General features: G+C 38.4%; 3 protein-coding genes and 1 long non-coding RNA gene across 7 annotated transcripts; 2 read left to right on the top strand and 2 right to left on the bottom strand.

The window, feature by feature from the left end:
- Positions 1 to 9,597: 9,597 nt before the first annotated feature.
- nrf1 (nuclear respiratory factor 1) lies at positions 9,598 to 44,307 on the bottom strand. 3 transcript variants are annotated; one of them, XM_028451286.1, is made up of 12 exons: positions 44,177 to 44,307; positions 40,851 to 40,984; positions 40,579 to 40,723; positions 37,004 to 37,118; positions 36,780 to 36,906; positions 36,006 to 36,146; positions 30,009 to 30,167; positions 28,931 to 29,146; positions 27,349 to 27,447; positions 27,079 to 27,236; positions 18,701 to 18,822; positions 9,598 to 10,418 (listed from the first exon to the last, which is right to left on the bottom strand). In XM_028451286.1, exons 2-12 carry the CDS (start codon positions 40,932 to 40,934, stop codon positions 10,258 to 10,260), a joined length of 1,527 nt encoding a protein of 508 aa, XP_028307087.1. In that variant the 5' UTR covers positions 40,935 to 40,984; positions 44,177 to 44,307; the 3' UTR covers positions 9,598 to 10,257. The 3 variants fall into 3 exon arrangements, with proteins under 3 accessions (XP_028307087.1, XP_028307089.1, XP_028307088.1); XM_028451288.1 differs by having other exon boundaries at positions 40,866 to 40,984; XM_028451287.1 differs by having other exon boundaries at positions 9,599 to 10,418; positions 27,364 to 27,447.
- A 5,308-nt stretch (positions 44,308 to 49,615) lies between these two features.
- Positions 49,616 to 53,640, top strand: LOC114465481 (coatomer subunit gamma-2-like). Its single transcript, XM_028450517.1, has 7 exons — positions 49,616 to 49,697; positions 50,711 to 50,898; positions 50,971 to 51,100; positions 51,165 to 51,262; positions 52,470 to 52,608; positions 53,262 to 53,360; positions 53,510 to 53,640. The coding sequence occupies exons 1-7, from the start codon at positions 49,616 to 49,618 to the stop codon at positions 53,638 to 53,640; spliced, it is 867 nt and encodes a 288-aa protein (XP_028306318.1).
- Positions 53,641 to 181,112: 127,472 nt separating this feature from the next.
- LOC114464649 (uncharacterized) lies at positions 181,113 to 193,248 on the top strand. Its single transcript, XR_003674245.1, has 3 exons — positions 181,113 to 181,124; positions 187,150 to 187,292; positions 193,237 to 193,248. It is a non-coding gene; the product is annotated as an uncharacterized LOC114464649 (long non-coding RNA).
- On the bottom strand, positions 183,074 to 519,882 carry plxna4 (plexin A4). Of its 2 annotated transcripts, XM_028449042.1 has the most exons (32): positions 519,445 to 519,882; positions 482,361 to 483,709; positions 462,207 to 462,389; positions 332,812 to 332,940; positions 312,939 to 313,039; positions 284,818 to 284,941; positions 277,291 to 277,444; positions 272,970 to 273,069; positions 272,383 to 272,497; positions 259,278 to 259,478; positions 257,570 to 257,666; positions 253,574 to 253,764; positions 249,036 to 249,187; positions 246,511 to 246,634; positions 244,891 to 245,027; positions 243,746 to 243,913; positions 243,506 to 243,599; positions 238,954 to 239,193; positions 238,715 to 238,861; positions 237,748 to 237,982; positions 237,508 to 237,650; positions 232,239 to 232,507; positions 222,884 to 222,950; positions 221,380 to 221,526; positions 219,018 to 219,177; positions 212,422 to 212,525; positions 207,706 to 207,805; positions 201,282 to 201,472; positions 193,807 to 193,976; positions 186,562 to 186,774; positions 183,551 to 183,701; positions 183,074 to 183,312 (listed from the first exon to the last, which is right to left on the bottom strand). In XM_028449042.1, the coding sequence occupies exons 2-32, from the start codon at positions 483,684 to 483,686 to the stop codon at positions 183,217 to 183,219; spliced, it is 5,829 nt and encodes a 1,942-aa protein (XP_028304843.1). In that variant the 5' UTR covers positions 483,687 to 483,709; positions 519,445 to 519,882; the 3' UTR covers positions 183,074 to 183,216. The 2 variants fall into 2 exon arrangements, with proteins under 2 accessions (XP_028304843.1, XP_028304844.1); XM_028449043.1 differs by lacking the exons at positions 183,074 to 183,312; positions 183,551 to 183,701; positions 186,562 to 186,774; ... (22 more) ...; positions 277,291 to 277,444; positions 284,818 to 284,941 and adding an exon at positions 288,394 to 288,518.
- Between the last annotated feature and the right edge of the window lie 50,885 nt (positions 519,883 to 570,767).

Raw genomic sequence — 570,767 nt, 5'->3', positions numbered from 1 at the left:
ATTCAGAAAGTTTCGCTAAATAACAAGCGTACACCGTTTCAATCACATTTTTGTAGGGATACATCTTTAAAAAATCTAAATATATATATTTTTAAACCCAAACAAGCTGCTTTACGAAACCATTTCACTGCTTTTTTTTATAAACTACGGCATTGAACATTTTAGGATCCCGAATAAATAACCTAATATATTATTGTGTTTTTTTGATTTTCGCCTTAATGAACTGATGTATACATTCATTCGCACAATGTTTGTTGTTTTTGAGTTATTAATGAGATAGTAAATGGATGAGTTATAAATCAGTATTGTAAATAACTACGGTACATCATCAGGTTTGACCATAAGTGCAGCTCTGCAGCATGAGGTCGACCTTATGTACAGAGCTTTGACTGTTCCGCCTTCACACAGACAGTGGTGGGGGTTCTCTCTCAGCTCCATGGCATAATTGCCAAACTGTGTGGTGTCATCTTACTCCTCTCTTTCACTACACCCCCCTCCCCTCCCCCTCTCCCTCCCTTTCCCAAAAGGGTGGAGAACAGTCGAGTTTTTTCACCGATGCTGCCGCAACTTTGCAGTGACAGAACGGCTCCAAAGTGGTTCTATGCTGAGCTTCATATATCTGGGTCAGAGTCTGCTGCTAATGTAGGTGACGGGGGGATTAAAGCCTCTCTATCTGCCTTTGGATAAATCCTGCTTTATAGCCTAGAGTTTAGCTTTGGCTAATATGGTTTGTATTGTCACCAGTTTGATCTCGATGTCCTCCTGGTACCTTTACAGATAAATAAACATAAAACTAAAGCTAAAGGTGTCACGATTGGTTCATTTCTCACTGTAGTCTCTATTCTGCGATGCAAATAAATATTTTCCAATGACTCCTCATTTGTGTTCAACTCCCTCTTAATGATTTTTCTCCGCAGCAAGTGCATTGTGGGATAAACTCTGTGCGAGGCCCTTCTCCAGATGGACCGAGCGACTCAAGTTACACCACATTTTTCAGGCCCCTTCAATCCCAAAGCCCCCGCCGGCCCCTTTCTCCATCTATCTACCTCTCTCACACACACACACACACACACACACACATTTTGATCGGTGGGCAGAGTGTAGCTGAGACAGAGCTTCTCCTGTGTTCTAATGCAACCTACAGAGCATTAGTGAAATCAGATTATCATGGTGGTTACGCAGTGTCTGGGTAAAGGTAGGCCGAGGTGTCAAATGGGAAGGTGAGAAGACGCGTATTAGTCGATAATGGATGTGATGATATACTTTAGGTGGGTTCTTCTATCAACGCATATATTAAAAAACTATCACCAGAGGTAAAAGTAATGAATTACAAGTACTCACGCCACTGTAATTGAGCTGCTTTTATGAGTACTTGTACTTTTTTTTGTATATTTCTAAATCAGTCATTTTAATTGTACTTAAGTACATTTTAAAATACGTAAAGTAATTCATTACATTTCTACACCCAACCATTACTGAGTAAATTTATTTATTTTTTTTTTAAATGATCAAGGGACAAAAAATGAAATGACCAGACACAATAAAATTCATCACATCATAGTCGACCAACCAGAATAAACGCAATGCGCCAAAACAGCATTGAGTGTCGACTACTTTCTCAGTTTTAGAGTTCATAAATGTATCTATATTTAGAGCCTGATCAATTTTTTTTAAATTCAAATTGAATTATTCGGTGTTATTTCATTTAAATAAGAAATAATTCTACATTTTGACAAGCCTTTTATTTTATACAGATGCCTTTGTGGAAAATAAATTAACTTCCAACTATAAAATATTTGGTCTCTTCTTTTTTAAATTTTTTAATGAGATGTTTCCTGTATGTAAGGGAACCGTGGCAAGATTTATTACCAAAAATAAACGTGGGGTGTGAGTAATTTAATCATTACTGTGCTCTAGTTTGCACTTCTACATATAAATAAATTATAAAATGTGTACGTTAATGGCACTGATAATATCAAAGCAATAAGTGACAGATTTCAGTCCCTGAAGGATCTTCACTTTCCATTCATTAAATATTTCTGACCTATTTTTATGCAGTTTGGGCAAATTTTGAAGAATTTTTTGAAGAAAATTGCAAGATTTGGGAAAAATTGAGTGTTTTGAGATTTAAAAAAAAATAAAATAAAAAAATGACTGCCATCATGTGATATAAACACGTGGAAAATGTGAGCCCTGCAGATATTGTGAAGTTTCATTGAATTTGTGTATTATTTATATGGAGATATCTAGCTGAGATGTGTACAACTGACATATTGGTAGTTTTAATAAAACCTCTTAAGGGCCGGATTTGGGCCCCGGGCCTTGAGTTGGACACTTGTGAGCTAACTGCATCTTTTCCGTCACTAAAAACCTGCCTTTTCCTGGTTACCGTCTTCATTTCCTGCTCCTCATGCTTTGGTCTTAAGACGATCGACAGGCCTAAAACTTAGAGATTATGTCTTGGTGTTGGACCACGAGCAGTTGGTCCATATGTGTGCGTGTCCAGAGTGTGTGCACATGCGTGTAGGGGTGTAAGGCCTGGGATGCACGAATTAAGAAACGATTAGTGGAGATTAAAGCTAAAGTCTGCCTGCACGACTCCAGGCAACAAGAATGACCAATCCCTCCCTCCATTTTCACCCACCCTGTGGTGCCCCCCCACCCCTCCCCTCTTAAGCCCCCTGCTCCAGTTCAAGGGGTGTGATCAATACCACTGCATCAGAAATATTGCTTCCAGCATGATGATGATGATGATGATGATGATGATGATGATGTGCGGGCACTCATATAGTGCAGCCCGGTCACTCAGATTGGATGAATTTAATGAAGATAAATGACCTTTAAAGTGGAGCTGATGGATGTGATGATTGGACAATGATGTAACCGTATCAGCACTTTCCTCCTTTCATATGGTCAAAATCTTTGGGAAGCAACTGTATAGGATCACTTTACTGTTTGTGAACAATTATTCATTCATTGTTTCTTTTTGAAATACTATAATTATATATCCGTATACTAAATATCCCTTTATCCAATAGCCTTTATATGAATTATCAATACATACCAAAAATATCCTTACACAAAATATTTAAAACCAATCAGGATAAATGACTGAATACTTGTACTTTTAACCAGTGGTTCTCAACTGGTGGGTCGGGACCCAAAAGTGGGTCGTGGATATCTGGTCAATAATGTTGGACTTGTCTTTTACTTTAAAAGAATCTTTTCTTTTGACAAGTAAGCTGTAAAATGCATGTTGCAAGGAAAATAATATATGGATTTATGATTTAAAAATTATTATATACTGTATATGTGTATGTATGTTTTCAAGAGCTACTTTTGAAAAACTAAATTTAATCGGTTGAATTCTAAAAAAATAATAGATAAATAAATAAATGGGTCGTGATTTAATGACCGTGGAAAAATGTGAGTCCCAGGCTGAGACCAGATGAGAACCTCTGCTTTAAACAAACAACAAAATAGTTAAATTAACGTACCATGTTAAATTTATTACGTTTATTTTTTACATAATTCCTATTTTAAGCAACATAAAGAACAGGAATCTCTCATTCTTAGCATGTAATTATTACTTAAGTCTATTAAGTTGTGTTTTTAAGTTATGCTTACTGTACTTAGAAACAAATATGTGCAACATTTATGAGATAAAATGACTGAAAAAAGGAAGAACACGTCACACCAACCTGACATAATTAAGTTAGTAGAACTTTTTCTAGAACTTTGAGTATAATCTACTTCATCTATTTCATTACTTTGAATGTTCAGGTTTACAGTGAAGGTCAAAGAGTTTCAAAAACATCTGACTTTGACTCTAACGACCAGATATGAGAACCTCAGGGACAATTAGTTTATCACTAAAGACAGTTTAAAACCAAGAACCAAATTTTAAGGAATATAAACAAATAAAAAACTAAACTTAATACATATTAAACAACTCATATACAGATACCAAAACAAACAAATAAGCACACACCTTAGACCCCTCAGTGATAGGTGGACTGGCACTCTGGCACACCGTCATCGTCCTGGTGGGCCGTTGACCAAAGTGGGTCGGTCTGGAGGCAGACATGTTAACAGGTGGTCAAAAATGGTCCAAAAGTGGCAAAAAAAGTAAAGTGGCTAAAACCAGTCAAGAGTGGTTAAAAAATGGGCAAATAAAGAGGAACCAGGTGCTATCTTTTTTTTTTTTTGAACACTTTATTTAAAGATTTTTCAGTTTTATACAAACAAACATTTAAAGAATCAGGGCTTGTTCAAACTTATTTTACAGAGATTTACACCACAATGCCAACCAGCGGCACATGAGCCCTAAGCTTGCGAAAATATACCCATAAAAATAGATTACACACACACAAAAACAAAAAGAAAAAACAAAAACAAAAAAAAACAAAAAAACAAAAAAAAAAACTTATGTCTATACAATACGCTGCACAACCCAACTCCTCAATGATTGAATTTTGCTTTACACATCCCACTCAAGTAAAAGGCAAACCTTCAACATAAGCAATGAAGGGCGACCATGTCCTATGATATTTATTTATTGACCCACGTAAGCTGTACCTTAAATATTCCATTTGCAGACACATCATCAACTCTCGTACCCACTGAATAAAGGAAGGAGGTTGTACGTCCTTCCACTTTGTTAAAATGAGTCTGCGGGCCAAAAGTGATGAAAAGGCAATGGCACTGGTCTGGTACGTAGTCAATCCATGTCCACTTGGGACAACACCAAACAGTGCGGTAATCGGATTGGGATCAATCTTTCTGCCACACACATGTGAGAAAGCATCAAATATAGAACCCCAAAACCCACCCAATGCCACACAGGACCAAAACATATGGCTCATGGTGGCGGGCGACTGTTTGCATCTTGGGCACGCATCATCAGAGGTACCGTATATTCTAGCAAGCTTGGCCTTAGTGAAATAAGAACGGTGAAGAACCTTAAACTGTATCAAACAGTGTCGTATGCAGATGGACGTTGAATGTATGAGCCCGATACTTAAATCCCAGATATCATCAGATATTTTCATGTTTAGGTCCTGTTCCCAAGAAATCTTCACCTCAGCCAAAGAAGTAGGGTCTATGTGATGCAACGCATTGTATATTTTGGATATCTGTCCTCTGGAAATAGATTGGAACCAGGTGCTATCTAATGGCAATGGGCAGCTTTAATGAGCAAAATGTGGCAAACAATAGTGAAAAAGGGCAAAAACGTGAAACAAAAAAAGGCAAAATGTAGAGAAAAAAGGAAACAAGTGGTGTTTATTGGGCAAAAGTTAGTTCATTTGGATGAAAAGTGGATAAAAATTCAAGAAAGGACAAAAATTGGAAAAAGAGTCAAAGTTAGAATTAGGTATTTATTGGCAAAAGGAAGCTAAAGTCTGAAAAAAGGGGCAAAAATGGGACAAAGGAAGTTGCAAAATGTAAATATGTAAAAAGGGTTTAAAAAGTTTCCCCTTTTAAGGTTTTCTGGGGGAATAATAATGAAAATGAAGACATAAAAAGCCACATGTTGAGCATCACTGAATGAATAATGACTTCTAATGATGTCTGCTGATAATGTAGTGAGCTGGTCTGGACACAAAAGGCCAGGGTTGAATTTCATTTGTATTGATTTAAATCAGCAGTAAATATCACCTATAATCATCTGCAATAACTGATTGTTTGATTTCTAAAAGTAAAAACCTTATATTTAAAGACTAATGTTAGATATAAAAGTCTTTATGACAATCAGAAATGTGTTCATAACATATGTTCTAGACCAAAGGGAGGAGGGACCAAATAACAACTACTGGATAAAATGTAGAGAAGAACTATACGATACATTCTGGGCCTGTTGGTTTGGACAATATTTACTACAGACAATAGCTGTGCTAGATCAGTGTTTCTCAAATGGGGGTACGCAATGGCACTACAGGGGGTACTAGAGAGAGAGAGAGAGAGAGAGAGAGAGAGAGAGAGAGAGAGAGAGAGAGAGAGAGGCGATAATAACAAATTAAAGTGTCGCTCTATTCAGGAGCCACTAAATCAGTGTTTTCCAACCTTGGGGTCGGGACCCCATGTGCCAGGGTCACCTGAAAAATAAAAATAAATTTTTGAAAATGTAAAAATAAATAAAATAAATAACACAACACAATCTTAAACAACTGTATTTTTATACTTTCACTTTGTGTATTATAATTCTAAAATACATTAAAAAAATAAATAAAATAAACATATATATATATATTAATATATAGTTTAACTTATTTTACTAAATATTGTTTCTTTTTTGAATTTCAAAATGAACATTTTTTTTTAAATAGTCTTTTTAAAACTATTTAAAAAAAATTATATATATATATATATCTGAGCTCACATATATATATATATATATATATATATATATATATATATATATATATGCGCTCACACATGATCGAAAACTAAATTAGAAATAAAAAATGTCTTTGGGGTCATCAGAAATTCTTGATATCAAAATGGGGTCACGATCCAAAAAAGGTTGGGAACCAGTGCACTAAATACTGTTCCTTTTTTAAAATTTTACAATAGTTTTATTTTTTTTAAATAATTTTTAAATCGTTTTCTAAGCTAAACGTAGTTGTAAAAAGGGGGTACAGATAGACGAGTGCTGGTTTTCCTATTGGCTTGATATTGTTGCTGATTCATGATTAAAATCTGTTATTGATTGATTGATTGATTGATTGACTCAAACAAAGCCAAACTTCTGACTCTATCTCTCTGATATTCTATTCTAACAGAAGACAAATAATAAAGAAAATGACCTGCACAGTGATGTAAAATTATCTACTAAATAATGGCAAACTTAGTGCTGACGTTGCAACATTGCAGCGTCTTAAGTGAAATACTGAACAGATAAAAGGCAGCTCCTTAAAAACAACAGGATGGAACGTATCGATGATCCATTTGGGGATTCTTCACGTCCTGTTTTGAACTTGCTGTCTTTTATATATAATGGTGGTGTTCAAGCTTCATTTAGTGCAGCTGAAAGGTTTGGTGCACTTTGTTTAAGTGAAGCTGAGTGGATGGACGAGGGCGGGAATCAGGATGCACGAGGTGGAGGTCGTTTTCCAACAAAGCAGGTTAATACAGCCCCTAATCTGAGCCACACCGTGCACCGTCCTCCTCTGACTCAGGACGACTGTGATGCTTTTGTCCCTTTTTATTGCACGTGTGAAGCACTCGAGTCCTAAGAAGTCTTCACACTTTTCATGGATGTTCACCTAGATTGTCTTTAATCTGGAGGAAACATAAACGCTGGGATAGATTAAGGTTCTCTCTGTGTGTGTGTGTGTGTGTGTGTGTGTGTAACATAAGGCTGTCACTGCTGGTAAATCCCAGGCTTTGAAGCAGTGGAGGTTCAGGCAGATTATGATGTAATCAAGGCTCTGTCTGTCTGTCTGTCAGGTGAAGGTTATCTATATGACAAGTGGTCTTCTTCTTTGGTTGATATATACAGTATATACAGTACAAATATAAAATCCAAATCATCTCAGCCAAAGTATTACACAATATACCTGATGATGAAAAAAAGGGTAAAGATCAATAGAAACCTTCCACAGTAACGGAGAAACTTATCGAGAAGAGTTTTTCTGACAACAAATGAACTTCAATCTAAAAATGTAGGATTTCAACCATTGATAGAAAAGTCAATCAATAATATTTACCCACTAACATGATCATATTTTTGCCAGAAAGGTGAGAAATGGCTAATGGCCAAGAAGACAGTAACATTTCAGCCAAATATAGACCTTACGCCATGAAAGATTCCATTACATTTTGAAGGGGATCTAGATCAATATATTGATTCTGGATCAAATTTAAATAAATAAATAAATCTAAAAAAATTCACGTGGGTTTGTAATTGACCAATCTTTCTGAAATTTGACTCAGTTATTTTGGTTTGTTCCTCAATTACCCTACAGAGTTTTATCTGGATCGGATCCAAATCCCACATTTCATCACAATTTTTCTAAAAAAAATGGGGGTTGCCATACCGCATATATTTCAACCTACTGTATCATTATTAATGGAGCTAAACATTTATTCCAAGCCTTTAGTGTGAAGTGAGAATCACTGATGCAGATAACTGACCATATCTGGCAAAGAAGAGCTTTGGTAACCTGGTACATTGATGTGTAGCCCCTCCCTCTAACTCAAGTTCTTCACATCGATCTGTGTCTGTGTCTGGTGAATCCTTTCAGAACCACATAAAAACACGCTATGGGAACAGAGGCGGAGCAGCATTGTGCTTTTGGGAGGGGGTGTGGCCTCCTCCTGCCTTACAGCAGAGTGAGACTGTGCAGCGTCTCTGCCGTACCAGGAAATGCTGACACTGTCAAACTTATAGGTACTGTAGGCTATCGGAAATGTAAAAATAAATAATTTATAATTATTTTATAATTAAAACAAATAATCAAAATATCAATTCACCCTTGGGTAGGCACTGCCTACCTTGCCTACCCTGACTGCACGTCGGTAGACCAGCTAGTTCCTCTCCCCGCAACTACACATGCTCCAGTTTTGCTTCTGCCTTCGTCACACCCGGATGTCCCGCCCTAAAACACAACACTGCCTCATGATTGGTTCTAATCGGTTCGGTTTCAAAAGGCAAAGGCGGGAACATTACAAGATGGATTCTGGTGTTTGTGAACACCAAGAGAATCAATCTCACAGGCAAGGTTAGAGATTTGATGCTTGCCGGAGGTTTGCACTCTCTGACTGCTCGTTTCAAACTAAACACATTTAAATGTAAATATGGCATTTAATGACTGTATAGTTATTTTCAATATTCAGCTATTGTTTTTTTTTTAAAGTCAGCTTTTCAAAAAAGTAGCAAAACGTTGCTCCAGTAAGAGGAAATTCTAATACATTTTGGACAAAACTATGCTCCCAACTTTGTGGAAGGCCCCTTTTGTATAAAAAATATATATTTCAACATGACTTTGCGTGAACGCACTCTCTAATCTCAACCTGAAATCCTGCAGAAACACTTTAAAATAATGAAGTAGCATCCAAGAAACGTGAAAAGTATATGAATTTTAAACAGTAGTCTGTTGGTGAAAGTATCATTTAACTCAAAATATTTCTGTCTGTACTGTAAACACATCATATACATGCACTTATTATAATAAATGCATAAAAACAGTAGGAGAAAAAGCTAAATTCAAGCTAATGATGTAATACACAAGTTATTCATATTTGAGATAAAATGTCTTTTTTTTTTTTAAAAATCTCAAACCATTTTAAATAACCTTAACATATTTAATTTACAAAATACACACACTTGGGGTATTTGGAACCCGTTGACTAATTTTCAGGTTGAACTCGCAGCGCATCGGGGAGATATTTGCTCCACACACACACACACACACACACACACGCGCACACAGACGTTCCTTGCTTTTTAGAACTATTAACTTGGTGGAATTATTAACAAATTAGGCATTCATTGTTTTGGCTCGATAAGTAGGTTCATGTTAAGGACGGAAGTGATTAAAAATATTTTCCAATAAAATCAGTTGTGAACAGCAGCCATTATTTTTTATTGTTCTCTCCATAATATCAGTGTGAGTTAAAACAGTTTTTATCGTGTCAAACATCTTGTTTTTTTTGTTGAAAATAATTTTCAGTGCAGCAGCTCCTCTTTGACGTGTGATCAGCTTTTTGTATTACAGAGTGATGAGGGAACACAGTGACAAACTGAATAAAGTAAATCATTAAAGAAAAAAAAAACACACAAACGGACAAAAATGAGAGAAAGACCCTCAAATTCATGCAGTGTCAATACATTTTGGCTTGTGTGGAAAACATCAGTGGGACAGTGTTAGGGCGTGTCCACGGGTGAGCTGCACAAAGGGAATCGTACAAGTCCAGGTGAAATGATCAAATTGTTAAAAAAAAAAAAAAAAGTGATTTCGTGGTAGATGGAGGAGTGATGTTAAAATATCCTAAAAACAGAACGTTCTCACTCACACGGGACGATGATGACGGACACATTCAGAGTGACGCAGTGGTGGTTTTCCTCCAGGGCTTTTTTTTTGGTTCATCTTCAGATTAAAGGTCAACCATAAAGGAAATAAATACTAAATAACATCACAGCTAATAAAACAACCCCAAACAATAGGAAAATGTACAGCGACACAGCTCACTTTTAGTGCGTCTGTACAATAAAGTCCATTTATGAGCAGGATTTGGTTCCTGATGCTCTGAGTGTCACTGCTCAAGGGTCACGACCTCCACGGCCTGGCCGTCCAGCGTCACCGTGTTGTCTATGCGTGTGGTGACGGGCGCCATGGCGACCTGGACGGGCCGGTTTCCCTGGGCCAGGCTGGTCACCACTGTTTGGTACATGCTGACTGGGATCTGGACCAGACCTAGAGGGACACAACATGGGACATAGTGAGATATAAGGGTGTGAGAAAATTAATTGATTCAGCGATATCTCACCACATGATTACTGCATCGATCCAAAAAATGTCCAAATGGATTTTTTAAAATTGTTTATTATGTAGAGAAAAAAAAAATTGAATTGCGCTTAAGCACATGTGTCAAACTCTAGGCTCGGGGGCCAAATCCAACCTTTTAGAACAAGGGTCACCAACCTTTTTGAAACTGTGAGATACTTTATAGGTACTGTATAGTCCAAAGGGTTAACGATTAGAAAATCACTTCTTAAATACAACATTTTCACGGTTTCACTTTAATTGGAGGCTAAGCTAATAAGGAAAGCTAGCAGTAACTTAAAAAAGGCAGGAAACATAAAACACTATTTCTCCTACTTAACTTTTCTACTACTGTAATGTGTGTGTACCTGATCCCTATTTTTAACAATCTTTTACTTAATTATTCACTTATATAATGTTTATTCTTTGTTAATGTTTTTATTCTTTTATTTGGGATTTTGTTTCTGTGGCTGTAATAAAAGCAATTTCCCCCTGGAATGAATAAAGGAATTCTGATTCTTATTAGTGTATGCAATTGTTTCATTTTCATTACATTTCATAGAAAATCATTACGTTGCTATTTTACTAACAAACAACTTTTAACAAATTGTGAAACATGTTATGTCATATTTTACGAAAATCCATCTTGTGTTTTTAAAAAATGTATCTTATATATAACATACCACTGACCATACACCAAATATACAACACTTTAACACATTTGTCACAATGTTTCAGTGTAAATAGGGCCCATTTTGTGGTCCCTGCGGGCGACCTAATGCCCGCGGGCAGCATGTTGGTTACCCCTGCTTTAGAGCATCCAGTTCAAGACAGTAAAAATCACAAAGAAAACATGAATTATTGTGTAAATGACCAAATAATCCAGTTGTAGAGATCTCAAATTCACCAATTTAATGAAACTACGATATTTTTAGGGGCTTTTATTTTTCCTTTGTTTATATCACATGAATGCAGTCATTTTTAATAGCAAATTGTGGAAATAACTCAATTTCTCTGCAATTCTCACAAACAATTCCACAAAATGTCTCTAAATGACACCAAAAATTCGTAACAAAATCAATAACTTGTAATGAATTGGACTGATGGTGAAAACTTGGGGCCCACTTGAGATCAAACTGGTCCATATTTGGCCCCTGAACTAAAATAAGTTGGACACCCCTGCACTAACATAAACACGCGGTCACTAGGTGTCAGTGAACCACATCAGAAGGAGGTTCCCAAACTTTATCTTTAAATATAATAAATGTCCAGGGATCTCAGAGATATTTTCTTTCTTCAAGAATGAGTTTTTGATCATGTTTTACAAATACAGAATAGCCAGGATTAGTTCACAAAGTGACAAGATGCATCACCTCAGATATTTTCATTTGAAAGGTGTGTTTAAGTATAGAAAACAGTTGTTTGATATGTATTGTGTGTGTGGTGTTAATTTGAAAAAAAAAAATAATAATGTAAAAATACAGTTTCAAGCTCTGTTTTTATTTATTTATTTATTTTTAAAACAATTACTAGACATTATAGGCGCCCCCACATGAGGTCCCTACACCAGGGTTGAAAAACACTTGTTAAACTGCATTTAGGCTTGGAAGTGGATTGCACTCTATTTTCATAAAACATACTGGGCATTTTTATAGATGCATTTGGTTACTAAAAAAAAAAAAAGAATTTGAGAACTTAGAATCAAAATCTGTTATCAAAGCAAAAGCTAAACTTAAATAAATAATAATTTTACACTTCAATACATACCATTTGTTTTTTTAATATCTGTACTTGAATTACAGTTAGTTACCATTTACTTGCTCTTGTAAGTTAAAAAAAAAATGAAATAAATATGATTTCATACCATTTTGTTCTTGTAAAGATGAAATTTGTATGTGATATCGCAATATGTCGTATTGTTTAGTATTAGGATATATCGTTATCATGACATGCATATTGTGAAACGTATCGTATCGTTGGATTGGTGGCAAAGCACAGCCCTACTGAGATAATAGCTGAACCTGAGGAAGCTGCTTTCATACAAACGTTGGGGCTGGAGGCCGTAATATTACACAGAAGGCATTTCTCAACAAAGCTCTATGTCCTCAGCTTACTCTTCTAATTCCAAGATGTGTGTGTGTTTGTGTGTGTGTGTGTGTAGAGATTACTGTTACAGTCACGTGTGTCTCTGCCCCACCCTACAAGCTGTCACAGAGTCAGATGTAGGCGGGAAGGTCAGTGGAGGAGATTCGGAGGCTTGTACCATATGTACCACTTCCTGTGCAACAAGTACGACCATTACTGCATCATTTAGCTTTCATATTTAGTCGTTTTTATAAGCTCCCTGAATTAAATCCCACTCATTGCACAGGCTTGTATTTTCTCTCTCTGTCCTTGTCAGTGATTTGTGACGTTAAGTTGAGCAGATACAGGTGATTGTGAGGGCGGTGATTAAGGAGGAGGAGGAGGAGGGGGAGGCTTCATCCAGCAGGGGGACCAACGCACTCAGAGCAGTTACACACTCAAGAGCCACACTAGACATCCTAAACACTGTTTACTTAGATGTGAAGGGGTTACGTGTGTGTGTGTGTGTGTCAGTAAGGGGTCACGACACAAGCCAATCAGCAGAGTCTGGGCCAGTGCACTTCAAACAGCACTTGTCACTTGGGTGCAGCACTGCAGTGATTAGCTAAGGTCAATAGAGAAGAAGAGGAGGAAGAGGAGGAGGAGGAGGAGGAGGAGGAGGAAGAGGAAGAGGAGGCTTTTGCAGCTCCATCATTTAGTAGAGTGAGCTATTGTGGTCTATTGTTATGGTTTAGGTGGAACAGTGTGGAACCCATTAATAAACACCATAATTATATATAACCTCTAGTCCATATATACTTTATATTCCTCCACCAAGGAGGTCATTTTTCCATCAGTGTTTATTCATTTGTTTGTTTGTCTGTTAACAGGGTTACATCAAAACTACTTCACAGATTTTGACAAAAAAATTCACCGAAGACCAAAGACAGACCTACCACCATGGAAGATTCCATTCCATTTTTGGATGGAATCTGAATTAATTTACTGATACTGGATCGGTTTAAAGAATGGAAAAAATCCCCATCTCTCATCATCTGTGAAACTTAAAAAATTCAAATCTCGTTTTGTAATTGACAGATCTTTATTCCACAAAGTTTCATCCAGATCAATTCCAGATTGCACATTTCATCACCATTTTTTTGGTAAAATAGGGGTGTCCATGCATTTGGACCTATTGTTTTGTTATTAATGGTTATAGCTTTTAAAGTAGGCGTTACACAATCAGGATTTTTTGGAGTTTAAGATCACCAATCACTGAGTTTAAGATCACCAATCACTGAGTTTAAGATCACCAATCACTGAGTTTAAGATCACCAATCACTGAGTTTAAGATCACCAATCACTGAGTTTAAGATCACCAATCACTGAGTTTAAGATCACCAATCACTGAGTTTAAGATCACCAATCACTGAGTTTAAGATCACCAATCACTGAGTTTAAGATCACCAATCACTGAGTTTAAGATCACCAATCACTGAGTTTAAGATCACCAATCAGTGAGTTTAAGATCACCAATCAGTGAGTTTAAGATCACCAATCAGTGAGTTTAAGATCACCAATCAGTGAGTTTAAGATCACCAATCACTGAGTTTAAGATCACCAATCACTGAGTTTAAGATCACCAATCACTGAGTTTAAGATCACCAATCACTGAGTTTAAGATCACCAATCACTGAGTTTAAGAACACCAATCACTGAGTTTAAGATCACCAATCACTGAGTTTAAGATCACCAATCAGTGAGTTTAAGATCACCAATCAGTGAGTTTAAGATCACCAATCAGTGAGTTTAAGATCACCAATCACTGAGTTTAAGATCACCAATCAGTGAGTTTAAGATCACCAATCACTGAGTTTAAGATCACCAATCAGTGAGTTTAAGATCACCAATCACTGAGTTTAAGATCACCAATCACTGAGTTTAAGATCACCAATCACTGAGTTTAAGATCACCAATCAGTGAGTTTAAGATCACCAATCACTGAGTTTAAGATCACCAATCACTGAGTTTAAGATCACCAATCACTGAGTTTAAGATCACCAATCACTGAGTTTAAGATCACCAATCACTGAGTTTAAGATCACCAATCAGTGAGTTTAAGATCACCAATCACTGAGTTTAAGATCACCAATCACTGAGTTTAAGATCACCAATCAGTGAGTTTAAGATCACCAATCACTGAGTTTAAGATCACCAATCACTGAGTTTAAGATCACCAATCACTGAGTTTAAGATCACCAATCACTGAGTTTAAGATCACCAATCACTGAGTTTAAGATCACCAATCACTGAGTTTAAGATCACCAATCACTGAGTTTAAGATCACCAATCACTGAGTTTAAGATCACCAATCAGTGAGTTTAAGATCACCAATCACTGAGTTTAAAATCACCAAACACTGAGTTTAAGATCACCAATCAGTGAGTTTAAGATCACCAATCACTGAGTTTAAGATCACCAATCAGTGAGTTTAAGATCACCAATCACTGAGTTTAAGATCACCAATCACTGAGTTTAAGATCACCAATCACTGAGTTTAAGATCACCAATCACTGAGTTTAAGATCACCAATCAGTGAGTTTAAGATCACCAATCACTGAGTTTAAAATCACCAAACACTGAGTTTAAGATCACCAATCAGTGAGTTTAAGATCACCAATCAGTGAGTTTAAGATCACCAATCACTGAGTTTAAGATCACCAATCAGTGAGTTTAAGATCACCAATCACTGAGTTTAAGATCACCAATCACTGAGTTTAAGATCACCAATCCGATCATATGAGGAAAGAAGGCTATCGAATTTTTTTTTACTGCCTGGTACTGATTTACGTAAAATAAACAGTACCATGTTTTGATATCTATGGACGCAACCTCGTGACTGTGAGGGAGAGGAAGAGTAGGTGATTTCCCTCTTCACAGGTGGATAGCGGCGCTGGGGCACACCTGTGTCCACCAACTCACTGAAATGGACAGTAATGTCCAGTATTAAAGAGAAAGTATAAAGGTAACACCTCACTCTGCTGTCCACTCTATTAATCAGACACCTCTTCACTACACGCGTGCATTGGCTGAATGAACAAAACGAGCTCCGGTACACGCGCGTGCACACAGACGCTAACAGCAGACGCTGACTCAGCTTTCATGGTAGATCCAGGAAATAGACCGAGCCTCGCGCTTTGCTCCGACCGACAGATGCGAGTGAAATAATAAAGAGCCGTGTGATGTAGAGCAAACATGTCGGTGGGTGATGTGGAACGTCTTTGAAGTAAATGAGACTGATAAAAAATGGGGGCATCTACAAAAAGTTTCAAGACAATGGTGACAAAGTGGTGACATTATGGATGAAAAGGGAAAAACCTTCCAAACACCTTCGAAAGAGGAACTATTCTTGAACTGGAGGAATGCTAACAACGTCTGGCAGGGAACAAGGCCAACACGAACAAAGATAGAGAGAGGAGGACAACACTGACTACAGATGAGAATACACAAAAAAGGACGGTTCAGAAGAACTCAAGAATGTTTGACCAGAGAGACATGTAAACCCATGTAAATTTGCGATGGTAAAACAGGGGACGGGTGCCGGCTAAGCAAACTGCTTCTCTCGTCTCCTTTTTCGGCATGTACAAAAAAGAAAAAAAAAAAAAAAAATGTGAAAAAAAAAAAAAAAGTGAATGTAACCAATGTAGGAAATAAACTGAATAAATAAAATAAAAAATGATGTCATTGATCGATGAATTAAGGACATTACAGTCGATCACAATAAATGTGAAATATCGGCCTATCTGATACAGCTGATCAGATCAGTGTAAAGCCTACTTTACAGTGTAAATGATCATGGTACCATGATCAGATAGCTGTTAATATCTAGGTTTGTGCTCTTGTTACTCATGTAAGTCTTTTTTTCCATATTGTGGTGGGTTGACCTTGATTTTCCAAACTGTGCTGAATTAAATTTTTTAACTTAAAATACAAACATAAAAAGCTGGAAGATTCTGGACTATAGACATATTGTATTGTAAGTGACTGTGACTATGTGTGTGTGTGTGTGTTGGGGTTGCGTGCTGACAGCTGGCCCAGTGATTAGACCAAGGACTGATAATGTGGTGTTTTAAAGCTCTTTAGACGGCCCTGAAGGGACCCGTTCATGCCTGACAGGCACGAGCACTTCGTTCATGTGGTGCTGATTAGATCAGTGAGAAAGAAAAGACTGATGTCTTGGAGGATGTGTAGAGAACTGGATTATTAAAGCTAGGGTAGGTAATTTTCTCCAGATACACTTTTTAAGTTTTTGGTTGAAATTGTCTTTATGTCCTGACAGAAATTAAGATCTTATGCGCTCTGAAAAAGGAATGAAGAAAATCCATCATCTGTAGCAGCTGTAAAGCTGTAATAACTTTGACCAATGGAAAAAAACAAACCGTTTTTTTTTTACCAATCACGTCTCCCTGTCTCCCTGCTCGTTCTTGATCCCTCACATGCACAAGCTCACGCTGAAAGCGCATCACCGCTGACAGAGTTAAAACAGTTTTTGGTCATGTTTTTTAACATATACTGTATAATGGTAAAGTGTATTGTTTACTTACTGCTGAATGAGACATGAAACAACTTAGTTTCTGCACAATACAAGCGATGAGCTGAGCTCCTCTTCTGCAGCAGCTGTGAGCATGCATGTGAGTGAGATGAGCACAGAGGGGAGGAGCGAGGGGGATAAAGGGGGAGTCGTCGGGGAAGCTACATTCAAAATCATGCTAGCTTTTGACAATCGCCTACCCTACCTTTAATTTTACTTAATCGGTTACAAAAATAGATTAAAAGTGTGAAAAGCAGTTTCTTCATGATACAGATATTATCAGACCAAAAGCAGATTTCAGTAAGACGAGCTTTAATAATGCACCATTAGAAAAAGAAGAGTTGCACTCTGACAAGATGGGCAGTCAAAACGATGCCATCTGTCACATCAGCAATGGGCAGATTTAGATTAGCATGTAGCATGTAGCAGCTCAGAGCCTCAGTGCAGTGAGGCTAATTAGAAACGCTATTGGCTTGAGAACACACCCACACCCATTAGTGATAGTGTTTGTTGATACAGTTCAAGTTACACATTTGTTTATTCACAGACAAAAGACAATTATAAACATTTCTGATTAACATACAAGTTCAACATTTCTGTACGAGACTTTCCTATATATTCAGTTTAAAGTGAAAAAAGTTACATGGGGAAGTACCGTAAAAACTTTTTTCTCTACTGCTTATGACTTTTTAAAAATAATTCTATTGTTGATTTAAAGTTTTTAATCATTGATTTCAATTTCTGTTGAATGTTTTAATTTATTTTCAAAATCTTTCTGTTGCACTTTTTAACCACGTGAAGCACATTCAATTGCCCTGGGTATTAAATGCACTATACAAATAAATGTGTCCTTTTTTTTTTAAGTGTCTTTTTGGGCCGTCCTCTGATTGAGAGGTTGCGGGTTCGATCCCGGTCTATACCAGTCTATGTGTTGAAGTGTCCTTGGGCAAAACACTGAACCCCTAGTTGCTCCTTGCATTGCAGCTCAGTCCCACTGGTGTGTGAATGAGTTGATATGTAAAGCACCTTGTGTGTGAAAGGTGCTAAAAACATTACTTACTTACTTTTTTTAAACATAAAGAAATACATAAATAAAGAATGATATAATTTATTAAATCAAAGCTAATTAACAAAAAAGACCATTTCTTTTGTGGCACCAAAAATCCTTTGAGTGAGTAATACTCAGTTTTGTGTTACCATGGTGACGGTTCAATTCCGTAGCAGCTGCAAATTAAATATGTGGAATGGTCAATTTTATATCTATGAAGAAATTGTATTATTTCATTGCATTCACTGAACTGTAATTCAGAAAAAAACTGTAGTGTAAAATTCTACTTATTTGAACATGTTTGTATTGTATGTTGATGCCATTTTGATCAATTTCCTTGATAAAGAGTTTTTTTTTCTTATTATCAATGGTTGTGAGTGACTGGTAGCATAGTTTAGTTGACACCACAGCTGGTTAACCCTAGTGTAAAGTCATGTTTTGTTGGTTTTTTAATGTTGTGTAGTGGCCTGTGGTGTAGATGAAATGCTGTGTATGTATGAGCAGAAGTACCTGTGGCATCTTGGACTCCAGCCAGCGCTCCAACAGCAGCCGCTGTCTCTGCCAGGACGATCTGACCCCCGCCTTGTAGCGTCGCCTCTGCTAACGTCGCTACAGCATGGGCCGCTGCTTCACTGCAACACACACAGAAACACACGTCAAGACAATCTGTGTGGCAAAGTGAAGCAAACTAAGATTTCTACAATCAGGGTTGGAGTCAATTACTATTTTCAATAACAATTACGTTAAATCTTCAATTATCCATGTTCAATTACAACTCAATTATGATTACAGTGACTGGCATTTTTTCCAATTAAAATTAAAATGATAATTTTCCCCCTGAAATTAAATTACATATACGGTAAGTTCTCAATTTACTAAGGTTCAAATTGAATTAATTACAATTATTGAAACTGAAATAAATAACCCCATAAAACATTTGATAGCCTTATCTTAGAAAAAAAACTATTTTTTTTCCATTTTTTTTGCCTTGCCTTTGAAATGTGGGTGTTTTTCACATTTTTCATGCCTTACTGGATTTTCACCCCCAGTTTCAGTGTGTTCATCATATTTAACTAGTTTTTAATTTATTCTGAACGCCTCATTTCAGAAGAAAATCTCACATTTATTTTTACGCCAGCCTTATCTCAGGACTTTTTTCCCCCATTTTTATGCCTTATTTCAAAAATAATTTCCTACATTTTTTATTTTCATGCCTTACTATAGCCTTATCTCATAAAAAAAAAAAAAATCTAAAACGTTTACATTTTTATGCTATATTGATAGCCTTGTGTCAAAAAAAAATATTTTTTTTTTCATTTTTTTTGCCTTGCCTCTGAAATGTGGGTGTTTTTCACAATTTTCATGCCTTACAGGTTTTCACCCCCAGTTTAAGTGTGTTCATCATATTTAACTAGTTTCTTTAGTTCTTCTGAAAGCCTTACCTCAGAAAACAAAAATCTAAATATTTCTATTATTATGTCAACCTTATCTCGGAAGAAAAAATGCTATTGTTTTTCCATTTGTATGCCTTATGATAGCGTTATCATTTTTTTTTTCAAGAATTCTACCTTCCGCTGCCATGGGTTCGAATCCCAATTTTGTCATATATATTTTTTTAATTTTAACATATTATAATATACCTTTAAAAATACATGTACGAAAAAAAGAAACATTTTATGGTATTTCCTGAGTTAGGGTTAAAAATACATATATATACAAAAAAATAAACACATTTAGGGTATTTCCTGGGTTAGGGCTAAAATAACGTTAAGTCACGTGGTGCACCTATCACGTCACCTAACTAGCCAATGAGGGGCGCTGCCAGTCTATTCATACGTTTCCATATCAATAGCCACGGCCTTATTTGATCATTTATGTGATTACAATTATAATTGATCACAACCCTGTCTACAATATAATGAAAAAAGTACTCTCTTTCTCTACAGGTAAGCCCCCCATCCGCACGCACACACACACACACAGGGCTAAGGAGCTACGAGTGTGTGGGCTATAAGAGGCTTTTCTAGTCTGGACTTATGGGGAATCTGTCACATCTCCCCACAGACCAGGTGCTGCTGGTCTAACAGAGCAGTTTTATCAGCAGATCAAACCAGTGGACTTACCAGCAGCTTATTAAGTGCAGCAGCTTATATGAACTAATGAAAATGTTCACAAGGTGGGACAGTCGTATAGAAAGGAGGAAGAACTGCTGTAGCATGAAAAGTACTAAGTAAACTACTGTAGGTTTGTGGATGAGGTCGTTAATAGTGAGACATCATAAGATTGGCAAGAGAAAATGATAAAACAGACAAAAAAAGAAAGATTTCTTGAGCCTCCAATTTACGTGCCAAATTAACTACTGTAATCAAAACGTATTTTCTTTTTCATATATCATTATTATTACTATTTTGTAAATAAGTTTTATTATCATTAATCATTGACTTAATAAATGTATGTATACCATTAATAACCAACTGTTATTGTTTTTCTTTATTTTTTATTATTACTATTTCGTAAATATGTTTTCCCTTTTTCTTTTTTCCACAATTAATATCATGAATCACTTAATTAATAAATGTATTTATCTACTTCATCTTTTTACCAATAATAACCAACTATTATTATTTTTCTTTATTTTATCAATATTAAGTTGTAAATAAGTTTTTTCCTTTCCTTTTATATATTATTATTTTTCAATTACAATCATTAATCATTGAATTATTAAATCTATTTATCTACTTAATCTTTCTACCATTGATAGTCAACTATTATTTTTCTTTATTTTTTTAATATTACTGTTTCGTAAATCTTTTTTCTTTTTCCCTTTAATATTATTATTCAATTACCATTCAATTGACCTCATAAATCTATTTATCTACTTCATCCTTCTACCATTAATAGCCAACTATTATTTTTCTTTATTTAATTGTTTTATTATTGCTATTTGATAAATATGTTTTTCCTTTTCCTTTATTATTATTGTTTTTCAATAATTATCATTAATATTGAATTATAACATTTATTTATCTACTTTATCCTTCTACCATTAATAGCCAACTATTATTTTTATTTTTTTTCTTACTCAATCCACTCCCTCCTTCCTCACACCAGCACACACACAAACATATACGGTGTGTATTTGTATATTTTACTGCGTTATGGTTTCTTTCTTTCTCTTCAATGTTGATTTGCAAACATGTAACGCCGTCAAACACAGAGCTATTCTCCATTTATGCAAATTAAACTGCACAATGCCTGGCATTGGGTTTACAATGGAGCTGATAAGATTTAGTCACATGCTCACAGGTGGCATCTATGGTGATCCTGTCAACGCAGCAGAAATTAAAATAAAAGAGGGGGAGGGAGAGGCTTTTCACGTCCCCCACCCCCCTACACCCAGAGCTGGAAAACAGAGACAATAGACTGGAGTGTGTGGAGGTAAACAGGCTCAGGTGGGTAACAGGTAACAAGCCCCAGTGGGACACGCCCTAACACATCTGAAATGAAATGATTGCATCGACACTTTCACGGTGAAGCAAACATGCAGCAAAGCAGCGTATACAGTGAGTTTGATGGATTTATAGTCTTTACTTTGTCAAAAGGGTTTTAAAATAATAAAACAAACAGCTTTAACTATTTCTAACTACAGTAGCTTTAATTCTGTGTGTTTGTTTTAATCCTGCAATAAAATCTATTTTACAAACTGATCACTTTTGAATAATGGCTGTTTTTATTTATTTTATGGGTAAATGCAAACATGTATCACAGGCAATAACTTTATACACTTTATCTCCTGCTCTAGGTAAGATTAGACACATTTCTTTTTCTTTTCCATTCTGACATCAACTAATGATTTTCTAAAGAAAAAAAAGAAACAACAATGGAAAAATGCCGTCTTAATTTTCATTCCTTCCTCTCAGATTTGTATTAAGACTATTTGTGCTGATAGAAAACCTGTGGTTAGGAGTGAGGATAATTGCATTGCACCTACTGTAGCTCACTAATTAATGTGATGCGGATCCAGTGATCTAGTCTAGTGATCTCTTTGGGACCTCAGTGACCCGCCCTGACGACCGTCAGGCGTGCTCAGACAATAATTGCCACTTCTGCCATCTTGCGTTTTTTAATAAATCTGCTGACGAGCCATTTCCTATTGAATGTATGCAGAGAAAAGAAGCTTCGGTTGCGTTTCACCCATGTTACTCGAGCTGCTTTTATTTTGAAAACCTTCCAGCCGCACGGCAGTTTTGCGCCTCAAAGATAGGGGTCATTGCTATTTTAAGCTCTTTAAGTTACGTGTAGGGATAGACCGATATGGATTTTTTAGGACAGATGCAGTTACCGATAGTTTTTTCTATCAACCCTAGCAGATGACCGATACGGACTGCTGATACTACTTTCGCTCCCTCAATTTACATCATAAAAATTACACAATGATGATAACAAATGGTACATTTATTTAAATTAACAAAGGTGAGGTAGAATGACAAGTAAAAAATATTTAACAAATATTAAAACAGGTGATGCAGAGCAAGAAAACTATTTCTGTCCTCTGTAAATAATGCGGATCGGCGAATGCAGCAGCCCGCATCGGCCGATGCCGATACACGTAAAACACGCAAAAATCGGCCAATAACATCGGCCGGCCAATGTATTGGTCTATCACTAGATATGTGCCAACGAAAAAACATTAACCTACCAGCAGATGGTGAGCTACGCATCCCTCAACCACATCGTGGTAGGAATTTAACTCTTTTGGAAACTTTACTTTGAAACCAAAGGAAAAACAATCATGAACGGAACCCTTGGACTCCCATGAACTGAGGAAAAGAGCCTCCACTTATTTCATGAACTGAGTTTTTTCTCCTCCTCCCTGTTCCCCTTTTTTCCACCATCATTGTGCAATGTCTAATACAGTGTTCCTCAAATGGGGGTATGTGTACCCCTAGGGGTACGCGTTGGCACTGCGGGGGTACTTGAAAGCGAGAGAGTAGAAAATTACAAATAAAGAGTCAGTCTTGGTCCCACCACGGGCATGAGATGACTGGAAATAATAAAAACTATAGAAATAAATCCACTCAGGAGCCACTAATTCAGTGTTTTTCAACCTTGGGTTCAGGACCCCATGTGGGGTCGCCTAAAATTTGTGAAAAATTAACTAGATTTTAGAATTTTTTGAGTTATTAATCTTTTTTTAAAAAAATAAAACACACAATCATAAACAACTGTATTTCTATACTTTCAATTTGTGAAATATAAATCGAGTTCAATCAATCTCAATCAATCTTTTATTTGTATAGCGCCAAATCATAACCAATGGTATCTCAAGACACTTTACAGTAGAGCAGTCTTAAGAACGGACTCTTCATTTTATGGATACACACATATGCATATATACGTATATGCACATACATATGTATCCCACACCCAACATGAATTCATCATGGCGGCAAGGAAAACCTTCTGTTAAGCAGCAGGAACCTTGTGTGGATCCCATTCCTATGATGAACAGCCATCCACGTTATGCTGTGTTGGGTGTGTGCAGAGGAAAGGGTGGAGACAGAGTTGTTGAGACTCTGTAACTCCACACTGAGGATCCCACGGACCTGCAAGACAAAAGCCAGAAGGAGTACAGGAGCAAACACACAAGGGAAGAAGCAGACATAGAGAGAGTGTTTGAGAGAGGAATGGGACCCTCTCCGGTCCCTCTCTAACCTAAATGACCTCTCTCTTAATGCCCTCTCCCACCTCTCTCCAACCGAGCATGCCAGACCCCCCCGGCAGTCTATGCCTATTGCATCTTAACTATGAGCTATGAGCTGGTTCCTAACTAAAAGCTTTACCAAAGAGGAATGTTTTGAGCCTAACCTTAAAGGTAGAGAGGGTGTCTTCCCCCCGAACCGTGGTTGATAGATGGTTCCAGAGAAGTGGGGCCTGATAACTGAAAGCTCTTCCTCCTATACTACTTCTAGAGACGAATGGAACAACGAGTAGGCCAGCATTTTGAGAGCGTAGTGTTCTGGGGGGATTGTATGGCACTACAAGCTCCTTGAGACAGACTGGTGCCTGTCCATTTAGGGCTTTATAAGTGAGAAGAAGAATCTTGAATTCTATTCTATATTTTATGGGAAGCCAATGCAGAGAGGCTAATACAGGAGTAATGTGATCTCTTCTCCTAGTTTTAGTCAGTACACGTGCTGCAGCATTTTGAACCAGCTGAAGTGTCTTAAGCGACTTGCTCGGGCAGCCTGCTAAAAGAGAATTACAATAATCCAGTCTAGAGGTAACAAAAGCATCGACTAGCTTTTCGGCGTCGCTCTGAGACAGGATAGATCTGATTTTAGCAATGTTACGGAGATGAAAGAAGGCAGTTCTTGAAGTTTGTTTTATGTGAGAGTTAAAGGATAAATCCTGATCAAATAGAACCCCAAGGTTTCTAACAGTTGTGCTTTGTGCCAGAGTAATGCCATCTAGGGCAGTTAGGCTAGCATAGGTTTCTCTATGGTGTCGTGGGCCCAGTACAATGACCTCAGTCTTGTCTGAGTTAAGAAGAAGAAAATTTTGGTCCATCCAGGCCCTAATGTCCTTTAGACAGGCCTCAAGTTTAGATAGCTGATTTGTCTCACCTGGCTTCATTGATACATACAGTTGGGTATCATCAGCATAGCAGTGAAAGTTAACAGAGTATTTTCTCATAACATTACCAAGGGGGAGCATATAGATGCAGAAGAGGATTGGACCGAGCACAGAGCCCTGAGGAACCCCGTAGCTTACTTTAGTGTACACAGAAGACTTATTATTCACGTGTACAAACTGGTACCTATCAGATAGGTAGGACTTAAACCAGTTTAATGCAGTCCCTGTGATTCCAAGTAATTCCTCTAATCTCTCTAGTAGAATATAGTGATCTATAGTGTCAAAAGCTGCACTAAGATCTAATAAAACCAGCAGTGAGAGTCGTCCTTCATCTGAAGCCCAGAGTAGATCATTAGTTACTTTAACTAAAGCAGTCTCTGTGCTGTGTTGAGCTCTAAAACCTGACTGGAAGTCCTCGAACAGGCTGTTGTTTTGAAGAAATTCACAGAGCTGAGCCGCCACAACTTTCTCAAGAATCTTTGAAATAAAAGAAAGATTAGATATAGGCCTGTAGTTTGCTAAAGTGCTGGAATCAAGAGTAGATTTTTTGAGAAGGGGTTTGATTACAGCTACTTTTAAGGACTGTGGCACGTAGCCTACTGATAGGGATATATTTATTGTCTCCAACAAAGATGGGCAGACCAGGGGAACAACTTCTTTAATCAGCTTAGTTGGGATCGGATCTGAAAGGCAGGTCGATGGTTTGGAAGATGAAATAATAGAGTTAAGTTCCTGAAGTCCTATATGTGTGAAACAGTTTAGGTTGGGCCTATTTACATTTAATGGTACAGCAGGCCCAGGTGAAGGCAGGGAGTGGCTAATTTTATCTCTAATCTTATGAATTTTATCGTTAAAAAATGTCATAAAGTCCTCACAGCTGAGGGCTGGAGGAATCATGGGCTCAATAGTCTCGACAGTGCTGAAAAGGTACCTCGGATTATTTTTATTTTCTTCAATTAGTGAGGAGTAGTATGTAGATTGACTATGTCGTAAGGCTGTCATGTATTTACTATGGCTTTCTTGCCAGAGTATTCGTGACTCCTCTGTTTTATTGGAGCGCCACATTCTCTCTAATTTACGGGTTGTTTGTTTGAGTGTGTGAGTTTCAGAGCTAAACCACGGAGCTTTCCTCTGACGTTTAATAGTTTTTCCCCTCAATGGGGCAATTGAGTCCAAGGTGGATTTTAGTAGACTAGCAGAGCTATCGACAAGCAGATCCAGTTGAGAGGGGTTATAATTAATATCATAGCTATTTATTGGATGATGCACTAAGTTTAAGGCAGCAGGAAGGGCCTCTTTAAATTTAGCCACAGCACTATTGGACAGATTTCTATAATTCTGATAGAAATTCAGAATAAGGGCCTGGAGGACGGTAAATTATCGCAAATAAGACTGGCTGGCAGGTTTTTGATTCGGTATAAGATAAATTTAGAACCAGGCTTTCAAAGGAAGTGTAATTGGCCTTTGGTTTAGGATAGATTAGGAGAGAGGAATGATAAATAGCTGCTACACCACCTCCACGGCCTATGTCTCGTGGCATAAGAGTATTTAAATGACTGGGAGGAGTGGCATCATTTAAACTAACATATTCATCTTGATACAGCCATGTTTCAGTTAAACAGAATAAATCAAAGTTATTTTCTGAGATAAGGCCATTTACTAGTAGAGATTTGGATCTCAGTGATCTAATATTTAATAGAGCACATCTAATTAGTTCAAAAACTAATTCTAGAAAATGGTGTCTTTGGGGTCGCCAGAAACTCTTGATATCAAAATGGAGTCACGATCCAAAAAAAAGGACGAGAACCACTGCACTAAATATTGTTTCTTTCCACTTATTTACTAAAAGAGCTTCTTTAAAATGTGTCTCATCACTCGTTCATTCCATCATTATGAGCTATAGTTGTTTTTAAATAGTTTTCTAAGCAAAATACTGTAGTTGGACAAAGGGGGTACTTGGATTCAGAAATAAAAGAAAGGGGGTACTTAACCAAAAAAAGATTGAGAACCACTAGTCTAATATATATTTATTATTGAATATGTGCCTATAAATCTGTACATAATCTACAAAATTATAATACACAGTATACTGGTTTCCAAATAACTATTTACTTTGCCTGTTTTTATTCACACACCTCAGACTCTTAGTGTGATTAATCTAATCAGATCTGGTGTGCTAATAATTGTGTAGCTGTGACGCAGTCAGTCCTTCCAGCCTAATTAGCGTTACATGTGACTGTAGAAGGTTCTACCTGTTCAGAGCCATGGTGACTGTCGCTCCGGGATGCATCTCCTGACTGGCGGCGACGGCAGCCTCGGCTAAAGACGCCACTGCCTGCGTCGCCTCTGATGCTTGAGTGGTTTGAATCGTCATCTCTCCTCCTTGAAGCGTTGCCCAGTTCTGCTCCACCTTCAGAAAATCACACAGGCTTGTGGGAATAGTTCCACCGTGTTTTAAGTTTACTGTAATATTGTAGATATGATGGGTATTAATAAGGAAAGGTAATCATTGAGAGTATTACCTCCCCGTCAGTTACCGTGGAATAGTTCACTTGTGCCACCGTCACACCCGGTAACTCCGAGGCGTCTGCCAGAGTAGCGACTGTATGTCCTGTGCCGACCTGTGGGGAAACGTAAGAAACTTTAAGACACAATGGCCATGTTTACAGGAGAGTTTTAATTCAGAATAAAAACATAATCCCCTTTAAACTGAGTGTGTAAACACCTAATTCCGAATGAAAATGGCCATTGCGAAATAAACTTATTGGCTTATTCTGATTGCATATAACCCCAGGTATATTTCTGGTTGCTAACAAGGACATCAGTAGGAGTTGGCTTCCGGTTAAATATTTTATGCTTTTATTTTGATAACACTGCGTCCTGTTTGGCACTTGAGGTACTGCAGCTTGATGGTAGGGCTGCACAATTAATCAAATTTTTATCGTGATCACGATTTCGGCTGCCACGCTTAAATTAACCTGATCGTCGGCAATATCTACATTTAAAATATGGGCTCTGCACTCTGTAATAATGTATTAATTCAGTTAGCCTTTGGTACATTTAACATTCTCTGGGTAATTGTTTTTTAATTATAATTTAATTTTAAAGCTTAATTTTGCACTGAAAACTGCACACACATTGCTTGTTTAAATGTAGTGCAATGAAAATACAGATTTTTCCCTAATATGATAAATAATTGTGAATATAATCGTGATGTTAATATCGATCAAAATAATTATGATTATCATTTTGGCCATAATCATCCAGCCCTGCTAGGTGGTGATGTAAACACACAGAGACGTACGGGAAGTCGGCACGGAGCGACTTTAAAGCTGTTTCATATTTAGCTATTTAAAGATGCACAAGGTGTTTAAAAATGTTAGAGAATACTGCATGAATGCGTTGTGTGGCCAGAGTTGTACTTTTGTTGGGTTTTATTGACATTTGTCTGAATTTGTACATGTTTGAGAGTTTCTACAGTGATGTAAGAGCTTGACATTTAGCGTACACTTTGTTTTTGTATATTTCAGTGGTGAAATTAAAGGTTTACTGCTATTAAACCTAATGTTTCATCAGTAAAGTCTAAACCTTTATTTGGGAGTGGGTGTGCTACGCTGATTTTAATTCCGAATGGAATACTTCCTCAATCTTGTATACAATTAATTCCACTTTAAATTAATTCCGGTCCGTCTGCGCATCCTCATCCTGTCGCAATGACGCACCAGTGACAATATAATAATCCAAGATGGCCGCCTGAAGCAAGCGGGACTCCAGCCGAGACTATTTATTTAATAAGAGCCTTAGAAGACATGGATATAATGAAAAGAGTGGATGGACTGAAGCATAAACATTATTATGTGATCTTCTATGTTGTATTAAAGGGTTTGTTGTGTTTTTCCTGATAGTTCACCCCCTGTCCAATCAGAAACCTTCCCAACCGCCAGACCTAGATTGAATAAAGCCGAATTACAATTTCCATGCAAACTCAAAGCAGAACATTTTAATTTTAAATTATTTAATTTGGAATTATTACCTCTTAAATAAAAAACATAATGTGCAATGAAAGCACACAAACACACAATGCAAGTGGGGATGAAAGTGCACCTGAATGAGCGAGACGGTTCCATCGGGGTTGTTGATGGTCTGTACGACGGTTTGCGAGGGCACCAGGTGTGCTATGCCCTGGGCGGTGGTCAGGTGGTGTTGGGTGGAGCCTGCACTGTTTAACTGGTGGTCTTCAAAGGCGTAGAGGAGGTCCTCACGGCCGTGCTGCTTGTAGCAGTTCTTTACGATCGTTCGCAGAGCCTGTGTCCACGACACCTGTGGAGATGAGTGAGGGGCAGATACTATTAGCAGGATTCTTTGGTTCAGAATCACAAACAGAACAAATGAAGAGTGAAATTGATGCTCGAAAGTTTGTTTTCATCTCCACTGTAAACACACCGTTTAGTGAAATGTTCACACATTGCATTGTGGGATGTGGAGTCCTGTAGACAGGTAGATAGATGTGTTTTAAATTCTTTCTGATAACTCAGGTAATACCAGGAACAAATGAGCACAAAAATAGTGTCAAGCAAATCACTGTCATCCTTTTATGGCAAAAAACAAGAAATCATGGTAAGAATGAAGTAAAAACACGCCTATGCATCTGTCTACGAGGCTCCACATCCCACAATGCAATGCGCAAAACTTTTCCAAAATTGACAATAAGAGTGTTTACAGAGGATATCAAAAAACAACTTTTGAGTGTCAATTTGACCTTTTTTCTACTTTGAGGAGTAAATTATATTAGATTTATTGAGGCCTACACTATGATATTATCTAATAAAAATATTATCGTGGGTGGCAGCTTTAAATATGGATACAGAAAACTGTTTTGTAGCTGATTTTTGGTTAAATCTCTGAGAAAACAGCATCTTTAAGCCTAGTCTGCTTGGAGTGACCTAAGTCCAGGATGTTGCTGAAACTGTAGATGTTTGTTAAGCATTTATTTTCGAACAGAGAAAACCTATAAAGAGTTGAAATCATTCGTTTGTGCAGTTCTTTGTCTAGTTTGTGTGCACTAAATACTTGTTATCTTTAAGTCTCAGCAGCATCTGACAATGAAAGTAAAGCCTTTCAGAGATGAACACAAGTGTCAGGTCATTCTACGGCTGCTCTTTAGCCACAAAAAGTAGGTTACCCTTTGTTTCTGCTCCTCTGTGCGGACATCACTGCGCACGTTGGCCCAAGGGATGTCCTCAGGCCACCACACCGGCTTGCAGCTCTCCTTGCCCCAGCCAGGCTTCCCTCTGCCCGTTGAATACTTCAGCATCTCTGGGATGAAAGCCCGAAGCTGGGCCTGAAAGATAAAAATTAAATTCATTAAATTCACAGTTACGCGAAGATGACGAGATACAGTGTCTCATTCTCGCCCTTGAACAAGAAGCAGGAGACGTGTATCGATCACCCACTGCTGGGTGCTGAGGTGGTCAGAGAGGCCATGAATAGAAACAGGCTTTCTAAAAGGAGACGGGTGCACTCGTGTTTATTAACAGACCAATCTATGGCTGTGGCTCCAGCAGGACGTGTCAGACAGACACTGAGCTAACAGCAGCACAGCTCCACTGTCGTCCTGTCCCAGCAGAGGCTCCTATTCGCTCAGCGGGGTTAATAAGGACAAACGGGTCAATGAGTCCAAAAGCAAAATCAATGTCAAGCTTAAAACATTAGATTAACTTTGAGGAGTTGTTGTGTGTTCTACTGTATAAACTATTATGCCTCATTTCATTAGCGTAGAACAACTGTAACCAGATGAACTTATAGTTAAGACAAGCTTTGAGATGCCACTTTGTTTCTATAACTACAGCACATTTTCATGGTAACAAATTAGAATAGGGAGGCAATCTAGATGACAGCCATTCTTAGAATTTCATGTAGGTTTTCCTATATTTTGATGCTTAAGTTGTTTTTTAGACAGTGACTGTATGTGTGCATGTGCCAAAATGAAGTCACTAGATTAAAGAACTTTAATATTTAGACTTTAAAATATAATCTTTTCATTTCTGAGTTCTAAAGATTGTTAATAAAGTCAATTTTTTGCATGTTTTGCATTTTTGAGTCATGTTTCGACACCAATAATTGGTGCAGTGCAGATGTAGGTGCATGCTTGCAGTCTGTACGCCCACCGTTACAATAAATAACTGCTCACTTTTAACTCGGGCTGGGCAATATATCGAGATTCAAGATATATTGTGATTTCTATTTTATCGATATAGAAAATTACAACATTGCTTACAATAATATATTTTCATTTCATAGTTTATTTTGCATTAAAATACTCGTTTTAGGAGTCACAGCATGAAAAGCACAGTTAGATGGATTGTTGAGTGTTTGTAACACAAACCTTACCCTAAACAAGCCACACTACAAAACTCACTCACACGTGCTGTCCCTTAGAGGAGAAAAAGACGAAAGTGGCAAATATTGTGCAGCTGTTGGTTAATAAATGTGCCTGTGTGGCATTTTTTTATCAGCAAATGTAACCCATAATTGTCTTTCTGGTAAGACTTAATTAAGTTAAAAATATAAAGATTGATCGTATATCGCCATTTAGAGAGAAAACACTGAGATATGAGTTTTGGTCCATATCACCCAGCCTTACTTTTAACCCCTTTGTTTGGTCCAGTGCTGGTTTGAAATCAGCAAAAGTAAAAAAATAAATCAAAATAAAATAATAATAATATAATTATTGCATTTTAACCATAAAAAGATGCAGCAAAAAAATCTCAAATTATCAGAGTTTCGCCTCGTATTCACATTCAAAAAAAAACTTCCACTTCACCTCCACTGCTAAACTTACAACCAGATCAGTTTTTTCCTTCATTCTCATTCATTCAAGCTTTTTTTTTTTTTAAATTTAACAATAATCTATACGCGTGTGGAAAATCAGCCCAACAGTACAGATTAGATAAACCCTAAAAAGGAGCTTAACAGTCACTCAATCATTTTCTAGTTGCAGCTGAGGTGTCGGATGCCATTTCTCCTCCGTTCATGTCTTTTTCTGCCTCGGTGCATCAAGCTGCGTTCAAGAGCTGAAAGTGGAAACGGCCGAGGCTCTTTAATCTAATCTGCTTTACAGATGACAGACTGTGCACGTGCAATCACAGCTACGTTTCCAGAATGGGTGTCACATTCACAGACATGCTGCGGTGGAGCTCGTGCCCACGCCCTGAGGAGGGTTATATTGCACAGAGTAACACTGCAGTGTTAGCGTCATTGGTTACATATACACTCCATTTTCTCCCTGGTTATACTTGTTTCTCTGGATGACGCTCGTATTATTGATGGTAGAAGAGTGAAGTACATTGTGTGTAGGAAGTGATAAGACTCAGTAAGAAAAAAAACGATTTGGGGATGTATCGCAATATTTTACCGATCGATAGATATTTATTGTGTGATGTGTTCATTTGAAAGAGAATAATTAAAAATGTTTTTATTCTACCAAAAGTTTTTTTTTTCTCTCTCTTTCTAACCAATTACTAGATATTTCAGGCGACCCCCCATGGGTTCCTGACCCCAAGGTTGAAAAACACCGACATAAGACTTTGTTAAACTACCTCACTCCTCAATGCATTTTAGCTTGGAAAATGTTTGCACCTTATTTTCATAAAACTACTACTATTGGGCACTTTTCTAGATGTTTGTGGTTTTAAAGAATTTAAGAAACAGAATCAGAAAAATTTAATCTTATAGTTTGATAAACATACCCCTTGTTTTTGATATTTTTACTTGAATTACAGTTAGTTACCATTTACTTGTTCTCGCAAGTTAAAAAAAAATAAAAATAAATTGTATTTCTTACCGTTTTGTACTAGTAATGGTGAAATTTTTAATTATTAATTTGCAATATATCGTGATGTATATCGTATTGCTTAGTATACGGAATTGTATCGTAATATGTAAATCGTATTGTCAGATTCACGGCACTACCCATCCCTAGTACTCAGACTTGGTTAACTCGTACAGAACATTATGGAAACTGGCATTCTCACCTGTGAAGGATGCGGATGAATGTGTACAAAGCCAGATGGCCTAATTACAGTGACTAGTGAGTTAAGTGGCATGTTGCCCTCACACCCGCCACCCCACCCCCCACTCTTAATCCTCCGAGCGGCGTACCAATCAGAGTTTAGGAAGCTGGTCTATGCTGGTCCCTGAACCTAACAAGGCAAGGCAGTAATTATGGGCTCAGCCTCGACTCCAGATCACCTGCTACGGCTGCTCCATATATCTGATGGGCAGAAGGATCTGACTGTGTGCTACGCTTCACTCTGGATTACATCACTACTACAGATTAAAGCCTGGAAAATATAGCAAGAGGCAGCTGTTGGAGACACAGTATTTAATATTTTCAGGTCATTACAAAGCCCTCTCAAGACCATGGCTGTGTTTGAAATAGCACACTCCGTACTATGCACTACAAACTCAATGAGTAAATACTGTCTACTACAGAGGTTCCCAACTTTTTTCGGGTCGTGACCCCTTTTTTGATATCACAAATGTCGAGCGACCTCAGAGATGTTTTTTTTCTAGAATTAGCTTTCCATCACCTCGCGACCCTGAAAACAGGAACAAGTGGGTCAGAAAATGGATGTATAGCTTTTGATCATGTTTATTAAAGTGTTTTACAAATACAAGTAGCCAGGATTGATGCACCACCTCAGATTTGATAGTTTAGGTATAGAAAACAGTTATTGGACATTCATTGTTTGTGGTGTTGAATTAGAAAAATAATAATATCTAAAAAAAAATGTAAAAAATTAATTTCAAACAGGTTTTTGTTTTTTTTGACCAATTACTAGACAATTTAGGTGACCCCATTTGAATTCTAGGCGACCCCAAGGTTGAAAAACACTGGTCTACTATATACTGGTGTATGTATGGTTAGGATGATGAGCATTCCCACTGAAGTATACTTCCAAGTTTCCCAAGATGCATTTCAAACTACAAAAACCTGAAGCAAACTGAGGCTTAATATCTAAGTTAATTTTCCACCTTTGAAAACATTTCAGGGAGAAAGTGAGACAAGAAGAGATGCTTTTGTTTTGAAAAGGGGATGTTTGACATTTAGCTTGAAGCCGTTCCCAGGACCATTTTACGTTCCGCTCGCAATACACCATGGGTAGGTTGAGTATGACTAGTGTGCCCACCGTGCATACAAAAAAAATCTCCTGATATAGTATAAATCCAGGTAACTCTCACATACTATCTAATGTGAACACACTACATGCTAAGTTTGACGTTAAACCTAGTGAGTAGTACGTTAGTATGTGATTTCAACAACTCTTTGCTCCACTGATTTCCATCTGCCCTCTACCTCCACTCCTACCCCTGTGACAGAGCCAACAGGTTACTCCAGATAATCTCCTTCAAAGTCCTCCATAAAAACAAGCACCAACCAACACCTGCCCTCCTAGGATTCACCTGACCACGTGATTGGTTCATGCTGGCTACTTTGACGATGATCAAGAAAATGCATCAGCACCTCTGAGACCAGGGCGTAAACAAGCCCAGCTCCCCCGGGTGGACGACAGGCTTAGACAACGAGTGCAGCTAAAGCTACTACGAAAGGTCAACAGGGACCAGAATACTCTGCATTTCCTCTTATTGCCTACATGGCAATGACGGGGGTGGGACTGCAGCTCTGAGCCAGGTGTATAAGCCTCAATTACAGCTTGTTCAAGTGTTGGTGCAGCAGTTTATTATTTTTTTTTATCCGAGACAAATCCAAACAGTAGATGGATAATTGTAGATCACATGGATGACTGGTAGACATGAAAGAAAAATGCAGAGACAAAACTGCTACAAATTAATGTGTGACCTTGATACATATCTTTAGCTAAGCTCCTGCTTATCCTTAGTATTAGACACATGTTCATTATCCTTGTTTGTTGGAAACTGCTGCCCTCTGCTGGACGCAATTGTAGAGACTTCAATTTTCTGTTCCAAAATTTACCAAATTCAACTTTCAGGGTATACACATTTCAGCATCACTTTGGACTTTTCCATTTCATCATGTTTCCTTGTTTGGATAACTTACCTATGAATTTCCTGAAATTGTAGCAATCCTAGCTAAATAGGATTAATTTAGCAAAAACTCTCTAAACCTTTTTATCATTTTTAGCTTTTGTCAATCCCGTCAGCTAATTTCTGTGAAGCACTTTGATCTACAATCGAATTTGTAAGAAAGGTGCAATATAAATAATAGGGGTGAGTGTTGGCAAGGATGTTGCCATACGATACACATCACGATACTTGGGACACGATACAATATTATCACGATATATTATGATATTCTACCCAGGTAACATCAAAATTAAACGTAGAGATGAAAAATCAAGTTGATGTATATGTTTATCAGAAGATATTGATCATTTAGAGGACAAATTGAGTCAAAACAATTTGTTTCAAAACATCGTATTTATTATTATTATTTTTATTATATTTACAGAGCCATCTACCAGAGTGGAGGTGCATTAGTGGCACAATTTTCAAGGTTTTTATGTGGGAATAGTAGTTAGGCTGCTCCGCTGAGAAGTGACAATGTCTCCAGCAGTAGAAAATACAAGTCCACGAAAATGTGAAAAATACAATAAGAAAAATATTGATTAAATATCAGAAAAAAAAATATCGATTTAAAATTTGCAATTAATAAAATCGCTATATGATGATTGATTGATAATGAAGTCAACTACTGTTATTATTTTCATATTTTATGTATTTACTTTTTTTTGGAGCTGCAAACTTTCTGCCGTGACGTGTCACCAGATTAACTCATTTATCATCACAACACATTAAAAACACACTTCTCTAAAAATGTGTTTGCATTTTCACTCACAGGGTAACATAATTACTACCTAAACCATAACATGTTCTGCAAGATTTTAAACCGGATTATGGTCAGAATTTTTGAATATATTTGTCACTATTTCTAGACAGAATATCAGGTAAATGTGTGATATTGTTCTAAATAATATTTGTGAGACATTTTTATGTCATGTTGGGGCCTGATTTTAAATAAAATAGAAAGCGAGGAAAACAAAAAACCAAAACACTAGCCTGATATCTTTATCTATTTCAGTTTTTTCATCCATTTTTTGTAATCAAGTTAAATCGTAGGCTGGACCAATGTCCTTACCTGTGTCATTTTGTCCACAGACACGGGAATGCCATCGATGGTGAGTGGGGGCAGCTCAGAGGCCAAATCTCCCCCTGCAGGAGCGTGCTCAGCCAGGGCGTTCTCCAGGTCCTCCAAAATCATGCTCTTATACTTTCTCACCTAAAAAAACAGAAGTAACAAAAATAATATGAAAGTATTTCAGGTTAAACTTCAATAAAGTTTCTGTGTATATGACAAAAATGAATTATTGTTCCAGGAATATCAATAAACAGGAGACAGATAAAAAGATGATGTTGGAGCGTTTAGATGGCATAGGTAATAGGAGCTTTTATGAATAAAACCACATTAAAATAAGGAGTTAGGGCGGGGCAAAAAAAATCGATTTAATTGATTTATCGAATTTGTAGATAAAAACTATTTTTATTTTGCAAATTCAAGTTAAAAAAAAAAATGTATATATATATATATTTTACCCCACCAGTTTTATTTTTTGGCTTAAACCTGGGTTAAAGCTTGAAATAGTTGAATGACAGCCTCATTTATTTTTTATTTTGGGATTGTTCTATGCATTATTTTAACTATTGAGGACAATCACAGCAATAAACTTGAACTTTTGACAATAGATATGATGTCTGCAGTCATTTTTAAGTGTATTGAAAAAAAAAAAAAAATCAAAAATCGCATTGAAACTCTAATTTTTGTTTGAGTAAAAATCAGTATAAAGTTTTCATTGGATTCTTGTTCTGATCTGTTAGTGTAGTAGAGATGATGTTCCATCCAAAGATGACTGACCACGTTCTCCAGAGGTGCAGCGCCAAAGACTTTGAACACAGGGTTTGGTTTGGATGGAGAGATGCACAGCACGATGGCCTGCTGACCCACTCTGGTGGTGTACTCATCCAGTGTCGCTCGCAGTTTCCTGTCAACACAAATCAATCCTCAGCACTTCACTTCAGTCCCATGAGAAGAAGTTTTTAAAGGCATCATTAGAGTTATTGTTTTTTTGTTAATCTCACCTGAGCAGACGTGTCTGCTGCCTCTTACGGATGGAGGGGTTGGATTCAAAGATGTGGGGTCGTTTTCTTTTCTTCCCGGTTGCCACGGCAGCTGCAGCTGCCATGCCTACAGGCCCTGTGGGAGAAAGGAAAGAGCAGGTTTCACTGCTTGCTCAGACACATGAAAGCATGTGAAAGCACACTGATGTTGACTTTACTGTGGCACTATTTCCCTTATTATTAAACTCAGCCTTACTGATGCTCATGGAGGTTAAAATACTCAGAAAAACTATATAAACAGTTGCCAGAATTTAAGCCCAAAACGTTGTTTTTTATCAAGACTTCAGGCTTTGCAATTACTTCCCAGGTGTAAAAATGATCAACTAGTGCCACCTCCTGGTCAATTAGCAGCATTACAATAACTCAAATAGCAACAGACAGTGGATAAATATGCATTCTGAGACATGTTGGAGAATAACAACTAAAAAAAATGCAGCAAAGCAAATTTATTAGCTTGTATCAGGGTTGGGGTCAATTATAATTCTAATCGCGTAATTGTTAATTAATTATGGTGAATTAATCAAAATTCCCCATAATTATAATTGAAAAAAATATTTTGCTATTGTAATCATAATTGGCATGTAAACTCTATAAAAACTGTCAATTACACTTTAATTAAACGCAAAACTGGAGAACCTTGTTACAGTTCTATGTCTTACACATACATACCATAATTAACAATTATTAAAACATGTTTCATGTTAAGTTTTTCCACTACCTGCCACTTCTCTAAAGGATCATTTTACCATTAAAAAAACAAAAAAAATCTAGGGATACAAAAAAAGGCTCAGACGCCCACAGCAAAAATATCTTTGATAGCTTTGATTGTGTTATATATATATATATATATATATACAGTATATCTGTATTATATTTGTATAGTTGCATATTTTTATTAATATTATTTATCTTGTTTAATTTTTTTCTATTGTAATATGTGCACTTGTTTTTAATCCTTATTTAATTAACAGTATTTTGCCTCATTATGTATGTTTTTCTTTCTTTCTTTCTTTAGTGTTTCTTCTATTTATTTGTAATATTTATTGAGCCTCTGTAACACAAGTAATTTCCCCCTGGGATAAATAAAGTATTTCTGATTCTGATTCTAACACAGTAAACAAAAGATGAGAAACAAATTGGATAACCGATAATATTTTTTAGTTTATTATACAGATGATTTAAGACATGGGCCAGAACTGACCCGTTATCATAAGAGATGCTAACAGAAAGCTAACACAAGAGGAAGGTTACGTTTTATCATTTATTAAAGGCTCAGTAATTGTGATTAAATATAGTTGAAGTTCAGTAATTGAGAACGTAACTGTAATTGACTTTCAGGGGAAAAATAATAATTTCAGGCAAGGCAAATTTATTTGTATAGCACAATTCCTACACAAGGCAACTCAATGTGCTTAACATGATAAAAAAAACAGCTTAAAATCAATAAGAACATTCAAAATCATGAGTAAAATCCATTAAAATCATCAACAAACACATGACATCAACAACATGACCAAAAATCTCCCTCTCAATCATATGCAGTAGAGAAAAAAAGTGCCTTCAACTTTGATTTCAAAATGTTCACATTAGCATTTAGCTGTAATTGCAAAAAATGTCGGTCACCATAATCATAATTGAATTGTAATTGAACGTGTATAACTTAAGACATCATTTTAATTGAAAAATGTAATTGAGCCTCGGGATGCAACAATATTTGGTATTTTACAGAACAAGATTAATACGACCTGTTCGTTACAGCAAATAACGGTATTTTTGGAAGGTTTCCCCATCACAAAACTTTTTCAAAACTTTGTGCAGCCGCACATGCTGTGTGATCCCCTCAGGAGCAGAGACATGAGAGCAACACATTGTTCAGGCTCAGTGCCATGCGCTGCTCATGACGCCCTCAGAGCCAATCAGAACGTCCCAGAATTTCCTACTGGCTCCTGAGAAACTTCTTCCGCTGTCAGAACATTGTGTTTGTGGCGCGGAGGAACCTGTTAACCTACATTCTGCTGCACGTTCGTACGACTCCTCACCAACCGTCCACGTTTCACCGGCATTCCTCCGCCTTTTGACTGGAGAGGCGGGAACAACAGTCTGCAGCCAGCCCGGGAGCTGGTGTGGATCCTGCTGCATGTGTGTCAGACTGGAGCTGCAGGGGCCTGTCTAAAGAGCTGCATGTACAGGCTGGGGTGTGGACGCTGTGAGCACGCATTAGTGATGCGTGGGCCAGGATTTTTCCAACCCGCGGGGCCCCGCATGTACAGCCTCGATTTTCAGAACCCACCCCAACCCAACCAAACAGCGTCGTGTTTGTTTATACGTGTGTCTGTGCATATGCATGTATGACTTTGTGTTTTGTGTGTATATACCGTAATTTCCGGACTATAAGCCGCTACTTTTTTCTCACGCTGTGAACCCTGCGGCTTAAACAGTGACGCGGCTAAATTGCTTTTCCTCGTGTTATAAGCTTCATGCCGCCACAAAATTGAGCCCTGTCACATTAGACGAGGTGGAACAATGAAATTTCTAACATTAAATCCTTTTTGCTCCCACAGAATCATTCTGATCACTCATTTTGTCATGATGCACACTGCCTCATCATAGCGATGACACGGAGAAATGTTGTAAGAGAGAGAGAGACCGCAGCAGCAGCAACAGTGTGGATGCAGTAAAAGTCAGCCAGTTTGTAATAAAAGGATAAACAGCATAAAATTGTTAAACCACCACGTTAGGTTTGTTTAGGATTGATCGGTGCTCTGGACTCTGAGGCTGATGGAGAAGCTTCCGTAAGGAGGATGAACAGACGGAGCGGAGATCAGAACAGCCTGTATACAGGCTGTATCCAGGCTGTTCTGATCTCCGCTCCGTCTACAGTAAAAGTCAGCCAGTTTGTAATAGTAGCATAACAGCATGAAGTTGCCAAATCACCACGTTGGATTTGTTCCGATCGTGTCCGTATTCTGACTCAGACTCGCTGTGTCTGAGCGGACAAAGTGGTGTATCAGTCTGGTTCCAGTAAAAAGTGACCATAAAAAGCTGTAAATGGACTGATATGTAGACGTGGGTCAGTGAGGAGGAGACTTCATGTAGTAAAGGAAACATATCAGTTGAAACGCGGACATTTCCGTGAAACCTTACTTGAGTACAGCAGCCCGCCTACCTGCACGTTCTGATTGGCCGAGTTGTCTGAAGGGCACCCTCATCAGCCAATAGGGTGTGGCCTATGTTAGGCTGCGGCATTTGTGCGGATTTTTCTTAGAAAATTGCAAAATTTTTGTAATGTGGCCAATAAAACAGTGCGCTTCGTAGCCCAGAAATTATGGTATATATATATATATATATATATATATATATTAGTGCTGAACGATTTTGGAAAATAATCTAATTGTGATTTTTTTCCCTCAATATTGGGATTGCCGTAACCGCACCGTCACTGTGGCCCAAAAACGTTATGCAAACCAAGCTGTGGAAAAACTGTACCATTGCATCCCTAATTGAGCCGAACCCTGGCTCGATTGAGTTGGTCTTACCTGCAGCAGCCAGGTGGGCAGTGACCTCATCAGTACCAGCTGAGTTGAGGATGTCTGTGTCGTCATACGGATCGTCGTCCGGCGAAGACGTGGAGTCTTCGTCAGCGCTCATCATGGACGCTTCGGTGAAAGTGGTCACGTGTACCTGAACATGTGGAGTAAAAATAAAAATGAGTCAACCATCTTCATTTTCACACACATCAGGGCTGACTGGAATTGAATTTGACTTTCGGAGAAAAAAAATAAAAGAGGAATTGAGGTAATGGTGTTACGAGCATCTGCTGGACCTGTTGGCTGACGGCACTGGCTTCAATGGTGGTCATGTGTTCTGTTTGGTGGACAGTGTGCTCCTCCATTATCTGCTGCTGGGTTTATGCAGGTCAATGTTAAGCCCACAGAGCAGTTACTGAAGAGGGAAACAGAATAGGTTTATTGCAAAACTTTGAATTATTTTACAAGTCAAAAAAAAAAAAACAAAAAAAAACTTTGGACCACATTCATTCATCCAACATATCAATGCTGCAGGCAGCTATTTCATATTTTGGCAACTGTATATTTTACCAATTATTCCATCTAGGCCTGAAGCGGTTTGTTGATTAAACCAAATTAAACCGATTAGGAAAACGAGTCTATGCAAATTATCTAAGTCGATGCATCGTTTAATTAGTATTACCGGCTCCAATGGGTCTAATTTTTGCTCCATGGCACACTGTGCTCCATCCGGACTGTTTTCCTGAAAGCGCCACTGCTCTTAGTTCTGCTATTCAACCGTTGCCATGGTTACCCAGATGAGCATGAAGCAGTCAGCTGAGAATCACATGTACGCCACTGTATTTTCAAACATTTCAAAACATGTTTCATGTTGATATACATAAAAAACGTAACAGAAAAACAGAAACATATTTGAAGAAATATTGATAAAACACTTTGAAATAGTTAGTAATGAATACAATATATATATATATATATATATAGTTATTTTGCTTAATGTTTAAAGGAAGCTGTATTTGTAATTGAATTATTTTGTATTGCACATTATCATGGTAAAAAATAGTATATTATACTTAACTTGTTGGTTTGTACTTGTGAAGTTCAATGTCAGATTTAATTTTTTCAATTCTTGAATTTGGCGAATAACCTATTTTACCTCAGTTTAGCACCATGTTTGTGTTTATTAGGGCAATGTTGATTCAGAGGCCCTTATTTAGGAAATACCTAACTAAAAGGTCATGTGAAATTACTTTGTTAGATTCTTGTATAATAATAAATTTGTTTTGTGCAATGAAAAAAAAAAAAAAAAAAATCTTAAAAGGATTTTTGTGTAATGTAGAGCTGTTAGTTATGGAATAAGATCAAGTAGCATAAAGAATGCAACAATTTACTGCAGCGCTAAGCCACTAGTAGTGGAGACCTAAACAATAGAAAATAAAATTAATCAAAGCTTTGAGTTAAAAAGCAAAAAAAAATAAATAATAATAATAATATTCAACAGTAGTGTTTAATAAAGAAATTAAGTAAATGTATTGTGCTCATTTGTTATCTTTACACAGATGATGAAACTAATCAAATGTTTATACATTTCAGGGCTGGGCAAAAAAAAATAATTAATCAATTAATCAAATTTGTAGATTGAAACAATTTTTATTTCGCAAATTCGAGTTTAAAAAAATAAAATAGTTTAATTTTTTTTAATATTTTACCACCATTTCTTTTTTGTTCTGTCCTTGTGGGTTACCGTAGCGTGATGTGAGCCCGCCCCCTCTTTGTTTACCCTTTGAGTAGGCTATATGTGTGCCACAGTTATATTTCATTTTTTATTCACACTATGCTGAGATGCTAAGGGAAGAGTTTTTTTTTTTTTTTTTTTTTTTTAATTGTAATGCTATAAAATATGTAGTTATCTGATTTCTTAATCATAATATTTAAGCTACTGTGAAGTTGCTGTTGCACTTTTGCTTAAACCTGGTTAAAGCTTGACATTGTTGAATGACAGAGCCTCATTTACTTTTTATTTTGGGATTGTTCTGTGCTTTTTAACTCTTGAGGACCATCACAGCAATAAAGTTGCATTTTTTGACAATAAATCTGATATCTGCAGTCATTTTTAAGTATATTGAAAACAAACAAAAACAAAAAAAGAAACTCAAATTTTTCTTTAAAAAATACTTTTTTTTTTTATGGCAAAATCACCCCGCCTTAGAGCGTTTCAATCATTGCTAAATGTGGCAATTTCTCTCATAACTCACTCTGTGACTTTTTTTTTTTTAATGCTTGTGCTTTTAATTGCAGAATTGATAAATCCAGATTTAATTTCATTGGCATCTACAGAGAAATTAGATCTACACCTATTGGTCCAAAATATTTAAATCAGCAGGTCTACTCAAAATGTGTTGTCGTTTTAAATATATATATTTAAAAAATGTTAAATGTCTCATTAATTGAAAACTGCCAGAATTCTGAGTTCATTTTGACATTTATTTATTTTTTTGTTAAGAACTCCAAAAACTATCATACTTAGTACTTTGAGTACTGCACTAACATACAACACACATCTGTCACAGAGGTTTATTATCTTCTCTTCATAGAGCTGTTTTATTGGTGCAATGGCCGGTGTAACGAATTTACTGGTGCCCACATACACTGATGACGTACTTCCGTGTTTTGAACAGTGGCTTCTGGTCATGAGGGATTAAAATGTAAATAATCAGAATAGTGTAAAAAAAAAATATATATATATAAAATAAGTTGAAAACAATAAAGACAAGATGGTTAATGTATTGTTGGTAATGGCAAATTGTACACTCAAGTACACACGCACACACAAAAAATATTATCAATTTATAAGTGCAACTCTCTCGATAGTCAGTTCCCACAGTCTAATGTTATGGATTATTAGGAAACCATTTCATTTGGTGGACTTTAGACTGCTTGTCGTTACAGCAAGTAATAATAGCTTGTCAGCAGTGAAATTTGGGGATAATAATGTGTGCACTTGCAGAGAGAATGCTTATTTAACAATTCACTATAGTCAACGTCACATGTCATTGATATCTAAAATCCCATTATAAATAAAATACATGTCAAACCACATCACCATATGACACCAGTCATCAGGTAACACGGATACCTGAGGATAGCCAACATCACCGGTAGTCAAAGCTAAGCTAGCAGTGTCCTACATTCGGCTAATTAGCTGCGTAGCTAACCATTTGGCGGTATATAGTCGATAATGTAAGACACTGTGGGTCTGGTCAAACAGCAGTTGTGTGCTGTGATATGACGATAAAAGCTCATGTTTCCAGCGTGCAGGTGGAGGTATAGAGCTGAAACGCAGCAGTACATGAATGAAACCCGCGCAGTATAAAGCACACAGCCCGGGCCCAACGGCCTCTAACAACAACAGCTCCTCTACTATCTGCAGCCGTGTTGTTACCGCGCCTTCGTCACGATTCACTGACGAAAACACGAGAAATGCAGCGAAAAGCGGGCGCAAAAGTGCGACTGAACCAGCAGCATCTCTCAGCCCGGACGTTGCCGGGTTGATGGTGCGGCTGCGCCAGGGCTGGAATGGATGGAGATTGCGCGGTAGAGCACTAACCTCAGAGCGGCTGCGCTACTTCGGGCCTGCGCCGTGCGGTCGGGGATGGAGCGGAGAGCCTTAATGGAGGACGGAAGGGCGCCAGCAGCACTCACTGCAGCACATTACACTGTGATGCATTCAGGAGCCCCTCCTCACATTGTAAACCCCCAATCATTAGCATTACTACTACTACTACTACTACTACTATAATAATAATAATAATAATAATAATAATAATAATAATAATAATAATAATAATAATAATGGATTAATATAAATATGAACATACATAAAAGTGATTTATATATGTAAATATTATTATTATTATCATTATTACTATTACTATCATCAATAACAATGATAGATAGATAGATAGATAGATAGATAGATAGATAGATAGATAGATAGATAGATAGAACATAACTGTAAAAATGTTTCGACATAAATACAGTGAAACTGTACTTTAATTCTGTTTTATTGTTTTGCACAACACAAATGTTGCTTTTTTTTGTTTAATTTATTATTTTTGTCTGTACATTGTTCTATGTCACATGTTTCTCATGCCAATAAATCTTTTGAAGTTGAAATAGATAAATAGAGCGTTGCCATTTTGATTGAAGTGTATGATGTATCTTTTTTCGCCGATCGTTGGCAATTCATGACCACCCTCAAATAACCATGTATGATATAACTGTTAAAGACCAAGTGAAATACTTGGGTATTACCATCCCCAAAAACTCAGAAGTTTGATAATACAGTAAAAAAGAGTGAAACTATCTTAACTACATGGTTACAGAGAGAGATCTCTTTATTTGGTTGATTATTGCTCTCTAAAATAATCATTTACCCTGCATATTCTCTGGACATACCACAAACTGTTATTAAACAAATCATTCAAAAGCACTTCAATTTCATCTGGAAAACTAGACATCATTATATAAGGAAGAATCACATTGTCATGTCTTTAGAGGAAGGTGGTATTAATGCTATTGACTTTGAGCCGATGAATGGTGTTTTAAAACTAAGCAAGGACACAAAGCTTTATGACTCACATGAATACTTTATGGTTTAATCTCCCAGCTAAAATATTCTCCAATGTAGGCGGCATTCAATTGCTTTTACACTGTGATTTTGAACTGTCCAAACTACCCAGAAAAATGGAAAAATTCCATGAACAAATCCTACAGTACTGGAAATTAATATATAAACATAATTTCACACCCCATAATGCACCATATTGGAACAATCGGTGTATCCTTATTAAAAAAAAGTCATTTTGCTTTAAAGACTGAGATGATCAAGGAATAGGGTCAGTATGATAGAGGGAATTTACTTCATTTTGCTGATTTCAAGCGTAAATACAGTATTGTTTGTACAATCCAACAATTTTCTGATGTTATTAATGCAATACCACAAGCTATTATTTGCACTCTAAAAGGTTCTCTGCTATACACACACCTTGTCCCTCATGTGCCTTCCTTCCTGGTCCAGGATTTCTCTTTTGTCGACTAGAAATGGAACAAGAAGTTTCTCAGAACAGCGCTAACCAATATGCATACTTCCCCTTATCTCTTAGATTAATTTAGTACAAAAATTCACCAGTCAAAACGTTAAAAATATTAGAAGCAATTATCTTAAATTTCCTTTTCCACCTAAAGCTAAATAATGTATTATAAAACTATGAACAATATTTATCCCTGTAAAGACTTTTTACACTCCAAATTTCATATTGGTTAAAATGACTGTTTTTTGTACTAACAACATAGAAAGTGAAGAATGTCTGTTTTTTACTTGTGTTTATACAAAAATCTTTTGGGACAGCTTTTGTTTATGGGTTTCATATAATAATTTAGAAATATCATCTTTGACCTTTACTGATGTTAAATTTGGAACTATTTTGGAGAACAAGAAAATCAATTTACAGATAATAATCTTATCATTATGGCAAAATTCTTTGTACACAAATGTAAATTTGGTGACACTAAAACTGCTTGTGTTTCTAAAAGAACTAATATATCTGAAGGAATCTTAAAAACTACGTCATTCCAAGAAGGCAGTATTGCTTTATAATAATCTGATAACTGTGTCTTTTGTCCCCATTGCACCTTAATGTTGTTGGCTTATACAATTGCTACAAATTGTAATGTTCTCTTTTTTTTTCTTCTTCTTCTTCTCATTACCTTGTCAATGTGCAACTGTTATTTGAAAAGTGTAAGCCTGGAAGCTTCATTTGTTAAAATAAATAAATAAATAAATAAATAAATAAATAAATAAATATTTTTACCTATCGCTCCAATGTGAGCTGGGACAGGTATCAGACCACTGCTGTACGGGACAAAACTAAACCCGCGCATGCGTGGAAGCTCATCCGTCGGACAGTCATTGAACGTCTCATCTAATCTTGTAATCCACCCATCCAGTGAATTGAGGAGATAAATGTTTGCATAACCTGAATCGTATCTACTGTAAATGATGCTTGGTACACCATGTGCTGTGAAAAGAGGAGAGGAGAGGCAGGGGCGGTGGTGCAGACCCCCCGGAGCCGCGACGCCTTCAGGGACACAGGCAGATTCAGACTTTTCAGCTCTGATAATGCATCGATTTTATATATTTTTTATTTTATTTGGACACTTAAAGTCGCTTTACAGAATTAAGGGATTATTCTTTCACTCCACACTTAGTGGTGGTAAGCTACTGTTGTAGCCACAGCTGCCCTGGCGCAGACTGTCGGAAGTGAGGCTGCCATAGTGCGCCATCGGTCCCTCCGACCACCACCAACACTCACTCACACACTACATTCACACTAGGCAATGTGGGTGAAGTGCCTTGCCCAAGGACACAATGACAGATACCACTGAGGTGACTGCCACCCCACTGTGGCCCCTAGAATTCTCAGTGGTCTCCCATCCAACTACTAACCAGTCCCAGACCTGCTTAGCTTCCGAGATCTAACGAGAGAATAGTCAGATTTATTAATTGATTTATTTATTTTTAATGTCATTAAAGCTTAAAAATAATTAGCGGCGCAGTGCTTTAATAATAATTTATCATTTAAATAAAATCATCTAAAACTATCTGCTCCGTCAATGTGATGTGCAATAGTGTAATATATATAGTTTTAGATGATTATATAAATTATATATCGCAGATATTTGCCTATCAACACACTTGTTTGATATAGAGTGGCATCCATTTATTGTTCTCCTAAAACAGTATTCTGATTTATTTAATTCCAATTGGAAGCTTTTGTTATTGTGCTCTTGAGTTTTAAATCCAAACTACTGTTTTAGGCTGTGCCTGACACAAGGTAGTATAAATATAAAAGTTTTGCAGTCTTGTCATCCAGCCGTTACCTGAAAGTTCCTGCTTGTGTTCTTCTAAATTGTTTTTCACGTCTGGAAAGCTTGACTAATGTGTATTGTTTACAGCTGAAACAGAATGTTTACTGTTTTTAATGGCACTGTCAGCTACATATATGTGTAGACTTTATTTTGATTTAAGAATAGCCTATATTTCAATGGTTCACCAAAATATAGAAGCCACTGCTTAATTCACTGATAGAATTTGAAAACGAAACAGAATGGTTAGTTTGTAATATGTTTATTTCAATATAGGAATAGCCTATAGTTCACTAAAATGTTGAAGTCTTAACTCACTGATGTTAAAATGTTGTTTTTAAAATAAACAGAATTGTGAAATTTGGTTCAAGTTTTTTTTTAATTTTTTAATTTATTTCCCTTACTTTGAGTAAAAATGAGTTGTATATATTACCATTGATAAGTTTACTTTTTGCATAGACATTTTTGAGTAATTTAAAGTAGTAAGGATTAATTTTAAGTACACGCTACTTAATTTGGTTCTTAAATATGCATAAATATCATGTTCATTGTACTTTTTTTTTTTGCTCTACCTGATACATATATTAGGTACAACCAATTAAAAAATTCTGTAATGTTGCCAGTTTAGCAAGACCATTGGGGTCGTAGAATCCGGCAATCTGGTTTAGCAGTATCCGACGGGCCAAAGGGTTTGAAGTGTTTGTTTTTACTTCCTCTTCACACAAATCTAGTCCTGTATTCATCCTTTTTCGCTTCTCGGAGAACTTTATAGATGTCATTACATTAAGTTGGTCTGTCTCTGGTTCGTAACGGACTCCTAGAGCATAACTTTCCTTGTCTTGCATCTGGTTGGGTAATACCAGAGTCTTGAGAACAAACGCAATTTTCAGACTGGTTGTAGCTTCAGCTGTGGCTCCAGGCCTCCCACTTTGGTCTGATATGACCCACAGTTTAAAGGAGAAGCCTCTCGCATTCAAGAGGTTTTCCACTTCTCTGGTGATTTTCTGAGGTTTCTCGAGGTCATTGTGGGATGTTAAGATGTCGTCCACATAGCTGTCTTCTACCAGAACCCGGCGCTCTTCAACCAGATGGAGATGGACTTCTCGGTCTTTTAGCCTGACAGAGTTGTACATCTTTTTTATGTCCCAGAAGTTAGCGAACAAGCCAGATTTGAATCTTAGAAGCACTCCTCTTATCTGATTTAAGACGTCGGGACCCTTATGCAATAAGTCATTCAAACTTATTCCCCTGAATTCTTGGCTACTATTTCAAACGATCCTTACAGGGGTAGTGGTCAAGTGAGGGTTTAGAGTGTCTGGTGGCTGATGTGCCACTTCTGTCCCTTCCAACTGTTGATCTCCTATTCTGTTAAATGACTGTTTATTGTGGCCTCCGTGGATCTTCGATCAGTCGGCCAAGTGGGAGGTGTTCGGTTCAAGGTCACTTAATAAAATTAACAGGCCTAAACAATTAATAATCTTAATCCGAGTTAAAAATGAAAGAACTGATGTTGACAGGTAGTCATGGTAACTCAAAACATGATGTTACTAAGTTTTAAAAGTCCTACGGGTAGAGATCATTGCCTAACTGTGGGACTACGGGCACTGCTGTAGTTACTTTGAACCTTTGAGGAGCACAAAGCCAGTTTGTATGGAGAAACTGCTAAAGTAGCCTGGTAATAGGTGTTTGATGATTGTGTTGTGATGATGCATTTATTCTGTTTCAGGTTTATGACCTGTGGTCAGTGAAGTTTGAATAAAACTAACAAAGACAAACATGAGTTATGACATTGTGTGCTGCCTGGTTAGCCTTTACGGATGGCTGAAATCAAAGATCCGAACATTAGGGATAGGGTTCGGGATAAAATAAAAGGGTTAGCGGGGTAGCTAAAAATAAATATGAGCTAAAATTAAACTGACGGAACTTTAAGTCACGTAGTGCACCAATCAGTACATCACTTTGAAAAGCATGACTTTTGACATTTAAGTATTAAGTTAATGTTGGTGTTGCACTTTGGTTTCTATAAGTCCTTTGTGACCATGTCCATCATCTTGTTTATTTCCTAGTTCAGAAACTAAAAAATAGAGACAAATGAAGATTGATTGTTTTAAGTCTCACCATGTCGTTCATCTTTATTCTCTTCGGCCTGTTCGTGTCCATCCCTGGTGTGGCCCCGGCTCCTCTCAGCAAACAGAAGATGGGTACGACCGTTTACTCTGCTCCTTCATTTTTTTCCTAACTTTTTTCTCTCAATTTTATTCAATTTTATTATGATATCTATTTTGTAAAACACGTATAATATATATATAATTCCTTTCCCCCACATACGTAGTTGTCTATTATTAATTTGTTATTGTCTCCTCCCCTCACCCACTAATGGCACAATACCATTATTGTAATATCACACATGCACCCACACACACACTTACTGTATTATAATGGATAAGTAAAATACAGTCTATAGTAACCGATCGTTTTTTTTCTTTCCTTCTTCCTTCTTTTCTGTAATTGTCTCTGTGTTTGTGTCGTATGTGTCTATCTGACCATAAACAATGGTGATCAGACAGAATATTTTACTTACATTCTGCAGAAATGGCCCCAGTGCTACCAGTAAACACATTTATTAGGCATCTCTCTCATGCAATAAAAAAATAAAAAGTCGTGTATACAGATCAAACTGCGTTTTTTTTTTAAATTATTATTATTATCTATTAGAGAACACCATTTCAAAATAATGTGCATGAGAACAACACATGGTGTGGCTGACCTGGATGAATAAAATAAGATACATGTCAATGTGAGTGACGTCACGTGAATCAACAGAGCAGGCCATAGACATATACACACTGATCCTAACAACAGCTCTGTGGTACGTTCAATAGCACAAACGTAGCAGTGCGGGAGTTATTTTACTCTGTAATGGAATCTATTTCAAATGTGGGGAAATACTGTTACTTGAAACAAAATTTACTTAAGTAAAAGTAAAATTACAGCTTTTAAAAAGTACTCAAAAAAGTAGAAATACACAAAAAAGCTACTCAATTATAGTAACGAGAGTAAATGTAATTTGTTACTTTCCACCCCTGCCCTCACCCCACAATAATAACAGGAGTGTGTGTGTGTATGTGTGTGTGTGTGTGTGTGTGTGTGTGTGTGTGTGTGTGTGTGTGTGTGTGTGTGTGTGTGTGTGTGTGTGTGTGTGTGTGTGACAGAGTTCCAGAGTCCCAGAGTTCCATCCCAGAGTTCCAGAGTCTCGGTCCTCTTTTCAAGTCGTCTGACCCAGTGCATCTGACGAAGGCAGGGTCTGTGTACGTGGTGCGCTGCATCAAACATATGTTCTCCAAACACATGGTGTTCCAGTTCGACTGCACATACATGATGACCAACAAGCTGCTGCAGAAGGTTCTCCATCTTCTCCTCGTCTTCCTCCTCCTCCCTCCACGTATCAAACTAACGAGCAGTGTTTGTCTTCAGGTGGTGATCCAGATGGAGCCGTCAGACTCCTACGAGGTTCTTCACTATGTTCCTGCTGCTAACCTCCCCTACAGTCAGCCTGGATCCTGCTACACTGTAGTCCGTCTGCCTGATGACGACCCCACGGCTGGTAAATGGCTCTACAGCATCACACACACACACACACACACACACACAGCTGTGTGTGTTCACAGTGTCGTGCCTGTTTAGCTGTACCATGAAGCACTTGGTCAGAGACTGTGACCCCAACGCAGGAGAACCTGATGATGACGGCTACGACGATGAATATTGGGTAAGTAATCATCACGTTGACTGTCTACATCACATATGTCAAACTCAAGGCCTGCCGGCCAAGTTTGGTTCCAAAACATCTAATCCAGCCTGCAAGAAGATTTTGTTCAAAGTAGAAATTACAGCAAAAACAGGATTTTTTGTAATTTACTATACTAGTACATTGCCCGTATGTATGTATTCATATACAGTACAGTTGTCAATTATGACCAAATGAGTATGTGTTTGAAGGTTGGATGTACAAAGAGGTGTACATATTCTGTACTCTCATGTTATAAAAAGGTATATTTGTGGGTGCAAAGTAAAATAGTGTGTGCGATTTCCCTGGTTTAATTCTATGGGACATGCGCATTATAAATGTGTTCATTTTTACATTTTTTTTCATTTGGTGTATTTTTCTGTAACGTATGTTTTTTGGAGTCATTATGTGTATTTTTGTATCTTTCTGTTGTCTTTCTGTGCATTTTTTGTACAATTATTGTTTTTTTGTTGCCATTGTAGTGTGATTCTGGAATCATTTTGTGTATTTTTGTATCTTTTTTGGTGTAGTTTTGTGCATTTATGTTGTCATTTTGTGTATTTTTTGTATAAATATTTAGTTTTGTTTATTTTGAGTCATTTTCATATTTTTATTGTTTGGTGTATTTTTCTGTAATGTAAAATTTCACCAAAATTTGTTGCAAAGTCAAGCAATTGTCACCAGTTGCTCAACTCCTGGATTTTGTTTGAATTTGGGTGTTTTTCCCTTCACAAAAACATGGATTTTCCTAGTCCAGCCCACCTAAGGTCATACTGGGTCATATGTGGCCAGAGGCTTCAACTTGCTGCACTTGTGTCTATTTCACCACCAGGGAAAACATTGTTTCAGTGGGAGTAATGGTTTAACAACGTTTCTGTTGTGGAAATCTTTATTTTCGGGTTAAATAATGTAAAAAAGAAAATCCTCTGTTTGTTCTAATGCACATGTTTAAATAAACTGCTGCATAATATTGGAGAAATTTTCAGGGTGTTTTTCATCTTTTATGTTGTCAACAAATATCACTACTTCTTTACACTAAATAAAGACATAAATCTAGAGATGTATTTAATTTGTAGACCTTGTAAATGCTTTGTATGAGGCCTCTGAGGTAGAATGAGTTCCACTCCCCTGATCCAGACGTGTTGTTGTGATTTTTGCCTTCTTTAATTTCCTCTCTGCTGTTCTTCAGTTGGACGATCTTGAAGTGATGGTTGCTGATCACATCCGAAAGGTTTTAAAACCAAACTTTGGAGCAGCGTGGGAAGAAGTGGGAGAGGACAACGGGAAGGAGAATTGTTTTGCTATGCCCTCAGTACAAACTTTGGAAGGTTTGTAAAATCAAGACTAAATGGAATATTTGCATTTCCCGAAGAAAATGCAAGTGAGGATGCAGGTGCTGACCCTCGTCACAGTGCATTAGTTTAGTGTTAGCATTGGCCTAACATTAGCACAAACCAAGCCAATGAATACAATAGTGAGGATGGCTAATAAGCATCCTCACTAATAAAGTATAAGGATAACAATAGCGAGGATGCCTTAACGCATCCTCGCTAATGAACAAAATAGAAACAACACATAAAGAGCATTTCTTGTATTAGTTTTTTGGATAAAATGCAGAGAGTGTCTCCTATTAGATCCACAAGACAGAAGACAAAACAAGCAGCAAGGGCAGATAAGGGAGGGGAGTGGGAGCAGAGAAGAATCAGACCACCTTCACCGAGTAGCAAAAGAGACATCTGCTAATGCTAATGCTAGGCTAGTGCACCACCCTCACTTGTATTATATATATATATATATATATATATATATATATATATATATATACACACACACACATATATATATATATATATATACACACACACATATATATATATATATATATATATATATATATATATACACATATATATATATATATATATATATATATATCACTTATTCTAGGTTTTTATGTCTAACCTTTCTGACTCACCTACAGAGGCTGTGGGAAACATCATTAGCTTCCTGGGAATGCAGCCGTGTGAGCGTTCAGATAAAGTTCCTGAAAATAAGAATTCACACGTGCTTTTCCTTGCGGGTAAGTAGATTTATATAATCCCCGATATACTGACGAGATATTATATCTCAATCTTTTTTTTTTTATAAATACTGGTTAAATTGTGAGGAAAGATGATATATTTGTCATGTCCCAGTTGTCCCTGCAGACTAATGTAAATCTCTGTCCAGGTGTGTTCCATGGAGCCCATGATGTTCTGGTTCGGGCTCGTTTGGCTTTTGCAGACGGTGTCACGATGCAGGTGAGAGTTCGTAGCAGTGATGAGACAGTGGTCGACATCATTCTGGCCTCCATGGGTTAGAATGTTAGAATAAACATTCCTGCTTTTCTCCACAGTGTTTATTTTTCCTGGTATATAAACTTGTTCTGGTTCTTTTTCTTTATAAACCGTCTGTCTAAACTTTAATAAACTGTAAACAATACAGCATGACTCTTTGTCTTTTGTTTTAATAAAACTATTTCATTTGAACTAAAGTTGGTCATTATGAGAAATCTGAACATAGCAAAAGTCCTTTGAATGTGTTACAAGAATTTTAAGAGAGTCACACAGAAATCAGAATCAACTTTAATGGCCAAGTATGTTATTGGTGATCTGTGCTCTCTCTAACAATGTAAAAAAAATTAGTATACTATATATATATATATATATATATATATATATATATATAAACAGTAGTTAAAGACTAATATGTACAAAATTAAATAGGATAATAATAATAATAATATAATAATAATAATAATAATAATAATAATAATAATAATAACAATAATAATAATAATAATAATAATAATAATAATAATAATAATAATAATAATAATAATAATAATAATAATAATGCGGTGATGAGCAGTGCAGGTGAACATTTAAATTAAATAGTATACATATATGTACATGAACATTCGACCCAACATAGAGCCGGCCCCGTTGTTCATACTTTTTAATGCAATTTTTAAGCAAATATTGACACTTTGAACCCTTTTTTTTTCACTTTTTTGTCAGTTTTTGCCCACTGTAATTTGAAACTTTTAACCAATTTCTGCGGTTTTTAAAATCCCATTTCACCACCTTTTCCACCATTTTTGGTCACTTTCAACCCATTTTATTTCTAATTAAAACAAAATTTACATTGTTAATATGACTATATACTATGGAGCAAATAATAGTAAACTTTCTGGCAACCAGTGAATATTATTCAGATAAATGTGATTATCACAGATTCATAGAACAATGGGCCATCATGTTGCTGATTTTATGGATGGACCCCAAAAAGCTCTCCCCTTTATTCCCCCTTATAGATGCCCTGTCTCCACATGACTGTTCTTCTATGTTCATGTCTGTGTTCAACCACCTTCAGGTACAGTGGGGGTCCCCGGGCTCTGGCACCTTTATTTTGGGGGTCGTGGGCTGAAAAGGTTGAGAACCACTGGAATAAATGACCCTCTTAAACTGTTGCATACATAAGTTTCCTTTTCCTGCCTTTGAACACATTTTGATAGCCATGAAAGTCGGGTCCAGCTCACAAGTCCTATCTTTTGGAGAATAGATAGCTTTTGATGTGTTTCCAAAATGGTGTTGCGATAGAGCCAAAACCTGGAGAGTGTTAAAACAACGTGCTTTATTTGGGCTATCATTCAGCTCTATCCAGCCTTCTGTTCTGTGGGCTGCGGTTAGGTTCAGATAAGACTTGCAGCCTGTGGGTCTGGGATCAATAATAGATGTAATTGCTGAGCTGGAAGTGAGGATAATTGAAGGTAATTGTGTAGACTATCGGAGGGCATGGTGCAAAGAGACAAGGGTGAAGATAGGGGATGACTGTCAACCTGTCTGTGGTTTTCTTTAATAACTGAAAAGTGTAAGAAATATACAAAGAAGAAGGAGAATCAAACCTACAGACCTAAATCTTTGAATATTCACAGTCATCCAAGTTAAAAAAAATGATATAGCTGATGTGTTGTTGATAATCCCCGGTGTCATGAGATTAAAAGTATGAATGCAAAAATGATAACGAGGTAGTGTTTGAGTTCACCGTCTCTGTTATTGATGACTTTATGACCAAGTCTTGTGGTTCGCGAAAGGTTCATCACTTCACATCTTGGGATGAGCGAGTACAGCATTATCTTAACCATATGAATTATCTGTATCTGTACTCAGAGTGGGCGGGGCCTAACCCGGTGTCACGTACTGAGTTTACCTGCATGCTGAGATTATAAACCCCTAATTTCCACTGGATGCGGCTCCGCTGCGTTACGTCTCCGCCGCGCCACCGGAGCTTATTCACTTTAGCCTATGTGTTTATTTCCACCGGGTTCGCTCCGGTGCCCTCCGCCAGATATACGCAGGGCTTCTATTTCTGGTGTACACCGGAGCACGACGCATCAATCAGCACAGTGCAAATTAAGATAAACAGGAAGTTAAGCATGTACTCCACAATAAAATATCTGGTTACTTTTCAAAATAAAACACTTCAGAATTAATTTCCAGTAACTCCATCACTAAAATGTCATAATGTGTAAAAACAAAATCACATTCACTATATTGTTTCCTCTCATACTGTAACTGCACTGTGAACTGCAGCAACTTTGATTTAGTTCATGTTTTAATGGTGCAGTTTTATCTCTTCTCTGTTGGCTGTTGCTAAAAAAATGTGGCTAAACATCTTGTACTCCTTCATTAGGAACACTGACCTGTTTATCTGTGTATTGTTGTGTTTATAACACATACCTTTAACTGCGTTCGAGCGTGATTATATAAATATCGCTCTGTTTTGTGACGTCACAGTCGTCCAACCGGAGTGTACCGTGGTGCATTCCGGTTCAAAAACTTTGAATTTTTTTATGAGCAGTGCAATTTTTTACATTTTTTTGGGTTCTTTTTATTATTATTTTTTTCATTTCCACACCAGGTAGGTATGTGTGTTTAAAAAAAAAAAAAAAACTACCAGCAAGGAGAGGGAGAGGGAGAGCGAGAGAGAGAGAGAGAGAGAGAGAGAGAGAGTAGCTTTATTAATTTGTAATATGTATACCACTACTACCTTCATTTTTTATGAAATACAGTAAGAAAGTTTCAGACACTCAGTGAATTAAAAAAAAAATAAAAATAAATAAATAAAAAAAAGGCTAAAGCCAGCTGGCGATTAAAAAGATAAGAAAAGGAAAATAAAAAATAAAAAATCACCGACAGGCACAAGCACCACGTCTGAATGAACCCACGTTTACCAGAACTTTACTAAGTAAGTACAAACCCGAATCTGAAGAAACCCTAAATGTTAACGGACTGAGGGAGAGACAGAGCTGTCAGTGAGTGAGCACATAGATCCAATGAGGATTTTTATTCAATCCGAGCACAGATATAGACTCGTTTAATACTCGGACTCTGCAAAAGTGCTTTTTCCTGTCCTGGACACTTGTTTCAGCAGAGTATCCAGCTCAACCATACCTGTCAAGTTTTGGATTTGAAAATAAGGGGAATTTTCTGGCGCCATCTACGAGCAGTCCCACCCACCCAACCAAGCTCCAGTATCCAGAGGTGGACAAGAAATCTAAAATACCCACTTATCAACCACTTACTAAATACAATGATGTGATTAGAGTCTGGTAGGTTGACCTTTATTAACATTGAAATGCTGTGAACATTCCTACTAGGGCTGGGCAATGTGGACCAAAACTCACATCTCAATATATTTTCTCAAAATGGTGATATACAATATAAATCTAGATAATTTTATCAAATAAAGTCTGACCAGAAAGACAATTCTGGGTTAAATTTGCTGATGCAAAATGCCACCCAGGGACATTTATTAACAAACAGCTGCACAATATGTGCACTAAGAAATTCATATAACTGAGCTTTATATGTTGTTCTGAGAAGTAAAAGCAGCAACTCCTAAAACTAGTATTTTGATACATTAGAAGCTATAATATATACATATATATGAAATATTATAGTTTTCTATATCGCCAAAATAGAAAACTCAATACATCTTAAATCTCAATATATCGCCCAGCCCTAATTCCTAAATTATAAAACAGCCTAAATAAAAACATAAATGTGTGTATGACGCACATGTGCTTATTTAATATACTTACAGTTTATATACAAGTCAACACATTGCGCTACAATGTGACTACACTCTGTCTTGTGGTGAAAATAGGCAACAACACCTTAACTACTTGAAAAGTGCCTTCAGTCAGTCTGTCTAGCTTTGGAGTACAATTTACATTTAACATTAAAAGTAAATAAATAAAAATATGGAAAAACACAATTAACCCCAAAAATGACACCACATTGTTAAACAACTAAAATACAGGGGGTGCCCGTTTTTTTAAACACTTGTGACCTTCCTATCCCTAGAGTTGTGTTGGGGAGGAGCCTCGTAACTCCTGTGAAACCTCAATTTTAAAGTATAACGTTAAGAAATGTCTCAGTCTCCTATTTGGTCTACTTCCTCAGAGAGAAGCAGTCATGTGACCAGGTACGTCACACTCTGTGATGTGTATTTGCGGAAAAAATGTTTCCATAGCATTTTATACATTTCAATATCAAAACGTCTGAAATTCTTCCTCTTAAAAACGTACAAACTTTTTAGCAATATTTATTTAGCTAATGAGGTTTTGGAACAGCTCTTTCACAGTGAAAGTGACATGGAAGAGAATGTGTCTGAGACAGAGGACTTTATAGTGATTAACCCCAGATATGCAACAAAAAGGATATAAAAATAAGTAAATATGTTCATGAGAGGAAGGGGGGGGGGGGGGTTACTCAATCAATAGGGTTAATTCTGTGAGAGTCATGAACGTGCACGCTAAATTAGGAATTTGGACAAAAGATTTTCAAGATACACTAACTTTAAACTGAAAGTTTGACCTGATAGCGGCGCTGCAGGAAAGGTCATATCATTATCAAAACCAATAGGGTTGATTTTCTTATGGTCATTAATGTTGACAGTAAATTTGAGAAGATTTGGATGGAGGCAAATATCCCTAGCTTCAGATTGACCCCAAGGGTAAAATGTGCTAAGGAGGGTTAAAATCTTTATATTATTTTTTAATATTAGGGCTCCAATCATATCAAACAGCCCAAACTAAAACTATCGGACGCACTAGATGTCATAAGTTCATTGCATTTTGTCGTATCGTGTGAGGACTTTGCCTTTTTTTTTCTTGATGTTTCCCAAATTTAAAAAGCACAATTTTCACATGGATTATAGATAGAGCTGAAATTTTAAGTTTCTACTTCTTTGAGTTGGAACTCTTGGTCTCTGTTCATCTTTACTCCAACAATCACTTCTTTATTAGTTTTCTTATCACCACCAGTCAGTCACTTTTTATTTATTGAGCTTCTGCCGGAAAGAAATCCCCGTCCTCTTTGACAAGCCATTTTCCTTGCATGTGAGTAAGCATCCTATTGCCCTGCTGGCTGTTAAAGTGCACTAGCGGAGGTGTTGGATGGTTGTCTGATTTTTTGGCTGCTTCAGCAGGAACATGTGTACAAGGTTGTGTGATGATGAATATACAAAATATATCTCAATATTTCTTTGGCTTCCTGTGATGATAGAGAATCTAATTCTGGAGCTGCAGCAACGTCGGAGAGTTAGATTTAGTTATTTTTTTTAAGGGGAAAGTAAAAAGTAACTCACATGCTCAGCACTTCTTTGTGCATGGACATATATTTGGAGTAAATATTTAATTCTCCAGCAGCAGATTAAAAAGGTGCAGACTTGTTTATGTCCAGCAGGGGGCACTTATGTACCATGCATCAACCTAATAATCCACAGCAGTGGGAAAAACTTTGTTTCTTTGCAGAGTCACGGCCACGAAATGTACAAAACACATCCATTCATATTTCACTGTGAGAAAACTCAACAATGACTTTCAATAGTTTTAAAGTGGAATAATCCAAGATTCATGGTGTGATGTTTTTATGGCGATTAAATCAGATTTAGGGCTGGATTTAGGAGTTTTAAGTCACTCACCATTGCATTAGTTTTTGCATTAGTTTTTTCTGAAGATGAATGAGAGGATTTATCTGGCATCACCTTGAAAGAAGAACTTTCATTGTGTGAGCCTGTAAACACAGCAGAAACTTTACTATAATCTCTGAATGTGCTCAGCGTGGGTTCAGTGTTGAAATACCCTTTTTCTCTTCTTTTCTAAAATCTAGAAACAAAGCATCAAGTTAACCTTAATTAAAGTAGGAAATTGCTACTTTTAGCTATTATTTACAAAATTCGTTTACATCCTGATGTTGAATGGGTGGGGGGAAAAAAAGCTTGCTAATAATCATAGCTGAATGCGCTCTACACATGGGATTTACTCAGTGAAACATTTCATAAAACAGTGATCTTTACACACATTTAGAGGTGCAGCAACAAAGATGAGCTTTGCAAATAAAGAGGGGTTACAAAGTGAATTATTATATAACCTCAAGTACCTTTGATCGGCATATGATAAGGGTGTAATGAAATAGTCAACTCACGACATAATTTGAAATACAACATAGGGCTCACGATACGATATAAAAATGAAAACAAATTCTCAATGAAGAGTAACAAATGTGGATAACACTTCACTTGAAGTTTTATACATAAGGCTGACATTACACCATCATTATCTGTCATTAGCACGAATAAAGTATCAATAAATAGGCAGTACTATGAAAAATTTACTTTATAATGGTTTTGCTACAGTGATATACATTCTTTTAGCGTCATTCAGAGGCTCAAAGTTGAAAAAGTCCTGTTTTTTTACTCCCTCCCTTGTTATTCCACATTTTATAAAAAGTCAGCTCCAAAAGCGCAAGTTGGATTTTTCCCCCAATATTACATCATAAGGGGGAAACTCCTCCTTCTGACAAACCTGGCTCCTCCTACCCTAAGAATGTGAGCTTCTCCCTCTCAGACTATCTCACAGGTTAAACAAACACTGCGGTTTAATATGGATTATACATTATATTTTATTGTCGTATATGTAAAGCTACATGCTCACTGAGAAGCAGTGGGCAGCCACGGTGTAGCACCCAGAGAGCAGTTAGGGTTAATATAAGGGACTGATCAACATCCCACAGTGGTTGACCAGGAAGATTAGAACCAGTGAGTCTACGATTACGTGCCTGCTCCCTTAACAACTAGTCTCTTTATCCACAGGTAATATATTTATATATAGATAATCCAAAGCACAGTGTGAACTGTCACTATCGGTTCCATTTTTAGTAGCCGTTATACCGCCTCGTATCATCTTTGACATGGTCTGACGTGTTTGTGACCCAATGCGACGCCGCGGTTGGACAAAACAAATGATTATCACCTTAAATGGTCTATTCCTGTGGTTAGGAGGGGTGAGGAGGAGAATAAAGAGACATAGAGGCTCCGCTGAGTCTTTGAAACAGCTGAAACAGATGATAGTTTACTCCGCTGCTGTTTGTTGGAACAGCTTAAATAGTCATGTGTTTGACTGTAATGTGCAATTTTTCGGCTGAAAACAATAACAAGAGTGTGTGGATAGCAAAAAACAATCGCAATGATGATCAGCTGTAGTGTGGAGTCTGCGTCTACAGACACGCTCACTCATGCATATGCATGAAAGCCCCAAAACAGCCTGTTTTTAGAAGCGTCATGAAAGTGACTTTACAGAGGGCTAAAACTCCAAAAAACAGGTGAGTTTGAGAAAATAATCCTCAATTACTGAACAAATGGAGATGTGTAAAAAATAGCATAATATTGGAACTTTAAGTGGTGTTTGCTAAATGATGACAACTTTGGAGTTAAGTTGGAATATTTTGGGTTAGGTGGAGGCAGGGTATAAAATTAGATACACACCACTTTATTCTCGAAATATTACTTTAATCTCATAAAATTATGTTTTTTTTTTTTTTAGATACAACTTTATTGTCATAAAATTACAACTTTATTCTCGAAATAGTACAATTTTAATCTTGTAGTGCCCAGATTTTTTTATTTGAATGTGGCCCTAATATGCAGTCGTAACCTTTAAAACTTATATTGCAGTTTTTTTATTTCACAAAATGTTCCTAGCATATGAATGTAATTAGTTCTATTATTTATCAATGTCATATTTCAGCCATGATAGAGTTTCAGGATGTAGGGGTTCACTTTGCAAAAAAAAAAAAAAAAAAAAAAAACTTGCTTTACTATTGAAGTTTTTGGAAAGGTTAACAACATCCAAACTTCTTAAACTGCACAAGGACTTTATAGGTCAGTCATAGCAGTCGTGTGTGTATGTACACACAAAGTGGATGTGCGGCATCAATTTTCTACTTTGTTGTAGCAGTCAGAGGTTGCCAGGTTTTTCACACGACGCTGTCTCAGCTCTGCTGTCACTGGCAGGCTCAGAGGTAGCCTCGTGTAGATCCAGCTCCCTGGAGGATCCGCTGAGGGATGTTGTCAGTGATGAATACTCACTGTGATCTAATAGGAAATTAGATTGGAAGTCATCCCATTCATTCTAACCAAAGCTCACCTATCAGCTGCAGAAGAAGGAGGGAGAATAATCCCACAAACATACATACACTACATGCAAACCAGTGTGTCACTTCAGGTAGTAATTTTCATCATTTGATGCTACCTTTGTGTATCAAATTCTTACTCCAAGCACCAGAATCATATTTGCTCATTTATTTACTCTTTCTTTTATAATAATTGTGCTTCATACTGTCACAATCAGTCTGTGATTGGTCCATAGCACCAATCACAGGATGATTAAAGGGATTGGTCATGCAGAATGAAGGAAAGTGAGCGCTATTGTAGGCATACATGGAAAATACTGAAACCAAACATAATCAAGCCAAGATTTAAATGTTATTTATTCAAAAACAGGATGGAATATGTGTGAAGGGACCATAATCAAACAAGTGTGGGTAATGAACCTGTTTATAGGCTAAATACAATATTCACCATTTGTGAATAAAATGTAAATACTAATGAGATAAGTTTAAACAATGGATTAAAATTAAGACCATTGATGTGTTTTATTTTGAAACCTATGTTCTGACCAAGGTGACTTTTATATATATATATTTAAAGTATAGTTTACAGGTCCACTTGCAGGGTCAGCTTAGTCCATAGGTAAAGATAAATTTTTAGCAATGTGAGCTTTTCCCATTTTTTTTCCAATTAAATATTACAATTATCATCACTAAATGAGGCAAACATATCAGTTTGTCTTTTGTCTTTCATTATTATTTATATTTTGGTTGGAGTACAGCTGATCACTTTTTGGGGTTGAAATTAACCGATTTTCGCAACAAAAAAAAGGTTTATAATAATAACCCTTAAAAGCGCAGAAAAAACTCAAAATGTGTCATGCTATTGACGTTTTTCCTTTTTTTCTCCCTTTTTTCATGCAATCTGTTAAGTCTACTTGAAAAACACAAAGATTACAAGCTATTATGATTTATTTTGAAGCAACAACACCGTGTCCTTACGTAACATAACAATACCTGTTCAGAGGTTCGTATGCTTCCTTTTACCTCAATATATGGCAAAGTTACAGACATAATGGTCCTCATTTATCATCTTTGCGTGAAAACGGCGGCAAATCTAAGTGCACATTTGGTTGTACGACAGGACCAACGTATGATTCATGAAACATTCTTATCTGACCAATCCCAGAGTACAAATGATTGTTGATAAATGCGATGGCTGAATTTGATTGTCTTTAACATATTACGTCCTCCTGTTTCGGAGGCCCACCCACTGAGGTCAAACAAGAAAAGAAGCTTTTCCAAGATGAAAACCGGTTTCCTCACATATGAGGTGGAGAAAGATGTGCTTTATGACAGTGTGAAAACTAGAATTTAAGAAGAGCAATAAACGCTCTGTGGAAGAGAATCAGCACCTGAGCAGGTGACGTCTGCCCCCCTGTGTGCGCTGAGAACAACTTCACAACCGAGATCCTGGAGAGACGTATGGATATTAATGCAAAAAATATCACATTAAAAGAAATTGATGATCAAAAAGCCTTAAAAATGACTAATTTTTGTCTCTTGTCTGAGTTTATTATATGCCTATAGCCAGTTTCACCTATAATTCATCACATTACTGATTAAATAGCACATTTGTAAAAGTTTAAGGAACTATTTACATTAAAAAGCATGAATGAGGTTCTATTCTATAGGACGTTATTCTCCAAAACAGATTATAGCAGCGCGCCCAGTGTGTGCGGAGTGGGAGCTGTTCTCATACATTGTTGTGAGTGTTGACCCGACCCATTTCACACATCAGCCGACAATGCAATCACTTCAGCCAAGGTTGCCTGATGCAGATTCATTTGGCGCAGCAGAAAAAAGCTGACGAGGGATGAAAAAGTAAACTCTGCGATCACGGCCCCTGTGCCGTACTTTGCTCGTGTGCAGAATTATGTGCACCTGCATCATGCAAGCTCTAATTGACCAGCAAAGGTTGCATGCTCTGCCTCTTTAAAAGCTCCATTGATCCCATGCCTGAGTCACAGCAGGCCTTATTGCTTTGCTTGTGCGCTCTCCACTCTCGCTGCCTGACACCTCTGAGGAGAAGAAAAGGAAATGAGGAGGATTATATTTGTGAAGCTAGGGAAAAAGTCAAGGATTGCAGTGATAGATGGAGGTATAGAGGTCGGGGGGGGGGGGACTGAGAGGAAAACTGTGAGCTATCGAAGAAAAAGAATGAAAGCTCACCGGGGAATGATTAGAAAGATTAGTGTGTTCAGTCACCTTATGCATTTCAGATCCTTTTCATCAAGTCAATATAAGCAATTTATATTATATATTAAATGTGACATTATAAAGAGCAAAACCTGCTTTAGGAACCTACCTGATACAGTGCACCAGGATCGATAATTCAATGGCAGCACAAATGAATTACTAAAGATTTCCAATGATAAAAGGAGTACGCAGTGCACGGTCCCACAGTTTGCAGTTATTAAAATGTAAATCATCCCACGGGTCTTCCAGCAGCACATTCCGTGACAGTAATTTAGTCTTAGTGGTGTATGGTAATGTGTTTTCACTAATTGTGGAGTGTGTTAAGTATTCACAAATGCATGCTGGGTAACTTCAAGGTCTGGGCCGCAGACTGGTCAAAAACATTTGCCTTTCCTTTTTCGCTCTGCTGTAGAAAGCCTTGCAACAAATAAAAGTGTAATTGCAAACAGTGTGGCTAAGGTCACTGAATGTGGGACTTTGAAACTCAGCTGGATGTTGAAAGAAAGCCAAGCTGCACTTTCACAAAGTCTAACCGAGATTCAGTCATTTCAAAGATGGAGCTCTGCCAAACAGAACCACACCTTTGGACTCCCTCGTGCTCTATAATATCACAGGAATGTTGACCTTGTTCCCTCCTGGACTGGCTCTTTAAGGATGTGTACTCGGGTCACGGCAATTAAACCAGCTTTAATAAGCTCTGTCTGCCTAACCCCCACAAGTCCATGTCAGGTTCAGAGTCAGCAAAGTCAAAATTTGATTCTGCCAGCAAAGCTTCAGAGATGGATCCAACCCCGTGTCTCAGTGGTACTTTTACTTTCATCATTTGGATACCTGCTGATGCACCTTAAAGTATTGTCCCGTTAAGTAGCCTTTTGTGGCATGCTTGCACAAATCATTAGCTTTTCTGTAATCATGTACAAGTTTCAGATTAGGTTGGTTCTCTTCCCGGCATGCATGTCTGCAGCAGAGGTTGTGTGGTCACTGCTCTGGCACATGCGTCTGACACCCTGTTAGAGCCCAATATGTAACAATGACCTGAAATGTAACAAGATGGAACTTTGTTATAACAAAAGTTGAACAAGTTTTCTTAATTTTCACAGATGACGTTTATTTGTGGAATATACGTCCAGTGAAGCATCACGTTGTAAAAGTAGGTTTAACTTGTAATTTTCATTGAGTTATATAAGGTATCAGTATATCGGTATTGGTTATTATGGGAGATTTAGTTTTTTTTACATACCAGCATATCGAGTATCGGCAAAAAGCTTGTATCAAATATTCCAATTATTATTATTAGTTTTTTTTCCTGAAAAATATGTTAATTTCTTTATTCCTGTAAATTTCAGCATAATGTGTAGCGGCGATGCATGAGCAAATGAAAGTAACTGTTAAAGCTGCGTTATGCAAGTTTTTTTCGGCGTCATTTGGTCAAAAATTCATAATAATCTTTGAACATACACTCACCTTTCGCGGCCTCTGTGTTTTGCGGATTTTTTTACAGTGCAATTTTGGATGCATTTTTTTACAGCGCATGAACGTGCATTGTGGTCTGTGTTCTGATTGGCTAATGCTGCGTTCACCCACCAGCGACACATCCAACTCAGTGAGTTTCACTGCCTGCTGAAGCGAGGAGCTGTGCTCCCTTTTCTTCTCTCACAAACCACCAGTGAAAAAAGCCGGTGTGATTAGCGGCTAATGCTATCCTAGCTCAGTGCTACAGAGAGAATTTTTACCTGCTACTACCACCTCCTCGCTGATTCACCTCCACGCCAAATCCTGCTCCTTCTCCTGTGTGACGCTTGACTTCAGCCAATCAGAGATCTTTCTACCAACAGAGCGACCCATGAGCAGTTTTGGGCATTACTATTAGCTACTCAAGCTGCTCATCAAAAGTCTATGCATGTTCACGATCTGAGAATAGTGAAAGTGCAATGGCAGATGTTCCAGCAGAAGTCTCCATCGCGGTTTTTGGCACAGGGGTCACATGGCAAATCAAGCAGAAAAAGGAAGACCAAGGTACAGAAGCAACGTGTTCAGGAGTAACAGATTCCTCAGAAGGTTCCTCGGTTTTTACCAGAAATCAGCATTGCCTGCTGAATCTCAGTTTATCCTCCAAAAGTCATCTATTAATTCATACTGTATGTAGTAGATGATTGATATTGATTTTTTAGCTGATTTTAATGGTGTGCATTGTTAATATTAATGTCACCTGTGTTCTCAAAGTACTTGATCCAAATTAGCAATGCAGATGACAAAACTCACAGACATTGATCACCTTTCCTACATGTTTAGCTCTGCAGTTTGTTCTGCAGTATCTTACTCTTGTGAGTCAATGCATTTTTAATGTGGACTTATTTTCAACTGAATAATTTAGTGCTTGGTCAGCAGCAGAGGTGATCCCGAATCTATCTGATGGAAAAAAAAGAGCACGGGGGGGCGTACTCAGCTCAGGAAGTTTAAAAAGGAACAGAATGCATATTGTGCCTGTGTATGGATCATCTTTCTGGACAATTGTTTTTTAAATCTTAAAATGCAGAGAGATTTCAGAAAGTGTGTTATCGCCTGAATGTATACAATTGCATGACAGTGTTGTGATTAGAAATTGCATCTCTTTCTTTACCCAATCAATCAATCAATCAATCAATCAATCAATCAATCAATCAATCAATCTTTATTTATATAGCACAAATTACATCTCATAACGCAATCAAAATATAAAAATCATAATAATAATAAAAAAAACAAACAAAAAAAACAAAATCCACATGAACAATAATAATAATAATAATGCATGAGTTTTATATAGCGCTTTATCATAGACACTCAAAGACGCTTTACAGAATGAAGGCATTATTCTTTCACTCCACACTTAGTGGTGGCAAACTCCTGTTGTAGCCACAGCTGCCTTGGGGCAGACTGATGGAAGTGAGGCTGCCATAGTGCGCCATCGGACCCTCCGACCACCACCAACACTCACTCACACACTACGTTCATACGAGGCAATGTAGGTGAAGTGCCTTGCCCAAGGACACAATGACAGATACCACTGCAGCGACTGCCACCCCACTGTGACACCTGGAATTCTCAGTGGTCTTCCATCCAACTACTAACCAGTCCCAGACCTGCTTAGCTTCCAAGATCTAACGGGATCGGGCAATGACAGGCTGGTGTGGCATGGCGACAGTGGGAAGAAAAAACTTCCTTTTACAAGCAGAAATCTCCAGCAGAACCAGGTTCAGAGGTGGCAGCCATCTGCCTCGACTAGTTGGGTTAGTGGACAGAAGAAGGAACAGAACAGGATAGAGAGATAGAACATCAGAGTGTCCCAGGCTAGTTGAACCGTGAACCACAGATCAGGAACAGCTCCAGCTTCAAGACAAACCTTGCCTGCAAGATGGATTCTCCTGGTGTTCATAAACACCAGAATTCATCTTGTGCTGTTCCTGCCTTTCTTTTATGAAAGAGCAACAGCGAGAGGCGCTTTGTGCATTTTTGGATGGTAAAGACAGCAAAGCGGAGCCTTGTTGTTGTTGTAGCAGCGTCTTTCCGACGCATGCTGATGACGACATCATCATTTGTTACCGCGTGATTGGCTAAAACAAATTATGGTGGACAGGTGCTTCACCCAATCAGCTTCAAGCATTCTGTTCATGTCCCTTACTGGTTCTGAAAGGATTCACCAGACACAGACCCTGATCGACGTGGAGAACTCGAGTCAGAGGGAGGGCTACACTTCAAGACACCTGAAACAGAAAAGAAAGAGAAGGGCGAGGAGAAGGCACAGACTGCAGAAAAACATGATACAGTATTATCAAGTCAGCCTGCCTTGGCCTTGGGCCTCACTCCCAGTGGCCTAGTCAATCTATCCAGACAATTCGCAGCAGCAACAGCACTGCAGCCATAGAATTCTCCGATAACATTTTTGAACAAATCCAAACAGTCGTATATAATCTTCTCTGCATAGTTTCTCCAGCTTGCCTTTAAGGTGTATTCTCAACAAAACTCTTGTCCAATCATGTTTCTTGGTGAAGTTGTCAGGGTCAACAGAACTTGCACTATGCCTTCCAAATCAGCAATGCAGGCATTTCATCCTGAAATTAATCAAAAAGATTTAAAGATCCAAATTTTTTAAATATTTTGGTGAGTAAAATCCAGCTCAGCAAACTGTGGTTGAAAAGCCATTGTAAAAATATGTTTGCCACACAAAATTTGGTAGAAAAGTGAAAAGCCGTCGTTTTCTGGTCGTAGTACAATGCACTCAAGATAAGAATAATAATGCATTGGATTTTATATAGCACTTTCACGCCACACATGGGGGTGGTAAGCTACTATTGTAGCCACAGCTGCCCTGACGCAGACTGACAGAGGCGAGGCTGCCATGGTGCGCCATCAATCCCTCCAACCACCACCAACACTCACTCACGCACCACATTCATATGAAGCAATGGGGGTGAAGTGCCTTGCCCAAGGACACAACAACAATGACTTGGATAAAGCGGGAATCAAACCCCCAACCCTTCGGTTATTGGACGACCCACTCTACCACTGAGCCATGGTCGCCCCCAAAAGATGAATTTTGTTATAATTTTGAATTGATTAAAAATGTAACATCTTACCTTCCCAAAATGTAATACTTAATTGTGGGAAACTTGAAGGTCAACTTGCACCAGGATCAGATTTATATTTTTGGTTCATGCTTGTGGGCTCTTCTTTCTTATACTTACTAATATATATATGATTTGAAAAGCTTTTTAAACTGGTTTTAGCCAATAAAACGTATCTGGTGGTAGCAGATTTAAGTATGTGCACTGTGCAGGATGTCTTTCTTAATAAAAACATTGAAAAAAACAGTTGCAGACGTGCAGAGCGTTGTGATTCATTTTCTCCAACCAACCCTCGCTCTCAGCGCACGGACAGGACCGTGTTCATTTGTTTTATTGCAATTGAGCATTATGTAAATGTGTGTATTGCCAGTCTCTGGAGAGAAAGAGAGTGCATCAATGGTGCTGGATTGAGTATCCGAAGAGGGCAATTTAACAGTCGGTGATGAATGTCCTGAAACATATGTCTGCTTGTCGCACACACAAGTGGACATCCACATCATCATCATGCAGTAGAGTGGGTAGAGTAGACCCATCTGCAGCTGAGGTGGACCCGGGCATCTTTGGGGGTTTGGGGGGGGGTGGGGGTTGGGGGGGGCTTGTCTTATTCATTTACCCCGTCTGTGCACAGTGCGCTGTGTGTGATTGGGAGGTTTGTGAATGGCCCGTTGTTAATGAGGCCTCATTTAGTGCAAGAAGACACCCAGATCTGCTGCTTAGTGGCATGGCCTCAGCCGACATGAATAACAAAAGGCAGAGTAGGATCATTAGGCCACCGGACGCCTGAGGGGTGCGACACTTTAATCACGTTTATGTAATGAATGCATCTGCTGTGAGTCACTGCTTATTCATAATGTCCCCAAAAAGCAGTTGTAATGTGGTATTAATGCTACTGCTGCTGTTGTGTGTGTGTGTGTGTGTGTGTTTTAGAAGAAACTGAGGTTTTTAATGAAATGAGACAGAGTCATGTTGAAGGGTTACGTGTCAAATGCGGACACAGGGTTTATTTGGTTAATGGGTTTTTGGGGGAAACCGGTCTGGGATGCAAAGGTTTTAGTGTGTGTGTCCAATGAATCTGTAGTTGTTCTGTGCTCTCAGGGTTCTTGTTTGCTGCTGACAGCGTTAGCCATAACAATGATGAGCCTCAGAGTAGAGACCTTGGTAAATGTTATCAGTACCACAGTATCTGGCCTGCTTAGGGCAGTTTGACCAGAACTGACCAAGAGAGATTCTCTTATCCAACCCAGTCTTACGCCCAACTTGTCACATATCGACTTTCCGGAAAGACCCTTGGCGAAACCCTAACCCAAACCCTTCGACGAAGCTTACGGACCCTTCGTCACTATGTGACTCTAAGGGTCCATAAGCTTCTTTTCACCGCAACTTTTCAAAATAAGACTTCTAACCCTAAACCTAACCTAGCTTAACCAAACCCTAACCCTAACCCATAAGTTAGAGATTTCAAACTTGAAATGTCATAAAAACAATTGTTTTCACGGGCCAAACCTTAGTGTCACATAGTGACGGCAAAGGTACCCTCTCGAACGTTGATATGTGATTATGAGTGAGAATGTGTTTTGTAATTACAAATCACAAGTCATGACTATTATATTTTTTTTACTCATTCATTCATTCCTTCTTGAGGACAGGGCTTGAGCACCCCTTATCACAATAATGCCATCCTTTTTTTTCCCCCAGTCATCGTGACACCTTTCACTGGAAAATACTTATTATTGTTGTTTGAGTCTCAGCCAGGGTCTGTCCTCTGGCTTTTAGCATGTCCCTCATAAACCTACATGCTTTTGTTACTGAAGATCTTTTTTTCTAATGTTTTTTTTTAAAGTACTATGTGTCCAGGAGGGGCCAGGAATAACATGGTAAAAATATATAACCCAGGAATAATTGGAAAACAAATTACGGGAAAAAAAGAAAATCAGAGGTTTTAGAAGTAAATCAAGTGTTTATTAGTCAAAAACAAGTGTTCAACATGTTTAACTAAATACTATCCCTAGTAGAGATGAAGAACTATTCTAGAACCACAACCAAAGGCGCAGTTTTACAGTGTGGTAGCTGTGCATAAAAGCACAGAAAGGTGCCTGTGTTCACAAAATAAAAGCGATGTCTCTAAATGTCGACAAAGTATAAATGCACTTTGAATGTGTTTCCATTGAACGTTGGGGACGAGCCTTGTAACTTCTGTGAAATTTCATACCTGCTGCAGGAAGACGGACGTTCCAAACCACCTTATGATGACCCTGGATTTCAACTGGATGCATATCTGCTCAGAAACTGCCCTACAGCGTAACTGCAGCGCAATCTGCTGTCCAGCAATCCCCATCGCCTCTGGTTGCAGCAAGGACTCAGAAGATCCCGCTAATTCACGTGTAATCAGGCGATATATATATATGTGTTATTCAACCATGGATAAATGCGATATCATTTATATGTGACATACAATTTTAAAATCAGATCTGGCCAAACATGGTATCAACGGAAATGTCTGGTTACCCCGTGTCCGAATATGTGCTCAGTTTTTGGATAGAGTCTTAAATGAGCTCGCTGGAGGTCCCGTAACCTTGGTCAATGGATGGAATTAAGATCTGCCTTGAACACGGAGTATTTTATTTTGAAAATAATCCGGCTATTTTAATCCATTTATTTTTCTTCTTCCTCTTTTTTTTTTTTAAAACTAACTATCTTTTATATTTCCGTCCCGTCACAGCGCCCAGTTGTAGATGCTTGTTGTCTGTTTTTTGGGACATCTGACTGTTCTGTTACTTCACTCTATCATTTGTATTTGAGAACAACACATGCAGATCAGACCGTCGTCCCCAATGCTTTCAGTTCTGAGCCTTTGTAAGCAGCTGATTGCAATGTTTATTTTTTTGTTCTGTGATTATATACCCTTGTGCATGAGTGGGCAAAGCTTTTACTCTAGCACGCTGTATGGCTTACTGACACTATTTGGTTCTCTTTGATACATTTTTGTACTTGTCAGATTGTCTCTACATGCCTGCTAATAAAAAGATGATCTTGTTAGTAAGTACATCTGTCCTGGACCCCAACAACTCTGTGCAGCTGTGTCCTTCATTTATTTGACTTCTCTTTTTCTCAGTGGAGCAAATTGTTACCAATGAAATTTCAAATAATTCCCTGCAGTCCTTTAAGAACATGCCGTTGTTTTTATGGGGGGAATCATTTTAATCACTATATCCGTTGAAACCGTTTGTAACCCTGCTGTTTTCTGTCCCTGCAAAGCATCTGCCCTCTCACGATTAGAAGTAATTGAAAGAAGGAGGTTCAGTCCTGAATAAATCTGAGCTCTATTTCGTTTGAGAGCTTAAGTACATCTGGACTGTCTCGGACAGTGAATGAAAGCTGGGGTTTGAAATGCAACCCAAAAAAAAAAACAAAACCCTCTGAGCTTTTTGCCATGCAGATGCAGCACACAAGGGCTGGGTTGTATTATCTTGAATTTGTCCTTATTTGCATATGCATAGGGTGAATCATTGTTATCATTTCATGGAAGAGGCAAAACTCCTTCACAGGCAAATAACACAAAAAAACCTCACAAATTTAATGGCAGACATGTCTTCATGATCCACTTTAATAGTGTATTTTACCATAAAGCTGCATTGAAGTGGAGCACATTAAGAAACAGCCTAAAGTGGCTCATAAACTGCTTCAATCCACCAATGTTTCACCGTCATCATCATCGTTCCCAGACTAAAAGGCTTTTTATTTAGAGTGTTTTCTGCACCCACTGCCCCCTGCCATCCAGCCATGTAATCATCATATACCCAAATTCCTTTGTCTTACTTTTATTTGAATATTTCTGGATTAGTCATTACAAGACGGAATGTCATTGTCATATAAATCTTTATTTGTAATTTGAACGTTTTATTAAACTAACTGGCAGCAGAACCTCTCAATGTGTTCTGATAGAGGAATGAGTTTAGTGTCAGCTCTATTCACAGAGCTCATCGCTAAGAAGCCAAATCAGCTAATAACGGTAATTATATAATAACTGAAAAGAATGCAGTAAACTGGGATCCTGTGCAACATGCCAAAATAGGTGGCAGACTCATAAAAGCCAAAGGATTGGGAATTACCATGTCTGGATTGCCTTCAACAGTAGAAACGTCGACCTATTTGTAGTGGATTTAAGTGTTAGAAATCATAAAACAGTGACGATGTGATGGGAGAACTGCTGAAATAACTGTAAGATAATCTTCATCTATTTCAGATGGCATGACATCATAAGCACAGGAGCACAGGCCAACAAAACCACTAACACTAATGGACAACAGCGTGACAAAACATACTGTAGCACAACCTTTGTAATGGGAAAAATAAAAGTGAATCAATCTGGCTATAGGAAACAAGTAAAAGGTTTTTATCTTTTATTTATTTAGCTGAACATTGGTGGCTATAGTAGCGGTTTTACACAATACCCGTTCTGATATTACAGCCACTGGTGGAAACTAAAAAAGAGAATTTCCACTTTTACTCTGCACTTTACTTCATTCTTGTGGATACTGTATTGACAGTAGCTTTCGAATCATCTCCAAAATGGAACTCCATTCTTCCATTTGACATTGTCTATCAGCTCACCAAACTTCATTTGAATCATTTTTGAGACATTCTGCTAAAAAAACATCCACATTATCAGACGGATTAACAGACAAACGCTAGTAAAAAAATGTACCTCCTTAGCATAGGTAACAAATATCATACCTTTCCCTTTTTTCTTCACCTGGGGGCTGAGTTGGATGTTGTAAAGGGTCAGATTTGGCCCCCGGACCTTGAGTTTGACACATGTGCATTAGAGTAAAGGAAACAACGCACTGGCATCTCAAATACACAACTTTTTATTGGTATTTATGGTAACATTGGCTGCAAATGAGAACATTATTTCTATGCAGAACAACAGAGTGTATAATACAGTATGTGTTCGGATGTAACCCATTGTAATTTGTCACAACTGGTTTTACAGGATGTCAAAAGAGCAGTATGATAGCCAACAAAATGGAATAAAGGCTCTATATATTTTAATCTAGAACAATTGCATGATGAAATATAATTTGTGGATGGCTACAGCTTTTTGAAAGTTATTCATTAAGGTATTTGTTGATCTGTAGCACAAGAATTTATCATCGAGAGCTTTTGCTGCTGTGACAAAATTTTAATATCCGAGTCTGTAGTACCTGAAGCACACAGTAAATGTCAGAGTTGTAAACTCATGTAGAACTATCATTGACCTTTATGAAACCCACATCTAGCAGAGAAAAAGTTCCAGGTGCCTGTTGGAAATATCTTTCCAGGACATTGCTCTTCACAGGGTGATTGGAACTTGCTCGGAGTGTCTGACTGTTGGCGTAAAGCGGTTTGGTGGTCGCTTGACTCCGTAAGCTCAGGTCAGAGATAAGCACCTGGCAGGAGAGCTTTTCCCATTTCCTCCCAAAGCACCGAGTCAAGTAGTCACTGCAACTCAACACTAAAGAGACCTAAATACTCCTCTCTCTCTCTCTCTCCCTCCTATGTAAAAGTGTGACTCACTTTGTTGCTTTCTCATTTTTTCCACTTGCTCTTTCAAAGTCTCATTCCCAGTGGCTTTCGTCTCACTCCTCCAAAGACATTCAGTGCTCCTCAAAGGTGGAGAAAAAAGTTGAGTTATTTTCCTCAACACTCAACTTTTCAGCCTTGTTTACTGTCAGAAAATTGCTTAGTAATGACAAGGTGAGCAAAATGAAATTGATGTGGAAGAAAGGAGTAGTTGATAGTTTGTGAGACTACATCCAGCCCCCAGACCACCTCATACCTGCTTTTTCTAATGAATCTGGCAAAGCTAGAGTTTTTCTCTACCGCAAACACAGTTGAAAAGCAGTTTGAACCCTCACAGCCCAGTCTCTCTCTCTCTCTAGGGATCGAGACACTGTCACATCAAAGACTGAATCTATTGTTTCGTGCCTGCCAACCCTTTCCCTCATGTTTTTCGTGCTGCTAGGAACACATTTCATTGTGCTGCCTAGAATACATTTTAACTGATATATTTAAAATGTATTCCCCTAACCTTAAACTTTACCCTAAACCCTTACCATTACCATTACCCAGCCCTAATCCTATTAGCAAGGGGTGGACTGGCCATATGGCATACTGGGCATCGTCCTGGTGGGCTTGTCGGGTCCGCTACATTTTTAGTTTTTTTTTGACAAGTGAGTGGAGGCAGACATAGTAACAAGTGGCCACAAAATGGTGCAAAAGGGGGAAATACATGGCAAGAAAAGAGTGAAAAGTGACTAAAATGAGCCAAAAGCAGTCAAGAGTGGCATAAAATGGGCAAATAAAGAGGAACCAGAGGTATGTAATGGCAAAGCGTAGCTTAAAGGGGCAAAATGTGGCAAACAATTGTGCAATTCTTTTTAAAGAAAGGACAGAAATTAAATAATGTCAAAAAGAACTTACGAAAATTGACAAAAAATAGGAAAAAAGCGATATTTATTCTATATTTATATTTATTTGTCAGAACATATTGAAAAGGGGCAAAAATCGGACAAATAAAGTTCCAAAATGGCAAAGGAAATAGGTAAAAAGATGATAAAAAGTGAACCTCTTTTTTCTGGGGGAATAATAATTAAAATTAGACATAAAAAGCCACATGTTGAGCATCACTGACTTAATAATGCCCTTTATGTGGTGTCCACTGGTAATGTAGTGGGCTGGTCTAGACAAAAAATGCCACACAATTTTTGTCCCAGTCCACCCCTGTGATTAGCTGTACCACGTGGTTGTAAATAACTCCAGTTAGTGCAGTGTTCAAGGCCACGCTCTTTCACCAGGGCAGCAGGGGTTTGATTCCTAATGTTGGTTTTTTCCATCTGAACTACATTTTCATTCCAAACAGCAAAAAAGAGTTAGTAGTATTGGCATAGGATGAATGTTGCTGTTGTTTAGTAGTTTCAGGGTAATATATATCGATAAGTGATAAACAATGGCACCTGTAAATGACACGGCTATTTTACAACGATCACAAATATTTGAACCAACAATGACTCACATTACAATTCCTTTACTTCTATTGCTTCTAGACATTTCAAGATTCTTCAATCAAAAGATCTCAGATTGCAAGAAAGTCTAATTATATTAAAATGAAGAGTAATTAAGCGCCATGTCTGTAAGCGCCATGTCTGTAGGTGCCAGTATAGTAATCACAAAAGGATTGCAGATCGTGAGATAAAACCATCAACTAACCGGGCTAAACGGGTCAGCTCTGCATGTCGGGAGGAAGAGGAAGTTACAAAATACAGTAAAGCCTGTGAGCCAGATGGCAAAATAATAGGTGACATGTAGGGGGTAGCAGCGCACCTTTGGATGAGAGATCACTCGTGTCGGGCGGAGCTCAGAGGGAAAGGAATGGAGTTTACAAGACAGAAAATGGCACTACAAGGGTTGATGCTGTAGTTCCCACCAGCTCACAGCAGTGCGCACCCAACCAGAGCATGTGTGGTACTCAGTCGACTATTGAGAGTGTGAGGGTGAGAGAAAACTATCAAAAAACGGGGCAAGCGGTGACACCCGGCATGTCCGGGAGAAGGAGGAAGTTGCATGTGTGGAGACTGACGGGGGAGAGACTTGGAGGAATGCCAAAATACAGTAAGAAATCCATTAAACTCTGACATAGATAGCAAAATAATAAGAATGTTGCCATCAAAAGCCCGGTCTCAGTGTTGTTTTTGTAGTTTTATAGAAGGTAACCAAAGTTGAGGTGTCCCTAAAGCAAAAAAAAATTGCTTCAAAGTCACTGATAGATTTTTTCAGAAAAAGTGGTTTTTCTCAGCTTTTTGTCACAAACTGGCGATTTGTGTGAAACTCACCTCTATTCAACTGCTGATTACAGAAGAACGAAACAACCTAGAAACAAAATTATTTTTTCTGATGTAAGTAGAGGCTTCAATCTTTCAGAATCTGTAGTCATAGTACAAAATATTCTTTGGGTCTTTAAAAATACTCAAAAATGACTGGCACTTGGGGTAGAAATTCTGAAAATGGCCGGCACTGAATGGGTTAAGAAACTTGTTATAAGAAGATTTTTACAAGTTAAATAACTCGAAAGTATTTCAATGTGTTTCAAAAAGGTTTCAGAAGTATCTACTGCATAGGCAGAGCTCTCAGTTGCCAAAGAACTTCCTGAAGATGCAAACAAATTGGAGAATATTTTGAGCTTGATGATGGGATATCAGTCCGGTGTAAATTGGCTGTGAGATGCTATTTAATTGCTTTTGTAAAACGTTTGGTCGTAAAAGGTAATTGCTCCGAATGAGCTAATAAATGCTAATAGGCCCTTGAGGAGAAATGCACTCAAATTATTTTGTGTTTTTTTATGGTCAGGTATTCATTTACTGGCAAGACTAAGCTTCAAAATAAAAAAAGGGGGTCTTTCTTTTTTCATATGTTTGAATCTCAGATCTGGCTAGTAAGGAATACGTCTGATGCTAATGTGATGTTTATAGACACTATTAACTTTACCGCAAACCCAAAGAGAAGTAAACTAAACTTTGTTACCTACAGCCCCCATAGCAATGACATTAGTGTGACTTTGGCTTTTCTTTTGCTTTTGGTCAGCTCCTTTTCCCATCATCGGCAGGTGAAGCTTCTGAAAGTGCTGAATCAGTCCTGACCATGAGAGGCTGGCTGATACATTGTTTCGTTCCTGACCTTTGCAGCTCCTCTGATGTCCATAACAAATTGCCCCAGGGTATCAGCACCATCATGCAGTGGCACACAGTGCAGGAACAACACAGTTAACCAAGTGGTAATTTTCTGTGTGTATATTTGTGTAATCCCCACTGCAGAAGGGCACTTTTTTAATTACAGCATTGAGTATCTTTCTGTTCAGGAAAATAGGAGCTGCACAGCACATGTCATTACATGTCAGCGAAACCTTTCCAAATGGGTAGAACTAGTTGTATCAAATTAACATTAATTACCAGGCACTCTACTGTGGTTTGCTTCCTTCTGATTGCCAGAACAATCTTACAAGTGTGTGTGTTCACAATTCCCTACTTACCGTAACACTCTAGTTTTCCCTTGTAAAACAGTCAGTTAGTTTAGCTATTACCCTGTATTTTCACTGGATCTGCTGTGTAACTGCATGCATACATGCACACCAGTGACGTGCAGTCAGGTAGGCAAAGTAGGCAGTGTCTACCCAAGGGTGAATTGATATATTGATTATTGGTTTTAATTATAATATAATTATAAATTATTTATTTTTAAATTTTCCATAGCCTACAGTACCTATAAGTTTGAAAGTGTCAGCACTTTGTGCTTTTCATAGCCGACTCGCGGACAACTTTGTCTGACTCCGCCGATGGCAACCATCGGCTCAACCAGCCAGAGTTGCCATCGGCGGAGTCAGACAAAGTTGTCCGCGAGTGGCGCTATCAACAGCTGATGGGATTAGGCGCACCGATGACGTAGACGGCAGCGCGGATTGATGGAAACGGAAGAGAAAATAGTGCCGATTAAAACTGGAGGTATGAATTTTTTTTATGGGCGGTTTTGTGATGTAAATTAATCAAGCTTTCAAATGCATATCTCTTTTTTTATTAAAAACGCACAGTCATGTGGCCCCGGAAACTAACCGGGACTACTTTCTTGACCAACTTCAAACGGCCAGAACTCGGACCAGGGAGGTGACCACTGAGTGAAACAATGTGTATGCACTATAGTGATGGTGAGGATTGCATACAACGTCATGTCTAAAATAGGCGAACTATCCCTTTAACATATTGCCTTACCTTTGCTGAAGGTCTGGTAGCTCAGGTGTTGGTCTCCCATCTTTTAAAAGCTGTTGTTTTTCCGTAGCAGCAGCGGTCCCGTGATATCAGTTCACTAATGCACCGTGAACTTAAGTATAGCATTTACAAGCGCGGATACGTCCTAAGGCAGCGTAGAGAGCTGCCTTTGGACGTAAATGGTTTTCATCTTGGGGAACTGAATGTGCATGCGCAAACACATAAAAACACGCTATGGAAACAGAGGCAGAGCAACAATGTGCTTTTGGGAGGGGGTGTGGCCTCCCAATGTCTAAAATAGGCAAACTATCCCTTTAAGGCTCCATTAAAGAATTGTTTATGTTTCTTTAATGGTGTTTTATGAGGTTGATTTTGTTAGATGGCTAAATGCTTGATCATGTGGATCTTGTTGGGTTTTTTCTTTCTTAATATGAATTTTATATTTTGATAAGCGCATTGAGATGACTTTGTTGTAAATTGCGCTATACAAATAAAGTTGAATTTAATTGAATTGAATTAACACTTGCCAGCAGAAACATATGAAATTGTCATTGGTGTTGATTTGGAATGCCCTGCCTACCCAACCCTAGTACTCACGGCACGTCACTGATACATACATTCATGTGTGACTCAACCATGGATAAATGCAATATTTACAGGTATATGTGAAATACAATTTTGAAAGTGCTCTGATTGTGCCAAACGTGGTATCAATGGAAAGGTCTGGTCCCCCTGAGTCCAAATATGTGGTTGATTTTTGTGGAGAGTCCGAATTGAATTGCTAGAGCTGAAAAGCCAAATCTTTGGGGCAAAAAAGTGTTTATTTTGTTCAAAATGTGGTATCAGCGGACAGGTTTTATTCCCCTGAAGGCCCAGAAGGACGTGTTTTCCTCTAACTTCGGTCAAGGGAATTATGATCCAGTACTCCCTGTCCCGCATGGGCTTATCTTTGTTAAAAAAAGATTCGGATGCGGTGGAAATTGGCGCATTGGCCATTAGTTATTCACTAATTAGATTATTCGGAATTAAGGTGTTCTGCTTCGTGTTTACATGGAAATAGTGTTTCCGAAATGAGGTTTACATGGAAAACCGGTTTATTCGGGTTTATTCAATTCTGCTTTAGGTCTGGGGGTTGGGAAGGGCTCTGACTGGACAGGGGACGTATTCACATCTATTGGGAAAAACACAACAAACCTTTTCTTTTTGGCTACAACATAAAAGACCACATTAGGATTTATGTGTTTACAAGTTCAGTTTAAAGAGGAATTAACTTTTATTCTGAATTAAAGAGGAATTAAAGCCCCCATGTAAACGTGGCCATTGACCATATTGGAAACTTATTAGCTGAATTGCGGTTACACAGCAAATACGGAGCCGTGCGGTGGGAAATTAGGGGTTAATGTCTTTAGATTGCAATTCATGGTGTGCAAATAGCTTCTTGGTCACGCCCCGAGTGGTTGGGTCACCCACAAGTGCTGCATTAGTCGTAAAGTCGTCTTTGTGAAAGACTTGGGGTGGACGATATACAAAGTTCACGAGAGGAGACGATATACGATAATGAACTCACGATCACCATTTTTTTGGAGAGAGAAATGAATAAATACACAAATTACAGTTGGGAAAATAACCATGCTTTTAAATGACTCACTCTGGACATATTTACATATACTTTGGGTATGACATTTTCAATTCAAATCAATATAAAATAAATTATACCATGAAAAATACTTTTTTTCCTATATGAAATGCAAAAAATGCCTCTGCAAATAGAAAAATCTAATCATAATGTCAATATGTTTGACATCATGATTTGAATTTTTTTTTAATGTTTTATATCAATGTCAATATGTTTGACACAAAAATATTAATCTCTGTGCATGAACTTTGCAAAACAAGTAAAAAAAAAAAAAATCAATCTCGAACAATCCACACAGCCTGGATTTAAAATATGGACTTCTTGTTTTTCAACAGTATTAGCATTTCTACAATTGTGACCTTTGGACATTGACTATATCTCCTGTTGCCTGCTGTTGAAAGGACATTCTCACTTGGGTCCCCAACAAGCCCCCAATCGACCTCCCCGCAATACCACTTTTATTATCGACATTGTAATATATCCATCTCTTGTCTCACGATATATCATCTTATCCATAATAAGCACACTTGATTCTTGATGAACTGGCCAGATAGAGGCAGCACATTTTCATGACCTGTACATGCTGAATATCTGCTGAACTCTAAACAATGTTTAAAAATGCAGTCATTCAGGATTACAGTGTGTAAAGTACCTGTGTTTTCATCAGTTTCATTGCTTAGCGTCACTAACAGAATTCACACACACAGCACTCCTTCCATCCAGACTTGATAGGCTTTCCTAGTCAGGGTCTCTCCATAGGGACCTATGTGGCCTCATCACAGTCTGAGCTCAACATGATAAATGAGAGCTTTTACTTTTGGGCAACCTTAGCTGACACACTGCACCTCCATTCTCCCAAAAAAATTCCGAGCCACACATCCACATTGCTGCTGTCGCAGCACTACATTGGCATGCACTTCCATAAAGTTCCAAGGGTATTGATTTAACTGTGCTTCATTAATATGTATTGGAAATTATTTTCCACTTTGTTTAGGCAAGTCTTGCTCCACTGAAGGTCAAGCCCAGCAGTGTACTGTATGTACAAGTGAACTAGAGATCCGCTGAAAATTTGGTCACCGAAAATTCACTTTTGGACAATTTTCGGTGGCCGAAACACTTTTTCTCTCACTCTCAATTACTAAAGTTCAATTACAATTATCACAATTCCTGAGGCTGAAATGAATAACCTAATAAAAGTTCACCTTCCTCTTGTGTTAGCATCTGTTATGATAACAGGTCCTAAATCAGCTGTAAAATACACTTAAAACAAATATCTATCATCTAAATTCTTTCCTATCTATTCCTAATCTATGAAAGTGTAGGTTTAAATATGTTTGTGGTTGCCCTTTGTTTGTGTCAGTACACCCCTTGATTGAAATGTTTTTAAAAGGTAAAATGCGGTTGTTGATGCAAACTTCTTTTGTTTACTGAAAGAGAATAAAGACTGTTGTGACCCGAAAAAAATCTGTGACCACAGGGAGTGACAGTTTTGTAGTTGACAATGAAGCAGAGAAGAAGAGCTCTCCTAGGAGATCCTTACTCTCCCTTAAACAGTGCGCTGACACTCTCTGGTGGCTGAAGTTAGCGAGTAATGACGGACTGTTGAAGACAGTCCTTTTCGGTGTGAGTCCTTCAATAGTCTTAATATTAACTACATCTGTCATATGTATTTATCTTTGTAAGTTTGAATCCTGGAAAGTTAATCAGATTGTATATGGAGTTCATTGGTGACTAGAGATCCTGATGACACCTCACGCGGTCCATGCAAGCTACCTGGTGCCCGCGGTCACCGTGTTGGCGACCCTTGCGCTAATCTATGGTGGCCCATTCACTGTTGTCTCCTGACAGGGCATGATATTTGCAGAGCGGGCACAAAGCATGTCTCCTCTGGGAGCCTGTGACACCTGATGCAGATTTTAGTTAGTTAGTTAGTTTATTTCTTCGGTCATTGTGAACATCCAGATCTAAGGTCATTCAAAGATCCCACACATTACACGTCAAGAAAAAAAAAAATATGTATACATTAAGAATGTCAACCGCTAAATGATGCCTGACCGAAACTGGTTTAAGCTGAAGTCTAGACTTATTTTGCCTAACCCCTTTTACAAGTGAAACACTACTGTATGTCCAAAGATGACACAATTATACAGTTTCTCTCATACCAACGATGGTAACATGTAAGCACAAAACTTGAACTTCAACAATCAAAATTATATTAAGCATCCACGATCAACTTCTTTTCTAATGTTTCATTCAAGTGTTCTATACTTCTCTATAATATTTAACTTGTACATTTGATTAAAGTCAGCAGATCCCTTTCAAGGGCTGCTCTCAAAAGAGCCAATAAGGAACCCAATAACAATACCCACCCACCACCACCATATACAATATACAGGTAGTGGATGATTTGAAGATTCTTGAGAATTGGAGGAGACAAGGAAGCACCGGAAGAACAAAAAGTGAGAAATTTCTTCTAAAAAAACACGTTTCTTTCGTAGAACCAAGTTTTTGTGATTCAAAGACCCGTTCTTCATTCCGACATAATGTGCTGCCCTTTAGTTATTATGAACCTCTTGTTGATAAAATGTCAAGTGTAATTTCAATGTGGCCCATGTTTAAAATATGAGCCTTGGGTAGATGAATAGAGGCCTACCTCCAAATCACAGTTTCCACTCTCTGGAGCAAATGCTGCACCTACATTAGCATTATAAATATCCCACCAGATGCAATAAATTAATCCACAGCATACAGCACTTAATTCATCAAAAGAGCAGGAAATGTTGGTCTCTTTTTAAATTGGAAATATCACGATGAAAGATTTCTCCCGCAAAACGCATTTTTACACACCCCCAACATGAGAGCTCACATATATTTGGCGAAGACATTTCTTCCTCCACATCTTTTAGGAAATAGAAGATTTAAATGGAGGCTGTCAGCAGTTGGAAGATGGATAGGTCTCAGTTAATGTGTTTTTTCTCACTTGGAAGGAATTAGCTCTTCTTCTCAACTCAGGCATTCCAGGATCGGCCGAGTAATGATCCCTGGAAGGAAAGCACGGAGCATGTATCTTTCTTTTTTCTTTTTTCTCCTTTAGTGACTTTGATTCCATGAACCCAAATTGTTGCACTCGACCTATGACTCAAAGCCTAAAGCCAATTTCAAAAACACACTCTCCATTTCCTATTGTACCCATATGTGTGTGCACTGAAGAGTAAAAACAAAAGGGGGCTTCGGTGTGCATGGTTTAAGATTTGTGTGCTGCATATGTGATCATTTACCAGCACTCTGTGTGTGTCTGTGCACCTGAAGGTGCTGGATTTACCAATAAGAAATAAAGGACATTATCATAGCTGTTGTATTTTGTAAATCCGTGTACTGTTAGTTCTTTGGTTATTTTGTTTTAAAATCTGAACATCAAAAACTAGATAAGCCGTGTTTTTGTGACATTTGGATATTTTAAGGGAAACAAGAGCTTCATAACACATATGTCACTTACTGATCAGTTACTGATGAACTGGTGAATTGAAACTTTATCAATAAATAGATAAAAAGGATGTTACAAAAAGCATGCACGCATGTGAATAAATGAACCAGAGGTGGTGTAATGAATCTACTAGTGCTTGTCACTACCCCATCCTTTCACGGACCGGATCCTTTCAACGCGCAACGCCTCTACACCCGGACCTGATCGTTTTGAATCTTTCCAACGCATGCGCGAAACGCGTCTCCATCCGGCCGTCCTATTTACGACAGTTCGTGTACTGTTTAGAAGGTTGAAATCCTGCTATTTAAAAATAATTAGAAATGTATGTTTTGAGTCAGTTCTGATTTATTTTGTTTTTTATTTAATTTTCTGTTTGGTTTTTGATTGACAATGTTGTGTATTGTGTTTTTTTTTTATCTGCTTTTGTTTTTTTTAAATAACAATTAAAAACACCACAAAACAGTCACATATTTAAATGTGTACTATTAAAATATTTAACAAACGTTGTATGGTCGGTTTACATTCAAATATTACGTCCCAGCAGCTCTGTCCTAAGGTTTGCAAGTGAAAGAAGGGGGTTAGTCTATGCGCACGCGTTAAAAGGATCCGGCCCGTGAAAAGATTAGGTAGTGACAGTGCTGCTCGTTTCTTGTGATCAGTGGCTAGCAGTATTTTAAAGTACAAAAATGATTTTTACTGCCCTCAAAATATCTGTATAATTGTTTTTCCAAAAGTGTCAAATGGTAGAAGTTCTCGCATCTATTGTTCGTCACACCAGCCTCACAGTCGATTGTCAGTCACCAGTTTATTTGAATACTATTTGGACCGTAACACCACAAAACAAGGTGCAGCTCTGACAAAATGTGACGTGAATATCCAAATATCTCACAAATAGAAGAAAATTTCGCCATTTTAAAACCGAAAAATGCTGTTTATCTTGTTTTTGGTATTTCTGTTTTGGTTTTAAATCAGTAACATAAAATAACCACACTGTTTATTTGTTCTTTTGATTTGGTTTTAAAACAGAATAACCAAAGAACAAATGGTACACAGATTTTTGTAATACCGTACTTGTATCAAACCCTTGATTTTGATCAATTTGTTTTTCATGTGTATAGAAGCTTGATTGTTGCAGCATCTGTATCTAGTGGTCCTCAGCATGCAGCTCCTTCAGTGTGATTTATTTTGGTCAAATTGTGTAAAAAAAAAATCAGCAATCTCAATGCCAATGACAAGCTTCTTATTAGCGGTTGGAGATATAGGAGGTTCATGAGAAGAGATAATAAACAATACTGGGATCACAATAAAAATATGACGTAATAAAAAACCAAAAAAATTACTAACTAACCATGCTTTGTTTTAGACATACTTTCTCTGGGTATGACCTTATCAACTTAATAGGGATATCAAAATAATCATTAAAAAACAACATATATGCCAGTCTGAAATTAAAAACAAATCATGACATTCATCCAAAAAAATAGATAAAAAAAAAAACAAAGAAATCCTCTCTGTGCACGATCAACCTTTCTGAAACTATAAGCTACTTCAAAGCTAGTGAATAATCCAAAGGGCTACCAGTTTAAAAAGCATGACATTTTCACATTTTCACTTTAAGTTTTAATTTCATTTATTACGTTCCACTGGAAATCATCATGTTCCTATTTTAGTAACCACTAACAACTTTAAAAAATGAAATATTTGTAACGTGCTTGTAACTATTTGGACATTTTAACATTGATCTAATATTTTATGAAAATCTACTTCACGTTTTTTTTTTTAAAAAAAAAAAAAACACATATATTATCAACACATATCCCAAATCTGTGACACCTAAAAACATTTGTCACAATGTTTTGATGGAGAAAAAAAAAAGCACAACTTATGAAGTGCAGCAGTATGTAACTCTACTAAGGCACTGACTACATCTGTCATTTTTATTTATCTGTGTGGATTTCAAGCCTGGAAAGTAAATCAGATTTTAATTGGAACTCATTGGTGACAAGAGTTCCAGAATCGTCCTGAAGGCACCTCACATGGTCCATGTGGGTCCCGCGGGCACCATGTTGGTGGCCCCTGGTCTACACAGATTTAGGATATGGACATGAGACTTTTGGACTTTAACTATGTCTTGAAAAGACAAAATATTACTAAGACCCTGATGAAGACTTTAATTTTTTTTAAACAAACTAAACTAAACTAAACTAAACTAAACCTGCAATGTCATAAAAGGCTAACTATTATCTCAGTGGTCAGGCTTTTGTTTGTTTTGTGCAGCAGAATAAAATCTGTTTTCTGATCGATACTCGGTCAGCAGCAGCAGCCTAACAAGGAAATGTAAGTTCCAAATTTGTTATTAAAAGGTGTGAGTTGTGAAGCTACATGTAAAAAATGTTGGATGACAATATTTACAAAATGTGGAAAAAAAGGTGCCACTTCCTGTAAGTACCTTCATTTAAACTTAAACCGCAGAAATATTTTTAATACGTTATCACTTTGTAGGGAACTTTTATCAGTAGCATACCTTTGTTGTTCACTCAAGGTTTTCAGTAACAACATCCCACACAACCAACATACTAGGTGTCTCTCGTTCAGTCAGTGTGGCTATATTCAAATAATTCACATACATACTAACACTGAGGTAATAAACAATTATAACAATAGGCGAGATGAGGGGGGATTAAAGGTGTCAGTCTTCTTAGAGAAATTGTTCAATAACTCTCTGGTGTGGTTGTTTTTTTTTTTTATATTCACTTCATTGATTAGTTCTTCTTCAATGGATATCATTACAAAGCCAGAGTCATTCCATGTCCCTACACTTCTAAACACAGCTTGCCAAATAGTGTGTTGTGCTCAGCATTGTTACCCATTGAAAGCGCTTTTATCAATAGAGCACAACAACATTACTCCAAGCGTGTATTCGTGTTTAATAGGCATACTTTCAGTATTATTATTTTTCTTTTGTCCTCAAAAGAAATTGTTTTTTTTTTTTTTTTAAAAAAAAAAAGGTGTCCTCGGTAAACTTTTTCAAAAATCAAGATGAACAATAACTGCAGCAGACACATACTCTTTGATGGAGAACATCAGTTAAAGGGTTTCATGTTGTTGCCAAAAAATGCACTACTGTCAAGTTTTGGTTGGAAATTTTATTGGCGCCCGCTACGAGTCGTCCCATTACCCCAACCAAGTTTCTGTATCTCTTATATTTGAAGACATGTGTAAAATAAATCTAAAATACCCACTGGTCAACCACTTACTAAACAATTAGGTGATTACAATCTGGTAGGCCTACCTTTGTTGACATTGAAATGCTCGAAACATTGATACATTATAATGCAGCCTAAATGAAAACATAAAAGGGTATATGAAGTGTATTTTTTTATTTTTTTTTAATATACTTACAGTCAGGGCCGGCTAGGGATGTAACGATTAATCGTAAGGCAGTAAAAAATCGAGTAATAGGTATCAAGGTTCACATCGATGCTGTGAAAATTGAATCGCAGTACTTTTTTTAACCAGTAGAAGGCGTTATCCAGAAGTGTTGGTGGCGAGTGAAATCTGCTAATACTTTCTTTCTGGCCGCCTTCTACTCTTAAACATATTCATAAATGATTCCTTACCCCTTTAGCACCAAAAGAATATCTGTAATATTACGTGAATATCTGTAAAAGTCACGTTTTTTCTATTAGCTCTGTCTGCTAGCATAGCATCTCTTCTTCACTGCAAGATATCTGCATGCCAACCGACCATTGGGCTACCAGTGTCCAAACAAATATCTGACCTAAATACAGTAAAATGACTGTTTTTTTTTTTTAAGTCCAATTGTTAAGGCACAAAATACATTTTCAGTCGCACTTTTAAAAATAAAAAGAACTATTTTTGCAGTTTTGTATTGTTTACTGTAGAACCAGAATTTAAATAATAAGCTTCTTCTACATTTGTATTATTCCTTTATTTATTTCATTCAAGATTTATTTTTAGTTAAATTGCATTGTTTTGAATAGTTTATCAAGGGATTCTTTTGACAATGAACTACAGTATTTTCCCAAAAAAAACAAGGAATATTTTTCAATCATTTATATACAGTCCCATTTGGAAAATAAATCGTGAGAGAATCGCATCATGAACCCAGTATCGTGAATCGAATCGTATTGGGAGTTGAGTGAATCGTTACATACCTAGGGCCGGCACATTATATAGGCAATATAGGCAAATGCTAAGGGAGCCATACAGCCAAGGGGTGCCAAATTGGTTGAGTGAAAAAAAGAACAAGTAATTGACTTTTCTCAAAACCCCGCCCACAAACAGTCATTGTCCAATCACCCGTTACTATGTAAACAAGGTCCGACATGCTCAGAGCAGGCACAATGGTGAAGCGGTGTGCAAGTCAGATACCAGGTACCTAGGGTTGCCACCTTTCAGAAAAGAAAATAAGGGACACCCACGGGACCATGGACACAACCCTCAAAAATAGAAACATTTTCCCAGTAGGCTATTAAATCAATCCAACCATGATGTACCTTACTGTATCAGCCTCAGGAGATGATGGATGTATGAAGAACTTCTCAGATTGTTCATATCTACAGTGTTGTTCTCCTGAGGCTGTTTGATGTCTGACAAACTGAAAATCTCTACAGTTGGACATGTTTAGGGTTTGAGCAGCACCGGTGTGTCGTCTCTCTCTCTCCAACAGTCCGTGAAAGCACCACAGCACACCGCAAGGTACACAGGACACACCAAAACACACTACACAGTGCAGGGGTCCTACGTAGATCCTGACACGATAACAAATTGCTTTACTTCTTTCAAAACATGCTTAAGTATAAGTAAAATTACTGATTTAGAAATATACTCAAAAAGTACAAGTATCCATAAAAGCAACTCATTTACAGTAATGTGAGTGCTTGTAATTCATTACTTTCACTTCTGTTGGTGATATATTGTAAAATGAACGTTATAACATTAACCTCATTTGGGAAGAAAGCATAACCAATAGTTTCAAACTTAAAATAAAGGTTTGTTTTTTTGCATTATACATTAAAAAACAAAACAAAAACTACTTTTCTTGAGTATTTTTGTGATCACCAGGGTCACTGTTTCAAAGTTTCTTAATGTTCCTCGTGCAGAGGGAACCATTTCTCGAGAAAAGACTCCGATAAGACTCGCCCTCTGAAACCTCTTGGAAAATGGTGCCATTCCTGTGTCCTGAGTTCCACAAGGAAGAGCATGGACTTTTGTCCCTTTCGTCTGGCTCTAATGCAGTTGTCTGCTGGCCTGTTTTTATTTTTTTTTCTTCTGCTCTTACCTTGACATCTGTGACAATTACATTAGGCCTCAGGGAGCTGATGCATAGGACAAACACAAGGACAGAATGAAGTTCAGAATGCATCTATGTTGCTACTTATACTTAGCTGGCATACTGGAATTCAGGGTTTCATTTTTTCAAGTATATTCTACTCAAGTTGAAGTACTGTTACTTGATACTTAGTTTATTTATGGTAATAAATCTTGCCACGGATCCCTTGCATACAGTAAACATCTCATGTATAAATGTAAAAAGGAAGAGATGAAATCTTGCACAAATGCAATTTAATTTATTTTCTACAAAGGCATCTGTATAAAATAAAAAATAAAAAGTCTGTCAAATTGTACAATATTTTTTTTAAATAAAAACGCTGTTTTGGCGTGGTGCATTACGCTTAATCTGATTGGTGGGGGAAAATTTTTTGTCGTACAATGTCCGTTCATTTTAAAAGAAAAAATAATAATTTACTCAGTAACGGTTGGGTGTGGAAATGTAACAAATGACTTTACTTCTTTTGAAACGTACTTAAGTACAAGTAAAATTGAGAAATATGCTCAAAAATGGACAAGTACCCATAAAAGCAGCTCAATTACAGTCATGTGAGTACTGGTAATCCGTTACTTTCACCTCTGATTATATCAATTGAAAGACTACTTCGGCACAGCATTAAAAATATAAATCCAGCTTCATGCTTCCGTCAACTACAGAAATATGGAGAAGTATATTTTCATTCTGACTTTTAAATTCAGGCTCAAGGCATTTTAACTCCACCTACCATCTTCATTTTATTTTTTTGCAAAGTTATCTTTTCCTTCGAGTATCTTGAATCAACTCAAAATTACCCTTTTTATTAGTACTTTATTTCAGTGGTCCCTTTTCAACCCCACACATTCACCTTGTTCATGGACACAGAATATTGACGTTAATTAGTGATCTTCTTAACTTGCAAGTCAAATGATCAGCATTATTCAGCCATCCATTAAAATTGTGTAATGTGCCCATTGAATAAATTCTTCCTCTAACAAGATGACCATCCATCAACTGGTGTCAGTTATTGAAAGGTGGCTAATGAATGGCCTCGCCAGATAAGTGTAAATAATACGGCTCACCAGAATGTGTCTGTGCATAACTCTATAGATTGATCCACTGAGATTCCTTTACATCTGATCCATGATTGACTAAAGTAATAAAGCGTGAGTCTTGTGTTTATTATTATGGGTGTAGAAAATGTTTGTCTGAAACTGTAAAGCAAGGCTCACAGATAGAAAGCTCCAGGGGCGGATCTAGATTAAAGCCTTGCCACCCCAATTGGCAGCAATAAAATCTAAGAAAAATTATTCCGTATGATTTTGATGAATTTGTACACGTGGTAATGCCCCGCTGCCGCTTCATGAATGCAGCCAGAACTTTGATCGTGAGAGCGAATCAGATGCCAAATGCAAGGAAACACCAACGAAGAAGAGGAAGCTAAAGAAGAAGAAGAAACGCGAGAGTGGCACGGGACTGCGCTGTTAGATTGGCGCCGTAAACTCAGTAAAGCGAGGGAGTCAGAAGTCGCTTGAAAAGAAGTCACAGTAGGGAAGAGGTAAAAACTGATTACCGATATAATCCAGAAATGAAACCATAATAAAAGTCTGATGTATAAAGTTCTGCAATCACAAATACCTGAGTGTTAACTTTTATTATTCTCTATTTCTCAATAAACTCATTAAATTGAAGACTACACTTTACAGTAAAGCTTTTCGTTAACTGGATTTTAATTTTTATTTGTCCTTTAATGTTGCTGTTCTTATGATATTCATGCACTCTTGTTTTATTATTCTATTGTGTTGCACTTGTACTCTTACCACAACTCTGTACAGCACTTTGTGATTTTATCTGCAAAAAGCGCTTTATAAATAAACTACTTACTTACTTAAATTGCGTATACTGTATATGCGTCTGCCATATGTTGCCACCCCTAAAGAAACTCCTGCCACCCCATTGAAATGTTTCTAGATCTGCCCCTGGATACCTCCATTGTACCTAACAGTTACTTGTACACTACAGTAGCGAGAAACTGCACTTCCAATTGATTCAGAATCTGATCCACATCCCCAATGAAAGATCAACCTTGCTGTTTACATGTTGGTTTGATGAGGGTGTATCCTTTTTACCTTAATCAGACAAAAATATTTGTGTTTGATACAGGCGGTGTGTTGGAAAAGACCCATCGAAGCTACAACATCTTTATTTTTTTTGTCAACTCTGTCTTTTTTCAAAGCCAGTGAAAGTTCTCTCACTTTAATGGCTGCCGTCTGGTTCGGTCTGATAGCGTCTGGCGAGTGAGCTTCAGCAAGTAAACTCTCTATAAAGTTTACCTTTGGCTGAACCTGTGATAAAACAACTGTGCTTGTCATCTTTGACTCATATGTTTACAGGTAAATTAGGTTTAACAACTTGATTTAAACCTCACAACAGCTGCCACACAAGACGCTGCCAAGTGATTATAGGAATTTCACTCTTAAACAGAATTAAACAAAAAACTGTTGGATCAGCTTGTTCAGTGTGAACTCACCAGCAAACTCTGAGCATTGACTATTGATACAAATTACAAAGTGACATTTTATTTTAAAATGTTTTCAAAGTACAATAAAGAATACTTAACATTTTGAAAGGAATAATGGATTTGACATTGCTATCCTGTCTATTTAATTTAAATATACTGTACAACAGAGAGATTTGGGGTCACATTCAACATTTCATTACATTTAAATATGTCTTTTTGATATTGTTAACGGCTGCCACATGAATAAATAACGAACGCAAACTTACAATAAACTTCACAAAAGTTTATTTTACTGTGTTCGTTTTACAACATCGGCATAACATCCATAATATAGATATGGGTTTTAGATTACTTAAAGTTGTTCAAGGCATATTACATGATTGTGGGGCAGCATTATGTGGTCTCCTTTAGTAAAAGGTTATAAAGGAAGCAGAGAGCTTGCTATCCTTAGCTTTTAGAGGATCTGAATGGTCCTTATCATGGCCACCACTTAAACACTTCCGGGGGTTAAGGGAAAGTAGATAGGAAAGGAGAAAGGAGGGACTATTTAGACAGCTTTTTTCTTCTGGCAAAAATAAATCAACAGCCCAGTACAACAGGCGTGCCACGCTGGTGTCAAAGAGCTGCAGCAAACTTGTGTTCTGTAGTGTTTTTTTTTTTTTTTAGAAAAATAATGCAGTTCATTGCCAGCAAGCTTTTGCATCTCCAGAATATAAGCAGTTGTTAAAAAAAAAAAAAAATCAGCCAGCTATGTGTTCTTCCTAATTAAAATTATATAAATAATTATTGTATTTAATCTTATTCACTCTTATTTGACTATTAATTAGTGAATAACTGTGAGTAAAACCTAAAAAGATGTTGCAAAGTACATATTTTACACACCAAAAGTTGGCAAATGATCTGTTAGACAGAATATTAAAAACATATTTTTGGCTCATGTCCTGTTTTTTTTCTTCTGCAGAATAAAAAAAAACAAAAAAACCCCAAAACAACCACAGCACATTTATTTGCATAATGTGTATTCAAATAGTTGAAGGTTGCAGGAATTTGTGCAACTTTGTCCAAGTAACACTTCTCTCATCTTTGACCTGAAAACTCCAGCAGTCACAGAAAAGGAAAGGCTGGAATTACTGTGCTCCACTGCATTAAAAAACGATCTGCCCAGGGGCAAATTTGATTGGTTAAAACATGGCATCCATAGCTATTTTCCATTTGGAAAAACAGAGGCCGGAGCAACGATAATGGAACGAAATCATAATGCGTATTTATAGCATTCATACCTCTACACTTTTCATTTATGTCTAGCTTTTTATCTGCTCACCCCTGGCTGTGTTTCTCAATTATGTGGACAGCTTTGGCTTTTGTGGCCGTGTGTGTTTTCAAGATTATCACTATTGTTTTTGCAGCTCACCTTGTGAAGAAAGCCTTCTGGGAACCAATAATACACAACAGGTGGAGAAGTAAGACAAAGTAAGGGCTTTAGTGGTAAAAATTTGCAAGATTTTTTTTTACAGAGATAGCATTGTACTGGCTCTGCAATGCAGAAATGACAAGTTGTGCAAACATAAAATACCTTCTAATGGGTTTCTGTCCTGTTAGTACTGATGGTTTTACTGTCAAACTTCAGTGTTCAAGTTTTTTTTGACATGAGAAGCAGGCATGATGAACCTTTTTAAAATTCTCTAGTATTGGACTCTAGCCTGTCCTATATTTCATAGCTTGTCGATGAAAAGGAGTAGAAAAGAGAAAAAGTTCCTCCCTTTGACTTTGCTGTAATCACAGTAATAAGATAAGCAATTTCCTGTAGTTCACAACCTTTAATGATCTTCCTGGGTATACATTTATTTCTAATTGGCAAGTGTTGATGCAGGCACAATAATGAACTGTGCCTTTATTGATTGAATAAGAGTTACTGTAGAGTTAAAATGCATCTTTTCTGTTGCCAAGAAAACCTCGGAGGCAGAGAAGTGGTGATTTGAAGTGCTATTGCAATTTGAGTGACATTGGCTCCTACAAGAAGAAGAAGAAAAAACGCTATAATGGCAATGAAAATCTTTGCCGATACGATTGCTTGCTGCTATTATGCACCCAGGGCCTCTTTTGCTTTTGTGGAGACGTGAAATTGCTCCACTATTATCTAAGAACCCCCAACCCCCCTCCCCCTCCCTTTTTCTCATCATCTCGTCTTGAATAAAGTTGCTCAGACTCTTGCTAAGACTGAAATAAGCAGGGAGTAAAGCCTTTGCAAACTGATGAGGCTTGTATGTGAATGTGCTTGTGAGCAGTTTGCCGACCTGCCCTGTGTGTCAGTAGGAGAAAGGCTACAGAAATATTTTATAATGTATTTCTAGGCCAAAGATACAACTGAGATCAAGGGATACTTGTTCCTCGTCCCTCCTATTTCCTTTCCTATCCACTTGTCCTTAACCCCGGGAAGTGTTTAAGTGGTGGCCATGATAAGGAGCACTCCAATTCTCTTAAAGCTAAGGAAAGGAGGCTCGATGCGTCCCTTTTAAACCGCCTTTAGCCTCGGAAACACCGATGCACCTTTTACCAAAGGAGACCAGATAATGCTGCCCCACAATTCCTTGCTGCGACAACATTTAAAGGGACACACTCCACTCATCCGAGCGTTCACGGAAACTTGTGATGACTGAAAACAGAGCACTCTGTTGTTCAAGAAAAAGGGATTCGAGACATATTTAGTTTTATTCAACATGTTTTATTCACCTAGGAATGCGTTGTGCACCTACAACGTTATGTATAGGCCTATATCTTACATAAATGTAACAATGTCATAAAATCAGACTTATTTTGGATTAATGTTGATTTGTGAGTGGAAAATGAAAGTGAGCAGCCATTCTCAATGTGACATTCTGTTAGTTTTACTTTTGTTCCTCGTAGCCAGGTAGCGTCTTTTCCTTTGATTTCCATTCAAACCTTGTGATATTTGAGATAATATCAGTGGTTAGAGGGACAGGGGTTTTAGTCGTCTATTTTTGGAAATTTGTAGTTTTTTCACCACGGCAGACGTCACCAACCTTCACCTTCGTCGGATTATTACGTAACCTAGTGGAAGTGTGTCTGATTGTCAAAACAACGTGATGGCCTTTTCCTAAAGGCGGGCAGACAGTGCAATTTTTTTTAATCGTTATACTCAGCTTCAGCTCAAATTGTGCGACTCAATTGCAGAATCTGAATGTGTGCAGCTCATGATTCATGTTCTCATTATACGGACCAACACTCTGAGGCGACTGCTCACACTGTACGTCCATAAACGACACATCGGGGTCTTGTTTCCGGAAATGCAACAAGAAGAAGAAGAACCATGAAGTGGATAGACACTCGCAAATCTCAGCAAAAAAGAGCTTTAAAAAAGAAAAGGCGGCAATGTGATGTACCAGGAACTGGCTAGACAGTACGTGGGCAGTGGTCCTACGGTGTTTGTGCATGCACTGTGTGAGTTTGAGGTTAAGCCGGTTCGGGTTACTGCTTCAACAGTGCAATACCATCACGAGGGGTGACGAGGATTTGATTTTATTGCGACCATACAATTGCTGATTCGGAGCTGGTCGCTTCTCGTGACTCCATGTATACTACACGATGCACGATTTAGCCGAAACCCGGCCCGATCCCAAAAATAGACGCTCAAAATCTGCTTTTACTTCTTTAGCAAGTCTCCTAACTCCTTTCCTTTACACTGTGTCGTCATCCACGGGGTAAAGGGAAAGTGGATAGGAAAGGAGATAGGAGGGACTATCCGGACGCAGCCCAATTGTCCCTTAGCTACAGACTCTCGACTGACCATGCTGTCGTTTAGCTTTGCACTCCACCCTTAGCCTACCCAAATCTTCGCCCACTCTTGTGCTCACCATGGACCGTGAGTTTTTCCTCATCACTATCACTATTTCCTTCACTCAATACTCCATCATCATTTTGTCTGTCTGCTATTCCGACTTGTCACATCTCCTGCTGTTTTCAGTTTTTCCACTTCTTTCTTCCATGATTTCACCGTCTGGGTCCATGTTCTCCAATCACCCAGCCCCCTCTTCACTTCATCCTTTCCTTCCTTCCAGTCCTTCTACCTCTCTACCCAAGGGAGAAGTATTGGTCTGATGAACACAGAGAGCTCGGAACAAATCAGTCTATTGATCCGTGGATGTATCCCTCTCTCAGGCTCTCAGATCATCAGCAGAAAACAAAGTGTTTATTAAGCGAAACCATCCCAATCTCTATGTTCCTCCGACCGTCCCCTTCTCCACTCAAATTGGTAATGGAGAAGAATTTTTTCGTGACCTGTCCACCCAGCTGCGACTTGTTGTGTTTTCCAATTACATTTTCTTTAAGAGTCCTACACATCAGGACACTGATTTTCCTACTTTACACCCACATCCCCCAATTGTCTTCTTCTATACCCAGTTCAAAGTGTGCCTGTGCTAAACCTAAAGCAGGCACACCATGCACGTCTTTATTTATGATGATGCACTGCATCAAAATAGGGCAAAGCCATATAAGGAACAGAGGCACACAGACGAGTGGAGACTTAACAGTCATCAGCTCTCTGTCGGGCTCAAATTGGCCCTGAATTTTGTATGGGACTATTACATTATGTTTCTTTGAAAGGCCTGGGTTTTATTGAGGTGGAAAGCAGTGCCTTCTTCCTCCAAAAATTCATCATTGTTGATTAGATTATCAAAAACTGCAGGCGTGGAAGAGAGTGTGCTCCGAGTGGTTGTAGATATAACAGAGAAATATGAGCAAAGCATACCAAGGCAAACATGTGAGCGGGTAAAGACGAGGAAAGTGGGCTGATTGAGGAACCGGCAGACTGCTAAAAACACATAAATATCCAAGATCCTAAGATCCCCCTTTTCTCTGGTTAAAGTAACCTCACATCAATACAGTATTAGTAGGAGTCAGAGGTTCTGCAATGGAGCAGCCTGCCTTTACTTTGAAAGACAGACAGAATGGATCTATGCCATTCCCAGCTGCCGGGCTCCCAGGCTGTGCATAATCAATCAGCCATTAATGGAGTAAGTGGCTGTGGAAGGATATTAAATGTTAATTGCTGTAAGGTATTGATAACACCCATTGATCGCCAAGATAATTGCAATCAGTGAAAACAAAGATACACTATAAGAGACTAAGCCCACTTTAACAGAAGCCAAGGCCAAAGCATGATGAATGAATGTATGGATGAGACGTTTTTTGTTGTGCGTACAGTATGTCTTGGCTATGCTTCCACTTGGGAATATTAAATAAAAGCACCAACAACAAAACGTACGAAGACACATGAGCTGATGGGATTTTGTTGCAAATTTAGACAAACATTTTGAAATTATGTTCTTCAGGCTTTTTAAATCAACATTCATTTTTCCTGTTACAGCATGGATGAGAATAACATTTACATGATTGTCTTTGGCTTAACCGTAACAGTAAAGAACTGTGCTGTGACGCTAAATTATAACTAGTAGTGTGTGTGCGTGTCTTTAAACATATGTTTAAAGACACACACAACAGCCTATAGATAATTAATTGAAATGAAACCAAGAAAAACTGTATACTTTCAGACCACGTATGAATGTTATCGGAAAAAGAACATTTGAGAGTTAAGCGGAAAGCAAAAAAAAATTGTAAGCAGGATAAATGTAATAGTATTAGCAACTCTGTTCCAGCAAATGTACTGTGCAAAACAACAACGGTTCAGTATTTGTTTGAAATGCTTCCTTATTTAAAATGCATACTCCATTTTCATTTGTAGCCACTGCAATAGATCAGTGCTGAACTAGATATCCCTTGGTGTGAGCTAAACTAAATCATAACTGCATGATCAAGAATGGTCTTTCTGTTTGAAAAACAGCTGGGCATTGTCAAAAAATATGTAGCATGGGCCGTTGAACCTGGTTGGACCTGCCCAGTTCCTCAGATGTATTTATTTGGTTTTATTTATGTCTTGCCAATAAAGTATGCATATCTTTTGTAATCACGCCTCTTTGTCATATTTTTACACTCGTGAAAGCATCGCGAGAACTTCCCCAAAAGTAAAACAGACATGTTATGCCTCCATTTCCCATAATGCATCATCTTTTAAGGTTGACACCACACCTGCAACTGTATGAACTAAGCATTAATGAACCACGGATACTTTAAAAAAATCAGGAAGAAAATTGTGATGAACCAGAGTTATGAATATTATCTGTGTTAATGAGTTAATGTTAACGCAATAAAAACTTGTTCACTTTCACAGCTATAAAATATGTTCATACATATAATGCCTTTCTAATCAATTAGTTATGATATGGTCCTCCATGTCAATAGGTGGAGGTAAGCAGCAAATAAGAATCCCACTAGCACATTTTATTGGATGGTGTGAGATTTAATTCTAAAACTCAAACAAGCAGTAGTTAGAATCCACACTTTGTGGATGGGCGTGGTCGTCGTCCCTGGGAGCGCTGCTCTCGGTGCTGCTTCCGTTCCGGGTCCTTCTGGCCTGGGGTCCGGTCCCTGCTGGCTCTGGGCCCACCGGCGGGCGCCCGCCGGCTGCCCATTCGGTGCGGCTCTGGCCGTCTGCTGGGCGTGGGCCTTGGCTCCTCTGCTAGGTTCTCGGGCGGGGGGCTCTCTGGGCCCTTCCCTCGGGGGGTTGGGTGCTTGGGTGTGGGTGGGTGGAGGAGGCAGGATGCTGGCAGGGGGCCTTGGGGTTGGGGGTTGGGGTCGGTGGCGGGATGTGCTGGGTGCTCGGCTGCTTGGGGCTTGCTCGGATGTGTGTGTGTGTGTGTGGGGGGCGGTGGCTGCCTCTCGGCCTGGGTTCTTGGGGGCATCTGGGGGGCTGCTCGGCCGTGGGGGGGTGGCCTGGGGCTCCCTGACCCCCGCTCTATATGCTGGCCTGGCTGCATCTGCGGGCCCGGGGCAGTTCCTGGGTTTGCGGTAGCGGTTTTTGCACATATACTGGTATACGATGCACTGACACGTCTTGGGATGTGGGATAAAACTCATACTGGGCTTAACTTTAGACACGTTAATCCCAAATACCTTTAGGTATTCCCACTCACTCATTCCCTCTGTCCACAGCCACCACCATTATAGCTAAGCTTCACACTTGTCACTATACTGGCTTGATTACACAACATAATAAGCACAATATGTTCCACAACTTCACATCTCACCCTCACTGTAAAATAATCTGTCCTTCCCCACCCTTTTTATTTCCTACCTTGAGTCTCTCCTCCCTGCTCCCCCCCCAAGCAATAAAATAAATAAATTTATTTTGTTGCAATAACAAAACATGCATTGCTGTCTCATGATTGCACTTCTTGTAGTGTTGACCTTTGACAGCATGTGCAGACAAGAGAAAAAAAAAGAAGAAAAAAAAGAATACACACTTTGTATCTCCCTTTGTTTTCATTTAATCTATGCTTGCCACCATTTGGCCCCTGTGAGTCTCTCGTCTCCAAAGGTGTCTGCAGTGGAAAACTTGATGTCTATGAATGTCTTATTGGGAATAGAAGAAGACAGCAGTGGCAGCAGTCAGTTCATTATGGATTAACCTCTGAGAAAAACGTGAGATCAGCCATTGAGCAAAACAAAACTCCACTGTCAGAAGGGATGAGATGCTACTTTTTCTGGTAACACGTGCACACACGTGCGCTTTTTGTGTGCGTGTAATCGCTTAGGCTGGAGGAAGTTGTGTGTCGGGAGTTGCTGCTACTCAGGCTGCCACGGGAGGGATTGGCAAGCCACGGCAAGGCGTCGGTTCAGAATGCCTGTTGAATAATGCATGGTTTCAGAGCAGTTGGGCCTTCTAATACCACATCACTCTGAGACTCTCCTCTTAAGATCAATAACACTTAGCGTCTGCTTTATAATGAAAGAGACACTAAAGTTCCATCATCAGGTAATTAGTTGAACTCTGCCGTTCATTCCTTATCACACCAATAAGATTTTTCTTCGGTCACGGAACACAAAGAAGCAAATATTTAATCATGAGTGAATGATGTGTATTATTTTAGGGAAGACATTTATCCATGAAAGGCAAGGAAAGTGTCTTGGACTTGAAAGCATTTTTACTCGGTCTTGACTCGGTCTCGGAGTGCCCGAACTCTGGATTTTTTTGTCAAGACCGGTCAAGACCAGCACTGGTTTCTGCAATTCTTCAATTGTACTAATGTGGTAATGAGGAGAAGAACTTGGTAAAATCTTTGATTCATGTGTTACCTCTTTTATTTGTCTGTCAACTGTATTTTAAAGAAAATAAAACAAAAGAGAGAATATACTTTAACTGTTCAATCTTGTTATACATTTTGAAATAGATTTTTATGGCCTCGGTCTTGTCTCTCTCTTTGGTTGTCTCAGTCTTTGTCTTGGTCTTGTCTTGGTCTCGATGCATTCTGGTCTCGGGCTAGTCTTGGTCTTGGATAATGTGGTCTTGACCACAACACTAGTGTCTTGTGCCCTTTAAGGTATATTCTGAGACTGATTGAGAGCCAGTTTACAGACTTTAAAACTGGAGTAAGGAAGGACACAATGAAAGAGTCAGGCATGGGGAAAGTGTTTTCCCCGTTCCAAAACTCTTAAATTGTCTGTACTCCTTTTCCTACTTTCCCAAGGTTTAGGAATTATACATCACTACATCTCCAATAATAATGTCAGGCTGCACGCTCTTAACTGAAGAGAGTCCTCAAAACACTAAGTCAATGTTGAAAGTCAGTCTTGCAGTCAGAGCCCAATCTCAGGGCGCGTCATGGTCATTGAAACACACTCTATTATCTATAATATCCTCTGCACCAGTAGTGTGCTATGCAATCTGTAAATGCATATATAATGACTGATTGAGCTCCACCAAAAGCAACACTCTCTTCTCTACACCACTGGGAGGTCAAGGGTCACAAAGCTGTAATGCAGTGAAGATGTATTGGCATGGGATTTGAAGTTCATTAGAGGTCCATTATAGTCTATGAGTGACATCACTTTTTCTGGGAGCTTGAAATAAAGATGGAGATGTGTGATTTATTGTAATCTGCTCTGCCCTGATTTTTGATGTATGATTCTCTCTAATCCAGACCCAAACTTATGTTTTTAAAAAATTATCTCCCAAACATACTAGCAGGGAGGAGTTTGAAATATGTCCTGTGGACGAGCGATAACTCAAACTTCCTCTTGTGATTTCCATCAGTGCTTGCTCAAACCGAGAAGTAAACTTGAGGGCTTTAACCTTTATACTTTTACACAACACTTTGCACGATAAACGACTATCAATTTTCTCCTCGGCCTTAGAATTTCTTCTTGATTCCCAATCTTAATAAAGCTCAGCAAAATTCACTGCTGAAGTCTGCAAGTAACTGTAATTATTTGGAAAGAGCAAGCAGGGTGAAGTAATCCATGGATGGTGCTTGTGCTTAATTTGAACCAGGGCCAAAATCTCATTATTCATTCTCTTCCCTCTATATTTTGTGAAAGGTAAAGAATTAAGCAGAGAAAGAACAGTCAGGGAGTCATCAAGTCACTCAAAGTGACCCCCTGCTCAGTTCTGCAGGGGATCTCTTCTCCCTTCGAGTTCCTGAGGTCAAACTTTCTCTCCAGCTCTCTCTGTCAGTCTAGAATAATAGAATAATGGCATAATTAACTGGCAAGAAGACTTCCCCCCCTCGGGACATGCTCTGCCGCACCATTAGAAGAAGCTAAAGTCTTGGTTCTGACTGTAATTAGGTCTCCATGGGTCCTAATTGTCCCACATTTTTAGATTTTAAGTAGCGGCATGGCAGAAAGGAAATATGTTCTAGAGGGCTTGAAAATACCTAGAAAAAGGATGCACCCTAGAAGCTATTTAGTCAGTAGATTTGTTTTGTTAGGTATTTAGTGTTTAAACTTCAAATTAACTCAAAGAGAGAACAAGACTGTCTCTTTTGACTCTGTTTGTTACTACGTTTCAAATATTCAAAGATTGCTACATGACAGTAAGGAGCAGCAGGTAGTGCATTCAATTCTTCAATTGTGGTATTTTCTTCTATATAGACTTTTAAAGTTTGAAATCACGTGTGTCAAACTCGAGGCCCAGGGGCTAAAACTGGCCTTTTAGTGCATTTAAAAAGGTCTGCAGGAGAAAGTGAAAAGAACGGAAAAAAAAAAAAAAAACATTCATCTACATTTACATTGAGATGTTGATATCTCAGTCCCCACAGCATTAGCAGGGGCTCGCTATTTTCCCGTCCCTATATCACATGACTGCAGTAATTAAATCACATTTTATTCACATTTGTTAAAAGAACATCCCAGTCTTCCGAAATCCTGCAAATTCTAACAAACCTGAAGTAACATTGATCACAAAACAAAGGAATTTTTAAGAGAAGCTCCAGTACTGATATTTCATTTATCAGTGGGATATTGTTGGTGCCTTATATGCTATTGTATATATTAGTCGTACATGAAGTTTTCCCGCCTAAAATCTGCATCCCACTTGAGCTCAAACTGTTCCATATTTGGCCCTTGAGCTGAAATTAGTTTGACACAGCTGATTGAAACCTTCTAGATGCTGAGAGACTTATCTATTACCCCTTCTTACCCCATTCTGTATCAACACCTCTCACTTTCACAGCACGACTGAAGAAAGTAAAGCAGGGTAATGACGCAGCATTTCTTTAGCAATGCACCAGCTCCCCAGCTTCTCAACCCCAGACTAACAGATCCCAGATTGAAAGAGATAAAAGTACAAAACAAATCGGGGTTTTTCAAACTGTGCTACATTGGAGACACGAGATAGCTCTGCTCCATTCCCATGTTGGATTTATTTGGATTTAAATCACCCCAATTGATCGAGACACTTTACTCCGGGGACAGAGATACAGACTAAATGACTATTGACTAGCAAGTGTTTGAAAAATGCATTTGTCAGACCACCAGTGCTATTGATGAGGTTGTATTAAAAAATGTATCTGTAAGATCAATGGAGAGGAAGGAGGAAGTCCATTGCGGTAGACTACAGCAATCTTTTGCTCTTTACATCATTCTCTCTCTCTCCCTCTCTCTCTTGCCTTTTGTCTCTCTGTGCCTATGTGCTAAGTGCTGCTGACGCAATGCAGTAAACTAGGGAGGCAGCGTTGCAGGGCGAGTTGTGTATGTGTGAGTGTGTGCATGATGTGTGTGAGGTGTTGCCGCAAAGCCATTGACAAGCATCTGTGAGTTCACTGTCGTCATAAACACCAGTTAGCCCGCGGACACTCATTGCATCCACAAACACTGACCTTTCCTTCATGTTCTCACTACACAACAGTAAAAGTTACACACTTTGCCATTGAACCATAGGCAGAGTTTGAGATTATTGCCGGGTGGGGGGAAAGAAAAAATAGAATTAAATATATAGACTGTCTCGAGATTTGTGCCAAACACAATGTGAGTAATGCATTCAAAAATGCAAAAATTTGCATCAGCGTGTCGTAACGTCCACTGTCCCGAATACAGTTTGTGTCAAAATGCATGTTCTCACTCATTCACGCTCTTAAGGGATTAAATGCTTCTCAAATACAGCAGTATATCACAACTATCATATAGCCTACTGTTTCCATTTTTACCAATATAACCCATTCTAAGACACAACCATCACAGAAAACACAGTCAACATGTAAAAGTTTACATTGTGAAGAATTGCGCAACAGAAGAACCAAGTCATGACTTGAGCGCCAAAAAATAACTTGTTTCTCTAAAAGAACAACAAATGAATGCATATATGCAGTATTTTGTACAGTCGCTGTGTTTTATGGCACCAAAAACATTTGTATACTATGTACATTACAGTATATTAAAGCTGCTATCCGGAGTTTCTGAGAAACTTCTCGATGTCCCGCCCTTAACAGCATCACTTCCTCCCACTTCCTCTGCCAAACTACCTGAAGCCACGCCTCTACTTTTCTGCATGCGCATCGCAAAATACAACTAGGTCGCATCTGGTTGCATTGATATAGGTCTATGGGTCAGGTAAGAGCCAAAATCATATTTACTTGTTTGCTGTTGTGACGCACGGCCTTGTTTCTGTGCACAGTTCCGCATTCACTTTGATTGACAGACTCAAAAACATAAAGTCGAAGCCTATTGGCTGGGAGCAGTGGGCGATCGTTTCCATTTGTATAGGGGTCTATAGGACGAAGGAGGGACTTATATACGTGAATGTATATGAATGACCACCGGCAGTAAACCATAGTAAAAACTGCATTTTAAAAAAATGAGACATAAACATAGATTTGTCAGAAACTCTGGCTATCAGCTTTAAGAATGGTATTTTTTCAAATGAAGTTGGGAAAACTATAATGAAAACTTTTGTCCAACCCAAAACTTTGCTTAAACCCTCGCATTTCATCACTGTTGTGTAACGGAATGGTAAACGGTGGGGTTTCTCATTTGTATAAGGCGATATGACTCCGTTCTTGTGCTTTACCAACACTCCTTGTTTATGTCTTGGAATAAACAAACTCCACAGAGACTAGCTCTCCAAGTTCAACATCAAGTAGGGGAAATATTCTTGCAAGAGAACGCGTTTAAGCTTTGTTCAAAGCACAAAGAGTAAATGTTATCTCTCAGCCTGGGATTGTTGTTGTTTGTTAAATACTGTATCTTCATAAATGCAATTCTTAGTTATACGTGAAGCAGCCCTGACATACACAGAAATGCAGCTATAGCTGTAGAGTTTGATGGTTGTTTGCTGTAGGATCTTAACATCCTCATTTCATGACTGGCTGGACATTATGGAGGAGATGATGAAAGGTGCAACAGTCAACACCATATCATATATCATATACTCTTTACACACAAAAACACACACACACATAAAGGCTTAGTGTCTGTTCCTCCATGTCTCTGTTTTATCTTACACTATAAGCTGGCGAAGCTTTCGCTAATGCTCCATCACCATTATTAGTGAGTGATGGACAGCTTCTTATTTTTTCCCATCATTTACTGGTGTGAGCGTCTTAGGGTTGAGGGATGACGCTCCAGTCAAAATGGAGATCCTCTGTAATGGTGAAAGCTCATATTGGAGATAGTAGACGCCAGGATGGTGGTGTTGATGATGATGGATCAAACTTAGAGGAAACAGCAACAACAACAAGATGAGGCCTTCGAATTGAAAAGACATGATGTTAGACATATGTTTGAAGGGGTTTGAAGTATTATGGGTCACATTTTTAAACCAATTAGGCTAGTGGATTAAAATACCTATTATGCTAGGCTAGATGTGACTGGAGATCTGAATTTGGCATTAGTAGTGTAAAAGGAGGGACGGGGCTTGGGGGGTGAAAAGGACAAGGCATCAAGGCACCGGATTTTGCGCCTTGCAACTCGACTAAGACTTGAAAACAAATGACTCGTGACTTCACTCCGACTTGAGCCTTTTGTCTTGGAATGACTTCCTGTCCTTCCATGACAAAGGACCTAAAATGCAATAATTATTAATGAGCAATAAGTTCGCTGAAACCCCTGCGGGACGGCACTGCTGCATCCAATGGCAAACAGAACTTTGATTGACAGGTTCACCTTTAAACAAACTGGCAGCCAATCAGGAACCAGCTGAAAACATCAAGCTGGGCTCAGACGTGGGCACACTAGAAGTGAAAATGATTCAAAGAGTGATATCCTTTGAATTTCAAAATTATACCATGATTAATAACGGATTTGGAAAAATTATATCTCGTTCTACTTCCTAGTATGATTATTGTTTGTTTGGTTAAAGGTAGGGTAGGTAATTTCCTCCAGATACACTTTTTAAGTTTTTGGTTGGAATTGTCTTTATGTCGTGACAGAAATTAAGATCGTATGTGCTCTGAAAAAGGCACGAGGAGAATCCGTCGTCTGTAGCAGCTGTAAGCCTGTAAAAACTTCGACCAATGAAAAAAGACAGTTTGTTTTTTATTAACCAATCACGTCTCTTTGTCTCCCTGCTCGTTCTACCCATTGCATGCATTAGCCCACACTCAAAGCGCGTCACTGGTGACAGAGTTAAAACTGAGTTTTTTCTTCCGTTTTTTACATATATAATGATAAAGTTTAGTGTTTACTTACTGATGAATGAGACATGAGATAACATGAGGTCCACTGCTGGAGCACCGGTGCTCATGCATGCATGTGAATGAGGGGCGTGGCTTTAGAGGTAGCACAGAGGGGAGGGGGTGGGTAAAAGCGGAGCACTCGGAGGATGCTAAAATTACCTACCCTGCCTTTAACAAAGAAACTGTGAAAAGTTTTAAAATTTAAAATTATGCTGGATTGATTTGTTTATAAAAAAAAAAGCATTATGTCATGTCAAATTATATCATTATTATTTGACAAATATTTACTCTGTTCAAGTAATTCATCAGTTGAATAAACTTACTCTGTAAAATGGCACTAGCTGTTGTACATTTTCTACTCATGTCTTGTTGAGACTTGTAAATTAAAATTGAGGATTTTTTACTTGACTTGGACTTGACTGTCTTGACTCGAGATTTACTTGAGAAGCAGTAACATTTTTAATTTACTTTAGAAAAAAAACATGCAAACTTGTTTCCTCAAAGAAACACATTTACAGTATGTTGACTTAGATCAATTCGATTTGATTAACTTCTATGTTGATCAAATCTAATTAATCTAAGTAAACATACATTAGTTTATTTAAAAAAAAAACAAAAAAAAAAACTACAGTCAACCTATTCTATATTCTCAGGATGGAGGGACCATTTTACCCAGTATAACAAACAGGATTGTGGACTACACCATTCTTCCATTCCTCCATTTTTTTTCTATTTTATCTTAACTGCTCTGCTTTTTATGATATGCTGTTTAAGTGTTAGTTGGAATTGTCCATAGACCACTTTTCCTTATGAGCGAATCAAAAGGTTGAAAGCTTCGTGTGTAAAATCCAGGTCAAGAAATCTTTTGAGACCTAATTAAAAACAAAAAAGAGGATGTGAACCCAAGCATGCATTTTGTCAAGCGTGCGTAGATGTGTAAAGGTTCAAATGTCAAGATGCATTATTTTCTCATTGGCCAGTGTGAGGTTGTGCTGGCTGGGGTTTGTGTGTTTGTTGTTCATGCTCCAAGACACCTGCTTATGTGTGTGTAATGGTTTGTGACACCAACCTGAGCCAAAAAAAAAAAAAAAAAAAAAAAAAACTGTCTTTGTGATGAATAGCATTGTAAACATTGAGCCAGGCCAAAATAGCTCCCTGAAGGCCATTCCAGTGTGGATGAGATCAGCAGAAAAAGAAATCCCATATCAGGCCTATTATAGGACTTCCCCTCAAGCATGATGATGGTATATGCTTTGCATGTTAATGTCATAATCCATTCCACAATAAGGTTTAACACAGCAGTTAACACACCCCCCGATAGCATCACACCGTGCCCTCGCAGCAGCAGAAACGAGACCTGCATAGTGCTGATAAAGCTTTAAATTCAGCCGAAGATGGATCAAATATGAGACAATGCCATCACCTCAAGCTGTCGGCACTAGAAACATCCACAGTGTCTATTGGATTAATATCTCATCAAGGACAGTGAAGTGTTAATTTTAAGGGAGTGCACTTGATATTTTTAACGTCTCCATAACTCTGAGAGAAGCTGACGTTTGGAGGGCCCCGTCATCAGGTGCCATGTGTTCCCTGGAGGATGGGGCCATCTGGCCTGGTTGAGAGCTCGGCTAAAGCAGCTGATGTTTAACTTGCACAATATTGAACCTCAAAACCAAACCTGGTGTGTGTGGGTAGCTGCACACCTACGCTAACGGTCTGTTGAAATGTGACTGTGTTAAAACGTCTTTTCCCCCACCTGGTTATTCTGAGGTTTGTTCACACAATGTTGTTCCTTGACTCAAAAACAATAATATCAAATCTTTTGCCAAAAACCCTTTAACCAACTGCATTATGGGGTGCCAATTGTAAAGTGGCGCATGCTAAAATAAGCAGCAACTTTTTACATTTAGCAAAAAAAAAAAAAAACACATTTCAAAAAGCATATGTGAATTTTACTTTTGACCAGATTTACAGCAATATTTGTGGTGTTAGGTGGTGATAGGATTTACATTTAACATTTAGATTTAATATTTAGTATTTAGTTTTAACATTTATATTGAAATGCAACATTTAGATTTACATTTAAGTGTCTAAATGTTAAATCTAAATGTTCAATCAATGAGCTTTTATTTATGAAGAATTTGGGAGAATTTGCATATCAGCCCAATATTTAGTTTTACCCGTGACATTTAGAGTTAACATTAAAATTTAACATTTTGATTTAAGATTTAAATTTAGATTTAAGATTTAAATTTAGATTTAAGATTTAAATTTAGATTTAAGATTTAAATTTAGATTTAAGATTTAAATTTAGATTTAACATTTTAAATTTACATTTAAAACTTAGATTTAGCATTTAGATTTAACAGGTATATTAAAATGTAAGATTTAGATTAAACATTTTACATTTAGATTTAACATTTAGATTTAGATGTGCCATTTCAATTTAACATTGACATCTGGTCAAGAGTAACAACAAATTCACATAGCTTTTTTAAATGTGGTTTGTTGCTAAATGTTGCTGTTTATTTTAGCATGCGCTACTTTACAATTGGTGACCCATACTGCACAGTCACAAAACAACAACATTTCCCATTAATGTTTTTGTAAAACCATGTTTAGGGCTTGAAATAAGCAGTTGTTTGCTCTTCGCTTTTTCACCCTAATGTTTACAGTTAAAAATAAACCAATTTAAACTATTTTGAACCAGTGGTGTCTCTATTGTGTTATTTAGCAAGATAGACCCATTGTCCCCACTTGAGGACATTGATTTTTGAGAGAAGCACTCATCATAGAAAGTTAAAACTTCAATTTTAGAGTAAAAGAGACCTTCTGGTCTGAAATAGCAAATAAAAATGGTAACACTTTAGTTGTATACATGGCTGACATTACACTGTCATTATTATGACATGACACCTATTGTTAGCACGAATAAGGTGTAATTTGTTACCCTAACCATAACTCCTAACCCTACCTAACCCCACGAGATCCCTCCACCTAACCAACATAAATGCCAACATAGCTCCAAAGGCGTCATCATTTAGCAAACAACACTTAATGACAGCGTCACAATGCTAATGCCCCAAAGTAGACAATTAAATGTGGACACGCATACACTTCTGTTGCTAAACCATGAAATACACAATAAAAGATTGATTTGTGAGCAATAGTCAGCAAGAGTACGTATGAGAAAAACTGACCCATTTAGTATTATTAACCAACGGGCTACATATATTTTAACATTAAACACAAGAATATTCTACAAGTTAATGCAACAAATGGAAAATAAATTACAAGACCCTGGAAAATTACATGAATAATTCCAGTTACAAAAAATAATCATGTTTTAAAGTGCAAAATAACCGCTAGATGAACTTAAACACGAGACCCTGGAATCATCAATAAATCCAGCTAGTAACAAATACATTTCATTTTTAATTTGCAAAATAACCAGTAGTTTAATTTCAAAATAAGAATATTCGATAACACTTTACAATAAGGTGTCATGAAGGTTGTCATTAAGTGTTATTCGCTAAATTATGACACCTTTGGAGCTATGTTGGCATTTTTGGGGTTAGGTGGAGGGATCTAGTGGGGTTAGGTAGTGTTTAGGGTTAGGGTAATGAACAACACTTAATGACAGCCTTCATGACACCTTATTTATAATAATGACAGTGTAATGTCAGCCTTATGAATACAACTTTAAGTAAAGTGTTAAAGAAAAAAATATATACATGAACCCATTGTACCAGTAAAGACATGTTTTTTTTTTTGCCAGATACTACTTCCTGTACAAAGTCAAAGTTAGTTATACATATTTGGTGCTACTAATAACAAATAGCTAAAGAAATGCATAATGCACACACACACACAAAGCTTAGGTCTCAGGAGGTTAATCGGTAAAACCTTGATTGTAAAAAAAATGTCATTTAAGATGTTTTTTTTTTTTTTTTTGTTTCGTTACAGTTAATCTCATCCCCCCTGTAGTGCCTTCAGGTATGGTGTCTTTATCTTCTAAAACAGTACCCACATTGTGTCATTGGGAAATGTCAAGTCTGAAGCAGAAAAATATTCTACTTAGCATAACATCAACTTTAAAACGTTCACCAATCCGTCACCTAAAAGTAGGCTTTAGAACGAAAAAAAAAAAATGAAGCATTTCACAGTGTAATTCCCAGAAAAGAAATGAATAATGTATGACGGAGCGAGGAAGAGATAATGGCGGAAACATTGTGAGAAAAGACATACTGATGGTTGACGAGAATCATCATTGAGAGGGTGATCAACATTCATTGGCACACGTCTGCATAAAGACAACAAGCTCATTATCCCAAAACCCATCAACACTCCAAATATTCATGTCCCACAGTTTTTCTCTGTTATTATTGATGGATTTTATACTACGTTTTGTTATGTTGTATAATGTTGAGTTATGCTATGCTGTTATCTTATACTTTGTTATGCTATGCTACTGATACTGATATTAATAATCATTTATTATCCATTTTTATTATTGTAAAATCTCTTTTTTAGAATATTTCTCAGTTCGCTCATATGAATCTTCAAAGCGATGACTCATTGTTTGATTGACGTCACCTCAAACAAAATAGGCACAACCAGCACTCGGATTGCTCTCAAATATACTCATTTTTCTCAATTTGGGCACATGAATATGATTGCTGTCTCAACCTTGTTAAATAGCATGAATGCATCAAGTAAATGAAACCCTCACAGACACTGAGCCTGTGAGAGTATCTGAGTTTAGAGATAAAACTGGTTAAAAAATAAATAAATAATATTATGAAAGAGCTGGAAATGTATGCATGGAAATGTTGTTTGAAATGGGTAGTTTGCTGAGGCACTGTGGTCAGAAGAGCTGGGGTTAAGGGTTTATTTTGACCTACAGCAAGAATCAAAACAATAATTTGCATCAATTTGCCTCCAAAAAGGGAAGAACTTTCCATTTATATACTTCAGCTAACGTCCAAAGAAAACAGTGTATTTTCTGATGTTATTTTTAACAGTTCTTTTTTTAACTTGTTTTTTTGTCAAACAAAATAAAGAGGATTAGGGCCACTGAAAAACAAAAAAAACAGAGCCAGTAGTGGAAGAAAAATAACAAAAACAAAAAAAACAAAAACAGAGCAAGTAGTGGAAGTAATCTTTTTTTTTTTTCCTCATCTTAATTTTTTTTGTTTTTTTTGTCCTAAAATTTTTAATTTTTTTTCATCCATGATTTTTCTTTTTTTAGTTTGTCTCACAGGTGGAGACAGGCAGTGTGTTTCTGAGTGGCTGGAGGAAGAAAACGAGTGAAAATGACTGAATTTTCGAATTTTTGCCGTGAGCGAGGGGTTTGTACATTCCTCTGGAACCCCTCGCTCACGGAGAAAATTCAAAAATTCACCTGTGTTTTGTGTGGGAGGAGCTTGCAGCCATCCCAAAAGAAAAAAAAGAAAAAAAAAAAAAAACAGGACTGGAAAAAAGACAAAAAAATAATAATAATTAGGCACAAAAAAAAAATTTATTATTATCTATTTTTTTTTCCACTACTGGCTATGTTTTTTTTTTTTAGTGGCCCTAATCCTCTTCCGCACTGTTTACACACTACTAGCCTGTGAAGTGTATCCCAACATGATCTCTATAGGATAGCCCACAGTTCATGTAAAAACATGTAAAAACAGAGGAATGGATCATGGTCAAAACTGTCTTTATGACCAGGTACAACATGGCTATTCTGTTTTTTAACATAGTCAACTCGGATATGAACTGAAATTTGAGAATTGTTGAATAAATTTGAGAAATTAAAAATTCTTCCTGGATTCACAGCTTGTTATTAAGGAGAAATAGTGGATTCCAAGGCTAGCTATGTTGGGAACCACTGGTTTTGGGCTTTGTAGTTGATCAAATTTGCCCAGAAATACCATCTGTGAGTTCTGGAAAGTATCAGATCAGTCAATCGAACAAGGGAAGAGAACTCATCTACCAGATGCACATCAGAAGTGTCCTCACCTTTCCAAAAATGTGAATCTGGCCACAGTTTGAATAAAAACAAACCAGTACAACATTTAATTATAGCTGCTGCGTGGCAATGGTCGGGGCCAGGCAATTTAGGCAAAACAAGGAGTGGGTGGCTGTCAAAATTTGCACAAAAAAGAAAAAAGAAAAATACACATATTTATTTATGTATTTATTTGACAGGGACAATGCAATTCAACAACAATACAAAAGTTTGCAGCTGATGTAATGCACATAGAGTATGTAGTTAATGCTAGTTCACATCTCCTGTCCCTGGTTGGGCCTTTATACACTACAGTGAAATACAGTCAAAACAATAAAACTTACCAACCCACAATACAAAGATTATAAAAACGTTCACATACACACACACATATTTACTAATAAGTACAATTTTGATTGCATTTAGACAGCATGGAGATGTTGGTAATTTATTGTTAATGATTTATAGGCTTCATATGTTTTGCATTGACTCCAATTGTTCCCATGAGAGCAAAATTCAAAGTGCTGTTTTTGAGATATAATTATGATATTTTCCAAACATCATCATCAACCACGATTCCAAAATGTGGTCATTTTTAAATGAACATTTAAATTGTATTTAGCATGAATTTCTAAAGTAAACAGGAATGTAGACATATACTTCAGTCACACATTTTGATTCCTTTAAGGCTGAAATCGTGTAGGACAGTCTGAAGATGTGCTGTAGCAGGGTTGATGTCAATCAAGTAAAGTGAATATTTTGTGGGAGGAGATCATTTGCAATAGGTTTAAAAATGTACAAACGTTTTTTCAGTATCTGGGCTACATTTTTTAAGCTTGCTGTAGCATCACCGTTAGGACGATTGGCCTATTTTTGCAGCTCATCTAATCTGGCGTTGGACTGGACCTTTGTGCAAAATTTGGTGATGGTTCATACATGGGAAGTGGGATTTTCTCAGATGAAGAAGAACATGCAGGTTCCTGGCAAAAGGCTAATGATTTCCTCCTCTGTAGTTAGAATAAAGGCCCTTGAGTTTTTCAATGTCTACTTATGGTAAAGCAGTTTAAATGCCCTGCTCGAGGGCACCTTGGTGTAGATTAAACAGATTGCTAAAAACTCCTATTCTGACTCTGTATTCAATACTTCTAATTTTATCAGCTGAGGCGTATGATTCATCACACTGTCATACTTTCTTTCCATTTGGCTCACCGTCATCATTTAACGCAATCAGAGATGTGGCATCGTGCCCGTAAATGAGTTGGAGATTGACACTTGTGTTTATTAGACTCCGTGCTGCAAAATGATGGAGTTTAATTAAAGCTCTTAACATGGCAGCCAATGACAAACAAGCATGTGGTAACTTAATTGTGCCAAGCATAGCAGCAGTGTTGATGGTTTTTTTTTCTTCTATTTTTGAATGCAATCATACGCAATGTACGTAGTAATGTAGATAAAAAATATTTAGAATATCTATCAAGCTATGACACACAAGTAGTTATAAATGAATCAAACTCCACATCTTTCTAAAGGTTAATTGGAATATAGTGCCAGGTGGGGATACTATTTTTTTGCAAAAGCATCGTACGCATTATTTCCGCTCTCTATTTGTAGCCATTCAGCAATTGCTAATCTGATCAGCTGTTCCTATAACCTTGCCAGCAAAATGGATTCTCCCGGTGTTCACAAACACCAAAATCCATCTTGCTGTTCCCGCCTTTGTCTTTCTAAACCAAACCGAAACGATTCGAACCAATCATGTGTAGGGTTGGGCATCGTTTGGATTTTAATGATTCCGATTCCGATTCCCAATTTTGATTCCTGTTCTAAACGATTCTCGATTCCGATTCTTTGAGTTGTGCAGGTCAACAGGTCACAGATTTCACAGGATAATTTTTCAATTCAATTTATTAATTCACTTAGTTGATACAGTTTAATTGGGTTGCTGTAATGTAACTAGGGTATTTAATTACAAAGGTCTCCAACTGTAACTGTAAAAGTGAAACTTGCTGAAATAAAACTACAAACAAGTTGTCAGCACTGGGCTTTTTACCAGTGAATAGTTCCTATCTCCCTTCCGCTCCGCCGGACCAAACTAAAATCGTAGCCACACACGCACACACACACACACACACGCATGCTAACACACACGTTCTGAAAGCATATTATACAAACCCCGCGTAAACAAACAGAGCAAGCCGCGGAAACAAACTAGTGCAAACTATTTGGAACCGGTTCTCGGTGCCCAACCCTAATCATGAGGCAGTGTTGTGGTTTAGGGCGGAATATCCGGGTGTGACAAATGCAGAAGCGCCGAAGCAAAATTGGCACATGCGCAGATGCGGGGAGAGTAACTAGCTGGGCTACCGCTATTAGCATAGATCCGAATCAAAATAGAAAGATGTTGACTCAACAAGGATGGTTAACGTGCCCTTAACTGACATACTCATGTTGCAAAAATGACAAAAGTCACTCAATGACATAATGACCGCAACATTACTATCTCAAAAGAACGTTTTCACCAGCGGAGCCTTGTTGTTGTTGTAGCAGTGTCTCTGCGGCGCATGCCGATGATGACATCATCATTTGTTACCGTGTGATTTGCTAAAACAAATTATGGTGGACAGGCGTTTCGCCCAATCAGCTTCAAGCATTCTGTTCATGTCCCTCCCTGGTTCTGAAAGGATTCACCAGACACAGATCTATGTAGAGAGCTGGAGTTAGAGGGAGGGGCTACACATCAATCTGGCTCTTGCCAGGTTACTGTTCCTAGGAACCAATCAGGAATTTTAATATGTTTTAAATATCTTTAATAGTAGTTTGAGTAGGCTGGAAAACTAGTAGTATCCAAATTGATTGTGCCCTTTTGCACTTCCATGTATACATGACGTACAGCATATAAAGTGTGTAAAGCAATGACGATATCAAAGCAGTACGAGTTCTTCACTTTCAGTTTTCTTGATTTTATAACCAATTTCTGGTTAATTTGGAGAAATGTCATGGAATAATGTGAGGAAAAACGGCAGGATTATGGAAAGATTTAGTTTTTTCAATGATTTTATATTTTTAAAAAAAGCTGGCATCATGTGATAAAATCATGGGAAAACTGTACCACCTGACAGAAATTGTGAAATTTCATTTAATTTGTGTATTTATTGCCTTTAGTTTGACACGAGTGGTTTAAGTCATCAAATTCCAACTTTCTTTGTCAATATAGTTTATTTGTATTCATTATTAGTTAGCTCTGACTGACCATAAGTAACCATAAATACAAGAAATGTAAGTGTTTGTTTGTGGTGATGGACACTATTTTATTTCAAAAATATCTTCTGACAGGCAGATTTCATGCTTTAATCACATGCTGTTTCCACATACGTCTCCTTTTATGAACATAGATGTCCTAATTTTTGTGTGAATGCTATTCTGTATGAACTACACCACTTTTCAAAATGGCCAATATGACGTGCTTCGGGTAAAGGTGAATTTCTTTTCATTTGGAGCAATGAGACTTGACTCTTGATTTATTTGGATGTTAATAAGTATTACAGCCTTGAGTATTTTTGCATTCTCCAGCCTCCATCAGACTTTTTATTTTCTTTTAAACCCTCTGCTGATGTGCAGTGATGACTGTGCTTTGTTGGACTGAAGTGGTTCCACAACACTAAAGTGTTCAGGTGGGCTCTCCTTACCTAAAGGGACCACTAATAATGGCTGGAGGCTCAGTGGGCTTCAGACTTGATTTCACAGTGACTTGGAAAATTGCATCACAGCACTCCAAGCTAAGGATATCTTCAAGCAATGAATCTGATGCACTTACGCCTTTGCTTGGGGAAGAAAAAAAAAAATGTATCTTCAAACTTTGAATTGTTTCAGTCTTTTATACTTTGGGAGGAATTCAGTCACTTTTTCCTCATTTTGTCTCCAAGGCGTGATAAGATTATAATGATCCCATTTGAAATACACTGCTTCCTGTTTTGATATCTTGGATTATGAATTTAGAAGGAGTGACACAATCTAATATTCAATACTTAATGGAGAATGATATTTCTCGTTCTACTCCCACAGGGGCCCACAGGTATGGAAGTAGGAGAATATTAAACATTCTCAAACTCAATTTGGGGCCGACCTGAAAGAAAATGGCGTTTCCAGTGGCGTAGTGAGGCCATTAGATTCCAGTTTGAGAGCAGCAGCATCTGAGCGCTTTTTCTCTCTGTTCCAATGCTGCTTGTGTCAATTTTAGGAGGCCATTTTGGACGGACAAAGGCTGCTGCCGACAGGTAATCTGGTACAGCCATTAGTGCCTGTTAAGTGTTCTAGGTCCTATCACACCTTGTCCATCAGTCTCAATTTGGTCCAACATAGACTTTGTTCTCCCCCCCGCCCCCCCATCTACCTCACAGTGGTGGTGACCACTAGTGGTATTCTAGCAAAGGTGCTGACACCTTCAGTGGACAGCAGGGGACTAATGTATGGATGAAGTGGATGAAATGACCTGCCACAGAAACCACTGCCATCAACTCAACACTTTTTTTTTTTTTTTTTTAAGCTCTCTAGTGTCTAAAATCCAATGTAGCCACTTTAACTTTCTTAGAAGGAATTGAAGTTTTCTGTAGCACCTAAATCAAGGAAGTAGCTACTGGATTTTCCATTGTATTGTATAGGCTGCTGTGTTTTTTAATTTAAAGTTGAGGATGTGGCCAATACGGCAGAGCGCTCCATGTGTCGATGTTTTCAACAAGTCAGCACATATTTGTCCAGTGACAGTGGCTTTAGAAACATACTCACGTCCCTGTAATTGAGTGGCTTTTATGGGTACTTGTACTTTTTTGAGTAGAATTTATAAATCAGTCATTTTACTTGTACTTAAGTATATTTTAAACAAAGTAAAGTAATTTGTTACATTTCTACACCCAACCGTTTACTGAGTAAATTATTATTTTTTGGTTTTAAAACTATCAACGGGCATTGTGAAAGTACAAAAAAATGAAAAGCATTGAATGCAAATTATTTTCTGAATTTTAGAGTTAATAAATGTATCTATACTTAGAGCCTTAGAATAATTTTTATTTTGAATTGAATTCATTGGTTTTATTTTATTAAAAAAAAATAAATAAATTGAAACGTTGTACATTTTGACATTTTGGAAAATAAATTGAGCTCGAAATGCGCAAGATTTTGTCTCTTCCTTTTTAAGTTTGTACATGAGATGTTTACTGTATGCAAGGGAACCATGGCAAGATTTATTACCAAAAATAAAACATGGGGGGATGAAAGTAACTACTAACTTTTACTTTGAGTGCTGTTTAATTTAGCTATTTTTTACTTTTACTTGAGTATTTTATGTATGACTTACTTGTACTTTACTTTAGTACAATTCCAATCCAGTAACAGTACTTCTACTTGAGTAGGATATATCAGTACTCTTTACACCTCTGGTTTTCATTCACTAAGCCTAAAATATGGCGTTAGCTTAAATAAAAAGTGAATACCGGAAAATTGAAGTTTCTGGACTAGGGAGGAGACTGAGGTTGAATGCATTCACGGTGGGAAGAGCGTAAATAAAAGATACTATAAGGTGTCAAGTGGAAGCTATTTCAGCCAGTTTGTAATAGTAGGAAACAATAAAGTTGCCATATCACCACATTAGGTTTGTTCCGGAGCAATGGCGCACTGGACTCGAGGCTGATAGAAGGCATGATAGGAAGACCAAACAGACAAATCAGAACAGCCGTCTACAGGATACAGTAAAAATCTGCCAAAGTTTGCAATAGTAGTAAACAATAAACAGTATAAGGAAGCCAAATAACTACGTTAGGTTTGTTCAGGAGTCCAGACTCTGAGGCTGATAGTTCTTCTTATCGTGACGTCCACTAACGGACGGAGAGGTGTATCAATCTGGTTACAGTAAAAACTGATCATTAAAAGCGGTAAATGGACTGATATGCAGACATGGAGCGGTGAGGAATAGTCTGCCCACGTCATTTGAAGTTCACCCTCATCAACCAATAGGGTGAGGCCCATGTCCCGGTGCAGCTATTATATGGACTTTTCCAGAATAAGCCAATACAACGGTGCACTCTATAACCTGAAAAATACAGTAAATATTACTAACATCTCGCTAATTTAAACACTTAAAAGTGAAGACTTAGTTTTCAATCCGATCTGCTTGAATTACGAAAACACTGTCATAATAAAAAAAAACCAAAAGTACTTATACATGTATACATGTCTATTCCCATTAAGAACACTACAGTAGGTCCAAATGTATGGTAGCACCCCTTTTTTTTAGAAAATTGCATTTTTAGAATCTTCCATGGTATAAGGTCTGTCTTTGGTTAAAATTTGTCAAATTCTGTCAAGTACTTTTGACAAAACCCTGCTAAAAGACAAACAATTAAATAAACTGTGGTAAAAATATGACCTCCTTGGTGGATGCAATAAGCCTTTTCCAGTGACGTGCAGTCAGGGTAGGCAAGGTAGGCAGTGCCTACCCAAGGATGAATTGACTGTAAGGCAGGAGGAGGTCAAAATAAGGTTTTTTTATTTTTTAAACTTGAATTTGCAAAATAAAAATCCTTTTTATCTACAAATTCGATTAACCCCCTCCCAAAAGCACAATGTGTTTTTATTTGTTTGCGCAGTCAGTTCCCCAAGATGACAACCATTGCTATGCTAAATGCTATACGTACATTAAGAGCGCATTAGTGAATTGATAGAGCGTGGCTCTCTAGCTAATGGGAGGGATAACGCTACAGTCAAGATGACAGCGCTAGAGACGGTAAAGAAACTTTCTTTTGAGGAAAAATGACAGCTTTTAAAATATGGGAGTCCAACACCTGAGCTACCAGACCTTCAGCAAAGGTAAGGTCAGAAAATAGTTTGTATTTTCTACAGTGAATGGTACAAAAGGAAGGATTGGCTTTGTGGATGCGCCTCGCTGAGGCTGTTCCGAGTTGTTGTTGTTGTCATTTTCTCCGTGTTTCTGTGTTTCCAACACAAACAACGGATCTGCTGCCGTGTCATGAGATATATCTTGTTGGGAGGCTATATTAAATAATTGTTTATGTTTCTTTAATGGTGTTTTACAATGTTAATTTTGTTAGATGGCTAAATGCTTGTTCATGTGGATCTTGATGGGTTTTTTCTTTCATATCATGAATTTTGTATTTTGATAAGCACATTGATATGATTTTGTTGTAGATTGCGCTATACAAATAAAGTTGAATTGAATTGAATTAACGCCAGCAGAAACATATGGAATTGTCATTGATGTTGACATTGGTGGTCTCGATTTGCAACGCCCTGCCTACCCTGCCCTAGTGCTCATGGCACATCACTGGCCTTTTCACACTCTTGCTGTGGTTCAGTTCTTCCGCATTAGATCAAAGGTCAAGAGGGGTAAACTCGCCGTGGCTGACGATGTAGAAAGCGAGTCAGATAGAGGTTTTAAGAATCGTTGATTCCTTAAAAGATTCTTTGCGCAAATGTGGCATCAGTCTCCAAGGCAGAAAGACCCAGTTAACTGCTAAAGCTAATGCTGCTAAAGCTAATGCTGCACACAAGCTGAAAATTCCGGTTTTACAGAGTATACTAATTAATAAATTTTAATTTTTTTCAAAATAAGTAAATTGTGGTTGTTTTGTCAAATGTATGGGTCCTGTCTACACTGCTTATGCTCCATAAAGTTTTCTAGGTATATTGCACTGGTATGATGTACAGTACTATACATGATAAAATAATGGTTAGATTCAAGGGATTAGAAATAGGCGATACAGTATATTCTGTTCTTCTCTGTGTATTTTCACCATCTCACAGTACCACTACCATTAATATATGTTTAGTTATAATCTAATATACAATTTGTATTCATCAATTTTATTCACACATTCAGCTAACCAGAGATTATGTCAGGCACATTTTTTTTCTTTTTTGTGACTCCTTGTCCATTACAAATAAAGTACTCGATATTGAAACGTGTTCATTGAAAGCCGGTGTAAGTGAGTGTTGCACTTGCAATATAAAATAAAATGTCAGATTAGGCCCACCTTTATCGCACAAAAATTCAGTGTCGTGTTGACATTTATATCCCTCTTGACCTATGACCCCGGCCGGTCGCGCATGCGCACTTCCAGAGTGTGAAAAGGCTCTAGCAATCAAAATGTTTTCCCTTTAAGTTATGGAAATAAATTATGCTACCATTGTCGCTCCCTCAAGCAGTTTGATTCAACATTTTAAAGCTTTCATGATTAGAAATGACATTTTATTTGACTGACGAATAAAAGCATATAATTGTAAGAAATCAGCAGGGGACAAATACGTTTAATGAAACTAACAGTAATGTTGTTTTTGTACATTTTAAATTCAAAATCGGGAAAAAGTATAGATGTAAAAAAAAAAAAAAAAAAGTGTTAACATCCACTGTAATTTTCTCCGAGCAGCGATTTTACTGACAAACCCTTTTTCATTTTTTGTTATTGATGAGTACGATAAGGTGTTCTCTAGACAGACAAGCTTAAATGAGAGACAGATGCTAAAAAGAGCACCTGCTTTGTTCATGAAGAATAAGGGAAATGATAGCAATCACAGTCTTGACAAAACAATTATCCTCCCCTCATTGCACTAAAACTGAGGCCGGGGATGGGATCCTGCGCCCCACCATTCAACTCTCCACCGATCACCTCCATCTTTTACCATCCTTCCTCATTTCATTCTTCCCCCCCCCCTCATCACTATAATTAGTGGTGCTGTCATTTTTTCTGACATGTGTCTGTGCACAGTATTGTCCACGAGTGTGTGCGTGTGAGTGTGTGTGTGTTAGAAAGCGGGAAGCTCAGACAAAAGTGCGTGCTTGTGTCTGAATAGCCTGTGACGGGCAGATAAAGGGGAATGGCAATAGGTCGACTCCCTGAGCGATCGATTCTCAATCGCTGCAAAAGCACTTTCCCCCTTCTTTTCCCTTTCTTTTTTTTTTTTTTTTTTGCCAATTCAACACATGATTAAAGCTGGCGGAGCAATTACCATTCATCTGAAAGGAGACAGGAAGAACAGACCCTCAAAGAAATGTGAGAATCAATCCATTATTAGCAGCACTTTTCCTTGCTCCACTCTCTGCTGCCCATTTTCCCCTCACAGAGTCACTGCCTCTTCTTTCATAGCAGTTTAATTTATATCTCTCCGTCACCGCCTTCATCATGATCCCCGTCTTTAAAGCTCTGTCTGCTTTTTTATGCTTGGTCATGATTTTTATTCCTCTTGGATCCTTTTTTCTTTAAGGCTATTGCATGCATAACCATTTTATTAATATATTAACATTATTCACATGCTTTTAACTAATATAACTGATGGTTAAGATTTTAGCGCACACATCGTGGACGATTGTTGGGGAGGGAAAAATTTCACATAACGGAATAGGAAACTTTTTCAACATTTTCAGTTTGCACCATTTTACATACAGTGTTAATGATGGACTGTGCTTTCCATAAATGTTGGTGCAATGTTTGCTTTGGGAGAAGAAGTCGTAAAATTATTTCTTTAAACTTAAAGAATAAGGTAAAGTAAGGTTTTTGGTTGATGTGTGTCTCGGCTTTAAATTCATAGAATGCCTTGATTATGGGCGTGGCTCCTGGAGTAGTTAAGACACACCCAGTCAATACATAGTTCCCACATGACGTCACAACATACGGGCATTTCCCAACCCGGCGCCTTTGCTGTGGACAGCTGAAACAAGTTTAGCCTCTGTTCACAGCCAAAAGAGCACAATAGGGTAGTTTCGTATTGGGTTAATAGTGCACTAATCGCTGCGATAGTTGAGTTAAATGTGGATTCTTTAGTAAGGGAAGTCAGATCTGTAACTTCGGGACAAGGATTGGCTCTCAGGGCTGGGTCGGTTGGGCTCGGGTGCGAAGCGGGGCTGGGTTCGCGCCGCGGCTGGAGGGGCAGTCGCCGGCACCCTCCTCTCCCCGCCGGAGACCCGGTGCTCGGCCTGCCTTGCCGCGTCAGTGGCGCTCCCCCACTACTCTCTGGCCTCGCCACCTTGGTCTGCTCCCTTCACCTGGGGTCAAATCTCCAATGAACAATCTTTGCTATGCTAGCTAGCTTCTCAATACTCACTATATCTCTTTGTTCACTATTCTCTAAATCCAACCTCTCACCATATATTGTAGTCAACATGTGCAACTTTTTATAGAAGTGGCAGCTCCAACAATGTAAAGAGTTACATCATAGTTTGTATTTTATACAATTAGGCAAGGGTGTATTATTAGTACTAAAGCACCATTTCTTTTTCCTGTGGTTGTTTGTATTTGTCTTTGCCACATGAACTGTGGCACAATCTTGCTCAGTTTGATTGTTTATTTCCTGTAAAGCTTGTCCTGCCAGAGGTGTCCGTCCGATGCTCCCCCACTGTTCCTCCTGTAGTTTTATTAAAGCTCTTTGGCCAAACAGTGGAAAAAAGAGGGAAATGGGAAATGAGGTTGAGTCCACGCTTTGTGATTGCTTCAGTAAGTGGGACTGTCCCATGTTTGGCTCATTTATTTAAAGCACCTCAGTCACAGGCCATTAAAGGTGGCCAATAATGTGGGTGAATTCATCATTAAAGGCCTGATTGTTGACTGCATGTGTGGGTGGAGAATGGACGCAGATAAGGAAAAGGTCTATTCAAGTGGAGCTGCTCTTAAATGCTGCTGACTGAGGTAAATTACTCCCCGCGTGTTAAAATACATATCCACTGAAGAATGATTCTAGTAATATTCAGTTAGCTTTAATTGTTGCGAGTGTAGCAAAATGTTAAATCAGCTCAGTTAGGATCGTGAAGAAAAAAAAAATTCCAATTTGCTTATTTCATTACTCATAAGTAGCGATAAGCCGTGCGTGTGCTTGCGTTTGCTTTTCTGCCTTTGAAAGAAAGGTGACAGCTGGGCACACTCCAAGACCAGAGAACTTGGTTCTTTACTCCAGAATCACACAGCCGATTAGTTGTTCATCAAAACTGAGAGGTGTAGCCTCTTTTTTTTCCCCATCACAGCAGGAAAGCGTGAATGATTGAAGTTGATTTCCCCTCGCAGTGCTTTGCATTGCAGCAGAATGGGGAAACATGCAAAAAACGGTGGAGTAGGCAGACGTGGACAGGCTGATAAGTAGCCACTCTGCCTCCTCTCTGCACCACTGGGTGTGATCATGTCCTCATCCACTGCAGAGCTGTGATTATACAGCGTAGTTGTGTGAAAACAAGCCCATTTTCAACTGTGTTGTGTGTGTGTCTGGGCTGTAGAAAGACACATATGACATGACATCAGATATTGGCTTCACTGAAAAACTGTCCTTATTTTAACTTGTGGGTCTGTGTGTGGGGGACGGGGGTTTGTATGGGGTGGGTGTATTTATAACTATGTAAAAGCACTTTGAGCTGCATTGTCTTTGTATGAAAAGCACTTTTTTTATAAATAAAGATTGATTGATTGAGAATAATGACAATGGCCCATGGCTGGGTACAGAGGATCTAGGTAAGGAGACATCACATGGAGCCGTCTACACCAGGAGCAGGACACAGACCGTGGGCACAGGGCATTGAGAGAGAGCAAAACAGCAAAAGCTATTCGTCAACACTGTAGGACAAGAGACAGCACCACTATAGCCACGGCCCATCACAGCCCCTCGACCAGAGGGTCCCCTCCAAGGAAACAATGGGACAGCAATTGTAAAAGATAAACCTAAAAATTATTAAAAAAAAAAAATCACATAAAAGAACAATCCTAAATTATGAAAACAACATAAAAGAACAATCCTAAAACTATGAAAACAACAAAAGATAACAATAAAAACATGAAAGATAATCCTAAAATGAATAAATAATTAGTTAAAAGATAATTTGATATGGTGGAACGTAAAACTGCAACAACACCTCACTATGAGTGCGTGTCCTGACTGTAGGGATTACTAAAAGGTCAATGCCGGAGGACCTCAGGGCCCGGGAAAGTTCATTGGGTAAAAGTAGTTCTGAAAGGTAAGAAGGCCCCAGAACATTAAGACACTTAAAAACCAGTAAGAGAACCTTAAAATCAATCCTAAAACACACGAGGAGCCAATGCAGCAATTTTAAAATGGGTGTAATGTGTTCCCGCCTCCAGGATCTCGTGGGGTAAAGTTAGGGTTAGGGTAACAAACGACACTTAATGACACCTTATTCATGCTAATGACAGGTGTTATGTCATAATAATGTCAGCCTTTATGTGTAAAACTTCAAGTAAAGTGTAAAATAATCTCAAAACCAAAGTGCAAGTTTGGTTCAGTTTTTTTTTTTTTTTTAGTGCCTTTATTTAGTTCTTTCAGCTGCTGGATGGAAATGCTGGAACGAAGTCTGGAATGGACTGCTTGTCTTAGAGATTTTAGATGCGGGCTGATGTAACCTGATCTGATTTCTCTTGCTGATATTGGATCGATTTCTGAAAGCAATATTACTATTGGGACACTCCTAATGGAATACCAGCTAAAACCTGTGCAAAGCATGCAAGCAGTAAGTAACTTTCTGGTTATGAGGGTGCACCACCTACCATGACTACTGGAGATCATTGTGGTTGATTGCATGAGTGTTTGACTGCATCACAATGGGCCACCTAAACATTTTATTTTGTAATCAGCCATAGAGTTGGATTTTGCCCTTGGTCTGTGAAGAGTCAAACTTTTTCATTTCTTATTCACGTCTCTCTAATTTAATTTAAAATGCTTTTCGATCATTGCTTTGCACGCCTTATGGTAACCCCACATGATTCCTTTTGTCCATCAACAAAATTGCAAACAAACACATATTACCATAAAACAGTACGTTGGCTCCATGTCCTCAAGGCAAGAGAGCAATAAAATTGATTGATGATCAGAGAATGGGATCAGAGCGAAGATGGTCCCTGGAAATTAATGAGGCTATTGTATCAACGCATTTTCTTTTCATTAGAGCCCGGAGAAACATTCGCTGTAATGAAGTGCCAAAAGTAAAGAGTGCTTTTGAGGTGGCAGGCCTTGGTTGGTTGTTAATCATATAAATGGCACTGTACCAATTAAACCCCCCAGTGCTGAGAACTAATGCTTTTAACTGGCCCCAGATTACCCTGAACCACTTCACTAAGAACCTTTAATTACCATCCTTATCAGGCCAAGGCCCAAGTCAATGAATACATCGATATGTGGATGAATTCATAGAGCCGACGACTTGAGTATAGCAGTTCTATTGCTTTTCAAATGCTTTAAAATTGTACTCAAGAGACCTGAGGTTGGAGGTGTCTGTAAATGAGAGAATGATATGATCAGGAGAGTGAAGGTCAGGAGAATATTCTCCACATTTCTCCGTCCTGCTTTGTCTGAAATGACATCAGAGGTTTTGGTTCAACCGAATGTGAGCAATTAGAAAACACTTCTTTTTTTTTTTTCAGTGTGAACAAAAGCTTGGTGGGGTTGTACAGCAAGCGAGTCTAATCACTTTTGTATGTCTCATTAGACCAGACAGAACCGAAGCAAAGCACCATCCAGAAACAATTAAATGATATGCATGCAAACTGAAATCAATTGTCTTGTGTTATCATTTGGTTTGCACGCAATGAGAGATGGATTGCTTCTTTGTGCTACTCCTGAGTTAGTAGTGAGCTGATCAGAGAGCAAGTGTCCTCAGCAGGGAAGGGCCAAGATATGTCATTAATTAAAAAAAAAAAAAGATCCACAGAACTGTATTAATTACATGTTTGGGATCTTGAAAAGTAATAGAAAAGAATGTGGTAAATTTCTCTTGAGACTGAACTCGAGATAGTGCCGACTATCAATGCTGAGAAGTTTAATTCAACAGGAAGCAATAAAAAAAGAAATTACAACCTTTCAATAACTGCTGCTCTGACAATTTTGACTCGTCTTTGGAAATATTCCAAAGGAAATCTTCGCTGGGTAAATCCGTTTACCCTTCGATCTTTGGTTATTTTAAATTTTTAAAACCAAATCAAAAATAACTAATAAACGGTGTGTTTTTTTTTTATTTTACTGACTTAAAACCAAAACAGAAAACCAAGAAACATCAAAAACCAGATAAGCAGCATTTTTCTGTTTTTCTGTTTATTTTTTAAACAAAAATCTTGTTCCGTTTGTGAGATATTTGAATATTTACAGGGAAATTAGAACGAGAACTGAAGCCTGCTGTACCTGCTTTCCACACACAATAAGACTGTTTAGGATTTATTTCAACAGTTTTCTGGTTCTGCTCATGTTTTCATGCAATCTGTGGATGCTTTAGCTCGTAAAATGCTGCTCACGTTTTTGTTTTATGATGTTACGGTCCAAATAGTATCCAAATTAACAGGTGACTATCAACTGTGAGGCTGGTGTGAGAAACAATAAATGTTACAACTTCTACCATTTGACACTTTTTTGAGGCCAATAATAAATATATATATATAAATATAGTACATAATAATACCACTAGCCAGCCACGAAGCTGTCAACACACATGGAAGATTATCACAAGAAACAAGGAGCACCAGTAGATTCAGTACACCACTTCTGGTTCCTTTAATCACGTATCATTTGCTTGCTTTTCGCGACATCCATTTTGGGGGGGATTTATTTATGCATTAATAACGTTTCAATTCACCAGTTCATCATTAATTTGATTTATGCAAACACAGATTTGGCTAAAACATGTATGTATCTCTTTTTAGGATTTCAAACTTAATATAAACTGCATGCATTGTGGAATACCCACATATTTTTCCTGGAGGAGCTAACTGCTAATCTTAATATTGGAATAAGATTCTGTTCGATAGAAGTTTCAGCGCTAACAAATGGACTTCTTTGTAATAGAATTTAGTTTGTGATTATGGTTCATTTTTTATTCAAATCTAAGCTACTTTAATAGCTATAGACATGAGTTGAATACACATTTATAGCCAGGGCTATACTGTGAAAAGAAAAGAACGGCTTTGGTTTTCTTTTGAAAGGTTGAGCCATCTGTTTAATCTAATCGATCATATCTCTATTACCTCTGCCAAAGTGGTTATATTTCCACCGGCATTTATTTATTGGTTTGTTTCTCTGCTAGCAGAATACTTTAAAAGTACTTGATACCCAAAGATAAACCTTATGCCATGGTAGATTCCATTATATTTAGGAGGCGATCCGGATCAATACACTGATTCTGGATCAGTTTCAAAAATAAAGACATCTCTATCTTTCATCAAGTGTGAATGATCATGGTACCATGATCAGGATCATTGATCCAAGTAACTGTCAATATCTGGAAAAAAAGAAGAGGTTTGGGGCTTGATGTAGCTTTATAATCTCTGAGTGTTCTTGTTTGTTCATTTATTCATCCCACAGGAAGGTATTGTAATAAACCAGACAAAAATAGCTAATATATCAGCACTGTTGTTGAATATGGTTTCACGAATGACAACAAAGTAAGAAAAAAACACAACTATTTTAAATTTGATATCTACGTATTTAATATTTTGTAAAATGTAATATAATACTGATATTTAATTATTTTAATATTGTGTATGACTTGTTGGCTTTAGTTTTCTTCTTCTTTCTTGGTTAATAGGTGCATACCGCGAGCTTCTGTAGATGTTTTATTTAATTACTTTCATATTCTACACTCCATGTCCATTCCATTAAAGGATGTACACTTTAATTTCTTAATATTTAATTAACTTTATCTGTATTTTTTTTTTTTTTTGCCTTAATGCATATAAAAACAAGTTTGGTAAAATTTTACTTCAACACAGTAAATAGTTCACGTCTTTGTGTTCATATGTATTTTTTATTTTTTTTTAATCCAGCTATGGGTAATTGGTAAACATATTTACCAGAGTCTGTTTTACATGAGAAACACACATTACAAAGTCTTTTGCCAATGGGCATTCTGGCAGGTAGATAGGTATGTTTGGAATGCCACCAACACAAAAATAAGAGCCAGCTTAACCACTGAAGGCATAAAAATGATGTTGGGTATTGAAGGTCACCTCAACCAAAGAAAGTGAATAAGTTTGAGTCCCTGCTGTGAATACTTCTGATATCCCTCATTTGCATTTGTGAGTAAATTACCCCATAAACGTGCAGTGAAAGCTTAGTGCTGTGCCCTCGGCCGTACAGAACTCGCAAACAAAGCTTGTTTACAACGCTGCCTCTCGTGAGGTGTGTTCATTTTTCATAGGCTGTCAGAGTCGTCTATTTAGGCTGTTGCTGCAAAAGCATATAATGCTATTAGTCAGCTTTTGCATTTCAACGCCGTGCGAGTGCTTTAGAAATCTTCACAGGATGCTTTTCTTCTCCCCGAGCGCGTCTTCAGGCGTCTCTGGCAGGAGCTTAATTTTCACTATCAGCACAGCCATGGCCTCTCCGTGTTTGTTGTCAACCAAAACACTGCTCGGTCCCAATTACAGTATGTTTATTTTATTTTTTTGAGTGAGTGAGGTATCTGAGAGGTGGTGGCAATATTGCTTTTTTATCGTCCATTTCGTAATGCTATCTTTAACTCAATTCACTCTGTCCCACCTTGTGCTTTGGTCAAAGCTGCAGAATTTTTACTTTCCGCATTTTACATTCACTTAACCAGAATAAATATGACAATTTCAAAAAACATCAGGAAACCCTTGCAGCACTCCTTAACAACTATTTTTGACTGAATATGAGAATATATTAAACAGACATGCGGTCACACATAGTTTGCAGGGGGGGCAGGGTTGCATTGCCCCCATAGTGGTAAAAAAAATCTTGATATAATGTACGTAATATGCAAATATCTTAAGTGCCACACAGTGACTGTACAAAAAATATATGAATTCAGTTGTTATTCTAGAAACTTTTGAGTAGAGCTGTCACTTTAATGCGTTAATTGCAATCAATTAATTACAGTTAGAAAAAAATAACTGTTAATCGCTTTTTTTTTTTTTTTGCACTCCAAACAGCGCGGAACCTTCTAATTTCTCGAGTTCCCGGTATACCCACAATACTGTTGCATTGCCTAGTTGTGTGCAAATTCAGAGTTTGCCTTATCACCGGAGCTTTGCAACCTTCGCTACAACCTCAATGCTACATGTAGCAGCTAGCACGGACAGCTAGCGTGGATACTCGAACAGTGTTAACTGCAAAATGCTGCAAGCATGCAGTGACTGGCAAATGAATAAACTCACTGAAGAAATATTATTATCTGAAGGAGAGAAAAAGCTGAAAAGTGTACTGTTTATGATGTGCTAACTTATAGCACTATGTATGGCATTTTATTTTATTTGTATTTTCTTTTATTTGGAGAAAACACAAAGCAATATGACTCGTAGCCCTTGGGACTAGTCTCTCTTACAGAGAAATGTAAATGGCTACGCCTCTATCTGTTGAAGTCTGTTAAAAACAAACAATAAATGACTGTATAAAGACACTTAAATATCAATGTTTTGATCTGCCACAATAATGTCATTTAAATGAAAATACCTCAAGTTGAGGGCATTTCTCAGTAAATTTTTATGTGCGATTAAAAAAAATTAATTTGATTAATTAATTACACAGCATGATTAATTAATCACAATTTTTTTAATCTCTTGACAGCACAACTTTTGAAAGATTTTAGGTTGGTTCTTTTTTTGCTCGAGTCTCCTTCATAATGTAAATGGTGTAGCGACACTGCACCCAGCAGTTCACGTATGGTACTGCAGCAAAAATGAAGCAGAAAGCAGCCGCCGGCCTGACTTATCATGAATTTACAATTAAACAATGCATTGACTCAAATTTTTGTAGTCAACATTATCAATTATGTTACTAATCATTTTTGTAATATTGTATATGTTACACACATTATGGTTGGTGCGGATCTCGAGACCGGATATTTAATACCATTTTTTCTTTTGCCCCCCCCCATGGCAAGAATCTCAAACTCCACCTATGCACGTCGTATGTATTAATACGCAACCGCCAGCTACCATTTATATTACAACAGCTGGACTACAAAAAAAAAAGGAATACCACCGCCATTGCATTAAGTCTGTAACAAACACATGAAGGTTCAGCAGCTGTGAATAGGTTTCCTTGCTGAAACAGGTTTTCGGATGTTTACACATGTACTGTAGATTTATGTTAAAGCAATTCTGGCTCTCATGCATTGCAACATAAAACATCTGCTTTGATGTCCTTAGAATTAGCAGTACAGACACATGCTGTACTATACTTTTATATAAAAAAACTGATGAAAGAGAATTCATTCAAGCCAGTGATTGCAAACCAAGGATCTGTGCATGTTAGATCTAAAACTTGCTGATAACACTTTACTTAAGGTTTTATACATAAGGCTGACATCATTATGACATGACGCCTGTCATTAGCATGAATAAGGTGCCATGAAGGCTGTCAATAAGTGTCGTTCGTTACCATAACCCTAACCCTAACAAACCCTTTATCCCTACCTAATCCTACCCCTACATACCTACCTAACCCTAACCCATAACCCCAACCCAATCTAACCCTACTCCTACCTAACCCATAACCCTAACCCTACCTAACTATAACCTCTAACTCTAACCCTCATGGCTGTCCACTGCTCCTTAGGGATGGGAACACATTTTGTATATGCGTAAACATATGACAATTTATATCTTATATCTAAATAAACCGTTCAAATTCTATCTTGAAACAGAAAAACAACCCCTAAACAGATTATATTGAACATATCAGCTTCTTAAAGTTCTCTCATCGAGAAAACACATTCCCTAACTTAACCCCAACCACCTACCCAACCCATATCCCATAACCCTAACCCATAACCCATACCCTAACCTACCCCACTAGATCCCTCCACCTAACCCAAAAAGGCCAACATATCTTTAAAGGTGTCAAACAACACTTAATGACACCTTATTAATGCTATTGACAGATGACAGTATAATGTCAGCCTTGTGTATAAAACTTCAAATTAAGTGTTACACTTATGTTTTACTAATAACTTTTTTCCAGTTTTTTACTGAAAATTATTCCGTTTACTGTGTTATTGCACTCTAAAATGAAAGCATAGAACAAATAAGCTATTTGAGTTGAAAAATAAATAATAGAAAACATGAACAATACTGTTCACCTAATGCTCATGAGGGTCTGGTACCACAGTGTGTTCCAACTCTGCTTTTATGCAGACAGTGGGGGTTGGAAGTAACCTCTGGCTGTTCAGTACCTTTGTACCCTTTCAAGCTATTTATTGGACTTGCACGAATTGCAATAAATAACAGGAAAAATTAGTGCGTTCTAAAACTTACACATATATATATATATATATATATATTGTACACTAGCTTGCATGTCTTAAAAGGATAGGCCATAATTGCAAACAAAAGTCAGATTACTGCTTGCAGTAACTGTTTTTCGTACATGTCTACATGCACACAAAGCATGATGTAGAACATGATGTATGACATGAATTGATGACTGAATGAATGCTTTATAACAACACGGCTGCTGCCTTCTGTTTCTCATACTTTCTCTCCCTACCTTGTGCCATTTTTCCCCTAAGCTAGTGACCCGTCGGCGACTATGTAATGACCAGTGAAACGGTCATTCTGTCTCATTGACAAAGCTGTAACATTATGGCTTGTCAGTATTAGGGATCACGGTTCCAACAGTAATGACTACTGTTGTGGATCACGGGCCCAGTTAATGAACTATGCCATTGGCAGAGGAAGGCGTGTCAGCCACTCTGTCCATCCGTCTGTCAGAGAAAAGTCTGGAGGTCACAGGTTATTTTGGGATTCGTAGGGACCACATACACCTTGTCACCCTAATCGACGTGAAAAAAAAAAAAAAAAAAAAAAAACAGGCAAACACCACCATATAGTTTTGGGCCCCATGTCCATTAGTGCGACATGGATGTTGACCCAACCCTAACCACTTCATTTCATTTCCAGCAAACCTATATATAAGACGCCCGATCAGAGCCTCTGGGGTGGGCGTAGATTGAGGGAACACGTAGCGAATAATGGTCAGGCTTTTTTTCATTACATGTGCCAGCTCAGACAAAGGATGCAGAACACTTATGTCTTACTTCAAAGAAAACTAACATAATGTATCATACGTGGAATGATTTATTGAGCTTTAGAAACGCAGGACCATGACGCAACCATTCAGCTAATCAGAGATCTTTTTACAAATAGAGTGCCCCATGCCCTGTTTTGGGGTGTTTCTAATGGCTGCCTGACTAAAGTCGAAGCTCGTTCTCGTCCTCCATAGTAAAGTAAAATGGTGGACATTCCAGCAGGATAAGTTTTTTTAGCAGCGTGAGGCACAATGGTTACACGGTAAGTAGAAAAAGTTAGACCGACATGGAGAAGCAGAAGTTTTAAGGCACTCGGGAGGAATGGACACATTTTCGTCCCCCAGGGTCTGCCGCACGTATTGGCTTCAGAGGGAGAGTTAGAACAGATGGGATACGATGTGTGTAAACCTAAAAGAAGCATATCCAAGGTGGAGAGAACAGTCGCAATTAATTTTACAGTCTGGATACAGAGTACTGATTGTCACTCTGGGGCCCAGCTGACAGCCGCAGCGGCAGTTCAGGGCAGTAACTTCAGGTTACTGCGCGCATTCATGTCGCTTAAACACCAGAAAACTCTGCAATAACACAAGATAAAGGCCCTAGATTTGTCACGAGTCTCTATTGAGAAAAAAGTCACTCAGAGCTCCACAGTTGTGCGCGTTCACGAGGATAACAAAAAGGTTAAGTTTCGATAAGGGAGGAGAGGGCGGAGAGTCGGTGGTTGTCACAATTCTACATACTGCAGCTTTAAATGCGCAGCATTTCTATATGTTAAAAGTCGCTTTATATTTGTAAATTTGTCAATAAGCAGCAGTTATTTTCTTGTACTTTTACTTTTATTCTGCTATTGCATATTTTTGTATATATTGTAAGTTCTTGCACGGAAATAGTACAAGTTTGAATGTACTAGTTTTTTTTAAAGGCTTTTGATTATGATTTAAGATTTTCCATTTTAAGGCCAAATTATTTTTTTTCATTATAAAATTAAATGTTTTGTTTTGCTCGGCTGATATCTCTCTTTTTTTAATTATTAATGAAAATGAAAGTTGTGAATGATCATCTCTGTATATGAAGTTTGGGGGTTATGAGTTTAGGAAAGTCTCACTGCTGGCCTCAAACACCAGTACTGAAACGCGTTCCTCTGACCACAGTCCACCACTCAGTGTTGAGCACTGCCCCCTATCGGTGAGACAAGGTACCGTCTGCCACACAGTGTACATTTCCACTGCGCATTCACTGGTGAAGCAGCCGTCCAGAAAGACTAAATATGTCACACACATTAAATATACCATGCCATGCTAATGTCATTTTTCCTAGGTAAAGGCAAATGAATGACTACAGGAGTTATGCAAGTTGCAGTAGGATTATTCCAAACTACCTTAGGAGTCATGTTATTTAAAAGTGTGCTACATGTTGCCGTGAATTCAAAAACACATAGTACTATATTCAAATTTTGACTAAAATAAGGGCCATCCAGCCTGGGGGGTTTGAATAAGGAATGTTCTTTGGTGCACAGAATAAAGGTTACCACTTAATGGTAGCATCTCTGCGAAGCTTCCTTACCTCCAATGGGAAAGGAATTTTAATGAGGCTGGAGGGAGAGCATAATCTCTCATTTCTATTTTATTTCAACATAACACATGCATCTTAAGGCCCTGCTCAGAGATTGAATATGGCAAAAGTAATTCCGTCTGCTCTCCCCTGGGTGTTGCATAGGTGTTAGTGACTTGACTGGCTTTAGCTTGAATGCCTCAAGCCCTGATGGAATCGGTGCCACCCATGGGCCTCCCTAATCTCTCAGGAACAACAAAGTCCTTCAACCCAGTCTTCACCTGGCCCGAGGACAGATTGTGTTTCCGTGTCTTCGTCATTTCCATCTGCATGTACTCAAGCGTCTGGCCTTGTATAATTCTCTACGCCTGCTTGTGAGATTTACTTCTTTCTCGTTTGCTCTGATTTCTGTCTCTCTGTCCCCTCTATAAGACGATTGGATCGGTCAATGTTTACTTAAAGTCTATCGCTATGGCAACAAAAGCAGCTTGTAAGCATCTTCACACCCAATTATCTCCCTTCCTCAGGCCTCTCTGACTCCGTGTGTGTTTTTATTCAGTTTTAGACACGCATATTAGTTTCAACCCACACATACGCACGCACTGGTACAAGATTTCAAGGAACTCAGAGAATATAAATTCATGCCAAGGGAATGAAGTTTTTGTATCCGTCAGTCACTTAGTGAGATAGATTGAAGTAGTCAGTTAGATGTTATCGTCCATTGTTGGTTTAATGCAAACAGTGATACAGTGGAAATGGATGGAGAGAGTACTGGATAGCATTTGGATGGTAAAAGTAAAAGCAGCTGAGGAATGGAATCCAAATCACGTGAAAGAAGAGGACACACTTGGAAACAGAAACGCATTCAAAGTAAGCTGACATTTGAGTGTTGGATGAAGTGGGTGGATTTTGGGGTCACTGCTCAGAGGCAGGATGAGCCAGCTTGGTGATCCTTGTTTCAATCTGGAGTGGTTCTATATTGGCCTTGAGGATGGTCCCCGTGGCTCCTTGGATTCCAAAATCATTTTTATCTTCTGCACTGCAGTCATGCTGGATTAACAAAACGCTGAAAATGGTAGCCACAAACATAGTTTTTTTCTTTTAACACCAGCAGTTTACATAATCAAAGGCTTTGTCTATGATCAGTGGTTGCCAATTTATTTATTTGTTTTTTTTGTTAGGCCTTGGAAGTCACAAAGGTTGAGAAACCCAAACTGTAACCACATTTTTAATAACCACCGTCGTTGTGTGACATAATCCAGCCGTATTCAACGGGATCACCAATTGTGGAGTAAGATAAATGAGGAGACGAGAGACGGAGATGTGTCCAATCACTTTACTTTCCACTTCAACGTGTATTGCAGCCTCGGTAGTTAGAGAGGTAAGATATGTCACACACGTAAACACAACATCCCTCCCTTAAAGGTACAGTCCTTTGGTGAATGTCTCTACAGTCCTACTTGTGTGTCACCACAAGGCCATATTTCCTGTGATCCAGGCCTTTAGGAAAAGGGTCTTGAATTACGGGCAAGCCATTGATCTCCGCAGAGTTTAAATTAAAGTGTTTTTCCACAACACACATGAAAATGTCACATTTATATAATTGAGGATGATTGTTTTATATCTGACTCAGTTTTATCTTTATCTTTTGTTAGCGTTTCTGGCTATCAACAGACTATGCAATTCATAAGGCCCAAGGAGCCACTAGGGGGTCCCAATGGTTAGTCAGGCTGATTACCACCACCAAGGAAGTCATATTTTCATAGTTTATTTATGTTAAGCGCGGGCTCCAAACAGAATTAGGACCCAATAGCAGACCACAACAGGTATGATGATGTGACAGAGATTTATTGTCAATCCAAAAAGAAGGCACAGATGACAGGTGATCGAGATGCTCGGGTGGGATGGCGCTGTAGTGGGGTCGGAGCGAATGTGCCTGGCAATAGGATAGCTGACAAACTGGCATCTGATGCAGGTTCACACAGGCCCTTTGTACTGCAGGAAAAGGTGGTAGCTGAAGGGTTGATGACGAGCAGGTGTGTAGATGGCACAGGTGAGGTGATTGAGGGAGCTGCTGGCCCACACGGACAAGGGCACACTGCCAAACCTCACTTTATCTGTTGGTAGGATTACTCAAAAGTATTTACAGCAGTGGTGGAATAACGGTTAAGGAATCTGGTTTTTAATCCAAAGGTCACCAGTTTGAATCCAACCTGGGCCATCACTGTGATATGTTAAGCAAATCCCTAACCCTAACTGCTCGTGTTGTATGTTGCTTTGGATAAAAGCGTCTGCGAAACGTAAGTTACGTATGTAACTATGGTTCTATGAATCCCGAATGACCGCCAGAGGCGGTGCTTCAAGCACTGAATGATCATTCTTGCGCATGCGCAGGTCGAGAAATTAATAACAACAAAGTCACCTGTGACCTCCGGTGACCCACGTGAATCTATAAAGTCACATGACACCGGAAACACAGTCCCACAATCTTCTCGCGTAACCACAGAAGATTCCGAGGGACTGAACGCTCTGGCGGTCATTCGTGATTCATAGAACCATAGTTACATACGTAACTTACGTTCTATTTCATCCCTTCTGACCGCCAGAGGCGGTGCTTCAAGCACTGAATGACTAATATCAACAAGGTCCCGAGGAATCCCCGGAACCAAAAGTCACTCACCTCGCTCAAGAGCGGCGTTGACGGAGGACGCCCTCCAACGGATGTGGAGCGGCCACGTTCACCTTGTAGAATCTGGCGAAGGTGTTTGAAGACGTCCACGACGCTGCTTCACATATAGTCTCCAGTGGAACCCCCGCCTGTGCAGCCCAGGAAGTGGAGATGCTCCTGGTGGAATGGCACCTCACACCTGTGGGCAGCTGCCGACCACACCTGGCGTAAGCCTCAGCAATGACACCAACAACCCAGTGTGACAGACGCTGCTTCGACAGTGGAAGGCCCACACGGGGTCCCCCAAAGCACACAAATAGTTGACCCGACTTGCGTAGTGCCGCGGTCGCACGCAGGTAAGCGGCCAGCGAACGGACCGGGCAGAGATGCTCAGAGCCAGAGCCCGAGTCAAAACGAGCAAGACGTAAGGGGCCGACCGGGGTCGCAGAGGGAACCTTGGGGATAAAAGATGGATTAGGCCAGAGAGTAACCCCTGAACCATCTGGGTTCCACTGGCAGCAGAGGTCCTCAACAGAGAACGCCTGCAACTCCCCCACGCGCTTAGCCGAGACCATCGCCAAGAGGAACGCAGTCTTCATGGACAACCATTTAAGGCTCACCTCTGCCAATGGCTCAAAAGGCGGAGACCCCAGGGCCTCGAGCACCACAGCCAAGTCCCATGAAGGCACCACGTGGCGTCTGGGGGGATGCAGTCTCCGGGCACCCCTCAGAAACAGGGAGACCATCTTATTGACACCGACAGTAGCACCATCCACCCCAACATGCCAACACGAAATAGCCGCCACATATACCCCCAGAGTAGAAGGAGACCGCCCCTTGTCGAGAAGGTCCTGCAGAAACTGTAGAACCGAAGGGACAGGACAGCATACAGGGTCCAGCCCACGGTCACCGCACCACTTGGCAAACAGTTTCCACCTATTAGCATACAACATGCGTGTGGACGGCGCCCGTGCATTGCAAATCGTGTGGCCCACACCACCGCCAAACACAGAAAAATCTACGCCCGGCCGTGCAGCGGCCAGACCCAGAGCTGTAAGCGATCGGGATCGGGGTGTAATACCCGACCCCCCATCTGTGATAACAGGTCCCCCCTGCAAGGGAGACGCATCGGCAAGCTGCAACAGAGCCTGTGCAGCAGCGGAAACCATGTCCTCCCCGGCCAGAATGGGGCCACCAGGAGGAGCCGGTGTCCCCCCTGAAGGACCCGGAGAAGTGTCGGGAAAATGAGCGGCAACGGCGGGAAAGCGTACAGCAGGACCTGCGGCCAGTCGTGCGCCAGCGCATCGCGGCCCATCGGGCTGGTGACGTCCCCCAGAGAGAACCAGAGAGGGCAATGGGTGGCTTCCCTCGAAGCGAAGAGATCCACCTCTGCCCTGCCGAAGGCCCCCCAAATCCGTTCCACCACCTCCGAATGGAGCATCCACTCTCCCGGCGGCAACGCATGGTGAGACAAGAAATCGGCCACCTGATTCCGCGGACCCGGTAAATGCGCTGCACGTAAGCCCGCCAGCCGAGGCCACGCCCACGTGAGTAGCCGAGCCGTCACCTCCGTCAATCTGACCGACCTGGTTCCCCCCATGTGGTTGACGTGGTAGACCACAGAGGTGTTGTCTGATCGCACCAGAACATGTCGGCCTCTCAGATACGGCAGGAACTGGCGAAGCGCCAAATGCACCGCTAGGAGCTCTAAAACATTTATGTGCTCCCGCCTCGATTGAGGGGACCACATACCCTGGGTCACTCGGCCTTGCCATGTCGCACCCCAGCCCGTGGATGACGCATCCCTATAGACAACTTCTCTCCGTGCCGGACAAACCCCCAGCCGGACGCCGTGCTCCAGCCAGAATCTGTCCCGCCATGGAGTCAGGGCCACAAGACACCGATGCGATACCCGCACCAACACCCGTCGGTGTGCCCACCGTGACGGATCCAGACCCCGGTCGTTCAGCCAGATTTGCAGGGGGCGTAAGCGAAGCAGGCCCAAAGGAACTACGCAAGCAACCGAGACCAGCTTGCCCCGGAGCCGAAGGTACTTGGCAAAAGGGAGCTTCCCGGCCCCGCGAAAAGCGGAGAGGGTCTCCCCTATATCCTCGACCCGCCGTGGGGAAGGCCGAGCCATCATGGAGACCGTGTCGAGCGCAACCCCCAGAAAAACCGTGGCCTGGGTTGGACTCAACTTGCTCTTGGGGAGATTGACCCTGAGCCCCAACCGTCGTACGTGCTCGAGGACAGTCTCCGTGTCCTGAACAGCCCGAGCGCGCGACGGTGCACAAATGAGCCAATCGTCCAGGTAAGGCAGTATCTTCAGCCCCTGTGCCTGTAATGGGGCCAGCGCTGCTGCCACAACCCGCGTGAATACGCGGGGCGACAGTGAGAGACCGAACGGGAGAACCCTGAACTGAAAATGGCGGCCCTGAAAAACAAAACGTAGAAACTTCCAATGAGGGGGAGCGATCGGGACGTGGAAATACGCATCCTCCAGATCGATGCTGGTGAACCACTCGCCCCTCGATACAGTGCGAAGCACCTCCGTGGTACGTAACATGTGGAACGATAACACCTTTAAAAACATGTTGAGACCTCTCAGGTCCAGCACGGGACGCAGGTCCCCGGTCTTTTTCGGGACCAGAAAATATCTGGAATAAAAACCCCCTGGATCCTGCAGGGGATCCACAGGCATGATTGCACCCTTGTCCAGCAAGGTTTGAATCTCGAGTCGTAACACCTGGGCCTTGGCCGGGTGGACATGTGTGACCCGGACTGGGCCAGAAACGGGAGGTCGGCGGCGGAACTGTAGTCTGTAACCCCCGGACAATATGTTCAACACCCCCACGTCCCGGGTGTGGGCAGCCCAATAACGGAGCTGCTCCAGGGTGAAACAACCGACCCCCGGACCCCGGATCTCACCTGCGTCCCCCCCGACCCCTAGTGGATCGTGAGGATTGCCGACTCTGTCGCTCCATGCGGGGCAGACGAGCGGCCTGCGTCCGAGGTCGATCGCCACGAAAATGGTCAGACCTTGTAAGCGGTCGCCGAGGAACAGCAAAGGGATCCGCCGAGGGAGGGGAAACCCTTGGGGGTGGACCCGGCACAGACGCCCGTGGAGGTGCACGCCGGTGAAGGCCCGCCAACTGCTGACGCGTCTGGGTGGCCTGTGCCGTACGGTGCAGAGCCTCCATTGCCGCCGAACCAAAGAGTTCCCCCGGGTGGACCGGGAGACCCCGCAGAGTCCTCCTACAGGACTCGGTCAGAGGAGACTGGGACAGCCAGACTTGCCTCCGAGCCAACGTAAGAGTGGAGAGCAGGCGGCCCAGCTCCCTCGACATAAATGCAAAAGCCTGCAGAGAAGTGTCAACAAGACCCTGCGTAGGCAAATCTAGATCAACATCCTCCAGTGACGCAGCCAGTCCCAGTAGCAAATGGGACAGGGAATTCCCGATACGCCCCATACGAGCCCCGGCCTCATAAGCTCTACACAAAAACTCATCAGTGGCCCGACACTGAGGGCGCGGGCACCTCGCATCGGATCTGAGGGCCTCCTCCGGAGACACAATAAGGGAGGCCACTGCCGGTTCGACCGCCGGCATGCGATCCAAGCCCAGTTTGGGCGCCTCCTGCATGGAAGCAAGCGCCCTACCATCGGCAGTGGGCTTGGAATATGCCTTAGTGTCGGTCCAGCAGGCATGGAGCTGACCGACGTACTCCGCGGAGGGGGGAACCAAAAAAGAGGTGGACGAAACCTGCCGCCTAAAAAAGGCACTTGAGGCAGTAGACTGCGCAGGGGGGGCGTCCAGGTGCAAGCGCGCCAGCGCAGTACGAATGGCGGAGATGGCAGAGCCCTCACTATCCCCCCCAGAGACATCAGACACACAAGTGCCCAGTTCAGATGCATCTGTATACACGTCCGCCAATTCAGGCGAATGCAGGTCGGCATCCCGAAATTGCGAGTCCGACGCTGCCACAGACAGGACGTCCTGGTCGTGAACAGACGCCTCGTCCTCATGCCCCTGCACAACCACCCCGTGAGCAGGACCAGCTCCGTGAAGGGACTGGAGGAGAGCCTTCATCTGGGCCAGCTCCGAAGACAAGTGGTCGACCTTCACCGCTAGCCCCGATGGACGACCCACCTTGGATCGTTTTCTGGCAGAGACCGCGGCTCCTGTAGTGGAGCGCTTCCGTGCGGCGGAGGGGGCGGCTCCCGCCGCGGAGCACCCCACCACCGTGGCCTGCCCATCCGGAAGCAGAGAGGAAGACAACCTCTGCGGCCAGCACGTAGAACCCTCGCACGTGGCCAACCGGGTATTACGTAAGGACAACGGCATTACCCGACAGTCCACACACGCCGCATCGGTGAGGCCGTCCCGAAGGTGGTCCACACCGAGGCACGAGGCGCACCGGTCGTGCCCGTCGTCCAAATCCAGCGGCGCCGAACAATCCTTACAACAAGGAGAGGCCAGCATGACGTCGGATCAGGTCGAGTCACAGACCAATAGCGATCCAAAACGCTACAAAAAAACAGACCCACCCGAACGAACACGTCACTGGTGGAGTCCACAAAAAAATAAAGCGAGCAGGGAACAACCACTGCCGATAGCCGTTAACAATACCAAAAAAAGAAAACCGAGAGGCCGAACACGGCAACGTCGGGTAGAAGAAAAATAAAAAATAAGCCGAAAAACGGCTGCAGTCACATTATCTCAACCAGCAACGAGGAAGCCGAACACGGCAGCGTCGTGCGGAAGCAAGCATCTGATTGTACTCCGTGTAACAAACAAGTCACGCCGAACACGGCACCAGACACACAAGCCCACTCCTCACCGTAAACGGCAACAGGAAAGTACTCACCAGGGACCCACTCCGCAGCAGCAGCCCACGCAGCCCAGGAGGGCGAGACGCGCTCGCAGCTCCCACCACAGGTCACGGGCCGATAGCAGTGAGCCGCCAAAAAAAAAAAAAAACTACAGCAGTATGTGGAGTCCGTTTAGAAGAGCAACACTCGACCATACGCGAGAAGAACAAAAGGGACTGTGTTTCCGGTGTCATGTGACTTTATAGATTCACGTGGGTCACCGGAGGTCACAGGTGACTTTGTTGTTATTAATTTCTCGACCTGCGCATGCGCAAGAATGATCATTCAGTGCTTGAAGCACCGCCTCTGGCGGTCAGAAGGGATGAAATAGAATGAAATTGTAATTTTGACAAAATTTAGTTCTTACACTAGGGCTGGGTGGTATGACCCAAAATGTATATCATGGTATTCTAAGGGTTACACGGTATAAGACGGTATTTTTTGTTTCATGCATAATCAGGTCTTCACAGCATTTTCTACATGTTGAGAGGAATTACTGCAGTAGATTAACTTAGGATGATCTATTTTACTGTCATGATGAGTGAATATTGTAGAGTAATTCCACAATAGTAGTAATACAAGTTTTCAACAGCAAACAGCACCCAATGGCTCTTTGTCGCGCTAGCTTACCTTTAGCATTAGCTTGATTTCTAGCTTTAAATGCTGCATACTCAATGGTTTCTTATGGTGAATAAGGTAGAGTTTTGTTTGCAGCTCCACCAGGACTTATTTCTACATTATAGGAATTACAAATTGGGATTTTGCTCTCATTTTTGTGTATTAGTAAGTAAGTATGTATTTTTTATTTCTATAGCACCTTTCACAGCTTTACATATCATTTCATTCACACACTTTGGGTTCAGTGTCTTGCCCAAGGACACTACAACACATTGACCAGTATAGAACCCCCAACCTGTCAATCAGAGGACAACCCCCTCTGCCACTCGAGCCACGGTCGCCCCATCATTGCTGAACTGCCGACATGCTAAGCTAACCGTGCCTCCGTGTCCGTGAGTGTTCTCCTGTAGCAGAGGCATGCGCATGCAGGCACATGCTCACATGCAGCTTCAGAGCTTTCAATTGTGTCTTTCTTATCAATTTACACGTATGATTTACACCGCAACTAACACCAGACCGCTACTGTTTACCTTCCTGTTTAGAAGTGCAACGGTGAAAAGGGTCCGGTTTGAAACGCGGCGCAGCGTAGTGTTCTGAAAGTTGTGTAATCAAATACAAAAATACATACCGGCATTTGGTATGAACCGGTATATCGCCCAGCCCTATCTTACACCATGGAAGATTTCATTTTTTGAACAGCACCTCACTTATCATTGGCAAAATTTTAGAAAATCATCCCATAGGATGTTATAATTAGGAAGAAGAATCTAATATGCATTTAACATATCAATATTTTACGGTTATATTACTGTTCGCAATAGACCTTTTTCACGACAACCGGAAGAAGCGTCTCCTGGTGCCGAGTAACTTCCTGTTATTGCGGGTCTAAGGGAAAATAGCTCTTATTTTTTCAACTTGCCAGCTTTTTCGTTCACTGATACGGAGGCAATCGCAGCGGCGAATACCCGAACAAATGAACTTGATAAGGGGTATAAGTTTCTCCATGAAGAATATATCCACAGCTATCAAGATAAGAAAAGAAGTAGCTTTGTGAACTAACTGCTATCTACAACATATGAAGTATAAACATTGTAACGAAGAAACCTAATTTAGTCTGCTAAAATATTTGGAATGTTTAAAGAGAGGCATGTTATAGACCTTTAAATTATATTGTAACATTCTGATATGTGTTTGTCAGATTTATGGATATTTTTTGATAATCAATCAATTAAAATATGATTACAAGAGAAAATGATTGATTGACTGATAATGGATTTGTAATCTCTCCATGTAGTTATGCAAACTGGGGGCCCCAAACAGCATCCTGGATAAGGCCCCCATAAAGCTAGAAAGGACTCTGATCACTACTGTCAGAGGTCAATTGTGCTCAGCAACTGAATATACTGTATTTTAGGTTTGGTATTTGTGTTTACTTCATACGTGACAAAATGCTTCTATTGTGAAAGAAGTCAGTATAAGGTCAGGCACAAGATGAGAGAATGGTGTGAAGGGGAGCAGACAGGCTCACCAGGCAATTATAACAAGATTAGTGGGAGATTAGAGATGAGACATATTGTGCTTGGATGCTCATGAACATGGACAGACCAATCGCGGCCTCGCTCACTTATTCCTCTATGAACAAACACAGCCTTGGAATGAGAGTCAGTCAAAAAGACTGACAGTTTGGTCCTTGGAACAAGTAAAAAGAGGTCTTTAATTACTTGGAGTGAAACAATGTTCAAACTATGGTTTTGTGACTTGAATTTGATTATGTTTTATTTTGTCTTGTGTCTGGTTCACCCAAAGAAAATGTCAAAGTTATCTAATGTGAAAACTGACACAGAGGTCATACTAATAAACAGTAGAGAAATGAAAGTTAAATTACCTCCATTAATAAATGAATGATGAGAGGCTTTGAAATTACAATGAAAACAGGAATTACTGTCGTGTATTTGAAGTGGTAAAACCTGCATTTTAAGGTCTTTTATCCCCGTGGGGCAGTTAGAAAGGCAGAGAGCGGCATATGAAGAAAATTAAAGAAACAATAATAATAATAATAATAATAATAAAAATTGAAAACAACACTAATAATAATAATTAAATACACCTCGCAGAAAACAAGGAGGTTGTAAGCCTTGGTAAACTGAATAACAAGGTGCAAATGAATGATAAGGTGCCAAATGCTTATGTATAAGTAAAAAATTAAAATGATAATAATGAATAAAAATAAAGTAAAGTATGTATATATATGTGATATATACATTAAAACTATGTAAAATACTGTATATATTATGTTGACTTCATATTTTTTTACTGGTGTTGTCGAAAAAAATTAATCAGTGGAATGAGAGATTGCTTTTTATGTGAATGTGTGTAAATAAATTCAATGAATTAGGGGTGGGAACCTCTGGGTCCCTCACGATACGCGATACAAAGCTCACAATATCAATTATCTCACGGTATGACAATACTGCGATTATTGATATATTGGTCAGAAATCAATCTACGGTAAACTATGGCATAACAAGAAAAAAAAAACATTACATACATTTTTTATTTTATATCTCTGATACATTGAAAAAGTGTCCTATGAACAGTGACACAAATTTTAGTGCAACATTCCTGTAAATAAGTGTCAACATGCCAATGTAAACAAATGTATCTCCAATAGTGCTTTCTGTAAACAAACAATAGGGTCTTTCTTACCAGTGACACCAGTATAGTGTAATATTCCAGTAAACAATATATTGGTTCCTTCAACAAACAGTGACAACATTTCTGTGAAGACCTACCTGCACAATTTAGTGAAAAAGCAGAAATGGTTTTGAAAATAATAAAATAAATAAAACAATTTTTTATTTTTTTTTTAAATCGATAATCGATCGTGCGAAAATATCGCGATATATCGCCGTATCAAGATATCGTCACACTCTGACAATGAATAGAATAAAAGCTTTTTATAGTCATTTTACAACATAAACAACAAAATGAAGGCGCTCTCCAAGAATTAGGAATGACACACTTAAATAAAATATTGGAAAAATAAATATTAATATATAAGACTAAAATGCTACTCAACACACTAGTATATACATTACCATAACATACAATTTAAAAATATACTGTAAACTGACCTGTTGGTGAGATAATTAAATATGGCACAGATAGTGGATTGCACTTTGATTTTGAATGGAACAAAATAGACAAAGTGTTTTAAATTAAATAAAATAAGTAAACAATCCCACATCAGAAATCCCGGTGAAAGGCCATCACAGAACCAACACAACAGCATCTGCATGAAGAAACTGTTCTATTAAGTCATAACTGCAACCCCTCCACCCATTAGTCAATTAAAGGGTTAATGACATGTCACAGAAGAAGGTTCAATCTCAGTTGGCACACATGACTCTGGGAAGATCAACCTTTAATCTAACCCACTTAAATATGCATGAGTCCTCCCAGTGGGACATTAATGGCCCACGGTTCCCCCCGCCTACTAAATCTAGAGCAGTGCTTTTTTTGAGTTATGACACAAACAGATGCAGCCTCAATATCAGGACTGTCAAAACACATTTGAGTGTTTAATATTCACTGTATAAATAATTTTGTAAGAACAACATTTGTTACCATAAAAAAAAAAAAAATGAATTCAAAGATGTGTAATCATTGCAATACTTTGTGAAAAAAATAAAAACCTGTACATTTTCATCAACTAATTTTTGTACTTTAGGCTGAATTGTAGGGATGTAACGATTCACTCAACTACTGATACGATTCGATTCACGATACTGGGTTCACGATACGATTCTCTCACGATTTATTTTACAAAATGGGACTGTAGACAAATGATGACTGAAAAGTATTCTTTATTTTTTTGGGGGAAATACTGTACTATTTTCCATTTGTGTTTCATTGTCAAAAGAATAAACTATTCAAAACAATGCAATTCAACTAAAAATAAATCTTGAATGAAATAAATAAAGGAATAATACAAATGAAGAAGAAACCTATTCATTTAAATTCTGGTTCTATAGTAAACAATGCAAAACTACATAATAGTTCCTTTTCTTTCTAAAAGTGCAACTGAAAATGTATTTTGTGCCTTAACAATTGGACTTTAAAAAAAAAAAAAAAAAACAGTCTGCACTGTAATTACGTCAGAAATTTGTTTGGACCAGCAGAGGGCGCTGGTAACCCAGTGGTCGGTTGGCATGCAGATATTCTTGCAGTGAAGAAGAGATGCTATGCGCTTGCAGACAGAGCTAATAGAAAAACGCGACTTTTACAGATATTCATGTAATATTACAGATATTCTTTCGGTGCTAAAGGGGTAAGGAATCATTTATGAACATGTTTAAGAGTAGAAGGCGGCCAGAAAGAGAGTAGTGGCAGATTCCGCCCACCGCCTATGCTTTTGGACGAGAAGGATATATATATGTATATATATATATATATATATGTTTAAAAAAAGTACTGCGATTCAATTTTCAGAGCATCAATGTCAACCGTGATACCTATGAATCAATTTTTAACTGCCTTACGATTAATCTTTACATCCCTACTCAATTGTGCCGCTAACTCAGTGATGTTAAACTCTTTTTAATTCAGGGGCCAAACATGGAGAAGTTTGATCTCAAGCAGGCTGCAGATTTGTTTTTTTCTGAAAATGTGTAATTTTAAAATTAGTGTGCCCTAGTTTGTACTTCTACATATAAATTATACGTTAAGACACAGACGATAACCAAGCAATAAATGACAAATCAGTCCCTCCAGCATCTTCACCTTTACATTTCCTTGATTTTGCAAACATTTTTTTGTTTAACATCTGCAGGACTTTGGAAAAAAAAGAGAGTTCCTTCAGCAATTTTTGATTAAAAATAAAGATGAAGATAAAGATAACCTTCATAAGTCCCACAAAGGGGACATTTGCACAGTTTCAGCATCAGATAAATAAAATGAAAATAAAATAAAACAACATAATAAAAAATAGAAGATATATGCACACATAAGCCTGTATACAGTACAGAGAGAAAGAGGGAAGACAGGTGGTAAGAAAAACAGAATATATACATATACACACTAAACTAGCTGACTAAATATTCTGATTATAGACTTAAAAAAATGAGTGCCATCATGTGATATAAGCATGGGAAAACTGCAAACCCTAACAAAAATTGTAACGTTTCATTGAATTTGTGTATTTAGAGGAGTAGAGATATCTTTAACTCATGATTCATGTTTTGTCTGTCATTTTTACTTTCTCCTGTGGGCCAAATTGGATGTTCCAAAAGGCCAGATTTTTGTCTCTGGACCTTGAGTTTTACACATGTGCATTTACTGATTGAAACAGAAACATTTAGATTTTATCAAATGATAAGAAATGTTTTAATGAACACAAACTGCCACTGATTTTCCATCTTAGTTTTTTTCCCCCCATTGTATCTTTACTCATCTATTTAATTATGTACCGTAAACAACAAAAACAACAGCAAATAGAACTTTTGAAAACTGCATAAATTATATTATTTAATTGCAATTATCAGTAGACTGGTCTTAAATCAAAATGAAACAGTAAAATGCCATGTTGTATATAGAAATCTGCTGCTTACCTTTGAGAGTTAACAAATCATTGGATTGTTTACACACCAACAACTCTCTCATGGCCCAGTGCTGACCTGGGAATACAATGTTGACCAAAGGCATTTCTCTTATGTCTGGATCAATTAAGAACATATGGATATGTTGGGAATGACAGATGCATGGCCATTAGGTTATAGTAAACACGCCAATAATATCAATGATTGGAGGCTAAACAGCAGAGGTCGCCTTGGTTGACTCTAAACATGTCAATACTGTTTATTTAAGGTACTGGAGTGGCCTGAGGACCAACTGCTTTTACCGCGGCAGAACCATTCCATACATAGATCAAATAAGTAAGTAACTTGACTATGTTTTTAATTTTTAAACCTGACCTCGTAAGGATTTCCTATAGAACAGTTTGATAAAAGAGGGTAGCTATGTGCTTGCTACGCATTGCATTTTGAAATGGAAGGTCAGCCACTACTAACCTTCTGTCTCCAGCTGTAAAGCTAACACACACCATGTAACGTAAGGCGACCTTTACAGGCTTCCCAATGAGGGTATCAGGTCAAATCCCACTGGGAACTCGTGTAAACACACACACACATACACACATATACACTGGCAGATGAATTAGAGTTTTCCCCTCTGTGACAGACACACAACCTATACTCATCTTTCAGTGACCTCACCTCAATTAAAGGGAGACATCTTTGTTTGGGTTCCTGTGCTTAATTAGCATTGGTTCACCACAGAGCAAGTGCTGAAGGAAATTCATTTATCAAAAGGGGCCGAGACAGTACTCGGTGTCACACCATTAGGATTGCAATCACTCTCATCATCTCAGCAGCTCGTTTTATGAAGCAATTTGACAATTCTAAGTGTGTATGGGTGTGTGTGTGTGTGTGTGTGTGTGTGTGTGTGTGTGTGGGGGGGGGTCATAACGGCAGAGAGGCTTGGGTTATGAAGTGACGGTATATACTATATGGGGCTTGTGTGACTTACAACAGAGAGCAGACAGCTTTTTGATTTTGAGAGAAAAGGGTGTGACATGGTGTCATTGGGGGCCAGTCAGTCTAAGCTACAGGAACCTACTGTTATCCTCCATGTTCTTCTTCTGAGGAAATCATACTTTCAATGCGCGAACAATCACCAAATTATGCACAAAGGTCCAGTCCCATGCCAGATTGCAAAATCTTGACAATATTCTTAAAGGTGGCTCTACAACAAATCAACCATAGTCATAAACAGAGTTTGAGAGAACAAAGAGTTTAAATTGTACACAGGCCATCTTGAGATTCACGCCCACACATTGTGGTGCAAAAAGGATTCATAACATAATTGATAATGTTGACGACAAAAATTTGTGTCGATGCGTCATTTGATGTTTTATTAAATTCATGCTTTCGGCTTCATTTTTGCTGCAGTACCATACATGAACTGCTAGGCGCAGTGTTGCTTCACCATTTACATTGTGAAGAAGAATTGTGCAAAAGAAGAAGAACCAACCTAAAGTCTCAAAAGGAGCAGATCTAGAAAAAATTCAATGGGTGGCAAGAGGGGGGCACAGACGTAGATAAAGCATATTACATTATAGGGCTGGGCATCGCCAGGTACCTCGCGATGCAATGTATTGTGATATTTTTTTATTATCACGATAATCAGTATATCGCGGGAAAATTAATCCACGATACATCACGATATCTCTCACTGAGGAAATTCTGAATGTATCTACTGCACTGAATCCATTTCACAGGAATTACAAAACATTGTCAATCAATTTCACATGAATGACAGCCAAGTGTATTCTGCACAGTGGCTCTTCTTAACACCAAAATATTGTTCATGTTTAGTAAATTAACTTTAAATCATTAAAAACAAAATGAATGCAGAAAATACAAATTTCAGTGTTAGTATTATCAACTTCTCTGTAAACATGGACACATCAGTGCTGCTTAACAAGCACAATGATTGTATCCTCTTCATTTCTGTGAGATTCACAAAGTAGCTTCACCATGTTTTCTTTGACAGACATTGATTTATAGACGCACAGAAGTGATTGGACATGAACCTCCTCGCCAATAGCTCGACACTGTTAACATTTACTGGAGTGGAGACGAACATTCACACAGAAAAACAGCTTCTGTCCATGAAAAAAAACAGGACAATTGTCACATCCATCACATTGAAGAACCATTCTGTAACATTTAACAAAGTGTAAGACTTGGAATTGTGTGAGTGATTAAAAGTGTCTAATAGTTTTATTTAGAAAGTGTCTGGAGGTATGTTAAATGTAGCCATAGCCCCTGGACTATAGATACACCGCTAGCGTGGGTTTTGCTTACATGGGTTCGATTCCCACATTTGGCAAATATTTATTTTTCATTTTAACATATTTAAGATGGCAAATTTCACCTTTAGAAATACATATCTGACAAAAAATAAACATTTTAGGGTTAGGGATAGAGTTACAGTTAGGGTTTTTAGCAGGGGAGCTAAAAATAAATATGAGCTAAAATACAACTTTAAGTCACGTGGTGCACCTATCACGTGACCTAAACTGGCCAATGAGGGGCGCTGCATATCCATAGTGTGGCAGTCTACGGATATGTTTAACGTTCCCGTAGCCACGGCCTTTTATTTAAAATACTACGGTGCAATAAGTTTTTAATTTTACAAAAATATGGCTTTAAAACAGTTGTTTTCACTGTAACAAACTGTAACCAGATGGGGGAAAAAGTGTTATTATTATTATTGGGCATATAATGAATTTGTGTAAAACAGAAATAACCACACCATTTATTTGTTATTTTGATTTGGTTAAAAAACGGAATAAAGAACAAAGTGTACACGGATTATGATGCTACATATACATATGCTGCCCAAACGTGTGCACATTCAGCACACACTGGACACACACACGTCAGTGCACACGGCCTAACACACACTCAAACCTATGCAATCCGTGAACACACAAGCTGCAGCGAACAAAACACACTCAAACGAGCAAAACCTGTGCACAAACACTCACCGATGTCTGAAGGCAGTGGAACGTCAGTCACGGAGAGAGAGTCCGGGGTCGTTACTCCGTTTTGGAACAACTTTTTTTTTCTTTATGGAGTGATACAAATGTGTGCTCACGGCAAATGCGTAAGGGTTGGCAGCCATGCTTTTACCTCTTTCCTCTCGTGCGCCAATGTTAACAACGCGCTTCCGTGCCGTTCTCGCGATACTTCCGCGTCTTCTTCGTTGGTGTTTTAGAAAGTTGGCTTTTTTTTTTTTTTTAAAACTTTATTCAATCATATAAATAGTGCAATACAAAAGTGCAATTACAACCGCCAGGGGGAAACATTTAGAGGTATAGCTTCAGGGTAAAATATTAAACAAAAACATTGAAGAGAACACATAAGTCAAAAGTCCTGATGGCTTTAGAATGTTGGCTCCACAGTCAGGAAGCGACGAAGGGCATTACCGGTCAGCGACCGCGGCCACATAGTTCCGTGCCCGTGTGTACAAATTAGGGTGGCAACTGGCAAGGCTTTGTTGTCGGGTGGCATCCGCCCCTGACTACACACCTGAGGTGGAGCTAACGTCTGTGACGTGAAACTAACAGTAATATGTTAGAATCAAAGCAGTACATGTACATTTTTTCGAATGAATGTATAGAATACCCCACAAATGCCATGTATGACCATTTTTTGCAACAGATTTGCAACTTTCATTAAAAATCAGCATCAGAATGTTTGACTGTAAACAATGATGTAAACATATACTTGCAAACTCCTCCTGCCAATTACATTTTCATTTAAAAAAAAAAAAAAATTTGGAGTCATGGGAAATTATGTTTGGAAAACATCAGAATTTTGTCTCAAAAACTGACTTCTATACAGCATTTTGAATTTCGCTCTCGTGAGTAATTGGAGTTAATGCAAATATGTCATTTTTAGCATTGCTTTGTCACAATATCTCTCATAAAATCTGGTTTTTCAGGCTTTGGGCTTATTTTTAGTGTTCAGTGATGAAAACAGAAATTAAATTTATATTCATGGCAGTTTGTTCTATTTACATTTGGTCACCATTAAAGCAGAACTAAGTAACTTGCACTTAGCACTCCCCCTAAAGGTCACTTTTGGTCATGTCACTGTCTAAAAATCTGTATCTGTAAATATCACGACAATCATTTTATGACAGAAGCCTCTGTGTCCTCAGATAGAGTATTAGATACTCCTCAGTGTCAGTAGGTAGCAGTGTGCATTCAAGGGTGTCCAAATGTGCCACAGGGCTTTTCTTAACCCTCCTATTACCCTTGGGGTCAATTTGATCCTATTCAATGTTTATCATTGAAAAAAATAATAGTTTCATGAATGTTCCTAATTTGATGGGTACAACTCATTAAGCATACTGTACATATATGATGATGATATTTTTTCAATGTGCTGGACACATTGCACGCATTGGTGTTTATCTGGGGTCAAGTTGACCCAGAGCTGTCTTAGCTTTGTAAAATGTGTTTGTCTTTGTGTGACCCATGTTGGACTTTACATCCCCACACCCGCAGGTGCAGACTTATGAGTTGATATATGATCGAATTTAAAGGTTTGGCCTGATGGTGGCGCTACAGAACAGGTCATGGTTTCATTATTAAGGGGTAATTTATTTATTCAACAAATAAAGTGCTGGCATCTGTCCTTGTTCTGTCCCACCTGTCAGTATGCATATACCTTTATCTTTTAGACTTTTTTTTAAAATTATTTCTCTATTTCTATTTCTATTTCTATACAGTATAGCCTCTATTATTGTATGGTTTTATTTTATCTTATTGCACTATTTTTAGGGTGTCTTTTGGGTTTTTCTGTGTGTTGCTTTCTGTTTTATTGCACTTTATTGGAGCTGAGCATTCATGACAGTAAATTTCTCCACTGCGGGATCAATAAAAATACTCCACCTGACAAAAACATCATTTTCTCGAGGCAAATATAGTTGGGGTCAGATTGACCCCAATGGTAAAATGTGTAAGTAATATTTGAGGATATGAATACGAGGCAAAAGGTTGAATAATACAATAATTAATACATGGTAAATGTGCTTAAATTTGTCTTAATCACCAAATGTTCATAGTATTTCCAGAGTACGAAGGAGAATAAAAACAAAGAGAAGCAGATTGAATAAGATTTAGTGAGAAATCAACAAATAGGGTTGAAAAAAGGAATACATTCTAAAGTAAGTGCATGAATGTGGCTCTGAGACAGATGTTCAGCCAAAGTTTGCAGCTTTGTTCTCTTATTGCAGTCCTTCTAATGAGACTGCAGCTTAACAAGACTGAGTACATCATACACAGACACAGACACAAGGCCAACGCTGCCTTCATCAATGTACATACACACTCACACACTTTCCTTCAGCCTCAAGCCATAAATGTCAGTATATAGCGTTATATTAGCGTTTCTGCTCCTCTGCCTTAGAGCTGTCTGTCTCTCCAGCCTTTAAAAAAAACAATAGTGATGACTAAATTGCCTCAGGATATTGTTCATCAAAACCAAAACAATCATTTTTTACTTTCTACATTGTGTTTAAATTGATCCGAAGGTGAAGGGAGGGATAAGCACAGACACCCATCAGACCATCACTCGGGGCAAAGTAACCCACGATGACAGGAAGAAGAAGGTCTCTGGCACTTTTGACTGACTTGATTGATGTGTTTTTGAAATGTGGGAGGAGAAGGTGTCAAACTTCATTTTTAAAGCTTTGAGCGAACAGATCACGCATCACTCTGCGCCGCGCCAAGGCTGGAATCAACATTCTATGTTTAAATGCTCTATGTAGGCTTACCTCCAACTGTGACAGTGTTCAAGTCTTTGGTGTTTATTGATCCTTATTTCAACAAAATTAGTGCAATAATTGTTTAAAATGAGTGAAACATAATGTAACAAGACACAAGTGATGGACTGGCAACCTGTTAATGGTGTGCGTTGCCTTTTACAATTTTAACTTTGCATGTTTAACTCGGCTTCTTTCACACTGGGTATTGGTTTGGCAACATTAATGGAGTAGATGACCAGATGGTTTGTTGGCACATGTTGTTGCTTGTAGTGAACGTCGCTAATCTTCTTCATTCTGTTCATTTCCAGAATCAGAAAATAAATGATAAATTCATCACTTACAGTATGTCATTGATTCCCAACAAGGGGACAACTACCCCCAGCAAGTCAAGAGCACATTATATTAGAAATATGTCATAAATAATTAGGATAAAGGACACATTTCTGTAATTTTCTTAAAGCTGCTGGGGATTCTTTTTTGTGTGTTCCCTAAAAAACTGCTTAAGAGACTTTAGTGGCGTTATAATGTGTATGGAAGTTGTTCACAAAACTAGCAGATGTTTATATTGTGGCTTACAGGAAAAAAACAGTCAAGAAGTATACTGTATTATACTATAATACTATGATATATTATACTATACAAAAATGGCATTAGGAGTATCATCGTCTTCATTGTTGGGTGAAGAATAATGAATTCATGGTTAGAATGAATAAAAAGAAACCTTCCTTACATTCGTCTACGGGACCCCGCATCTCACAATGCAATGCGCAAAACTCACTTGACCAATTGTCAAAGAACGCAATGTTTATGGTGGAGACGAAAACAGCCTTTTGATCGACAATTTCTACTGTCGACATTGGTTTGAGTAAATTATCTTCATTTTTTTTTTAATTATCTTCCCCTGCGGCTCTAAGAAACTTGATAAGATTAATCTTCACGACAACTAAATAAATGATCTTCTCACTATAACTTAAAATGTTCTTGTTCTTTTTTTTTCCTACTCGTGGATGTTTTTTAGAATGCCAATTTCTCAGATTTCCCTCTGCTCTTTGTCAATCTGTTGCCCTTTCCTTAAAGACAGCCCTCTTCATCTGCGTGTTACCACGGCGCGCCGCGTGCACACACACACGCACTATTTGCACTTTCACACATGCACTAACACCTTTTCCCTGCCCATTGAAAGGATGTCCCTCGTTACCAGCAGCTTTCGTCCACTTGGAAATCAGGAATATGGCATCAGAGCGACTAAATGACACTGGTTTTGACTGCGGTGTGACCCGGAGGCCCATTAGGAATCAAACCCAACACCGGATCTGTCACCTATACTCCTGTGATGTGCTGTCGGACATTTAGCTGTCACCTCCCAATGACGGGTTGTCAGCACCTCTGTCAGAATGATTGATCAGCAGATCGAGTCCCAAAAACCTCATCTCCCTGCCAGCTTTTTCCCCCTCTTTAGAATGATTAAATTGGTTCTACAATCACTTTCATTCTCTCGCATGCAGACAGCAGGTCTGTTTATCTCCCTGGTGACAACATTTTGCTGCACGTTTGGAAGTTAATTGCTCGGCTCATTAGGCTGCGTGTGTGTGTTGCTGTTTCAGAACAGAGGGGGATTTGTCGTTATCTCGTAATGATGAGATGTTTTACAGAGTGAGTGGTGATCTTTCAACTTGGGCGTAGAAAGGCCTCGGCGCATTGGTAACTTCTGCATGTGATCTGGGTTTCTTTTCAGTTTTTTTGTAGGCTTTAAAGGAAAACACTTGTTTTCCATCACCATTATTCTGGCAGCAAGGTAAACAGATGGATAGTGACAGTGAGTGAGTGTCTCACAAGTGTCTCCCTCTGCCATATCTCTTCTGTGACACACGACAGAAAGCCCTCATCTGTTGTTTTCCTGATTTTCTGTAGGTAGCCAGAGAAATAAATGCCACATATTATAGCGATTTACTGGTATGGGGGTGACGTGATTTTTCACTGCAGTTGCAGATAATGAGGCAGAGCTTGAAGCTTGTTTCAAACAACTCAAATGTCTTGTCTAATAATCCAAATTTAGCTGTTTTTCCCCCTCATTAACATTTCATATTTTCATAAATAAAGTATACAACTGTTTGTCAGTACGTATGAACACCGCTTAGTCTATTTCCTCCTAACTGCACACCCATATGGGGCTCTGATTATAAAGTTGCTCATGCTAAAATAAACAGCAACTTTTCTCCACATTTAGCAACAAAACGATGTAAAAACAATGTCAATTTTCTTAAATGTTACTTTTGACCAGATTTATAGCAATGTTTATGAAATTTGTGATAATTACTTTTTTAATGTCAGTGTTAAATCTAAATGTTAAATCTAAATCTAAATGTTGAATCTGAATATAACTGTTAAATCTAAATGTTACATTTAAATCTGAATGGTAAATCTAAATGCTAAATGTTAAATCTGAATATAACTTATATCTAAATGTTACAATTAAGTCTGAATGTTAAATCTAAATCTAAATGCTAAATGTTAAATAAAAATGTAAATGTTAAATCTAAATCAAAATGCTAAATGTTAAATAAAAATGTAAATGTTAACTGCAAATGTCAGGGGTGGAACTACATATTTAGCTAAAATGCAAATTCACTGAAAGTACCGAAATAAAATCTAATTGAGTGATTGCGCTCCACATTTAAATTTAACATTTAGATTTAGATTCAACATTCAGATTTAAACTTAACATTTCGATTTAACATTTAGCATTCAGTTTTAGATTTAACAGTCAGATTTAAACGTAACATGTAGATTTAATATTTAGATTTAATTTTCAATAGTTAGATTTAGATTTTGCAATTAAATGTAACATTATTTTACGAGAAAATCAGGAGAAATCACAAATTTCCTCAAACAACTGTAAATCTGGTCAAAAGTAACATATGTTTTTTTTAAAGTAACCTTTTGTTTGTTTATTTTAGCATGTGGAACTTTACAATCGGCGCCCCCGTACTGACACCCAGGCCTAAATTCATGGCGTCTCTTGTGCCTCTTTGGTGACAAATGACGGTAAGGACAAGCAGATACAACACAGCTGCTTTTCATTCTGTGTTGGTTACTGCTGCAGCAAAGGCTATTACTCTAACTTTAAATGCACACATAAGCATTCAATTCATTATTCACTTTCTGCTGATGGCGTGTGATCAACACTGACAGTTTGTGTTCAAGGACTTGTTGAAGGTTGTTGTGCGCGGATGTGTGACTGCTGCGTAAATCGATTATAGCAACTCGGCCCTGCTGCAGGAACACTGCCAGCAGCTCTGAGCCACAGTTTAGAGTCAAAGTATGAGCTAGAAAGGTGAAAGGAAGATTATACACTGTGTGCATGAATATATGCTTTCATATGTCCTATACATATATATATATATATGATACAATCATTTTATGATAGTAGTCCTTTTGATACATTTCAAAGCACTATTTATAAGCTCCAGAAAACCGAGTGCATTTGTTTTTAACCTTTATGTTGTGTTTTGGTTAAATTTGGACAATTTTTTTTAATTTATCTTAAAATATAGTTAATTTTACACAAAAAATACATTTCTAAATAAATTGCATTCATTTGCTTAAACTTTTACGGTTTTATTCAACTTTTGTACATTATTCATGTTCCTGATCAAAAATGACCGTTCATAAAAAATAAATAAATAAATAAATAAAAAAAATGGGGGGTGACGTTTGTAAAAGTGTCAATTTTCTGTGATTGTATCTCAGTTCCTTGGTATTTTTGACCCAAAGTTGTCCATCATAAAACACCGTCATCTAATTATTTCTTATAGTTAAAACAATCCAGAAATTGTTTTGTCAAACTCAACTTCAAGTTGTATAGGCTCAGATCAATGAGGTATAGAGAGATAAATGTTCACAAGAATCTTAATTTAATAATATAATCCAACACTAAAAGTGGTAATAATAAACATGGGATGTACCACTGAAACATAACTGAAGTGGCGTATATCAAGAAATCGTACCAATGTCTAGACAGAGCTGGACTAAAGGACAGCACAGAGGCACTCATCATGGCTTCACAGGAGCAGGCCTTGAGCACCAGAGCAATAGAGGCCCAGATCTACCACACCAGACAAGACCCCAGGTGTAGACTGTGCAAAGAGGCCCCTGAGACAATCCAGCACATAACTGCAGGGTGTAAGATGCTGGCAGGGAAAGCTTCCATGGAGCGCCATAACCAAGTGGCTGGAATAGTGTACAGGAACATCTGTGCAGAGTATGGGCTGGAAACCCTAAGGTCAAAGTGGGAAACACCTCCAAAGGTGGTAGAGAATGACCAAGCCAAGATCCTGTGGGACTTCCAGATACAGACGGACAGGATGGTAATGGTGAACCAACCAGACATTGTGGTGGTGGACAAAGAGCAGAAGAAAGCCGTTGTGGTCGACATAGCAATACATCAGGAAAAAGGAACATGAAAAACTAGAAAAATACCAGGGGGTCAGAGAAGAGTTGGAGAAAACCTGGAGGGTGAAGGCATCAGTGGTGCCCGTGGTCATCGGGGCACTCGGGGCAGTGACTGCCAAACTGGAAGAGTGGCTCCAGCAGATCCCAGGAAATACATCAGACATCTCGGTCCAGAAAAGTGCAGTTTTAGGAACAGCAAAGATAATACGCAGAACCCTCAAGCTCCCAGGCCTCTGGTAGAGGACCCTAGCTTGGAGGAAAAAAGAGACCGCCCGCGGTGGGTGAGGAAGAGTTTTTATATATATATATATATATATATATATATATATATATATATATATATATATACAGTAAACTAAAATTGAAACAAATATACTGAATATAATATGGCTAATATGATTATCTTTTTGTGTTTACTGAATGATTACAGTACACAATTTATTGTTTCACTTAGCCAATTCTCCAAGAGCAGTATAAATACATTATTTTGTTGCTATACTCTACAAAAAACAAAAACAGGTTTTGTCCTTATTTTCTGTTCAACAATAACTTTATTTTAGAAAAAATCCACACATAATGTTTGGGGTTTGTTTTGTAACTGTTGTAACAGTATTTTGTATTCACCTACAAACGTTGCCCAGATTCTATCCTCGGTTCTAATATTAGAAAACTAGTCTCTGTGGCTTATAAAGTAAAGTGTACGGTAACTTTATTTGAAGTTTTATAAATAAGGCTGACATTACGCCATCATTATTATGACATGTGACCTGTCATTAGCATTAATAAGGTGTCATTAAGGCTGTAATTAAGTGTCATTCGTTACCCTAACCCTACCTAACCCCACTAGATCTCTCCACCTAACCCAAAAAATGCCAACATAGCTCCAAAGGTGTCATAATTTAGCGAACAACACTTATTGAGTGCCATTCATGTCTATAGACATGAATTGTGTTTTTCGGCTGGGGTTGCTAGGAGACAGTGTGACGAAGCTCTCCGGTGAATATCTAACTTGTACAATGACGTAGTGACAAACTGGTGACATGTAGGTGGCAGCAGAGCACCTTTGGATGAGAGATCACCCGTGATGAGCAGAGCTCAGAGGGAGAGGAATGAAGTTTACAAGACAGAAAATGGTGCTACAAGGGTTGATGCTGTAGTTCCCACCAGCTCACAGCAGCGCACACTCAACCAGGGCATGTGTAGTACTAAGTGGACTATTGAGATGTTGCAATGTCGTGATGGTGGGAGAAAAACGGGGCAAGCGCTGACACTCGGCATGTCCGGGAGGAGGAGGAAGTTTTGTGGAGACTGACGGGGGAGAGACTTGGAGGAATGCCAAAATACAGTAAGAAATCCATTCAACTCTGACATAGATAGCAAAATAATAATAATGTTGCCATCAAAAGCCTGGTCTCAGTGTTGTTTTTGTAGTTTTGTAGTAGGAAACCAATGTTGAGGTGTCCCTAAAGCAAAAAAAAAAAATTGCTTCAGAAAAAGATGTTTTTCTCAGCTTTTTGTCACAAACTGGTGATTTGTGTAAAACTCGCCTCTATTCAACTGCTGATTACAGAAGAACGAAACAAGCTAGAAACAAACTTCTTTTTTCTGATGAAATTAGAGAGTCTAATCTTTCAGATGTCAGATTTTCGTAGTCCAAAATTGTCTGTGGGTCTCTAAAACTAAAACGGCTGGCACTGAGTGAGTAGAAATTTTGAAAATGGCTGGCACTGAATGAGTTAATGACACCTTTTTTATGCTAATGACAGATAATGACAGCGTAATGTCGGCCTTATGTATAAAACTTCAAATAAAATGTTTTCAAGTGTACCTCTCAATCAACTTAAACCCAAAATACATGATTACAGATGATAAAATAGTACCTAAAGGAACGACCCATTCAGGGAGACAACGCAAACAGAAAAACCAGTGACATCAAGTCTGGAACATATGACCTTCTCACTGAGACACTGAGCATTTTCCAATAAAAAGACCTACTAACAAAGAAAGGAAGCAACAGTGAATAAAAATGACCAATTTATTGATTTTTCTAGTCTTTTGCCATGATGGAAGAAGAATGACATTTTGAGGAATCAGTGCATCGTCCTAGCTGCTGACAGCATGAGGTCTGCTTTCGTTGTGTGGACAGCAGTGGTGTCCTGTCAGCTGCAGGCAGCTTTTTGACAAACAGGCAGATATGAAGAGGACGGTGAAAAGGTTAGGCATGTGTGTTTGTGAAATGTAGAAAATGAGAAGCAGCTTGAGAAAGAGAGAGAGACGTTTCTTCAGACAAGAGCAGCCGCGGTGGGATGGGGATGAGGTTAAGTTATGTTCAGTCTTTGGAGGATGGATGCTTTGTCACTTCCTGCCAGTGGAGGGTTATCGGTCTTTCCCAGCTGTGCCACCCAGCTGTCACACACGCTCCAACCTGCCATCCTGGAACATGGTTCCCTCTGCCCACTGTTACCTGATCAGTGTGTGTGTGTGTGTGTGTGTGTGTGTGTGTGTGTGTGTGTGTGTGTGTGTGTGTGTGTGTGTGTGTGTGCTTAATTAGATCAGTGTTTTTCAGACCAAGGACATTTACCAACAAAAAAAAACACCCAAACCACCTAACCAGACAAATAATAAAAAAAACAATAGATCTGTTTACTTCTCCAACATTATATTACAAATTAATATAATATATTATTATTTATAATAATCTCCCTCTCTGCATATGACTGAGAGGGATATTTTTGGTCATGTTATTGTTGATGTGATGTGTTTGTTGATCATGTAAAACACACTGAGTTCACTTGTGTATGAAATGCGCTATACAAATACATTTGCCTTGCCTATATTATTTGAATTTAGTAATTTACATGTGGAAAAAACCTAGAATAATAACAAATAACATAGGCTGTTACCTGTTTTTATTATATCAAGATCTACGATCAAGTTTTTTTTAATGTCTCCATAATAATATATATATATATACAGTACATCAATCAACATCTATTCAAGTAACTGGCCCTTATAATGCATTAACTATAGTACGTTATTGGCTATTTAATGCACATACACACATTATATGATTTGTATATAATATTCGATCTCTATATTATCCCTTCTCACAAGAAAAAATGCATTCCAAAAAGACAGTTAATACATATTTTTCTAACCATGAGTTAAACTGCTGTTCTTTATTCATACATTTATTTAATATCTGTATTTTTTTTTATGTTCATTCAAACTTGCCTATGGTTTTACTTTTCTTTAACTCTTTAAGTGATTATTCATCGCTATCTCACAAGGTAACGTCAACCAGTCACAAAAATAATCGTTTCACTTTATTTGCGTTCCACCATGACTCAATGTATTTGGATTGGAAGTTATTGTGTGCAGTTGCATCTTATTACAACACTTTATTCACGTTAGGGAAAAGGATTATGGTTAAGGTGATAACTCCTATTGAAATGCATACCTTCCCAAACAGGAAGTGCTATTTTTGGTGAGGCACATCATGGTAAATGTGGAAATCGTGTTGCCTCACGCAAGTCCATTTCGTGTCAATGTCACAAACGTTGTGAGAATGGGCTGGAATATTAGCCGAGCTGAGAGGAAAGCATAAGGAAAGTTTCTTTACACTTGATTTGTCATCATTCAGGCACCAACCAGCAGTGTTGGGAACGTTACTTTAAAAAAGTAATTAGCTATAGTTACTCACTACTTGATCCAAAAAGTAACTGAGTTAGTAACTGGATTACTCAATAATAAAAGTAACTCATTACCAAGGAAAGTAACTATTTGCGTTGCTGTTAAAAAAAAAGTTGCTATATGTCAAATAATTCATATTTTTTAGATGCGTGTCATTGTGAGGTGCTTCATTAAAGTCTTCGTTCCTGGATATAATGAACACTTCACATGTACGTTCTTGCCTTTGACCACAATTAATTTAAAGTAGTGTTTGTATCAACACCTTAAAAATGACAACTTTTCATCGGACTGCTCCACGCTCACCATCTCTGCTGCTTCATCACATCTGTAGCGGTTGTGTGTGTGGCGCGTGTGCTGGCACATGTGTAAAAACACTGGCTCTGATTGGCTACCATGAAACATGACACCGCCTTAGCCAATCATAATCGCTCACCTTGTTTTTAACCCACCTCCTCACGACAGCTGCGTATGAAGCCATGGGTGCTTTGGGATAACAGTTTATTCAATCAATACATGTAACGCACCACATTTAACGTTCAGTAACGTTAAAGTAAGTACGTTGCGTAAAACGTAATTAGTTAGATTACCACGTTACTGAAAAAAAAAAACGCCGTTACCTAACGCTGTTATTTCAAACACCGTTATTCCAAACACTGCCAACCAGTAATCTGCTAACTTGTTTCTGCATCAAATTGCACTTAATTCAATGAAGCTTTTTTCTGACAGTCCGAAATAAATGCTTCAGTAATTCCCCAATGTAATCTTTGTATATAGGACTAACCTCACATCCAAACACCACATTTACCCAGATTCTATCACTGCAGCCAGCCACCTGTGACTTGCATTGAGGGAAGCTTTTTTCTGCAGCTCGGAAAGGTAAGGTGAGTGTTGTGTAAGTGTTAGCCAAAGCAATGGGCCGGCCAGCCAACCATTCATTTTGAGAATCAATATTGATTAAGGAAGCTGGGAACATCTTGAATGGAGCCGTTCACGTACACACATCAGTTATTCAAACGGCTGACACTGAATTGGACCAGAGAACTATCTTCCCGTCTTAGTTTCTCAGTAGGTTTTTCCCACAAATGAAGGCTTTTGCTTACAACGTGCACATTTGCCAGACTGATCTGCTGGAAGTTGAACTGATCTGGTCGGATTTGTTCAGCTGAATGAAGGATTATACGAGTAGTGGCTGTTGTTTTGTCCACGATGGTGCTGTATTGCCTAAAGCTGACTACTAACCCACACATTGTTGTTCCATTCCTTTCTCAGTTGGACCTTCTGTAACTGCGCTGCCATTTTGAAAGCTTGAACGCTGCACAGAATGGTGCAGTCTGTGAAAGTCTTGGCCAGAGGGTGATTCTTATTCATTATTTGCGTGCAGAGGAAACTGTGAAAATCTCTGTGTGGTTTTGTACACTTATGTTATCTCCCCCCCCCCCCCCCCCCCCCCCCTCCACTATTTGTGTTAATCCCTGTGTGAGGGGTTTGTCTTGCACAAATCTTTCTTTTCTTTGTGTGTGTGCATCGTCCATGAGTTGGCTCACAGGGACCACGTTAAAGCCTGAGTCCAGCTGATGGGCTCCTGTCCATTGTAGGCAGGCTGAACATGGTGGAAATGAGTAGTGAGAGAGAGCCAGGGACAAAACCCCACAGGTGGCTGACTATGATAGAAGCTGCCCTTTGACAGCAGGACAGCAGCACTCAACAGCCTTCTCCCACCTCCGTAATATCTCTAAAATCAGAAATATTTTGGCCCAGAGTGATACTGAAAAACTAATCCATGTATTTGTTACATCTAGACTAGATTATTGTAACTTTTTACTGTCAGGATGTCCCAATAACTCACTAAAAATTCTCCAGTTAATTCAGAATGCTGCAGCAAGTGTACAAACAGGTACAAGCAGGAGAGAGCATATTTCTCCAGTATTGGCTTCCTGTAAAACCTAGAATAGTGTTTAAAATCCTCCTGTTAGCTCCTGTGTATCTTAAAGACCTGTTTGTGCCCTATCGTCTGGGAAGAACACTCCGGTCTCAGTATGCTGATCTAGTGGAAGTTCCAAAAACGTGTCTAGAAGTAGAACAGGAGGCAGAGTGTTCAGCGACCAGGCTCCTCGCCTTTGGAACCAGCTCCCAGTCTTAGTATGGGAGGCTGCTACTCTCTCCACCTTTAATACTAAACTCAAAACCTACTTATTCGCAAAAGTGTGTATTGTATAAAACGTGGACCTAACCACGGGAAACAAAACCCTAAACCTAAAAATAAGAACTAAAAACTGAAATGATTTAGTAGAACATCAACATTACATTCAAACACAATCCACTGCCACCACTGGTGGAGGGTGGAGGGTGATGGGTGCGGGTGACGTGGTTAGGATGTGGCCTCATCCTGACCCTTGCATTCCATCTTCACATAGTCCTCTAATGGGTGCTGTCCAGAAAGACACATCATTGATGGGGTTGTAATTAGGGATGTCCAGATACAACTTTTTCAACTTCCAATATGGTGCTGATATTGAGGCCTTGAGTATTGGTCGATACTGATTTGTTGGGCTTTTGTGGATTTGTTGGGTTATTTTTCTGAAGAATTGTATATTTCGAGATGACTATTGTTGTAATGTGTACAAATAAAGTTGATTTGAACTGAATGACAAAAATAGGAGTTTCTCCCTTCCAAACATAAAGCAGCTATAAACAAACTGTTTATCTAATGTTGGAATCTGTAAATTACATGTGTTTCTATATGAAAACCAGTGTCACATTTTCCTGGATCTGTGTTTCATGTTGATGCAGCTGCAGATTTTGCCAGCGTATCAGTCTGTTTCACAGCTGCATGATATATTTTTCATAGAAGAATATGGCAGACATTCGAGTGGACAATAAAATATAAATAAATTCAATACGCCTCTTAACCAGGTAATCAATTTACTGTGTTGTGTAGCTCATGCAGTCCCAGTAATTCTTGTCTGAGCGAATGCATTTTGCTGCGGAGCCCTGGGAGTGGAACCGCTGTTTTGGAGGAATTTCATGCTGGTTATTGATTAGTTGAGACGGGGGGAAGATTTGTGTAAATAATACAGGGGAGACTGTGTGTATTTTGTGTTTGTGTGAAGAAAGGTAGGTTTGTGTGACATTAATGGCATTTCTTTTTCTTCCGCAAAAAAATAAAAATAAAATGTATTTCAGCATAAAATAATATTGTTGGTTGATTGTTGTCCAAGTCTTGACATTTTAGTCACAGTGTCTCAATTTGACATATTTTGTTGTAAAAATGTAGGAGTGACTGACCTCTATGGGTTGAAACCCAACTATTACAATCAAATGTTCTAATGGTTTGTGATGTTTCAATGGGCTGTTCCATCACTGTTGGCTCCGCCCCTTCTTTAAGAACTAGAAACTGTGGATTCAGCAATTTGTGGTGAGTTGGTTGGATTGAGAGAATTGTGAATAAAGAGGAATCGTGAGTATTGAGTAGCTTGATAGCATTACATAGATCACATGTGTGAAACTCAAGACCCAGGACCCAAACCTGGACCTTTAGATCATCCGATTTGGCCCGCATGAGACAGTAAAAACTAGAGATAACATGAATTATTGTGTCAATTACCAAATAATCCAGTTGTAGATATCTCAAATTCACAAATTTAATGAAACTTTGCAATATTTTAGGGGTTTGCAGTTTTCCTTTGTTTATATCCCATGAATGCAGTCATTTTAAATTGCAAATTTTGCAAATAACTCTAAATTCTTGCCAAAAATCTTCCAACTAACCATTCCACAAAATTCTTGTAAATTACACAAAAATTGGTTACGAAATCAAGAATTTTTGACGTAAAGATCCTGCAGGTGATATTAAAACTACGGCACAACTGATGTTAAAGTTGGCCGACTTGAGATCAAACTGGTCCATGTTTGGTCCCTGAACTAATGAGTTTGATTGTTTGTTGGAGATTTTATATTACAGATACAGTCTTAACTTCTGCAGAAACCCCGCCCATAATCAAGGCATTTTTTTTTTTTAATTTCCTGCCTAGATGCACGTCAACCATAACCTCTGGGTTTAGCTCAGGGGCAGACTGGCCATCTGGTATACCGGGCATAATCCCGGTGGTCTGTTAACCCAAAGTAAGCCGGTCTTTTTTTTGACGCGTGAAAAGTGGGGGCAGACATGGTAACAAGTGGCCAAACGTGGCAAGAAAAGAGCAAAAAGTGACAAAAATAGGCCAAAAGCAGTCAAGAGTGGCCAAAAATAGGCAAATAAAGAGGAACAAGGTGGTATGTAATGGCAAAGAGTAGCTTAAATGAGCAAGATGAGGCAAATAAGTGAAAAAGAGCAAAAATGTTACTAACAGTAAAAAAGGATAAAAATGTTGTATTTATTGGGCAAAAGGTAGCTTACTTGAATGATAAGTGGCCCAAAAAAATTAAAGGAAGGCCAAAAATTGGATAAAAGTGTCTTGCAAACTTGCAAAAATGAAGAAAAAAATCAGAAAAAATAAATTATATATATTTATTGACAAACGGTAGCTAAAGTCTAAAAAAAAAATGTTTGGGAAAAGGGGCAAAATTGGCCAAAGGAAATAGTTAAAAATTATTTTAAAAGTTTCCCCCTTTTAAGGGTTTCTGGGGAAATAATAATTAAAATTAGTACATAAAGTGCCACATGTTGAGCATCAATGACTTAATAACAGCTTCTACATACAGTCGCTGATAATATAGTGGGCTGGTCTGGACAGAAAATGCCAGGACTGAATTTTGGTCCCAGTCCACCCCTGATTTATTTACTCTGTAAGTCTTTAACTGATATTTTGAATTGATCACGCTCTGGTTTAAACTAGCAATGCCTAAACTTAGCATTGCATTGTGGTACACTCAGCCATAGAAGCGATAGTTTGATTTACAGACAATATGACCTATGATTCTATAAAACATAACCCATTCATACTATAAGTGAGTTAGAAAGTGGAGGGGCCTGTCATTCTGCAAACATTGTCAGCCATTCAGTATTATTTAAGAATCTGCATTAGGCACAGGCAGATACTCCATTATGCCACTCGACGACATTAAAACTTCAGTTTGAAGGTTAGCTCAGGTTTTAGTTGAATTTTGACAGACTTGTTATTGCCGTTTCCCATCTGTAGCACTCAGGGATTGTCTGGACGTAAAGCTGTCAGTCTCATTTCCTTCCTACTACCTCCTGCTACCAGCAACACAAACGTTGAGCTCCACAGAGCAGACGGAGGAGAATGGGCTAATATTGGAAAGTGCGTCCATCTGCTTGTCAATATCCGACTTCACTGCTTAAATTAAAGCTGTCAAACAGTTTCTAGGCTGTGGCAGGTTGTATAATGTCAGAATGCTGGTAGTCGGTGACTTCAGTCATCTGAGGATCATATTTTCAAAACTAACATCCAGTTGGGTTAATCCCAGTCTTGCCTAGAGGCAGAACATTTTTTAAGCATTGTACAGTTGCTGTTTTAACTGTATTTTGCTGGAAAAATGTATTACATTCCTGGGCACAGAGCTAACACTATCAATCTGTGAGGGTAATGAGAGAAAACAAAGGTTTCTGGGAGCTGAAAGTTACACAGTCTTATCATCGGTAACTCCTGGATCAGTTACTAAGTCAGCTGAAAGCATCCACAGTGAGTGAGGCTGTGCAGGGACTTTTCCATTGCTTTTTCCTGTTTACTGAAAATCAGCATTCAAAAAAGGATCTTGGACACTTTAGTGCAGTGATTGGACAAATTTATCTCAATGGCAGCCACATTAACAACCTTCACTTCAGCATTTTCAATGATGACCATTTTGAGGATTAATACAGAAAGCAACAAGGATTGGTATGTTGGTTTTTTGCTTTTCTTTTTTGTTTGTAGTTTCTTATTATTATTTTGTGTGTTTTTTTGACTCATTTTGTGTATTTTTGAGGCAATTTTCCACATTTTTCCTGTAATCTTTGTTTTCTTGGAGTCATTTTGTGTATTTTATTTTTGTTTTGTGTTTTTTGGGATTCATTTTAGTGTTTTAAATAATTTTTTTGTTGTACTTTTGCTTTTCTTTTTTGTAGTTTCTTGTTCTTATTTTGTGTGGGTTTTTGTTTTTATTCATTTTGTGTATTTTATTTTTGTTTTGTATTTAGGGATTCATTTTAGTGCTTTATATCATTTTTTGTATATTTGCTTTTCTTTTTTTGTAATTTCTTTATTCATTTTGTGTATTTTTGTTGAAATGTTCTGTAATATTTGTTGTCTTGGAGTCATTTTGTGTATTTTATTTTTGTTTCGTGTGTTTTGGAATTAATTTGAGTCTTTTATATCATTTTGTATATTTACTTTGAGGGCCACACGTGGCCGCCGGTTGCCCATGTCTACTTTAACGCAATCAGTGCAAAAATATCAGAATCAAGTTAAAATCTTTCCAGAAGTATGAATAATGTGTTAAAAGTGATGTGATTTGTTTTTGCAGAGTGTGATGCCCTGTGATGGTCTTGTTTGGACAATGGTAAACAAAAGGGGAAAGAACCAAATCCGACCTTGGACAGTTTGCAGTCACATATGAAGTCAGGTGTGTTCCTTTGCAGCGGTATAGTTTGAAAAAATGAAAACAAATGTGCATTTGACCTGTCATAAATGTGGCTTATCCTGTGCAAAGCTACAGTATTCTGAAGGCACATGGCTGCAGGGGTAAAAATAGATCCCACACAATACCAAACACACACACTGTTGGAGTGACCGTGGACGTGGAGCACAGATTGTCCTCGTGTCCACAGCAGACACATTTCCAGCCTTCACCAAATGTTGTCATAATGCTTCCACTGATGACAGAAAAGCCTCTGGAAACTACTCATTCCTCCCATGCCCACTACTCTGGATATTAGAGTCGGTGTTTATTGTGTCATTTTAGCACTTTAGCATTTACTGTAAATACAAGAATCTGTAAAGCAATGGGTTTTATGGCCGTTACCTTAAAGATCCGGTATTATGCTATTTTTCACCCAACCCCAAAAACACAGTATTTGAGGTTCATTTTCCCAAACTGTTCTGTTTTCTGGAGTTTTAGCCCTCTGAAAAGTCACTTTCATGACACTTCTAAAAACAGATTTTGGGGCCTTCATGCATATACATGAGTAGGCGTGTCAGTAGACACAGACTTCATGCCACAGCTGATCACTTGTGATCGTCTTTTGCTATCCACATACTCTTGTTATTGGTTTCAGCCAAAAAACTGCACATCTATCTGTATCTATAAAGCAAGGAATCTCTGTATGTCTGTTCCTCAAATATCTCTGGGAATCAGGCTCAGATTGACCTGAGACTTTCAACATGGCTGCTTGGTTCTGCAGGGTGGCACACACTAAAGGTGTGTTCACACCGGACGCAACTGAAGTGACTAGACTACATTCAAAATCAATGTAAACAACGCAATTCACTGTCTGTAGAGCTGAGGCAGCAGCCCCTCCTTCCCACTACAGTGAGACAGCTGAGGCGGCTGTTTACTTTCTCAACTCACCGGGGTAAAATTAAAGTGGCTAGCTGCTTGAATAAGCCTACATTCTGGGTGAACTCATCCTTTAGTAACTCTGTAAGTTGATTATTTAAATTGTAACAGTGACACTGTATGATAAGTGCTGTGAACTTACGGCCGATTAAATGATGAAAGGACCAAAAAGCACCACTAAGTTCAAGCAACTAATCACAGGCGATTGGAGTGACTGCTGTCGCTACAGTCGCGTTCCGTCTGAACGCACCTTCACTTCTTTGCTAGCGAGAAAAACAATGGCAGACTTTTGCAAAAGTTTTCATCAGGTTAGGGGTGGAGTCCATGGGTAGAGATACCAGCGGAAGGGAGGGTATTTTTTTTCCGGATTCAACTTGTGATGTCACAAACTTAGAAAATTTGAAACGGAGCATTTTTCTCTGTGTTGTCAGACTTACACAGACCACAAACAAAGAACTGGATGGTTTATTTCACATTTTGTGTGCCGGTGAACACTCAAGTTACCTCATTAGTGTTCAAAAAGACAGCAAAAGTGGATTTTTCACAATACAGTATGTCCCCTTTAAGATTGTTGTACTTCAAAACTGTCCTTTATTGTCAGTGCAAATGATGGATATGCAAGGTTATTTCTACCTCTGCAGTTTTATGGTGAAAAATCTTTAACAGTCCCTGATTTCCTACTCTCTACGGTTGAATTTAGATTTTTTTTTTTTTTTTTTCAGGCTAACTTAAATACACAAGGGCTGTTGCAGTGATATCAATCTTTTGGATTTTATTGCTGACAGCTAAATCCATTCATTTCTAGTTTTTCAAAGCTGTTCTGGGAGGATTATGAGAGCAAGTCACTAAAGTAGCAAGTTCGGTCTTTATTGATTGAGCAACGAGCACAACACCGAACAGCTTCCTCCTCCTCCTTCATTACTACGTCTGTCAGAGAGGTTTTTTTTTCCCCCCCAATGGTCACATCACATCAGTATGTGTGGGTTTGATGGCAGCAATGGTGGGGGTATGGGGGAGGGTAAAAGGGCCGTCATGATCATGGGAGTGTGGAAAACCATCCCTGGTGCAAAGCAATCATTGCTGGCTCTCTATCAACCTGCCCTTTTGATACCTCCATCCAACCTTTCTCAACCCATCAACCCCAGAGTCTGTGCTCCCCTCCCTTCCATTATTCCCAGCTCACTAGTCAGAAAATTAGGAAAACTCCCAGCAGCCTTTCCTCTGCTCCTTACCTCTCTCTTTCTCACCCATTACTCCCAGTTCACTGGTTGGTATATGGAGGGTGACACTGGGCCAATTCAATCTCTCGTCCCCGTCAGCCTCCACCCTCCACGTTCTCACTTCTTACCCCCATCACTGCTATACACAGAACTTTACTCTTTTGCAGAGTAAAAAGTAGCTAAATTTATTAGTACTCAAAGTAAAAGTTGCTAGTTACTTTCATCCCACACCTTTATTTTTGGTAATAAATCTTGCCACGGTCCCCTTGCATACAGTAAACATCTCATTTACAGTATAAACTTAAAAAAGGAGAGACCAAATCTTGCACAATTGAAAAAACCTAATTTATTTTCCACAAAGGCATTTGTATAAAATAAAAGGTTTGTTAAAAACGTACAATTTTTTAAAAAAAATAATCCACATTGAATGCTGTGTTGGTGCCATGCATTACGTTCAATCTGGTTGGTCGGCTATGATGTGATGCATTTGATTGTTGTCTGGTCATTTCATTTTTTGTAGTTTCACAATGTCCGTTGATTATTTTAAAACTAAAAATTATGATTTACTCAGTAATGGTTTATGGACTGAGATTTATACCACTAGAAACTGAATTTGAATAGTTGGTGTTGAATTTGAAAGTAACAACCTGAAATTGAATTTACTGTTTTGAAACTGAATTAGTAACTTTAAATTTTTTACTACATTCCAAAAAATTCACATACAAAAAGTCCTTCACAGCCCAGTTGAGGGTGTGACCATAGATATCTAAAAAAACATGTATTTACTGTATTTATTATATGTATCTATATATAAACGTCAGGCTCGTAAATTGTCATGGAAGTTACGTTTAGACCTAATAATTTATTGTTTTAATTTGAAGTGTGTGCTTATGTTCACCTGTGTATGTATGGAAATGTAGTAAGATTAATTTTTAAATCCAATACCAACTAATTGTTGGTAATAATTCAGTTTCTAGTGGCACAAATCTCAGCCCATGACAGTTGGGTGTAAAAATGTAACAAATTACTTTAACGTACTTAACTAGTATTAACGTACAGTACTTAAGTGCAAGTAAAATTACTGATTGAGGAATGTGCTCAAAAAAGTACAAGTACTCATAAAAGCAACTCATTTACAGTAATGTGAGTACTTGTAGTTCATTACTTTCACCTTTTTTAGCACTCATGTTTTCCATTTACTAAATCTGGACTTCGGGGAAGGTGATTCTGAAGTTGGCCTTGTTGAACAGAGCCACTGATGCTTTGATGTTTGTGAAGTCAGTACTGCACAGAGTTAGCCGTGGGCTTTGTGTGTTTTTAAAGATAATGAATCCAACAAAAGAATCCATTGGTACATTAAGGTTGGTTTTCTGACTGCCTTTGATGTATGACTTTGAACAAGGCACATTGTTATCATTGTGTTCATTGTTGTTTACAGCCATGTGGAATACCGTTTTGCTTAGAGGCAGAAATAACTCATCTCTTTAGTTGATTTTGTCTCTCTTTGCACATCATTTCTGTTGCAGTTATTTGCTTGCTTTGCTCTCCAAGCAAGTAACATCATGTTAGGAATCACATCTCATTGAAGGAGAGATGCCTTGTTTAACCTTTATATTGATAACAAACTAACCCCAGGGAACCAATTTTATCTAAACTAACATCACAAATAGCATTTGTTAAAGAAACACACAATCAATCAATCAAATTTTATTTAGAAAAAAGAAGCGCCTTTCATGCAACAAAGTCTAAACTCAACGCGCTTTTACATATTTAAAAATACACCCACCCTGCACAAACCCTGCCCACCGCACACAGTCATAAAAAATAACAATCCTACAACTATAAAAACATCTTAAAAGATTACAATCCTAAAACTACCAAAGCTATAAAAACCACAAATGATAACAATAAAGATGAAAGCTTACAATCCTAAAATGAATAAATAATTACTTAAAAGCTAATTTGAAAAGGTGAGTCTTGAGCCTGTTTTTAAAAACATGAACGTTCTTTGCAGCCCTGAGGTTCTCCGGCAGACTGTTCCACAGACGGGGGCCGTAAAACTGAACGACGCCTCACTGTGTATGTGCGTGTCTTGACTGTAGGGATTACTAAAAGGCCAGCGCTAGAGGTCCTCAGGGTTTGAGAAGGCTCATAGGATAAAAGTAGTTCTAAAAGATAAGAAGCCCCAAGACCATTAAGACACTCTCTCTCTGGGCCTCACGACCAAGAACTAAAACTTCAGTTTTGTTCTGATTGAGCTGGAGAAATATTTCTTCCATCCAGGATTTGATATCTAAAATGCAGTTAAAAAAGAGCATCCATTGGACTGGTGTCATCAGGTGACACAGAGATGTACAGCTGTGTATCATCAGCATAACTGTGGAAGTTCACTCCGTGTCTCCTGATGACATCGCCAAGAGGGAGCGTATACAGTACAGAATAAATAAAACAGGGCCTAAAATTGATCCCTGAGGCACACCACATTTTATGGACCTTAGAGGAGAAAATATCCAAATTTACCTTAAAAGTGTTGTCTGTAACGTATAAAAACCATATGTGAACAGTACCAGAGAGGCCCACCAGGTATTTACTGTAAGTCCATTTAAAAGAGTGGTGTGGTCTATGGTGTCAAAAGCTGCACCGAGATCCAGTAGAACCAACACTTTTTAAGTCCAGGTTATACCTAATGCCATTTAAAATCTTGAACAGGACAGTCAGACTGGAACTTTTCAAAAATATTAAAATTAGCTAAAAAGTCATTCAATTGAATAAAAACAAGTTTTTCTAAAATTTTGCTTAAAAATGGTAAGTTGGATATCGGTCGGTAATTGTTCAAATCATAAAAATCTAAATTGCTCTTCTTCAGAAGGGGCCTCGCCACTGCTGCTTTAAAGGTCACCGGGAAGGTTCCTGACTGAAGAGAGAAATTCACAATGTTTAAAAAAGATCATCCCTGAAAGATCCATAACATGTTTTGAAAAATTAAGTTGAGATTGGATCTAAAAGACATGTGGGTTTTACTGTGGAGAAAAACTTTATCAAGCATCTCAGCATCAACCAGGACAAAACTGTCCAGTGTTTCCTCGGGTAAAAATAGACACTCTGGACTGTTAAAAACCATATTATGATTAAATAAATTATTACATCTGCTCTGAAGTGGTCTGCAAACTACCTACAAAGAGGCTCAGAAGAGGTGATCTGTGAACTGTTAAAATCAGGGTTAAATAAATGATCGATGGCGGAAAATAAAACTTTCGGATTATTATTGTGCTTGGTTATTATGCTGCTAAAGTATGAATTTCTTGTATTTTTGCTGACTTTGTTTTAGGATTTTAACTGTTCATATAGTGTTTGTTGGTTAACTGTTGTTTTGAAAGATCTAAATGTGAGTTTAAAAATGTACAGTTTTGCTTTATTACTGTTATACTTAAAAACAAGCCTGACACAAAAAAAGCAAGCAAATAAAAACAAAAATAGAAAACTGGTCAAACGGAGCAGCAATTGTTGTTTTTTAACGTTGTTGTTCCTCCAGAATGAAACTATAGTGACTAATTTTATTGTCAATATGCACTTCAATTCACCGCCCTACATAATACCCAGTAATGTGCAAAATGAATGCTGTATTAAAACAAATTATCTTTCTACAAAAACAAATACACTTTTTTTAACATCAGCCGGAGTGCATTGGTTTAAAAACCTGTTTATAACTTTAGGTGTGATACAATGTATTTTTATTAGCTCCGCCCCTCGTGCGACGTTACAAATATTAGCTCCGCCCCTCGTGCGACGTTACAATTATTAGCTCCGCCCCTCGTGCGACGTTACAATTGTTAGCTCCGACCCTCGTGCGACGTTACAAATGTTAGCTCCGCCCCCGTGTTCGTTAGTTATTAGCTCCGCCCCTCGTGTGACGATACAAGTATTAGCCCCGCCCCTCGTGCGACGATACAATTATTAGCCCCGCCCCTGGTGCGACGTTACAATTATTAGCCCCGCCCCTCGTGCGACGTTACAATTATTAGCTCCGCCCCTCGTGTGACGTTACAATTATTAGCTCCGCCCCTCGTGCGACGTTTCAAATATTAGCTCCGCCCCCTCGTGCGACATTATATTAGCCCCGCCCCTCGTGCGACGCTACAAATATTAGCCCCGCCCCTCGTGCGACGATACAATTATTAGCTCCACCCCTCGTGCGACGTTACAATTATTAGCCCCGCCCCTCGTGCGACGTTACAAATATTAGCTCCGCCCCTCGTGCGACGTTACAAATATTAGCTCCGCCCCCGTGTTCGTTAGTTATTAGCTCCGCCCCTCGTGCGACGTTACAATTATTAGCTCCGCCCCTCGTGTGACGATACAAGTATTAGCCCCGCCCCTCGTGTGCCGTTACAAGTATTAGCCCCGCCCCTCGTGTGCCGATACAAGTATTAGCCCCGCCCCTTGTGCGACGTTATAAATATTAGCCCCGCCCCTTGTGCGACGTTACAAATATTAGCCCCGCCCCTCGTGCGACGTTACAATTATTAGCCCCGCCCCTCGTGCGACGTTACAATTATTAGCCCCGCCCCTCGTGCGACGTTACAATTATTAGCTCCGCCCCTCGTGTGACGTTACAATTATTAGCTCCGCCCCTCGTGCAACGTTACAAATATCAGCTCCGCCCCTCGTGCGACATTATATTAGCCCCGCCCCTCGTGCGACGTTACAAATATTAGCCCCGCCCCTCGTGCGACGATACAATTATTAGCTCCGCCCCTCGTGCGACGTTACAATTATTAGCCCCGCCCCTCGTGCGACGTTACAAATATTAGCTCGGCCCCTCGTGCGACGTTACAAATATTAGCTCCGCCCCCGTGTTCGTTAGTTATTAGCTCCGCCCCTCGTGCGACGTTACAATTATTAGCCCCGCCCCTCGTGCGACGTTAAAATTATTAGCTCCGCCCCTCGTGTGACGTTACAATTATTAGCTCCGCCCCTCGTGCGACGTTACAAATATTAGCTCCGCCCCTCGTGCGGCATTATATTAGCCCCGCCCCTCGTGTGACGTTACAAGTATTAGCCCCGCCCCTCGTGTGCCGATACAAGTATTAGCCCCGCCCCTCGTGTGCCGTTACAAATATTAGCCCCGCCCCTTGTGCGACGTTACAAATATTAGCCCCGCCCCTCGTGCGACGTTACAAATATTAGCCCGCCCCTCGTGCGACGTTACAATTATTAGCCCCGCCCCTCGTGCGACGTTACAATTATTAGCTCCGCCCCTCGTGCGACGTTACAAATATTAGCCCCGCCCCTCGTGCGACGATACAAATATTAGCCCCGCCCCTCGTGCGACGATACAAATATTAGCCCCGCCCCCGTGTTAGTTATTAGCTCCGCCCCTGTGTGACGTTACAATTATTAGCCCCGCCCCTCGTGCGACTTCGCAATTAGCTCCGCCCCTCGTGCGACGTTGCAATTAACCCCGCCCCTCGTGCGACTTCGCAATTAGCCCCTCCCCTCGTGCGACGTCGCAATTAGCCCCGCCCCTCGTGCGACGTTACAAATATTAGCCCCGCCCCTCGTGCGACGTTATATTAGCCTCCGCCCCTCGTGTGACGTTACAATTATTAGCTCCGCCCCTCGTGCGACGTTACAATTATTAGCTCCGCCCCTCGTGCGACATTATATTAGCCCCGCCCCTCGTGTGACGTTACAAGTATTAGCCCCGCCCCTCGTGTGCCGATACAAGTATTAGCCCCGCCCCTCGTGTGCCGTTACAAATATTAGCCCCGCCCCTTGTGCGACGTTACAATTATTAGCTCCGCCCCTCGTGCGGCATTATATTAGCCCCGCCCCTCGTGTGACGTTACAATTATTAGCTCCGCCCCTCGTGCGACGTTACAATTATTAGCTCCGCCCCTCGTGCGACATTATATTAGCCCCGCCCCTCGTGTGACGTTACAAGTATTAGCCCCGCCCCTCGTGTGCCGATACAAGTATTAGCCCCGCCCCTCGTGTGCCGTTACAAATATTAGCCCCGCCCCTTGTGCGACGTTACAAATATTAGCCCCGCCCCTCGTGCGACGTTACAAATATTAGCCCGCCCCTCGTGCGACGTTACAATTATTAGCTCCGCCCCTCGTGCGACGTTACAAATATTAGCCCCGCCCCTCGTGCGACGATACAAATATTAGCCCCGCCCCTCGTGCGACGATACAAATATTAGCCCCGCCCCCGTGTTAGTTATTAGCTCCGCCCCTGTGTGACGTTACAATTATTAGCCCCGCCCCTCGTGCGACTTCGCAATTAGCTCCGCCCCTCGTGCGACGTTGCAATTAACCCCGCCCCTCGTGCGACTTCGCAATTAGCCCCTCCCCTCGTGCGACGTCGCAATTAGCCCCGCCCCTCGTGCGACGTTACAAATATTAGCCCCGCCCCTCGTGCGACGTTATATTAGCCTCCGCCCCTCGTGTGACGTTACAATTATTAGCTCCGCCCCTCGTGCGACGTTACAATTATTAGCTCCGCCCCTCGTGCGACATTATATTAGCCCCGCCCCTCGTGTGACGTTACAAGTATTAGCCCCGCCCCTCGTGTGCCGATACAAGTATTAGCCCCGCCCCTCGTGTGACGTTACAATTATTAGCTCCGCCCCTCGTGCGACGTTACAATTATTAGCTCCGCCCCTCGTGCGGCATTATATTAGCCCCGCCCCTCGTGTGACGTTACAAGTATTAGCCCCGCCCCTCGTGTGCCGATACAAGTATTAGCCCCGCCCCTCGTGTGCCGTTACAAATATTAGCCCCGCCCCTTGTGCGACGTTACAAATATTAGCCCCGCCCCTCGTGCGACGTTACAATTATTAGCCCCGCCCCTCGTGCGACGTTACAATTATTAGCCCCGCCCCTCGTGCGACGTTACAATTATTAGCTCCGCCCCTCGTGCGACGTTACAAATATTAGCCCCGCCCCTCGTGCGACGATACAAATATTAGCCCCGCCCCTCGTGCGACGATACAAATATTAGCCCCGCCCCCGTGTTAGTTATTAGCTCCGCCCCTGTGTGACGTTACAATTATTAGCCCCGCCCCTCGTGCGACTTCGCAATTAGCTCCGCCCCTCGTGCGACGTTGCAATTAACCCCGCCCCTCGTGCGACTTCGCAATTAGCCCCTCCCCTCGTGCGACGTCGCAATTAGCCCCGCCCCTCGTGCGACGTTACAAATATTAGCCCCGCCCCTCGTGCGACGTTATATTAGCCTCCGCCCCTCGTGTGACGTTACAATTATTAGCTCCGCCCCTCGTGCGACGTTACAATTATTAGCTCCGCCCCTCGTGCGACATTATATTAGCCCCGCCCCTCGTGTGACGTTACAAGTATTAGCCCCGCCCCTCGTGTGCCGATACAAGTATTAGCCCCGCCCCTCGTGTGCCGTTACAAATATTAGCCCCGCCCCTTGTGCGACGTTACAATTATTAGCTCCGCCCCTCGTGCGGCATTATATTAGCCCCGCCCCTCGTGTGACGTTACAATTATTAGCTCCGCCCCTCGTGCGACGTTACAATTATTAGCTCCGCCCCTCGTGCGACATTATATTAGCCCCGCCCCTCGTGTGACGTTACAAGTATTAGCCCCGCCCCTCGTGTGCCGATACAAGTATTAGCCCCGCCCCTCGTGTGCCGTTACAAATATTAGCCCCGCCCCTTGTGCGACGTTACAAATATTAGCCCCGCCCCTCGTGCGACGTTACAAATATTAGCTCCGCCCCTCGTGCGACGTTACAATTATTAGCTCCGCCCCTCGTGCGACGTTACAAATATTAGCCCCGCCCCTCGTGCGACGATACAAATATTAGCCCCGCCCCTCGTGCGACGATACAAATATTAGCCCCGCCCCCGTGTTAGTTATTAGCTCCGCCCCTGTGTGACGTTACAATTATTAGCCCCGCCCCTCGTGCGACTTCGCAATTAGCTCCGCCCCTCGTGCGACGTTGCAATTAACCCCGCCCCTCGTGCGACTTCGCAATTAGCCCCTCCCCTCGTGCGACGTCGCAATTAGCCCCGCCCCTCGTGCGACGTTACAAATATTAGCCCCGCCCCTCGTGCGACGTTATATTAGCCTCCGCCCCTCGTGTGACGTTACAATTATTAGCTCCGCCCCTCGTGCGACGTTACAATTATTAGCTCCGCCCCTCGTGCGACATTATATTAGCCCCGCCCCTCGTGTGACGTTACAAGTATTAGCCCCGCCCCTCGTGTGCCGATACAAGTATTAGCCCCGCCCCTCGTGTGACGTTACAATTATTAGCTCCGCCCCTCGTGCGACGTTACAATTATTAGCTCCGCCCCTCGTGCGGCATTATATTAGCCCCGCCCCTCGTGTGACGTTACAAGTATTAGCCCCGCCCCTCGTGTGCCGATACAAGTATTAGCCCCGCCCCTCGTGTGCCGTTACAAATATTAGCCCCGCCCCTTGTGCGACGTTACAAATATTAGCCCCGCCCCTCGTGCGACGTTACAAATATTAGCCCGCCCCTCGTGCGACGTTACAAATATTAGCCCCGCCCCTCGTGCGACGATACAAATATTAGCCCCGCCCCTCGTGCGACGATACAAATATTAGCCCCGCCCCCGTGTTAGTTATTAGCTCCGCCCCTGTGTGACGTTACAATTATTAGCCCCGCCCCTCGTGCGACTTCGCAATTAGCTCCGCCCCTCGTGCGACGTTGCAATTAACCCCGCCCCTCGTGCGACTTCGCAATTAGCCCCTCCCCTCGTGCGACGTCGCAATTAGCCCCGCCCCTCGTGCGACGTTACAAATATTAGCCCCGCCCCTCGTGCGACGTTACAATTATTAGCCCCGCCCCCCGTGCGACGTTACAAATATTAGCTCCGCCCCTCGTGCGACGATACAATTATTAGCCCCGCCCCTCGTGCGACGTTACAATTATTAGCCCCGCCCCTCGTGCGACGTTACAATTATTAGCCCCTCCCCTCGTGCGACGTTACAATTATTAGCCCCGCCCCTCGTGTGACATTACAATTGTTAGCTCCGCCACTCGTGTGACGTTACAATCGTTCGCTCCACCCTCGTGTTACGTTATAATTATTAGCTCCGCCCCTCGTGTTACATTACAATTATTAGCTCCACCCCTTTTGTTACGTTGCAATTATTAGCTCCACTCTCGTGTTACGTTACAATTATTAGCTCCGCCCTTTGTGATTTAAAGCAGTTATTAATGGACGTGACAAATCGTGAATGTGGTTACACTGGCAAAAATACGCATGAAATATGGTGAAAAGAGGTTAAAGTGACAATAATGGCTCAAGATATGTGACATTAGGTGGTAAAAATGATGGAAAAGGTTTATAAAAGCTGAAAATGTTTTGAAAGTAGAAAAAATGTGCAAAAAATCTGCAGAAAAGGCATTACAATTTGATGGAGAAGTGGGAGAAATGGGAGTATAGGAGCTAAAATATGGCAAGAAAAAGTGATAAGTTAAAATATGTCAAGCAGAAAAAGGGTAAAAATAAGCAAAAATTGACTCAAAAATATTCTTAGTTTCTTGAAGGCATCTGGCGACCCCTTTCAGTCTTTTGTGATCCCAAGGTTGAGAACCCCTGATTTAAGGAACATTGTTTTATGAGTGTTCATGTAGACTCCGCCCAACAGTACACCAGGAAACAAAGATGTCATCTGCAGGTTCTCAGTGCTTCGTGTAAAGCTTTTTTTCCCCACTTTGCTATCATATAAACACACCATTCACGATTTGTTCTTCTGCAAACTAACAAGGAACAGAAACATCAAGCGTCTTGATTTCATAATAAAGTTTATTCTATATTACAAATAGTATTTTGTTCTTGACTGCAAAATAGGAATGCATTGTATTTACATACACAGGTATACAATTAATTATAACAAAGTTAGAGAAGCTCGCCTTACGTCGCCCAGGTTTTCGTTCCATCTGTTGATAAGATACTCTTCATCTTTCTAATATGATCTGGTAAAAGTCTCCAGCATGTTTGTGTAACAACAGCTATAACACTGAGCTAGGACGACATTTTCGGTCCCAACTAAACGTTTGAAGGTGGAAACTTTATCTGTGCTCATGGCAACATTAGTTGGCCACGAGGGGACGCAGAACAGACACAACAGGAGAAAATAAAAGTCGGAAAGATGAACTGAACGATATGTTTAAAACACAACAAAATGGGAGAAATTTAGTTTTTTTTCTTTTGTTTTTCTACTTAAATCACATATTGGTTGTACGAAAAAAACAATTAAATTGAGTTTTCAGTAGTGTGTTACTGTGAGGGACATGGTTCTTCAAACTGATGCCCTTAACATATTATTGTGCTTTTGTTCACTACGCAAATGCTTAATATTTAATATTAAATATTAATATTTAAATGTGCCCCTTCAAAACAAATAAATAGAACTCAGTCCTAAACAACACCATCATCACAATGTTATCCAGCAGTTTGTCACGCAATCCAGCATTGCTTGGAATTTTTTCCTCTTTTTTTTTCTTCAAAAAACAAATATTGACAAACAGATGGGTCATTTGTTGCTTTTGTGATCTGAACTTTTTTGTAAAACCACATCTGTTTGTGTTTCAGGGCCAGCTTTTGTAGTTCTGGCAACCCTTTTTTCTATTGAGCAATGATGGCAATAAAAGGATCAATGTGATGAGGTTGTCAATATGAGAAATAATAGCAGCACAGACTCCAGTCTTGTTTTGTCACGCAAAAAAGAGGAAAACTCAAGACTAAAAGATGCAGTAAATGGGAGCAGTTTGTCTCAGCAGTCCCTGATAGTTATACATAAATATCTTTGAGCAAAGCAGTTATAGTTCATACCATCCAAATGGGCCGTCATGTAAAGGTACAAACTGTTTGATAATCTAGTCTTTACTTTTTTTTAAAATAGTATGTTAAAGGTTCATTTATTCAGGCAAAAGAAATCAACTTTGATCTCCTGACATGTTTCAACTGTCAACTGCCAGTCTTTGTCAGAGGCGTCTGCTAATCGCTTTGATGTTGCCTTTGATGTTTATTTGACTTCCGCGTAGTAGTGGAATTAGTAAGTAGCGTGAACTACTATGCGGAAGTCAAGGATACTTCAAAGAAAACATCTAAGTAATCAGCAGATGCCTCTGACGAAGACTGGCAGTTGAAACATGTCAGAAGATCAAAGTTGATTTCTTGTCAACTGCCTGTCTTCGTCAGAGGCATCTGCTGACCGCTTTAATGTTTGCTTGACTTCCATAGAGTAATTCACGCTACTTGCTAATTCCACTACTACGTGGAAGTAAAGGAAACTTCAAAGAAATCAAAGTGATCAGCAGATGCCTCTGACGAAGACAGGCAGTTGACGTTAACATACTATTCAAAAAGACAAAAATAATCTTGCAGGATTTGCTACCCGAAAGTCAAGGAAACTTCAAAAAAAGAAACATCAAAGCGACCAAAAGAGATCAATGTGAATAAATGAAACCTTAACATACTACCCTTTACTTAAACTGTGGGGATGAGGTTCTACAGAGCAGGATAATCGAGATAAAGGTTCCACCTTAAACGAAAGTCTGCATTACATGAACAATCCACTTCTTTCTCCATCCCTATTCTTCCAAGCAAACAAAAGATAAAAGAACACATCCACGTCATCATTGCAAGGCTTGGTTTTCTTATTTTTCATGTTTTTTTTGTTTTTAATAAGTTTCTTAAGTCGTTTACGATTTACATGCGCTTAAAAAGCCGATAAAAGGAACCCAAGGTGGACCGAGGGCTTCACACATTCACATCACCACATGGGGCACGTTGTCAAGGCAAAAGAAAGGGCAGAGGTCAAAAGGTACGGAGGGCGCCTCCATCATCTCTTACAGTCGTGCTCTCCCGTGGTGAAAGGGTTCACATCCAAAGAGTCTCATCTACTAATAAAGTTCATTTAAAAAACAAATCTTTGTCCTATACCAAGATGCTCACATTTTCTTTGCTTTACCAGATTTTTCCCCATTTTTTGTCTTTGAGGCTTGAATATGTTCGCCTCTGCCACTGAGGTGTCACACACTTAAAATTAAGCCATCTACTTTCAGCAACTAGCTACCATTGCTTGTGCAAAAATAAAGAAAACCAGTGATTCAGACGCCGGACAGAAGGGCAAAGGGTGTGCCGAGAGTCAGGGGTGGGGGGAGAGAGACGAGGATCTGATCATGGCGCCCACAGAGCCTCTGTGACCCCGGCACACTGAGGTCAGTAAAATCACACGGGTTTATCAAAGTTCCACTTCTGTTTTCGTCCTAGATGTAGTTTTTCTCAAACACACTTCCCCCTTTGTCTGTCACTTCCTCAGTGGCACTTTTATAAATACATTTTTGAACCATTTTGAACATTTTAAGCTCCTTTGGTTTTTGGCTGACCCACTAAAGTCCATCTTGTTTGATTTCTCCGCACACAAAAAGTCTTAAAATAAGAGCGTCCTAGCAAAGAAGTGCTACTCTAACAATGGAGCCCCTAATAGGTAGCAGTCGGCCAATCTCTGGCTTGGCTGTGTTAAATCAGTTGTGTTTCTACTTGAACCGACACTATTCCAGTCAGCTCTGGCCTTTACCTTCCCCAGGGTTTGGTGTCGATATCTGGGCAGTTGGTGATGTCTGTGGCAGCTGCTGATTGTGTGTGTCTCTGTGCGTGTGTGTGTGCTTTGATAGCGCGTCGCCGAAGTGACACAAGATTGGAAGAGGCAGGAGCTTGGAAAGAAAATAATGCTCCTGATGTTCCAGTGTTGGCTGTGTGCTTGGTTTGTTTTTCAAAGGTCCAACTAAGGGGGAGGGTTGAAGGTTTCATCTACTAGCGTAACTTTGCAGGAGCCATCTAAAGTCAAATGGAAGCAGAATGTGCAAAGGGAAGGTAAAATATGCTGCAGAAGGGGTTCAAGGCTGGGATGCTCTGGTTTTTCATAAAAGTTTCAGTGTTCATCTTGTTTTAATAAAAGAAAAGCAAAAGATTTCTCTCCTACTCCGTTAGTCTCTCTCTTAAATACAACTCCAGCTACATTAAAAAGAACCCAGGAACATTCTAGGAAAGCCTGAACTTGCCCCAGATTTCACGGATATGTATGCTTAGCTTGAAAGGTACAGTGTAAACTTGGCAAACCATCTTTTGCATTTGTTTTTCCTTGTAGGTGTTCATTTGGCTTGCAGTCGTCAGTTTTTTGATGTTTCCGCTCGATACCGTATATTCAGAAAAATACAATAAACTGAACTCTAGAGATGGTCTTATTCTAACTATCCTACTTTTTAAAAGTTCTCAACAAAACAGACTTCCAACATTGCGGGTTTTTTTTTTTTTTTTTTTTTAAAGACTATCAGTGTAGATTCTTGAAGGCAACAGAAAAATGCTTCCCCCACTTTTCTTGCAGCAGAAGGGGGGGGGACCAACATGCCAATATGGCGAGCATTTGTCCCTTAAAGCTCCCCGTGTGGCGGAGCTGAGGCATCCGCCGCCTTGCATTAGACACCAGCCTCAGCTCAGACCAGCCCTCACAGATATCCAGGTAAACTAGTCTATGCAGCAAAGTGGATGAGCTAAACCAAAAATAGCTTTTTCAGCAGAAGGAAGCAGGACCAAAAAAAAAAAAAAAAAAAAAAAAAAAAGAAAAAATGTTCAGGAAGAAGTAGTCATCTCAGAAAGATGAAGGAAGGAGTCACGGAATTAAAAAAAAAAACAAAAAACGATGGGGGAGATCTTCGCTCAGGCACGGCTCGGTTTCTGACGGGGGTCTTTTCCCAGTGCACCCTGGGAAGTGCGGGCCTCAGCTCTCCAAACTCATGAAGGCAACCACCTGCTCCAGTTTAAAGGCCAGCCTCTGTTTCCTGGCTGCGTCGTCCTGCTCTAGTGAACACACAATCTGCCATTGGCACAGAGAGGAAAACTATTAATAAAAGTCCATGGAAATCACACATCAGACAAGTTTATGACCATATTTAAGACCTTAACAAGTCAATAAAAACATAACGTTATTTAGGAGCTTGATTGATAAAATCTACATTAGATTTCAAGTCTTTTTAATTTTACATAACAATCCCCCCTCTCTTTTATACTGTGATATTTGTATTTATTGCACTGAATCCCACAGTATTTCATACCTCCTCTGTGTACTTTCCCACGTAGGAGTAAATCTCGCTGAGGGAACTCATGGTGTTGAACTCATTCATGTGCATCCTGGACTGCTCTGCTAAGTAGGCATTCATGTCCTGGTCACTGATCGCTTGCATTTTACTAATATCTGAGTAGTACCTGTTGGAGGAGAGCACAAGCAACAAAAAATATCAAAGAGAAGGTTAAGTAAAACCTTGAAGATATTACATAGAGGCGACATGCATGTTCTCATGTAAACAGACAAATGAGTCAGTTATGAGCAAACAGATTTAAACCTAAAATCCCACTCCACTAACAGCAGAGGGCTAAAGGTGATCAGTCACTGTCAGCAGCAGCTGTGCAGGCCACATCTATTACTGCTTATTTGCATATTAAATTTTTCTCGCTGAAGCAGCAGCAGCGGTGTCCGTGTTGGACTCAGAGAATATATTTGTATGGGAATGACTCCAATGAGCTCACAGAGGTCACACATGAATCAACAGCTGTTCAGTGCTGGAAGGTAAGAGAGCGCAACACGGGCGTTGCTCAACGACGATTAAACAACGATCAAGATTCAACACCAGTTCACTTCTTTTTTACAGCTATATAAGCAGAGGTCTCAAACAAGGTTTTTGGACCAAATCCAGCCAATCAAAGCACCCAAACACCCAAGATGATTAGTTTTGAGTAATAACTGTGAGACATAAACTTTCCAGGTGCAGATTTTTAGCGTCTCATTCCTTAGTGACTCCATGGCCTGTATTTTGGTAACCTAAAGTAAACTGTTTTCAATTTTGATCACAGCACCTGATTAGCCTGAGTACCGTTTTGCTTCCTACACCATTGTTGTGCAATAAAAGATTTCAGTTAACTTTAGGACAATTAACAACGCTATCGCCTTAATACCGTATTTTACAGTGTATAGGATGCTATTTTTTCATTTAAAGTTTGAAGGCGCTGCCAATGCGGAACTTTGGATAACGTGGGAAAAGAGAACGCTCTCACAGCTTTAATAACAGGACGGCTGCGTCGTGGTCCGTGTGCAGGACGGCGTCTGAGTGGAGAGAAATTGTGTGGGAGCGAGTGACAGCAGAAGTCATACATCTGTGGAATATGTGTTTTTTATTTCCTGTGCCTAAAATAAGATTGCTGATTGTTTAAATAAAAATCAAATACCAGCAATAAATCAAAGTTTGTGGAGCGGGGAGCGGTGCTGGCTCAAATGCATTTATGGTGGGAAGAGCAAATAAAAAGTACAATAAGGTTTAAAATGCAAGATATCTCAGCCAGTTTCTAATAGTAGGAAATACAGTAATAAACAGCATAAAGTTAGGTTTGTTCAGGAGTGATTGTGCACAGAACTCTGAGGCTGACAGGGAAGCTAAGCAAGGAGAACTGACACACAGAGAGAGAGAGAGAGCACTGCAACACCCTGGATAAAGTTAAAGTAAGCCAGAAACAATAAACAGCATAAAGTTTTCAAATCACCACATTTGTACAGGAGCGATCGCATCCATATTCTGACTGAGGGGCAGATTCACAAAAGTTTTAGTGGTATTAATAAGGAGTACAAAGCCCAGGGAATCAGGACTGCGCGTCTTCAGCGCCCTCATTCCATTTATGCACAGTAGGCAGATCTCCCAGGGGGAGCAAAAATATGGGAGGAGGTAATGCAGGGGACGCAATGTGATTCATGAAATCTGGAACTGTTTGCGGCGATTGTCTGCTGCCAAAACATCTTCCGTACTAAAGCACATGTCCATCTGCCTCAAATTTAACTTCCTCAAATGTCAGTGTGCTTGTGCACACTAGCGTCTCCACATTAAACGAACAAAACGTTCATGTAAATAGGGGCGGTCTGCACCAGTTCTGCTCGTGCACTAATGATTGCGGCAATCTTAGTGAATTCCACGCAGCAGGTGAGGAAACCGTGTCACTAAACGATTTAGGGAAGCAACTGGAATCCCACCCTTTATTTCCGATCTTTGTGAATCCGCCCCTCAGAGTCTGGACTTGATGCGATCGCTATTGAGGCTGAGGCCGGTAAGAAGAACAGGGTGCCCTGTATCAGTCTGGTTCCAGTAAAAAGCGAGAATAAAAAGCTGTAAATGAACTGATGTGGGTCAGTGAGGAGGAGACTTCATGTGGCGATGGAAACTCATCAGTTGCGACTGATCAGAATACGCGGTTCGGTTAAACAACTGATTGGGAGTAGAGCAGCCAGTTGGCCAAGTCATATAAAGGGCACCCTCATCAGCTCAAAGAGTGCAGCCTATGTTACGGAGCGGCCTATACGTGGAATTTTCCTGGAAAATTGTTTAATTATGCAGCCAATACAGCGGTGCATTCAATAGCAAAGAAATTACAATATTTGCAAAAAGATAGGATTTTTCAGTTGGTCTGAAGTTAACCACTTTTAGTAGTTGACATGTATGCCATTATTTTCACCAAATACAAAAAATGTCTACATAACTTTCTGTATTACAGATATATTATTACAGATGTTATCATAAGTACATAAAAACTGGGCTTGTCATTATTACATGGTCTACTCTGTCCACATATATTACATTGACATATGGATCTAGGAAGGAACCTTTATAGTATAATGCCACCTGAACGTTCTATAAGGTCTGTAGACATGCTGCACGTGTGCACAGTGTTGAGTATGAAGCCGTTCATGTGGATCCACCCGTTCAAAGCTCATGAATTCTCACATCCCGAGGCCAGCTTTTGTAATGATGCTGAGCTGCTCCACATCGCTGCCATCTTTTATTCAAGACCTTTTCGCTTCCGCTGCTAACAAATAATTTCAAAGTAATTCCAGCTTTAACAAATGACTGCCTTCTGCTGCCTGGAACTCTCACAATTGCTGCTACACACACACACACACACACACACACAGCTCTCTCATGGCCTGAACGCTCATTGAATTTTTGCATTGTCATGATTTGGCTTGGGGGGGGGGGGGCACAGCTCATCCATTAGAGGCACATATGTAGTTGAAATGTAAGCTGACCTCTCCACCCAGCTCTTGTAACTGGGGATGTCCTTGGCATAGAGCAGCTTGTTGGAGGGCGAGTCCTTCCCGAGGCGATGCTCAGAGGTGGAGCAGGAGTCCATGAAGGTCTGGGCCACCACAGAGAGGCAGGCGTCTGTGATGCTGCTCTTGTGGATGTCAAAAACAAACTGGGGATTCTTGATCACATTCACCCAGAAACGCAGAGGTAGGCTGTGGGAGGGAGAGAGAGGACAACACACAGCACTTTTTAGACGAGGCACCAACTACATATAGACAACTATACAAGTTATTATTTCAATAGTATTCAAACAGTAATGTTACTATTATAAATTCTAAATAATTGTGTCATACATATTCTATAAGCTGAATAGTATAGAACACGTGTCAAACTCAAGGCCTCGGGGGCCAAATCCAGCACTTTAGATCACATGATTCGCAACTGGTGGGTCGGGACCCAAAAGTGGGTTGCGGACCTATACTGAGTGGGTCGCGAACAGCTGGTCAAAAATAAATAAACACTTATTTTCTTTTGACAGGCATACTATAAAATGCATGTTGCATGTATAGATGTATGTTTTAAACGAGAGAACGTGTGTTTTCAACAGCTATTTTTGAAAAACGTGGGTTGCGATTTAATGGCCGTGGGAAAATGTGGGTCTCAGGGTGAGACCAGTTGAGAACCCCTGCTTTAGATAATCCAATAGACCTCTTAATGGCCCGCGTCACGAGTGACATGGCTGGAGATAAAAACAGGAAACGCCGCTGGCTAAAGACTGTGGAGGCTAGTTGTGTGTTTGGTTACAGCTTTGTTGTGTGTTTGGGTGCCAGAATAGGAGGAATAACATTAGTGGATGGAAATTAAAGTTATCGGATTCCAAAGGACACTCGTGCTCAGAAAAAATGAAGAGAATTGTGGTTTTGCATTCAGACTGAGCCCCGTCCAACAACATACTGGACGTCACAATGTTTACAAACAAAGGGTTTATTCGGCCAATAGGAAAAAGTATAAATGACAGGAAAGGAAACATGAATCATTGCATTAAATACAAAATATTTAAGTTGTAGCTGTCTTTGTCCCTTTAAATACATATATTTAATAAAATGATGATGCTTAAAGGGGCTTTTGTGCCTATATCACACCACTGAGGTCTGATTACTAGTTTTTTTATTGCAAATTGTGAAAATAACTTTATTTTTCTGAAATCCAGCATTTTCCCACAAAACTGGTCACAAAATCAAGGACTTTGAACGTGTTGAACTTGCAGGGACTGATATCGTCACTTAATGCTTGGATATTGTTGGCGATTTTCAAGTGAAAACCAGGACACGTTAGTGTTAAATTTGCACTTTATTTCAAACTAATCTGCGGCCCACTTGAGCTCAAACTGCACCGTATTTGGTCCTTGGGAAAAAATGAGTTTGACACCCCTGGAATAGAGCAATATTCAATTTACCTGTATATGTATGTATGTACAAGAGCACTCAGAGCACAAACCTCTGCCAAATATCCAAATCTCCTCTTTGTCAGATATTTTCAGTTATGTGGATCACTGATCCTGATCATTGTACCATGATCATTCACACGTTAAAAGCTTAGATGAAATGTCTATCCTCATAAATAACAATACAGTAAGTCCAAATGTATGGGAACCCCATTTAAAAAAATAAAAAAATAAAAAAATAAATCACTATGAATTACACAATCTGGATCTGATCCGGATGAAACTCGGTGAGCTGAGCAACCAATTTGACAAAATTGCGTTAAATTCATAATTTGTCCGTTGTCCTACCGTGACTCCCTCTTCCCTGTTCCCCTCCCCATCACCAAGGTGTAACACTGCTGCCACCAATACTCCCTCTGATCAACTGCTTCCATCATTGTCCACCTTATTTTTGTATATTTGATTGTTCCTTGTACTTTTTTTTTCTCTTCTTTACCTTGGAAGTCGCCTCAAATAAAATGTATTATCATTACAAAACGAGATACGAATCTTTGAAATTTTAGATTTTTTTTTTTTAAACTGATCCAAAAATCTGCAAAATGATAAAGATCCCCTCTGGAATAATAAGGTATATATTTGGTTAAAATTTTGTCAAAACCAGTTAAATACTTTTTTAAGTAATCGTCCTAACAGACCAACAAATAATAAGCATCTTTGAAAATAAAATATTACCTCCTTGGTGGAGGAAAATAGCAATTTCTGTTGAAATGATTCCACAGGTAACATTACAATGCAGTTTCTGCCAATCTGTCTATCGACAATCTGTGTTTGTATCGATTGTTACATCCCAGTAGGAAAAAAAAATACATCATAAATATGACAAACCAGGACAGTTTACTGAAACAAGATTGTAAATTTTCCGAGAACAGATACTCAACATACGTGGATATACTGTATTATTTGCGAGAAGGAACTAAGTATCCATTCACTTTGCAAAGCCACAACACGGGGTGTGATGTTGCCGCTGTGCTCCGTTCGTGTGTGTGTGCTCAACTCAATCAATCCTTTATCTTTAAAAACAGGTGGCAGCCTGCTCTCAGTGTCCTGTGGTCCTCGCTGGAGGCCCCACAATCACACCGCTCATATTGTCTTGTTTGTGGAGTGGGTCCTATTTTGTTCCTGTCCAGAATAATAAAAATATACAAGTCTGTTTACTCGCAAGGCTTGTTTCTGCCATAACCAATCGATGTAGTGCTGCATTTATTTGTGCAAGGCAGTCTAAGGAGCTCGGGTTGTGTTTGCAAAGTGATGAGTGTTACTTGGAACTCTACAACTTTCTGAAATGTGTTCATTTTGATTTGATATGACTGAAATCGCTCCACGAAGATGCTGAAATGTAGCCGACAGGAGTTTGTGCTTGACGTAACAAAAGATGAGAAGGAAATAGAAAGAAAATTGAAAAAAATACAGCCCTGAAATGCATTTTCGTTTCATATTTTGGAGAAGAAATGGTAAAAAGTTGACTCCTTTTGATCAGCTTTAGGATTGAGATTAAAACTCATGATCTGGCCCTTAGGTCAGGGATTATAGTGACTATCAGCTGCAAAGATCAACGGCTTCGCCCTGATCCAAGAGGAATTAAACGTCCTTTAATTAAAGGATGTTTAATTCCTCTGCCCAATAACATCGACCAACCAAAACATGGATTTCAGACAAACAGAGAAAACAGAATGGAAAGCTGCTAAAGACAAATACAAAAACAAGAAGCAAATTAAAATAGCAGTTACTATGAGCAAATGTATTCATTCATCCATTAAGTCAGCGGTTCCCAAACTGGGGGGCGCAACGTCATGATGGAGGGGGGAGTTGGGCCACTAGAATGGTCTTAAACATGAAAAATAGAAAATGTTTTTCCTTTGTATTTAATTAATAAAGAGATTTATTATTGTTCTAAGATATGATTGCAAATTTTATGTTATTTTTATGAGATTTGAAGAAGAATAGTCAAATTTTATCATTTTTCAGAAGGCCACCCTTTTTGGCAACACTTTACGCTGTCATTAGCATGAATAAAGTGTCATGAAGGCTGTCACCTTTGGAGCTATGTTGGCATTTTTTGGTTCAGATGGAAGGATCTAGTGGGGTTAGGGTAACAAAGGGCACTTAAAGACAGTATTCATGACATAATGACAGCAAAATGTCATCCTTTATGCATTAAACTTCAAGTAAAGTGTTACCCACTTTTTTATGAACCGCTGCATTAAGTAATGGTAGCGATGTCAAATCTGAAAAACTCAAATGAAGAGCTACTGATTTGAGAAGAAGATCTTCCTGTCAAGTCTCTTCAAAATAATAGTGTGTTCATTAGCACATGTAAAAATCAGAAGAACATTCATTTTATATAGTAAACAAGATAAAATCACTATTATTTTTAAACTGACTGAATATTTACCTTTTTATTTGCAATACAAACATATTTTTACTACATAATTTTCATTTCATCAAGGGTCTAGTTCGTGTCTGAGCTCATTTTGAAAAAAGTTTAAACATAACCTCAATAATGCTATTTTACGCCATGAGTAGAGCGAGACAATGGTTTAGCACTTGATGATTTCCGTTGCAGAAAGAGGCGAATGCGTGCCAGTTGTTTTAACACAGTAATTAAAACTCTCACCGCTCCATCACAACATGACACACACGCAGGGCAGACAGACAGAAACTCGCACATCAAAAACAGAAGAACGAGGATGAGAACAGACGACACGCTGCCACTAATCCCAACGATACCATCTGGAGACACTGTTGATGTAACACACGCACACACATTAAAAAAACTAAAAACTAAAGTTCATTTTACCTTTTCAAAATCACACTTGAATTTTACACTTAAATCCTAAACGGGTGTCAAACTCATTTTAGTTCAGGGGCCAAATATGGACCAGTTTGAACTCAAGTGGGCTGTAGATTTTAGGTGGGAGGGAAAAATAACAGCTTTAACATTATTGTTTGTGCCCTAGTTTTTAATATCAGTTTAATTCACTTAAAAAAATATATCTTGATTTTCTTAGACATTTTTGTGCAAGTTTGAGACATTTTGTGGAAGTGTTTGTGAGAAAATGCAAGATTTGTGGAAACATTGAGAGTTCTTTCCACAATTTGCAAATAAAATGAATTTGGGATATCTGGACTGGATTATTTGGTAATTTACAAAAAATTCACGTTTTTCCGTAATTTATACTTTCTCCTAAGGCTGAATTGGATGTTTCAAAGAGCCTTGATTTTGACACGTGATGTAGACAAAGCACTATGAAACTAGGAAATTGCCTTTTCCAGACCAAATGGCATAAAAATGTAAGTAAAAAGTTATTTGAATTATGAAGAGATGCACTGTAGAAGTAGTGCACCTGTTCACCATCTTGGCATTTGTTGCTGCCAATGGGCCTTTGTGTTTTTTTATCAGTAAAATACCACATTTTCTAACACTTTACTTGAAGTTTTATTAACAAAGGCTGACATTACACTGTCATTATTATGACATGACACCTGTCATTAGCATGAATAAGGTGTCATGGAGGCTGTCATTATGTGTCGTTCATTACCCGAACCCTTCATTACCCTAACCCAGTGTTTCTCAATTCAAATGTACATATTACATTCGCTTTTATTGTATTCATATATTTTTCTAATTAATTTGGTAAAAAAAAAAAAAAAAAAAAAAAAAACTATATACTGTATGTTTTTAAAGGTTAACACTACAAGTGCAATGTTTTTGTGACTACTTTGCTTGTTTTGTTCTTGCAAAAAAAAATAATAAAAACTAATACATTTGCTTGATTGTGACCGCCACTAGCTGTGAGAAAGTATAAAGAAGGAGGTCAGTGTTAACTACAACAAAAATATCTTAAAATGTAGTTGAGGATCTATAAAATGGTTTAATTTCATTTTTTATTTGCGGTTTAACAGTTAAAGGACTGTTAAGTTTTACACATTGTTGCCAAATCAAGTTTTCAATGATGGCTAAAATGAAGAATGGTGAGTATTCCAGGCTATTTTATGCAATATAGAGGATATAGGGGATTCCTGAGGGTGAGGTTGAATGGTGATGGGATGTAGCAGTTGAAGCTAATGGTGTGTATGATGGGCCTCGGGGCTTCAATGGGATACAGGCTTAGTTTAAGAGCCGCGCTAGCATTAGCACCTAAAGGTTACACACAAACGGCAACACTCAATATTTCAGTGGTAGCATTATGCTGAAATTAAGTTCAATTCGCACATGTTTTGTAGTAAAAAAGCCCTTCAGGAAGTGCTCTGCATTAAGAACTCATTGAGAGGCTAATGTTAGCGTAAAGCTGTGATGCTCTCACGCCCAAAACTACAACTAGAAAGAAGAAGAAAACCATCTTTCTTCTTCCGCGTGCACAACTGTATTTCCATTTGTCCCTTGATGCACATCAGTCGTTTCCTTCATGTCTGTGCTTCTCTTGGGCTTCAGGCTGAATGATGCATGCTGGGAGCTTGGCAGAGGCTAGAAGGCTAATGAGATATTGGCGTGCTTTTAGCGCCTACTGCGTTCCCTTCTCTTTCCTTTATCATTGCATTTCCCTCCATCTCCAACTCTAATGTGTTAGTGCTTATTTAAACAGCCAGTTTCCTACAAAGAGCTTCAAAGAGCTCAGAATAGCCACAGTGAATAGTACTATTTAGAGGTAGGTGTGTGTACGTTTAAAGTTTATATTGGTCTCTATACAGTATCTACAATGATATTCATTTTTAAAAGAATGTTTTGGGCTGAGTTACTAATGAAAATAGAAACTGTGTTGGCGGTTATTGGATTAGCCCCTTGTGGGCTGGTTTAATGAAGATTACACGCCCCTGTGGTTAATGAGTATTAGGGAGAGAAAAGGCGTGGGGTGAATCCTGGAACTGACAGAGTGAAACCCAGCTGAAGCCATGTGAAGGTGCCAAAATCTACAGGTTGTACTGGTAGTCAGAGGTGAAAGTAATGGATTACAAGTACTCACGTTACTGTAATTTTACTTTTACTTAAGTGTGTTTTGAAAGAAGAAAAGTAATTTTTTACATTTCTACATCCAACCGTTACCGAGTAAATTATTGTTTTTTTTTTTTTTTTTTTTTTTTTTTTTTAAATCATCAACGGACATTGTGAAACTACAAAAAATGAAATGACCGGACAACAATCAAATGCATTACATCATAGCTGACCAATCAGAGTAAACATGATGTATGGCATCAAAACAGCATTGAATGCTGGTTATTTTCTCATTATTGTGTATTGTTTTATTTATTTATTTATTTTTTAATTTTTATTATTGTTATTGTTATTGTTATTGTTATTCAGATAACTTTTTTACATTTAATTTAATTAATTGGTGTTATTTATTTTTTTAAATGAAGTTTCAGACTTGGTCTCTTCCTTTTCAAGTTTATACATGATATGTTTACTGTGTGCAAGGAAACCATGACTGTATTCATTACCAAAAATAAACATGGGGGGTGAAAGTAACTCGTAACCTTTTAATTTAGCTACTTTTTACTCGTACTGGAGTATTTTATAGATGACTTACTTTTTACTTCTACATGAGTAGGATACATCAGTACTCTTTACACCTCTGCTGGTAGTACATTAACCATAACAGTGGGAAATAATGGCCACTTAAGGAGCCCATCAATGCTTAAAGTAGCTCACACTGGAAAGCTTTACTGACGTTTATGTACGTCAGCATTTCTAGCTTCAGTTATGACAACTGATAAAAAATAAATACATTTAAAAAAAACTCACCAGTTGCTCTTCCACGTGTGTCGGACGTGAGGGTCGTGGATGCTGTGTTTGTCAGCTTGCTCGTCCAGGAAGTCAAACATGTACTTGATGGCCAGGGGCAGAGCGCTGCCTCTGTGCGCTGTGCTGAAGATGGTTTCAAACAGGTCATCCACAAACTTCTGTAACGTACCCTTTAGAGCAGGAAGGAGGAAAGAAACATAAATATACATGTTTGAGGTCACATTCTGTATACATTTAAGGTAACGTTACGCTGTCATTATCTATCATTAGCATGAATAAGGTGTCATTAATGTCATGTTCTGTTAATTATTTAGCCTTAGTTATTCTGTGTCTTTGTTTATTTGGTTTGAGTCTGGTCTTGTGTTAACTCTTGTCTGTGTTCCAGGGATTCCTGTTTGTGGCTCCACCCCCAGTGATGTCCGTGTGCTTGGTTGGTGATTGATTAGCTCCCTCATGTTTTCACCCAGGTGTGGCCCATTCCCAATCAGGCCTCCTCCACTATTTAACTGAGTGCTTGGTCACAGTGTGACTGTGGGATCATTGTTAATGTGAAGGTGTGTGTATGCTGTCTTCCCTCCGCGTGGCCTGCTGCGTCTGGTCTTTGCTCCCTGTTCCTCCTGCCCTTTTGGATTTAAGTTTTGTTTTGGAGAATAAAGACATGGACTGGTTCCAGAAATGTTACGCTTCGATCCTTCCTCCATGTTTCTCTGCATTTGTGTCCACACCCACACCGGACCGTAACAATTAAGCTGTCGTTAAGTGTTGTTTGCTAAATTATGACATTTAGAGCTATGTTGGTCTTTTTTGGGTTAAAGTAGAGGGATCTAGTGGGGTTGGGTTATGGGTCATGGGTCAGGGCAGTGACTTTCAAACTTACCGCGCATGCCTCTGCTACAGGAAAACACTCACGTAGGCACGGTTAGCTTAGCATATCAGCAGTAATACACAAATAAAGAGAGTAAATAAGCGGAAATAAGTCCTGGTGGAGCTGCAAATAAAATGCTATTTTATTCACCATAAGAAACCACCACACCACTGGGTATGCAGCATTTAAAGCTAGAAATCAAGCTATCGCTAAAGCTAAGCTAGCATGGCAAAGAGCCATTGTGCTTCTGTTGTAAACTTGTATTACTAGTAGCATGAAATTATTCACTCATCATGACTCAAATAGACCATCCTAAGTCACTGCAGTAATTATTCTCTCAACCAGTAGAAAATGAATGAAACGCCTGATTATGAATAAAAACTACCGTCATACACCGTGAAACCGTTAGAATTTTCAAAAATACCGTGATAAACAGTTTTGGTCACACCGCCCAGCCCCATTTTCTCTTATTTCTGAATCCAAGTGCCCTCTTTGTCCAAATACAACAGTTAGCTAAGAAAAATATTTAAAAACAACTATAGAGCATAATGATGTAATGAACGAGTAATAACACATTTTAAAGAATCTCATTTTGTCAATAAGTGGAAAAAAACAATATTTAGTGCAGTGGTTCCAGTGATAGAATTCATTTTTTGTTTTTACTGCATTTTAGTTTAACAAAGTGAAAGTATAGAAATACAGTTGTTTAAGATTGTGCCATTTTAATTAAATTTTTTTTTTACATTTTTCAGAAATTTCAGGCGACCCCACATGGGGTCCCAACCCCAAGGTCAAAAAACACTGATTTAGTGGCTTCTGAATTATTTATTCATCTCATGCCTAGGGTAGGACCAAGACCGACTATTTATTTGTTAATTTTCCTCTGTCTCTCTCTCTCGTACCCCCTGTAGTGCCATTGCGTACCCCCATTTGAGAAACACTGGTTTAGGGTAATGAAGGGTTAGGGTAACGACCAACACTTAATGACAGCCTTCATGACACCTTATTCATGCTAACGACAGGTGTCATGTCATAATAATGACAATCTTTAATAAAAAAATATTCTAGTAAAGTGTTACAAAATGTGGTATTTTACTGACAAAAAAAAACAAAAAAAAACACTAAGGCCAAGATGGTAAACAGGCGCATTATTTCTACAGTGCACGTCTCTTCATCCTTCATGTTCCTCACTTATCTGGCAGACCTGTCCCCTAAATCTGCTCTCAGCTTTGATAGGAGAAATTGTTTTTTTCACAGTTGACTTTTAATAATATCAAGGAACAGGAGGCGCATCTTCTAAGCCTCTTTGTGCTGCCAGATTATCTCCCACACTGCACCATTGACCCTAATTTGATTTAATGTTAGCAACTTTAAGTAGGAGGAGGAGGAAAAGGGAGAGAAGATATGGAGAGTGGGAGAATTTAATCCTCTGGCAAAGAATGAGCTGATGGGGAAAAGGTGAGAGTCAGGGATGGAAATGGGTTAAAAAAAAAAAAATGGGTTCTTTGAATGTGGCCGACGAAGTGTGTGCAGGCACCTGGGTTGGGGTCGATTACAATTTTAATTGCGTAATTATAATCATTTCCAATTATGGTGTAAATATCATTGTAATTTTAAAAATGTGTCGCTGTCATAATCGTAATTAAATTGTAATTTTAGTTAATTCAGAATCAGAATTCCTTTATCAATCCCAGGGGGGAAAAAAAATAAAAACAAAAGGTTTTATTCTTTTGTTTGTGACAAAAGACAAAAGAATAAACAATAAGTGTATAATTAAGTAAAAGTTAAAAATAGGGATCAGATAAATACACATAAGAGTAGTAGAAAATAAAGTAGGATAGATAATACTAACATTAATAATAATAAACAAATTATATACAAATATGATGCATATATTTACAAAAAATACAAATATAGAAATATGATTTAGATATTTACAACAATCAAGCTGTGAGGTTACAGTGATGAATTATACAGTTTGATTGACATAATTGACTTTGTAATTGTAATTGCAATGAAAATTCTTTTAGAACTGTCCATTATAATTTAATGCAAAATTGGGGAACCATGTTACAGTTCTATGTGAAGCTCTACACGCATGTAGTTAACAGTTACTAAAATAAAAAAAAAATATTAAAATCTACATTATATTTTCATTGATTAGGAAGCCTAATAAAGTAATATATATATTTGTATTTAGTGTATTTTACAGCTGATTTAGGATCCGTTATCATAAGAGATGCTAACAGAAAGCTAACACAAAAAGGTTACATTTTATTAGGTAATTTATTTCAAGCTCAGTAATTGTGATTTATTGTATTTGAACTTTAGTAATTGAGAACCTATTTGTAATTGATTTTCTGAGGATGAAAAACTGTTGTAATTAAAAAAAAAATGCTGGCCACTGTAATCGTAATTGAACACTGGTAATTGAAACGTAACTAACTGAAAAATGTAATTGACCCCAACCCTGTGCGGGCACCAACAAATATCATTTAAATTTGGGGTGGAGTGGGTGAATCTAAGAGTCAGGAGTGGGAGGAGAGGTTCCTGTCATTGTGACAGTCACCACTATAATTCTAACATGGCCCACATCCCAGACAGCTCGTCGTTTGTCTATGAAGATGGGATCACATATCTCTATATCAAGCCCACGCGCCTCCCAAGTGACAGCGGATGACTGAGGACTACTTATCGTTCCGTGCGTCCTTGCATTCATATCAACACTCTGATCGTCACAGGGTTCTCTTGCTCGCCTGGTGAAAATGAAACTGCCAACACAACCTCCCTGTGCTAGCATCTACCCTGTCATTAGACTGCACTCTAAATACAATGTGTCATCTGAATGTTTTGATGGCGTCTCTATTGTACATCGCAATGCAAGGACAGTAAACAATCAGAGGATGCGAGGCAGCGTCCAAGCTCCAGTGAGGGAAAAAGATTTCAAATCATGCTCCGTGTGCCTCTACGCACTTGTATCCACGTGTTGTAACCAAACTGAGGGTCCCTGATGGAGCTAATTTAAGAGATGTCAGTGGCTTTGCCAAGAAGAGGTATTTATTGGTCAGGCGAAAGCCAAATGCAGTCAATTACACTGCCTGTGTGTGCAATCATTTCTCACTAAGAGAGATGGCATGGCGAGACAAACTGGTCATTTCACACACAAGAAATCCATCTTGAAGGATGATGCAGTGCCGTCTGCAATCAGAGGCCCACCTTTTTCTGATCTCAGCACCACGGTGTGGAAATCAAGTTGTTTTGTTTTTTAGTAAAGGTCCAGAGCTCACTAAAGTGGATGTGCCATGAGGTTTTATTTATCTGTGATTTAGTGCTTAACCTCTTATTATACAGAAACACTGTTGTAACATGTAACCAATTCATCACATCATTACGATGTGACATTTTCCAAAAAATGAAGAAAGCTATTTTATTATTGTTGGTAGGTTCATCACCATCTTTCTGATTGTAATGGTTACACACACACACACACGGCTGGTATGACAAGTATTCTTGTTTATGCTCTGTGCAATGTCAAGTCTTCAATGAGTGGTATTGATTAAAAAAAAAAAAAAAAAAAAAAAAATCAAGTCATTAAGGAAACAATTTTTTGTCCAGAAACAATAGTTTTCTAATATATAAATTACATTTAAATATATAATTAAAATACATTACATAGATATAAAATGTATTAAATGTATATATTTTCATATATTAAAATTAAGTATAAATTACAATATGTTGGTTGGCATACACCATAAATATATCTACTGTTCATAGAGCAAGATGCAGGCAAAATAATTATTCACACTCCAAGAACTTCATTATCAATTATTCAAATTTTATGTTATTTCTATGAGTTTTAAAGAATAGTCACAATTTAAACCTTTTGAATCATTATTGAACCATCGTGTTGCAATGGGGGGAGGGGAGGGCAAAAACAATGTTTCATTCTTTATGAGGGGCCAAAAAAAAAAAAAAAAAAAAAAAAGTTTGAGAACTACTGGTTTAGGATCCAAAACATTTTTAATGGAGTGATAATTGTCACGATTCACTTTTGAATAACCATGCAAAAAATTATTCAGAAAAAGAACTATAAATCCAGATTTCCCTTTGCAACCATACTGTCTTCTCTTCTCTTTTTCAATGTTCTATATGCATTACGGGGGCATTATAGTTACGTTTTTGTATTGAAATAATGTTTGCCTTACCTCATGTACGTAATTTACATGTTAGACTTTAACAGTACAAACATCACTTTCTGATGTATTTTTGATGCCTTTGAAGGTAAATTATAATTTCCCAGCATTAGCTCACATTTTCATAAAATCAACAGTTAAAAATATTGATACGTTTCCCTCACTGAACAAAGGCTGTGACAAGAACACTAGCAAAAATAACAGATCTGGACAAAATAAAACAACTGAAAGCAAAAAAAGGTACCAATACTTTGGAAAAAAATATCACTCACACTACACAACCCTTTAAATCTATCAAATGAAGGACCAAGAAAAAAAATGGAACCAAGAAAAATAAGGGAATGAAGTGTTTGAACAAACTCAGGAAATATCCCAAAACCACAAACATAGAGCGCCAACTGAAGGTGTTGACTCTGTGATAACATCCAACTAAACTGAGCATAAGCACAAGGTCCTCCTTTTATAACCCAGCTGCTAGTTACTAACAGGTGAAGGTGATGAGCATTCAATGTCTCCTGATTACTGAACGTGTGCCAGCCTATTACTTAAAGCGCTCCTCAATACCCAACCATTAACAATGGACTGATTCATGTTTGCAGTGAGTACTTAATAAACAATAGTCAATCTGATGGAAAACAGCACTTTGCTTCGAGGCACAATAATCTCTAAATAAATGTAGGAATGTATGACTTATTTTTATATTGTCTAATGCGGGAAACACACGTCTCCAGATTTTCCATCTTTCTAACCAAGAATGGCAAAAGCCAGATGAGATATCCTTTATTCGTCCCACAAGGGGAAATTTGCATTTAAGTTACATCCCATCCAAGGAACATGAAAAGACAATTGGACAAAAGACAGCAACAAAAACAAGCACATATACCATGGGAGGACAGGAGCAGGAGAAACTATGGGTCGCCACAAGGGCGGCGCCCCGTATCCTTAGATGAAAAATGGAAAACAGGAGGAAAGGAGAGGGGAAAAAGGCAGATCCTACACTGTGTTCTCTTCAGGGCGCACAGTGTAGGACTAGGAAAAACAAAAAGATATAGATATAAGATTAACATGTGGTCTGAGGTGTGTTAAGAGTCATTTTGTTGTATGTACCCTGCTTTAGGCTACATTACATTTGCTTTGGTTTTGATCAAAAGGAGATCTGACCCAAACAACAAGCCTTTGATTCAGCGTTGGGAGCACTCAGATGTGTTGTATTGTTTATCAGTCATTGTTCTTCAAACAGTCATGAGGTTCCGATGTCTGGCGGTATGGTGGGTGCTTTTAATCTGCCTGCTTCCCTGTTTACTCTTCATGTTTACTGTGTACATGCACAAGAAAACCCCATTTTCAGCTTGTGCCTCTTGCGTTTTCATGTTACATTCACAGGGATAAGTTAACGTTTTCAATGTGAACTGCTAAACAAAGGCACGGCAGAGGATCAAAACAAATAAAAATGTTCTCAAATTGAAAATTCACACCGTGAACACGTCTAGTTCCTAGCCTTCCTTTCCTTCTTTTTGTACCTTCCCTCTATGTCTGTCTGTGTCTGACAGAATGGACGCCTTGATGAAAAGAGGAGGACAAGGTGCTTTAGGAGTGGTTAGTTAATTTGCATTCAGCTGTCGGATCAAAGTCACATTTCATTCCAAACTAAATTAACTCGTCTTTTTCCCCCCTTTTTTTTCTTCCATTGTAGTGAATCCAATTCAAAGAGTCTTATTTTAAAGCTTTTTCTATTTTTTATCAGCCTTTTCTTCTTTACCCTTTTGATTTGCTGCTGCATCAGTGTAAAGGTAATGCAAAAGAAAACAAACCGGATAATTATTCTCTCTCTGTCTCACCTAAGGGGATGGAGGAGCACATTTGAATAATGTTTTCCACTGAGATGACTCATCAAAGTAGGTAATACAATTCAAATAAAGTGATCTTTGTCATTAAAACTCAGGCAGTAGGTGACTCTGACCTTTTACCTTTTGAACTGTAGACTTTAACCAATTCCTACAGAAGTTTTTATTATGATTTGATGTGGATGGATCCTGGAAATTGAAAAAATGGTGGCAATGGTTTTGCAGTTGCTGCCAAAGTTTGTTAGGAATGCTTTTGTTTTACTTCAAGGAGCCACTCCACATTGAATTGAATGTCATCCTGAGCCTCCTGGATTAACAACGATGGGTAGTTTCCCTTTGGCTTGGAATATGGCTTTGCTTTGTCCACAAGGAGCTCAGGGCTTATCACGATTTCACATTTGAGTGCAGCTGGAAGGCTTCACAACCTTGACGGTGTGTCTGTATCTGATTAACATCTCAAATGAACTCCATTCCAATCCAACCTCCACTCAGCTCTCAACCGGAGGGTTTGATGATGTCAATGGATGCTAAAAGCTAAAATAATGTTGTTTTTCTACGCAGACGACTCACCTTTGTAGCCAGAAGTCGTGTTAGGTAGATTTCAGAGACCATCTTGCTGCCACGGTCTCCTTCTTTTTGGTCTCCATGCTCGTGGTTCTTCACCAAATGCCAAACCTTCACCCCACTCTCCAGGTCAGGGGTGATCATTGGAGTGCGGGAACGCAGGCTGTCGGGGCTTCCAGTGTACTTGATCATGTTCTCTGTTTAGGAGACATACACACAGTTATCACATTGGTTCTCAAAGTGTTTGTTGAACTGTAAGAAATGTACATTCTCCATCTCCATCAATAACATCAATAACACTACAGGGGGTACTTGAGAGAGAGAGAATGGAAAATTTACAAATAAAAGCATTAAAAAATGGGGTTTTATAATGTTTATTCTTAATTAAAAATGACAATAATGGTGATGGAACTGATCTTGATTACAACATGAGCTGAAAATACAAAGGTCAATCTTGGTCCCACACCAGACCAGAGATGACCGGAAATGATAAAAACTATAGTAATAAATCAATTCAGGAGGCACTAAATACTGTTTTATTCCACTTGTTTTCAAAATGAGATTCTTTAAAATGTGTGTTATCATTTATTCATTCCATCATTATGATATATAGTTGTTTTTCATAGTATTCTGAGAAAAATATTGTAGTCGAATAAAGGGAGTACTTGGATTCAGAAGTTAGAGAAAGGGGGTACTTAAGGTCAACATGTTTGAGAACCAGTGCCCAAGAACACTATCGGCAGATGATTTTCACCCTAGCAAACATATTTACATTATTTTCATGAAGTTGTGTTTGTCAGAGTGTCTTGGGTTTCGGGGTGGCTTCAGCATTTTTCTCTGATGTTTTAGAAAGTTTGGATGTTCTCCTACTCCTGCTTTTTCCTACAGGCACACTTTCAGATGATTTTCACTAGGCAATAGTGATAGTGTCCCATTATTACTACCCTGTATGTACTGACTGCATCTAAGGAATGCAGTAAGTAAAAGTGGTTCTGAAATTTCCATGCTATCTTTATTTAGTCCATTAGTTATAAATATCACAAAGTGGATGATTTCAAAGGAAATTCTTTTGGTGATAATGTTTTTTTGTCAGGTGATTAATGAATGCCATTTTTTGTTCCACTCTACTGCAGAGGTTTGCGTGTCTAGATGATGATGCCTTCACCCCTGAAATTGATCATTTTTTTCTAAGAAGATTTTGATTTTACATTCCTAATTTTTGCAGTAATTTGGGTTAATATTTTTAGAGTCCACTGTTAGGGTGAAATTTACAGTTACCTCGTCTTTGACTTGAAGACACACTCTGTGGTGATAAATGATGAAGACCAGACAGGAGAGATGATGAAGTAATAAAAAATGATTTAATCTCAACGAAACAAAAAGGTACAAAGCGGGATAGACAAAGAAGTGGTCTCCTCTGGCCAGAGGAGAGACGCGAAGAAGGGACCAAAAGTTCCTTTCACACACATTTATACCCCACTGTCCCACCTCCCCCTTCCACAGACAACAAAGAAGAGACCAGGGGGGGAAGGTCAGTCTGCCGGAGGTGACACCTCCGATGTCGGGGTGGGTTTGGACGTGCTCTGGCCTTGGAGATTAAACTGAGGCCAACTGACATTCCTTTAGAGAAGCTGTATCATGGGAGTATGGGTCCACTGACTTTGCAGGAAGAGGAAAAGACATCAGACAGGAGTGGAAAGTTACAAATTGGGGTATTAAGTTGAATGAGATCAAAAAGCAAATATATGAGTATACATAATTAATCAATTTTGCCACCACACCACCCATGGCAGTTTTTTTGGTTTCCCCAACATTTTGTTTGGCATGGTATAGTTAAAAATAAAAGAACACAACTCTATTTTGTCATTTGTTACAACTCTCTATTGTCATATTTTGATATATTTTGATGATAATTACTCTTTATTGGGTATATCATATCGGGTAAAAATCACCCTGCTGTTAGTGATGGTGTTACTCATTTTAGTGATAGTGTTCTAGGTGTAAGAGAGGTTTTTCAACTGATCCAGATTATTGTATATATTGATCCAAATCCCGTCCAAACTGTAATGGAATCTTCCATTGCCTAAGGTCTATTTTTGGTGAACATTATGTCAAAATGGGGAAGATGTTGGAAGGTGTTTTTAAAGTATTTCAGGTGTGAAGGTTTTACACCTGAAATAAAACAAGAAGTACAACAAAAGACTACATCTTACACACCTTTGGCTCTAGGCTTTTCATTTACAGGTCCAGGAGATTAGATATAAAACTTTCAAAAAGTCTGCATGATTAATTTTTCATGGCCTCTTCAAAAGCGGGACGAGACACGCTGTTGCCAGCTGACACAAAATCGAACAGGTGTCAAAAGAGATGAAATATGTATGGCCCACCCAATGACCAGAGTGGTGATGACATTTCCAAACACACGGCTCAATGAATGTTTACACAGTGTGGAGAAAAAATTGATCAGAGGGTGCGGTTTGGAGGAAAGGGTGGAGGATAAAAAGGGACAGAAATCAATCGGTCCAGAGAGAGGAGTGTGAGGAGTGCTTGGAGGGAGGGAGCGTTTGGAAAACATCAAACACGCTCCTCGTGTATGGACATGTGTATTGATTTCTGAAGTTTGATCACAGTATCATCACCTGGAAATGCTTCCTGATGGGCTTTGTTGGCTAGGTTTTAACTGCTATACTCTATAATAAACAGAGCTGTCCTCTTTGCAGTACATGTTTTAACAATTCTGACACTAACTGCTGGTTTTGAGGTTGTGGACATTCAGAATGGGCAAATAAAACACTACCTCTGACTTGCAGTATCATACTTTGATATCAATTACTTATCCTGTGAGTTTCACAGAGGTCATATATCCTGATTTATTCTATGCTCGAGCGCAGCATCCATCTTTTTCCTTTGTTTCACTGCTTTTTTTGTGTCTTTGTAGCTTTTGATGGAAATGTTTTACATCAAAGATCAAACACAGCACTTCTCCCTTTCATTTTCAGACTTCACGTGTTACCGTGTTTTTCTGGGTCTTTGTACTTTTCCCCCTAACTTTGTCTTTAGCTCCACCCTCCACAACACTCGATGAATTCAGCTTTGTCTCTTTATATGCCCCATTTGGTCATTGTCCTGAGGTAAAAGTCACTCTAAAGTATAGCAGTCTTTTTTCAGATTGAATTGTATTTGATGTTAGTCCTTTGAAAAGGGAATCATTCTTGGAGTTTTCCTTCTTTCAGTTGGACCGCAAACCTTGTCCTTTCTCGGCAGTGTTGGGTAGTAACGGAATACATGGAACGGCGTTACGAAATCAGATGACAATTTAAGAGTAACTGTAATCTGTTACTGTTACAGTTTAAATAGTTGGTAATCGGATTACAGGTACAATGTTAAAATCAATATATTACATAATGTTATATCTCAGTTTCGCAGGTTTATTCAGAACCAACATGGCAACGCATTGCTTTTCCCAGAAGCCCCAATGTAAATAGAAAAAACTATTTGCGTCGGTCAGTCAATCTAATGATGTCGTAAAACAAGCAGCGGGAGATAGACGTGGAACGGGAGACAAAGCTGAATCCAGAACCGGTAAGAGAGCGTTTGTTGCTCGATGCTCTGCAGCACAGAGTACTGTACGCATGGATGAGATGACGGCTGTAGTCCGCTGAAGAGTGACAAAGTTTTTACAAACTTTCCTGATATTTCAACCGGGCAGAAGCTCATTAAACAGCACCTGGATGTCAGGACAGAGGCTGATCACAGTTAGCATGCTAACGTTAGCTTCTCTTCTTGTAATGATGTCAGGGCAGAGAATAGCTGATATATGGAAAGATAACTCAGCTAACTGAAGAGATGGAGGTGTTTGTGTTGTGTGTTGTTGTTGTGTGTGCGACGCTCTGCGTGTCCACCCTCCCGTGTGCGCACATAAAAAAAGTTACGATTGTATTTTATAGGCAGTGGCTATCCATACGATTGCCGTATCAGTATACCGACATTCTATCCATACACAGCGCCCCTCATTGGCCAGTTTAGGTCACGTGATAGGTCATTCATTGGCCAGTTTAGGTCACGTGACAAAGACTAAACCTTACCCTAACCCTAAAAACTGTTGCAATATAGGGTTATAACCCAACCCTAAGACACTATGTACGTGTACTTCGGTAAATGTACCAATAGCACCAGGGGTTGTCTGTACGGCAGTGCTAGGCTACTGTCTACAGTTAGTGTGAGGTTACTGTCTACATATAGCTCAAGGCTACTGTCTACAGTTAGCGCTAGGCTACTGTCTACAGTTAGCGCTAGGCTACTGTCTGATGTTTCCTTCACCATGTTGTAGTAACATGGTTTGTTGAATAGAATAGTACACATTTAAAACAGATGATTATTATGAGTGTGTGTTATTACTGTGAAGTGTAATATCACCATCAGCACCTATAGAGATGTTGTATTTACAATAGTCTTTATTCTTTTCAATGATAGCGGCATTCCTACACTTAAAAAGTAATTAAGTGTAGGAATCCAAGTAATCCAAGTAATCAGATTACAGTACTCAGATTGAGTAATTTAATTACATTTTTGGGCATGTAATTTGTAATCTGTAACTGATTACATTTTGAAAGTAACCTTCCCAACACTGTTTCTGGGCTAATTTGATGGGATCAAGGTGAGATGAGACATTATGGAGATGAGACGATGCTAATCATGGTGCAACACATGTGAAGTGTTTGTGACCAGTGAGGCGAGCTCTTTGATCAGCAACTAACTGATGGTTTTGCAGGTTCAAGGAGATGGAGAGCAGACGGTCAGGCGGGAGGAGAGTCCACATAGAGCAAGGAAGGACAGGAGACATGTTGAAACAAATAAACCCTCATCTTTATCATGCCAATTTCTATAACTTCAAAACATCTTAGATTTATGATGTATAATTAAAAGAAAAAAAAATATTATTAACTCAACTTGTTTTTTTTTTTGTCTTTTAGCAGAATTACTTTAAAAGTAATTCATGGATTTTGACATTTTTACCAAAGATAGACCTTACACCATTGGAAGATTCCATCACATTTTGGTGGGAATCCTGAACAATCCTGGGGAAATTTCAAAAATTAATATCTTGGTTAAAAATTTACAGATTTTTATGAAATCTAACTAATTTATGTTGGGTTGGTTACCCCCAACAAGTTTAATCTGGATCGGGTGTGGATTGTGTGATTTAATTGCGATTTGTCAAAAGAAAACTGGTGTGCCACATATCTGGACTATACTGTATTGTAGGGATGTAATGATTAATCGTAAGGCTATATATTTATCCTTCTCTTGTCCAAATGCTGAGGCGGCGAGCGGAATCTGCTACTACTTTCTTTCTGGCCGCCTTCTACTCTTAAACATGTTCATAAATGATTCCTTAACCCTATAGCACCGAAAGAATATCTGTAATATTGCGTGTATATCTGTAAAAGTCACGTTTTTCTATTAGAGCTGTCTGCTAGCATAGCATCTCTTCTTCACTGCACAGAGTAGCTGCATCCCAACCGACCACTGGGTTACCAGCACCCTCTGCTTGTCCAAACAAATATCTGACGTAAATACAGTGCAGACTGTTTTTTTTTTTTAAACTCCAATTGTTGAGGCACAAAATACATTTTCAGTTGCACTTTTAAAATGAAAAAGAACTATTATGCAGTTTTGCATTGTTTACTATAGAACCAGAATTTAAATTAATGGGTTTCTTCTTCATTTGTATTATTCCTTCATTTATTTCATTCAAGATTTATTTTTAGTTAAATTGCATTGTTTTGAATAGTTTATTAAGGGATTCTTTTGACAATGAAAAATAAAAGGAAAATAATACAGTATTTTCTAGTCCCCCCCCCCTCCCCCCCCAAAAAAAAGGAATATTTTTCAATGTAAAATTAATCGTGAGAAAATTGTATCGTGAACCCAGTATCGTGAATCGAATTGTATCCGGAGTTGAGTGACTCGTTACATCCCTACTGTATTGTGATTAATGAATATTTCAAATTTCTTCCAAGCTTTTTAAGTGTGAATGATTATGGAACCATGATCAAGTTCACTGATCCAGATAACTGACAATATCTGGCAAAGAAGAAACATGGTGGTGGTTTGCACTTTGTGAGTGCTCTGTTTAAATATAGTTGTTTTTTTTCTGTTGATACAAACATGTATGATCTGGTTTCTGAATAAAGAGAAACTATGGTAAACATCTAAATAGGAAAAATAAATGTCTTTTGTCTTTTTGTCTTTTTGGGTTTTGCATGCTCTTTCTGAGAGTGTTTTCCTCTATGCCAGCCCTGTAATGAACGGGGGACCAGCTTTTATATGAGCAAGGGTCAACCCAAGCCCCCTGTGGAGGATGAGCCAGTATGGATATGTATCGATAGATGTGATGTATAATCTCTATCAATGGAAGACTTCTTACCATATTTACTTGCAGACGTTCGAGAAACAGTGGAGTTGTTGACAGAATTGTAGGCTGTCACTTGCTTGGGAACCAGAGCCATTACTGCATTGTCAGTGACCTGCAAAGCAGACACATGCAACATGTAAATGAGTAAAATGACAAAGACATTTATAAAGATTTAGTTTTCTCATTCGTGTAGATGTCTAACATAAAACAAAAACTTTACATCGCAGTGTTGCTGTTATTTCTTATACTTCCTTTAATCTATTGCGGTTGCATTGAAATAAGCAGAGAATACGTGATTACCCTCATGTACGCTGTTTAGCCTACACATACATATGCTGACTGACAGGACGAAGGAGAGTGGAACGGAGCATTGCGTGAGAGGGGACATCCCACAGCCTCTATTCAATAATAGCTTTCCTCCTGGGTAGCGCGTGTGTGTTGGAGGACGCGTCTAGCAAGATGTGAAAACTCCAGCTGTGAGCATCCGTGATGCTCTATGTGTTTATACTGTAAGTGTGCAGATGTGTGAGAGGCTTTTACATCTCCTTCTCCACTCAGCCAAATAAGAATCAATTAAGACAACTGGAATGTATCTCCTCCCATACACGCAACCTTCTATTCTGCATAATCTGGCTACCCACGCTGCACGGTGAAGCGGGTTAATAGAAGTGATCTTTATCGTGGTGTGGGCGACGAGAACAGTGGGCTATGTGTGAGCCAGTTCATTATTAAGATTGTGTCATTACCTCAACCTATCAGTCTGCTTTTTTATGCATAATATGTTTTTATCATTGCACGCAGGAGGTCCAGAGGGTAGATTTGATTCATTTGTGTGCATCCCCCTGCCACACCCACCCCAACACTCTCAAGTCCTGTCTGATCCCTGCTCTTATGGTCTCAATTGAAACGAAAGGAGGAAAGTGTTGCAGAACATAATGTAATGAGAAAATGGGGAGTGGTTTACGAGGAAATAACATTTGGAGAATAAAAGCTGAAAACAGAGCACCATTTCCTGACAGAAGGAAGGTGGAAAAACATTATGGAGGGAAGTGATTGTTGATCAGATACATTAAATACCACATTTCTGCCTTCGGCGATCATGTGACGGGCTTTACTTCTGGGCCACTACGTATTTGTTACAGAGTACAACAAACACGATCAAAAACTATAGCTTTAAAAAAAAATAAAGTATTTGGGGTTGCCAGAAATTCTTGATATCGAAACGGGGTCACGATCCAAAAAAGGATGGGAACCACAAGCCTATGGTATGATGAATCCAAGTAAAACATTTTTTGTTAAGATTATACAAAAGGACCAAGAAAGACAAGAACAGAAAACATGATTACAAAAATAGTGTAAAGTATGACATCAAAAGTCAAAAGTGCTTTAGGTTTGTTGGCGATAATGTGTTTGTACGGCCTGTGGCACACTAGAAAAACCTACAATTCTCTTCAAATGACTCTATGCAAAGTCTTTCAATCTAATTCTTCCAGTATTTCTCACAACTTTCAACTTTCCTCATTCCTCTTTGAAATAAAACAGTAACAGGAAAACACATTCCACCCAAAGGGACACCATTAAACTATTAGCTCCACGGTGTCATCAGACGTAGTGTTGAACATAATGTAATGTAAAAAGGGGGAGTGGTTTACGAGGAAACAACATTTGGAGAATAAAAGCTGAAAACAGAGCACCATTTCCTGACAGAAGGAAGGTGAAGAGAAATTATGGGGGGGAAGTGATTACGAGAAGGGTTGATCAGATACAGCAAATGCCACGTTTTCGCCTTCAGCGATCATGTGACGACCTCCACTGCATGAAGGGCAACTTGTCGTAAAGTTTGTGAAGCAAACAAGAGTTTGGGAAGTGCCAGATCACACCAGCTTAGTCTAAACTAATAAAAAGCAGCACATGATTGCATTCACTGTGTCTGTTTTGTTGAATTAACTGCTAATAACACTATAATGTGACTGTGTTGGATGACTGCAAGGCAAATATAGCCTTACTCCTGAGCTCTCAATCAATTTAGAGTATTGGTGGATTTGATTAGTGAACCGGCATGATCTCCCACACATTGATTATAAAGTTTAATCTCATCAAGTCGAGTCACGACATCTTAGTGAAAAAAAGTCGTAAACATGAAAAGATGAGTCTCATAAAACATAAGAAGCCCTCGAGTAAGGTTGGATTGTGTTTGTGGTCCCGTGTGCTTTTTCCAGATCCTTCAGTTATCTCCCAATAGTTTCCAAGTGGGTGGGAGACTTTTTTCTCCACTCTTCTTATTACTGGTTCGTTAGCAATGAAGTGCCCTCATCCTCCAGCCTGAGAAAGAAGAATTAACTTCTGCCTTCATTATCTTATCTCCGATTGGAATCAGCTTCCTCATCTATTCCACCCACGCCTAATCCTGGCAGCCTGTTGACACTCGCTGCTGATGACATTTAATAAAGGCACTATACAGGCAGCACTCAGAGGGCACACTTGCTACTTGCTTAGTCGATGATCAACACCTCGTAGAGTGAAGGTGTCTGTTTTTCTCTCCAAACGTGCTGTTATCCAGCAACAAAGGGTTAATACAGTAGAAAAGCAGGTTTGTTCTTTGTTCTTCTCTTTGGTTCATGGAGAACGTTTATTATAAAATGCAATTTTGCATGATGCATATCAGGGGTTTATGGAAAGCTGAGCATAGATTGGACATGAGTGATGTCAGCATTAGTTAAACTCTACTCGTAGCCTACTCAAATTTGGTTTACTAGTGTGCAAATACACTTTACTAGAGAAGCAAAAAGTGTCACTTGTAAGCCTTATATAATAATGGGATGCGGAAAAAGCTAATTCAGGCTTGCCATTGGCTTTCAGAAATACTACAACGAATTAGGGGTGCTGAATTTATAATCCATCCTACTTCATTTGCACTAAGGCTACAAGTTCTACTAGTGAACCTTTGGATTTTAAGAGTACTAGTAGTACGAGTAAAGTTTTTTGGCGCACTAGTGTGCGAGTAGACCAAAATCCTCTACGAGATGCCAATTTCGTGGTACTACTAGTACGAGTGAAGCCTGATTTAAGGTTCTACGTAAAATCCCCCGCCGTAGACGCACGTAGATGCACGTAGGCGTAGACCCCGTCCCCCGTAACCTTACGCGCACCTCCTAAAAACCCTGACTAGGGCTGTGATTGGTCAGCTCCAAACCTCAGCCCCGGTCGCTGCCTTTTCCAGTCACATCGCCATGTTTCAACTTTTATACTGTTTACGAGTTACCTTTGTTTATATTGACAAATAAAGTGACGTTTTGAAACTGTTGTTTTAATGTTTGTGTCCAACAGAATACACATGTTAGGTACAGTAGGTAAGTAATAATCCAGAAATAAATTACATTTTAAGATGCTTCAAAGACATATAACATATTTTTCTGTGACTGGAAGATAAACAAGGGCTTTTTTTACTGCTCATTTGTAACAACAACAACACAGCCACAACCCACTAGCAGCAGGGCGGCCAATCGCATAACGAGGCGTTCTCTCCACGCAGAAGTAAAAGGGCCAACATCCACGTCATGTTGACGGCATGCCCCCGGCGTAGGTCCTGACGCTGAACCTTAAACCAGGCTTAAGGCTTACTTAAGTACTTAAGTACTAGTAGTACTTACCAGTACTACTAGTAACACATGTCTTCAAGACACTTTGTCTCTACTAGTTAGGTCTACAACTAGTTACTAGTAAAACAATATTTTTGTTTATTAGCACTAATAGTACTCTCAAAATCGTACTAGTTGTACTAGTAGACTGTTTAGTCTTGTTTAGTCTAGACTTAACGCAAATGAAGTAGGAGGGATTATATCTAAATTCAACTGTTTTTAGTATTTTTAAAAGCCAATGGCAAGCCTCTTTCACGCCCCCTTATTAGCATAATTCTAGTGAGACATTTTTGCTTCACTAGCATTAGCAGTAAAGTGTACTCGTGCAGTAGTAAACCAATTACATGTACTCCAAATGTAAGCACTAGTAGAGCTTTACTGAGGATGATATCATGGATATCAAATTATTCCTTACAGCAGTGTTTGCCAAACTTTATTGCCCCATGTTCCCCTTAGCCTTTATTTTACCCTTTAGCTCATGTTACACATGATTTATTTGTGTCTGCAGGCTCGTCTAAACTCGTTCCTGTGTCACGTCCAACATTAACCTCGATTTTAAGTCTTTTTTATTCATTCATTTCTGATGTTTTTACTGATTTTAGAATTTGAATTTCACCTTTTGTTTTATTTTAAAGAGTTGTGCCACAAATTATCATTGATGGATGAGAAAAAAAGTCTGCGTGCATGTAAAAAAAAAAAAAAAAAAAAAACGACAAATGTTTCTGTGTACCCAACACCTGAGAGGTGTTCAAGTACCCCTAGGGGTACACGTACCCCAGTTTGGGAACCACTGCCTTACAGGACACAAAGGAAGTACATTGTATTTTTATTTCACTGTGTTGTCACTTTGCTATCTAACATTACTATGATTGTGAGGTGTAATTAGTGTAGTGGAACAGGCAAATAGTTGGGAACAAAACATAACAGTGACGTGTGCAAGAAAATAAATGGTTATTCAATTCTAAATGTTTTAAATGTTCCCCTAACTCCAAACAACTAAATTGAAATTTCAACACAGGACGTTAGATGTTAAAACTCACTTGAATGTACAAAGAAAACATATATATTATATGGACACACAGTGACATACCTGATAATGGGCCAACATGTTTAGTCTCTTCCAGTCTGTCTCAATTTTAGTGGTCAGGTCCTCGTCCTGCAGGATCGTGCGCTGTCCTCGACCCTGACGCCATTCTACAGTAAAAACATGAACCATTTTATTAAAATACAGACAGGTGCAGGTATACAATCTTAATTTTGTGTAAACTTCTAATGATTTTGTAATTTTGGTCACAAAAATGTATCCAATTGTATTGTATAAACTTTAAAGCACCGTACATTGCACATTAACACATTTAACATTCATATTTGCAAATAAATAAAGCAGCAATAGCACAGTAGCAGATCATCCAAAAACCCGAGGTTATGTGTTCAAACTTTCTCCATCCAAACTATTGTAATCGCTGTACTTTATTATTATAGTTCATATTCTTCTTCTTCCGTCTTGCTTTAACTACTCACTTTTCAACTTTTTAAACTATTTAACTTTTTTACTTTTCATTTTCCCATTTATTTTCCCATCCACACTGTGGAACTTCTGTTGAAACATCATTTTTTCGAACTGCGCTGTACTTTATTATTATTATTATTATTATTATTATTATTATTATTATTATTATTATTCCATCCTACAACTCACTTTTCAACTATTTAACTTTTTAACTTTTCATTTTCCCATTTATTTTCCCATCCACACTGTGGAACACTGATGATGCCGAGCACCTTCACTATTGAAATCACTGTACTTTATTATCATACTTTATCATACTACATTGCCTAGTATGAATGTAGTGTGTGAGTGAGTGTTGGTGGTGGTCGGAGGGGCCGATGGCGCACTATGGCAGCCTCGCTTCCGTCAGTCTGCCCCAGGGCAGCTGTGGCTACAATAGTAGTTTACCACCACTAAGTGTGGAGTGAAAGAATAATGCCTTAATTCTGTAAAGCGACTTTGAGTGTCTATGATAAAGTGCCATATAAAACTGATGCATTATTATTATTATTATTATTGTTATTATTATTATTATTATTCCGTCCTAATTTTTTTTTCTTCTTCTTGCATCCTACTACTCACTTTTTAGTGAGAGCTACAAAAGAAAATACTTGGACCAACTAATATTAATTGTTTCAATTGGTAAAACCAAAATAAGTTCTGTAAAAATTATTATTATTGACTCAATTGCTTTAATTGACCTGGACTTAACAGGTTAATTGTTGTCAAATCAATGTTTTTCATTAGTCCAACCTAAAATGAATGCAAGTCAACGTCAAACTTTAAGCTTTTCCAACTAAATAATTTGTTTAACCCAAAAATAAAGTCCTGAGGAGCAATTACGATAAAGGGCCTCACCCAAGGGCCCATAGCAATGACCTACAGTGGGGCTCGAACCGGCAACCTTCCAGTTAAAGGTTAGATTCTGTAACCATTATGTCACCAGTGCGCTCCTAAATCACAACTTTAAATAGGCAGAAAATATAAAACTAAATATTGAATCAGATTTTTTTTTTTCTAGCAATTTTTCTAAAGACATCATGACGTCAGATGCACGTATAATGATAACATTTCATAACAGCATAATAATAAAAATAGCAGGCTTTTATTGCATTCACTGAGGGAGGAATCAGAATGAAACGCACTCAGAAGTTCAACATCGAGTCTACTTTTTTGTCACTTGACGTTTCTAAGAAACAAAACCACTCAATAAATCCAAGCCTTTCATCACTACATTAAAAACTGTATTAAGAACCAGGTATTGTTCTTAAGCAGCAGAAGCAGCCGGTCCTCCTTCAGTTCCAAATGCATACACACTTAATAAAATCTATATTAATCAATGCTTTGAACAAAGACAACCACCGAATTGCAATAAGATGAAAACATTACTTCCATTAATTACTTGTTTCTAATAACTCTGCTTTTATTAGCAGTACAATAGCTCCACTGCGTTATGAAAACACTGAAAAACAAATGTGACTTGCACAGCTTGTGAGACTGTAACAAAGACGTGAGTTAAAGAATCACCCACTATGTTGTTTATAGATGCAGCTCTCCCATTTTGCTCTTTTTCCCTTGTTTTGCTGCTGTGATCGATGGGGGGGATTACATGTGTATGCAGGGGTGGACTGGCCATCTGGCATACCGGGCATTGAACCAGTGGGCCATCGACCCGAAGTGGGCCGTGTTTTTTTTTTTTATTGACGAGCGAGTGGAGGCAGACATGTTAACAGGTGGCCAAAAATGGTCCAAAAGTGGCAAAAATTGTGGCAAGAAAAAAGTAAAAAGTGACTAAAATGGGCCAAAAAATGGGCAAATAAAGAGGAACCAGGGGTATGAAATGAAAAAGGGTAGCTTTAATGGGCAAAATGTGGCAAACAATTGTGAAGAAAGGCAAAAATGTGGAACAAAAAGAGGGAAAATGTAGATAAAAATGAAACAGGTGGTATTAATTGACCAAAAGTTAGCTTTTTTGGATGAAAAGTGGACAAAAAAATTGAAGAAAGGACAATAATTGAATAAAAGTGTCAAAAATAACTAAAGGAAGCTAAGGTCTGAAAAAAGTGTCAGAACTTTATGAAAAGGGGCAAAAATGGGACACAGGAAGTTGCTAAATAAGCAGGTCTGGGACTGGTTAGTAGTTGGATGGGAGACCACTGAGAATTCCAGGGGCCACAGTGGGGAACAGTCATAGGAAAATAACCTCACTTCTAAAACTGATGATCATTTAACTTCTTAACGTGCAACATCATTAAATCTTTCATTGAGGGCACTAAAATTAATTTGCATGACTTAAAACCAAACCATATTTGTCTACGTCTTAAATCTCCGTGGCAAACAACTGCTCCACCAGCAGCATTCAACAACAGTGCAGCAGCATTATCATAGACGAGGAAAGCAATCTCGAAAACAAACAATCGGATGATTCCCGTCTTTCTCTCGCTGCAGACACCGTGAGCTTTCTGAATGAGTTATTGCATCCCTGCACTTCCCCTACTTTTTGTTGCCCAGGCACACTCTCATCTCCTATTCTGATCGTCAACAGGCAAACAAAGCAGCAATCACTGTCGTGCACGATGAGGCCTGTCTTTGGAGGATCAAACACAATTGTGTTAGCGTCTGAAGAATGTGCAGGAAATAAAGATTCTCCTGTTGTGTTTGTCTGTACAGTACATCTTTCTATAAAGATGCAAATGAGGACCAATCTCTGGTCAAGGCTCAGTAAACAAATAGAGAACAAAAGGAAGGAAGGAAGGAAGGAAGGATGGAGGATAATTTGAACTGAAGCTGATATCATTATTACTTTTAAATCCTGTCATCTCAAAAAAATAAATTAAAAACTTGCTTGATAAAATATGTAAAAATTGAATTGTAAAGATTTGTGCTTTGGGGAATAAATGAAGACATAAATCTAAGAGAAAGTATGTAGCTGGATGTTGTACTCCACAGAGACGCAAGTCAAACCCTCGCTGTTGGTAGTGCACACACACACACACACACACACACACACACACACACACACACACACACACACACACACACACACACACACACACACACACACACACACACACACACACACACACACACACACACACACACACACACACACACACACACGCACACACACACAATGGCACGTGAACACAAACACACAGGGCATTGTGTCTTTGTTCAAAAGCCCTATGTCTATGTTCCCTGTGGAATGTTCTGGATAGCAGCATAGTAGAATTACAACAATACCTGGGCCAATTTGTCATTTTTATCGGCCAATGAAATCAGTCCTAAGGTCAGTCCCGATCTGATATCAGTCCAATATCAGCAAAAACATGTGAAAAATTGTAATTTTTTCAGGGTTTTCTAATTTATTTTTTTATTTATTGGACTCAACTGTAGAATATTCTTAAGTTTGATGTAAAATGATCATGTAAAAATCTAATGTATTTGTTACTAATGAACAGGTCAGTGTTTCTCATACCTCCTGCTGCTGACGATTGTTCCCTGTTTGAGTAATATTACTTGATCAAGCCTTTTCTAGCATTACACACTACAAAAAAGATAATAAAACTATGTCATAATACGATACTAACAAAAAATATTTGGTACTCGATACCATTTTTGATACCACGAGTTAACTTTTTTTTTTACCCCAAATGAAAAATTTCTATTAACAAGAAAAGTGTTACCTCTATTACAATATGTAAGAATTAGCACAACCACAGATTTAATATTAATAATAACTATTATTATTATTATTATTATTAATGATAATAATAATTAAAGCCGCGAGCGGCGTCATAGGGTCCGATGAAGCGGCCGGGGGTGGTAACCCACGGTCACGTATACCACTGTTGGGGATTTGGGAATTGGCCTGGAGTTGTAAGCGTTTTCGTATAACGGCGTAGTTATGTTGAAGGATTTTCCTGTGTCATGATAGGCCCCTCCCACTTTTCACAGCCTGCTCTATTTGCCATAGCAATGTGCTTCCATCTAATAAGATTCATCCTACAGTGTTTTGAAGTCAACACGACATGTCGTCTTGCCGCTAGAGCTGCAGGCGTAGGACGGCCCAAGAAGCGGCGCCCTCTGAGAGCGCAAGGCATTGTGGGTGTTTTTGGTTATCTTTTGTTGTTTGGGGCTGTACGGTCATCATGTGTATCAAATATGAAGCACTTTGAACTTTGCATTCTGGAGTTGCAAGCGTTTTCGTATAACGGCGTAGTTATGGCGAAGGATTTTCCTGTGTGATTATAGGCCCCTCCCACTGGCCATGATGGGTAATTTGGTCATCGAGCGTTGTTTATGGATGGACAATCATCGTGTGTATCAAATATGAAGCAGTTTGAACTTTGCATTGCATTCTGGAGTTGTATTTTTGCATTTTTGTGGCGGCGCCACGACCAAACCGTGACAGATACGAAAATTCTTTCGATAACTTTTCATCTTCAATGGGTCCTATGTGGTGTTGCCAAGTTTTAAGCGAATCGGATGAATCCCCTCAGACTAGTTCGCGCAGATGCGTTTCGAGGGCGAAACGCCATTTTTGACCTTTGACCCAAGATGGCTGACTTCCTGTTTGGTTTTGGGCGGGGTCACAATGTAACTTTTTGCTCATTCTGGGGCGAAGACTACATGTGGCGATTTTCGTGCAAATCGGTCAGACCTGGCGGTCGTGTGGTTCCATCGTTTGTTTTGGCGGTTTGTTTGACGGTCTGTTTTTTTTCACGCCACCAAATTATCAAATTTTTCGCCAGGCCTGAGGTGCGTGCAAATTTCGGTGAGTTTTCGGGCATTTTTAGGGGGTCGAATTAGCGATCAAAGGCGGGCGGGGTATAATAATAGGAAATAAAAGCGAAAACAATAGGTTCCTCTGTCCCATTCTGGGACATCGGACCCTAATAATAATTATTATTATTATTATATATTTATAATAATATATATATATTATTATTATTATTATTATTATTATTATATAATAATAATAATAATAATAATAATAATAATAATAATAATAATAATAACTAGAATATTTGCATTTGCTGAAGAAAATGCAAGTGAGGGTGCAGGTGCTGGCCCGCATCATTAAACACTGCATTAATATTAGCCTAGCATTAGCATTAGCCTAGCATTGGCATTAGCCTAGCAATAACATTAGCGAGCATTAACCTAGAATTAGCATAGCATTAAACTAGCATTAAAATTAGCTAGCATTAACTAATTATCATTAGCATTTTCTAGCATTAGCTGAGCATTAACCTAGCAATAACATAAGCTACCATTAGCCTATCACTAGCATTAACCTAGTATTAGCCTAGCATTAGCATTAGTATTAGCCTGGCATTACCTAGCATTGGCATTAACCTAGCATTAGCCATCAGACAGCTGAATATTTAAAAAAAGTATTGATACTTTTATGAGTATCAATACTTTTGGCAACCCTAATCGAGACTCCCCTATTATGAACGATATAATCAAAGTCTATGGTATGATGACGGCAATTAAAAAACCTTTGTCAAGATTATACAAAAGGCCAAAGAACATGATTACAAAAATAGAATAAAGTATGACACAAAAGTCAAATATGCTTTTGGTTTGTTGGTAATAGTGTCTTCATACGACCTGTTGCACACTAGGAAAACACACGATCCTCTTCACATGACTATTTGCAAAGTCCTTCAATCTTCTTCCAGTATTTCTCACACTGGGCAGCTTTCCCACTCCCCTTTGTAATAAAACACATTCCACCCAAAGGGACACCATAAAACAATTGGATCCACTGTGTCATCAGAAGGTAAGATCATTATTTTCACTTAGCGATCACACAGACACATTCCCAACAGAATGTACCAACCCATTTTGGATGAGGACTTGGTAACAGGAGCTTGGGAAAAACATAAAAAGCTCAGTGTGCAGTAATGAAATGTACCCCAAGCTTTTGGCAGGCCAACAATAACAGATAACAACATTATGCTGACATGGCAGTGTGAGGGGAATGTTGCGGATGTCTATATTTCTCGGGTTTTCTATTTTAGGAACTACATCTGCAGATTAAACAAGTAGAAGTCTTTACAGAGCACATGCCCATGGATTCAAATGTATGGCTGAGTAGTTTATGTGTGTAATGGAAAGACTCCTACCAAGGTCCATGTCAGAGGCTTTCAGGCGATGTGAGTGTGGAACGTTCTTGTAGATGGCATCCAGGATCTTCTCCTTCACCTGGCTGATAGTGTCACAGTTTAGCACCTTGACTTGTATCTCAGGGCTCTTCTCATTTTCTGGATGTATGCAGTTCACAACCTGAAGAAGAAAGTACATCTATTTGTTTGTTTTGATCCACTGTAATTCTCTTAGTGAATATAAGACATTTGAATACATCAAGTCTTAGGGAAACTAAACCAATACATAGGGATGTAACGATTCACTCAACTCCCGATACGATTCAATTCACGATACTTGGTTTACGATACGATTCTCTCACGATTTATTTTACAAAATGGGACTGGAGACAAACGATGATTGAAAAATATTCCTTTATTTTTTTTGGGAAAAAACGAGAAAATACTGTACTATTTTCCTTTTATTTTTCATTGTCAAAAGAATGGACTATGGACTGGACTAGATTTATATAGCGCTTTATCCCCACACTGAAGCAGTCTCAAAGCGCTTTACATATCAGCTCATTCACCCAATCACTCTCACATTCACACACCAGTGGGACAGGACTGCCATGCAAGGCGCTAGTCGACCACTGGGAGCAACTTAGGGTTCAGCGTCTTGCCCAAGGACACTTCGACACATAGTCAGGTACTGGGATCGAAACCCCCAACCTCTCGATCAGAAGACGACCCTCCACCACCTGAGCCACGGTCGCCCTTGATAAACTATTCAAAACAATGCAATTAAACTAAAAATAAATCTTGAATGAAATAAATAAAGGAATAATACAAATGAAGAAGAAGCCTATTAATTTAAATTCTGGTTCTATAATAAACAATGCAAAACTGCATAATAGTTCTTTTTCTTTTTAAAAGTGCAACTGAAAATGTATTTTGTGCCTTAACAATTGGACCTTTAAAAAAAAAAAAAAAAACAGTCATTGCCCTGTATTTACGTCAGATATTTGTTTAGACCAGCAGAGGGCGCTGGTAACCCAGTGGTCGCTTGCCATGCAAATATTCTGTGCAGTAAAGTAGAGATGCTATGCTAGCAGACAGAGCTAATAGAAAAACGTGACTTTTACAGATATTCACGTAATATTACAGATATTCTTTCAGTGTTAAAGAGATAAGGAATCATTTATGAACATATTTAAACGTAGAAGGCGGCCAGAAAGAAAGTAGTAGCAGATTCCGCCCACCGCCTCAGCATTTGGACAAGAGAAGGATAAATATATAGCGCCCTCTGCTGTTTGGAAAAAGTACTGCGATTCAATTTTCAGAAACCGTGATACCTATGAATCGATTTTTAACTGCCTTACGATTAATCGTTACATCCCTACCAATACACAATATTGTCTTTGTAAGGCATGGGCCCCATATATCACTTTGGTCTCAAAAAATTCTGAAATCATTACCATATGTTTCGTGATTATTCAATAGGCACACTGTACATTTTTTGTTTGATTGGATATATACTTTTTATCTCAGGAACTACATCACATACGAAACTGAAATTTGGTATAGTAATAAAGCTCCACCTACTCCCTCAGAATATATAAAAACATCTGTTATACATTCTATATGACATGCCAGCCCCTCAAAATTGTAAAAAAGTTTGTTGGGGTTTTGAATTCATACATGCCTTCCGTAAACAACTTTACATATGACTCAGCTTCATGTAATTTAATAATGTACATAGACTGTTCAAATCACTAATGATTAGACAGATAGATGCATTGGTTCTTGGGTGACAGTCTCTTGAAATCCAAAAAAATACTTTTTTTTTTTTTTTTACTAATTTAATTGGTTCATAACTGCATGTGGGAATGTAAGAAAATATGTGATATCTGTTTTAATTTATAGTATAAAGGTTACTCTTTCTTGGGATATTAAACAATTTTTTTTATGTGGCTATTTCACCACTCGTTGATATTGAAAATCCTTTGCATGAGGCCATTGTAGCTCACCTCTGTGTCTTTTAACCATTTAACCATTACATTTTTTAACTAAATTTGATCAGAATCATTGATTCAGATAACTGCCAATATCAGACAATGAAGATACTTGGTGGAGGTTTGTGCTCTCTCAGAGTCAGTAAGTCCAGGAAGTACCGAAAGTAGAAAACCCCCCAAAATGACACTGTTTTTGTGTAGAATCTACTTTATACATAGTCTGCCTTCAATAGTGCTGCTGTTATAAAGTAAAGTCCCTCCTCCTGTGTTGCTCACATGTGAAGCAAGCACGACGTGCCCTACTGCACATCTCGGGATCCACCACCCGTAACCACCCTTCCGATCTCGACTTCAAACCCCTGCACTTACAGGCTGGCAGCCCTTCTTACCAATGTCTTGTAGTCGATCTGTTGTCTGATGAGCTTGTCTTCGCTAAGCGAGTAGCGGGCCTCTCCTGTGATGGAGTCAATGGGGCCTTTCTCCATCTGCTGTTTGATGGCGCAGAAGAGGGAGAAGAGAGGCTCACCTGCGCACTCCTGTAGAGAGAGTTAGACAGTTTGGATTGAAAAACACTGGCCTTAGCGAACTGACAGCAAAGTGTTTCCTTTTCTGTTAAAACACAGGATGTTACAGCTGCTCAATCCTAAGAGGGCCAATGTACGTGTAGAGTTTACATGAGGTTAAATGATAAACAAGCACATGTATCAAGAGTAGGAGTCGTACTGAAGTCCCAGGTCAGTCTTGTCTTTTACATTCTACAGCTAACAGCATTTGAGGGCGTATAAGCATAGGGAATTATTGTTGATGCTTTGCCAATGTTGTGCCTCAATCCTTAATTAAAGGCAGCCTAAGATGCCAGAGACAAAGTGTTATTCTGCCTGTTCTTCTTATTCTTCATCAGAGGAAATCATACTGTCCATGTAGCGAACCGTCACCACATTTTGCACAAAGGTCCAGTCCCATACCAGATTGCCTCAGCTGCAAAAACAGGCCAATAGTTCTAAAGGTGGCACTGTAGCAAGCCTCTAAAATTCTAAATTTGGAAAGAATTCACAACAAATCAACCATGTTCTACAGATTTGCATCTTTCACCAAAATGTAGCCCCGATACCAAACTTTTCTACTCTTAAACCTATTGTCCATTTCTCATTTTCCTATTCTTTTCCAAAAACTGTAAAACTTATTAAACCTCGTCACACACTTGCTTGCTCAATTGAAACCAACCATGTTACTGTACATACAGCACATCTTCAGACTGTCCACACAGATTTTTAATGTATTGAGAATTGAGCGACACTGCCTATAAACACATACTTGCAAATTATTGCTAAATGCAATGTAAAAAAATGATAAAATGTTAGTTATTGTAGATTATATTTGGAAATTAAAGATTTTTTTCTCATAAACTGTTTTTTTTCTTCCTTTTATTTATTTATTTTTTACAGCCTTTTGAATTTCACTCTCATGCTAACAATTGGAGTAAATGCAAAAATGGGATTTTAAAACATCAGTTTTCCACTTATGGAACCAATAAATCCTTTTTTTAAAACAAAATACCAACATTTTCAATGCTGTGTAGATGCAAATATGTATATTTTTGGATTTTTCTATAAATAACATAATTTTAGGACAATCTGCCTTTAAACGCTAACAGCTGCTATCTCGTTTTGCCTAAAATTACTTGGAACCGACAATTGCTGCTCAGCAGCTATAAATTAACTTCTAATGCTTCCCATGGTCTTTCTCCCAAAATTGTTCTGTTTATCAGCGAAAATAGATTGGCAGTTTGGCATTGTTCATCCAATTTCCTTGATTTCCCGGACAGAAATATGAGGAAATGTGAGTGGACACGTTTTTTTAATGTTCCAGCTGATTCCACTAAGTGAAAGTTACCTTTAAAAACTTGTAGAGCAGGAACGTGAACCAATTGGTCAGCATTTTCTCTGCGACCGACTCCGTCCTGCAATGAGAAACAAAGCGCACAATGAACACATGATCCCAGTGCTCTTATTACTCTCATAAATATGCAACAGCATTGTCAAATATTCTCATAGAAAAATGATAGCTGCCACTAATGAATAGGCTTTTGAAACACACATATAATTGCAACGGCATGAACTGCGAGCGCCACTGTGCATGCTACACGATGGCCTTTCACACAGTCTTTCCACTGGCTTTTATGCTCAGGCATGCCAAGGGCAGCTTGTCTACAGCGGCAAGGATTCTAATATGAGGCAAAGCAATTAAAAGCCTTTATTTGATCCCTGCGGATAGATGTCGTTAGGGGCTGGAGCAGTTCTGTAATAACACTGGCCTCATTATCCAGTGCCCCCCCTCGCCTATTCACTGGGCTAACACCCGATCCTTGCACAATGGAAAGTAAATGAATACATCTTTCTCTCTTTCGCCGGCTGGCATCCATGTTGCAAAATTGTGTGCATCTGAATTTGCGCGTATGAGTGCCAATGATGCGAGTGATCTCATGTGAATGACTAATATGCAAACATAATACCAACAGCAGTGGTAGCAAAGTAGGAGGACAAAGGCTAAGGTTCCAATATCCTTTGATTGCGTTTGTCTCGACCAAGCAGCAGGGGTGTGTGGATAATCTGTCGGAACACACACCAATGCCTTCGGTTTCTACTATAGGCATCAATATTTCAGGATTAGTGTCCATTGTGTAGTGGCTGTGTATGTGTGTGTTTAGGCTGCCACCTGCATCCTTGCCACCCATTGCCTTTCAGGCAGCCTCTTAAAGAGGCTTCATACGGAGGTGTTTGTGGGGCCCAATGTCCGCTGTGCCAGGAGGCAGGTTCGGGGGTGCCCCCCGTCAAGACTGGCACAAAACCTCGGGGGATTAACTTCCTGCCTCTCACTGTGCTCACACATTTATTTCACCCTTCCTGCGACCAACGATCCAAGGGTCAAACGAGGTCTCCTTTCATGTTTCCTTTCATGTTTCCTTGTTGTCTTTTTCATTGCTCCCACCCTCTAGCAAACCCATTCTACATCTGGTAATCAAACACGTTTCCAAATCCTCTCCATTTCCACAATTGCAGCCCATTTATCAAACGGAGGAAAGGAGAAAGCATACAAGAAAGGAAGGAAGGAGGGATGAGGTTTTAGGGAAATGGGAAAAATAATAAAAGAACAAGAATAAAGATCATGGCTAAGTCTTGTCTTTCTTTTCTTCGCTGTGTTTCAATATTGAAATGTGTTGCAAAAACGCTATGGAAACACTTCTTCCGCAAATACAGTACATGTCACAGAACGTGACATACCTCGTCATGTGACCACTTCTCTCCGAGAAAACATGGTGTGGTATGTGCGGACAGAAGAAGAGACCGAGACATTTTTTAGCGTCATACTTTAGAATTATTAGTGCCACATTGGACATCAAACAACAAAGGAATACAAAGTGTTTTTTACGAGGTTCGTGCCCAAAACAACGTTCAATGGAAACACGTTCAAAGCGCAACTTTGTCGACATTTAAAAATATTGCTTTTATTTTGCGAAAATCTGTAATGGAAACCCAGCTTGAGACAGTTTTAAGACAAGTGTGCAAACCCCCCCCAAATAAATCCCTCTCCATGTGAAAAGAAACAGATTTTCGCAAAATAAAAGCAATATTTCTAAATGTCGACAAAGTATAATTGCGCTTTGAACGTGTTTCCATTGAACGTTGTTTTGGGCAGGAGCCTCGTCACGCCCATGAAATCTCATCCCGCGAGATTTCGCTGCAGGAAGACGGACGCTCCAAATCTCCTCATAGAACTCGGTATTCCTTTGTTGTTTCACGTCTAATGTGGCAGTAATAAATCTAAAGTATCACCCTACAGAAAGAAATGTCTCGGTCTCATCTTCTGTTCACACATACCACGCCATGTTTTCTCTGCGAGAAGTGGTCATGTGTAGCGCTTTTGCGATACATTTCAATATCAAAACGACTGAAATTTCTTCTCATGAAAGCGTAAAATCGTTTAAGCAATATTTGAGTGTTTTTTTTCAAAATACAGCTGTTTCCATTACCAGTTGTCATTGCGCTATTTAGATTGTGCGCATTTCCAAGGGCAATGGAAACACTGCCAGAGAAAAGAGGGAACTATGAGGTTTTAGGGAAATGGTCAAATAATAAAAGAACGAGAATAAAGATCATGGCTAAGTCTTGCCTTTCTTTTTTTTTCTGTGTTTTACCCCCTACGTTACATCCGGAAGATTTTTCTTTTTGTGTATGTGCCTGTGTGGCTAAGCAAGTGTGAGACAGTTTTAAGACTAGCGTGCAACAAAAACACACAAATTAATCCCTCTGCGTACGTATTCAGAGATGATCATGTGTGCTGACAAGTGCTCGCTGTCCATGCGGTGGTGTCTGGGCACGCGCCTCGCAGGGAAGTGCCAACCCTGCTGTAATAAGAAGCCTTGGCATAGGCCCACAGATTTTTTTCTTATGCACTTTCCCAATCACAGCACACTCCACAGGGGCCAGGGATTAAAATAGACACTGTGACAAAAGCTGCCCGTAAACGCCATCCGTACAGTTTAGGGCATTGAAACTTTCAAACAGTTACAAACTCTTCTCAGCATATAGTCATAGTACTGCATCCCACATATTCAAAATTAGAAAAATCTATTACATTTAACCAAATGCATTGTGGGATGTGGGGCAGCAATTGCGACTTTTTCCTTGCTCTTTGGAGTAAATTATGTTTGATTCATTGATCGACGAGGCCTAAACTAGTGGTTCTCAAACTATTTAGGCTTAAGTATCCCCTTTCTCTTATTTCTGAATCTAAGCACCCCCTTTATCCAACTACAACATTTAGCTCAGAATATAACATATTGATGGAATGTGTTAACACCAGGGTTGGGGTCAATTATAATTGTAATCGTGTCATTAATCATTTATTACAATTATGACATAATTATTATTGTAATTGTACAATTTTATTGCTGTTATAATCATAGTTGAATAGCAATTGTGTCCAGATAATTGACTTTGTAATTGCAATTGACGTGGAAATTCTATAAACACTGTCAATTACAATTTAGTCAAACACAAACAAAGCTGATTTAAGACATGGGTCAAAATCGATCTGTTATCATAAGAGATGCTAACAGAAAGCTATCATAAGAGATGCTAACAGAAAGCTATCATAAGAGATGCATTGCTAACAGAAAGCTAACATAAGAGATGCTAACAGAAAGCTAACATACAAGATGCTAACAGAAAGCTAACATAAGAGATGCTAACAGAAAGCTAACATAAGAGATGCTAACAGAAAGCTAACATAAGAGAAAGGTTAAGATTTTTGGGGTTATTTATTAAAGGTTCATTAACTGTGATTATAATAGTAATTAGGCTCAGTTCGTAGGGACATGGGTTCGGAACCGGAGAGTTGCCGGTTCAACTCCCGGTGCAGACCAAAAAAACGGAAGTTGTTCTGGTAGCTGGAGAGGTGCCAGGGCACATCTCGAGCACTGCCGAGGTGCCCTTGAGCAAGGCACCGAACCCCATAACTGCCCCCTTCATTGTAAAGCGACTTTGAGTACCCAGAAAAGAGCTATATAAGATTGGTGTATAATAATAATAATAATTATTATTATACACCAATTATATTATTATTATTATTATTATTATTGGGAAAAATGCTGGTCACCATAATCATAATTAAGTTGTAATTGAACATGGATAATTGAAGACAGAATTGTAATTGATAGATGTAATTGACCCCAACCCTGGTTAACACACATTAGGAATAATCAAATTTTGTAAACAAGTGGAATAAAACAGTATTTAGTTCCTCCCAAAATGATTTTTTGGTAGTTTTTATCATTTCCGGTCTTCTGGTGTGGGACAATAACTGAGCTCTGTATGTTCTAATCGATCATTTCCATCATCACTTTATGTGTTTTAACTAAGGATTAACATTATAAAACCTCATATTTTTAATGCTGTAATTTCCAATCTCTCTCTCTCTCTCTCTCTCTCTCTCTCTCAAGTACCTCCTCTAGTGCAATCACGTACCCCAAAGGATACACGTACCCCCATTTGAGAAACACTGGCCTACACTCTAAAAATTACTGTTTTGGTCCATTTGAGAATTTCCAGTGTCACCATGGATGCAATATTGTATTATAACATGAACATATTGGACCTTTAATCCAACATCAAAAGTGCTATTTTGACACATTAGCCGCAGCCAAGCCAAACTTCAGTGTACAGAAAGGCTGTTTAGTCTCCGTGATGGAGACAGCGCCCACAGGGTAGAGAGAGTTAAAAGAGAATGCAGCGGGGAATGTGACAGATGGTTGTGGGAAATTTCTCGTTAGTTTGCTTGCCTGGTGGTTGTGCTTCAGCACAGGTTGGAATGGGACAGATGGAAGGATGTGTGTTTGTGCGATTATAAAGGGAAAAAAAACACACATGCACACACGTGCGTGGCGTGCACATTGGGAGATTTCTTGGAAGGCAAAAGCAAACGGGTACCCGCACTTAGATGCGGTGCCAGAGACACCCTGCTCAAGCACGATGAGCATTGATCTCCCAATCAAGTGAACAGGGGACGCGGAGAATACAGACTAGATAGTGAACGAGTAGGGATTTAACATCAACCCGCAAAGAGAATAGCAGGACAAATTACACATTTTTGATAAAAATAAATTCATTAACGAGTTTGGGAAAAAAAAGAAAAAGGTCTCAACATCATCTCCCCGTCCTTTTGTTCATGTAACTTGGTGATTTTCAACTGCTAACGAGTCAGTCCACAATAAAGAGTAGATTAACTTGCTCTGTAAATCTAATTAGAGATGCATGCTGGGTTACTAAAGCACTAATGTATGCACCAATAAAAGAAAATGAGATGAAGTCTGTCTAATGGGTGCACATCACTAGTCTAACTGCATGTGAATCTGTTGCAATCAAAAGTTCTCCTTTTATTGCTACTTGAATTTGAAGGAATTACCACAGATTTTAGCTTATCAAGGGCCACGGTTACATGATGGTTTTTTGATTCCGAATTAAAATGTTTTGCTTCGTGTTTACATGGAAATAGTGATATAATAGTTTATTCGGCTTTATTCAGTTCCACTTTAGGTCTGGGGGTTGAAAAGGCTTCTGATTGGACAGGAGAAGAAAGTGACGTATCACGTCTATAGGGAAAAAAACACACAGCAAAATGTTTAAAGATGGAGGAATTACCCTAACCCTTGAGTTTATAAATAAATTATTATTATTATTATTGTTGTTATTTCATCTACTGTAATGTGTGCACTTGTATTTAATTCTTATTTAATTAACATACTTTTACTTAATTATGTCCTTTTTATTTTTATTTCTTTCTTTTCTTTGTTTAGCGTCTTTTCATTTGGAAAATTCTTGAGCCTCTGTAAGAAAGTACTTTTGCTCTTGGGATAAATAAGTGATTCAGAATCTGAAGGAATTTCTACAGATTTTAGCTTATCAATGAAGGAATGTGAAATTCATACATCAATAAATACCTCAGTTCAGAATGTTGGCAGACTATAGAAAATCAAAGCACATTTAGGGCCACTAGCAAGCAACTTGTACACTGCAAAATACATTTAGACTAAAACATTTGGTAACACTTCACTTGAAGTTGTATACATAAGGATGACATTATCTGTCATTAGCATGAAAAAGATGTCATGAAGGCTGTCATTAAGCTGTCAATAAGTGTCCTTCACTAAATTATGACACCTTTTTAGCTATGTTGGCATTTTTTGGGTTAGGTGGAGGGATCTCGTGGAGTTAGGTAGGGTTAGGGTTTAGGGTTAGGTAGGGTTGGTTAGGGTTTAGGGTTAAAGTTAAGTAGGGTTAGGGGTTAGGGTTAGATAGGGTTGGTTAGGGTTTAGGGTTAAGGTTAGGTAGGGTTAGGGGTAGGGGTTAGGTAGGGTTAGGGTTTAGGGTTAGGTAGGGTTGGTTAGGGTTTAGGGTTAAAGTTAGGTAGGGTTAGGGGTAGGGGTTAGGGTTCGGTAGGGTTGGTTAGGGTTTAGGATTAAAGTAAGGTAGGGTTCGGGGTTAGGGTTGGGGGTTAGGTTTAGGTAGGGTTGGTTAGGGTCAGGGTTTAGGGTTAAGGTTAGGTGGGCAATGCCACCCCTGCCCCCCGCATACTCGGCGTATGAAAAAAACCCACCATAAAAGTTCACAACATATAAATATGACGATGGCAGTGGGTGTCCTGGCTTTTGTAAGAATTCCAATGACTGTTTCCCTTAGAGTGTCGCTGTAAATTAACTTTGAAGTCAAAATTTGACCGCAGACAAGTCAACTGCATGTGCATAAGTGGCACTAAAAAAGGCTGCAGTGACACAAAGTGATGAAAGAGCGGCTCACGTGGCCTTCCTCCATGCATCAGTAGTCAGCTTTGCTCCTAATGTGGTGCAGCTTTAAAGTGGCGTCATTGTCCTTTCCCACCTCTGCTGCCTGTGCTGCTGTGTGCACTGCTTCTTATGTTGTGTACTCAGAGAACAGCAACTGCTCAGTTGTTGAGTAGCTGTGCCGTACACGCTGGCTACAATTAATCATGCTTACTGCCCAGAAAAAAATTATTTGTCTCTGCATCGCTAAGCAGTCTAAACACACGTCCATGAAAAGAATACAGACACTGTCTCTTGGATGCTACGATGAACATCATTTGTTCCCTGTTGACACTGATTGCCGTGCTCATGCGTTTACTGACACGAGGAGCAAATATGCAACATTTCGTAACAACGTTCATAAACACGGGGGCCAACGCTTTGTGCATCCTACGCTGTGTGAGAGCCTTTGAGAACGCCGCTTCATTCAACTCTAATAATTATGTTTGCCACCACAGGCAGGAAGCATAATCACACACAGTGAAAAGAGCGTGATGGCGTGCTCTAATAAAGAAGCAATGGAGATCAAATCTAATAGAGTTTTAGGAATTATGAGAGAGCGAATGCTTTCCCCACTGCCATCTTTTTTTTCTTTCCTAAGAAGCAATATGATGGTGTAATCAAGGCTAATAAATCATAGTCATTTGGCTAATGACAAACTTGGGGTTTGACAGAGAGGGTGATGATTCCAAGTCCGAGGCAGACATCCAAGGTCGAAGTTGTTGCTTCCAATAATCAGGATGTGGGATGAACTGACAGAACCCTTAGTGAGGATGCTAAAACTTTTAACACCCACTTCAAAAAGTTGTTACGGAGGATAAGATTGGGTATAATTCATCCAGAATGTCCTGGGTATCAGGTCAAATTTCCTGAATCAATTCGATTCAATTTGCGCTTTAATTCGATTTTCAATTCGAATAAAGAGTAACTAAACCCCAAAACCTGAAGTAGTGTTGTTGATTAAATATCGTCCAAAACATTTTATTAGGGATGTAACGATTAATCGTAAGGCAGTTAAAAATCGATTCAAAGGTATAACGATTCACATCGATGCTGTGAAAATTGAATTGCAGTACTTTTTTTTTACCCTAACCCGAACCCAGAAGTGTTGGCGGTGAGCGAAATCTGCTAATACTTTCTTTCTGGCCATATTCTACTCTTAAACATATTCATAAATGATTCCTTACCCCTTTAGCACCGAAATAATATCTGTAATATTACGTGAATATCTGTAAAAGTCACGTTTTTCTATTAGCTCTGTCTGCTAGCATAGCATCTCTTCTTCACTGCAAAATAGCTGCATGCCAACCGACTACTGGGTTATCAGCGCCCTCTGCTGGTTCAAACAAATATCTGACCTAAATACAGTAAAATTACTGTTTTTTTTTGTTTTTTTTTTAAGTCCAATTGTTAAGGCACAAAATACATTTTCAGTTGCACTCTTAAAAAGAAAAAGAACTATTATGCAGTTTTGTATTGTTTACTATAGAACCAGAATTTAAATAATAAGCTTCTTCTACATTTGTATTATTCCTTTATTTATTTCATTCAAGATTTATTTTTAGTTAAATTGCATTGTTTTGAATAGTTTATCAAGGGATTCTTTTGACAATGAAAAATAGTATAGTATTTTCCCAAAAAAAATAAAGGAATATTTTTCAGTCACTTAAATACAGTCCCATTTTGTAAAATAAATCGTGAGAGAATCGTATCGTGAATCGAATCGTATCGGGAGTTGAGTGAATCGTTACATCCCTACATTTTATCAAAAGTATGAAAATTTGGCATATTTTGTTGAAACCCAGCTAAAACATTTTGGTGGCTTCTTACAACACAATTGGCCCCGCCCCTCCTATAATAACTACCACCTGTGGACTCTGCAAACAGTCCCGAGTAGGTTGGATTGAGAGAATTGTGAACATAGAGGCATAGTGAGTATTGAGTAGCTAGTTAGCAAAGCATATACTGTTCTTTGGGGATTTTATAATATAGACTGGGTGTGCCTTATGCGGTTCAGGAGCCCCCTCCATATTCAAGACATTATTTTTTAATTTTCTGCCTAGACGAAGCCAAACGTCAAGGTTTGGTTACTCTAGAAGTATTTTTCAGTCACAGTACCAGTTTTACTTGAATATGAAAAAGAATCTCAACGATCAAATGCTGTAAATAGTAGAAAGTAACTCTAACTTTGTGCAGTTTCAATTTTAGAAATGTATGAATCGATATCAAAGAAAAATCAATTCAAATTGACTAATATCATTTTTCAACCAAGCCTTCATGAACAGTATCTTAAACAACTGATTCTCAACTTGTGGGTTGGGACCCAAAAGTGGGTCGCGGACCTGTACCGAGTGGGTCAGCTGGTCAAAAAATATGTTGGACTCATGTTGGATTTGTCTTTTATTTTGAAATAAACTTTTCTTTTGACAGACATGCTGTAAAATGCATGTTGCACAGGAAAATGTATAGATTTATGTTTTAAACAAGAGAATGCCTGTTTTCAACAGCTATTTTGGAAAAACTGTGGGTCTCAGGGTGAGACCAGTTGAGAACCCCTGTCTTAAACCACATCCAACCTTCCCAGAAGCCCAAGTTCTTCCCCTCACGCTTTATCCCAGGCTGAGCCCATGTTTTATGTTCATAACCCAAAGATGACAACCAAAGATAAAGCTTGACCAAAACGTAGAGATTTATCATCCGACTTCACCGAAGGACTAGTTCAGTGTCTGCATGAGGGCAAACATCACCAAACCCCAGTCTGTCTTCTATACACTCAAGACCTGTAATGGTCCCCCCACGTGTAAAACATGGCCACCTCCAGCTGCATAACAGTGAAATGTTGTTAGACAGCGATGTTGAGAAGCTTGTTACCTGCGAAGCAGCAGTTTGGGGTGGTTTTTGCTTTCAAGGTTTCGGTCTATCAGGTCAGACAGCAGGTGCTTCAGGACATCAGTGGCGTATTCCAACTTGCTCTGCAGTACCGTCATTATGAGTGATGCCACGTTGCCGCGATCCCTCATGGAGAAGCCCCGCTGGGCCTCGAGAGTGCGAATAAAACACAGCAGGAAGATCTTGTTGTTAATGAGCTGGCCGAAGAGCTTTAGCCCCTTCTCCACTTGCTCCTGGCGGTACCCGGGCACCTGTGAAGACACAAATAGCACGCTCACTTCCTGGAACAAATTAAAACTAATGAGGTTCAAAGATTAGATTGGAATACATTTGGTACTTTAGAGTGTAAACAAAATACTTAACTTTTGCTTTAAAATGTCATTCAGTGGTACAGTATAATCTATATCAATGTCTGTATAAGATTTTTGACCGAGAATGGCCTTTTATCAATACATGTAATGTATGTTTGCATACATGATGAAACTGCAAATCATTCATTGAAAGTCTTACACACAGGAATATGTGCAATAACAGCATTTGGGCATTATACCTGGATTTTTCAACCACTGTGTCGTCAGGTGTGCCATGGGAAATTATTCAATTTCACCTAATTGTTCTAGAAAACATTTTTGAAAATTGTTTAATTATTGTCGGCAAATATGTCATTGTGCTGCCGTAAGCCCCTCCCAGTCCCAAAACGCACAGACATAATACCGGTAATAATAATATAATCATATATTATACATTATATAAAATTAATCTGAAAATATATGATATAAAAATACATAACAAAACAAAAAAAAAAGGAATTACAAAACTTCTGTAATAAAACTGAATATATAGCAATATTCAATTATAGTTCAATTGTAGTTCTAATCATATGTAATGTTTTTTAAAACACACTTTTATCCCTCCCACAATTATTTGTTTATTTATTTTTTCTTTGATTTAGATTCAAGACACTTTGATAAGAATGTCTGCAAATCATTCATTGCATTTTTTATTTGAAAAAAGAAATATGAAAGATCATTAGAGATTTTGGTGTTTTTTTTTATTTGATTACTATTTAAAAACACTGACTGTGGATTGTTAATTGTGAAATATAAAAACTTTTTTTGTGTTTATTTGATTCTTATTCAAGACACTTATGATAAGAATGACTGTATATTATTAATATAGGCTACAAAGTGTCGTTTTTGAAAAAAACATTTTCGGTTGGTGGTGTCCCTTGGAATTTTTTTTCAATGAAAAGATGTTCCCTGGCACAAAAAAGGTTGAAAAACACTTGGGGGCGGGGCACCTGACTTTGACAATAACTAAGGTTCATCGCGCTGGAGGCATTGATGAAACAATGTCTACATTGATGTCATCATGTTTGTGTATTTTAATCCTTTTTCTGCTAGTGCATTCATTGTTTTATTTTAATCTAGTGTTTTTTGTGGCTAGAAAATACAAAACTTGCACGTTTGCATATTTGTCTTCATTAACGTATATTGTAAATCTATAATAAATCTGAAATATGACACTACTTTAGTATGCGTCTTATTTCCATACAGTGTCTGGTGTAAAATGAAGCTGTTTTTTTTTAATGAGGTGCGCATCACAGTTTGGACAATGACAACAACAATAAAAAAAACTCGCTGTTTTTCTCACTTACCAAAAGTTATGTAAAATATATTTATTTTTGAATTGTTGGAAAACGTGTCTTTACAGTTACAGTTACAGAAAAGACAGGTTTGAGTCAGAGAAGGGAACGAGAAGATTCCAGGGAATTTTCCTCTCTTAGCAGTGGCTTGTTTGAAGAATGTGAATAAAAACAGAAAAACACTCACATTTCTAAAGGGAATGTTTATTATTTGGATTGCACTGTGTTCCATAGTAATGTGAGTTGAAAGGCAGCGCGGCGATGTGAATTCCCACCGTCTGAGCCCAGATTTTTACCCAAGCACCTCATTACGAATGTTTTTCTTTCTTCTTCTTCTTCTTCTTCTTCTTTGTCTTCTTCTTCTTCTTCAAAAAAAAAATAAATCTCACCTGAGGAGATTATGTAATTTTTCCTCCCTAATCTGTCAAGTGCACTCATGCTAGGACAGCGTCTCCTCTGCACCCGATGCAGCTGTCAGCCTGCATATGTTCAGTGCTTTTACCTGCGCTCCACTACGTTGTAATCATCCGGGAGCTGTTGTTACTTTCCAAGTTGGATTTTATACAACTTGACAGTTTGTTTACAGTGTTGTTGATGTGTTGCACGTGTGTTTGAGGCTGATGAATACAAGCACACATGCAAAAAGCTTTGTGCACGCTTTCAAGGCAAAGGTGGATCAGATATAATACACAAAGATCCTTTTAGAATTTACAGATCTAACAAATAGGTTATAAACAGCCGTGAGACACACCTTTACCACATCAAATGTCCCAAAGAGAAACAGCAGTAGCGTGACTTACACTGAATCTTCGTGGAAAACATTTATTACAGGTTTAATTTAAAGAAGGAAAAAAAGATGGAGTCAGAAGTGGGAATTTTAAGTCAAATTACAACAGAACTGTTAACACTAACATCCAGAACAGATCCACAACAGCAGATAAGGGCTTCTAAACATATATGTCAATATTTCTTACAACCAGAAACATCAGTGTTTGTTTATATAGTTTTTAATGCAGAATTTTAGTAATTTATTCTAAATTTTGCAATTTTTTTTCATAGTGTGTCACTTTCATTTACTTTCTAACCTGGATTTCCTTTTGAATTATAAAAGTGTTTTTAAAATATGAGTACTTTGACTCTGGAGCGACTACTTTTTAAACCTTTTTAGAAAGCCTGAGATGCTGCTTGTAAATGGAAGAATAACAGAACTTCCTGTCCCTTTAAAGCTCCAGAACCAAAGTGACAAACTTGACTTTGAATTAACAAGCATATCAATAACAATTATGGAGTCATCTACTTACCTAGACAAGCCTGCTGCTTATTTCATTAGGCTCCCATTTCACATCATAGCCCCTTATACAGTTGGATATTTATACCAATTAAAACATAATTAATATAGCTTATTACTGGGAATTATACATCAGGACTGGAGTGGCTAACCCTGGAGGCAGTGGAACGGGTGTCCATCATCCTCCTATTGGAACAAGACGACCTGTTCAATTATAGCTGTCTATCAACGTCACCATCAGGGACACATGATTTGATTCTTTTTTTCTTTTGCATTTCCTTCCCTGATTGACTTTTAATTTGCTTTTGGGTTGGAGAAGGAAAACGGTGCATCATCATCATCATCATCATCATCATATGGTTGAGGTTATTAATGAGAATGCACTGCTAATTAGAGGCCTTTGTTTACCAGGTAGTAGTAGGACAAACAGCACCGACGTCTCACCTACTGTGACCCACTACACAATCTGATGCTCATTTCACTCCCATATCAAATCCAGCTAATTGCATTATTTGATGGAGACCAAACCCCAGGTACACATGGACAGTCATACGTTAATTGAGTATTTGAATTGGGATGGAAATTGGTAACAAGTTCTGATGACTACAGCTGTCTATTTCACATCAATGACATTTTTAAATCTTTTATCGCGACAATCTTAATTTCCACTGAATTCCTATTAATGTCTTTTTGAAATACTCACATTTGTATCCTAAACTTTTCTGGGTAGTCCCCATTTGGAACGAAGGTGAAATTTCAAGCCCCACCTGCACCCATTGCCCCTCAAATAATCCCGACAAGTAACACTACATTAACAAATCACAAACTAAATTAAACTAACCTACCTGCATTAAAAAACAACTGTAAAAGTGCAGTAGTAAAAAACAAAACAAAACCCCAAAAAAACAGGAAATAAACATCTGAACATTTGAGCCAAAAAGCTTAAGAAAATGAAAGAAAATTCAGTGCATGTATGAAATGAACTAACAGGGAACAAGTAACATCATGTTTCATAATGCAAGTAACATATTTCATAAACAAATCAAACCTCAAAAACTAAATTAAAATAATTTCCTCCATAAAAAACAAATTTAAAAGTGCAGTTCAAAAAAACAAGGAAAAAACAAACCATTGTTTGAAATCTGAGCCAAAAAGTTTAAGAGAACAAAAAAATAAAATTATTTTTTAAGTCAGCTGTTGGAAGTTTGTTTATTGCACTGCACGGACCTTCTCACCTTCAAAAAACACCTCAAAACCCACTTATTTCGGACTGCTTTTAATGTATAGTCATTTTAATGTACAGCCATTTTTAATGTATAGCCATTTTATCTTGTAGTCTACCTATTATTTATTACATTGTGTTTTTTACTTAAGTCTATGCCTCTGTATTTTTACTTATTGTTTATCTCTGTAAAGCGTCTTTGAGCACTGTAAAAGCGCTATACAAATAAAATGTATTATTATTATTATTATTGTTCCGCTCTACTTCACATGCCGACGTAAATCATTGTTTTTGCACTCACAATTAGTTCCCATATTTATCCTTTATTCTCTATCTATCCTTTATTTATCCCTCATCCTTTATATTTATCATTATTATTATTATTATTGTTGCTGGCTTGTTTCTTTGTTCTTTGTTTTCTTTGTTTTTTGTTTCGCGCGCCGACTACCAAGTCAAATTCCTTCTACTGTCCTAAAAAACTGTACTTGGCCATTAAAACATTTCTGATTTCGCATTTTCTAATGCAGTCAAATAATGTAATCCGCTTTGAAAAAACATTTATATACATTGTTTTTTTTTCTTCACCTTGTCTGCACATGCTGGTGAAGGTGGAGTCTTTTTACGACAACTATGCATGTTTTATTATTGCAATGGAACAAATTAAAATATTTTATTGAATAATTGTGACCATCACCAGCCCTCCCTAAGGAAGGGTAAGAAAAACTTTATTAAAAAGCGAATATAAAAAGAGAGAGCAGTGTTACACTCAGGTGAGGGGGAAGGGAACAGGGAAGAGGGAGTTAGGGTAAGACAATGGAAGATTCAAGTATTTTAATTAAATACTGCTACATTTTTAGACTATTCATAATTACTTTCTTTGTGTGTAGGCATTTTGTAGTGTTAATGATTTTAATTGTCAATGAAGAAAAGCATTTTAGAAGATTTGGCTTGACATTGAAACTGTCCTCCTGTTTGTCGCGCCCCACCGATCATGTCTCTATTCCCCACCAGGGGGGCGCGCCGCACGCTTTGAGAAGCACTGCTTTAAGATAAGGTTTAATATTCTGATAATCATCGCTAATAAAACCCATCTTACCTCCAGGTCTCTAAGTACTGGATGTTCCTCGATTCCTGGGAAGAGAACCCTCATGGTATACGTCCTATAGTCCAAGAATGGGATTCCTGCTCCATCCAGGTCACTCGTCAGCTCATGGATGTCTGTCTGTAGCTCTGCGAAAGCTAATAGCAAACACACACAAACCAGTTTAAATTCTTATTTTCATTCCTTGTAACAGTACTCCACATTCACTCTCCTGCACCAGCATCAGCCACTCACCCTCTTTGCACTCGAGAGCCACGCGTGACTCCAGGTTGTCCATCTGCATCTGCAGCCTCTTCAAAGTCAAGTCGCTTTCACGCGACTTGCGCTTGTACGCGATCAGCACGGCCACGATGACGAGGATGAGCATCGCTCCGGCTGCAGCGATGCCGAAGATGGCTGAGCTGCTGAGCTGGCTGTCGGACGTGATGTGAACCACACCTGGAGAAAACTCTATGCCACCAACACGGGCCTGGTGAGAGGACAAAGATGGTGATAATCAATCAATAAACAATCTGCTGAACACATACTGTACACACCCAACATTTTATATAGAAGCAACAAGACTGTATAATCCCAATTAAAGACTCTTTTATTAGATAAAATATTAGCGTATGCTTCATAGATCAAAGAATTGAACATATTTTATTGCAAAAAAGAAGAAAAAAGATAGAAATTGCTGCTTGAAAGATGTTTTTGTCTCCACTTTTTGGAGTCAATGACGTTGATTCATTGACCTATTAGGCAAACACTAATATTTTATTTCTGGAAAAAGTTATCACGGGGAGAACGTAAAAAAAATCTATTAAAAATGTCACAGCGACTTACAAACAGAAATCTGAAAATCTTTCACTCACAAGTAGAATTCTACCAATTAAAATCCATCAAATGCCATGAAAATGCCCATAATGCATCACTTTTAATATGACCAACCTTCAGACAGACATATTGATTTCATATGTACCCACCTTTGTGTATGTTTTATACTATATTCACGTCTCCTTTGCTCAATTGCTTAATTTTTCCCTTTCCGTGTCACTAATGTGTCCTTTTAATGGGTTCATTGTTTGTGTCTTGAATGCTTGTGGGATTAAAGTTGGATTAGAACCACAGAGTTCATGGATTACGTGTTGTCTATCAATCTGTAGCGCTGTGTGCTGCGTGTCTGTCATGTTCCTTTTTGTCTTTCAGCGACTAGACTCACCAGGACCTTGTGTCGACCCGTCAGGTTGGGCGACTCACACAGAAGCTGGGTCTCTGACACGGTTAGCGTGCACGGTTTCTCACCAATCAGAACCGTGTAGTTGAGCTTTCCGTTGCCACTGTTGGTTGGTGGGAGAAAGTTGTGCCCCTGCAAAAAAGTACGGTACGTATGTTGTAATGTTATTTGTAGGCAGTAGTAGTTTATAAACAAAAGTGGATGAGTGTTCTGTTTTGTTTTACTTTTAGTATAATTGGTGACCCGGGTTTGAGTTCCAGGACTCCTGACACACTGAGAGGCTCAAATTCAGGATTGGGATAGTAGATAAAGTTTGTGTTGTTGAGCGCCATCAGTACTTGAACATCGTCCAGTTTGAACCCAAACTCGTCTGGTTTTTCTGGTACTGCCTGGAGCCTCCCCAGGCTAATGGGCAGCTCTGGGGCCTGGCACGTCATGGATGTGGGACTTAGCACCTGGCACAACTGGGAACACAAAGAGGAGTTAAAAACAAATCCCACGAAACATCCAACATCCATGGACCTCCAGATCACGTCCAGATTGCGTTGGTCGGTCTGGACCACATCTGGCATCTGAACGTCACAACCACAACCTCATCTGGAGAAGTTCAATGTTGCGTGTATATGTATATTACAAATCATTATTCAGGTTTATCTACAGTCACTAAGTTTATATCCAGTTGTATTATATTAACATTCATACACTGAACAAAAATATAAATGCAACACTTTTGTTTTTGCTCCCATTTTTCATGAGCTGAACTCAAAGATCTAAAACATTTTCTATAAACACAAAAGACCTATTTCTCACAAATATTGTTCACAAATCTGTGTTAATGAGCACTTCTGCTTTGCACAGATAATCCATCCCACCTCACAGGTGTGGCATATCAAGATGCTGATTAGACAGCATGATTATTGCACAGGTGTGCCTCCAGGTGGCCGTTGAGTTCGTTGAATTAACCAGACTAGACTAGTCCAAAAAAGACGTCTTCTCAACGTCGTTTCTTGCTCAGTGGGAATTCATTTCTTAAAAAGATCGAAGAGCATAAAATAGGGATGTAACGATTAATCGTAAGGCAGTTAAAAATCGATTCATAGGTATCACGATTCACATCGAGACTGTGAAAATTGAATCGCAGTACTTTTTTTAACCGCAATCCAGAAGTGTTGTCGGTGGGCAGAATCTGCTAATACTTTCTTTCAGGCCGCCTTCTACTTTTAAACATGTTCATGAATGATTCCTTACCCCTTTAACACCAAAAAATATCTGTAATACTACGTGAATATCTGTAAAAGTCACGTTTTTCTATTAGCTCTGTCTGCTAGCATAGCATCTCTTCTTCACTGCAAGATATCGGCATGCCAACTGACCACTGGGTTACCAGCGCCCTCTGCTGGTCCAAACAAATATTTGACCTAAATACAGTGAAATTACTGTTTTTTTTTTTTTAAGTCCAATTGTTAAGGCACAAAATACATTTTCAGTTGCACTTTTAAAAAGAAAAAGAACTATTATGCAGTTTTGCATTGTTTACTATAGAACCAGAATTTAAATTAATAGGCTTCTTCTTCATTTGTATTATTCCTTTTTTTTTAATTTCATTCAAGATTTATTTTTAGTTAGATTGCATTGTTTTGAATAGTTTATCAAGGGATTATTTTGACAATGAAAAATAAAAGGAAAACAGGTATAGTTTTTTTCCCCAAAAAAATAAAGGAATATTTTTCAGTCATCATTTTTCTACAGTCCCATTTTGTAAAATAAATTGTGAGAGAATCGTATCGTGAACCCAGTATCGTGAATCAAATCGTATTGGGAGTTGAGTGAATCATTACATCCCTAGCATAAAATATATTGAACAAAAATATAAATGCAACACTTCAACGAACGCACACACAACAACAAGGATGTCAAAATGACATATAAACATTATAATACTCCTAAAATTAATGGTATTCGCATGGTGTAAAGCAGTTATTATAATGCATTTTAAAGCTGTATTTTGTCATAGTATTTCGGACAATTAATTTGGTAAATGTTTCAAATAATTGACAATGTACCTCACATTTGGCTTTATACTACAAAGTCAATAAATGGGTAAGGAAGCGTGCTTGTAAGGATTGGTTCAAGGGTTTCAATCTAACCTTCATCATCTTTCTTATGTCGTCTTCTTGGGACGTCTAGACCAGTGGTTCTCAAACTTTGTTGGCTCAAGTACCCCCTGTCTCTTATTGCTGAATCCAAGTACCCCCTTTGTCCAACTACAACATTTTGCTTAGGAAAGTATTTAAAAACATAAACATAGAGCATAATGATGGAATGAATGAGTGATAACACATACTTTAAAGAATCTCATTTTGTAAATAAGAGTAAAGAACCCATTTTGATATCAAGAATGTCTGGCAATCCCAAATAACTTCTTGTTCTAGAATTAGTTTTAGTTGAATTACATTCATAAAGTGAGAGTACAGAAATACAATTGTTTAGGATTGTGTGTTGTTTTGATTTAAAAAATAATAATAATTAAATAATTTCAAATATCTATTTTATTTTTAATAAAATTCAGGCAACCCCACATGGGGTCCCGAGCCTAAAGTTGAAAAACAGTGATAGTTTTTATCATTTTTGGTCATCTCATGTCTGGGGTGGGACCAAGACTGACTCTTTATTTGTTCATTTTCCACTCTCTCTCTCTCTTAAGTACCCCCTGTAGTGCCATCGCGTACCCCCATCTGGTCTAGAAGACACTGTAAAAACTTTTACTCTGCACCCTCCAGAGGCGTCTTCTCAACATCGGACCATAACATCTTCTCAACGTGGGTTTGCTCAGTGGGATAAATCTTCATGTATTCATTGCATCAGGCTTCACATTCATCAGTGGATCTCTCCACTTCTGGCTTTAGCAGTTGTTAGCGTCTGACTTTGATGTTGCACACACCCATTTTACAGCTTTCACTAAGAACCTGTTGAAGTGATTTTCTCAAAGTGAGCCGCCTAATGAGGTGCAGACGGAGAGTTTGTGAAGTCTCGCCACAACTGGGCTTTGATGTGTAAAGATTCAGGAGTGATAACTAGATCTTTTTCCTTTCCTTTATTACCCTCCACAAAGACCCCCAAACCTCTCATAACGTCTTTAATCCTATTCTGTTTTTACAGCCTGTGATCTGTGTGTCTATCTTTGACACGTTCTCCATCTCTCACTCGACGTTCTCCTGCTCAATTAGTGTAATTTCACGTCCATGTTGGTGGTTCAAAGCCAGTTTTATTAACAGTGAGCGATTGATCGGTCATTGTCATATGACGCACCCCTTTCAGACCCCCCCTAACATTTTCCCTCCCCTCTTTCCGTCGAAGCACTAATAAATCAAGCCTTAACGCTGGTCTCCCTCAAAGAGATTTCCCTCTCATTCCCATACGTGTCACATTTGTGCAGTAACCTCTGCCACGCAGCCAATCCAACGACAGGCCGTCACTCTAATTGGCTCTTTGAACGTCAAGCTTGACAAGTTCTGCAAGGTCTTCAGGACATCACTGGCATGCATCGAGCACTTATAGAGAAGGGTAATAGGTAAAAAAAACGACATCACAAATGTCGGTCAGTGGATGAGCGAACAGAAAAAGACGTAAATGTCTCTTTCTGATTCAGGTTTGAGCGATAAGAGACGGAGTCAAATATTTAAATATTTTGGTTCAGTTTTATTTAAATTTGTTAATTTACTCGTTCTGAATTGACAGATTTTGGTTGACTTCTGTAGAGAATTTATTTGACTAAAATCCAAACATTTCCATTTCCGTGTAAAGCAGATATGAACAAATGGCAACTTGCGGCCCAAATGCAGCCATCGGACTAATCATGGGTGGCCCCCAAAGTAAAGGTAAAAAACACACAAAATGAATGTATAAAAACGTACAAAATTACAGGAATCTAAAGAAAATGACAAGAGAAATACACACAAGACAACTAACATAATCAAAATCAAATATGAATATAGAAATCAACACAAAAAATACAGAAAGTGTGAACAGAAATTACATTGAATTAAAAACAACAAACAAACAGAATGACTCCAAAAACACACAAAACGACAAGAAACACACACAAAATAAATCAAAAACACACTAAACAACAACAAACACACACAATGGGATATAATATACAAAACAACAAAAATTTAAAAAAAAAATGAGAACAGAAAGAGTTAAAATGACAATAAATTATGCAAAATGGCTACAAAAATACACTAAATGACTCAAAATAATTACACAAAACAAAAACACACAAACCCTTTGTTTCTATCCTGTATTGACGCACAGATTGATCAATATTTTAAATAAATACTGACCTAAATGTTGATAATGTGTAAGGATAGTATTACATCCATTGTTAGTTATTCTCAAACAATCTGATTGATGATTAAAAAAATGATTAGATTAGATTAAGAATTTATGGGCACAATCTATGTTTTATTTTATTGTTAGATCTTTGCTTCCATTACTCATGTGATACTTATTAGTTCAGTTACAACCTGTTAGTTTTGGCTTCATCCTCTCCACTATGTGAGTGTTTCCAGGCCCAATCATGTAAATGAGTTGTTTATGTAGCTTATTTCAGATAATTTGGCGATTTTTTTATAATGGGACCAGATGCACATATTTTATGGATATATGAGCAGTGATTAGAGCTAAAAATGCTTAAAAAACAAAAATCAGAAAAAATTGCAAGCTCAGCGGTGGGAATCACAACAAATTGCTTAAAAGTTACCATTGACTTACATTGAGTGTCTCATGACCGTTGTATTTAGCTCGGATGAGCGGGGTCTGGATGATGTCCAGGTTTGTTCCCGTCACCGTCACTGGAGTGTGTCCACTGGGAGAGGAGAAAAGGCAGCGACGAACGATGATTACGACCACTTTTCCAATTGTTCTCATTCTCAACGTAGGTTTTGTAATTTCTCTTTAATTAAAAAAAATGGGAATAAAGTACGTGATGCGTTTTCTTTTCCTCTGGATTACCTGTAGATGCTCCACTCAGGCTCAATCCTAGTGATGGTTGGATCCTCCACGTATTCAAACTGCAGGTCTTTCTGAAGGTGAGCCCTGTCGATGCTCACAGACACGGTCACGTTTCCATAACCGTGCAGTGAAGCGTGAGTGCGGCAGGTTAGCCACTGCCCTCCCCTCCTGAGGCAATGAGAACAATCAAACAGTTTTAATCACACGTAACTGTCGCATTGGTGTTATATAATCTAATAGAAGGAGTGTGTGGGGTTCATATTTCACCAATTATTAACTAGGTAAGAAATAATATCTGAGGGGATGATTGCTTGATTCCGCATTACAAGTTAGACCAGAGGTGGGCAACTTCTGTCACAGCGGGGGCCACAAAGACGTGTTAGTTTGATGGAGGGGCCACATTATCATCAATCATGTCAGGGTTCAGAATAATGACCGATCTGAGCGTTAACACATGAAAGAACAAAGAGTTTTTATTGTAATGTATGTTTTTCTGTCATTCTGTGTATGTTTATTGTTGTCTTGCTCGTTATGAAGCTTTTTGTGCATTTCTGTTGTCCTTTTGTACATTTTTCCTGTAAAATGTATGTTTCTTGGAGACAAATTGTGTATTTATGTTGTCATTTCGCGTTTTTTGCGAGAAAGTTTTGTGTATTTCTGTTGTCGTTTTGCCTGTTTGTTAGTAGTGTGGGTTTGCTGAGTCATTTTTTTTGTTTTTCTTGTCTTTTCCTGTACTTTTGTTGTCATTTTGTATATATTTTTGAGTACTTTTGTGTATTACTGTGTTTGTTTTCTTCATTTTTGTACTTATTTATGTGTTTTCGGGGCATTTTCTGTGTTTTTCTTGTATTTTTAATGCTTTTGTTGAGTGTATTTTTCTGTCATTTTGTAAGTTTACTTTGGGGGCCGCATACAATTAGATTGAGGGCCGCATGTGGGCCACGTCTAAGTTAGACTGTAATATATTAACATTTAATATTCAGATTTTTCTTTTAATTTCATTTTGTTTCCACACGTTTTTAAGACTTAAAATAAGTGAACATGTGAGATGTCAAAAAGCGTAGCTCCCACTAGCTTTAACTGCACTACTAATTGACTGTTTAAGTGTGAGTGGCAGGGTCAGCCGGTGGCGTGTTCCCACTAACCTCAGATAAGTGCACGGCTGGTCTTTAAACATGACGGACACGTTGCTCCCAGCGTCAAAGTGGCTGCCGGTGATGTTGACAATAGTTCCCCCAGAGACGGGCCCTCGGTTGGGCTTGAGGGTGGTAATCCTCGGGATCTGGAAGTGAGGCGACAGTTTGGAGGTCAGAAATCAATGAGGAGCAGATGTAAATGGCAAGCGGAGGAAAACTAAAAACTGGATTATTAATGTTGAGAAAACACACCTTGGTCTTATCTCGATCTTTTATCTACAGAGCAATAACTACTAAATGTAAATCTAATTTTAGAATGGCTGTATGTTGAGTTGTTCTGTTTAGTTTTCAGAAAATGATTTTTATTTGTTATTTTAATATTTTTTTATAATAATATAAAGCTTTTTTATTTTATTTAAAATATTTATGTTTTGTTTTTCGAAAGCAATAATTCTCATTTTTGAAAATTGTTTTAAAATTTAAATTCAACATATTTTTTTTACAATAAAAATATATTAATATTAACTATTTTTTTAATTTAAAATGTTTATGTGTTGTTCAATTATAAAAGCAGAACCGCTTTTAATTCTCATTTTGAAAAAAATTCTCTATATTTCTTTAACAATGTTTTATAGTATAAACTAATTTTATTTTATTTAAAATGTTTGTGTTTTGTTTGAATATGAAAGCAGAACCACTTTTCATTCTAATTTTGAAAAATTATTTAAAAATTAAAATTCTATATTTAAATATATATATATATATCATAATAATATAAACTATTTTTTATTTTAAATGTTTGTTTGTTCAATTATGAAAGCAGAACCACTTTAAATTCCAATTTTCCAAAAATATCTAAAATTTCAATTCTAACAAAACCTCTTTATTATTTTATATTTTATTTTAATTTTTTTACAAGACATTAACTCCAATGCTTTCTTGAAATATGAACCAAACGTTTGCTCTTCTGAACTCTAAAAAAAATCATGTTTATCTATCCGATCCCTGTTCAATACCAATACATATTTTAACCTGCCCTCTCTGATCCTATTTAACATTTAATGTAATATATAATAATTTATATGACGCAGCATTTCATACAATAAACCCTCCAAAAGTCTTTAACAGGATAGTAAAAGTGACAGTAGCATAACATTAGTAAATAATGGCAAAAATAAATCATTTATTTCAAATAAGAGCAAATGTTTTAAAAACTACGTGGAATAAAGTTAAATAATCAAACCAGGTGTTTAATTTGTGTTTTTTTTTTTTATTAACATTTATGCCAGAAATGAATCATTAGTGTGTCTTTCTTCTGCTCTGCTCATTAATGAACGGCAGTCGTGTTTCTGCTCATACACACGTTAAAAACGCTGAGAGCGATGCTCTCGGTGAGAACTATAACACGCTGGAGCTCAGCCAGAAAAACAACATGTACAGTACATACAGTATTAACACAGCAGGTGAGAACACAGACCAACTGCCAGTCAGGTGCCAACACGCAGAGAGCGACACATGCAGTATGTTTAGCGCTCACACAGGCAAAAGGCTTATCATCACCCTCCCAAATAATTATAGTTACACAAATGAGATAGAAGAAGAAGAAGAAGAAGAAAGATGGCCACTCACCACAAAATAGTAATACTTGGAGGATTTGGCCATAAATTCAGGCTTGTATTGTCCCATCCCTACGTAGACCTGTACGTTCCCAGTGTACTGGCTCATCTCTGCTTTACCCATCTCACACACAATCCTGCACACACACACACACACACACATTTTTGTAGAATTAAACAAAAAGCTTCATGCACACACAACCTGTGACACAAAAAATACATACAACACATTAGAAAACAAGAGGAATCATAGAGATTATTAGGCAGGAAAATAAGTCATTTAATCATTATTGTGCTCTAGTTTGCACTTCCATGATTAAATCATTTATGAAATATGTATATATATATAATAATATATAATATCACAGCAATAAGTGACAGATTTCAGTCCCAGCAGGATTTTGAGGAGTAATTTGAAAAAAATTGCAAGATTTGAGAAGAATTGAGAGTTCTTTTTTAACAATTGGAGATTAACAATGACTGCCATTATGCCATGTAAACATGCGGGAAATGTGGAGTTTTATTGAATTTGTATATTATTTTGGAGATATCTACAACTGAATTAGTGGGTAATTTACACATTCTAAAGCAATGATTCTCAACTGGTGGGTCGGGAGCCAAAAGTGGGTCACGGACCTGAACTGGGCGGGTCACGAAAGGAATAAATACTTAATGTCTCTAATGTTGGACTTGTCTTTTATTTTGAAAGAAACCTTTGTTTGACAGGCATACTGTAAAAATGCATGTTGCACAGGAAAATGTATATATTTATGTTTAAAAAAAGAGTATATATGTGTGTTTTCAACAGCTATTTTACACTTGGTTGGTTGCGATTTAATGACCGTGACAAAATGTGGGTCCCAGGGTGAGACCAGTTGAGAACCCCTGTTCTAAAGGGCCAGATTTGGCCCCCGGGCCTTGAGTATGATTGTGTGATTTACTCTGTAAAGGCTTAGAAGTAGGGCCAGACAATATGAAAAAATATTTTAATCTTGATATTTTTAATTCAATAAAGTCTTACCAGAAACACAATTCAAAGTGAAATTTGCTGATGCAAAATGACACACAGGGCACATTTATTAATAGCTGCACAATATCTGCCACTTTTTGTTTTTTTTTCTCCTAAAAAGGACAGCACGTGTGAGTGAGCTGTCGTGTGGCTTGTTTAGGGGTAGGTCTTCGCTAGGACGCACTCAGCAATTGATCTAACTGTATTTTTTTCATGCTGTGCTGAGAAGTAGTGAAAACAGTGACTCCTAAAACAAGTATTTCAATACAAATAAAGCTATAAAATAAAAAATGATTGTTATAGTTGACATTGTAATTTTTTACATCGTAAATAATAATCTTGATATTACTGTAAAAGGCCTACATGGAGGACATTTCTACGTGGCTGTGCTGTTGAATAATCAAAATAAACTAGAGCATGTAATGCACAAAGTCACCAGCTGGGGGTGTTTTAGAGCCAGATCAAAGAGCAGAACATAGGGATTGACCGTTTTTTTATATTTATTTTTAACTGACCAAGGGTCAGTTTATTGATACAGATCATCACCAAAATATAATCACTTGTTCCTAATCCCATTTTGGACATTTCCTGAAAATGTACTCAAAATCCATCCTTTACCTTTTAGCTAGACTGTAAACAGACAAAAATAAAAAATCAATAACTCCTGCAAAAATATTACCTCCTTGATGGAGGTAAAAAAAAAAAAAAAAAAAAGAGAAATCTTTGATATCAGTTTTCCTTGCTGGACTTGCTTTGTTTCTAATGCAGATCATGTCATAAAACAGGGACAACGCCTATATTATAAAATAATAAAGAAACAATTTTCATTGTGTACCGTATGTGTACTGTATGTGTTTATTGTGATGTAATGTTCCATTGACGTTTAACTTATTTGTGTACTCTTCTGTAATGTGTTCTAATTGTGATTTATTCTCTTATTTTTGTCTTATTGCTAAGTTTGTTTTTATACCTGCGTTGGGACTGCTGATTTACATCTATTGTTGCACAAATAGGTGTTTATTAATGTGCACTGTCCCAACAAATAAAGAAATAAATTCAATAGCAACGTTTATTCTGTGCTTCACACTGTAATGTTATCTTTTTAAATTAATGTGTTACTATGATACATAGAGACGTGAAGAAAAAAAAAAGAGTGGCATCAAATTAATCTGAAACCAAAAATACTCACTATTTATAACTGAGCTTTATCTGTTTAAACTGTTTTTTGTCAACACACACACGCACACACACACACACACACACACACACACACACACACACACACACATGCATGTTTTGTAATTAAAGTCAAGGCTGTAAGTAATACATTTAATATGGTGCTACACTGAAGCGCAAAATTAGTGTCTTGTCTCTGCGCTTTCGAAGCAGATGTCACACATTATGTGACTTTTTGATACAGCACGAATGGTGAAAATTTAAAGTAAGATCGTGATGAGGAGGAACTATTTGAATTCAGCGTAATCAGTGTTTTTTTTATACCAGCTGATTAGTTTATTGATGGAACTTACTGTTCAGCAGGGATGTAGCCCTCACGTATGGGGGTGCAGTCCACTTCAGCCACCTTCACATTGCCCTGGATCTCTCTGAACTCCAGGCCCAGGTTCTCGCCGCGGATGGTCACAAGGGTTCCTCCTTCTCTGGGACCTCTTAGAGGGGTGATCTGAAGTAAAAGAGATGTCGTTTAACCTCTTAAGCCTCAGCTACTTTTCAGCAGGGAAGGCTACAAAAGCAGAAATAATTGAACTAATGTATGACATCAACTGCAGCAAGTTTGGTGATACTAATAAACATTAGGCCAAAGATACACGTTTTTGTACAAAAAAGTTCAGTTTTCTACAAGTTTGGGAACAAGTGTGTAACTGTAATATGTCAGTTCGATTGATTCCAATCATTATTAGTCTTATGTTTGACCACTGGGTGTTGCAGTTTGGCTTGAAATAAACACATATCCATTTCTATACAGGTTTCTGCAGTGCCATGCGTAACGCTATTTTTCGTTCCACTCTTTGATACCATTACGCATGGGTGTTATTCAGCAATGCTTTGACCAATCAGAATGCTTGACACATTGCGTTGCAAAGCTCAGAGCCTGTAGAAATTGGTGATATCAAACACTATGGGACCGGACTTTAGCCCTGGCCAATCAGAGCTGATAAAGGAGAGATTTGCCATTTTACGCACAAGCGATATGCGCTCATTGGACAGATTTCTCGACTGAGAAATGCCTGAATGTTTGTAATGGCGGTATTTATTTGACGACACGATTTTGATTTATCAAAATATGGAGTTTTTTTTTTTTTAAAGGATTTTTTGGGCTCTAGTGGCCTTTATATGACAGTTGCTTGACAGGAGGGGGGTTGGAGAGAGCAGGGAATGACACGCAGGAAAGGGTCCCAGGCCGGGAATTGAACCTGGACCCGCTGCAGGTGAGGAGCTATGGCCTCTGTACATGGGGCGGGCGCTCAACCCACTGAGCTACACACCACCCCAAAAATATGGAGTTTTATTCAGATTGGAGCAACTCGAAGAAAGAAAGAAAGAAACATCAGGAAATTCCCTGTAAATATAACCACTAGGACTGTACCGTAAGTGAATAAAACAGACTAGACTTGGCATGTTCAATGCAGGAAATGAGTAGGCAGAGTGTTTGAGTGATGGCGGGATGACTTTTGTTCCTGAGGATGAGTGAAACAATTGTTGTTCATGTTATGTAACTGTAAAGTGTGGGAGGGATGATAAACCATGAAATAACAGCTCCAGTGGCAGGTCAATACTGGAGGTCAACAGCCAGCCATTTCTCAATTGTGTATTCACTGAAATCAACGATAATGTGCGAGATAAAGTAAAACCACGGCAATGGGTGACATCTTTGCAATAATCGCGTTGTCCTTTGATTTATCTCTTATTATTGGCCCCAATGTCCAGCAACACTTTATTGTGTGTGTGTGTGTGTGTGTGTGTGTTTAGACATAAGGTGAGCCTGTAGAGATGGATGAACACGACCAAACGGACACAGAATAGTCTGTTCCTATCAGTCTGTGCCAGACACAACCCTGCCTCCCACAGGCAGGAGTCCAGCTTTAATGGTGTCTCCTGTTGTTTCTACCGCTGACGTTTGTAGCTGGTAGCGCGACACCCTTCGGAGCGCTAAATGGCCTCGGTTTATGTGGTTTTATCTTATACTGTAGCTTAGAACTGCAGTGTGCTATCGTACGATATTGAACATGTGACTTCAAAGCTCCTTTAAAATGATGTTTGATTCGCCGATTGATTGTTTTTGAAGGACAGGACGAAAAACAAAATTGAGAAAAACAGCCAATCAAGTCACAGCTAGGCTTCTGCCAGGTCACAATGGGAATCTTGTTGGAGTTCTAATGTTCAGTGGTTGTGATTAATATGGATCCCTGCCGATTCTTTAATTAAAAAAAAGTGTCCCTTGAGGGAAATACAAAATGCGCAATTACAAAGAATGCAAAAAATGTCTCGTGGTGGATGTAGAAAATGTTGTAAAGGGGCAGAAAGATGCTAAAGCGTTAGCTGATAAAGAGAGAAGAATGGGAAAGTAATGAAATAAAACATGTACAGTAGCTTGGGAGATGCACCTATTAGAGTTGGTTGGAACACGCCAATAACCAAAGAAAGAAAGAAGAAAGAAAGGAAGGAAAGAAGGAAAGAAGGAAAGAAGGAAGGAAGGAGAAGGAGGAGGAGGAGGAGGAGGAGGAGGAGGAGAAGAAGAAGAAGAAGAAGAAGAAGAAGAAAAGAAGAAGAAGAAGAAGAAGAAGAAGAAGAAGAAGAAGAAGAAGAAGAAGAAGAAGAAGAAGAAGAAGAAGACGAAGAAGAAGAAGAAGAAGAAGAAGAAGAAGAAGAAGAAGAAGAAGTAGTTAAGTGGCGCTGTGAGGTGTTGATTAAATCTGTAACTTTGATGAAATAATTGACTGTAAGGTTGTAGAAAACTCTTTAATCACTTCTCTCCTTCCCTCTACTCCTCTCATTCCGTCTTTCTATAAATCACTCCTTCTCATATTGTTGATGAGATATGTCATTATAATGAAGCATATTAGAATGCATTAGAGCCTGGATTGTCTTGGGGAAAGTCCTCACTTCTCATCCACTGACAGATTTTATTGGGGACGTGAGAAGGCTGCAATGTGCCCCAACCTAGGGTCTAGGGGATTGTGTAGAGAAATACATTCACCTCACACCGCCAACATAAATCCACTGGCCCCCAGGGCTGGGAGACAAACACTGGGCAGGATAAAATGATAAAGTGCAACTGATTAAGCTCATGTGATGGAGAGAGTCAGCAAAGAATATCAGCCTCCTTTTGATCAAAAGCTGTAGATTTCTAAGAGATCCATCACGTTGGGTTCTCAACAGTAGGGAGAGATTCTTAATGATGTCTGATGATGTCAAACATTTTTCTGCCTTTATTTTAAATTGAGTTAAGGAGAATTTGGACCGCTTTGCCATCTGTGAGGTAGAAATCTCTGGAGGACTGATTGATTTCTTTACTAGGTCCTCCACGAGGGGGTCGCTCTGGTCATGCACTCAGTAAAAAAGTGGAAAGAAGTAAGTGATGCCTTTTTTCATGCCACTCTTGATCCACATTCATCACAACAGTGGATTCCTCTAGGTTTTTCTAATATCTACACTACATCCCGACTCTGTCACCATCAGCTTCTTCTTCACAGGGAAAAATACGGGATGAACTTTCAGATCCATCAACAAAGCAGAGGAAAGAAAGGTCGAAGCGAGATCTTCCTTCAGCCTCGTGTGACTCTATCGGGGCTCAGACTCGTCATCCATCAACAACCTCTCTTTCATGTAAACCCAATCCATTGCCCTCCCGCCCCTTCATTGGGCCGACTCTCCATCCATCTTTCCTTTGTGTCGCCTTAGCCGTCATCGTGCTGACCCTCATCACTTCTGCTTTTGCACATTTCAGATGTGTCGCACGGGTCAGATCTATTTACCCCACACGCTGGTTGGTTCTCTGGGGCATGTCAGGTTAAGTAGGGTGTGGGGGGGTTTGCATGAACATCTGTGAGGGTGATTGATAACAAGCAGGAGGACAAATGGTTTCTCTCAATGTGTGGTCTAATAGAACAGTGGTTCTGAACCTTTTCAGCCTTCGACCCCCAAAATAAAGGTTCCAGAGACCGGGGACCCCCACTGTACCTGAAGGTGGTTGAACACAGACATGAACTTTAAAGAACAGTCATGTGGAGACAGGGCCATCTATAAAGGGGAATAAAGGGGAGAGCTTTTTGGGGCCCATCCATAAAATCACCGAAATTATGGTCCATATGAATCATTTATTTATTTATCTGAATAACATCAACTGTTGTCCACAACGTTTATTATTATTTGTGCCATAGTATATAGTCATCTTAAAGATGTAAATCTTGGTTTTAATCAGAGAAAAAAATGGGTTAAAAGTGACCAAAAATGGTGGAATGGATTTTGAAATGACATAAATTGGCTAAAAGTTGCACATTAGTGACCAAAATCAGACAGACAAAAGTGGTAAAAAGGGTTCAAAGTGTCAATATTGGCTTAGAAGTTGGAAGTTTAGTTTAAACTGGCAAAGAATGGGCATGAGAAACCGTGAGTGTGGATGAACTGGCAAAAAATAAGCATGAATTATGGTGAAAAGAGGTTAAAAGTGACAATAATGGGTCAACATATGCAACATTAGGTGGAAAAAGTGGTGGGAAGAGTTTAAAAGTGCCAAAAATGTTTTGAAAGTGGGGAAAAGTGTGACAAGAAAAAGTGATGAAAATAGGTTAAAATATTGCAAGTTTGGTGTAGTTGCAGAAAAAGCGTAAAAATAAGGAAAAAATTGGCTCAAATTGTTCAAAAAATATTCTTAAGTTTCTTGAAGGCATCCGGCGACCCCCTCCCAGGGTCTCACGACCACAAACGGGGTCCTAACCCCAGGGTTGAGAACCCCTGTAATAGATGATGTACTGTCTGAGTTGAAATGAGAATAACTGGTCCAGTCAGTTGGATGCACATGAGGCTAGAGATGAGGGTCATTTCTCACCTGTGTGATGCGTGGGTGGGTGCACTTGCTGTTGATGCCGTTGTGCTCCAGCCACTGGTTTTCAGGGTGGGGGCAGTGTTGCTTGAGGGTGCAGCGGTTCTCTCCTTTACACCAAACGCACCCAAACAGGGGGTCTGCTTTCAGACACAGGCCACAGCTTCCACGCTGAGCATCACACTTATACAGATGCACTGTCCAGTAGAGACGAGATGGGAAAAAGAGAATGGAGAGAATGCAGGGATGAGTCAAGACCCTTTTTTTTAATCAATAATGACAAAACTGTTCTTTTTAAAACCAAATTAATGATAAAATAGCGGTTTCTTCTTTACCATCCACCCCTGTTTGGCTGTTTAAATGCTATTAAAGCTAGCTGAACAAACAGTATTTAGTTACTGATTTGGTCTTTTATCTTCGTGGCAACAGAACACCAAACTTCACTTTGATTGCCATTAGGTACGTCTACAAACTAAAAACGCCATCGCTGTTTCTTCATCCACAAACAAAAGCAGGACGAAAGCTGAGGACTCCTGAGTTAAAGCATCTTTTCTTTTTCTACAACTCTCGCTGCTGCTTTGATGCAGCGCTTTGGCTCAAGGACATGTTTTGTCGACTGCACTGACTCCGACTACACACGCTCAGAACCCTAAACACGGCACAGCCCTGCACAAACTTTTGCCTCACAGCGCTGTGTCATCGTGGCGTATAATCCTCATTTTAACAATAAATTCCTCATGCCCGTCTCCATCGCCTTTGGTTAAAAAATTTCTGTTTTCCTTTCAGAGAACTACAACCCCCAGCATGTTGCTGTTTTCCTGCCACAGCATGAATCACTTAGAGTGGTGGAGTGCCAGTGGCCAAACTGAGTGCTAAATCCTCAGAGCTTGAAATGTTAGCAAAAAAAAAGCTTTTATTCTATACACCACAAAAGAAGAGGGCTCAGAGAATAATTAGAGGTGGAGGAAAACAATGTTTACTGTATTACTATTCTGTTACACTTAGAAATCACCAATTTAAGCTGGGCAGGAAGTTCTATTCTATTATTTAATCAACTTTCAGATTAAAAACTTAATTTTTTTTTAAGGGACATCTCAAAATGCATGTAAAATGTTTTCTTTACAGATTAAAATCTGCATTTATAAGCTAAATGATACGTGTTTTGATGGTAAAAGGTTACATCATTTCCCATTTTTATTTCCTTGTCTGTACAGATAAGCAGCAAGAAGATTCCCACTAATCTTCCTGAAGTCGACTTAATAGACAAATGCCAGCTTCAGATTTATAGTTTTAGCTTTTAAAAAAACATCATGTTGGTCACTGCGATCTAATGCATGCATCAATAATAGAATAATGCATTCAACAGAATAAGTTGAGACCCAAACATTCATGTTGAGTTGATTCTTTTTCAAACTAAGGAACATTTGACAAATAAAACAAGGTCTCGGTGTCAAATTATTCTGCTTTGCATGTTACTTTTTAACAAACTGTGCAAACATTAGTTAATTAAATGTGTAGCCTGTCGCTATAATTTTTTTGTTTTTCTCAAGGATTTAATGAGTTTTATTCTTGGTAATCACATTTTTTATGCGATGAAGAAGGTTGTGTAACAGTTGCTCACTCAATGAAAGTGGTCAGGAAATCACATTGTCATGTAGTGTTCTTCATTATTATTAATAATAATAATTACAATAATAATAGTTTTTATATTAGGTATTGTTATACTGTTAAAAAATGTGCCAATGTTATAATGCATGTAACTGAAATTGAAATGAATGAATCAAATATAGCTAATAGTGTACAGGGACATGCCTGACTTTCAAAGAGGTGTTGACAGAGATGTTAAAGGAAGAGGAGTAACTAAGTCGTTTGAGATTCAGGGTGTTGTAAAATAATGAGATATCATGAGGATGATGATGCCCTGAGGCTCTCTGACAGGCAGTTCCAAAGGCGAGGGACATAGTGCTAACAACCTACTGTGCCACACGTTTTCATTTTGATTCATGGTGTTGTGAAAAGGCCGGTACCAGAGGAACTCAGGTTCCACGAGGGTTCGTAGTACGCTAGAAGAAGGTAGAAAGGAGTTGTCCTGCAAAAAATGAGGAAAACGTGGCTTTCTTTTTGAATTTATGTTATTTAAGATGGTTGGCATGGAGTTTAGGATGATCCCATTCCTGGATGTAAATTATAGTGAATACTAGCGAGGAGATGACAGCTGTGTCAATAGTGTATAGCCGGTGATAAGTATATCTTTCTTTTTTAAGCTTCCTATTATCCTTGGGGTCAAATCGACCCCATTTAATGTTTATCATTAAGAAAATGAAAGTTGACATTTTTTTTTTTGCTTCATAGTTCACGACTTTTCATAATTTGATGGGTACAATTGACTAAGCATAACATTATCATGATTTTTTCAATGTATTGAACACAATATGAAAGGCCACATCACTACCACAACCACTAAGGTTCAAACTCTTGTGCTCAATAATGTTGTCAGTGAATTTGAGAAGTTTTAAATAATAATAATATATGCATTGGATTTTATGTAGCGCTTTTCATAGACACTCAAAGCACTTTACATTGATGTGCATTATTCTCTCACTCCACACACAGTGGTGGTAAGCTACTATTGTAGCCACAGCTGCCCTGAGGCAGGATGACAGAAGCAAGGCTAGGATTTGCACCATTGGTCCCTCAAACCACCACCAACACTCACTCACACACTACATTCATACTAGGCAATGTGGGTAAAGTGCCTTGCCCAAGGACACAAAGACAATGACTTGGGTAGAGCGGGATTCAAACCCCCCAACCCTTATGTTATTGGACGACCCATTTGGATGAAAACTATTCAAGATAAATTACTTCTAGTTCAAAAGTTTGGCCTGATGGTGAATAAGTCAAGGTTTCATTATCGAGGGGTAATTTAAAGACACACTGTGTAACGTTTGGTCACTAGGGGCGCTGGACCAGTAACTTTCACGTCAAGCAGCCCTAGTGGCCACAAACGCAGCAGCACCGTCGCAAAAATCAACAAACAGTCAGTCGGGTCAGCCTCCCTCGTCTTTTGATTGTGTATGCAGACAGTAGTTGACCTGTAACTTTGGGGTAAGGATTGGCTCTATGGGCTGGGTCGGTCGGGCTGGGTTAGGGTTAGGGCTGTGGGCTCGCCCCACCCCGCTGCTGGAGGAGCAGCCGCCGCCGCCCTCCTCTCCCCAAGTAGAGGGGAGAGGAAGCTGCTAGTATTTTTCCGCCTGTTTGACTCCTGGTCATGGCCGAGGCAAGTAAAAAGTTTAAAACTGCTTCTGAGGAGGCTAAAAAGACGCTGCCGAAACCCGACCCCCTCCAAACTTACATGGGCAATATTTCAAGAGTGAAGCCCCGCTCAGAGCATTGATACTGTAAAGTGCTGTATATTGAGCTGAGGAATCATTTAAAATAACTCATATGGGTCAACTCTTTAGGTCAAAAAGTCTGTGGTGTGGCTTTAAGTGTTCAACAGATAAACAAAGTGCCTGACACAAACACTTGGTCAGCAATTTTCTGAAAATCTTTTTCTGGAGGCAAATATCCCTGGGGTCAGATTGACGCCTTGGTGACAGGTGTGCATCTATATAATACGACTCTACAGGTACATATACATGTATGTATGTGTGTGCGGCGGCCATGTTGAAGCCTGCGTGGATCAGCTGGTCGTGAGAGAGAGGATCTCAGGGACCTTAAAGCGAGCTTGTAGGAGAGGATGTGTTAAAGTTAACCACTCTGCACAGCAACATCGCCAAATTGATGCAGCACCTCAGCACAACACCCGCCTGTTTCCATGGAGACCAGCTTCAAGGGCATTTGTAAGGAGGCGGCAGCTTTTTCGCTGTGTTTCTGTGCACGTGATAAAGTGACAGTTTGGGAAAGACTACGAGATTAACACGTGAGTGCAAATTTGTGAAATGCGATCCAACATTTGTGTGTAAATGCGCGTGTGTGTGTGTTTGCATGCATGCTCACCTTTGTTATGGGCGGGGTTGTCAATACTGAAATCTCCGTTCCAGATGACGGTCAGCTCCACGGGAAGGCTGCTCATCTCCATCCCATCATAAAAATACTGTCACCATAGCAACAAGAGAGGGAAGGAGGGAAAGAGAAGACCAAAAGAGAGTAAGAAAGTCTTCAAATTCTTCTCCAAACGTATCTTCTGTCGCTCTCACTGTCCACATTAGTTCTCATGTGTTTCTGTGAAACTGGCAGCATTGGAAAGCTGCTGCTGGAGTCATAATTGCTGTTAAATTACAGTCTTCCTCCTTCGGTTCTCAATCAAAGTACAATATTTGTATGAATATACGCATGTTCTCCCCACAGATATAATCCAGAGACACACAGCGGTGGAGATAGACAGGAAAATGGGAAGTAATTGTATCAACACGCGATTAGCATCAGGAGCAGAATAAAGCCTTTTGTGTTCATCTACAATGGTTCTTCAGTCAGTGAATGGGGGTATCCATGAAGTCAGGTTTGTGAAGATGAGACAATGTTTTCATCTGACATACTGGGAGAGTAGAATGGGTGCATCAGAGGTGGAAAGAGTACTGATATATCCACTCAAGTAGAAGCATAAGTGACAAGGACATGGAAACAACACATCTCACCCAAATGAAATCTTTGGTTGAGAACGGTCGAGCAAACTTTAGATTCTCAACTAGTCTCACCCTGGGACCCACATTTTGCCATAGTCATTAAATCGCGACCCAGTTTTTTTTAATTTTTTTTTAAATTCAACTAACCAAATGTAGTTTTTCAAAAATGTTGAAAACACACGTAATTTTTTTTAACGTAAATCTATATATTTTCCTGTGCAACATACAGTTCACATCATGCCTGTAAAAAAAGTGTCTTTCAAAATAAAAGACAAGTCCAATATGAGAGATATAAGTATTTATTTATTTTTTGACCAGCTGTCCGCGACCCACCCAGTAAAGGTCCGCGACCCACTTTTAGGTCCCGACCCACCAGTTGAGAATCGCTGCTTTAGATGATGAAAAAAATAACATTAAAAATTAGAGATAACTTGCAAAAAATGAATAAAATTGACTCTGAAATTAAGTAAATTAATTACATAATTTTTTGTTTGTTTATCTGTTTTGTTTTTTATATATATATATATATATATATATATATGTGCATATAAAGCAGTGTACTTTTAATGACAGTTGTCTGGGAAAATGTCATTTTGTTTGTTAATTAATGCAATAAAGTATTTTTTTTTAAAGTACTGTCACTTCTATGTCCGTCTATGATGTGATGCATTTGATCATTGTCTGGTCAATTCATTTTTTGGTAGTTGCACAATGTCCGTTGATCATTTTAAAACCAAAATGAATAATCTACTCAGAAATGGGTTGGGTGCAGAAATGTAACAGTTTACTTAACTTCTTTTAAAATGTACTGAAGTACAAGTACAATGACTAATTAAGAAAAATACTCAAAAAAGTACAAATACCCGTAAAAGCAACTCAGTGACAGTAACGTGAGTACTTGTAATCCATTACTTTCACCTCTGTGGTGTGTGAGGCTAAGCTTGTGACAGAGGAACAACGGTTTATGGAAGTCGTTTATAGACACGGGGCGTCTTTATAGAGATGGTGATGTGAGTGTGAGGCGATGGTTAATGGGAAAAGGGTGCGCACACACACACACACATAAAGAAGTGTGCCCTCACCGAGGTGTTCTGGCACTGCACTGAGGAGCTGTTAAAGCGCAGGGCTGGAACTCTGTGCTCATTTCCCTGGATGGTCAGCAGGCACTCGTACCCTCTCTGGCCAGACTGGGGCTGTGGGAGGTTCTTCGCTCGGAGAGTGATGGGCTTCACCACGTTGACTGGCACCAGGATTCTGTCTGCAGGCAGCAGCTGAGGACACCCCTGGATAGAGAGTAAACACACAGGAATGCATTACGATGGGAGATACATTTTTATAGCGTGAGAATGCAGCTTTGACCATCAAGTTTGTAACTTCTGAAAAAGTAGAAGAATTATGGTTACTTCAGCCTCGCTAAACATTTAGCATGAAAAAGATTTTCTTCTTTGCATTTTTTACTAGTAATGTCACGGCACTCGGGATAAAATAAACGGCGATATAAACTTGAAAGGTTCATGAAATAAAATCAAGTTAAAAAGTTGCAGTGTTAATAAGATGGAGGAAAACGCGGATGCTCCGTAGACTCATACGTCGGTTGTGTGTCGTGATGCGCTAGAAAAAACAAAAACCAGCAGGTCCGAAATGCTGCTTTCATAACTTTAATGTAACTAATGTGCAATATTACGCAGTACTCATTGTAAAACCCCACTTACCGCTTATTTATATATTTTTTTTCTGTACCTTTATCGTGACAAAATTCTATTATTTATTTTATTGTTATTATTTTATTTTTTTCCCTTAATTTTTGCTCTCTGTATTTGTATTTAGCTCTATTGTTTGTTTGCTCTTTGTGTCTTTGGATGCTGTAACGTGTGAATTTCCCCACTGTGGGATAAAATAATCTATTATCTTATTATTATTATTATTATTATTATTATTTTATTTAGTTTTGCACATATTAGTCTTTAATCACTGTTTATATTTTTTCTAGTTCCTATTGTTATTATTTAATGTTTACATTGTTAGAGAGAGCACAGTTCACCAAGTCAAATTCCTCGTGTGTATAACATACATTACATGGCCAATAAAGTTGATTCTGATTCTAATCTAACCTAATCCAACAGAAATGAGAATTAATAATAATAATAATAATAATAATAATAATAATAATAATAAATAAAAAATAAAAAAAGAGTTAGATTTCTACATGTGTTTTCATTCTTTATTTGTGAAGCAAAAACACTCGCTGACTTTTACAGTCAAATAGTTTTTCATCAGCAAAGATTTGTTAGACATTTGTTGCTCTTAAATGTGAATATTCTTTCATTTTTATATCGTACCATGAGTATTCCGTATCGTGACTCCTATATCGTATTTCATATAGTATTGTGAGTAAACTGTTTTGTTATAACCCCACTTATTGCTGTTCTAAAATGTCTAATTTGAAATTTATGTAGTTTTACATGAGTTTCGAAGAAGAGTATAGTCACAATTTTGACGTTTTTCCAATAAAGGTTACTTCTATTTCTCTTACAAAGTGGGAAAATCCAACTTCTACATATTTGTTGGACTCTTCATGGTAAGGTCGAAATGTTTCTTCCATTGAGTTCTTTCTTTGAAGCTAAAGGCAACAAGATTTCTTCTTGCATTATTTTTATGAATGCACCCACACAACGATCTCTAACAAGGCTTAAAGGAAATGCTGCAATCTCACAAGTCTGAAAAAAAAAAAAAAACCAGGTAAACCAGGTCAATTCTCTTTGAGTATTGACTTATTGAGCAGAGAAAAAAGTATTATTATTCAGTCTGACTGGCTCTACCAAGTGCTAATGCTCTGTGTTCAGTAACTGCCACGTGTAATAATAATTATTCGTAAATTACTGTATATGTAGTAGTTGCGTATTCATAATTTAAAAAAAATGTAGTCTAAATGTAAAACTGAATAATGCTTAGAATAATATAAACTCAGAACAAATCAGTGTACTGAAATTGGATATCAACACGTTTCTCATTAAAAACCACAAATAACAGTTCTTTATCTCACTTTAATGAATTGATTGACCCACCCTTGTTGCTATGTTCAGCTTTGTATTACTTTGCTCTTGGATTCCTTTATCTCTGTGTCTCCTGGCCAGACAGCACCTGCTATTACATTTGACTAGTGAAGCTCAATAGCTACGACACTGCCATTACCCACCAGAGGCTCGCGATAATCATATCACGAACTAGGCAATTATGCAAAAATATTATCAATTCTCGGTCCATAGTTCCACACTCATTTCCACTGGGTGTTATATACGCTGCAAGTTGGATATAATCCTTACAATAAATTTGCTTTTCAATAAAAAATGATTTATTTTTTATTTTTTTGTATTTGTATTTGTAACCAAAATAAGATGAATGACACGGTGGATAAAAGAAGGAAATATACAGAGCCAATACAGGTCAAATATAAGCTTGAAAAGGTATTAATCCATGAGCTCACTGTTCCTTTGGAGCAAATGGTTCATGAAGTCATTGAACGCAAACATCTGTATGAAGCTGAAGGATGTCCTAATGGCTGGAACATGAAAATCCATCCACTGAAATCGTGGTGCAAAGGATTTGTAGTGGAGTCTATCTGCCAGATGGCTCAACAAACTGGGATTTATCAGCCAGAGCCCATGGCACACCATCAAAGCCATGTCAGAGGAAGCCCAGAGGAGCGACCAGTGGCTGTGGATGAAGGACAGGGAAGCCTTCTAGGTCCTGGTGTGAAATGTAGATTCATGGAACCCTGTAGGGATTGATCTTCCTCAGGCGAGGACATCTCGTTACAAAGAGCCAAAACACCCACTGAACCTGAGATTTCCAAAGAAAGTTCCCTATATGAAAAATTGAGCATTGCATCAAGCTAGCCCAGCCCCATCAGCTGACAGTAGCTGTTAACAACTGACAGCATCCATCCCCTAATTCAGTTAATCAACCAGCTGATCATGTTCCATGCTTCTCATTGGTTAGAGTTAGTCACGGCACTGTATTTAAACCACTGCAACACGCCTACTTCTGCACACTTCGTCAGCAAATGCCTCGCAACACACCTTCACCCCAGCTCATCTTCTTCTGTCTGATTAAACAGTGTCTTCTGTTGCCATCTAACATCTGTGCTTCTGTTTCAGGGGGTCCTGCTGACCGCTCTCTCTGCTTATGCCTTTCCATGTAGCTCTTGTTCCCAGAACAGAGCCTTACTGCCAAATCTAAACTGCATGCTAATAAACAAATTGACTTAAGTGATCCTGAATGAACTATCCAAAAAGTATTGTATGTGGGTCCAATCAAATGTTGTGCCAATACCAATACTAGTATCAGGAGAGGCCCCGATACAGCACTAAAAGGCTGGCATTGGTATCGGCAAGCACTAACTATTAACACGCCGATGCCATTTAAAGCATTAAACTCTTCTTCAAACGCTGAGCCTTGTGTTTTCATCTCTCCCGACTCTCACTGCTGCCCTGACTCCTGATCACAGAAACACGTATGGTTACATGTTCAGTGCATGCCGAGGCAAGCCATCGCTCTTGGCCCAGAGCTGCCGCTCTGATCCGATTGCGGGGTCACATTTTAATGTTGCCGAAAAATAAACAAACGTCCCTACACAAGAGAAAATGTCAGCAAATTTGAAGACCTGATTTTGGGCAAAAAACAGGTCATATCTTTAGACCGGCATGAATCGGTATTGGCCGATACTATGCAACTGGGTAGCTGTATCGGCAGCGGCACAAAAAACTAAAGGTATCAGAACAACACTAGTCCTATCACATCCTGTCTTACTTTTCAGAGAAAAATGGTAAATGATCAATTGGAAGAGAAGATATGACCAGAGGGATGATAGCAAGAAAAACCAAAAGTAAAACAAGTAGCAGAATGGAAGAACAAGCAAAAAGTAAAGGGATTAGGGATGAAAAAGAGAGTAAATATTGAATAGCTCTCCACTTTGCAAAATGTTTCATATTGTTGCCAAACAGCGTGGATAGAGTTCGACAAAAAAAAGTAAAGCAAAGTAAGAGAGAAACAACAAAGGAGTAGGAAAGCTAAAAGAAGACAAAGTGAAGCGGGTGTGACAGTTAGGAGAAGCTTGAGCGGATGAGGAACGGGGGTGGGGGGTGGTAGTGGGGGTGCTAAGAAGCAGAGCAGATAAGGTGAGCCCCTGTGTGAGGGAAGCTGGGGGGAGCCAAGCATAGCACACGTTGAACTTGTTGATAACACTTGTTTGAAGTTCATTAAAAGCCACTTGATTGGGTTAAGCTGAGTGATTGAGTGAGAGAGTGAGTGAGTGAGTGACTGGATAGCGGCACAGTACGGAGAACGCTCTGTGACACTATTCACAAAGTCATTATAGATAAATGACACACAAGGTGAGTGAGTTCAGCAGTGGTGAGGAAGAGAGGGTGCGTTTGTGTTTGCTCTTCCACATCTCATTTCCCCACGAAACGAAATGAGAATGAACAAGAGAGTAGGGGAAAAAAAGTGGTTCTCAAATTCAATTGAATCTCTTTCAGTTAATACGCTTGAACAATAAAGACGATAAATCTGATCTGGTTTGGGGAAAATGAAGGCTAGGGAAGCATTGGAGTATGACCTAATAGTGAGAGTGACTCAGGCAGAATCTTAAAGATTCAGATCTAGGCTGATAGTAGCACACGTGGCATAAGATACCCTAGTAAATATGAAATATCTATCGTACATGCAATGCTCACTCTAGTTGATTACCTCATTATTAATGGTTCTGCAGAACTGGATGATTACATTTTTACATACATTAAGATGTATTGGTGCATGCTGACGTCTATATTGTGCAGGACAATTATGCTTTGATTTAGTTTTAGTCATAGTCTGGACTAAAACACAATGTCGTTTTAGTCATAGTGTTTTGACTAAAGGTTTTAGTCGACTAAATCTGCTAAATCTGCATGCCGATGTCTATAATGTGCAATTTTGTCAGCAAATGTTGATTCAGTTTTAGTCATAGTGTTTTGACTAAAACACAATACATTTTTCGTCAAAATCTCGTCATCAGGACTATTTCAGTTATAGTCTAGTTTTAGTCCACTAAAAGACATTAAGGTTTTAGTCGACTAAAGATTTTAGACTAAAGATTTTAGTCGACTAAAGATTTTAGTCAACTAAAGATTTTAGTCGACTAAATCTGCTAAAATACTGGATGATTACACTGATACATACATTAAGACATATTGTTTTTGGTGCATGCCGATGTCTATAATGTGCAATTTTGTCAGCAAATGTTGATTCAGTTTTAGTCATAGTGTTTTGACTAAAACACAACATAGTTTTAGTCAAAATCTCGTCATCAGGACTATTTCAGTTATAGTCTAGTTTTAGTCCACTAAAAGACACTAGGGTTTTAGTCGACTAAAGATTTTAGTCGACTAAATCTGTCGATGTCTATAATGTGCTATTTTGTCAGCAAATGTTGATATAGTTTTAGTCATAGTGTTGACTAAAACACAATATAGTTTTAGTCAAAATCTCGTCATCAGGACTATTTCAGTTATAGTCTAGTTTTAGTCAGCTGAAGATTTTAGTTGACTAAATCTGTTACAGATATAGTCGACTAAAATATACAGGATAAGAGTTCATGTTTTAATTACCATTAATCAATCTGATATTGGATGGTATTAATGTTTGTAAATACATACAGACAGATTTGATTGGAAATTGTCTCATGTGACAAAATTATAGTTTTGTTTTCATTGGTTGACTAAAATATTTTGATCGAGTTTTGAACATATATCATTTTTAAAAATTAGTCAGTCTAGGTACTGTCACTTAAAAGAGTGGAGCCGACAAAAACTATGACAACATTTTTTAGTCGACAAAATTAACACTGGTAGGAAGAAAAAAAACACATTGAAACATTGGTGGACACACTCAACTTTAATTTCAAACACACACAGAAAAACAATCTCGAGCTGAATATTTCCATAACAGTGTATAATGAATGTCATCACTAACACACACACACACACACACACACACTACACAATTATGCGACATCAGAATATCACGGCTAAGCTCCAAATATGGTCTCTGCGCTGTCAGGGAATCTCTCTAATCTTTTCCTGATGTACATAGACGTCCTTTACCACACAAGTACACACAGCTTTATTAAAACTCATAAACTACAGCAATCTGCCATGTGAATTTGAAGCGGGCTCCACTGACACACAAACGCATCACAAAGAAGGCTCTTGTAGCCAGGACTATAAGCTGTTGTTCATTATTTCAGTTTACAACATAGAAAATCCTATACCTTCTTTTTACTACACATTTTTATTAATTTTCTGAAAATATAATGACCGTTGGTGCCCATTAAAGCCACCGTGGCTTCCATTGGTTGGGACAAACACACGTCCACGTCCCGTGATGCAGATGTTTTTTTGTAGCGAGGGACGCCATCGCTGTTGATATTTATTTCTTCGTTAAGTCGATACAACGTCTCTCAACGCATTTATTGTCCCCATCCTCCCTCTAGCCCTCAACAACGTGGTTATTTACACAACAGCGTGTCATCATAAAACCATGCACTGCAGGTGTACATAATGCATATCTTTATGTAATATACAGTCAACCACTACGACTGCTGCATGGCCTCTGACTACAAATTTACAGTGTGTTTTTGCATATTGTTCAAAGCTGATGATTGTTTTTTTGCTTCCATGAATGTGAAATATTGATGAAACGACATGACGCTGGAATCACTAAGAACAGTCATGTTACATGAATCTACATAGTGATGTGGTAGTTATAGTGTCATAGGGGAAATATACAGAACAGACAAACCATTTACATTCTACGTGTAAATGTTAATTTTGTTCTTCACAGTTTTCAACGACGACATTTTTTTTTTTACGTGACAATAACGGACGATGACTAATTAGAAAATATACATGTGAATGAAAAATATATCAATATTTTTGTCAGCAAATAAAACTACAACTATAATTTAGTCAAATCCAATCTGAATTCATGTAAACAATGTCTTATAAGGATGTCCCAATACAACTTTTTCATTATGATACCGATATTGGAGAGTTATCGGTATTGGCCGATTGATTTATTTATTTATTTTTTAATAATAAATAAAAAAAAAAATACTTGTTTTGTAGTGTGGAATATTAGAAAAGGCTTGATCAAGTAATGTTCCTCAAACAGAGAACAATAGTCAGCAACAGTAGGGATGAGAAAAACTGACCCATTTATTATTAACCAATTGGTTACATACATTTTAACCTTCAACATTATATCTACAGTATTCTACAATTGAATAAAATAAATAAAAAAATGAATTGGGGGAAAAAAATAAACAAATTAAAAATTAAAATTCGAGAATCCGAAAATTTGAATCCGATATCCAATATTTGTTTTCAGGCTAATATCGGACCGATATTCAATATCGATTTTGGATCGGGACACCCCTAATGTCATTGATTGCATCCAATGTGTCTGTGTGTACTGACAAACATTAATACCATCCCATATCAGGATGATAAATGGTTACTGAATCTTAAAAAAAAAAAAAAAAAAAGTGCATAAACTCCTACTTATGCTGTATATTTTAATTGATTTTATCTGAAACAGATTTAGTCGACTAAAACCTAATGTCCTTGAGTTGAAATAGTCCTGATGACTAAACATGAACTGTGTATTTTACCCTCTTGTGTTTGGCAAATAAAACTTGTCTGATTCTTTCTTAATCTTTAGAACACACTTGTGCACTCTATATTCCTCTCTGAATTGGTCATCATTCATTACATACTTACATACCTGCCACAAAATGTATTGGATTATGTGATTAAACAACCTCCTACCTGTGTCAATTCTTGCACGTTTCCACCTCAGCGTACAACTCTTCTTCTGAATATCTGCGTCTATGAACAGTTTCTAAAACTAATTCTCCTTTTGGTTTGTTGTCCTGTCAGTCTGTTGTAGCAGAGACTGGAATGACTTCAGAAAAAACGTTGAGGCTGAAAGCTCTCATCGTCAAGCAGGCGTTTAAAACTTTTATAAGCAGCCGTTTTTTCTATTGTTTGGATTGTCTTGTTTCTGAAATCTTAGGCTGCGTCTGAATAGTCCCTCCTATCTCCTTTCCTATCCACTTTTCCATAACCCCGTGGATGACGTCACAGGGCTAAGGATATGTGTTAGGAGAGGAGTATGGAAAAGGCGATCACGTTTGTTTTGACAGTCAGACGCACTTCAACTAGGTGACGTAATAATCTGATAGCCGCGAAGGTGACGTCTGTCGTGGTGAAAAAACTACACATTTCTGACACTTTCCCCTGATATGACCTCAAAAATCACACGGTTTGAATGTAAATCAAAGGAAAGAAAGCTTCCAGGCTACAAGGAACAAAAGGTAAACTAAAAGAATGTCACATTGAGAATAGTTGCTCACGTTCACCTTCCACTCAGAAATATGAATTATGTCAGTTATAATCTGATAATGTCTTACATAACATAATATTAGTTTTACATTATTTATTTAAAGTTGTTCAAGGTATATTATTGCATTGGTAACTTACATGACCTCCGTTACTTGTCAGCGCTCAGGTGTGCGTGTCCCTTTAAATGTTGTTGCCGCAATGAATTGTGGGTCAGCATTATCTGGTCTCCTTTGGTAAAGGATGCATCAGTGTTTCCTAGGCTAAAGGAGGTAAAAAAGGAAGCATTACACCTCTTTTCCTGAGCTTAAAGAGAACTCGGACGGTCTTTATCATGGCCACCACTGAAACACTTCCAGGGGTGAAGGAACAGTGGATAGGAAAGGAGATAGGAGGGACTATTCGGATTGCAGCCGAGATCTTGTTTTGATTTTTTCTTAGCTTCCTTCTCCTTTTCCTTCCAAAGGATTTGCCTTTTGCCAGACCACAGGTGAAAATAACAACTATTCTGGAGCACTCGGATGTTCTATCCTTCTATCCTATTCTGTTCACTAACCCCAACCAGTCGAAGTGGATGGCTGCCACCTCTGAACCTGGTTACCCTGGTGTCACTAAATGCTTGTTCATGTGGATCTTGTTGGGTTCTTTCTTCTTTTTTACTATGAACTTTATATTTTGTTCAGGACTTTGAGATGACTTTGTTGTATTTTGCGCTATATAAATAAAGTTGAATTGATTTGAATCTGTCTTGCCTGGTAAATAAAGGTTAAACAAATAAAGAAATAAATGCAAATGTGCAAAAATAGTGACATCCTTGAGCATATGGTAAAGCTAAGTGTTTTTAATGGAATAGAAACAAAAGACTGCACCAGCAGTTCCAGTGGGATCACCACGATCCCATGATTTGTAATTAAGAGAGTTCGACTTTTTTCCAATGTTATAATGGATACAAATCTATGACGCAATCTTAATTCTTCATAACAAATATTTGCTACTATACTGTGAGTTACAAATAATGTTATTAGAGTAAAACAGCTCAATGTTGACCTGTTTTATTAGAATAAAATACAGTGAAGTGAAAAGTCTTCATTGGCAGATTTCTGCTGTCTAACTCAAGTAAAGACTGGAATGAAAGTTAACAAACAGCAGTGTTTAATAAAATTATCCTGATGACTTAATCAATACCTTACTGGTTAATAAACTCCATTCCATTGATCTGTTTGGGTCAGGCATGAGTTAATGTTAATGATGTGTTAAAAACTGATGTTTGATTTGGGTTGTATATCATTGATACAAAGTACAGTATGTATAACAGCTATTTAGCCAGTGCTAATCATTCATCCTCCTTTTGTTTATCTTTTGACATATTTAGCTTTGTTGTGTATTAGATTCTCTCAGTCCTTGAGGTGTATCGACAACACGCTGATCCGTGTGCTCATATCATCGCTGGCACGGATAAGAAACGGATGCCAACTGTATGCTGAGGCCCTGCTTTATCATCCTCCTCCAATTCAATTCAATTCAAATGTATTTATATAGCGCTAATTACAACGAAAGTCATCTGAAAGCGCTATCAAAATATAAAATGCACACTAACGCCTAGCTCAGCCAGTAGGGAAATTTGTATGGGTTTCCATCATTAGCATAGAGTGAAGGGATTAGTCAGATCACTGCCTGAAATCCTCTAATTGTATATGCACACACACACACGCGCACACACACACAGACACAAATAAATCATCTGCAGCTTAAAGCCACCGCCGCCTCTCAGCAGCAAAGTTGACTTGTTTCCTTTTCTAAGATTTGAGAATGATTCTTTAGATACTCGCGTGTGTGTGTTCTTGAGCTTACTTGTGTGTTTGTGAAATCATTCAAACCAAGCAGCATTCACAAATCTCGCACCAGTTACACGACCTTGGATTCCAGGGGTTAATTAAAAGCAAATTAATCATCATTAAGCTTCCAAAACACCTGCTTTTCCATGTCACACAAAAAGGAAAGTCATTTATGTGCTAATGCCAAATCCTCGTCCTTTATTTACGGCTTTTTTTCTTCTTTTTTTTTAGTTAGATACACAATAGGAGAGGATTCACACATTGTTTTCTTGAGCCAATATTGACCACCGGCGCCTGAGCTAATTGGAAACGTAAACCTGCTTGGGCCTAACTAAGCAGACGGTTCAAAACGATAATGAAAACTGCGGAAGAAAAAGGGAAAAAAAAAACATGATTGTCCGTGGCTGGTTGAATAGCTCCAGGGAAATGCGGGTGAAATCGCACAATTGAGTGCAGACTGCTCATCAAAGGAGGCAATCTGGCTAAGCTTTGTCGGCCCCGCCGCGCCGCGTCTGCCAACCCAGACATGAGCCCAAGCGATCATCGTAGCTCACCTCGGGCTAGGATTAACAGGGCCACTAACTCGCTGTAAAAACCCTCCCCCTGTAAACCACTGTAAATTGGCAGTACACAAGCAGGTAGATTACTACGCACTGCAGTGTACGTACAGTATTAAACTATAGAGAAGGACAGTGGTAGCCAGGATGAACGTCTTCACACATCCAAGCCATACAAATAGGCCATGGGTGGACTGGGACAAAAACACAGTCCTGGCATTTTGTGTCCAGACCCACTACTTTATCAGCAACATGTGGCTTTTTATGTCTTCACTTTATTTATTATTCAGAAAACCTTAAAAGGGGGACACTTTTTAACCCATTTTTACCTATTTACATTTTGCAACTTTCTTTGTCACATTTTTGCCCCTTTTCAAAAAATTCTGACACTTTTTTCAGATTTTTTGCCTCCTTTTGTTAATAAATATCACTTTATTCCTATTTTTTGTCCAGTTTTGCAACTTCATTTTGACACTTTGATCCAATTTTTGTCCAACTTTTTCCCAATAAATACCACTTGTTTCCTTTTCCCCCTACATTTTGCCTATTTTTGTTTCAAATTTTTGCCCTTTTTCACTATTGTTTGGCACATTTTGCTCATTAAAACTATCCTTTGCCATTACAAACCACCTGGTTCCTCTTTATTTGCTCATTTTTTGACCACTCGTGACTGCTTTTAGCACATTCTAAGTAAGTAAAATGTATTTGTATAGCGCTTCTCAGAGACAATAGTCACAAAGTGCTTCACAGCAGTAAATTAATAAAGTAAATACGTATTAGAGCATGTAATCAAGTAAAACGTATATAAAATATAACAAAACACAACGCTAGGTCACTTTTAATCACTTTACGCTATTTTCTTGTCACATTTTTGCCACTTTTGGACCAAAATGTAGCAGACCGGACCGGCTCACCTCGGATTGACGGCCTACAGGGACAATGCCCGATATGCCAGATGGCCAGTCTACCCCTGTATAAGCCACACAAATAGGCCAGGGATGGGCAACCCTATCACAGCAGGGGCCACCAAAATGTGATTGTATCTGTTCCGAGGGCCACATTGTCAATATTCATGTCAGCATTTAGAATAATAACCAATCAGAGCATTAATAAAGATGGGGGAAACAGTTTTGTCTTATTCTGTCTTTGTGGTTTTGTCAGCTTTTAATCATTTTCTATGTTATTGGAGTCATTACGTGTGTTTTTGTTATATGTTGTGTCCTTATTGTAACAATTTGTTTATTTCTGTCATTTTCTGCATTTTTGTTGTTGATTTGTGCATTTTTAGGGGTCACTTTCTGTATTTTTGTTGTTTTTCTGCATTTTCCTGTCATTTTGTGCAATTTTGTAAACAAAGTTTGTGTGTTTTTGGAGTTATTCTGTAATGTGTTTTTGTAGCCAATGTATTTGTTTTTGTGTCTGTCTTTATTGCAATTTTGTGTTTTATGAGTCATTTCGCAAATGTTTTGTGTGTTTTGGCGTACTTTGTGCATTTTGCTGTCGATTTGTGTGTTTTGGAAATTATTTCGTGTATTTTGTCGGGCTTAGTATTCCTTCCAACTTCTAGAAATACAATTTTTGGGGATTTGTTTCAGGGACCGCACAAAATTAAACTCATGTCTGAAATAGACTTTCATTCACATGAGTGCTATTGCTGCTGCAGTAACTCCTAAATCAGTGTTAAATCTTTGTGGGTGTGAAGCATCAAAGTGAATGTCCTCCATTGAGCGAATGGCTTGTCCTCTGCAGCAGAGCAGCCTAATTACAGTGGGCTGTGCTTTGAGAGGAATAGAAGCCACTGCCAATAGTATTGATATTTCACACAGACTAAGCTGTCGCAGGAAACAGGGCTGGGCGAGGGGAAATGACTCAGTTTTACTCCCTTCCAGTGGCCTTTGATGTGCAGTCAAGAGCGAGACATGCCAGGAGACTCACGCCAGATGGAAGCCCCCGTCGCCCAAACGGTGTCTCTCTCTTTTACACATAACTCTTTTTGAAAACGGCGGCTATTAGTCTCACACAGTCAGACAGCTTCCCTTCAATTTATTTGATTGTGTTTTATAGCCAGCTGACTCACTGAAAGACGTCGGCTAGAGGCTGGCCAGCACGAACAAACGACGGAGAGATTTGTGGACTTTTGTCTTAATGCACCAATAGAGCTGTTGCTGCAAAAAAAAAATGGGACACCTCAACAATGGCTTCACAGTCACACAAACACGGAACATCTCGTTCTTACATTCGATGACTCACCTCGTATTGTACCATACACTGCAGATCTGTGTTCTTGAAATTTGGCTTCGTGGACGGTAACTAGTAATAGGAAATCACCATAAACGGCTTGACATCAGGACTCACCTCAGGCTTCTTGACTCGCCCCTCTTGGAAGGAACACGTCCGAGGGTCATGGGTACAGTCGTGCCTGTATTTACACCAGTGGCACTGGTAGGGGCTACTCACACAGGACAGACACCTTCAACAAAGCAAAGGAAAGTTTGGACGTCAAATAGGAAAAGGATGTAGGGTTAACATTTTGGAGGGTGGGTAGTCTTTTAGTTTAAGCATACATTTTAGTGTAAATAAGTACATTTAGATAGTCGGTAACACTTTACTTGTACATAACGCTGACCTTACGCTGTCATTATTATGACATGACACCTGTCATTAGCATGGATAAGGTGTCATGAAGGCTGTCAGTAAGTGTTGTTTGTTACCCTAACTCTTCATTCCCCTAACCCTAACCCTACCTAACCCCACGAGATCCCACCACCTAACCCAAAAAATGCCAACATAGCTCCAAAGGTGTCATAATTTAGCGAAGGACACCTAATGACAGCCTATTCATGCTAATGGCAGGTAATGACAGCGCAATGTTAGCCTTACGTATAAAACTTCAAATAAAGTGTGACCAGGTAGTTTTAGGTGATAGAAAATGCCCTACTTACGATTTGTGCACACTGCAGTTGTAAAAGACAAAACTGGTGTTTGCAAATGCCAGGCCCGTCTCTTTGGATTTGAGGTAGAGCTGCACAATCTGGTGGTCACCTGCAGAAAAATGTACATAAATCCAGATTAATCTCTCAAGTTTTTGAAAAAAACAATTTCTTCCTAATGAACAAAACAGTATAACAACACCTTCATTGATTTTAAATTGGTAACCGTGCTTTTAAGTAGAGAAAACATTGAATGGTGTGTTAAAGCTGTAGTTTGTAAGTTTTTTTTGTCATTATTTGGTCAAAAATTCATTATCATCTTTGAGCATATTGTAATCCAAAGTGTTCTGAGTAGACAGTGAATGTCATCTCCTTCTGCTGGCCCTGTAAATGAAGTTTATAAATCCAGAAGCGTGACGCTCTTGGAATCTGGATGTCAATCAGAGATCTTTCTACTAACACTTGTGGTCCATGAGCTGTTTTTGGCGTTACTATTGGCTGCTTGTCTGAAGTCAGGCGCGTTCAGGTACCATCGGTAGTAAAAGTGTAATGACGGACATCCAAGCAGAAGTCTCCATTGCGGCATTAGACACAACAGTTACATGACAAATCAAGCGTAAAAAGGCAGACTGAGGTCGACAAGCAACAGTTTAAAGTCACAAACATACTCGGGAGGAAAGAAGCGCTTTGTGTCCTCATGGATCCCCATGACTGCGCAGGGTCCGCTGCACGTACTGGTGTCAGGGGGAAAGTGATAACAGACGGGATAAATCGAGTGTAAACCTAAGATAAGCTTATTCAAGGTGAAATCATTTTGCAGTCTGGATGTGGACTAATGGTTGTCAGTCTGCTCAGAGCAACTCAGGCAGCTGGGATCAGTGCAGCCGCCTCTGTTGTCTCTATTGCTCAGAGCGTTTACAAAATATACCGGTATGGGAGGTTCGGTTACAGTTTCAGTTTCAAATCGGAGTGGAGAGAGGACTCTACAAACTGCAGCTTTAAGTTGAGGTTCCATTTATTCAGACAATATTTTTCAGGAAATGTTTATCCCCTGACAGGTTTCGAATGTCAACTGCCAGTCTTCGTCAGGGGAGTTCCGCTGATCGCCTTTGATGGTTCGTTTAAAGTTTCACTTGACATCCAATGGTTTGATACGGTGGCTGGGAAGTGTCAGGCGAATTCATTTATAGAAACAAACACAAACGGTTCACAACACAAATGCAAAAAGGCCACAACATGAATGTCAACGGGCCGCAACGGAAGTGTTTCCGAAGGACCAGCATTACAGACGGACACGTTTCTGACGGATAATGTTAATGAGGAAGGAAGGAGGGTAGAGAATTTTTTGATAATGACTGAATTTGAAGGCGTAGTTCTACCCCAGAGTGGATACATGAGTTACCATGTCCGCCAACCATCGGCTCATGAGTAGACCTAAATGTAGAAGACCAATCTAATTTGAAATGACAAAATAAAATACCTAATACCTAAAATAACCTCCCTTTTTACATTCGTGTTGTGAGTCGTTTGTGTTCGTTTCTGTAAATGCATTCGCCTGACACTTCCCAGCCACCGTAGTGTGAAGTCCATTTACCCTTTCATTTAGACGTTCTTTTTAACTTTTCTCATTTGTGTCTACTTGGGTTTTTCATGAAGATAACGGAACGGCACATCTTAAAGCCACAGGTGATGGGCTTGTTGTGGTATAAAAGCCCCCTTTAAAAGAGAGCGAGAGGAGAGGTTTTGTTGGGTGACGTTTTCCTTTTTCCTTCTGCCTTACAAGAAAAAAAAAAAGTTGGTGCACACATATTTCCCCTGGGATGGACAACATTCCCTGAGAAAAGTCTTTGACAAGGTAAAGAGAGAAGAAGATTAAACTGAAATTGTGTGTGTGTGTGTGGGTGAATGTGAGCTTGCGCCTCATCTGTATTTGGTGTGTCCTTTTGTCTGGCACTAATGAAGGAGTTCATGTTTAATTCAACAGCACAGCCACACATCTAAACTGCTCACTCTCCACTCTGGCTCTCATCCTCGCTCTATCTGCAACACACAGGTCTGTTCACTTCCTTACACACTGCGACTCCTTCGTCTCCCCTGTGCTTCAACCCATCCTTTCAACAAAGAAGGAATCATTCATCAATCACAGTAAAGCACCGCTGACAACGGATCTGTCCTAATTAGGCCACCTAAATGTTACCTTGAAGCCTGGTAACACTATCTATCCCTCCTTCCCTTCATCCCTCCATTCATTGCGTTTCCCTTTCCACCTTTCAAGCAGGCTTACACTAATGTTTTAGATACGTGAAATATTTTTCCTCTTTCTAAAAAAATAATAAAATTCACACATTTTTGTGCAACGTTCCATGTGTCAATGTTTCATTTCTTCGTCTTTGTGTATGTAAAACGACGGCAGCATTAGATGTGGCTGACATGGCAAACATTAAACAAATGTTTTTCATTCCCAGATGTGCCCCTGGGCTTCCTGTCAGCAATACATCGCTACACATATGCAATAGGTGGGTGGATTACTTTATTCTAGCAAGCAGGGTCATGACAATGTGATACGTGTTCTCTGTGGCATACTTTGAATGTTTTATGTAAATGTCCTCGATATGTTCTATAGTAGCTCGACTCAAAACAAACTTGATAGCAAACAAGATCACAAACCTCCTCCAAGCACTAAACATCCTCTTTGCCAGCTATTGGCAGTTGTCTGGATCAGTGATTCTGATCATGGTAACATGATCATTCACACTTTAACCCTTCTATTATCATCAAATAGTACTAATACATTTTACCCTCGGGTTCAATCTGACCCCAGGGATATTTGCCTCCAGAAAATCATTTTCAGAAAATTGTTAACCAAGTTTTTGTCAGGCATTTTGTTTATTTGTGGCATACATAAATAACTCCTTGATCTGTTCTCTGGAGCCACCAACAGGCCAAACTTTTACATTTTAATGAATTTTTATTGAATAGTTTTCATTCACATCTTCTCAAATTTATTTGTCAACATTAATGACCACAAGAGTATGAACCATATTGGTTGTGGTAATGATTTGACCTTACCTGCAGCGCCACCATCAGGTCGTGCAGCTTGAAAATCTTTCATATATTTTCTAATTTGGGGTAGACGTTCATGAATCTCACACAACTACCCCTCCCCCCTACTACTACTACTACTATCTTCTATTTTTGTAACATATTCACTGTAAAGTTTTAATCAGTGACGTTCATTTTTGAACGATAAACATTGAAGGTGGTCAAATTGATCCCAAAGATAATAGGATTGTTAAAGGCTTGGAAGCTATTTCGACCCCCAAAAAACAATACAGTAGGTCCAAACGTATGGGCACCCCCATTTTTTTGAAACTATCCCGATGAAATATACAATCCGGATCCAAAACTGAGTAAAATTTCATAAAGATCTGTCATTTACAAACCAAGTGATCCCAATGATGAGAGATAGGGATTTTTTGATTTTTCAAACTGATCCAGAATCAGTATATTGATCCGGATCCCCTCTAAAATGTTATTGAATCTTCCGTGGCGTAAGGTCTATCTTCTGTTAGGTACTTTTGACTTAATCCTGCTAACAGACAAATAAACAAACAAATAAATGAACAACTGGGGAAGTTTTAGCTCCTGGGCGAAGGTAACAACAAAATATTTGAAATATTTGGTTACCAGGGAATCTGGAATCATTTCTTTATTTAACTAAAAAACTTTTCATTTCCAAACATAAAAGGGTTCATGGTGACAGATTGCTTTGCTGCCTACAGATGGAAATTGTCACATGGGAACTGTGTTTATTTAGACCAGGCTTAGCTAACCCCAGAGAGAAAAGGCGACGAGCACAAGAAACACATGCAAGAAAATATTCGCAGTTTGCATTTTCAGGCAATGGTGACACATTCAGTGGCAGCCCATGTAGTCTCGCCAGGCTGTCCGTTGGCTCATTCACTGATATGATAATATGCAGCTTCAGTTCCTTTCGTTGAGCACGGGCCTAACCTGGGATTTCAAAACTGCCTGTGGAGCAAAAAGACTAATGGATAGCGTTCATTCAATTACTAAACATGTCCTGAGGCAGCGCTCCAAGGTCTGTTGTGCAACTGATGGCAACAAGGAAACAAAGAGATCACATTGCCTTAAGAGTGACACACTTACGACTGAGGCAAAAGCATCAAGATAAACGTCAGCAGCACTGTGTTAGGTTGTCATTGACAGAGAATAATCAGTAGCTCATTTATCATTCATTTATGAATGAAATCTAGTACTTTATTCACCTTATCTAAACACATATGCACACTATATTTGTGCTACTTTTTACCTTTATCGACAATAATCCGAGGCATTTCCTTTTCAGCAGGGGAAAAGCACTTGATCCGGTTTCCTTCCACGACGCCGTTCATTTCTGAAAGGTCTTGGAAGGTGCAGTTGACCCCTGCAGAAAGCTCTGGAACGTTATGGGCTTCTAACACCAACTGTGACAAAGAAAACAAAGAAAAAGAAGAGAGTGTCAAAAGCTGCCAGCTGGGCATAAAATACCATAGTAAGCGGGTTACACACTTCTAACGATTGCAAATACCAGATTATTTTATGTTTTATAAGATTATCGTATAGGATTATCCTTTGGTTTGAGGTGTGTTAAGACTGAATTTGTAATCGTATCTAAAAAGGGTCAGGGCCAACAATCGTAAATGTTAAACTCGTTCAATATTTATGACCAAAACTTCTCGTGTGTATGTGGGGAAAGTCGAACTTGGAACTCTGCATTTCTGAGTTTTATTTTAAAATCTCCTAGTTCAACCAAGTTCAGCGGCAGCATGCCGAAATATCGCAAACATGGCACACCAGGATAATTACAAAACACATTTCCGCAACTTTATGGAGCTCTGACTTCCAAGCCCCTTTTGAAGTAGGAGGTCGGAAAATCTGGAGTTCTAAGTTTCTTGGAATGCAGCATCTCATTTGATCGCGCACAATTTCTGGCTTGGAGGAAGATTGCGGTGGAACAAAATTGTTGCGCGTGTGCGGTGTTCTAGGCCTGATTTTGTGTGGGGTCTGTAATAGTTAAGGCGTCTTTTCAGATTTAGAAAATCTTTATGTCTACTCGTAACGGTGACAAAATGCTTTGACCATTATACAAAATTCCACCACAATATAATGAACGATAACCCTTTTATAATAAGATACGGATGTGAAATGCTGCTACAGTACTGACAGATCCACACATCTGTGCACAGCTGTGTAGCCAATTTTCTCCCCTTCAAATTTCACTTTGCCATGGTAATACTGTGGAGAGGATCAGCTGCTGGCTCAATAACACAGACTAAAGAACCATCTGCAGAGTAGTCACTGGCCAGGGGAACCACTGAAAGAACTGCTAAATGAGGCGGGATTTGGCCAATCCTGCCTCGGCATCCAAAACCCTAAACACTCTAAAGCACAAAGCGTCTAAAACTAGAATCAGTGTCGCTCTAATAAGACACATCTGATGGCCATGATCACAGCCTTTCTCTGGACCTTCTACCTTTTGCCAGGACTAAATGGGTTTCCATTTCCATTACAATGTCCAGACTTCCTGACAAAAAAAGGGGTTTCAGCTTGAAGTGTTTTGAATCAAGTGAAAGAAATGACACATGATAAAGGAAAAAAAAAAAAGTAAGTAGAGGCAGTTAGAATCACTGAATGTCAATGACACAGACTAGAGAACAGACAGGAGGACTGAGCTAAAGAATGAAGGAGACGAGAGAGAAATAAATCAATACAAGCTAGAGAAAAAGGAGTAAAAAAATTTAAGTTTTTTTATTTGACTTTATTTTTTATCATGGTTTACACATACTGTACATATGAGATGTATTCTGTATATGCCTCTGGTATATACAGAATGATGTTCTCCTGCCTTCATGAGAGGTGACTGATTACCGGAGCTGTTTTTCCTTTGTTTTTCTTCTTTTTAACCCAGTGACTGCAGTCGTGAACAAATACACAAGCGTTTCTAGTTGACATGCCTGGGCATCCACTAAATACAGTGATTCTTGTACTTTTTTGGCTCAAGTATCCCCTTTGTATAAAATAATTACAATATTTTGCTCAAAATACTGTGAAAAAAACAACTACAGAGCATAATGATGGAATGAATAAGTGATAACACGCATTTTGAATAATCTGATTTCGTATTACATTTAAAATGTCCAACCTACATGGGTGATTGAACCTCGAAAAAAAAAAATGATCTGTTTTTCCAGGTTTATTTCATTAAATGTAACTGTATTTTATTGCTTTCTGAGTTTTGTTTTAAGAAAAAGGACTTGTAAAGATCACACCATCTATTTACTTTATTATTTTATCTGTCAAATTGTGTTGTGTGCCACCCTTTGTAAACTGTGTGCGATTGTTCAAACAAAATACAGAACAATAAAGAATAAAACTAATTTTTAAAAAAATAATCTCGTTTTGTAAGTAAGTGGAATTAAACAGTATTTAGATGTATTACTCATTTCATTCAAGACTGACCCTTGTATTTTTAGTTCCTGTTCTAATTATGATCATTTCCATCATCATTATTATGATTATAATTTCTCATAAAAAATATAATATAAAACTGCTCTTAATATTTGCTTTGAAACCAGACCTTGAGTTTTTTTTTTCCCATTATACTTAAAGGGGTCACAGATAAGACGAGCCACAGCGCTGCTGTTGCATTTACAGTACATTAAAATACCATACTTGTGTTTACACCTAACTACTATAAATGATTTATACAACACTGTGACTAATACGGTAAATGCACTGCTTATGTTGCTCTTACAAAACTGCCTCAGTTGAGAAAAAAATATTAAATAAAGTCAAATTGTATATGAAAAAAGAGAAAATAGCTTCCATATGAATTCCTAACAATATATATTTAGTATTTAGAACCTTTGACGGCAGGAAAAAAAACCCAAAATGTCATTGTTTCTAAATTTTGTGCAAGTCAATAACCAGTGTTTTTTTTTTGTAGATTAATAAATTGTGTTTAAACCAAAAGAAGAAATTGTTTAAAGTGATCACGCTGCCTTTAGTTAATGTGACAGTTCTTCGTTAAAAGGAAAATGTCCTTTTAAAATGAATCTTCAATGAGTACGCAACGCACCATATCATTTCTCCACCTCATGAAAGTTCCCATTCTTCATCTTCAACACAAACACACCAGGGCCCCTCCTTGACCTTTGTGTTTATTCAATATTTGACGGAGGCCTCTGCCCAGTACTTAGAAGGATGAGAATCATGCTGCTAAAGGTTAAACACTCTCTGAAGACATCACACTCACAAACACACAATGAATATCATTAGAGGGATGCAGACTTCACGAAAATAGTTTCATCCTGGATTTGATCACACAACTATGCTTAAGATATAGATAGCACGTTGCCAGATTGTTGTGTAAAAATAAAAAATAGACTAAAAAATATATAAAAATACATGTTACTGTAACCTTATTGCCTTGTTACTAACTGAATAGTTTAAGCTAGCTAACTGTACACGTGCCTTACTGGCTGAATAGTTTTAGCTAGCTAACCGAGCTAGCTTACCGGCTGAATAGTTTTAGCTAACTAACTGAGCTAGCATACCGGCTGAATAGTTTTAGCTAGCTCACTGTACACATACCTTACTAGCTGAATAGTTTTAGTTAACTCACTGTACACATACCTTAATAGCTGAATAGTTTTAGCTAGCTAACTGTACACATACTTTACCGGCTGAATAGTTTCAGCTAGCTAACTGTACACATACCTTACTAACTGAATAGTTTTAACGAGCTAACTGAGCTAGCTTACCGGCTGAATAGTTTTAGCTAACTAACTGAGCTGGCATACCGGCTGAATAGTTTTAGCTAGCTCACTTTACACATACCTTACTAGCTGAATAGTTTTAGCTAGCTAACTGTACACATAATTTACTAGCTGAATAGTTTTAGCTAGCTAACTGTACACATAACTTACTAACTGAATAGTTTGAATGAGCTAACTGAGCTAGCTTACTGGCTGAATAGTTTTAGCTAGCTAACTGTATACATACTTTACTAGCTGAAATAGTTTTAGTTAGCTAACTGTACACACACCATACTAGCTGAATAGTTTTAGCTAGCTAACTGTACACACACCTTACTAGCTGAATAGTTTTAGCTAGCTAACTGTACACATACCTTACTAGCTGAATAGTTTTAGCTAGCTAACTGTACACATAACTTACTAGCTGAATAGTTTTAACGAGCTAACTGAGCTAGCTTGCTGGCTGAATAGTTTTAGCTAGCTAACTGTATACATACTTTACTAGCTGAAATAGTTTTAGTTAGCTAACTGTACACATACCTTACTAACTGAATAGTTTTAACGAGCTAACTGAGCTAGCTTACTAGCTTTAGCTTAACAATGAAACCGTTGTTACAAAATAATATTATTTAGGCTTTAAAACAGATATATTATGGCATTATGATTTTCATTTATTTGATTTTACACTTTCATACAATAATACACAACACTATGCTAACGGGTCAGAGTTGAAGCATAATTTGAGGATTGTGCCTCCTGCTGAGCTTCATTGGCAAACAACGCTTTGTATGTAGCACCAGCAATGAAAAAAACAATTCACAGCCTTTATGACCACGAGCTGTTTAATAACAGGCTGTATTTGGGTGACAACACTCACAGCGAGTACAGCTGGGCTGAGTTACAAAATATAAATATAAACTTTGTTAGGCTTTGAAATGATACAAAGCAGTAGAGGGGTTACACAGGTTTGTCCTTCACATTAAAGACAGGGGTCACCAACCTTTCTGAAACTGTGAGATACTTCATAGGTACTGGATAGTCAGTATAGCAACCAGTTTGAAAAGCACTTCTTAAATACTAAATGTTCATGGTTTCACTTTGATTAGAGGGTAAGATAATAAAGGAAGGCTCGCAGTAACTTTAAAATAAAAAAAAAGATCAGCAATGTTTAAGTTACACTTTATTTCTCGTAATGTATGCAATTGTTTCATTAGTGAGGATGCATTGGCATCCTCACTATTGTATTCGTTCCCCTTTATTATATGTTATTATTCTTCCGTTCTCTCAAACTCGTCCCACAGTTTTCAACCAATTTCAACAATTGAGGTATCAAACTTTTGAGAAAAATTCTGCACTTCTCTGCTATGTTCCAGCTTTTTAAAAACTTTTCAACTTTTTGAGTTATTTCTCGTGAAACTTTTTGCTCACTTCCACTTACATTGAAAATTCGAACCTTTTAGACCCTCTTGTGCACTTTGACCCTCTTCATCGTCGGCCATTTTGAAACTAATCCAAACCATTCAACTTTTTCAACCTTTTTCAACTGTTTCAACCTTTTCAAACTTTTTCAACCTTTTTCAACCTATTCAACCTTTTTCAAACTTTACAAACTTTTCAACCTTTTTCAACCTTTTCAACCCTTTTCAACCTTTTCAACCTTTTTCAAACTATTTCAAATTTTTCAAACTTTTCAACCTTTTTCAACCTTTTCAAACTTTTTCAACCATTTCAAACTTTTTCAAACTCTTAAACACTTTTCAAACATCTCAAACTTAAACCTTTTCAAACTTTTTGAATGCTAAAACAAGGCTATTGCTAACGCTATGCTAATGCCAATGCTATACCAATGCTAACGCAATGCTAATGCTTGTGCAATACTAATGCTAGCGCAATGCTAATGCGAGCACAATGCTAATGCTATCACAATGCTAATGCTATCACAATACTAATCTTAGTGCAATACTAACGCAATGTTAATGCTAGCACAAGGCTAATGCTAGCACAATGCTAATCTTAGTGCAATACTAACGCAATGCTAATGCTAGCGCAATGTTAATGCTAGCGCAATGCTAGTGGTAGCGTAATGCTAATACTAGCACAATGCTAATGCTAGCACAATGCTAATGCTACCACAATGCCAATGCTAGCACAATGCTAATCTTTGTGCAATACTAACGCAATGTTAATGCTAGCACAATGCTAATGCTAGCGCAATGCTAATGCTAGCACAATACTAATGTTAGCAAAATGCTAACGCAATGCTAATACTAGCGCAATGCTAATGCTAACGCAATGCTAATTCTAGCACAATGCTAATGATAGCGTAATGCCAACGCAATGTTAATGCTAGCACATTGCTAAGGCTAGCGCAATGCTAATGTTAACGCAATGCTAATGCTAGCGCAATGCTAATGTTAATGCAATGCCAACGCAATTCTAATGCTAGCGCAATGCTAATGCTAGCACAAGGGTAATGCTAACACAATGCTAACGCAATGCTAGTGGTAGCACAATGCTAATGCTAGCACAATGCCAACGCAATGCTAATGCTAGCACATTACTAATGCTAGCGCAATACTAATGCTAGCGCAATGCTAATCTTAGTGCAATAGTAACGCAATGTTAATGCTAGCACAATGCTAATGCTGGTGCAATGCTATTACTAGTACAATGCTAATGCTAGCGCAATGCTAATGCTAGTGCAATGCTGTTGCTAGCACAATGCTAATGCTAGTGCAATGCTATTGCTAGCACAATGCTAATGCTAGCGCAATGCTAATGTTAGTGCAATGCTATTGCTAGCACAATGCTAATACTAACGCAATGCTAATGTTAATGTTAGCGCAATTGTAACACTATACTAATGCTAGCACAATGCTAATGCTAGCGCAATGCCAACGCAATACTAATGCTATCACATTGCTAATGCTAGCACAATGCTAATGTTAGCGCAATGCTAATGCTAGCGCAATGCTAATGTTAGCACAATGCTAATGCAATGCTAATGCTAGCACAATGTTAATGCTAGCGCAATGCTAATGCTAGCACAATGTTAATGTTAGCGCAATAGTAATGCTAGCACAATGCTAATGCTAACACAATGTTAACGCTGACGCTAACGCAATGCTAACTTTTTCAAACTTTTTCAACCTTTTCAACCTTTTCAAACTTTTTCAAACTTTTCAACCTTTTCAAACTTTTTCAACCTTTTCAAACTTTTTCAACCTTTTCAACCTTTTTAACCTTTTTCACCTTTTTCAACCTTTTTCAACCTTTTTCAATCTTTTTCAACCTTTTTCAAACTTTTCATACTTTTTCAAACTTTTCAACCTTTTTTAACCTTTTCTACCTTTTTCAACGTTTAAAGCGATTGTTGCTAAGTTATTACAACGTTAAGGCTATTGCTAGGTTAATGCTATGCTAATGTAATGCGACGCGGGCCAGCACATGCATCCTCACTTGCATTTTCTTCAGGAAATGCAAAAATTCTAGTTTTCATTACATTTCATAGAAAATCATCGCCTTCCTAATTTACTAGCTACTAACAAACAACGTTTAAAGTGTATGTAAAATTTAAAAAATGCCTTAACTAAGGGCGTTGCTCCTAGAGCAGTTAGGACATGCCCAGTCACAGAAGCCCCGCCCCCACAGTTCCGCATTTTCCGCAATGGCTACTAAGAAACAACTTTTAACTAATCATATAACATGTAATATTTGTAAAATGTAACGACCGTCATATTTTGTAAAGATCCACCTTGTGTTTCTTAAAAATATAATTTTTTTATATATTATATTTTATATTACATACCACAACCCATACACCAAATCTGCAATGGTTAAAACCGTTTGTCGCAACGTTTCAGTGAAAATAAACATTTAAAGATGGTCTATTCAATCCTAAAACTTTAACATGTGTTGCACTGTGTTGGCGACCCCTGATTTAAGAACTAACTACATATATATTTCTAACCAGCAACAAAATACCAACACATGCATTCTTAATTTGTATGAACACACAATAATAGTGCGCGTAAACTCACCGTAACACTGAACTGGGACACTGATATGTTGTTTGGGTGGACACTGAGACGCACACACTGCTTGATGTCTGATGCAAAGCGGCGAGGCTCTGATGAACGCTCACATTTCTCCTTCCTAGTGCACCTGTAAAAGAACAACACAAGACGGGAAGTTAATTCTCCAATGACATACACACGCACACACACAGGAGCACAGTAACCTGAGATGGGGCTGTCCCTTTCCACCTGGTGGCATATGGGAATAAGAGAATGTCCCAGTCCTTCTACGCAGGTGGTGTTGTAGACATTTATCATATTTCCTCACTGGCAGCGTACCAACTACAGTGGTCTATGAATGGAAGCACAGTCACTGCAGGCTTGGGAGAGGTGGCTTTTACAACAATGATGGCCCTATACGGTGAAGGGAAGCCAGTCCACTGGGACAGAATAGGCCTCTCTTTCTGTAAGCCATCCTAATGACTGGGATTCATTGGCAACGCCAAACGCAGGTGGAGGGTTTATGTGAGTGGGGGGTTGCATTAGCAGGTGCTCAGATCTACGCACTATAAATTACTGTTGTTTGGGATGTTTGAGAAGCCGGTAATGATGGAAAAGGAATGAACTCCTGTTTCCTTGATACACTGCAAGGTACCTCATTGGTTAAAGAATAACTGAAGTGAACATGAGTTGTTATTTTGCACTTGCATCACTGCAGTGGTTCCCAATCTTTTCTGTTCCGTGTGCCCCCTTTGCATTTTTGTCAAATCATGGGTTCCCTCTTTTCATATCATAAGTACCCTCTATATAATTTAACCATATTGTTTTTCATTTGTGGAACAGCGGGCTCTCTTAAACCCTTGTGTCTAGAACACATGTGTCAAACTCATGGCCCAGTGGCCAAATCTGGCCCTTTGGAGCATCCAATTTGGCCCAAAGGAGGAAGTAGAAGTGACAGAGAAAACATAAATAATTGTGTAAATGAAACTCAACAATATTTGCAGACGCTCACAGTTTTCCCGGGGCTTATATCACATGATTGCAGTCATTGTCAATAATAAACTCAAAATTCTCACAAACTCCTTGAATTTTCCTCAAATTATGACATATTTCCCTTCATCAAATAGAAATTGGTCACAAAATAAAGGAAATTTAAAGTGAAGACCCTGTTGGGACTAATATTTATCACTTATGGCTTGGATATTGTCATTTTCTTACATATTTTGTATTTTATTTATATGTAGAGTTTGACACGCTTGGTCTAGAACTTCAATTCAAAACAATGAGTGTAATTTAAAGTGACATGTATTTTAAAGAAAACACCAATGCAACTTTGAAATTACTTCAATAGTAAGTAAATACGGTCTCCTTTGTAAAATGTAGCTAATAACAGCATTAAATAATCCTTTTTCAATAAATTACAAGAAAATATCGTACTTTTTGAGCAATAGTAGTGTTAGTTTGTGTTTCTGAAAAGAAACTGGAAACATGTCTTGATTATTTTTGAATTAACTGTTGAATCTTTCTGAGTACCCCCTGCAATGTGCTCCTGTACAACTAGGGGTACGCGTACCCCTGTTGGGCAACCACTGCATTAATAGTTTTGAAGTTATTTTTCAGGTTCTTCTAATTTATTTCTTATTCATTCTATTCAATTGTGGATACACTTATGTTTAAGTTAAACTAGTGCTTATTATGCTTTAAAACACTTCTTGTATTTGTTATTACTGGATTTACCAATGCTTTTTGTCAGGGTCTTCTAATTATTTTTGAAATGTCTTTTATTCAATTGTAGAATTCTCTTATGTCTAAGGTTAAAATGTACAGTATGTAATCCAGTGTTTTTCAACATTGGGGTTGGTACTCAGGCTGAACAATTTTGTAAAATAATCTATTTGCGATTTTTTCTCCTCAATATTACGATTGCGATTTAATATGCGATTATTTTTTCAAGGGCCTCTTGTGTATTTTTCAATGAACACAAGCAATAAATCAATCTGTTTAATCATAAACAATATTAGATTTATTTAAACTTTAAATAAATATAAAATATACATTTTAAAGCACAGATTACAACAATAATGCAAACAAATCTGTGGCTTCACCTCTTCAACATATCTAACTATAACTTCACGTTTCATGAAACATGCAAACATGTGGACTGCACTTCTTAAACACAGTCTGAACTTAACAGGAAAGTACAAGACAGGACAATAAAATAAAATAAAATAAAATAAAATAAAATAAATCGCAGCCTTTGCGATTAGAAAATCACATTTTATGATATCGCGATAATATCGCAAATGCAATTAATTGTTCAGCCTTAGTTGGTACACCATGTGGGGTTGCCTGGAATTAAAATGGGGTCGCCTAAAATGTCGAGTAATTGGTTAAAAAAAAAAACAAGTAAAAAAGGATAACAATCTTTATTAAATGTTTTGAAATGATTTTTCAAATACACATCACACACAATACATATCATATATATATACAGATAACTGTATCCTGTACTTAAACTTTTTCCAAATATAACTCTAGTTAAAATAAAATGCAGAATAAAAATATCTTGTCACTGGCTACTCCGTATTTGTAACACACTTTAATAAACATGATAAAAAATTGACTGTAGGGGAAAAAAAATGTCTCACCGGATATTGGTGATATGAAAATGGGGCCACGACCTGAAAAAAGGTTGGGAACCTCTGATGTAAACCATTGGTTAATAATAAATGAGTCAGTTTTTCTCATACCTACTGTTGCTGACTATTGTTCTAAGCCTTTTTTAATAGTCCACGCTTCAAAATCAACAAAGCATGTATGATTTATGCTGATACATGAGTATCGGTCAATATGCAACACTTCAATATTGGTATTGCATTGAAACCCTAACTCTAACTAACAATTTTTAAAACCTATTTTGTTTTAATAGTTTTTTGCAAAGAAAGTTCATATTCTAAAAAATTAAACATATCAGGAAAGTGAAGCTACCGGTAGATTAGGTAAAAAAACCAACGTTATTCATAGTAAAGTATAAACTAATTGAAGTCCAGTAAAATAAAGCTCTTTTTAAGTGTAGATCTGTGCAACGTGTACAACCTGAGCCCTTTTCTCACACACTTCTGTTCCCACTTAATCCCTTCAAAAAGTTTATTCAACTTTAATCCCCTATTGATTTAGTCAGAATAGAACTGTGCAATAAGAACAAAAAAAAAACCTTGCACATTCAGAGTGCTCTAAACGTCCAATAAAAAAAAGGAGTTGAAAAAGGCTGAATGGAAAAGCAGGAGGTCAAAATGAGCAAATGATGGAACAGACATTTGAGGTAACAGACGTTTGAGATACAGTAAGAACCGAAAGGCGCTGTCGCTCCTCAATCTGAGAGACTGAAAGAGGGTGGGTGCTGACCTGACACGACTATTGTAAAGTTAAGCGGCCTAACGTGGCGCAAAGACGACAGACATAAAGAAATAATCTTGTTTGAGAACGACGGTGAGCAGGAAGGAGGGGCGAACGCACGCTGGAGAGAGAGAAAGCAGACGAGAAAGCAAAGCAGAAGCGAGATTTTGAAGGAATGCGAGCATTGTTGGCTTTCTGTGGAGCTTTGCCTGCTAAGCTGGTTTGAGTGGGGGTTTAATCGCTTCAGTTTTCTTTGTGCCTTTCTTTCACCGTTGCATGTGCCGCCTTTTTCGCACGTTGATGTAATAGGACCAAATCACAGAGGAAACCTGGAGGAAAAACAACACAGAAATCCACCATTGCTGGCTTTCACTTGGAAATAGTAGATAATAAACATATTTCTTGTTTGAAAACCAGCAGGTTTTCGCGCCAAAGAATGACATGATGATGTTCAGTACTCACTTCAGTAAATGCTCACCTTGTATGTTTTTAGTGCAAGCAGTGTTTATTGGTTGACAGTGTGAATGTCTGTTTGTGTTTTGGCGCAATAACCTCCATCTTTAAGTCGTAATGACTTCCCATTCCACATGATCAAGATTTACAAGCACAGCCTTTGCAAGTGTTTCATCATTCATCGAAAATTGGTTCATAAAAAGTGGCAAATGGAGCTGGCGTCACTTTAGAATTACAGACCTCTTCTATCATCCCCTTATTTCACTCTCTTTATCATACATAAATACATATCTAATAATCATATTATACAACACATGCAACAACTTTTATTATCATTGGATTAACGCCCAAGATTAGCATGGATAAACACTTGGTCATAAATTAGATAATTCCTCAATTTACAGTCCTCTGTTGACATTGTGTTAATAAGATGCTAATCAATTCCCATTCAGTTCTAGTTTTGTGTTGTTTGTTACACCGGGAGAATTTTCCTGTTGGCTGACTTTCACTCCTGCTTTTGTTCAACATGCTAGCCACGCTTCAGATTAGCATAAACTGCCATAAAACCTGACTTTCATTGGCTCAAAGTTAAGACCTTGCCAGATGATGACAACTGAATGTACCATGAACAGGAATTAACAGCTTAATGAATGACTTTTGTGTAAATATACCATGGGTGTGTTCATGAGAAATTTGGTGCGTTTTCAAACAGTCAAGCCCTTCAACAACATGCATATTTCCAGCTGCTGATAACATCAACAAGCGTTAGATTGACTTTCAGCAATAGCTCTTTCCAGTTGGTGGCGTTAGGCTAACAGTAAACGGTGGTAGCAAAGTTAGCGTAGAGGAAAATTCTTGGATTTTGAGAACGTCTTTATGCTAGCATGCAGTCCAGATAAATGCTAGTGTTATGACAATTATTATATTAGTCATCATATCATCAAATGTGTGTTCATGTGTACAATTTGTCATGTGTTTATACACAATGACTGCATTATACCGTTGTACTTTTGAACAGAGACGTTGCTCCTTTGCTGAGTCATATTAGTTTAGATTACCCGCAGTACAGACAGATTGTGCTGTATTCACAGTGCCAGCAACAAACAGTCGCTGTTCAAGGTCTCAGACCAAAACTCTGATAAGCAGAGCTCTGTAACAGTGATTTTCCACTCCTTCCTCCTCCTCTCTCATCTTAGGGTGGGGCTCTTCCTATCTGTAAAAGTTGGTGCTCAGAAAACTTTCCATTAGTTGCTGGCCACCTTGCCCTCCTGCAGGATGGAAGACCTTTTTTTGGTACTGCTTTTCACTCAGTTTCAATTAAATCCTTTTTTATAAAATCATGCTTTGTCTGGACTTCATCATTCAACCAGAGCACAAATCATGTCAGCACTAGTCAATCACTTCTCCCAAAATCTAGCATTATTAAATAGATCAGAAAATATTATTGCTAATGCTGATATTAGCATGACTTTGGACGGAGGCGGCGCAACTTCCAAATCTTTCTTGCCTTTCAACATTGCAGACGATGCCTTTAAGTTACTGAAATAATAATCATTTTAAAATGACCAGAAATCAAACTCACGACCCTGGACATGAAAACCAAAAATAATATATCACATAGTCTTATTAATCACTAATATATCAAGTATATCAACACATTGACAGATGATAATAGTCTCTAGGACAGAGATGGGCAACTTCTATCACAGCAGGGCCTACAAGAATGTGATTGTCTGATCCGAGGGCCAAAATATCAACATTCATGTCAGCATTTGACCAATCTGAGCTTCAATACAAGCTTGAAAACACACGTTTTGTGATTTTAAATGAATTTTGTAGATTTTCTCATCAATATGGCAAACTTTTGTTGTCTTTGTGGGTTTTTCAAGTCATTGCGTGTGTTTTTGTTACATTTTTCTGTTCTTGTTGTCATTTTGTGTAATTTTGTGCGTCTTTGAAGTCATTTTGTATATGCTGTTGTTTTTGTCATAATTCTGTGTGTTTAAGTGGCTGATTAGTGTGTCTTAGTTGTCATTTTGTGTGTTTTATAAATCATTTGTTGTTGTCCTTCTGTAGTTTTCTTGACATTTTGCTGTTGTTTTCTGTGTGTCTGGAGTTTTTTGTAATATGTTGTTCTTCATACAACTTCCAACTTCATAAATTACAATTTTTGTTTTGAGGGCCACCCAAAATTAGACCAAGGGCCCCCGGACCGACAGTGGCCTATGTCTGCTCTAGGAGATGGCACCGATATGTCTATTCAGGAAAGTAAATCAATAAAATCGATGATTGACATTTACTTAGGTCAGCTTTTTGACATTTGAAAGACCCGTTAAAGTCGATCTTACAACTTGTAACGTGTTTGGTAGTTTAAATGTGTGAAGGGTACACGCCGTGTGAAATTTATGAGTCATAATACTATAACCTAAACATTTAATGGCTTGCTTTTGTTATCGGCAAACATTTATGGTTCACCTCAATACAGTTAAGAGGCAAGGAAACAGAAAGAGGCAGCAAGAATGAATGAGCTCAACTACAAGACTTGGCACGGCTTGACTGGGAACTGATAATGGATTCTCATTGAAGATGTTATACCACCATAAACTGTAGCACTGTATGAAAATGAAATATGTATTATTTCTGTCTTTTCAGAAGAGAAACTAACATTCTTTCTCAAATGCCAAAGATCTGTATGACGAACATTAGAAGCTTTAGAACAAATAAAGACACAACATTACTGGTGTAGTGAGTTTATGCTATAATTCGTTTTTGTTTTGTTTTTGTTTCCAAAGTGAACAGACACATGTTTTATTTGTTTATTGGATATAAGGTTAGGGTTAGCCAAAACCCGAAATCTAACCTTAGGAACAAAAGTGAAACTAAAAGAATGTCACATTGAGAATAGTTGCTCACACTCAGAAATATGAGTTTTGTTGAATAAAACATAATGTGGCTAAACATATCTCTAATCCCTTTTTCTTGAATGACAGTGTGTGTGTTTTATGTCAGTTATAATCTGATAATATGTCTCACATATCATAAGATATGGGTTTTAAATTATTTAACGTGTTGTTAAAGGCATATTGGTAACTTACATGATCTCGATCCCTTTTCAGTCTTCGTGAGTTGTGCTCTGGTGTGCACGTCCCTTTAAATGTTGTCGCCGCAATTAATTGTGGGTCAGCATTATTTTGTCTCCTTTGGTAAAGGATGCATCAGTGTTTCCTAGGCTAAAGGAGGTTATAAAGGAAGCAGTGAGCCTTGTTTCCTTAGCTTAAAGAGAATTTGAATGCTCGCTATCATGGCCACCACTTAAATACTTCCGGGGGTTAAGGAAAGGAGCTAGGAGGGACTATTTGGACGCAGCCCCAGTGAGTTGAAATGCGTTGACATGACATCCCTGTTTTAAATAAAGGATTTTTACAACTCAAGAGTGCCTCGGACCTTCAGTTTTGCTACATTGCATTGTTTTTCAACATAATGGAAGGAGGCGGGCCACATATTACCTTCTTCCAAAGGTCATAGTTTTGTCATAGCCTGAAAAAAAGTCAACAGGTTGGATGATAAACCTGTGAACTGAAGTTGACAACAACGATATTGTATCTCAGCTGACACTTTTATGACTCATCCGTCCATCTATCCAAGGACAAACTCTCTTTGTAGAGGGATGTCTCAATGAGCTCAGAGGAACTACGTTCACAGTGGGAGTCAGAGTACAACAGCAAACAGAATATTTCTTCAGTTAAAATGTGACATCACCTGCATACACATGGTGCATGATGCAAAATATCAACGATGCCTTTTGGCTTAGACTGCTGTGGTGACTGGGCTACTGTGTTGGGTTTTGCCGTTGGATAAATCTAACCAACTGTCTCCTGTGGTTTGCATTTTTATTTTATCCAAACTTGACATTCCCTCACTGAGATAACAACAGAAATACAACTGAAATCTATGTGCTGGTACGTGGCAAGGAGACAGAGCACACACTTTTCCATACTGAGTCAATTATTTGTAGGATTACTACAAGATCTCAATTTAGTCTGAGCCTTTTGCCACACAAAAAAACAAAGAAACAGTTGAGAGAAGAAAAGCATTATCAAAACACTGGATACTTGCTTTCAATTACGATAAATGCACACACAAGTTTTAATATGTAAAACACTCACCCTTCTAAAAACATTTAAGATAAAAAAAAAAAAATAATAAAAAAAAACGAGTACTAACTGCCTGAGCGAGTCTGTCGCTTTGCGTCGAAATCAGACGTCCAACATCTATCGATTTGGCTGGTAAACATTACTGTTGTGCAGAGCTTGACTGACTGGCACTGACACATTATAAGAGAGCGCGCTGAAAGGATTAAAGGGCCCTGAATGAAAACTAATCGGCACTCTTGTCTCCCTCAGCCTTTGATAAGGTGACACAATTAGAGAGCGCGGGGAGAGGGAAGATGCGTTTTTGGCTTTGGCAGCTGTTGCTGATGAGGCTGCGTGCAATAGTTGCTGCCAATACTAATTCTGAAAAAAAACTGTGTGAAAACAGTTATTAAGAAATGCAATAAAGAGTTGCAACCTATTCAAAATATTGAAAAACATTTACTACAGAAAATTGCATGAGGCAATAGTTGCTGCCAACACTAATTCTGAAAAACTATGAAAACATATATAAAGAAATGCAATATAGAATTGCAACCTAATCAAAATATTAGAAAACATTTACTACAGAAAATTGCATGAGGCTGCATGCAATAGTTGCTGCCAATACTATTTTAAATACTGTGTGAAAACAGTTATTAAAAAATGCAACAAAGAGTAACAAACTATTCAAAATATTAGAAAACATTTACTACAGAAAATCGCAGCGTATTGTGCCTACTCATTATTACTCACTGCAAAGTGCACCATTATGTATATATGTGTATATATATCATCTTTTCCCAAAAAATCTCAGTTCTTCTGCTTTTAGTTTAATTCTGAACGTGTTAAATTGTTTGTTTTTAAATTGGCACACGTTTTTGCATCGTTAATCTTTTTGCCCCATCCTACCAAAACCAATTCTTCGTAGGGTGTAAACTACTAAACTAATAGAAAAATAAAACAAACGATTGCAAGATTTATCATTTTTAGAAAGAGTGGAGATGATTTTGCCACATGTATCTTGTTAGAGAGCATACACAGAAAGGTTGCTGGGGCTTGTGGCCATGTGAGACTTCAGGTGAAACACACATCTACTGTAAGGCGAAGTGGGAATGAAAAGCTTTTATGTTCTTACAATAGCTGAAGTACAGCTTGCCCTTGCCACTTTTTAATACCCTGCTAAACCTTTTAAGGACCCTAACAAGAAACGGAAAGAAAAAAAAAAGCTCATACAGCATAGCATCACTTAGAAAATGCATTAGAAAAAACAAGAAAACCACTTTAAAGTTGGTTAGTGCTGGTGGTAGTAAGTCATACTCCCATATGCATCAAAAGATACAAATCTTCTATACGCTAATAAATAGCACAAGGCACAGATATAAAAAAAACTGATATGTGCTGTTGTTTAAATTAAAAAAGTCAAAAAGGTTTTCCTATTGTACACAGATGATGTTTATTTACGGAACACATCCAGTGGGGCATCACATTAAAAGTAGCCATAACCTGTTATTTCTATGGAGAAATATGTATATTTTGTGACCTAAATATAGGTTTAGGGCAGGGGTCTGCAACCTTTACTCTCAAAGGAGCCATTTTGCCTCATCTCACCTGGATTAAAGTCCTCCTGGAGCTGAAAAAATACCTTCTCAATAAAGACAATACAGTGTATTAAATTATATACAGGTAAATATTATATAAAATAATGCTGTGTAAATGTAATGTAAATTGAAACTTAAAAACTGTTCGAAATAAAATAAAATAAATTGACATCAAGAAATAAAACAGTATCTTGCATCTTTAAATTCTTATCTTAGTTTACATGAACATCATGTTATATAAAGAAGATTTTTTTTTTTAGTTAATGTATTTGAAAGGCTACAAAAAGTAACTTAAGATAACTAAATTTGATAACACACGATCATGTGATCAACACATGCAAATTGTTTAATATGTTTTAATTTAGTATTTATTTTTTGATTTTCAATTAATATTTTGTTCAATATTTTCATTGTCTTTGATATTGATTTTCTGTGTACTTTGTCTATATATAATTTTTCCTCATATATCAAAGATATATATATATATATATATGTCTGGCATTATAGCGGCTAAGATAAGCGGGCACATGGATCAATACATGAGCACAGCTCAGAAGGGAATCGGTAAAAATACCAGAGGTGCCAAACACCAGCTCCTGGTTGACAGAACAGTCGCTAGAGACTGCAGAACCCGAAACACTAACCTGAGCACTGCCTGGATTGATTACAAGAAAGCCTACGACTCAATGCCACATACTTGGATCACTGAATGCTTGGAGCTATACAACATAAACATGACTCTAAGAGCCTTCATTGCAAACTCGATGAGGTTGTGGAAAACCACCCTTGAGGCCAAAGGCAAACCACTTGCACAAGTTTCCATCAAATGTGGCATATACCAAGGGGACGCCCTGTCCCCACTGCTGTTCTGCATAGGCCTGAACCCCCTCAGCCAAATAATCAACAAGACTGGCTATGGATACCGACTCAGGAACGGGGCCACCATCAGTCACCTCCTCTACATGGATGACATCAAGCTGTACGCTAAGAATGAGCGAGACATCGACTCACTGATCCATACCACCCGGATATACAGTGCAGACATTGGGATGTCATTCTGACTAGAGAAGTGTGGTCGGATGGTGACTAAGAGAGGGATGGTAGTCCACACAGAAGGGGTCTCACTCCCAGAAGGAACAATAGCAGACATTGAGGACAGTTACAAGTACCTCGGAATCTCACAAGCAAATGGCAACCTCGAAGAGGTAATAAGGAAAGAAGCTACAGCCAAATACCTCCAACGAGTACGGCAGGTCCTAAGAAGCCAGCTCAATGGGAAGAACAAGGCCCGGGCAATAAACAGCTACGTTCTGCCAGTAATCAGATACCCTGCAGGAATAGTAAGCTGGCCAAAGGATGAGATACAGACCACAGATGTTAATACACAAAAGCTCCTAACCATGCACGGAGGGTTCCACCCCAAATCCAGCACCCTGAGACTGTACGCTAGCCGTAAGGAAGGAGGCCGAGGACTAGTGAGTGTGAGAGCCACTATCCAGGATGAAACATCCAAGATCCATAAGTACATCAAGGACAAGGCTCCAACAGATGACTTGCTTAGTGAATGTCTCAGACAATAGGGAACAGAAGATGAGGTGCTGGAGGTTACGTCATGGGAGGACAAGCCCCTACATGGGATGTACCACTGAAACATAACTGAAGGAAATCGTACCAATGTCTAGACAGAGCTGGACTGAAGGACAGCACAGAGGCACTCATCATGGCTGCACAGGAGCAGGCCTTGAGCACCAGAGCAATAGAGGCCCAGATCTACCACACCAGACAAGACCCCAGGTGAGACAATCCAGCACATAACTGCAGGGTGTAAGATGCTGGCAGGGAAAGCTTACATGGAGCGCCATAACCAAGTGGCTGGGATAGTGTACAGGAACATCTGTGCAGAGTATGGGCTGTAAACCCTAAGGTCAAAGTGGGAAACACCTCCAAAGGTGGTAGAGAATGACCGAGCTAAGATCCTGTGGGACTTCCAGATACAGACGGACAGAATGGTAATGGTGAACCAACCAGACATTGTGGTGGTGGACAAAGAGCAGAAGAAAGCCGTTGTGGTCGACATAGCAATACATCAGGAAAAAGGAACATGAAAAACTAGAAAAATACCAGGGGCTCAGAGAAGAGTTGGAGAAAACCTGGAGGGTGAAGGCATCAGTGGTGCCCGTGGTCATCGGGGCACTCGGGACAGTGACTGCCAAACTGGAAGAGTGGCTACAGTAGATCCCAGTAAAGACATCAGACATCTTGGTCCAGAAAAGTGCAGTTCTAGGAACAGCAAAGATACTGCACAGAACCCTCAAGCTCCCAGGCCTCTGGTAGAGGACCCTAGCTTGGAGAAAAAAGAGAGACCGCCCGCGGTGGGTTAGGAAGAGTTTTTTTTTTTTTTTTTAAATATATAAAGCTCCTGATTTTAAAAGTGTTTATTTGTTAGCCTTTATTCTAAATTGTATACGTTTCATTCCCTCCTTGCACCTTTAATGTTGCATTACACATACTACGTACAAGACACACATTCAGCGATGGCACAACTAACACACACACACACACACACACACACACACACACACACACCCCCCTACGTAAATGCATGCACATACGCGTGCACCTACGCACACAGGAGAGCGCTTATCATTAAGAATGTTGAACCATGGAGCAGAAATCCACATGAAGGGGGTGCTGAAAGAGTCATTACTCTGCCCAATGGCCATGACCTCGATTCTTCAGAACACGTGCACACACACAAACACACGCGCGCCAAACGCGCACACACACATACCTGAAGACACAAAAATCATGTGTGACTGCCTTCAGGTGTAGAAATCTCGTAGCCATTCCTTTTGCACACTACGAATGACAGGAATACCAGCTGAGCGGAAAATTAGGCAGTAACACTACAGCTGAGTTTGTACTGGTATAACGCCATATACCATTAAACTATCTCCTAAATGCTTCTAGAAAGCAGATTTACCGCCTGGTGGATGTACGCCTCACTGACCAGTTAACTTGCAGTTATACAAAGTATGGCCAAACTAAAAACTTACACAGTGTGTGATGATCATTTCAAATAATGTCTTTAAAAGTACACGATAAGCCGAGAGTATCGAGTTTAAAAACATGTTCAATGTTCAAACATTTAAGTCTTGAAATAACATGATTTATTTTTGTATTTGTATTTTTTCTTTCTTCATTATGAAACATAACCTAACTGGAGCACTCAGAGTGCACAGACCTCCACCAAGTACAGCACGAGTACCAGGCGGGACATACACACAATGGACTTCCCGACCAGTACTACATTACCCATGAGCCACCGCGCTTAAAGGAACAGGCCCTATTTTCCTATTTTTTGTAATCCAGAACGTCACCGAAATTGAATCACCTGCTCTTTGTTCAATTATCAACATTTCCTGAAAATTTCATCCAAATCCATTCATAACCTTTCAAGTTATCTCACAAAAAGGCAGACAGACAGACAGACAGACAAATGCAGGGTAAAACATAACCTTCCGCTCTGCACTTCGCGCTTGGTGGAGGTAATTATTCCGCAATTTGGTTTCTTGAAAAAAGAAAGAATGAAAAAGATTATGCTCATCCAACCGTCACGCTGTCCTTGTTTCTGTCTGTAACGACTCGCTCCTGGAAAAGGTGAACACTGCCATCTAAAAGGTCATGGAAAGGCCATGTCGTATTTCTGAAGTCTTTTTGTGGATTTTTCTCTAATTCTATTTGTTGATTGAAGTGATTTGCGTATATTTGATGAAGTTTTGTGTATTTCTGTTGTTGTCTTGTGGGTTTTCTATGTAATTTTGTGAATTATTCTTGTCATTTTTCAGTTTTTTCCTGTAATTCTGCATGTTATTTGAAGAAATGTTGTGTATATCTGCTGATGTTTTGTGTATTTATGTTGTACTTTATCATTTTGTGGATTTTTCTTGTGATTTTGTGTTTTTCCTGTAATTCTGTATTTTATATTGAAAGTAGTTTTGTGTGTATTTGCAGTTGTTTTGTGTAATATTGTCACTTAGTACATTTTGTAATCTTTGTGTATTTCTGTTGTTGTCTTGTGTATTGTCTGCGTACTTTTGTCAATTTTTCCTGTAATTCTTTGTGTTATTTGAAGAAATGTTGTGTATATTTGCTGATGTTTTGTGTATTTTTGTTGTAATTTTTGTTATTTTTGTTTTTCCTTATTTATGAGTTATTTTGTGGATTTTTCATTTCCTTTTGTGCTTTTTCCTGTAATTCTTTACGTTATATTTGAAGTAATGTTTTTGTTGTCACTTTTACATTTTGCTATTTTTGTGCATGTCTGTTGTCATCTCGTGTATTTTTTTGCGTAATTTTGTGGATTTTTATTGTTATTTTTGGGATTTTTCCTGTAAATCTTTGTGTTATTTGAAGAAATTTGGTCTACATCTGCTGATATTCTGTATATTTATGTTGTCATGTTTTTATTTTTTGTGTATTTTTGTTATCTTGTGTATTTTAAAGTCATTTTGTGGATTTTTCTTGTCCTGTTGTGTTTTTTCCTGTAACTGCGTGTTAATTGAAGAAATTTGGTGTATATTTGCTGCTGTTTTGTGGATTTCTGTTGTCATTTTGTATATTTTTACACATCTTGTGGATTCTTTGTAGTAAGTTTATAGATTTTGTTATTTTTGCATATTTCTGTTGTCTTGTGAATTTTCTCCATCATTTTGTGGATTTTTTTTTGTCATTTTTCCTATAATTCTTTGTGTTATTTGAAGACATTTTGTGTATATTTGCTGATTTATTTTTGCTTATTTCTGTTGTCGTCTTGTGTGTTTTTGGAGTAATTTTACATTCAAACCTTGTGATTTTTTAGATTATATCAGCAGAAAGTGTTATAAATGCTCTTTTAGTAGTCCAATTTTGGAAATTTGGAGTTTTTTTTACCACGGCAGACGTCACTAACACCAACACTGGATTATTACGCCACCTAGTTGAAGTGCGTCTGATTGTCAAAACAAACGTGATTACCTTTTCCTAACACCTTTTCTTAACTCTGTGACGTCATCCACGGGGTTATGGGAAAGTGGATAGGAAAGGAGATAGGAGGAACTATTAGGATGCAGCCGTACACTCACATATGCTAACAAATACTGTAAACCACCTCTGGCCGGAGCATCATTGGTGCCGTGGTGTGAAAGTGTTATTAGACTGTTTATCTAGCATAAATGACGCGGCTTCTCCCCTGAGGATTCCATTAGGCCAGACTCTCTATATTAAACAGATTTATCTGTCTGGCTTTGTGGTGAGGTATGATAGTGTGTGTGTGTGGATGTTTGTACAGGGTATAATGTGTGCGTGTGTGTGTGCGTGAGTGCGTGTGTGTTCTCACTATCATGGTGACAGTTGAGAGGAGAGTGGGTTGTGCAATACGCCGTTCCATCCTGATGCCCCTGTCACCTCTTACCCTTGTTTCCCTTTGCGCCCCCCCCACCCACCCACCCAAAGGTGGAGGGTGAAACTAGTTGTCCATACACTGGAGGGAGACAATGTCCCAAGGGGAATAGAACAGAAGTCTAACTTTGAATATTTTCAACTTTAAGAGAAGGTTGAAGCAAGTATTATATACTGTACTAAAGACAGCACACACTCAGATTAATCATCCAGCTGATCATGTTCCATGCTTAACGCTGTATTTAAACCACTTCAACACACGTACTTCTGCATGCTTCGTCCACAAACGCCTCACAGCCCACCACCACCCCAGCTTCTCCTCTTCTGTCTGATTAAACAGTGTCTCCTGTTGCCATTTAACGTCTGTGCTTCTGATCCAGGGGGTCCTGCTGACCGCTCTCTCTGCTTATGCCTTTCCATCTAGCTCATGGAAGAGCTTATCTGTACTAGAGAGTTCCCAGAACAGAGCCTTACCGCCAAATCTAAACTGCATGCTAATAAACAATTTGACTAAAGTGATCCTGACTTATCAACAAATCATTTTTAACACTTTCTTAGTTTAATTATCATTGTTAATAATTTATATACACAAATATCCATATATATATATATATATATATATATATATATATATATATATATATATATATATATATATATATCCCATTTCCCCCCTTTGCATTTTTGTTAAATGATGTGTACCCCCTCTTCTTATCATACCTTTCCACAATTTCATATGCTTTTTCTTTTAATTTGTGGAACAACGGGCTCTCCTAAACCCCGAACTGCTCTCACTGGTTCACAAATTTAAAATAATGAGTGGAATTTAAAGCGGAATTTTTATTATTCATTTATTTTTTATTCTTTTAATACCATGCAACCTTTCTGTGGTTACTTCAATAGCAACTAAATAAGGTGTCCTATGTAAAATGTAGCTAATTACTGTCATTTCCCAATTATTTTGAAATGTTTCTGAGTATCCCCTGCAATGTGCCCCTGTACCTATATGTACCCCTGTTTGGGAACCACTGACCTACACTACATAAATGTCCATATAAGCGTATAATACTGCATAAAAATACACTACTTAAATATCCATATACATATACTGTATAGAACCATTGTATACCACCTGATAAATATCCATATAAATATGTATTATATATGTATATATACTAAACAAATATCCACATAATTATCTAACACATACTAAGTAATTAAAATGTGACAGTTTGCATTATTTTATCTATAACTGTCCTTGTCACACTTGCTCTTCCATACACCCATTTAGAAGTATTTTTTGCAGTGGGAAAAACTGATGTGACTTTATGCGATTAGTTTCATACAAAACTCCCCTTGTGTTGTTAAAAACACATCAAAGCGCGTTACCTCTAATTAGCTTAGCAACTAATATAGTGATTAGCTGTTTTATTGTTAGATGTGATGCTTTCTCACACGGGCATCACCAGGCAGAGGCCGGTGGTCACCGTAACCACGCTGGTGCTATAGCAACATGCTAATTGTTGCACTGGTGTTTAATTAGCACACGTGTGGAATTCCACAGCAATGAGGTCACTATGGTAACCAATGGCAGTGAGCACAGCGACAGGTAGTGGTGGAACAGAAAGGAGAGAGAAGGAATGAAGCTACATTCACCACATCTGCTAATTAGCTTCTCTCTTCGACAACGTTACTGTTTGATAGGATCTAAAAAACGTCTTGGAAAAACTAAAAAACTGAGGAGAAATGAAGCGTTTAGCATTACTTATACTATGTATGCTTCTTAAATCTATATGTCTCCTTTCATTACACTTGTAAAAAGGTGTTATATGAGTGTTCTGATTCTGATTAGCAAAGGAGACTCCACCGTTATGCTACATACATGTTGTTTACTGTAGTGAAACAATATTTGAAAAATGTTTGAAAAAAAAGTTAGAATTTGTTTTCTGATGCAGATAAAAACATTTTTTTTTTTTTTTATTCAATATACAAAATCTTAAATGGTTACAGTTAAAGTTTGCCTAAAGTCCTATTAGCACAGGATTAGTTTTACCTAGGGACCACATGCGATTTGTAATAATTGCGGAAAATGTCTGTGATGTTAATCCCGTGCGAATCGGCCATGTCAGTAATTTGTAAAGTAAAATCCCGGGCCAGCAAAACCTTATCGGCCCGTAACGTACGGCAACAAAAAGAGAAACAAATGGTAGATCACGTTGTGCTTCGCACTGTGCGGTAAGAATCTTTTTTTTTTTTTTTTCTGTTTGTAGCCTTCTATTTAATACAGCTGGCTAGCGCTAGCAGTAACACAGCACCCAGCTGTGGTCAAAAGCCTGCAAAGTTGTTTTAATATCAACTCACTCACTGTTTCACATTTTCAGATGTCCGTAAATTTCAGCAAAATCTCAGGCTTCAGTTATCCCGTGCTAATGCTCCACATAAAAAGCAGACGTTGGGGGGTCATTTATTTATTACATGGGGTCCCTAGGCAAAATTAATCCCGTGCAAATTGGCTTAACATCACAAATGTTTGTTGGTCCAAAGGCTTGTTCTATGAAAACATAGAAAGGCAGAAATGTTTCTAAATATTGAAACGTTGTCATTTTACAGTTAAATCCTAACACTAGAATTCACACAGATGTGTGAATTGTGATGTCATTTCACAATTTTTGTATTGTGTATAACCGAATTCAAACAGTAAATGGCTATGTGTATTGAGTATTTACTCGTATATGTACATAAGATAATCCATCATTGCACTGTTAGTCAGAGATAGAAAGGGTTTTTAATGAAAATATAATGAGATTATTACTGCTATCATTGCTAAAAGCAGATATTGAGATGTGACAGACCATTAATAAAGTAAAGATCAAATTAAATCAAACTTTTGTTTTGCATAGCACCTTTCTTACAAATTCAATTGTAAACTAAAATCACTAAAAACACAGAATTTTGCTAACGTGACTGACAAAAGTTAAAAATGATTACATTAAAAAAAAAAAAAAAAGATTAGAGACTAATACACACAGAAGTAATTTAATAAAATGTCTAAAAAGATGACAAATAAGAAATAGTCAGAGATATAAAACATAACTTTTTGAATATAAAGCATTCAAATTAGCATAAAAACATTAAAAGTTAAGCACTCCATCAAAGCCAGACTGAATAAAGGGGTTTTTAGCTTGCGTCTAAAACTCGTAATATTGTCAGCACCTCCCTCTCAGATCCCCAGGCAGGCTGTTTTATCTTGAAGCATAAAAACTGAAGGTGAAGTATCCAAACTTTTTAATTTTGCTCTTTGGAACATCTAAAACAGCAGCACCAGAAGATCTGAAGGTCCGTCTTCATAAACTAAAACCATCACTGACGTAGTGCTTCATTAACTAATAACATAACGTGCCCGCACTTGAAAACCCTCAGCCTGACATTTGAAAAATACTCAAAATATTAACTGTCACAAAACATTATTTATATTGATTTATTGTGACCAAACTAAGCACTTGGAAATGGTTCATCCACTACATTTATAATACCGGTAGGGGAATAAAACATGATTGAATATGATTACTCACCTGTTTATGAATAGAATTTTATTACATAGTAGTTTCTGTGACAAACACAAAGATAAAAAATGTTGCCACTAATCAAGAGCCCTGAGTGAACGTCACCTTAGAGCAAGGCATCAATGCCTCACCTCCTTTCCTACTTTTTTCACCAAAAATCGACCGACTGGAAAGTTTTCTTCATTACCCAGAATCCCCATATTAGTACCAATGTTTTGATGCATGAATTGTTGCTGGGTCATGAATTCAGATTCACACCTACATAAAATATCAGAGTCCAAAAATAGACAAAAAATGTCATTTTTTCCCCCAAAAAATTATTAAATCGTAAAAATGTTAGCACTAATCTAAAGCCGAGTGAATGTCACCGTACAGCAAAGTATCAATGGTCCACCTGAAATCCTCCCATTAGTACCAATGTTTTGGTGTGAGAATGGTTGGTGGGTATTGCATTAAAAGACCTACACCACTCTACACACACACACACACACACACACAGACAGACAGACAGACGGACGGACAGACGAAGGCCGAGGGTAAAAACTATTTCAAAATCAATGCGAAAACGAACAGGCAACCAATGCAATTTTATCTTCAAATAGGGGTAATAAGTGCTATTCTTCTGGTCTTGGTCAGTACTGTTGCTGCAGAATTTGGACTGAGCTGGATTTAGATACTGCAACATTAGCCACGTTTGTTCTAAAATGACACCGACATGACAAAGCAACTCAAAGATGTTCTTAACATCAACGTCAAATGTGAAGACGTTCGTTTTGACAAGGATGCTCCCCTGAATGCGGCTTCCAATCTATCTGGCTGTCATGCACGACGCATGCTTGACAACCTAGTTAATGACATGCATAAGTGACAACTGAGAGACTGGAATTATGGGAGGTTACATAAAGCAAGGTTTTTCAGTAGTCTTTATAATGGATTACTACATACACGGTTACATGATGTTTTTTTAATTTGGAAAATTAGTGTCCTGCTTTGTTTTTACATGGAAATAGTCATTCCGAATAGAGGTTTACATGGAAAGCCAGTTTATCCGGCTTTATTCAATTCCACTTTAAGTCTGGGGGATGGGAAGGGTTCTGATTGGACAAGAATGTTTTCATTCTTGTCCAATCTTAAAAATAAACCAGCCACCTATTACGAATTTAGAAGAGAATAGAATAAAATATAGTTTGTTTCCATATGTACAAGTTTAAAAGAACAAGTCAAATGGAATTGTACATGTCCCAGAGTCAGATTGAAAAAATATATAAATAAATAAATTCCAAACAAAACGACAAAAAACGACAAATCAGCCAAGACAGCATAAGTAGAGGTGCAAAACAAGGAAAGAACAGAAGTATATATTTAACACAATATATATTAATAAGTATAATAACTATATTATAACTATAATTAATAATAATTAAGTATATATTTAATTATTAAGTTTAATTCAGAATTACCATTTTCATTCAGAATTAAGTGTGTACAAGGTGAGTTTAAAAAGGATTTAACACTTTTTCTGAATTAAAGGGAATTCAAGCTCTCATGTAAACATTGGCAATTTTATGTTGAAAGACTGTTGATGAGTTCAAAGAATATCTAATATTGAATGCTACCAAATAATGCACAACTTGATGTATTGTTCACTCCTCCAATCTATCTCCCTACAACCGTTTGTTTTCGTGCAACCACTAAAAGAAAGAACATTTCAGTGAGAATCCCTCCTCGTGCCTGCTGTTGAGAGACAGGCATTAGCATATGTCATAGAGTTGAGAAAATGGAGCAAAGGAGGGTAAAAAGTTGACTTGACAGGTGAGGCTCCAGGGTTTCATGAATCATGTCAGGCCTCACCACAGGGAGGGAAAGTAGCCCTCAAATCCTCTCACCAGCTCAATATATAAGCAGCAAAAAGGACAACGTGTTGATAAAATATATATAAAAGCGCCCGTCCAATACAAATCCAGTAAATTCAAAGTCAACCGGTGAGGGATTATTGGGGGACACTTGCCTTTCTAAATGAATGCTCTGTACCTGTCAAGGACGATAAGAGCGCTGTGACACAAATACACTCACTCAGGTGCACCATCCACTCCTGTTGATTTCCTCTCCTATAATATTGATTGTCTTTCTCGTCTAGCGTGGCTGTTCCCTCTAACAGCTCCTCTCGCCAATATAGTAAATAAAGGCACCGCTGATGGTGAAGGAGAGGGAGTAGAAGCTAGTGCGTTGCTTGCAATTTAGCTTTTTTTTTCTCGGAACAGTGAGGTGATTTCAAGGTTCATTGGAACACAACAATCTGGAACAATAACGTCGGTGAACGGTTGCTCGTCCATTAGTCTGTCTGCACCCAACCGTTCCCAAAACAAAACGGAAATGGAGCAAAGAGAAAAAAGAGAACAGAGGTGTTGCTTGTGTTTACACAGAAAATGCATCAATAATGACTCATTTAATCCTGGAAAGACAACTCAATCCATGTGCTATTTGTTCTTTAGTTATTCTCTTTTAAATCCAAATCCAAACAGCAAATAAACTGCTGTTATTTTGTTTTACTGACTGAAAAATCAAACACCAGATAAGCAGCGTTTTTCTGTTTTAAAATGAAATCATCTTGTGTTTGTGAGATATTTGGATATTTAGGGGGAAATTAGAGCAATATCTTAATCACCTCACATACAGTCAGAGAGGACAGGACCAGAGCTGAAGTCCACTGTATCTGGTTTCCCTCCCCAGGTCTCCGCAAACAACAGAACCGTTTAGGATTCCTTTCAGCAGTTTTCTGCTCCTGCTCCTGTTTTCATGCAGTCTGTGGATGTTTTAAGCTCGTAAAAAGCTACTCACGGTTACATTTTTGTTTCGCGGTGTTACGTCCAAATAAACTGGTGACTATCGAGTGAGAGAGTGTGAGGAACAATAAATGTTTTACAATTTGAGGCTATTACAAAAACAATTCCACAGCTTATTTGAGGGCAGTAAAAATATTTTTTTGCACTTTTTAATTCCGTGACGCACAAATGGCAGCCGTCAAACACACACACAAGTTGATCACAAGAAACGAGGAGCACCAGTAGAGTCATTAACCCACCTCGGGTTCTTTCATCACATATCGTGTGTGCTTTTTGTAACCGCCATTTTTTTGTTTTTTATTTATGTATTAATAATGTTTCTATTCACTAGATTAACTTTTTTTGTCCAGGAGTAAAAGTCCACCCTCATCTGTGGGTCCCCTCTGTGTGGTGAGATTAAAACATAAAGCTCTCATCCTAGTTTCTCCATTAATATCCAAATATCACACAAACAGAACAAGATTTCAATTTTAAAACAGAAAAATGCTGCTCGTCTGGTTTTTGATTTTTCTGTATTTCTGTTTTGGTTCTAAATTAGTAAAACAAAATAACCACACTGTTTATTTGTTATTTTAATTTGGTTTTGAAACAGAATAACCAAATAAGAAAGAGTACACGGATTCAACTCCTTGAACATCAACTACGGTACTCATTTATTATGCATGATGTTATTCCAATAAAGGTGAGAAGAAATTACTGAGGCTTTCTGTCGCCTGAATATCAAACAGTTCAGCACATTCTGCATATGTTAGAAGGACCTTAGCGCAGGTGCGCACGCGCCACGTTGCATGCCAAATACTTTCTGGTCAAGGGCAGACGTATTGCATTGCCACGTCCCAGTCATACCCTTGACCAGACCCTTTGTTTATTAAATCAACGATAAAGGTTTATAAAGGACCTATTCGTTAGCAGATAAAGGTAGCGGTAATTTGACCGTGGAATTCAAATCTTTATGCAAATGTGAGGCTTTTGACTCTTGTTAAATTCAGAAAGGAAAGTTTAAAAACAGGCCATCAAACCCAAAAAACTGGCTCGTGATTGAGATATGACAAGCTGATTGTTTTCCTTGCCAGAATCTAGTTTCCGTGCGGGCTCTTTGAAAGTCTGCTGGGTCGTCTTCGATCAGCCGGTGAATCAGGCCCGTTAATGGCTTTGCACTTGCGCTGACCTCACATGACTGTCATTAAATGAAGTGGGCAGAAGGGAAGGAGTGGGGACGTTATGCACACATCCATTTCATCAGAGCGGGCAGTTTGCTTTGGGGGCCATCAAATCACCATTTCTACAGCTGTGTCATCTGTGTGCAAGGTTTTATGTTCAAACAACTAATTATTTTATTATCTGTCCCAAGAGAGCAGGTAGAAGTGACCTGTAGGGAATTTATGACATATTAATGCAGAATATTTATGACTGCAGTGTGCGGAGGCCATGCCTGTAGACATATACAGAGATTTATTGTATAATAGTAGGATGTTTAAAGTAGATGAACCCACTGGATGCCTATATTTCTTCAATTTATAACTTCGACGGTATGCTTGATTTAGGGCATTTCTGCATTTATTATTTTGATACACAAAGGCAATTGGGCCACATTGACATAAAAAGAAAATCAAAGGAAAACAACTCAACCCAAGATGCCCAGACTGAATGTCTGCAGGATGAACAGAACTTTTAATAGCAGGTTCAAGGAGTCATGTCTGTTTTTGACTTTAAGTGGTCAAACACTCAGATATCTGATATCGACCTAAGTGGTATTTTGGGCAGGATTCAGACCTTTCAAGCTTCTATTCTTGTTTTGGCAAGTTGACACGAAGGACTTCAGTCTAAGAGTGTCTGCCCTTGTGTTTAATGTCTTTGGGACTGAAATGTGTTTCTTTGAGCCAAACAAGAGTAGAGGTTCTCCAATCTGGTGCCAATGTCCCTCTATAGTGTTGTATCCACACTAACGTACTATACACTACAAACTCAATGACTACTATGATTAGGATGATGACCGTTCCAACTGAAGTACACTTCCAAGTTTCTCAATTTGCCTTTTGAACTGTTACGGCCACAAAAAGGTAGACCTTAACTCAGCGAACAAAGACACAACTGAAGGACCACAACAAAGAGATTGTGAAGAGATTGCAACAAAAACTCGTAGCACATTGATGCTAAATATCTTCGTTGATTCGCCACCTTTAAAAGTTCTGAAAGCATTTTAAGCGAGAAAGTGACAAAGTAGAATATCAACAAGAGCTCATTTGATCCATGAAACCTGCGTATACGCAATTCATTCCGACATTTTGGAGATTCCGATCTTGTCCACCATTTACTACTTTCGGTTAACCTCAAACAAGAGCCCCATTTACAGAAGCGTAAAAAACTAATGGAAGACAAGAAGAGATGCTTTTGTTTTGAAAAGGAGATGTTTGATTTTTACCTTGAAGCCGGTCTCAGCACGATTTTACAATCCCTAAATGTACGCTTGCAATGCATCATGGGGTGGTTGAGTATGACTAGTGTGTCATACTTAAAAAAGGTCCTGTTATAAAATCTGGGTATTTCTCGCATACTCTATCTTTTCATACTATTAAATGTCAATGCGCTACTATTTAGTTCAGGGGCCAAATACGGAGCAATTTGATCTCAAGTAAGTAAGTAGTTTATTTATAAAGCGCTTTTTGTAGATAAAATCACAAAGTGCTGTACAGAGTTGTGGTAAAAGTACAAGTGCAACACAATAGAATAATAAAACAAGAGTGCATAAATATCATAAGAACAGCAACATATTTTATGTGGGAAAATGAGTAATTTCAACATTATTATGTTTGCACTTCTACGTATACATAAAATGCTAAAGAAAAATGTTCAGGGGGTCAAATCTTGGATTTGTCGCGGTGAGGAATAATAATAGTGAATAAAAGCAATTCCAATGGGTTCCTTTGTCCCGTTCTGGGACTTCGGACCTTAATTATAACTATGCCATAATTGTAAGTCATTATCAATTATAATTGACCCCAACCCTGGTTTGAAGCATAAACCTTGCATTCAGAGGACTGCTGTCTATAATATAGAATGCACAGCTTCCTGTAAAATGCATGTCCCTCATGTGGCTGTTGTGGTCATCTATTCCCTCCCCGTCTGGTCATCACTGTTTTCCTCTCATAGTCAGGCTGTTCCTCTGCCCTTCCTCTGCCCTTTTCAGTGCCAGAAGGGATAAAGGTGCTAAATGTACTCAGTCTCACTTGCTCACACACACAGTGGTACTCTGCCTCGAGGCAGTGAAAGAAACCGATTTTCAATTTGCGGTGGAGTGGGAAATCTTCCTTGGCCCTAGCAAGCACTATCTCCCATTTCTATCTAGAGGGACAAGGATCTGATAGCAGCTGAGATGTTTGTGCGTATCCATGTGTGTAGTCCTGCATTTGCAGAGAAGTGTGATTGACACGGTCCTTAAAGGTAAAGAGAGGAGCCTGTGTGTGAGGCAGACAACTGGTTAGTAGGGAAACGTGAGTGGTGTTCACAAGATTATCACTGAAATCCCCGTCAAGCTTTCAGGAAATCAAAGCTGTCGCCCTTTTTTTTTTTTGCATTGAGTGGTGCCTTTTAGCAGAACCCAGCAGCGTCACTGCTCTGGTTTATTTGGTCTGATAAACATTGCCAGAGGTTACACTTGGTGATGGATGTGAGCGTAATGCTGGAAAAAAGGCTTTGTCATTGGAAGCCAATCTGAGCGTTGGCTGGAAGCAACTGCACTGGACAAAATAAAATAATTCAAACTAAACCAAGGTACAAAACTGCCTCTAAAAAAGGAATTAAGGGAAATAACATTCAAAGGAGAAAAGGGAATAAAGTAGGGGTGCACCGAAATGAAAATTCTTGGCCAAAACCGAAAATGAAAAAACCAAGGCCAAAAACCGAAACACTGAAATAAATAATTTAGCAAATAATTTAGTCTCATTGCATTTATGGCTCTGAATGTGTACTAACCTCACTAAAATGACAACATTGCAATTGTAAAAATTAATATTGATGCTTCAAAGAATAAATTAGTTAAACTGAAATTGTACTTTTGAGCCATTCTCAGCCAAAATTTTTTGGTGGCCGGAATTTCGGTGCATCACTAGAATAACGTCTTTAAACACACCGAGCGGGGTGTGTGTGTGTGTGTCCGTCTATGGAAAATTGACTTAATATCCTCCTATTGCTGCGTAAACAGGCGCATGATGCAGAAGCTGTGCATGCACCTGGTTATGGATATTATTACGTTGCTTGATCACAGAAGGTGATCACGAGTGTACAGTTTTCTTTTCTTTCATCAATAGTTTGTAAATGGGAAACTGAGGATGAAATTTTGTCTGATGTCTATGTGATGTCAAACTCAAAGAGGATTAGTAGTCGTAATCCATATGTACATTTTGTTGTCTTGATGCTGTTTTGAAGTTTTTAATCTCTGGATTCTAATATGCTGTTCTGATTTCTTATCTTGGATACAGACCGTATTGTGCTGTATCACCAGGAAATGTAAATGTTTATTACATTGATTATGGGGTTGGCGTATATAAGCCCTCTAGCTTTAGCCTACTCCTTTTTTGAGCTTCTATAACTGATTAGACTAAATGAACTCAGAAAAACACACTACAATATCCCAACAACACAAACACAGAGGGCCGACTGAAAGCGTCGAATGGTAGAATTTAACAAAGTTGAACAGGAGTTCGTCCTAATTAAGTCTCAGCTACTAATTACTAACAGGTGAAGGTGATGAGCCCAGGTGTATTCAATGGCTCCTAATTACTGAGGCTACATCAGACAGCAGGTCTTAATGCACAATTTGGATTTTCTTTTTCATAAATTGTTATTATGCATTAAATGCAACTTCTATCAGTCAGGTACCCCCAGGGGTACACAAATTGTCATAGGGATTATGTGAAAATATATAAATAAATAAAACACAACATTAGAAACTCGGGCCCCATTTACACGAGAACGTTTTCTAGTGGAAACGCAACAAACACGATTTGGTGGCGCATTTACACGACAACAGCATTTTGGCCTACATGCATTGCCAGTACGGCCGGGACAACGCGTCGACGCAAAAAATACGTTGCCGCAAAATGTGCGCGTCGATGCGTCGTTTTTCGTCTTCGACCAAAATAAAGATGCCGGGACCGAAGAATAACTAACGCGAGTGGTTCCTCCGAGTTTCAAAAGTGCAAGGCAATGAAGACATGCACTCGTTCGTCGAAGGTAGCTGTTCCCCGTCACCCTCGTTCTTTATCCCGGGTGTGACTGGACGGCAGCGCGTCAACGGGACAAGGACGAAGCACCCGCCGAAACATCAGCAGCAGCTGCACACGCGCTTACGCACTCACGCGATGAAAGAAGACATTTACATACCACATTTACATACAATCCGTCCTGATTTGTAAATTAAATTATGTATTCTTAAGGTGAAAGGAAAGTTTATTTGAATGCTACCTCTGACTTTTGGAATTTTGAGTTGAAGAGCAATAAACATATATTGCAATGTTAAGGAATTCACGTTTTTTGTTTCTCTTCATAGATACGTAAATCAACATCTATAAATTACTTTTAGTGGATTAATGAGGAGATAATCAATAATCGAATCGAGTCGAATCGAATCGAACTGGAAAAATGACTCGTTAGATTAATCGATGCATCAAAAAAATAATCGCTAGATTAATTACACATTAGCATTTGTAAGACGATCCTCTTGCGTTGACAGAAAAACATCTCGTTAAAAAAAGATGCAAATATAAAGATGAATTTGTTGTATTACTGGTATATATGTTCAATGAACACATTTTTGGTAGATTTTTCCCCTTAAAATAAAATAGATAGTTTCTCACTGAAAATGCCAGTAGGCTAATTAATTTAATAAATCAAGTGATAATTCTGAATAAGATGTTTTATTGTGTGCTTACAGATTATTATATGTTATTTCTCAACAGGAGTGGTACAATTCAGAGACAAATGTCACTGTAGGGATACATTGCATATGACATCACATTATTATGTTTTTAAGTGTGCAGGAGAAGGGGGTACATGGCTTCAGGTCAAATTCAATTCAACTATTCAATTCAACTTTATTTGTGTAGCGCAATTTACAACAAAGTCATCTCAATGCTAAATGTCTGAAAGGGACTTTTTTTAGGCTAGCTCATGGACGCTAAGTGCTATACCATAATGGTTCTAACACCAGAACCAAGGCTGTATTCTGTACCCTAATGCACACATCAGAAATGTTTTCAGAAAAGAAGATATGAGCCAAGAACATAGATTTTTTGCCGTTCAAGGGGTGGCTTTCTTCCCTGAAAACGTACCCTAACCCTAACCCTAGGGTTCCAATGTATATGACATTACACGATTGCTTTTTAAGTGTGCAGCAGTAGGAGGTAGATGGCTGCAGGGGTACGGGACTGTGAGAAGTTTGGGAACCACTGGTTTAGATAATAAACTGAATATGACCCTGAAGTGACCGGCATGCACAGGGGGGTTCCTATGGTAACACATGACCACGCAGCATGTCCTGTGTTTACAGGAAGTAAATATGGAGGCGTCTCGTCTCAGAGTGTCTGCAGCACTGATCAATTTTCTGTACAATCAAAGTAACCGATGTAAAGGTCAGATAAATGTGACCTGTCCGTTCCATCCACAGTGTGTGTGTGTGTGTGCATATGTGTGTAATATATAAGTATTGTAAGTTGCACTTACATGTTGTGCAGCACACACCAACCACAGTGAGGATCTCCTGATCCAAGGCAGTCACTGCAGGTCGAGTACTGACCACAAGCCTCCACAGGAACCCTCGACAGCTGTGGAAAAATACAGACGAAAGTGGAAAAATGTAAGAAAACACACAAATAGAAGTGACAACATTGAAACAGGCAGTATTAATGCTGTAAATACAAATGTCTCAATTGAATAACATTTTTGAGCAATATTTTAACATCTTACGAACAATTAAATTGTCTAACATTCATCAGGTCTAATGTATAAATTAGGGATGTTGAAAAAAATTGATTCGACCATATATCGCAATATTACGTTGCGCGATTCTCGAATCGATTCAAAATGCATCCATATAGATTTTTTTTAATTAAAAAATAAATTAAAAAATCCCAGCTGGTCAACCAGCGTGTGTTTTTTCAAAAAATAATCTAAAAAGAAAGTACTAACTTTCTGCATTTATTTGTTGTTCTAGGCATATACCTTAGTTAAGTTGCACTAAAGTCAAAGTTTGGTTTAAAAGCCACAAGCAGATTGTAAGTAATTTTTTTATTTTAAGTTGTTGGCACATGGCATGTTAAAGCCAATATTTTGAGTGTAAAATATGCCAATAAAATATATTTCGTACATAATGTTCTCATGAAGGTGTACACATTTACAGATTAGTTGTTTCTCAAGTCATATATTTAAAAAAAATCACAATAATCACCTTACACTTTAATATCGGGATATGTTGTATCGTATCGTGACCTACTGTATGTATCGGGATACAAATCGTATTGCCAGATGCCAGGCAATACACACCCCTAGTATAAATTCATATCAACATATCAAACCTGTTGCTACGGTAGAACATTTTCACCCCGATTGAGTCGCAACTTCACCAAATCAGAAATTAAAAAGGTATTTTCTGCTCATTACTAATATGATCTTTACTTTACTCCACTCATATGTAATGTCTTTTTCTTCATTGATTGCTTTCATGAAAGGTGACTTTATGACACTCACTGCTTGATAATGTCAAATAGAAACCATAGGAGACACTAATCCATCTATCATGATGTATAGCATTGCTAATTCAAACTGGCACTGACTGACACTGCCGTAAGTGACCCAGCAACGAGGGACGACGCTGAGGTAAAGGTGTGCCATGTCTCGTGGTTACCATGGTAACAGCAATGACACAATGACAGGTCATTGTTGGCACTTAGATTAATGAGCTGTCATTCGTGGACGACCAATGTCACTCACAAAGAGAGACACGCAGCGTTGTTGTGGATCGTTACAAGCACATGATGAGTGTCGATATACAGTATGTACGCGCGAGTGTGCTTTTGTTGAGTTTATTATTATTTTCACATAAAAAGTAAACATTGAGTGTTTAGGCACATGCTATACAAGTTATATTTCAATCCTTTACTCGTTGTACACAAACAGTATTTTATATACTTGATTAATTTGAAGTAATAAAGCTGATGGACAGACAAATAAATGTCATCACTACCCACGAGTGGCTAAAAAACACAATATAATTTGAAAAGAAACATTTTCAAACTACACATTTTTAATACTATATAACATGGGATGCACTATATTAAGTATAACATAAATTCAGACCCTTGGGAAATTGTAGTTGTAGATCCCATGCAGATCTTCATGTTCATGTAGATTTGTTGGGTTTTTTCTTTTTCTTAAGAATTGTATATTTTGATAGCGCTTCAAGATGACTATTGTTGTAATTTGCACGAGTGAAGAAAGTTGAATTGTGTTGAATCCCCTATTTTTTTTATTTATTGTTTTTACAAATGAGCAAAGTCTTATTATTTGATTTTTTTTTTTTTAAGTGTGCATCATTTATTTGGCTTTATGATTGATGTATTATATTTAATAAATTGATTTTAACTTTACTAAAATCATTAAAATGTCAGCTTTTTGTAATTATGTACAAAGTATCTCAAATTTTAAGAAACGATGCTTTAACCCTCATTTTCATGCCTTAAATACATCAATGCCAGTGGATTTTATATTTTTGGAAAACATGCATAGTAAAAAAAAAAGATTAATACAATAAAATAAAAAAAATCCTTCCTGATAACTGTTTCAACACCTGTATCCGTATAAAATAAAATAAAATGCATATTGTACCCTTCTCACACATTTGAGTGTAATTACACGTGTCTTCATGGGACATTTTCCAGAATAAACTGCATATTTGAGTCTCTGAAAAGCCCCATAATTAAACCATGCTATGTAGGGCATGACTGAATATAATGCAAGATCATAAATTCCTATGCTTAGCGGTATCTCTAAAGCGCAACCTGGCACTGACGGTGCATCTCTCTGTTGGATGCACACGCTATCACACAGGACATCATCAGCTTACAGCGGGTGCCTCCAATAAAAAAGTCACACTTAAGTCCATATTAAACACAGTCAAGGTAAAAAATTTGAATTTTTATATCTGCACCTGCAAACACACACACACACACACACACACACACACACAGTAGAAGCAGAAATTACTACATCTTTGGTTATATGTTCAGAAGGTAAAAAATATATATATTTATAATAAGAATACACACATACATTAAATGTAAATACAAGGCATTTTTCGTTATAAGAGTAAAAAAAAGATAAACAAAACTTTAAAAAGTGGCAGATTCACTCTCTTTTTCACCTTTTCTGTCAAAGGTCAACACTATATGTGGTGCAATCTTTTAGCGACAGCTATACATGTTTTATTATTACAATTAGATACATTGATTTATTTTATTGCACAAGTCTGACCCTTACCAGTCCTCCCTGTACGAAGGGTAAGAAAAAAAAAATCATGAAAAGGAAAATATAAGGCAGTGTTACACCTTGGTGAGGAGGAAGGGAACAAGGAAGAGGGAGTCAGGGTAGGACAATGGATAATATTTTTGTTTCTAAAAACAAAAGGCTAGTTTTTTCATCTCGTGCGACTGGAAGTTGTCATTTTGAAGTTGATGGATCAGTACAATGTTTTTCGAAACAATAAAAAGCTCTGTTCCAAGGACCAAAACATGCACTGACCATCTTCCACACTTTTACTTGCTACATGTGAGGGTGTCAGAAAAAAAATCATTCGGTCATATATCGCAATATTTCACCGTGTGATCATCGTATGAATCCAAAAAATGTCCAAATCGATTTTTATAATCATGTTTTTTAATGAAAAAAAACATTTAATTGTGCTAACATAAGGATAGCATGCAAACGCCTGGTCACTAGGTGTCAGTGAACCACATCAGATCTTGTTAAACTACCTCACTACTTAATGCATTTTAGCTTAGATGTTCATAAAACATACAGCGCACTTTTATAGACGTATGTGGTTACTTTTTAGAATTTAAGAACTTAACAGAATCAGAATCTGTTGCAGAAGCATACATTGATGAACATAAAACTTGTTTTTGATATTGAATTAGAGTTAACTACCATTTACTTGTTCTCGCAAGTTTGAAAAAGTTTAGAGTTGTAATTAATGATAGCTCAATGTACAGTATATCGTATTGTTCAGTATCGGGATACAGTAGTCCCTCATTTATCACGGGGGTTACGTTCTAAAAATAACCCGCAATAGGCGAAATCCGCGAAGTAGTCAGCTTTATTTTTTACAATTATTTTACATGTTTTAAGGCTGTAAAACCCCTCACCCCACACTTTATACACTTTTCTCAGACAGGAATTAACATTTCTCTCTTGTTTAAACACTCTCAAAGTTCAAACCTTCGTAGATTTTAAAACATAAACCTGTTTTCAAACATACAGACATTGATGTCGAACGCATTCAGAGTCTTTGTTGATGATGACATCACAGCAACACAGACATTGGTCTGTTCACCCATTCAACCATGGAGTAGAAGCTGTGTGTGAGCACCTGGAGCTGTATGACACGACCTTTATAACAGGATTTAGTGTGGAGGAGAATCAGTGAGGAGGTGGTAGTAGCAGGTAAAAGTTCTCTCTGTAGCACTGAGCTAGGTTAGCATTAGCCGCTACTCACACCGGCTTTTTTTCACTGGTGGTTTATGTTTATGAGAGGAGAAAAAGGAGCACAGCTCCTCACTTCAGCAGGCAGTGAAACTCACTGAGTTGGATGTGTCTCTGGTGGGTGAACGCAGCATTAGCCAATCAGGACGCGGAACACAATGCGCGCTCATACACTGTAAAAAATGCATCCCAAAGTGCACTGTAAAAAAAATCCACGAAACGCAGAGGCCACAAAAATGTGAACTGTGATATAGCGAGGGACTACTGTATATTGTATCGTGACATGCAAATCGTGAATCATATCGTATCGTCAGTTTCATGGCAATGCACACCCCTAGCTACATGTACGAATACATATTACACACACACACACACGCTCACCTTCTAACAGAGCTGAGTGAATTCAGAGAGGGTTTATCTGTCTGTCATAGTCTAGAGAAATCCTGCGTGCCATTACAGATTAGAGACAATGCTGTGTGCTACCTTATCACGTGCGTTTGTGTCTATGAAACAAACTGCTGGTATGCTTTGGCCTCTCCACATCCAACAGTGTAGATGCATATTTGCATTAGGTAGATAAAGGGAATGAGTTTGAGATGGCATCAGTGAGATAGCAGAGCCACGGGTGTGTGCACATGATCAAACCCAACACTGATCCCCTATTGCATGATGTCTTTGAAGAGAGAGATTTTCTGCTTTAACTGTCACTCTCCACTACGACCTGTACGCCACTATTGCTGCAGCTCACTGCAACCTAAAGACCCTCTCAGTCTCTGAAGAGAAAGAGCATTCTGATAGCCTGTGAAGAGATTTCTACTGCCAAAGCCTCATCAAACAGGAGTATAAAAGGCAGTGGTTTGTCACTTTACAATCTGCCATACAAGCTGAGCCAGCCGTGAGTCAAAACTGTAGAAACACCTAGTAATTGCAGTTCCTCATAGCTTGACTGTTGTAAATATATAAATCATATTTGTATTATTTTTGTAAATACCTCTATCATATTTGTATATTATCATTATCACTATCAGTATTATCTATCCTACTTTATTTTCGACTACTGTGATGTGTGTGTATCTTTTACTTAATTATGCAATTTATTTGACGTTTATTCTTTCTTTCGTCTTTGTTGAACGTTTTTATTTTTTTATTTGTAATTTTTTTCTGCAGCTGTAACATAAGCAATTTCCCCCTGGGATTAATAAAGGAATTCTGATTCTGATAAAGGCAAAATCATACAGATAAACATGTCATTGAAGACAGAAAAAGGGAGATCATTGGTGTGCTTGTCAAAAGCTCCAGCAGAGATGTCAAAACGACGTTCACTTCTGGAAGAAAACATGAACATTTGTGCATGGTGTTTTTTTGAGTATGCTAAATCCATTTTTAATGGGATCCACGCTGGATCACCCAAAATTAAAAAATCCAAGATGGCCACCATCCGTGTTGCCAATTTGAATATTTTGTCATCACTTTTTATCCACGTGACTTCCTAAAAAAAATTTGAAACATTTGTAGCGTTCATTTAAATATTAAACAGGTAACTACATCAAGTTTTATCATTGCACATGTTGACAAGTGCAGCAAAATAAACACATCATCAGATTAATGCTTATGCATGCACCAGGATAACAATGGATATAATCTTCCTGAGAAATAAACCAAAATAGATGTATTATTTCACGTTTTGATGGGAATTTTAATCAAACTGTTCACCCTTTAAAAGGCATCTTTGCCATCCACAGTCGTGCCTGCCATGAAAACGCAATTTCACTCTTTCCTTGTGTAAAGCGTTGTATTGTCCATCTTATATCTTTCTCTGGATGCAATTTCCTTGAAGTTTTATACATACGGCTGTCATTAGCATTAATAAGGTGTCATGAAGGCTGTCATTAAGTGTCGTTCGCTAAATGATGACACTTTTGGCTAAATTGTACTGTAATTGTATGTTATATATAATATGTTATGGACTAAATGGTAAATGGACTAGATTTACATAGCGCTTTATCCCCACACTGAAGCAGTCTCAAAGCGCTTTACATATCAGCTCATTCACGCAATCACTCTCACATTCACACACCAGTGGGACAGGACTGCCATGCAAGGCGCTAGTCGACCACTGGGAGCAACTTAGGGTTCAGTGTCTTGCCCAAGGACACTTCGACACATAGTCAGGTACTGGGATCGAACCCCCAACCTCTCGATCAGAAGACGACCCTCCAGCACCTGAGCCACGGTCGCCAGCATATACAGTATATACTGTATATACACCAGAATATACGATGTAATCTTAAAAACACAAGGTGGATATTCAACAAAATTCAATGGAAATGAAACAATTGCATAAATTAGAAGAAATAAAGTTTTTCATGTTGATAACTCAACATTTCCTACCTTTTTAAGTTACTGCTAGCTTTCCTTTTGATCTTACCCTCAAATTAAAGTGAAATGTATTTAAGCAGTGTTTTTCTAACAGGTAGCCCTTTGGATTATACAGTACCTATTAAGTAGCTCACAGTTTCACCCCTGTCTTAGCCTAATACTGCTACGTATCTGCTGGGATATGCTTCTCGGGGGAAAAAGATAACGCACAAACAAAGAAAAACACACACTCCATCCTCCGTTCCAGAGTGCGTATCCTGGTATCAACCATTGTCTAGGTTTCTGTCTGTCTGTCTGTCTGTCTGTCAGTCAGATGCTCTGAGGTGAGGCAGGATTGAGCATTTATCATCTCTGCAGAGCCCCGTGCTTCTCTATCAGCCGTGTGCACACACTTTAGCAGGCAACACTTTTGTCTCCTCTTTTATCAAAAAATTGAGGGATTTGGTGGCTGAACGACCCAGTGCACCCTTCTCCCTCTCATCTCGATATCAGATTTATTTCATACAATCTTCTCGCAGGGCTTGGAGCCATTACTGGCCAACGTCTCCTTTACCATGACTATCATATCGACGGGGATAAATACAAAGAACGGGGGGGGGGGGGGGGGGGGGGGCGTTTATAATTCCCTCCTGTTTCAGGTGAGCAAATGACAGCCATTACTCTCTGCACTCTCCCACTTTTCACAATAGGCAAAAAGATGGACGCAGCTGAACGTAATCACACTTAAAAAAAAAAAAAAAAAAAAAAAAAAGAAAAGACATGAGGTTAGGTTATGGTTGGAGAGAAACAGAAAGAGAAAGACATGTGATTCTTCGCTGTGGTGACACAATGGGATCAAAAAGAACACACGTGAGAACTAATTATTCTTCATTCCATTCTTTATCCGACTCTTTTAAGGCATTTTTATTTATAAGAGTAAAAAAGGAAAAACACAAATTGAATTTTTTATTTCACCTCGTCTGCACATGCCGTTGAAGATCAACAGCTATGCATGTTTTACTACTACAATTAAATACATGCGTTTATTTTAGATAGTGGCTATCCGTACGGTTGCCGTATCAGTATACAAACATTCTATCCGTACGCAGCGCCCCTCATTGGCCAGTTTAGGTCACGTGACTAAGACTAAACCTAACCGTAAACCTTTACCTAACCATGAAAATTGTTGCGATATGGGGTTATAACCTAACCCTAAACCTAAACTAACCCTAAGACACTTTGGTAAACGTACCAATAGCACCGGGGGTTGTCCGTACGGCAACCGTACGAATAGACACTTTCCTTATTTTATTGCATAATTGTGACCATCACCATCCTTCCCTATAGGAAGAGTAAGAAAAACTCGAGAGAGGGCAGTGTTACACCTTTTTTGGGGGGAAGGGAACATGGATGAGGGAGCCAGGGTAGGACAATCAAAGGGGTGGGAAATATTTAGATATTTTTTGTTTCTAAAAACAAATAAGAAAATGTTAGAAACAGAAAAAAATGCACATTTTTTTCATATTGTGTGACTGGAAGTGAGATTAGAGAAGTAATATGCTTTTAACAGTGCATGTTATATTACTGTGATGTTGCTGTTGGGCTAACGTTAGCTTGTTAGGTCCTCTGAGGGAGGGACTTTGGAAAGTTTGGAGGCAGGGCAAGAGAGCAGCAAATCTGAAAGTTGCGGACTGCACCTTTAATGGTTGGAGAGAGAGAGAAAGACACGTGTGATTCTTCTCTGTGGTGACGCAATGGGATCAAAAAGAACGCATGTGAGATGACACAATAGGTGTGTGCACGAGTACGGAGAGCACATATTTAACCATTACCACTTTAGCAACATAATCACACCCCCGCGACAATAAACATGAGGAAGTGTTCATCTAATAAATCTGCAGAGACTTTCATTATCAACTAATTCTTCTTCATTCCACTCTTTATCCAAATCTTTTAAGGTATTTTTCTTTACAAAAATGGGATAAACTTTGAAAAGTGGTTGATTTCCTCTTTTTTTTTTCACCTTGTCTGCTTATGTTGCACTACATGCAGTGCAATCTTTTTGTGACAGCTATGCATGTTTTACTACTACCACTACTAAAGGGAGAGTATTAAAAGAGAGGCCAGTGTTAGACCTTGGTGAGGGTGAAGGGAATAGGGGAGAGTGAGTCAGGGTAGGACAACGGAAGGGGTAGAAAATATTTAGATTTTTTTGTTTCTAAAAACAAGTCAGAAAACGTTAAAAAAACAGAAAAAAAAATGTGTGTTTTTTTTCATATTGTGCGACTGGAAGTGAGATTAGAGATGAACTTGATGCCTTAATGGTTGGAGAGAAAGACTCGTGATCCTTCGCTGTGGTGACACAATGGGATCAAAAAGAATGCACGTGAGGTGACACATTAGGTGTGTGTGCACGAGTATGTATTTAACCATTATTACCACTTCAACAACGTAATCAGTCCGCCGCGATAATAGAGATTGACTTTGTTTTTTCCTCTTCTCATCCGACCTCCATCTTTACATGACGCCAGAGGCTTTCATGTCAACCTGCAGTGGGAAAGTGATCATTTAATACATCTGCAGAGACTTTAATTATCAACTAATTCTTCTTCATTCCACTCGTTATCCGTCTCTTTCCCTGCTCGCACCACTTGTAATTAAACAGGGATTCCACCTGCAGCCAAACAACACCACTCCACATAGAAGAAGACAGAAGGGAATTAAAGCTAGTCCAACCAGCCTGTAGCGCACCATCAACATTTATTTGCTCTCTCCCTTTTCCCTGCACTAACTTTGCCTTTTTTTTTTTAAATATATTTTCCACATATATACATGAACATAGAACAACAAACATGGTATCAGGTCATAGTGTACACAGGGATTTGTGGTGTTCAGTTTACATTAGTTTTCTTCATTAAACAAGAAAAAGAAAAGTAAAATGGGGAGACATTATCATTTTATCACAGTGGGGCCAAAAAAAAAAGTGATTTTTCTGATCCGACGGCCACATTAGCAACATTCATGTCCGCATTTAAAATAATGACCAATCTGAGCATTAACACAGGGAAGAAAAATACATGTGTGTTGTCGTTTCATGTGTTTTTGGTGTAATCTATTTGTTTTATTTCATTTTTTGTGGAATTTTTTCTCCTTTTGTGCTTTCTGTTGCTGTCTTGTGTGTTTTTACTCTCGTATTATGTATGTTTTTTAAGTCATTTAGCTTATTTCAATCTCAATTTTTGTTGCTTTGTGTGTTATTTGTCATTTTTTCTCATTTGGTGTTGGTTTTTATTGTTGTTCTTGTCTATATTGTCTGGTTCTGTGATTCTCGACTGGTGGGTCGGGACCCAAAAGTGGGTTGCGGACCTGTACTGGATGTGTCGCGAACAGCTGGTCAAACGTAAATGAATACTTAAGGTCTCTCACGTTGGACTTGTCTTTTAAATAAACTTTAATTTGAAAGTTATTCTGTGGAATGCATGTTGCATAGAAAAATATATAGATTTAAAAAAGATTTAATGACCTTGGCAAAATGTGGGTCCCAGTGTGAGACCAGTTGAGAACCATTGTTCTAGTTCACATTTCTGTAATTTTGTATGTGTAATTAACTTATTTTGTGCATTTACTTCCAGGGCCACTCAAAATTAAAGCGAGGGCCGCATGTGGCCCCCGGGCCGCCAGTTACTCATGTTTGCTTTAAATGCTGGTGTCTTTGTAAATCTAATCCATTTCTTCCATTTTCTATCAAAATCCTCCTTTTTTTATTCTTAAACAATACAATTTTTTTTCTAACTCACATATTTACATCTCGGTGATCTTATATCCAAGTACCTCATTAATCACAAGGCTCTACTTGCCCAAAAAAGATTCTATTTTCGAGCAGCACCAGGAGACGTGTGTGGTTTGCATTTATTTGGCCACATTCTCTACAACATGTTTGCTCTTTCGCCTTTTCTTTCTTTTTTTGTTGGGAGTTGGAGCCATTTTTGAGACACATGCTGCTGTTTGACAAACAGCGCAAGTCAGAAATAGCTGACAGAGCTATAATACAACTGAATATCATCAATGTGTGCCAACGACTGCAGGCAAATTAGGAACGGAACAATCACTCATCCTGTTAATTAAAACCCTTATTCATATGCATGAAGGTGGATGTAATATGTACTTCCTGACCTATGTTAAATAAAACCACATGTCTGGCATATGGAAACAAGCTTAAGCCCCTTAACCGGTTCCTGGTCATGATTCTGTTGGCGTGTCAGCATTAGCATGTACATAGTGTTTGTACAGCGAATACACACTGAGGCTGTATCTGGAATACGATCAAATATAAAGTAGGGATGTTCAAAATCAGATTTTTAGTCGAAATCCAACATGTCAATATTGTCCAATACTAAGTTTTCGATTTTTCAACATTTACCGATACTAACACTACCGCGTGCTCCTTTTTCAGGGTAGTGGTTGTCTGCTGGTCTCTATCTCAAGCTTACATCGGGTGCTAGGTGGGGGTACACCCTAGACATGGCGCCAGTCCGTCACAAAGCAACAAACACACACAGACAGACAAACCACTCACGCTCCCATTAACTCCTACAGGTAACATAGAGACTCCAATCAGCCTAATGCTGCGTTCACACCGGACGCGTCGTGACCAGATTACATACAAAGTTAAAGGGATAGACGCGGTCAGACGCAAATTCTTCTCCTGTTGATGGCGCGGTTAGATCCGCGTGGCAAGAGCGTTGGCCGCGGCACACGCGCTCCCGATTTTCCGTGACATTCGTTAATCACTTGAGTTGAAAATATTGAACAGGCCGTCAACACGAACACCGGTCTTTTCAACCATTTCAGCATGGAGGAGAAAATAATCGTGACGGTTTGTGACATGGTCATTTTTTGGCGCAACTCCCACCGAGTTTGATGCGTCGTGCGTTTTGCCGGCACTTCAGCTTCTACGGAAGGTCAAGAACATGAATTTTCCTGGGGTCCTCCATAGTTGATGGTTGAAAGAAAGGTAGTGTGGTTGGCGGCGCTTTTTTAGATTCGCTGCAGACGCGCATATGAAACGAATGAAGCTTTCGCGCGGTGGCCGCGTCTTGAAAATTTGTGCCGCAAGTAGTAATGGCAAAGTAACTGGAGGAAACTCAAGTGTCCATCCAAGGGCTTGAACTCAGGACTGTGAGGTGGTCGTACTAACCTCAATTTTTAGTAATGTGCACAACATGTTTATTAGGATATTAAAGCCACAATATTGTTTATTCCATTAATGCCGTTTATTGTCAATGGTTGGAAAAGATGTTTGATGATCATGTACAGTGTCTGAAATAGGCTTAAAAATGACTCAGCATGTTGGAAATAGATTCACCAATGTTTCCAAGTACCCCCTGCAATGTATTCAAGCACCCCTAGGGGTACACATACCCCTGGTTGGGAACCACTGCACTACATCACCGTGCACACCTGTTACATGTGGTAGGCTGCTGTGTTTTCTTTCTGTATGGTCTCCCTCCTCCCTCTACCTGATTGGCTGCAGCACACCTGATTGCTGTTGCCACATATGCACACCCTTATGCCTTTGTGATGGACAATCTGACCATTCTTCAACAACAAAATATGTATTTAATTCCTGTTTGCTGAATCATCGTGTTAATGTAGAATAAAGCTCGAGCACGTTTCCATTTCCTGGAATAGACAAATAGTATGAAAGCAGCGTGGAACAGATCGATATGAACAGGCCACCTGCTGTTCCTGGGGCCTGGGACACAGACGCCGGACACAGAGTGTGATTTCAAAGCTGAGAGAGAGAGATACAGGGAGCGGTAACATGTGACTTCAATAGAGGAAAGAGTGAATAGAACAGAAGGATGAGAACAGTGCTGATCAATACAGATGTCCACATGCTGAGCACAAAAAAACATTCTCCTTCAAATCAGCATGAGCTGATTCAGAGAATGGACACCTCAACTTCCAGGTAAAGCACTCATGTGGAGACAGATGTGTTGCTTATACTGTACGAGACGCACATGGATCCTCTAGGTTTAGCCATTTTGCATGTGGTTTTAGTAAAAAGGTTAATTAGATCGTGACCACAAATATTTATTTTCTTTTTAACTGTGAAGAGGTTACTTTAGACCAGTGGCCCCCACCCTCTGGAACTCTCTCCCCCCAACATACGTGCCTCAGACTCACTACAATCGTTAAAGGGCCCATGTTACCCTAAATCAACTTTTCTGTGCTTTAAACATGATAAAAGTGTTATTAGGGCTTCATACACATGACCAAAGTGTTTTTTTCATTGATTCCCTCAATCGTTAGTTAGAGGGTGATTTACTCCTTTATTGCTGCAGGGTGAGCCTAAACACCTCGCTTCAATTTCATGACGAGTTCCCACTTTGATGATGAATTTGACGCAGCACTGAGCTGGAGAAGCCACGCCTCCAGAAAGCTCTCTGCCGTGATTGACATGTAAACAGACACGCCCACGAAGGTGAGCATTTCAGCGTCCTTCACACAGTGCTATGTATGTATTTTCTACAGTCTATGTATAGTATGTACCGGTGAACGCCCCGCCCCCACGCTCTGTCTCGTGTTTATAAAGCAGCGTGAGCTCAGCTACGGAGTGGGTGGGAGGAGGGCGGACCGTCCTCTGGTCCTACGTCATCGTACGGGGAGGAGGAAGTCAGTGTCCGGTCTATAGACACGCCCACTCATGAATATGCATAAGTAGGCAGCAAATCAGCCTGTTTGTGTAGAGTTGCTCAGAAAGTGACTTTTCAGAGGCTAAAACTCTGGAAAACAGGCGAGTTTGGGAAAATAAACCTCAAATACTATGTTTTTGGGGTTTTTAGAGCAATAACAAATATAGGTAAAAACCCACCTGTTCACACAAGCATTCAACTAACTCATCTCTTTCACTCCTGTTTCCTGTGAAGTGTCTTTGAGTTTTCTTTGAAAAGCACTATATAAAACTGATATATTATTATTATTATTATTATTATTATTATTATTATTATTATTATTAATAATAATAAAAAATACAAAAATCTATTTTAATTTTTCAGAAACTTCAGACACCCCTATTTAAACTTAATGTGACCCCACATGGAGTCCTGACCACAATAATTTAGTAACTCCTGAATAGATTTATTTCATTTCCATTCATCTCATGCCTGGGGTGGGATTACGCCTCACGTTATTTGTTAATTTTCATATCTCTTTCTCTCAAGTACCCCCTGTAGTGCCATTGCGTATCCCTAGGGGTACACGTACCCCCATTTGAGAACACTGCCTTATACACGTCAAAAATACATAATTACTTTGCACAGTTTGTGCAACTGCAGCAACCGTTCAACACATACTTGGATGGGCTTTGTTTTATAATTAGGGCTTCTTAATTACCATCAAGGATTGAATGAATGTGTGAATGTTGTTTCCATGCGTTGGCAACAAACTGGGGGTACTCTCCATAGGTTAGTGAGCTGTGGTAGGCACCTTCAGACCCCGTAACCCTGCAAAGGAGATCCTACAGAAGATGAATTAATGAATAAATGGACTATTGCAATACTTGAGCATGTGAAGAATAAATCAAGCATTAGGGGTTGATATCATACTGGGAATCACACTCTAACCCTCCATGTCTGTGTCAAATCACACTCTCATTAGGGAAGCAATCCGGCCTAACGCAAACACATTCTCACGCTGTTTTATGGATTGTAAAGATGATCCCCACATCTTGGTTATTGTCTTTTCTTTTTAATATCTCCTACCGTGCTTTTTGCATTGCTTTTCTTTCTTTTCTCTACACCCAGACAGTGTAATCTTCGTCGGGTTTCACCTTTTTTTTTAATAGGGACAAGAATGTGCTCCTACAACACCTATTCATGCCTAAGAGGATTTAGAAAGCAAATAAGGATTTAGCCCATTGTGATTTTTTTCCCCTGCTTTATCATTCTTTTCTCCGTTTTATTCCATTTCTAACCTTATTTGACAACCCATTGTCATCCCTTACCTACCATGCAGGCGCCCACCCCCACATTCTTTCGCTTCCATTTTTCCCATTCCTCACAAGCAATTTAATCTGTCATCCATGGCCTCTCATTAAGTCAGTGATTGGCTGTTTTTTAATTGGATATTTTCCTCCATCACCCGCGCACACCCGCGCGCACACACAAAAGTCATCTCATTAGTGGGTTAAATAGATGTTCTTATGTGAAAAGCACAGTCGTATCATAGAAGTGTCCGTGATTATGAATGTTAGGGTTGGAGTTTGACGGACAAGGGCAGGTCGGCGTAGTTGTTAAATGAGCTGCTGCAGTGGTTTAGTGACGTGTTTCATCCTCTACACTGGACTTGATTGAATGAGGTGGTGTGAGCAGGTGTTTGGGGTCATTTTTTTCCTGAGTAACAATTTGTAGAAACTGGAATCAAACACGAATCATTTTCACAGGGCCTATAAGAATATTCATTAGTGAAGCAGAGGTATAGCGTGTCCGATAATGTCTCAGATAAAACAAGGGTAGAAATTGTAGCTTTTTTTTTTTAAATATAGTGTTTATAATATGCAGACTTAATCTGATATTCTTCTACATACAACGGCACTTCCCAAACTGTGACACGCGCCCTCTGGTGGGCCCTGAAATAATCCCAGGTGGGCTGTGAGTGATCATTTTAGTGATTTTCAGTGTGATATTTTTTATTTTTTTTGCAATACGTACCCAAAAAAAAAACTTATATTTCTTAAAGTTGCTAAAACAATAATGTCATATTAGATAAAATCAAACCTCATAAATCTACGACTCAAACATCATTTACTCCAAAAAGAAAGAAAAACAGTTGAAATTTAAGTGTTTTTCTCAAGAATAACGATAAGATATTAAGTAAAAACACTTCTATGCATTTGTTTACTGGATTCCACATCCCATAATGCAATAAGTGAAAATGTCAAAAATGGAGCGTTTAGGGCAGTGATTCTCAACTGGTGGGTCGCAGACCTGTACTGGGTGGGTCACGGACAGGACAGTTGGTCAAAAATAAATGAATACTTAATATCTCTCATGTTGGACTTGTCTTTTATTTTGAAATAAACTTGTCTTTTGACAGGCATGCTGTGAAATGCATGTTACGCAAGACAATATAGAGATTTATCATTTAAAAAAGATTATATACGTGTGTTTTCAACAGCTAATTGAGAAAAAATTTATTTTTGGTTGAATTCTAAAAAATACCGGGTCACAATATAATGACCGTGATAAAATGTGGGTCCCAGGGTGAGACCAGTTGTGAACCCCTTGTTTAGGGTGTGGAGGAAAACAAACTTTTAAGCGTCTATTTCAACCTTATTTGCTTTTTTTTTAGTAAATTACGTTGTATGCAGTGATCTATGAGGCAAACACTTGCAGATCTACTAAAAAGACTATCGAGAGCATAAGTAGAAGCAATGGTTTGCTTTCCCACTTTCAAATGAAATTATTTTGTTTCCGAACTCAAGGTTTCAGGAAATTTCATCATAATCCTGCTCTTTCAGATTAAAGAATTAAAGTTTGTGTGAGAACGTATGATCTCTGAGTTAGAAGTGGCTGCCCTACAGCAGGCCAGCAAACTCTCATCCGTGCTGGAAAATTTCCCAACAGAATAGTGGTTATGATTTACTTCCCCCATCTTCACACACTCCACATTCAGCCTATAAACTGTTGCCGAGAAGCGCCGCGACTGCCACACTGCTGTTGTGCTAAAATATTTATAGTCAGTGTAGCAAATGCAGATCTGTAAGTGTGAATTATTGAAAGTGTGTACTATAGTGGGGTGGGATCGTTCAAAGTCAAACGCTTTTTCTGTCTCGAAACTCCCCGAGGAAAATCCGACAAGCCAATTTGTGAAAATATCGCATCTTCACGTTGCATCAAAGAGGTTTAATACCAGCATCCTTTAATTTCTATCAGCGGAAAACTTTTTTTTTTTACCCACACTCCTTCCGTTCCCTCTGGTGTGCGACTGTGACTTTTGAAGGTGTTTAGATGTGCATATTATGGTTTGTCCCAGTTTAGCTGCAAGGCAAGTGAACTGTGTCGATATGTGAAGCAGTATCTGCCTCACGTGCCTTTGAAACATGCCAGAAAGGGTTGGAGTGAACTCCGAGAACTTCTCCAATGTTTATTTTTACAACCTTTCTTCCATTTACTCTCCTCGTCACTTCTTTCTTCTCTGTTGGCGTTATCAACACAATGCAAGTGTTTTCTTTTCTTCCCTGAACCATTAATACTATTTATTGGATTTACACTTCCACACATTTATTCACTTACATAAGTCAATGTCTTTATCAAAGTTGCCATACTGACCAAAGTGCAGTGTATGCAATCCATCTTAGTGAAGCATTTTTCATCTACTGTAATTTGCAAGTAAGATGATGTGGTCTTGCTGCACATTTTCTGTTCATTGTTTCTAACAATGCCGACTAGACATAATATCATGTGAGTTCATACTTCTGAGGTTGATTTATAACCACGGTGTCATGGAACACTAAATACCTATAACTAGGGATGCACGGAAATGAAAACCTGTGGCCGAAGCCAAATAAAATCGCTTGGCTGAATACCAAATAATACCGAATACCAAATATCGAATGCGGTTGTAGTTTTTCATTATATTTTTAATAGTGCATAAATAGCCTACAATACATTTTAGACATGTTTTTTAAAGAAAGTAAATGTTTACTGAATATTATGACTTTTTTTTTAAATATTCCAGTAGCCTTTGCTTTTCCAAAAAGCACAACAAAGTTTTTCATTTATATTAGGCCTTCAAATAAAACAAAACATGCATTCCAAAAAAAAAAACTAAAGTGCATTAAAGGGGAGGTATGATGAAAAAAATCACTTCATAATGGTTTTGCTACAGTGATATTCATCCCTTTAGCCTCATTCAGAGGGACAGAGTTGAAAAAGTTCTGTTTCCTCCCTCCCTTGTTATTCCACATTGTGTAAAAATAAACGTGACGTCACCTAGCACGCCTCCAAGAATGTGAGCTCCTCCCTCTCCAACTATAACAAACACTGCTGTTTAAAATAGAATATATATTGTACTTTATTGCCATATATGTAAATGCAAACTGCACTACTTTTTCTGCTGCCGATCGTGTTGCGAGTCACTGCTTGGAGCCATGAACACATTGTTTACACACATCAGCTGTTTGCACTCCATGCTAATGCTACACCAGTCTATGCAGCGACACCCGGTGTAGTGTCAGGAGGAAACAATGGGGATGTTTACGGATTTGTGGCTCACAGCGCTAACAACAGACTCGGTTGTGGAATTGGACGGTTTCCAACTTTCGTGCGGTGACGAACAACGGAGGGTGGTAAGGAGAGAGTCTGGCTGTGTTTGTGTGCGGAAAGGAGGAGCTGCTGCTGCTGCTCTGGTTCTGCAGCAACGCGCACACACTTTTCCGACTCTAAATCACTGCACGTTGTTTGATTGCGTCACACACATTCGGCCTTGCTTTTAACTCACTAAACCGTAGGCTGAATGTTGTTTTTTTTGCAATGTTCGGCCGAATATATTCGGTGGCCAAATATTCGGTGCATCCCTACTTATAACCTATACAACTTTTTTCCACCAAACTCTGCAAGCAGCACCATCAATGTTTCTTTAAATAAATTCATGTCAATAGGTAGCAGTCTATAGCACAAGATAATGGTGAATCATTGAGTAGAAATGGTATATTAAGTAGATCATGATTTACATTAAAAAAAATAAAGTTGAACAAAAACAAAAATGGTTTTATTCGTTGGAGCACTGCTTTCTAATTTTATGTTTGGATAAAATACAAAGACAAAGACAAATTGTATTGGTGCTTTGTTCAGTTGAACATCAACCTCTACTTTAATTACCACTGTAAACAGGGACATACCAAAGATATATATATACTGTATATATATATTATCGAGAGGGTACTTATGATAATAAGAGGGGGCATTGAATATAATAATAATAATAATAATAAAAATTAGGGATGTCTCGATACAACTTTTTCACTTCTGATACAATACCGATAGTGCAGCCTTGAGTATTGGCCGATACCGATATCAATCCGATACGATATCAGCATGACTCACACGTACTTTTATTACTTTTTTTTTGTAGTGTGGAATGTTAGAAAATGCTTCATCATTAAAAAAAAAAAAAAAAAAAAAAACATTCATTATAAACCAATGAATTACATATAATTAACATTTTAGAATAAGAATATTCTATAATTGAAAATAAAATAAATTTAAAAATAGAAGATACTGAAAAAATAAATCCAAAAAACCAATATATATTATATCGAAGATTTTAGATGCAGTCCGATATCTGATATCAATATTGAATCGGGACACCCCTAATAATAATATAATCATATAATATACATACATCTAAAAAATAAGGCTTTAATTGTCATTAAAATGTGCTAAATCCATAAAGCTGACATTTGTTATAAAATATAACATTGATTGATATCTGTATCGGCTTTTCCACATACAGTATGTTGAAAAACTGATGTGCTGTTGTTTGAGCCAACATGTAAAATATGAATATAGCACTTAATAACTAAAGCTGAATAGGTATTCTTATTTTGCATCGACAATATTTATTTGTGAAACACATTTAGTGGGAATTAGATTAAAAGTAGGATTAACCTGTTATTTCCATGGATATATCATGTGACCTAAAATAGGGTTGAGAGGAAGGGGGTGTATGTACAGTACATATCGCTGCTTTGAAAGCCATAACCTACACACTGAGACGCACTGAGCAGCATTTACCTTCAGCGTCACTGGCCATGTTAAATAAGCGACGTTTGTCTTTCAAAAAGGAAAGTTAAACTCAAATCAAAGGTAAGTAAACTTTTAAAAAACCCATGCACAATGTGAGACGACGCAAAATTCCGCATTTGTTCATGAAAAAAAGCTCCATTTATCACAAGCCTGCAAGAGTTTTAAGCTTCAAGTTAGTGTTTTGTGTGTTAAATACAAAGAAGGCATGAAGCCTAACAAGGTCAGTCGCAGCAGAGTGTATTAATGTGACTTCACGTTTTTTTTTGGCGTGTTCTGATAAAGCTGTGACACAGACACAACTATCTGTCCATTACGCAGAGTGCTGCTATTTTGCTGCACATTCCTTGTCATTAAAGCTACAGAGAGATGTGTGTGAACCAGCCTATTGCACTGACACACACATTAAACACACACACACACACGTGCTGAGAATACTCTCCTCTCTCAATATAATTCAACAAAATGATTCGCTCCATCTCACCACTCGTAGTCTGCCTCTATAAAAAGACGTAAGCACAGCATTCATCCATCTTTCCTGTTCTCTCCTCTCCCACCGTCCCTCTCTAAAGGTTATCCTACACGCTGATGTAAGAAATGGTAAATGTCGGTGGGTTTTTGATCTGGTGGTAGCGGATGGAGCTTGGCTGAATGGGTTAGTGTCTGTGTCTGACCTGGGTCTCGGACATGACGTAGAGGTAGTGCTGGTCGGAGGAGAAGGCCATGTCTCTGAGGATGGGTCCACTCTGTACAGCCTGCACAGTCTCGTACTGGAGAGCACGCGAGGAACCATTGACCCGGATCTGGAAAACAGAAAGAAGCACAAATCCATTTAATTATCAGCAATTCATTTCTCATCAGTTTACAAGATTAAAAACAAGCTTTCTTTAATTTTCCACTAAACGAAACGCTGCTATATGTATTTTTTCATTAGATGAAATCATAGAGTTTGGCTCATTAATCAATAAATCAAACATAATTTACTCCAAAATGAAAGGAAAAAGGTAAAAAATGTTTTTCAAAGAGCCCATGGTAAGATAAATGAACTTTTCTGTGCTTTAAACATGATTAAAGTGCTATTTGGGCTTCATACACATGCCCAAAGTCTTTTTAACACTTCACTCCAATTTGATGACGCGTTCCCACTTTGATGATGAATTTGACGCAGCACTGAGCTGGAGAAGCCGCGCCTCCAGGAAGCACTCTGCCGTGATTGACATGTAAACAGACACGCCCACAAAGGTGAGCATTTCAGCGTCCTTCACACAGTGCTATGTATGTATTTTCTACAGTCTATGTATGTACCGGTGAACGCCCCGCCCCCACACTCTGTCTCGTGTTTATAAAGCAGCGTGAGCTCGGCTACTGAGTGGGTGGGAGGAGGGCGGGCCGTCCTCTGGTCCTACGTCACCGTGCGGGGAGGAGGAAGTCAGTGTCCCGTCTATAGACACGCCCACTCATGAATATTCATGAGTAGGCTGCAAATCAGCCTGTTTGTGTAGAGTTGCTCAGAAAGAGACTTTTCAGAGGCTAAAACTCTGGAAAACAGACGAGTTTGGGAAAATAAACCTCAAATACTATGTTTTCGGGGTTTTTAGAACAAATGGAGGTGGGTGAAAAATAGCATGACATGGGACCTTTAACTATGCCCTGAACCTGCACTGGTCAATTACATTTGTCAGTTACAATTATGTTTTCAATCACCCATGTTCAATTACGACTACAGTGACCAGGTTTTTTCCCAATTACTATTAAATTACAATTACTGAGCCTGAAATAAATAACTGAATAAAAGTTAACCTTCCTCTTGTGTTAGCTTTCTGTTAGCATCTCTTATGATAACCTAAATCAGCTGTAAAATACACTAAAAACAATCATCTTATCTATTGGTTACCTTGTTAAGCTTCCTAATCATATCAAAACCAATGGTTTTGATATTTTTTGTGTCGGCATTTGAGCCTTTTTTGTCAGTAAATAACTCAATTTCCTTTTATTTTATTTTTTTTTAATGGTAAAATGTGGGAAAGCTTGATATAAAATATATTCTAATAAGTGTTAACTACATATATGTTGAACTGTACATAGCCTGTATATACCCTAGTTTTGCATGATATTTTAATTGAACATTTTTATAGAATTGTTATAGCAATTACTGTTACAAAGTAAATTATCTAAACTCAATTACAATTTAATTCATTTTACAACAGCAACAGATTTTTTATTCCCTGTGATATCAGAATGAAGTAAGAACGACTCCATAGCCCACAATGCAATGCACGGAAATGTCAAATAATGTACTGTTCAAGAAGCCATTTTGACCTTTATCTTTTCTTTTTGGAGTAAATGATGTTCAATTCACTGATCAATGATGCATACATTATGATTTTATGTAATAAAAAAATAATCGGGGGTAGCAGCTTTAATGTTACTTTGTTGTGCAGAACAACTCCTTTTTTCATTCATAACTGTCTGCAGCATCAAGAAGTTCCCAATAACACATGAAACATAACCATTACATATTGAAAAGAGTTGTTAAAACACTTTACTTGAAGTTTTAATAATATTAATAATAACAATAATACTAAATTCTATTTAAAAGTGCTTTTCGAGACATTCAAAGACACTTTACAGCATAAAAACAACAAGTTTTATACATAAGGCTGACATTACCTTGTCATTATCTGTCATTAGTATGAATACGGTGTCATTAAATGTCATTTATTAAATCATGACACCTTTCGCTAAATTATGACAACTTTAGTGCTATGTTGGCATTTTTGGGGTTACATGGAGGGATGGAAGGACCTAGTGGGGTTAGGGTTAGGTTTAAGGTTAGGGTTAAGGTTAGGGTTAAGGTTAGGGTTAAGGTTAGGGTAACGAACGACACTTAATGACCGCCTTCATGACACCTTATTCATGCTAATGACAGGTGTCAAGTTACAATGATGACAGCGTAATGTCAGCCTTTATGTATAAATGTGTTACCAGAGTTATTTTATCTTCCAGCAGGAAGGACTTGGCATTTGAACAAAGAAAAACATTTCATCTACAACAACAAAACATGTAAATGGGAACAGAATAACCATTAAAAGGTTGCTTTGGGAAGCTATTACTCGCAGAACTGCCCAGCGCATATTGTTTGAAGAGCTTTCAATACATCTCACAACTCCTAGTGCAGCACCTGAGGTATGCGTTTTCCTCCACTGCAGTTAAAGCCATTCAAAAGTCATTATGGTAATAAGGCATCTGGGTAAGAAAAGGTGTGCTCTACAGACCCCTAGGTAGTTTACTCAGCAGAATGTGCCTGAAATTGTCCGTGCATACACTTTGGAGGTGTGATGGAAGTGGTTTAAGTTATGCTCGAACATCTGGTTCCATCATTTCCCACTCAGGAGATGTCCCAGATGTTCCTTACCAAAGTCCAGTGCTAATTTACACACCAAAAACAAAGCTGATTCCAACGCAAAACCTGCTTTTACACAACTTCCATCGCTGAACAGAACGCACGTTTTCATACCCTCGCAAACGCACAATTAGCAAGCGCACACACGCACACGAGCAGGTCTGTGTGGGCGTGGAGACAAGTTTTAGGCGAGTGTTGTTAAAGTTGTGATGAGTCTTGGTGGTTAAGGGTTACAGGTAGCTGGCACAAACAGGGATAATTAGACAGGAAGCAGATGGTCGCGTAGACGGATGAATTTCTCAATGATTAATCGCTATAATCTCTTGACGGCACACTTACGCTCCAAAAGTCTAAGAACATATACCCTTATATCCACAATAAATCTGTTTTTATAATAAAATGGCCCAACACAATAGCCGACACAGTCCTACCACCTGTTCTAGGTTTGCTTAATCCAGCTTTCTAAGAGAAACAAGCTGCTTTCATACAGTCGTTCTCTGGGGAATGTCTTTGTCTTTGCTTTCACAATCAACTTTTGTTCAGCATAGAGAGAAACCTAAGTGGACTGGGTACAGTTTAAGTAATACTTTACCCCGCTGCTTCAAATCTATCCCCTTTCACCACATGCTATTTCTTTAAAGAGGCAACCTCTTTCACCCTGAATTCACCCCTGTTGTTTGTTTCTCTGGCATTATTTCTTCCCCCCCCAGCTCTGCCTCCTGCTTGGCTGATGCTGTAACCTTGATCTGAAAGAACCTCTGGTTTTGTTTTGTATCAAAGTCTCACAGGCTTCCACTGGGGAATCATTTATTCGTAGCGGGGTCAGATGCAGAGTACAGAACAGAAGGCAACCGGGAGATGGAGAAAGAAGAGACGTGGAGAAGAAAAAAGAAGGTTTGCACACGGGCCAGGGCCAGATTCACCAGGTGGGGTTATCTAATCTGCTTACCCGGGTCAATTATAGCTTGTTTGTGTATGTGCGTGCATGGAAAGATGAGTGTATCTTCTTACCCCCACTGCATATGACAGAGCGTGGAGTCAATTGCTCGGTGGAGTTAAAGACTGGAAGTGGAGTGTTGAATGAATATGGGGTTTTATTGTGTTGGGACAGGGCCACAGTCACCAGGGAAAAGACAGGCTCTGAGGGGAAGCTCCTGTATATTATCTCTCAATCTGACCACCAACTAAACAAATGAGTCACCAGGGAGCGTGCAGCATGTCCACAAGCATGCGGTGCCGTCTGCTTTATTCACAGTGACCAGAGGGCTGCACACAAGGGAGACAAAGACTGATCTAAATCAGAGACCACAACACCTTTTTGGATACATTCATTTGCACAAAAGTATTATTTATAATCCAGCATTTCTCAAATCTGGGATTTATACGTGAAGGCACCTGAATCAAATTCAGGTTTCTTTCAGCATTCTCTCTTTAGGAGTTGCAACAGCAGATTATTTTCCTCCAATACCCCTACGGTGCAAAAGCCTTCTGTGTCCTCCTTCTTTACACTAATAGTCAAAGTATATGTTCACACTGCCGGTCAATTCTGATTATTTTTGCCCATTTACTCAACCCCCGATACGATTCAATTCACGATACTGGGTTCATGATACGATTCTCTCACGATTTATTTTACAAAATGAGACTGTAGACAAATGATGACTGAAAAATATTCCTTTTTTTTTTCTTCAAAAATAAAAATCCTCTACTATTTTCTTTTACCTTTCATTGTGAACAAAATCCCTTGATAAACTATGCAAAACAATGCACCTGAATGTCTATTCATTTAAATTCTGGCTCTACAGTAAACTATGCAAAACTGCAAAATAGTTCCTTTTCTTTTGCAACTGAAAATGTATTTTGTGCCTTAACAATTGGACTTTAAAACAAATCTCATATCAAAGAAATAATATAAATAAACAAACTATGGCTTTCATTCTCTCTCTCGTTTCTCCCTTTCCTCTCTGTGCCGCTCTTACCTTGGATTTCACATGTTCTTTTTTTCACTTCTTTCATTTTGTTTTGGGGAAGCAAAATGCTTCCACACTTCTGATTTAAAACACGGTGGTGCGTCCTGAATTTCAAATTCTAAATAGATAGCGCCTTTTGCTGTAAAAAAAAAAGATGCCTCCAGAATTACTTCCGTAAAAATGAAGTATCTCTGGACCCGAGTCGCATTTCGTTCATACTCCAAACTGATTGAAGATGCATTTATATTTATATGTGAGTAAATATGAACAAGAACGCAAAACAGATTTTTCAAAAATATCCAAATTGAGCATTAAGACTTGTATTTGTTCTATCTGAACCACTAGTCTTCTTCTTCTCCTCTTGGATGGTGAATTGAGAAATCGAGCAATAAATATCTCTTTTTGTCCCCAAAATGAAATGTAAAAATTAAGAAAATTATTATGTTGTAGTATCCTTTAACTAACTGCTACCCATCCTTCTTATAGTGTTTTTAAAAGCACAACAAATCTAACATTTATGATCAGAAATAACATTTATTAGTCTTTAAGTAACAATTGGTTACTGCCCCTGAAACATTAAGACAGCAACACTTGTGCTGGACGATATTATCTGATTCCTTTTCAGCAGTAATGAAGTGGATTAGCTGCTCTATGCTAACAGGATTACAATAGTAATCTCTGCTATCACATTAGCACAAGACAATAGACACTCGGTGACAGAAACCTTGGTTTGGATGCAGAGTAGAGGGAAGGTGAGAAAAGCAATGAGCCCACAAACGCACAGAAGTAAGGTGACAAAATTAGCTGTCAAGTTGTAGCGGGACATACACACTTGTCGTATGCTAATGAGGGACGAGAAAAGAGAAAGCTAGAGGCACCATTGCCTTTGTAGCTGTGCAATGTGCCAGGTCATGCACAGCACACAGCTGTGGAAGACGTCGACACAACAACACAACACGACACAGAGTGGAACCATTTAGGACCTGATCTCCTAAACAAGAAGCTGTGTCCCCTTAGTGGTGGTGAAAGGTAATTTCACTAACACAATCTGTGTAAAGAGCTGGAACTAAACCTATGTTTTGGCTGACAAAGCTACGAGGGGGGGAAATGAACGTCCAGTCTATACTATAAACTCTACAAAGAACAATCTATGATATGCGAGCAAACTAGCTACAAAATACTCAATATACTTCTTTATTCACAATACTTTCAATCCAAACTACTCGTCACAGATTACAGAGTCTACAGGTGATAGTTTTTATCGGAGAGGCAGGGCCAACATTGTCCACCATTCTCAGCCAATGGCAAAATTCAATTGCAATAGTCGGGTTTCAACTCACAGAGGGCAGCCACACGAAGGGTGTGCCAAAATATTGATACGACAATATATCGATTCACTGGCGCCAAATATTGATATTTATTCATTTATTTTAATTTTTTTCTTATTCCTTATTACACACATTAAGTATATGGCCCTATAAAATCCACATTAACGGAATTGCAGATGGAATCAAATGGACAGAACCGGCATGAAATGTGTCACCGTGAGGGAAGGAACATTTCTTAATGGGGAAATGATTCCGGGGAGCACTATTTAGGTGCACCATCCTCCCCCTTCCCATCTTGGCTGCATTAAACTCCGCCTAAACCAACCAAAACACCGTCTAAACTGCCAAAAAACTATGCAAATCATCACTGACTCCTAAATACAGAGCCAACTAGTGCCTGCTTAACTTTAACCTGTGAAACTCCGTCCGTTTCACATCCAGAGCAGCGGCGCTCTGTGCAGCTTTACGTGAAATTGATTGACAATGTTTTGTAATTCCTGTGAAATGGAATCAGTGCAGTCAATAAATTATGAATTTTTACAGTGCCACAGATATCGTAATGTATTGTGGATGAATTTTCCCATGATATATTGGTTATCGCAGAATCGCTGTATCATAATAATATCGTTATCGTGTAGGGATGTAACGATTCATTCAACTCCCGATACGATTGTATTCACGATACTGGGTTCACGATATGATTCTCTCACGATTTATTTTACAAAATGGGACTGTAGACAAATGATGACGGAAAAATATTTCTTTTTTTTCGGGGAAAAACTAGAAAATACTGTACTATTTTCTTTTATTTTTCATTGTCAAAAGAATCCTTTGATAAATTATTCAAAACAATACAGTTTACCTAAAAATAAATCCTGAATGAAATAAATAAAGAAATAATACAAATGAAGAAGAAGCCTACAGTATTAATTTCAATTCTGGTTCTATAGTAAACAATGCAAAACTGCACAACAGTTCTTTTTCTTTTTAAAAGTGCAACTGAAAATGTATTTTGTGCCTTAACAATTGGACTTGAAAAAAAAACAGTCATTGTCAGATATTTGTTTGGACCAGCAGAGGGCGCTGGCAACCTAGTGGTCGGTTGGCATGCAGCTATTCTAGCAGTGAAGAAGAGATGCTATGCTAGCAGACAGAGCTAATAGAAAAACGGGACTTTTACACATATTCACGTAATATTACAGATATTCTTTCGGTGCTAAAGGGGTAAGGAATCATTTATGAACATGCTTAAGAGTAGTAGGCGATTCCGCCCGCCACCTACGCTTTTGGACAAGAGAAGGATAAATTGATAGCGCCCTCTGCTGTTTAAAACAAGTACTGCGATTCAATTTTCAGAGTATCAATATCAACCGTGATACCTATGAATCGAATTTTAACTGCCTTATGATTAATCGTTACATCCCTATTATCGTGGGCAAAACTATTACGATATATCGTATCATGAGGTACCTGGCGATACCCAGCCCTTGAAGTCACTCCTATAGTTTTACAACAAAATACAATACATTTAAATACTTTGACTAAAATGTCAAGAGTTGGATTACGATCAATCAACAACACTACATCAAACCCAAAAACATTTGTCTTTATCCAAAAAAATATATATATATATATACAGTATATCCTGAAACTTTAACAGTAAGAAGGGTTAACGCTATATGCAGAGATGTTTGATTAGCTGATTGCCTATAACAGATATGCTGGTTAGTTAGTGTTAGCTTAGCGGTTAGTCTGTGATCAAGTTAAATCAAGAAACTGTGTAAAATGACTGAAACACATCATAAACACTGTCTAACAACTAAAAACACTTATAGACATTGTTCTAGTACACAGAATGGAGGTTAAGTCGTCTTTTTATTAACCCTGTTGCAATGCATGACTATGTTCCAGTACTTCTGGTTTTGACAGGGAAAGACCCGTATTGAATGCTCTGGTTGGGAAACCAACACAATATATTTTTCCACCACTATATAGCACTGTAACACCATAAACCAAGTAAATTCCAAAACACAAAGCTTGAAGCAGAGCAACACATACCAGATTTTTATTATCTGTGGAAAAAGTGAAACTGATGTTAAACAATATTGGCCGATAATATCGCCCATCTCCAGTTATGCATACTTAAATACTTTTAATGTGCATTTTTCTGTCTTCAGTTCAGTCAATGAAAAGCTATGAGCTCAAGTGTCGTTGTATCCTCACTCCCCCTCATGGGTCTAAAGGCTGACAGAAGGTATGATCCAGACGGGAAATCCATTCCGGTGTGAAAACCACAGGATTACCCCTGCTCACTTTGCTGGTATTGGCACCGTGCACCCGAGTAAATGCAAATGGAATCATAGCACAAGGAATAGCATGCACAACGCCACAGTGTTGTGTCACCCAGAATGCAATCAAGTTCAGAAAGCAATAGTGAACAGACATTTTCCTGATTCTTGGTTAGGATTAGTGTTGTAATCCCTCTTCAGACCATCTTCCAATTAAAAAAAAGACCTTTAAATGTGGCTGAGATCAATTTTTAAGATCATGAATTCAAAACCAACACACAACAAATAATCAGAAGCATCGGAAAATAAACTTTAACCAAATGACATGTAAAAGCCACCATGTTATTTATCTATCACATGCCCAACCACTAAAGTCAGACAGAACTGCCCTCTTACAATAACACATTTGTAGCCAGTGTTGATATGAACATGTTATTCCGCTCCGATTCCTAAAACTATGCAAAAAGGGAATTCCAATTCCTAAACTGCCTACCAGCTCTGACTAAGGACTGTGAATGATTGCTTGAGCCGTGTCCTCTTCTGACATGGCATGGGCTTTTTGAGTGGCTAAAGGAAAACTTGTCACACAGAGCTACAGTCTGTTGAGCCTGACACACACACACACACACACACATTGAGGATGGAACACGCCATGACCAACATGGCGTTTGGGAAAGCCAAAGGAAGCTGCTGACTAAAGCATCACCGTGGCCTGTAGCCATGATTAGGTGAGTGGGCAGCAGCAAGAAAGTCAACGAAAAGTCAGACGGCTTGCTGAGAAACTTATAATAACTCAAAATTAGTGCTGGGACCCCCACTAACAGTATCAAACATGCACCTAGGTCATTGATGCTCGACTACATTTTCTGTCCAACTGCAAAAAACTAAAAAAAAGGTTAAAATGAATAAAGGAAAAACCACATATGTAGTACCTTAGTATATACTGTACAGTATGCACTCACTTTAAATTAAAAAAAAACAACCCAAAAACAAACATTACTTTATTCTTACGTTTAAAGTGTCAAAATATAATTTGATGCGACTGTACGGCCACAATTGCAAACATGTTTAAAATGAATCTAAATCTGTTGCCTTATTTGGCATGATTCCTTTTGTGTTTTGTAGTCTAGTCAAAGTATTTTTAGTTATATTTCCATCAAAATATATTGATGCAAACTTTATCCGATGATGCCCATTTTATGAAATATAATGCACTGAACCTCCTTGACCCACCAGCATGCGCCGTAAAGTCAGCTTTAAGAGTTCATTCGTCTTTTTCAGTCACAATCAAAAATCGTCATTTTACTCCCTTCAATTGTCAGCAAATATTTACAAATACATCACAGAAATATGACTAAACTTCTGTTTCATTACCAGTGTCAAATAATGAACCAATAACAAATTAAAATGCAATCAATTATATAAATATACAAACTTAATAGGTCAATGACATTTATAAACCCAACGAGACAAATAACAAATATTTGAAAGGTAAGATGGCTAGGGCAGTAAACGTCATACAAGTTCATGACGTAGAAAGCCACCGATATAAATATTTGATTATAACACCAAATTGAAACACTTTGACTAAAATGTTAAGAGTTGTTTTTTTTGCAGAGCTGCAAAATTACATGTTTGATTCAGGTGTGCTGGTGCAGAAAGACATCCAAAACCTGCGATACAGTGGCCCTCAACGAATTGTTTGACAGACTTGTTCTAAAGCATGAAGGTATGCACAGTGGTCAATGATATTTACTTGTAAGGCCTTATGTTAAAAATAAGTAACAGGCTTGATAGCTACAATGCAACAACACACAAAGTATAAGAGGATAAGAAAATTGAAACATCAATTTTGGTATCATCAATGATTCTATGGTCGCAATAAATCCAGAGAATAAATTACATTTTCTACAACGAGAGACGGCTCAGGTACAGTATGTCTTTCTCTGCTAATCAACACCAGAATAAACCCTCAACTTCCACATTTTGTGTCTCAGTTTGTAGCTCAAACTAAACTTAACTAACGTAAGACTATAGAGGGAGTAAATAATAGGAAACGTTGGAATGCCAGATGGGTGGCGGTAGTAACGATGAATGTCCAGTAGGTCTCTGGCAATCAGGAGAAGTTCAAGACAATCAAAGACTCACACATTATTTCTAGCCTTGCAATGATGTGATGGATGCTTTTTAACAGATCTATAAATAATTTACACGCACTGGTAAAGTATACACACTCCAGTACCGTAGCTGGTGATATGTACCTATTCAAGTTGGTTGAATACGCCAATAACAAGAAAGAATGAAGAAGAGAACAGATCTATAAAAAGCTAAAGGAAAGCAGTCTGACAGATATTTGAAAAACCCAGACTCTCACTCAACTTATGGAACTGAACACACTGTGTGCTTGAGTTCTTTGCTTTATGTTTGTAATTAGCCATATTAGCTACACAGCAGGGTTTTATCTAATGCCTTCACTCTGGTATCTGTACGGGAATTGAGGAGGCTTTTTCAAGGAAATGCATTGTTAGGCTGTAACTGCATTGAGAGCAGGAAAATAACCTGGCCTTCCTGTTCAGGTGAGTTAAACTTGTCAAATCTGTGCAAATATGAGGATCAAATTATCCAACATTCAAGAAAATAAGAACACTTTTCTTGTTTAATGGACAGCTTTTCTTTAAATGTTTTGAATCCGTTTTGATTGGGACCAGAGAATCTGACACTCTCTGTCGGAGCCGTAGGGACTCCCCTGGCTCAGTGACTGACCGGTGTGGCATTAAAGGTGTGCTAGCAGTTAGCCTGCAGCTTCCATGGAGCTGACTAATCTAACCTTATCCTGCTGCTGAGAGATCAGCAGAAAAAGCAAAGAGAGAGGAGGAGATGGGACAAGAATGGTATTATAGAGGATGATGGGCTTGGTCGTGAAAAAGGACAACTGTCTAGAGGCTTCATAACTCATCGCTTCCTTGCTCTCCTCTCCTAACCCTGATCTCCCCCATGGCTTCAAAGGGTGAGTGACAGGTCTCCCTGCTATCACAGAGCTGCCTTACGGCACTCTGGCCATGCAGGGGGTTTGCAGCTTAGGGTTTGCTCCTCGTTTCTCTTCTCTGCTTTTGCCCTTTTCTGTTTCTTTTTCTCCACCTGTCTGCCCTTCTGTCTACATCTTCTAGTCACAAAGTTTTCCTCAAAATCCTTGCAAGCTTGAAGCCAGTTCCTACTCACAAGCATCTATGGTGTCCAATAACTTTCTGTGTCAACTTTTTTAACCATTTAACTCAGTCTTTCACACGTTTTGTCTTTGAAACCTTGTTTCTCTTCAGTGATGAGATGATCACCATAAACTGCTGTTGCAGCTTTTAGTTGGGCCTTAAGGACTTAACAGAGGCGACAGCATCATCTGAGGGCACACTGCCACCTGTGTCTCCATTAGTGGTGATACCTGGCAACAACAACCCACTGTGGTCTGAACCCCATTAGATTTTGTGACCTGAGGCCACATCATGAGTGCTAAAAGGCTTTGGAAGTCATTAATGAAGTCAACATGATCCCAAGTGCAGTAAAGGTACCAAATCAGCCTGTTGCATTGAACCAAGTCTATTAAATCACACAGCTGTGCATTAACGCTAAACTTTGGTTCATAAGGATGAATATTATATGGAAGCTATTTCAGTACATGGAATAACAGCTCTATAATGTCTATTAAAACGCAAATAAATGGTCTTAGGAGTCAGGCTTTTGAACTTGTAGTACAAGAAATTTAAAGTCCATTTACAAGGTGTCAACTCTTTAAAAGCAGAACTATACAGGAGCAGAAAATGGGAGGAATGGGAGGTAATACAGGAGAAAAAAAATGACTAAAAATACCTGTAAAAACTTGTTTATGTTTCTAATGTTTTTCTCTTCTTTGTGTGTATGTATGTGATTAGTTCCATCAACAATGCCACTGCAATGTAGGGCTGAACGATTATGGAAAATAATCTAATTGCAATTTTTTTCTTCAATATTGCAATTTAATATATTTTTTTCAAGGGCCTCATCATGTATTTTTCACTGAACACAAGCAATAAATCAATCAGTTTGATTATAAACAATTTCAAATTTATTTCAACTTTAAATAAATATAAAATATACATTTTAAAGCACAGATCACAACAATAAAGCAAACAATTCTGTGGCTTTACCTTTTCAACATACCTAACTAACTTCACGTTTCATGAAACATGTAAACATGTGGATTGCACTTCTTAAACAAGACAGGACAAGAAAAAGTTTTTTAAAAAATTGCAGCCTTTGCAATTACAAAATTGTGTTTTATGATATTATTAATATTAATATTAATAATAATATTGCAAATGCAATTAATCGTTCAGCCCTAGTGCTATGTCCATATTTGGTCATTTTGTTATCAAGTTAATTGAAGCCCATCTCTGACTTTGGTTAGTCATTGAACTTTAAACCTTTTTTAAGAGACTGGGCACTAAGTTTAAATAGTTAGGATGTCTGGACCCCATATTAATATTAGATATTGATATGATGTCAGCAATTAATAAATAAATACAAAATATCGGATTGTATTGGCCTGAATCTAAATTTTTTGATATTTTGTATTGAAGTTATTTTCTTGTTATTTATTTTATTCAATTGTATATGCATATGTTTAGGGTTAAAATGGATGCAACCCTTTTGATCAAGCCTTTTCTAACATTCCACACTACAAAATAACTAATAAAAGTATGTATGATCCGTGTCGATATCAGATCAGATCGATATTGTATCAAAAGTGAAACAGTATTATGGGGACACTGCTATACATAATTATAGAAATACCAATGGCTTTGATCTACAGTATATAGTGCTTTTTGTTTTAACGTAAAAACTTAACATACAGACAGAAATCACTGTTAATTCGCAACAAAGTCATATCAGGGGAGGTAAGCTACAACTGACCAAGGGTAATCTCTGACCAACAGGTAAAGTGTGTTGCCCAGGTACGCACACTCTGGGATGAAGAACCCTCCATGATCTTCAGATCACTGTTACAGGAACATGAGCTCTGTGGTAAAGGTCCAGTGACAGACTTTGATCTTCACTTTCAGGGTCATTCCCCAGCACTGGCCCTCTGACCTTTTATCCAAAGCTCCACCCCACAGCACAGGAACAGGGCGGTATTCTTTCTTCTCAACATGCTGCACTGGCTTATCAGACCTTACATCCTCAACATCTATCAGCAACATTTCCAACACGTAGGTGGAGGACGCCCAGACGACGGTAAGAGATGCCTGGGCCAGATAATGGACCAATGACAAGCTGTGATCAACTCAAACAAAGTAGAGGGAATGGATTGGAGAACTTTTCCACCGCTTTCAACCACAGCTTTGTTCTAGTAGTTCACCTTCTCGTCTACTTAGTGCTTATCAGACGCTTTTCTTCTCTCTAGTCAATACTCATATTCATGGTTCCTACAACTTCAGTCAAATTTTATTTATTTGAAGTTAATTTAAGACCTACTTCATAGTAAACACAATTGGGGGGAAACAACGCCACATCTGTTATATAGGGTTAGGGGACATTTTTTCTAGTGTCTAGTGCAGATGTGCAATTGGTGGCACCCAAAAACACCCAAAAATACACAAAATGACAGTAAAGTACACAAACAAAACAGACAAAAATAATCATAATCACTCTAAAAGCACACAAAATGACAGTAAAGTACACAAACAAAACAGACAAAAATAATCATAATCACTCTAAAAGCACACAAAATGACAAAAATAGGCAGAAATCCATAAAACAAAAACAAAATTACAACAACAGTTTAAACCATCAAGAAAAATGTTTGTCGGACAGGCAATTTCTGTTAAAAATGTTTTTGAAAGTCCTGCTACAACCACGTCACTGTTTTGTCGGTTCCGCTGTCGTGATTGCGCAACGATAAATTATAATAAAAAAAAATAAAAAAACTAATGTTATCATTTATTTTGAAATGTGACTAATTACAATCATAAAATCATACTTATGTGTTAAAATTTAAGACAATTAAGACCTTATTATTAGACTCATGAATTTAATGCCTTTTATTAAGACTTTTTAAGGATCCGTGGGAACCCTGATTTTCAGCTTTATTTTAACACAGCACACAGAGAATTTCACTGACTTTAAGCCTGTGATTACTTTTCCAGGAGATAAACACATATACATAAATGCACAAAGACACACAGACCACCTTTAAAATAAGCTTGGAGAAAGTGCAAAGGAAAATAACAATCGTAAACTTTTAGCTCAGACAATAAATAAGAAAAAGAAAGTGCAGCAAAGGGAACGGCATGGATTGGGGGGGGGGGGGGTTTGGAGGTCATGTATGTGTGTATGTGTGTGTGTGTTTGTGTGAATAATAGATGGAGAGCTGAGAGCCAGACGACGTCTGAGAGCAGACATCAGCCTGGATCCCGTTACCACACACCATCAGGATAGCTCTGGAGACATGGGCGTTCTCTCACACACACACACACACACACACACACACACAAACGGTCCTTTACATGTCGTGCGCACACATTGACCTTTATTTAACACAAGCTTTGTGTTTCAATCTTTTTTATTTAGTAACAGAGTCGTCATGACTACCATAGATAAAGGTGATAATGGAGTTAGAGGTAAGCCAGTGTGAAAGTAACACTTTTCAAACAAGCATTATTTTATAGGATAATATTACACAGTAATATTATTTTTCACTGTGATAAACTACTTACTGTACATGTGTGGTCTGTTAATACCAAATGCTATAGCCATCAAACGGTGTAATTTCATGTTGCACAGGTGGGACAAAAGTAACATTGTTAAATACATTGAAATTATTAAGAAATCTACTTATTTTTAGTTAAAAACAACAAAAACAATAACAATGTCCAGGCTAAATAGCCATATACTCTCAATTAAAAAAAATAAAAATGCTTCCTTTGATTTTTTTTATTGCTTCAAAATTAAAAAAGTAAGTAAATACTTAGATTTATTATGATGATGATTATTATGTTATTATTTTTTTTTATTTATTATTCTAACATGTTTCTCAACAGGAAAATATTTTCAACATTTTATTAATTTATTAAAAATGCCGCTCCATTAGCAGTCACTGAGGACAATGGTAACATGTACTGTTTCCAAACTGAAAGATTCTGCTATTTTAAACTTAAGGATGTTTGAGACGAAAGGATCTGTAAAATTATTATTACTAATACGACACATTAAACCGTAATCACAACCTTTATTAAAAAAAATAAAATAAATAATAATAATAAAATTTACTCGCAAGTAGGAAAAACATTCTTCTGGATGTAACTTTGCGGGGATTGTGACGTTACGTGTGTTACGTGTCCAAACTGAAGTCACATGTTCAAAACTCTTAACACAACCTGCAAAACAGAAGTCCATGAGAACCAAACCGTGAAACAGTTAAAAACACAATTAAAACAGAACGATGGGGGGAAAACACGGGGAATATAAAAAATATTGACATAATAATAAATAAAACAATGATGCAATTCCAAACACAGTTGAGTGTAGTTGTAGCTGAGAATGGATTCAGGTGATTTGTGTTTGGCCTCATTAGAAACAAAGGAGTGGATCTGATGAATTTTATATTGGACTAAGTATGAATCAAAGAGCAGTGGGCGAGGTCAGAGAGAGAAAAGTGGGCAGGAGAGGATGAGGAGGGAGGAGAGGAAGACCATGAGCTGTGGTCTCTGATGAAATCAGGACCACAGTGATTGACCATGTGCTAAATCATGGACTCTCTCTTATAAAGGCTGCTTTAAGGCTGCAGCCAAACCTGCAGCGTTCAACAGTTGCATCGATTATGAGAATTTTCCAGCAAAACAATAGGCAATACATGCATCCCACAATTACTGTAAGTAATCTATGGCTTTACATCGGCTGGAAGTTTGAAAAATGTATTGATTACAGTTATAAAAACGCCTCGCCAGAGAAGACGTAAGATGTGATGTGAATTTAAATTGTTTAGAGTAGTGTTTATATTTTTTGTAAGGTACTGAAGTACTTGCACACATTTTCTTACTGTAAATTGATTCAATCGTCTTGTTGCAATATGTCACATCATATACAATAATAATTTAGAACCATCAAAGTGCAAAGATCTTATTTTATATTAAAATACTGATTTACCTGACAACAATCAAACCGCTAATCTCCTTTCTCACCATGTTTAGACCGTTAAAGTCTCGCGTTGTATTGATGTCAGGCCAGAATCAGCAGATCAGGTGCGTAATTTACGCACGATCACTGATGGCACAACGGTGAGATATGAGAGTATGCATGATCCAGCGCTGCTCAGACCTGCGCGGGATGACTGTCAGTAGTTCATCTTCAAAGAATGCAGACTGACTGACAGACTGTGTTGCTGTATTAACACAGATCAGTGGTAGATCAATAGGACGGTTTCTGTCCTAATCTGCCTACTTTGTGTGCACTGATCAGAGCAAACTCACAGGACCGGACAGAGCAGCCACAATAAATGAGAGGAAATAATGTAGTTTGGTTAGAAAGTTGTTTAAAAAAAGAACAAACAAAAAAACAACTTTTTGTTTATTTGGTTTTCTACATTATTTAATGTTTGTGCAGCAAACAGAAGTCCATCTTCCTCAAAACGTCTCCACATTAAACGAGCAAAACGCTCATTTAAATAGGGGCGGTCTGCACCAGTTCTGCTCGTGCACTAATGATTGCTGCAATCTTAGTGAATTCTGTGCAGCAGGTGAGGAAACTAAAGGATTTAGGGAAGCAACTGGATTACCACCCTTTATTTCAGATCTTTGTGTATCCGTGTGTTTCCACAGTGAGACTATGTGCTAGTGTTGTGGTTGAATGAGCTTCCTTTGAGACGGGTATGACGTGTTTAGATGGAGAAAAACACTTTTGGGAATGAGAGTAACTGCTGAGCTGTAACGTCCTGTAATTTGCTGTAATTTTCAGCTGGGTCTGAGTAAACGGCCGTGCTACTTGTCTTACACTTGTATGGACTCCTCTACATATTTTAAGCAATGTTATCAATGGTGATACGATGGTAATAAACTCTGGCGTCATTGTCTGTAAGGTGAAAAGACATGAACTCACACATTATACATTATAAATGATCTAACATTTCAGTCCTGTGCCTTCTATTCCTGTCTCTCTCATTATATGTGTGTGTAGGTGTGTAGGTGTGCGTGCATTTAGAAAGCCTATATTGGCCACCCTTCAATTCTATGTTGTTGTGATTTATGAGCTTCCGACTGAAGTTTCTAATTAAATAGGGAAGCAACTCACAACCAATTCCTCATAGATAAGCAGGTGAGATTTGCCATGTCCCCCCTATGGTCTGTAGAATTGTGTCTGCTATTGTGTGTGTGTGTGCACATTTGTCTATGTATACGTCCTCTTGTTTTCAGGCCCTCGGGTGCTCCCTTTTTCCCTCTCATCTCTGCTGTTTTGGCTTTATTCCTTTATTAAACAGGCTGGCACTGCACACTCCCTCTATTATACCTGTTTTTTGCACTGAAGTGAAAAATTGCATCGCAGGGTGAGTGGAGAGAGGGAGACACACTGAGGCAGGAAGGGAGAAAATGAAAAATAAGTAGAGAGAGTGAGCCGGACGGGGAGGGCAAGGAATAGCACTGCAGTAAAAGCCTTAAGGCATGCGTTTATTCCCTAAATACTAGGAACAAAGCTAAATAAGTAAAAGGAAGCATGAGAACTATGAAGTCCACTGGTTTTGTTGCACTAAAGCAAGATAATAAAAATAAATTCATTTGAGAAGAATGCTTGATAGATGATAGTATTGTTGTGTATGTGGGCCACACAAAAGAAAACCTGTTATTTAGTATTTTTATTATAGTAAGAAGAAGAAATTAGCACAGAGCTTCTTTCTTCTTGTAAATAGGACATTACATTACATTTTTTTTACAGCAGTTTTCCTGTGTTTTGGACTAAATGCTCGGATTCTTTGGATTTTGAATGTTTTAGGAAGATTTAGAGACTGCTTTTGATAAAATATATGGATTGAGTAAGACATGGCACTGCTTTAAAGCTGAGGAGTGCTGGTTTGTTTATGTCGCCATTTTTTTTTTTTCCCAAGTTTGACAAAATAATTGACTGTGTTTGCTGTAATGGTTGTGTCTTAGAATGATTTATATGATTCAAAATGTAAGATTCTGAACTTTTAAATGGTATATGATACTCGCAGGGCCCTATAAAATCCACGTTAACGGAATCACGAAAGAAATCAAGGAATCGATCAATGAAAACGGGCCGTCATCGAGAGCTAAAGAACTTCTTTTTTTTTTGCTGCTTTTATACATATAATCAATAATTAAAAAGGAGCAGTAATCCATGTCAGTACAAATTATATCCACTTTTTAATTGTATCTTACTCATTATTTAAAATTATTATATGGTTTTCTTTTTTTTATTAGTATTTATTTTGTTTCCTCACATGAGTTAAAACTAATATTTTCTGAAGAAAGAAAAAGATTATTATTAAAAAAAGGAATTTTCAAAAATCAATGTGGAAAACATAGAATGGATTTTATAGGGCCCTATACTTGTGATATGCTGCTGTATTTGAGAAGCATTATATTCAATCATTTAAAAGATTAAATGAGTGAAAAAATGCATTTTTACCCATATTCAGGACAGTGGATGTTAAAGGTGCAGTCCGCGACTCTCAGATCCCTCTCTCCCCGCTGCTCTCTTGCCCGGCCTCCAAACTTTCCAAAGTCCCTCCCTCAGAAGAGCTAACAAGCTAATGTTAGCCAGACAGCAACATCACAGTAATATAACATGCTCTGTTAAAAGCATATTACTGCAGCGCTTCTTTCTCTCTATGTGCAGAATCAGCAACAACACAGTGTCACTTACAGCAGCCCACATGGAGGCTGCTGCGCGCACATGAACACATGCACAGAGTTCTAGTGTAACAATTACAAATCAAACATGATGTAAATCAAGCAGCAGTAATTACAGAAAAGTCACCGATTCCATGTTCTACTGCTCCATACACTGTAAAAAAGACGGTGCTTCAGCCCGGGAAAGGGGCGGAGCCTGTGAGCAACAGCTGTCAGACAGCCCATCAAACACAATCCTGGCTCTGATTGGTTCTTTTCGTTCGGTCGCGGTGCATTCTGGCAACCTGCCAAAGGCTGCAGGAGCAGCGGGGGGGGTTCAATGAGTGTGTTTTTTTCACACAAACTACTAGTTTGATGTAAAGCTGTCCTTACATGATGACAGCTTTAGCAAATATGACAAAAAGTTACTTTTATAAGAGTTACAGACTGTAAGAAAATTAACGCTATGCACTGATGATTAATTTTCTTAAGAGGGTTGACTTTTCTAGCTATAAAATACTTAATAAGGTTTGTAGTTTAAACCAATATTGTAATGTCCTAAATGTTGTCCCTATGTTGTCAAAATGTAAGGTTTTCTTTAGGTGTGACCTGAATGACCAGGATTAAAATGAGTAAATGATGTATGGTTAGTAGGAATTAATGTTCACCAAATTTTGTCAGATCATTTGTTTTGCCGTGTTCACATTGACATTGTAAGCATCTGTTACCCAAAATGGAGTCAATCGTTGCACATTTAGGGGTGGCACACTTTTTTTTTCCCCTTTTTAGAAATAGTGTTTGAAATGTTTTAATGTACTTACTTGTTTAGTATAAACACAGGGACAAACTATTAATGACCGTACTTACCTTTATATCTTTAAAGTTTCTGATATCTGTGAAAGTTACGCATTCTTTGGTCCCTTTACGGACATTATATCGGCTCAATTTTTTTTACAAAAAAATATCAATAGGAACAAGGAAAAATGCAATCTAGCAAATTCTTTTAAATGTTTTTTTTATACCATTATATTGTGAACTACCATAATGGCTAAGGTGGAACAATTGGAAGACTTGGTCAAAAACCAGATTTAGATGCTTTATATGTGTGCTGAGTGGACATAGTGAATAATACGCTAAAGAAATGTCAAAGAAGGACATTAAAGCAGAAATATAAGCAGAGAACCAAAGGGAGGATTCATGGATGTAGTGAGGAGGGATAATAAAATAGTTCATATGCTCATAGAGTTGACATTGATAGGAGCATAAACTTGGTTTTAGATCAAGTTCACGGTGAAATATTTTTTCTTCTTTTCTGTTGGAAACAACAATTCTTTCCCCTACAAGTCAAAGGCAAAAAATATATTAAGTTTGGAAAACACAAGCATACTGGTATTACTGGTTTCCCCCTCTTCCACTCACAAGATTTACCAGAGGCTAACACATTAATCGCACCACACAACCCAATTTCATTTCCACCTCTCCCCATATGGGGTGCGATACGTCAACCTGAATTATGGCTGACAAACAAGACATATATCATGAGTACTGTACACCAGGTTTACACTCAATCCAAGAATAGGCAAAGGAACGTCTTATCAAAGAAGGACCAAACCGGAGCACAATTCTGAGACTTTTTCTTTCTTTGTTGTAGAAACTGGTTATTGATTTTTGATTCTAATAAGAAAACAAAGAAACTTTGCACAATAAAGCATAATCTGGCAAAGCAGGTATCTGTTCTACTGCTTTGCTGTTTTGAGATAACAATCATTATAATAGCTGCTGCGCAGCAATGGTCGGGGCCAGGCAATTTTAGACAAAACAAGAAACCAGCATTTAAACTAGCATTTAAAGGCAGATTTCAAACAGCTGTCAAAAATTCAGTTGTTAAGACAAAAATACACATTTTGCATCTAGACAGCATTAGGATATTAGTCATTTGTTTTTAACAATGATTTATTGGCTTCATATGTGAAAAAAACTGATGTTTTAAAATGACATGTTTTCTATGATTGAAATTCAAAATGCTGTAAAAAGATATTTTCTGATAGACATATCCTAACCCCCGCGATAAACGAGGGACTACTGTATTCAAATCATTGACTTATCGTCAAACTTAACTTTTCAGTGAATGAGACCTAGTGGGTAGACACCAGTGCCATTGTCCCGCCCCCTCTTTCCCAACTCTGTTGAGCATTATTGCAGCATAACAAAGGTACACATAGACACTTCACACTGAATGACAAAGAGACAGATTGAGACGCAAAAAACATCACCTGCAGTATTTGGGATAAAGAGATGTAAGCTGCACTATAACTTTAAGACAGATAAAAGTGTGCCTTTTCTTTTCTCAGGCAGAATCTAAGAGGATATGTGTTGAATGCAGCCTGTCAGAAATCCTCTTATACCCCAAAATTTCAATTAGATGTGGAAGCGTTTTTGGTTGAGGTGAGCGTCTCTCGTTCTGCAGCAGGAAGTACGAGACGCATGAGCTTGGATTTGTCACAGCAGCAGCGACAGGTTTCCTCCACCTACATTATGATTCAAAGAACACACACACACACACACCCTACCCTAAATACCAAAGCCATTTCAAGTGACAACAGTGGTACACTTGATCCTACTTCAGCACTGAGGGAGCAGTGTTGCAATTGAGTTTGTTCCACAAAAGAGGATCTGAAATTCAAACTGAGAGTTTGCATTGGTCATCTGTAATCAGCGTGACAAGCACAATTGCACTATGTGTCAACCACTGCCAATGACACTGACTTATAGTCATTACAGCGGCAAAATCTAACAACCCCCTTTTTTCACGCTCTGCTTTCATTTAATTCCCACTTTAGTCTTTTTGCTACGATGGAGAAGTCTGACACTTGCTTAGTTTCATGTCATAATGAGATAAAAAATTAGCCTATTATTGGATAAAAAGATGCAAAGATACATTATTTTACTGTAATAACTCATAAACATGAGCAAATATTACGCTACAAAATGTTGTCCTTGCCTTTAACATTTGTAGGCGAATTACTGGTAATACAATATTCCTCCATAAGGTTGATGTAGGTCAGGGGTGTCAAACTCATTTTAGTTCAAGAGCCAAATACAGACCAGTTCAACCACATGTGGGCCACAGGTTTAAAGGTGGGAAAACAAACAATTTCAACAATAATATGCCCAAGTTTGCACTTCCAGTTATAAATTAGACATTAAGTATGGAATGTCCTTTGGTTTATTTATTTTTTGACCAATTTTGATTTAATTTGGGGAGATTTTGTGGAATTATTGGAGAAAAATGTTGGTTAACAAAGTTAAAGTGAATTGGAAATAATTTGATGGTGTGAAGCTTAGTTTTCTAGTCTGTACTTTTTTCTTGTATTTTGTTGATTTCTTGTACTTCATTGGAAATTTTAATGATATGTACGACTGTTTGGAGGACAGTTATTGAGCTTGGGGCCACTTGTTGGTATTGGTTGCATTTGGCCACATGTGATGTTCATTTACAGAAGGTAACCAATGAAAGTTTACACATTTTCAACCGAGACGGGTCTAAAAGTGGTAATACACGCAGAAACACTGTGATTCTTCAAAAGTTGAAACATGGCAATGCAGGAAAAAAAAAGCATCAAGTTCGTGTTCAGAACAGAACATCTGATTTCTCCAGATCAACCAAGAAAATACTTTTACAGACTCACTGTCCAACCATAGAAAGCCCATTGAAGTTGACTTTTACCAAATAACTAAAATATTATTTTTCAAAAATGATTATTAAATGTGTGTCTACACTTTTAAAACTTTAAACGCCTTTATGTTGTCTTGCATTTTTCAGACAAGGGACCAGATATGTAGACAAGAATTTCCCACATTCCCACACCCACACCATCTTTCCAAACCATCAGTCTTTTTACTTATGTAACTCCCATTCCCAAACTGGCAGAAAGTCACTCACTTTGCCCTTTTATTCCATCTCTCCTGCCTTTTTGCCGTTTTCTTTCCCTAAACAATATCTTGTCATTTTTTGTCCCCTCACCATTTCCCCTCGTTCTCTATTTTCAGCTTCCCAGTGTGCTTTCATCTTCCCCAGGTTATATGACTGTATAGCAATGCCTGTCTGCCAGCATTCCTGAAAGCTTTTCATCTCCGTCTCTGACGGAGGAAGAATGGAGGAGAGAGTAGGTGAAATGGAGAGAGATAGGACCCTGGCAGGGACAGGGAGGGGAGGACACAGAGAAGGGGGCTCCCCTGAGCTGCCATAGTGGATTTCAGAGCCTTTAGTGGTTAACCTGCACTGCACACAGCACCATGGGCTGATGGGAAATTTCCCTGCTGGTCTCTTAGCTGTCTGAGAAACACCTACGCGGAGCTGAGAGAACACCTCACTGGGGGACACAGAGGAATACTCACACTCTCATGCACCCACTGGCTTAGGAAACAACAAAACATCTAAATATGAGTAGATGTTTCAGATTTCAGCCAATATTATGGCAGATATGATGCTACCATTTGTGGTGCGGAATACAAAAATAGCAAAATAAATCAATTAAAAAAAACAGTTTCAAGAACGCGATTAGATTTGACCATCTAGCTTGCCGTAGCAGTGTTAAGCTTCGTACAAGCCTGTGTGTGAAAGCTGGTCGAGTATACCGCCACTGTTTCCTCTACCTCCGTAGAAATACAAGTGAACTGGCCAGGTTTCAAAGGTGATCTAGAAGGCTACGAGCCTAACAATCGAAGGACACGACGGGGAAGTTTTACCGATGTTGTAGGAGGCGCTAACCTGGCAAGGGCCAAATTGATGTGTAGCCCTCCCTCTAACTCGAGTTCTCCACATCGATCTGGGTCTGTGTCTGGCGAATCCTTTCGGAACCAGGGAAGGACATGAACAAAATGCTTGAAGCTGATTGGGCAAAGCGCTTGTCCACCATGATTTGTTTTAACCAATCACACGGTATGCACCGCAGAGACCCTGCTACAACAACAACGCTCTGCTGGTGAAAACGTTATTTTGGGATAGTAAGGCAGCGGCCAATATGTTGTTGAGTGACTTTTGCAGTTTTTGCAACACAAATATGTGAGTTAAGGGCACGTTAAACATCCTCCTGTGTTGACTGACATCTTTCTATTTTGATTTGGAGCTTTGCTAATAGCGGTAGCTCAGCTAGTTCCTCAACCCGCAACTGCGCATGCGCCTGATTTGCGTCGGCGCTTCTGCCTTCGTCACACCCGAATATCCCGCCCCCTAAACCACAACACCGCCGCATGAGTGGTTCTAAATCGGTTTTGTTCGGTTTCAAAAGGCAAAGGCAGGAGCAGCACAAGATGGATTCTGGTGTTTGTGAACACAAGAGAATCCACCTTGCAGGCAAGGTTAAGGAGGCGCTGGAGCCACCCCCACTCACACACACACTCACTCACTGGAGTGCTCTTTGTGAGTCAACTGCTTCTGGGTCTCAGTAAGCGCTGGCCCCTTGCGTGGACAAATGGAATAACCCAAACCTTTGGATGTGTTGGAATCACTGGACATTTTTAACCAAGTTGTACAACTTTGTATAAATTGTAAATACTTGTAAAACTTTACTTCAGCATATTAAGTCTGTGTCTGCGCCTCGCTAAACACTTCTTCTTTCCTCCCAGAGCTGAACTTAAATCTTCTGAATCCAGCCCATTGCCATATATTACACATCATAGTATAACAGTATCTATTAAACCTGTTACAGATAGGATTATAAACTGAACTACGACTAACTGCAAACTCTGTGGGTACAGTACAGTTTAAAACACAATGAGCAGCTACCATTGACAACGGGCGACCGTGGCTCAGGTGGTAGTGGGTGGTAGTGGGTCGTCTTCTGATCGAGAGGTTGGGGGTTCGATCCCAGTACCTGACTATGTGTCGAAGTGTCCTTGGGCAAGACACTGAACCCTAAGTTGCTCCCAGTGGTCGACTAGCGCCTTGCATGGCAGTCCTGTCCCACTGGTGTGTGAATGTGAGAGTGATTGGGTGAATGAGCTGATATGTAAAGCGCTTTGAGACTGCTTCAGTGTGGTTATAAAGCGTTATAGAAAGTCCATTTACAATTTACATACAATGCAACCAAAAAGACAAGCTAATGTTACTCCAATTGCCAAAAGACCAGACAACTCTCCAGAAGTTATTTGCTTTTCCACTTCTAGCTTCAAGTATCGTCTTTTTTATAGCCCGTGATGAGAGACCGTTTTCAGTCATTAAGAATGAGGGATTTCTCAAATTGGTCCAATATATATCACATCACGACTGGTATTCACATCAGCATATCTGTGATTCCAGCAATGATTGAGAGTGTGATGTTTATTGGGTAACTTAAAAATATTTTTACGACTGTATCACAAGTTATTACTATCATGAGCACTATATCGTATTTTGTATCGTCAGTTGACTATTTCGTTACACCCAAAGGAACCACGTAGGAGAGACTATAAACTTGTTTAACCCCAACACATATCCTAATCCTCTTCTTACCATGAAGTTTGTCCCGACATTGTTTGTCTCACACATATTCCTCCCAATACAAACTGCATACTCGTAACACTTCCCAACTAAGCATATCGTCAAAATTTACTATATCTACCAACCGTGTTATGGCTTTTGCATTGATTTGAATGCAGATCACCTGGGGATGGGTTTATAGTGTAACCAAATCACACAAGCCTCTCTTATAGTAACACAGCAATGATGCATGCAAGAAAAAAAACACAGGTTTAATTTAATGTGTTTCTTCACTCACTGTGTGTACTTTTTGACTTCAGTGTGTCTGTGATATGAAGTAATGCGTTAGTTGTTGACTATTGAACTGTAACTGTGTATAATAGGTAGGTATTTACATTTCTGTATAACGGCAAAGCCCACCTTATGAACATATTGTAATTGTTGTCCGTTATTTTTTTAGTTTGGCCGATTTTGACAAATAAGCTATCAAAATGTTCAGAAATTTCCTGAGATTTATGCTTGTACTTTATAATATATATATATAGCTCCGATCCAATTTTTAGAGTGGACAGCTGGTTAAGTTAGAGTGGAGCTGCTCCAGTTTTTAACTAAAAATCGTTGCAAACAAATTACAAGTCAATCAACCTTTAACATGTTCAGCTAATACGTTCAACCCATTTCAATCTTTTCAAACTTTTTCAATGTTATTGCTAATGCTATTACGAGGCTATTATTAATGCTAGGTTAGTGCTATTTCTAGGCTAATGTTAATGCTAAGCTAACACTAATGCCAGGTTAATGCTAAGCTAATTCGATGCGGGCCAGCACCGGTTAGTGTTAAAGCTAGGCTAATGCTATTGCTAGGTTAATGTTAATGTCAGGCTACTGCTTTTGCTAGGCTAATGCTAATTCTAGGTTAATGCTAACACTAAGCTTATGTTAGCTAATGCTAATGCTATCTAATGCTAAGCTAATGTGAGGCAGGCCAGCACCTGCATCCTCAATTGCATTTTATTCAGGAAATGCAAATATTCTAGCTACAAGTTGTTATTGCTGCTTTTTTTATTGGAAAGGATATTTCTGAGTTAAACTGTAGTCATTCATCTAGAACAGGTTCAACACCCCCATCCTAAACTTTACATTGTCCCTCAGACTCACTTTTACATCTCAGTGTACCCAACCTATCTTCTGTGGTGATATTGTACAATTAGTGACAACCCTGTGCTTGATATTTATGGAGCTGCCAGTCATCAAGCCGCACTCACATTTCCCACTTCCTTTAATCTCACTGCTGTCATTGACTGTCACAGCCTGACGCCTGTGGCCTTGACTAACAACACGTTGACACATACCAATATTGCTGTGTTTTTCTCAGTGTTTCATGCAAGTCTTCAGTACAACAACGCTGTATGGTACTTTTTCCATCAGTCAAAACCAGAAGAAGAATTGATGGGAAAGAATAGGAACTTACAATGAAATGCCTCAAGAAGTTGATGTCGGCACATGTTTTTTTTTTTTTCAAAACAAAAAACTGCATAAGGGGTTAAATTACATGTGTTGAAGAAAGCTAATCTGTGGAATCTGACATTGATTTCACCTCAACTCTTTGGCTGTGTTCGAAATTGCATACGCCGTACTATGCATAACAAACTCATCTACTATTTACTATAAGTATGGGTATGGTTAGGAGGATTAGGATGATGATCGTGGCTCAGGTTGGAAGAGGGGTAGTCTTTTGATCGAGAGGTTGGGGGTTTGATCCGAGTCTAGACTTCGACCTGTCTATGCGTCGAAGTGTCACCAAGTAGCTCCCAGTGGTTGACCAGCGCCTTGCATGGCAGCTCAGTCCCATTGGGACTACTTCAGTGAAGGCATAAAAGCGCTACATAAATCTAGTCCATTTACCATTTACAAAAACCTGAAGCAAACTGAGGCTAAATATCTCCTTTCTCCACCTTTCACAGTTCTGAAAGCATTTTATGTGAGAAAGTGACCAAGTAGAATATCAACATGTGGTCATTTGATCCATAAAACTCGCGGAAAACACATTTGATGCCGACATTTCAGAGATCCATCATTATGCCACTGGCAAAACTTTTGGTTTACTTCAAAACAAGAGTCCTATTTACAAAAGTGTTAAAAAAAAAACTAATAGAAGACAAGAAGAGATGCTTTTGTTTTGAAAAGAGGATGCTTGATTTTTAGTTTGAAGTCGGTCCCAGGATGATTTTACATTCTGCTCATCATAGGGCGGTTGAGTATGAATAGTGTGCCCACCGTGCATAAAAATGTCCCAATGTAGTATACATCTAGGTATTTCTCGCATACTCATATTTCCATACTGTCTAATGGGAACACACTACATACTCATTTTGACATCAAACTTAATTTTTTACCATTTTAATGTACTTCTGCCATCAACTAAAATAAAAATGATTTAAAGAAACATGAACGCTTAAATCTATTCTGTGGCACTCATGTAGTTTTTTTTCGCTGGAAAAAAAATTGGCTGGTGGAAAATCTGGTTGGCTGGTAACTTTAACAATCTACTAGCCATGCTGGCTGGTGATCTAAAAGGTTGATTTAAAGCCCTATTTCACAGATAATGTTACAATGATATGAATGTTAGAATAATCCCTAAGATTAATGCTAACAGTGTGTGGTAACTGTTGTTCTTAAGCATCAACAGTTTAATCAAATGGCTCCTATAAATCCGGGGAAGCACATTCATTCATTCAGTCAATAAATAGTAAATTTAAAAGAAAAACATGCGTATGTAACACATAGAAGCATACATATTTACAAAGACAAAGCAGTGATAGGCATTTATCAGCAAAGCTACAAATGGAGCAAATTCACCAAGCTCTGAAAACGTATTGTTCCCAAAGAGCCAACACGGACTATTACCATAATCAGTCATGTAAGTAATTGGAAAACGCAATCAACAACTCACTAATAAAGTATTAAAATTACACGCAGTACTAATAACTGTAACACCAGCATGACTTTTTAAAAGCAGCATTACAAAGATTGAACAAATGCAACAAAAAAAAGACAAAGGATACTGAAATGTTTTGGTTTACTGCAGAAAGATCTTCTATGGCTTCTCGGAATACGGTAATGAAAATAAGACAAGGATGAATGTCTGCGGTGCATAATCCAAACTGGCCATTGTAAGACTAACTGCCAACTCTGTGGATACAGTATTACTTACAACACAATGAGCAGCTACCATTTACAATGCTACCACAAAGACAAGCTAACATTACCCCCACTGCCTAAAAAACAGCCACCAAAAGACCAGACAACTCTCCAGAAACAATTTGCTTTACCGCATCTAGCTTCAAGTATCAGCTTCTTTATATCCCGTCATATGAGACCGTTTTCAGTTGGTCCACACAATCAAGCCAAAATATCAGGACTCGGCAAATCTGTGATTCCAGCAATGTATGAAAGTGTGATGTTCATTGGGTATTTTTTTTTATTTTTTTACATTTTTATATTGTATAGTGATTCATTCATATCGTGAGCCCGAAATCAAATTTCGTATATATGGTCAGTTGACCATTTCGTTACACCCCTAAAAGCCAGGTGGGAACCGACTAAGGTTGCCACTTTTCAGAAAAGAAAATAAGGGACACCCACGGGAACACAATCCTCAAAAATAGAAACATTTTGACATAGAAAAATAGCATTAAAAAATAAATCTATAATGTTAAAAAATAAACTGAAACGTTTCTGTGTATCTCCTAAAAGGTGTTCAAGTATCCCTAGGGGTACATGTACCCCAGTTTGGTAACCACTACAATATACAGAAATCTCTACAAACATTTTTAACCTAGGGAATATATATATATATAAATCCAACCATAATGTGTCTTACTTTATCAGCCTCAGGAGATGATGATGTATGAAGAACTTCTCAGACTTTACATATCTACGGTGTTGTTCTCCTGAGGCTGTTTCACGTCAAACAGTCCACCGTGTGACACTGAAAACTCTCTAAAGTTAGACATTTTTAGGGTTTTAGCGGTGTGTGTCGTCTCTCTCTGTCCAACAGCACCACACATACAGCCAGGTACACAGGACACACCACACAGAGTGGGGGGTCCTACGTAAATCGCGCCACGACAATGTTGCTGGCCTTGGCATTTCCTGCATTTAATTTTGTTCATTATTCTAAGATTTAGTAGTTTTTATGTGTGTGTGTGTGATGGTCTGACGGACATGTCTAGTGTTCTGGTCATTTATACAAATACAGAACGAACAGCGTTCCGTTTCGGCTCAGTGCGGGACGCACCATTTAATGGCCAAATAAGGAAAGATTCCGTATTTTAAGGGACGGGTGGCAACCCCAGAGCCGACTATAAGCTTGTTTAACTCCAACAAACTGAACACTTCCTAACTAAGCACATCGTCAAATTTACTACGTCTACCTACCGTGTTATTGCTTTTGCATTGATTTGAACATAGATCACCTAGAGATGGGTTTATAGTGCAACAAAATCATACAAGCCTCTCTTATTATAACACTGAAATGTTTTGGTTGACTGCAGAAAGCTCTTCTACGGCTTCTCGGCATCCGGTAATGAAATTTAGACAAGGATGAATGTCAATTACTAATGTGGACTGTTTCCAGTTTGTTCATTCAGAACAGGACGACATGTTTAAATTCTGTTCATGCCAGTGGAGTTGTTGTTCATATAACCTTAATGAGCTGTTCGTTTTGTTCATTTTGTCGGTCCGGCTGAGCATAAATGCCCGACTAACACATGCATAAAATATCTCTGCGGTGCATAATCCAAACTGGCCATTGTTGCGTCTCCTCTGAAAAGCAGCCAAAGGGGGCTTAGCGTTCCTTCCTCCAACCTCCAGAGTAGGTTAATTGCAATCTGGAGGAGAGTGCTGCCTCAGTGCCTCAACTTTGGACACAGACAGATGAGTTCCCTCTCTCTCGTTCTCTTGCTCGCTCTGATAGAAACAGAACATCATTATCCATTGGGAAAGTCTTCAGGTGGAGCCGCTGAGTAAGCACATCGACCAACCCCATCCATTTCTTCCGACACGGCCTCCCTCCCCACTTTTCTAGTTGTGTGTAGTAGACTTACAGCAAACACACACAAACCTAAATGGTGCAGCCAATACGTGTAGCGGTAATTGTGAGGCATTATAAGTTGCCGGCGCTGTAGTGTTTATAGCGCAATCAATAAATGCAATTAATACAACAAAACACAGTATACTGTAGCATTTTGTGTTTGGCTGTCAGTGAGTGCTAATAGTATAAGGGATTAATGTTGTCAGCCTTAAGCTAACAAATTTAACACCAGTCTTTGGGGAAATTAGGATTTTTTTTTGGTTTCCCCTTTTTTGCAAGCCTTGCAACTACCATGTGTTAGGAATGAATAGCTCACTAAAGACAGCTAAGGGATTAAAACCTTTATTTAATTTTTCAGGGTAGGTTGTAAAAAGTCAGTTTATCCACCCAAATGTTTTAGCAGACTTTTTTTTTGTTGTATCAAACTGTGTTATAACTATATTTAGGAAAAAAGTTAACTTTGAAATGAATCTAAATGCATTACTGTTGCACATACATAAATCAATCCAAACAACAGCACCCTATATAAACTATAAACTATAAAAGTCCTCGTGTTAATTTTGTTGACTAAACATTTTCGTACCGGTTTTTTTCCACTATGTATTTTCAAATCTGGCCCCACCCACATACAGAAGCACTCACCGACTTGAGTCCAATTCTATTTCTACAGGTCTAAGCCCTGAACAGTGCTGTTTGAGCCCTATCATCTCTATCTCCTGTGGCCTATGAAATTTAGCTCACCCAGTCGTAGCCCCACAGATTCCTGTGGTGTGTGTGTGTGTGTGTGTGCGCACAGGCATGGGTCTTAGGGAAGAAGATGAGGGCACTAGGAGGGGAATGGTGGAGGGATTAGCGCTCCTGTCCTCCTTCAACTCTTTACCATTTTAATAGGCCAAGGCCAGAGGGTCTTTCTTCTGCCTCAGCCAACTGTGTCATAGTCTGGGCCTGGGGACTGAGCCGGGCTGCAGAGGTTCAAGGGTAGTTCTGATAGATTCACAGCTATTGTACAGAGAAATGAAGTGAGATGGGATGATAGCATGAGAGGGGTTTGGGAGAGACTAAAGTATGGGAGTGTGTGGGAGTTTTAAAATGAGTGTTGGCATAAATCACACTGTGTGTTTCTTTTCCCAGAATAAAAGAAGCAATTTAGGTCTTTCTATGAGGCTTCCTCCAAGTTTCAGCTAGTATGCACCCAGATAACACAGAAAGGGCACATGTGGATTAGCATTTCGTTTCAGGGGAGTGTAATTACCTGGTGGCAAGAATAAAATGACTACAGAACCAGGCAAAGCCCCTACGGTTTTGTTAAGGAAAGAAAAATATTCAAACTGCTTTGCCAAGCCAAACTGATGCAGGTCCACTTATTTCACTTAGAGATTTCTTTCCCCCATTTGGCAAGAATACCAAAGTTTGCATCATATTTGATAAACCAACCAAAACAACTTAAATAGTTTTAAAACAATTAACCACATTTATTTTCTATTATATTCACCATAGCTAGATTCCCTTTAATATTTAGTTGAGCCAACTGGGATGGACTAAATATCGACTGAAGAAAATATATTAAGCAGACCCTCCAGGAATTTGTGATGTTGCAATCGCAACTATTGATGCACATACAGCCAATGCCCACAAATTCTGTTCTGCCCTGAAATTCTGTCCAATCACCACAAATTTCTGCAATTTTAACCACCTGACTAAGCCCAAAGTGTATCAGGTGTTGCGACAAATTCCGTGACCCAACAAAATGTGATTCTGGTCGATTCTGCGGCACAACGTGGCTTAAGTCCGTTCTCCTGGGAGTTCCCTGGTACGACCGGAATCACCATTTAGTCTGGTTACAGACTATGTCGTAACAGCCAAACTGACTCTTTTGAGCAAAATGGCGGCAAACGTGTCTCACAAATAAACTCCTGCTGCTCTAGAAGGACTTTTAAAGAAAATAACCTGATTAAACCTCCACTACTTTAAAATGTATTTGATAGAGCTTTATTACATATATCATCTAAAATGGTAGCAGTGGCCAATATCATTGGTGCTTGCGCCCCCTGGTGGTATCTCCGTGCACAAATTTACAAAATGCTGAACGAATAAGACTCTTCTGCAGCTTTAGTGTAGCAAAAGTCATGACTGCATTGATGAGATTCTCACAGTAACTATTTATTTATTTTAGGATTTTTTCTTGGTTTCTAAAACTTAAACAAACTGATTCTCTGTAATATTCTCTGCACTGGAAATCTTTAAAATGTGATGGAAAAAAATCAAATCTTGTTAAATTATTGTGAATCTGAGCTATTTTCTGTATTATTATGAAAGTATTCAAAAGCAATCAGGTTTTTTGGCAAGTAGACCAGTTTAGACCGCAGCTTTTTTGACAAAGCGGCATTTTAGGCCACCACAATCACAGAAGTTGGCCGCAAAATCCTGGAGGGACTACCATGTGACATGCGCTTGTCATGCCTGTTCATTGAGACTGTAAAGAAGTTTTATTTTTTTAAATATTCATATAATGGGAAAGAAAAACAAAACTTGAGCCACAGTGGGGTGCCTCCTTTGTTGAACAAAGAGTCTGACAATCATCTCGGGGGTCAGGAGGGTGGTCAAAACTCAAGCGAGGGTACAATAGCTCCTTGGGTTTCCACACAGATGCATGTACCGTGGAAGAATGCATGGCTAATCAACCTTAGACAAAAACTACAAATATCTTTGAACTGATGATCCGTGGCTGTCAGTGATAAAGGGCTTCATGAAAAAGAGGAATTGGACTAAAACCATAGAATTTAACTGACGTGAATAAGTGCAGCCTTAGCCATTGAGCGGTTTGGTTATAAGGGAGAAGTTCATAAAGAGGAGTCATTGATACGGGCTGGAATTAACTTCACGGTGGTTTTGGCATTGAGTGGGTGAGACTGAGAACCATTTCACAGCCAAAGACACTTGGCCTTGGGGCAGAAATGCCTTTGGAGGAAGGCTAGCTCAATGCTATGACCTAAGGGTCATCGGCTAGAGGCTAGAGCTGGACTCATGCTTTGTCTTTCAATCTTGATCTTTCTCACGCATACACTGAATGACCATGGTTGACAGAAATCTACCATGCTACTCAACCAGACTCCTTGGAATTCATTGTCAATTGAACAAATTGACATTTATGATTTTTGATGAATGCTTTTATTCACATGTTCAACCAAAACATGCCATCCTTTGCAGAAGTAAGATTCTGTTCTGGTACCCTAGAGTCTTCAGAGACCTTGACTTATAGTCATCAACAAATCCTTCTACTTTATCTTATCATGGACACTGGGAGACTGGAGACCATTTCTCTAGTTCTCCTTGCTCTATGCATTCTGCTTAATTGAAAAAACCTCAGAGTACCCAGGAGGCCTCTACTGTCTAATATATAAAATAGACCAGAGAGGGAAGGTTAGAGCACCACAACAGAATGGGGGAGGACACAAAGAAAGTGTAAAGTGAAGAGAAGGTATAAGGGTTTAATTGGACACAGACAGTCACTAAGGACCTCACATACCTCGGAGCTGGATCTCCAATCTCACAATAGAGGTCAGATTTGTGTCAAGTGAGCATAACTGTTAGGGATGAAAAATAGGATATACAAAGCATACATATTTATTGACTTTTGATACTGAGATGGGCAACTTTGATCCCAGCCTAGCCACAGAGATAGGGTTGACCAACCTGAGGGACACATTTTCAATATTCATGTCAACATTTAGAATAATGACCAATATGAGCATTAATACAGGAAAGAACAAAGGGTTTGTCTATTTCCATTGTTATTTTGTGTGTTTTTCTACTATTTACAGTATTTAAAAGACTACATTATTGCATGGCTACACCAGATTTAGCGCCATGCTAATTTCCTTATGTAGTCCTTTGTTGACATTTTGTATGTTTTTTTATTTTTATATCTTTGCCTATTATTCTGTTATTTTTGAATATTTTAGTTTTTCTATGTGTCTGTTTGCATTTTTATTTTTTAATATATTTTTGAATTCATTTAAGCCATTTCTGTCATTCTGTTTGTTTCTGGATTACATTTTTTGTAATTTCACGAGTTTCGTGAGTCATTTTCTGTTTTGTTTTTTTTTGTAATTGTGTGTTGAGTCTTTTTGGGGGATTTTTCGGTCATTTTATACCGTATATATCAACTTTTGAATGTTTTTGAAGCCATTTTGTGTATTTGATTTCAGGGCCACAGAAAATTAGGCCGAGGGCCACCAGTTGCTCGTCCGTGGTCTTTTAATCTGCTAACTCGTGAGATGTCTCTAGTTGGCTCCTTCACAACTACAGTGGTGCAGATCATGGTAATGCTGGTATGCAGCAGAGCATTTGTTAGCTTGCTTGGTGATTAGATGAAGTAACAACTGACCAGGAGAAACAGTGTATTGGCATTGTTTCTTAATATTAATTCTTAATTGGCCACAAATCAAATGAGCATTTACCTGTATTTGCTACATGAAGTCATGAAAAAGCCCTGTGGACTATTTAGTCACTGCTCAAACCATCAGCTGAATCCTTAATAGCCAACATGTTTGCCTAAAGCGGGCGCCCTAACACTCCGATCTGCATGTGCATTGTGACTAATTATTTTTGTGTGTGCGTGTGTTTGTGTGTCACGGCTCCTGCCTGCGCCACATTCCCATCACTTCTCTACACAATGTGTGCACAGATGAAAGAGGGACTTGTGTGTAATTAATTGGATATGTTTGTAATTAGGGGACAAAAAAACTAGAGAGGCGCATGCAAGCCTCGTTTTTGTTTTGTCTGTTGTACTTAACACGAAATAATAAAAACAGATTGCATAGTGCTGTAATTACCACCAAATTACCCCCCACCCCCCCCCTTCCATTCACAGGGGTAGCATGTGGATACGTGTGCTCATTCACATGGATGCATCCTTGAGCTCTGATTACCTGGTTGTTATTGGGTGAGTTTTTTTTTTACATTGACATGGACACCCATGCACATATTGGTGTTATAATCAGAATGACACTGACCAATAACCTGATCAGACTAGAGGGTGATGAGCTTTTCATGTGTCAGTAAAGCCCTGGGTTTATTGGACGGTGAAATACGGCTCGACGCAACACATTGGGACCAAGTGGCTGCAACTAAAAAGTGAAACAGCTACTTATTTGATGGTGATAGTAGATATTAAGGGTGAAACGGTTCATCTATTAGATTTTTATTTTACTATGATTCCACTACATGGATCTGTGCTCGGCTAGTTGGCCTTCCAGATTACATTAATCGATAAAAAACAAAAGGTAATGAGTTGAAATAACGCATTGGATTTAAGCACGGCAGACTTTATATGGATGTGTTTTAAATGCGTTTTTAATATGAAAGACGTTACGGGCGATTTTGTAGCTCGTTAGCATTAGCTCTGCATTAGCGCTGCCTCAGACTCACCATCATATTAAAATAAAAAGTATCAGGTTTAACCACTGAACAGATCTTGGTTGTACTTCATTTTTTAAATTAATATTGTATTATTTTTTATGCTAAAAAAAACAAGCAGAAGAGTCAGGTAACCCTAATATGTATTTTTATTTTGGTATTGAAAAGTTAACATCCTGTTAATTTAAACTGAAGTGTTGGTTGGACTTTATTCAAATAAAATGAGAATACATTTTCCATTAAATGTTGTTTACTTCTTTGTTTATGTCAATAATTAATTAATAGACTTACAAGAAACATCAAGAATCTATGAAACCTCACCTGTACTGTACAGTATCCAGGCATTTATTACACACTTTGGATCAAATCATTCTAAACTAATTAATATCGTTCTTGAATCAAATCGGATGATTATTGGATTTTTAAGGAACGCTTAAAGGAAAAATAGACCTCTTTAAGAGAGCTTGTTGAAAAAGAGAGAGAGAGAGAGAGAGAGAGAGAGAGCGAGAGAGAGAGAGCGAGTACATTCAAAACAAATCAATTGAATGTTTTTTTTCCAAAGTTGGAACGCGCTCTCGACTCACAGCTCATGTGATAGAGTGAAATATCACCCTGCACCCTCTTCCTCTCTTCACCACTTTCTCCTTCTTTTTTTTACATCCCTTTGCTCAAAGGCTTGACTCTCCCCATGTTACCATGGCAACACGAACTGTGGTGTGACACGACGACTAATACCGAGCAGGGGAAAGAGAGAAGGAGAGTCCACCTGCGGACCAATACCAGCAGCAAACCCCCCGCCCACCTTCCCCCAGGGGAATCCAGGAGGAACGACGTCCTCTTATCCTTCCTCACCAATCGTATTCGTCCTTCAGCATGAATACCGGCTTGTCCCTCGTTTTCCCACATCTCTTTTCTCTGTTACTTCAGACCTGCTGCACAGAAGCTCTATCTTTGCTATCTATCTGTTGCGATCCAACCTTTCAGACCCTCCTTTTCTGTCTTCCTGTGTCATTCCTTCTCTTCTGTGATTCTCAGAGGAATTGAAATGATGCTGGTTTGGTCTATGATGGTGGCGTAGAATTGTAATTATAGAAATGTCACTCCTCGTTATCCCGGAAGAACTGTTACAGTCTGGGACATCCATCTTGCTGTCGATAGAGAGTAGAAGGAGCTAAATTTGCCTCATTCATTTAAGGGTGGAGGTTAAAAAAAAAAAATTAGAAAAGACTAGCAGAAAAAAAGGTTCCTATCACACATCAACTGTTACTGTGCAAACATTTTAGTTGCATAGTGACTAAATCACAATTGTGATCATTTCATTTTAGGGCGTTGACCATATCATTGGAGTTTGAAGATGGAATTGATACCAATATGTCCATCTATCTTACAGGTTGAGGGTCATTTGAATGACCAGACACACATATTTAAAGCTGCTGAGGATGATCTTTTTTTGTTTTATCACATAAATACAAAGATTTAAACCACATAGATCAATAAAGTGAAGAACATTTGGTCGATGTAGGTTGAACGTTTGTTTTGATCCCCACTGTAAACACCCTTTTATTGCCATTTTCTGAAACGTTTTGCACATTTCATTGTGAGATGTATATTTGACTTCAATCTTCCCATGATTTCTTGTGTTTCTTTGCCAAACAAGGAAGACAGTGATTTGCTTGACTCCATTTTTGTTCTAGTTTGTTGCCGGTATTCCCCGTGATATCACGTCACTCTTTGAGACTTTCAATCTTGGCCAGATTTGGATCTTTCTGTGTAAGCCCTGAAATAAACATTGTCCATTGTTTCGTCGTTACTTTCATTCAGTAAAAAAAATCACCAGAAATGTGTTGAGAAGTCACTTTGGCAACGTTTTTGGAGGCAAACACAAGAAATTACGATAAGAATGAAGTAAAAACACTTATTGGCATCCGTCTACGGGACTCTGCATCCCAAAATGCAATGCGTGAAACTGTGTGTTTGCAGTAGAGATCAACTTTCGAGCAGCAATTTCAACCTTTTATTTTATTACAGTGGGGCAAACAAGCATTTGGCAACCACCGATTGTGCAAGTTGTCCTACCTAAAAATATGAAAGAGGTCTGTCATTTTCATTAGGGATCGACCGATATGAATTTTTTTTGGGGCCAATGCCGATACCGATTTTTTTTTCCCATCAGCCTTAGCCGAGGACTATACAGACTGCCAATATCTGGAGGAGATACTACTTTTGCTCCCTCAATTTACATCTTAAAAATTACACAATGATGATAACAAATGGTACGAGTCTCGATTTTTAAAAAAGGAACATTTATTGAAATGAACACAACGAGAACGACAACAAGTAAATAATGTGAATCGGCAAACGCAGCAGCCCGCATCGGCCGACGCCGATACACGTAAAAACCGCAAAAATCGTCCGATAATATCGGCCGGCCGATATATCGGTCTATCACTTATAAAAAGTAAAATAATCATTTTGCACCTGCAAACAAGCAATAATTCTGGCTCTCACAGAACTGTTCCTTCTTCTTTAAGAAGCTCTTCTATCCCCTACTTGTTACATTTATTAATGGCACCTGTTTGAGCTTGTTACTTTTGTAATTTACCAAATATTTAATTTCTGCACCATTATATAAATACATTCTTTAAAAAGATTTTTTGTTTCACATTCTGTCTCTCACAGTTGAAGGTACACTTAATTAAGTGTACCTATGATGAAAATTACAATGTCTTTAAGTGGAACAACTTACACAATCGGTGGCTGCTAAATACTTTCTTTTTGCCCCACTGTATATTATTAATTTTTTGATCTATAAAGCCAACACTATGTCTTTATCTGATAAATAATAAGCTTTAATTCTCGAGGGCTGCAGTGCTGCATTTTAAGATGTAACCACTGGTTTCCCGAAAACCTTGTAAACAAGCCTCTTCATAGAAAAGAAATCATCTATAGTGACGTAACTACACACAACTATTCCTTATCAAAGTAATAAAAAGAAAGACAGCATATGTGTCAAAAAGTTTGGTTTCATGAAATTCCTCCTTTATAAACACCAAAATATTGTATGTACTACCTGTATAGTAATATGATCTTATCACTGTAACTCCCACCATTTGTTGATAGGAGAGGATGGTGTTGCTTCGGATACAGCACGGAGTAATAAAGTCTATCTATATCTTTGACTGTTAGTCAAAAAATAAAAAGCCTAAAGCTGTCACATTGATGTACCAATCTGACCCAAGCATGCCTGGGGTACCCAGACTCCCATCACACTGATAAAGATGTTCATAAAAGAATTTATATTGGTTGTCAGAGTGTATAGATACTTATCAGGCACGTATAGATGAAACATCCATGCTGGCTTATATAGCTACACACCACCATACATATGAAGAGATAGAGGAATTACACTCACTCAGCTCCCAGTGCATTTATCAGAGCTATTTATGCGACTAAATGATGGTGCCCTGTGGTATCTTTACTAGCTGATGCTGCTTCAGATTTAAAGTATTGGATGACAAGCGGAAATCAAACTGTGGAGCCAGGAGTAATCAGATTCAAGCCTTGCATTGACATACAAATGGTTCACATTTTGACACTGAACACAGATTCATCCCATCACAACCGAGGCTCACATTCCCTAGAAATGACATCATCATCCAATTGGTAAATTCCTGTGTTTGTTTAAAACATTAAATAGGTGATACATGGCCATATACAAGATGCAATTTTTGGTAATACTTCACTTGAAGTTGTCTACATCAAGGCTGACATTACGCAGTCATTGTTATGACATGACACCTGTGTGACATCTGCATGAATAAGGTGTCATGAAGCCTGTTATTAAGTGTCATTTGTTACTCTAACCCGACCCTTCACCCTAACCATACCCTTAACCCGAACTAACTCTAACCCTATCCTAAACCCTAACTAACCCTACCCTTCACCCAAACCCAAACTAACCCTAACATGCAATAATTTAGCAAACGACACCTACTGACAGCCTTCATGACACCTTATTCGTGCTAATGACAGATAATGACAGCCTTGCCAATAAAACTTCAAGTAAAGTGATACCCATTTTGGTAAGTATCCAACAATGAGGGTTATTATTAGAAATGGGTAAGTACGTCTTAACTTAGCATTAGTTAAACATCATAATATGAAAAGCAAATACACTCTTGTCCTTGCAGAATGCCGTGCACCTAATTTATTCAACTCAAACAACAGTACTTTCCTTATTGGAACGTGTGCATGCAAAGTAAAGTGTAAACTTGCAGTGGGCTGGTTTTTTGTATGTTTGCAATGTCAAACTAAAAGCAAGGCCCGAAAAAATGGATTCTCGAGCACGTTTTGGATGGAAACTGTAAAGAAAATGTATAGGCAAAATAAAAGTACATTTGAAGCGTGCTTATGGCAATACACTGTGGAAAAACACTTCCACGCTCCAACAAGATCAGAGTTTATTGTGATACTATCAATTGTTGAAATCAAAACTTCAAGAACTAGATGTATAAAAACAAATGTGCTCCCTAAACATTATTTCTCCAAAAATGCTTTGGATCAAAGCAGCGTGACAAAATGGAAATAAGACATGTTGAAAATCTCTTTTACTCTCTATTGCATCAAAAACAAAACCTCCCAAAAAACTCATTGTGTTTAAGCTGCTGAACACAAACAGTTTTTATCAGATGAAGACAAAGTGTAGGCCTCATTTATCAATAAATGAGGGGAAAAAAAAAGATGTGAAAGGTTGAAATTGACGCTTGAAAGCGTGTTCTCATCTCCATCTTAAAATCTACGTTCGTCGACATTTTCACGCATTGCATTGTGGGATGTAGAATTGTGTGAATAGAAGTGTTTTTGCTTCATTCTGATATCAAAAATCAACAAATGTAAACCCAAAAATAAACTTACAAAACCATCCTAGTCACACACACACACACAGAATATAAGGCATTAGTGTTGTCATTGACACTCACTTTTCTCTCTGTTCACTACAGGCACTGGAAAGACACTTTGCATCTGTAAATATGGATATAATAGAGCATTTCTAAGAGATGCTTTACACAGACATTGAACACAAATCCCTCCTCATTTATTCTCCTATTTAAAGTTCGTCTTTGACCCAAAACTGCCTCTTTCCTCTTTTTTTTCCCTTCCACTTTCTCCCTCAAAATCTTGCTTCCCTGATGGCCGCGCTCTATTTTGTACGCCGACATGCAAGCGCAAGAAAAGAGAAGCGGCAGATCGGCAAGAGAGCGGAAAAAAACAAGAAGACAATGCCAGGGAGGGGGGCACCATTTACTGGTTCAAAGAAACAATGGCAGAGAGAGGAAATAGAAGAGTTTGCAAATAATCTAGGAAGGACACGAGTATATAATAAATGACTAAATCAAATGTGATAATTAGCAATAAGGCAAAGACAAACCTTCAAGTATAAGCCTGTTCATAAGCCAGATGGAACGTAGGAAAACATGCAGATAAAAAGATTAAAAAGAAAATACCATATGCAACAAAGGCAGATGAAAATTAATTAAACAAAGTCGAGCCTGACTGAAGAGAAATCACACGAAGGACAAAATCAGGCAGATTGAACAATGCAAAGCACGACCGTCATGTATTGTAACAGAAAACAAAGGAAGGAGAACGCAAAGAGAAACTGGTGCAGAGTCCCCCAAGTGTCTGACAGGCCAATGGATGATTTATGGGGAGCATTCTCCTGCATGTAATTGGCTCCATGTTGGTTTGCAGGTGCAAGAGAACGAACACGAGAAAGTGGAGATAGCTGCTCACCACTTGTGTGGACCACCTCCTCACAATAACCGCAAATAGAGAGGGACTGGTTTGTAAAGGACACTGGAATTTTACCATGTCACCTAAAAAATATTTAAATACAAAACCATAAAGCCCAATGGAATACACAATCACCTCCAAAACACATAAAACGACAGTAAATTGGACAACAAACAACAAAGGCACATGAAAGGACTGCAAAAAATACACAATAAAACAACAAATAAACACAAAACAACCCAAAGCATTCACCAAAGACTCCAAAGACACATAAATGCCAAAAAAAATGACACAAAATGACAACAAGAACATACAGAATAAAAACAAAACACACATAAGGACCCAAACAACACAATAACAACAACACATGAAGTTGAAAGGAACATAAAGCCCAACACAATAACTCCAAAAACACACTGAATGACAGTTAATTGGACAACAAAGAACAAAAACACATGAAAAGAGTGCAAAAAAACACAAAATGACTCATAAAACACACAAAACGACAACAGAGACACACAAAACTACAAAATCATTCACAAAATGACTGCCAAATGCACATAAAATAACAACACACACACACATATTTACTCACAAAACACAAAATAACCAAAAATAAATCTTCCCAAAAACCAGAAAAAACTATCAAAAATGATCAAAAACACAAAATGACAAAAATAAAGTAATGCTAAGATCGTGAATATTCTAATAACATGAATGTTGAGAATGTGCATTTTTGTGTCCAACGCTGTGATAAAGTGGTCTTTCCCTGCTTTAGGGGGCAAATGTCCGGCGATTACCCCTTTTCTGTGTAACACCATGACTAACACTTCATCAACACCCAATCACACCCTGTGGTGACACTGCTGCAGTTCCGTCTCAATTTAAATTCATCAATGGTTACCACCTTGACAGTGAGATCACCATCAGTGAGGTCAGAATATAAACCACTGGTGATTGAAGATGAACCGTTTGTGGGATTACGGTACCCTCTGCGGAGGCTTTTGTCCAAAAACATGGAATAAATTCTAGGTTTCAACCAAGAAAAGGCAACAAAGTATAGAAATATTTCAATGCAATTTCATACATGTCACTTAAATGAGTAGTCCAATTTTCATTCCAATTTTTGTGTAATAGCCCTGTTTACGTCCAAATTACCGTAAATAGCCAAACATGTGCTTGTCCCATTGGGGCCATGTTTGAAGACAGTGAGTGCTGTTATGTCCTGTGATGTGTAAAAAGCATTGTTTAAAATCAGCCATTTTGCTTGGTGTTTAACTGATCTGTCCACAAGGACTTCAAAGGCCCCTCACTTCTTTTATCTTCCCTTCACAAAACTAGTAATGCACACGTATCCACATATCCACAATACACACAGAAAAAAAAGAAAGAATGCAACGCCACCGTCATCTCTGCAGCCAACAAGATAAATTGTCCACATCTCCTCTGATGTGCATCCATCACTCTTCTTTCCCCTGTAACATCCAAGTGTTTTGTCTTCACGTTCCCCAACAGCGCTGACCTTCTGTAGGAAAGTTTTTCTTGTGAGAGTGGAGAAGGCCCAATAAGTTTTCACTTAAATGAAGCAGCATGTTGTGTTCCCCAGCAAGGCCGACCCCCCCAAACCCAGCAGCTCTCTAACAGCAGACAGGAGCGTGTACTGTGCACGGTCATGGAGAAACTGCATGGAAATGATGGATGGACGGTGTCGTGCTACTCAACAGGGTCAATAGTGCCTGTCTGCAATGACTATCACACCCTCTTATCATTGATAAAAACCCAAGATACATTAATGATATAATGTGTAGAAGGACATTTGAAGGGAAATTGTGATAAAAGGTGGAGAAAATCATCCACTAAACAAAGACGAGCCACTTTATCACTGTGTCGGCCACAAAAATGCGATTTTTTATCCAAACGTGTCTGAACATCAATATAAGAAATAACAAAGAGTTTGGTTTTATTTGTTTTTATTTTTATTTTGTGTGTTTTTTGATTCATTTTTTCTTCAATTTTGTTGTTATTTGTGTGTTTATGAGTAATTTTTGTATTTTTTTTTTATTGTTTCTTTGTATATTTTCATCTAATTTAGTGTATTTTTGTATCGTCTTGCATGGTTTCTATGAGTCATATTGTCTTTTTTGCAGTCTTTTTTGTGTGTGTTTTGATTGTTGTTTTTGTATTTTTTCTGTCCATTTTTGTTGTATTTTTGTTACTACGTGTATTGTGTGTTTGTTCATGGTGTGGGTTTTGGAGTCATTTTGTTTAATTTTGTTGGTATTTTTGTGTGTTTATGAAGTAAATTTTTGTATTTTTTTATTGTTTCTTTGTATATTTTCAATCTAATTTAGTGTATTTTTGTAGTCGTCTTGCATGTTTCTATGAGTCATATTGTCTTTTTTGGCAGTCTTTTTTGTGTGTGGTTTTTGATTGTTTGTTTGTATTTTTCTGTCATTTTTGTGTATTTTTTACTACGTGTAGTTTGTTTGTCATTTTGTGGGTTTTTTGGAGTCATTTTGTTTTAATTTTGTTGGTATTTTGTGGTGTTTATGAAGTCATTTTTTGTATTTTTACTTTTTCTTTCGTATGTTTTCCTCTCATTTTTGTGTATTTTTTGGTATGTGTATTTTTGGTGTATTTTTGTGTGTTTTTTTTGCTATGTGTAGTTTAGGAGTCACTGTTTAAATTTGTTGTAGTTGTGTGCGTTTATGAAGTATTTTTGGTATTTTTACTGTTTCTTTCGTATATTTTCCTCTCATTTTTGTGTCTTTTTGTAGTCTACTTGCGTGTTTTGTGAGAAATGTGCATTTTTTGTTGTCATATTGTCTTTTTTTGGTCATTTTTGGTCATTTTTGTTGTTTTGTATATTTATCTGTCATTTTGTGGGTTTTGGAGTTTTTGACTCTTTTTTTTTTTGCATTCATCTTGGGGCTGCAGAAAGGTAAGAATGATCGAGGTCACGTGTCAAAAGTTTGACCTGGAAAACTAGAAGAAGAGAATGAAGGAGAAAAGATGGACAGAATGGTCGGACTAAAGCAAACCTTTGAAGATGAGCTGTAAGGTAGAGCCGTGGTGTGGAAAATCTCATCTACGCGTTCAATGCATAAATGCAGCATCCGCACACGCACACGCACGCACACACACACACACACACACACACAAACACACACACACAGCCCAGAGCAACGCTGTCATCCCATTCTCAGAGAAGTGTAATCCCCTCCCCCCCCTCCGCCTTAGCCCCACATTGATTTCCCAACCCTTCATGGTTGTTGCATCACAGCAGTGGGTTTGATGGACAACATCATGGACTGAGGTGTATATTTCCACAAGCTCTACTGGGGACACAGTTTTGCACCAAAGCTTCTTTATGAATCAAAACTAATTAATAAAAAAAAGCACATTTAAATAACAGCTACAGGAAGTATAAATCAAGCTAGTTAATATCGCTAACCTCTGTTACTCTATAGCACGGTGTCAAACTCAAGGCCCGGGGGCCAAATCCAGCCCACAGGGGAAAGTAAAAATGGACTGAGAAAACCATGAATCATTGTGTAAATCAGGGGTTCTCAACCTTGGGGTCAGGACCCCATTTGGGGTCCGCGAGACACTGGTAGAGGGTCACCAGATGCCTTCAAGAAACAGAATAATTTTTAAACAATTTGAGACTTTTTTTTCTGCAACTTCACCAAACTTGCAATAATTTAACCTATTTTCACCACTTTTTCCTGCCATATTTTTTTGCTCTTTTTAATAAAGTTTGCTACAGTACTCCCATTTTTGCCCCTTTCCATCAAATTTATATGCCTTTTCTGCACATTTTTTCACTTTCAAGACATTCCACCCTTTTCTCACCTAATGTCACATATGACGACCCATTATTGTCACCTTTAACCTCTTTTCACCAAATTTCATGCTTGTTTTTGCTAATTTAAACCACATTCACAGTTTTTCATGCCCATTATTTGCAGTTATAAACTAACTGTTAATACTTTTTTGTCACTTTTAAGCCATTTATGACACTTTCAGCCTTTTTACCACTCTTTCTCTAATTTTGCAACTTTTAACCACATTCTATGGTTTTTGAAAATCCAATTTCACCATCTTTTCCACCATTTTTGATCACTTTAACCCATTTTATTCTTGATTAAGCCAAGGATCTACATCTTTAAGATGACTGTACTATGGCACAATAATAATATAACTGGATAACAGTGGATATTATTCAGATAAAATTACACACAATGACAAATAAAGTAGCTCTGATGTAGAAATAAGGCACGAAATCCACGTTAAAACAGGAGAATGAAAGCACAACTTCCCAGCAAGGTAAAAATAACAACCACTTATCGTGAGTATATTGTTTTTACCACACAGAACTATCACCTCAGTGTAAGGGTGATACTAAAATAAAGCTATAGCTTCAGGCTGTTACAGAAAGGGGAAAGCAGCCGAGTGGCAGACCCCGGAAACACCGACAAACAAAGGAGCTCAGGATGAAAGTTTTGTCTCAGCAATAATGAAACTTTCAGCCGGAACCAGGTGTGGATGAATATTCATGAATGCATCCAGTACTGAGTTTCCTTTCCAGCCACTATTATGCAAGTGTGTATTCCTGTGTGTGTGTGTGTTAATGTGTGTGTCACCAATGTTCCCGTATATCCAAATCTACGTAGGTGGAAAAATGGCCATCGCTCTGAAAGGCCCACTAAACAAAAACAGGAGACAAAGCAGAGCCACTGCAGCACTGAATAATAATGAGAAGTGCAGTGACTCATAGTGAGTCAAATCAAACAAAAGAGAGTGAGTGTGTTTCATCATCTATACGTCCAATCCAGATGGAGACCAACAATAGACCTCACGCCCAAACTTCTTCAAATGATCTACTTTTAAATTTAATCTGACCACTGGGTTGGTTTCACTTGTATCAGTCACTTTCATGGGCCATCGACGACACTCGGTCAAATTTTGTGCGGCCGCCTAAACAGAAATTCACGAAAAATTGCAATCCATGAAGTTGGAAGGAACATAAAGTCCAATATAATACACAATAGCTCCAAAAAAACACACAAAACAAGAGTAAAATGCAAAAAAACTATAAAAAACACACCAACAGATTACAAAAATACACAACAAAGACACACAAAAAAACAAAAGCATTCACAAATGACTCCAAAGACACATAAAATGCAAATTAAATTACATAAAATGTAAGAAAATACACAAAACAACATAAATATTTCAGACAAAAACACAAAATGACAACAGAACACACAAATAATAACAAAAACACCATGATGACCTAAATGCACAAAATTTCAAAAATGACAACAAAGACTTGACGCTCAGATTTGTCATTAGTCATAAATGTTCAAAAAATAACTTTTTAAAAATGTTCAAACATTGTAGAATAGTCGATATCATAGTGGGCAACTTTTGTCACAGCGGGGCCACAAATATGTGTTTGTTTGATGGGAGGGCCACATTATTAATATTCATGTCAGCATTTTGAATAATGACCAATCTGAGCATTAACACATTAAACAACAAAGAGATTTTTATTTTAATTATGTGTGTTTTTCTATCATTCTGTGCATGTTTATTTTTCATTTTGTGTATTTTTCCTGTCATTTTGCATTTTTTTTTTTGAGTAATTCTTGTCATTTTTTGTGTTTTTTCTTGTCTTTTTGTGTACTTTTGTTGTCATTTTCAATCATTTTGTGTACTACTGTTGTCGTTTTGTTCATTTTTGTAGTCGTTTGGTGTGTTTTTGGAGGTTTTTTTTGTGTCTTTATCTTGTCTTTTATTGTATTTTGCTGCAATATTGTAATCTTTGTATTTTTTAACGTATTCTTGCTTTTGTTCACTTGGCATAAAATTAGACCGAGAGCCGCATGTGGCCCTCAGCCAGTTGCCTATGTCTGGTCTATAAAAAGTCACGAATTGCTTCATAATGGTGATTCTGTCCTCTGATCATGATTGTGTCTATATTTACACATAAAGACAAACCTAAGCACTAGCTGTACTGTCGGCAAACAGCCGCCACACCAAAACAAAGTCTGACATAACAAGAGGCGAAGGAAAAATCAGACTACAAGTAAACAAAAGTTGTTTACTCAGACAATCTCAGCCAAAAACCACCAGAAAGCATTGATTCATGTGAAACTGTGGATGATTACGGCACACAGTGGGTCAAAGCAGCTGCCCTATAAATTATGAATAAATATTTAATGAAAACTCTGCTTCCTTTTAACCTACTCAGACCCCAGGTAACATGTACGTGCATCTCTTTGTGATTAAATGCGTCTGTTCGGGATAAGACGTGTTGTCGTGTGTTCGTCTAAAGAAAAGCATGTAGTGAAAATATTTCTGTGCTGTTTTTTTTCTCATAAAAGAGAAGAATTAAACATAACTTTTATAGGGCTAGTATTATAAACGTGTATTAGCTTTTCTTTACTTGTAACAATGATGGATGATGATTCAAAAATAACTACATAGAACAAAGACGAAACCAGGATTAGGTAAAAAGACATAGTACTGATGATAATACAGTAACTCTAGAAACCAGGCACATCATCATCTAAACTGGCAACTTCAACAGAATGAAAGTCTTTATCAAAGTCAGGCCTCTGAAAATGTCATCAAGGATCTGCCAAAGGGCGGAAGCAAAAAAAAAAAAAAAAAACTGTTTGTTTTTTCAAGATTCCACCATTACCATGGAAATAGTGTTTAACAGCTAGTTTGCATGCCTGCCGTGCACTGGTATTCAACCTACATAATTTAAAGCCCATTTAGATGAGCTTTGTCCACTCCCCTGATCTAGTGGGAGCAATGGCAGTCATACATATTTCAACAGCATGAGGGGGAAATGGACCAGGAGATGCACCATTAAAGATAGTGTGCTGAATTCACTGCAAATTATAGGGTCAAATATCAACTTAAAATGTGTTCGACTGGAGACAGATGTACAGTAAGAATAAACGAGATGATCAGGGACAGGAACGCAAAGACTGCAGATGTAGAAGGGATAAACAAACGCAAACAAATAAATGAATAAATAATCATTAAAAAAAAAAAATGTGAGTAGGGACACACACACACACACACACAAGACAGAATAAAAGTAACCAACCAAAAAAATTGCTGACAATACTGAAAGGCAAGTAATCTAAGGGTGCGTTCACACTAAAGAATCCAAGAGCGGTTTAAACGCTCTAAAACGTTTGGTCATGTTTGGTCCTTGGCAAGATTTTGTGTGGCCACAAAAGCAACAGCAAAAAAAACTTACTTCAAAAACATAAAAAAAACTGCAAAAAGACAAATTGAATGTAAAAATGCACAAAACAGGAACAAAAACAAAGAAAATCTGTCTAAAAACATGCAAAATGCAAACAAAAACACGCAAAATATCAATAACAACGCCAAATAACTGTAAAAATGAACAAAACAGGAACAAAAACAATGAAAATGTGTCCAAAAACGCATAAAATGTCAACAAAAACACGCAAAATATCAATAAAAACACACACAATGACTCCAAAAACATACAAAACAACCAAAAATAAATGAATCGTAACCAAAATATACCAAAATGATATATCGTAATAATAACACTTTTTCTTTCCAGTAATAATGGGTGTGGTCATTATTCTAAATGTTGACACTAATTTTGCTAATGTGGCACTTGAATCACACATTTGTGTGTCCCGCGCTGTGATAAAAGTTGCCCATCTCTGCCCTAGATCGTTTCAGGCGGTCTGTGAACACAAATGTCCTCGGCTCAGACCAAACACAGGAAGTGTCGAAGATGATGTAGAGCGCTCGGCATTGTGGGTAGGCAGATATCGGCTACGGCGCCAAACAAAACATCAAAACCACCAAAAACATGGTCAGTTGTTGCTGCCCCCAGTGAGTAGCTCATACAAATGCATCAGAGGCTTAAAGTGCACTTTTATGTGTAACTTTAATATAACTGAAGCCTGTAGTAACACCATTATCTTACTATAGTGTGAACTATGTGTTGGTGTGGGAATGCATGGTGGGACTCCAGGGCATCCACCACCATCCCCACCTGTTGCACGAGTTGTTAAAGTGGGTCACTGACCTGTTAACTCTGAAACGGATTCAAAGTTACCCACAAGTCATCGACTTTAGTGGAGAGAAAAAATGCAATGCCTACATGAGGCTGATGGATTATTACTGAAAACGTGATTCATATCACAGGTGGAACTTACCAATAAATCAATAGCAGAATGACACCTGACTCTGCAGCCGGCAGTGTGTGAGTGCATGTAGGACCTTGACGTGTCATATCTTGTCAGTCAGAGCAATAGGGCTGCACGGGCACATGACATAAACACTGAGTCAGCAAACACCCGTGATGAATTACAATCAGGCCAGATGGGCAGCTGCTGTGTTGTGAGAAATACCTGCGCCTGCATTCATCATGCAAAGGTTGCACAGGGGCACAGAGTGGAAAAGCATGAGTGCACAATGTGTCCGTCTGCTTTTTGAATAGAAGTAAAAGATTAAAGACCTATAGTCACTATTTTAATAGTAGAAATGGTATCATCATGTCCATTATCAAGTAGGAAAACTATGAATCTCAGGCTGCGTCCGAATAGTCCCTCCTATCTCCTTTCCTATCCACTGTTCTTTAACCCCCGGAAGTGTTTCATTGGTGGCCGTGATAAAAGAGCTTGAATTTTCTGAGGAAAGAGGGCGCGGCCGTAGGATTATTACGTCACCGAGTGGAAGTGCGTCTGATCGTCAAAACAAACGTGATCACCTTTTCCTAACTCCTTTCCTAACACCTTTCCTTAACCCAGTGACGTCATCCACAGGGTTACGGAAAAGTGGATAGGAAAGGAGATAGGAGGGACTATTTGGAAGCAGCCCAAGTTATATGAGCATCCATGCATTACAGAAAATAACTCTGTAAGTAACATGTCACCTGACACTGCTGACCACCAGGCTGTGTTATTCATATTCTCTGGGAATCAACCATGAAGGCTTAGCGGGGTAAACAAAAAAAATGGATTTTTTTTACATCTGAAGTGTTACTTTATGCATTACAGAACCCACAGATAGAAAATCAGGCAGAGAAGAGTTTGATCGTATACTGTATTTGCAGCACATACATAGAGACTCTGTGCCACCATCAATCTTCCTTAAAGCCAGAAATGTCGCGTAATCCCACGAGATCTAACAACGTCATGTAACGCTGTGTTCCAAGCAACTCTGGAATTTCCTTGGATTTCCTTGGATTTACGGCTGGAGTCGGTTGAACTCGGGAGTTCGGAAATTTCAACTTATTTCAAATGCAAGGAGTTTTGTTTGTTTAGATCTAACAACGTGATCTAATGCTGCAATCCAAGCAACTCGGAATTTCCAACCTCCTACTTGTAAAAGTGACTCGGAACGCCTCGTGAAGTAGGAACACCGACTCGCTAACGCTGGGGGTAAAAAAATCTCATATTGCAGCGGTCAGCCATGTTTGAGATATTTCGATGTTCTGCCGCTGAACTCGGAGTTCGGAAATTTCAACTGGGAAATGCCAAGTTCCCAGTTGCATTGAACGCAGCTTTACGTGTTTCTTAGTCTGCTCGCTTCTTAATTGGCTACTTTCTGTTCCGTGTCACAAATCAAGGGGTCACGAGTCTTCGGCTTTCCACACACACAAGGAGTTTGTTGTTTGAAGTTTAACAATAAACGTCGGCCCCAACGTGTCTCAGAGCAGATTGTCGGGACAAATTCACTCTTAACACAACTCAGACCACAGGATAATCTTATAGGATGATTTCATAAAACTAAATAATCTGCCGTTTGCCATCCTTGGTCGGAAAAGTCAGAAATATGGACAAAAATGACACGATTAAATGTATGTGAGGACCCTGCTTTAGTTGTTAATCTCAGCATCTACTGAAAAGTCAGGTCTGAAAATCTGAATCCGAATTCATGTTGGGTGTGGGATACATATGTATGTGTATATACGTATATATGCATATGTGTGTATCCATAAAATGAGAGTCCGTCCTTAAGACTGCTCTACTGTAAAGTGTCTTGAGATACCATTGGTTATGATTTGGCGCTATACAAATAAAGATTGATTGATGATTGATTGATTGATTGAAAAGGTAAACCAAGGTTTTCGCCAACATTTTGGTAAAGCAAGTAAAAAAAGTGCAAATTCTCTCACGTATAAAGCAATTCATTGGTTCTTCTGTATGAACTCACTATTTAATAATACTTCATTTACATTCAGAAGGATGAAATCCATTAACTTTACTGTACCATACAGTTGGTTTGTTTCTTGCTGAAGTAATAGTAGTCCTTTAAATATTACAGTATGGAACTAAAATCAGCGTGCGACTACTCTTTAGATCAGCAGACCGATTAATGTTACATATTTTATTCATAAATCAGCAAAAAGGAGTACGAGTGCTACTACAACCTCAGATGTATCGTAACTATCAGAATAAATATAAAAAAAAAAACAGCATTTTAATCATGCCTGAGTATCATTAAAGTGCTGTCTTTTAAAGTTGAAGAGATGATGACTTTTTGTCGCGTTTCCTTTTCTATTTGCGTCTTTACTTGGAATCATTTGTATTCCTTTCCCACCTTCACCCTCCAGCTGTCCGACCTGCTGCTGCACTGCATTTTCAGCACGTGGGGATTGATCACACCAGCCTATGACACCATGCTGGGACATGTGGCATTTTCACTTTACTACACATCTCATCTGCCTAAATTAGCATGCATTACACTATTGTGAGCAATTAAATATGGTGCGAGGCTGAGAGCGTACACTAGGTAGGAGACACACAGACGGACAGGGTGTCTTCAGGTGGAGGAGGCAGGTGTTGCAGCAGGAATGGATTCACAAAGATTTTCAGCGAGGCACAGCAGGGATAAAAGCAGCTGATGAAGGTTAGTCAGGCAGCGAGTGAAAAGACACAGAAACGGATATTTAGAGAGTGAGACTGACGCACGGAGAAAATGTCTTGTGCATTCACGCCGAGTCAAAATCAGACAAAAATAACCGTACAAAAAATAATAAATCCCAAGCTGTCATTTGGTGATGGATGAAATACTTTGTGCTTTCAGATAGAACCTTTTTTTTAACCTGAGATTGCAAGTGAGTGAGTGTTTTTTTCCTTAAACAACAAGAAAAAGATGACAAGGTTATCACTTTAGACCAAATATGTCAAACTCAAGGCCCGGGAGCCAAATCCGGCCCTTTAGACCACCAGATTGGCCCGCAGGAGAAAAAAAAAAAAAACAACAGAAAAGACATAAATTACTGTGTAAATTACCAAATAATTCAGTTGGTTATGTCACTGTCGTAAAAACTCACCCCCCCACCCCACAGCTGCATGTGCACCTTTGCTCTCCCAAGATGGTAGCATCTGATCACTGAAAAATCCTAATACAACAGTGACACTAAGGGTGCGTTCACACATATAGTCCCATGTGACCATGTGAACAGGATGAGGACGAGACAAGTAAAATAAATGAATACGGAAGGAAGTGTAGAAATGTGTGTGATGTGTTTGTGTGTTGACAAAGCGGCTCTGAAATGTGTGTGTGCGTGCCTGTTGCCACGACGACAGTGTGTGTGTGATTGCTGTGTGTTGCTGCTGAGCTGTCACTGCATGGAGTTGTTCCGTTCCTCAGACAACCGTGTGCAGCCACCAAACATTTTGTGGGTTAGATCATTTCATATGCGTTACATACCTGATATCAGAGTCCATGCATCAGGAGACATGAAAGGAAAAAAAGAGAGAAAAAAACGATTAGTTATTTATTATTATTATTATTAACACGATGTAACATGAAAAAAGAGAACAATGCAAATTCACTGCAAAGTATAATCAACAAAATAAACTAAACTAAAATATTTTCTAATGTGATGCTGCTGTTGGTTTAAGTTAATGAAGAGACTGTTGTAGTTTTTCTAGCTTTACTTCTTCCATTAAACTGTCAATACTGAATGCTTTAAGCATGTCTTCTTGTCTCGACGAGAGGATTCATTCTTGTAATTATACATGCTCTCTATTATAACCTTGGATTTCTTATGCTTGGTTGAATACACTGGTATTGTGTTGTGTATATATACTATGTCTGGGGAATTGATAATTAGTTTAGTTTATTTGAGCTCTTTACATTTTACAAAACACAAGATACATCATTACATGGTAATGAAAGCTCAAAAGGATTAGGCACCTCCCCCATTTTCAAATATCATTGCAAACATACAAATAACAACATTAACAAGAGAAAAGCTTTTAAGTACATATTGACACACAAAATTATCACGATCTACACACACTGTACATAGATACATTATATTGGTGTTTACTGTTTATGATATAGCATTTACATTAATTCCCAACACTTCTATTATAATGTATTTTGAATATCTGTAGACTAGCAGCACTTCTCAGGTTTTCATCTAAACTTTTCCATAGGTTGACACCTTTTCGTGTGATACATTGGTTCTTCAGGGTAGTACGAGCATACTGTACCTTCAGATTAAGCGTTCCCCCAGTTAGTATCATCTCTCTCTATTAGCAAACTATTTTTAATGTTTAGAGTATGTTGGTTATTTATGGACTTATGTATTAATAAGAAATATTTTTTTTATCAAGTTCTCAAGTTTTAGATATTTAATTAAGCTGTGTTCTGCGTCTTTGTCTTGTATCATATTTAAGTATTATAAGAATATGTGTATATCAATTTTCTTCTTTCATATATCCACAGATTTATCAGTTATCAGCCGATTTATCGGTTATCACGCAATTTATCGGTATCGGCAAATTTATCGGCTTTTGAAGCAGAACTTAGTAACTTGCGATTAGCGCTCCCCCTAAAGGTCCCTTTTGGTTATGTCACTGTCGTAAAAACTCCGCCTGCTCCCCCCCACAGCTACATTTGCACCTTTGCTCTCCCAAGACGGTAGCATCTGATCAATGAAAAATCCTAAACAATAGTGACACTAACGTGCTTTCACACATATAGTCCCATGTTACCATGTGAACAGCATGAGGAAGAGAGACCAGTAAAAAAAATGAATGATGTGGGAAATACGAAGGGAGTGTAGAAATGTGTGTGGTGTGTTTGTGTGTTGACAAAGCGGCTCTGAAAATGGATGGATGAATGGATATTTGTGTGTGTGCTGCCTGATGGAGCGCTGGGTTGCGAGTGTGTGTGCGTGCCTATTGCCACGACGACAGTGTGTGTGATTGCTGTGTGTTGCTGCTGAGCTGTCACTGCATGGAGTTGCTCCATTCCTCAGACAATCGTGGTCATAATCTAGCATTAGTTTGTATTGGGCTGCCGTAAAGCAGTACGTCTTGCCGCCGGGTCGTAGACAGGAAAGTTGCAAGTGCACTTTTCTGGCCAGAGACAGCAGGGGGGGATGAAAGACCCCCCCCCCCCCCCCCCCCCCCCCCCCCCCCCCCCCCCCCCCCCCCCAATCAGCCCATAAACACTTGTATTACCCTCACAGGGACTACGAGGTGAAAAATTTACTTAGTTCTGCTTTAAATTCCTCAAATATTGGCATCGGCCCCAAAAATCCTGAATCGGTTGGGCTCTAGTTTTACAGTACAGTGAGTTTACACTATGTAGTAATCCCTTCTGACAAACAAATTAATCAACACTACATACAGGTACAGTATGTGGATGCAAGGACATCCATTGGGCTGAAATGACCCTTTTCTGTCAGGCAGTTTTCAGGTACGCTGTTAAACTAATGTCCTCCTCCTGGAATTAACTCAGGTCCTGTTCGCGGCGACAGCACCCACTTCCTGTGCCCGTGTTGTGCCAGTGAAAGCAATGCTGGCTCTGCAGTGCTGTGTTGTGAGAGTGCAGCGGCACAGTAGCAGCCTTATGTTAGAAAGATGTGATTCATTAATCAACACTCCCCACAGGGAGCCACGATGCAGCCTGCTGGCACAGCCTTTTCCTCCCATTCTCCTCCACTCCCTACTGACTAACCACTGGACAAACAGCTCTGCACACATTATACTCAAGGTGCATCACAAAAGGCATGAAACCACCAATTAAACCATGCACACACACATACTGTATATTGTTGGGCTGTAGCTTAAGTCTCCTGAGGTTTATCCATGTTAGAATAGTGATTTAGAGACTAACTGACATACCTAGAAGGATAATTAGCTGAAGGTAATGTGGGAATTTTTATCTCAAAGCACCAGATTTTCCCTTTCGAGTGAACATTCTTTGGTCAACCATTTACATTCACCTGCTATTTTCCATTGGCGTAGCTACAGCGATTGTATTAATCACAGTCAGCCATAACAGGACCTGAAGTGAACAATAATTGTTTTGCTCCCTGGTATGTGTTACATTATACAGGTACGAGCCTGTTTTGTTTTGTAGAGGTTAAAAAAAAAAACACACTTGGGAATGGAGGGTTTATTTATTATTATTTGTTTCCGTAAGAAGCTTTCTATATATTAAAGGGAAAACAGTGTGTCACCATCACCATATTTTATATTAAACCGGATCCTTGGAGAACACTGAGTGGCCAGGAACTAAAAAAGCACTTTATTAATGGAAGACTTCCTATCAATACACAAAGGATAAACACATGCCATTAAATGGGCTGCAGTGTCGGTTTGGCATCATGAGTAACCATGTATTCTGCTCCATGGAGCCCTCAGGTACACATTTTAAGCAGATAACATGATTACAAATAAAAAGCACACACACACACACACACACACACACACACAGGCTGATATAATTGGCTTTAGTATTGGATCAGAATGAAACATGGTGCTACTTCTCTGTGCAGGACGAACACAAGGTCACACACAACCTTACTAATAATCTCACGTACAAAGGTTTATGATAAATCTACCGTACAGAACCAATAACAGTAGCACTAGCATACACAGATGTAGCTGAGAAACTGCTCACAGGAGGTGACTGTGTGTACAAAAATAGGGATGTCCCAATACCACTTCCGATACGATGCCGATATTGCGGGTTGGCCGATACCGATATCGATACGATGTCAGCGTGAATCATACATACTTTTATGACTTATTTTGTAGTGTGGAATGTTAGAAAAGACTTGATCAAGTGATGTTATTCAAACAGAGAACAATGGTCAACAACAGTAGGGATGAGAAAAACTGACCCATTTATTATTAACCAATTGGTTACATACATTTTAACCTTCAGCATAATATCTACAGTATTCAACAAATGAATAAAATAAATATTTATAAAACCCTGAACAATAACTTAAATAAATCCAATAAAAACGAATTATACTTTTAAAGTGCAAACAATTCAACTTCACTTCAGTATATGGTTTGAATAACTGAGGGCGGGGACAAAAACAACAACAACAACACAATATTATCCACTGCTTAAAGGTAAGAGTTCACAGCTCCAGTTTCACTGACTGTGCCCAAAACAATGTGATCGTTGCTTTTAGTCTTCACTAAAAAAATATTTTATTCTCTGTACTGTCACTAAAGGTGTTGGAAAATAGTTTGAAATATTGGTATACTGTATAAGTAATGTGTTTCAGGTCGTGTAGCAAAAAAAATAAATATATATATATATATATTATTAGAAAAATATAGAGCTTTTGTAGACATGTTTCACTGGAAGCCAACAAAGGATGATTACAATGACTGTCACATTAAACTGAAAATGATCAAAATGTTGAGTTTTTATTATATTAAAAGTTGCACATTTCTTTATTTATAGGAGCAAAAGTCATTATTTTTACTAAGCTAATAAAAGTGCGATGTTGACTAAAGCAGAGGTTATGACACATGACCGAATAAAAAGCTCCGACTCATTCTGCTAACACAACACGTCGATTGGAACAACGGGTGTGACTAGATGTCAAATAATCATCAAAGACCACCACTTACTTCAGATTAAAGTTGTTTTAAGGGGAAAAGAAAATCCATAGTGAACCCCTAAAGGATGCTGGGTAAATGCACGTCCTTAATGCAAAGCCAAGTGGCAGACTGAGGCTGAGGAACATCATTCAACCCCTCAGTGAACATTATCCATCCATCTAGGAGCTCTACAGCAGGTCAGGACCATTTTCCTCCTTAAAGGAACCACTTACTGTATGTCATTATTTCAAATTCACACCAACAAAACATATGTCGTTAACTAGGGGTGGGGTATCGCGATTCTAATCATCCACAATTCTGAATCAATTCATAAACTTCAAAAATTGATTTTTATTTACAGGAGAGGGCCTGAGGCAGAAATGGGCAACTGGCGGCCCCCCAAAAATGACAAGAATACATTAAAAATACAAAATAATTACAACATTGCAGGAAAATACAGTAAGAAAGAAAAACACAGAAAATACCCAAAAAACACACAAAACCGCGATAACAATGAACAAAACGACAACAGAAATACACAAATTTACACACAAAAATAACACTACAACAAATAAAACATAATGACAAAAAAATGCACAAAATGGCTCAAAAAAATATACAAAACAAAAGCAAAAATACATTAAAAAAATACAAAGAATTACAACAATGCAGGAAAACCCAGTGAGACAAGAAAAACACAGAAAATATAATAAAATTGAACAAAATGACAACAAAAATACACAAAATGACAAAAAATATACAAAAGTACAGAAAATGACAACAAAAGTAAACAAAAAGACAAAAAAAAACAGAAAAATGACTCAGTACTCTCACAGTACTAACAAAGAAGCAAAAGGACAACAGAAATATTAAAAAATTACTCCAAAAAAAAGCAAAGTCACAACACAAATACTCAATTTGACTCCAAAAAACATACATTTTACAGGTAAACACACAAAAGGACCACAGAAATGCACAAAATGCCTCATAACGAGCAAGACAACAACAAACATACACAGAATGACAGAAAAACACATAAAATTATGATAAAAACCCAGTTATTTCCTGTGTTAACGCTCAGATTGGTCATTAATGCTGTAATGAATGTTGATATTGTGGCCCTGAGATTTTAATTCATAATTCACTTCCTGTCGTAGTATTAATAATGATCCCACAATAGCTGAATGTCAGTGATCATCACGTTGTTGGAAACCTTTTGTTAACCTGAGTCTTTGCGTCATCCTTTCTCGTCTTTTTAACTTCCATATGAGGCTGTGACAAATGTATTTTCTGTCTACCTCTTTGCCCAAAATGGTTTTTCAGTTTCCCTGCCTTCACACTTCATATGTCATATGCTATTGCTGATCTCTTATTCAGGCTCTCATCTCTCTACCTTCTCTCTACCCTCCCTCCCCCTCCCCCTCCTTTCCTTCCTTTCGTTTCACTCATCGCCAACAGCTCCCACAGCTTCTCTGTGCAAAGCATGCAGCAAGTGCTTCTCTTTCTCACTCCCTCTCTAAGCTGCACACACTCAACATCTCAACACATTATTTATTGATCAGCAAAAGGGGTCGCGTGTGGTGGTGGTGGTGGGGTGGGGGGGGGGGGGGGGGGGGTCATAAAAATGGGGTCAGCTAGGTGAGCAGGATTTGCATAAAGGACACAAGGCCACTTTCCTTTCCGCTCGTATGGAGACTTACTGCAGGGAAAGCATGGGCCACTGGAGGCTCATGGGCCACGTGGCGCAAAATGAGTGAAAAAATACAGAAAATGACCAAAAATACGAAAATGAAGGAAAATACATAGAGGACAACGGATGTACACAGGATAACTCCAAAAATACACAAAATGACTCAGAAAAGCATACAAAATGATAAAGAAAACATACAAAGTACAGAAAAATACACAAAAGGACTCCAAAAAAAACACAAAATGAGAGAAAAATACACAAGGACAAAGAAAAATACAGAAAAGATCGAAAAAAAAAACACAAAAATGACTCAAAAAATGCATACAAAATTATAATTGTATACACAAAATAACAACAAAAATACACAAAATACTGAATACTGAACTAATTAAAAATACACAAACGAACAAGAATATACAAAATATGCACAATGCGAACTGAAATACACAAAATGTTAGATAATGCAAAATGACACAAAACCTCGGACTAATTTTGATGCACACAATGACAGACAAATAAATAAATGAAAATACAAAAAATAAGTCAAAAAATACACAAAATTACTAATTCTTTTTTTAAAATTTATTATTATTACAGAAAAATACACAAAAGCACTCCAAAAAAAAAACAAAATGACAGAAAAATACACAACAACAAAGAAAAATACAGAAAAGATCTAAAAAAAAAAAACACACAAAATGACTCAAAAATACATACAAAATTATAATTGTATACACAAAATAACAACGAAAATACACAAAATAAGTTAAAAAAAAATACACAAAATTACTAATTCTTTCTTTTTAAATTATTATTATTATAGAAAAATATGCAAAAGGACTCCAAAAATACATGTAATTACTTTAAAAAAAAACACACAAAATGACAGGAAAAATAAAGTGTTGGAAATACATAGAACATTATTGAAAATATACAGAAGGACAACAAAAATACACAAAACACAACTGAAATAATCTAAATTACTTCAAATACACACAAGCTGACAACAAAAACACACAAAAATAACAGAAAAATATACAAAACAACCAAAGTAGGCCAAATGTGAAGTGAAATACACAAAATGTTAAATTATTCAAAACAACATACAAGAAATGACTCGCAAAACCTTTGTTCTTTTCTGCAGTAATGCTGAGATTGGTCATTATTTTAAATGTTGACATGAATGTTGATCTTGTGTAAGATAATAGGATATGCTGAACAAATAACTCTTCAATAAATAGAAACAGCCTGGTGGGGGAGATAATGGTATGACAACGGGGCAAATATGGTCTCCATTTCTGAAGAACAAAACCAGTTAAAGTTTTTGATTTTTTGAAGACAACACTTCTATATTCCTCACACTTTGGTGAATATTCTGCTCCCCTTTTCTCCTTTGAACAAAGGACAAAGCTCCCCTGGTGCTGCTCGGCCAGGCTGCCAGGTGCGCTGAGGGTGCCCTAAAATTGAAGTGACGTTGTATGTCATTAAATTCCTTCACACCAGTCTAGACTTTGCTGATTCAACGGCAGTGCCAGTAATGGAAATGATGTGTGTGCAAGTGTGTTCTGTAAAAAGGTCAGCGATGGTTCCGCAGCCTCTTGTCAGCGTTTATGGTGAGTGGTGTGGCAGCAGAGAGAAAAGGTGGCGACTATCTTTTCATTTGGGTTTCCCAGGGAAAGAGCTGCAGAAATAAGCCTGCGTTTCACGGCTGTCTACACAGCGCTCCTCACATGGGAAAGGAGATCAAGAGGAAAGGCGTGGAAGAACACAGGAAAAAATTCCAATAGAATTGGGAGAGAAAGTGAAACCAATTGAAGGCAAACAAGGTGAGTGTAGTCTGATGTAAACTGTGTATGAATGTCTAGTAAAGCCAAACTCTGATGGAAGAAAGCATTCAGAAAAAAACAAAACAAAACTGGAATATAAAGGTTTGGGTTCATGAACATAAACATACAATATTATAAAAAAAATACACAACAGGAAACCAAAAATACACTAAATGACTCAAAAATACATAGAAATTATAGAAAAATATGCAAAAGGAAACCAAAACTACACAAAATGACAAAGAAAAACACAAAAAGACTCAAAAAACAGACTAAATGACTCAAAAATACAAAAAAATTATAGAAAAATATGCAAAAGGAAACCAAAACTACACAAAATGACAAAGAAAAACACAAAATGACTCAAAAAAACACACTAAATGACTCAAAAACACACTAAATGACTCAAAAATACATACAAAATTATAGAAAAATGTGCAAAAGGAAACCAAAACTACACAAAATGACAGAGAAAAAAACAAAAAAACTCAAAAAATACACTAAATGACTCAAAAAATACAACTATGCAAAAGGACAACAAAATTACAAAAAATACAACTGAAATATTGATAATTACATACATGGTGAATGTAGTCTTATGTAATGTGTGTAAATATGTCCAGCAAAGCCAAACTCTGATGGAAGAAAGCATTCACAAAAACAAAATGGGAATACAAAGGTTTGGGTTCATGAACATAAACATACAATATTATAGAAAAATACAATAATACATTCCATATGATTCAAATTCAAACTTTAAATTTCAACCTCCCTCTGATACTATTTTTGAACAATGATTTTTGGATGTAAAACATCAACTTTCCAATTAGAGTTAGAATTGTAAATTGTTTGATTTTGACAGCTTTTGAGAGAATTATTTAAATTCTACCTTATTGGTCTGTAGTAGGGCTGAACAATTTTGGAAAATAATCTAATTGCAAATTTTTTCCTCAATATTGCGATTGCGATTTGTCTTGTCGTGTATTTTTCAATGAACACAAGCAATAAATCAATCTGTTTAATAATAAACTAGTTCAGATTTATTTTTAAATAAATACAAAATATGCATTTTAAAGCACAGATTACAAGAATAAAGAAAACAAATCTGTGGCTTTACCTCTTCAACATACAGTATCTAACTAAGTTCACGTTTCATGAAACATGTAAACATGTGGACTGCACTTCTTAAACACTGTCTGAATTTAACAAGACAGGACAATAAAATAAATAAATAAATCACAGCCTTTGTGATGAGAAAATCGCGTTGTATGATAATGTGATAATATCGCAAATGCAATTAATCATTCAGCCTTAGTCTGTATTGTGAACTAGTTCATAAATTCAACTCTATGCTTTGAAAATCACTTGGAAACAATACCAATGAATAAATGTGTATCTACCGCATGATAAATGTAATTTATTTGAACAGTTAGAAGTTAGTTTAAATCCCATTTTGTTCCTGAAATCCACCCTGGATCAGAGTTATTTTATAAAGTTTTAAACAACACAAACTGAGGGTTTGATCCGGATTAAAAGCAAGATTGGATTACGTGATCTAATCCAATTTTGAACAACCCATTTTCAATATTTGATTTAATCCATTATTTAAAATCCAATCTGATTACATTTTCAGCAACTCAACCCTTGTGATGAATACATATATTCATATCTAGAGTGGAACACAAAGATCTTGCAAGTTTCGCGTTTTTTTTTGGAGAGAAATTTTGACAGAGTGCAAGTGAAACTAGTTTGGAAATTCTGAAACAAAAATTCGGATTAGTATTGACAAGTTAGGTTTACGGTCCAGGTGCTAAAACTGATGGAGAGGAAGATTTGACAAGACCATTTCTGATTTCAATAGGGTGTGATACAGGAGACGGGTGCAGCAAGAGGGCAGAAGGCTCCCAACGGGACTCACTGGAATACAGAGTGGAATATTCCACAATTGTTAATAATAGAAGCCTAGAATCAGATACCATGTATTATCTGGTGGCAAGTGGGACTATTGAAGCAGGATAATTTTTCTGGATATTTTGAAACAAGTGTAAGAATATTAAATAGTCAATACACAAGAAACGAGATTAGACGCAAGATGATACTCTAGAGAAAACCTTGGATTCCATTTGTAAAAATGTATTTCTATTGACCAGTTATCTCAAAAATAAGCCTTTGGCTTCACAACCGTTAAAAGGCTTCTCCACATCAAAGTGGTAACTCAATGCAAAACTGCTCAAAAGGAAGACTATCCTAGGGATGTCAGGCATCATGGTAACTAGCAACACCGGTCGCCATACAGGGATATAAATCACTCCTGTGTTGAAATAAAGACGTTTTTTTATCGGATAAACAGGAGGCGGACATTTCAAGATGGCACCTGTTTATTTACGTCATCTGTGACGTGAGCCCGACTTTCCTGAATAGTGATTTCTTTTCATTGGAATTTGCATAAAGTTGAGCGTCATCTCACAGAGTATAACAGAGTGATGAGAGAAAATATGACAGCAGTAACTGAAGCAGGAGCGCTAGCTGTCACCTGAAGGCAAGTGATAGAGAGAATATGAAGTGTAGCGTTTGAGTGCAACCGGAATTTAAATATGAAGGTCAAGGACAGAAAACAGAAATTGGAAATGCTACTTGTAATAATCACATATTATTTAACCTTTATTTTACCAGAAAGTCTCTTGAGATAAATCTTGTTTCTTTTTTTTGACATTAGAAGAAGTTCAATTCAGATATTAAAGATTTCTTGGAGAATAACAGATATCTGTTGGGTGCAGGAGGATACCATTGAAAGGCTTCATACTGATCGAACAGGCTAGTGGTTTGTTTGATGTTTGTGAGCGTCATCCCTGTTCTCCCACTCACACAGCTTCTACTGGATAGGAGTGGAAAAAAACTAAACAGCAGGTGATGGACGAGCCCCCAGAATGCCAACAAGACATGAACTGTACAAAATACTACACACGACACACTTTTTCTTCATGATGGATGTCATTTGACTGACCTTCTTACTTACATTATCACAAAGCGTTGGTAATAAATGGAAACAGCTGTCAAAAGTCATGATTAAATACCAATGTATCTGCTGCTACACCTGTCTTCCTTCTTGTGCTTTCCGCTCTTGTTGGCTGATTTGATGTGTATGTTTCTCTGCATGAGTTTTGTCAAGCAAACAGGATTTGTAGGGCCTCCGATCCCCCATAAAAGCGGAAAACGGACGGAAAAATATGTCCAATTCCGCCCATAAACCCTGATACAATATTTGGGAAATTTTGAAATGGAAAATCGGAGGCCCTAGATTTGTGGCCGTTACTATTTTTTAGCGTGAAGAGTAAAAAATATATTAAATGTGCGTATAAACACACCAGTTGTAGGAAGAGAGGCAGAACATATTGTGTCAGAACATCACTATTGGGACCACCAGATAGAAGTGACATCTTAATGAATAAAATCCATATTCTATTTTGATGTGGAGATGATCAAAGATGGAGCTAAGACTGAGTTCTTTGTGTGTCATCAATAGGAACAAATGTCCAGTTCCAACCCTTCTGTATCCGTCTGTCTCTATTCAAACTCCTCTCATTGCCTCGGGCTAGCCCTGGCTCTAAATCGAGGTCAGATGTCACTGGCGTCTGTGCTGATGTGTTTGGGCGTTTGCGGCAGAAACCATCGAGACGTCATCAAGCATCAAGGGAGCTTGAGTCACAATATCCTACACAAACACACATTAAATACCACAAGAAAGAGGACACACACCACCACCAGAGCACCCAACCCAGAATGCCCGGAGGGGACAGCAGCACTTGACCCTCTTAAATATTGACTGGCACTGCTGTCACATAGTTAACTGCTGTCCATAATGATATCCTGCCTGTCTTTCATTTATCTCACACACTCAGACGATGTTTAGTCAGTACAATACCTTCATATCTGTATAATATTCTCTAAACTTATAGAGACTTTGTGCCTTTGTTAAGATGATTGCCTCGGGATAGAGCTAATAAAGACATTTGAGTTTTTAATGACTTATACATGAGGAGTCATAATTGTCTATGATGTACTCAAAACCAGTTCCATCGCTCAATTACTCTGGTGACACCCTCCATTGTCTGGGTAATAGTACGGACCAATCATGCATGTGTGTACGTGCGTGAGTTTGATTCAGCCCCGAGGGCAACACTTGGAGAAATTATTCCGTCCCCCGCATTGTGTTTAACCCCTGACCCTAAGGGCGATACAGTGTCATGGTGTTGAATCTGTCTAGAGTCTAGACCACTTACTGATCACTGGGGTCAGGATAAAGCGGACTGCCTCCAGACATAATTGACTGATGCGTATGTCGCAATTCAAGTAAACAACACCGATTTCAAAATGGTATGTTGGGTTTGGGCGTGTCCGGCCCATAAAATCCATTTCTAACACCAAGACTACAAAGTGACATGTTTAATAACTAAAGTCATCTCAGTTCAGAACCAGTTAAAAAAAAAACTATTGTCTTGCAATGAACAGGAGAATAGGACGTTAGCATCATATAAGTATATGTATTTACGGCCCAATGGTCTTTCTTCTTAGGTTTCACATCATCAACTATTGGTGCGTCCTGGTGGGTTTCACAAAAACCAGCTTTTTTCAAGTAAATGTTAGCAATCTACAATTTGGCCACGTTGTTTTTGCTTTGGCCTTGGGACAATAGTAATATCAACCATAGTTCTGCCTAAACTGGTGTTAATTCAAGCTGGTTCACCATCAATGGTGTACCACCGCCTAATGCCCGATGACAGCTGGGATTGGCACCAACAAACATGGACTCCACATCCCACAATGCAATGTACAAATCTTTTCCAAAAGAAATCCAATAAGGGAGTGTGTACAGTTACATTAACAGAAACTTTTTACATTTTTTTTCAAGCAAATGATCTTCGTTTTTTTTTTTTTTTTTTTTTTTTTTAATCTATGAGGCCTACACTATGTTTTTGTCTGATAAAAAATAGGGTCTCAAGCAGCAATAGGTATATTGTATATTTTTGCTGTAACAAGTGAATTTTACCATTAAGTATAATCTAATCTAAACTGAGAATCAAGAAACATTTTAAACTCATTTATAGATTTAAAGTCTTTTGGGAACAATCAGAATGAGTATAAAACAAGCTGTAAAAGATGGTGAATATTAGTAAATAAGAAAGATGTATATAATTTGAAATTTAGATAATAAATTATACCTATATTTATGTCATGGAGAAAATGGCTTATCTATGTGTGCAAATGATATATATATATACAGTATATCATCTATATTGTGTCACCAGAAGCTAAAGTTGTGTACTTTGTGCAAGGGACCGCTTTTGAAGGTTTTGGTAATCGATAGTTCTGTGTATCAACATATCAAACGGAATCAAGTTTAAAAGACTTAAGTCTAAAATAAAAAAAAATAAAAACTTTAAAAAAAGCATTATGTTGACATACAGGTGAAGTTATTCACTTCTGTTCTTGATTGAAAACTATAAATGAAAGGACAAAACAAACACTCTAGTATTTCAACCCCACAGCAGCTGTTATCCAAAGCACCTTTGCCATATGACGACTTTTCTTCATGAATTCAGAGCTGATCAGGGGGAGGAGGTGTGAACCAGCAGAGTATGAAAAATGACAGGTGCTATTTAGTCAGATTGCCTTAGGGATGCTCTCTGTGGCTTTTATTCCATCCGCCGCTCCACTGTGGGGATGTTGTGTATCCTACACGGTCAATACCCCCATCCCCCTTCCCCGAACGTTGGCTCTGCTAAAAACATGCATGAGTTTATATGTGCTGGGAAGGCCACACTGAAGGCCAGAAGAGCATTCCGGGGTGGTAGAGGATCGAAAGGCTAAACGAGACCATCTTTCTAGGATTAGGTCTTTCCACCTCTACTCTCATACTGTTTTTGCTGTTCCTACTCTCAATGTCTTTACCTCTCCTTCTTCTTTCAATTCCTCACCAGACAGACGAGTCTTTCTATACATATAGATCAGCCGTAAAGCCCAAGCCCCTGGGGCAGAAAGATCCACATAGTCAGCTCGTTTTAGCACGATGAAAGAAATCCCATGCTTAAACCTCAGCAGCTCCGCTAGGAGCTATTCCACTCATTGTGTACTACAAAGAAAACTTTTTCGACAAAAAGTCTGCCAACACATTATTGATGCATATAGGAAATGTTCTAAATGAAAGAACTCATTTAAATAAGAAAGGAAAAAAACAAGGGGACAAGGATCAGTAGAAAGATTTGGGCTGATGAATGTTTAATAAAGCTAAATGCTTCTTGTGTGATGTCATACAACAATACAGAAAACACAAGGAAACAATTGCCAGTCAGGCACATAATATAATGTGAAACAATTTATTCTTTCATTAGCTCTTGTTCCTACTGCGTACTAATTTCCGTTCCATTCACTGAAAAAGGGCAATAGCAATTTGAGCTTGATGTGCGAAGTCTCTAATCTTCCACAGCATTAGAACATACCTGAAACAAACCACTGCTAGAGATGTAGGAGGGATGGAGAGAGGGAGGATATCCACAGCAGATGAAGTAGAGGAGCCTTTGATTACAAAACATCCATCAACAAGATCACTCAGAGAGCGCTAACCTCCACCAAGCACCAAATATCTTCTTTGCCAGATATTGGCAGTTAACTGGATCAGTGATTCTGACCATGGAACCATGATCATTGGCACTTTGAAAGGCTCATTAGAAATACATATCCACACAGTAAGACAAAATGTAAGGGCACACACATTTCTTGAAGAAAATTGCGATGAAACGCACAATCAGGATGGAACTCTGTGGGGTAATTAAGTAATGAACCCGACATAATTCATTATTATAATTTCCGAAAAATCTGTCAATTACAAACCAAGATATGAATTTTTGAAATTTTGCCAGTGGTGAGAGATAGGGATTTTGTCATCCAGAATCAGTATATTGGTCTGGATCCCCTCCAAAATGTAATGGAATCTTCCATGGTGTGAGGTTTATCTTTAGTTCAAATTGTGTTAAAATCTGTTAAGGACGTAATCCTGCTAACAAACATACAAATAAATAAATACATAAGTAAACGCTAGAGGGAATAGAAAAGAAAAACCAAACTGTTTTCAAAATAATTATCTGCATGGCAGGTGGGCAAATGGAAAGAATGGTAGAGTTTTTATTATGAGTATTATTATTCATTATTATTATACTGTTTCGGGTTTGTTTTTGTTTGTTTTTTGCACTATCATAGGTTGGGAATCGTTGAATTTTAACGCTTTCTCGATTCCGATTCTTTGAGTTGTGAAGGTCAACATATCACAGATTTCACAGGAGAATTTTTTCATTTGAAAAAACCTTTACACAGGCCATTTTTATTAATTCACTTAGTTGTTAGAGTGTAATTTGGTTGCTGTACTTTAAGTTCTTCGTAACAGGTCCGGAACCGGACATTAGGAACCGGTTCCTATTTGGAACCGGTTCTCGGTGCCCAACCCAAACCATCAATCAAGTAAAATTTATTTGTATTGTCTAAAAATTCTACTTTGCAATAAAACGTGTTGTTATTATTATTATTATTATTATTATTATACATTCAAAGCACAGAAACTATTCAAAACTAGCTAGCACAATCACACTGGTCAAGGTATGACTTGTAGCCACCATTCTACATCTACATTCACATTAGTATACCTACTTCCTGGTTTCTACCTGATTATTGGTGAAATGTTGTGTGTGAACGAATAAATATAAACATAAAAAATTGCTTTGTTGCTTTGAAGTTTCCTTGCCTTCCTCTCTCTCCCTGTCTGGTGCTCCTCCATTAACTCATACTCAGCATTCCTCTATTCCAACCTTTCTCTCCATCTTCCTCACAGATGATGAAGCTTAGTGAATATTACTCTCATCCATTCTTCTTTTAAGTACCATCATTATGGTTACCAGATGCACTTATGGCTTTTTGGGCCCATTGATTGCACAATCAATACATTCTTTGCAAAGTTCTGAGACACTACATTAGAGCTGCCAGAATGCTCTTAAATCTTTAAGCAGTAATTGTATGAAGATCGGTGCTGGTTCATTATGTTAATGGTCAACAGCAGATGGGTTGGAGTGGGATTCAAACTCCTTATGCTGAGCTTCCTGTAATTTCTGAGACATTATTTAAATTCCCAGAAGGCTGACGACCTTTGGTGTACTTATTCCATCTCAGGGTTTGTCGCTATTGTTTGGAGCAGATCTGCACTTATCTATCATCAGCTGCATTATCAGTAACCACAATACAAAACCACAGTGAGGTATTGCATTACCAAAAACAATACAGAATCCATTTAGCTCAATCTCAGTGGTCCTTTGAAAGGAGGATACAGTAGAAGCAATGCTGAAAGAAAGCATTTATTATTATATTCAAGAAGATAATGCAGACGTTTTAGGGCAGGGGCTTCTTATGCTTCCATTAACAGTTAGCTAAGCACTAGATACAGTAACTGATCCTTCAGTTTTAGGTGTTCCTATTTTTAACCTCATCAGCAAACAACATGCAGCGCTTTTGAGTCTTTAATTAGGAGAAACAAATTGAGCCCCGTGACACTGATCTGATAACACTGCTATAAATTATGGTGAAATGGGCCGTGACCAGTTGTTGACAACAGATCATTTTACACTCTTGAACTTCTTGTGTCATATAAATTACACAAAAACTTTACAACCAACAATAATGACATTATTTCATGCCTTTACAATAGGGTGTACCAAGAATTGAGCCAATATAACATCTGTAAAGGGTGGCACGCTTTTTTATTGCTCGACCAAAGAATGCGTAGCATTCACAGATATCAGAAACTTTAACTATGTAAATCAAAGTATGGGCATTAATAGTTTCTTCCAGTATTTATACTAAATGAGTTAGAAGATTACGACAGTTCAAACACTTTTCCTGAAAAATTAAAAAAACGTCAACATTGTAAAACACCCGTAAATGTGCAGCGACTGACTCCATTTTTGGTACGGATGCTTACAATCAATCAATCAATCAATCTTTATTTGTCTAGCGCCAAATCATAACCAATGGTATCTCAAGACACTTTACAGTAGAGCAGTCTTAAGGACGGACTCTTCATTTTATGGATACACACATATGCATATATACGTATATACACATACATATGTATCCCACACCCAACATGAATTCATCATGGCGGCAAGGAAAACCTTCTGTTAAGCAGCAGGAACCTTGTGTGGATCCCATTCCTATGATGAACAGCCATCCACGTTATGCTGTGTTGGGTGTGTGCAGAGGAGAGGGTGGAGACAGAGTTGTTGAGACTCTGTAACTCCACACTAAGGATGTCAGGGCAAAAAGCGCTGAAAATGAATTTTGTGAACCACCCTACCATTAAACCATCATTCAGGTGTAAACTATGTCACTGTTTATTTACCTCTGCTAAGGAGGTTATGTGTGTATGTCTAACTCAAAAACTAATAGACGGGTTTCAAGAAAATTTTCAGGAAAAATCCAAAATGGGATCAGAAACAAGTAATTAGATTTTGAGAATGAGCCAGATGAATAAACTTATTCTGGATCACGTTAAAAAATTGATAAATCCATATGTTTGGCTCTTTGCTAATGACTTTGCCCATTACTGTAATTTCTGGACTACAAGCCGCTACTTTATTCACACAGTAAAAGTCAGCCAGTTTGTAATAGTAGCATAACAGCATGAAGTTGCCAAATCACCACGTTGGATTTGTTCAGAAGCGATCGCGTCCGTATTCTGACTCAGACTCGCTGTGATTGCTCCACGGTAGTTCACGGTAAGAAGAGCGGACGAAGTGGTGTATCAGTCTGGTTCCAGTAAAAAGTGACCATAAAAAGCTGTAAATGGACTGATATGTAGACGTGGAGCAGTGAGGAGGAGACTTCATGTAGTAGAGGAAACATATCAGTTGAAACACGGACATTTCCGTGAAACCTAACTTGAGTAGAGCAGCCCGCCTACCTGCACGTTCTGATTGAACGAGTTTTCTGACGGGCACCCTCATCAGCTAATAGGGTGTGGCCTATGTTAGGCTGCGGCATTTGTGTGGATTTTTCTTAAAAAATTGCTAAATTTTTGTAATGTGGCCAATAAAACAGTGCGCTTTATAGCCTGGAAATTTTCTGCTTTGATAATTTATTGGTCATTTATTTTCTTAAGGTGTCAGTGATCATGGTATCATGATCAGAATCACTGATCCAGATAGCAACCAATATGTGGCAAACACAATATTTGGCACTTGGTGGTGGTTTGCGTTCTCTAAGTGCTCCCTTCTGTTTAGTTCTTCCTGGATAAGCAACGGTTGCTTCACTATCTGACCACTGATGGCTAGGCTAATCACTATCAGACTGAACAATGTGACAGAGCTTGAGTTTGAGATAAGATAAATAATACTGATTGTAGATTCATGTCACAGAGGTTGTGTCCATTAGGAGAGTTATATGGCTGTGTTTCATCTCCAGTCCCTCATCACTAATAATTGTTGACCCTTTTAGGTAAAGCACCTCCACGATAAACACCGTGAAAAACACTCTCCAAGTTACGGCTCTTTTCATGGTCTCCAAGTAAGTGACCAACTCAACGTAAATGCACACGCGCGCTCAATGTGAATGGCATTAGTAACACCCAAATATAGATCTGTGTGTATGACAGTGCATACTGATCTGAATGAATGTGTGAGAGAGAGTGAGAGTGAGACCCAGACAGGCGCTAAAAGCTATAACTGTGGGAGTGTTTTACAAGCTCAAAGCCCCAAGCCTGCGCCTCTAATTCAGCACACACACATTGCACTTTCTGCAGATCAATGACTCCCTGCGCCTCTCTCTCCTCCTCCCATGTGCTCATATCCCCCCTGAGGCGACACAAACTTGTGCACACAGGCCTAACATACATCCATACTCCTCGTCTTGTCTCATCCACCCTTTACTCCAGCTATGGTTGTTCTCCTATATGTGCTGAGCTCTCAGACACCACCACTCCCCCCCCCCAACCCTCCTCTCTTCTCTTTCCATCCCTTCTTTCCTCAGAAGCCCTGAGCAATTACTCATCGAGGCTCTAGAGAAGACTGAGTGTGAGAGGTGCGGGAGTGACCGAGGGGAGTTATGAGGACAGGAGGATGGAAGTAGCACAGCTAGCAATGAAGCAAAGCCGCTGCAACCGTCAATGCAAAACATCTGCTCTTCAGCGACCAGTGTTGAGGTCAGGCATCAGAGGTCTGCGTGAAAAAGGCAGCAGTCTCACATTTCAGTGTGTGTGGTGGGGGGGGGGGGGGGGGGTGGGTTAAAGGGAGAGTGCTCATAAAGAAGACAGGTCACAGCAGAATGACACAACATCATTTATTCAATGGGGAGGAAAATGTGCATGCCTGGTGCAGCTGGGACGCACATGCTCTCTACACAACAATACCTAACCCACACACACACACACACACACACTCCCCTATTGCACACGTGTGTGCATGTGTGTCTCCTTACTGTTCCTCCACCACTCAATAAGCTCTCGGGTTGATTGATTTAAAACACAATGAAGGATTACATTCTCATGCCCACGCAGGAACACACCAAAAACCCAAACACTAACTTGGCACACCGTTTGCCTGAGTGTTTGAATGCGTGTGTGTGTGTGTGTTTTCAAATGTTTCAGTAAGCTCCACCAGTCTCAGCGTACAGCTGTCCCTCAGCCTCCAGCATGCATGCTTATCGCTTGTGTAGGTATGTGCGCTTTTGTGTGAGCAGGAGACTCGGGCCTGTCATCTCCAGGGCAGGTTGGAGGATAAGACCCCCTTTTCCAGCATAGAGTGGTTTGTAAATTGGTTTTGGCTCTTGGCTAAATCTTCTCACGGACACTGTACTGCTTCCCCACACCACTGCTTTCTCTCAACCCGCATCAAACGCATTCAGTATACCAACATTTGAGAGAGTCCCTTGGTCAAAAACATGAGTTGTTTTGTCTTATTGCCTCACTCTATCTAGCAAAGTCGTCATAGCTCGTCTAATAGAGCCATTTTTGGCACTGTTATAAACTGGCATCCTGTTCAAGGCGAACTGGAAAGTTCTGGATAGAGACAAAAAATAAGTGTATCTTTGTTTCTCTCTCATTCTGAACAAGTTATCTGTTCAACACTTAAAGCTGCCAAACCACATAAATCACATTTTTAAACTGTATCTGCAAGTCTTTCAAAAGTTGTTTGCAACCACTACTGATTCCAGTTTGAACCTTAAAGGGATCCTCCTCTGTTTTTACAAATGTGGCCTAAAACCTTTGAATTGTACTCATTAGAAGATCTATGCCTAACAAAACACATTATTTTGCACCATATTCGTTTTATTAACTTTTAAAACTGTTACTACATTACCCTGTGCGTCGCCATGTTGAAATGACATCATTGATGATGCCAATCGCCCCTTTTCGGTCCATTGAGTTCTATAAGAGCATTCAGCATCATTTAGCAGCTTTTTCAGTCGAAATGACAACTGGTGCTGCTTTGGGTTGCTTTAAAAATCAGTAAAAAAGAAGAAAAGCTCCACGTGCATGTAAATACAGACAACCAGGATCGACTGCTCATTAACGGCGACCCAAGTCGAGTCTGTCTGCTGCACAGAACTGGTGTTCTTGTCAGAAATGGTTGAAGGTATGATTTAATAGTTTAAGTCTGGATTTTTTGCTCCTCTTCTCTTCTTCATGCCGTCTATGAAACAGCAGAGTTGAAACTGTCGCCCCCTGCGGTCACAGATTTTTTCGGGTCACGGATTTTGTTTATCAAAGAGGTTTACATCAACTTTTTTTTTTACTTTTACTGATGTTTAGAGCAACCTAAAGTAGCACAAGTTGTCATTTTGACTGAAAAAAAGCTTCACCTCCTATAGAACTCAATGGACTGAAAGGGGAGAATGGCGTCATCAATGACGTCATTTCAACATGGCGGCCCACAGGCTCTCAAACAATAAAGTAGTCCCATTTTTAAAAGTTAATAAAACGAATATAGCGCAAAATAATGCATTTTGTTTGGCATAGATCTTCTAATAAGGACATTTCTCCATTCTTCAAAGTGGGGTGCAGCAGAAAAAGTTGAGGAACCACTGGCTTAAAGGAACTGTATGCAATGAATGAAGCTTTTCCAAAGTTAAAGTCACATGACCATTTGTCAACAAGCAGTTTGTTATCTTGGTTTAGTCAAAAACTAACTTTTAAGCGGAAATTTCTACCATGGATGTTTGATGAGAACAAACTTTTGTACGACACAGGTAAGTTTTTATAAAGGTGAGTTAAGTGGTAAAGCAGATTTAAGATTTCAGAAATCAGTCACCTGATTAACCAATACTGATGTGTAAGTAAGCACCTCCCACAGACCATATCCCCCCCCCCCCTTAACTTCAGTGGCACAGCGCCATTCTCTGCTTTCTGCTTCCTTTCAGGGGCCGCAGGTGGAAAAACTGGCAGTGAAATGTTCTAATTGGTGGCCGCTCTGCTTGGGTAAAGATAGGTAGTGGAACGCAGGCACGAGGCTAGTGCATGGCAGGAAAAAGAATTGAAGAAAGCTGAAGAGTAGAAATGCAGGTCGATATATAATAATAAATTATTCTAGCTGTCTACATTACAGTATGTGGAAAATGGTATGAGATTAGGGTTAGCAGCAGCTAAAGGCTGGGATACACTGGGCCATTTTTTCAATCGTTGTACTCAACTCCAGACCCAACTGTGCAACTCATGTGGTCACGATGCATGTTGTCACACTGTACGGACCGACACTGACACGGTCTGACTGCTCACACTGTACGTCCACACACGACACGTCTGTGTCTTGTTTCCGGAAATGCAACGTACAAATAAGAAGTAGAAGAAGAAGTAGAAGAAGAAGTAGAAGAAGTAGAAGAAGAAGTAGTAGAAGTAGAAGTAGAAGTAGAAGTAGTAGAAGAAGAAGAAGAAGAAGAAGAAGAAGAAGAAGAAGAAGAAGAAGAAGAAGAAGAAGAAGAAGAAGAAGAAGAAGAAGAAGAAGAAGAAGAAGAAGAAGAAGAAGAAGAAGAAGAAGAAGAAGAAGAAGAAGAAGTCAAATTTACAGCGATCCTACGGTGTTCGCGCATGCGCAGTGTTCGAGTTTAAGGTAAGCCGGTCTGTAGCACTGCTTCTACTGTGAGATACCCTCACGAGGAGCGACTGGATTTCAAACACGTTTGATTTCCTTACGACCTACGATTGCTGATCGGGAGCTGGTCGTGAGGTGTTCATCTCTTCTCGTGACCCCATGTATACTACACGATGCATGACACACGATCTAGCAGAGACTCGCACGATCCCACAAAATAGACGCACAAGTCGAAAATCGACTCAAAATGGGCCAAAAATCTCACAGTGTATGTCTGCTTTAACAAGCTGGTATCATTCATTTGTGCTGAAAGGACAGAACTTAGTAGAGCTTTGACCAACATATTTGTAGAAACAATGAACAATAACAAACCAATATCCACAATTATTTTAGGTGACACTTTACTTGAAGTTTTATACATAAGGCTGACATTACGCTGTCATTAGCATGAATATTGTGTGATGAAAGCATTTGCTAAATTATGACACCTTTGGAGCTATATTGGCATTTTTTGGGTTAGGTGGAGGGATCTAGTTGGCTTAGGGGTTAGGGTAACAAACGACACTTAACGACAGCCTTCATGACACCTTATTCATGCTAATGACAGGTGTCATAATGACAGCGTAATGTCAGACTTATGTATAAGACTTCAAGTAATGTGTTACCTAATTTCATTGTATAAAATCACTTAAATAAAAAGTAAATAAAAACACTTCTATGAACCTATCTTCACGACTCCACATCCCACAATGCAATGCAATGTTGACAATGGCAATGAAAACAACTTTTAAGTGGCAATTTCAACCTTTTTCTCTTTTCGGGGGGTAAATGATGTTCAATTTATTGATCTATAAGGCTTTGATTTTATTAAATAGAATAATTATTGGTGTTAGCAGCTTTAAGGTTTTTCAGCATTTAAAAGTGTGCACTCATTACCTGTAATATATTGTATAATAACAGAAACAGTTGTAAATATCTTTATTATATTATATTTTAGTTGTGGGAGATGAATGAAGTTCACGCAGTTTAAAAACAAAACTTGGGGAAAAAAAAGCAGTCGGTTGAGGAGGAATCACTGAGATACCGCAAGGCACTGCTGCACCATTGCCATGGTAACGAAGAAGAGAGAATGAAGTGTTGGAGTCAGAGTCTCAAGGTTACTCAATCTACTCATGTTTTAATAATACCATTCCCTTATGAAAGGAAAATTACATTCCAAAGTGATGAAAATATATATCCGATGATTTTTCTCTTTTCCTGTAAGTGTGGTGTAGTGAACACAAAGAGCTTACAATGAGGGTTTGGTTAAGGAAATGAACCGCATATCATTTCATTAACACAAAATCAGGTTGATGAGGCCTCATCAATGAATATTATAAAAGCAGATGGTTTCTGGCTTAGTTTAATGAAAATGGAAAAGCCAGAGAATTACAGCGACCACATTAATCCCATCCACCAACACAGCGGTGAGTACTTCCTCTTCTCCAGGTGTTCAACCAGTGTATCAGAAGGAAAGCAGCAGGTAAAAACAAAGGCTTTATGTCTGAGAAATGGTTGTGAGCACAATGCCTGATTAGAGGTAATGCTGAGTAATAGCATTTAACGTGGAATTAGTGAGGGAACAAGCATGTTCACGCTGCCTAACCGTAGGTGTTTGTGCATCTAATACAATTACTCCACTGTGCATGATATACACCTGCTCACATTAATTAATTAGAAATAATAAATGACAACATACGCTCAGATACTTCTTTATCTTGGAACAAAATAACATAAGAGTCAAGAAACTGGTTCAATTCACAGATACTGATGTGTAATGCTGTGCGACTTAACCATATATACTGTACCGTAGTGGGATATAAAAACGTCTAACGTACAATATAACTCTATATCGTTTCTATCCCAAATGCTGCTTTTTTCGGCCAGATTGGGTGCCACGCAGAGACCGGAATCATCAATTAGTCTGGTTACAAACTGTGTCACGACAGCCAATATGACTCTCTAAGAAAAATAGCTGCTAGAAGGACTTTTAAATAATAACAAAACAAAACTTCTACTATTAAGTATGATCGTTGATGGAGCTTGCGAGTAAAAATTCACTACAGGTACGGTTTAATAGCAGTGGGCATTGTTGTTGTTTTTGGTGACCCCTGGTGGCATTTCCACATACAAAATGACAAATCAGAACACGTGACACAAGTATGTGTCACAATAGTCATGAATATACCTTAATTGAGAAGATTCTTAAATAAGAAGTACCATTCATTTCTGGATATTATATATATATATATACAGTATATACTGTATATAATGAGTAGCAATTTTCCATTAATTTCATGCAATTTCAAGAAAGAAATACTAAATCAGGATATAAGTCACCAACATTAATCACTATGGTTCATTCTGTGAGAGTCATGAATGTGCAAATTAGAGCGATTTTCAACATACAACAAACTGGAAAGGAAAGGTCATATCATCTCCACAACCAATAGGGTTCATACTCTAATGGTCATTAATGTTGTCAGTAAATTTGAGAAGATTTGGGTGAAAACTATTTAAGATAAATTCATTCTAATTTAAAAGTTTGGCCTGATGGTGGCGCTAGAGAACAAGTCAAGGTTTAATTATCAAGGAGTTATTTATGTATTCAACAAATAAATAAAGTGTCTGACACAAAAACTCGGTCAATGATTTTCTGAGGGGCAACTATCCCTGGGGTCAGACTGACTCCGAGGGTGAAATGTGCTGTAATATTTGAGGATAACAGGAGGGTTAAATATAAACTGTAAAACATGCTGTGAACAAGCAGTGACTTACTTACAAGCTTGTTTGTTATTATCTGTCCACGTAGCGCTACGTTGACACTTTTCCTTTTTGTTTGTTTCCTCATGAATATGTTTTTATCAAGCGCCCTCTGACCCTTTCATGGTGAGAGCAGACAGCCAAACTATCATTGTTTTTTATGTTTGCATCTTCAACTCTCACTGGATCGGTTCGCAGCCGAGTGTGAAGCGGCCAGAATGAGAATCAGCACCTCCAAATCCGAGTCCATGGTTCTCGACCGGAAAAAGGTGGAGTGCCTTCTCCGGGTTGGAGATGAGGTTCTGCCCCAGGTGGAGGAGTTCAAGTACCTCGGGGTCTTGTTCACGAGTGAGGGAAGGATGGAGCGAGAAATCGACAGGCGGATTGGTGCGGCGTCTGCAGTGATGCGGAGTCTGCACCGGTCCGTCATTGTAAAAAGGGAGCTGAGCCAAAAAGCGAAGCTCTCGATTTACTGGTCGGTCTACGTTCCAACCCTCACCTATGGTCATGAACTTTGGGTCATGACCGAAAGAACAAGATCACGGGTACAAGCGGCCGAAATGAGTTTCCTCCGTAGGGTGGCTGGGCTCTCCCTTAGAGATAGGGTGAGAAGCTCAGTCATTCGGGAGGGGCTCAAAGTAGAGTCGCTGCTCCTCCGCATCGAGAAGAGCCAGATGAGGTGGCTCGGGCACCTAATTAGGATGCCCCCTGAACGCCTCCCTAGTGAGGCGTTCAGGGCACGTCCCTCCGGAAGGAGGCCCCGGGGAAGACCCAGGACACGCTGGAGAGACTATGTCTCTCGGCTGGCCTGGGAACGTCTCGGGGTCCCCCCGGAAGAGCTGGAGGAAGTGGCCGGGGAGAGGGAAGTCTGGGCCTCCCTACTGAGGATGCTGCCCCCGCGACCCGGAAACGGCTAAGCGGGAGAAGATGGATGGATGGATGGATGTTTGCGTCTGTGCACCGAGCTCCTCAGGTCTGCTGCAGTGATGGCAGAAGCCTTTCCGCTATAAACTCTCTGTCACCCATGGGCGATAAAACAAGAGAAAACAGATTACACGAGAAATCTAAAATCTAAATAACTGTCATTGTATTAACTCTTGAAAACAAGAGGATTATATGAAATGTCTAAACTAAGTTATGAGCACTGATTCTAATCTGTGTTTATAATAATCCGTGGTGATAAATCTTTTTTCTGACACTACCAGGAATGTGTTGAAATAAAGGTCTGTCTTATCTTACTCAGATACTTTTAAGCACATATTGACTGACAGTAGACTCACTATCTGGCACACAGACCTTTGGGATCCATAACAACATTCCATTGCAGAGATGAGCAACTCTTATCACGAGCTGGGGTCCACAAAAATATGATTATCTGATCCAGGGGCCACATTATTAACATTCATGTCAGCATTTAGAATAATGATCAATCTGAGCAGGAAACAAACAACAAAGCGTTTGGTGTATTTTGGCTGTCATTATGTATATTTTCCTCTTACATTTCATGTTTATTGTGTTGTTTTGTGTATTTTTGTTGTCATTTTCAGTGTTTTTCAGTCATTTTGAGTGTTTTTTTAGGGCCTGTACTATGAAGCTAGATAATTCTATCCTGGATTTATCTCCGTTAGCGGACTTCACCTAACCAAACATTCTCAGTCAGACAGAATCTAGATAGAATCTCGCTAAGTTAAACGAGTTAATTTCAGCCTGGCTACGTGCGCACTCTTGTGACAGAGGAGGAGATTACAGCGTCAGACCAATCACAATCACAGAGAAACTGTAGAGCAATGTACGTCACAATTGAGGAATAATTCTTTAAAAACATGAAGAGTTAAAATCAATAATTCAGACCAAAAACAACACTGATGCTGCAGTAAAAGCAGCTTCTCTTTTACCTCGTCTGTGGCTCTGATGCTGCGTTCATACATATCAACCTAAGTCACAAGGTGGAGTATATTCATATTTTATATTATCTTACAGGACTGAGGCTTTTTGTATTACCCCAGAATACATGAATGAATGAATGAAGGAATTAATTAATTAATTTACCGGTCTGAAAGCGCCCGATGCACGCAGGCTTTATCAGCTGACGTATTTTACTTCATCAGTCCATCAGATAAAAATATCTATGTTTTCTGTAGGATGTCATTGGTAAAGGTCATTTTCCAAGAGAACTGATTGGTCAGGAGGCGGGACTTTAGTACTCGTCTTATTCAGAACAAAACCTGGTGCTGACCAGGTTAGTCGTTCAGCCTAAGTTACCGTGGTGATTTAGCTCCGTAAAACGTTAGCTTAGTAGTCCAGCACACACTGATTAAATCCCATAAGTTAGCATGATAAGAGGAAAATCCAGCTTTGTAGTACAGGCCCTTAGTTATTTTGTGTGTTTTTGTTGTCATTTTGAGTGTTTTTGGTTCATTTTGTGTATTTTTATTGTATAAATAGTTTTTGCTGTTATATTGTATTTTTTTTCTTGTGCTTTGTCTTTTTTTAATATATATTCATATGTTGTGTTTTTGAGTCATTTTATGTGTTTTTGTTGTCATTTTGTGTTTTTAGTGTACTTTCTGTGTATTTGTGTTGTCCTTTTGTATATTCATTCTCTCATCTTGTATGTTTTAATTGTCATTTTGTGTGTTTTGAGAGTGATTTTTAGTATTTTTCTGACATTTTGTGTGTTCCTGGGGTCAACTTGTGTATTTACTTTTGGGGCCACACAAAATTTGCCCTCGGGCCCACCTGGCATTCTATTGTTTATGTGGTCTGATTTGGTTTCGTATAAATGGAATTAAAGTTGAGCATTTGCCTTTGGATTAAACCAATCAATCAACCACAACAACAATAAAAAAAAGGAGCATACTGTACATCTTTTCCTAATGGCTCCAGCGAGCATGAAAAACATTACTGCATCCATGTTGTACTGAGTGCTAAACTCCATAGGTGAAATACTGGGCTTTTAATATTGACGTTGTAGTGTCTACAGAAGCTGAAGGTTTTTTAGTCTGTAGGGTACTGCTCACTAATTCCAACTAAGGCTGAACGATTAATTGCATTTGTGATATTAACGCAATATCATGAAAGGCGATTTTCTTTTCCTTTTTTTTTTTTAAGTAATAATTTATTTAATAGTTTGTTGGAAGTTTGACTTACCCAAAAATTGGTTAAAGCAGATATTAGTTCTTCTTACTTTTCCTGCACTTTAGTATGTGTAATGTTACTGACTGGATATTAGTAAGCTTTATTTATTTTTTCTTAATATCTATTTATTTTATTTATTTATGGACAGTCCTGTTAAGTTCAAAGAGTCTTTAAAAAGTGCAGTCCATGAAACGTGAAGTTATTGCTTTATTGTTGTAATCTGTGCTTTTAAAATGTATATTTTATATTTATTTAAAGTTTAAACAAAAATGTATTATGAAACAGATTGATTTATTGCTCGTGTTCATTGACAAATACATGACAAGAGGCCCTTGAAAAAATAATGGCATATTAAATTGCAATCGCAATATTGAGGATATACTAAAAAAGCCAGAAAGAAAATCAGAATTTTTGCACATCTTTTACACAACTTTGTCTTTTCCATTACATTAGATTTTAAAGGAGTTTGAGTAATTTAAAAGAAACTACTTTAGGTGCTCAACACTAGCTTGTCTGAAAATCTAGCAGTGGAAATGGAATCATTTGGTTGGGGGATTATTTTAGTTTAAAATGCTGGTGTCTCCTGTCTAATGAATGATACATCAGGACTGGGGATTATTATCAATGCTGTGCTGGTCCTGAGCTTCCATGAATACTTGTGATAAATTTTTTAATGACCTTACAGTAAATGCAGCCATGATCAAACACAAAAAAGAGGGGGGAGGGGCAATATATGAGTAGAGCAAGAGTATAGTTGAGTGAAAACAAGTCCGAGTGGAGGAAAAAATACTCAATGAGTTTCAGACAAAGAATAGCACGTTGATGTCTGATCTCCGTGTAACTTACAACCAAATAACTATATATTTCCATATTTTCCTTCACACAAACATGTCCAAACGAGGTGTAGTTTGATTATTACCATGTAAATGCACCATAACAAACTTTAGATACCAAACAGGATCAAATCTCAACTTGTTATTGAGTCACCATGAGAGGAAACCACATGTAAACAAGTCCTAACATTCAACGTCATTCTCAATCCAACACCTTTCAAAGGTGTCATGTGTCATGAGTAGCATTAACATGGGGAAAGATGCAAAGGATGCCATGATGTAACAAATGGTAAACACATTGGAACAAATCAGTGTTTGTCTTTGCACGTCAGAGATCACTGGAGACCACGGAAGAGTCATATGTGTTTGTTGCTTATGTCATGTCTGGTCCCTCAACTCAACTAGTATCAGTCCTGTTGGATCAGTTCTAGGGCCTCTGAAAATGGACAAAAAACCCAACAGAATTCATATTCTGAAACGGGAAAAAAAAATGATCCGACTTGTTTTTATTCAAAATTAGGCACAGAAATGCCTCACATGCATTTTTTGGGGGACAATATGACATATTTTCATGCTATTTTTCACCAGAAAACGGATAAATCAGTGTCTAGAATGTGTGACAAATACAACTTTTTTACTTCCAATATGATACCAATATTGTCGCCTTGCTTATCGTCCGATACCAATATTGATCCGATACGATATCAGCATGAATCATACACACTTTTATTACTTATTTTGTAGTGTGGAATGTTAGAAAAGGCTTGATCAAGTGATGTCACTCAAACAGAGAACAATAGTCAGCGACAGTAGGTTACTTTGTTTGAGTGTGAACCACCTATGGATAGAAGTGCTGGAATGGGAACATTTTATTGGAGCGCTTATATCAGTGATTTTAGATGCAATCCGATATTCATTTTCTGGCTGATATTGGATCAATATCCGATATTAATATCAGATCGGGACACCTCTCGTGACAAATAGACAAATATATGTGACGTAATCCTGTGTGATTGAAGGGTAAGTAACCATCCTGTTTTTTTCTAAATTATGTGAAGCACATAAAATGTAAAAAAAAAATAATAGGATCAATGACGTGACACCTAAATATTCTGGCCAACTGCATTTATTTTAATTTTTAAAAAAAAGTTGAAATGCATAAAATATTTTGACCAAATATGTAGTCATTTAGTATATACTGTATATTCTTACTTTCTTTGTTTTTGTTTTTATCAAATAAAACACTACTTACTAAATTACGTCTGTAATTTATTCTGTTATTCAGTGTCAAAATATATTTTAAAAATATTTAAAATTACATTTTCTTTCTGCCCTATTTTAATTCTATTATAGTCCTGTATTATATTTTCAAGTATTTCTATTTTTATTTTCATAATATTACTCATACAAACCTTGCCCAATGACTGTGATTATTATCATTATTATTATTATTATTATTATTATTACTATAATTACACTGTTTGTGATTTTGTTTTTTCCCACCATCCATCCAAGTCATATTCCTTGTATTGTTTTAAACTCTACTTGGCAAAACTATTTTGAAATATCCTGCTGTGAAACGTCATTGACCCAATAGCAGTAGTTGACTATTCACCCTGTTCAGCATGTTTGGTATGATTTCAGGACGTTTAATAGCCAGTAAATTCATCTAAACAAGGAAAGGAAACGTCATTTTTGAAATTTTGAAACAGAAAATCCAAAGCCTTCAGTTCTATTAATCATGAAGCGTTGGATTTTCTCCATTATTCAATAACATTTGAATGGAGTAATGTTCCAAAGGTGGCCAGACTCTGTAGCTTTTACTTTTCTCATCCCTGAGGACACTCAAGTCTAAATTTAACAGCTTCCAGCCGTAACTAAGTATCCTAATGGCTATAGAGAGTTTATACTGTACGCTACTGGGATATTTTCCTGACATAATGGTAGTTTCCACCTATAAAACGGTGCTTCTCCTAAACACTGCAGGATCAGACATGTCTGACTCAGCCTCTCCTACCAGGGGAGCCGTGCACAGCACACACAGCAAAGTGATAAACAATGGAAGAAGAGAATTCCCCACTGACTGGGAAGGGGGAATCTCTCCTGACTGGTGACGTACTTGTGTCTGTTTACACGTGTTGGAGCTCTTTCTCTGTCCTTATCACTGCAGACATCCCTCACTACACGCCACTAAATAATTAACACAATCAAATATTCTCACGCAGGCCTATGGAGTCCTCGTAAATGATAAATGAAGGGGAATCAAAAACTTCTGTAAAGCGGGAAATTGTTGTTTATTGTGCTTTGTGACACTGCTGCCCATGTTTTTAATACAAATGCATGTAGAATTTTCTCTAAGGCTGGTCAATTAATTGGAATTCGATTCCGAAATCACTCAACGATAACAAAAATAATATATATATATATTTCTTTTTGTTTTTATTTTTTCAATTATACATAATAATATTGTTTTATTTGCTGTTCACAAATGCAAAAAGAAAATAGTAAGCACTAATACACTTCTAATGTTAATTACTTTTTAATATTGTACGGCTCACTTTCTGTTTCTTATATTTTTATTAAACCTGCTTTTATACCAAGGCACCCATTGTTTCATTTTGAAACTTGTCTCAAATGTAAAGTGCATTATAAATACTCGCGTTCAAATATTGGATTTTTTTTTTTAAATATTTTTTTGGTTTTGCGTAAAAGTGAACATGCTTGATTTTAGTGTATATTTTACATTGTTTTGTAGAAAAAAATAAGTGACGTTTTGGTCGACAAATAAGTGTGAGTCCAATGATGACTGAAATAATCGTGATTATAATTTCTTTCTATAATCAAGCAGCGCTATAGACGCAATGTGCCACCACACGCTCTCATACGTATATTATACACACAGAATCCTTCTCACAGCTAAAGGGTAAATACAGCAGTAAGCAGCCGGGAAATGGGCCAAACAATTTTCCTTAACAAAACAACAGCAGTGGTTTTCCTACTTCAGCGTAGGGAGTTATTGGTTGTGTAGAAAAACACTCAGACAGAGCTGAGGATCCGTGCGAGGGGCGAAACAACCATGAAGAGAGTGGAAATGAAAAGGAAAGAAAAGGGCAATAAGGCAAAGGTAAACACTGATGCTTATTGGAAGTGCCAAAGCCCACTTACATTAAATCACACACACACACACACACACACACACAGGTGCACACACGAGCATGGAGAAGCAGCATATGTCTCTGGATGTACCAGCTGGAGGCATCTGGTGCCAAACCATCATAGGTCAGAACAAGTGACAGGTTTCCTGAAGCGCGGAAAGAAATGTGTGTGTGTATGGAATTCAAATTCAAATATCGGTGAGGATACAGTATTCCCTTTAGAAAAGCCATCGACTCACAAAAAAACATGCATGAATACAGTAAAAATACTAAGAAATGACTAAAATTGTCACTCTATGTTGAACTGTAGTTATCCACTTAGACACATAGAGGATAATAATGTCGAATGACTAAGAAACTAAATGGAAATGCAGTCTAATTAGCGCACATGCTGAAAAGCAAAAATAAATCAATAAAATCTCTGAAATATGACTCACTGTTAGAAGGTTGGTTGCTAGTAACTTTGGGGAATCGAAACAAAAGGTGAAACGCAATTATAGATTTTAAAGAAGAAACACACACACGTTTTTTACTTAGTATGTTTAAGTGCGTTTAAATATATTCATAAGGGAAGGTTTTGAACTCAAACGGTATTTAAATGTATTCTAGAATCAGGGCAGTCATGAACATATCAAATAAATAACAACAAAAAGTCCATATTTGGAGTCTGTGATTTTAACTTTGAGAATTTCCATCATCTTTCCCAGTTTAGATTACTGGTTATTAAACTAACTGAAATGGTTCCAAACATACAAAATAAAATAGGGTTAATAGAGTCAACAACTGTTGTTAATTTGACATTTTATGATGATTTACAAAAACTGGATGGTTACGCTAAAATTACGCAAGACTACGTGGAAACAGTGACGTTAGCTACATTGTTTAATTGGAAAAATACAATAGAAATGTGTCATATGGTCCCAAAACATGACTTTTTAAACCTTTAATTACCGACAACCTGTGAATCACCCTCGTGTTTTGCACAATTGACCCCCAGTCATAGGTGGAGTGTGGGATTCTTAAAATTAAATATATATATATATATAGAGCGAGAACGTCTCGAGTTTCGCTTCACAAATAACGAATGAAAACAAATTTACCGATCTAACTGTTTTTATTATTATCATTTCTGTAATATAAGTTTCTAAAGCTGTATTATGGACCTGCCAAAATAAATTCAAAAGGCAGCTTGAAAAGTTCAGCCCCGACTGTAACTTAAAGAAGGAGAGAGTAAAGTTGCTCCAATTAAGCAGTGTTATTATTTATGATGTTCTACATGATGTATCATACAACACTCTATACATGTGCTTTAATATGAGAGATACACTTTAACATGGAGGGACAGACTTGCTGTCAGTTGTTAATCACTAAGTTAAACAACAGGTGGGAGAGAATAAAAGGATCCATATGAATTAAAAACATTTAAAAGTCCAACAACGTAACTCCACTTTCGCTGATTGTCTTTGTGCTTCCGCGGCTGGTGGAAGCCGATGTTGTCGAGGGGAGTCGGGCGAGTAGATTATCACAACACTGCTCAATGCACCGCTTTCTATCTGGACACTGAGTGCAGGGTTTGCTCGTTCTCTGTTCCAGACGCTTGTTTTCTCGGTGCATCACTACAAACAACAGACTAGTGAGTCTATGGAGCACCCACGCTGTCCTCCATGTTGTAAACAAAGCACTCAGCTGCTACGGGAAGCAGGAGGGTCAAATGTCATCGGCTGCTCGTCCTTTAAAAGTTTTTTACTTGGTTTTTATTTTGTGAACCTTTGAATTTCCTGACGCCATTTTATTATTTCCTAGTCACTGTGTTTTTTGGCACTTAAAATATTTGTATATTGTGTAAGTTATATTTAAAAAAATTGGGAAAACTGTAATTAAAATGGTTGACCACTGGGGGGGCAGTTAAGCTAATACACCATCAGCTAAACCTGTCTTTGTACCGGAGCCTTTTCAGATTTGAATACAGTCATATAATCTGAACTGTTTCTTTATCACAACAAATGAAAAAACATTCATTTTCAGTCACAGGATAACACGATTACCAGTCTCACCATAACACATCGTGAACGGGATTTATATAATGGGACATATTTATTGTTTGTTAAACTTTATAGACATTCCGTCACCTGTTTTCAAGTGAAAAATAACATGTAGATGTGTTATATTGTCCCAAAAAATGCACGTGAGGCAAGTTAGGGCCAAAAAAAAAAAACCCAAAAGAGTCAGATTACTTTTTTCGTTTACTTTGTTTTTCTCGTACATTTTCTACAATCATGAAAAAATTTGACAAGATCTTGTTTTAAATCCATATGTTCTGGTGTAGGAGAAAACTTTGGTCCCCAAAGGACTGAGGATGGAACCATTTCACATGGATATTTTAATCAGTTTCCATGTTAATCGTCAGAGGATTTTGAAAATATTGGATTTTAAGTGTGAAGTTTAAGTTTTTAATGAGAACAAACATACATCGGTAAAGGGAAGACAATAAGTCAACAACATCCACATTAATAAACTTTGTAGGAGCAGTTTTTCCTGCAAAGGTAAACCAAATTTAGAAGCCTAATATTAAAATAACTGAGAAAATAAATTAATAAATAAAGCCTCTTTTTTTTTTTTTTTTTTTTTTGGAAAGCAGCTTAGCAACTGTTAGGAAAATACTGTTTCTATGAAGCTGTACAACATTTACTTTAGAGTTAGTACTGGCTCACAGCTTCCAGTGTAAACACAGAAACAGAAGCTGTGATATGATTGCTAACATAGCTGTCCAGCATTGCTCATTAGGCTGAAGAGAGAGGAAAAGAGAGAGAGATACTGACATAGCCTATAATCAGGCTCTTTGAGCGCACCAGCAGTTATGGTTTTATTTGTGTGTGGGAGCTCATTAGAAAGCAGAGGATTTATAAGACCGCGGCCACAGTCGAAAACACACAAACTGGAAAAAAGAGCAGTGCATCAGGATGCAATTATCAAAAATACAAAAAAAAAAAAAAAAAAAGAAATAAAAATGACAGTTGACAAGGGAAATGTTTTAAAACAAAGATGAAAGATAGATTTAATTGTGAGGCACGCCATCATTTTTACCCGTTTCCTTACAATAATTCCAAAAATATTTGGCAAAGACTCAGAATAAACCAATTAATTTACAACTCAATCGTACACAAAGTTTCCCCCCAAGCAAGTTAGGATGGTAATTTTGGGAAAATTGAATATTGATTTGGAAATGTACAACTTAGTGACAGATGAAACACTCAGAAAATGTCCAGGACTCCAAATAAAACAGGAATAATTCACGGTCTGAAATGAGCTCAAATGTTTTTGAACACAATGTTATATTATAATTAATTTTAGAGAGAAAAAATAAAAAGAAAGAATGATAATGATGTGTCACATCTGTCCATGCTTCTATTCAGGCAGCTAAGGAGTGGATAATGATAGTAGAGTTTATTAGTTTGATTATTTTGTCTAAAATACATAAGGATCAGATTGAAATCAACTTTAATTATGTGGCCAACAATGTACGTACAGTCATGGACGTGCTAATGACACGGTGAACAGACGGCTCTATTGTCAGGCCTGTCAGGGATTGAGATGGAGAATGAGGAATTAAAAGGAAAGGGTGTGTGTCTGTGTGTGATTTAAGCTTGTAAGTTCATTTGCTGAACCCATCATTAAGTTCTCCCTTAATGTCAGGGTCTAGACAGGGTAACAAAGCCGGGGCCCTTCCTCCTCGAGGTACCCATGGGAGAGGGCAGGGGCCTGGGGGAGAGAGAGCGCTTTTGTGGGAGCGCACACGGTGGGTGACAGACAGGAAGCAGGAAAGGAGTGAGGCTGACAGAAGGATGGAGTTGCCGTTTTCAGGGGTGGAACTAGAGCAGATGTGGGCAACTGGCGTCCCTCGCTCTAAAATTGTGTGTCCTAACGAAAAAGCAAGAAAAACAACTGCAATATACACAAAATGAGGGAAGAATACACAAAACAATGACAATAGTAAGTGAAAATTGCACAAAATGACAACAAAAATGCAAAGATTTAGTCAGAAACATACAAGGCGATAACAAAAATACCCAAAATGGCAGGAAAAAAATACACAATTACTAAAAAATATATAAAATGACTCCAAAAACCCACAAACTAACAACAAAAATGCACTAAGCGCAAAACAACAGCAAACACACACAAAATCAAAGAAAAGTATTACAAAATGACAACAAAAGTACTCCTATAACACAATATGACAAATGCATTGGGTTACTTGAAAACACACAAAACGATGACAAAAATGCATAAAGAAATACAAAACTATGAAAAAAATACATAAAATGACTCCAAAAACCCACAAATCAACAAAAAAACAAGACTAAATGACTCCAAATAAACACAAGAACAACAACAAACAAACAAAACAGAGACAAATACACAAAATGACAATAAAAAATAAGCAAAATGACAATACAAATACGTAAAATGACTTAAAAAAACACATCCTACTTTGGAGGGAGCATCTCTACTATCAGAAAACATGGCACATTTATGACATCTCATGAATGAGACCATGTTACAGAGGGGGAGTCCTCCACGCCCCTCTGCGCTTGCCTTAGGACAGTTTCCCTCCCATTGCTATCAGGATAGCTGTGTTCATCGCCATGACAACTGTTGTGATGGTGATGAATATTATTTTATGGAGACGGTGTCAGTCCCCCGACCCATATTTCACAATGATTTTAACATAAAATCAAACAAAAGAGCTATCAATTATAAAAATCTGAAAAAAATTAAAATCTCAAATCTAGAAACACCAAAACATAAAACCATTAGATGTGCTCTATTAAATATTAGATCACTGAGATCCAAATCTCTACTAGTAAATGACCTTATCTCAGAAAATAACCTTGATTTATTCTGTTTAACTGAAACATGGCTGTATCAAGATGAATATGTTAGTTTAAATGAAGCCACTCCTCCCAGTCATTTAAATACTCATATGCCACGAGACATAGGCCGTGGAGGTGGTGTAGCAGCTATTTATCATTCCTCTCTCCTAATCTATCCTAAACCAAAGGCCAGTTACACTTCCTTTGAAAGCCTGGTTCTAAATTTATCTCATATCGAATCAAAAACCTGCCAGCCAGTCTTATTTGCGATAATTTACCGTCCTCCAGGCCCTTATTCTGAATTTCTATCAGAATTCTCTGAGTTTATATCAAACTTAGTCCTCAGTTCTGATAAAATACTGATAGTAGGAGATTTTAATATCCATGTGGACAAAGATAGTGATAGCCTGAGCTCAGCCTTTATGTCCCTAATAGACTCAGTTGGCTTTTTTCAAACTATTAATGAAGCTACTCATCGTTTAAATCATACTCTTGATCTTGTTCTAACATATGGCCTTGATATTAATGAACTAAAAGTCTACCCTGAAAATCCTCTGCTATCAGATCACTTTTTAATATCTTTTAACATTATCCTAGAGGATCTCGCACTGTGCAATAAAATAGTTACAAGTAGAAATCTATCCAACAGTGCTGTGGCTAAATTTAAAGAGGCCATTCCTGCTGCCTTAAACTCAGTGCACCATCCAATAAATAACTATGATATTAATTATAACCCCTCTCAACTGGATCTGCTTGTCGATAGCTCTGCTAGTCTACTAAAATCCACCTTGGACTCAATTGCCCCATTGAGGGAAAAAACTATTAAACGTCAGAGGAAAGCTCCGTGGTTTAGCTCTGAAACTCACACACTCAAACAAACAACCCGTAAATTAGAGAGAATGTGGCGCTCCAATAAAACAGAGGAGTCACGAATACTTTGGCAAGAAAGCCATAGTAAATACATGACAGCCTTACGACATAGTCGATCTACATACTATTCCTCACTAATTGAAGAAAATAAAAATAATCCGAGGTACCTTTTCAGCACTGTAGCCAGGCTAACACAAAGTCAGAGCTCTATTGAGCCCATGATTCCTCTAGCCCTCAGCTGTGAGGACTTTATGACATTTTTTAACGATAAAATTCACAAGATTAGAGATAAAATTAGCCACTCCCTGCCTTCACCTGGGCCTGCTGTACCATTAAATGTAAATAGGCCTAACCTAAACTGTTTCACACATATAGGACTTCAGGAACTTAACTCTATTATTTCATCCTCCAAACCATCGACCTGCCTTTCAGATCCGATCCCAACTAAGCTGTTTAAAGAAGTTATTCCCCTAGTCTGCCCATCTTTGTTGGAGACAATAAATATATCCCTATCAATAGGCTACGTGCCACAGTCCTTTAAAGTAGCTGTAATCAAACCCCTTCTCAAAAAACCTACTCTTGATTCCAGCACTTTAGCAAACTACAGGCCTATATCTAATCTTCCTTTTATTTCAAAGATTCTTGAGAAAGTTGTGGCAGCTCAGCTCTGTGAATTTCTTCAAAACAACAGCCTGTTCGAGGACTTGCAGTCAGGCTTTAGAGCTCAACACAGCACAGAGACTGCTTTAGTTAAAGTAACTAATGATCTACTCTGGGCTTCAGATGAAGGACGACTCTCAGTGCTGGTTTTATTAGATCTTAGTGCAGCTTTTGACACTATAGATCACTATATTCTACTAGAGAGATTAGAGAAATTACTTGGAATCACAGGGACTGCCCTAAACTGGTTTAAGTCCTACCTATCTGATAGGTACCAGTTTGTACACGTGAATAATAAGTCTTCTGTGTACACTAAAGTAAGCTACGGGGTTCCTCAGGGCTCTGTGCTAGGTCCAATCCTCTTCTGTATCTATATGATCCCCCTTGGTAATGTTATGAGAAAATACTCTGTTAACTTCCACTGCTATGCTGATGATACCCAACTGTATGTATCAATGAAGTCAGGTGAGACAAATCAGCTATCTAAACTTGAGGCCTGTCTAAAGGACATTAGGGCCTGGATGGACCAAAATTTTCTTCTTCTCAACTCAGACAAGACTGAGGTCATTGTACTGGGCCCGCGACACCTTAGAGAAACCTATGCTAGCCTAACTGCCCTAGATGGCATTACTCTGGCACAAAGCACAACTGTTAGAAACCTTGGGGTTCTATTTGATCAGGATTTATCCTTCAACTCTCACATAAAACAAACTTCAAGAACTGCCTTCTTTCATCTCCGTAACATTGCTAAAATCAGATCTATCCTGTCTCAGGGCGACGCCGAAAAACTAGTCCATGCTTTTGTTACCTCTAGACTGGATTATTGTAATTCTCTTTTAGCAGGCTGCCCGAGCAAGTCGCTTAAGACACTTCAGCTGGTTCAAAATGCTGCAGCACGTGTACTGACTAAAACTAGGAGAAGAGATCACATTACTCCTGTATTAGCCTCTCTGCATTGGCTTCCCATAAAATATAGAATAGAATTCAAGATTCTTCTTCTCACTTATAAAGCCCTAAATGGACAGGCACCAGTCTATCTCAAGGAGCTTGTAGTGCCATACAATCCCCCCAGAACACTACGCTCTCAAAATGCTGGACTACTCGTTGTTCCATTCATCTCTAAAAGTAGTATAGGAGGAAGAGCTTTCAGTTATCAGGCCCCACTTCTCTGGAACCATCTACCAACCACGGTTCGGGGGGTAGACACCCTCTCTACCTTTAAGGTTAGGCTCAAAACATTCCTCTTTGATAAAGCTTTTAGTTAGGAACCAGCTCATAGCTCATAATTAAGATGCAATAGGCATAGACTGCCGGGGGGGGGGGTCTGGCATGCTCGGTTGGAGAGAGGTTGGAGAGGGCGTTAAGAGAGAGGTCATTTAGGTTAGAGAGGGACCGGAGAGGGTCCCATTCCTCTTTCAAACACTCCCTCTATGTCTGCTTACTCCCTTGTGTGTTTGCTCCTGTACTCCTTCTGGCTTTTGTCTTGCAGGTCCGTGGGATCCTCAGTGTGGAGTTACAGAGACTCAGCGGCTCTGTCTCCACCCTTTCCTCTGCACACACCCAACACAGCATAACGTGGATGGCTGTTCATCATAGGAATGGGATCCACACAAGGTTCCTGCTGCTTAACAGAAGGTTTTCCTTGCCGCCATGATGAATTCATGTTGGGTGTGGGATACATATGTATGTGTATATACGTATATATGCATATGTGTGTATCCATAAAATGAAGAGTCCGTCCTTAAGACTGCTCTACTGTAAAGTGCCTTGAGATACCATTGGTTATGATTTGGCGCTATACAAATAAAGATTGATTGATTGATTGATGACAAGAAGAAATCTCATAAAGGAATCAAAACATTAATCAAAAACACAAAAACGTCAACAAGCTAACACAAAATCAAAAATATGAGAACAAAAATGCACAGAATTACTCCAAAACACACAAAACAATAACAAAAATACACAAAATGGCATTAAGAAATACAAAACCATTGAAAAAATACATAAAATGACTCCAAAAACACACAACCCAACAACAAAAACACAGTAAATGACTCAAAATAAGCACAAAACGACAACAAACACACAAAACAGAGATAAATATACAAAATGACAATAAAAATATGCAAAATGATGATGAAAAAAAATCCCATAAATGAATCAAAAAATGAATCAAAAAACACCAAAATTACAAGCGCACACAAAATCAAAGACAAACAAAAACAGAAGAAAACCTTTGTTGTTTCCTGTGTTAATGCTCAGATTAGTCATTATTCTAATTGCTGACATTAATGCTGATAATGTGGCCCTTGGATCAGATACAAACACATTTTTGCCGCCCTTGCTGTAATAAAAGTTGCCCTCCTCTGAACTAGACTGTGATTTCCTATTCAAAATGGGAAAAGGAAGAAGGGGTGAACACTTGAAAAGCTGGTCTTAGGGGGTGTAATTAATGAGAGACACACACGTGTCCCCCATTCAGAGGGTCCCCTGGGTGGGGAAGAGCTCAATCAGAAACCAGCTGCAGGTAGAGTGGGTGAGTGCAGGTGCCAGTGTACAGCTGCACTTTTATCCTTTGCACCCTGTCTCATTAATTCTTGTGCTGGAGATGAAAGGCTTTGGTAACACACGCGTGGACACATGATGTATACGAACACTAGCTGCCCTAATAGTGTCATTCATTGTTGGAACCTAACAAAGGGACACATGTGATGCAAATCATACTGTCAGCACATACATCTTCTGAAAAGCACTGGTCTTTTTCACTTAAAGCTGCTGGAGATGATCATTCATTTTATTTAACGAGACAAAAAACATAGAGTAGGACTCAGAGATCAATCAAGAAAAAATCATTTGCGAGAAAAAAAAATGCAAAAGTTAAAAATTAAAATTGCCGCTTGAAAGTTTGTTTTGATCTTTACTGTAAACATCATGTTCATATGCCTTGGTTACATGATGTGTTTTCATCCATATCTTATAAAATAAATAGTCCCGGTGTCATGTACTGAGTGTGCATCGTACTGTACTGTATATGCACATGAGCACACATGCGCACTACCGGAAAATCAATATTTGCTATGAAAAAAAAATTCATTTTTGTTTATTTTTGTTTTTAAAGTGAACGAACACGTGTTTTATTTGTTTATTGGATTATGGTTAGGGTTAGGGTATAATCTCAGTTTGGAGGTACGTGACACCGGCTCCAGTCCATCTTGCGTTGGGCGGCCATTTTAGATGATGCCGTCACCAGCGCGTCATCGCGACATGACGAACACGCGCAGAATGACAACAATTCATTTAAAGCAGTAATAAACACTTACAAGATCGAGGAATTATTCCATTCAGAATTAAAATCGGAATAAACCAGCCACTTAATTGGAATTTAAGTTTCATTCAGAATGACCATTTTCATTAGGAACTAGGCATTTACAAGGTCAGCTTAAAGAGGATTTAACTTTTATTCTGAATTAAAGCTCTCATGTAAACGTAGCCATTGATGTTGTCAGAAAGGTTGCACTGCATTGTGGGATATGGAGTCCTGTAGAGTTTATACGGACGCAGTGAAGTTTTTCTACTTCATCGTTACTTCATCGTGTTTTTTTTTTTGCCAAATAAGGAGGACAGTGATTGGCTTGACACCATTTTTGTTCTAGTTTGTTCCCAGTATTCCCAATGATATCACGTCACTCATTCAATTCAGGCCGGATTTGAATTGTTACGTATAAACAATGGCCATTTTTCAGCTGAATCTTTTAGTCCATGAAAACACCATAAATGTGTTAGGAAGTCTCATTGGTAGAGTTTTTTTTTTTTTTTTTTTGGGGGGGGGGTAAACTCAAGAAATCAGTGTAAGAATTAGGGCTGGGCGATTTTGCCTAAAAAAAAAAAGAAAAGTTTGAATTTCGATTCAGATAACTACATATTATACAATATAAATATACATAACAAAACAATTCAATGAAATTACTACCTTGCTTATGAACTAAGATATAATAATGTGTTTATACAAGTTAAATCTAACAGTGGAAAATACAACACTGCCAATAGAACTAACAACAGCTGGATTAACCTTGATGTAGAGACAAAACAAGCTGCAAACTTGTGTGTCCAAAAGAGACATTCCCGAGTGGTGACACTATGGATGAAAAGGGAAAAAAACTTCCAAACACCTTCGAAAGAGGAAATATTCTTGCACTGGAGGAATGCTAACAACGTCTGGCAGGGAACAAGGCCAACACGAACAACGATAGAGAGGAGGAGGAATAAAAACAAGACAACACTGACTACAGATGAGAATACACAAAAAAGGACTGTTCAGAACAACTCAAGAATGTTTGACCAGAGAGACATGTAAACCCATGTAAATTTGCGATGGTAAAACAGGGGACGGGACCCAGATAAGCAAACTGCTTCTCTCGTCTCTTTTTTCGGCATGTACAAAAAAAAAAAAAAAAAAAAAAATGTAAAAAAAAAAAAAAAAGTGAATGTAACCAATGTAGGAAATAAACTGAATAAATAAATAAAATAAATAAATAAATACAATAAAAAAATAATAAATTCTTCCCTGAGCATCTAAAAAATTAAACATGGCTGTGGCACACATATAGACTACTCAAAGGTTAAACACATGTAAACAAAGAGGGGGCGGGCTCACATCGGAATGTGACAAATTCCGAAAAAGCTGTGGTTTAATTAAAATATAAAAAATAAAATAAAATATTTAAACTCCAATTTACAAAACAAAAATCGTTTTTATCTACAAATTCCATTAATCGATTAAATCGATTTTTTTTTTTTTTTTTTGCCCAGCCCTAGTAAGAAGGAAGTAGAAACTCTTTTATGTGGGACGTCACATCCCACAATGTAATGCATGACAGTTTTTGACAAAATCAATAAGAGTTTTTACAGTGAAGATCAAAAAACAGCACATTTTTCCCCCAGCAAATGATCTTTGATTGATTGATTATGTCTTTGTCTGATAAGAAATGGTCATCTCCAGCAGCTTTAAACACCAGGAATTGTTTTTTTTGTTGACTATGGGCAAAAGTTGAAAGAATGACAAGGTTCACAAATCCTCTTTAGGGTGAAATGAGGAAGAAGATAAATGGATGTCATCCACAGGAGAAAATGATCAGTAAAAGTTATCTGTGGAAAGGTTTCAAGGAGCAGTTTTCATCCAATCTGACAAAAGTTGACAAAATCCACGAGATTGAATAAAATGGACTTCCTTAATCTCAGTTTCCAAAGCCTGCAGAGCCCTCCACACAGGGATTAAAAAATGGCAAAAACTCGAGCTGGTGAGAAAATACATCTGGTCCATAATTTTACCAAGCAACTGTATTTACCAACATGTTTTGACTTGAATGATGACTGACTGCATACACTGCTACACTCTGGCTTTTTCTGAACTGAAACATGGAAAATAAAGAAGAACGCTGACGAGAGGAGAAGAAAGAAGAGCGTAGAAAAATGCTTGGCTGAACACCAGCAGTTGGGATTACTGTTTAATAAAGGCTGTCATTTGCATGCACTCCCTCTCGCCCCCTACAGAGACGGCCCAAACATATTGCCCGAGACGCTCGATAACCTAAACATCACAGCCAAAGCGACACCCCTTGGGGCACCAGACGCCAGCCACCTCTAACCACAATGCCAGGGCCCCTGGATCCCCCACCAGGGCCCGCCATGCCTCCGGGGCACAACCGTATGCCTGTCTGTGTGGGTGTTTCACTTATTATCGAGTCTCTGCATATGTTTATATGTTTTACAGCTGTGAGTGTGTATCTGTGGAGAGGATGGAGAGGGGAGTGTGCGTGCGGGCGTGTGTGTGTGTGGGGGGGGGGGGGTTCATCAGATAAGCTACCTCATTTGGACCGCTTCAGGAAGAGTGAAAAGAGCAGTGGGGGGGCTTTTATCTGAGAGATGGAAAGGAGAGACAGAATCACTATGGATGGGGTGTGAAAGAAGATGAGAAGAGGAAGGAAGAGATTATCCATGAGGATGTTTACCTTGGTCATGCTGGCACAGGACAAAAGAAGCCACTAATATATACTCCCAGTAGGGACACAGGCTAATGACTGGTCCTGGTCCTACCACTGTACAGTCAGCCACATCACTACCTCTCTCTCTCTCATAGACATCTCTTCATTAAACACGTCAGCTCGCCTTCATAGGTAGGAGCGCAAGACAGATATTTGCAAGTCAAATTCAGCATTTAATGACACAGGAAATCATGTGAGAACATTGACAGTCAGTGCACACAAAGAGGAAGGGAAGATTATTCACGTTTCAGACCAAAAAATGAACAAAACTGCCTTCAAGCTGAGCTCTGAGTGCTTCTCGTTTGAAATCTGTCCAGGTGAATGAGAGCTGGAATTATAGCATGACGCTGTTGAGTATGCTGTAGGTACAGTATATCCAATATGATATAGCAGCCTTTTATATGTTCACATACTGTATGTCAGCTCGGAATCTTTAAGAATCTGAATTGTACAGTTGTGAACATAAATATGGTTATATGTGAAGTAAACAAAGAAACAAGAGCCTAACAGAATACTACTTAGAGCACATGTGTCAAACTCAAGGCCCAGGGGCCAAATCCGGCCCATCAGAGGAGACATAAGGGCCTCTGCCTAATTTTGGGCAGCCACCAAAACAAAATTGTAATTCATGAAGTTGAAAGTCATCTGAAGAACAACATATTCCACAAAACTCTAGAAACACAGAAAACAACAGCAAAAAGTCTAAAAAGTACAAAAAGTAACACAAAAAAATTTAAAAAAACAAACAAATTGTTCATAAAACACACAAAATGACAAGAACAGAAGAAAAAATGTACACAAACACACATAATGACTTGAAAAACACACAAAAAGACAATAACAATTGCCATATTGACTAGAAAATCTACAAAATAAATGTAAAATCACACAAAGGGCCAAGATAAGGAGAATAGCTTCACTGTCCACTCAGAAAAAACACTTTGATTACAAAATGCTCATATATTTAAAGCTTTAAACATGTTCATAAATGATTCCTTACCCCCTTTAGCACCAACATAATTTCTGTAATATTACGTGAATATCTGTAAAAGTCAGGTTTTTCTATTCGCTCAATTATTTGTCATCATTACCATGGATACCAGATTTCTACTTGTAAATGCATCATGCAAACAAAAACTAGGCAAATAAATACATCATGTTAAAAAAAAGTGCCACAAAATAAACAGAAGAAAAGCCACAATTACACTAAGATAATGCACCAAAAGCCACTATATAGCATCATTTTGCAAAAACCTCCGGGGGGAGCATGCCCTCCGACCCTCCTAGGTGTCGCAGAAATAGTACTACTTCTTTTTTAAATTCTTCTTCAATTTTAAAGTCTTTTTCCTGGACATCTCTGTTTACAGCATCAAATTCGCCCCGCTCGAGATAGTAAAAACAATGAAACATTTTGTAAATTAACAACTAAAAAAATTAAAATCCACAATATTTGCAAAGCTCAGTTTTCTTAATTTTTCCCAAATCTAGCAAACTTTCCTCAAGTTATTCCACGAAATGTCTCCAAATTCCCCAAATCAGGAAAATTTCGGGTAAAGATTCTGCAGGGAATGATATATTTGCATACTGTACTTTATCACTTATATCATTTATAAGTGGAAGTACAAACAAGGGCATATTAATGTTGACTTTGCTTATATTCCCACCTAAAATCTGTGGCCCAGTTAAGCTCAAACTGGTCCGTATTTGACACCCTTGACTTAAAGGGAAAAAAAACGATGAGAGGGAAAAGTAGTTTATGTTTGTTAGAGCATTTATCATTAACTTGGTAGTAAACAATAGCTCGTTGTTTGAATGGCACTAAATCAGCTTCTAATCAAACCTTGACTGGTAATGACGAAGAGTCCCCACCACTACCACAACAATTTAGGCAGGAAAAAAAGAAACCTTAAATGGCTTCAAATAAGTGTGTGTGTGAATAGATTGTGACATGGCTGATAACCTCTTGTACACACACAATAGAAGCTAATTGCAAATCAGCGCCTCTCTCTACAATGAATGCATACAACTAAAGCCGTTTACTCAAGGTCTTAATCTAGGAATCTTCTGTTGAGTGAAACACGTTAAGAGTAAAATAACTCAAAAATCAAAGGCAAACTGCAGAGTGCAAATGATAAAATGACAAAACAAACCAAAAGAACGCAACAAATAAACAGTGTGTAGGCCTAATGTCCACCCAAATGGGACTAAAAAAAGCTTTTTCGGTTTCTCATTCAGGACAAACTGCAGTGAGACAGGAAAGTCAATGTTTAAAAAACAAGAGCACTTGCAGAGCGCAAACCTCCACTAAGCACTAAAGATCCTCTTTGGCAGATATTGGCAGTTATCTGGATCAGTGATCTGTATAATGCTACAATGATCATTCACACTTTAAAGATTTGGAAGACATTTCTGTCCACATAAATACCGATACAGTAGGTCCAAATCTATGGGCGCCCCCAATTTTTTGAAAAATCATGATTAAATGCGCAATCTGGAACTGATCCAGATGAAACTCAGTAGACCAAATTAAGGAACCAACCCTACATAACTGGCCAATTTCATAGATATTAATCATTGACTTATGAAGACATTATTTTTTGAAATTTTGCCCATGATGAGCGATAGGGGCTTTTTCATTTTTCAAACTAATCCAGAATTAGTATATTGATCCAGATTTATGAAATCATTCATGGCGTAAGGTCTATTTTTGGTTTAAAATCTGTTAATGTGTGGCCATACCAGCCTGTCATTGCCCGATCTTGTTAAATCTCGGAAGCTCAGCAGGTCTGAGCCTGGTTAGTAGTTGGATGGGAGACCACTGAGAATTACAGGTACCACAGTGGGCTGGCAGTCACACCAGTGGTAGCTGTCATTGTGTCCTTGGGCAAGACACTTCACCCACATTGCCTAGTATGAATGTAGTGTGTGAGTGTGTGTTGGCGGTGGTCGGGGGGGCCGATAACGCACTATGGCAGCCTCACTTCCGTCAGGCTGCCCCAGGGCAGCTGTGGCTACAACGGTAGCTAAAAGTTAGAATAATGCTTTGATTCTGTAAAGCGACTTTGAGTGTCTATGATAAAGCACTATATAAAATTGATGTATTTTTATTAAGTAGTTTTGACATAATCCTGCTAACAGACAGACAAACTCATAAATGTGACCTCCTTGGTGGAGGAAACAAAGAGTTCCAATGGGATCTCTGGATTGGTCATTGGTGCTGGGTGGGATGTCCACGATGACCCACTCCTCAATGGAGTATCTACTATGGATGTTTTTCAGTCCTACACTTCCTTCTAGTTTATCATCCCTTTCTTTCAGTAAACACTCACTACATACTGTACCTCCCTGAAATGTACCTTCCTTGCACACATTTCATTTCCATGTCCATGTCCCACTGACACAAACCCTCTATCTACTATTTGGTTTCATTATTTTCCAACTTCATGGTGACAACACAACCTAAACTGAGTATTTGTAACTCAAGGCTTTAAACAAGACATTGTTTAAATAAAGCATTGCCAATTCAAAGCTACAATCTCAGAATTAATACATGAGAAGCACTATGTGGTTTTCTTCTTATACAATCAGGTCAAAGCTCTTCTATCTTACAGTATTTTTTGTCATTTGCAATTCCAGTTAACACACGTGTGTCGCCTTACGTGGTGTTGCCTGAATTATTCACCGTCTTGCTGTGTCTCCGTAGGGCCTGTACTATACGCTGTTACCTAACCGTGCCAGAGGAACTGTCGGAGCGCGCAGAGAGAGGGCAAGCAACGCATACAAGTGTGGAGTGAAAGGCGAGGGGCCGTCAAGTCGCACGCAGAGGCAGACGCAGAGAGGAATGGGCTGATGAGAAAAGCATGGAAATAAGACGGAATGAAATGGAAATAAAATGCAATGAATGAGAAATGAGGATGGAGAATGAGAAAGAATGGCAAACAAATGAAAGCGTGGCACAGCAAATGGAGGATAAGAGTAAAATAAAAGGAGTGCGATGATGTTAAAGAAGGACTAAAGTCTAGAAGATTATGTCACTACTGTTAGAAAAGGAATGGGGATGGATAGAGGGAGGGAGGGAGGGAGGGAGGGAGAGTGGAAGTCCCTCCGCTTTCATCTCCAATAATAGTCACACACTTGTGTATTGCATGCTTTATACAGAAGCTGCCAGGTTCCCTTCCAAAGCCACAAAAATATCAGTGCCAGCACATGGCACGAGCGTCCACACAGCCGCATCCTCTCATCCTGGCTTTGTCTCTGCCTGTGTGTGTGTGTGTGTGTGTGTGTGTGTGTGTGTGTGTGTGTGTGTGTGTGTGTGTTCCACAGCTTCCATAGCTGTGGGTAGTGAGGAGTTAAGCATGAATAATTGAAGATGGAGGAGAAGGCAACCATCCAAAAAGCTACATTTTCAAGTATGAGAGAGGAGAGGCAAAAGGTGGAGAGAAGAGATGAATATTATTGCGTGAAAAAAAAAAAGAAATGATAGAAGAGATTGGAAAGAGTGAAAGCCTTGGAGTGGTGATGCTTCAGCAGCTGCTCCGTCTCCGTGACGCAATGATGTCACAGACAAACACTGGGTCACAGGTCAGAGGTCGTGGTTCACAGGGTTAAGGTAAAGGTTGAGGTCAGAGTCATTCGGGGAAAAAAAAAAACAATAGACTGATACAAAATGACCTTGGCTGAATAAACACATGCTCTTCATAATTGATCCCTACACAGAAGGCAAGCCAATGAATAAAGATAATGTTATTATGGATGGATGGTGACTCAGTGATCTCTGCCTTTTTTTTTGCTCGTTCCAGTCACTTCTGCGAGAAAGTAGATTGATGACTGAATATATCCAAGCCCCAAAGGAAAAAAAAGTGTTTCATTAATAGGTTGAACAGAAGTCTAACTTAATTATACAAAGGGAAATAAAAACATTTGGGGCAAGAGATTTGGAAACCTGGGATGGTTTAAAGACAATCCCTATCCATGGCTTCCTGCTGCAATATCACAGTCCTATTAAATCTCCAGGATAACACTGTTGTGTATAGGTGTCCAGATTTCCGACTTTGCCTTGGCGTTGGTGGTGGTCAGCTTCAAACTCATTAGTCTGTTTGATAGATAAGAGGCTTGCAGCTGGAAAAGCCACTACACCAGTGGGTTTTGTGGGTTATAAAAGCGATGTAATCAGGTTTTGGCAGTAGATATCTGAGGAGTTTAGGCAGGGGAAACGCTCACTAATTTGTGGATTTTGAATTGGATTGGGACTCTTTAGTAGCAAATCTAATGTAGCAAATTGCTATAATCAGAGGAGACACTGCATAAAACAGCTACGCAAAGAAATAAGACATTTAAAAGTGACGTGTTTTGGCGAAAGAATTTAGTTGAATCAGTGCTTTTTTAAACCTCTTTTGTTGGGCTCTTTATCTTCCTTATCAAGCAGGACTTTTAATCCTCTCTCTTCATGCCCTGCCATCAAGCTCTTGTCTTGTTTTCATGCACATCCACCAAATTCTCTTCAACAAGTATCCTCTCCTTCCATCCCTCCTTCTACACTGGCTGTTAGATCTCTCAATCCATTCTCAGTAAATTACACTTTTCAGATGAAAACCCAATTTAAAGTCCTTACTCTGTTAACGTGGTGCATCACATCATTGGGAAAGGAGGGGGAAAAAAGAACCGTCAAGGCCTGTACATGTGTGTCTATGTGCCAAAGGAGTTTTTGAAATTTATGCTGTTTAAAAAAAACAAGAAAACCCATATGTGCATGTTTGCGTATGCCTAATCGCAGAAGGCAGCCCCCCCGCTAAATCTCTATTAATGATCCTATTTACACTTGTTGCCAGATTGATCAAAGTTTAGCAGCTGTGTGATCCTCTGCCTTTTCATCTCAGCTGGTTTGGAAGGGAAGTGATTGCCTGCTTCATGTGTGTTTGTCTCTGTGTGTGTATGTATAGTGGGAGGTTGTTAGTTGGCACAGTGGGGGTTGGTTGGCACAAACAAGGGCAAGACACCATGATATAAAGGCCCGGAGCTGAGTGGCGTTTATGCACACACGTGCGTGCGTGTGTGTGTGTGGCTGAGGGAAAACAGAGCCATAATGGTCAGAGCTGTGGCAGGTGCCGTAGACCCAAAGCAGCCATCACAGGATTGCAAAGTGCTTGAAATAACGGACTTTTTTTTTCTATTTGTGAGCTTCAATTTGAAGATTTCTCAAGTGCTTCACTGCCTTTACAATTGCACTTTGTGCGACTATGTTACACACTTGTTTTATGACCTTTTTTCATACCCGTTTTGATATTCTACTATTGACATTTCTTCCTTAATGGGGCAAAAAGCTTTAACTATAACAATTGTAAGGAAATCACTACTGTAAAGTGCTTTATATTTATCAAATCACATGAAAAGAACACTGTAAAACTGTAACCTTTGCAAGTTGAAAAAAATGTTTTAGATCTTGTTCATGCTGGTGCTTTAACCCCTACAGAAACATGATGAATTTGTTGTTTTTTGATTCTGTTTTTCAAGATAATGTTAATTTAGAGCAGATAGGTCATGAACCCTATATACTGGGTGGTTGAACATAAACATTCTCTGAGTTAACGAATCTTAGAAATAGTTGTTTGAATAGTAATTTGGGGAGCTTCCATGTTTAAAGCTACTATGCTAATCACATTATTATTGATTTAATGTTTTTACTGCAGATTTTAAACATTTTTACTTCTGATTTTAAATGTTCTTCTTCTTAACTGTTAAATGTCTTCTGTTGCACTTTTTAATCTTGTAAAGCACATTGAATTGCCTTGTGTTTGAAATGTGCTATACTAATACATTTGCCTTGCCTTGCCTATGCCCAATTATTTTTTATTAGATAAAAAAAAATCATAGTGAATGCCTCATTGATCAATAAATCTAATTTGCTGAGGGAAAAAATGGTTGTAAAAGGTTGAAATTGCCACTTGAATTGCATTGTGTGATATGGAGGATAGAAGTACATAGAAGTGTTTGTACTTTATTCTGACATCAAGGGAAAAACTGTAAAACTACAGAAAAATGGTGTCAAGCGAATCACTGTCCTCTATGGGAGCTGTATAAATAAAGGTTATAATTGTATCTAATAAAAAATTAGGTCTCTCGGTTACTCCAGGCCTGCAGTTTATTTCTTGTTTTTTTGATAGAAATCTCACAAAACACGTTTCTTTTCCCTTCTTGTCGCCTCGAGGCAAAACGAGACTTAGAACCTTTACAGGGTCTTGAGTTACGTTGAAGGGAGGACACAGGCAAAGCAAATAAATTTTATTTAGAGGGTTAGGATGAAAGTATGTGAGAAAGGTAGCACCGCTGGAGGAATGGCCGGGGTTTTTTATCGACACTTTGATCCCAGCCTCTGAGATCATTCATCAACATGGCAGAAGCCTTAACAACATACACACTTATTCACACAACCACGTACCCACTTACACGCCATCTCCTCCTTTGTCTTTATGGATGTTCATCTCCTGTAAAAGCACTTTACTCAACACATTCACAAGCAGCTGTAAGCTTGTTTAAACACTCACATAAACATATCAATCTCATAAGCACAAAGTCCGTTTCACAAGACGTGGTGAGATTTATGTTTGGCATGGTCACGGTTACTCATTTTATGGATGTCTCCTAAGAAAACCTTTTATTCTAACCAACACTGCTGAGAAAAAGCCTTCGAATCAATACTATTTGATATTTTTCTCACTGATAATTGCACAAAGCAAGATATGCTTCATGCTCTAACATGCCATGGAATTAGTGTCTATAAATTGAGTATCAACCGTGTGAATGTTATTGAAAATGTACATTCAACCATCTTATTCAATCTACTCATTCTAAGACAGTGTGACTTTAATCACACGGAAAAAAAGAAGCTGCGCGGCAATAACCGTTCTCATTATCGTCAACAAACGCCCATTTAATCCTGCAACTCATGCAATTAATCTAATTTACGGAATGAAAATGAGGAGGCCATCGAAACGAAATCTTTAAGCAGTCTGTCTTTTCAGCTCACGAGAGGAAGAGCGGTAGCTTTCTGGCTCCACCAAGAAGTAAAAAACCATCACTCCATCAGGGCCTATTCATAAAGCCATTGGCATGCAAATGTGCCACTGGCATCAATCATCTCCTTTTCCTGTTCAATGGGGAGACATGCCTGCTGGGGTTGACATCAAGCGTGCCCACCTTGATGTATCGGCGAGGTGTGTAAATGTGTGTGTGTGAGACTTAGTGTGCGAAGGGAAGATAGGCCTGTCAAACGGGAGTGAAGGGTAATACTTTCATTGGATGGACTGAGAAGGTCAAAGACTACCCTATAGAAGACAAAAACAATCGACTGACAGCTAGAAGATTCTGGGTAGTCGCCTACGGTTAATCTTGTGAACGGCTGAGTGTCGAGTTTTCTCACTGACCCTCATATGCCTTTAAAGCACGTTTCTTAAACAACAGACTTTAAATTAGAAAGGTCCTGGCTTCCAAAGGCGTCCACCTTAACTTCCCCATTAAGCCTGACTGAATCCCCTAATAATAGATAAGAGGTATTCTCGCAAAAGAAGCTGCATTTCCATTACCCTTGGAAGTGCGCAAAATCTAAATAGCGCAATAAAAACTGATAAGGGAAACAACCGATTACAGAAAAAACACTCAAATATCGCAAAAAAGTTTTTTACTCTTTCATGAGAAGGTTTTTCAGGTGTTTTGATATTGAAATGTTTCGCAAAAGCGCTATGGAAACACTTTTTCCGCAAATACACGTCACAGGACGTGACGTATCTGGTCACATGACCACTTCTCACTGAGTAAACATGACGTGGTACGTGTAGACAGAAGAGGAAACAGACATTTTTTAGAGTTATGCTTAGAAAATAATTACTGCCACATTAGGTGTGAAACAACAAAGGAATACGGAGTGTTATGAGAAGGTTTGGAGCATCCGTCTACCTGCTGCAAAGTCTTGCGGGATGAGATTTCACGGCAGTTGCGAGGCTCCTGCTTAAAACAACATTCAATGGAAACACATTCAAAGTGCAATTACTGTATACTTTGCTGACATTTAGAAATCTCGCTTTTATTTTTGCAAAAATCTGTAATGGAAACCGAGAGTCTGACAGCAGCAGAAAATACAATATGCTGTTTCTGTAAAGAAAACTTGAGTGTAGCTGCTGCTTATTAACTAAAGTCCCTCTGAAAACATAAAAACTCCACTGAAATGGATCCTCGTGCTATCAACTAAAATGTAGATACTTCCGTCTACCATAACGATTCAGTTTTTATAATTCGGAAAGCCACAAACGTGGAAATTATTGCAGCTAAAAGAAAATACACCAATGAGGAAGAGAGGTCTGAAGCTCCGAAGAGACTCCTTCATTGTTCAATATCAATATTTTTCTAAAATGCATAAAGCTAGGAAGCGTTATCCATATTTTGTCTTTACATTGCACTCAGGGACTTTTCTACTTCAACTTTTTACATTTAATTTTAACAACTACAATGAGAAACAACTGCTGAGTCACTTAACTGTTACAGCAATACTCCAGTTTGAACAAACAACATTGACACTGGCAAGCACAAGAAAAAAAAATGCCCTTTCCTCTCAACTGATGAGCAATTTTCCCTATTCTTCGGTATATCAATTATGCAAAATCCCCCGACAGAGAAAATTAGTGGCCATTTAATGGGAGAAGTTAAATGGTTGAGTGGGCTGAATATTTGGGAGATTGTGTTTAGAAGTTTGCAATAACAAAGTGGGATACAAATTAGAGAGGAAGAGTCTTGGCAAAGAGCTGGACAGAAAGAAGACAATAATAACAACAACAACTCTATAACAGTGTAACAAGCTACACTTAGTTCCAATTACGTTGTGACTACCACTACTTAGGAAATAAGCCACTGTACCAAAGTGAAGACAAATGATCTCATGACTTAAACCATTTAACACCTAGACAGATATCTGGAAAATGGAGCTGTTAAATTGACACCAATTTAAGTTAATGGGTGTTAGCATGAGTCTGTAAAGTCCTACAACTATACTGGGTCACACTTTACTTGAAGTTTTATACATAAGGCTGATATTATGTTGTCATTATTTTGACATGACTGTCATTAGCATAAATAAGGAGCCATGAAGGCTGTCATTAAGTGTAATTCGTTAACTTAACCCTAGCCCTACCTAACCCTAAACCTACTTAATCCTAACTAGCCCTAACCCTGCCTGACCCTAACCATACCTAATCCTAACTAACCCTAGCCCTACCTAACCCGAAACCTACTTAATCCAAACTAACCCAAATCCTGCCTGACCCTAACCTTACCTAATCCTAACTAAACCGAACCCTAAATAACCCTAACTAAACCTAACCCTAACCCTAAACCTACTTAATCATAACTAGCCCTAACCCTGCCTGACCCTAACCTTACCTAATCCAAACTAACCCTAAATAACCCTAACCCAACAAATGCCAACATAGCTCCAAAGGTGTCACAATTAAGCAAACTACACTTTATTGTGGCCATACCTGCCTGTCATTGGCCGGTCTCGTTAGATCTTGGAAGCTAAGCAGGGCTGGGACTGGTTAGTAGTTGGATAGGAGACCACTGAGAATTCCAGGGGCCACAGTGGGTGGCAGTCACCTCAGTGGTGTCTGTCATTGTGTCCTTAGGCAAAGCACTTCACCCACATTGCCTCGTATGAATGTGGTGTGTTCATGGTGGTCGGAGGGGACTAAAATAAGGCACTAAATAAATCCAATGCATTATTATTATTATTATTATTATTATTATTATTATTATTATTATTAATGACAGCCTAATGACAACATAATGTCAGCGTTATGTATAAAACTTCAAGTAAAGTGTTACCCTATATTGTAATGGGAAGTTAGCTGACATCAAGTTAGCTTGAAGTTACTGTGTCAATAATCCTTCCAAACTCAAAACAATTTTAAACTTGTAAGTTTCATTCTGATCATCACTAAGATAAATGATTAATTAGTGCATTTTGTTTTCATTTAGACCATTAAAAACATCGATAAAGATTGTTTTTGACAAGCAGCAGAAGCAGGTAAGTTTAGCTTTCTGTAAGCTAGCTTACTCCTTACTTCTTTATGCCTTCAGGCTAATGTGGCTTCATTTCATCGACTAAATGGCATCCCACAAACACACATTATCTTTCCCAGTGAAACCTTAATATATCTGCAGTGTGGTGTGTGAAGATAAAACTGGAGAATATGCAAAGAAGGCAAAACATGTTGCAACATCCGTTGAGCTTGAGAGACACTGACCCAATAAAACTGCTGCACAGCAAGACGAATTGCGGTGAACACACTGAGCTATACTCAGTGCTTAGGCGTCCATCTCTACCTCCCTGTTGTCCTGTCCCTGCAGTCGTCTGACAAAAGCGAGCAGGAATGTTTCTATTTCGGAAACGTCTCTCCCTCGGTGTCTGCTCATCGGCAAAGCCACTAGCCCACGCTGTGAGAAAAGGAATGCTTGCCAACACATTCTAACACACACATTTACATCTGTAGTGTGCTAAGCCGACAGGGAATTAGTGCCTAAACTGATAGCATTGTACAATAACACAATGTACTTGTGATAATAATAAGAGCTAAATTACTTCACAAAAGATTTGCGTGTTACAGAGAGGACACACGTTTTGTTTCATTCTTGTTACATTTTAACAACATAGTTGCTTCCTGTTGAGACGAATATAAAAATGGTGAAACAAAGTCTCCAGTTTTCCTGACTGTTTATGCTCAGACTTGACCAGAGGTGAAAGTAACAGATTACAAGTACGTTACTGTAATTAAGTTTCTTTTATATAAGTACTTTTTTTTTGAGTAAATGTATGAATCAGTAATTTTACTTGTACTTAAGTACGTTTTATAAGAAGTAAAGCAATTCATGAAATTTCTACATCCAACCGTTCCTGAGTAAATTATTTAAAAAATTGGTACCTTAAACTAGAGTACAGTACTGATTTCAGATCAGCAGTTTATAAAGGCACATTGAACATAATCAATATGTTCTTAGTCGTGCCAATTCTGATCAACGCCCAGCCACTTTCTTGGGTTCAGGTTGTAGTTTTGTACCTATTATGTTGTTACCCACATGGCATAGTTGGCCTGTCACTGTTTTTGGCACTGAAAATATTTTATTTTGAATTGAATTAAATGGTGTTTTATTTTTAAAAGAATTGTACATTTTGTCAAAACTTTTATTTTATACAGATGCCTTTGTGGAAAATAAATTAAGTTCCAATTGTGCAATATTTCATTTATCTTCCTTTTTAACTTTATTCATGAGATGCTTACTGTATGCAAGGGAACCGTGACAAGATTTATTAGCAAAAATAAACATGGGGGGTGAAAGTAACTAGTAACTTTTACTTTGAGTAGGACTGTTTAACCTGTCCTTGAGTATTTTATTCATGACTTACGTTTTACTTGTTCTTGAGTACAATTACTATCAAACAACAGTACTTCTACTTGAGTCGGATATGTCAGTAATCTTTACACTTCTGGACTTGACTAAATGTTTCACTTTTCTTAGACAAGCAAAACTTTTTTGGCATTTTCCTGTTGATCTTGCTGGACTGGACTTGGAGCTTAGCATAAAGCTGCTACAAAGGATGAATGCCAAGCATTGCTGGTGGCGACAGATGAAAAGGAAGGCAGTGGTTGGGTTGGTTTGCCAGTTGTAGGAGCGGGCAGCTGAGACTAAATGGCAATAATGGCCTAACGAGGATACGTTTGGAGAGCCAAACCAGATGGAACCGCCACGTGCCTGCCTGGTGCCCAAATGGCTTTGTTAGCCAAACACAGACAGAAACTAAAGCCAATATAAAGCACGAGACAACAAGTATGTCGTCTCAACATATCCAGTCTTTGTGTTCATTTCTCCATATTTTCTCTCATAGTAAATGCTGACTGATAATCTTACCTCCTTTATCTCATTTTAGCTGGATCTTTGTTCTGGTCCTCTGAGCATCCTTGGTCTTCCAAACAACAAATCTCTATCATCTCATTTCTTTCCTATCTATTGGTCACCTCAAAACATGTAACTATAATAAAAATCAAAACAAAAACAATAGGTTTTCCAGCACCGCTGGTCCTGAGAACAGGGTATACACATACGCAGACCACAGGCCCTGCGGGCTTGGCCATAATTTTAATTACTTATCAAATACACAATTACAATTAGAATTGACCCAAACCCTGGTTGTCATTCAACACATGTCACGGAATACTTCTGTTTTTAAAGCACATTTTGCTAACTAAACGGGCTGATAATATCACGTGAACACAACCAATTAACCTAAATGTTTAATCAAAGAAAGATGAATGAGCCTTAAAGAAGCACGGAGCCTATTACAGAGTGCATTCGTCTTTCACTCTTTCTGAGTGACAACAGTCAAATCTGCCATGTTTCAGCACCATGGACAGCGCACAATCAATGCTCATTTAGCCATTCATCACAAAGATCATTACACTTTCAGAACACAAAAACCCACAAATACAAAATATTTACCACATTTTACACCCATGAGGCCATAACTCCTCTAGTTAATCAGTAGCAAATCAGAAAATGAAAATAAAATGTATATGCTTACCTTTTTAATTGTCCAAAGCAGCACAAAAAACAGCCCTGAAGGCCTTTGTATCTACAGTATTCCCCTCCTTCTTTTTTTGCTCTGAAGGTCACGAGCAGTTCTATGTCCTTTTGCAATTCAAGTCCTCACAAATAGAATGGGGTTGAATTTGGTAAGCAGTGGTCCAACGAGGCAAAGAAAAAGAAGCAAGGAGATGGTGGACGTGAGAAGAGATGATCTGTTGGCAGTACAGATTAAGTTCATCTGGGAAAAGCCCCTCTACACTCTGCACTTGAGATCCGGACTGTGTTTACCGCAGCCAGGAGACCTTTTAAACAAGGATGAATTCACCATTACTCTCCCGGTATTCTCTGTATGCTCGAATAACACTTCTTGAGCCATCGATTCCAAAAGGCAAAGAGAGACTTCTGACGTCATCTTCTCCAAATAGTGCTTCCGTATCCTTTGGCCAATACTGTGCGTAAAGCACTTTTAAATCATCCATTAACTTGTCGTATCTTGTTTGGTTTTTGCCATGGGAGAGCATGTGTTTTTCACATTCTTTGCAAGGCTCCCAATGAACGCTTTATGGTCCAAGTTTTTGTCACTGGGTCAACCTAGATGTATGGAGAAACATGTTAACTTCTATTCCTCTCTGGCTCAGCTGGCTATGATGGCCAGGGCGCACTGATATTGCTTCCAATGCTCTGATTTCCTGGGAAATGGCTTTATGCGCACTTGTGATAGTACAGTCTTGTTTTTGAGGTTCGAAGAACAGTTCTGACAGTTCTTGAAGAGCATCATACATTATTCCTAGATTTTTTACGTAAGCATGAGAAGAAGTCCGTTGTAGCACTCGCGGGAGATGATGTCGCGCAAGGAATCTTCTGCGTAAAATGTCTGTACAGAGCAGGATGACTTCTCCACACAGCTTCAACCATTAGAAAACTGGAGGCCACCCATCTGTTGTCCAGGACCCGACCTATTTTACACAGCTGGATGTCTAAGCTGTCAGCAGATTCCTTTAACTCCAGTCATTTTTTGTTGGATGTGTTGTACAGTGCATATAGTTTGTCCATGAGGATTTTGAAATTATTTGTGGCTCCCATTTCTTTGATTACATCACCGACAGCGAGCTCAAGCCGGTGTGCGGAGCAGTGCCACACCATGATGTTTGGGAAAAGTGTTTGAAGTCTAACTGCCACTCCACTTTTGCGCCCCAGCATAACAGACGCACCGTCACAGGTCAGGCCGATCAGCGTGCGGGACAGAAAGGCTTCATTTAGGCCGGCAAGCTCTAGAGAAGCCAGTAGTTCGTGCACAATTCCCTCTGCGCGAGAGGTCTTCTAGTTTGACCAGATCAAAGAACATATTTTCAGGTGATTCCATCTCCGGCAAATGAAGCCTCATGTAGACAATTAACGCCCTTTTTTTATTCCAGGCCGTTGACTCGTCCAGTAAAAGTCCAATTTTTGGAGCCACGTCCACAATTTTATTTCAAAGCCATGTTGGTGGCACTTAACCTCCTTGTAGGCTGTACGGAAAATTCTTGCAGTTGTTTGAATATGATTGGCTTGATTATTGATCACCATGTTTGTTAAAGTGTCCTCCTTTATCTTTGCTGAAAATAGTCTTTTGTCTTCTTGTGCTCAATAATGTTTTTTCTTAAGGCTCTTTGTTGTTTTTTAATGTCACTTGCAGATGATGTTACAAAGCAAGAGATACGTTCTTTTGCCAATTTCATGCCTGCATCTTTTTCTGGACCCAGTGATTCTACTTCTTTGCATTTTCACAGCCAAGCTTTTATCAGCCAAGGATGGCAGCTTTTTTTGTTGAACTGAGCCTCTGTCCAAATTTGTCCAGTCTCCATGTCCAAACCAACACTTCCACCATCGTCTCCTTGTCTTTCTTCTGTCCCCGAGTCCTCCTCATTTCCACTGGATAGTTCTGCTCCTGCCTTAGCATCGTTGCTGCTGTTGTGCTCATGTTCTCCTCCGCGATTTCCACAACAACCTTTGACTTTCTCACCTCAGGATTCGCTTCGCTTACTGGCTTAAAAAAGCTCTTCAAACCCAACTGTCTTTTTTTAGCTATTGTCTACCAACGTCTTCCAAGCTAGCTCACACACAAACTATGTTTGTGCAAAATCAAGACATAGCGTGGGCGTGGCCCGACCTTTCCCTCTTCTCCTCACCTGCGTTCAGTTTTTACATTCAGTTTTGTGTGTACAAAGACAAAAACAAGGTCCCCAACGAGAGGAGAGTAATAGATGAGGTGCTGTGTTTTGCTTTAGTAAATCTTAAAAAAAAAATAGGTAGAATAAAAAAGAATAAAGACAGAGGGGGAGAGGCATTGGGGGAGTGAACATAAGTGTCCTCGGAAGTCAAATTTCCCATGGTGCTCAAGTGTCAGGAATCAAGGACATTGAACAGGGGTAGGAAAATATTCAGTGCTTTTTTCTTTCTTTTTTTTTTGAGTAGGCACTGCTATCATAACAAGGGCACATGCACATGTTTACACAATGTATTTCTGTTATAAGGACAGGTCTGACAGGTAGAGAGACAGTACTAGTGATGGCTGACCTCCTGTATCAATGACTGCTATCGTCTTCAATGCTAGCAAACATACGGCTAGCTGAACAACATCTGCTTTTCCACATCTTTAAAATTGCCATGTATTGTATGTTAAGCATGGAAGAAGAAGCACTGAAGAAATCTGTCTTTTGTATTATTATTACTTTTACTATCACTATTATTTTTAGTTTTTATTATTTTTCTATAAACGAATGCAATATAATCTCTGTTTTGGGAGGTACTGTAGATACCTTATAGGGAAGCTTAAGAAATGCTGCCACTAAGAAGCACCCTTTAGTATTATTATTGTACTTTTTTTACATTGAACATTTCATTTTGATTATTCAATATAATTTATAATCCAATCCACTGCAATCCAACAAGAGTTAACCAAAGTGCTGCACATGAGTAATTTTCATTTATTATTCGCCCCCATCCCCTTATGTGTAAACCTGAAAAAACAACTTTCGTGTTACTTTGTATCATATATGCCCTAATTCTCACAATACTCAAGCAAATGCCCATACCGTTTCAATAAAAGACAGACTGTGTTGATTGGTAGATTTAGTAGACTAAAGATTGGTAGTAAGAATTTTGTGGAAAAACAAGAAAGGAGAAATGGTTTCTCGGTTACAACGTCACCTTTTCTAAAAATCCAATTGTGTCTGCGATCCTGAAAAACAAGGAGTATCTCCAACTCCAGTTTGCCAATTACCATTCAGTGTGTGCAGCAGGACGAACAAAAACACACACCCAGAATCCTTTGGGGGAGCTGGCAAAGCTGAGATAAAAATCCACTTATTAAGGTCTGCATTGAGGATGGGAAAAGACAGAACATGAAGGAAAAACAGAAAGACTGCAGCGAGATGTGCGAGATTACCGACGTTAATTTGTCTGTTTTAAATGTGCTTCTGTCGTAGATTTTCTATCTCTCACAGCAATCCTCTCAGTTTCCTCGCCTTCGTTCCAGCTGGTTTATTTACTCCCGGGGCCCGCCTGCTTTTCCATCACGCTTTCCATTGTGTGTACGAAGCTGCTTTCCCTACTTGAGGCACACTCCAATGTCTTGATGTCAGACCGATAGAGAAATGAACCCCTTTCAAAATGTTTACTCTGGCATGTGTTTATTGGCTGAGTCAGAGGAATCGGAATTGCGTCTCACTAGCAGCATTACGTCGTCGACATTAAAGGGTGTGAATGCCTATGTGTGTATGTAAGATGAGTAGGAGGAAATACTGAGCAACATAAGAATGTGCAAACAGACATAAACAAACAAACAAACAGGTGCAGAGAGAGAGAGAGCTGATGTTTGCCAAAGTCCAAAAGCATGATGACTTAAAGTCCCTAACCCCACAATGGAGAATGTAGCCATTTGCACAGAAAACACATGGTAGAATGATGCCTCATTAGGGGTGGGCGGGGATACTGACCAACATTCATATCTCGATAATAACTTGTGCATGTATCACAAACATTAACAGAGAAATGAACAAAAGAACAACACAAATACTTAACAGGACAACAGAATACACAAAAGGAGAAAAAATGCACAATGGGAAAACAAAAATACATTAAAGAACACAACCCAACGAAAACGTGTAAATAATGGAGAAATACACAAAAGAACAACAAAAGGATACAAAAAGAGGTAAAATGCACAATGGGACAAGAGAAATACGTAAAACAAAAATAAACAAAAGGACAACAACAGACACAAAAGGAGGAAAACTAGAAAATGGGACAACTAAAATCAACAGACAACATACAGACCAAAAAATACACAAAAGAACAACAAAATATACAAAATATGGGACTAGGACATTTATTAACAAACAGCTGCACAATATGTGCCACTTTTGGCTTTTTCTTCTCTAAGGCAGTGTTTCCCAAACTTTTTTGTCTCGTGTAACCCCCAGATTAGGAGAACCCCTTCGTCACTCCAATTTAGAAACCTTTCTTGTTTTATTTACATGTTGTTAATAGCTTGAAAATGTCAACCTGTACATTTAACGCACACTAATAATCAATTTTGTACATTACAATTATTGTATAGCAGAAACTATATTTACCTAAATTTTTAGTAATGTGCAGAACACGTTAGTAACAATTCGTAAGATATTAAGGCCACAATATTGTTTATTTCATTAATGCAGTTTATTGTCAACAGGTGGAAAAGTTGTTTGATGATCATGTACAGTGTCTGACATAGGCTCAGCATGTTGGAAATAGATTCATCAATGTTTCCAATTACCCTCTACAATGTGTTCAAGTACCCCTGGTTGGGAACCACTGCTCTAAGGGACAGCACGTGTGAGGCAGTTCTGTAGTCTGGCTTTTTTAGAGGAAGGTCTGGGTTAGGACGAACTCGGAAATCCATCTAACTGTGCTCTTCATGCTGTTCTGTGAAGTAGCGAAAGCATTTGAATCCAAAATAGGCTATACAATATGAATATATCGATACAGCCGATATTGTAATTTTCTAAATCACCAAAATAGAAAACTCAGTTGCCCAGTTCTACGTCTCATTCACAGACGTCTCTCATTCACTGTGTTCTACCAAAGTCTACCTGAAGCCTCAGAAGGGTCGAAAACTCCCACATACAGTAGAAGCAAACAAACGCAACCCCCTAGACACTTCCATCTTGCATCTCCTGTCTCAGAAGTCTCCGACTTGAGTTCAGCTAAACTGTGAAGTGCAGCCTAGCTATGCCTGTCTGGTTCTGAGCATTTACTGCAGGGAAGAGACAGAATGACCCAGTTGTAAAGCAAACTACTCTGTGCAGAAAGAAAGAAGAGAGAGATGGAGAGAGAACAGAGAAGCAGGAAGAAAGGAGAAGGTGCATAAAGGGCACTGGTAATCCCAGGAGACCTACAGTGAGCAATGATTGGCTACAGGCACGCAGGGAAAGGAGTAGTATTAGAAGGAGGAAGAGGAAGTGAAGAACAGGGTGCACTGGTGTGTCCTCTAAAGCTGCACACGCACTGATATTAATCGCACAGATTTAGGCTGCGTCCGAATAGTCCCTCCTATCTCCTTTCCTATCTAGTTTTCCTTAAACCCGTGAACGTCATCCACGAGGCGTTAGGGAAAGGCCATCCCGTTTGTTTTGACAATCAGATGCACTTCCACTAGGTGATGTAATAATCCAACGGCGATGGAGGTTAGTAACGTCTGCCGTGTTGAAAAAACTACAAATTTCCAAAAATTGACTACTAAAAGTGCATTTATAACACTTTCCCTTGTCCCTCTATCCACTGATATTATCTCAAATATCGCAAGGTTTGAATGTAAATCAAAGGAAAAGAGGCTTCCAGGGGAACATAACATAACATATGCAACACATAAGCCTACATAACGTTGTAGCATACACATGTACAACCGCACAAAGCATTCCTCGATGAATGAAATATGTTGAATAAAACATAATGTGGCTAAAGATGTCTCTGATCCCTTTTTCTTGCTCTGTTTTCTGACAGTTATAATCTGATAATATGAATTGCACATCAGAAGATATGGATTTTAGATTATTTAAAGTTGTTCAAGGCATATTATTGCATTGGTAACTTACATGATCATGTCCCTTTAAATGTTGTTGCCACAAGGCATTTTGGGGCAGCATTTTCTGGTCTCCTTTGGTAAAGGATGCATCAGTGTTTCCGAGGCTGAAGGAGGTTATAAAGGACGCATTGAGCCTCCTTTCCTTGGCTTTTGGAGAATTTGAACACTCCTTATCATGGCCACTTAAAAACTTACGGGGGTTAAGGAAAAGTGGATAGGAAAGGAGATAGGAGGATGCAGCATTTAGGCTGGGAGAGCTAGAAAGCTAGAAAATAACTGAACAAGAGTCAACCCACACATACAGATGTTAAATGTAATTATTTATGCAACACGCTTCGCAAATCAGAGTTTAGGAAGCGATTTAACACAAACTGTGCTTGAAAAAACATGTTCTGTCCAACATCTTTTGTACCACTGATCAACGTTTGGAGTGTGGGCTGTTTTAGAATACATAACAAGCTATTTATTTTTGCTTTATTCTCTGCCTTCGCTTGCAGAACCCTATAAATTTGTACTATAGAAGCCTGAGAAGGGAAATCACACTGTTGGCGTGGCAGGATTACTGCCAGCCATCCATCCACTGAGCTGTACAGGCACACACTGTGTGATTAGTTGGTAGTCGGTGTATTGATTTTTCCACTGGTGCAGCACGAATAACCCATGTGATCATGATTTGGCACGTAGGCAAACAGAAATCATTACATGGCAGTACAACACAATTTATATACCAAAATTTGGCAAGGAAGACTCGATTATTCAAGAAAATAAGCATATTAAACTAATAATTTGTATTGATAGAAGTTGAGGAGCTTTTCCTTCACTGTCTGCTACCCAAACTTGTATAATGATGCCTCAAGTGCTTCAAATCCCCAAATGCAAAGCTATTAAGGGTGTTTCTTAACTGTTTATTGGAGTAAAACTTGTGTTTGAAAGGTTTTTCTGCTTCCAATTTAATAAATTAACAAAAGAAGAGAAAACTTGGCAGTTTTAGAGATCCAAAAAAACATGCTAGACATGACGTGAAGTCCTTACAAAAATATTTTGAAACACTCCCTTATTGAGAGTACAACTCAAAAGTTTATAAGCAACCCTGTTTCCCAGAATCCCAACAGAACGCTGTACTTAAAATATACTTTAGCTGGTAGCTGCGACAGAAATAATCTGCAAACTATGCTGGTTCATGCGTAGTTAAGTAGTCACTCAATGGCCAATTCTGTGATGTTCCTTGGTCCCCAGGCCCCAGTGTTCCTGCTGATGAACAACAGAAAGACAGTTTGCCTCGCTCTAAATTGCTTCTTGATGCAAGCTTCATGCTTGCCTGGCAGAGCCGTCTAAAATGAGCAGCTTGTAGATACAAACAAGCTGCCAACTTGTCTCACTGGACTGTCAGACAACATGTTAATCAGAATAGAGAGAATGAAAAAAAGATTGAAGGATTGGATAAAAAGAAAAGATAAAATTCCAGGGGAAAAAAGAGGAAAGAGTGAGGAGGGTAGTTTCACCATTGTTTTGGTGTCTGTTGTTTGTATATCTTCTCTATTGGCATTGACTTGATTTGCTGTTTTAAGATCTAAGATAAAAGTGGGCAAATGACTGAGTTGTATTAGAATCAAAGGACCTGAAATGGTACATTTCACCATTTTAAGAAGGAAAACTTTGCTTCGTTTGCCGAGTTGCAATATCATCATGATTAAGATATGTTTTTTAGGGTCTAAAGTCTAGACCTTAAAAAACTAGACTCTAGACGAAGCATTAGCCTGCCTAGATACAACAACCAAAGGGAACTTACAGCACGTTTTTTTAACCTTTATTTAACCAGGAAAGTCTAATTGAGATTAAGACCCTCTTTATCAAGAGAGTCCTGGAAGCTGTTGGGGTTAAGGGGCTCAAGGTCCCACAGTGATAGCCCACAAGAGATTTGAACCAGTCTCCAAACCAGGGGTCACCAACCTTTCTGAAACTGCAAGCTATACTTCAATGGTACTGAATAGTCCAAAGTGCTATCAGTTACCAAAATCCACTTTGTGTTTATATAAAAACATCTTATCACAACCCATACACCAAATCTGCCACACTTAAAAACATTTGTCCCAATGTTTCAGTGAAAATACACATTTAAATGAATACAAAAACTTGTCATGTGCAGCGGTATTTAACACTACTAAGGCATCAGATTTTAGATGGAGCACATTGGTGACTAGATATGCTGTTAGAACAGGCCTATGAGGCATGTTGACATGTTGGTGACCCCTGTTCCAGACCTGGTCTCAGCTCACTCATTTTCTAACCGTAAAGCAAACCCCTGGTCTAGGAAAAAGGTTCAGACTGTATAGAAACACAAAGATCAAGAGTCAAGTTTCCAATTTTCCCTCTTCAGCTTCTCTGCTGGGTCAAGGCTTTGAAATCCTCATACAAATGGCAGAGAATGGCCACTCAAATCACTCAGTCCACTGCTGCATACTGGTGCTGCTCTCAGTAGGTGCAGACTCATGAGAGTAAAAAGAATATTAACTGTATTTCAGTGCTCTCACCCGCTGACTCATTTGGTCTCCTACACTTTTACAGGCTTTCCCTGCTGAGCTCTCCTTCAGACGTTCTTTCTGAAGTTCTTCAACGCTCACTTTCTGCTTCTTATTTCATAGAAGATCTTGGGAAAAAAACAAGATTTCAGCAAGTTTCACATTATTTCAAGGACAGGTAGGGAATTGGAAGAATAAATCTAGGTTCAGACTAACAACAGGCAGACAATCCAAGGTAGTTTAAGGATGAACGATGCTTTATAATCAGGATGTTAGATACTAGAAGCCACTCATGACTGAAAGCTCACCTTTATGACCCACACGGCAATAAAACAGCAGCTTAGAGCTCTTGAGTGGTTCTGATGTGGTGTTTGTGTGCGCATGCGTGTTCACAACCCTGTTCAGCCCCTGACAGCTCATCAATTATAAAGAATCCTTGGAAAGAAAGGATAAGGCCAAGACACAGCAATGGCATCTATAAATACACTCCTGAATGACACAGGTAACGTGAACCGCTATTTTTGCATACACATGCGCACGCAAGCACGCACGCACGCACACACACACAGGTTGGCAGAGAAGCTCAGCGAACACACAATGTCATCCAGGTATATCAGTTCACTTTGAGTAACTGTTGAGTCAGGCTGCTCTCTGCTCTCTTCAACACCATTAGATACTCGGCATCAGAAGATGCCCGTTTAGTCATCCAGTTTACACCAAAAAAGCAGCTTTTTCTCTAACTTTGCTTTCCTTAATTGTTCTTTTGCTTGTTTTTTGTAATTCCTTAGTAGAAAGCAACTCAGATATTTCCCCTTTGACCATCAACCATCTATTGCATCTATTGTTTCTGCTAAAAAAAGTCCCTGTCCAGATCTCTCAATCACCTTACTGTACTGTTTAATAAGATCCGCCAAGATTATGCTTTTGCCAGCTTTTATCAATTTATTTTGTTTGAAATGGGCGAAGATTTTGTGGGTAATTATGATCAATATCATAAATCTGGATCCATTTTTAAAAAAAAAAAATCTCATATCGTTGACGAAATTTGGAAAAACGTGGTTCGTAATTGACAGATTTTCAATAATTTACACTCAGACATGTAGAGTTGGTTCCTCTATCACGCCACCAGGTTTAATCTGGATCTGGAAGAAAACCACAGGTAAATAAAAATGTGTATTATTTTCCTGCCAGTACCCAGACTTATTGATTGCCAGAAAGTACAGGCCAGTCTATTACATTGGACAATTATTGTATTGACTCATATATACAACACACAGTCAACAAAACATAATTTATACTTGCTTAACCTGTAGGGTCACAGAGGCTAACACTTAGATTACAATCTGGAAATCACATTCATAAACCCACTCACTCCTGTTACCAACGCTGGACAATCCCACCATTGAGCTTCCCGTCAACCAAACTATTTCAAAGAAATTGAAATTCTTAGAAATGCGCAATTTTTAGAAGAAAAACAAAATAGAAATAATAATACATGCCAAAGGGTAAAATTACCAATGTTCTTCATTCTTACCATGAGCCACCAAATCACATTTCTTGTATTGTTTAAACTCGACTTGGCAATTGAAACTATTCTGATTCTGATTCAACAAAGAAGGAAAACAGTGATGCTATTCTTATAATTTGTTCCCGGTATTCTCAGTGATATTACATCACTCCGCGAGACATTAATTTTTGGCCGAATTCAGATCTTTTCCTGTAAGCCCCAGAATAAACATCTGCCATTGTTTTTCCACAACGTTCCCTGCATAAAAACAGCAGAAATGTGTTGGGAAATCACTATAGCAGTGTTTTTGGAGGAAAACATTGGAAATCACAGTAAGAATAAAGTAAAACCACTTCTATGTCAACAGGACTCCACATCCCACAATGCAAAGCGTGAAACTTTTCTTACAATGTGTTTTTACAGTAGAGATCAAAAACAATTTCAGCCTTTTAGTTCTTTTTGTGTTGAGGAAACAATCTTTTATTTATTTGATCTACTGTATGTCTTTATTTGATAGAAAATGTGTGGGTAACACTACTTGAAGTTTTTTTTCACCTTTCGCCTTCATTTATCATCATATGTGTTTTACACATGTATAAAATTTGACCCATCTTTTTGGAGCAGTGAGCAAACACAATGTGGCGCCCGGGGGTTAAGGGACTTGCTCAACATCCCACAGAGATTCGAACCGATGACCGGCTGACATTACGCTGTCCTAACCCTACCCGATCCCACTAGATCCCTCTACCTAACCCAAAAAATGCCAACATAGCCCCAAAGGTGTCATAATTTAGCAAATGACAGTTAAAGGTAGGGATGTAACGATTAATCGTAAGGCAGTTAAAAATTGATACATCGATACTTTGACAATTGAATCGCAGTACTTTTTTACAGCAGAGGGCGCTATATATTTATCCCATCTCTTGTCCAGCAGTGTACCGGCGGGCGGAATCTGCTACTATTTTCTTTCTGGCCGCCTTCTACTCTTACATGTTACGGTTACATGTTACTAAATGATTCCTTACACCTTTAGAACCGGAAGAATATTTGTAATATTACGTGAATATCTGTAAAAGTCACGTTTTTCTATTAGCTCTGTTTTTTTTAAAGTACACTTGTTAAGGCACAAAATACATTTTCAGTTGCACTTTTAAAAAGAAAAATAACTATTATGCAGTTTTGCATTGTTTACTATAGAACCAGAATTTAAATTAATAGGCTTCTTCTTCATTTGTATTATTCCTTTATTTATTTCATTCAAGATTTATTTTTAGTTAAATTGCATTGTTTTGAAAAGTTTATCAAGGAATTCTTTTGACAATGAAAAATAAAAGGAAAATAATAATACAATATTTTTCAGTCATCATTTGACTACAGTCCCATTTTGTAAAATAAATCGTGAAAGAATCGTATCGTGAGCCCAGTATCGTGAATCGAATCGTATCGGGAGTTGAGTGAATCCCTAGTTAAAGGTACAGTAGACAATATTTTTTTGGCTTCTACTTCTGGGTGGATCATCTAGACTATTGGTCCTCCCAGTTGTCAATCATTCTGATGATATGTTTACGTAAGGACGTTGTACGTTTACTGGTGGCGAGTCTGACATGGGGGAAAAGTGCAAATCTTCTTTTGGAAGGTAAGCTTGCATCAGCGATGCCGACTCCACCTTGTAAACAGAGCTGTGCACGAGGAAAACTGGGCTTGTGCACGCTCTCTCGCGCACGTAGGCGTTCCCTCTTGAAAGCAGGTATATAGTGTTGCATGTGCAGAGGGCGTTTCTTTTCTAAACTTATAAAAAATCGTCCACTATACCTTTAATGACAGCCTTCATGACACCTTCTTCATGCTAATGATAGATAATGATAGTGTAATTTCAGCCTTATGTATAAAACTTCAAGTAAAGTGTAGCCAATGTTTGTCCTTAGGAGCTTTATTGTTATGAAAAGGTTAGTAAGACAACCATAGAATTTCTGAGTGACTTGACAACATCTTCCTTCTCAATGGGTAAGAGTGAAGCAAAGCTCACTGTTCAACAGACAGCAGTCAACAAAGTGAGGCTCTAATATTTCATGTTCAATCAACCTTACAGTCATGAGGTGGACAGGAATTGTCATCCAATACCTCACATTTTGCTGCTTTATAGAACGTATCAGCACAATGTCTACATTGTGCGCACCAATACCGCAGGAATCCTGTGGGAATTTAACACTCACAATATACTCTCAGATGTCCGCATGTTTGTATCGCTGCTGCTGCCTTAATATCGTCTATACATTCTATCCTGTGTGTGTGTGGAGCAGGCTGTGCTGCCATGGCAACTGACGTCTGAGCATTCCTCACTGTGTGCTGCTGCTGCGCTACACACATACACAAGCTCACACAGTGCCAAGGCAACTAGTAAGACTGCTGAGGAATACTTAGCAGTTGGGGGAGCATTGACATTCTGGGAATACCAGCTGAGTGCTGCAGCGGTTTAGACCACTTGCTAGGAGTGAATGGACCACTGGGTGGGGTTGTAATAGTGAACCGGACCCAGTGAACAATATAACAGCATGCATGCATGTTTGTGCTCCTGGCTTGAACAGCATTGAGTTGGTCGCATAAGAAGTTTGCAAAGGGGGTCAATGGCATAAACCACTGCCCATGCACACGCAGCCCACCCACTCTCAAGCATATTTCATCATTAGCTTTAAGCAGTTAATCCTCTGCTCCACTGACCATGGTTAAGCTCAGCCCATTTCAATAAGCTGCATCTGGTGCTAACCAACTGATCATACACACATGGACAAACGTGCACACGTGCACTGTGCAAGGGCACAAACCACCCCCAAAACATATGGGACTGGTCTACACCAAATTAAAAAAAAAAATCTCAATGAGAAGCTTTGATGTATAAATTTAGCTACAATACACAACTAGCAAATGATAATAATGCAGGTAAATCTTCTCTTTTTTTCCCCTTTCACTGAAACAATTTAAAACTTAAAGGAATTCTGACAGGAATTTATGTGTTAAGCAACATTATTAGGCAATAGATGATCAAAACTCTAATTGGTCCCTCAAGGTCCCTCAATTTGCCCATGAACATCCTAACTTGCAACCCTCACAGATATTTATTTATCAAATCTTTATTTATCTTACTTCACCGGGAGCAAAATACCCTCAATTTTGCTATTTTTGTTGCAGGTCACATTATCGTATTATTGATTTTGGCACTATATACACCTTGCCCAGGGACAATAGTTGAAAATGAGCTCTGTAGCTAATACTGACACATTTACAAAAAAAATCATTGATGTGTACTTTCACTGTCAAATAAACTAATAAAATATCTTAAATATTACATAAATACAACATTCTTACAATATTACATAGTTGCATTTCATACGTAAATCCTTCTGGTTAAAAAAAAAAGAGAGCTAAGAATCTGTTCATTAGAATGAATGCCACAGACAGACAGTGAAGGAGGAAAAAAAGGTAACTACGTATAGGTGGAGATAGGGTAATGAGGCAGTCAAGTCAGGGTACGTCGTACACAGCGTCAAACAGAAATTGACAGAGGTGGAAGTCAAAAGTGCGAGCTTGACCTTTCCATCCTCTACAGCAAACATTAACCATCCAGTGTTTAAATTGACCTGTTTCTCATGTCTTCTCTCCTCTCAGCCCTAAATGGCAAAACTCCCCAAGTCTCAACTCACTCCACCGCTTTGGAAAACCTACACCTTTGTGAATTCACCTTTCTCCATCAGTCTTCAGCTTCCATTCTACGCCAATACAATTCTTTCTGGGCTTTGGTTTTTTGTTTCTTTGATTTTTTTTAGAAATAGATTCAACAATTATTATACAGCAGCTAGTTCCAACCAAGTTATTTGATTGAACAAGAGACATCCCATGAGTGCTCATATTGAAATGATCAAATTCCAATGGTGCCATAGTAAAATCTAGGACAACTGAGTCCAATTCTGATCGAGATTTTGTTTCTTTTGCTTCACTGTCTATGTCAAGTTCAAGGTTAGCTGCTCATTGTATTGAGCGTCAATGCTCCCCCAACGGGATAGACAGAGAAGACATCCATTAGCACTTCTGCAGGTGGCTGACCCAATTCCTCACCATAACTTCCTGTTGCGCCCTCCCTCTAGTCTATGTCTTCATCTAAGTCTTCTTGGAGATAACTGGCAACCCTTGTGTGTATTTGACCTGCACAGGCTGTCAAATGGATCAAATTGATCATGACAAATGCCTGTATGCTTATCGCGAATATCATTCATTTGTGTCAACGTTGACGTCCGTCACTCTTGTGTTGCCGCCTACAACCAGATGACCAGAAGCTAAACCGAAGCCAACAGGGGGTTAAGGCTTTCCCCTTGACCTGCTGCTGTTCACTGACCTGCAGTAAATGGGTTTAAACCTCGCCAAGGCCCAACCTTTTATCTCCCTCACATCTCCATCTCCTCTTTAAGCTACAGACCAACGAGCACAGACAGGCCGACAGGAGACATATGGTGCATTCACTTCCAGTGGTGTGAGGTAGCCATCATAGAGCTTTCATAGGAACTCCACTCAGCCACAGGACACATAAGACAGACGAAGGCAAGAAAAGATCAAGAGAAAATGAAGAAAAAAATAACCAGCAGAGAGACAAAAACGGAGACAAAGGGAGGCAATCAAAGACGAAACGGAAGATTGAAGTAAAGAGTTGGAGAAAACAACACATTATTCTCATCAATTTATTACACTTATCCTTCCGCCCAGCTAACCTTTGTGATGTCATAGACGGAAGTCTGTAAACACTAACATTTACGGTAGCGAGCCATAACGTCACTCCATTAACGCCCCTCCATTCTCTTTTTATCGTAATGTTTAAATTCAATCAGATTTGTGTCTTAGTCACGAGATCATAAATGAGGCTGAAAATTTGAGTGAAAGAGTGTGAGACGAGACGTCCCGATCGAGAGGACAAGGAAGGGGTTGAGCGATGGAACAAGTAAGGTGGAGGAGTGTATATAAATCAACATCCATTAGCCGAGGGGTTATAAAGTCACTGATGAAGGAGGTGGACTGAAGCTCGGACTTTTTATTGTCTTGTTGTTGACTTTTATTGCCTGTGATGTCATCTAATGGTATACATTTAATGATAGGGGAGGAGAAGAATATACATCGGAGGGGAGGATGGGCTTGTAATGGGCCAGTGTGTGCTTTGTGTGCATACTGGCATTGATGCAGAGCAATTGATCACCTATAATCAAAGACCATGTGCTTCTAAGGGGAGGCCTCATCTGCACAAACCATATGTGCACAATTTCAGCTTCGTTTTTTTTGTTGAGCTTAGAGATGAATTTAGCTTAACCCCTGCAGACATTGTGCTGGTCTTAATGTATGGTGCAAATATTATGGAAAAAGACACAATATGATTAAAATGACTTTTTTCTTTATTCGATTAACAAAACCATCATCTAGAAACAAACAGAAGTTTGATAAATCATTCTAAAAAAATTTTTATACGTACAAATGACGCTGGCTGCTATAATAGTTAGTATTCATGCTGTTTTTCCATTTCCGCTGGTAAAAGGTGTCTGTAATAAGAGCTACTGAAAGTCTGAAGGAATAAATATAGAACTGAACCTTTGAACACTTGAAGCTGGAAATCAATGTTTGAATAGTCATGCATAATTATTAGGCACATGGTGCCTGATAATATTAGAAGAGACATATTTTACAAAATGTGGTTTTTAAGTGATTTCGCTATCAGATATTGGTCCGATATCAGCCATAACGTGTTTCGTGTTAAATCAGTCTGCATCTAAAATCTCAGATATAATATTGTTTTCATTGGATTTATTGAGATTATTTTTAAGGATCTTTTCTTTTCTTTTCATTTTCAGAACATTCTTGTGTTAAAATGTATGTAACGCATTGGTAAATAATAAATGGGTTCGTTTTTGTCAGACCTACCCTCATACCTACTGTTGCTGCCTATTGTTCTCTGTTTGAATAGTATCACTTCATCAAACCTGTTCTAACATCCCACACTACAAATTAACTAATAAAAGTATGTATGATTTGTGCTGATATCGCATCGGATTGATATCGGTGTCGTCCAATACTCAATGATGCAATAGCAACATTGTATCGGAAGTGAAAACGTTTTATTGAGACACCCCTAGTGGTTTTTGTAAAGTCAACTTAGGGGAAGTAATGCGGTAAAGGTTAATAAGAAAATACATTATTCTAAACTATTCTGAGCCAAAATGTAGTTTTACGACAACAACAAGAAACAAGCAGATATGAAGTAATGAAGCCAACTGATAGGTGACATATGAAAACAATGGCTTCTAGCTGTGGCTTCAGTGGTAACCATGGCTTAGTTCATCCACTCTATTTTTTTACATCCTTTATCTTCCATTGTTGTCATTCCCACTGTGCCCTCTCGCCCTCTCTTTGCAAAACATTCATTTTCTGAAAAGCCGTCTGTCTGACCTTCCTCCTGCTTCCTTCTCTCACTTCATCTCCTCTTTCAGTAATGCTAGGAAGCTCACTGGCCTTCCTGCCACCGGAATCAGTCTCAGTCATGGCACTTTAATATAAGTCTGTGTATGTGTGTGCAAAGTGAAAGTATACGAGCCACCGAGTTGTGTCACACACCTGTGAGCGATGCATCATCCCATTAGTTCTTAGAAAAGAGAGGTGCAGGCAGGGGATCAGATGGCCACAGCAGGAGTCTAATATAGCAGATAGCATGGTTCGCGGCAATGCTAAGCTCTAGTACCAGGGTTACCCTGGTTTATGGGTGCTTACTTCAGGTTTCTGTGTCATCCTCATGCAGGGATCGTGGATGTAAATGCAAGTTTTTACTGTAATGAAGAAAAATGAATAAATCCAGAACAACTGAGCGTTCACTCATCTCGCGAACAAGGTGTTATGCCTGTGACTTCAGTAACGTTTTGCTGTTTACATGGAATAGTTGTGGCAATTTGGTAAATCTATCCAACTCAACTCATAAATGACATCAGTTTACGCACCAGAGGCGGGGGGCTAGGCAAGGATAGTCTGTTTCTTACTAGGTGCTGTGGTTTGCAAGGTTAGTATGAAATCCTCATGAGTCAACAGCAGAAGAAGAACCTGAAGGTGTGATGTTGACATGTACCACTGCTTTCTATCAGCACACTTTTGGACCCGTTCATAATCAACCCGATAAATGATGCGTCTAATTATATTTTGATCTTATAATTTGCCTCCAGACAAAGGCAGAGATCAGAAACTTTGTCAAACAGACTCTGCAATATGCTGATCATTGCTGTCTATTAAGTTCTGCAACATGCTGATGTGTGCTACAATCTGTCCCCTAGGCTCTTTATTTTATTCAAGTCCAAAATGAAAGAAAACTACAGTGGATTCTTCAGTTACCGGGCGTATACCAGTGTGTGTGTGTGTGTGTGTGTGTGAAGGATACTGAGAGATACCAGATAGGCTTTGCTGAAGGGATATACCCCCAGAGGGATCTCTCTAGATCCTTTTTCCTCAAAACACATGCGGCAAACATCCACTGTCTCTCCACAGTAAAGTACACATACTTCCTCCACTCAGTCCTCCTCTTTTCCATGCATGCACAAACACCTCTGCCAAACTGTGAATACAGCGCACTCAGCCGGTTTGCCTGAAACACAATCTGTTCGAGTACTACTATCCATCCCCTGCTTCTGTATTCCCCAAATTCCAGCCCCAACTCAACTTCTAAACGAGTGAAACCAAATCTGCTCTGATCCATTCATTAATTCCTTACCTTCTTGACACGTCCGCTCTTCGTGCCCACAAAGACCAGCGAGTGGTTCTTGTAGACGTAGGCAATGACCGACGTCATTTTGTCCAGAGCGTCGGAAAAGAGAGGCTTCCCGTGCACCATCTCTGAGACGCCCAACGGTGCGTTCATGTCCAGCCCGCAGAAGTCATCGTCAATGGTCAAGAGCTGCAACAAAGGAATCAAATTAATCAGTATGACAGAACTCTCATCGGACATCTAAAGAAACACTTTGATTACTTTCTTGACGCACACAAAAAATCAGGTAAAATAGGAATTGAGAAATTAATTTATCTGCGTGTGGCTCTCAGGACATCAACAATATAATTAATCTTGGAAATGTGAAAATTCTAAAGAGCACATTAAAAACTGGGAGTGGAAACACCTGAATTTCGAAAAAAAAAAACACTCAAATATCGCTAAAAGGTTTTGACGCTGTCGTGAGGAGGAATTGCAAACATTTCGATATTGAAATATGTCGCAAAAGCACCATGGAAACACTTTTTCCGTAAATACACGCGACGTACCTGGTCACATGACCACTTCTCGCCGAGAAAACATGAAGCGGTACGTGTAAACAGAGGAGGAGGCCAGGACATTTCTAAGCATTATATTTAAAATGATTACTGCCACATTAGACATGAAACAACAAAGGAATAGGGAGTGTTATAAGGAGGTTTTGAGCGTCCGACTTCCTGCAGCAAAGTCTCGCGGAATGCGATTTCACAGAATTCACAAGCCTCCTGCCCAAAACAACTTTCAATGGAAACACGTTCAAAGCGCAACTATACTTTGTCCACATTTAGAAATATCACTTATTTTGGGATGTCTCTTGTCCAATCAAATTACTTGGTCGGAATTAACCGTTGTGTGAAAATTGTTGAATATATTTCTAAAAAAATCAAATAAACAATGGAAACCTAGCTAATGATTATCTGCTCTATTGTTCTTCATGTTATGAGTATGAGAGATAGTGGAAAGAGATTAAGATAAAGATGGAACTGACTGCAGTCAGGCTTAAGCTTTAGTTCTGTGCCAGAGGCTGCTTTGCGAGGCACAAGCAACTCCCCACTGTCCACCCTGTGCAAGTGTAGAAATGCCTGTGCAGCAAGTTTATCTGGTGAAGGGATTCAATGTGAACGACAGGGACAAAGAAAACAAAAAAGTGCTGCATTGATACTCATATCAGACCAACACAATGCACTGTCAAGTCCAAAAGATTTGGGAAAAAAGGAAGGATTAGAAAAAGATCTGTGAACATGATGATGTTCTCAAGCTTTTTGCAATATTCCACACAACAAAAGATATAGATATATATATATAGATGTATGTATGATTCATGCTGATATTGGATTGAAACCCCTACAGAGAAAACCACTCCCACACTACCGTTATTGGTTCTCATTAGTCTAGCATTGTGTTTGGATGGAATTAGGATTAGCCTGATAAAACTGCATGATAAATACATTTAAATGTTAAACTCTTGTTGTGGTGAGAAACAGTTTTAACAGGTAACAAAGCGTGGGTGTTTTTTTGCAATAGATGCATTGAAATAATGGTGAAGATGGTGAGTTTGAGCTGTGAAGTTTACACATGCTCAGTACTAAAATGGTTTATAAAGCTTGCATGAAAATGGATTCACAATTCAGATACTAATCAGTTTGTTCATTCATTCATTCAAAAACGTTCTACAACCTGGAACAGATGCTGTATAAAAACTGCCTATCCACCTTCATTCCCTCGTCATTCCAGATGCCTTTCCTGTTGCTATCTGGAATTTAAATATTTTACTATATTTCCAATTTGTGCTGGTTAGTCACAATATATGTAGCTACGGAATATAAGGTCACACTAGATTAAAAGACACATGCAATTACCTTCTGTTTGTCTGTTTTCATTGTACCACTTCAATGTGCATTGATTTAGCGAACTCTCCCAAGCAGGAGTCTACATTATGTCCTACAGGCTGCATTTCTACTGGTCATCAGCATCTTTGTTAGTTTCTAAATGAAAATGGAACATGCAGAGAGGACAATGGACTCAGGCAGTTACGGAAGAGGACATGACGGAGTGCCAATACGAAGGGAAATGTAACAAAGATTGATATCTGAGCAGAGAGAAAACATTGGAGTGGACAACTCACTCTCTCACTCCCTCTCTTCCTCCGACTCCTGACCATTCTCTCATGACCTTTTCAGAACGACTAGCTGTCAAGAAAGCACTCTCTGTCCTCCGAGCCATGCAGTGGCTCACTATTAGACTAATGGGGCTCCTAGGAGTACCAGGGTCACACTTTGGAGGGTCACCTCTTTACCATTTTTGAGGAACCAGTAAGACTTTCCCCATGTATTTATTACTTTTTGTTCTATCAGCTGCTCCAGTTCAAAGGTCAACGTTGTCAATCAAAAATGAATACATCGCAGTGTGAAACCTACACCCCGTCTTCAGCTCTTTTTGAACTATTTCTAATGACATGTTTCAACATCATGTTTTTTTCAGATTTGAATAAATCTCTTGCAAGTTATGATGCAAGACAACATGTTTCTCTTGATCGAAGAAATACATGTGTTTTATATCATGGATCGCCACTGACACAAGTTCTTTCTGCCTGTTGCCAATTATCTCTTTCCCTGCACTGTGTTGTGCAATTCTATGAAATGCACAGTTTTCCACTATTCTTCTGACTAACGTGACACATTACTAATTATGCTACCACCAAAATTTGACACTCGTTCGACACTAGACGAAATGCCCACAAAATATCAATGTAACCATTGACATTGTTTAGCACGGAGATGCTGCTGTCACTCCTATCATGTTTTATGGCTTCTTTCGTTCTTTCATCCTACATCTAATGTTTTTTTTTTCTTTTTTATAAGCCAAGGGGTGAATATTTTATTGCGTGTATTATCTTTTCTCCTTCTATTGGCCTTGGCTTTACAAGTTTCTGTAAAGAAAGAGCAAGAAAGTTCTTCAAGTTTTTGTTCCCAAAAATGACAACAAGCCCTGAGCAAAGTACGGTCCACTGGTCCCATGCCTTATAACTTCATTATACAAATGTTTTGTTTTATCACTAGCTGGTACAATCAGCAATGTACTTCTCCATATATATAGACAACTGGCCATGGTTACAGGATGCTCTTTAGTTCAGAAATAATTTTTCCGAATTAAATTATTCAAAATTAAAGTGTTAAACTGCTTCGTGTTTACATGGAAACAGTAATTCCAAATTGAGGTATACATGGAAAACAGGTTTATTTGGCTTCATTCGATTCTGCTTTAGGTCTAGGGGTTGGGAAGGCTCTGATTGGACAGGAGCGAATGTGACGTTATCACTTCTATCGGGTAAACCACACAACAAACATTAAGAACTGTTTTTACTTTTATTTTGATTGTAGTTTGGAAGCTGCAGCTCGACAATCACACGCGGTTTCACTTTCGTCGTGAGCAGGAGAGTAGAGATAGACTAGTAGAGAAGAGCGGCAGAAGACCGTACTTTGGTCAATTAAAGCCAGCGGTAAGTGCAACAGCTGCTCTACCTCCACTATACAGAACGTTGAGTTGAAGGAGAACTCTACAGTGAAGCTCTGTGGGTTTGGTACAAGGCTTCGTGTCCCCCAGTTAACCTGTTCCATTTGCCAATGTCCGTGTGAATGTCAGCATGTTTATGCTTCCGTCCATCCACTCTTTTCATGTCTTCTAAGGCTCTTATTAAATAAATAGTATCGGCTCGAGTTCGGGTAGACATCTTAGATTATGTCTTCAACAGTGCGTCATTGCAACAGGAGAAACATGCGCGGAACGACCGGAAATAATTTAAAACAAATGAAGCATTTACATTTTCAAGGGATTATTTAATTAAGACTTCAAATCCGAACAAACCAGCCACCTAATTCAGATTTAAGTTTAATTCGGAATTACATTTTCATTCGGAATTAAGTGTTTACATGATCAGTTTAAAGGGGATTTAACTTTTATTCTGCATTAAAGCGGAATTGGCCAGTCAAACCATTTGGATGTACTAAAATCATAAGCCTTCCTGTTTTAGACTGGCAGGTATGCTGCAGCAGAACAACAGCCAAAGAAAGATGGAAGGTCCCACCCTGAAAATAAAGGGACAAGAGAGCAGAGTCTCTGTATCTGGACAGAGGCCAGGCAGGGAGGCAGAATCAGGTCACTCTCAGCCGTATCCATCTCTCTGCTTGTGTCTGCCAGCCAGCACGAGCACAAAGGGAGCTCTCTTCTGGACTGTGCAGAGGGATCAGCAGATACAAACTGGAGGAGAAAAGAGCAGGCGGCAGGGCTCGCTCGCGCTAAAGCAACAGAGTTTCTCAATGCGATTAGTGGATTGAAAGAGATATGCAGCACAATGTTCTCTGATGTATGGCCTAAACTGGACTCACTGTTGTGACGGTCTATTATGCTGGCTGTAGGTTCACAAAAGTTAATGACATACGATTAACAACGGAGACATTTGACTTAATGCCATTAATTACCCATTGGACGCTACAAAATGACCGCTTCTAGGCTTACCAACGATACCTTTCTAATCACACTATACTGTTTTTCCTGTGGTGTATTCTTCAGGCATTCCCTTTCATACAGTGAATTAATCATGGCCTTAAACCACAAAAGACAGCAGTTACTTGTTCTACTGCTGACTTATGAGAGACTGCATGTGGAAAACCCTCTGTTTTACTAAAAGAAATCTGTCCAAATAAGAGGAAATGTCGGTTACTTGTGTCAATGAACCACTGAGACATTCAGTATTTTCTCCTCGCTTGCTCGGTTCAATGTGTCACCTGTCAAAATGATCGATTTATAATGTTAACATTTACTTTCTCAAGAACTAACCAGAAACCCTAGACAACATTAAGCCAATGTAGTAGAACTGTGTAACTGTATAGGTTTCCTACCTGCACTGGTGGAGAATAAAAAAGTAACTGCACATAAGTGCTGTACTTCAGTAGTATTTTTGAGTATCTGTACTATGAAAGTGTAAGCTTAACTTAATCAGAGGGAAAGACATAAAAAGAGAGGACAGAGTTACACACTGGTGAAGGACAAAGAAATAGGGAAGAGGAAGTTAGGGTGGGACAATAGAAGGAGTGATTGACGCTAAGCTATTTTGATTGTGATGTTTGCTAAATAAAAGACACACTGGACATTGCATTTCATTACTACTAAATATACCTCGTCATGCTAAAATTTTACCAGAAATATTTTTTTTGTAAATGGTTGTATTAATGAATACAGCTGAGTTTTTTAAATTCACTTATTGTATGTGGTTTTATTAACACAAGCCTTAATGTTATGGTAGTTAATAAAACCGTTTTATTCTATTTTTTTATACTACAGTATAATAATAATAATTAAAAAAAACATGCAACAAATTGTGTCAGTGTTTTTTTTTTTTTTAATTTGCAATTACAATGAGGAAAATTATGTCGGAGGCTTTTATTTTTATTTTTTCATTTGTCTACACATGCTGTCAAAGGTCAACACTACAAGAAGTGCAATCATGAGACAGCAATGCATGTTTTGTTATTGCAATAAAATGAATTGATTTATTTTATTACTTTAAATTGAGATTCTTATGCAAATACTTCAGTACTTTCGCTTAAGTCATATTTTAAAAGAGCTAATTTGACTTACTTAATTTCACTCTAATTCTAAAATGGTATTAAACTTTATGGGTGTACTAGGATAGATACACCTTTTTACTAATTTACATCAAATTAGCACCAAAATGTGTAACCTATTGGACTTTGTGGTATATTTGATAAAAGTAAATTTAACCAAAAAAATAAGCTTTATTCGTAAATTGAATGTTTTATTTTCAGTTACAACAGAAACCATTGCTGATAAATCAGGCAAAGTTTTGCAGACAAAACAATGCACAACTAATAAAATCAATGAGCAGAACCAAATTAATGATCCAAATTTAGACTGAGGCGGACACCAGCCAGCACGGGATAAGGCGAAGGAAGCACAAGCCACTTGTTTAATCACAGAATAATGATATTGTGATGGATTTTGACCTTTAGCAAGTGGTATCGTGTATGCAGATTTAATTAGCGAGCCAGCCAGCAAGCAGGATAGCGGATATGTGGATGGAGTGGGGTGAAGTGGGGAGGGATGGGTGTGTGTGTGGTGGGGAGTCGGTGGGTAGTCTGAATGAGGATGTGGCCCAGACTGACTCATCATCAGCAGTGGCCAGTCTCTGATTGTACTCTGCAATCAGGCAGACAGAGAATAGACAGGACTGGCACCAGGGAACATCATCATTCATACATTCAGAGGAAGGAACTGTCCAATGCATGAAAAATAAAGATCCAGGAGTAAATACAAAGATTGTCATAAGACGTGAGCTTCTTTAAAGTGAGGAATGAAACAAGGAAAAACAAAAAGAAGGTTTGTGCACAATGAAAGTGTTTAAGAGAGTGCTTCTCAACCTTTTCAGCCCACAAACCCCAAAATAAAGGTACCAGAGACCGGGGACCCCCACTGTACTTGAAAGTGGTTGGACACAGACATGAACATTGAAGAACAGTCATGTGGAGACAGGACCATCTATAAGGGAGAATAAAGGGGAGAGCTTTTTGTGACCCATCCATAAAGTCAGCAAAATGATGGTCCATTATTCTATGAATCTGTGATAAGCACATTTATTCATTGATATGAATAATATCCACTGTTATCCATGAAGTTTAATATCACCTTAAAGATGTAAATCCTTGTTTTAATCAGAAAAAATGGGTTAAAATTGACCAAAAACGGTGAAATGAGATTTTAAAAACAACAGAAATTTGTTAAAAGTTGAAGATTAGAGTTGCCAAAAACAGACAGAAAAAGTGGTTAAAAGGGTCAAAAGGAAGGAGAGTTTGAGTAATGTCATTTAAAAAGTAGGAACAATTAGTTTAAACTGGCAAATAATGGGCATCGCAAAATGTGAATGTAGTTAAATTGACAAGAATGAGCATGAAATATGGTGAAAAGAGGTTAAAAGTGACAATAATGGGTCAATATGTGCAACATGAGGTGGAAAAGTGTTGGAAAGGGTTTTGAAGGTCCGAAAATGTCTTGAAAGTGGAAAAAAATGTGCAGAAAAGGCATTAAAATTTGATGGAGAAGTGACAGAAATGGGAGTAATGTAGTAAAAATGCATTAAAAGGAGCAAAAACATGACAAGTTTGGAGTTGCAGAAAAAACGCCCAAAAACGGGTTCAGATTGTTCGGAAAAAAATATTCTTTGTTTCTTGACGGCGTCTGGCGGCCCCCTCCCAGTGTCTCGCGACCCCAAATGGTGTCCTGACCCCAAGGTTGAGAACCACTGTTGTAAAAGAACAACAGAAACATGGTAGAATAATCTAATTAATTGGAGTGAATTTAGGACGTGAAGTCAATAGCACATGACAAATGTGAAAGAACAGCCCGTGGCATGTTCGTTAATGACATGTAATTAATGATCATTAACAGAAGGGATGAAAAGATGGCTGTAGTCTGTCAGAGGCTTAAAGTCGACCTTGTCATTATCAAGTCAATGCTTAGAGGTATACTGTAGCTGTGGAGGGCTTCGTATCCTCTGTTCTTGCAGGAAGAATTCCAAACAGGAAAAAAATGAAAATGGCAACACAGACTGAAGGGAAGGGATGGCAGTGATTATTATAAGGTGGAGGAATATGAAATCACGGGAGGCCAGTCGTGAATGGAGGCTCAAAGAGAAGAAAGCGGGCGAGTAAATTTACCGCCAACCTGCCGTTTTTGTTCTTCTGTTTTTTTTCTGCTGACACGAGGAAACATGGACATTTTTTTTTTTTTTTTTTATAGGTCACATGCCACTTCACAATGATCTATGGATGCAGCCCCTTTGCAGACTTATACTGTTGAGCACGCATTATGTGGCTCAGCCAAGCATGGCCGTTTGGGAAACAGAATGCACCTGCACGCTGCTGCACCCCGCTTCTCCATCTACTCTCGCTCCCGTTTTATCGCTCTTCCATCAATGCTTCTTCCTCTTTTTACATCCTATGCATTACTTCCTTTAAATGAAACCTCTTAAAGATGCTGTGATTTACGGACTTATCCCATTTCTGTGTTGTGACTGTGAAAACCCCTTATTTTTACATTTTTTTTTAGGATTTTGGTCATAGGCGGAGTATGAATTTCTTGCCATTTAAGTAGAATTAAATACATAGAGCAAGGGTGTCAAACTAATTTTAGTTCAGGAGCCAAATACGGAGCAGTTTGATTTCAAGTGGGCCATCGAGTTTACGCTGGAAAATGATTAATTTATACATTATTGTGCACTAGTTTGCACTTTTTTTTATATATATATAATACTAAATATGGAAAAAACCGACAATATCCAAGCAGTAAGTGAAAGATAAAATCAGTCCTAACAGGGTCTTCACTTTAAATTTCCTAGATTTTGTGACCAATTTCTATTCAATTAAGGGAAACATTATGTCACAATTTGAGGAAAATTTAAGGATTTTGTAAGAATTTTGAGTTTTTTCAACTGTGACTGCCATCATGTGATATGAGCACTGGGAAACCTGAGTCCATGCAAATATTGTTGAGTTTCATTTTACGGCTGCAATGATTAGTCGACTACAAAAATTTGTCGACGCAGATTTTATAGCGTCGACGCGTCTTTTAATCTTGTAAATGAATGATAAAATCCAGCCGTGGCCGCTTCCTGCCCAGCCCTATCTCAATCATTATTTTCCCAATCTTTCATTTCTAATCACATGCCGACAGTCTGTCCTTCAAATAGGCTTTATTAGTGTGTGTGCACGTCTGAAAGCATGTTCAACTCTGTGACATAGTGTGGTGTTTATTCTAAACAGTTTCAGTTATTATCAACTATGTGATTTGGATAACATGAATTAGACATTTCTTAACTTGTGAGGATTCTTTTAAACAAGATGTTGTTATTTATTCTTTTATTTTTTGGACTTGATTAAGTAAAAGTTACTCTGTGATTGGATTAAACCTCGTTACCTCCACAACCTGCAGGTTAGCTATGTTCAACACAACTTACACTTTAAGTTTGTGATAATTCATTAATTCATGATTTTATTGTGATTTCAATTATATTTTGTGTGTTAAATATAACAACTACACGTTTTATGTCATTGTTTTAATTCCTCTCTGTAAAACATGCTGTTACAGTACAACAGGGACACATTCACAGGTGGAAGGATTTAAACAGGTGCGCTAAAAAAGCAGTCCAAAATATGCGCTTCAAAACAGAAGAATAGTCACGACTAGTCTATTAATCGAAAAAAATCATTAGTTGCAGCTCTAGGTTCATTTACACAATGATTCATGTTTTCTCTCTCGTTTTTACTTTGCTCCAAAGGGCCAGATTTGGTCCCCGAGCCATGAGTTTGACACAGACCATCTCGAAATTCGTGCTAACCAGTAAATTTTGTTGTAAATTCATGATAAAATCACTTTCTGCTTTGTTTTTTCCTGCAGTACCATACATGATCTGCTGGGCGCAGTGTTGCTTCACCATTTACATTGTGAAGAAGAATTGAGCAACAGAAGAACCAACCTAAAATCTCAAAAGTTTGGGACCATTTCAAAGAAAACGTATACTACACACCTGAGGCAGAACTAACATCTGTGACATGAAAGAGCAGCAGAAAAAAAATTATCGCCTCAATAACATTTCAACGTGGTTGAAAGGAAGACAACGGTCACGACTCGCGCGCCAAAAAATAACTTGTAAAAGAAGAATTTATTTGTAAAAGAAGAATAAATGAATAAATAAATATAAATAAAGAATAAATAAATAAAATAAATAATAATAACTGAATATAATCAAACAATAAAAATAATAATAAATATATATTCTTAATAAAAAAACACAAATTCTTAATATGGAATAAATAAATTCTTCTTTGTAAAATAAGAATAAATGAATTCATATATATTTTGTACAATCTCTGTGGTTTACGCCATTTAAAATATTTACATATTATGTACATTATATTAAGAATTGTATTTTTTTTAGATCACTAAGAGGGGGGGCAATACTCCCCCTGCTCCCCGCAAACTCTGCGTATGATTTTGGTGTTAAAAAATATTCAAACTCAAAGAAACCTTTGTTCCAAATTTGAAATAAAATTGTATGAAATAAAAAATGCACAAAGCACAAGACTTTATATCTTCAGGGAATCAATAATTGATAGTTTGCTACAAGCTTTCTGCCCACAAACAGCCCCTACTACTGAAGACAATTTCATGAAAACGGTCACGTTGTTATGAGCTCAAAAGAAGAGGTTATTCACATTAGGTCACAGTCGGTTCTATCAATATCCAAACGTGCGTGTGTGCGTGACATATTGGCCCGTACAGCCAGGCTACTCTAATGAGCACAGGGGACTGTTCATCTCCCCCCTAATTGGTGGGAAAAAACACATCATGTTGGAGATATGACAATATTTCAAAGGTTGAGTAAGAGGGGAAAAAAAGATAGTGGAATAGAAGGCGAGGAATGGGGAGGCATTGATAGAGAGGAATATACTGAATGATTAAGAGAGGAAGATAAAGAGGCATGGCCTTAAAGCGAGGCCTCGCTGATCAAAGTTCCTTCAAACAGTGGCAGCTGACATTATGACATGCTCCCTGCTATCTGCAAAATATTCATGCGTGTGTGTTTTTTTTTTGTGTGTGTGTGTGTGTGTCTAATGTATCTATCGAATTGTCCTTGGAGAGAAACCTTGTGGGTTTTGGTTTGTTTTTTTGGGGCGAGAGAAAAGAAACAAAAGCCGTGTTTTTCAGGCGATTGCTGCTGGTTGAACTGCAACAGGACACTGGCCCGTGCAATCAGCATCCTGAGTCTGACAATGAAAACGATTGCCATGATAACATGAATCTGTTTAACGCAAACCAGCCACTGATGGTGCAATCAGACAACTGGAACCACAATTTTGAAAGGCTTGTGTTAGATTTACCAATCAAATCAGTTAGAATCAATAGCTGCCAATTCAAGGTCAACGTGTCATGTTCAGCATGTCTGATATATCTTAGCTTATAAAAACCGTTTCTGTTGCGCCCCCCCTTTGAGGAATGAAAAATTCTCAGGGCCCACCATCGTGACGAAAAAGGGGTAAGAAAAAAAAGTGACTTTTTGGGAAAAAATTCTTCAAATCTCACAAAAATAATACATTTGCCATTGCATATTATAGAACAGTAATAAAGTTAATACATTAATAAAGTGCAAAAAAAAAAAAAACATTCAATTACGTGGCATAACACAAGGATTAGTTGTGCCATTAAAAGGCTTTTAGCAAGTTTCAAGAAGATGCGTAATAATAACAACAATGTAATAACTAGACAAACTACATTTCTCGAAGAAAATGCATAAGCAGGATGCATAAGTTGAGCCCCTCGGAGTCACAATAATGCTGCATTCACACCGAATGCGTCCTCTGCGGCACCGGACGCATCTGCCGCACAAAATGTACCCCAGGGTCCGCAGGATCAAAAAATGTCCCCAATCACTTCATATGCGAGTTTGAAGCGAAGCCCCGCCCACCAGCGACACATCCCACTCTGTGAGTTTTACTGCCTACTGAAGCGAGGAGCTGCGCTCCTTTTTCTCCTCTCATAAACATAAACCACCAGTGAAAAAAGGCGGTGTGATTAGCGGCTAATGCTATGCTAGCTCAGTGCTACAGAGAGAACTTTTACCTGCTACTACCACCTCCTAATCCTTCCCAGTCCGGTCCTGGTTATAAAGGCCGTGTCATACAGCTCCAGGTGGTCACACACAGCTTCTACTCCATGGTTGAATGGGTGAACAGATCGGTGTCCGTGTTGACGGCCTGACGTCATCGCCAACAAAGACTCTGATTGGCTTACGTCATGCGAAATGGTCGCAGGAGTTCAATATTTTCAACTCTTGTGAATGTGCGAATATGCATAAAATCGGGAGCTGTTCTAATATGTTTGAATTGGAACATTTTTAATTTAATTTTGCCATTTCATCAACAACGGTTAAACTAACCAAAACGACAGAAGATAGCGAGAGTGTCCTTAGTATTCTGTGCGCTGGCGTAGCCTAGTCGGTAAAATTTGACTAATTTTGGGGAACGAGGTATCGGACAAGATCTGTTCTATAATAATAAAGCAAACAGAAAACAACAGTTTAGATGTTATGCACTAATTACTGCATTTTTAAAATATTTAGAGGCCATAAGTGGCTAGCTCTTCATAAGAAAAAAAAATACTAAATACTTCTTCATGTCCAAAAGTGGCAAAATAGAACTAGACAAGACCATAAAGTGCTATAATTTTCTAACATCTAATAAAGCATTTAAAATACAAGTATAATTCTAAAAAAAAAAAAATGTGTTTAATGTCCTATTCACCCTATGCTGGTGGTTTATTGAGTAAACAGATTACTGACAAGAAAAAAGTATTTCATCCAGCTACTAGGGCTGAACGACTAATTGCATTTGCGATATTATAGCAATATCATAAAACGCAATTTTATAATCGCAAAGGCTGCAATTTTTTTACATTTTTTAATTTAATTTAATTTTTTTTATTTTTTTACCTGTCTTGTACTGAACTGTTAAGTTCAGAGAGTATTTAAGAAGTGCAAATGTTTACATGTTTCATGAAACATGAAGTTAGTTAGATATGGTGAAGAGGTAAAGCCACACATTTGTTTGGTTTATTGTTGTAATCTGTGCCTTAAAATGTATATTTTATATTTATTTAAAGTTTAAATGAATCTGAAATTGTTTGTTATGAAACACTGATTTATTGCTTGTGTTCAGTGAAAAATACATGACAAGTGGCCCGTGAAAAAATAATCGCATATTAAATCGCAATCGCAATATTGAGGAGAAACGCCAGATTCCCAGAGCGCTCCAAAGTTCTGAGATTCCCAAACCAAAGCATTATTGGCCCCTTTAACATCTGAACAGCTAAAGCCGCTTTTCTCTGGTGACATTATTTAAATGTTGATTTCTTTACATTCAACTTTAGTTTTGTTTTAAGAGTTTTTGTGTTTGAATTGCAACCAGAATAGCGTTACCAGACGGAGATGATTAATTATTCAATATAGATTCTCACTCAAACTTTTTTGCAGTCTGAGTTTCGTCAGAGTTGTTTGATTGAAATAAGAACCCGTCTCCATTAAGTCTTTAGCTTTCCCGCTCCTTGGGGGAGAGTAAAAAAAAAGGTTGATCTTGTGTAAGAAATGTGTAATAGTTGTAATAGTGTGACTAAGCCTTTTTGTATTTCTCAATTAGTCTGTTTTTAACACTGGACCCCAGAAAATGGTCAATTCCTTTAGTGTGGAGTTAGTTTGAGCAGCAGCTCCTCACGACTGATTTGTGATACCGATGTTTCCAGTCATGCATCATTTAAAGCAGCAGAAGAATTTATCCTAAAGTGATAACCAAAGATTTCTTAAAATCAACAACAGTTTATTACAAAGGAGATTTATGTGGATTAAGCAAACAATATATTCCTTTGTTTGCTTAACTAGCATTTCAAGCATGTTCATGGTCACAATTCACATCTTCAATTTGCTAATGCCTACATTATAGGCTGTTGTACGCTTGATTTATCAACAAACTGAGTGGATAAGCGTCTGAAAATTGACTTTGATTTACGCCGTTAACATCAACTCCTCTCTATCTGCTTTAGATGTGATCAAATTACAATTTATCATTTACAGCGTTAGAACTTTATCACACACAGTGTTGGTTTTGACAGCGAAATCTGATTTACTTTTGGTCGTAATCTTTGCACTAAAATGCAACTTAGTTTTAGTCACAATTTAGTCATCAGAAATAGTTCAGTTATAGTCTATTTTTAGTCAACAAAATTACAATATGGTTTTAGTCAATTACGTAAATCTGTTACTGATATAATCGATTAAAATTTAAATATTTTTTGAAGATTTAATTACCATTTATTATTAGTAAATTCAGACATGTTTGATGTGATTAATGCGGTTCCCAAACTTTTTCTGCTGTGAAATCCTTTGAAGAATAAAAACTCTCTGGACCCCCAATCGTGACAAAATAAAAATAAATAAATAAAAATGGGCAAAAATATATATTTGACTTTTTTGAAAACATTTTTTTAATTTAGACTATTTTTCTTTAAATCTCTTTTAAAATAATTTCAAATTTGCAATCACATTTTTTTTAGAACAGTAATAAGGTGCAAAAAAAAGAAAAAATTAAATATATTTAGTAATTTATTTTCTTAACATAACTTGCAAAGAAAAAAACTTTTTTCATACATTTTCAATATTTTTCATGCTCAAGGTTCAGCAAGGCCATTCTAGCGCCCCCCCATCCCCTGTCATGACGTCATGCTCTGATAGGGGGCACGCCCCCCAGTTTAGGAACCACTGGATTCACGCATAAAACCACATGATCACAAATTCTGATTGTATTTTGTCACATGACAGAATTAGTTTTTCTTAGTTCATGAAAATATCAATATATTCTGATATAGTTTTTGTTCACATGTATTTTTTTAATTAGCCACAGTCCTGTTATTGTCACTTAAAAAAATTGTGATAGACCGATTCATTGGCCGGCCAATAAAATCGGCCGATTTTTGCGTTTTTTAGGTGTATCAGCATCGGCCGATGTGGGCTGCTCTATTTACAGAGAGCAGAAATATTTTTTTACTTCTTCTTGTTCTACATCACCTGTTTTTAAATTTGTTTAATATTTTTTTTTACTTGTTGTTGTTCTACCTTAATTTCAATAAAAAAAATGAGACTCGTATCATTTGTTATTTTTTATGATCTAAATTGAGGGAGCAAAAGTAGTATTATGAATTTTATGTTTTGATAAGCGCATTGAGATTACTTTGTTTTAAATTGCGCTAAACAAATAAAGTTGAATTGAACTAAAAATAGTATTGGCTCCAAATATCGGCTCAAGAAAATTGGCAGTCAGCATCGGTCATCGTCTAAGACTGATGGAGAAAAAAAATCGGCATCGGCATTGTCGAAAATGTTTAGTCAACAAAATTGAACTGATCTCTACCTTTTAAAGCCACTTTATCAATTCTCACATTGGCCATATTTACAAGTGTGCTGGCACATGAGTGTGTGAGTGGTTATGTGTGTGTGTCACAACTCATCTATCTCCTGCAGAGTCCACCGTCACTTCTTCAGCAGGCTCTAATTTATGCGCTGGTGGTGGCGCATGCTGAAATGGCATCATTTCTCAGCGCTAACCCCTGTGTGCTCCCTCGCACTTCCTTTCCCCCGGTGACAGCTCCACCCCAGGCGTGATTTATCAGGCCCTCAAGCGGCAGACAAAGGCCGCCCCTGGCACGTGTGCCGTGCCAGAGATGGATTAATAGATAAACACAGGAATTCCACAACCAAACACAAGAGAGGGTCAGCCTCATAATTTCCCAGCGTAGTGAGTGATGAAGGTCAGAGTACACGCTCCACGCTGCCACATGATGAATAAAAAAACGCGATCGAGATCTGTTCATCAAACCACTTTTAGAAAAACGCGTGGCTGCATAAATTCTCAGCTGCGGCCATTGGCAACTAAAAGAAGTGTCCTGAGTGTCCACTTAAGCACAATATTACACAAATCAATTTTTATATCAGGGCACTTTAACTTCTCATTGATTCAGGTTTTTAGTAGACTCTGGGTATAGTTTTGTGACATTTACTAAATGTTTTCTTGCTTAATTAAATAACGCAACAGAGTGCTGTAATGTAGTGATATAGTAGTTTTTTCTTTGACAGAAACTTCTGACCGTGAAATAAACCATTATTTATTTATATAATAGATCACGGTAAGTAAAAACACGTTAAAGCAGTGATGGGCAACTTTGATCACAATGTGGGCCACAAAAATGTGAAACCCCTCAAACCCGAGGGCCACAATATAGCAATATCAATTTGGCATTAGCATAAGGACCACCCTAAAATAAGAAAATAGTTTGACCAACTTAATTGAATTGTTTCAATTGGGAACACCTAAATGATTCAAGTTATGTGAAATTAAGTTAAGTTAAGATGAAACTCAATTGATTTAAGTCACATTGACTATGTTTTGCATTAGTCCAACTTAAAATGAAGGCAAGTCAACTATAAAGCTGATATCAGGAGTTTCTGAGAAATCTATGTTCATGTATGATTCTTTTGAAATGCAAAAAATTACCTAACTAGTCTTTTACTATGGTCTACTGTCGCTAGTCATTCATATACATTAATGTATATAAATCCCTCCTTTGTCCTATAGACCCCGATACAAATGGAAACAATCGCCGACTGCGTCCAGCCAATAGGCTTCAACTTCCTGTTTTTGAGACTGTCAATCAAAGTGAATGCGGAACTGTGCACGGAAACAAGGTCGCGCGTCACAACAGCAAACAGGTAAATATGATTTTGGCTCTTCCCTGACCCATAGACCAATATCAATGCGACCCGATGCGACCTTATCATGTTCCGCGATGCATGTGCAGAAAAGTAGAGGCGTGGCTTCTGGTAGATTGGGAGAGGCAGCGGGAGGAAGTGAGGCTGTTTAGGGCGGGACATCGAGACTTTCTCAGAAACTCCAGATATCAGCTTTAAAGAAACTTAAAATTATTCAGTTGTTCCAACTGAATAATTTGTATAACTTAGAAATAAAATACTGCTCCTTCCTACCCTGATACCATCTTTTCATTTCTTTTCCTTGTGCCCCTTTGAGGCTGCAGCACAAGTTTGGGGTAAAGTGCCTTGTTCAAGGGTCGAACCAGAGACCCCCTGGTTGGAAATCCACTTGCGTAACCATTAGGCCACCAAAATCATTGTTTAATGACAAGTCATTTTTGTAGTTACAAAATTGAAATTTAGTTTTAAGTTGGCAGAAAATATAAAACTAAAAAAAAAAAATCAGATTTTTTTTCCTACAGAATCTCTGGAAAAGGTGGAGGTGTCATGTTGTCAGACACAGCATCACAACAAACCTTATTGATTCAATAGCAGGTTTTAGACTTCCTTCACCTATGCAGAAATCTAAATAAAACTCACTCAGAACTGAAATACAAGATGAATACAGGGAGCAATAACACGTTTAGTCTGTTTTTGTTGCTATTGTGCATATCTGGTTATTTTGCATGTTGTCGCTTTGTACATTTTTTGTTCTGCTTTTTGTTTGTTGTTGTTTCGAGTCATTTTGTGCATTTCTGGAGTCATTTGTGTTATCGTTTTGTTTATTTTTCTGTTATTTTCTTAGATGTCTTCTGAGTTTTGGAGTGAATATGTGTATTTTTGTTGTCCTTTTATGCATTTTTTTGTAATTTTGTATGTTTTTTGAGTAATTTTGACTATTTTCGCAGTTCTTAATGTTTTTATTGTAATTTTGTGCATTTGGGGCCCGCACAAAATCAAAACGAGAGCCGCATGTGGCCCCCGGGGTGCCAGTCGCCCATGTCTGCTTTAAAGCATCGGTCTATGGCTATCCCATAATGCAGTGCGTGAAACTTTTCAAACAAAGTCAATGTTAAAGGTCAAGATCAAAGTGAACTTTTGACCTTTTGACTTTTTACATCTTTTTTTCAAGCAAATGATCTTCTATTTACATTTCCTGAGGCCTTCACTGTGTCTTTATCTGATAAAAAGAAAAAAAAAGATCGTCTTACGGTCATTACAGCCTTTTAAAAAAGACTAGTTGATTGGCTTTGTTTTACACTCGGCCATCAAAGGCATGGAAGCAGCTGCGAGGCTATAAACACTCATTCTCTCACTCTCTACTTTTTGACTAATCTACAAACAAAACAAAACATTTTTACTATTATTTTCTCTTATTTCCCAGCAGCAGTAGCATGAATTATTTAGCACTATACTTGCTATGTAGAGCAAGACAATAAAACCAAATGTATTCTGATTCTAAGATAACTTTCTACTTCTTCAGGTTCACGGCTTCTCTTTATTATTAAAGTAATGTGAGATGAGGAGACAACAACGCATTAACCGGCTTTGGCTGCCAGTGAAGGTGGCCTTACAAATGCAACTCCTGTTTTAACCTTGTTACTTCTTTTTTTTTTATAAGCACAAAGTGAGAAATCAAATGAACTGAATTCACTGAATTAGTAATGCTGGTAAGGCTAAAAGAATTATGGTAATTTGGCTGCGCTGCATTGTTTAAAGGGTGAGCGGATGAAAAGAGGCAGTGGATGGTTAAAGTCGCATCGTAATAGGTTGAAGCATGAACCCACCATACGACTCAGCCCTCCTGCAGCGCACCAAGGCTCATTAAAGTAACATGGGGAGGAGCGTCGTAAACTAATTTCCCCTTAGAGACGGTCACCTGCAATGTCTTTTACATCACGTATGAATAAATCAACCAGGATTCTGTAACGCCAGACGTGACAGTATACTGTAAATAAGCTGCCATTGTATCTGAAAGATTTAGTAGGGGCCAGGCATCGTTATACTAGGGATGTGAATCTTTGGGTGTCTCACGATTCGATTCGATTCCAATTCTTAGAGTCACGATTCGATTCAGAATTGTTTTAACCAATTCTCGATTCAAAAATTGATAAAATGCATAGTGTGTTAAGGCAAATTATGGCATCAAAACAATACAGTTTGTATAAGATCATTTTAAATAAACTGATTCGAATGATGATTAAGAAGAAAGCTAACATTTATTCATGCTAAACAAATAAAAACACACTCCTTGTGCTGTCTTTGTAATACATTGTAAGTTGGGGTCGCTATTGTTTCCTGGTAAAATCGTGTCACAGACTGTAAAGGTCTGTGTTAGTTTGTGTGTTTTGGCCTCACTCTGTTGCCGTAGTAGTCGGAAGTCGCCATCTTGAAAGCCCATGACCTACTAGTCTCTACTAAGTTCTTGTATTTTCGGCTTGAAAAAACGTATGCTTGTGAGTATGTTTAAGTGTGCTGTTTAATAACACTTAAAAAGAAAGTTAAGCATAAACGATGTGTTAAATCACTGCTGATCGCTGTAAATGTTAGCAGGAGTATATACATGGGTATCCCCATAGACGTTAACATAAAGCTAGTAGACTTTTTGTATAGTGGTATTTTCTATCTATGAGAACACTAATATGTATTTGTATGTTCAGTCAACTTTTTCTTGAAAAAAAATTTAAATAAATGAAGTTTATGAATCGATTCAGAATTGTGGATGATTAGAAATGCAATACTTATGTGAATCGATTTATTCCCCCATCCCTACGTTATACTGTATGCTTTTTTTTCTTTTTCTCCTTTGCAAAAAAAATAAAATCCTACTTCCCAATCATGAACAATGACCAAATTTTGTACAAAGTCCCATGCCAGATGTCCTCAGCTACAAAAACATGACAAATAGTCCTAAAGATGGTGCTACAGGAAGCCTATGAAGTTCAAAATTCTGAAAATTACAACAAATCAACCATATGTGCTATAGATTGTGACCAAAATGTAGCTCCAAACCTGAAAATAACCCCTTAAAAATCAAAAGTTAATCACTGTTAATTTTTTTCTTCTTTTTTTTCCCATAAAACTTAACATATCTCCTCCCACAATTTTTGGTCAATTGACAGTAAACTTTCTTCAGCACATCTTCAGACTGTCCTCGACAAACCATCTGAAGATTTTTGATTTATCAAAAATTGAGCCGACCGTGCATCAAAATGTTTGACTATTAATGGTAATGTAAACATTTACACTTGCAAATTCTTCTTAAAAACATTTCCAGTGTTCATTAAGAAAAACAAATTTCGGAGTAATGGTAGATGATGTTTGGAAAATGCCTTTTTGAGTTGAAGCAAATGGCATCTTTAAGTATAGGTTTTTCAGTTATGGAGCCAAATAATTGGTGTTAAAAACAAATGACCATTATCATGCTGTCTAGATGCAATATGTGTATCTTTGACTTCATTACTACATGTTTGACAGCCGTTTGAAATCTGCTTTTACATGCTAACAGCTATTTTCTTGTTTTGCCTAAAATGTCCTGTCCCCGAGCATTGCTGTGTATCAGCAAATATTTGTAGTTGTGATCTATCAATGCAACTCTGCGAAATAAAATTCCTCGAGTGTTGTTCATTTACTTTGGATAAAGTCGTTCAAATGTGTGTGCCTGCAAAGTCAAGCTGTAATTTTGGAGCTGTTGTACTCACTGCGCTGCTGCAGGGAATGTCCTTGACTTTAAGCCACGCCAGATCCAACGTGCCCTCTCCCTTGTAGCATGACTGCAGCCGTTCCTTGATTTTCTCGTTGATCTTCCTCAGAGAGAACACGCACAGCGCAGAGTCCTGAGAGGCCTGTCGTGGACGTCTCTTCTGGCCCTTTGAGAACACGGCAAACAGCACATCGTCTTCTGGTGCCACGTCAAGTGAGCGTGCCAGGATGGCTCCAGCTTTTGACAAGTATGCTGCTTCGAGTAGTCTGTACTCCACATTATCACTGATGCATCCAATGGGGACCTCGACATATGAATTGAACGCAGTGTCTGCTTTACAAAGGCGGACTATCTTAGAGGTATAGACCTGTTCTCGACCATTTGCAGAGGAACCAGAGGTTGGTCCACCACCCATTTCAGGCTGTAAAGTCAGGAAGTAGACAAAGTTTCCACTGGCAAACCCATAAATATAGTATATGTCAAAGTCAGGAATGACAGTGAAGGTATCTGAAGGGATCTTAATCATAGAGGCCACAAACTCATCGTGGAAGACGTAAGCAAACATGCTGCCCTCCTCAGAATTTCTGGCCAGCTTCCGGCTAGAGATGGTGGGGAAGTACTCTGGCTTGCCATCCACTGCCGTGGCTACAAACAGCATGTCTGGAGAGGCATTGCCATAAGAAACTATGACACCAAACACGGAGCCACTCTCATTAACGCCAGAGAGGTAATGTTCCTTCTTGTGGAAGGGTTCTCCTAATTTGAAGAGGTCGTCTAGGCGTAGGAGTTTGCAGATGCCCTGGTAGAGGCTTCCACAAGCCAACAGCCGGTTCTCCCGATAGTCCATCAAAAGCATCTTGTTGACATTGTTGGTAAGTGTCAGCGGTTCACCACAGGGTTGAACAATCCGTGGTGGGTAGCACTTGCGGTTGTCTTCATCTGGGCCTGTTTCATGGGCCACTTGGACCTCCAAGCTGGGAGAAAGTTTGTATATACGATTGACCGCCCCCAAATAAACATTACCATTGCGATAGTCCACGGCCAAATGGTTAAATGTCCACTCTGGGTTCTCAGCATGAAACGATGCGTACTCCTCCTCCTGAAGCAATGCTGTGATCACTTGGGAGGCAGCACTGTGTGCCTGAGGAGCCTGCACCACTGTTTGTGATGTCACAGGAAGAACAGCACAAGACAGGAAGCAGCATACAAAAAAGTAGGTCCGTATCCTCATAAGGGATGGCATGGCTGTGCTGTGAGTGTGACTTGAGAGGATTGGGATGGAGGCACAGTGCAGTAATTTGGGCCTCTTTGGATCAAGCCTCATTGGTAATGAAGAACATCATGTACCTGAGGAGAGAAATAGAGAAAACCCAGTGAAAATCTATCTGACATGTCAAATGTATAAATTGCAACCATTATCTAGCAGTTGAGGCATCTGGCAATGCATGGAGTTAAAAAGAAAGGGAAAAAAAGGATCACCAAATTTTATCTGGCACTGATTACAGCAGATCATCTAATGAGTTGAAAAGGTGATGAGGCCGTTCATTTGGGACTCCAGAGCGATCTTTAATTAGATATGAAATAGGCTAATAAAATAGAAAAAGAAATGAGGTTGAGGTACAGTAATGTTCCAAAACGACAATATGCAGAGCAAACTCCGCTACTGGAATCAGTCACTGAACAAGAACAAAAAACGTAGGGTGAAGCTTTTCCTCAAAGGAGCCGATCAGCAGGGCTCTGCACCATCCTTGTATGGACCCCCACTCCTCCATGGCCCCCCTGGCTTTTAATTCTTTCTACTCTAGCCTCTGCACCTAATTGATTCTCCCCTTGGAGTAGCAATTTGCATGCTTTGGCGATTTTTCTATTTCCTCCCGATAGGGCAGCTCATCTGCTGACACTGCTAGCACACACACAACCTTTTCAACATACATACAGTCAATTGCATGCCAACATAAATAATGTTTTTGGCAAAAAAATTAACAAATAGGAAAGAAACACAAGAGGTGCAGGGAAAAAAGCTTTGCTACGTCTCTGACCATGATATCGTTGACATTGTGAATTTAGCAAAAACAAACATAAGGAACGAAAGTGCTATTTAATTTGTTGATATCTACAATGTGAAAGCCAATATGAATCTAAAAGAGTCACTTTTCTGTGAATATAGTCACTCTGATATCATCATCGGCTCAACTCTCCTGGGAATTATTAGTTTTTACTAAGGGTGTAAGAAAAAATTGATTAGGCAATATATTATGAAATTTTACAATGCGATTATTGGATCGATCCAAAAAATGTTCAAATCAACACCCGGTCACCAGGATGTCAGTGAACCACATCAAACCTTGTTAAACTACCTCACTCCTCAATGCATTTTAGCTTGGAAGTTTTTTTCATAAAACATACTGGGCACCTTTATTGATGTTAAGAATTTAAATTATGTAACCAATTGGTTAATAATAAATTGGTCAGTTTTTCTCATACACTGTTTGAGTAACATCACTTGATGAAAGCCTTTTCTAACATTTCACACTACAAAATAAGTAATTATAATTTTTTTTATTAAAGAAAAGACAGAGAAAAAAAATCACGAAAAAAAAGAGAAAAGTATGTATGATTCATGCTGATATTGAATCAATGTCGGTATTGGCCGATACACAAGGCTGCAATATCGGTATATCAAAAATGAAAGAGTTGAGACATCCCTAGTTTTAGCTTTCAATGACCGTTCGCCCTCTAAGAATGTCACTGCTGAACACAAATCTAAAACAAAGAGCACCACGTAAAGCACAACATACAGTATGTGTTATGCAAGCAAAGCTACCCTGAATATAATAATCAGTAAATGATCCTTCCCAATAAGTCCACTGGTAGTAAAGCACACACATGATGCTCAGAGGCAGGTGCTGAGCTTTAACTCAACAGTGATGCAGCACTATGTAAAAACAGAACATCTTTTTTGTTTATATAGTTCACTTTTTACTATTCAGTGTGGAACTACACATGAGACACAGGGTGAACTTTTGAAGTGTCAGTCAGAGCGATGCTATTCGGTGGCTTGTCTCTCTCACTCATTGTAAATCTTTTTCCCTCCAAAAAAAAAAAAACTGTTTAACTGAAAACTGTCACACTTGGAGTAGAAAATAAGACATTTTAAAATGGGAAAAACACAGTGTGAAAATGTCTTTAACAAGACACAGTACCTGTTCTCACATCTGAAAATAGCATTTTCTCATTACTAAACCTTGCGTTAGATAACTCCACCACCGTTGAAGACATTTAAATACGGTGTAATGTGTGTTGATAGTTTAATGCTTGCACAGGTAAGTGATGATATATCTCAAGCTACCAATGAGCCAAGCACAAGGTGGTGATGTGAAACTAGCCTGACTACAATCTTCACGATATACCTCCATCTAAAGCAAGACAGAGAACCTGCTTTTACATGCTAAGTATGATCAAACTGGATTAAAGAATGGGTTTCGAAAATGTCAATTGCTATCATCACCGAAGCTGTAAAAACATTAACAATCCAGCCAAATTTTATGAATACATTAAAAGAAATACCTTCCTTGCCATTGTGCCAAAATTCAAGCACTACTTTTTGTGCGTCTTACAAAGAAAAAGTACTGTATTAAATGGAGAGGGGGAGATATTTCATTATTAAAGCTACTTTAGAGGTGATGACAGGCCAGGGAACTACAAAATTAAAAGATGTGTCGCACATTAATCTGGCAAAGGGAGCGGAGCACAGCTTCATTTACATTCAGGAAGGTGGGCCCTCGTAACAAAGTGTCCCTCTGAAATTTCCAGACAACTTTTTTTTTTTTCTTTCTTTTTTTATGAATATAAAAAGAGATAATGAGGATGTGAACGGGACCTGGTGAGTGACGTCTCTACAAAAAGCCAGCAATGGGTGATGGGTAGCTTGCCCTGTGAAATAAATCTGATTAATGTAAATATTACGCACTAAGATCATAAAAGAAGGAAAAAAACCTTCATTAGTAGTGGTACCCGGAAATGTCTTCCATGCAAATGTGTTGCTGGAATGCAATTATCCTTTACTAAAAGGGAAGCGAGCTTGTTTAGCTGCTGTTTGCTGCCTTTGCCTGCTGATCAAGCTTCATTAATGAAAGCACGCTTTGGTTCTGAGGATTTATACATCAGGCACGCACAAAAACACACAAAGTGGGACTAATATTCTCACACGCGCTTTATCTTTATCTAGTTATATGCCATTACCACCTTTTTCCTCTCCCTTGGCTGCTCTATGAAGTTATTAAAATCAGGTGTTACACTTGTGGGGGGGAAGTAATGATGGTTGGAAATTACTGCTTGACAGCAAAATCAGGTAATATCTGCCTCATTTAAAAGACTTATTATTATACTGCCAATAAACATTACTTTCAATGTAAAGTAGTTATTCTGGGTGCTCACTTGGTGATACTTATACAATAAATATGGATTGAGAAGGAAAACTATTACATTCCCATTACCATTCTGCAAATACAGCTGACAAAAATATGTGTTTTTTGTCAGCTGTGGGTAATTATGTAAAAAATTGCAGTGGAGCTGTCAGCACGATCTCACGAGGAAACGTTCCCCTTTCTCACAAATAATAGTTTCACTTTTCGTACGCGCAACCATGAGTCATGACTTCTGCATATTTTTTTGTGCTGCTTTGGTCTTTTTTTTTTTTACAATTCATTCAGGGAAAGGAGTGATGGTTAAGATGATAACTTCCATCAAAATGCATCGCTTTGCAATCCCTAGCAGGAAGCATTACAACATTTTGTGACGCACAAATAAATATGCCCTACGCTCAAAAAATATTGTGTTGCCACACACACAATTTCTTTTTTATCAAAGTCTATTTTATGTCAGCGTCAGTGAATTTTGTAAAACTGAACAAGAACTGTAAATGGAATTTACATTTTAAACTGTCAAATTTACCATTGAATAACTGTTGGTGAAAAAGATGACAACAAGAATGCAGATTAACTGATCGTACAAACAATATTAACATGCATTTGATGAAGAGAACATCACAGGGAGAAGGAGGCAAACAGCTAGGCAAGAGTGAGATGGAAAGGAAAAGTCTATTTAGTGGAAAGGAGGGGCAAAAAGTGAAAATGACTTAAATGAACTCACAACAACGCAACAAGTTAGACTGGGGCAGCGTAGAAATTTGTTGTTATTTTTTTTAGGAATTTAATATTTTGATAAGTGCTTTGAGGTGACTATTGTTGCCATTTGCGCTATATAAATAAAGTTGAATGGATTTGAATTGAATAATCACTGGGGGATCTCAAAAAATGTAACTTTAGCCGAGTTATTGACATTTATTGACTGTTTAAAAAGACACCTTAATGGCCGGCTGGAGGCAAAAACAGGAAACGCCGCTGGCTAAAGCATAAATATATATAAACACTATGATGCAAGCGGGATTCGCCAGCGGTGGCCATCTTACCTTAGACAACTGACGTTCTGACGCGCTCTACGGTAGCTGTTGGAAGGTGAGTGATCAGCTTACACAAAAATACCTTTAACTCGATGAAATATTGACGGATTTACAAAAGGTTTGCCTTATTACAAACCTTATTATACGTAGGTATGACATAAAATGCTTGTACATGTTGAAATTGCCGCTTGCCGTTAGAAAATTGGTTGAAAATGAACATTGATGTAATGAGGGGGGCCAGCTTTGCTACGTCTCTCCCCATTGTCTAACAGCGCGAGTAAGTCATCTATTGTGGTTTGCCTCCAGGCTAAGCCCCGCCACCGCCGCACTCTTCTCCCCGCCGCCAGAGAAGCGGGCCCGCCTCGCCGCGTCCCCCCTACTCCCTGGCCTTATTATACGTAGGTATGACATAGAATGCTTGTACATGTTGATGTCCAAATTCATGCCTTGTAGCCCAATGAATGTACATTGGAGGACTCTTCTCTCCACTTTTTTACTCCTCTTAAAGCTAGAACTGAATCTAAATATATTCTGATGACCAAAACCAAAACAAAGTATGGTAAATTAAATTCTCCTCATCAAAACTTTGAACCAGAATTCAAACTTGCAGTTTAAAGGCACACCGTGGACTTTTTGACGTAAGGAGTTGACCCATATGAGTTATTTTACAGTATCAATGCTCTGAGCGGGGCTTCCCTCTTGAAATACCGACCTTGTAAGTTTGCCTGGAGAAGTTTCACTTTATGGCAGTCACGTGACCACAGGCTCGGATATATATAGTTCCCACGTGACGTCACAACGTACAGGCATTTCCCAACCTGGCACCATTGTTGTGGGCAGCTGAAATGAGTTTAGCGTCTATTTACAGCCAAAAGAGCACAATATGGTAGCTTCGAGTTGGGTTAATGGTGCACTAATCGCCGCGATAGTTCAGTTGAACATGGATTCTTTAGTAAGGGAAATCGGCAAGTCAGATCCGTAACTTTGGGATAAGGATTGGCTCTCAGGGCTGCTACAGTCAATGGGCTGGAGTAGCAGCCGCCACCGCCGCACTCTTCTCCCCACCGCCAGAGAAGTGACCCCGCCTCGCCACGTCAGTGGCGCTTCCCCCCTACTCCCTGGCCTCGCCACTGTTGTCGGCCCCCTTTGTCGACCCTCAGCGAAGGGGGTTGACGAGTACGGTGAGGCCAGGGAGTAGGGGGGGAGCGCCACCGACCCGGCAAGGAAGGCCGAGCCCCGGGACTCCAGCGACAGGAAGAGGTGGCGGCTGCTCCTCCAGCTCATAGACTTTAGCAGCGATGCGAGCCCAGCTTTTAGAGCAAATTTATATCCCAAAGTTACAGGTCAACTACTGTCTGCATACAAAATCAAAAGACGAAGGGAGGCTGGCCCAACTGACTGTTTGTTGATTTTTGCGACAGTGCTGTGGCGCTTGTGGCCACTAGGGGCGCTTGCGTAAAAGTTCCTGGTCTAGCGCCCTTTGTGGCCACAAGTTACACAATGTATCTTTAAACTATCCCTGCTCCATTAACATCAAAGAGTGCTTAGTAGCAAACGTTTTTCTGAAACATTGTTTTTCTGTCTAGCTAAAATGTGGGTAACACAACATGTGTGTCATTGTGTGGCGTCTCGTTTTGGCTAGAAAATAATTGGCGTCTCTGTTTTCCCTTTTGGACTTTGCGGCAGCCATCAGGAGCTGCAATGCTATAACAGAATACAGAGATATAGTTTGCATTTACATTTGTATAAGTGTGACTCCACTTATTAGCCATGTTGTGTTGTTTTCATGCTAGAGACAGTCAACAAGGAGAGGAGTAATTGATTAGTTTCTCACAATGTGTCACGAGAGGAGGCACAGCTGCACCCGAGAAATGAAGAAAAGCCTTTCATCTGTTTTACAGTGGGGGTGCTTTTCACTTCTCTACGTTCAGTCTGGAGGAGGAAAAATAACACTCGGAGAAGAAACAAAACAACCAATTAGGCTGAAAGCTCATATGCTCCAAAGTGCCATGTTTGATAGAAAGTGTTCTGATGAAGCTATGCTAACGTCTGGGACAACAAGGAGTGAGAAGCTGTTTCACTTTGGCAACAACCGAGTGTAAGTCCTTAACAGACATGACAACTAAAGTAGACACAGCAATAACGAAAAGAATAAGCCTAAAAAAAATGAATAAATTGAAATTCTTGGATTTTTTTATTGCCTGACAAAGATTTTTTTTTTGTTTTTTTTTTTTTTGGGAAACTAGCAAAAACTTCAATAAACAGCTTAGCTTCTCAAAGTGTTAAATAAAAGAAATTCAAACAGCCGTCACACATGTGAGGTGAAAACACTGAGTAAAATAGGATTAGGAGATTATGAATGAGTAGGAAGAAGCGTTTAATTACGCCTACATATATTTTTGTATTCATGATGCCAGTTTTCAGTTTAATCACACAGCTTTAAAAGAAAGTATGAGAGTGGCAGGCTGTGTGGGGCAAACACAAAAGTAAAAAGCACTGAAGGCAACACGGAAGGGTTTGATTTCAGAGAAAGTGCCCTCGCGGAATGAAAAGGAAGAAAGGTCAGAGGTTTAAGAGAAGAAATGAAGAGGTTAAGAGCATGTCATGCTCCCACTAGATAAAGGTTGCTCACTGCTAGGAAATGGAAAGAACCATGTGTATGGTGTGTGTGTGTGTGTGTGTGTGTGTGTGTGTGTGTGTGTGTGTGTGTGTGTGTGTGTGTGTGTGTGTGTGTGTGTGTGCGTGCGTGCGTGCGTGTGTGTGTGGTAATAGATGATGAATTGCAGGTGTTTTTCTTTTTTTAACATTGCAGTGGTCTTTCAAACAATAAATGATCAACTAAAGCCCTATTCTAACAGGATTAGTTTTACCTAGGGACCACATACGATTTGTAATAATTGTGTAGAATGTCTGTGATGCTAATCCCGTGCGAATCGGCATGTCAGTAATTTGTAAAGTAAAAATTTCCCCGCAAATTACCTACTATATTTTGCTGAACTCCGAGGTCCTGTGATAATACTAATCCAATGTGAATAGGCATTGCAGTGATTTGGACAGAAATGGGCGGGATCTGATGCGTGATTACGCATGGTTTTGTTTCCATGCACATATATGCTAATAATCAATCTCAGTACGAGGTAAACTCAGACCGTGACACCGGGACGCATGTTTATTTACTTTTGGTGAAGAATGGAGGCTGCATTGGAGTGTTTAGAAACCTTTTGGGTCCTGGGCCAGCAAAACCTTATCGTCCCGTAACGTACGGCAACAAGAAGAGAAAGCTGAAGAGAAGGAGCAATATCAGAAAAAAATGGTGGATCACGTTGTGCTTCGCACTGTGCGGTAAGAATCTTTTTTTATTCTGTTTGTAGCTTTCTCTTTAATACAGCTGGCTAGCGCTAGCAGTAACACAGCACCCAGCTGTGGTCAAAAGCCTGCAAAGTTGTTTTAATATCAACTCACTCACTGTTTCACGTTTCAAGATGTCCGTAAATTTCAGCAAAATCTCAGGCTTCGGTTATCGTAATATCCCGTGCTAAAGATAAAAAGCAGACATTGGAGGGTCATTTATTTATTACATGTGGTCCCTAGGTAAAACTAATCCCGTGCGAATAGGGCTTAAGAGGAGAGTTAGCATTGAAAAATGTTCTGTTTCATTTGAAGGTCAGGTGACCAAAAACTGACAAAAAGTCATAGAATTCTTACTTGTTTGGTACTTTTTCTTGGCTGACAGGAAGTAAAAATGTTGTTAATTTTGTTTAAAGGATTTGGATTCAACTTTATTCTAGAGGCACTTGATGAATTGGTGGGTGGTATCGCTGTGGGAACTTGATGCCTTTATTGTGTACTGATTGCATTTTCTCGCCAAGCTTGCATGCTTTCATTTATTGTTTTTTTTTTTTGTAAGATTCTCTGATTGTCCTCCAACAATCTATAAAATCCATGTTCCGGTAATTGTAGCCTTTATATCTCATTGGCTAAAACCAATGGAGCGAATATCTAATTTAGCCATTTGAGGCTGAAAGAGTGATAGAATGTATGCAAACAGTAAGCTTAAATACATTTGTAGTTGAATTTTTACAGTGAACAAGAGTCCAAACCTTCGCCAAATGCCAAATGTCCTCTTTGCCAGATATTGACAATTATCTGGATCAGTGATCCTGATCATGGTACAATGATTCACATCATTCATACTTTAAAATACAATTCTATCCTTAATAAAAAAGGACACAATAGGTCTAAATGTATGGGTTTTCTCTTTTTCCTCCAAAAAAATCATGATAAATGGTGCAATCCGGATTACTCCTTAATTGGTTCTTCAATTATCAGTACTTGTTAGAATTTGAAATTTCATAAAGATCATTCAATCACACACCAATACATGAATTTTGAAATTTTGCCAATAATGGTAGATGCAGATTATTTTTTATTTTTATTTTTTTTATACTTTATTTTTTATTTCCTTTTTTACATACAAAAGTGAAAAACACAAAAAAAGCAAAAACAAACAAAAACAGAAAAAGAACATGTTGCATTGCCGTGTCTCTACAGTTTGATCTGATGTTAGTGTCAGTGTGATAGTCTTTATCCTGTCGATGTGTGTACAGTCCATTTCTCCCATTTTTCCAGACATTTTTCTTCTTGGGTTCTTAACTTATGGGTCAAAAGCTCCATGACGTGAATCTCTTTCACCATTTTGAGCCAGTCATCTTGTGTTGGTGGGTCTGGTTTATACCATTTTCTCGTAATTGCTTTTTTACAAGCTGCTAACAAAATTTTAAACAAATATCTGTCCTCTTTTAACACATTTCCTGTCATTCTGCCAAAGTACAGTAATAAACATGAGTTGGGTATGTCATAGTTCAGAATTCTGACAATAAACAAATGAACATCCTTCCAAAATTTTACAATTTCAGGGCAAAGCCAAAAGACATGAGAATGGTCTACATTTGTTGCCCCGCACTTTCTCCAACATGGTTGTGGTACTGACAGGTATTTGTGTTGGATTTTAGGTGTGATAAAAAATCTAATTATATTCTTCCAACAAAATAGCCTCCATGCACGTGATGATGTGCTTGACTGTTGTTTTCTCCAAATGTCTAGCCATTCATCTTCAGAAATATTCACCCCCAGCTCTCCCTCCCATTTACGTTTGACATATGAAGTTGTATTCCCTCTTGTCTCCAATAGATTTTGATACAATGTAGATATTATTCTATATTTCTTTGTATTGTATATTCCAATTATGGTTCTGATTATTCCATTATTATCCAAATTTATATTATGCTTTATTTCTTTGTCAAAGTAGTCCCTTATTTGTAGATACCTATAGTGATCCTGATTGTTTAAATTATATTTTTCTTTAATCTCCTGAAAACTCATATTAACTCAGATTTTTTTTTTTATTTGAATCTGATTCAGAATCAATATATTGAACCAATCCAAAATGTAATAGAATCTTCCATGGCCTAAGGCCTATCTATTGTTCAAAAATGAAAATCCATTAAGTACTTTTGACATAATCTTGCTAATAGACAAACAAAGAAACGCCTGTGAAAATATAACCACTTTTTGCTGCAATATAACATTTTTCTAGTGTCAAATAATTGTTATGAAGGCTAGCAGAGATCATGATGATGGGTTATCCATGTGGTTAGAGGTCTATCTGAGCCCTGGTTACAGCCACACACTAAATCTTAGCTGCATTCTGGGAGCCTTGGTTACTGTTTGCTCAACAGCTCGGTCAGTAGTATGCCCTATTGAGTAAAAAAAAAAGCTATGACATGGCTTTGGTTGGTTTTCTGCTTTTCAGAGAACGGAGGGCAGTGATATTTCTGTGAGAGCACAAGCAGTCATGCATCATTTAGAAGCAGTAGATGTAGTCACAGGAGTAATAGTACAGTATCAGTTTAAAGATAATTTACAATGTGAGACTTTGAGAGCAAAAAAAAAAAAAAAAAAAAAAAAAATTGCAGACAGCATAGCAAAGCAGGAGAAAAACATGCAAAGCAAAGAGACAGCGACACAGAGGCAGATGAAGAAGGAAACTTGCAGACAGCAATGTGTCCCAGATCAGCAGATGTACTGACTCCACACAACCCCACCTCCTCCGAAAACTCAACACCCACCCCCTTTTCCCCAGCTGAGCTTTGGAGATGATCAGAGGCGTAAGCATCACTCTGCACTGCAGCCACACACTGGGACAGGAGGGAAACTGCATAACCACTAAAGCACTGTCAAAAACAGACACATATACACTCCAAACATCACACTCAAACACTCTGAAAGTCTGAATCATAAATAACAAGCACAAACTCAAAAAGTTATTCTACAATTACATAATAGTTTAGATCTGGGAATCTATTCAGATGAAATTCAAAAGGGCCCGATTCACGATTCAATTAGATTTTCAATGTGGTTAAGGATATTTCAGTCAGTACCAGTTTTACTTGGATATGGAAGAGATTCTCAGAGACAGAATGCTGTAAATAGTAGAAAAAAGTAACTAACGCTGCAGCAGTACTAAAAATGGTCATGTTTACATAAAGAATTTAACCACCAGCATTAAATATTCCATTTTAGGATCTTATTAATCAATATCGGGCCAGTTGAAGAAAAATTGGCTACAATCATTTCTACATTTGTGGAAATTTCTGGCATTATCTGTTGTGGCATTGCTTCCTTGTATATAGGGGTGTCCCGATTGGATATCGGCTATACTTGTATTTATTAGATGAATTACTTTAAGGCAGCGATTCTCAACTGGTCGGTCAGGACCCAATAGTGGGTCATAGACAGCTGGTCAAAAATAAATAAATACCTAATGTCTCTCATGTTGAACTTGTCTTTTATTTTGAAAGAAACTTTTTTTTTGACAGGCATACTGTGAAATGCATGTTGCACAGGAAAGAAAATATATATATTTATGTTTTTAAAAAGATTATATATATGTGTGTTTTCAACATATATTTTTGAAAAATTTAATTTGGTTGGTTGAATTCTAAAAAGTGGGTCGCGATTTAATGACCGTGGCAAAATGTGGGACCCAGGGTGAGACAAGTCGAGAACCCCTGATTTAAGGGACCACAAGGTGAGTAATCTACAGCTCTAACCACAGCTCAACAGAGTGTTATTCTATGATGATTCTCTACAATCGCCACAAAAATGACTTAGACGTTCACATTAATGAAGTCTAGATGTCTTGCCAGAGGACGAAAGAGCAATAATTCGGATTGAGAGAGATTCCAAAAACCAACCCTTCTTTGCCTTGATTTACTGCAGCTACTGCTACTTGAAAGTAGGGGGGAAAAAAAAGCGGCAAACCAGCCATTACATTAGTGGGCTTGTAAAGCCTGCTTAGAAGGACAAACATTACCAATAAATCGGTTTGGTTGAATCCCATATTATCAAGCACCGCCAGAGCAAATTAAGACCCTACAAAAAGGAATAATTGTATATCGCTATCATTTCCCCAGAGAACAAAATTATAAGTAACGATTAGTGATGATCTGGTTCAACATGCACATCAGGCTAAGCCAACCCCTGCTGATACCCATAACAGATGGCATATCCTTTTATTTCAAGACAGCAGCGACAGAAAAGTAAAAAAAAACAAATAAGGACAGTGAGGATAGAGAGAGAAACTAGGGTGTCCTTGCTGTTTACATCAAGACGTGGATTAGTTGCATGGATTACTGTCGCCCGATACCCTGTCAAGATCAGGGTTAGGAGGTCTAATCCACCAAAGAAGAGCTGTTGATATTACAAAGAAAAGCTCCGGGATTGTACTGTCAGCAGAGTACATGTCATATAAATGAATGAAAAAGCACTCAAAGGCTCTGAAATTAGGGCTACAGATGTAGCAGTCAGTAGTGTTTACAAGCATCAAAGCAGTGCAAATAATACATTATCTTTAATAATTAAAGCTAGTGGTGAGGTTTAAAGACTGCGACTAGATGTTTGGAAGTAATGACTGTTCCGTTTAGAGCACAAAACAGACAGATTTTGCCGTTTGTGTAAGCTGTAGTTGACTAAGTAACTGAAAAACTAGTCATGCCACTAATTAGTCAAAAAAGATTTGTTAAGTCAACCTTTTTATTCCCAAATATTTCTGGTTTCCTTTCACCAGCCAAACACAGTACAGTTCTGCATGAATCTGGGCAAGGGGTCCAGTCATGGAGAGCCTCATGTATTACACACTACCCTGGTCCATCACAGCTGATTGTAAATGCTAGCTCATTATAGAGCTTTCTGTAGCGCTGCATAATGACACAATGATTAGATCCAGGTGTGTTGGAGAAGGGAGACATCTAAAACATGCTGGATATGTGCACTCCTGGGTTAGAACATTAAACCGTCAATGGTTAGGGACGGGTAGGAATAATTGACTAACGGCTGCGTTTTTTCTTCCCACTGTCGCTAAATGCTTGTTCATGTGGATCTTGTTGGGTTCTTTTTCTTACTATGGACTCTATGTATTGTTAAGCCCACTGCGATGACTTTGTTGTAATTATAAATGAAGTTGAATTCAATTCAATACAAAATGTGATTAGAACAAATATACTATGTGCAGTTATATTATCCAGTACTTCCGGACTCTTGTGATGTTGCGATCGCAACTATTCATGAAGCCAAACAACATGTCCAACATTTCTGCAATTTTAACCAATCTGATTAAGTCTAGGTCCTTCAGTTCTGGCACGTCATCACTTATGTCTGCGCTAGCTGTCAAAATGCACTCATTTACCAACAAATATTACAATTAAACATCTAGCCTGATGTTTCTAGATGAGTTTCGTGAAAATTGAGGTAAATTATTTTGCACCATGTACGATACTGCGTCATTAGAGGCGCAATGATAACAACAAGTGACCATGACTTAAATGGTGAAATTCAGAACAATTACCGACACCTAGTGGCTAGGGATGTAACGATTCACTCAACTCCCGATACAATTTGATTCACGATACTGGGTTCACGATACGATTCTCTCACGATTTATTCTACAAAATGGGACTGTAGTCAAATGATGACTGAAAAATACTGTATTATTTTCTTTTTATTTTTTATTGTCAAAAGAATCTTTTTGATAAACTATTTAAAACAATGCAATTGAACTAAAAATAAATCTTGAATGAAATAAATAAAGGAATAATACAAATGAAGAAGAAACCTATTAATTTAAATTCTGGTTCTATAGTAAACAATGCAAAACTGCATAATAGTTATTTTTCTTTTTAAAAGTGCTACAAAATGTATTTTGTGCCTTAACAATTGGACTTAAAAAAAAAAAAAAAGTCATTGCACTGATTTACGTCAGATATTTGTTTAGACCAGCAGAGGGCGCTGGTAACCCAGTGGTCTGTTGGCATGCAGAAATTCTTGCAGTGAAGAAGAGACGCTATGCTAGCAAATAGAGCTAATAGAAAAACGTGACTTTTACAGATATTCACGTAATATTACAGATATTCTTCGGTGCTAAAGGAGTAAGTAATCATTCGTGAATATGTTTAAGAGTAGATGGTGACCAGAAACAAAATAGTAGCAGATTCTGCCTGCTGTGTACACTGCTGGACAAGAGAACGGATAAATATATAGCGCCCTCTGCTGTTTAAAAAAAAGCACTGCAATTAAATTTTTAAAGAATCGATGTCAATCGTGATACCTATGAATCGATTTCTAACTGCCTAACGATTAATCGTTACATCCCTACTAGTGGCACATCCGCATGTGTAGCGTGCGGCATTAGCAAGTTTACGAGAATGAGTTAGAAAACTGGCCGTGAAAACCTGGAGGGAGTGATTATCCAACATGGCAAAGGAAATCTTTCTTGTTCTCATTGTAAATGGAAATGATTTATATGGCGTTTCTATCATCAGTTATTCGTTCTAAAGCTCTTACACAAGTATTGGTGGCAAAACAAGGTGCTAATCCTTAACTGGGAGCAATGAAAAGGATACAGTCATACAGAAATATACTGCTTTTGAATGGAGTTTCAATTACAAGACTATTGTAAACAAATACTGTGTGCAAAATGCATGCGGGTTGAAAAGGTAGAACTGTGTGTGTGTGTGTGTGTGTGTGGTGTTGGATTTCCAAATGGTATTTTTATCCTCTCATTCATCATATATGTTGACTCTGCAAGTGCCACTGAATTGGCACAATATGAGACACTGATAGCTCATAGTGCAAGGATCAGCAACCTTATTACTACAATGTTGCTGTTACAATCTCCCATTGAGGTCAAGTCTTCACAGTACACAACATAACTATGAATTATTCTACACTAAGGTTGATCTTCTGCCTCAGAAGACTAATATTGTTCTGAACGTAGCACTAAATTCCCAAGCAATCTGTTTGGTGTTGCGACAAATCTTAAACCTGTGTCACATTTGTCTCCAAACTGGCCATATTAAGCTCACTTGTAGTGGTTTATCAAGAATAGCCATTGTGCTTCACATCCATCAAGTAAAAGTTCTAGCATCTGCACACAGCGGCGCACCTTAAATCTATTTTTTTGCATTGTAAAAATAAATATGTCTTGAAGTCATGATAAAGCAGTGTTGTATCATTGTTACTCTTTCTCTCTCAAGATACTTCTATTTGGTGAAAGGTGAGCGGCTGCTTTTTAAAGTCAATGTGTTTCATGTCCACAGTTTGAATCACACAATCTTTCTTGGATTCTTTTTAAAGCTCGTACTCCTTCAGTGACTCGGAGCATTTTAAAGAAAGGGTCCACGGAAAGATCCAACTGAAGAGTCCCTATGGATTTCAGAGAAACGGCTGACATCTGCCCAGCCTCTCTTGTCGCTCAGTTTCTTTCATTCTGGCCACTTCTATACGCTCTTCCTTCACGTCTGAGAATTAGAAATCCTCCTTGGTGGGCAAGGATTCAAATGCTTTAAAAAAAATAAACAAAAATTCTGTAGACACGACGTGACTGGCCTTTCAAGAGGATTTATTCTGCACAGGAATAATCTGTCAGGTGCAAAATCACTTGAGTATTTGTCTAACACTCAAAAAGAGTCCTTGGTTTCAAAATAAGGTCATTCCAATCTATGCTCCACACTCACATAGTTTGCTCGAGCAAGGCCATTGAACAGTGGGGGCTGATGCACGCTCAGATTGGAGGAGTGTGTTATCATCAGCGCAGATCAAAAGCTACTAATATCATTAGGGCTGTCGAAGAGCTCGCTGGCTGGCCGTCAACGCCTCCCCGTGATTGGGTTAGACCGTGGCTGACTTCCTGAACATCAGGGGCTCTTCTGCTTTGACACAGCACAGTGACCAGAGAAAACCTTTCGTAGGGCGAGCTTAATGAAGCTCTGGATCCAATTAGGATGACTGAGTCCCTCCCCGAAATAATCAGAAGCAGCTCATCAGTGAACATCACCGACTGTAATCAGACAAATCTTGTTATGAAAATGATGATTAAAGAGTTTCATCTGTATTTATTAATTAGTTGTATGACAAGGAGACAGAAGTATTGAGCCACTCCAGTACATTTAAGGGGAACCTGTAAACAGATGTTTGAAAACAATAGCTTATTTCAGTGGTCCTCAAACTTTTTTAGCTGAAGTACCCCGTTTCTCTTATTTCTGAATCCCAAGTACCCCCTTTTGTCCGACTACAACATTTTGCTAAGAATACTATTGAAAAAAAATATAGAGCATAATGATGGAATGAATGAGTGATAACATGTCTTAAAGAATTAAATTGTGTTAATAAGTAGAATGAAACAGTATTTAGTGTCTCCTGATGTTCTATAGCTTCTATCATTTCTCTCCCGCCTGGTGTGGGACCAAGACTGAGTAGAAATTTCTACTAAAACAAAACCCATATTTGTGGCCATACCTGCCTGTCATTGCCTGATCTTGTCCAATCCTGGAAGCTAAGCAGGTCTGGACCACCATTAGTTGGATGGGAGACAACTGAGAATTCCAGGTGCTACAGTGAGGTGGCAGTCGCTCCTCGTATATGTCATTGTGTCCTTGGGCAAGACACTTCACCCACATTGCCTAGTATGAATGTGGTGTATGTGTGTGTGTGTGTGTGTGTGTGTGTGGTGGTCACACTATGGCAGCCTCGCTTCTGTCAGTCTGCCCCAAGTCAGCTGTGGCTACAATAGTAGCTTACCACCAATAAGTGTGGCGTGAAAGAATAATGCCATGTAAAGCACTTTGAGTGACCAAAAAAAACGCTATATAAATCCAATTTTAATGCTTTCATCCGTTAATTTTCCACTCTCCCTCTCTCAAGTACCCCCTATAGTGCCATTGCGTACCCCCATTTGAGAAACCCTGACTTATGTCAACAAGGTAAATATAAAGAAAATATAAGAATATATCTGTATCATCTCCTAGTTACGCATACAGGCTTGTTTGGAATCAGAAGTGACTGTTTATTTCAGCCAATAAATCTTTCTTAAACGGTGTTGCTAGGCAGTAGGCACCATCTGACAGCTGTTTTCATAGAGTCAATTCAAAGGCTTTAGCTCTCTTTATACTTCCTTACTTCTCTCCTTATTCCCTTATTCCCTGCACTAACGAGCAGAGAGAAATGCAGGGGCAAGCAGGCGAATCCGCACCACATCCTTCCTCTTCTTCTCTATCCGTGTGCTCTTCTTTCACTCTACCTCTGTCCTTCAGCTCCTTATTCTACCTTTCCTCGTAGGTCGGCAGTGACACTTTCCCTCCCACATACCTCGCTATCTCAGTCTCAGCTCTGGTTTCCAGTGTTTCTCTTTTTGTTTGTTCTCTCGACGTAGCGATTAATCATGAGTTTGCTCGGAGCTATTAAAGACCATGGATCATTTGCTGCAGTCACCGCTGGAACACCATCCCATTAGTGTGTGTTTGCATGGCTTCGTATGGTTTATACGGTTTTAATGAAACAAGATTTTACCTTCAAGTCTTTATTTATAAGTGGACTAAATCTGAAGTCTCACAACCATTCATCACGTACAAGATAATTCACTAAACAGATTTTATTCGACTCAACTCTCCTTTTAGTGGGTTGAAATTGTATTGTTAGTTGGATTTTGGCCTGATTGGAATGTATTTATGGAATTTGTGAATTTCATTGTTGAAACTGTTTTGTTGGCTTCATAGGTTTATCTTCAAGAAAGATTTGAATCGAATTGAGACATTTACCTTTGGCCATGCGCCAAATCTCCTCTTTGACAGATATTGGCAGTTATATGGATCAGTGATCCTGATCATGGTACCATCATCATTCACACTTTAATAGGTTGAAATATATAAGAGTAAGCACTTCTTTTTTTAATTGCGATGAAATATGCAATCTAGATCTGATCCGGATGAAACTATTATGAACTATTATGAACTGAGATATACATTTTTTAAATTGAAGATGAAAGAAGAAATAATAATAAAACTGAGAAAGGCAAATTAAAAATATGGCGTACAGCTCGGCCTGGGTAATATATCGAGATTTAAGATATATTGCGATTTCTCTTTTGGCGATATAAATAGATAATTACAATATTGCCTATAACAATATTTTTTTTTTAAATTTCTTAGCTTGTTTTGTATTAAAATACTCATTTTAGGAGTGGCTACTTTCGCTAATTCTCAAAACCGGATGAAAAGCACCGTTAGATTTTTTGCACTACACATCTCAATGACAAATGCTGTCTCTTAGAAAAAGCCAAAAGTGGCACATGGGCCTTTTGCATCAGCAAATTTAACCCTATATTGAATTGTCTTTCTGGTTAAACTTCATTGAGATAAAATAATTAAGATTTATATCGAATATCACCATTTTGATATCTGATATGAATTTTTATCCATATCGTCCAGCGCTACGTACAGCGGGGGCCGCATATATTGGCCCCATGGATGTCTACATCTCATACAATCTAGATATCCATGACAATGATGAGTCAGCACCAAAGAAAAAATGAATTATTTTATTAGCCAGGCTAATAAAAACAATATCTGCACATCTAAGCCGCACACTACAAATGATACTTTTACTTCAATATAGCTTCACTGTCATTATGTTACGTGTGAACATGTGTGAGAGAAAGCCCCACAGCACAACAGTAAGTTTCCCAACAGCTTAGAGCGTGGGTGGTGGGGAGTTGTGGTCCATGTTGAGTCAGGCCCACAGACTAAAGGTGCCTTGAGGGGGAGCAGCACATATAAACTCTCCTTGAAAGATTTGAAAGAAGTGACACATGATATATACACAGATATAAAAAGCAAACATGGTTGGTTTTTAAAAGGTCACACACACTGGCAAAACAAGGGACACCACAAAGCTGTCAGTTAGCTACAATCCCACAAGGGTCACAGTGTTTTATAACACACCTGAGGTCACCAGTAGTTTAATGTTCCAATGGTGAATTAAATGGTGAAAAGAACAGTGGAAGATGTTCAAGAGTAAATCATGTCATCAAGTCGTATTATTAGTGAGCCAGGGCACAAACCTCATTTTTAAAAAGAAAATCTTAGTATATTTTACATTATATTAAAGCTGCTACCTCTTATAATTCTTTTTGAGATAAAATCATTATGTACGCCACATAGATCAATTAATAATAGAATATAATTTAAATCAAAAGGAAAGGAAAAAGGTCGACATTGCTAAGGCTGTACAATTATTAATATTATTTTTTAATTATATGTATTTTTTTTTTGCTAAATAAAATCAACTTTTACAATTCAGGATACCTACAAAGAATAAAGCTTGGCACACATGAGAAAAAACAAAAGGGAATAATATTGTAATTAATACTTTGCACTTTTTTATTTATTTGCATTCAAATAATATATTTTTTTAATATTTTTTGTTTTGAGCAAAAGTGAAAATGCTTGATTGTAGTCTTTGAAGGATTTTGTTTATGTTTTAATGATATATTTTGCATTGTTTTGTACAAAATATAAATATATATTTGATTGACAAATAATCGTGATTATATATTTTTTCTATAATCAAGCAGCCCTGGAAATTGCCAGTTGAAAGTTTGTTTTCATCTTCACTGTAAACACTTCGTTTGTTGACATTTTCACCCATTGCATTGTGGGATGTTGAGTCGCAGAGATATCATATCATTCTGATATCACAGGGAATACTGGGAACAAACAAGAACAAAAATAGTATCAAGCGAATTACTGTCAGCCCTGTCTGGTGAAAAAGACAACAAACCAAGGTAATAATGAAGTAAAGGCACTTCCATGCATCTCTCTACAGGACTCCACATCCCACAATGCAATGGGAATAAATCTCAACAAACAGAGTGTTTCGGTTGGAGATGAAAACAAACTTTCAAGTGGCAGTTTAGACCTTTTGTCCTTTCTTTTTGGAGTAAATTATTTTTGATTCATTGTTCTATGAGCCATACACTATGATTTTCCATAAATGTTCCAGCTTTAAGGCCAGGTATTCTTATCTACTGCCACCGATGGGCATGGAGGAAATATGAAAATAATTTACCGGTTGATGGATTTGATTGAATTTGCAGTGATATTTGCAGATCCACATCTTTGGACCAACCAAGTAAAATGCAACAGTTTTAAAATGCACAAAAGTAGATCAAACCGGTTCTGTTCTCAGCTTGCCACAGCATGTTAGAACCTGAAACAGACAGAAACACCACCGCGACACACCAGAAACCAGGATAGCTGCCTAAAAAAGCATAGGCTAAATCAGGTGCTGAAGTTACATTATCAAACCTGTTCAATTAAAAAATGTTTCTGCATCTATTTAAGCGTTTTGTTAACTGTCTCTGCCATTGTATCCATTCTCCCAGTTCAACTCTTAAAACAGATGTGACCTCTCAGATTTACTTCTTAGACTAAAAGCTTGTGATCAACTCAAAGGCTTTGTAGTGATTAGAAAAGACTGATAAACTGCAGCTTTATTATTCATTACAGACTTTCATTTGATCAAATACTATCTTTTAATCTTTCATACGTGCACAGGTGTGCGAGGACGTGCACAACAGTATGCAAGGTGACCCAATGCCGCCAGATGTGTACAGTAGCCAATATGTGGGTGTATTCATTCTGTTATGAGCTCAGTACCAAGGACGAGGGATCAACCTACTGGACAAAAACAGCCACATTAATCCATCCTACTGTGTCCCATTCCATCACATATTGTGCACAACACACACGCACACACACACACAAGAATGACGGACACATGCACATCTGTCAGCCTGATCAGCGCACTGGATGATTTGGTTTGCTCGAAACTCATGGATTAGAGCTCTCGAATAATCTACTGAAGGCGAAGAGTCTTAAAGATCTCCGCCTCGGGTTTACACACACATCTGAAATGAGGTCAACTGGGTAGTCTGTGGGGAAGGTGCTACGCCAGTCAGTTTACTATGACTTTATCTCTTGTCATATCAGCTACAGTGTGGCCAAGGGGTATGGTAAAAACAGGCTCGGATTACTTGAGTCAAAGTTAAATGAATTCCCTAAAATGTGAGGTTGTGTGTAAACTAGTTGGCCTGGACAGTAGAAGTCAAAACGGCACGTCATCACAGGCTTTACACTTGGTTTACCGTGTGCGCGCGTTGCTGCACTCTGTCCCTCTGAATCAGGCTAAAGGGATGAATATCACTGTAGCAAAACCATGATAAAGTCATTTTTTTCATCACACCTCCCCTTTAATGCACTTAAGTTTTTTTTTTGGAATGCATGTTTTGTTTTATTTGAAGGGCTAGTATAAATGAAAAACTCTGTTTTGCTTTTTTGAAAAGCAAAGGCTACTGAAATATCTAAAAAATGTCAGAATATTCAATAAACATTTACTTTCTTTAAAAAGCATGTCTAAAAATGTATTCTAGGCTATTTACGCACTATTAAAAAAAATTGTGAAAAATTTAATAACCGCGTTTATATTTTATCCGGCTTCGGCCACAAATTTTCATTTCGGTGCATCCCTAGGTGTTACGGTTTGTCTCGTGATCATGTTATCCTGTGACTTATTGAGAAGTGTTTTTTAAAGTGTCGTGAATACCGAACAAGCAGTTCAGATTATTATGAATGCATTTAAATCTTAAAAAGGCATCAGTACAAGGGCAGGATTATCTTTTGTATTAGCATAACTGATGGTCATTTAACCTGGTGACACGTCACAGCAGAAGTATCTACAATCGCAAGCCTGTGCAGGGTTTCATGTAAAACCTGAGGGTGATTGACTGGTTGGTGGTAAGTAAAGGTTTCACAAATTATGTACTGGGAGCATATCACACATTTCCATGGTATTATACACATTAAACTGGTGGCTGAGGGTCTAACAGTGTGGCTAAAGATGCTCTTGTGATGTAATCTTGTGTGAATTCAGCATAACCAATTTCCTATTTCACATTTTGGGAAGTTTAACAGCCAGTAAAATCATCTAAATATGGAAAGATGATGAAACGGACACGAAACAGAAAAGCACAACTTTACATGGAAAAAGGGTAAACCCCGAAACTGAATTTGGGAAATATAATACATTTTACTGTTTCTATGTTGCAGTTTTTTATACAATTAGTGCTTCATTTTCCACATCTATTGAGTATCAAGTTTAGCATTAGAATATCACCGGCTTATTTCTTCAAAAACAAAAGCTTTTTAGTATTCTGGCTTTAAGCCAAGGGAGTTATCAACATTTCAAATGACCCATCTTTGAATTTCTATTGTGATACCATTACTGCAGAGAGACTAGCTGAAATCTAAGGTACATTGTGACACAATTTTATGTCTATTGACTGGCAAATGATGATGTTTGTATGCGTATGACGTGAATTCCTTCCTACATAAAAACCTGTTCTCAGAACTTCACATTGAACAAACAGCCTGTCTGACTGTCTTACTTTTCCAGCTGCATAAATTGGTAAGAAAAACATGGCATTGCTTCAGTATTACCGGCACGGAGGTACATATTTGGTTCACATTCACAGTACCACGTATAGGCCAAGTGGATTAGAAGGGGAATGTGGGACATGTGAACACAGCATGTCTACACCTGCAGAGACCTGGTGTCTCCCAGTAATGGCCTCTGATAACTGGGGGAAAAAAGCGAGCGCCTTGACAGGATGTGTCAAAACTCTCCTTTCCAGAAATATCCCCTTTTTTTTCCCCCCAAACACCTTCAACAAATGCTATTGAATAACTACCGACACGAGACGTTTGCTTCTATGTACGCTAATAAAGCAAGTGTTTCTATTACACATTAAGTTGCAGTAATTGTCTATAATTGTAAATAATTTTTGCTAATTACAGTTGAGCCTCTCCTTTGAGCTTGTTATGAAAATCTTGACAAAGTTATTACTTAATGTGTCAAACGCGGCTGCACCATGGGACTCATCCGCGCCAGAAAGAAACAAACGAGACAAACTTTCTTTGCAGACAGCGCTGATTAAGTGGTTGTTAATAAAGTGTAACACTCATACGGATAAATACGCAGCCTGAGAGAGCGCTAAGGCTATAAAATGTCGTTGATCTACTTAAATTTACTACATAAATGTGCTCATAGGGGGCAATATTAAAGATAGTAAACTAAACTGGCGGCGTGAAAGAGATGAAGCATGTGCGGATTATTCAAAAAGATAGAAAACATAGCTGTTAGGGCTGGGCGACATGGACTAAAATTAATAGATCTATATTTTTTCTAAAAAAAAATATACAAAATAAATTTTGATAATTTTAATTCAAATGAAGATTGACTAGAAACACAATTCAGGGTTAAAATTTGCTGATGCAAAATGCCACACAGACACATTTATTAACAAACAGTTTGGGCTTTTTCCTCCTATGAGAGACAGCACGTGCGAGTGAGCCCTATCTTGTATTGGTAGATCTGGGTTAGGACACACTGTAATCCACAATCCATCTAACTGGTCTTTTCATGCTGTTCTGAGAAGCAAAGCAGCGACTCCAAAAAACAAGTTGTTTTTTGTGTTTGTTTTTTTTTTTTTTTTATAATTCAAAGGTTCATTGGATTTCCAATGTTGCAAACAGAAGATACAAACAAACAAACGTATATCGACAAAACATACATAATAGAGGTCAAAGAAGGAAAAAAAAAAGAAACTGAAACAATATTTAAAAAAACGAGAAATATAAACAAGACGGGGAAGCACGTAAACAGGCATGGTAGACCAATCAACACATCTGTTGACTAAAACAAACCCATTTTCTGCCATTAAAAACTAGTATTTTGATACAAAATAAGCTATAAAAATCTTGATATATATATATATTCAATATTAGATCTTATAGAAATCTCGATATTTCTTGAATCTTGATAAATCGCTAAGCCCTACATAGTGGTGGTGTCTGTACATCTGGGCATTTGTGCCGTGAACGAGTGTTTGGGTTGCGTCAGGCTGATACATGCAAATTGAAAACAAAGATGAAGTTTCACAAAGCAGAACTTGTTGCCTGAAGCTTTTTTTTTGTCTGTCAGACAGACGGTGAGTTTATTCAAGGACAGAGGTGGAGATATCAAACGGCTACAAATGATAAGTTCTGAGTAGCCTTTAAATTCTTCTTCACTGATAACTGGAAGACAACATTCCTCTGTAGTCTGTGAGTAGTAGAAACATACATTTTGTCTATCTGCCTTCAAATGATAGACTGGAAAGGCTTTACAGAGAGAATTTACCCCCAAAACCCACTTAACTCAGTCTGTTTGATTGTTGTGGGCAAACACCAGGGTTTCCCTTGGCCTTGAACTCTATTGCGCAAAAGCCTTTGGCATAAACACATCTAACTAGTTTTCCCATCTCGCAGTCATTCACTGTGGCAAGTGGGAGGATCCAAATTGTTTTCCAGCGTTTTTGCCTCCCATTTCTCTCTTTTTTTTTTCCACAAATGTTGGTCATGGCCATTTTTCACACTCTGACTTGCTGCAAGCTTTGCCTCATCGCATGGCTTTGCCTTTTTCCCAGAGACATGGAGAAACAACTCGCACACACGCTGCCTTACACACAGACAAATACACTTTGCCTCGTAGCTATCTGGTTGCCAGATTTGCCCATGGGCTCAGAACAACCCAATCAAAGCCTGACTGGAAAAACTGCCATGACAATGCAGAACGAAGGGACACAAAGAGAGGGTGGGAGGGTTGGAGGGATGAAACCTTGTGCTTTCTTCACAGTTGTGCGGCTGCCTTTAGATCCAACATGAGGTGGGGGGAGGCTTTTTTTTTTTTTTTGAGCCAACGGGGGAAGAAAGTGGGAGAGAAATGCTTGATGCAACACAACAAAGTGTGTAACCTTTCCACGACTGGTCTGTCATCTGGGGATTGTAGCATTGCTGATGTCTGCAGTGACTTCCTGTGCTGTGGAAGCAAAGGGGATTGTGTGCTCACTACGATAAAAGCTCCTTGTAGATCTGACAGGACATGAGGCGATTTGAACCCATCTGGAAACAACATCCAGTCTGTTGCCTTTTCCTTTCAGTCCCTCCAACCGATGCTGATGCAACATTTCAAATGACCAAATTACTGATGGTACACTTGATATAATTTAACTTTTGTGACGAGTGCATCATTGCTTTCACAACTTAATGGTTTGTAGTATAAGTATGAGGATATATCATTAGGTTTCAGGGTTTAGGTCAGCTATGGGAGCTCGTGATTAACATTTTTCATTCCCAGACATTCTCATTATCGAAATTATTAATCCGTCAGGCACTTACATTTCTTGGTACCGTTCTATCCCCAAATATAAAAAGGGTAAAAAGACATGGCAATATTAAGCGGGGTACACACTTAAGGATTTCCTTAACCTGAAAAGATTTTTTTTATCTGACCCCACACATGAAGATAAAAAAATCAAGCATAAATTAGTTTTGATCATACTGTGTCAGTGTACCACACACATAACAACTCAGTCCAACCACCGATTTCCCTCCAAGCCATAAATATCGCGTGACGAAACGAGATTTAACAACAACGTGATCTAATGCTGCGTTCTGAGCAACTCGGAACTCAGTATTTTCGGAAAAAGTCACTTGAAACGACACCTGAAGTCGGAGCCTCTGTAAAGTAGTGGGACAAGTCTGTTATTATCCATGTTTGAGATATTTAAGCGTTCTGCTGCTGAACCCAGTTGAACTCGGAGATCGGAATGTACAACCCGAAAATGCTGAGTTCCGAGTTGGCTAGAACGAAGCATTATGTGTTTCTCCATCAGCTCGCTTCTTTATTGGCTACATTTCGTTACATGTCCCAGAATTAACTCTTAACACACGTCAGACCAAGAATAATCTTATAAAGCATAAAATAATCTTGCATTTGCTGTCCTTGGTCATGTCAAAAATAGCCCGATTCTCTTTGTGTGTACCTCGCTTTACTCTAGTTGCCAAAATACTCCACTTCATAAGACTTGATTGTTGATGAAGCACCTCAAACCTAATAAATCGCTACCACTGTGGATGGCAGAAGGAAGATTACATGGAAACCCTTGTAGAATTTAGCAGAGCTTGAGAGAATTGTACCCACCAACCCTTCTTAAAATAAATAGTCAATAAACTTATGTCAAAAGTTATCCAAAGAATCAACTTTTCCTAATATCTTTGGTTTCTCCTGATATTTTTAAAGCATACACAGTGGCATAGACAATTTCCATGGAGCGTTTTTCTTTAGTTGACAAACTGCATTGCCATGGTAACGCAAGTTCGTTGTGTGGGTGGCAGGTAACGAATGTTGCGTGTCACCATACTGGATAGATTTAAAAGGGACTCCATACGCTTAGACAAACATCAACACAAGCCAGAGGGAGAGCGTGCAGCGAGCTTTCAGTGACCAATCAGTGACTGTCAGTCCTATTCATCCACAAATCAGTGACATGGTGACAGACGTGCTTTTTAGGCCTTTGAGGCAAGATTATTAACCAATTCAATACGTATACACATGTTTAAGGTTAAAATGTATTTAACCCATTGGTTGATAATAATTGTGTCAGTTTTTCACACCTACTGTTGTACTGTTCCTGACTATGGCTCTGTTTGAGTAATATCAAGCCTTGATCAAGCCTTTTCTAACATTTCACGCTATGAAAAAAGCAATAAAAGTATGTATGACTCTTGCTGATATTGTTATCGGCCAATATCCAAGGCTGCAATATCGGTATTTTATTGTCAACAGAATAAAAAAAACCCATTAAATAAATATTAATATCAAATCCAACCCAAATCAGACAGTTGTTGACATTACCTGGATTAATGTTTTCTCTGGACGAAGTGTTGAAAAAACTTTGTGCAAATTAAACAGCAGAAATCAATACGCCAGTGATAAACATCCAAAGCTCAGCAGAATAATCAATTAGAGATGTTTTATTCGAGGAGAAAAACGCCTTCCTACAGGGGTTGGCAAGAGTTAGGGCATCGGCTATGAGTCAGTCAACGCATTTGCACAGAGACAGGCTATTCCAAATGCCATTAACAGGAGATATACGCAGTTAAATCAGACAGAAACAAAAAAAAAACTTGGATAAGTCAGTCTCTCAGTCATCCCCGACAATATGCAACCAGACTACGATGTTTCAGACAGAGGCAGGGGTGGAAGTACTGATGTAGCAAAGCGTATTACAGTAGAGTAGGTCCGCCCTCCTCCACACTGCCTTCTGGCTATAGAACAGCAGGGGGGTCCCCCCCGAACCTGCTGTTCCACAATTACTGTGGAAGCACTGCATACTGATAGCCCCTGACACATCTGTCACTGGGAGCAGACAGGAAGACAGAGAGGGCACCAAAAATAAGTGCAAAAGAAAGTACGTCCCCAGTGAAACATATCATTAATTCTGAACCCTCCAGTTATCCCAACAGTGGCTACCCCAGCCAGGAAACAATGTCATACTGTAAAAACACAGTAATCACGCACAGTAATAACATTATTAGTGTTTTTACAGTGGCACTTATATCCTCCTGGGGTCGGTAAACACAGTGTCAATCATAGCGACGTGACATCCAAGCAGAAACTACAACCACTGTATGTAGTGGAAAAAAACATATCCTGTGTGTGTAAATAAAGCCATTTTTCAAATATTTGGAATGTACTCTAAGCCATTATCTTTGACTATAGGAGGAACCTTTGAATCCAATCATAGGTGTGTGAAACTCATTTTAGTTCAGGGACCAAATACGGAGCCATTTGATCTCAAGTGGGCCACAGATTTTAGGCATTATTGAGCCAGAGTTTGCACTTCCACCTATAGATGATATATATGGTATGTAACGGTACTGCAATTCATTTTTAATGATTTTTTTCTTTATCAATTTTTGTGTAATAGTTTGAGAAAAATTGCAAGATTTTGGAAAAATTGAGAGTTCAAGACTGCCATTACATTATATAAGCATAGGGAAACCGTGAGCCCTTCATATATTGTGGAGTTTCATTGAATTTGTCTATTTGGAGGGGCTGAGATATTTACAATTAAATTAGTTGGACATTTGCACAATAATTCATGTTTTCTACGTCACTTTTAGTTTACTCTGTGGGCCGAATTGGATGCTATAAAAGGGCTGGATTGTGAAATATGGTTTTAATGTGCAGTGGCATGATTTTCACTGTAGTTTGGTTCATTGGTTAATCACTGCTTTTGTTGACTAAAAACTTACATCATAGTTTTCATCGGCTACATTTTTGAGTGACAGTAACACGACTATGAGTAATTTAAAAAAAAAAAAATACATATGAATCGAATATATTCGTCAACTAACAAAAACTAAACTATGTTGTCATCACATGGGAAAAAAATCCAACCAGAAGTCAAGTGATCATGTGGTCTTACGCGTTGATCTCATTAAATCTGTGTATGTACATACATCAATACCATCCCATATTAGGTTGATAAATGGCCATTAAAGCTTTAAATGCATAATGCCGTATATTTTTGGTCGACTGATGATTAAACCTAATGACATTAACTTAATGTCATTAGTTGACTAAAATTAGACTATAACTAAAATGGTCCTGATGACTAAATTTTGACTAAAACAAAGTTGCATTTTAGCCAAAAGATTATGACAAAAACAAATTTAACACTGCGTTGCATCATCACAAGAGGAAAAACACTGATGATGCATTTAGTGACGCATTGAACTAAGACCTACATTTTTAGCGACTTTTCTGTGTAAACAGGTCATGTCAGAGCTCAGGTTTAAGCAAATAAGAAGCAAAAGTCTATAAGTGCAAATGTGCGCCTGACAACAACAATTCAATTGAAAGTTGCAGATTTGAGCAACATCCTTCGTTCTAAAGGCAGAGGGAAATCCCACTGACCAACGGACGCTCAATCCTAACCAATAACATAATAAAACAGCGTGTGATCGGAGGGTAAAACACTGGGGTATTGTTTGATCCAGATTAACAGAATGTGTGCATGCATGTATGTATATTTAAGCATGCGTGCACATGTCTCTTTGCGACAGGCGGGATGAAAACCGAATTAGGAACCTAATCCTTGCATGGACTTAAAGCGTCAGCGAAGGAGCAAATGCCTTAAGAAAGACCTGGCTTTTTTTTTTCGCCATAATTTCATGCATTTGAGACAAAACTAATTCACTACTTGTCATGCTCGGCTTGGCACACACACATAAGCTTATGAGTATGCCACAGCATGACATCTAAGGCTGTTTTATATATCCGACTCACAGCTTCCATATGAATCATAAACACCAGGAGAGAGACGCCTAATACGCTGCCTTTCCACACTTTCCCTGATTCTCAACCAAAACTGCATCCTGTGTTTCCCTCTCAGGTTATCACCCTCCTCACAGGTCATTCCAATGTCACTGGAGTCTGTATTCATACTGGGCAGATGAAGTTATGGGCTTGGCAGCTCTCAGTGAAGCAGTAAGACATGGGAGGAGAACGCTGGAGGCAGAAAGCACATGAGAGGCAGAGAAGGACTCAGTAATAAGATGAAAGGAGAAACGAGGGAGAGAGAGACGCCTGGAAGGGGGAAATAAAAATTGTGTGACTGTGATGCATGTATGGTACATTTGGGCCCCATCACAGAGCCATATAACAGGTTAATAGGACCAAGAAGAAAACACAAGTAGAAGTCCACTCAGACATGTATTTATGTACATATAATTAAGTATCTTCAAGGAGGCTTCACGCATGTGTGGACTAACTAACACAATCAAAAGAGGACAAAAGGTTTTGTTAAAGCCACTGCTGTGACATGTATTGATTTTACGCTACAAAGAAAGCCTATTGTTTCCTAATTTCAGATATTTGCTGTCTTTGCTGGGAGGCAAACATCAATATAGCTCTGACGTAGAGTTCCACCGATTTATCGACATCGATCAATTAATAGGTTTTTGCTAGGGATGTAACGATTCACTCAACTCCCGATACGATTCTCTCACGATTTATTTTACAAAATGGGACTATAGACAAATGACTGAAAAATATACATTTTTGGGAAAATACTGTACTATTTTCCTTTTATTTTTCATTGTCAAAAGAATCCCTTGATAAACTATTCAAAACAATTTAACTAAAAATAAATCTTGAATGAAATAAATAAAGGAATAATACAAATGAAGAAGAAGCCTATTAATTTAAATTCTGGTTCTGTAGTAAACAATGCAAAACTGCATAATAGTTCTTTTTCTTTTTAAAAGTGTAACTGAAAATGTATTTTGTGCCTTAACAAGTGGACTTTAAAAAAAAAAAAAAACAGTCATTTCAATTTACGTCAGATATTTGTTTGGAACAGCAGAGGGCGCTGGTACCTCAGTGGTCGGTTGGCATGCAGAAATTCTTGCAGAGAAGAAGAGATGCTATGCGCTAGTAGACAGAGCTAATAGAAAAACGTAACTCTTACAGATATTCTTTCGGCGCTAAAGGGGTAAGGAATCATTTATGAACATGTTTAAGAGTAGAAGGCGACCAGAAAGAAAGTAGTAGCAGATTCCGCCCGCCGCCTCCACTTTTAAACAAGAGAAGGATAAAAATATATATATATATAAAGTACTGTGATTCAATTTTCAGAATATCGATGTGAACCGTGATACCTCGATTTTTAACTGCCTTACAATTAATCGTTACATCCCTAGTTTTTGCTGCATGGAAATTCAGTTGCTCTATGTTGTGCTTTCTGCATTAGAAGCGGATACTTTTGAGTCATCAGAAATGACACTGGGTGAAGTCACCAGTTTAAAGCTTGTATTATTTGCCCGAACCGGTTCTGCCTTAATTTCGATCAGCTCGGGTTATGTTCGGACGCTGCGCAGCAAATAAACAGTCAGGTGACGTGTTTCTATTAGCGCGATAAAGACGCACATACCGTCTGTAGCGGCACATGGAGCTGTTTGTCATGTTTATAGTTCTATGCAGAACAAGGGACTAGTAAATAAAGCAACTTACATCAGATCAACACACATGCATGCTGGGATGTATCTGGTTGAAAGGGGTTCGGGCTTAAAGAGATATCGGCTTCTTTCGGGTCGGACGGGTTCAGGTTGTGTTCTGTTGGGCTCGGCTCAGGTCGGGTCTTCGTTTTTCTGCCCGATTAAAGCTCTACACCAGTTTATTGTTTATAGTTACATTTTGCCTTGTTTGAATTATCCATGTTTACTGTTTGAGAATTGAAGAACTTCAATATGGAATATTAATTTTTTACATTGTATTCCGGAAATACACTACAGTTTGCACAGGTTTGCCTTTTCTTATTCATCAGTGTCTTTACAGTCCTTATGTTGACAGTGTTGCTAATTAAAGTTCCTTATCTCAATTAAGTAGAATTTTGCTTCTTTCTTTTGAATCATATTTTGGGTAATATAAAAATGTGTGTTGTTCATGTACAGTGATTCTCAAACTTTTTAGGCTCAAGTACCCCCTTTCTGTTGTTTCATAATCCAAGTACCCCGTTTGTTTGACTACTACAATTTGCTCGGAATACTATGAAAAAAAAATATATAGAACATAATGATGGAATGAATGAGTGATAACACACATTTTAAAGAATATCATTTTGGAAATGAGTGGAATGAAACTGTATTTAGTGCCTCCTGAATAGATTTATTTCTATAGTTTTTATCATTTCTGGTCAAGACTGACCCTTGTATTTGGTTCTTGTTCTAACCAAAATCATTTGCCTCATTATTACTATAATTATCATAATTTCAACAAAAAATAAACATTTTTAATGCTTTCATTTGTAAATTTGACACACTCTCAAGTACCCCCTGTAGTGCCATCCCGTATCCCCATTCGAGAAAAACTAATGTACAGTATATATCCTGTGTATAATAATGTTCCTAATTCATATATCAGCCGATATATCAGTTATATACCGATACATTGGATATCCACCTTTTGAAATCCTCAATATCAGTATCGGCCCAAAAATCCCCTATTGGTTGGGCTCTACTCTGAAGCATCATAAATGGGATAATTTTGTACATGAGTAAGTATTTCCTTCATGTAACAGAATTCTAGAGCTTCATGTATGAATTTAGATGAAAAAGAGCATCTTTTTTTTAGCGGTACACAAGATTACAATGTAATCCAGATGGTTCCATGCATGATGTTCTTCAGTATTGTCCCTACAGTCAGTGTTAAAGATGTGTTTGACTGTGTTGAAATATGGGCGACAGATTATGGTGGGAGGAAGCGTTGGTAACACGAAAACAAAATTAGCAATATCCTCCATAGAGAGAGAGAGAGAGAGAGAGAGAGAGAGAGAGAGAGAGAGAGAGAGAGAGAGAGAGAGTCTAATTGGATACTAGTCAGTGTCTGGTAGTCCTGTCACAGCCCAGAGGAGTGGAAGTAGAAGTGTGTACGACTGAGTGAGAGAGACATCAAGTAAGGAAGAGAGCAACAGAAGAAGAATGAGAACAAACAGAGAGCTCCATTCAGGTCCAATTCACAGACACATCATTCAGTCTGACATGACGATACGTCTCCCTGTGACCCGACTGCTCATACGGGGGCTCGCCCCACACTCACAGATGCCTCATTCACACTCGCACTGAAACACTTCCGCTTGGGCTCTCACCTTCAGCGCCGTCACTAATATACATCACACCGACCGCAGCGTTCCTTCTTATTCCCATTTGTTCACTTTTCTCCTCGACAAGATTGTGCTGCTAGATCTTCAATGGCTGTTATTTTTGACAGCCCCCCCCCCCCCCCCCCCCCCCCCCCCCCCAAGATAACATCTGTAAGAGTTTATAGTGCGAGAGCTAGACTTTATCCATTAGCCAGGTATAATATTGACAAGAACGTGCACAACGGGTCCAAACTTCAGCCTTGTAGCTTTAACATTGACCGACAGGCACAGGGTTATGTCAACGTGAGGCTCTTTCATGCCGATAAAAGACTGCTGGGCCAATTCCTGTAGTTGGGCCTTGATAAACAGCATTTAGGGCACATGTGTCAAACTAAAGGCCCGGGGACCAAATCCGGCCCTTCAGAGCATCTGATTCACCAGTTGTGAATTGTTGTTGAAAGAACTCTAAATCTTTCCAAAATCCTGCAATTTTTCTCAAATTATTCCACAAAATTTCCCAAAATGAAATAAAAATTGATTAAAAAATAAATACTTCAAAGGACATTTAAGTATCCGTCACTTATGCTTGGATATTGTTGATGTCTTCCATACTTGATGCCTAATTTATGATAACTAGAAGTCCAAACGTGGGCACATTCATGTTGAAAGTGTTTGTTTTCCCACCTAAAACCTGCGGCCCACTTGAAATTGAACTGGTTCGTAGTTGACCCTTAAATTAAAATGAGTTTGACACGCCTGATGTAGGGGGGAAAGGTGGTGGGGGTGTGGTGGGGAGATAATTAATAGTTCTGCTCTATGCTATTAGTGCCTTTTCTTTTTAATTTAGCTTGATTTATAACAACAACAAAAAAACTAAGAAGAAAACTATAGCGTTACGGCAAACAAACGGTTAAGAAACTTGTTGTTTGTCATATTAAATGCCTGCTTGTCAATAAAAATCTAACAAGAATATAACATATATATGTATACTTAAGCAAAGTATATGGCTTAAAAAAGCCTTTAAGTCAGTGGTTTTCAATCTTGGGTTGCCTGGAATTAAAATGGAGTCACCTGAAATGTCAAGTAGTTGGTATAAAAACAAAAAAAACAAAGTTACATTTAAAAAAATAATTAAATTATTGTCATTTTCAAATACAAAATGCATAGCAAATAAGTGTACACTATACTTAAACATTGTCAAATATAACTCTATTTCAAATGAAATGCAGTATAAAAATATCTTGGCACACCTGTCACTTTGTGCACTAATCCTGGCTACACTCTACGTTTGTAGCACACTTTAATAAACATGATCAAAAACTAATACTGGAAGAAAGAAAAAAAAGGTCACCGGACATTTGTGATATTAAAATGATCACGACCCAAAAAAGGTTGGTAGCCTCTGTTTTAAGTGCAGTAAATATTGTTTTTTCTTGTGCTGAATGCCTGGTAAAGTGTGATATATTAATAAAATATATATCTAACAAGCATTAAATTAATAAATGCATTGGAGGAGGATAACAACACAAACCAGGATAACCAGAATATTTAATTTTCCAAAGTTAAACTCTTATGCATGTATCATCCATGCAAATATGTGATCAACAATCTAAAGAAATGGGTCTTTGTAAATGCATAATGCAGCAGCTTGTGAAACACTGCCCCTCATGGATTAACAGGCAAATAGCCTCGTCCCTTTAAGCACACAGTTTAATAACGCACTTATCAGGTAAATAATAAGCCATTTGGTGCTAGTGCTGAAATCATAACAGACGATACAAATGAACACAGTGTTAACACAATGCATGAGTCTGTGTTGGGGTGATGATTTTTAATTGGAGCAAAGTTAAATTGATGCATCGAGTCTGGAGGGAAACCAGAAAAGGAGTTCCCAGTACAGGCTGGAGCATTGTGTGCGTGAACAGCAGTAGATGATGGTGTGAGAAGAATAGGAGGCAGATGTGAAAACTGCAAAAAGATGCACCGACACGCGGCATGACATTGTGTGAAAGAAACTGTAACCTTTGATGAAACCTCCAGGAATGAGTTTTAGGTCCAACAAACCCTTATAGATTCTATAGGAAATGAGTCAAACCCACACTGTGAGGAAATGACCAACGACTCCGAGCATTAAGGGTGATAAAACATAAACAAAAAGGATTAGCGGTGAAGCGAGATGATTCATGACACCAGATGCATCACCTTCTTACAGTTAAGACTTCAGTAATCTTCTAGAATCGATCAAACACAGACCTCATCAAAAAACGACTGCATGTTGTAAACGTTACTGAACAAATCCATACAGTCTTAGAGAACATGCAAACTCTGTAACTGTAGATTAATCCAAATCTTAAAGTCACTTCAAAGTCAGAACAATTGGATACGCACACAATCCCTTGAAGTGACATTGCAGTGGTTGGATCACCTCAGTCAGGTTCTGGAATAATAACCAAGATCAACAACCATCAGATTTGAATTTTCATACAAAAACACTGAGTTATCTATCCATCATCTATATTCTGTACTCACTTATCCTATTAGAGGTCATTGGAACGGCATGTCTACTGTGGGCAGAAGGTCAGGGAACACCCCAGAGAGGTCAGCAGTCCCATCACAAGCACACAAACCAAAGCGTATACACCACCACCACATCAAGTCATCCTCCATTCAAACGGAAACCCTCAGGTTGCCTCCGAGAACATGCAATCTCTGCACTGAAAGACTTTAAACATCCGGTTCAACTTGGTGACCTTAAAGCTATGAGCTTGCGATGATTCTGATTTAATCCCTTGGAAGTGGGTTTGAGATTAGTGAGAAAAATGGGGTTAAATTAAACACTGTAGTATGACCAAAATCTCATTAAACAAGTTATTTTAATAAGGATTGTTGCTGCAGAGTTGAAGTCAATGTAAAAAAATAAACTTGATATATATTTCTTTTTTTAATTACACAGTTAAGCAATGGAATACATGTATTTGTTTCATTGTAATAGTGAAACATGGATAGCTGTGGGAAATTTGATCTTTGGTAGCATGTGCAAACAGGGTAAAAAAAAATAATTAAATAAAGACATTTAAATAAAAATTCAATTTAAAAAAAAAAAAACAGCCTCAAATTATTTGATTAGACAGAATGTATTTGTTAGTCAGAGAAAAAAAACTTATGAATTTTTTTTTTTTTTTGTACTTTAAAAAATAAAAAAATAATTGAATTAAATTGAGATGTGTTCCACATCCATGAGTCTAAATTCTGCTGTTTGGTTTTTTTTTCCCCCCATTATGGCATAAATCAGTGTCACATATTTGTATTTGAAGCTCTGGAGAAGTGTGGAAACACGTTATTTGGTCGGGCAGTTCAATGTGATGAAGGGCATGGTTAAGACCTCTGAAAGACTAAAAAATAATTCAAAATAAAAGTTGAGCTAAAGCTCACATGGTTTAGTTTTATTTCCCTGGAGCTTTGATCCAAAAGGACTGGAAACCTCACTCCATCAACGGGGGACGCAGAGCCCGCACAGCCCGCATGGCGCAGCCCGAACAGGTGCAACGCCTTCCGGTCACCTGGCTAATACTGCAGCGGCCAACAACCATCCGAACCCCGGCACCCAATCCCAAACTAATCCTGTGTCAAATCCACTTTTCTTACCTGTGATCAATGCGGATATCAGTCACAGCTTCAGCCGCATCGACACTGCGCAAAGGAGGCTCGTCCACACAAATCCCAACTCCTTACACTCCCAAAAACACGCTGAGAAGGACGATATATCCCGATCAAAACGTCTTTAAATCCTCTCTTAAAATGTGTAGGCTGAAGGCGGTTCCTGCACAGGAGATTAAATAAAAACTAGCATCAGACTTCCAGCAGCAGCAGCAGCAGCAACATCTCCCGGTCAGCAGGACTGTGGTAAGCCGCTCAGAGCGCGCTGAAAGCCGGCAGCTGCTCCGCCCATCTCCCGGTGAGGACGCACTTGGTATGCCGCTGGAAAAGCCGCTGCGCTGGACTGGATATACTGCAGGAGGGGCTGTGCGTGCGTGCGTGTGTGCGTGTGTGCGTGTGGATGTGGATGTGGATGTGACTCAGTGCGGTGCTCCTGCTCAACTGAGGAGCTTTGGGTGCTGCAGCAGAGAGAGAGAGGGGGGTGGGTGGGTGGGTGGGTGCAGGGGGGGCGCTGGGAGAGAGAGGGAGAGTTTTGGGATGGAGCTGCAGTAACATCTGAGAGTGAGAGAGAAAAGGGACAGTTCTTCACATTCTCATTTCACATCCATTCAAAGTCCCAGCTATAAAATGTGCTTCATTCAGCACTCAAATCACAGTCCTGTGAAAGGGATTTCTTTTTTCTTTTCTTTTTCTTTTCTTTTCTTTTTTTTTTTTTTTTTTTTTTTTTTTTTTAAATGATGCTGTTAGCTTTCCAGAACTGCAGCAAATTGCCTTTTGGTAAGATTTCTTTTTGATTTTTGTGCATATCAGTCTCCATACTCCCACCTTCTATCCTAGGGATGGCAAATCTCAAAGGCAAAACACAAAAAAAAAAAAAAAAAAAAAAAAAAATAGAAATATCATCATCAAATCATCAAATAGAAATATCTTGGCAAAACTAGAAAATATCATAGAAAAACTAGGCATGTCATAGCAAAACTAAAAATATCATAGAAAAACTAAAAATATCAAAGAAAAGCTAGAAATATTATTGCAAAACTAGAAATTTCATGGCAAAATTAGCCCATGAAAACAGCATTGAACCTTAAAACCAGTGTTTATCAACCTTGGGGTCGTGACCCCATATGGGATTGCTGTAACTGAATCCTAAACTTTCTCAAATATAAATCTCGTTCATAATAAATGTGGTATAAAACATATCTGAGGTGGCTTCTCTGTATTTTTAACACATTTTAATAAACTTGAAAAAATGTTTACATTTCTCTGGGGGGTCATTGGACATTTGTGTGATACCAAAATGGGGTCACGACCCAAAAACATTGGGAACCTTTGCTGTAAGTGCAGTAAATATTAGTTCTTAGTTTTAAGGCCGGGCAAACAGACTCAAAACGCAACTCACTTTTCTTCTTCTTCTTCTTCTTCTTCTTCTTCTTCTTCTTCTTCTTCTTCTTCTTCTTCTTCTTCTTGTGTTCACTAGTTAAAGTCGCTACTCTTCTGTTATTTGTGAACGGATCAGGCTGAAATTTGGTAGGTATAATCTATGGATGTGTACGCATCAACGCTCGGAGCCCGATTTTTGATTTGGCCCCAAGGGGCCCCAAAAGAAAAAAAAACTAAAGTCGATTTCTCATTTATTTGCGAGTCAAATAATACTACAGTTGGTGTTACCTAATCATTGGCACATACCAATATATAAATGGGGCCCATTACCCCGTATATTTCACGGGGGCGCTAGGGGGTCCCATTTTTCAAATAACTACTCAAATGACTACTTCTCCGTTAGTTCTCGTCAGATCAGAATGCAGTTTTACTCTATGAATGAATATGATGAGACGCTCGGAGCCCTTTTTTTGGCCCACCCCCCATTTCCGGTAGTTTTCAAATTTATGGGTACATAGTCGTGTGATATATCGTTTCAAAGGTAATTCAACGTAGATTATGATTATGCCTCGCATAATTCGACCCCTTTTTCATTCAAGTTGTTTTCTCATTTATTTGTGAGTTAAATATTGCGACAGTTGGTGGTACCGAATCATTGACACATACCAATATTTGAATGCGGCCCATTACTCCGTATTTGCCACGATGGCGCCAGGGGGCCCCATTTTTCAAATGACTACTCCTCCGTTAATGATCGTTGAATCGGGCTATAATTTGACATGGACATTCTATGACCTGATGTCAATAGCCTCTCGGAGACCTTTTTTACTCTGTGGAACCGAGTCATTTGAATAAATTCTCGGGAACGTGGTACGTACTATTTGGTGTGGAAATGTTCCGCGGGCCTGGCCGTAGATCATCCAGACGTTTTCTATTGTGCCACCTTAAAAGATACTGTATAAAATTTTCTGCCATCAGAACAAAATTTCAACAAAATGGGTAAAAAAAAAAAAGAAAAGTGACCTTTGTTGATATGTTAAAAAAAAAAAAAAAAATGTGAATAATCTTCTTCAAAATCATTTATCCAACAGATCTATGTGATATTGGGCCAAACTGGACCATCATGTGTTTAACACTACAGTATAAACCCTTATCTAAGCACTTTTATATCCCACATGTTTAAAAATGTTGCTAAACACATGGAGCGTCTCCTTCCTGGGGCTTATGTGTAATAACGCATTCATTAGCTTCTGTAGTGCTACAGCAGGGGGACTTATTATTAAACCTGCAGGACTGCCGCCCTTCAGGACATAACATAACAAAACACAACCATTATTTTCTTAAGTTTGCAAACGCACAAAAAAATCAAACCTGATTCTGGATTCAAATGATTGTTTTTGCAAACCCTGGCTGCAGAGGAAGCCTTACATAATACATTCATTCAGGTTTAAAAAAAAAAGACAAAAAAAACAATCAGGGGGATTTAGCCCAAACACGCTCCAATGCAAGGGTGAAATGATCAGATCATGGGATTTGAATACCTAATCGCAAGATCATATAAAGATAAAGATTAAGCATATAATTACACCCTCTGCATAGTTGTAGGGGATTAAATCAGCATTTTATCCTTTTTTTTTTTTTGTCAATGAGGGTCCTTAAAACATGCCTCAGGAGTGCAACCCCCCCCCCCCCCCCCCATTTATGTTTGGGGTAATTATTATTCAAACTTAATTATATAATCATGTCTAATGTAGAATGAATATGGGAGGCAGGAAAGATGCATTTTCATTAAATAACCTTATCTGTGAATAAAGAGCATTTAAGGTTATCCCAGCAATGAAATTAACAATAGAGAAGATTATTCCTTAGAATTGTATTATTGAAAAAAGATTGATTTTTTTTTTTTTTTTTTTTTTTCCAGCGTGCATTTACTACTATTAGTATCACTTTGTTGTGATTTTTCACTTTCCAGTGGGTGAGGTTTACATCTCCAGTGTTTGGCTACATTTGGAAAGGCTGTTCCTGCTGCAGAGATTCTTCTCCTCCTCCCTCTCTCTCTCCTCCTCCCTCTCCCTCCTCCTCCCTCTCCCTCCTCCTCTCTGCTACCATTTCAAAACACTGCATCAGAGCCCCACCTACAGGCCACACAAACTCTACAGCACTGCTACCTCTAGTCTGCAGGGAACACACACACACACAGGCACACACACGTATAATTATGCACGACAATTGTTTTGGTAATCATTCATAAATTGTTATTTAACGTGTGTTTTTGTTAATATTTAAGGAGTTCTCAATAATATTTAATGAGTTCTTGTTGTCATTTTGTGCATTTTGGAGTAATTTTCAGTATTTTTGTTGTCATTGTGCATAATATAGTTGCCATTTTTGTATACACGTTGTTTTGTGTGTCTTTGTTAGCATTTTGTGCATTTTATGAGTCATACTGTGTGTTCTTTAAGTCTTTAATGTTTTGGTTTTTTTTACTATGTGTACTTTTGTTGACATGTAGCACAGTCGCTTTGTGTGTTTTTGTTAATATTTTGTGTGTTCTTGTTGTCATTCTGTGAATTGTTCTGTAATTTTGTGAGTTTTTGTAGTCGATTCGTGCATTGTGGAGTAATTTTCTGTATTTTTGTTGTCATTTTGCATGATTGTGTTGCCATTTTTTGCATATGTGTTGTTTTGTGTCTGTTGTCATTTTGTGTGTTTTATGAGTCATTCTGTGTATTTATGGAATCTTTTACATGTTTTTGTTGTTAATTTATGTACTTTTGTTGACATTTGGTGCAGTTGCTTTGTGTGTTTTTGTTAATATTTCGTGTTTTTGTTAATATTTTGTGTGTTCTTGTTAATATTTTTTGTGTTGTGGTCATTTTTTTGTTGTCATTTTGCATAATTGTGTTGTCATTTTTTGCATGTGTTGTTGTTTTGTGTCAGTTGTCATTGTGTGTGTTTTATGAGTCATTGATTTATTCATTCATCTTCTGGAGCCTATACAAACTGTGTCTGTTTTTGTGTTACTCTTGTGTTGTGTGTGTTTAATGTATACCGTACATAACTGTAGATATCTGGATCCCTAATTTTCAACTGTTGTTACACATAAAAATGGATCGTTTTGGCTCCATGAATCCAACGTCAATTCCAATGAAAAGTGACCTTTGAAATCTAATTACAATACATCAATAATGGCACAGGCGACCAAAATCCCTTTGACATAGCATTGATTTGAATGTATGTCAGACCTGCATCCATTTGTTGTTCCTGTCACAATTTGAGGGCATCTGTTGAAGTCATCTGTAGGAAAGAAATGCAGAGATAAATGTATTGGCCCTGCTATAATTATTCAGCTAAATCAACAGTCTGTGCATCTTAATAATCAGATAACTTTCACAGCTCCACAAATCAATAGAGCTGCAATCTACAGTGACAATAGTCATTTCATGAAGGGTCAGGATAGCACGACCTAAAGAAATGACTGTTCAGATCAAACACACTAGTGTGAGATGGTAATAGGAATGTATAAATATCTTTATCAGAGGAGTGACCTGTGCTATCTGTGCTGTGCATGAGCTTATATTGACCAAGTCCAAGGACACATGGGTGATAAATTATTTCTTTATTTATGCAAAAAGAAAATTAAAGCAAAGACCGAGGGGGCGATCTACACAACAAGCAATATATGTCCTTAATGTTGTTTCACCTTGACTGAGTGAATACATGAATGGCAATAATTATGTATGTAGCCAGTGGAATTTTATTACAGTAAGGGGCTGATTTACTAAGACCCCAAATGCCCTAAAGAGCGCTAATATCTGTATATATCTGTATTATATTTTGTACATTATTATTATTATTATTATTATTATTATTGTTAGTGGAAGAGGTGATATAATGTTGAATCACAGCAAACAAATTAAAATATAACCCGTAGAAACGCAATATAATATCTGTGAAAAGCGAAGAACAGCAGAGGAAGTTACAAAAAGATGGCGAAAATAGTTCATAGAAAATACTTCAATTATTTTTAGTTAATGAATGAAAAAAAAAAATGTTGACTCGCCACCTTTTGTTCTGCGTACATCTCTTCCTCCAACAATGCCTGCAGCTATCTGTGAGTAAAGCTGTGACAGTTTATACCTGCCTGTCATATGTTCTAAATAAAAGTTCAGTTCAATGTTTGTTAAATCACATTGCGACTGCTAAAATTCAATTCTTCTCCAAATATTAATCACGCCCAAACTCCAAATTCATTAGAAAAAAAACAGGCTAAGTAGATCGTTGGTGTTAGCAGATCAACCGCAATGTTAGTGTGTGCCGTTAGGTCAGAACATGGCAATGTATACAAACTTTAAAGCTGCTACCCACAATACTTTTTATTAGATTCAGTCATAGTGTATGAATCAAACATTATTTACTCTAAAAATAAAGGAAAAAGGTTGAAATTTGTTCTTGAAATTTTGTTTTGGTCTCTACTATAAACACTTATTGACTTTTTGGGAAAAGTTTTGCACATTTTTTTACTTTATTCTTACTGTGATTTTTTATGCTTTCTTTCAGACAAGGAGGAAAGTGATTCTCGTGACACCATGTTTGTTCTTCTATGCGTTAATCTATGGGACTCCACGTCCCACAATGCATTGCGGGAAGCTTTTCAGTCACACATTATGTGAAGTTTTATACAAAAGGCTGACATTACGCTGACATTATCTGTCATTAGCATGAATTAGGTGTCATAGAGGCTGTCATTAAAGTCAGAGTAAAGCAAATTCCTCCATTTTCTTCTCACCACCTTAAATAGGTCATAAATGTATTCCTGATTCAAATTTCTGTGTTTAGGATTTAATGAGTGGGTCAGAAATCATAGCCGCGTTACGTCACGAAGCCATCATTAGCATTAACCCGACCCTGCTGCTGAAGCACACCAAACTTCCGTGGCCTCCAGTGGATGCAATTCGGCCCCTAGCCAAAAACAAACCACATATCCGGACTCGGGGGAATAAAACGCGTCCGCTGGTGCCACATTTTCCATGAAATGAGCACTTTTGCTGCACCGCGATTGTGTGTTTCGCCTCTAGCGGGCGCAGTTCTGACTCTACCCGGGAAAGATGAATATATTCGGACTCGGGCAGAGCAGACTTTTCCGCTGACACCTCGTTTGGCCTGATCCGAGCACTTTTGGAAAACCGCACTATCAACGCTGGAGCCGCTTTTTATTTATTTATTTATTTATTCAGTTTATTTCCGACATGGTTACATTCACATTTTTTTTTTGTACATGCCGAAAAAGGAGACGAGAGAAGCAGTTTGCTTATCTGGGTCCCGTCCCCTGTTTTACCATTGCAAATTTACATGGGTTTACATGTCTCTCTGGTCAAACATTCTTGAGTTGTTCTGAACAGTCCTTTTTTGTGTATTCTCATCTGTAGTCAGTGTTGTCTTGTTTTTATTCCTCTTCCTCTCTATCGTTGTTCATGTTGGCCTTGTTCCCTGCCAGACGTTGTTAGCATTCCTCCAGTTCAAGAATAGTTACTCTTTCGAAGGTGTTTGGAAGGTTTTTCCCTTTTCATCCATAATGCCCTTCCCGCTCGTGGCCGTGGTTCCAGCACCTCTACCTGACACGCCCCCAGCATCTCAGAGAGAAGTGCTGGTTTTTCCATGATTTTGAGACCTAATTTTATGTACTTACAAATTTTTCATCTTTCAAATTTGGCTCAGTGGTCAATAACACATGTTTCTCTGGTGTGACAAACTCATAATACAATTTTATTTCTGCTTTACTCAGACTTTAAGTGTCGTTCTCTAAATTATGACACCTTTGGAGCTATGTTGACATTTTTTGGGTTAGGGGGAGGGATCGAGTGGGGTTATATAGGGTTAGGGTAACGACTAACAAACAACACCTAATGACAGCCTTCATGACACCTTTTTCATGCTAATGACAGGTGTCATGTCATAATAATAACAGCGTAATGTCAGCTTTATATATAAAACTCCAAGTAAAGTGTTACCAACTTTTCCAACAATAAAAGTGTTTACAGTGGAGATGAAAACTACATTTCAAGTGACAGTTTCAACCTTTTGCATTTCTTTTCAGATTAAATGATGTTTGATTCATTGATCGAGGCATACACTAACAAACAAAGTGTGGTGGTGAATAGCAGCCTTAAGTAAATCAGGCTCTAAGTATTTGTTCAATAGGAATGGGTTTGTTGTGTAAAGTATCTAGTCAATAATGTTATATCTATATCACGCAGTAAAATGCACCATAATAAGGAAATAGTAATAACATACAAGACAGCAACGTTGCAGATATCAAAGTCCCAACGTTAAATTAGCATATCTGAGTCATATTTAGCGTGAGGAAGCTTCCGTGGAAGAAGGGAGGGGTGGAGACGGGGGTGCTAGAAATCTTTTATCAAAAGGCATTGACCACTCTGACTTGTCCATTTGTCTTGCAAATGAGACGATGACTTATGGAGGGAACATGAATAGCTTTGATGAGGCCTCTTTTTTTTAATGCAGTCCAGTGGGTTGGAGGGAGGTGTGCACGTGTGTGTGTGTGTGTCCCATTGCCAGCTGGCAGCAGCAGGCCTCATCCTGCTCAAAACTCTATGTGTGTGTGTATGTGTGTGTGTGTGCGTGTGCGTGTGTGCGTGTGCTACTACACACGACTGAGTTGCATTCATGGACGCTTTGAATGAACTCAATAAACCCCTTTAAACACAGCTGTACATGGTTTATCCTAAGCCTGTAGGGATACTAGGATCACCCCACAGAGGTAGACTGGTCCCGGGGGTCTTCCTCTTTACCCCTGCAAATACACCTCACACACACACTGCATCACCCACAAAGTAGAAAGACATTCATCACTCATCTGTTCCAGCATATTCCTCACTGTGACAGGCTGCATATCACTCATACAAGGGATGTGTGTGTGTGTGTGTGTGTGTGTGCTGCTTTATGGTCAATTTACAAGTCATCTCTATATCCCAGGGATGATGGTATTTATGAGGAGCCAATGGTGATGCTGGATTTAGTGTGTCCATCTTCATAAAAGTGTCTGCCTATTTCTTCCATGGTTTAAATCTGATTTAAAACACTGGACGTGTCAGTCTCATTCCTGGTGTCTCAATTTTGTGTAAAAATAAATAAATAAAAAAATCTATTATTGTGTCGTTGAGCTAATGAAGTTTTATGTGCTGTATGGAAGCAATGAATGGCACTGATATGCCATTGATTGAGGCTGTAAACAGGTTTTCTTTTTTCAGTGACTTGTTGGATAGTAAATTATAGTGAAGCTGACAATTTTGTGTATTCAGTGCACGAGCCGTGCCGTGTGTATGAGTCAGTGCGTAGGTGTGGATGGATGTGTCTGTTGAATATGTTACTCAGTCATAATTAGTTAGTTTGCATATTGATAGCTTACTGCTTTTTGTGTGGTTTAGTGTGTGTGTGTGTGTGTGTGTGTGTGTGTGTGTGTGTGTGTGTGTGTGTGTGTGTGTGTGTGTCTGTGTGTGTGTGTGTGTGTGTGTTTGTTCATCCATGCGTTATCAGCCTCCCCATCAAGATAGCAGCTGCCTATCTGTCTGTCTGTCCATGTAGCTGTGTGTTCGTCCACACACACACACACACACACACACACACACACACGGTTGGGGCCAGGTGAACCCATGTTTTGCCAGTTTCGTCTCTAGAGAGCCAAACTCGTGTCCGTTGAGATCCAGACGAAGCCACCCTGGCTGAGCCGCTGTCGTCCCTCCAGATTTAAGCCTTCCTTCCGTTGGGGATGTGCACTACAGATGGTCAGGGCCAGGCTGGGGGGTGGGGGTGGTGGGGGCACATAATATACATACAAAACGCTACAGCATTAAAAAAATAAAGACAGTGTCCCTCTCTGGGACCCTGCAGTTTGTTTTCAGACTTGCCAATAAATTAATTACATCCAAAGACAATGTTTAAAGGCCATTCACCAAAAGGAGTTGAATAAATATCTCTCTCTCTCTCTCTCTCTCTCTCTCTATATATATAAATTAATAAAAACTGTTTTTGAGTGGAAATTATCCCTAATTGACTTGATTTATAAAATGTTTCATAACCACTGAGTTAGTCCCAAAGTGCTTTACAATATCAGATCATTTCATTCACCCTCACATTCACACACCAATAGGACAGAGCTGCCATGCATGGTGCTAGTTTGGCACTACCTTGGTGGTTATAAAGCTTTGGAACTACCTCGGTGGTTATAAAGCATTTATTATTCCATATACCATGTCCTCGCTCACCACATCCATAATTCTACTTTTTGGTCTTCTGCTAGGCCTTGTGCCTGGCAGTTCCAACCCCAGCCTAAGGTCACGTCTTCCTCCTCTCCTTCTTTGACCAACAGTTGTCCAATTTCAGTACCCTGTAGGTCAACAGCACCAATGGCGAGCGTCGTTAACCCAGGCCTCGAGCGATCTGGTATGGAAGTCCTATGAGTGATTTGCATGTTTAATTTCACGACAGAAGATATTTCTACTCCCATTAAAAGTCTACAGAGAGTTTGCATTTCATTTTGAAGTTTTAGGGCTTAGCTACCTTTCATCCAGTTCCTTGGACACTGTGACACTATTCTTAAAAAGACCAGGAACATTACTGTAGAAAGATTATTGTCATTGCACTTACAGTACCACCATCTATCTTACTACAGATCCACGCAGGCCTTCCAACTGAACAAGGAAGACACCTTAAAACAGGTCTACGCTACCATGGCAACCATTGGATACCTTTAACCTCATAAGACCAGTTGGGGGTACGTGAATGGAGCACTTCCTTGAGTAATCACGACATCACTGTTTGTCATACGGTACATGTCAACCTCCATCAGTGTTAAAGTCATTTTCATTACATATGTATAGCTTCTAAAATGCCTCTCATTTCTAGGTATAAGTTTGGCATTATAAAAGTATTTCAGTTGAGCTACCTTTGGGCATGTTAAGGCTTTCTTTATTTCCACTCTTCAACAGAATAAAAAACATTGCCACATGTAAGCTACCAGAAGTCTTAACACTGACCATGATAACAGATAAAGAGCAGTTTCTTGCCTAAGGACACAATGACAATGTCTTGCATAGAGTGGGATTCGAAATTAGCCACTGGCTACAATCTGGCATGTCTACATTCATGTATTTTTTATTCATGTATGTCCATTAACATGCACTGTCCCAATCAAATAAATAAATAAAGAACCACAAACCCTCCTATTTTTATTTGATCAATAAATCATGATAAATTGATTAGTGAAAGACACATGTTGGTCACTGGTTCTGGATAGGCTTCTATAAACCCCACAGAGACCTTGGACCAGAGCTATTTTACTGCCAGTAATGTTTGTCCCATCATCAAGGTGAGGAGGACTGATAAGAGCAGCGTGACTGCACCGCGTGGAAGTGATTGTATTTCCAACATCTGTCTTTTGTTGTTCAGCCACACATTGGTGAACATGCACAAATAAACACAAGCCTTCAATCTCTGTATCCAGTAGCAGCCATCTGCAATAGACACCTCTGCAATTACTCATCAGCCCTTGATTCGCATGAGAAGGAGTTACATGTGTGGCTTCTTTATGATTCATATCTTCACATAATCTCTATGTCCTCTGAAGATTTCCCAAGTAAGAACAGAGACTTAATGAATGATAACGTTAGATTCCTTGTTTATAGTGACCATTAATTATCTATAGCAGTGGTTCTCAAACTTGTTTGGCTCTAGTACCCCCATTCTCTTATTACTGAATCCAAGTACCCCTTTTGTCCGACGACAACATTTTGTTCAGAATACTGTACTATGAAAAAACAATTATAGAGTGTAATGATGGAATGAATGAATGATAACACACATTTTAAAGAATTTCATTTTGTAAATAAGTAAAATGAAACTGTATTTAGTGCTTCCTGAATACATTTATTTCTATAGTTTTTATCATTTATATTTTCAGTTCATGTTCCAATCAATTATTTTCATCATAATTATTATGATTATCATTTTCAACTAAAAATAAACATTATAAAACCTCACATTTTTTATGCTTTAATTTGTTAATTTTTCACTTTTTCTTAAATACACGTGCCCCCATTTGAGAAAAACGAATCAACAGAACAACAGTGTTTTGTGTTATTATCTGCATGACGCAGTTCTTATGCCTCTCTTGGTTCTTCGTCTTCAGCAGAATTCACGATGTTTGAACCTGTTCTTTTTGCTGTTATTTTCCAAACTCAAGCTCCATTTTTGACATTATTGTCCCATGCTGCAGTGGATGTGCTTTGGATCAGATCTCTCTGATAGTGCTGCATGATTAAAGAGATACTAAACATCTATGTTGCTCGAGATTTTTGCACACTTTTATCATTTAGCCTCGATTTGACCCTAAAGTAATGATTTCCATTGAGCATTAATAACGAGGCAAAGCCCAAGGAATAGGAAGGTAAAACCTACCAATGTCATTTTCACTCGTAATTGATTAAACATGAAGGGAGATCATTTACATTTTAAATTGATCACTGTTTTCCCAGTCAGATGGAAGAGATGCATAATCGTATAATTATGCAAGCTTGAACACATGCCGCAGACACAGAGTGTCATTGCACTCTGCCAGAAAGTGCTGTATGTGTTACCGTAAGCAATGAGTAACCCACCGTGTCATATTCATTTTTCATGGAGGCTTTGATAAAGGGATGCCTGACAAACAACAAAAGGAAAGTCTCGGGAGTGGAGACACAATGCCACAATTAGCAATGTTTGACACACATTTTCTGCACAGATACAAACAGATGAATAAAAACCACTGGAACCAGAACAAGCTGTATTTAATTTGGGATAAAATACAAGAACACAAGCCAACACACCTTGCTTTGAAATGCAGAATGGCAACATGGGACACGGCACCATAAACATACACATTCAAACCATATCAAGGGTGATCATTTTTAGCTGAAGCGGGCTTTGTTATTAGGAACAGAAAGTCACAAAACATAGGATTTCAGGATCTTTTTGAGATTGAACAAGGCCTTTAACCCTCAACTGCTTGTGAAGAAACTGTTTTGGGGTTCAAGGTAAAATCTGATGGAGATCATCACCAATAAGGGTCCAAACATGCTCCCCCAGTGCCCTCAATAAGGAGTTTAAACAAGGGCACATTTAGCGACCGCTATGACACCAGAAATGAGTCTCTCCTTGAGTCGGGGCCATAGCCGTCAAATCCAAAATTCTCTTTAAAGGGATCCTCCACTGATTTTACAAATTTGGCCTAAAATCATGTACAAGGGTGACCTTGGATCAGTGGTAGAGTGGGTCGTCCAATAAGCGAAGAGTTCAAATCCTGTTCTATCCAAGTCGTTGTTGTTGGGTCCTTGGGCAAGGCACTTTACCCACATTGCTGGTGTGAATGTGTATAAATTGTGGATAAATGTTGGTGGTGGTCTGAGGGGGCTTCTATCAGTGTGCCCCAGGGTAGCTGTGTCTACATTGTAGCTTACCACCACCAGTATGACTGATGTGAGTGACTGGTGTGAATGAATAATGGTTTCTGTACGCGCTTTGAGTCTCCTTGAAAAAAGCTCTATATAATTGATGCTCCTTTATACAATGCGCACAATCAGTGATGTGTTGACTGGTCAAAGTCTAAAGAGGAATACACATCTGGTGACGATGTTAGCTTCAGATGACATGGTAAAAGGATGGAGCATGACAGAAACTTTAGTCAGTAGGAATGCAAGTTTGTGTATTTTGTAAAGTTGAATATGTTGAATAAGTATGAGTATTATTCCACTATAATCATAACCATATGATCATTAACTAAATGATATAAAAGATCTTTCTATCAGAAATGTACTTATTTGAATATACTGTATATTCCTACCAAAGCCATACTAAAGTCTACCATTATTATGCACCATGTTCATTTTAGAAATGGGACTTCTTCATAGTTTAGGAGTCTGTGTTTCGCTATCTTGAAATCACATGATTGATGTTGTCACATGGCCCCACTGCCTGTAAACATCCCATTGTTTACTATTGGAGTGAAGCATATAGCATATTGCCTATTTAGCAGCTTTTTTTGGTCAAAATTACAACTTGTGCCACTTTTGGTTGCTCTAAAAAACCAAGAAAAGTCTAAGATGCTGATGTAAACCTATTTTGTTTACCGAAAGATGATTAAAACAAATATGACCCCCCCAAAAAAAACTGTGACCGCAGGGGGCAACTCTACGGTTTTGTACAATGAAGCAGAGAAGATGAGCTCTCCTAAGCGGCCTTTACTCCCCCTTAAACAGTGCGCATATATCTTCTAATAAGTACATTATAAAGATTTTAGGGCACATTTGTAAAAACAGTGCAGGATCCTATTAAGCAAGTTGCTTAATACAAATTTGGATTCTACTTAGTAAAAAATGTAAGATTTGATACCAAGATCATTGAAATAGGACAAGTTTCAGCGATTTTATTGCAACACATAATATCTGCAACCATTATAAAAAATGGTCGTTATCTTTCAATTTTAGGTGGTTAAATGGTTTTATCAAAAGAACAATTTTGGTGTATGTTCCCGGAAATTTCTTCTTCACTATTGTAAATATTATTATTATTATTAGTATTAAAATATACTTTAGACATGCAAAACAAGTGTTGTTTGTTTGTTTGTTTGTTTGCACTATGGCCTTCTATTTAAATGGCATAGAAAAAGCTTAATATTATAGACCACAAAACAATATTTGAATGAGGCATTTATTTATTTTTCTTTTTGACTTTAGGCAAAAATTATCTGAAAAGTTTTTCCACAGACTAACAAATGAAGGATCTCACTGATATCTTGTTAAATTATAGTTGAGATAAAAACACAGTAGTGGAATAAGCTGATCAGCTGTCATATTTGGTCATTTGGTGTTTTTCTGCCAGATTTAGCAGCTCTTGACAAATGAAATGAAAGTTGATGATGCTGAACTGCAACCATGGCTTGCTGCAAATGTTTTGACACGAAAAAACAAAAAATGACTCCAACAGTCTGGTAAAATGAACTAGGTTTCTGTTTAATAAATACACCCATGAATAACATAGACCCTGCAAACAGCAACGCTTCAATGCATGTCACGATTTCCAGACCAACCTAAAAAAATGTCAAAAAAGAACACAACGGTTGGAACAAACTGTTCAAAGTGAGAGTGCAAGGCGCTTCTCAGAGATTGTGAGCACACTGTACAATCAAACCTTTTACGTACTTACAAGTCCTCCCACTTAGAAATGCAACCCAACAAAGTTGTAACATGGTTGTTTTTTTTTTATTTTTCAAGACAGGGAAATGGCTAATGTGGGGTTAGAGAAGCTTAGTCTGGGATTAATTTACAAAGATAGAAACACAAAATACACAAACTCACAAACACAATCAAATCTTTAAAGTTCCATGGAGATGTCATCAATCTGGAACAGAAAGCAGTTAGAAACACATGTAGGATCTGCTGCAGATGGGAGATTTCCAACAAATGCTTGTGGATCCTTTACTAACAGCAAATGTGGCTTCAGGTATTCTCAACACTACAGGCAAATGTCCACAACTGTTCAATACTGATGCTCCTTCAACAGCTCCACAGTCCTGAGCCTTCTCTAGTGATATCTCACAAAGAGTCTATAGCATTTGTTTGCACATAAACACACACACAGTACACACACAAACCCACAAAAGAGGAAGTGGATAAAGGAGGAGGCCTTAGAAAGCTGACAAGCAGAAGATAAATCCATTTCTCCCAGCCAGTCACTCTCATTCTTTGCCTCCTCCCGTTTCTTCTTCTAGCCTCATTGTTTTCAATAAAGTGTCAAGACTGGCCATTTTATAATCACATTTGCGACTTGGGATCTGGGATTCAGATGCAATCAATGTCAATTAGAATCACTGGGTTATTGATTGAAAGAAGAGAAATGTTGTGAGCGATCTCTCCCTTTTCCCATCTGCACTCTCTTCCTCTGATATACAGTAAACACAGAGCTGGCGTTTCTGCATTCCATAATACAGGAAGCTGGCTTTGATATGATGAGGTGTTTATTATCCTTGGACTGGTGGACATCAACTTTAGAACTCATTTATGAAGTTATATACAACATTGATCAGCCTTAATCGCTGTCTCATTGACAGTAGAGTGGGTAGTCAACTGGATCTAGTCCAAAGAAGGAGGTACACCATGAACTAGTATTTAGTCCATTAAAGCAGTGGTGTACCAATCCTGTAAACCTCCCTCATTATATCTTAAAACTGCTGAAGATGAATTATTTTATCAAATGTATTATTAAATAATTATGATTGTGTTCATATGTATATAGGTAGTTTATATTATAATTATAACTTGTATATGGGTAGTATATGATATTACTGTATGTACATTGTTTATGTATATAGATATATGTATGCATGTATGTATGTATGTATGTATGTATGTATGTATGTATGTATGTATGTATGTATCTATGTATGTATGTATATATGTATGTATGTATGTATATAGATGTACTGTATGTATGTATGTATGTGTATATATATATATTGGTGTATATCTGTATACATATGTACAGTATAGGTGCATATAAAAGGGGTAACATTAAATAAGTCAGACTTCTTCCTACTACTTTTTTTGAACATTTTTAAATCTTCTTACTTTGTGTTTTTGACTTGTTTTGGATATTAACTTGTTTTGTGACATTCCTTTTATTTTTTTACATGTATTGTTTTTTTTTTACATGTTCTAAAATAAATGAATCAAATCAAGTCATTAGCTGGAAAAAATTTTTTAAAAGTTAACTAGTGATCTTTATTCACGATTGACTAGTTAACATGTTCACAGCTTTTAGCTGTTCACTAGTGTTTTTGAGATCAAGAATACATAATAAATACTTACTAAGCTTTCATAATCATCCATGCTCTAAATCTTCTATGAATCTTCTTCCTCACCCACCGCGGGCGGTCTCTCTTTTTTCCTCCAAGCTAGGGTCCTCTACCAGAGGCCTGGGAGCTTGAGGGTTCTGTGCAGTATTTTTGCTGTTCCTAGAACTGCACTTTTATGGACCAAGATGTCTGATGTATTTCCTGGGATCTGCTGGAGCCACTCCTCCAGTTTGGGGGTCACTGCCCCGAGTGCCCCGATGACCACGGGCACCACTGATGCCTTCACCCTCCAGGTTTTCTCCAACTCTTCTCTGAGCCCCTGGTATTTTTCTAGTTTTTCATGTTCCTTTTTCCTGATGTATTGCTATGTCGACCACAACGGCTTTCTTCTGCTCTTTGTCCACCACCACAATGTCTGGTTGGTTCACCATTACCATCCTGTCCGTCTGTATCTGGAAGTCCCACAGGATCTTGGCTTGGTCATTCTCTACCACCTTTGGAGGTGTTTCCCACTTTGACCTTAGGGTTTCCAGCCCATACTCTGCACAGATGTTCCTGTACACTATTCCAGCCACTTGGTTATGGCGCTCCATGTAAGCTTTCCCTGCCAGCATCTTACACGCTGCAGTTATGTGCTGGATTGTCTCAGGGGCCTCTTTGCACAGTCTACACCTGGGGTCTTGTCTGGTGTGGTAGATCTGGGCCTCTATTGCTCTGGTGCTCAAGGCCTGCTCCTGTGCAGCCATGATGGGTGCCTCTGTGCTGTCCTTTAGTCCAGCTCTGTCTAGACATTGGTACGATTTCCTGATATCCGCCACTTCAGTTATGTTTCGGTGGTACATCCCATGTAGGGGCTTGTCCTCCCATGACGTAACCTCCAGCACCTCATCTTCTGTTCCCTATTGTCTGAGACATTCACTAAGCACGTCATCTGTTGGAGCCTTGTCCTTAATGTACTTATGGATCTTGGATGTTTCATCCTGGATAGTGGTCTCACACTCACTAGTCCTCGGCCTCCTTCCTTACGGCTAGCGTACAGTCTCAGGGTGCTGGATTTGGGGTGGAACCCTCCGTGCATGGTTAGGAGCTTTCGTATATTAACATCTGTGGTCTGTATCTCATCCTTTGGCTAGCTTATATTCCTGCAGGGTATCTGATTACTGGCAGAACGTATCTGTTTATTGCCTGGAACTTGTTCTTACCATTGAGCTGGCTTCTTAGGACCTGCCGTACGCGTTGGAGGTATTTGGCCGTAGCCTCTTTCCTTATTACCTCTTCGAGGTTGCCATTTGCTTGTGAGATTCCGAGGTACTTGTAACTGTCCTCAATGTCTGCTATTGTTCCTTCTGGGAGTGAGACCCCTTCTGTGTGGACTACCTTCCCTCTCTTAGTCACCATCCGACCACACTTCTCTAGTCCGAATGACATCCCAATGTCTGCACTGTATATCCGGGTGGTATAGATCAGTGAGTCGATGTCTCGCTCATTCTTAGCGTACAGCTTGATGTCATCCATGTAGAGGAGGTGACTGATGGTGGCCCCGTTCCTGAGTCGGTATCCATAGCCAGTCTTGTTGATTATTTGGCTGAGGGGGTTCAGGCCTATGCAGAACAGCAGTGGGGACAGGGAGTCTCTATGTATATATATATATATATATATATAAAATGCAAAAAAGGTCTGCGTGTGCATAATTATACAAAAAATGCACAAAAATACAACAAAAAGATACAAAAATACACATATTCACTCCAAAAAACATACATTATAGAAAAATACACCAAACGAAAAAAATAAAATGAGTAAAAAAAACAACAAACACATTTATCATGCGCATTTGTCCCATAAAATTAAACCAGGCAAGACTTGACATTAACTTTTACGCCACATTTTTCTCTGTAGTCAAGGATGAACTCAGAGGAAAACACATTTGTTATTACCACTGCCAAGGACGTATTATTTTTGCTGGTGTTTATCTATTTATCTGTTTGCAGGTTGCAAACAGATTTTGACAAGTTTTTTTTTCACAAATGACAAACCATGAACGATTCCATTAAATTTGGGCGGTAATCCAGATCAATACATTGATCCCGGATCAGTTGGAAAAATCTAAAAATCCCTCTCTCATCATTGGCAAAATTTCAAAAATGAATATCTCGGTTCGTAATTCACCAATCTTTATGAAAGATTCCTTCAGAACAGATCCAGATTGCACATTTCAGCGTGATTTTTCCCAAAGAAATGGGGGTTATCCCTGCATTTGAAAGTACTGTATGGTTATTCATGGGGATACAAATTTCTTCCAAGCCTTTAAAGTGTGAATTATCATTGTATCATGATCAGGATCATTGATCCAGATGACTGCCAATATTTGTCAAAGAGAATATTTGGTGCTTGGCAGAGGTCTGATTGCTCTTATTTTTCAAATGTTGTTTAACTGTGACCATCACTTCTGCTGAAATCCACCTACAGTATGTTTTTTCAGGTTGTTGGTTATGACAAAAAAAGGAGAGCCAAACTTTTTGAAGTAGGTGTTGATGAGTCTTATTTTGAAAAATGGCCACAGCCTTTTCTGTTGGTGACCTTTTCTCAGCCGCAGGTGCACAACATCCACCAACAAAATGGGAACATCTGATCATTGACACCTGAGGTGGAGGACGGGTCAAACAAACAAGCTTTCCCACCACTGGAGAGCAACCATACAGTTCAGGATAAAAGACTTTAGATTACCTAGGGTTGTGTGTGTGTGTGTGTGTTTGTGTACCAGAAAGAAGCTGAGCATCATTTCCACAATGTGACATTTAAGAGACAGTTTTACACTTGTTCTTGAAAACTTCACTGAAACTTAGACCAGGGGTTCTCAACTGGTCTCACACTGGGACCCACATTTTGCCACGGTCGTTAAATCGCGTGACACTTTTTTTTTTTTGAGAATTCAAGAATTCAACCAATCAAATGTAATTTTTCAAAAATAGCTGTTGAAAACACACATTTAGAACCTTTTATAAAACATTCAAAACATGCATTTTACAGTATTCCTCTCCAATGAAAAGTTTCTTTCAAAATAAAAGACAAGTCCAACAACAGAGACATTAAAGTGTAACTAAACCCCTGCTTTCTCTTGACCAGCCACTAGGAGGGAAATTTAAAAAAAAATGCCTTGATTATGGGCGGGGCTCCTGGAGCTTTTAATTTAAATGATTATTAATTACAATTATGACATAATTATAATTGTAATTGTATTTGAAAAAATCTTGCTGTTGTAATTGTAGTTAATTTGTAATTGAGTTCAGATAATTTACTTTGTATTTGTAATTGTCATGGAAATTCTATAAAAACTGCCAGTGCCAAGGCATGAAAATCGAAACATTTTGGATTTTTTTTTTTTTAGATAAGGCTATAGTAACACTAGTCGTTATTGGTGTATATGCAAACACCGCCACCCTCATCTCCCGTCTTGCATTTAAATCCATCTTCAGGTAGTCCAGTTTGTTCTCCAGGGAGCAGACATAAGAACGCAGGATGGAAGAAAGCGGCGTTCTCTGCGGATTAGCTTTTAGCTTGGTTGCTAGCTCCGCTCCTGCTTCTGATCACACTGCTGGTACGAGGCTCCGCTGCTTCCTAGGCCGCTGGATGTAGCCGGCGTAGCAACCCGAGGCTCGAGGTCCAAAGTAGTCGCATCTAACGGACTATAACTGTTTGATTTGCCTAAATCTAAGAAATTATTAGAACTGACTGAGTTATCTGCCAAAATACAATATATCTGTTGCCAACGCGAGCCTCTGCAGCCAACCTTCAAACTTCTATAAGGTCGTCCGCTGTGTAGGGCTTGGTGAAATCCAGGTAGTTGATGATATCAGGATGCATAATAGACTGAAGACTTTCCGAGTCCTCATTGATTCAAGATGAGGAAGCCGACTCGCATGGATTTGCACCACCAATCCACCATATTTTTTCCAAATATCGTGCCCTTTCCTGCGGACCAAGTCCTTCCTGTATGCCTTTGCATCTATAATGCATTTTGAGGAGCTTTTATGTGATTTATCCATCGCAGAATACACCTCTGTGAGCCTCCAACATGTAGTGTCAACAGCGCTTACCTCCAAGATGGCCGCGCATCCGGGTTACTGCCCAGAAAGTGACGTCGGTGAAAACCTTCTATTATATAAGGTGAACATCGACGATGCATGTGTGACGATTTGTAATCGATCCAGTAATGACAGGATCAAATCAGTTATAAACTGTGTCGCCACGAGACCTTGTATGTGTGTGTGTGTGTGTGTGTGAGTGTGTGTGTGTGTAACATCTTGAAGTCCCAGGGCAACTCATTAAAAGTGCAGTCTGCTCATAAAGGGGAATAGAGAGCATGAGTCTGTACTGCAGTCTGTGCTTAGTATGCCGATCACACACAGGACTGTGGGGTGTGTGTGTGTGTGTGTGTGTGTGTGTGTATTCATGATGTTGTAGTAGTTGATAAAAACACTTAAAAATGTAGGTGAGGGTCAGACAAACTTTGGATTTGTATGTTTTTCCTGCTCTTGCTTCACACAGGCTGACAATGATATATGTTTTCCACAGCTCGGGCCGACAAACCGTTGGAAAAACGCACAAATTCACTCCAAGAATAAAAGGACACCCACCTACTAAAGTCACACACACACACGTGCACGCACACACACAAAATACAACAACCGACAACTAACAATAGGAACAACACACTCGCTCTTTACAGGAAATGACTTATTGACTGGATTGTGTTTGAAGCAGACCTTTGTGTGTGTGTGTGTGTGTGTGTGTGTGTGTGAGACCTGCTGTTGTTTTATTCACTTCATGCTTCTGTGCATGTGTCTCCTCTTAATGGAATAATTGAGTCCTCTATTGACACATGTTAAAAGGACACACACACACTGACACACACTATGATAAATGCTGGTGGACAGGGAAATCAGTGGACTATGTTCATTGTGATCACTGATAAGATTTGTGTTATTTGAATGGAAATGAAGCAGTGGATTATGTTTGGTTACTGTCTGTGGGTGAAATGTGTGTTTCCATGAAATGAGATTTTGTAGTGGTAGGGTTTGTAGACTGGAGAGTGGAGAGGGTGATGTTTTAATGAGTGACTGTTTGATTTGGAAATAGAAAATCAAAGAAAAAGCTCCTCTCTGGCTGATTTGTTGGGTTGAACAATAGAGAACTAATATTATTTTTGGGGGCAATCGTTTTTTTTCCCGCACCTGAAGACGATTACTTTGGTCTACCATCATATTCTTTATTTTAGTTTGATGAAACCATAAAAAACAGGGGGGGAAAAAATCAAAAATAAATTCTAATAAAGCAATAGACAGGGTAAATGAAAGAGACACACACGTGTGCACACACAGGAAATAGGTTGTGTTCCACTATCGTCCGATCAATACTAATCAATCCCTAATCTTTGTCATCTCGTTCACCTTCTCATTGTTCTGCCCTCTTTTTTCCCCTTTCCAAGCCTTCCCATGTCCCTGGGAATGATATTGAATTTGCTGCAACAACAAAGGAACATGCACAGCCATGCTAATGCACTTTATAGGGAAATACACACAAATAGCTTCAAGTCGAAGCAACACAACTAGTTTGACTACACAATAAAAAGCCTGCACTTGCAAAACTTGCAAACAAGCATGTATTTATAATCACAGCTTCATGTAAAGCAGGAGTGTCTAAAGCCCTATTTGATTCATTTTACCTGTGGACCATATGTAATAAATAAATGACCCCCTAACGTCTGCTTTTTATATGGAGCATTCGCAAAACCGAAGTCTGAGATTTTGCTGAAATTTACGGACATCTGAAAATGTGAAACAGTAAGTGAGTTGATGTTGAAACAACTTTGCAGGCTTTTGACCACAGGTGGGTGCTGTGTTACTGCTAGCGCTAGCCAGCTGTATTAAATAGAAAGCTACAAACAGAAAAAAAAAAAAAAAAAATTCTTACCACACAGGGCGAAGCACAACGTGATCAACCGTTTGCTTCTGATATTGCTCTTTCTCTTTTGGTTGCCGTACCTTACGGGTCGATAAGGTTTTGCTGACCCGGGACCCAAAGGTTTTCTAAACACATATATGCGCATGCGCACTACCGGAAGATTAATTTTTGCTAAAAAATTATAATTCAGTTGTTTTTTAATTTTTTTTGAAAGTGTTTTATTAGTTTATTGGATTAGGTTAGAGTTAGGGTTGCATACATATATGCTCATAATCGATCTCAGTACGAGGTAAACTCAAACCGTGACACAGATCAGATCCGCATCAGATCCCGCCCATTTCTGTCCAAATCACAGAGATGCCTATTCGCATTGAATTACTATTATCACAGGACCTCTGAGTTCAGCTAAATACAGTAGGTCATTTGCGGGGAAATTTTTACTTTAAAAATTACTGACATGGTCGATTCGCACGGGCTTAACATCACAGACATTCTTTATGACAAATCGCATGTTGTCCCTAGGTAACACTAATCCTGTGCTAATAGGACTTTAGACATTTTTTGCGCAAAGGGCCAAATACAGACCAGTTTTATTTTAGAAGAGATGCAGAATTGAGGCACACTGTTCTGTCCTCGTGTGCACTTTCACATATAACTGATATATAAAGCAGCGATTCTCAACTGGTGAGTTGGGACCCAAGAGTGGGTCATGGACTGCTGGTCAAAAATACTTGTCCTTTATTTTGAAATAAACTTTTCTTTTGACAGGCATGCTGTGAAATGCATGTTGCACAGAAAAATATATAGATTTATGTTTTAAAAAATGTTACATATGTGTGTTTTCAACAGCTATTTTTTTAAAAAAAAACTAAATTTGGTTGGTTGAATTCGAAAAAAAAGTGGGTCGCGATTTAATGACATGGCAAAATGTGGGTTTACCAGTTGAGAACAGCTGATATTAAGTACTGTATGCATCAACATTATCCAAGCAATAAATGACTGATAGCAGTCCCTGCAGGATCTTTACTTCAAGATTCCTGTATTTAGAAGAATCACGTGCAGGGAAAATTGAGTTGTTTCCACAAATTGTGGTTAAATACGATAGCAATCATTTGTTCATAGCATGGGAATATTGCAAGCCTCTGCAAATATTGTGCAGTATCTACAAATACAACTAACTTATTTGGTAATTGACACAATCATTGTTGTTGTCTAAAGGCTTGCAGCGATAAATACTGGCTACAATCTTAAGAGCTCACCAGTCTGCACATGCCATATCATGCATGCACACGTCTGCCTAGGTAAAGATAGATGGTGCCAGGACCTATTCCACCACATTTAGTATTCAAGTCATGCAACGAACCAACAAGGTCATAATTCTACCTCTCAAAACTCACACCAAGGTCAGGGAATCTAAATCTAAAGCTGAACTTTAAACCAGCCACTATGGTTAGAACAATTCTGGAACCAGGAAAAGTTAGTTAAGAAGTCCAAACAATGGATGTTACTTCCATGGAAACCACAACATGTTCAGTTTTCTCGTGATAATCCTCAAGCTTTTGTCTGTCCACTATCACTGGTTTGCCTAAAGTGGTGTCAACAAAGACTGGTTAATCAGAACAAAACAAGGTAATAACTAAACTACATGTTTTTTAATAGAGAGAGACGCTTGTGTACCAAACACACTTTGGGAGAACATGCAAACTTGATTGATTAGTATCAAAACTGAGTGTTCCTGCTTAGCATCATTATCCAAATAGTGAAGACTTCTATTTCACGTGATACATTCATCAGTGTGCTTCTTTTCAATAATGGGGAAGCATGACACCCTAAAAAAGGGAATACAAATGTTACTATTGACTTGATTCAACATGTTTGATTGTATTTGGGCGTTCTGATTTACCCTTGATCACACAGTCATAATATAATATGATTATAGGCCTAAAATGCTTTTTTGATAGTCAGTGTTTAAAACTTAAGCACTATCTGCAGGTGCTTGACGCACGCTCTGAGATTTACGTCCCCCCTGAGCAGTTTAGGGCCTTTATTTTCAATGTCAGTAGCTTTTAGAGGACAGCAAGATCATTTTACTGCACACAAGTGGAATCAATGTTTGCTTTCAACAAAATGCCATCCTTCCTACTGCTACGGCTCCATCTCTGGACATGTGTCCTTCGGCTCCTCAGTGAAAATAAACGGTGACAGGCATGGAGGTAAACAGAAGCCTTTTAAGAGCTCTAACGTTGATGCTGTGGCAGCCTTGGTTACAGATGCATTCAGGCAGAAACAGCCTCGTCAGTGCTTGACCCGATATAAAAAAAAAAACAGCCATGGTGCAAGAGCTTTGACGTAGAGACAATAAATCCAACACTGCTTTCCTTTTATGTATGTTCACAGGTGATTGTTGTCTTTGGTAATGTTACGTTTGTCCTTAAAGAGATTCCTCTCTCCCCCTCCCTCCCCGCTGCTCTCTTGCCCTGCCTCCAAACTTTGCAAAGTCCCTCTCTCAGAGGAGCTAACAAGCTAACTTTAGCCCAACAGCAACATCGCAGTAATATAAAGTGCTCTGTTAAATGCATATTACTGCAGTGCTTCTCTCTCTCTATGTGCACACACCATTCTAGCAGCAGCAGCAACAACACAGTGTCACTCACAGCAGCCACACAGAGGCTGCTGCACGCACATGAACAACACATGCACCACAGAGTTCTAGTCTAACAATTACAAATCAAACATAATGTAAATCAAGCAGCAGTAATTACCTTTCAAGCAGAAAAATCACCAATTCCATCTTCTACTCCTCCAGACCATACACTGTAAAAACTGTAAAACTACTAGTTTCATGTAAAGCTGTCCTTACATAGTGACAGCATTAGTAAATATGACAAAAAGTCACTTTTATGAGAGTTGCAGACAGCACCTTTAAAGCTGCTGGAGACAAAACATAATCTGATATGAATCCATAGTGTAGGTCTCATGGATCAATAGATAAAAGATAATTGGCTAAAAGATGTAAAAGGTTGAAATTGTTGCTCAAAAATGTGTTTTCTTCTCCACTGTAAAAACTGTTTTCTTGACATTTTTGGAAAAGGTTTTGCACATTGCATTGTGGGATGTGGAGTCCTGCAGATGGATGCATAGAAGTGTTGTTTTTACTTCATCCCTCCCAAGATTTCTTTTGAATCTTTGCAAATCAAGCAGTACAATGATTCCATCCATCCATGTTGTGGGGTTCTGCTGGTGCATATCGCTAGCTCTCAATGGGCGTTAGGCGGGGGTACACCCTGGACATGGCGCCAGTCCATCACAGGGCAGGGACAGTAATTCTCTTGACACAATTTTTGTTTTAGTTTGTTCCCAAAATTCCCTGTGACATCACCTGATTTTAAAATTTTATTGTTTGTTTTTAAAGCTTGGAATGGACTGGCCCCTCAGTATATCACAGACCTCATCCAAATTTACCGACCCCCGCGCGCTTTGAGGTCTGAGGGCCAGCTCCAGCTCGTGGTTCCGAAGGCGAACCGTAAAACTAAAGGGGACAGAGCGTTTTCCGTTGTCGGCCCTAAGCTGTGGAACGCTCTTCCCCTCCACATCCGTACGGCCCCCACCGTGGAGTGTTTTAAATCTCGTCTCAAAACTCACTTTTATTCTCTGGCTTTTAGCACCGCGTAAGTTGTGTGGTCCTCTGTGTCTTTTATTTTATGTTTTTGAGTTTTATTCTTAGTTATAGTTTTTAGTGTGTTTTTATTTATATTTATTCTTTTAAACTGTTTTATTTTTATTTATTGTTTTATACTCATTTAGTGGCAGAGCTCATTTGTATTGTTTTGGTTTTATTGTTGTGGTCGCATGTTCAGCACTTTGGAAACGTTTTGTTGTTTAAATGTGCTATATAAATAAAGTGGATTGGATTGGATCACCTAATTCCGCAAGACATTCACTTTCGACCAGATTTGGATCCTTCCATTTAAGCTCGAAAATAAACATCAGCCATTGTTTTTGCTGCAACTTTCAGTTCATGAAAACATCAGAAATGCGTTGGGAAGTCACTTTGCCAAAGACTTTGGGGGCAAACACGAGAAATCACGGTAAGAATAAAGTAAAAACACTTTAATGCGTGAAACTTTTCCAAGTATATCAAGACCAAAAACAAACTTTTTGCGTGCAAATTTCATCCTTTTACATTTTTTCATGCAAATTATCTTTGATTTATTGATCTTTATGGTGTACATTATGAATTGATTTAGTTTAGAAAAATATCATTTTCCAGCAGATTTAAGGGAATTGTAAAAAAAAAGAACGAGTGGAGTTGATCAGCAGCAAAAACGAGAAATTGCAAAAACAGAACCTAATAAAAGTCATGAGTCGATTGATTAAGGTTGCTGGTGATCAAATCACATGTAATCCTCCTGTTTCTGCAACAAAATAAACCCCCCTGGGATCTGTAAAGTCAGTTATATTTTTATTTTATTTATTTATTTGCAAATCAAAGAGAAGAGATGAGGTAGACATACATAATAGAAGGAATCATGACAGAGGTGATTAAGAGGAATGAGCTCTGGCTGAACAGTGCGTGTGTGTGTGTGTGTGTGTGTGTGTGTGTGTGCGTGTGTGTGTGTGTGTGTGTGTGTGTGTGTGTGTGTGTGTGTGTGTGTGTGTGTGTGTGTGTGTGTGCGTGTGTCTCCACTGCGGCAGGAAGTGTGTGCAACACCTGTCCCTGTGCTTGCTCTGCCCAATTCCCACTCAATTGCTCGGAACAAACAGGATACATCGGGGAAAAAAACCTGCTTTCCAACTACTTTCCTTTGCAAATGTGCTGCGTTTAAATCTCGGATGAAAATTTGCATTTTTTTTTTTTAAAAGCCTGAATCTCTCTTTTTTTCTTTATTTGGTGGGAATCTTTTACCAACATGGCAGCCCTCCTGGTGTGAGCCCAGTCTCTGTGGGATTGGACTGTAATAGACTAACATCCTGTGGAAGCAGATGGATTTGAGGGACCAAGAAAAATGTCCCTGGCGTACCTCTCTGAAGAAATCAGTCCCTCACAAAGCTCTGAAGCAAAGACTGAGACATCAAAAAGACACGTTCAGATTGAAAATGTGTTTGCACCTGCTCCTCCATCTCAGACACTGCCAACAACAATACACTGATGGAGAATTCTCTATTCCACCTCCATGAGAGGTATGAGGTATGAGGGCGGGGCAGCGAGAGCCTCCACAAACTCCATTGGGTAATATCTGGCTTTTCTCCACAGTCCCAAATCTCCCACTTGTGTTAAACTCCAAAATCCATGCACTCAAAATGTTAAATCTTTTATTCATGGCTTTGATTGTGCAACACGTAGGAGGTTTGAAGTGCTTACGGTCACCTCCCAAACAGCCTTTGGTGATGACAGAGACTTGGAGAGTGGCTGCTTTCGCTGCGGTACAAAGCTTTGACTTCAAAAAAAAAAATTCCGTAACTCAATTTCAACTTTCTTATTTCCCTTTCCGGTTTATTCGTTGGCCTCTGATCCTTTTACACACACACAAGAAAAAAAACTTCAAATAACTTCTTTGTAGCTCATTGTTGATTCTGATGTAGAGCTTTAGCTGCTCGCGTTTTCAAAGCAGCCTTGAAAAGTGAAAGCAATTGTTCTGGTTATATATGCGACAATGCACTTCCAGAAAAAGAAAAAAACACACTCTGTCTCACATTGGTTTGGTCGATTTGATCTGGTTGTGGTCACAAGTGGTGAAATAAAGAAAAGTAAACCTAAAGAAGAACTAGTTTTCAAAGGTTCACCTAAAAAAAACTAGTAAAAGGTTTGTCAGCGTAGAACTTTTCATGCTGGTGTTTCAAAAGACCTGGACATCAGTCAATTTCTTTCTTTCTTCATTTCAGACAGATGACTAGATTTATGAATGCAATACATGTCGTGATCATTAACCCTGATACATGTAAAGCTACAAGCGTGATTGAGGTTCTCTGCTTTGTTCACAGCAGGACTGCTCTGGATGCAAAAGACACACCCCCCCTTTCACTGGTCTGGTGATAACAGCATGACGGGGGTCATTTATTCCTCATCTGATTCCAGCTCCAAGAATTATCTTCTACGGCTTTGCGTTAACTCCTATTTACGATGCTGTTTGTGCATGTTTACACCACATTTACTCCCCAATAGTGATTCTACACAAGCATTAAGGTTATATTTAAATATTTAAAGCTGCAGTTTGTAGAATCGTGAGATGCCCCCTCCCGGTATTCTTGTGAATGCTTGTGTGCACATGCACACTGGGGAACTCTTTGCGACAATTTTCTCCATAGAGACAACTGTAGGGACTTTATCTTGTGGTATTGGAGAGTTTTATGATGTTTTAGAGACATGACAGCACATATCACTCTCTGCTGTACAATATATATATATATATTACAATATGCTCAAAGATGATTATAGATTTTTGACTAAATAACGCCAAAATTTTAAAAAAAAACTTACATACTGCAGCTTTAAGCTTAGCTTTGAGAATCAGTGTGCAGAATCTGCCACCTTTGTTATTCTGTGATATCGTCTTGTCTTTTCTTTTGCCCCTGATCTTTGCATATTTGCATTAATTCACCTTCAGAAAAAGACACCACTGCAAACAAAAAATCTTTGTTCTGTTAGGTGAAGAAATATAATTAAATCACAACTATTGAATTGAAATCGTATTGATTTGGCGCTTTGTGCATGAATTGCATTACTGAAGATGTAAGAATCTATATGAAGCAGCGACGTTCTGAGGACACAATTTAATAAACAAAGAAAAATAACAAATGCAAATAGGACGACATCATTCCTCAAATGTGACGTGCACAAAACATTCGACTGCCTTGGGCAGTGTGGCAAAGCTGGGTTTTGGCGACGCTGAGGGGTAATTTACCTGAAATAAAACAAAGTCAGTGCGGGGACTCACTCTCTCTGAACATATTAAATTGAGAGCATAACAATGAATGATTAATGGTTTTCATTAAACACTACACCACAGTCATTTTCCCTCCGAGCACAAGATGTTTATTAGCCCAAAGCACACACCATTAGCCGAGGTTTATAGTATCTTAAACAGCTAAATTCATTTGTTGATGCCAAACACAAGTAATAATGAGCTGCATCTGTGCTGCTGCTGCTGCTGCTCTCCTCTGTGTCCTCCACCATTAACCCACAACTGCTACCAGTGGTTCATCCGTCCACTGTCTGTCCTCCAGTAATGGCCTCAGGCAGAGGTGGAATAAGACCTGATATATCTACTGAAGTAAAAGTACTGTTTCTTCATTGAAACTGTACCCAAGTACAAGTAAGTCATACGTAAAATACTCAAGAACAAGTAAAAAGTAGCTCAATTAAATAGTACTTAAAATAAAAGTTACGAGTTCAAAATCCTAATCGTAATTTATTTTCCACTGTATAAAATAAACAGTTTGTAAAAATGTCTAAATAATAATAAATTAATAAAATAACACCAATGAATTCAATTCAAAATTTAAATAAAAAAATGATCATGAGCTAAGTATAGCTACATTTATGAAGTCTAGAACAGACAAAATAACCTCTATTTAATGCTGTTTTGGCGCCGTGCTTTACGCTTATTCTGATTGGTCGACTATGATCTGATTCATTTGATTGTTGTTCATTTTTTTGTAGTTTCACAATGTCTGTTGATCATTTTAAAACAAAATTGATTGTGTGCAAAAATGTAAAATTGTACTTGTTACTTTTTTTTTTAAATGTACTTAAGTACGAGTAAAATTACTGATTTAAAAATAGGATCCATAAAAGCAGCTCAATTACAGTAACGTGAGAACTTTCACCTCTGGCCTTAGGCAGCGAAAGTGCAAATAAAAAAAAAAACTATTTAGGTAAGGGTTTCTCAAAAGGAGGTACATGGACCCTTAGGGGTACACAATGGCACCACAGGGGGTAGTTTAGAAAGAGAGAGAGACAAAGAGAGAGAGAGAGTAAAATTAACAAATGAAAGCATAACAAATAAGAGGTTCTACAATGTATATTTTCAGTTAAAAATTATAATCACACTGAATTTTACCAGCAACTCACAGAACGACAATAAAAACACACCAAAATAAGAGAAAAATAAACCGAATAATAAAAAAGAACAGACAAAAAACAACAAAATACACAAAATGACAGCAAAAACCCACACACTAGGAGAGAAAAATCCTTACTATTAACCAGCAACTCACAAAACAACAAAAAAAGACACTAAATGAGAGAAAAATACACAAAAATAACAGAGAAACATACAAAACGACAGAAAAAAACACACACTGAAATAGAATAATTTAAATAATACCAACGCACAAAATAAGAGAAAATATACTAAATAATAAAAACAGACAAACAACAACGAAATATACAAAATGACACCAAAAACACATGAGATGACCGTAAATGATAAACACTACAGAACTAAATCTATTCAGGAGGCACTAAATACTGTTTATTTCCACTTATTTACAAAATGTTAATCACTAATTATACCATCATTATGATCTATAGTGGGTTTTTTTATAGAATTCTGAGCAAATTGTACTTGACATGACAGTCAGTCCTTTGTGTTTCAAATAACATCACAACTCTCAGGTAGTGCAGTACTAGTACTTCCTTTATCACCTGCTTAGACACACACAGACACACACACACACAGACGCACACACACACACACACACACACACACACACACACACACACACACACACACACACACACACACACACACACACACACACACACACACACACACAGACACACACAGACGCACACACACGTCTCAGGGGTTAAACTCACCCTGATAAACCAATGTCATCCCAACAATGTGTCAACACAGCAGCGTGTCTGCTCTGACATAATCAATAAAGGCCCCCGGGGCCGACGTTACAGCCACGTTTAAGAGAAACATGGCCCTCAACCAGCAGCAGCAGCAATAATAATAACCATGGTAATGAGCTCCAGTGAAAAGGTCGAGGCTATACAAAAGAATTCCTTTCTAATAAATATTTAAGTGTGATTAGAATTAGCAGTTCTAATTAAGCCATCAATCTCTCCAGATGAAAGGGCCTTTGATTAGTCGCTACTCAGGACGACGCACTGCACAGTAAAAAAAGAGTCCATGATGGAGTGTGGATTAGAAAGGGGTGTGGCCATCTGTTTTTTGTTTTGTTTTGTTTTTTTTAAACAGGTGTTTTTGCTGCCAGCTGCGTAAGAGACGCTTTCTTTACCAAAGTAAAAGCACAGCTAACTGTTTGAAAGGTACCGGTATATATTTATTTATTTTTTACACAAGTTCGTAGACAGCATGTAAGATTTCACATTTGGGCTAAAATTATGGATGCTATCAAATATTAATAATATATAAATATATATTGCAAGGCTATTCAATATTTGTCAATAAATTTGAAATTGTTCACAGATTGAGATTGATCTTAAGTAGAGTAATGTAAGGACCTTGTGCTAAATTATTATATATATATATATATATATATATATATAACAGCGTTCTCGCCAGCGCTGTTGAGCATAGGGGCCACCGACGCTGTGATTTTTATATCATTTGCTGTGATATCATGTCACACCCTACGCTGTTTTTCAACCACCCGAGGACCCTGAAGACCACTGCAATAACTTAGCTGCCCCCCAATGTTTCCTGTGTGCATCCTCCGCTTAATAATCGCAATCACCATTCAATATAAACGGTGAGCTTCAACCAGATGTAGCCATGGTGACTTTTCTGCTTGAAAGGTATTTACTGCTGTTTGATTTACATTATGTTTGATTTGTAATTGTTACACTAGAACTCTGTGGTGCATGTGTTGTTCATGTGCACGCAGCAGCCTCCGTGTGGCTGCTGTAAGTGACACTGTGTTGTTGCTGCTGCTGCTGCTGAGGTGTGTGCACATAGAGAGAGAGAAGCACTGCAGTAATATGGTTTTAACAGAGCATGTTATATTACTGTGATGTTGCTGTCGGACTAACGTTAGCTTGTTAGCTCCTCTGAGGAAGGAACTTTGGAAAGTTTGGAGGCAGGGCAAGAGAGCAGCAGGGAGGGAGGGATCTGAAAGTTGCGGACTGCACCTTTAATGAGAAATCGCTTCATTCGGGTAGGGCGTGTTCGAGCCATGTTTTCTCGGGCTGAGGAAGGCCTTTTTTTGGCCTGATTAAAGCTTTACTATGTGCGTCCTCTGTAATCTAACCCATCATCAGTGTCCAATATAAACGGTGTGAAAACAACAACAAAAACAATCAACTCAATAAAACAATACAAAAATATTAAATTAATGTTAGTGTGTGTCCATAACAGTCCAAATATTGCTGCAGGTCCCACATAATACCTCATTTAAATTCAAAAAGTGTGTTTTGGAATCAGTCTTTTAAATAAAATGTCATTTCTTGTCTATACAGTGTCTGAGTATTTATTAGTGAAGGACCTATACCAAGCATGAGTAACTATCTAACTCCATTAATCATGACACTTTACCAATTTAAAAATAACAATTGGCTTTAAAGTAAGGGAGTAAAAAAGATTTAAAATAAAAACAATTAAAAAAAAATGAACTTTAGCTCACTCGTGCGCGACGTGATCCCCCTACGCTTTGAAAAACTCCTGGTGAGAACCCTGATATATTATATACATATATTTTTAAGCAATAATCTCTCAGCACTATATCTATGCTGTATGTAAAAATATATTCAAAATGAAGAAAATGTGCTACATGTCTCACTTCACATTTAAAAGTTTGAATAAAACCCTTTTGAAGCAATAGTGTATTATATATGTTTTAGCTTAAGCCTATAAGTGGTATCGCAGATGGTTTTGGTCAAACCTATCTTCAACCATAGTCTGCAGATCCATAATAGGTGAGGGCTCCAATAAAAATGAAACACTCATGATGGACTCAAAAACACACACACAGCACACAAATCGATGGATGTAGCGTCTAAGCTGCAGCTGCAGTTGTGTGATGATGATGTGTTGAAGTCCCCTGGGTTTCGAACAAGTGTTTTTGTGTGTGTGCTTGCGTAGTCACACGCGCACACATCAGATGTAGAGAACCCTGTTAGAGTGTGTTGTCCATGTTGGGATTGGGTTCAGGCAGTTTGTAGTGTAACACACACACACACAAAGCCTGATATGGTGTATATTGTATTTATTGTGCAATAACCTTAACTCCCCTGCAGCTTCAAATATGGAAGCGTGCACGTGCAAGCACTCTAGTCATACTGTAAATAATAAATAAAGTGTGTGTGTTTATATTCACCCTCCTTATCTGTGCAGGGATCCAACACTGTGTTTATGTGCTAAAGCATCCCACCTGACAACAGCATCCAGCTACAATATCACTGAGCAGCTCTCTTTGGAACAAACAATAATGCAAAATGACTGAGTCAACTAAAGTAATCATGATGAAAGTTCAAGCTGCACGTAACCTCACAGGGTGATGAGAGTGTAAAGTAAATAAATCGTATTCTGAGCTGCAAGTAAAACTTTTTAAATATATATACAGTATATAGTTGTGGGGATTAATATTAACTGGCACACAGGCTGACAGGCTTATACAGACACATGTAACAGGTTTAGTAGACAGTGGCTCAATGTGTAGGGCCCTATAAAATCTGTTTTATTTTTTTCCAAATTCCATTTTTTCCACTTTAATTTTTTAAATTCCGTTTTTCAGAAATATTTATCCTTTTTTTTTAAAGAAAATATTCGTTTTTAACTCCTATGAGGAAACAAAATAAATAATAATAAATTTAAAAAAAAAAAAAACCCTCATAATTAAACAAAAATGCATGTCAAAAATAAAGTACACACAATTAAAAGGTAGATATAAGTTGTAGTGTCATGTATTATTCTGACTTCTCCTTTTTAATTATTTACATGTCATATAAAGATGTATGAGAGCAGCATTAATGTCACCTGATTTCCTCTCAGGGATCAATGGTTTACTGAATCTGACCAGGTTTATTGATTAAGTTCTGATCAATTTAGTTTAAATGAACCTCATTTCAATGATCCTATCTCGTATGTAATGTGGAATTTGACGTTGACTAGATGTTACACTTTGTTACTTTTGTCCCCCATAGCCAGGACAAAAGTAGCACCATGCAATGCACTGAAGTTAAAAAATAAAACATCTTTTTGAGGAAAACAACAAAACAAAACAATGTTCTGACTAATAAGCCATGCACTCTCTAAATAGAAAAAAATACTACATTTTGCATTGCTTAATTAAAAAAAATAAAAAATAAAGTATAAACTTTGATTGTTTTCATTAGTTATTTTTTTTATTAATTCATTATTTCAACATGCATTTTACTGTAGCTCTGATGAGATGTTAGAATGTAACATTCTAATAAGGTTGCTCCAACGGACTTTTATTTTGTAAACCGGAAGTTCCACTAAAACGGTTGCACTTGAGGTAGCTTGCTGACTGTGAACGTGAACCTACGCGACACGGACAAAAAGTTGGAATAAAAAGAACTAAATTACTGCACGGACTGAGTTATTTTTAGTTAACCAGGCATAACAATTCGAACACTGAGCAGGTGAAGATGATTAAAGCTGATCACGTTCTCAGTTAGCGCCGCTGAGCTACACGAAGCTTCACAGGCACAGCAAAGTTAAACTGGCACTAGAGGTTCTGTAGTTAGGAGTCGGTGATGATTTGCGTTGTTTTAGATTGTGTTTGTTGTGGTTTAAGATGAGTTTAATGCAGCCAGGACAGGAGGAGAGAGGGCGGAGCACCTAATAAACGGTCCCCGGAAACATTCCCCCCATAAAAAACGTTCTTTGCACCACGATAACGGCGTTTCATGCCGATTTTGTCCATTTCCCCGTTTAAACGTTTTTATTGGTCGATTCCGTTAATGCGATTCAGTTAATGCGGATTTTATAGGGCCCTAAATGTGTTATCTAACATGTACAGTAGCAAGCATCAAGCCTCTATACATTTCTGATGTCTTTTAGTGAATTACATTTAGAGAAACAAAAATCAATGTGGGGAAATAATGTAAGGAGACCAACAAATAAATTGAAGATGACATTATAATTTTATGAGCATTCCCTATAAATACATTTTCTGTAACACTTTACTTGAAGTTTTACACATACAGTAAAGGCTGACATTACGCTGTCATTATTATGACATGACACCTGTCGTTAGCATGAATAAGGAGTCATGATGAAGGCTGTAATTAAGTGTCGTTCGTTACCCTAACCTTTTGTTACCACCACATTACTGATTACTGCACACCACACTTTCACACCACATGGAAAAACTTTGAATGACGTGCGTCGGCCGGTGCCCTGCCTTTGATTTCCTATTCAGAATCAGAATTCCTTTATTAATCCCAGGGGGAAATTGCTTATGTTACAGCCACAGAAAAAAATCACAAATAAAAGAATAAAAACGTTAACAAAGACGAAAGAAAGAAGAAATGTTAAATAAGTGTATAATTAAATAAAAGACTCCAAACTGGATAGGTCCTCGGACTATTCGGGGGGTTTCATTGAGATAAATTATAAATGCACCCAACTCCTAACCCTAACCCCCAATTTCCACTGGATGCAGGTCCACTGCGTTACTTCTCCGTCACGCCACCGGAGCTGATAGGTTTCCACATTATGTGTTCATTTCCGCTGCGCTGTGTATCTGCTCCGTCCTAGCTGCGACAATCTGGAAACCTCCAGCAGAGATACGCATTCCTATTTCTGCCAGATGCCAGAGCACGACGCAACAACTCAGCACAGAGCAAATACAGTGAAACAGTAATTTAAGCACATGCTAAACATTAAAAGCATCCGATAACTTTTCAAAATAAAACACTTCAGGTCACATTTCATCATATTATCACTTCTCTGTTGGCTGTAGCTAAAAAATGTAGACAGGACAACAACAACAAAAGGCAAACTTTATATTTTAATACTTTAAAACATGTAACAAATACAAAAGCTGTGAAACTAAATAATGTAATATATACATATTGTATATGTCTGAACTGAAAAGTGTTAATGTGTTTCCCTGTCACCCCTTTATCATTATTTATTTATGTTTGCTCTCCCTTCTCTCTCTTTTCTCTAACTTTTTATTTTTTTTCTAATTATATATGTCATTCAATCTATTTTCCTGGCTCTATTAACCACATAAATGCTCGTCTGTATCTGTATTTGTTTGTTAATATTGCTGCACTTTATGTCATTGTAATTCACTATTTAAAAAAAAAAGAAAAGTTCATAACACTTCCTTTAACTGTGTTCTCGCGTGATTATGTAAATATTGCGAGAACTGCTCTGTCTCTAGACGTCAACCGGACTGCGCCATGGCGCACTCGAAACGCAACCGGTGGGGATTGCCGGACGGCGGACAGCGGAGCAAAACCGGATCGGAGCCGTGGCGCAGCAGAGACGTATCCAGTAAAAACCCCGGTTAACCCTACCTAACCCCACAAAATCCCTCCACCTAACTCATGTCAACATAGCTCTAAATGTGTCATAATTTAGCAAACGACACTTAATGACAGCCTTCACGACACCTTATTCGTGCTAATGACAGATAATGGCACGGTAATGTCAGCCTTATGTGTAAAACTTCGAGTAAAGTGTTACTGTAACAGGCCCCGTGTGGAGTACTGTTGCAAGATCAGATTTATTCTGTAAATAACAGGGAAATAATGAGACAGGTGTGTTTCCTTTCCTCACTTCTGCCAGTTTTTATTTTCATACATATATTGATGTATTTCAGTTTTACTTAACTGTATTTTGGTTTTCATTTCTTTCTTCAAAAACAACCTTTTAGCCACATTTCAACTCAGGATGCACAGAAATATACATCAAATTATACTGAATCTTATATTACATATAAAAGACCTAAAAACTTCAAAATAAAAGTTTGTGTTATTATTCTTTTCACAAATACAAAATAATTCAGTCCTGTTACTTAGGAGCTTCTTAAAGTTCATAAAGGAGATTGAAGCCTCGCTTAGCATTATGCTAACAAACCACATGTGAAACTCCATAGGAAAACGGCAAGGCTAGCAGATTTAGCGCTCCACTTTTTCACTGTAAATGAGTACTAACAGGAAAACTAACATTCTTAATGAATTCACAGTTACTTTAACAGAGATACAGGAGCTTTACAAAACTAACAAGGGACAAGCCACGATTGACATAAAGTGGCTATGAGCTAAGCTAGCACTCATGAGCTTCAAAGCTAAAGTACCTTCAGACTCTCAAAACACATTTGAAACACACACGGCTTGAGCTTCTATGCTTCTACATGTTATAGAAGAATATAGCGACCACAAGTATGTGGTTTTAGATTTTACTCACCGGTAAATAACAGAGAAATAATGAGACAAACAAACTTGTCGTGTGTTTCCTTCCCTCGCGCACTAAACTGACTCCTTCTTGTGGCACAAATTAAAACCACACTAACTGAGACTTTACATAAATTAACAAAACAACTGCTCGGAATTACAGATTTACATATTGAAATACACACAAATAAATCACATAATGTGAACACACATTTCTGTTTCATTAATTAGTGTTTTCTTATCCTCTATTTGAGTTCTTAATTCTGCTGGAGGTAATAATTTATGAACAGATGAAGTTTGTTTTATTCTCCACTGTAAACAACACTCATTTAAATTATCTGAAAATTTTCACGCATTGCATTGTGGGATGTGGAGTCCCATAGGCGGATGCTTAGAAGTGTTTTTCCGTCATTTTTACTGTGATTTCTTGTGTTTCTTTGCCAGACAAGGTGGACAGTGATCGGTTTGACACCATTTTTGATTTTAGTTTGGATATCACTGTATTCCCAGTGATATTCCCCCACTGTGCTAGACAATTCATTCCATGTGGATTCAGATCTTTCAAGCCCCAAAATAACCATTGTTTTGCTGCCATTTTCAGTCCGTGAAAACACCAGAAATGTGTTGGGAAATCACTTTGGCAGAGTTTTTGGTGGCAAACACAAGAAATCATCCATTTATGTGACTCCACATCCCACAATGGAATGCGTAAAACCTTTCTGACAATGTAAAAAAGGCTTTTTTCAAGCCAATGATTTTCAATTTATTGATCTACAAGGCCAAAGCTGTCTGTATATGACAAAAAATCTACTGTATCTACTATTCCAACCCTTTACCAAAACACACATTTCAGTCGTCTGCATATACATGCATAATTTGTGCATCTCAAGTAAGTATTTCAACTATATCTTAATTCCACGCAATGTTAATGTAAATGTACTTAAGCCCCACCATCTGAACCTATGCACTGGATGAAGCGAATACTGTATTAACATTAAATGGTTATATATTGAGTGTATTGATAACATAATCAAACATAATACATAATAATTTTTTTTTTTTACAGCCATAAAAGGATATAAAAATAAAGGTATTAAAAGCCTTTTTGACTGACCTCGAGTTGCAGATACACAAAAATTAAAATGACCAAATTGCAAGTGTCTGAATGTGTTCACTATTAAACTCCTGCCAAAAAACTGCAATCAATAAAAAGGAATATTATAATAATAACACAATTTCTACATGCCTAATTCTAGTAAGAGAAACTAAAAGATAAATCCCATTTTAATTTGCTCAAGGTAAAGGCAAAATGCCATTCAACCAGAATCCATTATGATAATACAGTCATTGTGCAAGAAAATATGTCAAACAAAAGCTTCTCTCTTTTTTTTTTTAGCAATGACTTCGTCCTCATTAGCAGACTTCCCACTAGCTGCTTCTTTGTCTACTGCCTTCCCAGGAGCGACTTGTTTTTGTTGTGCAGCCGAGAAAAGAGCAAGAAAAAAAAAATCCAATATGGTGAGTATTTTCTTTGTGAAAAACAGAGCCAAACTTAAAGCCCACAATCTGTTGCTTTTTTACCCAGTGAAATTACAGAGCTGCTCTGAGTTTCCCTTCCTGATGCGATGCAATTTTCTGATTTCGTAGGAAACATTTGCATTGAGGTTTTGCCCACGATGAGAAGTAACCTGCTTTCTGCTCAATTAAACTTGGATTGGGTTCAGAGGTCCATAATTACGAGCCATAGCAAGTATGAATCCAACGCAGTTGATAAAAACCATAACATTTAAAGTTAAGTCACCGCAACACTATTACAAACTTCTAATAAAGAAGTTCACATAAAAGGACTTATACTTTTATTTTCCCCATCAAAATGAAGTTGCACTATGAATATATTTATGAAAACGTAGGTTGATTGCTTTAAGTTTGTCTGCCAGCTTATGATTTTACACCATCTGCAAGGTCATCCTCATTTCCTGGCAGTTTTACCACATCCTGAGCACGGCAGCAATTACCACCGACTTCATTTCTGAAAGCAAACTTAGTTAAACTTAATCTTTCACTTGCTGCAACCATTGTATCGCACACTTACGCAGACTTCCTTAACTATATCTCACTACCAGACAAGATTTATAGACAAAGTGCTTTTAACTGGCCTTGAGTCCTCAGAGCACAATGAATTAAAGAGACTGCTGAGTGGTATTCAAACCAACTTCTGTTACAGAAGAGTGAAGAGTTTAGAAGTTGAGTTTAAGTGTACATCAAGAGCATCTAATGACAACTTTTAGTGTTTAAATGTTTGAATTGAATGCTCAGATCTTTATGACCTTCCTCCAAAGCCTCAAGACCACACTATCAAAGACCAAGACTTGCCCAAGACTAGAATACACTGAGACCAACAAAAGTCCAAGACTTTTAGAAGTCGAGACCGAGTCAAGACCAAGACCAAAAAAATGTATTTTAAAAACCATGATAAGGTTGAAGAGCATTCTCTCTGTCATTTTAGTTTTGTTTTACACACATTTGACTGAGTGTCTGGAACGCTTAAAGAACAAGGTACAAAAATATGAATTCTTGACAATTTGTTTACCTAAAGTCTTGTAAAAAATAAAAATAAAAAATCCTTTTATGTATTGAAAAGACACTGATTAGTCCTGAAATATTTAAATATCTAAAAATAAGATGTTTACTTGTCAGGTGAATGAGGCCTAATGTAAGTGGACTGATGTCCCAGTTTTTACAGGTCTCTGACACATCAGGCACTTGTATAGATTCCCAAGGAGGCCGAACAATCAGTGAGCTAACGCTAAATGTTTTAGGTCAAATTACAACATTAATTATTCACAAACAGTTTCAAGTGCTTCTCCTTATTATCACATTAATGAAGTTTAAGAATAGCAAATCAGCGCTGGTCTCAACTGGCCTAAGTAGAAAGTCCTGACTCAGGCCAGTTCGAGACAGAGCAAAAATGCTCTTGAGTCTGAGACAAGACCAAGACCGCCAAAATGTGGTCTTGAGACAAGACCGATCTCAAGTACTACAAAGAAAGTAGTACAGTACACCGATGTTGCAAAAGCAAGTGTGTAATGCCATTAGAAGGTAAAGGAGGCTGCTTTAGCAAGCAGTTTTAACATTTATAGCAGAAATATGCTTGTCCGGAGTTAACATTACAGATATTGTTGGAGTTCATTTTAATTGGCCCCACTTGTTGCATACCCAGTGATGGTTGAAGTTAAATTTTATATGAAGCATTGGATGTTATATAGCGCTTTATCATAGACACTCAAAGAGCTTTACATTGATATGCAATATTCTTTCATTCCACACACGGTGGTGGTAAGCAACTATTGTAGCCACAGCTGCCCTGGGTCAGACTGACAGAAGCAAGGCTGCCTTCCGACCACCACCAGCACTCACTCACACACCACATCCATACAAGGCAATGTGGGTCAAGTGCCTTACCCAAGGACACAACAACAATGACTTGACTAGAGCTGGATTCAAACCCCCAGCCCTTTGGTTATTGGACAACCCACTCTACCAGTGAGCCACAGTCACCCAATACATCTGCTTGGATGTCTGCTAATTTACCAGGTGTTACAAAAAGTTTCAAACTAAGTGACTAAAACACTGACATGAGACAGTGAATATGTCCCTTTATCACGTACTCATGAGATGGAAAGCAAGGATTAGGGGCAGGTGTGTGTGGGTGTTTGTGGAAACTCACCAGAATAACCAGATTTGAGCATGTTTAAGGCAGATGATGCAGCTAAGGTTGCGCTCACACTAAAGAATCCTAGATTGGTTAAAACGCTCTAGGATTCATTTTCCCAGATAGTCCACCTCCTTTGGACCGGTGAGAACACACAAATGAAATCTACAGCGGATCAGGCAGGTGACTATTAAAGCGATAGTTTTTGCTAGACTCAGAGCATTTCTAATCGAAGTCTAGAGCAATTCAGGTACGCTGTGAACACAAACTCTCTTGGCTTGGACCAAACACAGGAAGTGTTGATGATGATGAAGAGGGCAGGGCATTGTGGGCGGTCAAGATACTGGCTATGGATCAAAACAAAACAACAAAACCACCACAAGTTGTTGTTTCGTTGTTGTGAAAGAACAGATGGAGAAGGCAGAGTTTTCTGTACGCTATTACTGGTTTGGATGAGAATCTCTTCTTCTCATTTTTGCGAAGTCGCACTCCCAAAAGTGTGCTGTTAACACAAACCGAGCAAAATCAAGGTGATTGAATTATCAGCTGTTTTCTGCCCATTCGGCCCGAGTCCATACCGGATTATACCGAAGTAAAAGCAACCTAAGTTTTCCCTGAGTTCTGCCTGTAGGGACAACGGACTGTGACGTGGTAGGGAGAAGCAGTTGAGGCAGTGCTTTACTTTCTCCCTGTTCTACATTGTGCTTTTTATGCCAAAAAACAAATCCACACTGTACGATCTGAGTTATAGTGCATCAAAAATAAGCCTCTCCATGACTGGCAAGGTTTTCCCTGTCATATTTGAGAGTGGAATAAAAAGTGTTGCGAGCACAAACAGTTTGGCTGGTTTTCAACCATTTTGGCCTGAGTCGGAAAGATCCTGGTGTGAAACAAACAGCCTCAGTCCTTTTCAGGCACGTTTTATTGGTGAGGAAAACCATGCTAGCGAAGAAAGGCCCAAGATATAGCGAGAAAACCTGCCAAGACAGTTTACAAAAAGCAAAGTAGTGCAGGTTTGGGAAGAACTTGAATGCTACTTCAGGTAGACTATAAGATCGTAGCATTCTTTGTCATCAAGCAGCTTTGCCTCCAGAGATTGTTTGCATGACCAAGTCTTCAGAGAGACAGAAAAAAACCCCAAAAAAGACAGAACCAACACTTTCTAACACAGAGCCAATAACTCACACCACAGGCAGCAGAAGTTGTAGCTGGAATAGAGCAGCTTTTTACGGCACCAAGCTGACAGACACCAGCATGGATGCAGCGTGAATGGAGAAAGAAAATGCAGACTTCAAGAGAAAAGAAAAAACAAGAGCTAGACAAAAAAAGAAGAAGCAAAGAGGAGTGTGAGTCAGAGGGAGTTCCATAAATTGAAGCCTAGCGCAGGGCTTCAGGGAGGGCGTAGCAGTCTGATGAATAGAGCCATCAGCCTAAGCAGAGGCTACAGAGCAGCCTGCCATCTGCCTGCCCATTACTAGAATGGAGTGTATGACAGTCTGCTCTCATCTGCCTGCCCCACTGGCATCGCTGACAATCACCATCATTCTTTTTCTGATGGTATGGATGTGAATCCCCAACTCTTCCTTGGATATTTTTGCTAAACGTCGCAATAACTTTATTTCCATCTCATCCATTTGTTTTGCTTCGTGTGTGTGCGTGCGTGTGTGTGCGCGCGTGTGTGTGTGTGTGTGATTACAAAACAAGGCAAGGACGGCCCTCAGAGAAGAGTTACAGCGGAACGGCAGACGCTTCACACCTCATTGGCAAGCGAAGAGAGCCAATCACCGCCAACAGATCCGCCCCACAGGCTGCCAGGCTATTCTTCAAAATCCTTGATGAGTTCAAGTGAGAGTAAAAAAGAAAAAAGAAAGACGAGAGAAGAGATGTAGCATTGAGAGCAGAGCGAGAGGAAACAAAAGAACAAAAAAAGAAGTGTAAATGCATAGAAATGGTTGAGATTGTGGAGACAAAAAGAGACACATGAGGATGAGAGCTAGAGAGCAAGAGTGGAGAAAAGTTCAAAGCTAGAAGCTGTTATTCTTCTGAGAAGGTCATTAAATCCAATGTAATCACTCAACGCTCGACTGATCGTACACATCTCATTAGTTGAGTGTGATTTGGTACGTTTTTCAACTGGAAAAATATAAAAACGAGGTATGGCATGATGCCTTAAAAAGAAACCATAAGTTATTCAAGTTGAAACAAAGACTATTTTAAAGCCACAGGTTAAAGCAGGGTTTTTCCACCTTGGGATCATGACCCCATGTGGGGTTGCCTAGAAATTGAAATGTCTCATAATATAAAAATAAAAAAATGACTGATTAAAATTCCATTTTTTTTATTTATATTTTTTATTTTTATTTATTTATTTAGCAGAATTAAAAAAAAAACAACACATATCACATAAATAGATATACAGTGCAGGAAGAGCTTCGATTATTAAGAATCTTTTTCAAATTTAAAAAAAAACCCACACTACTGCATTTTTTACTTTAACTTTCTCAAATATTAATCTAGTTAAAAATAAAATGCAGTATAAATATATCTGAGCTGGCGCATAGTGTCTCTTCGTGCACTAATACTGGCTACAAACAAGATCAAAAAACTCATTTTAGAGAAAAAAATGTATCTAAGGTCAGCAGAAATGTGTGATATAAAAATGGGGTAATGATACAGTAAGAAAAAGGTTGGGAACCACGGAGTTAACGTCATACGATAACAGCTTCAATAGACATATCAACTATTGTGTAAACAAAAAAAAATCCATACAGAGTTCAAGCAATTTCCAATTTTCAGAGGTTCTACATGCATAGATACAAACTCAATCGTACAGTCAATTTAAAGCTACTGGAGATGATAATTTTCTTTTAACAGATAAAGACAGTGTCGGCCTCATAGATCAATAATCAAATATCATTTGCATTACATTCAAACTCATGTTAAATTGGAGACAAACCATGGTCTGCATAGAGCTTCCAGAGCATCAGAGGGATCTCATTGTTCAACGAAATCAGTCAGGTGAAGGGTACAAAAGAATTTCCAAGAAATTAAATATAACATGGAACACAGTGAAGACAGTCATCGTCAAGTGAAGAACATATGGCACAACAGTGACTTTACCAAGAACAGGACGTCCATCCAAAATTGATGACAAGACGAGAAGAAAACTGGTCAGGGAGGCTACCAAGAGGCCAACAGCAGCATTGAAGGAGCTGCAGCTATTTTTGGCAAGTACTGGCTACCGGCAAGTACATGTGACAACAATTTCCCGTCTTCTTCATATGTCTGGGCTATGGGGTAGGGTGGCAAGATGGAAGCCTTATCTCACCAAGAAAAACATTCAAGCCGAGCTTCTTTTTGCAAAAACACATTTGAAGTCTCCCAAAGTGGGAAAATGTGTTATGGTCCAATGAAACCAAGGTTGAACATTTTGGTCATAATTTCAAAAGGTATATTTGGTGCAAAAACAACACTGCTCATCACCAAAAGAACACCATACCTACAGTGAAGCATGGTGGTGGCAGCATCATGCTTTGGAACTGTTTTTCTTCAGCTGGAACTGGGGCCTTAGTCAGGATGGAGGGAATCATGAACGGTTTCAAATACCAGGCAGTGTTGGCACAAAACCTTTGGGCTTCTGTTAGAAAGCTGAAGATGATTATCTTTCAGCATGGCAATGACCCGAAGCACACAGCCAAATCAACAAAAGAATGGCTTCACCAGAATAAGACTGAGGTTTTGGAATGGCCCAGCCAGAGTCCAGACCTGAATCCGATTGAACATCTGTGGGGTGATCTGAAGAAGGCTGTGCACAGGAGATGCCCTCGCAATCTGTCAGATTTAGAGTGGTTTTTTAAAGAAGAGTGGGAAAATATTGCCTCATCAAGATGTGCCACACTGATAGACTCTTACCCAAAAACACTGAGTGCTGTAATAAAAGCCAAAGGTGCTGCAACAAAGTATTAGTTTAAGGGTGTGCATGTTTATACAACCAGGGAATCTTAAGTTTTTTATTTTTTATTTTTCCCCTTTCAAGGTTTCAGTTTGTTTTTCAATTGCATTGTACAGGTTATAGGTCACATTAAAGGTGGAAAAAGTTGTGAAATTATTCATCTTGGTGTCATTTTTTACATCACACGCATTTGAACAGGAGTGTGTAGACTTTTTATATCCACTGTATATGTTTACACATATATAAAATGTGTTCTCTGCATTTGACCCATCCCTGAGGAGCAGCGGGGAGATGTTGGGGGTTTGGGGCATTGCTCAGGTGCCCACAGTGATGGCCTGAGGTGAGATTTGAACCAGTGACCCTCCGGTTACAGACCCGCCTACTTAACCACGAGGCCACCACTCCCTGAAAGTTGTGACAAAACAATGGTGGAGGTTTGTTTTGAGTTTTACACAGAAAAATCCGAAATCCCTCTGGAACTGAATGTGGATTGGAGTGAGGCGATATCACGGGGAACACCAGGAACAAACTAGAACAATGCAACGCACAAAACTTTTCCAACAACATCAACAAGAGAGCGTTAACAGTGGAGATGGAAACAAAGTTTATGTGTTGAAAAATGATCGCCTCCAGCAGATTTGAGAAGCTGAAGTAGAGAATGAGAAAACACTAATAATGCTCATAAAAAGTCATGCTTACAGTGGAGATGAAAACAAACTTTTGAGCTGCAATTTCATTTTTTTTTTTTTTTTTACGGAGTAATTGATCTTTGATTTATTGATCTATGAGGGCCACACTATACTGTCCCTTCAACTGATAGATTAAAAAGAAAATGTCTACAGCGGCACTTTTAAGAATCATCTAAACATGCAAATCCTGCAGAGGAACGTGCACGCAACGAGACTATTAAACCTTCAATGGTCTATTTACGTATAAGAAAATCAGTAACATATAAATGATGGCAGTGATATGTGAGAAATTCATCCAGAAAGTCGCAATCGAGCAAAACCTTTGTGACCCATCACTGAATAAAGTGCTTGAAACTTTGTTTGGCAATATTTGAGATCTTAATTCTAACTCCTGTATTTTTATAAAACATTTTCTCCTATAATCATTATACACAATTTTTTGGCCATTTTGCTAACTCATTTCTTTTTATCTATGTATTTATTTTTTATTTGTATTATTATTATTTTTTAAGTTAGCTTTAAAAAAAAAGTTTATTTTATTTAATTTTAATTTATTTCAACATTTTAAACTTTACAACATAAAAACACACGAGTCATAGGCATACAATCTCAAATTGGCCAAAAAATGACCAAAGTACATTTGTTAAGAGGGTGACGATTTGAAATGTATTAAATTAACATAGAATACTAATATGCCCTGCAAAATGTTTTTCTTTTTTCTCCTTCCTGGGGTTGGGGACCTCTGTCTTACAAAACAAGACACTGCATTCTACAATTAAATGCTCATAAAAACAAAACAAAAAGAACTCCAGTTATTTGCAAGCTATACTTTATCTTTCTTTCTTTTTTAATTACCTAATAAAATGCAGCTAGCAGCAGAATAACTAAACAAATAAACATCTACAAACCTACTCAGAATTCAATAAAACATATAAACACACGTGCAGTTTTTTTGTATGTGTTGGGTTAATGTCCGTTAAACTAGGCACAACCTATTTGGCTGCTTTATTAACTTGTATCCTGTAACTTAACATTTCACAATGACTGATCTGCTGACCAAAGATCCTGTTCCTGTGGGTATAAGGTGGCTGACATCAGTAATGGTGTGAAAAAGAGCAGACCTGTTTTGGATTTGACACCTTCATCTTAGTGAGAATTGTGTGATTAATGAAGATTTTTTTTTTTTTTTTTAATTTTATATCAACTCTAATCTGAGGCTCTGCATGTTTATAACTGGTTTATGAGTTTGTCACATCGTGAACAAGCTTTGACGTTTAATAAAAACATTAAATTCCCTTCATAAAGCAGAGAAACAGTGGAGGGTAATGAATTTTAATGGATGCGTTAGATAATGTGAGTTGTTTATCATCTGTCTTAAGTGTATTTGTTGCGTAATGTGTTGCATCTGGAATATTAAAGTTGTCCATGAAGACTTGTAGCGTATCAGAGAGAGGAAGAAGATACGATCAGTGCTCACTATGACAGCAAATATTTATTTAGTTTTTCTTTTTCACTAAAATTCAACTTGCTTTTTGTCAAAATGTGGTGATCAGTTATATTTTATTTATAGTCTAGTTTTAGTCAAACAAATGACATGACATGTGACGACTTCATCTGTTACAGAAATGATATATATATAAAATAAGAGTTTCTGCATTTATTTATAGCTGTAATTATCATTGGTGAGCCTGATATAGGACAGTATTAATGTTTGTCAATAATACACACAGACAGATTTGATATGATCAATGCGTAAGACAACCAGATCACAGTTCTGATTGGATTTTGTCCAATGTGAAAAAATTGTAGTTTCATTTATAATAGTCAATGAAAATTTAAACATATATATGAAATTAGAATATAGTTTGTTATATGTTTTGTTGTATGTAATTTAATTTAATTTAATTGTAACATAATTATGACTTAGTATCACATACATTTGTATTATTATTATTAATATTTTTATTGTTATTATTATTATTATTATTATTATTATTATTTTACCTACTTTTTTATTATTGGTGGGAATGGGCTTCCATATAATTGTCACTTTAAAAGTGACCAAAAATAACATTGGTCAGTGTATGTTTTGGTCATTGAATTTTTCCATTCAGAAAAGGATGTGATACTGTCCTGAGAGGCTCAGCTGAGGAGAGGGAAAATAAAGTTTTACATGGCTCGTCCTGCTTTCACCATGTCTGTTTACCTGCAGTGTTTCCCCCAGAAAACTTGCTCAGCCTGGTGGTAGAGAAGCCCACCGGTGGCCCACCGTGTTTTTGTAAAAAAAAAAAAAAAAAAAAAAAGGTTAGAAGTTGACAGGAATTTTTTAATTATGACTATTGTGTTATTATAAGCCATTTGTTAACTATACTTAAACGTAGAGTCCTACAAACACACACACACACACACACACACAAAACAATTAAAATAAATAATATCAATTGTTTTCTCTTAAGTTATGTCCTAGTGAATTTTAATTGCTGGTCACATTTAAAAGTAAAATAAATTAACACTAACAGGTAAGGAATCATTTATGAACATGTTTAAGAGTAGTAGGCGATTCCGCCTGCCGCCTACGCTTCTGTTTTGCTTAAAAAAGAACTAAAATAAATAAGCGAGTGATGCTTAGCCTGGCGAAGGGGCAAGAAAAGCCTGGCGGCCCACCAGGCCCATAAAGCACTGGGTGAAACCCTGTATCTGCAAATAAAGAGGTGAGGGTGGAAGAGGGAGGGTCAGTAGGAGTTATTCCTCTGATGATGACAAACTCGCCTGTCTTGGTAAACATTTCACAAAATGTGGAGCAAACAAGGGATGGAGGAAGCATACATTTACAGTTTTGGAGCCTCATACTAAGGCTATAGAGATACATGTTACCGTTAGAAAACCATTAACAAGTAAAATTCATATAACACCAATAAAAAGCAAAAAATAATTGGCAAATAGATTGTTTTTCTACTTGTAGCTACAGAAAATAAAAGTTATTGCCTGAAACACACAACCTTCATCTTACTTTGAAAATGGCAACTTCCTGTTGCACCATATGAAAAAAATTACGTTTTTGTTTCTGTATTCTAACATTTCATATTTTGTTTTTAGAAACAAAAACTAAACTAAACTAAAATTTTAAATTAAAATTTTAAAATGAAAATCAAATAGCCATCGTTATTTGCTCTTTTCTGAACAGGAAATCCAATGACAGAAACATTCACTAACCTTCGTAGCTACATGATACTTACCGTTCGAGCATTATTTGTCTTTGAATTTTAGCCGCTTAAAAGAAAAAGTGTATTAGAAACTTTAGAGGAAGTTAACTGTTCATTGGAAAGTTATGAATGTTTTCCTACAATAGCTCTGCCACAGACTGATATACCTCCTCACTTCAGCTCAAGGCCAAGGCAGCAACTCTTCTTTCATCCTAAGTGAGATGGATTCAATGGAACTAAGCTGAAGGTTAATGTGCAGAAGAATAGTTTTACCTTTGAACTTTCTAACAGCCATAATATAATGTTAATAGTTCTACTTGTTTAATTTTTAGTCGCGTAATTGTAGATATTAATAATTATTTCTGTATTGACGAGTGTGCAAATCTCTTTTTTTCCTCTTCACTAACACACCAACGAAAAAGAAAAAACCCAATATGTGCCAGAAAAAGGAACAATAGAAATGTCTCAGGCCTGTTTTTGCTGTTAAGGTCACAGTGAAGGCCTTTAATCAGAAAAGGGTAAGCCTCGTGTTTAGATCTGAAGATTATAATCAGCATTTAATTGTATTAGAGGGGATTTCATCTCATTACAGGGAGAAATCAAAGGGAGATCATCACTTCTCCTGGATGGTGAAGTCGTTCACCTCGATTCTCAATCAGAGTGAAAAATTGTGTGTGTGTGTGGGATGGGAGAAAAATGGACTTAGCCTTTTCTGTGGCACAACACCTGCCATGAACTCCAAAAGCCATTATACCCAACCTTTAGAAACACACACACACACACACACACACACACACACACAGTATAATAGAAGTCAACCCTTAACCCCCGTCCAGACACCAAAAGTCAGGAAGCTAAAAGGACAGCTGACTGACAGAAGGGATTAGTCACAACCAATCACATACTTGCGCACACACACACACACACACACACACAGCTTTCTTCAGTCCATCCAATAGACACCGATTCTTCCTCTGATGAGGAATTAAGATAACGTCTCCTCAGTGATCACCAGTCCATCACAAGCAATGTCAAACCAGACGCGTACATCTCAAAAACAAACACACAAAGGACACCACCTGGTGTGCTAAACTGGTTTCAAAATCAGATTATAGTGCCGGATTAGAAATGTGTTTAAAAAAACTATGACATTGATTTGTTTTAAGCGGAACATACTGTACAGAATAACTTTTTTTAATCGTTATTGATGAGTGAATGTGGCCAATGTTGAGCTATAGAAATACTTCAGTGAATAAAGGGAAATCAACTATTTATTCAGACAATCTTTCAGACAAAAAGTTGTCTGAATAAATGAAACCTTAAACTAATCTGGAGAGTTTTCTCTTCACAAATGTCACATTAGGAAGCTCAACATCTTAAGGAGATGCAAGAAGCAAATAAAAGAGGTATTGGAGCTAATTTTGGGAATAGGTTAATGTCTGCTTCCCACGATCATTTTTTTTATTAGATAAAATCACAGTGCATGTCACATAAATCAATGAATCCAACATCATTTACTCCAAAATAAAAGAAAAAAGGGCAAAATTGCTGCTTGAAAGTTTGTTTTCATCTCCACCATAAACAGTTTGTTACTATTTTGACGATTCACTTGACGCCATTTTTGTTCTTTGCTCCTGGTATTCCCCGAGAAATCAGAATGACGTAAAAACATGTCAAACACACATCAAGCGACAGTTTGGACCTTTTTCCTTTCCTTACATATTGGGGTAGCGGGGATTCATCAATCACCATGTGTTGGATTTTACTAATTTTACTGATCAACCAATTGGAAATATGAGCTCTGCTTAGACCAGAGTTTCAACCTTTTTTGAGCCAAGGTACATATATATTAGCCTATAATAACAATATACAGTCATTCTTATCAAAGTGTCTTGAATAGGATTAAAATAAACGCACAAAAAAAATTGTATGATTTTTTACATTTATTTTGTCATGTAAAAAGTGTAAATAACAATATGCAGTCATTCTTATCAGTGTCTTGAATACAAATATAAAACAAAACAGATTAGTACTAGAATTTAACTTTATTCTGTCAAATATTGTTTTGTTTTTATATAACTAGTACAGTGCCCTCCGGAAGTATGTATTGATATAGTGGGAGCTTAAGTAGAGTTGTCAATTATGGCCAAATGATTA

Source organism: Gouania willdenowi, chromosome 6 (assembly GCF_900634775.1).
Source record: "Gouania willdenowi chromosome 6, fGouWil2.1, whole genome shotgun sequence".
Lineage (NCBI taxonomy): Eukaryota > Metazoa > Chordata > Actinopteri > Blenniiformes > Gobiesocidae > Gouania > Gouania willdenowi.
This window is presented reverse-complemented; position numbering and strand designations above follow the sequence as displayed.

Excerpts from the sequence above, each read along its gene's own strand:
- LOC114465481 (XM_028450517.1), top strand. The coding sequence starts at position 49,616 with ATGTCGTTCATCTTTATTCTCTTCGGCCTGTTCGTGTCCATCCCTGGT. Across the intron at positions 51,101-51,164 it reads TGATGACGACCCCACGGCTG|TGTCGTGCCTGTTTAGCTGT; the intron begins GTAAATGGCTCT and ends GTGTGTTCACAG. Across the intron at positions 53,361-53,509 it reads ACACGTGCTTTTCCTTGCGG|GTGTGTTCCATGGAGCCCAT; the intron begins GTAAGTAGATTT and ends ATCTCTGTCCAG.
- nrf1 (XM_028451286.1), bottom strand. The coding sequence starts at position 40,934 with ATGGAGGAGCACACTGTCCACCAAACAGAACACATGACCACCATTGAA. Across the intron at positions 18,823-27,078 it reads GTCACCATGGCTCTGAACAG|TGAAGCAGCGGCCCATGCTG; the intron begins GTAGAACCTTCT and ends TGTGTGTTGCAG. Across the intron at positions 10,419-18,700 it reads TGGAGTCCAAGATGCCACAG|GTCTGGTCCAGATCCCAGTC; the intron begins GTACTTCTGCTC and ends GTGTCCCTCTAG.
- plxna4 (XM_028449042.1), bottom strand. The coding sequence starts at position 483,686 with ATGAGGCTTGATCCAAAGAGGCCCAAATTACTGCACTGTGCCTCCATC. Across the intron at positions 272,498-272,969 it reads AACTGCAGTGTGCACAAATC|GTGTCTGTCCTGTGTGAGTA; the intron begins GTAAGTAGGGCA and ends GCTTTGTTGAAG. Across the intron at positions 249,188-253,573 it reads CCCACCCACGCATCACACAG|ATCACCCCTCTAAGAGGTCC; the intron begins GTGAGAAATGAC and ends CTTTTACTTCAG.